This window comes from Diabrotica virgifera, chromosome 3 (assembly GCF_917563875.1).
Source record: "Diabrotica virgifera virgifera chromosome 3, PGI_DIABVI_V3a".
Classification (NCBI taxonomy): domain Eukaryota; kingdom Metazoa; phylum Arthropoda; class Insecta; order Coleoptera; family Chrysomelidae; genus Diabrotica; species Diabrotica virgifera.
This window is the reverse complement of record NC_065445.1, coordinates 131,551,715-132,128,430: the sequence shown is the minus strand read 5'-3', so window position 1 is coordinate 132,128,430 and position 576,716 is coordinate 131,551,715. Positions and strand designations below refer to the sequence as shown.

Here is a 576,716-nt window from a genome sequence, read left to right as displayed (position 1 = left end):
TGCGCCGTAGAAGAGTTTTTGGTTTTCCCTATAATTTTTTGTCATTTTTTGTCCAAATCTCTCCCATGACCTTTTCTTTCCTGCTTTCACCGCTATTTTAACCTCTTTCCTTTTTTCTTTATATGTCTCGTAATCTTCCGGGTGTTTTGTACTTAGGTATCTCTTCCATTTTTCTTTTTTTGTTCTTTATTTTCTCTCGTATTTCTTCCGTCCACCATTCCGTTGTCCTCATGTTGGTATTTGCTATTTTTGTTTTCCCACAAGTTTCCTCAGCTGCTTTGATTATGCTGGTTTTTAGATATTCCCATTTTTCTTCTATATTTGTATTTTTTGCCCTACCTTTCAGAGTATTATCTAATTTTTCTTGGAATTTCTTCTTATATCTTTCCTCTTTTAATTTGTAACTTTTTATTTTTTCGTTTACTACCTTTCTTCTCTTTTCTTCTTTTTCTTCTGTTGTTCTAATTCTCATTATTACTAGATGGTGGTCACTGCCAATCTCTGAGCCTCTTTTCACTTTCGTATCCTGTACTCTTTTCCATTTGTTGCTGCTTACCAAAAAGTAATCTAAGATTGATTTTTCGTTTCTGCTGTCTTGTACTCTCGTGTATTTGTGTACTTCTTTATGTTTAAATTTTGTATTTGTTATAACTAGTTTGTTCTCCATACATATTTCTATTATTCTTTAACCATTTCTGTTTAGTATTTCTTCTCCTTCTTTTCCCATGCACTCCTCTATTCCGCTGTTGTTGTTTCCGACTCTACCGTTTAGATCTCCCATTACAATTATGTTTTCTTCCCCGTCATCAATTTGCATTTGGAGCTTCTCGAAAAATTTATCTTTCTCTTCCTTTCTTGCATCTTCATTTACTCCGTAGGCTGTTATTATTGTCCATATTTCTTCGTCCATCAGTTTCATTTTCACCGATAATATTCTCTGGTTAACATGTTTCTTCTATAACGTGTTGTAGTCTATTCGGTGCAATTATTATCCCGACTCCTTCTTTTGCTCTCTCTTTTGTATCCGCTCCTACCCAAAGTAACCAATATCCTTTGTGTATTTTCTTAAAACCTTTTCCTTTCATCTTCGTTTCCGTTATTCCTAGTATTTCTATTTTTTGTTTTATCATTTCTTCTACATTGTTGTGTGTCCGGTCTCATTATTTTTTATTACTTTTTTGGAGTCATTTCCCCGATGTTTCTGTGAATTTGTATAATTTTCTCATTATTATGGTCCCATTTCCACTCCTTCCTATTAATCTCCAGTTTCATGTATCCTATCTTCGTAGTATTACCTTTGTCTTTTTCTTCTTTTGCCATTTTCCTAATTTTTGCTTATATTTCCCTTTCCTTTCTTGTTAAATCTGATTCTATATACACCTTTTGTCCCTGTAGATTCTTCAGTTTTCCTTTGTTTTTTAGTACACTTAGCTTATCCGTTAGGTTTTCCATTTCTGCTACAAAAATTTGGTCTCCGATCTTCACCGCTCCTCTCAGTTTGACCTGTAATTTCAGATTTCTTCCTATGAAGTGTTCTACTGACTCCTTTACTGGTTTTCTGTCGTTAGGATCCAGTGTTAGGCCCTTTAATACTATATTTTTTCTTCGTCTATCTTTTTCCAATTGTTCTATTCTTTTGTTTGCCATTTTTAAACCTTCTTCCAATTTTTTGTTTTTTTCTTTTAGCTCTTTAATATATTCCATCGTTTCCTTTTGGTCTTTCCGTATGGTTCTTATTTCTGCCATCATTTCATCATTTTTCCACATAACTTCCCGCATCATTTTTATCATCTCTTCATTTGTATCGTTGCTTTTATTCGGTGTTCTTCTCGTCATATTACTCTTTTCAAAATACAATTTATCCCCTTTATATTTTTTATTCTTCGATTCTTCGTCGCTACTATATTCGTTCCTTCTATTGGTTTCCTTTCGAATTGTTGTTAAACAATTTAAATGTTTATAAATCGTTTATAAGGCTCTGGCTCATAAACTGTGTATGTGTTTATGTTTTATTGGCACTGGTTTAAGCAACCAACTGGCCAGTCAATGTGTTTTGAATTCTCTCTTTTACAAAATACATGCTTAGTATCTAAATTTAAAACTATTAGTACTACTAAGTTTTTTTTACTCTGTTTTTTTATTTTTTTTTTAATATATTTTTTTACATTTTTTTATTACATTTTTTTTTTAGTTTTTTTTTTATTTATTTTTTTGTATATTTTTTTATCGCGCTAAGACCTAAACTCAATTCAACCTCGCTCATAAACTAAAAGAGATAAAAAAATAATGTTTCAAATAAAATTTGTTCGTTAATAAAAAACGAAGAAAAAAACGTTTATTAAACTTAAATCTAACAATTAGAACTCAAGATATTGTAAAATTAGTGAACAATGCCAATTGCAAATTGCAAAACAAGTATTTTTCGAAGCTTTATCGATCGTAACTCGGCTTATGCGCATGCAAATGAACCTTAGAAGGTCTCATTTTAAAGCTTCGTTAATAGGCTTCCAAACATAGTTTGTTAAATTACTTGATTTTCATTTGTTTTAAAGTTATACGCATTTGAAGTAATAATTTTAATTATTAATTGAAGTAATAAATTTAAGCTATAAACATTTATACTTTAATTAACAATAATGATAGAAGAACTCAAAAGGAACATTTTGAGCTTCGAAAATGTTTGTAAGTTTATTTTTGGCCAAGATATCGATATTTTAATAGTCTGCTCTGAGGCGCAAGATCGGCTCACCGCGAAAAGGTTCACGCGCTAACTTCTCGATGCAAATTATTATTTCTATGTATATATATATATATATATATATATATATATATATATATATACGTTATCTTCATTTTACATTTTTGAAGATGCTAATAAAATTTTATCCTATAATTCTTATAATTAAATCATCATACCGTATCATAACCTCGTATCACCTTTCATTCTATTTACTTTGTCTTCTATTTTTTGTACTAAATAAGAAAAAACATTAAAAACTAATATTTCAGAAATATAACTAAAAAGTGAGTTGATATTATTTATTAATACTATTTTTACAAACTTTTTGTTTCATGCATCTGAATCGAGATATACAGGGAATCTCAGCTTTTTTACATCTGCATAAGTTCTTAGAGCAATTTTTACAGTTACATGGTGGTACTAAGTCTGTTCTTAGACGCAGTAAAACTAAAACTTTCTGGGGCTTCAGAGTCTAATTATCTATATGATATAGATATAATCTATATCATATAGATATAATCTATATCATATAGATATAAAGTGGATCTAGTTCTTTTGCAGCATCATCAAGGCACGTCAATTGTGTGCATGCCGCTACAACATACGTGCTCGTTTTATATGCAATGATGATGCTACAAAATATCTCGATCCATTTTTATATGGATCTCATGTATTGGCTTATTTGCATGCGTAGAAGCCGAGTTACGATCAATAAAGCTTCGAAAAATACTTATTTTGCAATTTGCAATTTGCATTGTGCACTAATTTTACAATATCATGAGTTATAATTGCTGGATTTAAGTTTAGTAAACGTTTTTTTCTTCGTTTTTTATTAACGAACAAATTTTATTTGAAATATTCTTTTTTATCTCTTTTAGTTTATGAGCTGGAGCCTTATAAACAATTTATAAACAATTATATTGTTTATAACAGTTTTTTGACCACTCGGATCGAAATCCACCCTCGAAATTCGTAATCAGCAGCCAAAAACCCATAAGAAACCGTTGAGTTTGTCCATCAGAATTGAAAAGGACACGGTGACCCCTCTGGCGCCTAGAATAAAAGTTATAACCAATTTTATATGAAAATCGTAACAAGCTCAACTCATTGCATAAATAAAAATAAGCACAAAAGTAATTGATTATTGATGCCATATTTTTTATTTATTGTCAAAATATTCATAAAGGATTGATATTGCCTACTACTACTACTACTACTATCGGTTTACAGCGTTCTCCGACGCCTTCCGACTCCTAACCGCCATTCTTCTCTGTTTAACCATAGACCTGGAGGGATTTCTCTTTCCTCTAGTTCTTTTTCAATTCCCTCCCTCCAGCTTCTTCTCGGCCTTCCTCTTTTTCTTCTCCCTTGTGGTGTCCATGCCAAAATCTGTTTAGGGATTCTGTCATCTGGCATTCTCTGTACATGGCCGTACCATACCAGTTGTTTTGTTTTTATGTCATCAATTATTGTATGTATTACTTCCATCATTTCTCGTATTCTCTCGTTCGGTATCCGATCTCTTCTTGATTTGCCTGCTGCTCTTCTCCAGAAGTCCATTTCTGTTACTAGTAACATTTTCTGGGCTCTTTGTTTCAGTGGCCAAACTTCACTGCCATATGTGATTATACTTTTAAGTATGCTATTGTATATGAGCTGTTTGTTTGCTTTAGATATTGTCTGGTCCCACAGAATGCCGTTCATCATGGATATGGCTTTTCTACCCTGCATGTTTCTGTCTTTTATAGCAGCATCGAGTGTTCCATCTTGAGTTATCTTCATGCCCAGGTACCTGTATTCATCGCAGTGTTTAATTTCTACCCCATCGTTTAATGTAATGGACTGCTTTGTTCCTCCAATACACATGGCTTCAGTTTTCTTAATGTTGACTTCGAGACCCCATTTGTTATATTTTTCTATTAGCTTCTGCGTCATGTAACTTAAGTCGTCATGATCTTGAGCAATCAGAATTTGGTCATCAGCGAAACATAAAGTGTATAGTGTTGTGTCGTCATTGAGAGGGATTCCCATGCAATTACATTTTCTTTTCCACAGCTTGAGTGCTTGTTCCAGATTAATTTTAAAAAGGGTAGGCGAAATACAACAACCCTGTTTCAATCCTTTCGTGATCTTAAATCCCTCAGACATCCTTGATCCAGTTTTAATTTTTGCAGTCGTTCCATTATACAGACTTTGGACTGCTTTGATAATACCTTGTTTAATGTTGGTTTGATGTAGGGTTAACCATAGTTTGCTGAGGGGCACACTGTCATATGCTTTTTGTAAGTCTACGTATACCAGGTGAACTTCTTTATTGACGGCTGTTTTTTTCTCAATAACTTGCGTAATAGAGTACAGGTGGTTTACTGTGGACCGCCCAGCTCTAAAGCCAGCTTGCTCCTCTGCTTCGTAATCTCTATAGTCATTTTCTATTTTGTTCTTAATAAGTTTCCCATACATCCTACTTATTGTGCTGTTTACCGCAATTCCTCTGTAATTTTCGCATTGATCCTTGCTGCCCTTTTTGTGGATTGTTGACATGATAGACAATTTCCATTCTTTTGGTAATTCGGCACCATTTAAGCAATCTTGGAAAAGTTTTCTTAGCTGTTCTTGGAGTTTGTCGGTGCCGGCTTTTACTAATTCTGCAGGGATGTCACCAGGACCAGGGTATTTTCCATTTTTCAGGGATTTGGTTATTTCTTCCATCTCTGATTTACTTATTTGTAATGGTGACGAATTTATATGTACACCTATCATGTTGTCTTCTATGTTAACAAATTCTGGTCTTTGTTCTGTTAGTAATTTTTTGAAATATTCTTCCCATTTTTCCGTTGTTATTGGTGATATAATGTCTTTTTTCTTATTAGTTCTCATATTTTTAATTAATCTCCAACTCTCTGTGCTTCTTCTACCTCCTATGTAACTATTGATTTTTTGGCAGTTCTTTTCCCATGATTCGTTCTTTTTTTGAGTTATCTTCTTTCTTACTTTGGCTTGGGCTTCTTTGTAAATTATTTTATCGTTGTCTGTTTTTGTTGATAGGAACGTTTGGTATTTCCGACGTTTATCTGTAATTTCCTTTTCTACTTCTTCATCCCACCAGTACGGTTTTATTCCTTTATGGTTTTCGTCACATTTCCCCAGATTGATATTGCCAATTTTCTTTATATTGGATACAGGGTGAATCAAAACTCAAGTACATTATTTTCTCAGTAATTTACAATTACCAAAGTACCATTATCGTACTTTAATTTTTATACATATAAGATTTCCTATGTCTAAATTTATTAGTTTTCGAGATATTTTCATTTTTCAGAACAAATTATTAATTACGGGTCTAAATCGTTCCACATTTTATGTAAGTAAAGCCATGACTGATTAAAACTGACAATGTACGATTACTGATTATCATAAATTTAACAATGTATGTAGCAAATAAAGAAAGAAATATAATTTATTAGTAATAAATTTTACAAAAAAATATAACCACAGCATACATTTTTGAAACAATTAAAAACTACTTTTGTGTGTAAGTGTAACAAATTAAGAAAGAAAAATAATTTTTATTAGTTAAATATTTTACAAAAAAAAACACAAACACAAAATACAACATTTTGTGAAAACAATTAAAAACTACTTTTGTATGTAAATGTAACAATGTACCAAATAAAGAACGAAAAATAATTTATCAGTAAAAAATTTTACAAAAAAAACACATGAAAACAAAATACAACATTTTTGAAAAAATTAAAAGTTGTTCAAAATGACCTCCTAACACATTTATGCATGACTAAAAACGGTCATTGAATAAGTTACTTATAGAGTGGAACCCCGATAAGTCGGCTCCCGATAACCCGGAAGTCCGGCTAACCCGGACCGATTTTCATCAGACAAACATTTCAACAATAAAAATGTATGTATTATGTTAAAACATTTTATCTGTAGCCGCTTCTGGAATGTCGTATATCCCGCATATGTGAAATGCGCATATCCCACCGATCTTCGCTTCGACCATAATATAATATTTGAGAGAATGGGTATTTGTGTAATTGAACTATACGATAGTAAAAATGACTCATGGCACACGGCGACGGCGGCAGAGCGACGTTTATTATCTCGGGCTATCAGAAACAACAGGCACCTGTTATTCCTTTATTTATTTCCAACTGTCTTAGCATTGACACAACAGAAACTGACTGAGTTTTTTTACCTAGAAATGAACAATACTCTATACTGTATATACTATAATATAGTATAGTATATTATACTCTATCTATACAACTATAGGTAAGTTAGATGTGTACTGTGTATATTTCATTTTATTTCAATTATAACGGACTTTATCTATAAGTATACCGTTGTTTATTAATTTTTACCATACTCTCCCGCTAACCCGGATCGGCCGTGGTCCTGATTAATCCGAGTTATCGAGGTTTTACTGTATTACGAAGCATTTGTAAATTAACACTTTAAAATACACTTTGTATTCTATTTTTCATCTCATCTCTTGTTGGAGGCATTTTATTTTATAACCTTCATTCTTAAACTAACCCCAAAAGAATCGGTCCAGTTTATTAAATTCTGGTAATCTGGGTGGCCACGCTACTTGTTCATGGAAAAATGAAAATGTGTCGAAAACCAATAAATTTAGACATAGGCCTATTTCATACTTTACGACTTCGGTCGTCACGACAAACGGTCACGACAAACACAGCATGACCAAGACTAACTGTCGTGCCGTTGCTCTTCGGCTGTCGTCCAATGTCACTGCAATGGATGACGGTCGTGTCGTGCGGTGCTATCAGTGAACCACGGGCATAAATTAATACTTCCATACTTAACGACAGTTAGTCGTGTAGTACCAGTGAATCCAGTGGCACGTACATAATAGTAAACAATATAGATGAGGAATTTTTACTTTCATTTGTAGATATAATACATAGGTAAGCATCTGGTTGGTATTATTTTATTGTGAGGACAAAAATTTCAATAGACGTTGTGGGCACTTTATCAAAGTGCCGAGGAATAGACCCTATTATAAAATGCATTACTATAAATGTACATATTATAAAAATTAAATCATAAATGTTTCATCGAGAATATCCAAAATTTGTTGTTAATAATTTAAAGATTCTTTTATTGCACAGTTTAGTGTCCATGGGCATAAACGTAGATATATATATATATATATATATATATATATATATATATATATATATATATATATATATATATATATATATATATATATATATATACATCCCGCTATCATTATGTCATCTTTTCATGTTGCAGTCATTTGGCATCACCAAGAAATACTATCATTTTCGAATTTTAATTCGTGTATGTTTGTTGAGCGCATTTTTTAACGCCCTGTATCGTTCTCAGTTTTCTAAAATTTTAATTTTAAAAATTTAAATTATATACAAAAATTTTTACACTTCATAACCATTTTGACTTCCACCACATAAAAATGTGTATTTCCCATCATTTTGCCGCTTTTCGACGTTGCCACGAGTTAAAAATACCGATCTTTTGAGGACAGGTAGAAAAGGTCTATTGTAAACTTAGAGGATGGAATATTTTGGTAAAATATTCCATCCTCTCAGATTATAAACTACATAAAAGGTAGGTTCTTTACCTGTTCAGCTGGATTACCAAGCAAGGGTCTAAATATTTTACGAGTTGAATTGTGTTTATTTGATTTCATCTGTTAAATTAAAATTTCTCATACCGACTTAAAATATTTGTTTGAAAAATTCATTTTATATTTTCGTTTAATTTACTTAGGGTTTTTGGTCAGAATTTTGAAGAAACGCTTGGTTTGACATAAAATTTGGGACACGTACCTATAGCTAATATGTTAAAGAAAAAAAGTGATATTGTGCCGATATGTGCTTTTGATCTGGAGGTGAGTTTCGTCGGTTATAGGGTATGAAAACAAATACGTTCAAATAAGTCCGGAATTGGATAAACTGACTAGTTCTAAGCAACTTCTATTTTATAGCGTTTTTCACTAAGTCAATACTTTTAGAGATATTTGCGAGTGAATATGTTCATTTTTCAACAAAAAAAAAACGTTTTTATACGGTTTTTCGCAAATAACTCAAAAAGTAGGTACTTTATTGAAAAAAAATTAGCAAATAGTAAATATAGCTTATAAAAAAGTGAAAAAATGGTATATGTGTCAGGTCTGTAGACCCAGTAGAAGCAGAGTTATTGCTAAGCTTTGTTTTAAAACCAAGAGGAGTAGGTAAACTAAATGGCAGATTCACACCCAAGAAAGTCACTAGAAATATCATCAGATAAATCTTCTTTTTTGGTTGATCATATCGGCCTTTGACGGTAATCTTGACTAAAAATCTAAAAATAAAAGGAAGAACGCAGAAAATACAAAAATTGCTGATAAAATAAATAAACTGACCTATGAAATGCCAATAGTGTCAAAATTTGATATGAGTAAAATTGCCTGAGGTTGTACCAATTACAAACAAGGTGTACGGCGCGGGAAATTTGAATGACTCCTCTTGTTTAAAAACAGACTATAGTGAAAAATAAGCTCTTATATCTCAAATTCCAAATCGAATATTTTAACGTGAAATAAAAAAAATGAAACACTTTTCTGGGAAAACTTATTACAACTTTCTTAAAGTGTTTAAGAAAACGTTTATTTTTATTTTTTTTTTTAAGTTTCCAGCAGCAAGAGTAAGCAGGTTACGCTCAAAATACAGTTGTTCCTTTTTTTTTTGGTTAAAAATATTCTAAAAACTCCCTCTAATTAACAGCCCAAATGGAATTAATCGTTACCACTTCACAAGTAACTTTATGTATTGTTTGTGTTTGTAAGTTTCATCAGTTCAAAGTGCTTATTTGTGGAAAAATTTGGTTTTAAAGTAAATTTTTTAAATCTTTAATTTTGAAAAAAAGACTTTTGTCAAAATAACTTAAAAATTATTAGTGATACCAAATATCTTAAAGAGTAAAAAATGTAGGTGTTGCTTTTTTAAATATTTGGAATTTTTTGATTTTCTGGAAGACAAAAATTGGTTAAGATATGGCTGTTCAAAATTTGCATATACATACTCGTGACTAGTGATTCGTTCGAGGCCTTTCAACAAAACCCCTTTCAAAAATAAGCATTTTGAACCAATGCAACTTACAGATCATATACAGGGTTTCCCCGAAAATAGTGCGTTCCTTAAAGGTATAGATAGAAAGCACAATGTAGAGCAAAAAAGTCTTATAACATTTTATTCTAAATTCAGCCGTTTGACCAAAAAACGAAAATACAATTTGATATGCAAATTGATACTCAATTAGTAAATAAACAAGGGGTCCCATTAGATTAAATTTCACAGTCACAGGTTCTTCTACGCCATGTTGCCAGGTCATATAAATTTATGAAAATAAAAATTTACTCTTATGGAGAACAACGTAATTTTTGTTGAAACGGTTAACTTTAGGAAAAAATGTTACAACACCTTTTTGTTCTAAATTGTGTATTATATCCACACCTTAAAGGAACGCACTATTTTCGGAGACACCCTGTATAAACAATACATTTATCTAAAGTAACGTGTGAAGCGGTAACAATTAATTTTCATGACTTTCTTTTGCCAAAAAAAAGGGAACGATTTTATTTTCAGCGTAACTTGCTTACTTTTCACGCTAGAAACTGTTTTAAAAACACCAAAAAAAATTTTTTTTAAACACTTTAAAAGAGTTATGATGAGTGTTTCCCGAAAAGTGCTTTATTTTTTTGGTTATTTTACGTTGAAATATTCGATTTGGTATTTGACGAATAAGAACCTATTTTTCATTAGCTGCAACCCTGCTTCTACTGGGTCTACAGACCTTATACTGACACCTCTTTTTCATAAGCTATATTATTGCTAGGAATATTTTCTTCGATAAAATATGTACATACTTACTTTTTGAGTTATTTGCGAAAATCCGTCCAAAACGTGTTTTTCTATGAAGAATAAACATATTCACTCGCACATACCTCGAAAAGTATTGACCTAAAACTTTTATAGAACAAAATTTGCTTAGAATTAGAATTAGTCAGTTTATCCACTTCCGGACTTATTTTGCACGTATGTTTTTTCACCTCCAAGAAGGGGTGAAAGTCACATCCAGGACAAGAGAACATATCGGCATAATCTCACTTTTTTCTTTGGCATTTTAGCTACGTGTGTGCCAAATTTTATGTCAATCCAAGCGGTTCTTTAAAATCTGGAGGTTTTGCGATATTTTATCGTGAGTGAATGGAATAATAATTATTACAACGGCAATTATTGCCGTTGTCACTTTTAGATAAGAAGTCATTATCACAATGATATAGTCAGGTTAACTGAATTGTATAATTATTGTTTTTATCATTAAATGTGAAAACCTAGAATTATCCATGTCTGTCCGTCAATAAACACAACTCGTCTATTAGTAGGACAGAAAGAATGACAAATAAGGTGTCAAATGAAAGCCTATAACCAAAATATGATATTACATGTGAGAAGTTTGACCTCGGACTGCCTGTTCCAGAGTTGCAACCGAAAGTACTGTTTTAAATTCGTCGAAATAGTACAAACTATTGGTCAACACGACTAAGAAAGACCAGAACAAATACATACTTCCGGTTTCATGCCTGTCTGTTCGTCCATATCTGTAGGTGAACAAAATTCATCCGTCATATCAGCTGACAAAAAGTTACACGAAGGGTTCAAATATCGACTGCCGGTTCAACTTCCGGTCACTTTTTGTGAAAAATTAGAACTTACGATGTCCAATTGCTTGTTACAATTTTTTTTATAAGTGTTCTACTCTATCTATTCTGACTTTTCATTAACTTACTTAGATCACATATAATTTAATACAGTTTTGATGTCAGGGTCTTCAAAATTTATGTGGTGAGTTCCGGTATGTGATGAATGAAAAACGACTCCATAAGCAGAAGAAAAAAGTGTTCTCAAGACCTAAGACAATACATCGACTCACAAGAGCGTTGTGACAGTAGCAAAAATTCGAGTTGGGGTTCTAATTACTTTCTCATGCGGCTTACTCTCCTGACTTGGCCCCCTCCGATTATTAAGTGTTCCCAAATCTGAAGAAATGATGGGCGAGTCACAAAGTTTCACAAAAAAGCGAATATTTCGCGAAATGAACGTCAGATCGAAAAACTAAAAAATGCGTGTTCAATATTTTTCAAAAGTCTATCGAATGATACCAAAAACGAACCCCCACGGAAAGGGGTGAGGAGTAAATTAAAAATTTTAAATACGAACCCTGCGATATTTCGCGAAATGAACATCAGAGTGCCAGTGTGTGCTTTTTTTCTGGGGATGAGTACCACCCCCTTCTCGAGTGTGAAAAAATATAGGTCCAAATAAGTCCGTAAGTGGATAAACTAATTAAATTCCTTGTAACTTTTGTTTTTAGATGGTTTTTCGCAAATAAATCAAAAAGTAAGTATTTGATCGAAAAACTATTCCTAGCAAATATAAAGCTTATAAAACAGTAAAAAAAATGATGTATGTATGAAGTCTGGACACACAATAAAAACAGAGTTGGAGCTAATCAAAAGTTGGTTCTTATTCGTCAAATTCCAAATCGACTAGTTCAACGTAAAATGTCCAAAAAATAACGCACTTTTCGGGGAAAACCCGCCACAAATTTTTTAAAGAGTTTAAAAAAAGTTTTATTTTTGTTATATAAAAAGTATCTATTCTATCACCATCAGCATCAAAAGTAGACCGGGCAGTATCGTCGCCCCCGCTAGCGAAATTATTCCGATTCGATTTTTTTGCACAAACTTACTCAAAAAGAGGTCCTTATAACATATCCAAAGGGTGCCGGGCGGTGCATTGGTCGAAAAATTGTTTAAAAAATTTTTTTGAAACAAATTCACAAAAACAATTTTTTCATTTCGAACAATTTTTTTTAGATAACTTGTGTCATTCTGGGCAAAAAAGGTGTCTTGCCATTTTTGTTTAAAATTGATTGTTGTCGAGTTATATGCGATTAAAAATTTGAAAAATGCGAAAATGGCCATTTTTAAGTCTTAATAACTCGATTAAAAGTTATTATTATGAAATTAAAAAGTGAGCAGATCAAGTTTCAAACCCTTGCTTCAAGGTCCTTAAGAGATTTTTGTCATTATTTTATTACAAAGCTGTTATTTTTAATTATTAATAATTAGCGCTATAGTCCCGGATTTATCGTCGCCCCTGTTAGTGAAATTATTCCGATTCGATTTTTTTGCACAAACTTACTCAAAAAGAGGTCCTTATAACATATTCACAAGGTGCCGTGGTCGAAAAATTGTTTAAACAATTTTTTAAACAAATCCACAAAAATAATTTTTTCACTTTGAACAATTTTTTTTTAGATAATTTTGGACATTCTGAACAAAAAAGGTCTCTTGTCAATTTTCTCTAAAATTGATTGTTGTCGAGTTATACGCGATTTAAAACCTGAAAAATGCGAAAATGGCCATATAACTCGACAAAAATCAATTTTAGAGAAAAATCTCAAGATACCTTTTTTGCTCAGAATAACCCAACTTATCTAAAAAATCGTTCGTAATGAAAAAATTATTTTTGTGAATTTGTTTAAAAAATTGTTTAAGGTGATACAGTAGCGATCAACAGGTAGCCAAAACGCGTTCCAAGATTGCGGCTGTAATTTTGAATATTTTTTCAAGATATTTGGCACACGTATACGTAATATAATAAAGAATGGCGGTACAGAGCCCAATTTGAAAAATATATTAGGTAATATTTGAAAATTATTCTGTAATTAAATACAATATTAAAAAAACGAGCCTGTACCGCCATTAAGAAGAACAAAAAAATACACTTTCTTCAAATAAACTTTTTTATCTGATGCCTAGATTTTGTGTCATTTTGGAACTACTAAAATGTTTTATTTCATTAGTCCAAAACAAAATTTAAATTTTTTAATTCGACAAAATATTTCCACGCACAGGCTGTGGTCTGTATTAATTCGAGAACCAAGAGAGACAGCTCATTAACCGCCTTTCATTTTTTCTTAGAAAATAAACGATCTCTACACAAAGTACTTATAGGATAATACGCCGCCGTTATGAAATGATTGTAGGATGTTAAAATGACGAAGGATGTTTTACCCGGAAATCCGAATTTTATATACTTTTGTTATATTTAATACCCTAATAGCACACGACGTCCTTTGGACGTCCAAAATAGGTCAATTTTTGGTCCTAACGTCCATGGACCATAAACGGACGTCCTTTGGACGTCCGACGCTGGACGTACTTCGGGTGTACTAAATATGTACGTCCTTTGGACGTCCGGCGTTGGACGTCCTTCAGGTGGACTAAATATGTACGTCCTTTGGACGTCCGGCGTTGGACGTCCTTCGGGTGGACTAAATATGTACGTCCTTCGGACGTCCGGTGTTGGACGTCCTTCGGGTGGAATAAATATGAACGTCCTTTGGACGTCCGTACTCGGACGAAATACGGACCTTTTCCAATCGTCCATATTGGACATATTCTACCAATAAGGGGATTAAACAGCAAAATTATTTAATAAAATATTAACTTAATTATGTTAATAAAATAGTTTAAATGGAAAAGATTATAAATCATATTTAATTCAAAACTGTATATGTAGTTTAATATCTAATACATGTTTTTGTTTTTATGTAAAGTGTGAAAATCTGATCGGTAAATTATTCGTTATGTCCACTCTACATCAACAATAAATTGAACAAGAAATTGACTAAGTTATTCAAGGCCAAATTTGACGAGTACAAAATGTATGATTTGTAAAAGAAAATGAAGGAATTTGATGAAATAGAACAATTGGATATGTTTTATTTTGTCAAATTTCTTTATTTTCTGTTTATTCACGGCAAAATTGGAAGTAGAATTGTGTTTTGTATAAGCCAAATTTGACCTTGAATAACTTGTCGTCAATTTCTTGTTCAATTATTGTTGATGTAAAGTGGACTTTATAATGTTTTATTATTCCCGTTACCAAGATGATAGAAGTTTGGTGGTTAAATCTAATAAGCAAAAATATAATTTTTATCAATGTATCCTTACTACAGATGAATATTGAGAGCATCTTTTTGAAGTTGAGCGTACGTGTGCCCAAAATAGGTCCAGTTTTAGTCCTAATGCGGATGGACTATAAATGAACGTCCTTCGGACGTCCGACGTTGGACGTACTTACGTGTTGAATAAATATGAACGTCCTTTGGACGTCCATTGGACGTCCGTGCTCGGACGTCCGTTGGACATTGACATCGATCCGTGAGCGTCATCTGCAAAGAAGAAAATCACAAGCCAGGACAACCAATCCAAATAGTGAGTGTTTCAAACTTTTGTGTTGTGTTGTCAAAAGTTTATTTAATTATTTATGTTTTTCCTTACATACTTACATATTTTTTCAAGCTTTTTGGTATATTTTTCATATTTTTTACTATATTTCGATAAAAAAATTCTTCGCAGTTTTATCCTAATCAACATCATCATCATTCTATCCAAAAAGGCAAATCGCCAAAATCGCAATTTTATCATAATATGATATGTATATTTGCATTTTACCACATTTTTTCGATGTTTTGAAACATTTTTGTATATCTTTTGTGTATCTATCTATATTTTGTATATAACCCTTCCTGGGGGTGAAACTCACCCCCCAAATTCACATACTAATTTGTAAGTACACATACTTTGTAAGTATGGAATAAAGGTTGCTTAATATTAATCAGTTTATCGAAGTCCGGACTTATTTTGAACGTTTTTCACCCCAGAGAAAGAGTGAAACTCACCCCAGGGCAATAGCACACATTGGCACAATATCACTTTTTTTCTTTGGCATGTTAGCTATGCGTATGCCAAATTTCATGTCAATCCTTTAAAATTTACAGCAAAAACCATCAAAGAATGTAGTAATACTTGTTTTCATGAAGTCGGTGATAGAGTTTGACAAATCTTTATGGTTGTTAAATATCTTTTAATTTGTGTATTCGATTTTTAAAGGTAGGTACTATATACGTCCATTTGGCACAATAAAAAATAACCTTCGACCGGTACATATTGCTTGTATCGATGCTCGGTGCATTGTTCAGTCATAAATTTTACCTGTCCCTATAGCGTCGGCCGTCGGTCGGGTCCTATTGTAAATTATTATAATAATAGTCCGTCTCGGTATTTTATTATTTCTGTCATAAGTATCTCTGTGGAAATACAAATGCTGCTTGTAACATCCCAAAAACCAGCTCTACTATTAATTGTACTCGTATAAATAAGTGTATAATATGTACCTACCTACTTATTTATTGTATTCATTTATAGACCTGGATCCCGCGTAATAAAAAAAGTTGATTAACAGCAAGCTGAAAATTTGTTAATAGCTTCACGGTGTCTAGTCGGACAAACTTTGATGTACGGGAATACTGGAACCGGGGAAGTTTTAATTGTGGAACAGGTTAAAAACTTGGAACATCAGACTACCGAAAACGTTCCATGTATTTTGTCGGACAGAACTTCCAATTGATTTGTTACCATTTCATTAAACTCTTATGCAAAAATCAGACTGCGTACCAGTCTACTTTTATTCTCTTAATATTTTTACTTAAAAAAAGTGTACTACAATCATCTCGCTAAACTTAATATAACTGTTTTCGAGATAAACCCATTTTAAATCTGCGATATAACATAATTTTTTGCATAATATTGTAGTTAAATCCGAAAAATCAACTTAAAACCATAATAATAATTGTGCCAATTCTCATTTATGTCATTTATATTTTTGGAGATTTTTATGGTTTATAAGTTATTTTTCGAGTTTAGCGAGACGAATGTAGTATATATTTTTTAAGTAATAATATTAAGAAAATAAAAGTTTTGATTCGAAAAGTATATGTAATGTAGAGTTCCCTCAGCGATGTGATATAATATTATTACAGTATAGCTCCCCGTGCATGACAAGCTTATGGAGGTAGCCCATATAGCCTAGGCTATAATATTATTAAAAAAATCACTTAGATGGGACAATGGCTTTAGGAAATTCGAGACATCAAAAATGGCCCATTTTTAAGGTGGTGCGTTAATTTCTTGGAGAAATGTAATTATAATTTAATGTAAATAATCTAATATCCAATAATTGTAAATTAATATAAGATGTAATATAAGTTCCTTAAAAAATATATTTTTTATTTCCCACAATACATTCTCCACAGGTATAAATATCGTCTCTAGACGTCCACCGAACGTCCTCCCAGGACGTTAGATGGATGATCGGCAGCAATACATTGGACCAAACTGGGACGTCCTATGAAGGCCCAATTGACGTCCACCGAACGTCCCTTCGGACGTTAGGTGGACCTCCATTGGGCGTTTGGCAACGTGGAATTTGGACCAAAATTGGACGTCCTGTTAAGGTCCAATTCACGTCCCCTAAGACGTCCGATTAAGATCCAATTTACTCCGATTAAGGTCCAATTTACGTCCAATTAAGGTCCCATTTACGTCCGATTAAGGTCCAATTTACGTCCGATTAAAGTCCAATTTACGTCCGATTAAGGTTCAATTTACGTCCGATTAAGGTCCAATTTACGTCCGATTAAGGTTTAATTTACGTCCGATTAAGGTCCAATTTACGTCCGATTAGGGTCCAATTTACGTCCCCTAGGACGTCCGATTAAGGTCCAATTTACGTCCGATTAAGATCCAATATATGTCCCCTCGGACATTAGATGGACGTCCAATGGACGTTCGGTAGCGCGACATTTGGACCAAAATAGGACGTATAAAGGACGTTCCTCGGACGAAAACGGACGTCCAATGGACGTCCCTAAAGTCCGTGAAGGACGTCCATTGGACGTCCTTGTGCTATTAGGGTAGGTACCTACCTATAATTCTGGTGATTTTTTAAATCCTCTATTGTTAAGAGAATTTACACCTTTAGCCAAAGTTTTACGATTTTCTAACGGAAATTAACAAGTTATTTTAAATACGCACCAATTATCGATGTTGAAAGGAGTTTTTCAAGTTATAAAAATATTTTGTCTGATCAAAGAATATGTTTCCTCGTAAAGAATTTGGAAAAACACATTGTAGTGAATTATAATCGAAGATATATTTATAGTGATATTGTTGTTTTATTTTAAATAGGTAACTATTGGTAGCAGTTTTTGTAAAAACTGTGAATAAATTGCATATATAAAAAATGATTTTATTTGAAAAATAATAAATAAGATTACTAAATAAGACAGAAAATTTGTGGTTTCCCGAAATGCGCATTTTTTGAATTTTTGTGCATATCTTGCGCATATTTCGTAATTTTTTACCGCATATATATGCGAATATTTCATCAAAATTGATCGCATATAAATCCGCTCCCTAGTCATTGTATTCTGTTGGCTGATTCCAATGATTTGAGCCGCCGTACGACACGTTGGGACCAATGGGAGTGAAGATACGTAACTAATACCTATCAAGAGGTTTACTCAAACTTCTTTTCTGTACTTATACCTACCACTCGGTATAAGTACAAAAAAGAAGTTTGTGTAAACCTTTGCACAACTGTGTAAATACTAAAGAAAAATCTAAAATATTAAAAAAAAAATAGTGGAATCCGTTAATCTGTTCTCGAAAAAATTAGCTATGAAAATGAGCATAATTTTCTATATCCCTAACTTTTGACGAGCAGTTTAGCTTAAATGGGGAAAAGCGGTAAGCTTAGACCAAACACCAGTAGGAGGCATTCAATTAATTGAGGAAAAAAATTAAATGGATAACAATATTCATTTCAGTTATAGAAAAGGCATTGCCCCGCCACTTCTTGAGAAGTTATATTCGCGGTCGTACGGACCGACAGAAAGATTGCCTAGGCCAAATATCTCACCTTTAGTACCATCCTTGGATTATAAGCTTTCATTTGACACCTCATTTATCATTCTACCTGGTATAATGATTGAGGAGTTATACTCGCGGTCGGACGGACCGACGGACAGACCATGTAGGTCAAATATCTCACCTTTAGTACCATCCTTGGAATATCAGCCTTCATTTGACACCTCATTTCTCATTCTACATGGTATAATGACGGAGGAGTTATATTCCAGGTCGTACGGACCGTCGGAAAGACAGCCTAGGTCAAATATCTCACCTTTATTACCATCCTTGGAATATAAGCTTTCATTTGACACCGCATTTGTCATTCTACCTGGTATAATGATGGAGGAGTTATATTGGCGGTCGGAGGGACCGGCGCACAGATCGCCTAAGTTAAATATCTCACCTTTAGTACCATCCTTGTATTATAAGCTTTCTTTTGACACCTCATTTGTCATTCTACCTGGTATAATGACGGAGGAGTTATATTCGCGGTCGGAGGGACCGACGGAAAGACAGCCTAGGTCAAATATCTCACCTTTAGTACCATCCTAGGATTATCAGCTTTCATTTGACACCTCATTTGTCATACTACCTGGTATAATGACGGATAAGTTATATTCGCGGTCGGAGGGACCGAGTCACAGACCGCCTAAGTCAAATATCTCACCTTTAGTACCATCCTTGTATTATAAGCTTTCTTTTGACACCTCATTTGTCATTCTACCTGGTATAATGACGGAGGAGTTATATTTGCGGTCGGAGGGACCGACGGAAAGACAGCCTAGGTCAAATATCTCACCGTTAGTACCATCCTTGGATTATATTCTTTCATTTGACACCTCATTTGTCATTCTACCTGGTATAATGATGGAGGAGTTATATTCGCGGTCGTAAAGACCGACGGACAGACCGCCAAGGTCAAATATCTCACCTTTAGTACCATCCTTGGATTATCAGCTTTCATTTGATACCTCATTTGTCATTCTAGCTGGTATATTGACGGAGGAGTTGTGGTTACAGACAGACGGACAGACGGACGTGGATAATACAAAGTTTTCACATTTTTTCAAAATTGGGTGAAAACAATAAAACATGATGCCAGACCAGGCCCACCTATTCCGAAGTGTAAATTCGCGTCAGCTATGCGCAGCCTACGTCACTTGCAGAGTAGTATTCAAATTGTGTACATAAGCGCTGGTAACTTAGTCATGTTAAATATTTATATTTTGCATATTATTTTACTTTTTACATAGATTTTAAATGAGAACAAACGTTTATCATATTTTTACAGTCAACTATGTTTAATTGTTATGCTAATTATAACTAATAAGTAGTGCATTAATACAAAAAATATAGATAGATACCTATTTACGTACTTACTAGCAATTTTCATCACTTTCCAGTAATAATTTTTTTATATACCTATGAATAATAATTATGTAGAAATTCACGGCATCTTAAGTAGAAGAATTATTTAGCAAGAATATTAATGCGATCGCAATATTTATTTTGAAAATCTGCATTGGAATGGTTGTTTTAAGTATTACTACCACTAATTATGTATGGTTAAATTTAGATACTTAAAACAGCCGTTCCAATGCCGATCTTAAAAAAATAAATATTGCTATCGTGTTAATATTCTTGCTAAATAATTCTTCTACTTAAGATGTGGTGCATTTCTGCATTATCTTGTCACGTGAGATGTTAGATAGTCAGGATTAAATTATTCTATTTGAAGGGGCATTGCGAAGCATTTAATAGCTGTGGATTCCTATCTATTGACGAATATTATGCAGCCATGGTATCTTTTTACGTCCTAGACCTCTCTTACCCTCTATCTTTCCGTTGAGTATCAATTGCTGAAAAATGTATAGTTCTTCCCGCAAAATGTGCCCTAAGTATGCAGTCTCCTTACTTTTTACATAATCAAATAGTTTCCTATCCTGGAAACTAGAACTTCTTAATACTTCCTTATTTCTGAGTCTGTCCTTCCATGATATTCTAAGCAATCGGCGCAGGCATCACATTTCAAAGACTTCAAGTTTGTTAATGGAGCTGGCCTCTAACTTCCATGCTTCCATTCATACACGAAACCAGGCCCAACGTAACACTTTAGCATCTTGCATCTCAGGTTGAAATCCAACTTCCGACCAGTCAGAAATTTACGAAGCCTCAAAAAAGCATTTCTGGCTGGTTCTTCTCTGCTGTTTATTTCAGTCTCAGGTTTTGTCTCTTCCAATATGACAAGAAAAATCTGCGAACGGATGTCCTGAGGAATATAAAGCGGTAGTTTTCTACTAGCTTTCCGCATCGCAGTATCGTAGCCCTCTAAAATTCCCAAAGGTAAAATAATTGTCTTTAGATAAAACAGTTCTTAAACAATTTATTTTAAAAATATAAAACTATGGACATTACGCGATAGTCTTTTGAATTTTTCTTTTATTAGTACGTGCTAAAATTATTTTTTTATTAAATTCTTTTATACGGAAGTACATACGTGACCGAAAAAATACTTTCTTAGCATTTTGAGGACAATCAATATCAACACTTAAGGATAACAGACTTGAAATATATTGTTTGCCAGTAAATATGGTATCCCCATTAAAGTTTTGAAAAATTTCTTCTAGTTTTTCCAAATGAGCCATAAATTCGTTAGAAGGTTTACATAGTCCACCCTCTGTCAAATGATCGGTCCAGGTGTAAGACGTCGAACTTTGATCAGTCAAATTTGGTAACTTCCGTTTAAGCTTGCTACAAATAAATCCTCCTAAATGTTCTAGTCCATCATACACTAAATCATCAAGTTCTTTACACAGGACTATGTCATCTCCATCCGTAGGATTGGTGTCAAAAGTTGTTGTTGAAGCAAGCTTTTCTATCATATTACCACTTATAGTTAATGTAGGAGTACCATCGTCTTCAACATTACAGTAGTCAGAAAAAGCACCTTCGTTTTTTCCCATTAAATAAGAACGCATTCGATACTTAAAATCCAAAGAAGTGGGATGATCGTTTAAACCACCTTTCGCTCTTATAACCCCAAAAAAATTCTCCAACGGATCTTGGTTTAAGCGCCTCGTCAAAATGTAGTTAATATTGTATCGTTTCTTTATATCTTCAAGCAGCAATTGCAGAGCAATTGCAATTGGAACAAACATAAGCCGTCTTTGGGTTAAATTTATCTTTCCTACCGGTGGCGTGCACCCATTGTTTTATTAAATTTTCCTCTTTAGGGAAACGAAAAAATCTCGTGTCAGGGCAAGGATTTCGCTTGCTCTGGTTATCAGAGGAACAGCCAAATACTGCACAACGCATATCGTAAAAATTCAAAATACGTAAAAATTTTAAAATACGTAAAATTACAAAAAACAACTTTGAAAATACTCCGAAAATTATCTGAATACCTGCACTATACGAATGCTAGATTCTCACTCAACTCTGCAAGTGACGTCACTCACTGACCGACTGTCCGGCGCCAAGCGCTATATGTTACCATCGAGTTAATTATACCGTGATGCCAGACTGATTTCTTTATGAAAATAATATATACATTCTCAAATTGTCTATTTTTCGTTGTGAATAATATTGTATTCAACAGTGATGCCAAATTTCTGATGCCAAAATGATTGATAATGAAAGTGGGATATACGTTTTCATGTATATAACGGCAGCGACAAAACGGTAAAACACTGAACTAAATGTATATAATATTTTCACTGTACGATCATTTTGGACTCAAACATTTTATGGAATAAACTTATATAACTTAGTAAGAGGTAAACAAGGAAAGCTGATATATTAAAGTAACATCAAGGAATCAAATCTCTAACTACCGAGCTGATTAGACTTCTGGTAGCAAGTACAGGAATAAAGTTATTAAGGTAGTGTAAAGTGGCATCGATATACAGATGCCACTTTGCAAGACGATGCCAAATCGATGGTAAATGCATAATGTATCGATGCCAAATTGATAGTAGGATGTATATATATATATATATATATATATATATATATATATATATATATATATATATATATATATATATATATATATATATATATATATATACGTCTTCATATCAAGGCGAGATCCGACTAAATCGAGGACAACCCGAGATCCACCAATAGGAAATTAATTATTGGAGTATATTGTTCATAAGTATCTTTATAATTAACATATTAATTATGGCACACTTAGAGGGGAAAAGATTTTTGTACTTAAATTTTTCTGATAAATTTACAGCGAAACGAGATCCGTCGCTGAAAAGTAAAGGGGAGGACTTATATACGAAATTTTAGATATTTACCGTTCAACGCGAGATCACACACTGATGCCAGCTCTAAAGAGTATTAGTCGAGCGGTTGGAGCTCGTGTTGTATTGTATATTTCCCACGATATAAAGATATATAATGGGCGTAACTTTTAAGTATCGCTTCTTTTGTGTCTTTAAAGTTTACGATTGACCTTTCAGAAAGTCCCTTAGTTTTATTACATACATAAGGGTGTGAAAAAAGAAAAAGAATACTTGACAAATAATAACCATTTAATAATGATAATTATTTGCAATACAATATTTTAAAACTATACATTAATATTCTTAAAAAACACTTACTACGAAACCAAAATGTAATTATTATATTCTTAAATAATACAAATTGTTACAAAATAATTATTTAAATGATTGCTTGTTTTAAAAATACATTACAAGAAAGTAAAATTTTTTATAAATATTATTAAAGTTTAAAAAATAAAATAACTCAATATGTAATTATTATTTGATAGTTAAAAAATGATTTTAAGTAAAATGATTTAAAAGATAAAAAGAAACACATAATTTTCAGGGTCAACTCCTAATTGCATGAAAATTTGGATTTAGATTCTACCCATCCCCCACTTCAAAGTTGAATTTGTGCCGTTGATTGCTTTTACTTGGAGGGTGAAAAAATATATGTTTAAAATAAGTCCGGAAACAGATCTGACTAAGTTTAAGCAACTTTTGTTCTATAGAGTTTTTTTAACTTAGGTACTAGGTTAATTTAGTAGTAGGTACTAGAGTCACTTGCGACTAAAAATATTTACTTTTCAACAAAAAAAAAAACACGTTTTTCGGCGGTTTTTCGCAAATACTCAAAAAGTAAGTATTATATCGAAAAAATATTCTTGGAAAAAATGTAGCATATAAAAAACGAAAAAATGGTATATCCTTAGTCTATAGAACCAGTAAAAGTAAATTTATAGCTCATAAAAAAGACGATCTTATCCTTCAAATTCCAAATCAAATATTTTAACGTGATACATAGTACCAAACAATGAAGCTCTTTTCGGGGAAAACCCATTAAAATTTTTTTAAAGTGTTAACAAAAAGCTTTATTTTATTTTATAAAAGTTATATACGGGTAGGAGAGACAACGGAACGAATTTTCGAACGTTTAAACAGACGACATCCCAGATTTACCAATTTCTGGACAATTGATCCAAAGGCTGGATTCTAACAACGAAACAGTTGTGGATTTTCAAGTTTTCAATGAGAGTTAGAATGAAAAAACATTAGTGCCCTCGAGTATGATGGTTTGGAGAATTTGGCTGGTTATATCTGCCATAAATTGAAGGACTCCAGTATTCAATCCGAAGATGTTTCAACGTACACGTGGGTTGATCATTTGAGTAAGTGTGGTTTATGTAAACCATCAGACACTCTCTTGTCATATATTAAGTAACTGGAGACAATTTTTCCTTCCACATAATTGGTGATTCCATTTTGGTAACTAAAAATTATTTAGAAAACCTTATGTCCAAAAGTGTAAATGTAGACTGTTCTAACAAAGCGAACAAGTTATTTTTTAGGTCTCGGATGTACTTCCGAATTAAAGAATTAAACAAGTCTCTTAACAACCTGACATTGCGTAAAAGAAAAATTATGAAAACTGCTACATAGTTGCTGTATGTACGTCTATTTCACATGCACAAAATTTAAATAAAGTGCATGGCATGAAAACTTTAAAACTTATTTTTGTCTTTTCCAAGCCTCTTACTTAAATCTGATGAAATACATTATTTAAAAAGTAAAAAATTTTGTTTTTTATCAATCCATTAAATTTATGGTTTTATTTTGAGGCTTTTCTTCCACTTGGTAAAAATTATATTTACTAATGTGTAGGCCACTAATCAATTTTTGCCAACTAACGAAATATAATAATTTTAGTAGATATCGATTATATGAATATTTTTATTTTCCGGATACCAATATAATCAAGAAACTGGGAACTTTACAAATAACTGAAAATCAATTTAAATAAAAGTAAATAGTTTAATAATTTTCCTCTAAACTATAAAAATCACTTAGTTTCTTTTAGTCATAAATCATTCATTTGTACTATTCTCAAATTTCATTCGCGTTCGTATTACGAACGCATAGACGGGACTATGCTTTACTCTGTTGTTAACGTCATGCGCCAATCGGACGAGCTTACGTAACTAGAATATCAGGGCGTGCATATTTCCGGGTCCCGGTGAATTCGTATCTATTTTAATCCCCATCCTAATTACAGACCAACTGGCAACTCTGGTGCGCAGGTAATTTTTAAATAACGCATTAACTACCGGTGAATTGGTAACTTTTATTTTTTAAGTATTGTTGATAATCTAATATCGGTATTCCAGGTATTTAGCGCTGCACTCCTAGAAAATGGAAAAAATGTGACAGGAAGTGAAACCGATGATGAAACGAAACGCAAAAGAGAAAACTTGGATGATTGTTTTAATAGAAGTAAAATTAAAAAACGGTCACCAAGCAAAGCAGGCAACGAAAACAAGGAAGACATGGAAAATGTTATGATTACAATAATGAAAGAGCTAATGAATAAAAACGATGAAATGCTTCAGGAAATAAAACAAATAAGGAAAGAATAACAAAAAACCAATAAAGAGTTAATGGGTGTAAAAGCAGAGAAACAAAAACTAAAAAAAGAAGTAAAACAGCTACATGAATGAATGGAGCAACTGGAGAAATTTAGCAAAAAGAAAAGCTTGATCGTAACTGGGTTGAAAGTAGAAACAAATGATTATAAAAAATTAAAAGAAGAAATAGAAAATTTCAGAGCCCAAGAGTTGCAAATACAAATAAAACTAAGAAGTGCAAAAAAATAGGAGAAACAGTATGCGCAATAGAAACAGAAGCCCTCACGGATAAAATGGAAATCCTAAACAAGAAACGTAAACTAAAACAGCATAAAGATCGTATCTATATAAACAACGATTGGACATGGAAAGAAAAAGAAATACAAAAGGAAATAACTAAAATAGCAAAGGACGAAAGAAGCAAAGGTAAGCAAACGAAAATCGGCTACAAGAAATTAATAGTGAATGGCAAAATCTAGATATGGGACGAAGAGAGAGAACAGCTGATAGAAAATTCAAAAAACTAATAAACGAAGAACAGCGGCTGAAATATGATATTGACATGGCAAAAAAAGACTCGGAAATGCAAACGGTTAACGAAAACAAAATAACGCACACAAAATAAAGAAAGAATCTCAATAAGAAGAAAAGAACAAAACCCATTAGAATGGGCTCTTGGAATATTAGAACCATGCTGGCAGCAGGTAAGATGCAAGAAATAGCTCTTGAAATGAAAAAATACCAACTAGAAATCCTAGCCGTACAGGAAATACGATGGAAGAAAGAAGGAAAAATTGAGAAGAAAAACTTTAGCATGTATTATTCGGGAGAAAACAAACAGGGAACGAATGGTACGGCATTTATGGTGAACAAAAAAATGAGGGAAAAACTGATACAATTCAAAGCAGTTAATGAAAGGATATCTTACATAAGAAAATAAACAAGCCCACATCTCGATAGTCAATTGCTATGCACCCACCGAAGAAGCAAACCAAGAAGATAAAACAGAATTCTAAGACATCCTGGAAGAAACCTGTGAAAATATTCCGAGGAATGACATATTAATAATATTGGGTGATTTCAATGCAAAGATCGGAAAGGAGGACTATAATCGTAATGTAGCTGGCAAAGAAACCATTCATGAAACTACGAATGATAATGGAGGAGAAATCTGCAACCTAGCAGCAGCAACAAATACATATATAGTTAGTACTGGGCATAAACATAAAAAAGAAAACAAAATAACATGGATGATACCAGGAAGAATGGATGGAAACCAAATAAATCATACTCTAATTTCGAAAAAGTGGACACAAATAGTACAAGACGTAAGGTCATATAGAGGGGCAAATGGAGGCACTGACCACATATTGTTGATAGCAAAACTTAAGATGAAAATAATCAAAGCAAATAATCATAAGGAAGGAAAAAGGAGGAAATGGAATATAGCCAATCTGAAAACGCAAGAAACAAAGCAACAATATACAGAACAACTGGAACAGAAATTGGGTCAGTACGAGCACATAGAAATAGAAGGAGAATGGAAAAACATAAAGAACAGCATAGTAAAGACAGCAGAACAAATAATAGGATTCCAAAAAAACAAAGAATCGAAAGAATGGTTTGATGAGGAATGTCACCAAAAAAGTCAACTGAAGCACCTCGCAAGAAACAAATGGCTACAAAGTGCCGAACAGGAACAACTGGACCAATATAGAAAAGAAAAACAAGAAGCATTGAAACTCTATAGAAGAAAGAAGAACACATGGATCTCTGAACAAATGCAAGAATTAGAAACGAATAATAAAGACAACAAGAAATTGTTCGAATAGATAAAACAACAACACAGTACCAAAAAATCTGTCCCAAAAATAAACAAAAAAGATTGGGAAAAACATTTCACGGACCTATACAAAAACGACAATAAGGCATATTCAGAGGATGAGGATATAAGAGATAACAGAGATGAAGAGGAAGTCGCACCTACTTATTAGGAATTCATGGAGGTATTAAAACAACTAAAAGTAAACAAAACGCCAGGGCCAGATGAAATCAACAACGAACTGATCATCAACGGCGGAGAGGAGCTCATGAAGCGAATGCACAAGTTAATGGTTACAATTTGGAAGGACGAAAGCATGCCCATAGAATGGAAAAACGGACACATCGCACCAATCTTTAAGAAAGGGGATCCAACTAAGTGCTGCAACTACAGACCAATTATGCTACTAAATACAACGTATAAGATATTGACCACAATTATAAGAAACCGACTAAATCAATACACAGAAAAAATTATAGGACCATATCAACAGGGTTTTAGAACAATAGATCAAAGGAAGATCAACAATAGATGCAATACACGTACTGACACAAACAATTGAAAAAAGCTATGAACATGACATAGAATTACACATACTATTCATCGACTTCCAACAGGCCTTCAACAGCTTATACAGACAACAATTATTAAAAGAAATGAAAAAAATGCTGAAAAAAAGACTAACTAAAATGACAATAAAAGACTCAACAGCAAAAGTTAAAACAAATGAGGGCGATACAAGTGACATCAAAATAAAACTTGAAGTAAGACAAGGAGACAGTCTGTCAACAACAAACGACACTATTTAATATCGCTCTAGAAGGAGTAATTAGGGACACAGGGCTGAAAAAGACAATTATTCAAAGCTCATCACAGATCATAGGATATGCAGATGAACTGGGACTGGTAGCACGAGATAAAAAAAGACTAGAAGAGGCACTTTTAACCCTGGTAAGAGAAGCAAAGACGAGAGGACTAAATCAATCAGAATAAAACAAAATATCTTATTAGACCAGGACGCATCTGTAAAAATATTAGTACATTTGGACGTTGAGAGGTGACTCAAATTTTTTTGCAGAAATTGCTTGAAAATAAATCAAATAATAATATTTGAGTTATCCTCCCTCTCAAAAAGGTCCGGAACATTGTTTAAATAATCAAAATGTCAAAAAATTAAGGAAAAATTCGATTTTCTTCTTGGTTTTTTGATTATAACTTTAAAAGTATTCATTTCCGAGAAAAGTTGTACTGACATAAAAGTTGCGTAATTAAATTTCCTACAATATAGAATTAGTTAAAAATTTAAAAAATAGTCACCCTTGTTGTAAAATAGCAATAATTGTGAAAAAAACATACGAAAACAAGTATTCGCATTTTACGTTTCTCAACCATTTATGCTACACTGAGGACCTTCATAGTCCTGTCGCCAGGGGGGGTACAACGGCCTCGTTAATTCAGATGGACTTACCCAAATTTTTTTTATGTATTTTGACCCGTAGAACACGAATTTTTTGGGTAACAGTTGATCCGGATGTCGATAAGATTGTTATAGACCAAGAACTTGAGGAATCAAATAACAGCGATTTTTGGCAAAACAAAACAATATTTTGTATTTTTTGGGTCATTTTAAGCAAAAAATATTTCTACAAGTTTTTTAGTAGGATGCACAGTTTTCGAGATAAACGCGGTTGAACTTTCAAAAAATCGAAAAACTGCAATTTTTAAACCCGAATAACTTTTGATTAAAAAATAAAATAGCAATTCTGCTTAGCGCCTTTGAAAGTTCAAGTCAAATTATGTCGGTTTTGATTATTTGCATTGCTAAAAATTTATTGTGTTATTGCTAAACAAAGCTACAAACAACTAGTGCGTGAGTGATGTTTCTATGATTTCTCATTTAAAATCGAACGAGTAGGTAGAATAGGTACTAGTGCAATCAAGACTATTTCTACGTTACATGCGTTAAAACGCATGTAAAAGCACGGGAAACCCTACGTGTTTATAGCTTTGTTAAACAATAAAAAAATAAATTTTTACCAATGCAAATAATCAAAACCGATATAATTTGACTTAAACTTTCAAATGCGGTAAGCAGACTTGCTATTTTATTTTTTAATCAAAAGTTATTCGGGTTCAAAAATTGCAATTTTTCGATTTTTTTAAAGTTCAACCGCGTTTATCTCGAAAACTGTGCATCCTACGAAAAAACTTGTAGAAATATTTTTTACTTAAAATGGCCCAAAAAATACAAAATATTGTTTTGTTTTGCCAAAAATCGCTGTTATTTGATTCCTCAAGTTCTTGGTCTATAACAATCTTATCGACATCCGGATCAACTGTTACCCAAAAAATTCGTGTTCTACGGGTCAAAATACATAAAAAAAACTTGAGTAAGTCCATCTGAATTAACGAGGCCGTTGTACCCCCCCTGGCGACAGGACTATCATATTTCACCCTGAAAAATTTTATGATACAGTAAAACAGTATTGTAAATTTCATTAAGATCGGTTCAATAAATTTTGCAGTCCAGCTTTCGTAAAAGCAATTCATTTTTTCAAAATGTTACAGGACTAAAAATAAAGCAGATACCAAGTTAAAAATTGTTTTGCATATAGAAGTGTACTGTACCTTTCATTTGCAATTTTGCAAAATTAAAATCGCTTAACACCACGGCGTCAGGAATTTTTTTAAATAAACATTAATTATTGGTGCTACGCGCAGGACAGCGGGTAGGTTGCTCTGATTGATCATTCCAATGACCTTTGATAATGATTGATACATTTTAATTTTTATGACATTTCGATATAAATAAATAAATTTGTTTATTGCAAAATAAAAACACATACTCTATCCTTTGAAATAACACTTTTATTAGCAAAAACTTTCTTTGTTCATATATTTTAACTTAAATAATAAAAGTTTATTATTTTTAAACATATGCAATTGTTTAAACAATATTTCACAAACAATAATAAAATTAGTTTGATTTTTGTGGAATTAAAAAATTAAAATACAACAAAATATAGAGTAAGAAAATAATTTATTAGATAAAGATTGGAAGAAATTTTGGTGGAAATCAACCTGTGTGAATCGAACACCGCTGTCCTGCGCGTAGCACCAAAAATTATTGTTTATTTCAAAAAATTTCTGACGCCGTGGTAATTAATCGATTTTAATTTTGAAAATTGCAAATGAAAGGTACAGTACACTTTTATAAGCCAAAAAAAAGTCAACTTGCCATCTGCTTTATTTTCAGTCCTGTAACATTTTGAAAAAATGAATTTTTTTTGCGAAAGCTGTATTGCAAAATTTATTTTGCAAAATATATTGAACCGATCTTAATGAAATTTACAGTATTGTTTTACTGTATCATAAAGTTTTTTTGGGTGAAATATGAAGGTCCTAAGTGTAGCATAAATGGTTGAAAAACATAAAATGCGAATACTTGTTTTTGTATGGTTTTTTCGCAATTATTGCTATTTTGCAACTAGGGTGACTATTTTTTTAATTTTTAACCAATTCTATATTGTAGTAAATTGAATTACGCAACTTTTATGTCAGTACAACTTTTCTCGGAAATGAATACTTTTAAAGTTATAATCAAAAAACGAAGAAAAAAAATCGAATATTTTCTTCAATTCTTGACATTTTGATTATTTAAACAATGTTCCGGACCTTTTTGAGAGGGAGGATAACTCAAATATTATTATTTGATTTATTTTCAAACAATTTCTGCAAAAAAATTTGAGTCACCTCTCAACGTCCATCTCAAAACAGATCCGCCCTGGACTATATAAGCACACGAGACAATGTAAACAGAATAGCAGAAATAAAGATAGGTGAAAATACATTCCAGAGAGTAGATTGCTTCAAATACCTGGGGGTGATGGTGGACGGCAAAAACGGAAGGAGTATAGAGATAAACGACAGAATTAAAGCAGGTAATAGAGTATATTGGAAATATCACCAACTACTCAAGGACAAAAACCTGAGCAAAAAAAACAAAATCAAAAATATACACAGCAGCAATCAGATCAGTGATAGCCTATGGAGCAGAAGTAATGTGCCTTACGAAAAAAGACGAAGAAAAGTTAAAAATAATTGAGAGAAAAATTATAAGGATACATGGCCCAGTAAAGACAGAAACAGGGGATTATTGAAAGCTGATGAACCATGAAATAATAAATATAAATAAAGGAGAAGATATAGTAAAATTCATTAAAGCACAAAGCCTCAGATGGTTTGGGCACACAAAGAAGAGGGGTAGAAGAACTGATCAGGAAGATAATGAACTGGAAACCAGTAAAAAATAGACCAAGAGGAAGACCAAAAATTAGATGGGAAGATCAACTGCTAGACGATATATCAAAGATGGAAATTGCAAACTGGAGAGAAAAGATTCAGGACCGGAGAGAGTGGAAGAAGATAGTAGAGAGGACAAAAAAACATCACAACCTATGAACTAAGACGTAAAGGAAAAGCGGACTAATTTACCGCGTGAAATGGATTAAAAGAGCTCATATTTGACCGAACTATACTCTAACAAGAGTGAACGGTCCATATAATAATTCCAGGTATGTACCTGTATAAATTACCCTCCTTGAAGTTGGTGTAAAAGGTATTCACCATTTATGTATTGTCTTTTGGAAGGATTACTAGAGAAAATCCAAATAAATTTTGAAAAAATGGCTGAAATCGCTGAAATTCTTGTAACAGATTCCGTAATGAGTGTACATGGGTGGTAAATGATTTTAAATTTCACTTAAAGAAAGTGCTAAAAAGTCTAAAACATTTATGGTACTGTTCTGCATCTGGTTTCCAGGCAACCTGTTATACCGACGGTTAGTTTTTTAAATATTTTGAGTAGTAACTATGTTGGTTATCAACAATTTGATGTCAAAAATGCACATTTTGCCATTTTTTGTCTACCAGTAAGAAGAAAAACATTCAAAACAAAATTTAAGATAACCGCATTATAGAGCATGTAAAACAATTTAAACAAGGTTTTATAAATTTCGCTATACTTACTTAATTGTTGCTTATAAAACTATAAATTAAGTCAGTTTAACGTTAATATAACTTATGTAAAAAATACAACTTATATCTCGATATTACGTGAAATAGCTCAAAGAAATGAGTAAAAATACACGGTTTTTATGACACTCAGTGTAACTACGTAACAATTGTTTTAGTTTCTATATGGACGGAATAACAAAATTTATGTAAATCTGACCAATATTTTCTCAATTTAATTATTTATTGACAATTTAAATGAAAGATAGCCGATTTTAAGAATTTTCGTCTATAAGTTACAATGTTTTACCAAAAAACTGAAAAAAGAACCGATTAGTTTATTGAAATAGCCTTAAAATGAGTTGAAGTAAAATAGAATTGGAGCTTTGTTTATCAATAAACATTAACTATTCAAATTTATTTCTTACGTTTTAAGCTAACTACCTGAGGTACCCCTAAACCCTAAAAATGTCATCAAAACGACGATTTTGAAGCTCTTCCGACTGGATTAAAGAAGCTATTATCGATTCAAACAAAAGTTGTGTATTTTTAATTTTAAATTTCAACTATTTAATTAAAAATAAAGTGTTTCAGTTGAAAATTCAAAGTTGCTACACCCACCGCTTTCGCAGGCAGAATAAGAACCCTGCTATTGCATAAGTATATAGATTTTGAAAAACCATTCAAAAAGCATTCCAAAGTTTTTTCGATATGCCGTCTAATCCTCGAGATATTTGACAATCGCCTTTCTGGACAGAGCCCTTAAATAATGTAAACATTCTTATTCAAGCTAGACACAAGCCGAGTGAGAGAGCTGACCGTGAAATTCATTTGCGATGTTTCCAAATTTACCGGATCTCGAGTTGTCTGCAAAATATATATTTACCATATACACAGCGGATCGCGCGCGCTGCCCTCTACAGCGGATTTAGTGGAACCACTGCAATATAAAATTCACCAAAAGGGGTGCAAAATGAGGTCCAGACAAAAATCGATTTCCTTGTACCCTAACCATTGTTACATCGAGATGTCACTATATACACGTGAATACAAGGTGAGATCCAAAATCGGATCTCGCCTTGCAAAACGGATCTTATCTTGTATAGCTTATGATACAAACGGATCTCGCCTTGATATGAAGACATATATATATATATATATATACAAGAAATACTGGATATTAGTGACTGTCGATATAAACAAACAACTAGTTTATTAGGGTTGCAGTCAGAAGGTTGGCCAGGATGTTAAAGAAACACTCTTTTGACTTTTTGTCTAGCTTTCGGAATGGTTTTATTCCTTTTTCAAGACTCTGTAATATAGATAAAAAGAAATATGTAAATTTTTATAAAATATCACAATTCGTCAGTTCAACTTACTAGTCGTTGAGATTATTTAAAAGCTTTATGACCCTCAACAATACTAACACAAACATAGAATACAGAAAATAATGGACAAAATACATTCTAAAATTTGGTAAGGATGGTAAATTTTTATATTTATTCTATGACATCTTTTGATGGTGTGTTTTAACTCTGATACATAGAGAACAGAAAGAAAAAACAGTCAGATTAAAATGTAATTAGGTGTTTTTAATATTGTATTTATTTTCAAAAAACCAATAGGCCCATACTGGGTAATTTTTATTTTTAAATCTGTATATATATATATATATATATATATATATACATCTTCATATCAAGGCGAGATCCGACTAAATCGAGGACAACCCGAGATCCACCAATAGGAAATTAATTATTGGAGTATATTGTTCATAAGTATCTTTATAATTAACATATTAATCATGGCACACTTAGAGGGGAAAAGATTTTTGTACTTAAATTTTTCTGATAAATTTACAGCGAAACGAGATCCGTCGCTGAAAAGTAAAGGGGAGGACTTATATACGAAATTTTAGATATTTACCGTTCAACGCGAGATCACACACTGATGCCAGCTCTAAAGAGTATTAGTCGAGCGGTTGGAGCTCGTGTTGTATTGTATATTTCCCACGATATAAAGATATATAATGGGCGTAACTTTTAAGTATCGCTTCTTTTGTGTCTTTAACGTCTACGATTGACCTTTCAGAAAGTCCCTTAGTTTTATTACATACATAAGGGTGTGAAAAAAGAAAAAGAATACTTGACAAATAATAACCATTTAATAATGATAATTATTTGCAATACAATATTTTAAAACTATACATTAATATTCTTAAAAAACACTTACTACGAAACCAAAATGTAATTATTATATTCTTAAATAATACAAATTGTTATAAAATAATTATTTAAATGATTGCTTGTTTTAAAAATACATTACAAGAAAGTAAAATTTTTTATAAATATTATTAAAGTTTAAAAAATAAAATAACTCAATATGTAATTATTATTTGATGGTTAAAAAATGATTTTAAGTAAAATGATTTAAACGATAAAAAGAAACACACATAATTTTCAGGGTCAACTCCTAATTGCATGAAAATTTGGATTTAGATTCTACCCATCCCCCACTTCAAAGTTGAATTTGTGCCGTTGATTGCTTTTACTTGGAGGGTGAAAAAATATACGTTTAAAATAAGTCCGGAAACAGATCTGACTAAGTTTAGGCAACTTTTGTTCTATAGAGTTTTTTTAACTTAGGTACTTGGTTAATTTAGTAGTAGGTACTAGAGTCACTTGCGACTAAAAATATTTAATTTTTCAACAAAAAAAAAACACATTTTTCGGCGGTTTTTCGCAAATACTCAAAAAGTAAGTATTATATCGAAAAAATAGTCTTGGAAAAAATGTAGCATATAAAAAAAACGAAAAAATGGTATATTCTTAGTCTTTAGAACCAGTAAAAGTAAATTTGTAGCTCATAAAAAAGACGATCTTATCCTTCAAATTCCAAATCAAATATTTTAACGTGATACATAGTGCCAAAAAATGAAGCTCTTTTCGGGGAAAACCCATTAAAATTTTTTTAAAGTGTTAACAAAAAGCTTTATTTTATTTTATAAAAGTTATATACGGGTAGGAGAGACAACGGAACGAATTTTCGAACGTTTAAACAGACGACATCCCAGATTTACCAATTTCTGGACAATTGATCCAAAGGCTGGATTCTAACAACGAAACAGTTGTGGATTTTCAAGTTTTCAATGAGAGTTAGAATGAAAAAACATTAGTGACCTCGAGTATGATGGTTTGGAGAATTTGGCTGGTTATATCTGCCATAAATTGAAGGACTCCAGTATTCAATCCGAAGATGTTTCAACGTACACGTGGGTTGATCATTTGAGTAAGTGTGGTTTATGTAAACCATCAGACACTCTCTTGTCATATATTAAGTAACTGGAGACAATTTTTCCTTCCACATGAATGGTGATTCCATTTTGGTAACTAAAAATTATTTAGAAAACCTTGTGTCCAAAAGTGTAACTGTAGACTGTTCTAACAAAGCGAACAAGTTATTTTTTAGGTCTCGGACTCGGATGTACTTCCGAATTAAAGAATTAAACAAGTCTCTTAACAACCTGACATTGCGTAAAAGAAAAATTATGAAAACTGCTACATACAGTGGAACCCCGATAAGTCGGCCCCCGATAACCCGGAACTCCGGTTAACCCGGACCGATTTTTATCAGACAAACATTTCAACAATAAAAATGTATTGCGGTTACAAAATCTCGTGAACCTAATTCATTCATTTGGTGACGTCAATATACGAACGAAACGATTGAATCCGACATTACTGAAAATATCAGGGTGCAGATGGGACCCTGTCGCGCAATTAGCAGCAAATAAAATAGTCGTATGTTTTTGGCTTCATTTTATTTCGGTTATACATACGCATTTTCAAGGTTCACGAGGTTTTTGAACTACATATACCATAGTAAAAATGACTCATGGCACACCACATTCATTGTCGTGTTATCGAAAACAACAAGCACCTGTATTATCCTTTATTTATTTGAAACTGTCTTAGCATTGTTTAGAAAAGACTATTAAAATTCTTTTTTAACAATGGTCTTAGTCATCACTGTTATTAAATAACATAACATCAGAGACGGTATTGTGTGTAGTAAAGTCGTATTGTTCGCTTCCGTTCTGTAATCGTTCGTAAATCTATTCAGATTTTGTGTACGTGTTTTTTGTCTATAAGGGCAACAAAACGTAAAATGTTGTAGTGACAATGGAAAAGAAACTAGAAGCATTAAGTAGAATTGATAAAGGTGAATCTTGCAGCATTATATGGTGTCGGTACATCTACAGTATCGGATTGGAAGAAAAATAGAACTAAAATCGAAGAAATTTTTTTCAAAATGATAACAAAAGACAGTTTGGACAATCGGTGCAAAGCTAATAAAGCTAAGAATAAGACTCTTGACGACGCTTTGTATGTGTGGTTTTGTGTGGAATGCGAACGTGGTTTACCAGTGTCTGTGTGACAATTATAACGGAGTTTATCTGTAAGCATACCATATTTTATTAATTTTTACCATTTTCTCCGGCTAACCCGGATTTTCGATAACCCGGATCGGCCGCGGTCCCGATTAATCCGAGTAAACGGGGTTCCACTGTAGTTGCTGTATGTACGTCTATTTCACATGCACAAAATTTAAATAAAGTGCATGGCATGAAAACTGTAAAACTTATTTTTGTCTTTTCCAAGCCTCTTACTTAAATCTGATGAAATACATTATTTAAAAAGTAAAAAATTTTGTTTTTTTATCAATCCATTAAATTTATGGTTTCATTTTGGGGCTTTTCTTCCCCTTGGTAAAAATTATATTTACTAATGTGTAGGCCACTAATCAATTTTTGTCAACTAACGAAATATAATAATTTTAGTAGATATCGATTATATGAATATTTTTATTTTCCGGATACCAATATAATCAAGAAACTGGGAACTTTACAAATAACTGAAAATCAATTTAAATAAAAGTAAATAGTTTAATACTAAACTATAAAAATCACTTAGTTTCTTTTAGTCATAATTCATTCATTTGTACTATTCTCAAATTTCATTCGCGTTCGTATTACGAACGCATAGACGGGACTATGCTTTACTCTGTTGTTAACGTCATGCGCCAATCGGACGAGGTTACGTAACTAGAATATCAGGGTGTGCATATTTCCGGGTCCCGGTGAATTCGTATCTATTTTAATCCCCATCCTAATTACAGATCAACTGGCAACTCTGGTGCGCAGATAATTTTTAAATAACCCATTAACTACCGGTGAATTGGTAACTTTCATTTTTTAAGTATTGTTGATAATCTAATATCGGTATTCCAGGTATTTAGCGCTGCACTCCTAGAAAATGGAAAAAATGTCACAGGAACTGAAACCGATGATGAAACGAAACGCAAAAGAGAAAACTTGGATGATTGTTTTAATAGAAGTAAAATTAAAAAACGGTCACCAAGCAAAGCAGGCAACGAAAACAAGGAAGACATGGAAAATGTTATGATTACAATAATGAATAAAAACGATGAAATGCTTCAGGAAATAAAACAAATAAGGAAAGAATAACAACAAACCAATAAAGAGTTAATGGGAGTAAAAGCAGAGAAACAAAAACTAAAAAAAGAAGTAAAACAGCTACATGAATGAATGGAGCAACTGGAGAAATTTAGCAAAAAGAAAAGCTTGATCGTAACTGGGTTGAAAGTAGAAACAAATGATTATAAGAAATTAAAAGAAGAAATGGAAAATTTCAGAGCCCAAGAGTTGCAAATACAAATAAAACTAAGAAGTGCAAAAAAATAGGAGAAACAGTATGCGCAATAGAAACAGAAGCCCTCACGGATAAAATGGAAATCCTAAACACGAAACGTAAACTAAAACAGCATAAAGATCGTATCTATATAAACAATGATTGGACATCGAAAGAAAAAGAAATACAAAAGGAAATAACTAAAATAGCAAAGGACGAAAGAAGCAAAGGTAAGCACACGAAAATCGGCTACAAGAAATTAATAGTGAATGGCAAAATCTAGATATGGGACGAAGAGAGAGAACAGCTGATAGAAAATTCAAAACACTAATAAACGAAGAAAAGCGGCTGAAATATGATATTGACATGGCAAAAAAAGACTCGGAAATGCAAACGGTTAACGAAAACAAAATAACGCACACAAAATAAAGAAAGAATCTCAATAAGAAGAAAAGAACAAAACCCATTAGAATGGGTTCTTGGAATATTAGAACCATGCTGGCAGCAGGTAAGATGCAAGAAATAGCTCTTGAAAAAATACCAACTAGAAATCCTAGCCGTACTGGAAATACGATGGAAGAAAGAAGGAAAAATTGAGAAGAAAAACTTTAGCATGTATTATTCGGGAGAAAACAAACAGGGAACGAATGGTACGGCATTTATGGTGAACAAAAAAATGAGGGAAAAACTGATACAATTCAAAGCAGTTAATGAAAGGATATCTTACATAAGAAAATAAACAAGCCAACATCTCGATAGTCAATTGCTATGCACCCACCGAAGAAGCAAACCAAGAAGATAAAACAGAATTCTAAGACATCCTGGAAGAAACCTGTGAAAATATTCCGAGGAATGACATATTAATAATATTGGGTGATTTCAATGCAAAGATCGGAAAGGAGGACTATAATCGTAATGTAGCTGGCAAAGAAACCATTCATGAAACTACGAATGATAATGGAGGAGAAATCTGCAACCTAGCAGCAGCAACAAATACATATATAGTTAGTACTGGGCATAAACATAAAAAAGAAAACAAAATAACATGGATGATACCAGGAAGAATGGATGGAAACCAAATAAATCATACTCTAATTTCGAAAAAGTGGACACAAATAGTACAAGACGTAAGGTCATATAGAGGGGCAAATGGAGGCACTGACCACATATTGTTGATAGCAAAACTTAAGATGAAAATAATCAAAGCGAATAATCATAAGGAAGGAAAAAGGAGGAAATGGAATACAGCCAATCTGAAAACGCAAGAAACAAAGCAACAATATACAGAACAACTGGAACAGAAATTGGGTCAGTACGAGCACATAGAAATAGAAGGAGAATGGAAAAACATAAAGAACAGCATAATAGAGACAGCAGAACAAATAATAGGATTCCAAAAAAACAAAGAATCGAAAGAATGGTTTGATGAGGAATGTCACCAAAAAAGTCAACTGAAGCACCTCGCAAGAAACAAATGGCTACAAAGTGCCGAACAGGAACAACTGGACCAATATAGAAAAGAAAAACAAGAAGCATTGAAACTCTATAGAAGAAAGAAGAACACATGGATCTCTGAACAAATGCAAGAATTAGAAACGAATAATAAAGACAACAAGAAATTGTTCGAATAGATAAAACAACAACACATTACCAAAAAATCTGTCACAAAATAAACAAAAAAGATTGGGAAAAACATTTCACGGACCTATACAAAAACGACAATAAGGCATATTCAGAGGATGAGGATATAAGAGATAACAGAGATGAAGAGGAAGTCGCACCTACTTATCACGAATTCATGGAGGTATTAAAACAACTAAAAGTAAACAAAACGCCAGGGCCAGATGAAATCAACAACGAACTGATCATCAACGGCGGAGAGGAGCTCACGAAGCGAATGCACAAGTTAATGGTTACAATTTGGAAGGACGAAAGCATTCCCATAGAATGGAAAAACGGACACATCGCACCAATCTTTAAGAAAGGAGATCCAACTAAGTGCTGCAACTACAGACCAATTATGCTACTAAATACAACGTATAAGATATTGACCACAATTATAAGAAACCGACTAAATCAATACACAGAAAAAATTATAGGACCATATCAACAGGGTTTTAGAACAATAGATCAAAGGAAGATCAACAATAGATGCAATACACGTACTGACACAAACAATTGAAAAAATCTATGAACATGACATAGAATTACACATACTATTCATCGACTTGCAACAGGCCTTCAACAGCATATACAGACAACAATTATTAAAAGAAATGAAAAAAATGGAGATACCGGCAAAATTAATAAGACTAACTAGAATGACAATAAAAGACTCAACAGCAAAAGTTAAAACAAATGAGGGCGATACAAATGACATCAAAATAGAACTTGAAGTAAGACAAGGAGACAGTCTGTCAACGACAAACGACACTATTTAATATCGCTCTAGAAGGAGTAATTAGGGACACAGGGCTGAAAAAGACAATTATTCAAAGCTCAACACAGACATAGGATATGCAGATGAACTGGGACTGGTAGCACGAGATAAAAAAAGACTAGAAGAGGCAATTTTAACCCTGGTAAGAGAAGCAAAGACGAGAGGACTAATAATCAATCAGAATAAAACAAAATATCTTATAAGCACACGAGACAATGTAAACAGAATAGCAGAAATAAAGATAGGTGAAAATACATTCCAGAGAGTAGATTGCTTCAAATACCTGGGGGTGATGGTGGACGGCAAAAACGGAAGGAGTATAGAGATAAACGACAGAATTAAAGCAGGTAATAGAGTATATTGGAAATATCACCAACTACTCAAGGGCAAAAACCTGAGCAAAAAACAAAATCAAAAATATACACAGCAGCAATCAGATCAGTGATAGCCTATGGAGCAGAAGTAATGTGCCTTACGAAAAAAGACGAAGAAAAGTTAAAAATAATTGAGAGAAAAATTATAAGGATACATGGCCCAGTAAAGACAGAAACAGGGGAATATTGAAAGCTGATGAACCATGAAATAATAAATATAAATAAAGGAGAAGATATAGTAAAATTCATTAAAGCACAAAGCCTCAGATGGTTTGGGCACACAAAGAAGAGGGGTAGAAGAACTGATCAGGAAGATAATGAACTGGAAACCAGTAAAAAATAGACCAAGAGGAAGACCAAAAATTAGATGGGAAGATCAACTGCTAGACGATATATCAAAGATGGAAATTGCAAACTGGAGAGAAAAGATTCAGGACCGGAGAGAGTGGAAGAAGATAGTAGAGAGGACAAAAAAACATCACAACCTATGAACTAAGACGTAAAGGAAAAGCGGACTAATTTACCGCGTGAAATGGATTAAAAGAGCTCATATTTGACCGAACTATACTCTAACAAGAGTGAACGGTCCATATAATAATTCCAGGTATGTACCTGTATAAATTACCCTCCTTGAAGTTGGTGTAAAAGGTATTCACCATTTATGTATTGTCTTTTGGAAGGATTACTAGAGAAAATCCAAATAAATTTTGAAAAAATGGCTGAAATCGCTGAAATTCTTGTAACAGATTCCGTAATGAGTGTACATGGGTGGTAAATGATTTTAAATTTCACTTAAAGAAAGTGCTAAAAAGTCTAAAACATTTATGGTACTGTTCTGCATCTGGTTTCCAGGCAACCTGTTATACCGACGGTTAGTTTTTTTTAATATTTTGAGTAGTAACTATGTTGGTTATCAACAATTTGATGTCAAAAATGCACATTTTGCCATTTTTTGTCTACCAGTAAGAAGAAAAACATTCAAAAGAAAATTTAAGATAACCGCATTACAGAGCATGTAAAACAATTTAAACAAGGTTTTATAAATTTCGCTATACTTAATTGTTGCTTATAAAACTATAAATTAAGTCAGTTTAACGTTAATATAACTTATGTAAAAAATACAACTTATATCTCGATATTACGTGAAATAGCTCAAAGAAATGAGTAAAAATACACGGTTTTTATGACACTCAGTGTAACTACGTAACAATTGTTTTAGTTTCTATATGGACGGAATAACAAAATTTATGTAAATCTGACCAATTTTTTCTCAATTTAATTATTTATTGACAATTTAAATGAAAAATAGCCGATTTTAAGAATTTTCGTCTATAAGTTACAATGTTTTACCAAAAAACTGAAAAAAGAACCGATTAGTTTATTATTGAAATAGCCTTAAAATGAGTTGAAGTAAAATAGAATTGGAGCTTTGTTTATCAATAAACATTAACTATTCAAATTTATTTCTTACGTTTTAAGCTAACTACCTGAGGTACCCCTAAACCCTAAAAATGTCATCAAAACGACGATTTTGAAGCTCTTCCGACTGGATTAAAGAAGCTATTATCGATTCAAACAAAAGTTGTGTATTTTTAATTCTAAATTTCAACTATTTAATTAAAAATAAAGTGTTTCAGTTGAAAATTCAAAGTTGCTACACCCACCGCAGTTCGCAGGCAGAATAAGAACCCTGCTATGGCATAAGTATATAGATTTTGAAAAACCATTCAAAAAGCATTCCAAAGTTTTTTCGATATGCCGTCTAGTTCTCGAGATATTTGACAATCGCCTTTCTGGAAAGAGCCCTTAAATAATGTAAACATTCTTATTCAAGCTAGACATACGCCGAGTGAGAGAGCTAGCTGACCGTGAAATTCATTTGCGATGTTTCCAAATTTACCGGATCTCGGGTTGTCTGCAAAATATATATTTACCATATACACAACGGATCGCGCGCGCTGCCCTCTACAGCGGATTTAGTGGAACCACTACAATATAAAATTCACCAAAAGGGGTGCAAAATGAGGTCCAGACAAAAATCGATTTCCTTGTACCCTAACCATTGTTACATCGAGATGTCACTATATACACGTGAATACAAGGTGAGATCCAAAATCGGATCTCGCCTTGCAAAACGAATCTCATCTTGTATAGCTTATGATACAAACGGATCTCGCCTTGATATGAAGACATATATATATATATATATATATATATATATATATATATATATAGTCCGTCCGCTATAACTTTTCCCATGCGGTACGATTCATTTTCAATCAAATTAAGTCAAAACATAAATTGAAACGAACGTCGATGTGTATATACATTTTGTATACTGTATATATACTATATACTACACACATCGGCGTACGTTTCACTTTTTTTTTTGACTTAATTTGATTAAAAATGAATCCTATCGCATGGGAAAAGTTATAGTGGACGGACTATATTCGTGTTTTATTGATGGTTATTTAAATAATATGTATAGATATTAATATAATCGGTATATTAAATAAAATAAACTCAAATGGTATACATTTTTATTTTTATTAATAAAAATAAACTCAATTTTTTAGACGGATCTTTTAAATATTAAAAGACGAAAATTAAGCCCAATAACAATGATAATTATTGTTCACTAAATAAATTGTATTTATTAAGAGGATCGGTACGTATTTTCGGCTGCAATGCTGTTCAAATGGGGATTCATTTTTTTCGAATCCTGAGAAAACTAATAAGTATTTTTGAAAAATTTAAACGCAGAATGAAATATTACGTTATTAGCGAGGGCCGAAAGTCCCTGAGAACTTCTATATTGTTTATTTTAATAAGTTACAGGGGTGAAAAACTAAGAGAATATTTAGTGTGATTTTTAATTTCAAATATATCATTCAAAATAAACTTTTTATTTATTCTAAGGGACTTTCGGCCCTCGGTAATAATTTAGTCTTTCATTCTGCGTTTAAATTTTTCAAAAATATTTATTGGTTTTTTCAGGATTCGAAAAAAATTAACACAATGCCGTGGTAATATTTTCCAAATCTATCTTTGTCTTACAACGCACTCAGCCGAATATAATATTGTCAGCATATTTTGTCAGTTAGACACTGACAATCAGTGACAATTTTAAATATTTGACATTGCGTCGGGAATATGTTGAGTTATTGATTAAATATGATTGATATATAGTGTATTTGATAAATAATTGATTTAAGACGTGAACTTAATAAAAAGTTATTTATTGTGTATTATTTGTGGAAGATCCAAGCAGAGAATACATCAGGATAATATATTCTGTGATCCAAGTATTTTGTTGTTAAAGATGTTCAAAATTGTAAGCGTTCCATAACAATATAATTATTAAAAAATCACTTTAACACTTTTCCTCTTTTCTCGATTGAGTATTAGTCTTTGTTGTACAAATAAATTATTACAATCACTGAATACATAGTTAGTGAAAAAATTATCACATTTATTAACTGAATTAATAATTTGCAATTATAAAAATAACAGTTATCCAAGAACATTCAAAACCCATCTCTTTAAATTAATGATGACATTTTCAAGTAGAATGACATTCTAGTAATGTTTACATATCCATGCAAGTGTGAATTTTACTACACGTAATTTGCCGTGTAAAGACAGAAAAAGTAGGGATACACGTAAAATATTTGCGAATTATGTACCCATAGCCTTAACAAAATAGGTAATCTTTTTCTCATGTGCATCTTTCAGCGCTTCACAGTTTTTGATTTCTTTCTAACGTAGTAAATTATATGTGACAGAAAAAGGGCACGTCTACAGACATTTATAATATATTCTAGTTGTAGATAGATGGCGCTATAATCGAAAAAAAATTATTTATGAATTATATAATAGATCTACGAATATAATCTGTACAATTTATAAGACTATACAAATCAAAGAAAATACCATTTTATAAATGCAATAAACACAATTGATTTGTTTTTATGCCAAATTGCAAAAAAAATGTGACAACTGTCAGATTTAACTAAAATGTCATGTTAGAATAAATGTTATAAATGTGTATTATCACGGACTTACCTTTTTTTCTATCATTTGGGACGCACTGAAAAATGCCAATGAAAAGGACTCTATATATTTTTTAAACAACATACAGTGAGCACGTAAAGGTTGGAATAAATTCATTTTCTCGAGAATGGACAATTTTGGAAAAAAATCCCGAAACAGGTCAATTTTTATTTTTAAATTACGACTTTTTGACGTATATATATCATACTAGTGACGTCATCCATGTGGGCGTGATGGCGTCATCGATGATTTTTTAAATGGGAATATGGGTCGTGTGCTAGCTTATTTGAAAGGTAATTTAATTCTATATTCAATAATATAAACATTTACATAATTATTTATACAGGGTGTCCAAGAAAACATTTTTTAAATTTAATTTATTGACATAAAAAGAAGAATGCATGTAATTTATTTAATCCAAAATACATTTTCTGCTCTCAGAAAACAGAAAAAAAAATGTTTATTTGAAAAATATTCATTGCTTTTCGCTTAAATTAAATGTTCAAACTGTCAAGAGGAAGGTGGGTGGCGGCTTTGATATTGAATTTAAGCAAAAAACAATATTTATTTGTCAAATAAACATTATTTCCTGTTTTCTGATTACCTTTCAAATGAGCTATCACACGGCCCCTATTCTCATTTAAAAAATTTTAAGATGACGTCATCACGCCCAGATGGGTGAAGTCACTAGAATGATACATATGCCAAAAAGTCGCAATTTAAAAATAAAAATTGACCTGTTTTGGGATTTTTTTTCAAAATCGTCCATTCTCGAGAAAATGAATTTATTCCAACCTTTACGTGCTCACTGTATATTGCTACTGGACTAGGACAAAAAAAAAACAGTACAACAATCCTTAAAGCAAGCATTTAATTTAATAAGCTGGGATTACCAAAGATTATCAGGGCGAACAAAAACAACATTTGTGTAATTTAATGTTTTGTATTTTGATAACTTGTATGAAGAAAAATTTGGAAGTACACCGCAAGAAAGGCTGAGAGAAACAAATTACATGGGGGAACAATTAAGAGAGATTTCAAGAGAAGAACTGCTAGAAGCGATACGAAAATTAAATATAGGTAAAGCTCCAGGCTCGAGGGGAGAATAAAATTCCACCAGAAATGATCAAATCTTTAGGAGAGAAATCGAAAGACTGGCTGTGGACAATATGCAAAGATGCATGGAAGGAGAAAAGGATCCCAAAAGATCCGAAATTCGCCCGAAAAGGACGAGGAAACTCTATGTCACTGACATGCGGAAATAATTAAAAAATTTATTTTGCTCATTTATAAAATCTCCAAAAGGTGTATGATATAAACCTACTTCTTCTTTTCTTCCATTGATTGGATGAACCTAATGTAGGCGATTACGTCTCTGTGTTTTTGTTACGGCGATAAATTAACCATAAGGCCAAAATTTTTGCCCGATTCATTCTACGCCCTGTGCTATCTACGACAATAAGATGAATACTGTCGTAAAGTGTGAAAGTCCGATGAGCACGACAAACGGTCGTACGACCGTTTGTCGTGACGACCAAAGTCGTAAAGTATGAAATAGGCAATATAGGGAATGTTGTATATAAATTAAAATACGGTAATGGTACTTTTCAATCAGGGCCGTGCGGTGCTATGATGCGGTGAGGCAGCCGCATCAGGCGGCATCACAAGGGGGCGGCATAATCAGTAAAATGTAATATAACAATGGATAATTCAACATTATTGCAGAGAAGTTTTGAAAAGAATTATACTTTTGGCCTCACAATGTTTAGCTTTTCGTGGAACAACTGATCATTTGTTTCAACCTAATAACGGAAACTTTTTTAAGTTAGTACAATTGCTCTCTGAGTTTGATCCAGTAATGGAAGAACATATCATGATAGTTCAAAGAGAGTCTGATACATGGTTTGTGACTTATTTAAGCAAGAGTAGGCAAGATGAATGGATAAGTTTAATGGGTAATATTATTTTAAACAAAATTGTCGAAATAGCAAAAATTGCCTAATATTTTTCGATAATCGCCGATTGTACCCCAGATGTACGTCATATTGAACAGCTCCAATTGACGATAAGAGTTGTTGTCGTTTTTAATTCTTGTCAGAACAAAATAACAGTTCGTTTAACAGAACTTATTTTGACAATTGGGAAAAGTTAGGTCTTGAGTTTAAACGGCTTAGAGAACAAAGCTATGATAACGGGACCGATATGAAAGGAACAACGAAGGGTGTGCAAAATAGAATACCTACTTGAAAAATATCTTTAAAATTAGTCATAAATGACGAAGCGTCTTCGCCCACAGAAACAACAACCTTTTTTGTAATATACAAGAACTGTACCTACACGTTTTTTCTGGTTCTACAAAGCATTGGGAAGTTCTGAAAATAACATGTTTCACAACTAACTCTAAAACCGTTGAGTATTACTACTAGATGGTCAAGTCGAATAGATGCATTGAAATCTTTAGGATTTCAATTTTGTGAAATATAATGCCTTATTCGAAACAATAGAAGACATCAACACAGATCCAGAAACTAAGGTCAAAGCACGAGGATTAGCAAAAAATATTAAAAATTATAAAATATGCGGCGTAGTTCTTTGGCATGATATTGTATTTCATACAAATTCAGTCTCGAAGATGTTGTAACAAGTAACTATAAATTTGTCAAATTGTGTAAAAATTTTGTCAAAAAATATAGAAAAATGAAAAGTTACAGACAATCTGGCTAAGAACAAATGAAAATTATTATTAATGAAATTGCACAATATCTTGATATATGATCCGAATTTCCAGCTGAAAATGAAATTGGAGCCAGGAGAAAAAATCGCAAATTTGATTACGAAAAATCTGTGGATGAGTTAAAGGAAGATATATTTAAAATGAATATGTTTCATGTATATTTTACACATTGTCATTAATTTTTTGATTGCCCCATTTTCGCTTCTAGAAACTCATAATAAATTTTTTTTAATTTTTATATGATATTTTTAATAGGGAAAAACAGATGATAAAACACTAGAAAAATATTGTATGAATCTTTATTCAATACTTTCAATAGAAAAAGAATAAGAATCGGATATAGAGTCAAATGATCTTCTAGAAAAATTGCGTGGTATACCTCAAATGATACCATACTCCATGAAACCTTCTTTTTAAGGTTTTGCGATTTTGAACTGTTTGTGCCAAAATAATCAAATTTTTTTATACCCAAATATAGTTGTACCACTAAGAATTTTATTAACACTTCCTGTCTCGGTAGCTAGTGGGTAAAGAAGTTTTTCAAAATTAAAAATTATTAAAAACTATTTACTAAAATCCATATGACAAACAAAACTAAAAAAATCCTAGTGAGTCCTCACTAGCTGCTACTTTAACCAATCTGATTGACGAGTTTGCCAAAATTAAAGTCATGACTAAGTAAGTAAGCCATAAAGTAAGAAGGGCAAAATTGTAATTTTTGTAAACGTTATTTAATGTTAATACATATTTCATTTAATGTAAAGTATGTTTTGTTTTTAAAATAAAAGTTGTCCTTCAGTTTGTGTAGGTTTATTTAATAAAAATAAAATTAAGTTTCAATAATACTTAAGGGGCGGAATTTCGAAGACTTGCATCATATTGAAAAGATGTACCGCACGGCTCTGTTTTCAATAGTGATATAAAATATAGTGTGTTTCATTTAAAATTACTGAGAAAATAATGTACTTACTTAAGTTTTGACTCACCCTGTATTCAATATAAAGAAAATTAGCAATATCAACCATTATGTAAATTTTAACAATAAGTAAAATAAATAAATATGAAAAAAAATTTTAAGAAACGCTTTTCTTTAGATACGAGTGCCTAAAATTAAACATATAAAAAAATCAACTAAAAAGCAAAAAATAAAAAAAACTTCAAACTCGAAGGATTATTCGGAACAAACTGAGACAGATTAAATATACACAAATCTCACACATTCGTTAAAGAATTGAAAAAATCTAACACATTTGTTAAAGAAAAGCGTGGGGCGCGTCTTCATCGAATAAACGGTTTAAGAATAGATACTTTTTTACTTTTCGCGCCCCACGCTTTTCTTTAAAGAATGTGTTAGATTTTTTCAATTTTTTAACGAATGTGTGACATTTTTGAATATTTATTCTGTTTTTTATTTTTTGCTTTTTGGTTGACTTTTTTATAATACATATTTTTAATTTTAGTCACTCGTATCTAAAGAAAAGAGTTTCTTAAAAAAAATTATTTTTTAGTTTTTTTTTTATTTTTTACTTTTTAGTATCACACTTTTCAAACAATAAAATGTATCGTCATGTTTATAAAAAGGATGTATATGAAGACACATTTTTTGCTATTATTTCAACATTTGGTACATACATTGTACATTTTCTGTAATTTCTTAATACATTTCTTAAATCAAAATCATTAGTTATATCTACCTATTACAGTTTTCGCAGTCTTTCCATCTCTTCTAATGCTTTACCATTGCACGGTGTAGACCCTGTTAATTTCTCGCGAATTACGAATTCTAATGTTAAATGTAGCACGAAACGTCCCTTTAGGCAGTTTTTCTAAGACTACGTTAAAAACACGAATTTTTTGAATTTTTTGAATTCGGGTATTGGTTGAAGTATTTTTTCGTATCGTATTGAAATTTGACACGAATAAACGCCGATGTATATATAAACAAAGATATTATGAGCGTTCAAAATCGTCGCCGCTGAATAAAAATGAGAGAATGTTTATAAACATGATAAATTGTCGGAATCGGCAAAAAAAAATTAAACTTTATTGCTTATTTATGAAGCATAACGTAAACAATTAAAGTAAAAAGTGAAATATAGTTCATATAATTAGCTTAAATCTGTAAAAGATTTAAGTTTCTACATTGTAAAACACAAGAGAACTTAAACATTTTTCATTAAAATCGTTTTTTTTTTATTTAAACAATTATTAAACATAAAACTTATTTGACTATTCGTGTATTGTTTTCGCGAATGCATATGTCTGCAACTTTTCATGCATTTGCATTAAAGAAAAGGCAGTCAAATTAACGTCTTGACCCAAACGATTGAACTAAAGAAAAGCATTTAAAAATATGGCATCAATAAACCATTGCCATTTTGCTTATTTTTACTTATATCGGGAGTTGAACTTGTTACGATTTTTATAGAAAATTGGTTTTAACTTTGTAAATACCCTATATAACATACAAAACTTTTATATTTGTGTAATCGTGAAGTTAAGAAAATTTCAAATATAAAATAAAATACAGAGTGTTCTTTAAAAAAGAATAAGTTTGGTCTGCCACTATGTTATCGAACAACCTGTAAAATTCAAACTAATTTTGTAATGTGAAGCTCAAAGTTGTCTACAATTTTTTTTATTAACTTTTATCGCTATCTATTACTACACACACCGGCAAAATTAGCCGAACACCTTAAAAATGGGACATGTTTGATATCTTGAATTTCCTAAACCACTGGTCCGATTTGAGTGATTCTTTTAGTATGTTACAGCCTTATTATTTTAGAATATCGTTGTAATAATATTGTTGCTAGACAGGTAAATAACATTTTATACCGGGTGTACCAATCATACTGTGTTTTTTTCTTACAGTTTGGAACACCCTGTGGAATATTCTAGCATATATAAAATATTAAAATTAATACTTGATTGTAGACTTAGGCTTTCTTAACATTTTCCCTTTTTATTCATTTACTTATGTGAGATAATAAAAAAGTTATGTGCGTTAACAACTATCCATGTTTTTATCAATAAATCCTCATAGTAGGGGAGGAAAGTATACTAAATTTGCAGTTACTCGAGCGTTATGGGGACCTATTGGATTGTGAAGAATATGTGCTAAAATCAGAAAAAGGCTAAGTTAAGTTTTCCATAAAGAGGGGGACTTTTCATTTTTTTAATTTAATTTTCCATTTGAAACAATAAAAACTTTCTTCGATTATAGCGCTATCTATCCATAATTCGAAAAAGTGTGTCGAATAAAAGTTGCTTATTTTTACGTAAAGAATCCAAATCTGCAATAAAAATTGGGGACCCCTATTTAAGATTTTAAATTAAATCCCCCACCCCACCTCCGTGGGGGGCTCGTGACACCCCACGGAGAGGGGTGGGGGGTAAATTAAAAATTTTAAATACGAACCCTGCGATATTTCGCGAAATGAACATCAGATCGTAAAACTGCAAAATACACCTATTCATTATTTTTCAAAAATCTACCGAATGGCACCAAACACGACCACCCACGGAGGTGGGGTGGGGGGTTACTTTAAAATCTTAAATAGGAGCCCCAATTTTTATTGCAGATTTGGATCCTTGACGTAAAAATAAGCAACTTTTATTCGCAACATTTTTTCCAATTATGGATAGATGCTGCTATAATCGGAAAAAAAATTAAATTAAAAAATGGAGAGTCCCACACTTTATGGTAAACTTAACTTAACTTTTTTTGGTTTTAGCACCCACTCTTCACAATCCAATAGGTCCCCATAACGCTCGAGTAACTGCAAATTTAGCATACTTTCCTCCCCTACTATGAGGATTTATTGATAAAAAGCATGGCTAGTTGTTAAAGCACATAACTTTTTTATTTTCCAACACAAGCAAATGAATCAAAAAAGAAAATGTTAAGAAATCCTAAGTCTACAATAGAGTTATAATTTTATATATATATATATATATATATATATATATATATATATATATATATATATATATATATATATATATATATATATATATATATATATAAAGGGTTGTCTACAGCTAATGCCGTTTCCCTTCCGTCAGCCAGGACTTCCATTTTTTTCGATCTTCCCAGTCTCCGTCTTCCAATCCTTTCTTAGACATGGCTTCGTCGTCTTCATTTTTCCAAGATCTTCTAGGTCGTCCTCTTCTTCTCGTTCCTCTTGGGCTCCATTCTGCAACCTTGTTTATCCAAGTGTTTTCTGCTCTGCGTACGTGGCCGTACCATTTCAGTCTTCTCTCGTCTATATATTGCAGGGCATCTTGGGTTATAATTTTAATCTTTTATATATGCTAGAATATTCCACAGGGTGTTCCGAACTTTAAGAAAAAAACACAGTATGATTGTAACACCCGGTATAAAATGACATTTACTTGTCTAGCAACAATATTATTACACCGATATTCTTAACTAATAAAGCTATAACATACTAAAAGAATCACTCAAATCGGACAACAGGTTTAGGAAATTCGAGACATCAAACATGTCCCATTTTTAAGGTGTTCGGCTAATTTTGCCGGTGTGTGTATAACGGATCTACGGAGCTTTACCCCGCTAATCAATCACCCTGTAGACTGTTTGCTTCAACTTTTCGTGCAATATCAAAGTCTTATGTTCATCTATGCAAAAGTTATAGCAATTTTTTTTATTTTCGAAATTTTAGTCTTATTTTGCAATTTGTGAAACAACAAATGATTGGGCCAAAATTGAAAAACTGCCATTCTTAACCTTTGCTCATCTACTAAAAGATTAATACTCTTAATAAGATATCGAATTACCCTTTTTTGCCTGTAGCGATTTAAAGGAAAAAATTGCTATTTGTGACCTTTATTTGTTAATAGCTAAAATTCTGGTCCGAACTGTGACGGTCATTTTTGTATTTATAATGTATTAGGTATATAGTAGGTACCCAAAAAACTCATTTGCAACCTGGCTGGTCAAGTATCCCGAACATGGTACATTTTTGCCTTATTTCCCTGTAGATCAATCAAGTTAGTAAAAAATAAGCCGTTTTTCGACATAATTGAAAAGACGAGGTTTGACAGTTGAAATGTGTAGTATGAGATATTACAAAAAGGCAACCATCTTGGGATTCATCAATTTTTTAGTGGAACAATTTTTAAATAAACAATCAAAACGAGAAACTTAATTTTGTGCTCATAACTTAAAAAATTGTTTATTTAGAGATTTGACGTTCACAGGTAACTTATTTAGAACAAAAAAATACATCGAATGAGATACGCTAAATGAAAATCGGTTAATAACCAAAAAAGTTATTGTAAAACGGACGACAAAATCACTGTTTTTGAATATTGTTAATAACAATTTTACTGTTTATTAAAATATGCTTAAATATACCTAAACTTGAGGACATTATGGTGTTTGAATGGTGTGCAAAAAATGGTCCAGATCTGTTAAATAGTTTTCGCAAAATTGAATTTGTTTATAAAATTTTTTGAAAAGCGAGCTAAGTTCTGAAGCTGGTCCAGTTAATATGGCTGAATGTATCTTAATAATCTGGGGCTCATTTCCTTCGTTAAGATGTATACTAATAGCCTATGAAAAAAAAATAAAAAAAAAATTACATATACGTACACAAAATTATTTGTTAATAAATAGCAGTTTTTAAGCTTATACAAACAATTACAATAATTTCGTAGAAATTAGATCAAATTAAATGGCAATAAAAAATACGGAAAGCTGGTTAAAATACACAACTTCTAAAAAAAATTTTAGGTCCTAGAACCCTTGGGGTCTGAGATAGCCCCTTTTTTGAAAAAATCACTGTTACGTTAATTAGCAACACTAAGATCTAAAATTAACCAATCTTTTATAAGAAAAGTCAAAGTTTTTAACAAAGTTTTTAGCAAGAAAAAATGTTAAAAATTGTTTAAACAGTAGTGTTATAAACAAAGAGTCTTTTGCGTTCCGACTAAAGTAAAAAATAGCGGGCGTAGTCGACTGACTGAATAGTGGGCGCGGTTGGCGACCGGCAGCAACTCATAAAATTACGTTTAAAACGAAAACTATTTAACAGATCTGGATCATTTTTTGCACACCATTCAAACACCATAATGCCCTCAATTTTAGGTATATTAAAACATATTTTAATAAACAATAAAATTGTTATTAACAATATTCAAAAACAGTGATTTTGTCATCCGTTTTGCAATAACTTTTTGTTTATTAACCGATTTTCATTTAGTGTATCTCATTCGATGTATCTTTTTTTCTAAAAAAGTTATCTGTGGACGTCAAATTTCTAAATAAACAAGTTTTTAAGTTATGAGCAAAAAACTAAGTTTGACGTTTTGATTGTTTATTTAAAAAATGTTCCACTAAAAAATTGATGAATCCCAAGATGGTAGTCTTCTTGTAATATCTCATAATACAGATTTCAACTGTCAAACCTCGTCTTTTCCGTTATGTCTAGTAAAAACCTAACTTGATTGGCCTACTGGAGTAATTGAATATTTTCAATTTACCGGTGAAACTAGAATAAGTTGTCTGTGTTTTAAAATTCTAACTGGCTTTTATCTGACAAAGATGTCTATGTGGTTCGAATATGATTTTACTCATCGGACACAATCTGTGAAATCAACTATATCACAGATTTCCATATCTTTGCATCCGTTGATGATGAATACTGAGTTCTAAGTAGGTAGTAAATCTGTGAAATCAACTATACCACAGATTTCCATATCTTTGCATCCATTGATGATGGATATTGAGTTATAAGTAGGCAGAATATTTTTATGTCCTCTTTGGCGAACACACATTTACCATGATTGCTGATGTATTTGCCTTGACATTTTTTGCTATTTTTTGCTTTTTTGTTAGTTTCCCTGCATATTTTTTTGTTGTACTCTGTTTCATTTTGTAAGTACTTATCATTATTTTTAGTCTTATTATAATTTAAAGACTGGATTTATCACTGATAATTAATTTTTAATATCCTGTAGTAATAATAGTCTTAATTAAAATTTTCACACCCTTTTGTAATAGTTATTAAATTCAATATTAATCTACCTACGTCCCCTAATAAACAAATAATATATCATTGCAAATTATATGTCAAAGGTTTCATTATAGAAAATTGATAAGCTGATTTATTATTGATTGATTTATGATTTATTTGGTTAAACCTAATTATACAATCTGGAATTACTTAATTATTAAAGACCGTCAGATTTCAATAGAAGTTCAACGACGATTTTATACCTTATGTCTTTGAGAATACTGAAAGACGAAATCAATGAGAGTAAAATATGTGAAAACTGTAGGGTTTTCTAGGAACATCGCACAGTGGTCCAAAATCCCGAAAAGCTGGCCAAAAGTAAAAAAAAGATTTGACTTTTCGAGAATATTATTACATTTTCTAAAAGAGAATTAAATTCCCTATTCGTGTTGGCAACCTTAGAGCTATATCTCCTATACCTGGATTTCCAGTTCAGTTCAAAGTTGACCTTCTTACGGACTAGACGCGCAGTTAATAATAACGAATATTTTATACGCACAGTCTTGTGCGTGTACCTATCTCGAAAATGAAGTGATTTGCAAATTCAATTCTGCAAAATGGAGGATATTTGTGGAGCCATTTATAAGAAATGCCTTTATAATAAAAGAATATCATCAAATTTACTTCTAGATCTTTGAGATCTGTGTCTTCAACTCTCGCTACTCCGACTAGATCTATTTGAACCTTTGTCACTCATTCAAATTGTAAACTTATCACTCAGAGAACAACAAGGATTAGATGAAAAACAATTATTATCATATTAGACTCGAAGGAAAGCTCAATATGAAGTTCAGTGATGACGAAAAAGTAACTACTCGTTACTTTATATTCGTTACTATCCAATACCCTAAGTTTACAAGGTATCCGGTATTATTAATTTTTCTGGTTACTTTTGAATATTAGCCCGAGCTCTTTCAGTAAATTTTGTTTACCCGAATGAACTCATCGCATACTCAGCAGAAATAGGCTGATAAGAATTGTGGTACCTACATATTTAGAAACTTACTAATAAGGAAAAAAATTTAATTATGAAATGGGTGTCCTTAACATTAGACATGCTAACCTTATTACATTTTTTATCCGCTAAGGTGACATAGTTTTAAAAAGTTTTGATGCTATATTACTGTCGGGGTCGCAACGTAACAAGATTATTTTCCCAAAATCTGGACAATGACTTTCAGAGGGAGGAAGTCGTCTGCTAGGAAAGATTGTACAAAAAATTTTATTTTTACATTGTAATTATTACCTCTGAGTGGGTATCAAATGTGTCATTTATGGATATTTAGTAAATACTTTGTTTCGCTATGTATGTTTATGGTATTGTTCGTGATGCGCATAAGTCCAATTTTCCAAATTTTTGCATTGCAAATGCAAATATTTTTTGCATTTCATAGAGTCTCTAAGCATATACCCGAACTGCTATACTCAGTCCTAACTGCAATATGCAAGAGTCTCGCATGCTTAGTCTTGTTCTTGCTCAAATCTTGCCCGGTAAGTCTTAGTCTTGATCTTACTAAAATTCGGCGATCTTGATCTTGAGAAAACGCAAGAACAAGATCAAGACCGATTTTGGGCAACACTACTTATAAACAAAATACACTTAAAAAAAACAGAACATTCTCTTACAAATAGGAAACAAGATCGCATTTCTTAGAATCATATTTCCATTGTTTATTAAGAGCTGAAAAGTCGAATTCTGAATGAAAATCTGGATTTTGTGATCCAACCTCTAGATGGCTTATAAAGTAAAGAAGTAAAAAATCATAACCCGTTAAAGTGATGGTACTCGTAAAATAGGTACCGCCACAGAACAGTTTTTGTTATTTATAAGTAAGTGCCGTTTTGTTACTGATTGGCGTCCTGATTCCGAATTGTCAATTTCTTTGAATCATAATTTTTGTTTTCTGTAAGAGTTTGTTTAAAATTGTTAATTCTTATCTTTGTGTTGGATCAACTTAACCATGTAAGTAGGTAGCTACTATTCTAATGATAATTATATTGGAATGTGACAATAAAGACTTCCAAAACCTAAAAGAAGATAATTCACTTGATGTTAAACAGTGGTGGTATCCTACATCAAAATAATAATATGTGAAGAATGTACTGATAGAAGGTTATTTTAAAGTTTTTTGCAGTTAATTAAACAATTATATAGCGAGACAATCATTTATCAAAATGAAAAAGATCCTATGCTGCCGGGAAATAAATTTGAAATTAAGAACGAGAATGTTAAGGTGCTATGTTTTCTCCGAACTGTTGTATGGCATGGAAGCTTGGACACTGAAAAAGATAAACATAAAAAAAATTGAGACATTCGAGATGTGGTGCTATTGGAGAATGTGAAAAATACAAAAAACAAAAAATACAAACGAAAAAACTAGAATATCTAGGCCACATAATGAGAGGCGAAAAGTACTCCCTGCTAAGGCTCATAATCCAAGGAAAAATCTCGGGAAAAAGAAATGTGGGACGTAGAAGGATTTCCTGGTTGCGAAATTTAAGGGAGTGGTAAGGGTGCAGTTCAATACAATTGTTCAGAGCTGCAGCCAACAAAGTTAAAATTGCTGTGATTGTAGCCAACCTCCGATAGAGACGGTATTGCAAAAAGAAGAAACAATTATATGTATAATAGTTTTTTATTTCAACTAAAAGAATTGTACAGAAAAACAAAGTAAGTTATCAATCGAAGTAGCACAGAAAACGACAATAAATATCGTCTCCATACCCCCAGATTGACAACAGGTGGAATACTTTCTTTGGTTACAACCTCCCGAGATTTTCAAAAATTATAAATCATACAGGATGCCGAGGAAATTAAGATGAGAGAATTTTAAATAATTCACAACTCATCTGCTCCGCGTGGTAAAAGCTCCAACAAGAAAGATTCCTTAATACTCAAACAAAAGAGTAAATGAATTAAAAATGTATAAACATTCTCAATTTCTTTGCAACACGAAAATGCAGCAGCTGCATAATACTATGGTCAAATCTGAGAGTGCAGGAAGAGTCTATGCCGGTTTCGGGGTTGTTTTCCCCTCATCAGTAGTCCCATATACTCCTCTCTCAGATTTTTCCACGTATCACACTTGGACCTTTCCGAATTACAAAGAAAGAAATGTCACGAATGAACTAGGGCCATCTACTGAAAAACAAAGTAAGTTATCAATCGAAGTAGCACATAAAACGACAATAAATATCGTCTCCATACCACCAGATTGACAACAGGTGGAATACTTTCTTTGGTTACACCTCCTGAGATTTTCAGTTGAGTAGATGAGTTGTGAATTATTTAAAATTCTCTCATCTTAATTTCCTCGGCATCCTGTATGATTTATAAACTTTGAAAATCTCAGGGGGTGTAACCAAAGAAAGTATTCCACCTGTTGTCAATCTGGTGGTATGGAGACGATATTTATTGTCGTTTTCTGTGCTATTTCGACTGATAACTTACTTTGTTTTTCGGTAGATAGCACTAGTTCATCCGTGACATTTCTTTCTTTGCCATTCGGAAGGGCCCAAAGTGTGGTACGTGGGAGAATCTGAGATAGGAGGATATGGGACTACTGATGAGCGGAAACAACCCCCGAAACCGGTATAGACTCTTCCTGCACTCTCAGATTTGACCATTCTGTCATTCTTTCACGGTTTTTGCTCTAAATTTTAAAGAACCGCTTGGATTGACATGAAATTTGGCATGCGTATAGCTTACATGTCAAAGAAAAAAAGTGATATTGTGCCGATGTGTGCTTTTGCCCTGGGGGTGACTTTTACCCCCTCTTGGGGGTGAAAAAATATATGTCCAAAATAAGTCCGGAGATGGGTAAACTGACTAATTTTAAGTAACTTTTGTTCTATAGAGCTTTTTCGCCAATTCAACACTTTTCGAGTTATTTGCGAGTGAATATGTTCATTTTTCAACAAAATAACCACATTTTTAGACGATTTTTCGCAAATAACTCAAAAAGTAAATATTTTGTCGAAAAAAACGTTCTTAGCAAAAATATAGCTTATAAAAAAGTAAAAAAAATGGTGTACGAGTTATAGCCACTGAAAAATAGATTCATATTCACCAAATTTCAAATAGAATAATTCGACGTGAAATATCCAAAAAATTTAGCACTTTTTGGGGAAAACCCATTGTAACTTTTTTAAAGTGTTTAAAAATAGCTTTATTTCTGTTTTTACGAAAAGTTTCTAGCATTAAATTTAAGCAAGTTACGCTCAAAATAAAGTTGGTCCCTTTTGTTTTTGCAAAAAAAAATCGGGAAGACCAACCCCTAATTAGCAACTTAAATGAAATTAATCGTTACCGCTCCACAAATTATTTTACTTATGTTGTGTTTATATGATCTGTAAGTTTCATCGATTAAAAGTGCTTATTTTTGAAAAAATTTGGTTTCAAAATAAAATTTTTAAAAATTTAAATTTTGAAAAATATGCTTTTTTTCAAAATAACCTAAAAATTGTTAGAGATACTAAAAATCTCGAAAAACAAAAAAAGTCAGATTTGCTTTTCTGAATATCATGTATTTTTTTGTTTTTGTGTTAGACAAAAATTGATTAAGATTTGGTGTTTCTAAATTTGCATACATTCGTGATCAGTGACTCGTTCAACTCCTTTTAACTACAGCCCTTTCAATAATAAGGATTTTGAACCGATGAAACTTACAGATCATATAAAAAATATATACACGAGTCAAGAAACTTGTGAAGTTGTAACGATTAAGTTCATTTAAGATACTAATTAGGAGCTGATTTTCTCGATTTTTTTACCAAAACCAAAAGGGACTAACTTTACTTTGAGCGTAACTTGTTTAATTTTGATGCTAGAAATTTTTTTTATAAAACAAAAATGACGATTTTTTTAAACACTTTAAATAAGTTGTAATGAGTTTTTCCCGAACTTTGCTTCATTTTTGGTTATTTCACGTTAAATTATTCCATTTGAAATTTGACGAATATAAACCTATTTTTCATTAGCTATATTTCTGCTTCTACTAGGTGTAGAGACGTGATGTGTATACCATTTTTTTAAATTTTTTACAGGCTATATTTCTGCTAAGAATGTTTTTTCGACAAAACACTTACTATTTGAGTTATTTGCGAAAAACCGTCTAAAAGCGTGGTTATTTTGTTGAAAAAAATGTACATATTCACTGCCAAATAACTCGAAAAGTATTGACTTAGTGAAAAAACTCTATAGAACAAAAGTTACTTAAAATTAGCCAGTTTATCCATTTCCTGACTTTATTTGGACGAATATTTTTTCACCCCCAAGAGGGGGTGAAAACCACCCCCAGGGCAAAAGCACATATCGGCACAATATCATTTTTTTTCTTTGACTTGTTAGCTATGTGTATGCCAAATTTCATGTTAATCCAAGCGGTTCTTTAAAATTTAGAGGTTTTGCAATATTTTACCGTTAAAGAACGGACTAATAGTACTATGCAGCTGCTGCATTTTCGTGTTGCAAAGAAATTGAGAATTTTTATACATTTTGAATTCATTTACTCTTTTGTTTGAGTATTAAGGAATCTTTCTTGTTGGAGCTTTTACCACGCCGAGCAGATGAGTTGTGAATTATTTAAAATTCTCTCATCTTAATTTCCTCGGCATCCGGTATGATTTATAAATTTTGAAAATCTCAGGAGGTGTAACCAAAGAAAGTATTCCACCTCTTGTCAATCTGGTGGTATGGAGACGATAGTTATTGTCGTTTTTTGTGTTACTTCGATTGATAACTTTGTTTGCGGTAGATGGCCCTCGTTCATCCGTGACATTTCTTTCTTTGAAATTCGGAAGGGCCCAAAGTATGGTACGTGGAAGAATCTGAGAGAGGAGGATATGATACTACTGATGAGGGGAAAACAACCCCCGAAATCGGTATAGACTCTTCCTGCACTCTCAAATTTGACCATAGTATTATGCAGCTGCTGCATTGTCGTGTTGCAAAGAAATTGAGAATTTTAACATTTTTAAAATAATTGTTGTTAGGACATCAATATAGCTGACATCTTATTATTATTCGTCTTCTTCTTTTTGTGTAGAGAGTAAGTTGTCATTCCATCTTTTTCGTGGTTTTACCACTGATTTTCTTCCTATTGGGTAACCGCCTCTCGCCGTCCTTAGTACTCTACATATTTGTTGTCATTCGGCTTATGGAGTCATTCCATTCTACTAGTCTGTTTTTCACTCAGATATTAATGTTGTCCATGTCCACATTGCATGTCTATTGCCGGATTTATACTCAGCTATTGCCACTGCTGCTGTCGGAAATATTGCCCGAAATACGATATCGATGCGAGTGAGGTGTTTACATCAGTTCCTCGCCGTTCCTCGTCAATGTCCTCACAACTCATTACCGAATGACTCACAAGAAAGGAATGTGATGACTGCATCGTCTTGCTCCCTTACTCACTTGACGCTTTGCCGGCGGCAAGTGAGAGAGAGAGAGTAGTTGAATGTGAATACCCACTCGTCCTCGCGCTGCCTCCCTTTGACTTCCACCACAGAAAACCTACTCTTGGGGTATGTAGGTGCAATAGCAATAGCATGACGAGCAGCAGCGCGAGTGAGCTATTTACACATTCACGCTGCCCACTTTCCTGTCTAATTCCCTGCCGAACAGGGCTGAGTATAAATCCGGTATATCGTATATCTGCACTTATAGTTCTATTCCATAGTGTCTTACACTTATCCTTGACATCTTACTCCTACATTATAATTTATACAGTAGTCTTGATCCTCGCATTTCTATACATTATTCCACACTATGAATCTTCCAAGCCGTATTTTCATGAGTGCAGCACATGAGAGGGTTATTTAAAGCAAGCTGTATTCTGCAGACAGCACTAAAGTGAGAAACAATTTGTCAGGCCAGAAAGTACCTATAGTTTGTTTGTTGACTTCTACAAGTATCTAGTTGACCACCACTACTAAAGCAAGTGATTGCACTTTGTGAGTCCTAGATGACCCCAGGGCCGTAACTACCATTGGGGCAACCGGGGCAGTGCCCCGGGGCCCCCGACCAAGGGGGGCCCCGTGCATAGATTTTAACGAGAAAAATGCAAATATGTATTTTAAAAGCCGATCCCAACGAAATATTTTCAAATGACACAATTTTAAAAAGACCGCAACATAGTTTTAATTTTTCACTGGGGAAATTAGTCTTTTAGACTAAAATGCAATTGGAACAGAACAGGGCCTGTTCTGTTCCCGGGGGCCCAGCTTAGCTCATGCCCCTAATGCCTAAGCTAAGCTGGGGCCCCGAGACTTTAACATAAAAATTTAAATTATTACTTAAGTAATTCGGCGTAATAAAACTTAAAATGCCATTGGAAGAGGGGGCCCGGGCTAAGCTGGGGCCCCCGAGACCTTTCGTAAACATATAAATTGTGACTGAGGAAATTAGTTATTTTGGCGAAATAAAAACTAAAATGCAACCGGAATAGGGACCCCCAGGTCCCAGCTACTTTGTCTTAATGAATTTACCCCAGACCACATCTTGGTACGTGAAAGGAACCACATATTGAAAAGAAAGGTATACATAAGATAAAATGAGCACATTAGGATCAGTCCCACCAGTACACTGACCAGCTTCACTGAGTGTGTTAGGCTCACACTGCAGTAGCTTAAGGCACCTTAAGGTGTTTTTAAATAAAAGTGAACAAGAACGAAGGAACGAATTCATAGGTGTTCGCTTGGTGATTCGTTCGGTATAAAGTAAGAACCATTTACATTGTGGCGAACAAACGCATTCGTTGATAAATCCGTCCGCAATGTCAGATACAGATGAAGGTGTAATCATTAGCGCTATTAATTTTACAGAACATGCCGAAAAAAGAAAGAAGAGAGTGTGGTGTTCACATAGGAGGGAAAATGCGCTTTCAAGGGGTTAAATATCAAACATTTTTCCGGATCCCCCTTGCGCTGGGGATAAATTCCCCAGACCTCCCGGTAGGGGGCCCCCAGATCACATTTGCCCCGGGGCCCCCAACATCGTAGTTACGGCCCTGGGTGACCCGTAGTCCCATTGTGACCGGAAGTGAAACCGCCAGTCGACATTTGAACTCTTTTTGTAACTTTGCGTCAATTGATGTATGATTTCACTCATTTTAAGTAATTTTTGCCAAACTTTCGCTCATAACTTTTTAACCGGAAATGTTATCAAAACCGGAAATAAATATGCGAGCTCAACTTTTCAGTACGCCATTATTAATATATCCCGTGTACTATTTCTGCGACTATAATGTGGCACTTCCGGTTACACCATATTGACCGAAAGTGATATAAAATCCGGAGGTATTACATATTGATCCTCGTCTTGCTAGGGCGCATGAGTAATATATCACTTGAACTCTTTCGATGACTTTAAAATGGTATGTTCGATTGCGATTACAACTCTGGAAGCGGAAGTTCGATGCTAAATTTCTCATCTTTAATAAAAATATCATCTTTGGTTTATAAGTGCTCATTTGACACCTCATTGGTCACTCTATCTTTTCTAATGACGAGGGAGTTGTGTCCACGGGCAGACAATCGGATGAAGACACAGACATGAATATGTCACTTCCGGTTGTAACTCCAGAACCGGAAGTCCAAACTGAAATTATTTACCCTTGCCGTCTTCTTCTTCTTCTTAAAGTGCGTATCCTTTCCGGATGTTGGCGATCATCATGGCTGTCTTGACTTTGTTTACCGCAGCTCTACCACTTTCGTAAATTTAGAAGCCATTTACCTTCCCTTGGAGAATCAGTTGGAGAAGGCCATAACGTTCTTGATTTCTCATTACATGTCTTAGATACTCTAATTTTTTTGTTTTGATTGTTATGAGAATTTCACACTCTTTCCCCATTCTACGCAGGACTTCCACATTAGTAATTCGGTCAACTCATGATATACGTAAGATGCGCCTATAACACCACATTTCGAAAGCTTCGAGCCGATTCATGGATGCAACAGTTAGTGTCCACGCTTCCATTCCGTAGAGCAGATCTGTGAATATGTAGCATTTCAACAGACGGTATTTTGTTTTTAATGATATGTCTCGACTGTTGAAAATGGGTCTCATTCTAACGTATGCTGCCTTCGCTTTTATTATTCGCTGTTTAATTTCTATTGAGTTGTCCCATTGGCTATTTAAATTCGTACCCAGATATGTATTGCTCAACTCTTTCGATATTCTGTTGGTTGACTGTAAGTTGAGCGTCTAATAGTGGTTTTTTACTAATTGTCATAAATTTGTTCTCCTTTATGTTAAGACCTAGTCCGTATCTGTTGCTGACTTCTGTTATACGATTTGTTAATATCTGTACCGTCTTACCGTCTTGCCCTATCCAAATACTGTTATATGACACCTTATTTTTTCTTTAGCTTCTATAATAACGGAGGAGATGTGATTAGGACGGACGGACAGATCTTCTTTTAGCCCATTTCTATCCAACTTTGGACATAGGCCTTCCCCAAATCTTTCCATTTCCGTCTGTCCTTGGCTGCGTTTTTCCAGTTAGTTCCTGCAGCTTTTACAATATTGTCCTTCCATCGCATCTGAGGTTTTCCTCTTCCTCTTCTTTCTGTCCATGGTCTCCAGTTTTGTATTTCAGCATTCCATCTTTTATCTTCCTGTCTAGTAAAAGTAAATCTATTGGAGAAAGTTGAGATTCACCAATATTATCCTTGTATACCGCTCCCAAATGAAAAATGTCACCTATTAATTCTTGACTGATGTGTTCTTTATAAAACTTGCGGAATATATCAATATTTTTCTTAATATTGTCGTCATCTTCATCTCGGAATGTCCATAAAATGTTAAATAGCGAATGAATTTCATTTGCCGCATTAAATCTTCTGGCTAAATTGCTAATGTTACCATCTATGATAATATTAAATATTTCACAGCGAAATTTTCCGTCGGACTCAAATTATCAGTCGCATCGCTACTAGGCCCAGGTTAATCATAAAAAAATCTGGTAGGCTTCTTGCGCCGTTTTTCTTTCCTCATCATGGCTTATTCATTCCTGGCGAAGTGTTCGCCGCACTTTTGGGCTCTCTGATTCATTTGTTGCTAAGAATCAGTCCGCTGTTGTCTTTTATTATTATGGCAGCGTGTGTGACTTGGCCCTGTCTACAATTTTCCTCCATTCTTTCCGGTCCTTACAACGCTCCTTCCAATTGTAGATTCTCAGCTTCTTTATATCTCCTAGGACTTGATCTCTTCATCTTGTTTTGGGTCTTCCCCTTGGTCTCCCTGTTGTTGGTCTCCAGCCAGTTATTCGCTTTAGCGTAGAGTCTGGGTTAGCTCTTTCTGTGTGTCCCAGCCACCTGAGCCTTTGCGCCTTCACGAACTTGATTATGTCTTCACCCTGGATGACTTCTTTAATTTCTTCATTTGTTAATCTTCTAAATTCGCCTACACTTATCCTCACCGGTCCCATTATTCGTCGAATTATCTTTCTCTCTAAGATTTCTAACCTCATTTCATCTTTTTGTGTTAGGCACATCGTCTCTGCACCATAGGTGATCACTGGCCTGATTGCAGTCTTGTAAGTTTTCTTACTAATGTGTTTTTCTTTCAAGAATTTTTGGTAGTTCCAGTAGGTTTTATTACCCAGTAGGATGCGTTCATTTATTTCATTTATTCCGTTTTTCTTTATTTGATGTAAATCCTGGATTTATTCCATGATTGTTGGTAACTAATTTAGATTATTCATCAATGGATGACCATGCTTTTCTGATTTTATGAAAAAACTACGCATTTGGTCTGGCCGACGCCGGGCTCCTTACATCGCCGGGCCCCGGTAAAATGTACCGGCTGTACCGCCCTCTCGACGGGCCTGATTATACAGTATGGTGCAAATGAAAGGAATAAATTAGATAGTTCATAAGACTTCTACTTTAAGGAAAGATTCCGAAATAGGTCCGAAATGCTTTATTTTTAAATTATGATTTTTTTGAAATATACATATTCCATACTAGTGACGTCATCCATCTGGACGTAATGACGTAATCGATAATGTTTTTAAATGAGAATAGGGGTCGTGTACTAGCCCATTTAAGAGGTTATTCAATTTTCTATTCAGTAATATAAGCACTAACATAATTATTGATACGCGGTGTCCAAGATTTTTTTTAATTAAATTAATTGACACAAAAAGAAGAATGTATGTAATTTATTTAATTCAAAGTACATTTTACTGCAGCCAGAAAACAGTGTTTATTTCACAAATAAACATTGGGTTTAGCTTAAATTCAATGTTTAAGCTGCCACCCACCAGCCTCCTGGCAGTTTGAATATTTAATTTAAGCGAAAAGCAGTGTTAATTGTCAAATCAATATTGTTTTCTATTTTCTGACAGCAGTAAAATATATTTTGAATTAAATCAATTACATACATTTTTCTTTTTTGTCAATTAATTTAATATTTATAATATATTAATTATTATAAAAAAAACTTTTTGGAAACCCTGTATAAATAATGATGTTAGTTTGTATATTACTATTTAGAGAATTGAATAACATTTCAAATGAACTTACACACGACCCCTATTCTAATTTAAAAAAAATCATCGATATATCGATGGCAGACTAGTATGACATATGCGAAAAAGTCATACCTAAATTTAAAAATACAAATCGACCTTTTTCGGTAATTTTTCTTAAAGCCGCTGACTTACGAAATAATGAACTTATTCCTTTCATTTGCACATACAAATGACAATTTCTATAAATGACAAACAAACCAAATATTGACGACAGTCAGTAGTTGCATTAAAAAAAATTTTAATGACATTTTATTACGTTAATTCAATTTACTTACATAAACATTTACACATATTTTTTATATACTCATAAAATTACTAACAACGTACATAATATACGAATTCAGACTACTGTTGTAGCTTACAATAAGATGTTTTGCCAGATTGTTATAAAAGTAAAAGAATCTTTAAATTAACAAGTAATTTTAGAATATACCTGAGAAACCGGATGGAACATTATTTATTTAATTTTTATAATAGGGAACATAATTAATAATGCACGTCTATTCTCCGGCACTTTAGAATTTTTGAGTCATAAACATTGTAATCTGTTATTTATTTCCCTACAATGGAGTATACTACCCAAACGCTTACCTATTGAGTGGATTCTCCGCTTGGGACGATTTATCAGTTTCCGGCATTAGGCTAAGGCTCCACGGGCGACAAATTTACGCTAACAGTAGCCGTAAAACGAACTAAGCGAACGGCTCCACGGGCGAGAAATTGACGCTAGCAGTAGCCGTAAAATTTCAAATTTATTCAAAAATATGTGTGTACAACATTTTACATTTAGATCTTATATTATTATTAGTATCGACTGACTCAGCACCATGCCTAGGCAAGAGTTGCCTGTTTTGCACTGTACTATGTCAATCGAAACTGTATCAATTGTACATAAAAGTAGTATTAAGGTTGGAACTAAGAAGTAACATACCTAACTATCGAAGAGATAATGCAACAGAACAAGACGGACGGTAAACCTCTCTAGCTGCTGAATACTTTGTTAATTATAATACCAATATACACCCAAATTCTACTCTGATTATGCTGTCGTTCATACATACGCACAAGTCCTGTAGTCGGTACAGTTCGGCTATTCCTATTCCGTTCCGCGGAACCTTAAGTTCGTTTTACGGCTACTGCTAGCGTCAATTTCTCGCCCGTGGAGCCGTTCGCTTAAGGTTTTGCGGAACGGAATAGGAATAGCCAAATTGAACCGACTACTCCCTGTAATCGGTTCAGTTCGGCTATTCCTATTCCGTTCCGCGGAACCTTAAGTTCGTTTTACGGCTACTGCTATCGTAAATTTGTCGCCCGTGGAGCCTTAGCCTAAGGTATCTACTAAACTATTAAATAAAATATATTTTTACTTTTCTGAATTATTTTATTTTTTAAATCAGATTTTGTAAAAAATATGCTATAATATGACAGATTTAGCAAAATATGCAGAAACAGTAAAAAAAGTAATTCTATGCAAAATATGCAACAACATAAAGTCCGGTCTTTAATAGTTAAGTGTTGTAAATTTTATTTTACACAGATAAACTCAAGTGGTACATAACAACAATTGGTCATTTTAACTGAAAACGTTTAAGTGAGCAGTGAAAAGTTCTTCTTGTTCAGTTGTTTATCGTATAATTTTCATTTTTTGCCTTTTTTAATATTTTTTTAATTTGCTGTAAAGGACAACGCACACATTTTTTGGAAAGTATAATGTCACTCAAATGAAATAAAATTTACATGAATAGTATCTACTCGAAATTACAATCATTTCATATCTCATTAAGTCATTGCACAAACTCTGAATTTTAATTAATAACGGCGTAAATTGATATAAATAAATCTAATATCAAATGGGAATGTTCGTGAGTCAAAGAGAGAAAAGAGATTTTGTGAATCGCCAGTTCATAAATATTTCTTTAGGTATTAAGGCAGAGACTTATTCTTATCTTATAGATAAAAATGTAGGTATAATTTGGTCAGTCGTACAAAAGTATATAGTTCCTCTAATCGGCTTAGTCCACGCTGGGTTAAGCCGTTTTCAATAGCCACTACAATAATAGTATTTATGATTGACAGTTTTGTAGACTTCAAAGATGTGATGTCGATAAACTTTAATTACAATTTATTCCGTTATTAACCAAAATTCAGAGTTGGCGCAAAAATATGAAATGATTGCAATTTCGAGACGAATCTAATCATGTAAATTTTATTGCATTTGAGTGAAATTATATTTTTCATAAGATTTGTGCGGAGTCCTTTGTATATCCTTGTATGAAACAGCGCCAAATTTTGTGGTCCCTGGGCGCTCAAAACTCTTGAACCGGCCCTGATTTTACGTAGCTGGGGATCGCTGGACATATCAGATAACATTAGTAAAGAAGTTAATAAATAATAAATATGACAAGTAGAGTATGTGGAGTGAAAACAAAGTGTGAAATGTGTAAAAGTCTTATAAGAACAGTTTTTAAATATGGATTAGAGCCATTATCAAAAAACGACGGAAAAACTGTTGGTTACACCGTTGTATGAAAAATTGTAACACAGCTATATACAGGAGTTCAGAAAAGTAATATCTTAGACAAACGGAATAATTTCGCACTAAGGAAAGAAGATCGTAACATGTTAGATTAAACATAATTTATTTTATGAACATTAATATTAATTGATGAATAACTACTTCTCTGTAATAATATAATTAAACACATAATCTATAATTTTCAATACTTACCACAACATCCAAGAGTAAAATATAACGAGAAATACAACGCTACGAAATAATACTTAAACATTTTGAACAACTAATATAATGCTAATCACAATCTAAAGCAGGGGTTCCCAGCCTTTTAACAACTGCGTACCACCTGAAATATTTTTAAGATTTTGGCGTAGGCCCACCAAAACACCGGAGCCCCCCCCCTAATTTTTTTAGAAATATATTTACTATCAGAAGCATGTCCAATGGCTTGTTTTCTTTTAATTAAATAACTAATAAACTTTATCTTTAATTATTCATTCACTTTTGCAAGCCTTTATCTTGCAACAATAAATAAAAATATTTGTCAATTATACTTTCTAATATTTTAATTTAAAAATATATCCAGATATACCCACGTTTATTTAATAAAATTTTGACAATAAAGGAAAAATAAAACAATTATTGTTGTTGGTACCAACAGTTGGTACAAACTATCAACAAAAAAAAGATATAGGCAAATCAATAAAAACCAACATTAGTCATTTTATATTGAGATTCGTGCGAAGCTTATTACAGTTTGCCTGTGATAAAAGGCAGGAATAATTGAACTTAATTTTATTCTTAAGTCCCTTTCAACACTTGCTAGTCTGTTACTATATTTATTTTTTATAGGGCTTTTCATCGATTGTCATTTGTTTCGAACTTCTGTCATGTGTCACATAATATTCATATATCTACGTCATACGTCTTTGGTTTATGTCATTGGTATATAATATAATAACGTATGGCGTGGATATATTAATATTATGTGACACATGACAGAAGCTCGAAACAAATGACTGTGAATGAAAAGCCCTATATACAATAGTTAAGAAAAGCCACACACAAGTAAGTAGTGACAAATTGCATCAAAAATAGTATAGCTTGCCGGAAGAGCATTGTATACTCGGATTTACACCTGATCCAGAAGTCAATTAAGGATTCTCTTTCATAGAACTGTTAGATCGACGAATGCTTCCTGTAATTCCAACTCATTTGGTGAGATTCCCACAAAATAATTTTTGATTAGGTCAAGTTTGGAATAATCTTCAGAGAAATATTTATTAAAACTTTCTTGAAAAGATTCCAGGTGAAGAATTATATCAGCAACCACGTCTGGTATTGAAGATATTTCGTTTTCTTCAAAAAAATTATGAACAGCGTAGGGAATGCAGAAACATTCTTCTCCTGTAGTTGAGAATATATAAGAACCAACATTATTCTTTCTTGAAGGAATTTATTTTCTCATTGGCTGTAAATTAGTGTGTTGTGTTTGCTCCCCGAAAACCCATGTTAAGAGCATACAGTAGCGCGTCATCAATATAACTTCGGGAGATCGTATCATACCCTTTTTCGAAAGTTCTGCGAAACTTTGGCAACAGTGGCGATATTTGACAATTAATCTAAGATCAATATTTTAACATAATACTAATAGGCACGCTAAATGGAAGTAATAGAAAACAGTTTTATTATTAGTAAATAAATATTTATAAAAATAAAGCAAAATGGGTGAAAATTTTATTTAATAGGTATTTGCAAGAAATAATAATAAAACAATAATAAATAATATCCTGTGGGAGTTTTTTGTCAGTTCTTCTATCAGGCGCGGCCCCCTGCGAATGGCGGATACTCTCTAGGTATTCGTAGCGCCAATACCCAGAGGCTAGTAGGGATACTTGCCGTGGAACAAAAACTGACACCTGACAGTAGGTATAAAATGCACACCCATTAATATGGAGAATATTGATTTATGCTTAGGATCGCTGCCTGGGGATCGCCAGGGCACGTCTGGAGCCGGCGCTGGACGTGACAGCATGCGGGACGTCGGTGGCAGGGTATTGAGGAGGCGGGTCCCTGTCACACAAACAGCTACAGCCCAACAACAACAACAACCACAAGCGAGCCAAACAACAGCAAGAGCTCCACTCGCTGAAGGTGCTGCGCTGGAACATCAGAGCCGGCGCTCACTCAAGCGGGACGACCGAGGCAGCGCGTGAAATGGACTGTGTCCATTAATGAAAACATTTTGCGCTTCTACTACAAGGTGACAAACCTCGGTCAAGAAACAATCGGCTATCGACAACAGCTGTATGCCGAATTTTTGCAGGACGTACGCAGATATTCAAGTATCGGAGCAACGAGTATCAACCAATACCGGGTAATTATAAGAAACAACCTTATTCCAGAGACTAGACGCAATATCATTAGAAGCGAAGTCGAACGGGAGATTCATAACAATGTGGTAACTGAAGATCAAGTCCCTGTTGAAGTTCATGAGCAGATTCCTAAGCTTGCCATACATGAAGCTCAACCTGACAATACAGAGCAGGAAAACAACGAGTTACGTGATAACCTAGTAAGCGAAATGGCACGTGCGGTACAGGAGTTTAATGGAACAAACTCACTTAGCAGACCACCGCTACCACGAATAAACTCTTGTAAGAAGCTAGGGGCGCTGTTACAAATTGTGAACACTGAAGTCCTACCCAATTATGTCGTAGAAGCCCACACATTAGAATATGTGCACATGCTAATCTACTGTGCAGCAACAGCAATTGTTAATGTAATGGGCATTAAGATCAGAACACGACGGGGTACTAACAACGGAAGGACTGGTAACAGAATTGCACCCTGGGAAAAAAGACTGCTCGGAAAGATTAAATTACTGCTTAGGGATATTGGTCAAGTCACCGAATATATACGAGGGGTAAGGAGTAGAAAAGTCATCAGGAGAGCAGAAGAAATAATACTGAGTACTGCAAGACACTTAAGATATGATCCAGAAAACAACACAGCCCAACAGTGCCTGGATACATTAAAACAAAAACTCTCCATTTATTCAGGATGACTAAGAAGGTACAAAGTGAGTAACAACCGAAAATCCGACAATGCCTTTTTTGAGACTGCTGAGAAAGCCTTCTATCGAAAACTCAATTCCACCGGAGAAAATCTCTATAAGTCTTACCCAAGCCAAGAAGAAATTCATGAGTTTTGGGGAAATCAACTTTCCACACCAGCTTCTCTTAACAACAATGCTGGATGGATAGAAGATACGACACAGAACTACCAACACTACACTACTACTTTCGACGAACCCTTCACCACTGAAGAAGTCTCAAATATTATCAAAGAGCTTCATAACTGGAAATCTCCTGGACCAGATGGAGTTCAAAACTTCTGGCTTAAGAAGTTTTGGAGTGTGCATGATTGCTTATTTTTTTGCACAGGCTTTTGCCATTCAACCAGTCACAACCTTTTAAGTTCTCCCTAAATCAAAAAAAAAAAAGAAAATGATTGCTTATCAACACTAATTAATAATGTTATTTCTAATCCGCAGGAAACACCATTATTTCTAACTCAGGGAACCACTTATCTAATACCGACTGATCAAAATAACACCCAAGATCCAGCCAAATACCGCCCAAATACGTCTTCCAACTTTGTATAAATTGGTCACATCCTGTGTAGCCCGGCGTATCAACCAACACTGTGCACTGAACAATATCATAGAGCCTCAACAGAAGGGATGCGCTAAGGGATCCATGGATTGCAAAGAACAGCTTATCGTCGACACAGTCATTTTTAATCAAGCATATTCCAAAAAGAGGCTTCTGCACTACTTTCATTCATTACAAGAAGGACTTTGACTCAGTACCGCATGAATGGCTTATAGATATATTGAGAATATATAAAGTCGATGATAATATAGTGACCTTTTTACATCATATAATGACAGAGTGGAAGACTAGAATTCACCTTCAAATACCTGGTGAAAATAACATCGAAACTGAAAATATCGCAATCAGCCGAGGCCTGTTCCAAGGAGATTCCTTAAGTTCACTGTGGTTCTGTCTAGCTATGAACCCACTATCTTAGCTATTGAACTCCACTGACGCAGGTTTTAGCATCAAAAATAGATAACAACAATGTGGTGGCGAAGCTTAATACTCTGTTGTATATGGATGATTTGAAATTAATGGCTTCCACTCGAAACGAACCAGATGAGATGCTAAGAACTGTAGAATCCTTTTCAAATGACATTAGTATGCACTTCGGGCTAGACAAGTGCCGTGTTCTAAATATAGTCAGAGGAAAAGTACAGCCCGGAGGATTCGATATGCAAAATGGACAGAACACCGAGGCCATGCGTGAAAACGATATGTATAAATATCTTGGAGTAAATCAAGCGCGGAAATTTGACCATAAGCAAATGAAAACTGAGATAACTGCGGAGTTTATACGCTTCGTTCACACATTAACAGTAGAAATTTGTTTAAGGCACTAAACACCTACGCATGTTCCGCGCTTGGCTATTCGTTTGGCATTGTTAAGTGGACAAAAACGGACAAAAAGAATCTTCAGCGAAAAGTAAGAACACACCTCACAAAGGCACAAAAACACCATCCTAAAAGTGCAGTAGAAAGAACGACATTACCACGGAATCTAGGAGGAAGAGGACTTATGGATATAGGTGAGCAATTAGATAAACTAGCTAATTTAAGAACTTATTTTCAGATGCAAGCTGAGACATCTACTCTACATCGCGCTATCTGTGCAGTAGCTGACACAACACCGATCAAACTGAGGGAACCAGAAAGGGCAAAAACTACCTCACTAAAGACGAAAAAATGCGCACCTGGGTGGGTAAACCTCTGCATGGGCGACATCCCAATGAGGTCAGCCAAGACTATGTCGACAATACAGCGTCGAACTATTGGTTGACATCAGGAAAGATGTTCCCTGAAACGGAGGGTTCATTACTGGCCATTTAGGATCAGTTTATACCAACCAGAAATTACCTGAAATATATCGTTAAAGACCCTCAGGTTCAAAACGACAGATGCCGATATGGATGTCAAGCTCAAGAAACCATCCAACATATTACAGGGGGCTGCCAGGCATTTGCTGCAACTGAAGGAACGGCATGACGCAGTGGGAAAAATCCTTCACCAGGAGATAGCTATCAAGCTGGGACTTCTCCAAACAAACCATCTCCCATATTATCAATACATCCCTGAGAGTATGCTTGTGTGCTCACAGACCAAACAGTGGCACATAAAATAGACCAGATCTCGTACTAGTTAATAAATTAACCAGACAAACAACACTAATTGATGTGGCGATACCTAACAACAATAATCTACGTAGTAAATTTACTGAAAAGATTGCCAAGTACAGAGATCTGGAAATTCAAATACGAAGACAACAGAGAATGAAAAGTACCCAGACGATACCTATTATTATGTCTACTACTGGGGTCATCCCGAAGAACCTCCTCGAAAGCATAAAAAGGCTGGGTCTAAATGAATATCTTTACAAGACCATGCAGAAAGCTGTACTTATTGCAACGGCCAGATGTGTACGAAAATTTTTGGGAGATACACCTGCATACCAAGTCACCTAGGGCTCGATAACACGGAAAGAGTCCCACCAGAGCTCAATCCTTTTGATACTGTAGGTATCTGGGATGAGTCAATTTTCCCCTTAGAGGGAGTGTGAGCCGTATGGCTAAATCTGGATAATAATCATTTTGTTGTGAAGCGAAACAAGAGCCGTCTTGTTTTATTTAGTTCATAAAGCGCCAAAAGCACTCTAACTAGTTTTAACCCTTTTTTTTTAATAGAACTTTAAATGAACTTTTCCCATTTTTTAACTATTGATTATATTTTTAGAATAAAAAATCCTCCTAAAACTTTATATTATATAGTCCGTCCGCTATAAGTTTTCCCATGCGGTACGATTCATTTTCAATCAAATTAAGTCAAAACATAAATTGAAACGAACGTCGATGTTATACATTTTGTATACTGTATACTATATACTACACACATCGGCGTACGTTTCACTTTCTGTTTTGACTTAATTTGATTGAAAATGAATGGTACCGCATGCGAAAAGTTATAGCGGACGGACTTACATCTACTCGCATTAGAATTCTAAATATTTTTACGTAAATGTACTTACCTATAAGTAAAACACATGATTAACAATAATCTATTTGTTCAAATAGTTCAACAACTTAGTTCTATTACGCAAAAATATAATAAATTAATTATGAAATAAACACTACTGCCCTATGTGTGTCTGTGTGTTCACAAAGAGGGGATGGCATCTACTTTCCTATACATCAACACTAATAGAGCAAGAGCCCGTGGCAGCCAGGCATTCCATATTTAATAAAAGATGAAAGTCCTCCAGGCATATTTGAGAATGAGAAGTCAATTATAATTACTGAAGTTGTCACCTAACTTTATCTGCAAAATTCCGAATGCCACCTCTTACATCCACCTCAAAACAGATCCGCCCTGGTCTAATAACAGAACATAAATCTGACGCAGGTTTGTAAAAATGACAGTGACACATTCTCTATGTTGACTTATCAGTTATTTAGTTATACGCTCTGAGCTTCGCTGGTGTCGCTCCTAGCGGATTACTAATTCAACTTACACCGATAATTTTTAAATTTATTATTTAATTGTTATGGCTTAATATTTACAACGCTAAAAAGTAATTAAATTGTAATAGCTTTTTTAAGATTTTGCTAATCATTTTGACGTTCTATTGATGAAATATTAATTTCTTACTTCGGATACTTTCACAATTATTCTGTAGAGGGCGCTAAAAACGTAAATTCAGTATTTAAAACGTATTTATATTTAAGGTAAAAATATATACCACCTTTGACCAACTAATATTTTTTTATAATTAATGTTTTTAATTTTAATTTTAATTTTAAATTAATCATTTTGACATTTATGTCAAATTTCTGGTAAACTTTTACAAACTTGTCACTACTGGCCCTCGCGAATTTATAAATATCCCCTCTACGTACGAGCTCACAGCGTATAGGTTCTAAACGCTCTGAGCTTCGCTGGTGTCGCTCCTAGCGGCTTACTAATTCAACTTTCAGAGGTAATTTTTAAATTTATTATTTAATTGTTATCGCTTAATATTTACAACGCTAAAAAGCAATTAAATTGTAATAGATTTTTTTAAGATTTTGCTAATCATTTTGAAGTTCTATTGATGAAATATTAATTTCTTGCTTCGGATACTTTCACAATTACCGTGTAGATGGCGCTAAGATTAATAGATTAATTTATAACTACATATTACGGAACATTACGTAGCAGAAATGGAAAACCTAACGGATAAGCTAAGTGTACTAAAAAACAAAGGAAAACTGAAGAATCTACAGGGACAAAAGGTGTATATAGAATCAGATTTAACAAGAAAGGAAAGGAAAATACAAGCAAAAATTAGGAAAATGGCAAAAGAAAAAAAAGACAAAGGTAATACTACGAAGATAGGATATATGAAACTGGAGATTAATGGGAAGGAGTGGAAATGGGACCATAATAATGAGAAAATTATACAAATTCACAGAAACATCGGGGAAATGACTCCAAAAAAGTAATAAAAAATAATGAGACCGGCCATACAACAATGACGACCAAGGTAATGAATGGGAAAAGCGATAGGGAAAAAGATGATGCACAGGTAAACAAGGATGAAAATAAAAAGAAGGGGAAACTAGATTGCAGAAAAAAGGAGAGATAAAAATGGGAGCATGGAATGTGAGAACCATCAACGGAAAAGAGGAAGAACTGGTAGGAGAAATGATAAAACAAAAAATAGAAATACTAGGAATAACGGAAACGAAGATGAAAGGAAAAGGTATTAAGAAAATACACAAAGGATATTGGTTACTTTGGGTAGGAGCGGATACAAAAGAGAGAGCAAAAGAAGGAGTCGGGATAATAATTGCACCGAATAGACTACAACACGTTATAGAAGAAACATATGTTAACCAGAGAATATTATCGGTGAAAATGAAACTGATGGACGAAGAAATATGGACAATAATAACAGCCTACGGAGTAAATGAAGATGCAAGAAAGGAAGAGAAAGATAAATTTTTCGAGGAGCTCCAAATGCAAATTGATAATGGGGAAGAAAACATAATTGTAATGGGAGATCTAAACGGTAGAGTTGGAAACAACAACAGCGGAATAGAGGAGTGCATGGGAAAAGAAGGAGAAGAAATACTAAACAGAAATGGTGAAAGAATAATAGAAATATATATGGAGAACAAACTAGTTATAACAAATACAAAATTTAAACATAAAGAAGTACACAAATACACGAGAGTACAAGACAGCAGAAACGAAAAATCAATCTTAGATTACTTTGTGGTACGCAGCAACAAATGGAAAAGAGTACAGGATACGAAAGTGAAAAGAGGCTCAAAGATTGGCAGTGAACACCATCTAGTAATAATGAGAATTAGAACAACAAAAGAAAAAGAAGAAAAGAGAAGAAAGGTAGTAAACGAAAAAATAAAAATTTACAAATTAAAAGAGGAAAGATAAAAGAAGAAATTCCAAGAAAAATTAGATAATACTCTGAAAGGTAGGGCAAAAAATACAAATATAGAAGAAAAATGGGAATATCTAAAAACCAGCATAATCAAAGCAGCTGAGGAAACTTGTGGGAAAACAAAAATAGCAAATACTAACATGAGGAGAACGGAATGGTGACGGAAGAAATACGAGTGAAAATAAAGAACAAAAAAGAAAAATGGAAGAGATACCTAAGTACAAAACACCCTTAAGATTACGAGGCATATAAAGAAAAAAGGAAAGAGGTTAAAATAGCGGTGAAAGCAGGAAAGGAAAGGTCATGGGAGAGATTTGGACAAAAAATGACAAAAAATTATAGGGAAAACCAAAAACTCTTCTACGGCGCATTAAAACAACTCAGACAAAAGAAAGAGCACACGATGCCGAATATAGAAGACAAGAATGGAAACGTACTAACAGAAGAAAAACAAATAATGGAAAGTTGGAAAGAACATTTCAAAGAGCTAACTCATGCAGACACGGACAACATACAAGAAAGGAATGAAGAACAACAAGTGGAATCCATAACAAGAGATGAATTAGAGAAAGCAATAGAAAGAGTAAAATTGGGCAAAGCACCAGGCAAGGAATATATTACCCCGGAAATGATAAAATTCATGGGGACAGAGGGAATGGATAGCATGAAAGAACTAATGAATGATATCATAAATAGAGCGGAATTACCAAAATACTGGAAGAAAGACATTATACTACCAATACACAAAAAAAAAGACAAGAGAAACTGTAATAATTACCGAGGTATCACCATATTAAGTATCCCTGGGAAGGTATTCGCAAGAATAATAGAGACAAGAATAAAAACCCAAATAGAAACAACTATGGAAGACACACAGTGTGGATTCAGGAAGGACAGAAGCACGCAAGACCTAATATTCACATTAAGACAAGTAAGTGAGAAGGTCATCAAGAAGAATAGAGAGATACATATGTGCTTCATTGACCTGGAAAAGGCGTTTGACAGAATCCGAAGAAAGGACGTATGAAAGACACTAAAAAGAAGGGGAGTCGACAGACACATAATAGAAGTAGTAAAGGATATGTACAAAAATAATACAAATACAATAAGAACCAATAACGATGAATCCAGAGAATTTACTACAAGTCAAGGAGTCAAACAGGGATGCGTGCTGAGTCCACTGCTATTCTCAGTGGTACTGGATGAAGCGATAAAAAAAGCCAAGAGAAGAATGAGAAAACTAACATTAGGATACTGGCAAATGAAGCGGACTCAACTATCGGAGCTACTATTCGCAGACGACATGGTATTGATAGCAGAAAACAGAGAAGACCTACAGAACAATCCTAGAAGAAGAACTATCAAACATAAATATGAAAATTAATACACAGAAAACAAAACCAATGATAATTTCAAATACGAAGAAGACACACGCAATAGAATTAGACGGGAAACAACTAGAGCAAGTGGAATATTTTAAATACCTACCTAGGAGTAATCATCGAAGCAAATGGTAAACAAGACATGGAAATAAACGAGAGAATGGGACGAACACTGAACAGGAAGCTTATTTAACGCTATGAAAACAACATTTTTGGGGAAAAAAGAGATACCGGAGAAAGTAAAAACGGCAGTCGTTAAATCAGTAGTTAGACCAACAATCATGTATAGCAGTGAGACATGGACATTGACGGGGAGACAAAAATCCAGAGTCAATGCTATGGAAATGAGGTTCCTGAGGAAAATAGCAAACAGAAAGAGGACAGACAAAATACGAAACGAAACAATTAGACAAAACCTAAAACTGGAACCAATCAATGAAAAAATAGTGAAGGGACAACTTAGACGGTTCGGGCACCTGTGTAGAATGTCGAACGAGAGGCTTACAAAACGAGTGTTAGAAACGAGAGTGTAGGGAAAAAACAAAAGAGGAAGACCAAGAGTTATGTGGGTAGATGAAATCAGGAAAGAAGTCGAGAAGAAGGGATTGACATTGGAAAGTGCAAGAAACCTAACGCAAGATCGGAAAGCATGGAGACTACAATGCCAAACTCAACTCCACCAGGCTTACACCTAGAGGTAGAAAGGCTTAGGACTAAATAAGTAAGTAGGTAAGTATATTTAAGGTAAAAATATAAATTCGCGAGCGCCAGTAGTGGCAAGTCTGTAAACGTTTACCGTAAATTTGACATAAATGTCAAAGTGATTAATTTAAAATTAAAATTAAAAACATTAATTATAAAAAATATTAGTTGGTTAAAGCTGTGGTATATATTTTTACTTACGTTTTAAATACTGAATTTAAGTTTTTTTAATGTTCCGTAATAAGTAATTATAAATTAATCTATTAATCTTAGCGCCATCTACACGATAATTGTGAAAGTATCCGAAGTAAGAAATTAAAATTTTTTTCAATAGAACGTCAAAACCATTATTAAAATCTTAAAAAAATCGATTACAATTTAATTACTTTTTGCGTTGTAAATCTATACGCTCTGAGCTTCGCTGGTGTCGCTCCTAGCGGTTATTAATTCAACTTTTACCGGTAATTTTTAAATTTATTATTTAATTGTTATCGCTTAATATTTACAACGCAAAAAAGTAATTAAATTGTAATCGACTTTTTTAAGATTTTTCTAATCATTTTGACGTTTTATTGATAAAATATCAATTTCTTACTTCGGATACTTTAACAATAATCGTGTAGATGGCGCTAAGATTATAATAGATTATTTATAATTAGATATTACGGAACATTAAAAAAACTTAAATTCAGTATTTAAAACGTAAGTATATTTAAGGTAAAAATATATACCACAGCTTTGACTAACTAATATTGTTTATAATTAATGTTTTTAATTTTAATTTTAAATTAATCACTTTGACATTTATGTCAAATTTCCGGTAAAGGTTTACAGACCTGCCACTACTGGCGTTCGCGAATTTGTAAATATCCCCTCTACGTACGAGCTCACAGCGTATACGCTCTGAGCTTCGCTGGTGTCGCTCCTAGCGGACTACTAATTCAAATTTCACCGGTAATTTTTAAATTTATTATTTAATTGTTATCGCTTAATATTTACAACGCTAAAAAGTAATTAAATTGTAATAGATTTTTTTAAGATTTTGCTAATCATTTTGAAGTTCTATTGATGAAATATTAATTTCTTACTTCGGATACTTTCACAATTATCGTGTAGATGGCGCTAAGATTAATAGATTAATTTATAACTACATATTACGGAACAATAAAAAAACGTAAATTCAGTGTTTAAAACGTAAGTATATTTAAGGTTAAAATATATACCACAGCTTTGACCAACTAATATTTTTTATAATTAATGTTTTTAATTTTAATTTTAAATTAATCACTTTGACATTTATGTCAAATTTCTGGTAAACGTTTACAGACTTGTCACTACTGGCGCTCGCGAATTTATAAATATCCCCTTTACGTACAAGCTCACAGCTTATATGCTGTGAGCTCGTACCTCGTGCCATATTTTTTAACGTATTGTCAAAATTTTCAAGAATGGTCGATATTGTTAATTTTCTTTATATCAAATACAGGGTGAGTCAAAACGCAAGTACATTATTTTCTCAGTAATTTTAAATGGAACACCCTGTATTTTATATCACTATTGAAAAGTACCATTACCGTACATTAATTTTTAGATAACATTCCCTATGTCTATATTTATTAGTTTTCGAGATATTTTCATTTTTCAATGGACCAGTAGTGTGGCCAACCAAATCACCAGAATTTAATAAACTGGACTGATTTTTTTGGGGTTACGTTAATAATAAAGTTTATAAAATACCTCCAACAAGGGATGAGATGAAAAATAGAATACAAAGTGTATTTCGATGTGTTAATTTACAAATGCTCCGTAGAGTAAGTGGCTCATTCAATGATCGTTTTTAGGCGTACATAAATGTGTTAGGAGATAATTTTGAACACCTTATGTAATCAAATATTAAAAATATTTTATTAAAAGTAGCTTCTAATTTTTTCAAACATGTTTTTTTGCAAAATGTATTACTGATAAATTATGTTTCGTTCTTTATTTGTTACATTGTTACATTTACATAAAAAAGTAGTGTTTAATTGTCTTCACAAAATATTGTATTTTGTGTTTGTGTGTTTTTTGTAAAACTTATTACTAATTTTCTTTGTTTATTTGTTGCATTTACATAAAAAGATAGTTTTTAATTATTTCAAAAATGTTGCATGTAGTGGTTGTGTTTTTGTTTGTAAAATTGTATTACCTACTAATAAATTATGTTTATTTCTTTATTTGCTACAGTGTTACATTGATTACCGGATTGATATAATCGGTAATCTTTAATTGTCAATTCAGTCATGGGGTACTTAAAATTTAGAGAAATTTAAACGCCTAAAATAATTTGCTCTGAAAAATGAAAATATCTCGAAAACTAATAAATTTGGGCATAGGGAATGTTATATAAAAATTAAAGTACGTTAATGTTACTTTTCAATAATGATATAAAATACAGGGTGTCCATTTAACATTACTGTGACTTTGACTCACCCTGTATTTTTGACTCACCCTGTATTTAATATAAAGAAAATTAGCAATATCAATAATTTTGAAAAATTTTGACAATAAATAAAAAAATATGGCATTAATAGACCATTGCTGTTGTGCTTATTTTTATTTATACAGGGAGTTGAACTTGTTACAATTTTCATACAAAATTGGTTATAACTTTGTAAATACCCTGTATAACATACAAACCTTTATATTTTTGTGAATAGAACTTGTTTGATAACGAAAATACCTGTCAGCTGGCACGACTCCGGGGCTTTTAGGCAAGAAAAGATAAAATATGAAAGTAGACGGAAAAACCCTACAATATGTCAAATATTTATCTCCGTGCCTTACACCCATAACGGCCTAGTGGTTAGAATACCTGGTTCTGGCCCAGGCGAGTCGGGTTCGATTCCCGGCGCCGGAAAGGTTTAGAGTATCCGGTGATATTGGGTACTGTTTGCTTATGATGTCCAGTGATTCATCTATAGGAACATTCGTGAAAAGTGAGACTACATCGAAGATGACTAGTAATTGTGTCCTGCACAATTACATTCAGTCATCAAGACCTTGATTACAAGATCTGAAAGACTGACAGACCAAGAACATCAAAATGAAGAAATGCATAATGTGAAAACAGCGTTAAGAGAAAACGGCTTCTCAACATACACCATCGAAAAAGCTCAAAATGCTCAAAGAAGAATGAAGGACCCAACAGAAGACGAAAAACCGATCGGCAAAACCATTCTGCCATATGTGAAGGGTACAACAGAGAAAATAGGGAAAGTGCTGGGAAAACATAACATAGAAACGATATTTAACACCGACAGAAAGATCTTAACTGTTCTACCAACACCAAAAACCAAAATATCGTTAGAAAGTCAAGGAGTATACGAGATTCCGTGTGGGGATTGTGGAAAGTCGTACATTGGACAGACCAACCAAAGAATCCATATAAGACGAGAAGAACACCGAAATGCCGTCGAAAGGGGAGAAACCACGTCATCTCTTGCACAACATGTCGCAAATACAGGACATACAATAAACCTGAACCAAACAACGATGTTAGCTAACATAGAAATAAAAAGAAAACGTAAAATCAGAAAATCGATAGAAATCGAAAGAAATCCCAACGGTCTAAACCAAAGAGATGATGCGCAACGGCTTCCTACAACATGGAAAACGGTACTGAAGAAAAAGACCAAAATAAATCAAGCAGCGACATCTACGCGTGTCACCCTTCCAGACCCCCCAACATATACTGGACCAATCACAAGATCCAAGAGACGCGCAGGTCAAGCAAATACATCAGGATCAACTATATAAGTTACGGCAGGGCTTCCCAAACTTTTTCGTACTGTGACGCCCTTGGGATTTTGCTCTTTTTTTTGCGACGCCCCTCAACCCAACCCCCAATAAATATACTTACCAATTTTAGTATTAGCCTAGTAACAGGTTATAGTTATAACAAAAACACTATTTGAACATTTATAATTTTTATTTGAAATTAAGAACAAAATCAAAACATAGGCACAAAAATAAAAGGGGATATTAATTAATTTATGTAATTGGCTGGTTAATATGAAGGATGCGTTTGCCTTTTTGGGCACGGCTTATGAACCGGGGCTCCACGTTAGAAATTGCAACGCTCATCTCTTCTTCTAAGTTTATGTTTAACCTTTAATTGTTACTGTAACTGGAGATTTGCCCTTTCGCACGAGTACGGTGTCGCAAGTGGTAATAAAACCTTATGCAACCCGCAGCAGTGCTGATGGCATAATATTCATCAGAAACTGAGCTCCAAAATTCAAACAGTTTGTCCTTGTCGTGTTGAAGCTTTACGCTGGAATCACAGGACAATTCTATCAGTTGTTCTTCTTCCTCTTTTGAAAGTGTCGATGGTATAGATAACTGGAAAGGGTTTCTGTCTCACCTAGATCATATTGTTCCAGATCTTCTGAAAAATATTTCTCAAAGTGTTAGCGCATTGATAACATGTGTTGTGTAAACATATTTTTTAAAGAGGGATTGAGGCTTTCTATCGATTTTTCTTAATACCTTGTAAAGCAGGAAAACAGTCAATTTCTTGATCTTCTAATTTTCTCTTCCATAAGATCAACTTCTAAAACCCTGTAATTTTATCTGCCAATTGCAGGATATGAGTATTGTTTCTCTGCAAAGACTTATTAAGATCATTTAATTTGTTAAATATGTCACAGAGGTATGCTATAATGATATTTATAGAGGTATATTATGTGATTCTGTATGTAGATACGTGTAAAATTCATTTCTTAATTTATATACACGTACGAGTATGTAGCCTTTGGACAGCCAATGAGAGTTACAATAATAAAGAGGTGTGCTCGGCTCTCATTTCTTCACAAAGTTTATCGAAAATGCTTGATTTCACGGGTCATGTCTTAATGTAGTTCATCACTTTAATAATGCTGTTCATCACAACATTTAATTCAGTTATAATGTTCTTTGCTAGAATGTTTCTTTGTAATGTTCGTAGTCCTCCATACTGTCCAGAAATAAATATATTTTCTGTACTAAAAGTCCGCGCTGACAAGCGACGCCACTGGGACAACGCCGCGACTCCCCAGGGCGTCGCGACGCACAGTTTGGGAAGCCCTGAGTTACGGTATCCTGAATAAAAATTCAGTCTACTTCAAGCAACAGCGAGAAGCGGAACTACCTTACTTGACAATGGCAAGTGAGATCTTGCCGAAACGTCGTCAAAATAATGGTTTTTCTCAAAACCAAAATTATTCAACACGGAGTCAAACCCGGAAAACAACAGAAAGCATATATATATATATATATATATATATATATATATATATATATATATATATATATATATATATATATATATATATATATGTTACACTTGAAGTTTCCGCGGGAGCTATATGTGCTTTCTGTTGTTTTCCGGGTTTGACTCCGCGTTGAATAATTTTGGTTTTGAGAAAAACCATTATTTTGACGACGTTTCGGCAAGATCTCACTTGCCATTGTCAAGTCAGGTAGTTCCGCTTCTCGCTGTTGCTTGAAGTAGACTGAATTTTTATTCACGATACCGTAACTTATATAGTTGATCCTGATGTATTTGCTTGACCTGCGCGTCTCTTGGATCTTGTGATTGGTCCAGTATATGTTGGGGGGTCTGGAAGGGTGACACGCGTAGATGTCGCTGCTTGATTTATTTTGGTCTTTTTCTTCAATACCGTTTTCCATGTTGTAGGAAGCCGTTGCGCATCATCTCTTTGGTTTAGACCGTTGGGATTTCTTTCGATTTCTATCGATTCTCTGATTTCACGTTTTCTTTTTATTTCTATGTTAGCTAACATCGTTGTTTGGTTCAGGTTTATTTTATGTCCTGTATTTGCGACATGTTGTGCAAGGGATGACGTGGTTTCTCCCTTTTCGATGGCATTTCGGTGTTCTTCTCGTCTTACATGGATTCTTCGGTTGGTCTGTCCAATGTACGACTTTCCACAATCCCCACACGGAATCTCGTATACTCCTTGACTTTCTAACGATATTTTGGTTTTTGGTGTTGGTAGAATAGTTGAGATCTTTCTGTCGGTGTTAAATATCGTTTCTATGTTATGTTTTCTCAGCACTCTCCCTATTTTCTCTGTTGTACCCTTAACATATGGCAGAATGGTTTTGCCGATCGGTTTTTCGTCTTCTGTTGGGTCCTTCATTCCTCTTCGAGCATTTTGAGCTTTTTCGATGGTGTATGTTGAGAAGCCGTTTTCTCTTAACGCTGTTTTCACATTATGCATTTCTTCATGTTGATGTTCTTGGTCTGTCAGTCTTTCAGATCTTGTAATCAAGGTTTTGATGACTGAATGTAATTGTGCAGGATGGTGGTGTGAAGCAGCATTTATATATCTATCGGTATGTGTCGGTTTCCGATACACTGTATGGCCTATGTGTCCGTCTTGTTTCTTTATTATTAACACATCTAGGAATGGTATTTGATCGTTTTCTTCCAGTTCCATAGTAAACTGAATTTTATGGTGGATATTGTTGATGTGTTCTAAAAGGTTACTAGTCAGCTTCGATGTAGTCTCACTTTTCACGAATGTTCCTATAGATGAATCACTGGACATCATAAGCAAAAAGTACCCAATATCACCGGATACTCTATACCTAACCAAACACTGTTTAAATAACACATATTTCATCTATAAGGAGCAAAGATATAAACAAGTTGAGGGAGCACCGATGGGTTCCCCACTGTCACCAGTAATAGCGAACTTGTTTATGAAAGAAATAGAACAGCGGGCAATAGAAACAGCTGAATATAAACCTAAACTTTGGCTTAGATACGTGGATGACACTTTTATCATCTGGACCCACGGAGAAGAAAAACTAAAGGCATTTTTAGAACACATCAACAATATCCACCATAAAATTCAGTTTACTATGGAACTGGAAGAAAACGATCAAATACCATTCCTAGATGTGTTAATAATAAAGAAACAAGACGGACACATAGGCCATACAGTGTATCGGAAACCGACACATACCGATAGATATCTAAATGCTGCTTCACACCACCATCCTGCACAATTACATTCAGTCATCAAAACCTTGATTACAAGATCTGAAAGACTGACAGACCAAGAACATCAAAATGAAGAAATGTATAATGTGAAAACAGCGTTAAGAGAAAACGGCTTCTCAACATACACCATCGAAAAAGCTCAAAATGCTCGAAGAGGAATGAAGGACCCAACAGAAGACGAAAAACCGATCGGCAAAACCATTCTGCCATATGTTAAGGGTACAACAGAGAAAATAGGGAGAGTGCTGAGAAAACATAACATAGAAACGATATTTGGGCCATTATTTTATTTTGGGTCCAATAACCGGTCCCTCTCGAACAAACACGATTATTATCAAAGCAAGCAATGATTTTTAAAAAACAACATGATTAGTACGTTACTGATATTATACTAATCTTAAATATGTACAGTTATTAACGAAATATGTTATACTTTTTCCAAAATAACGGTAACTCAGTTGTATTTTTGATAAACGCAGTTGTTTCCCTATAAAATTTCGCTGTCCCTCTAATCAACTTACTTCAAATACATTGAAATTACTTAGAAAACTCTTTATGGCGCTACTAAATTTGAATGTTTATGCTAATTATAAGTTATCTGAGCTTTACTTAAACAATAATAAGTATAATTTTCTTTGACAGTTTTTAAATTACGTCAAATTATTTGTTATGTCCCCGCGGCAAAGTAAAAAATTATGAACACTATGTTACCATTAGAAATCGAGTCGTTAAATTGAAATTTTTGCGCCTTTGCTTCGATGTTGGTTTGACAAATCATTAAATATTATCAGGAAGCAGGGGGAAGGGCGTAGCCGTAAAACCGGCCAAGTCAGTCGCCTGAGAGTTGTCAGGAGAGGTGCGTGTGTTTATTGTGAGACTGCTGAGTTACCATTGAAAAAAGGTGAGTTTTTTAGATATTTATTTATTTTATTAGTTGCATCTATATGAGAATGTGTAAATATTTGAATGGCTAAATTCGTTTTTTTTAATTCATTACCACATGGTTATAACCTCAAAATACGTATGATTTCTACAACTGTGTTATGTATACACTGTGTTACCGCGAAAAGTAACGCAGTTGTAGCTATAGTAACGCAGTAGTTAAACTTCAAGTTTTCACTTAAAATTTACCCATTTAATAGTTAAAATAATCTATTTCAGGATTATTTTGTTACAGGTTACTATTTACAACATAATGGCTTTAACACCGGCTGAAAAACAACGACGCTACAGGGAGAAATTGAAACAGGACCCGATCAAAAATGCTGATAGCAAAAAAAAAACATCTTGAAAGATATCACTCCAATAAAAAACTTGTTAAAGATATGACAGAGAGAGAACATAGAGATGCAAAGCGTAAATGGAGGAAAGCAAACAAGAAACGTCAAGAGCGCCAAAAAATAGCACAAGTAATTTTGAATAATACACCAGATTCGACACCACGAGCAGGAACTCCTGTTTCTCCACACTCTCGAGGAAGACGTCAAGTAAGACGAGACCGATCTGCATTGTACAGACAAAATATAAAATTAAAGGAAGAGAACGAGATGCTGAAAAAGAAATATAACAAGTACAAGAAAAGATGCCAAAGACAGAAACACAAAGCAAATAAACTAGAGGACGGAGACAAAAAGTACGCAACTTTGTCAAACGCCATCAGAGACCATTACTCCAAAATAAAGACCGTAAGAGATCGGTTAGCAATACGACGAATTTTTTATGGAGATATTATACGAAATTCAAAAATGAAACTCGCTATTGTGAAAGACAGTCTCGGTATTATTAAGCTAAAGAAACCACAGATTGCACCAAAACAGGCTACTCTGGCAAAAAAAATTAAGATGTTTTATGATCGTGATGACATTTCTAGAACCACTGCTGGAAAACGAGAAACCGTGACCTACAAAAAGAGTAAAATGCAGAAGAGGTACCTGCTCGATACAATGAAAAATCTTTTTAATTCTTTCAAGAGAGAAAATCCTGACGAGAACTGCTCATACTCTTACTTCTCCAAGCACAGACCATTCTACATAAAGCCACCAATAGTTGGTGGCAGGGATACCTGTCAGTGTAAGATGCATATTAATACACAATACATTCTGAATGCTCTTTACAGCAAGAAAATCATATTAGAGTCAAACATGACCCAGGTTATTGAGAAGACTGTACGTGCAACTGATAACAGACTTTGTATGACGAATGGTTGCGCATCTTGCAGTACCAAAGACATAATATATAATACACAAAATCAGTCACAAACTCTTAAATGGCAACAATGGGTTCGGAGATCTGAGATTATTACTGACAAATCCGGAAACCGCAAGAAAGTCACGAAAAACATAAAAGAAATTACTGAAGGCACTATCGAAGAATTGATAGACAAGTTTAAAGTGGCAATGACAGCGATAAAGAAACATATTTATAATATTAAAATGCAATACGAAAGTTACCGATTGGCTATTGATGACTTAAAACATAACGAAGTTCTTCTACATGTCGACTTCAGTGAGAATTACAATGGAAAATACTTTGAAGAAATCCAATCACATCATTTTGGAGGATCGCGCAAGCAAATTACATTGCATACTGGTGTTTTGTATATAAAACCACAAGAAGCGGACAAAGCACAAGTTAGTTCATTTTGAAGTGTGTCGCCAAATAATTCTCACAATCCTGCAGCCATTTGGGCACATCTTCACCCAGTAAATAGCACATTAAAAGCTAATCATCCACACATAACAACAATCCACGTCTTCTCCGACGGTCCTGCTACGCAGTATAGGCAGAAGATAAACTTTTATTTCATCTGCACAAAAATATTTGAGGAGTATAGCTTTGATCGCATCACCTGGAACTTTTTTGAAGCAGGGCACGGGAAGGGCGCAGCTGATGGTGTCGGTGGCTACCTTAAACGAACAGCAGACCAAAAAGTTTCTTCTGGCTTAGACATCCATGATGCAGAGAATTTTTTCCTCGCTTTAAAAGACTGCAGCAAAATTCAGTTGTATTTCATAACCGATACCGATATTGAAAAGGTGGAGCAGACTGTTCCAAAGGATATTGTGCCTCTTCGCGGTACGATGCAGGTACATCAAGTTTTCTCGGAAACTGCTGGTAAATTGTACTACCGTGATCTAAGTTGCTTCTGTCAAAGGGGTCTTTGCGACTGCTTGTCACCTCAAACATATCAGCCAATTCCTATTTCATCCAGCTCTATCAGCCAAATAACTGAAGGAAATGACGTGGATGATACTGTTAATAATAAAAGTTCTGAAAGAAATGCGCTTGAATTTATGAACGAAAATGAAGTATTAACTGATATATCTAACATCGTGACCAATCCCAGAAAGAGTTATTACGAAATGGTTTATTCTCCAACTTCTAGCTCAGATGATGATGAGTCTCTTTCAAATCTTCAACTTGAAAAAGAAGAAGCTTCAGTTTCTAATTCAGTTGATAAAAAATTAATTGAAAAAGAAAATTTACACCCATCAAAAATATCTTTCGGTGTTTACATACTAGTTAAAGTTTCATCCAACAAAAAATCATATTCTTATCTGGGTGTCGCCCAAAGTGATGTTGACGACGAAGGAGATATCAAGATTATGTTTTTAAAATCAATTGACGATTCAGGAAAGAGGTTTAAACTTATAGAAAAGGATGTTTCATATGAACTATATGAAAATATTACAGAAATTTTACCAAATCCTAAAATAACAAAAAAGGGTAAACGTGAATTTTACGAATTTGATGTGCCATTAAATGTATTTGAAAAATGAGACTGAACAGACACAGACTAATGTATATTGTTTATGGTTATTAATTTTAGAGGTTCTGATTTTTTTATTCACAGAGAAGATTTGTTTGATTTGATATGTTTTATTTTTGTTTTCATTCTGTTTTTATTAGTTTAAGGCAAATAAAAATATCAAGATAGGAAAAGTTGACCACTATGTTACTCATCAAACTACTGCGTTACTTTTTTGTCCCTTATTTTTGGAAGACGTTAAAGGGTATATTACTAATCCTACTTTTACAGATATTCAACTTTTATTCGTTTTTTGATTATTTGAAATATTTGAATTGACTCTATAAATTATAAGCTTAAACTGCTATTATTTTCTCATATTTTGAAAAATTAAAACTGCTTAAATCAAAATTAGGTGACAAAGTGGTAAACTTAACCGTAAAAGGAGATAACAGACTGAGATTTTGCATGATTTAACGATATACGATTAAAGGCCTCCTATTTTATGTTCATGTAATAGGTTTATGTTTGAGATAAACGATGCTACTAACAATAAAACTTAATTTTGTTAGAAAGTAACACAGTTGTTATTTTTCTATACCCCGCCTAATATAACAATCAAATAAAATCAGAAAAAATTAAAAAGCATCTCTGCAAATAGCTGTAATATATACTTTAAATAATAATCTTGTTATCACAGTATGACATATTAACAAAAGATAATATATTTAAAAAATATTTTTTTTGTCAAATCTATTCAGCATAGGTCCCAAAATAAAATAATGGCCCATTTAACACCGACAGAAAGATCTCAACTATTCTACCAACACCAAAAACCAAAATATCGTTAGAAAGTCAAGGAGTATACGAGATTCCGTGTGGGGATTGTGGAAAGTCATGTACAAGAATTCATCTGTACTCAGTAGATATATCTTAAAAACACCCTGTAATTATCTACGATAATTACTTTCAGTTATTTATGTCATCAAAACAACATTACAACCTTCATTCGATTATATAAATATTGTTAGCCAAGATCACGATTCACTAATAATTGCAGAGTCAATTATAAACACTTTTCATGGTCGATGCTGAATAGGCATTTCTAAATATATAAACAGTTAAACTATAACAAGGGAATTCTTTATTATTATATTAGACATTCGTCATTCTGTTTTGGTGATCAGACGTAATATTTCCACATTAAAGATAGTGTCTCTTTCTACACGAGATGTTCTTTGGGTGAGGTGCTACCAGCTTATACTAATGCGAGTGTAAATAAACCAACTCAACAAGTAAGCGTATCAATTATTCCACCCCTCGGATAAGGGATAACCACCCTCACCGGGAGAAGATAGCCTTAGTGCCCAGGGCTGTCATATGGCGATCCAGAACCAGGGAAGAACGCAGGACTGGTGAACAGGACAGGTATGAAGAAACACGTCAATGTTCAGGCACCTAGACCACCTTAGACAACAGTGTGGTATATGTAAAATGGATGGAGACATTAGGCCGACGCGGAGCTGAAAATGGAATAGTATGGAGATGGAACATCGTGGGACAATGGAAAATGGACAATGCTATGGAACGTGCAGCGAGGACTTGTGATACGAACAAAGACGCGTAAAAGTGGTAAGTCCATATTAGCTATTTTTATGGTATTTCCTGATTAATATAAAGTATAAAGTATAAACATTATGTGCTACCTTAATTACATTAATATATGTTTCAAGTTTACCTATTCTTACTTAATTATTCTATTCTATTACCAATATTTATCAATATACAAAGATTTTTTTTTACCCTCATATTAAGTTATTATAGGACGCAATGATACAATTTTATATGATTTTTACATATTTATCAACGTATACTTTATCTTTGCTGACTTTTATTCATTTATTATTTGACTACTGATTTTTAGTACATTTTTGCAATTTTTTATGATTTTAATATTTGCTATCGTAAATATATCTACCTATCAAAATAAATATACGATATAACAAATATACGCTATATGCATAATACATTTAAATTATTATTCTAACTACTTATTTACAAGGGTTAATATAACGTTATTTATTTTTGAATTTTTATTACTACTGCAATTTTTACATATTTTTACCATATATTGACGTATTATTTTATCTCTATATATTTTTTACTATATATCTATATACTACATATCTATATACACCGTAAGACTATCGAATTTATATTTTCGCTAAGAAGTGCAGAAGCTGGAAAAAAGAAAAAAATTATGTATAAATGAGTAGCAACAAAGTTACTTGGGAAGATTTTGTCAAAATAGTTGAGGAAATTGCACAAGAACTAGACAGGCAAAGCAGAAGAGTCTTAAAGAAAAAAGTTCCGAAATCTAAGGACATAAAGGAAGAAGTAACGACACAGCTAATTAAAGCTTATAACAAGTTCACACAATTGACTAGGAAAAACTGGGAAGCACTTTCGGACAAACAAAGGGAATCGTGCAACAAATATTTTGGAAAAATCAGAGACAAAGTTATATGCTCATTTCAAGCAGTAAATGTAAGAACAGTGGTTCCAAATTCAATACATCAACCAATCGACGAGGAAGTTGAAGAGGAACAAAGCGACGAGGAAGCAGAAGAAGGAAAAAGCGACGAGGAAGTAGAAGAAGAAATAATTAACGACGAAATAAAAGAGGAAAAAGGTGACATAAAACAAGATATAACAATATTAAACATGGCTTTGACAATCAATGAATTTTTGAATATCGCAAGCAAGATATTGCCCAACGAGTTCGATGGAAGCGCAGGGAAATTACAACCATTTTTAGACGAATTAGAACTACTTGGAAAATTGGCAGAAGGTCATGAAGACACAGCTGTAACGCTAATAAAAACGCGACTCACCAATAAGGCTAGGAACCTAATAACCACAGAAGATACAATTCCACGGATAGCTGAAGCACTAAAGAAAGAATTAAAAGGTGATAATCCGAAGAATTTAATAGCCAAATTAGCAAAAAAAAAGGCAAGGGCATAGAGATGCAGCAGTGTACGCATCTGAAGTGGAAGAGTTAGCAGAACAATTAAAAGTAGCATACATAGCGGAAGGAATGCCACTTGACTTAGCAAAGAAATATACGACCGAAGCTGTAGTAACAACAATGAAACGAAACGCTAATGCAGAGAAAGCTAAGCTAATACTGGAAGCAGGTAACTTTACATCACCGCAGGAAGTAGTATCTAAATTTTTGTCGATCGATACGACTGAAGAAAATGCACAAGGAAGAGTCTTAAATTATAGGACAAACTACGAGAATAGGAGAGGACAGCAGCAATACAGAAGAGGATATCATAACAAATATGACAGAGGAAGAAGAAATAACTTCGGACAACGGAACGAAGGAGAAGCAACGGACAATCAACGAAATTATTCGAACAGAGGATACAGACAATTTAACAATCAAACATACAGAGGAAACCAGAGAGGCGGACGTAACAGGAACGTAAGGTTACTAGAAATAGAGGACGGTCAAGAAGAGCAAGAAAACCAGCAGTTGGGGTTTTGAATGAACAAGAAGTTGGAAGCACACAGGCAGAAATAAAATATAACATTTACAACTTCGACCTAAACCTAACGAACTTTGTACGAATGAAAACAGGAATTCTTGAAAAAACAAGCACTTTTATCATAGACACAGGAGCTGACATTTCAATACTAAAATGTTCACAAGATTTTATGAAGGAACAGGTGAAACCAAACACAAAGGCGAAAATAAAAGGAGTCACTAAAGGAGAGTTGCAAACAATGGGAGAAGTTGAGACAACACTCGAAGTAAAAGGAACTCGATTCGAACACATCTTTCAATTGGTAGAACCTAACTTTCCAATTCCAACAGACGGAATCATTGGGAGAGACTTTATTTCTAACTTTCAATGTATACTAGATTACGCAAACCTAAAAATTCACATTAAAGAGGACAACGATTGTTACATTAGTACGAAAATTCTGGATAATATAGACAATGACACCATAATAATACCGCCTAGATGTGAAATTTACAGAATCGTAAAAATTTTTCAAACGTTAAAGAAAGACAGGATAGTGGAACAGCAAGAAATACAACCAGGAATATTCATAGCAAGAGCAATTATTTCAAGTAATAATCCATACATCAAAATTTTGAACACAACGTACGAAACAGTAAATGTAGACGCAAGCACAATCAGGACGTTGGATATTAAACTATTCAATATATATAGGCTAGTCAACGACAGCAAAGACAGAAAAAAAGAATTACGAGAATCACTGAAATTAGACATACCAGAATACATACGAGACAACTTAGTATCGTTATGCGAGGAATATTCGGACATATTCGCCCTAAGGCATGATATGTTAACCTGTAACAATTTCTACGAACAAAAACTAAGAGTTAAAGACCAAACTCCGGTATATATCAAGAATTATAGGACACCTCATGCGCAAACAGAGGAATTAAATCGACAAGTACAAAACCTAAGAGACCAAGGAATCATAGAACCATCTACATCCGAGTACAACAGCCCAGTAGTACTGGTACCGAAAAAAGCTATAGATGGAGGAAAAGCATGGAGATTATGCATAGATTTTAGACAACTGAACAAGAAGATAGTTACAGACAAATTTCCATTACCAAGAATAGATTCGATATTAGATCAACTAGGAAGAGCAAAATGGTTTTCAGTTATAGACTTAATGTCAGGCTTTCACCAGATACCATTAGAAAAATCATCGAGAAAATACACATCGTTCAGCACAGAAAATGGAGCATTTCAATTTACCAGATTACCTTTTGGATTAAATGTAAGCCCAAATAGCTTTTCAAGAATGATGTCAATAGCATTTTCAGGATTAACACCAGACAAAGCATTTCTTTACATGGACGATATCGTAGTAATCGGAATATCCGAAAAACATCACTTAGACAACCTGAAAAAGACATTCGAGACATGTCGAAAATTCAATTTGAAACTTAACCCAGGAAAATGTCAATTTTTTAGAAGAGAAGTAACATATTTAGGACATGATCTTTCTCAGGAAGGAGTATCACCGGACAAAGCGAAATATGCAACGATTGAACAATACCCGACACCTAAGACAGCGGAAGAAACAAAAAGATTCGTAGCATTTTGTAACTATTATAGACGTTTTATTCAAAATTTTGCTGAAATATGCAGACCACTCAACAGATTATCGAGAAAAGGAGTAGAATTTTTTTGGTCAGAAGAATGTGAAAAAGCATTAAATAAGCGTAAATCATCTCTAATGAAGCCACCGATCCTAAAATATCCAGATTTCAATAAACAATTCATCCTAACAACAGACGCATCCAACGAGAGTTGTTCAGCAATTCAGCAAAGTCAAGATTATAACGGAATAGACCTACCAATAGCATAAGCATCAAGAAGTTTCAATAAAGGAGAATGTAATAAACCTATAATCGTTAAGGAATTACTAGCGATTCATTGGGGAATTAATCATTTAAAATGTTATTTATATGGAGCACCAACATGTTTAGTCAAAACGGATCATAAACCACTAACACATTTATTTGCAATGAAAGAACCAACTTCGAAACTTACAAGGATCAGATTAGATTTAGAGGAATACGATTTCGAAATAGAGTATATAACAGGGAAAAATAACTATGCAGACAGTCTTTCAAGAATAACATTACATCAACTAAAGAACCTATACATAGACAATACCCATATATTAGCTATAACACGAGCTCAAGCAAGAGAAAAGAAGAAGGAAGCAAGGCAAACGAAGGCAGAAAGTGAACTCGCACTACAGCCAGAAGCCCCTAGACAGACAGTAAGAAAGGTACTAAATAATTTAGAGGCGCATAGACTACCAATTTTGTCTTTTGGAGCAGAACTAATCTCACCAAGGCTGAGCATTAGGGTCAAAAACAAAATAAAATGCAGCAAGAGCATAGCCGCAGGATTCAATCATTTAGATTTAAACCAAATGTTGGCACAGCTTGATAAGCTGGCGGTAGAGAATGCAGTACATAAAGTAAAAATATACGTAAACGATATTATTTTTAAAGTGTGCACAATTGATGAATTTATTAAAGAAGGAAATAAAAAATTGAAGAATATAGAAATATACATATGTGAAGTACCAGAAACAATAAAAGATGACAAAGAAAAACACAGATTAATAGAAGAATACCATAATCACCCGATGTTCGGAGGACACGTAGGGAATAACAGACTAATTAAGAAGCTAAAGGCAAGATTCCGATGGAAAAATTTGGAAAAAGACGTAAGAAAATACGTAAAACAATGCCACAAATGTCAAATTAACAAACCGAAAAGAACACATGTCGAAGAGTTCGTGATATCGGACACATCTTCCAAACCATGGGACATAGTATACATAGATACAATAGGTCCATTCACGAGAAGTAATGAAGGTAATAAATACTGTATCACAATGTTGTGCGAACTGACAAAATACGCGGTCAGCATACCAGTGTGCAATAAAGAAGCAGAGACAATAGCAAGAGGAATCTTTGATCATTTCATACCAACATACGGACTCATGAAGCAAATAAGAACAGACCAAGGCACAGAGTATAAGAACGAAGTAATGCAGGAATTAACAAAGCTATTAAAAATAGAACACAACTTTTCAACGGCATACCACCCACAGTCCATTGGAAGTTGTGAAAAACTACACAGAACGTTGAACGAGTACGTAAGAGCATTCATAGACGAAGACAGAGAAAATTGGGATGTGTGTTGCAGAATGTTCACATACTGCTACAATACAACCCCTAACGCGTATCATGGATACACACCGTTCGAACTGTTATATGGCAGGAAGGTTAATCTACCGGAAGACCTTACACAGGAGATTCAACCATGTTACAATATAGATGCCTACTACAATGAGTTACGATACAAACTACAAAGCGCACACGAGAGAGCCAGAACCTTCTTATTAAAACACAAAAAAGAGCGGCAAGAAAAGAATAGGCTCAAAGCGACACCACAACACTTTAAAATAGGAGACCTAGTCCTTGTAAAAAGGGAAGAGAATGGTAAGTTTGATAGTCTTTATGTAGGCCCTTTCACAATAACAGAAGTAAATAACGTTAATTGTAAAATCAGAATAGAAAACAATAAAATCAAGGAAATACATAAGAATAGATTATATGCTTACAATCCGAAAACTCAGTGAGTGACAATGTGTTACGAAACAATGTTGTTAAACGAACATTTTATATTATTATTTATGCATTTACGTAGGCTTAGGAAGTTTGTATATAAAATAAATTTTTTTTTTGTATTGATTACAACACAGTATGGGTTGGTAGCACGACTTGCAAATTTCCCTCCCCGTAGTCGGAAAATTCCTAAAAAGGGAAGGTGTACAAGAATTCATCTGTACTCAGTAGATATATCTTAAAAACACCCTGTAATTATCTACGATAATTACTTTCAGTTATTTATGTCATCAAAACAACATTACAACCTTCATTCGATTATATAAATATTGTTAGCCAAGATCACGATTCACTAATAATTGCAGAGTCAATTATAAACACTTTTCATGGTCGATGCTGAATAGGCATTTCTAAATATATAAACAGTTAAACTATAACAAGGGAATTCTTTATTATTATATTAGACATTCGTCATTCTGTTTTGGTGATCAGACGTAATATTTCCACATTAAAGATAGTGTCTCTTTCTACACGAGATGTTCTTTGGGTGAGGTGCTACCAGCTTATACTAATGCGAGTGTAAATAAACCAACTCAACAAGTAAGCGTATCAATTATTCCACCCCTCGGATAAGGGATAACCACCCTCACCGGGAGAAGATAGCCTTAGTGCCCAGGGCTGTCATAGTCATACATTGGACAGACCAACCGAAGAATCCATGTAAGACGAGAAGAACACCGAAATGCCATCGAAAAGGGAGAAACCACGTCATCCCTTGCACAACATGTCGCAAATACAGGACATAAAATAAACCTGAACCAAACAACGATGTTAGCTAACATAGAAATAAAAAGAAAACGTGAAATCAGAGAATCAATAGAAATCGAAAGAAATCCCAACGGTCTAAACCAAAAAGATGATGCGCAACGGCTTCCTACAACATGGAAAACGGTATTGAAGAAAAAGACCAAAATAAATCAAGCAGCGACATCTACGCGTGTCACCCTTCCAGACCCCCCAACATATACTGGACCAATCACAAGATCCAAGAGACGCGCAGGTCAAGCAAATACATCAGGATCAACTATATAAGTTACGGTATCGTGAATAAAAATTCAGTCTACTTCAAGCAACAGCGAGAAGCGGAACTACCTGACTTGGCAATGGCAAGTGAGATCTTGCCGAAACGTCGTCAAAATAATGGTTTTTCTCAAAACCAAAATTATTCAACGCGGAGTCAAACCCGGAAAACAACAGAAAGCATTATATATATATATATATATATATATATATATATATATATATATATATATATATATATATATATATATATTGATGTGATCTTGATTATTGATATGAGATAATATTCTTATATGTCACTTAATTTAATCAATGTATTAATACTAATCTAATTAATTAACCAGATCACATATCAATATGTTTTCAATCTCAGGGCGAATTATAAATTAATTACTTACTTTCGTGGCTTCTAAATATTTCTTAATGGTTCCTAATCGGGATAGAAAAGAAAAGAGTAAAAAAAATACACATATGGGTTACAATTATAATCAAAATATTTTTTTTTTTATTTAAAAGGCAATCAATGCTTAATATTTGCTATTTCTTATTATTCTTAAACATAACATTTACAAATGGGAATCTTATTTCCTTTTGGTTTTCAATTGAAAGTTTTTATTAACATTTAACTATTAGGAGTTATTAGGAACAACTCTATTTAAGTTTGATGAAGCTTTTCTGATATTATTGATTATGTTATTCAATTTTTTATGTGGAATTTAATACGAAAAACCCATACATTCATGTCCAAACAAATGAGACTGACCTTTTCCTGGTGAACTGAAAATGTCCTCACACAAGACCCGTTTCCTGCTATCCTTGGCTGCGATCAAACCTCGTCCTGGCTTCCAGTAATGTTCTCCTTTGAAAAACTAGCTCGTATAGCTCTCGTTCCTGCGTCTGTCGTGATGCTGTGTTCTACCTTTCTCGAAACTGCTATCAGCTACCGGGACACTCTTGGCTCAAGGAGGTTCTTTTACTCTCGACCTGGCCTACTTCTCGTTCCACGATAGATACTCCACACTCACGGAACTACATCGGCTTTCTCACTCTCCGTACACTAACGTCTACTACTCGACTTCACTTCTCGACAGCTCAAAACATTCTGATCTCACTTTCTCATCCATTCCCCTCCTTTCTAAATATCCCTTCCAGATTCACAACTCAATCTTCCACCACCAACTCTCATTCGTAATATTCCTCAAAACCAATTTTTAATCTTTCTAAATATGCTTAATGGATTTCAAAAGAAAATATTTAATTCCCATTCTAAAATACTTTCTAACTATTTACAAATTTTAATGACCTATTCTCTCTTTCAAATGAGTCTTATTTAGCATAGGCTAATGATCGAAACCTTCCCCGAAAAACGATAATGAACTATCATCTATTTCACTGAGTTTTATTTAGCATAGGCTAATGATCGACCTTCCGAGAAGAACGATAATGGTACGCGTCATTCACTTTGTTTATCTAAGCACATTGTTCCGAGTTTCGTACGCTTATTCTAATCACTTCTTAAAATTAAATATAACAATTTGTTGTATACAGGTTGTTCTAAATTTATATGCCCGAGGTTGAGAAAATTAAAAATATTTTATATTAAAGTGAATTTTGTTTATAATTATCAAAATTTAATTTTCATATCAAATAGAAATATAACAAATCCCCGCCTTGTATTCGATAAAATTTATCTGCATTTTTAAATAAATTTTCTCGAGGCAAAACCAACTCCCTGTATATTTCCTTACTTTAATCTACGTCTTATATCCTAACTTACTATCTACTTCATGTAATTCTGTCTTTTATTCGTGATATTTGTATACATCGTGAATATTATAAATTCCTCGGATCTTTTCCGAGTTCCTGTGCCTCAACTCATAACTATTTATCCCATTTTCATTATTCACGATGTACGGGCCTTCGAAAACAGGCATCAACTTTGCGCAAATGCCCCCAGGAAGATTTGATACTCGTAATGCCCTCACGAGTACTTTTTCACCCTTTTGGAAAGTCACTGGTCTTCTTTTTCTATTTTGTTCCTGTCTTTGGATATATTTTTCGTTGCTTCGCCGTAATCTTCTCTGTACGGTTTCAATCACCTGTTGATATTCTTTTGGCTCTTGGTCTTCCCATGGCCTTATCGGCAGTACACCCTTCATGATGTATTCTGGGGTCTCTTTTGTTACTGTGCTCGGAATTGTATTTAGATATCTTTCTATTTCCGCCATTTTCCTGTCCCAGTGGCGATGTTGACCATCTGTTGCAATGCGAAGAAATTTCGTCACTTCCTGTATGAATCGTTCCGAAGGATTACTCTGTGGATGCCTGATGCTGACAAAATTTGTCTCTATTCCTCGTTCTCGAAGTTGTCCCTTGAAACGATCATTTCGGAAATACGTTGCATTGTCCAGTAGAATCTTTTTTGGTGTTCCTACTATGGCTATAAAATTGTCGATTTTTCTTAATATTTCCTGCCCCTTTGTGGTGCGGCAACTATATAATTTTACGTATTTTGAAAACACATCCACCATTACCAGAATATGTTTGTTCCTTTTAGTGGTCATAATTAGATGGCTTAACATATCTATTGCTACAATGTCTAGTTTGTTTCGGGCTTCAATATTTTTGGCAACATTTTCGTTTTTGAAATTCCGACTCTTATATTTTTGACATACATCGCACTTCTGGGTAATTTCTTTTGCAATGCGGTAATCCTGTCGGCTGATGTAATTTTCCCTAAAAACGAGCCAAACTTTTCTGCTACCGATATGCCCATTGTCCTCATGTAATTTCTTTATTATCTTTTCGGCCAATGTCTGTGTCACTAAATATAGTTCCTTTCCGTCTATTCTCTTAAAATATATGTCATTTTCTATTTCCGCTCTTCTTTTCTCTCTTTCCTCTAGGTCTTCTTGGTTTGTCCTTATCTCATTTAACGAATATATCCCTTCTTCTTGTATTAATCTATTTAGTCCCACCTGTAGAGTAATTGTTTCCTTTTTTCCGGTGTCCTCATCCCGTGTTAGAGCGTCGGCTATTATGTTGTCTTTTCCTTTTATATATCGGAACTCAAAATCATACTCCTGTAATAATAGAATGCCTCTATGTATTCTATTATTTACTAATCTATTCTTCATGATATGTACTAAAGCTGCATGGTCTGTTTCGATTGTGAATTTTGCTCCCAATAAGTAAAACCTCAATTTGTTTACGCAATATAGTACACTGGCAAACTCCAATTCTGTAACACTATATTTTCTCTCATGTGTTTTAGTCACTCGAGATATAAAACATATCGGCACTTCTTGGTCGTTTTGTATTTGAGACAGAACTCCTGCAAATTTTTGTATGGACGCATCAGTTCGGAGTATAAAAGGTAAATTGTAAATGGGGTGGTATATTTTCGTTCCTTTTGCGAATTCTCGTTTTAATGTTTCGAAAGCTTCCTCCTGTTCTTCTTTCCAATTCCATTTTATTCCTTTTTTAAGCAACTTTATCAGAGGGATTTCCTTTTGGCTCAAATCGGGAATCAGTTTTTTAAAATAATTAATCGTGCCAAGAAAACCTCTCAATGTTTTCAAATTCGTTGGTCTTGGGTATTCATCTATGAGCTTGACTCTGTCTTCGGATAATCTTACTGTTTTGGTGTCCAATTGAAAACCCAAATAAATGACTTCTTTTTGAAAAAATTGACATTTTTCAATGTTTAATTTCAATCCCGCTGTGTCCAATTCTTCCAGAATTATTTCTATGTGTTTCAGATGACTCTGAGTATCTTGTGAAAAAATTAATAAATCATCGATATAATGAACTATGAAATCTTCGTGGCGATTCAAAATGGTATGTAGAGCTCGGACGAGTGCAGCACAAGCACTCTGCAATCCAAACGGCACTACCTTAAACCGGTAGACAATACCATCGATAGAAAAAGCGGTGTAGTTTCTACACTTTTCAGCTAACGGTATCAACCAAAAACTGTGTTTTAAGTCAATTTTCGAAAATATGTGTGACCCGGTGATTCTTCCAAAAATGGCCTCGATGTTTAGAGGTGATTCATATTGTGATACTGTGTGCTGGTTGATATTCCTGGCATCTAAACATAATCTCAATTCTCCACTGCTTTTCTTTACTATCACAATCGGGTTAACATACGGTGAATCACATCTTTCGATGATTTGATCTTCCAACATTTTATTTATTTCTTCTTTCACCTCTTGTCGATACTTGTATGGAATCGGGTAAGTCTTTGATCGAAAATTTCCCAAGTTTTTCACCTCAAATGAATGTTCGTACTTTTTAGCCACTCTGTTTTCCTCATTGATCAAATTTTCGTAGTTTCTTAACATCAACCGCAATTCTTTTTCTTTCCCTTCTCCACATATCAATTTTCTGTCTTTTTTCTCAGATTCTTCACACAAGTTTACCGTGCATTCTGCATCCTCGTTTGCATATACCTCCTCTTCAAATACCACTGTTTCAATCATATTCTTTTCATTTTCATTTTTTAGCTTTATTTCTTCTTCTCCTGAGCCCGTCTCTTCTTTTGAGGAATCCCAGGTTTCCTTTGTTTCTGATACTCTCAAATTTTCTTCTTCTGGGCTCAACTCTTCTTTTGAGGAGCCACAGGTTTCATTTTCTTTTATCTTTTTCTGACCTTTTCTCCTTTTTCTTCTTTGTCCTTGCTTCGCTGCCAAATTCATTTCCACTGTTTGTTCTTTACCTGATTCGTCCGTATTTTGTTTCTCATGTTCCTTGTCCTGTTCTTTTTCTTTTTCTTCTGTTAGTTTCATCGTATTATTTTTAAAATCTATCACTACATGTTTTTCTGCCAATTCGTCCACTCCTACTATCATGTCATGTGACATGTTTGGCATTATTACACATTGTAGTGCATACATATTCTTGCCCAGTCGTACCATTACTCGTATGCCTTCATTTATAGTTGCCAATGTCCGTTTGTTTGCGCCCACTAAATTTACCCTAGGTATTTTATAAATTAAATTTGTTAAGTTAACTTCTTCTATTAGTTTTCTGTTGACCAATGTTATTTCAGATCCAGTGTCTATCATAATTTTAATTGGTTTCTCGTTGATAAATCCATCCACAAATTTTAAATTAATTCCATTTTTCTTTTCGTTGTTTCCTGCCAATTTAATAAACTCCTTGGGGTGACAAAAGATTCCTGTTTGCTTTTTGGTTTTTAGTGAGCGCCGTCGTGAAAAGACGCCGGTTGCTCATCGTTGTTTATATTTTCGTCATAATGTCTCTCTCCGTCATATTCATCTGTCTGGGTATTATTTACTTCTCTTCTATTTTCTCTTGGTCTGTCGGATCTGTTTCGGTTTTCTCGATATACCTGTTCATTTTGTCTACCATTATTTCTGTTTTCTTGATTTGAGCGTGTGGTGTTTCTATTCTGGTATTCTCGATTTCTGTCCTCATTCCATTGCCTATTTCTTTGTTCATAATTTCCTCTTCCGTTGTCTCTATTTTCGTTTTCCCTTCTGGGATTAAAATCTCGTCTTGTATAGGCCCTCCTATTTTGATTTCTATCTCTGTAATCTTGTGTTTCTCGGGGCCTGTAATCTTCTCGCGACCTTCTTGATTTTCTTTCTCTTAGACGTGATTCTCTTATTTGTAGGAATTGGCATAAACTATCTATGTCTTTGTAATTTTGCAATGTGATATGGTCTTCCAGCGTTTCCTCGAAATGTCTTGCAATCAGTTCGACTAATTGTTCCGATGAGTAATTATATTGTAAATGTTTTGCATTATTGTAAATTTGCAAAGCATATGTCCTTTCTGATACACCCATCCTATCATTGTATTTCCCATTTTGCAATTCCTTGTTAATTTCCAATTGTTGGACCTTTCCCCAGAAATAATTCAAAAATTTTTGTTCAAATTGTTGCCAATTGCCGAATTCTTCTTCTTTACTATCGAACCATAGGCTTGCTTCATATTTGAGATGGTTTCTGATAGTTTCTTTTGCTGTATCGAAATTTCCGATGTGTTGTATTTTCTTTTTCAGGCTATTTATGAACGGCACTGGGTGTAATCTTCTTACATCCCCGCCAAACCTTATCTTCACGTCATCTGTGCTATGTATAACCATTTCTCTTCTTTCTCCGACATTTTGTTGCGTCCGGTTTTCGGTGACTTGTTTTTCTATTTCTGTGATTCTTTTTTCCACTTCTTCTCTGTCTACTTGAATAGCATTTTCCAACTTATTTTCCAAATTTTCTAGTTCCTTTTTCTGGCCATTCGTTAACTCCTTTATTTTATCTTGAATTTTCATTTCATACTTTTCTATGCGTTCCTCCATTTTCTTGTTGTTCTCTTCTATGGCTTGTTTTGTTTCCTTCTGATTTTCTTGCATTATTCTTTTTGTTTCATCCATTTTTTGATCCAATTTTTGTTGTGTTTCATCCATTTTTCGTTGTGTTTCCTCCATTTTTTGATCCACTTTATCCATTTTCTTTGATGTTTCTTCCTGATTTTTCTCCATGGTTTGTTTTGTTTCTCTTTGATTGTCATCCAGTTTTTGTTGTGTTTCATCCATTTTCTGTTCCATTCTTTGTGACTGGAGTTGCATCATTTGTAATAATTTATCTATTCCTGATAATTCTTGCTGTTCTGATGCCATGATTGTCTTGTCTAAAATATCTTCTTGGTCTGAATTATTGTCTTGATTTGAATGTTCTTTTTGTTTTTTGTTGTCTTTGCTTTGGCTTCTTGTCACAGACATTTGTTTTCAAGAAGTACTGTCCACGCCAAATATGAAATTTTACTAGTATGTTACCAAGACGACTTTTTCTCACCCAAATATTATAAATTGTCAATAAATATATCAAATGTAAATATCGTAAAATAAAATATTAAATCAGTTATGTAAAATTTGTACCTAAAGAGATCTAAAATTTTATGTTATCAAATGTAAGTATCTCACTTTTTACCACAGGCATATAAATTTTCAAATACCGGCTTTACTCTTTCTATCCTTCAAATTGGCCACTAGAAATACTTTACAATGCTTTCCACGTTGGACGACAGTTGATGTGATCTTGATTATTGATATGAGATAATATTCTTATATGTCACTTAATTTAATCAATGTATTAATACTAATCTAATTAATTAACCAGATCACATATCAATATGTTTTCAATCTCAGGGCGAATTATAAATTAATTACTTACTTTCGTGGCTTCTAAATATTTCTTAATGGTTCCTAATCGGGATAGAAAAGAAAAGAGTAAAAAAAATACACATATGGGTTACAATTATAATCAAAATATTTTTTTTTTATTTAAAAGGCAATCAATGCTTAATATTTGCTATTTCTTATTATTCTTAAAAATAACATTTACAAATGGGAATCTTATTTCCTTTTGGTTTTCAATTGAAAGTTTTTATTAACATTTAACTATTAGGAGTTATTAGGAACAACTCTATTTAAGTTTGATGAAGCTTTTCTGATATTATTGATTATGTTATTCAATTTTTTATGTGGAATTTAATACGAAAAACCCATACATTCATGTCCAAACAAATGAGACTGACCTTTTCCTGGTGAACTGAAAATGTCCTCACACAAGACCCGTTTCCTGCTATCCTTGGCTGCGATCAAACCTCGTCCTGGCTTCCAGTAATGTTCTCCTTTGAAAAACTAGCTCGTATAGCTCTCGTTCCTGCGTCTGTCGTGATGCTGTGTTCTACCTTTCTCGAAACTGCTATCAGCTACCGGGACACTCTTGGCTCAAGGAGGTTCTTTTACTCTCGACCTGGCCTACTTCTCGTTCCACGATAGATACTCCACACTCACGGAACTACATCGGCTTTCTCACTCTCCGTACACTACCGTCTACTACTCGACTTCACTTCTCGACAGCTCAAAACATTCTGATCTCACTTTCTCATCCATTCCCCTCCTTTCTAAATATCCCTTCCAGATTCACAACTCAATCTTCCACCACCAACTCTCATTCGTAATATTCCTCAAAACCAATTTTTAATCTTTCTAAATATGCTTAATGGATTTCAAAAGAAAATATTTAATTCCCATTCTAAAATACTTTCTAACTATTTACAAATTTTAATGACCTATTCTCTCTTTCAAATGAGTCTTATTTAGCATAGGCTAATGATCGAAACCTTCCGCGAAAAACGATAATGAACTATCATCTATTTCACTGAGTTTTATTTAGCAGAGGCTAATGATCGACCTTCCGAGAAGAACGATAATGGTACGCGTCATTCACTTTGTTTATCTAAGCACATTGTTCCGAGTTTCGTACGCTTATTCTAATCACTTCTTAAAATTAAATATAACAATTTGTTGTATACAGGTTGTTCTAAATTTATATGCCCGAGGTTGAGAAAATTAAAAATATTTTATATTAAAGTGAATTTTGTTTATAATTATCAAAATTTAATTTTCATATCAAATAGAAATATAACAATATATATATATATATATATATATATATATATATATATATATATATATATATATAAACAAAATATGCACAAGATGGAATGCAACAATAGACACGTGTTTCTGACTTATTAGTCGTCATCAGTATGATATAGCTAAACAGGAGCCATAACCTCTCCTTGTTATATATATATATATATATATATATATATATATATATATATATATATATATATATATATATATATATATATGTATATATATATATATATATATATGTATATATATGTATATAGATAACTGAGATAACAGCTGGAAAGATCCCTGGTACTGAGGAAGCAATGAAAGACTGGTGCTTCAAAGTGAGTGCCTTTTATTATTGTCAAGCTTTCGCCTATTGATTTTAGGCTTCTTCAGGACTTGCTACAAAGAAAAACATTCTTTACAAATATGCTTAAAGATACGAAAAGCAGTTCTTACCGAAATAGGTGCACTAGTGCTTAGTGACAATAAGGATACATAATGTTTGACCTTGTCTGTTGAGTGTATACATAAGTATGACAGATATTTTTGTTGTTATTAGCTAATTAAAACAGATATCGAAACTGAGTCAGATCCTCCCCATCCAACCCTAATCCATTGTAAGAAAATTTAGACCAAAGTCGTTAGAAGTTGATTTTTTACAAAATGACACCTATCGATCCATCGATTGTCAACGTCGTCTTCTGTTTTGTTACGTCTGACCGGGAAATTCAAAATTCCAAACTCAACCGCACACGAACGTCTCGGCGTAACATGGATTTTGGCTGCGGGCCGCCGACAACTGTCATTGTCATTTGGTTTGGTTGTCAGTCGTCCATCACTATGGTTTTGTTTATTTACTTGCTGTCAATTTATTGAATATCATTTGAATTTGAATATTATTGAAAAGTATTATTGTATGTATTAAAATATTTTAATATTTAAATAATAAATATTATTTTTTAAATAATATTGTATTAAAATAATTGTATTTATTTAATTATTGTATATTTGAATTAGTTTAATATTTAAATAATAAATATTATTTTTTAAATAATATTGTATTAAAATAATTGTATTGTATTCTATTCATATCTTATTATTATATATTGTATATATTATATTATTGTATTTATTTATTTATTGTATATTTGAATTAGTTTGTTTGATTGAAATAGTTAAAATGGACCTAAAATTGAAAGAAAATGTAGATAATAAAAAAAGTTTGAATGTATGTAATAAGAAACTTACAGAAACTAACAAAAAAAAGGTGCCAGTGAAATGTGCGGATTGTTCAACTATATTCCAACATACCAAACATTTGTATGCTCATGCAAGAAAGTTTCATAATAAGGAATTAGTCAAGTTATCCCTAGTGGAAAAAAAATTTTCTTGTGATGATTGTGGAACTAGATTTATACAGAAAAAAAACTTATATGAACATGTAAGGAAGTTTCACAATAAAAATATCATTGTCAAAAAGCACTTTAACTGTACCAGTTGTAATGCGAAATTTTCATTAAAAACAACATTACGAAAACATGAAATTGTTGCACATAAAAGCCAAATTGATCATTCTTATGCCAAAGCTTCTCAGAAACAATCTAGATTACTTTGTCCTCAAGACTTGTGTATAACAAGTTGTTTAAATTATGAGAGCTTAAGAAAACACTTGCAAACACACAATATTGAAGTTGAAAAAGAGGATCTTGAATTCACTTCTCTTGAAAGTAACAAAGCATGCATATTTAAGTAAAACAAAGTATTAATTATATTTTTGTAGGTTTTGAAAACTAGAAGGACAGTATTCAACAGAAAGATGTGTCCTCATATGTACGTCATTTGGCACCAAATAGATTGTCAACTGTTAATACCTACACTATATTTTATAATTGTCATCGCTCGTATTCTTATGTTCCTAGAGGCAAACATATCAGAGCTCTAAAATCAAGAGGCTCATGTAAAATAAATAAAGCTTGTCCGTCCAGAATGAAAGTAACTATGACTGGAAGTTTAACCAAGCCTTCTTTAGTAAAAGTAGAGTATTGGAAAACACATTTTGGCCACGAGTTACAATTAGGTCATATTTCATTAAGCAGTAATACAAGAGCTGAAATAGCTGGTAGGTATTACACACCTGTTTTACTGCTGTAAATTGTCTAAGTACTCTTGGGACAAACAAATTTGTACATAGTTTTTTTTTTAGGAAAACTAAAAGAAGGAGTGTCTTTTAATCACATATTAGATACAATAAGGGATAATGTATACAAAGAAAGTAATGAACGGTTGTTAATTTTGGAAAGAAAAGATTTGCATAACATCACTAGAGATTTTAATATTGATTATTCCACCAAAAGACATCAAGATGATGCTATTAGTGTGAAGATGTGGGTTTCTGAAATGCAGGCAAATGAAGATAATCCTGTAGTATATTATAAAGGTCAAAATGAAGAAGATACGAGCACCTTATTGAAACAAAGTGATTTTGTTTTGATCATAATGACCTCGTTTCAGGCTGAACAGTTTTCAAAATTTGGAGAGAATAAGATTTGCATAGATGGAACTCATGGGACTAATGCCTATGACATTCAACTATACACAATTATGTGTGTGGATGAATTTGGTACAGGGTGTCCAGTTGCTTATTGTTTTTCCAATCGTTCTGACGAGTATATATTTACCTTGTTATTTGACAAATTAAAAGAAAAAATTGGTATAATAAAATCGTCAATATTTATGTCAGACGATGCTCCAGCATTTTACAATGCTTGGGTTTCTGTTATGGGAAAAGTTGATCACAGGCTATTATGTAGTTGGCATATTGATAAAAATTGGCGCAAAAATTTAAATAAAATAGGCGACGTAAATAAAAAATCATTAGTATATAAAACTTTAAAAGTACTGCAAATCACGCCAAATAAGATCAAGTTTCAATCTAGCTTAATACAAATAATTAAACAATTAGACTGTGATGATGATACCAAATCATTTGGTAGTTACTTTAAGACACATTATGCAAATCGAGCCGAAACTTGGGCATATTGTTTTAGAAAAGGATTAGGAATAAATACTAATATGTACCTGGAATCGTATCACAAAATGCTTAAACATATATATTTAGAGGGTAGAAAGGTAAAAAGATTAGACAAAACTATCAATGCTGTGTTAAAGGTAGCTAGAGATAGTTTGTTTAAACGATTAATTAATATCACAAAAAATAAGACAACCGAAAAAATACAGCAAATAAGTACTAGTCATAAAGCTAGTCAAGGTATCTCCATAAATTCTATTCAAACAATTGAAAAAGATAAGCACTGGTTGGTATCCTCTTCAAAAAATACTCTTGTACAATACCATGTTACTTTTATACAGGCAACATGTACTATTCCTTGTTTAGCTTGTCCAGAGTGTAAAGTGTGTATTCACACTTTTGAATGTTCTTGCAATGATAACACAATAAAATTAAATATTTGTAAACATATTCATGCCTGTGTAAGAGGAAATTTAATTCAAAACTTGAATACAGAACAACTGCCTACTTTTTCAGAAACAAAAAATGATGAAGTTTCAAAATTACTAAGTAAATCACAAAATTTAGTTCCCAATATTTCAAAAAATGAAATGTTAATAAAAAAATTTGAATGTATTATAGGGATTTTGAGTAGAGGTAATGATGTATCCCCAGCAAGGGCGGTCATATATCTTAATTCAGGGGGGGGGCCATTTTGTACAATTAGATATTAGCTCTCAATTTCAATACAGACACAAAACGCAGAATGGGATGTTTTATATATTGAAAAGAGAAAATAACAATAACTCGAATGAAATGAAATTATAAACAAAAAACTAATACTCTACATGACGAACTCTATGTTTCGGCTCACTCCACTTTTAGCGAAACGTTCTATTATATTGTCTTCGTTAATAACAATGTCCTTGTGGACATGCATTAGTGCAAGGCCAGTTAACCGTTCTTCACCCATATTGGCCCTCAGCCAACTCTTAAGTCTTCTCAGTCCTGAAAAACTCCTCTCTGCAGATGCAACACTTACTGGAAGAGTACACAATATTTTTAAAATTTTATTAATGATTGGATACATCATTTCATCACATTGTATGAGAGCATTTAGATCATCGCTCGGAATTTCCGATTCTTTGCTGTGTTTCCATCTCATTTTCCATAAATGTAGCTCTGCAATAAAAGTTGACTTCAGCACGTCTCTAACTGTCTCAAACAAACTTCCATATTTTGCAATCAAAATTTCTACGGCGGAATGGATGTCATCTTCATTTGAATGAATTAATATAGCAGGAACACATATTTGCAGATTAAATACATCCATGGTTTCTTGCTGGAAACGACACTCAATGTCGGAAATGATACTTTCAAGTAAAGGAATATATATCGTTATTCGAAAGTATTCTGTGGAGGAATGAATATCTGGATTAGGTCGATTTTTCATGAATTTATTCACTCTTGGAATACATAAATCTATATTCAAATTTTCTAGACATGGCATTATTTCTTTAAGCAAAGCATTGAAATTTGTTTCTGCATTGTTGCGTTTGTCTTTCAAAACAAGCAGCGTATTTAGAACAGCATTCTGTGTAGAGCTTATAGCCAAATTTTTTGTTTGCAATAATTTGCTCAGAGGTAACGTTATTGCGAGTACTTCATTTAGACAAAACAAAGTGATAATAAAGCTGCAATTTGATGAGATCGCAAGTATATGCGTCCTAGCTTTACTGGAAGATTCTCTTTCGTTCCATTCGGAAATCAAATTCAAAGCTTGCAAAATTTTTTCAATCGATGCTTTAAACTGCAGAACGGAGTCGTGCCGTTCTACCCATCGCGTTTCACACAATCCAGAGAGCTGATCACCCAATGTTTGTTTGAGGACATAATTGCGTTTAGAAGAGGCTTTGAAAAAAGATATTATTTCCTTCATTACCCCTACAGCATTTCTCACACATTGAACGTTTGATGATTTCGACAAACTCAAATTTAAAGCATGATTGAAACATGGACATCGTACAGCTATATTCATTTCTTTTTGAATTTCTTGGACGGCTCCTTGTTGTTTTGATGTCATTACGCTGCATCCGTCTGTACAAATTCCTACACAATTTTCCAATGGTAAACGAAATTTTTGAACTTGTTTTATCACTGATTTTCCTAAAATAGTACCATTCAAAACCGGTTCCAACGTATCGGGACTGAGCTCATAGTTCTCAGCAGGGCCGCGCCAAGGCTTTCAAGCGCCCCGGGGCAAGTAATTTTAGGCGCCCCTTTCCTCCTCCCCTTGTAAGTAGTTTTTTGCAACTTAGTGAATAAGTCCATTTACTCACGGTTTTTGCTTCGGATTTTAAAGCACAGCTTGGATTGAAATAAAACTTGGCATAAGCGTAGCTAACATGTCAAATAAAAAAAGTGATATTGTGCCGATGTGTGCTTTTGCTCAGAGGGGTTGAAAAACTGTTTGTTCAAAATAAGTCCGGAAATGGATAAAATGACTAATTCTAAGCCACTTTTGTTCTATAGAGTTTTTTCACTAAGTCAACACTTTTCGATTATTTGCGAGTGAATATGTCCATTTTTCAACAAAAAAAAAACACGTTTTTCGCAAATAACTCAAAAAATATTTTATCGAAAAAACATTCTTAGGAGAAATATAGCCTATAAAAAAGTGAAAAAAAATGGTGTATGCATGAAGTGAGTAGACACAGATGAAGCAGAATTTTAGCTAATGAAAACTAGGTTCTTATTCGTCAAATTCCAAATCAAATGCCTATTTCAACGAGAAATAAACAAAAAAATGCACTTTTCGGGGTAAACTCATTACAACTTTTTTAAAGTGTTTAAAAAAACTTAATTTTTTAAGTTATACTTCTTTAGGCGCGATTGGAAATAATGTTGAGAGTGAATTTTTTATAAAAGCGACAGTATGAAGCAGGCGCGTACCGACAGTATCAAGTTAGTTGCTAAATCTTCCAAGTTACGTATGTATCAATGCAGATAAAGTTTAAAAAAAATATATTGGTGTTTTTAGTAAATATATTTATTTAACTTTTGTATCTTTGGATTTGTTTTTGTTGGAATAATTAGTATTAAAATATGATGAAAAGTAAAAATTAAAAAATTGTATAGAAAATCTGAGGGTTTTTTGGTTTTCTACGATTGATAAAGGGAAAAGTAATTGCGGAGAGGCTACAGTTCATAAAGAATGACATATTAACGTTATTTTTAATTTTTGGTATTATTTTAAATATTGAAATTAGTTTAATATTTAAATAAAAATACAATTAAACTGTTTAAAATATATTTATTTCGCTGAAATCATAATAATAGAAGTATAACTTCTTATGTGCGTACAAGGTACACACACTCTTTTTTTGTTGTTTAAAAAAGTTTCTAGCATCAGAAGTAAACAAGTTACGCTAAAATAATGATAATCCCTTTTTTTTGGTAAACAAAAATCGTAAAAATCACCTGTTAATTAGCATATCAAATGAAATTAATCGTTACCGCTTCACAAGTTACTTTACTTATGTATTGTTTATATATAAGTTTCATCGGTTCAAAGTGCTTGTTTTAAAAAAAATGGCTTTAAAGTAATTTTTTTTAATTTGGAAAAAATGACATTTTTTTTTAAACTTAAAAATTATTAGTGATACCAAAAATCTCAAAGAGTAAAAAAATGTACGTTTTGCTTTTCTGAATATTTTGGTTTTTTTGTTTTTCTATTGGTTAATAGAGCAGTCATCATCGGTAAAAAAATGTAAAACCGTGGAATTTTGAGAATTAACACCGATTTTAATAAAAAATTGGATTTAAGCTCGGTTGACCCCCTTCCTCAAAATCTACCCAATGCCGAACCGGGCTTTTGCCCTGGGGGTGAAAACAACCTCATCTAGGAAATGAAAATAACATAATAATGAAAATGATTTTCAATCAAAATAACTATGGAAGTCGTTAGATTGACCAATTTTGAGTAATTTTTGTTCTACAATTTTTTTTGCAAAGTTGATATTTTCCAAGTATATTAGCGATTGAAACTATGCATTTTTCCTTGAAAAAACTCACGTTTTATAACTGTTTTTTACATTCTATAAAAAACTCACAATTTATAAAAAAATTCACTACATTCGAGTTATTTAAGATTGAAGGTTCTCCATTTCGAGGTTCTTCAAAAATAACCACCCCTTTAAAGAGCAATAACTCAGTGGTTATTGGGTTTACATAGTTTTTTTACATATTTGTCATGTGTTTAGGAAAGTAACATACCTACCGATAAATTATTACGGATACTATAAATATTTACAAAAAACAACGATTACAACATCAGAGAACAAATATGGTTCAGTTTAATAAGAGAAATAAGGGTTCGTACAATTATGGGATCAAAGTAATACTAACTGCCATTTTTATACCTACCTACGATTGGTAAGTTTTAAATTTTACAAGATAATAAAATATAACTAATATTTCTGGTAATTTCGGTATTGTCAAAAATTTTTTTTCGGCTCCTACTGGCGCCTTTTGAATACGGCGCCGGGGGGCTCCGCCCCCCTTCGCCCTTATGGACGGCGCGGGCCTGGTTCTCAGAATGACAATCTATGAATGACACAAAATCCTCCCGCACGTTGTTACCTTCTAAGTATCTAATAACAATCGACATTTGGGAAACATGTGCTATGTCAGTAGTTTCGTCAAACATAATGCTGTAATATTTAGCATCACTAATTTTTTTCACGATAACAGACAAAATTTCGTCTTTAATCAACATTCAATCAACTCATTTTGCGTTCTTTTGCTAATATATGTGGCACGTGACGACGTGTTTCTTAAATGCTCTTCTAAAGTTTTGTCTTCTGCTTCGATTCTGAATCGAAGAAGCTCTCGGAAGTTTCCCTCATTATTTGTCACATTGCTTTCTTCTAATAATGGCCCGTCATCTCTATGGCCACGGAAAGGTATACATTGTTTGGCTAAAAAAATTATAGATCGAATGATTGGTTTGAGCCGATTTCGATTATCCTCTATCTGCCTGGCTCGAGCACTATCTATCAAATTTCTTATATCTAAAGATCGGTTTTCGTAACATTTTATAAAATTATCGCTCGATAAAACCGCTTCAATGTGATATCGATTTGTATTATGTTATTTGTATTATGTGATATCGATTTATCCGTTCTAAATATTGAACAACCAGAGGAATTAATGATAAACCGCTGCAAGTGGAGGCGGATAGATTTTTCTTTTCATCTAGGATCAGTTCTTTAAAGCATTAGATATATAATACATACAATGTAAATGTTCGCACATTTCCCTATATTTATATCCTTTATTGTTTGCAAGATGATTCAATTATTCAATCTACTTATTCTTATTCTCATTTAGATCCTTTTTTATTATCTCTAATCTAATTTTAGGTTTATTTTGGAAGTATTTAGTCATCGAGAAATAAAAACAAGTTGTTGTTATTTCTCTATGGTATAAGTACTGAGTACTGTCAAATCTGTAATCTGTCATTTTCAATGACAGACGTCAACGGCCGGCAGCCAAAATCGATGTTTGCACGAGACGCACGTAACCGCACACATTCATCCGTTTAGAGATTTTATTTATATAACCTCAAACTGTTTAACTATGTATTACTAAACCGAACATACCCGTGAGACAGACGGGATGTCAACTGTCAAGGTTAATGTCAACCATTAAAAATATTATCTGTTAAAATATAAGTTTGTATTTGGGTTTCAATAAATGATTATAAAGCTTATCCAATTATTAAAATATCCTAGTATATGTGGATACATTAATTTTAAACATGGCACAGTCACACATACATGGACCTGTAAAATTGCCTCCAGATTTCGACTTACAGGGGCAGAATGCCGCTACCACATGGAAGTTTTGGAAAATCTCATTTGAAGATTATCTAGTAGCCACAGGGAAAGATCAGTCTGCCGATAATATAAAGCTGGCAATCCTCAGAAATATAATAGGAGCCGAGTCCGCTAGAATAATGTGCACAATTGCAATCCCCGATGGAACTGCTGAGCCCTACAAATACATGATGGAACAGCTAGAGGTATATGTTAATCCAAGAGCCAATGAAGTGTTTGAAAGATACAAGTTTTTAAGCAGAAACCAAAAAGAGGGCGAATCTTTTGAGCATTACCTCACTGAAGTGAAGCACCTGGTGAAATCTTGTAATTTTAATGTAACAGACCCAGATGAAACAACTGAGGAGAAAGCTCTAAGAGACAGAATTGTCATGGGCATTCGTGATACAGTCACAAGAGAAGCTCTAGTAAGAATCGACAAGCTAAAGTTAAACAAAGCCATAGAAATTTGCCGTGCAAGTGAAATCAGTAAGAACCAGAACAAAATGTTTGCAGAAGAGAGCATCGTAGAAATTCATGCTATCAAGAGGTTTCCCAAGGATAAACATACAAGCAGAAAACAGCAAGACAAATTTAAATGTAGGCGCTGTCAAACAATGCATGGGCCAAGGAAGTGTCCAGCGTTTGGAAAATCATGTTCACGGTGTGGAATCTTGAACCACTTTGCAGTTGCTTGTAGAGTAAGAAATGTAAAGAATGTGGACAACCAAGAGAAATCCGACAGTGATAGTGATAGTAATTCTAGTTTAGTGATAAATAATGTTAATGTTTCAGATCAGTTACGGGACCTTTGGGATGAGATTGTTGAAGTAGAGAATTCCAAATTTAAAGTAAAGCTAGACACAGGGGCTGACATTTCAGTAATACCAAACAAAATTTTTAAAAGGATTAACAAGCAGTTTAAGGTATGTAAAAATAAATTTATTGTAAAGGGTTTTGAAGGCACTCAGGCAAAAACTATTGGTATTGTAAGCCTTCATTGTAAGTATAAGAACAAAAATATATATGAAAACTTTGTAATTGTTGAAGGAGCTAACAAAATTTTGCTAGGTGGGCAGGCTTGTGTTGATCTTGGTCTTTTAAAACGAATAAACAGGGTAAATATTAAAAAATGTAACAACAATGTTGAGAAAGATCAATTCATAGCAGATCATCATGAAATATTTTCTGGCTATGGAAGATTTGAAGGGAAATTTAAGATAACTACTACAAAAAATTTCGAAGCAGTCAGTTATCCACCTACAAAGGTTCCATTCGCCATAAAAGATGCTCTAAAAAACGAGCTTGAGAGGCTAGTGCAGAGGAAAGCCATAGTAAAAGTGGATGAGAGAGACCCTCGTGCCAGCATAAACCGTATAGTAATTGTTGAAAAAAGTAATGGTACATTGAGATTATGTCTAGATCCACAAAACCTTAATGGTCAAATTATACGAAAACCACAACCAGTCAAGACCATTGAAGAAGTGTGCTCCAATATGATTGGGAAAAAAATATTCACTGTATTTGATTTGGCTGAAGGGTACCACCACTTAGAATTAGATGAGAACTCCTCTTGGAAATGTAGTTTTGCTACACCCTTTGGTATCTACAGATATGTGGTTCTGCCTTATGGGCTTTCAAACTCCCAAGACTTATTCCAGGAACAAGTTGAAAGAAATTTTGGAGACTTAGAAAATGTTCAGATCTTACATGACGACATGATAGTAGTTGGCCGAGATAAAGAGGAACATGATAAAGCAGTTGCACAAGTGATAAAAAGAGCCAAAGAAACCGGTGCCAAATTCAATAAAGAAAAATTTCAATACTGCCAGAGGCAAGTAAAATTTATGGGACAAGTATTCTCAGAGAAAGGTATGGAAATAGACCCAGATAGGGTTGAATCTCTTTGTAAATTGGAAAGACCAAAAGACAAAACTGAACTTCAAAGAATAATTGGAAGCTTTAATTATGTTAGAAAATACATCCCGAACATGGCAGAGCATATTAAACCTTTATGTGAACTTTTAAAATCTGACGTAGAATTTAAATGGCTCCCATTACAACAAAAGTGTTTTGAAAACTTAAAAGAAATAATTACTAAATCTCCTGCATTAACGCCATTTGACCCAAAGAGGAAGATTATACTACAATGTGATGCCTCCAAGAATGGATTAGGTTGCTGTATGTTCCAAGAACATGAGAATAAAATTTTAAAACTGGTAGCTTGCGCTTCTCGAAATATGAATGATCACGAAGTGAACTACAGCCAAACAGAGAAAGAACTTTTATCAATTCATTATGGCACCCAAAAGTTCCATGATTTCATTTATAAATCTATTGTTGATGTACAGACAGACCATAAACCAATTATATCTATTATGGCAAAACCTATATGTAAAATGGGATCTGTGAGATTACAACGATTGAGGTTGAAACTTCTGAAGTATTCCTTGAATACATTATATGTTTCAGGTAAAAATATCCATTTCGCAGACATGTTGTCACGTGCTAGTTTAAAAGTGCAGGAAAACGACCCTGAAATGATTGAAATGGTACATTCTGTGAGCAAACATCTACCAATGAGTATTGAGAAACGATCTGAATTAAGAGAATTCACGAGTAAGGATGAAACACTTTCAAAAATTTTTGACTACTACTTCAATAGATGGCCAAAAGAGAATATGCTACCAGCAAATTGCAGACCATACTATAAGCTAAAAGATAGCATCTTCGTTGAAGCTGGTATAGTCTTCCTTGAGGACAAAATTATAGTTCCTACAGCTCTGAGAAAGAATTACATGACAATAATGCATAAAGGACACCTAGGTATAAGCAAAACCATAAATAAGGCAAGAAAAATATTTTATTGGCCCCACCTTAACGACAACATCACAACATTCATAAAAGAATGTAGGACATGTGAAAAGTACTTACCCAAGAATTTCAAGGAACCCATGTTACCTCATTCTGTACCTAAGTTACGATTTAATAAAGTTGCCTCTGATATAGTGGAGTTCGGAGCTAAATACTATCTTGTAACTATAGACTATCTTTCCCATTGGATAGATCTTGCCATTTTAAAAGATAAGACTTCAAATTCTGTAATCAGTGCATTCCAAGATCTGTTCAGTAAATTTGGATACCCACAGTTTTTAATTGCTGACAACTTACCCTTTGTGTCACAGAAATGTTTGAATTATTACCGTGAAAAAGATATAACTATTGCAACATGTACTCCAGAGTGGCACCAAAGTAATGGCCTTGCAGAAAAGGCTCTCAGCATCTCAAAACAAATATTAAGGAAAAGTGTAGAAACAAACACTGATTTTCGTGAATCTGTAATGGAATATAACAATACAGGAATAATTGCACTGCATGCCTCTCCGGCCCAGATTCTTCAAAGCAGGACTTTACGGACTCAACTACCCATAACTAGTAAACAATTAGAACCTCAGATACAGAAAACAACATATGGATTGCTGTGCAAACAACAAGGGAAGGTGAAAATACATTATGATAAAACAGCACGTAAAGCAGTAACTGAGTTTAAAAAGGGTGATAAGGTAGTAGTGAAAAGTAGAAGGGATGAAATATGGCACAAAGCAGTGGTTATTGAAAAAGCTAAGGAACCAAGATCATACTGGGTCAGAAAAGAGTATAACAATAGAATAGTTAGGCGCAATACAAACCAAATGAAACACTCGATAACAAAATCCCAAGCTAGTGAGCTGCTACTAGAACCTGAGTTTTACCCTGACTTAGCTCAAGCCGATAATCTATATGCCCAAAAGCAAAACATTGTCGTAAGACATAAACAAAATAATTTACATAAACAGAACAATGTAAACACACACCCAAATGGCAGTGACATAACAAAAAATAAACAGAATCATGACCACCATCACGATCCTCACAGTACTGCCAACTTAGGAATTATTAAGCCCCCAAAAACATCTATAAATACTTCAAACAATCTTAGCCCCAAAAGGACCAACAGCTCAAAATCAGGTCGTCTAATCAAACCCCCCCATAGAATGGACCTTTGAGGGGAAGGTGTTTAACTATGTATTACTAAACCGAACATACCCGTGAGACAGACGGGATGTCAACTGTCAAGGTTAATGTCAACCATTAAAAATATTATCTGTTAAAATATAAGTTTGTATTTGGGTTTCAATAAATGATTATAAAGCTTATCCAATTATTAAAATATCCTAGTATATGTGGATACATTAATTTTAAACACAAACAACCATTCGACTGTCACTATTCGAACCTTAGACAAGGAAAGAGAGTGGACGGGTAACACTCATTTAATACACATGTTCCAAAAGTGGAGCCAGTTTTTGGTTTGTTTGTCACCAAAAACATGGCGGTCACGTCAAATATAACAATGGGTTTCCAGTGGTGGGTTTTCGTTGAAGGTTAAAATTTCATAAAAAATAAAGTAAATCCTCATCTAAAATTCGTAATAAAGACATATGTATGTATTGAAACATATGTACGTAATATGAGCAACTTAATAAAACATTTACCGTACACAAATTCTTCATTTTAAATACATTTCATGTTTTCATTTTAAATACTCAATGCATAACAATACCCCAAAGATACGTCGATGATCAAAATCTCTGGTGACGGTTTGGCTTCACTTTTGCTCATAGGATTACTCGTCCTCTCTCTTTCCTTGTCTAAGATTCGAACAGCTGTCTGAAATCACTTCTTCTCCCTTTCATGATGTAATTGCGGCAAGTTTCCAATTCAGAACCTCCCACCCAACGTAATTTTCCATATCATGAATTTAAATACGTAAATACCTAAACAAAGTTTTCGTTATGATAATGCTCGCATTTTCAGCTTGTTTAAGCTGTATCTTTAAGGACTTACATTTATTTTATAAACAGGTATAATATAAACACCAGAAGTTTTTTTATTTTTTATTAAATATACATATACAAACACTTTTCAATCCAAATGTCAAAGACTTGTCTTGATTACGTTCGGATCTTATTCTTTTAGATTTTTTCTAAGCCATGTCGCACACTGGGCTAAATGATTTCGGTAGTCTTCATTTTGAATTATGGATACTGTTGAATAATAAAATAAAATCAAATTAATTATATCAATATTACTAACTATTAATTAATTATATGGTCCACAGTACCTACATCGACCTTTTTGGAACATGATTACAAAAGTCTTAAAAATGGTTTTAAATACTTTGTTTGAGCGAGTCTACCACTTTCTGAAAAAATTCAGAGTGCAGGTTAGACGCGTTTCTGCGTCCCGAGTCATTTACGTTGTCGGACTAACGAAACGCAGCTGTAAATTTGTCGGACAAGAGATCGAAAATGTTTATTAATTAAATATAAGTACTTTCAATTGAACAACAAAGACCAAGAGGTAATAGAAGGACTGATAAATAAAAACACACATTTGTGCAATACAAGAAACCAAGATGAAAAGTCAAGGGCAAAGAGACTATAACCAATATATTTTAGCACATAGTGGAGTGAAGAAAGAAGTACGAGCACGAGCAAGCGTAGGTATACTTGTTCATAAAACATTTAAAGATAACATAGTAACTGCCATTATATTGGTAGGGAAGCCCAAGCGGGGATTTTTGCAGTTACTCGAGCACGTCAGATTATCATATAGGGAGAAACCTGGTACCCTGCAGATGTACCTCTACCATATATTGGTTCTTAACATAGGGGAGTTCGTTAAGGGGGGCCCGAAAAAAAAATCTATTCTTAAAAATACTGGAAATTGTCAGATTAAGATAAGGTAAGTTAAGTACATGCATGAATGCCATATTTAAAATTCAACTAAAAAATAAATGGCAAGATCTGTATGACAGAAAACAAACAGGATTAAATTATAAATCATGTCAAGTTCAAATCCCAAGGCTAAGATGGTTCCACAAAGAAAAACAACAAGAATTTTATTATTACTATTAACAGAATAAGAACAAATCAAGCAATGTCACCAAGTTATAAATGTAAAATTGGTTTAGTTGATAATTCCTTATGCTTATGTGGTGAACTGGGAGACTTAACACACATTATACTTGATTGTCCATTAAATAGTAAAAGCACAGATAAATTTTATAGTGAAGTAATTAATAACAATTATAACAATTTATAATTTTCAATAAGAATATTAATATACTGTATTATTTATATAATCACACCAAGAGGTGCAAAATGCAATTGTAAATTGCTAACAATGTCTTCGTTAGCAATTCTGCAAATAATTCCATTTTATAACACAAAACAGAAAATTATACACATTACCTTTTACCAAATTAATAATTTATCCACTATACAGGGTGTTCGGGAATCCTTATTTCTTTATTTTATATTAATTTAAGCATTCATTTATTTATTTCGGGTAGAATAAGTTTGGATAATTTAATAATTATATTTAGTTACTTTTGTCTGCCCCCTGTAAAGATGATGCAGAATAACCTTGTGTGTCTTCTAATTTAAATAAATGCTTCATATCAATTAAATTATCCACAAGCGTAAAGCATATCGCTTTAAGTACGCATGTATCAAACTGGACATGCGTTAAGTACCTTTAGGACAAGGTACCACTACTGTGACTTCGCTTCAAGCTTTTAACGAAAAAGGTACTCCCTTTCGTGATCTTTGACTTCGATTAATTATACACGATATAAGCTTATTTTGCGTCATTTTTAAACCTTGTAAGCTTCTATAAACGACAAACGTTATAGGCTTTTTATTAACAGTCACTTTTTTGTAACTTTTAAAAACTTTACAATACGATACCTAAAGTAAATTCTCGCACATATTTTTGAATCGAGAAATTGAACGGTACATCGGTTTCTAGTTTTTGCTTTTCTAAACCTGTGGCTAATTATTATTATCGGTTAATTTGATGGGTTTACGTTAATTAGGTTTTCTTGTTTATTTTTATTTTGATTTTCATAAATAAAGTTACTTGCTGTTGTTCGCTTATTTATAACAAAACAATTATTATTTGAATTACGTTTATTATTTAAACCACTTGTGTCTTTGATTAATAAATTTTTTATTCGCTATTTAGAATACAAATCAATCAAATTTAAGTAAATTTTATTAGAATACTAATTTGTTAAATTAACTTTCTAACATGCCTGATAAATTAACAAAAGCCAACTTAAAGCGTACTACCGCTTTTAAACGATTACAGGAAACTTACGAATGCCGTCTTAAGGTTTCGAAAGATGAGTCTTTAAAGCCTGAATTTCTTGCTAGAGCCAATGCTATTGCTGGCACTTATAATGAATTTCAAAGTAATCATAACACTGTCATTTCATTAATCAATGATGATGAATTTTCTTCCTATGATGAGATGAGATTAAATGCTGATAAAGCCTTTTATGGAGTTTTATCACTAAAACATGATTTTTTGTTAAATGACTCATCTTCTCAAGCGGCAAACATGTCTACTGTAGATAATTCTAATTCTTCTAACCGTAGAAGTATCGTAAACCTTCCAAAGCTTTCCTTGATGCGTTTCGAAGGTTCTTATAAAGATTTTCCTACTTATTTTGATGAATACTAACCTTTTGTGTAATGTGGTTTGCCTAACTAGTTCCACTTACAGTATACGAGAATCCATTTTACTACAACAACTAGTTTAATGAATTTTACATGATAATTTCCACATTGGGTGTGTTGTTACATCATTTCTAATTTCAATAATATTTATACCTTATTCTTAAATATGACAGGTTATGTTAAAAACTACCTGTGGAACTGTCGTTTGTCTTGTCATCGTTCCGAGGTTCCTAACCATTTCAATTTCACTTGCCGTCAAACTTCCAACATGTGAACAAGTCACATCCAAGTTTCAGATGTTACCTAGGGCAAATTAAATTATATTTTAAACATCAAGGCTTAAGGTAGCTTTTTATACTTATGTTTCCTTAACGGACTACTTGAAATGGGCTTTGACCCACATATTTTTGTAAAATAGCATTTTGGTGGCTAACATGTACATTGCACGTGAGTATAACCTAATATTTTTTTAACCCTAGTCAAAATTTCAACATCTTTGCCCTTTTTATCAGGTTATATTCATTTTAGGTAAGCACTGATGATGACTGGTAAACCAGTCGAAAACTAGTTATGTGAATTGATGTGGCCCTTTTGAGGGTTTTTTAAATATACCTTTTATACAGCATTTATTGTTTTTATTTTGATGTCTTTAACAGTCTAATCCACAATAATCCTGACATATCTAATGTTGAAAAGTTTCAGTATCTGCTTACTTCTTTGGGTAATGAACCCCTAGCTTTAATCAAAGGCATTCCTCTTACTGAGGGCAATTATACTGTAGCATACGAAAAGCTGGAAAAAAGATATAAAAATACACGTATCTTAGCTAGCCACTATTATAATGAAATTTTTAATGCTCCCTCAATTTCAAAGGCAAATTCTTTTGAACTAAGAAAATTATTAAGTGTCTTTTCAGAAAATGTTGCTGCTCTCAGGGTAATGAAGTTGCCTGTAGATCATTGGGATTTTTTGCTATTTAACATGCTTCTTAATAAATTAGATTCAGAAACCAGAACCAATTTTGAACTGGAACATAGCCTTAGCCAGGAATTGCCAACTTATAGGCAATTAATGTCGTTTTTAGATAGACAATGCATCGCACTGGAGTCTGTTCAGTATATTGCTTCGTCATCTCACAATCCAAAGGTGAACAATAAAAAACACGTATCTAGTATTCTGGTGGAATCCAGTCCAAATTCAGTTGAGCAGTCTAAGTGCATCTTATGTTCTTCGCCTCATGCCTTATATAAGTGTGGAATATTTCTTTCTAAATCCCCTCAAGAGAGGTTTTCTATTGCTAAACAACACAAACTTTGCGTTAATTGTTTAGTTTCGCCACACTCTATGAGGAATTGTGGGTCATCTCATAAATGTCGTGTTTGCAAATTCCCCCATCATACAACATTGCACTTTGATAAAAAATCAAACGATACAGCTTCTGAGCAGAATTCAAACGTTCAGGTTACTTCTTCCAACCCCTCTGTTGGTCCGTCAGTGGGTTGCAACCCGTCTACTAGTTCTTCGATTACCAATACCCTTGTAAATACTTACATCAATTTTAACTGTATTACAAGCACCTTATCACTTCCTCAATCAACTATTTTATTGTCAACCTGTGAAGTGGAAGTAAAGGATATTCGAGGTAACTTTACCACAATACGAATTCTTCTTGATACAGGTTCTATGGCGAATTTTATTTCTGAATCTTGTGTTCAACGTCTTGGCCTTTCAAAAAGAAATTTTTCAATTCCTGTTGAAGGTCTCAATGGAATATCATTGGCTGCAAACAGTGGTATAGTGCAGTGCACAATGAAACCGTGTGGACAAATCGATCCAACATTTTCATTTGAAGCCATTGTTCTTCCTAAAGTATGTTCAAATCAGCCAAAATTCCTAATTAATCCTTCTGAGTTGACACATCTTCAAACTTTAAAATTGGCAGATCCTAAGTTCCACATACCTGGTCCTATAGACATGTTAGTTGGTGCAGAACTCACTTCGGTTATTTTAAAATCGGGTAGAATTTTTGGAAATCCAAATCAACCAGTGGCATTAGAAACTGTTTTTGGATACGTTCTTCAAGGTAAAGTAAATTGCCTCCCTAATGATTCTTCTATAAATACTCTTGTTAATTGTCATATGTCTCTTGAAACAAATATCGACACGCAATTAAGAAAATTTTGGGAGCTTGAGGAGATTTCTAAATCCTTACCTTTATCCTCGGAAGATAAAAAATGTGAAGAAATATATGTCTTTAACTGTCAGAGATTCTACAGGTCGATTTTTTGTCCCGTTACTTTTCGTCAAGAAAAACCTAAATTTCTTAATACTTATTCTCAAGCCCATCGACGTTTTTCGATGCTTGAAAATCGTTTTAGAAAAAATCCTGATTTACGCACAAAATATTGTAATTTTATGCAAGATTATTTAGATAAGGGTCACATGTCTCTCGTTCCTACAGAGCATAACCATTCTCCTTTGGCCTATTATATAGCCCATCATGCAATATTTAAGGAACAAATTTCCGAATTCGAGATTGTATCTAAAATAAGGGTAGTCTTTGATGCAAGTTTGCGTGACATAAACGGTGTATCTCTAAATGACACCTTACTTGTAGGTCCAAAGCTTCAGAAGGACATTGCTAGTCTTTTACTTAGATTTCGATTTTATGCCTATGTCTTTGTTTGCGAAATTAAGCAAATGTACAGACAAATTAATGTGATTGCCGACTATTGGGACTATCAACGTATTCTATGGCGTTTCTCCCTATCCGAACCTCTTCAAGAGTATCATTTACGCACTGTGACATATGGTATATCTTCTTCACCATATTTGGCACTACGTACCTTGTATGAACTCACAGCTTCTGAAGAAAATAATTATCCTCATGTAGCTAAAGCTTTAAGAACTCAATTTTATATGGACGATAGTTTACTGGGAGCTAATGATATTCCCTCAGCCTTGACTCTTCAATCTGACTTAATCGCAGTTATGAAAAGAGGAATTTTTGAACTTGGAAAATGGGCTAGTAATCACCCTGATCTAATTACTCATCTTTATGCTTCCGATTGTCAGAACTCATCTTATAGTTTTGATAAGGACGAACCTTCATTCATCAAACTGTTGGGATTAAAATGGGATCCGTCATCAGACATATTTTCCTATTCCTATGTCCCTTTTGATCGCTCTTGTACCAAGAGACACATTTTGTCTGAAATTAGTAGGATTTTTGATCCTCTCGGATTTATTTCACCCTGTCTTCTGCTTGCAAAACGTCTGCTACAAAGATTGTGGGAGCTCAAGGTCCCTTGGGATGAAATCTTATCCGACGAGATTACCGAAATTTGGACAAAATTCAAAACGGAATTACCAAATCTCGCTGATATTAAAATTGCTCGTTATTTGGGTTCTAAAGCCATATCTCGCATCGAGTTACATGGCTTTTGTGACGCCTCTCAAGTAGGTTATGCTAGTGTGGTTTACTTTCGAATTGAAGAAATCACTGGTAATATCAAAACCTTTTTGGTTAGCGCTAAGTGCAAGGTTGCTCCATTAAAGACCCAGTCTATTGCTCGTTTAGAGCTTTTGGCAGCAGTTCTTCTGACTAACTTAATTAATTTTGTTCAAAGGAGTTATGAGGGCTTCATAATGTTTGACGCTGTATATGCGTGGTCAGATTCTATGATAACTTTGGCTTGGTTGTCTTCTTCACCAAGTCGATGGAAGACTTTTATAGCTAACAGAGTAAGTCATATACAAGAAACTGTCCCTAATTCTAGTTGGCATCATGTGGCGTCTTCACAGAATCCTGCCGATTATGCAAGTCGTGGTCAAAGTCCGCTTCAACTTCTAAATACTTCTATGTGGTGGTCAGGCCCTCCTTTTCTTTCTATGCCTAGAACCACTTGGCCCTGTCAGCCTACAACTGAATCTTACTCTGATTTATCAATAGAGATCCAAAAAGAGGAAAAACAAGTTGCACTTGCGGTGACAGTTAATAGTGATAATTTTCTATTTAATTTACTTAACCGATTGTCTTCTTTGCTTAAAATTCAAAGAATTTTAGCTTATGTTATAAGGTTTATAAAAAATTCTAGGTCTAAACAAAGACTCAACGAAAACAAAATCCTTACTCCTCAGGAAATAAATTCTTCACTTATACCGATCATTCGATATGTTCAGCTGGATGTTTTTTCTGATATTTTTCTTAAGATTAATCAAAATCAGTTACTGCCAAAACCTTTTCGTAAATTGGCCCCATTTGTGGACCCAGATGGTTTACTTAGAGTTGGTGGTCTGCTTAAAAGATCTTCTTTTAGTTATGACATTAAACATCCTATCCTTTTACCCAAAACACACAGACTGACAGAATTGATAATAGAATCAGTTCACAACTCATATTTTCATCCTGGTTTAAAGACTTTGCAATACTTGTTGCTTCAACAATATTGGATCTTATCCCCTAAAGCAGCAATTTATAAATGTTTATCTAGATGTATTACTGTTTTCATTCTAAACCCAAGTCATATAATCCGTATATGGCTGATTTACCCTTGTTCCGCGTTTCTCAGTTAAAGGCATTCTCATCAGTTTGCATTGATTTCGCTGGTCCATTTTCGTTTTTAATGAGCAAACATAGAGGAGCAAAAACTTTTAAGGGTTATGTCTGTTTATTTGTTTGTACCGCTACTAAGGCCATTTATTTGGAGGCCACATCTGATCTTAGTTCAGAGTCATTCTTAGCAGCTTTTAGACGTTTCATTGCCCGAAGGGGTAGATGCAATCATATTGTAAGTGATCAAGGCACTAATTTTAAGGGTGCTAATAATCAATTAATAGAACTTGCTCAAATTACAGCACAAAAATTAGACATTTCTTGGAATTTTAATCCTCCCGGTTCTCCGCATTTGAATGGATTGGCCGAGGCTGGCGTCAAGTCATTTAAATCATATTTTTACCGAGTTATGGGAAATCAAATTTTAACCTTTGAAGAATTCTATACAGTTCTAACACAAGTCGAGGCTATTCTAAATTCTCATCCCTTGTGTCCCATTAGCTCAGATCCTAATGATCTGCAGCCACTTACGCCTGGACATTTTCTGATTTTCGAATCGTTAAATAATCCGATTCCTGAACCCAATTTAGAGCATTTAAGTCTTAACAAACTAAGTCGTTGGCAGCTACTGCGACGTATCCAAAGCGATTTCTGGAAACGTTGGTCTTTAGAGTATATTAACACTCTTCAACAAAGACACAAGTGGACTAAACAGTCTCCTCCGGTTTCTAAAGGAGATCTGGTAGTTATTAAGAATGAGCAGCAAGCTCCTTTGCAATGGGAACTTGGTCGTATTGTTAACGTATTTCCGCGACAGGATGATGTAATTCGCGTTGTCGAAGTCAAAACTTCTCGCGGCACGATGCAACGACCGGTGGTCAAGATTTGTCCTCTTCCAGGCAATTAGGCAATGTAACTGCCTTTTTTAATTAAGTTTAACTTTAGTTTTATTTTTTTTCTTTCTCTCTTACTTTGAAAACATTCGTTTTGGCGGGGTGAATGTTCGGGAATCCTTATTTCTTTTTTTTATATTAATTTTAGCATTCATTTATTTATTTCGGGTAGAATAAATTTGGATAATTTAATAATTATATTTAATTACTTTTGTCTGCCCCCTGTAAAGATGATGCAGAATAACCTTGTGTGTCTTCTAATTTAAATAAATGCTTCATATCAATTAAATTATCCACAAGTTTAAAGCATATCGCTTTAAGTACGCATGTATCAAACTGGACATGCGTTAAGTACCTTTAGGACAAGGTACCACTACTGTAACTTCGCTTCAAGCTTTCAACGAAAAAGGTACTCCCTTTCGTGATCTTTGACGGTACCGTCGTCCGCGTCCCACGTTCATCGCGAATTCCATGGAAGGAGTCCAGAATTGAGTCACCCATTGGATCTACAAGTTTACCATATCCTAAACATCACCGATTTCCAGGTAAGCGATATTGTGCAAAGCTTGTGGAAACATAATTTTAAATTCTTTTTTTTACAACTCAGTTTTCATATTTCCTGCAGTTTTCATAACATTTTGAAACACAGGGTGTCCAGAAACTCTACCGACAAACGAAGACAAGAGATTACTCAGATTATTTTATTCATAGGAGATTCTGACCAATAGAAAGCTACAGAAATCTAAATTAAATCGATAATTTTTGATAATTTCCCGTTGTCAAGTATATTACGTCAGATGCCCTTCGTTGCTACGAAAAAATACATTCAGTGACATTAATGACAATTAATGTTTTAAAAATTATAAAAGTGATGACTTTCAACCGTGAAATATTTATAACAACTGTGTGTTTAATTGAACTAATTTGTATTTACATAAATAAATTACAATAAAATGTTGGTTCTGAGCAGTTTTATTCATGAAATAATCGCAACAAATTTCACTCGATCTCTAAAATTAATATAGAATTTTTGCCCTCGTGACACTTTGAAATAATTTTACTCGCCTTCGGCTCTTGAAATTAAAACTGTCAAAGTGACACTCGGGAAAAATTCAATAATTTTAGAGCTCTTGTTCAATTACTACTGATAATTTTAAAACAAGTTAACCCAATTCACTCAGTCCGAAAATGCTTCCTAAGGGAGCCAAAGCTATTTGAAGATGGCCTCTTGTAATTAGTTTTTCTTAAATACCTCCAGAAGCTAAACTTTTAACCATTTTTGACTCTGGATTATTAAATTGTAAAGTATTCTAGTACTAAAAGGTACACTTGCTTTAAGTCGATAGGATACACCGTTTTCTAGAAAAATCAATTTGAAAATTTTTCGTTTTGTGAATTTGCATAAAAAAAATCAAAAAACTATTTAGAAAAACGAAAACTGGTGTGTTTATTTATATTCCAGAGATAAAATCGATTTCATTAATTGCGAATTTCTAGTACCGGTCATATGCGTCCGTTTTGGATAGGTCAACGGTTATTTTATCGCATAACTTTTTTATCTTTAATTTTTAAGTTTTTTTGACGCTAGATTATTAAATTATGAGGTATTTCAGTACTAAAAGTTACCCTTGCTTTAAGTTGGTAAAATACACCGTTTTTTTAAAACATTTTTCAACTTTTTTTCAAATTCAAGAAACGAAAAATTTTCAAATCGATTTTTCTAGAAAATGGTGTGTCTTACCGACTTAAATCAAGAGTATCTTTTAGTAGTAGAATACCTCAGAATTTAATAATCCATAGTCAAAAATGCTTAAAAATTAAAGACAAAAAAATTATGCGATAAAATAACCGTAGCCCAACCCAAAACGGACGCCTATGACCGCTACTAGAAATTCGCAATAGATGTAATCGATTAATCTCTGGAAGATAAATATGCGTACCAATTTTCGTTTTTCTAACTAGAACCGTTCTAAAGAGATTTAAGAAAAACTAATTACAAGACGCCATCTTCAAAGAGCTCTAGCTCACTAGCATTTTCGGACAAGGCGAATTGGGTTAAATTGTCTTAAAATTATCTGAGGAATCTCCTGTCTTCGTTTGTCGATAGAGTTTCTGGACAACCTGTGTAATCGTGAAGAAGGAAGATTTTTTTAATTAGAAAAATATTTATGTGTGTTTATTGTTTATACAGTGAGCACGTAAAGGTTGGAATAAATTCATTTTCTCGAGAATGGACGATTTTGGTAAAAAATCCCAAAACAGGTCAATTTTTATTTTCAAATTGCGACTTTTTGACATATGTATCATACTAGTGACGTCACCCATCTGTACGTGATGAAGTCATCTATAATTTTTTTAAATGAGAATAGGAGTCGTGTGATAGCATATTTGCAAGGTAGTTCAATTCTCTATTCAGTAATATAAACATTAACTAATTATTTATACAGGGTGTCAAAAAAAAATTTTTTTGAATTAAATTTATTGACAAAAAGAAGAATTTGTGTAATATATTTAACTTAAAGTACATTTTACTGCTGTCAGAAAAAACAGGAAATAATGTTTATTTGACAAATAAATATTGTTTTTTGCGTAAACTCAATATTAAAGCCGCCACCCACCTTCCTCTTAACAGTTTGAACATTTGATTTAAGCGAAAAGGAAGGATTATTTTCCAAATAAACATTTTTTCTGTTTTCTGAGAACAGTAAAATGTATTTTGAACTAAATAAATTACATTCATCCTTCTTTTTATGTCAATAAATTTAATTCAAAACAATGTCTTTTGGACACCCTATATAAATAATTATGTAAATGTTTATATTACTGCATAGAGAATTAAATTACCTTTCAAATGAGCTATCACACGACCCCTATTTCCATTTAAAAAAATAATCGATGACGTCATCACGCCCAGATGGGTGACGTCACTAGTATGATATGTATGACAAAAAGTCGTAATTTAAAAATAAAAATTGACCTCTTTCGGGATTTTTTTCCAAAATTGTCCATTCTCGAGAAAATTAATTTATTCCAACCTTTACGTGCTCTCTGTATGTATGTGTATGTAAGTATGTATGTGTTTATACAGAGAGAGTCTGTAATTTGGAATAAATTCAATATCTCAAATACTAATTGTTTTTTTGGAAAATTCCCAGACCCGTCGATTACTATTTCAAATTGTCCTTTTTGACATACAATAATAATGTATACAGGGTGTACAAATTTAGAGATATGACGTCATTGTTGATTATCTTAAATTGCAACACTGTCATTTTGATAGCTATTTTGATAGGGTGTGTAAAGTTATACACAACTCTAAAATATCAAATTTTAATTCTCTACCATTAACAAGATAATAGAAAATTTAAAATAACATAATAAAGTTATGTCTGTAGTTTGGAATAAATGCAATAATTAAAATACTAATTGCTTTTTTGAAAAATGCTCAGACCCGTGGATTAGTATTTCAAATTGTCATTTTTGACATACAATAATAATGTATACAGGGTATCCCAATTTAGAGATATGACGGCATCGTTGATTTTCTGAAATGGCAACACTGTCATTTTGATAGCTAATTTGATAGGGTGTGTAGAGTTATACACAACTGCAAAATTTCAAATTTGTATTCCCTACCATTTACAAGATAATAAAAAATAACAAAGTTATGAAAAACAAGTAATCTCAAATAATAATTGAATTTAATTATTTCAAATAAGCAAATGCTCATAAAGTTGCCCATTGACAATTTGACAATAATTGAGGGCAACATTATGAGTATTTGCTTAATTGAAATAATTAAATTCAATTATTATTTGATTATTTGTTTTTCATAATTTTGTTATTTTTTAGTATCTTGTATGGTAGGGAATAAACATTTTAAATTTTGCAGTTGTGTATAACTTTACACACCCTATCAAAATAGCTATCAAAATGACAGTGTTGCCATTTAAGAAAATCAACGATGACGCCATATCTCTAAATTCGGACACCCTGTATACATTATTGTTGTATGTCAAAAATGACAATTAGAAATACTAATCGACGGGTCTGAGCATTTTTCAAAAAAAAAACACTAAGTATTTTAATTATTGAATTTATTCCAAATTACAGACATAACTTTGTTATTTTTTATTATTTTGTAAATGGTAGGAAATAAAAATTTAAAATTTTGCAGTTATGTATAACTTTACACACCCTATCAAAAGAGCTATCAAAATGACAGTATTGCCATTTAAGATAATCAACGATGACGTCATATCTCTGAATTGGGACACCCTGTTTACACTATTATTGTATGCCAAAAAGGAAAATTTGAAATACTAATCGACGGGTCTGAGCATTTTTCTAGAAAACAATTAGTATTTGAGATATTGAATTTATTCCAAATTACAGACTCTGTATATTTTATGTGTACGTATGTGTGTGCATATATATCTAGATATAATAGATTTTTATTAAGTTAGTTAAATATATGTAAATGTTTTATAGTTATATCATATATTCTGGTTATGTAATATTATGCTTAAAGTTGTTCTGAAGCTATTTTCTTGTGGCATTTTTACAATTTTAACTATTTATAATGGGAAATAAGCCACAATATTATTAAAAATATTAATAATAAAAATCATTTTTTAATAATATTGTTTATTTATTTATTTACGGGCCTTACCCATTATTACAGAATAATTTAAGAGCTAAAATATACATTAAACCTCAAAATAAATTATAAAAATATGTAAATATACGTAATTACAATCACAAAATGGTAACATTACACAGACATTATCACAGGTAATAAATTGACAAATATTATTTGGACACTTAACACTAAATCACCTAGCTATCCATAAATATACTTATAAATTTATAAATTAGTGTTCTTCCCCAAGCGCTAAATCCTTAATAAAGCACACAAAGCGTCGTTGACTTATACTGAAATCAATGTTCGGAGATAAGTTATTGGCTGTCCTTACAGACCTTGAACTAAAACTATTAAATTTTACATTAGTTCTACATAAAGGTTGTTGAAACATGAGGTGAAATCTAGTATTCCTTGACGGCACTGCCAAACCAATACAGTACAGTAGATCTGGGCAATCAGCAATACCATTAAAAATTTTGTATAGATTCTGTAAGTCCCTACATTGCCTGCGAATCTGAAGAGGAGGGAGAGAAAATCTCGTGTGAAGTGAATCATAGTTGTAATGGTAGTTGTCAGGGGGATCCACACCAGCCTTAAAGGCCAAATACCGCAAAAATCTTCTTTGCACTTGTTCTAATTTGTGTACATGGCATGTATAGAGGGGATTCCAGACTGAAGAAGCATACTCCAATAGGGGTCTGACCAATGAACAATACAATAGGCGGATTGCTGAGAGATTTGTGAAATCTCTTGTACATCTCTTGACAAAGCCAACCATTTTAAGGGCTCTAGAAACAATCTCTGCGACATGAAATCTGAAGGATAGAGTATTGTCAAATAAGACTCCAAGATCCTTAGTAGCTGACATATTGATCAAGATGGTGTTAGAAATTGCATAGGGAAAAGCCAAGGGGATACGCCTTTTAGAGAAATACATGGTGAGGCATTTTTTTGGGTTTAAATCCATGCAATTTTTTTCACACCAGTCCACAAGTCTGGACAAATCTGACTGCAAGTTGATACAATCAGTGGTAGAAGAGACAGTTTTGAAGCATTTTAGGTCATCAGCAAAACATAGAAATTCGGAATATTGAAAGCAACTCTGGATGTCATTTATAAAGATGTTAAATAACAAGGGTCCCAAATGAGATCCTTGAGGCACACCAGAAGGTACTTTTATCTCCTTAGATTTAAAGCCTTTGACCTTTACTATTTGAGATCTATCAGACAAATAGCTGCCGATCCAGCTCAACAAACTACCACCCAAACCTGCTATACTCAGCTTATCCAATAAAATTGTATGATTTACCCTGTCAAATGCCTTAGAAAAGTCGGTGTATATACTGTGTACCTCACCACCACCATCCAAGACACCTGACAGAAACTCACTGTAAACTAGTAAATTAAGCTCAGTAGACCTTCCATTTAGAAATCCATACTACTGGGGTATTATTGTTAATGATAACACTGATGTAAGATATTTTGTTACTATTTTTTCAAATAGTTTTGGAATTACATTTAAATTGCAAACTGGCCTATAATTGCACACATCAGCTTTATTCCCTGATTTGTGTATGGGGGTTAAGAAGCTAGTCTTCCAAAACTCAGGAAAATAACCAGACTTCAAAGAAGAGTTAAATATCATATAGAGAGGACGAGAAAGTACGAAACTACATGATTTTAGAATAATGGGGGGTATTCCATCTGGCCCTGGACTCTTGTTGGTTTTTAGATTACAAGTCTCCTCATAAATTGTTGAAATACTGATTTGAAGATCATTTATGCTGATATCATTAAAAGATAAAGATTCAACCGCCTGACAAACTTTTGTTGAGTAAACAGTTTTAAAATAATCTGCAAATAGATTTGGAAGATCAGGCCCCAGTTGGCAACTCACCTCGTTGTAAAACATTTCAGATGGTAAATCATTAGATTTTCGTTGTGAGTTGACATAGGACCAGAATTTTTTCACATTACTCTCATTGACAATAGCATTTTCCGAGCTGGACACAAATTCATTGTAACAAGTTTTAGATAGAACTTTACATTGTGATCTTAATCTTGAAAAAGTAATATAATCATACCTACTCCCAGATTCTTTAAACGCTTTGTGTGCTTGCTTTTTTAAAATAATAACATTTTTTAATTCTTGAGAGAACCATCTTGGAAAGTATCCTTGAGACACTTTTTTTTGTGGTACTACCATGTGTATAACTGTGTAAAGAACATCATAAAAAATATTAAGCATGTCATTGATAGAATGTTTTAATAATATCATGTCCCAATTAACCTCTTCAAGATAGCTATTTAACAAATTAAAGTCTGCTAACTTGAAGTCATAATAATATTCATCCTTGGTTGCATTAACTACATTAAGTATGACTATCTGATATTCTTAATGTTACATTCAGGGGTGGATGGTAACTATCCTCAGGGACCAGAGCATCATCTGCCAAAGTCACAACTACTGAAAGGGCATTCGAACCAAAAACCAGGTCCAGGGTTTTGCCCAAATGGTTGGGAACATTGATAAGTTGGTACAAATTGTGAAAAGCACATAAGTTTGACATCACCTCAATTGATTCGGCATCCTGGTGCAAAGTATCTGGAGAGTAGATGGCATGAGAACAGAACTGGTCAAATGTCCATGAGGCCTTCGGCAAGTTAAAATCTCCAAGTAAGAGCATTGGGCATTGGTACTTCTCAGAGAGGCTGTCAATATTGTTACTGAAAAGTTGGTATTTTTCTGGAGATGATCTTGGTGGAATATATACACATCCTATAACGGTTTTATTAGAACCAGTGCCAATTTGAACAAATAATTGCTCCAGGCCGGGGCTTGACTCCACCAATTGAGCAGGGATATTCTTAGCGACAGCTATCAACACACCACCTCGCCTTGAAGCATCACTGGTAGTTGCATTACGGTCCCTTCTGTATATATTATATTCAAACAGCCCAAGCTCAACATCAGAGATTTCTTCTGTAAGCCATGTCTCACTTAGCACAATTACTGAATTATTGTTAGAGATAACATTACTACGAAGAACATTCAGTTTGGTCCTAAGTCCTCGAACATTTTGATAAAAGATATCCATATTCCGGTGAATTCTGGAATGAGAACTTGATAAGGAAGGCCCCTCAATTAGTTTTTTCGTGCAAAAATAAATGGGGTACCTTTTCGATATCTGATACTCACTTGTTCGCCTTTCGCTCTACGATCATTTAGTTCTTGCAATAACTTTTTTTCGCATTCTCGTTGTTTAGAGGTGAGATCGAAGTTTACAAAAACTTCTTTCTCCTTAAGTTTGGAACGATTTTTCACAATGTGGAGAACATCATCTGCTGAATTAAGCACTACCTTCAAAGCCCGGGCTTGATTCCTGTTGGGTTTGCCCATTCTTGATAAATGTACTACTTTTGGAGGAGTGTTTGTTACCTGTGCAATTATACCTTCTACCTGTTGTCTGTCCTCACCTTCAGGCACATTGAAGATCATAAGATTTTTCGACCTTGTTTGGCGTTCTTGCCACTCGAGAATAACTTCATCCTGTGCAGTTGGGTTAGCATTATGAGTTGCAGACATAGGAGGGGTGGCCTTTAATCCTTCGATTTCCGTCTTTACAAGAGATTTAATGTCTTCAAGGCTTGAGGCAAAGCATGTTTTAATACTTTTCATGTCTTACTTTTTAGTTCAGCCATTTCATCCTCCAGAACAGTGACACGGTCTAAAAGTTGCATAGTATCACTTATTTTAGGAACACATAACTTGCATATGTAAGGCATTACTCGGCTACTCAATACAATGGTCCTAAGTTCTGTGGAACTTATTCCCGAACATTTCCTGCATAAAATTTGTTTACAGAAGTCACATGGGTACCCAAATACATCAGTAGAATTTTTTGGCTCCTTGAAAACACAGATTTGATTGCAGGTGAAACATGTGTTGACATTTTAGGTTAGATTGATTTTGAACACTTGAAATAAATAAACTAACTACGATTTCGGAGCTTCCTAACAATTATACAGCTTAAACACAACATACACTAAACATTCACACCTCTTATAAACAAGTATAAGAGTTAAAAACACCAAATTATTAAAAATATATGCTCTTGTTAAATGTAAACATGTGATGGATTTTGAGGTTAATCGGCTAATTGTGGCTAATCGGTTAATTGTGGCTTATTTCCCATTATAAATAGTTAAAATTATGCTTAAATGTAAACATTTTCTGGCTAATTGGTCTTTACCAAAGCCATCAAATTAAATAAAAAAAAGTACATGCAAAATAGTGTATATTTCAAAAATCTGATGATTTGAGGCGTACGGAAATGGGTGAGTCAAAAAGTTTTACAAAAAAAAGCGAATATTTCGCGAAATAAACGTCAGATCGAAAAACTAAAAACTACGTGTTCAATATTTTTCAAAAATCTATCGAAAGATACCAAACATGACTCCCCACGGAGAGGGGTGGGGGTAAATTTAAACTTTTAAATACAAATCCCGCGATATTTCGCAAAATAAACATCAGACCGAAAAACTTCAAAGTATACCTATTCAATATTTTTGAAAAAATGGTACCAAACACGACCCCCACGGAGGTGGGGTGGGGGGTTACTTAAAAATCTTAAATGGGTGCCCCAATTTTTATTGCAGAATTCTATTCTTTGCATAAAAATAAGCAACTTTTATTCGAAACATTTTTTCGAATTGTGGATAGATGGCGCTACAATCGCAAAAAACGATTGTTGGAAATGGAAAATTAAATTAAAAAATGGGAAGTCCCCACTAAAATGGAAAATTTACTTAACTTTTTTTGGTTTTAGAACCTAATAATCACAACCCAAGAGGTCCCCAAAGCGCTCGAGTCATTGCACATTTAGCATACTTAGCTCCCCTACTATATCTCCGAAAGAATAATACATATGAACATCACAATGGACTACCAAAAATTAAATGTCATATCTATCTATAACTCCGAAGACTGCAAACGTAACTAGGAACGAGAGGCGTTCTACGAACAGTTGCAAACAATCCTGGATGAAATAGGTATACCTCATGAAGAACCCTTAATTCTTATGGATGACTTAAATGCACGAATCGGAAATGAAATAGTTCCAGGAGGAAAACAAATATTCAATAAAAGCCCGATCAACGCAAATGGAGAACTCATGGCTAATCTCTATGCTTTAACGAACTGAGAATCAATAATAAATTTTTTAACCATCAGCTTCAGTACAAATACTTTTGAAAACTCCAGGGGGCACAAATCGATAATTGATTTCATAGTCACTAATGGAAAAGTCCACCCAAAACAGATTCTAGATATTTGAACTTTAAACTCGGCAGACGCAGCGAGTGAACACAAGAATGGAATGAAAATAACCCCAAAACATTTTCTACAGGAAATCGTCGAGGAAAAATTCAATGTAGAATCACTGTGGAAAGAAATGGCAGAATTGAAGGAATACAATAACATACCAGCAAACGAATGGAAAAGATATTTGACGGAACTGTTTAAAGGAAACGAAAATAATAATCAACACAATAACGTACCTGGATTAAGACACGAAATAGAAATCAGTTTTCAGGAAGTAGAGATAGCCATAAATTCACTCAAAAATAGGAAGTCACCAGGACCAGACGGAATAACTAACGAGCTTCTAAAATACGGAGGAGAAAGTATAACCCTAGAGATGACAAAATTTATACAAAAACTAATATTGGCTATCGAGTACAATAAACCAGCATATCTATGTTTTATAGTGTACAGTAAGGGAAAAAACCCTTACTGTATAATATAATATGTATCTAAAAAATGTATACAATTTAAGTAATTAGGTCGTTACAAAAGATGTTGTTTCTACAATTGCAAACAAAACGAAGGTTAATTGACGGAGTTTGTTTGTGTAACCTCGCGGAGACTCACGTATCGTTTACTTTCAAAGTCCAAATTATAAGAAGATATAAATAGCCCACAGAGGGATTAATATTGGTATTATAGTATTATTATTATTCATGTTACGATTAAGATCGTTATTATGCTAGTTAGCAGTCGTGCGAGATGGGTGTCTGAAGGACTACCCCGCGAAACAACATCTTAGTAACCTTACGTTAATGGATGTTTAACTGTAAATAAAGTTATAAGTTTAGAGTCAGTGTTTTCCTAAGGTCCAACAGTTGGCTCCCCCTTCCGTCCCTAGAGAACCCAACTCGACACGGTTCCTTCCAACTCGACATGCCAACCCTGCAACTCGACAATAGACCTGACAAAGGCTTTCGATTGCGTATAAGTCGAAGACGTCTAACACTTACTGTATAGAAAAAACATACCAATCAATATTTTACAAACCATCGAAAACATCTACTTCCATAATCGAATACAAGCAAAGATACATGGAAAACTAACACAGTTTATACCAGTACAAAGCGGAGTCAGACAAGGTCACTCATTATTCCCACTGCTCTTTAATATAATGACGGACGAAATAATAGAAGCAGTATGTAAAGATCATGGTTACAGAATGGGGAACAAAGAAATCCAAATATTATGTTATGCAGACGACGCCGCATTAATCGCCGAGACAGAAGATGATCTCCAAAGATTAACACACATGTTCAATACAACAGCCAAGAAATACAATATGATAATATCAGCAAATAAAACAAATGTATGACAACATCTAAATACCCACTACGATGTAAAATCGAAATTGATGGGAAAATAATAAAGCAGGAAGCAATGTTTAGATATCTGGGAATATATATAACCAGGTACGGAGATGTTGAAGAGGAAGTACGACAACAAAGCTTAAAGACAAGTTAAGCGGCGGGATATCTTAATGAAACAATCTGGAAGAACAAACACCTAAGACAAGACACAAAAGCAAGAATCTATTTAGCAGCAATTAGACCTAAGTATATTGACATACACGGCGCGCGGAGACAAGAATTGACACATCTAAAAAAGACGACTACTAGAAACAACAGAGATGAAAATACTTGGCGAATATCAGGAAAAAGTCTGTTGGATAGGGAGAGAAGCGAAAACATAAGAAGATCGTGCAATGTAGAAGACAAAAATGGATGAGTGACAAAACGGAACCAGGAGTGGAACGAATCCATTAGTAGAATGGCAGAGGATAGAATAGTACGAATAGCACGAGATAAGTCACCAAATGGACGAAGAAGTATTGGCAGACCAAGAAAAAGATGGTGCAATAATTTAAACAATTTAGGAGGCTTATATTGGAGAAGAAACAGGCTTTAAAGCCTACATACAAGAAGGAAGAAGAAAAAGAAGAAACAGTTTTGTAATAACAAAATCGTAGGATCCGACAACCGCAAGATGTCACTCTAAGGCGGTAGATTTGTTATTACAAAACTCTTAATTTTCAATTTAAATTACTTACATTTAATTAATAAAGATTGTCGATCTGTTGTCCGACTTTACAGCCGTGTTTCGTTAGTCCGACAACGCTGGACGTGAAAGCGCGTCCAATCTGCACTCTAAATTTTTTCAGAAAGTGGTAGACTCGCTCAAACGAAAGAGATAAGACCATTTTTAAGACTTTTATAATCATCTTCCAAAAAGGACGATGTGGACCAACAGTAAATATTTGTGGTTTTGCAAGTACACGCAACATCTCAAATTTATTTGAACAGAAAATTTAAAAAATAATGACATAATAATGTAGGATTTGTAAATAGTTTACCTTATATTTTAAATTCCCCTGTATATCATTTTTCTTAATTATTGGTACGAGAACGGGATAAGGATCTCACACATATGGATGTTGGCCCAGATGTGCAGATCAAATTGGGGATTACGGCGACGGTAGCGGACTACTTTTAACTTTAGATTGAACCAAATTTTATTACTAATATAGATCGAAATTTATTGCAGTAGAATTTTAATAGTTTCGGATTTTAAGCATGTAGAGGGGAAGGTAGAGACTGTTTTCGCGACGGATCTGTTCTTAGGGATAATACTTAGACGGGTATTATATTTATTAGACGCAAATTATTCTATAAATACCTTTCCCTTTTGTAAGAATAAGAACACGTAAGATTTTGGTCGCAAATTACACAAGCACTTTTACATTTCGTTAATTTAATAGTAACAATAATTTAGTCATCTATTTTATTAATTAAAACTGTTAAACATCAAACGGACTTTTATTACGATTGTCTTTAAGGAAAATCTACATCTTGGGGGCTCAACCGGGATCTAAGAAAGACAATTTACTTCGTAAAGTTCGCGAAATACCGTAAAGTGACGTGTAATTAAAAATCGGCTCAGGTGACGTGACGTAATTTTTGAAAACTGTTTATGACTGTGGGGAAACGTAGAAACTGTTGGTGATTTTCGGACTTTCTTAAACTATTGGTGACTTCCGGACTTTGTGAACTGTTGGTGAATGGTTGTGTTGGTGGAGTAGCAGGCTAGTACAGTGTAGACGACGCTGTTAGGCAAATACGACGGCTGTTTTGGCAGTGACGACGACGACGACGAGACGCAATCATAGCAAGCAGTATTACCAAGGAGAAATCAGGTGTGTTTGTTCCAATATTTTAAAAGTAGTCAAGACACTTTGGTCTGGTGTCTGGAAATTAGAAATCTGACCAAAGATTATTTTTTTCGAGGAGCTGTGAACTGGAACTTTGACGATAAACAGTGAATGTTGAGAAAGAACTATCATAAATTATTTAACGATTAACTTCTTTTTGTTTTTTTCATTGTTTTTTTTTTGTTTATTTATTTTAAATCATAACTTTGTTACTATTTGTAGTAGATATTGATAATTTTGGAGTAAATGCGACTACAATTCTACAGTTCACAAATACAATTTGCACACGGAAAAAAATAATTTAACTTTTTAGTTAAAAGATAATTTATCTTTTTATTTTTGTTTTTTTTATTATTATATACCTTTTTAAAATGCAGTCTAAACAAACTCTTAACGATTTTCCAAAAATTAGTTTAAACCTTAAAAATTCGGCATTAAGTGCTTGTTGGAAATTCCGATAAATTGATTTGTTGTGTGAATAGTTCGAAATCATGTCCCTTTTTTTACCCTTGTCGACGCCCGTGGTTCCTCGCTTGCATATTTTCGAATGCCAATCTGGGCCGCGGGCAAAAGGACTAATCACGTGAAAACCAGGAATTCTGTTCTCCCTTCGACATCGCAGAGATGCAGTTAGCCGGCGGAAATGTAAAGACGTAAAAATAGTGACTTCGTTGGCGCGTCCTGATTGACGATTGTAAGTAGATTTTTTACCATATTTTATTATTACCTATATCCTGTTATCGTTTTTTGAGCTATTTGACCACCAACAATTGATTTAAATGTGTGTATTAATAAGTTTATATGCGCCTATGAGAATTTCCATTAATCTCTACCAATAGTAGCTATCGGAAGAAAATAGCAGGTATTGTAATTTGTATTGTTTATTGTTTGTTTCGATTTTATAATTCGTTTCGTTCAATACCTGCTAATAACCTACAGTGCTGTTAAGGCGTTGCATGTTGTCGCGTAAGGGGATAAAGGGTTGCCGCGACAAACTAGGAAGAATTTGCGGAATTTTACAAGTTTTGCGTGGGATCAAGAATCCCAGGAATATTCCACAAAAATAGACGACATTAAAAACAAACTAAGTATGCCGGACTTAGTAGCAGTTTGCAGTGTTTTAGATCTGAACTACACTGGTTCAGAAGACGACGTGATTGAACGTATTTGTTCATTTTTGAACGACTTCAATCTTGAAGACGAGAGTGACGATGAAGACGAAGACGCTAGCGATGATGCCGGTGATAAAGGCGTTTATCACAAGGAAAACGGTAAAGACGTTACCGAAGACGATAGCGAGGATGAGGATAACGACGTTAATAGTGATAAAGACGCTTATCACGAAGACGAAGAAGAAGGTAAAGACGTTACCGACGACGATAGTAATCATGATGACAATAGGGAAGATAAAAGAACGACGGATTTATATACGAGGAATAAATCAAAATCAAACAAAATGACGAGAGGTAGACTGAATGATTCATTTGCCTTAACTTTTAGAGACATAGAGGACAGTATAAGAAATTTCGACGGAAAAGACGATTATCCCATAGGAAAATGGATCACTTATTTTGAAGAAATTTCCAATCTGATGGGATGGAATGATTTGCAAATGCTAATTTTTTCTAAACGATCTCTAAAAGGAATAGCTAAACTGTATATACAGTCAGAGAAGGGAGTTAATAGCTGGAAGCTCTTGAAGAAGAGACAGACAACAGAGTTTGAGAACAAAGTAAGTAGTGCCGAAATACACAAAATGCTGATGAATAGAAAGAAGAAACAAGGTGAAAGGTTACAGGAGTATGTACTAAAAATGAGAGAAATCGGTAGCAGAGGAAACATCGAAAATGAAGTCATAATGCAGTATATAATTGAGGGAATTATGCACGACCCTGCTAATAAAGTAATACTTTATGGTGCCAAAAATTTCAATGATTTTAAAGAGAAGATTAAACTGTACGAATTGATTAAAAAACAGACGACGCAAAAATCAGTTAAAACCGAGACACATTAAAAGACGTGTGTGTTGGGATACACGGCATCTCTTAGTAATCTTCTTATTAAAACAAATCCTTTTAATAATTTTAAATGTCTTTAGCAAAACAAACTACGTTTGTTTATAGTAAATACATTTAAAATTATTCGGCATCTCTTAGTAATCTTCTTATTAAAACAAATCCTTTTAATAATTTTAAATGTCTTTAGCAAAACAAACTACGTTTGTTTATAGTAAATACATTCGACCTACATTAGCAAATATCGGTGTAACAGTTTAGGTTTGACCAAGGTCGGTTTAAAATAACAATAGTGTTCATTATTTTTATATATTAGTCAACTCTGCGCTTTTGATCAAAATAATCTTACTTTCATTATATATCAAAACCATAACAAGAGAATATCGAGGTTTAGTTCTAATTCCATCGCGAACAGTAATTTAATTAATATTTGAGATCCCAAAGGGAAAACATCACAGCTACTGAGAACTAACCTACCACCAGCTCTTTACCGTTAGTACTCTGACTTATAGAAATAAATGCATCTACGGTGATACAAGTTATTTCATCAACCCTTATGGTAGAGGGTAACCAACCCCTAATTATCTAAGGTGGCTCGGAAGCCAGGAGCCACCATATGGCGATCCAAGACCAGGCGATAACGTAAGGAACTAGCAGTCTAGAACGAGAAATGGGAAAATACGTCAATGTTCTTGCACCTCGACCACCCTAGATAGCAGCGGGGTGCCCACATAAAAAGGATGGAGACATCAGGCCCGAGACGGAGCTGAGGTATGGAAAATGGAACTTGGTATGGAGATGGAACTTCGTGTGGACAATGGACAATGGACAATGCTATGGAACGTGCAGCGAGGACTTTTTGGTGATACGAACACAGACCGTGTAAAAGTGGTAAGTCCATATTAGCTATTTTTATGGTATTTCCTGATTCGTATAATAATTAAGTATTTTATGATATTAGTCCTGATTCGTATAATATAAAGTAATATTAACGTAATTGTAATTTAAGATGCACATAACCTTTTAAGTTTTACCTATTTTTATTTAACTATTCTATTTTTAATTACCTTATTGGTATTATAAGGAATTTTTTTTAACCCTGATATTAGTTATTTATAGGACGTAATGATACATTTTTATTTGATATTGATTTTTATTTGATTTTTATATATTTACCAACATATATTTTTATCTTTACTGACTTTTTATTCATTTATTATTTTACCTACTGATTTTTATTACATTTTTATTGGTCTACTGATTTTTATGGTGATCTATATTGATTGATATAATGATTTTTTATTGCAATTTACTATATTTTTACTATTTTTGACATATTATTTTACATACATATATATATATTTACTATACCTCGTAAGACTGTCAAATTTATGGGTTCGTTACGGGTACAGGAATAAATGAATTATGAATAAATGAGTAGCAACAAAGTTACTTGGGAAGAACAAAGCGACGAAGAAGTAGAAGAGGAAAAAAATGACGAGGAGATAGAGGAAAAAATTGACGAGGAAATAAAAGAGGGAAAAAGCGACATAAAACAAGATATAAAAATATTAAACATGGCTCTGACAATCAACAAATTTTTGAATATTGCAAGCAAGGTATTGCCCAACGAGTTTGATGGAAGCGCAGGGAAACTACAACCATTTTTAGACGCATTAGAGTTACTTGGAAAAATAGCAGAAGGGCATGAAGAAACAGCGATAACATTAATAAAAACAAGATTGACTAATAAGGCTAGAAACCTGATAACCACAAAGGATACGATCCCACTTATAGCAGCGACACTGAAGAAGGAATTAAGAGGCGACAATCCGAAAACGATAATAGACAAGTTAGCAAAGAAAAGGCAAGGAAACAAAGACGCAGCAGTGTACGCATCCGAAGTAGAGGAATTAGCGGAACAGTTGAAGGTAGCATACATAGCGGAAGGAATGACATTGGAGCTAGCGAAAAAATACACAACGGAAACAGTCGTAGCAACAATGAAACGAAATGTTAATACGGATAGAGCTAAGTTAATACTGGAGGCAGGTAATTTCACAACACCGCAGGAAGTAGTATCTAAATTTTTATCGATTGATACGACAGAGGAGAACACACAGGGAAGAGTGTTCAATTATAGGACGAATTATGAAAATAGGAGAGGACAACAGCAATACCGAAGAGGATACCATAACAAATACGACAGAGGAAGAAGAAATAACTTCAGACAGCGGAACGAAGGAGAAGAAACAGGAAACCAATGGAATTATTCCAACAGAGGATATAGACAATTCAACAACCAAACGTACAGAGGAAACCAGAGAGGAGGACGAAACAGAAACGTAAGGCTACTTGAGTTAGAAGACAGCCAAGAGGAACCAGAAAACCAGCAGTTGGGGTTTTGAATGAACGAAACAAGGAAAGTACACAGTCAGAAGTGGAATATAATATTTACAACTTCGACTTAAACCTAACGAATTTTGTGCGAATGAAAACAGGAATCCTAGAAAACACAAATACCTTTATCATAGACACAGGAGCTGATATTTCAATACTGAAATGTTCACAAGATTTTATGAAGGAACATGTGAAACCAAGCACAAAAGCGAAAATAAAAGGAGTAACTTAAGGAGAATTACAAACAATGGGAGAAGTTGAAACAACGCTAGAAGTAAAAGGATCTCGATTTGCATATCTTTCAGTTAGTGGAACCTAGCTCTCCTATTCCAACCGACGGAATCATTGGGAGAGACTTTATTTCAAACTTTCAATGCATACTAGACTACGCTAACCTTAAAATGCACATGAAAGAGGACAACGATTGTTACATTAGTACAAACATTTTGGATAATATAGATAATGACACGATAATAATACCGCCTAGATGTGAAATTTACAGAGTCGTAAAAATTTTTCAAACGCTGAAGAATGACAGGATAGTGGAACAACAGGAAATACAACCAGGAATATTCATAGCGAGAGTAATTATTTCAAGTAATAATCCGTACATCAAAATTTTGAACACAACCTACGAAACAGTAAAAGTAGAGACAAACGCAATCAAAACATTAGACATTAAATTATTCAACATATATAGACTGATCAACGACAGCAAGGATAGGAAAAAGGAATTACGGGAATCATTGAAGTTAGACATTCCAGAATACATACGCGATAAGTTAGTATCTTTATGTGAAGATTATTCAGATATATTCGCCCTAAGGCATGACATGCTAACATGTAACAACTTCTACGAGCAGAAACTGAGAGTTAAAGACCAAACTCCGGTATACATTAAAAACTATAGGACACCTCATGCACAAACAGAGGAATTAAACCGACAAGTACAAAAACTGAGAGACCAAGGAATAATAGAACCGTCTACATCAGAATACAACAGCCCAGTAGTGCTGGTACCGAAAAAGGCGATAGATGGAAATAAAGCATGGAGATTATGCATAGATTTTAGACAACTGAACAAGAAAATAGTCAGAGACAAATTTCCTTTACCAAGGATAGACTCGATACTAGATCAACTAGGAAGAGCAAAATGGTTTTCAGTTATAGACTTAATGTCAGGTTTTCACCAGATACCATTAGAAAAATCATCGAGAAAATATACATCGTTTAGCACAGAAAATGGAGCATTTCAATTTACCAGATTACCTTTTGGATTAAATGTAAGCCCAAATAGCTTTTCAAGGATGATGTCAATAGCATTTTCGGGATTAACACCGGACAAAGCATTTCTTTACATGGACGATATAGTAGTAATAGGAATATCCGAAAAACATCACCTAGACAACCTGAAAAAGACATTCGAGACATGTCGAAAATTCAATTTGAAACTTAACCCAGGAAAATGTCAATTTTTTAGAAGAGAAGTAACATATTTAGGACATGATCTTTCTCAGGAAGGAGTATCACCAGACAAAGCGAAATATGCAACGATTGAACTATACCCGACACCTAAGACAGCTGAAGAAACAAAAAGATTCGTAGCATTTTGTAACTATTATAGACGTTTTATTCAAAATTTTGCTGAAATATGCAGACCACTCAACAGATTATCAAGAAAAGGAGTAGAATTTTTTTGGTCAGAAGAATGTGAAAAAGCATTCAATAAGCTTAAATCATCTCTGATGAAGCCACCGATCTTAAAATATCCAGATTTCAATAAACAATTCATCCTAACAACAGACGCATCCAACGAGAGTTGTTCAGCAATTTTAAGTCAAGATTATAACGGAATAGACCTACCGACCTACCAATAGCATACGCATCAAGAAGTTTTAATAAAGAAGAATGTAAGAAACCTATAATCGTTAAGGAATTACTAGCGATTCATTGGGGAATCAATCATTTCAAATGTTATTTATATGGAGCACCAACATTTTTAGCCAAAACGGATCATAAACCACTAACACATTTATTTGCAATGAAAGAACCAACTTCGAAACTTACAAGAATCAGATTAGATTTAGAGGAATACGATTTCGAAATAGAGTATATTACAGGGAAAAATAACTACGCAGACAGCCTTTCAAGAATAACATTACATCAACTAAAGAACTTATACATAGATAATACCCATATATTAGCTATAACACGAGCACAAGCAAGAGAAAAGAAGAAGGATGCAAGGCAAACGAAGGCAGAAAGTGAACTCGCACTACAGCCAGAAGCCCCCAAACAAACAATAAGGAAGGTACTAAATAATTTAGAGGCGCATAGACTACCAATTTTGTCTTTTGGAGCAGAACTAATCTCACCAAGACTGAGCATTAGGGTCAAAAGAAAATAAAGTGCAGCAAGAGCATAGCCACAGGATTCAATCATTTTGATTTAAACCAAATGTTGGCACAGCTTGATAAGCTGGCGGTAGAGAATGCAGTACGTAAAGTAAAAATATACGTAAACGATATTATTTTTAAAGTGTGCACAATTGAGGAATTTATTAAACAAGGAAACAAAATATTGAAGAATGTAGAAATATACATATGTGAAGTGCCAGAAACAATAGAAGATGACAAAGAAAAACACAGGTTAATAGAAGAATATCATAATCATCCGATGTTTGGAGGACACGTAGGAAATAACAGACTCATAAAGAAGCTAAAAGCAAGATTTAGATGGAAAAATTTGGAAAAAGACGTAAGAAAATACGTTAAACAATGTCATAAATGTCAAATTAACAAACCGAAAAGAACACATGTCGAAGAATTCGTGATATCGGACACTTCTTCCAAACCATGGGACATAGTATACATAGATACGATAGGTCCATTCACTAAAAGTAACGAAGGTAATAGATACTGTATAACAATGTTATGTGAGCTTACGAAATACGCGGTTAGTATTACGCCAGGGCAGATAAATAAAAATGAGCGATTTCAGGGTAAAAATCAATACAGGTATTTGAAGGTGCTAAATCATAGGGGGGACATAGTTAATTAAAAATACATACAGAGGTACTCGCAAATCAACCTCAGTTTTTTATAAACAAAGGCTAAAATCAGAAAATATGGTTTTTTGCCTGTAGCATTTTTTGTATCATGTTTACAGCAAAAGTTGTATTATGAAAGTTGTGTATCATAAAAAAACAATTAATTTTAATTTTGATTAGTTAAAATTGATAAATAATTAACCGAGATAATTGCAAAAAACCACATTTTTTGCACTATTTTTTAAATGTTAATAACTTTTACTAAATATGACCTAAGGAACATATTGTACCTTAATTATGAGGATATTATGTGCCCTTACTAGAGTGCAAAGTATCAAGAAGATCGTTTTGTTAGTTTACGAGTTACGTTAATTGTTTATCCAAAACATTGAATGTTTAAACATCTATTGTTGCCCAAGGGGTATTTTCAGAGCTTTTTAGCCAAGTGGAATGAGTTTTTAAAGACTCAAACTACTAATAAATTAAAAAAAAAATGATACATTTATTATTTAAATGCTCTTAAACAAGTCGTTTAATAAATAGCGAGTTTTTTCCTTATAAACATTTAGAATAACTTTGTTATTTTTCACGACAAATAATTATAATTAGTTGTATCAGAAAAGTGGTAAAAAAACACACATTAAAAACAAAAAATAAACTTTCTATGACCAATAATACCCAACTTATACTTTTTTTTTTGAAAAAGCATATCAGTATTGTTTATAAATATTAAGAGTCGAAATTTGCAAAAAATCATAATAGACATCTATATTTTACATTGCAATTAATAACTACAGTATATCTTGTATTTAAAATGAGTAATAACCCTTTAAAATGAAGGTACTCGAGCTGACTTAACTGGGACCGTGTGATGGGGGAAGGATCTCTGAGTCCGCTTTCGCGCTTCGAGATTTTGGTATTGAAAGTTCAAATTGGAGCACTTGAAAATTTTTACAATAACTCCGCTTCCAGAGAACGTAGAGCTTTCATTTTTTTTTTTAAATTGGGGTAACTGGACGAAATAATAACGACTAGCTAATTTCCATTCACCGGAAAAATCGGGAAATTCTGGAAAATGGACTTTTTTATTCAACATTCCTTTACAACGTTAACACTAATATATTTCAATAAATATTTTCATAACATATTATAAATTTGTAAATAAATAATAAATGTACAGTATATATATATCTTTATATATATATACAGGGTGGTTCATCGTATTTGCCTCGGTCTCTGTACGGAAAACGACTTGATATTTAAAAAAATATTCTTGACAGCAATTTACAGGGCAATTAACACTACAATCTAAAACTAATGAAAATTATACAAGTTGCTTCAAAAAAGAGGGGTATATTAAAGTTATATTTTCTCTTATGGAACACCCTACTCGTGAGCCATTTTTGAATTTTCCTTAAAAAATAAGCTATATTTTTATAAGGGTTTCCTACACGTAAATACATGGTGTTTTGATTTATTTCAATTTTTATAAGAATGTAAGGTTTAAGAAAAAAAAAATAATATCTACGAATCTAAGAATCCGTGACAAATTTTTTCTTGGATCTTTATAATAGACTATTCAGCATATTGGAACAGATATTTATTGTAATAATATTTATAATTATTTAATCGTACATTTTTAGATTTAAAAATTAATTAAAAACAAAAACATTCAACAAAACTGAAAACATAAACAAAAACATACCTCATTATAGGGCCAAAACTAGTTTTAATGTGTATCTACAAAAACACATATTAAGTATGTGTTTTTGTGTTTTGTGTTTCTCCACAATACACCAGGGTAGAAAAATAAATATGAGCGATTTCAGGGTAAAAATCAATACAGGTATTTGAAGGTGCTAAATCGTAGGGGGATATAGTTTATTAATAATACATACAGAGGTACTCGTAAATCGACCTCATTTTTTTATAAACAAAGACCAAAGTTAGAAAATATTAGTTTAGCATAGTTTACAAATTCTCAAGAAGATATGTTTGTTAGTTTACAAGTTATATTAAATGTTTATCCCAGACATCGAATATTTAAACAATCATTGTTGCCCAAGGAGTGTTTTCAGAGCTTTTTGGCAAAGTGCAATGACTACTTAAAAACTCAAAGTACTAAGTAAGTTAAAAAAAATAATATATTTATTTTTTAAATGTTGTTAAACAAGTCGATAAAAAAATGGTAAGTTTTTTCCTTGTAAACAATTAGAATATCTTTGTCATTTTTTCTGATAAATAATTATAATTGGATGTGTCAAAAAGCTGGTAAAAAAATGTACATTAAAATGAAAAAAAAACTTTCTAGGACCTATAATAGCCAAGTTATACTTTTTTTTGAAAAATCACATCTCTATTGTTTATAAATATTAAGAGTTGAAATTTTTAGAGCATGGTAATAAATATCTATATTTTATGACAATTGATAAGTACGAACTATCTTCTATATAAAACGAGTAATAACCCTTTAAAGTCAAGTTACTCACGCTGACTGAGCTGGGACCGTGTGATATGGAAGAATGTCGGAGTCCAGTTTCTCGCGTTGAGATTTTGCTATAAAAAGTTCAATTTGGAGCGCTTGAAAATTTTTACAATATTTCACCTTCCAGACAACGTAGAGCCTTTAATTTTTTTTGGGGTAACTCGACGAAAGTATACCAACTAGCTAATTTTCATTGGCCGAAAAAATCGGAAAATTCTGGAAAATGTATTTTTTATTCAACATTCATTTACAACGTTAACACTAATACATTTTGATAAATATTTTCATAAAAAATTATAAATTTGTGAATAAATATTAAAATATAATTATAGTATGTATACAGTGTTGTTCATTTTATTCGCCTCGGTGTATGTACGGAAAATGAATTGATTTAAAAAAAATTCTTCATAGAAATATACAGGGCCATTAACACTACAATTTAAAAATAATATGAATTATACAGGGTGCTTTAAAAAAGAGTGGTATATCAAAGACATATTTTCTATGGAACACCCTACACCTGATGGAATTTTTGAATTTGCCCTTAAACAATAAGCTAGACTATACCTAAGTGCAGGGTGTTTTGATTTATTTCAATTTAAACAAAATGTAATGTTTTAGAAAAAAAAAATAAACAGGTATTTACGAATCTAAGAATCGGTGACAAATGTTTTTTGGATCTTCATAATAGACTATTTAGCATATTTAAGCAGATTTTTATTGTAACAAAATTTATAATTACATGATCGTACAATTTCAGGTTTAAAAATTAATTGAAAACAAAAACGTTCTCAAATTGAAAAAAAAAAATGTATAGATTATAATTATTGATCTTCGTTAATTCTACACAGTTTTTGTACAGGTTCATCAATTTCTTCCACATTATCCATAATTTCTTAAAATAAATCAATTGTACCGAGCTTTGCATAAATTGCAAATATGATACTGATGAAAAAAGATGCTACAACCTTTTGACAGTTATTATAGATGACAAAAGTGAAGTTGAAGAAGATTTGTTTAAAAAAATTAGGGATAATGTTTAAGAAATTAATAAATCTGTACATAAACTGTGTATAATTAACGAAGATCAATAATTATAATCTATACATATATATTTTTTCTTAATTTGAGAATGTTTTTGTTTCCAATTAGTTTTTAAATCTTAAAATGTACGATCAATGGCCGGTTTCACCAACGACGAATAGTAGTTTATTCTATGATTAAAGTTATTCGACCAATAAACTGACATATCTCCATTTTACTAACGTCAAATAAGACTTATTTTATTTATTTATCAAAAAAATACTTACTCTTTGACTAAATTGGCAAGTTAATCTGACTGTAAATATTTAGAAGAAAGTAAATTCGCCAGTTTCACTTTAAATTATTAAAATTATATTTAGTCCTGTCGCCAGGGGGGGGGGTACAACGTATTTGTTGTTGGTGAAATTGGACCTAAGTAATTATAAATTTTGTTACAATAAACATCTGTTTAAATATGCGAAATAGTCTATTATGAAGATCCAAGAAAAAATTGTCAACGATTCTTAGATTCGTAAATATTTATTTTTTTCTAAAATTTTACATTTTTCTAAAAATTTAAATGAATTAAAACACCCTGTACTTAGGTATAGTCTAGCTAGCAGCTAGCATATTGTTTCAATTTGAGCAATTCAAAAATTTCATCAGGTGTAGGGTGTTCCATAAAAAATATATCTTTGACATACCACTCTTTTTTGAAGCACCCTGTATAATTCATATTATTTTTATATTGTAGTGTTAATGGCTTTGTATATTTCTATGAAGAATTTTTTTTAAATCCAGTCGTTTTCCGTACAAACACTGAGGCGAATAAAATGAACAACCCTGTATATAAATAAATCTATAGGTACATACCATAATTATATTTTAATATTTATTCACAAATTTATAATATTTTATGAAAATGTTTATCAAAATATATTACTGTTAACGTTGTAAATAGAATGTTGAATAAAAAAATCCATTTTCCAGAATTTTCCGATTTTTCCGGTCAATGAAAATTAGCTAGTTGTTATTCTTTCGTCGAGTTACCCCAATTTAAAAAAAAATTGAAGGCTCTACGTTCTCTGGAAGCTGAGATATTATAAAAATTTTCAAGCGCTCCAAATTGAACTTTCTATAGCAAAATCTCGACTAGAGAAACTGAACTCCGACATTCTTCCATATCACACGGTCCCAGCTCAGTCAGCGTGAGTAACTTGATTTTTCCACCTACCTCTACCGAAAGTATACTTTTCCGGACCTGATTGTAGGGAGCAAAGTTGTACTTTTCCTCCCTAGGGAGGAAAATATTTTTCCTCCCTAGGGAGGAAAAGTAAAAGTGACGTCATAATATTTCATTCATGAAATATAACTTACTGACGCCCTGTATAATATCTATTTTCTATTACGGAGTATCTATACATTTTAACGTTTATTTATAAAACATCCTATATTTTGCAGAATGGTAAAAAACAGTAAATTGTTATTTTGATTTAACAATGTTTACATTAATAATTTGACTTATATTTGACAGCTGACAGTTATATTGTACCTACTTGTTGTTTTAGTTCTAATAAATTTTGTTGGTTAGTTACATAAATAAATTAAGTAAAAATGACAAAATTACTTGTTATTTGAGGAAGGTGGAAAAACCATATGTATAACATGGGAGTAAAGTGCCTTTTCCTCCCTTGAATGATTACTGCCCTCCGCTACGCGTCGGGCAGTAAACTTCATTCTCGGGAGGAAAAGTAACACTTTCCTCCCTTGTTATACAAATAGCTATTACAGGGTTATTACTCGTTTTAAATAGAAGATATTTGGTGCTTATCAATTGTCATATAAAATATAGATATTTATTACCATACTGTAAAAATTTCAACTCTTAATATTTATAAACAATAGAGATGTGATTTTTCAAAAAAAAAAGTATAACTTGGCTATTATTGGTCCTAGAAAGTTATTTTTTTCATTTTAATGTGCATTTTTTTACCATATTTTTGACACAACCAATTATAATTATTTATCAGAAAAAATGGCAAAGATATTCTAATTGTTTATTAAGAAAAAACTTACCATTTTTTTATCGACTTGTTTAACAACATTTAAAAAACAAATATATTATTTTTTTTAATTTTCTTATTACTTTGAGTCTTTAAGTAGTCATTGCACTTTGCCAAAAAGCTCTGGAAACACTCCTTGGGCAACAATGATTGTTTAAACATTCGATGTCTGGGATAAACATTTAACATAACTTGTAAACTAACAAACAGATCTTCTTGAGATTTTGTAAACTAATAAAGACACTTAATTACCTTATGATCAAGGTACAATAAGGTCCTTACAACCTATTTAGTAAAAGTTATTAACATTTCCAAAATAGTGCAAAAAACGTGGTTTTTTGCAATTATCTCGGTTAATTCTTAATGGATTTTAACTTGTAAAAATTTAAATTAATCGTTTTTTTGTGATACACAACTTTCATAATACAACTTTTGCGGTAAATATGATACTAAAAATGCTATAGGCAAAAAACAATATTTTCTGACTTTGGCATTTTTTTATAAAAAAATGAGGTCGATTTACGAGTACCTCTGTATGTATTTTTAATTAACTATATACGCCCTACGATTTAGCACCTTCAAATACCTGTATTGATTTTTTTCCCGTTTTTATTTTTCTACCCTGGTCTATATACCCGTGTGCAATAAAGAAGCAGAGACAATAGCCCGAGGAATTTTTGATCATTTCATACCAACATACAGACTCATGAAGCAAATAAGAACAGATCAAGGCACAGAATATAAAAATGAAGTAATGCAGGAACTAACAAAGCTACTAAAAATAGAGCACAACTTCTCAACGGCATACCATCCACAGTCCATTGGAAGTTGCGAAAAACTGCACAGAACATTAAACGAGTACGTAAGAGCATTCATAGACGAAGACAGAGAAAATTGGGAGGTGTGTTGCAGGATGTTCACATACTGCTACAATACAACCCCTAACGCGTATCATGGTTACACACCGTTTGAACTGTTATATGGCAGGAAGGTTAACCTACCAGAAGACCTTACACAGGAGATTCAACCGTGTTACAATATAGATGCTTACTACAATGAGTTACGCTACAAACTACAAAGCGCACACGAAAGAGCTAGAACCTTCTTACTAAAGCACAAAAAAGAGCGACAAGAAAAGAATAAGCTCAAAGCAACACCACAACACTTTAAAATAGGAGACGTAGTCCTGGTAAAAAGGGAAGAGAATGGTAAGTTTGATAGTCTTTATGTAGGCCCCTTCACAATAACAGAGGTAAATAATGTTAATTGTAAGATCAGATTGGAAAACAATAAAATCAGGGAAATACATAAGAATAGATTATATGCTTACAATCCGAGAACACAGTGAGTGACAAGAGAAACGGGAACAATGTTAATAGCGAACATTTTCATTTTTATTTTTTTGTATTTAATTATTATTTATAGGAAATAAAAAATGTATATATTGTATTTATTAAAACGCAGTAAGCAGGTGGTGGTACTAATAAAAGAAAAATTTTCTTCCTTTTCCGTAGTCAGAAAATTTTCGGAAGGAAAGGAAGATGTGTTGGGATACACGGCATCTCTTAGTAATCTTCTTATTAAAACAAATCCTTTTAATAATTTTAAATGTCTTTAGCAAAACAAACTACGTTTGTTTATAGTAAATACATTCGACCTACATTAGCAAATATCGGTGTAACAGTTTAGGTTTGACCAAGGTCGGTTTAAAATAACAATAGTGTTCATTATTTTTATATATTAGTAGACTCAGCGCTTTTGATCAAAATAATCTTACTTTCATTATATATCAAAACAATAACAAGAGAATATCGAGGTTTAGTTCTAATTCCATCGCGAACAGTAATTTAATTAATATTTGAGATCCCAAAGGGAAAACATCACAGCTACTGAGAACTAACGTACCACCAGCTCTTTACCGTTAGTACTCTGACTTATAGAAATAAATGCATCTACGGTGATACGAGTTATTTCATCAAACCTTATTGTAGGGGGTAACCAACCCCTAATTATCTAAGGTGGCTCGGAAGCCAGGAGCCACCATACGTGGACGAACGAGGAAGTAAGACAAGATGAAAGAAGAGCGCCTCAAAGTAGGAATAAAAAGGAAGAAAAATGTTTCAATTGTGGAATTGAGGGACACAGATCGACGGATTGTCCTGACAAAGCCAAGGGAGTAAAATGTTTTAGATGCCATCAGTTTGGGCACAGGTCTTTTCGATGCAATGAGAAAGAAGAAGAACCATCAACTTCTGGACATGTAGATGTTGTTAACTTGGGGTATAAAAACTCGGTAACATTGAAGGTTGGAAAATTATCACTACGTGCATTATTGGATACAGGAAGTGACATTAGTTCAGTACGAGAAGATATTTTTGAAAAATATTTTGACGACGTGATTCTTTCACAAAACATATTAGATTTAAGTGGATTAGGAGGTACGAGAGTTAAAACTTTAGGTTCATTTAATAAAATGGTAGAAATTCAAGGAGAGGATTTTAATATTTTATTTCATGTTATTCCAAAAGAAGCACTAGACGTTGAAATTATTCTCGGAAACAATATACTGAGACAAGCAGAAGTTCAATAACCAAAGACGGAATAATTTTATCTAAAAAAAGAGTAGATACTTTTATAAGGAGGATTACAGTAATTAGCGAGACGACAGTCAATAATGATTTTCAGCTGAACCATACAGAAGATAAAAAAAATAAAGACGGATATAGAGAAAGTAGTCAAAAGTTACGAACCTGGCAAGACAAAGATGACGGAAGCATACGAGGACTTCTTTATAAAAACAATATTTTGTTTAAATACGAAGACGGCCAGGAAGTGTTAGTCATTCCGAAAAGAATGCAAACAGAAGTAATTAGAAACTTACACGAGGTAGGACATTTTGCTGTAGCAAAAACACAAGATTTGATTCGAAGAGAATGTTACATTCCAAATCTTAGAGAAAAAATCGAGAACTGTATAAGGAATTGCGTTAAATGTATACTTCTAAGCAAGAAAGAAGGCAAAAAGGAGGGTTTGTTACATCCGATAGTAAAAATCGATGGGTCTTTACAAACGTTTCATGTTGACCATTTAGGACCCTTAGCTACGACTAACAAAAACTATAATCACATTCTCGTGATTATTGACGATTTTTCGAAATTCGCATGGTTTTACCCTACAAAATCAACGAAGGCGAAAGAAGTTATAGAATGCATGAAGAGACATCAAAAGGATTTCGGAAATCCGCTCCGTATAATATCTGACAGAGGTACCGCATTTACGGAGAAGGAATTCGAAGACTATTGCGAAAGTGAACATATAAAACATGTAAAAATTACAACAGGCGTACCAAGAGGCAATGGACAAGTAGAACGCATCAATAGAACGTTAATCCCAGTATTAACTAAACTCAGTCTAGAGGAACCGACGAAGTGGTATAACCACATGCATAAATCACAACAGTTCTTTAATGCAACTTATCAAAGAAGCATAAATTCGACGCCGTTTGAAGTACTGTTCGGAACGAAGATGAAGAATAAAGAAGATCTGAGGATGAAGGAGATCATAGAACAGGAGATAATTAAACAATTTGATGAAGATAGAGAGATGCTGAGAAACGAGGGTCGACGTCAGTTAGTCAAAATTCAAGAGGAAAATAGACACAGATATGATCTACGAAGAAAAAGGCCGAGGATGTATAAAAAGGGGGACTTAGTGGCAATCAAGAGAACACAGTTTGGTGGAGGACTCAAACTGCTGAAGAAATATTTTGGACCGTACGTGGTAGAACAAGTGAATCCAAATGACAGGTACGAGGTAAAGAAATCTGGATACCACGATGGACCTCAGAGCACTTCAACGTGTGCAGAGTACATGAAGCCGTGGATAGATAACTGCATTGAATCCGAGTCGGATTCCGAACAGGATGGCCGAATGTAGGATTGTAAATAGTTTACCTTATATTTTAAATTCCCCTGTATATCATTTTTCTTAATTATTGGTACGAGAACGGGATAAGGATGTCACACATATGGATGTTGGCCCAGATGTGCAGATCGAATTAGGGATTACGGCGACGGTAGCGGACTACTTTTAACTTTAGATTAAACCAAATTTTATTACTAATAGGGATCGAAATTTATTGCAGTAGAATTTTAATAGTTTCGGATTTTAAGCATGAAGAGGGGAAGACAGGAGACTGTTTTGGTTAGAGCGGGCAGTCGATTCTAACACCATAAACGCGACGGACCTGTTCTTAGGGATAATACTTAGACGGGTATTATATTGATTAGACGCAAATTACTCTATAAATACCTTTCCCTTTTATAAGAATAAGAACACGTAAGATTTTGGTCGCAAATTACACAAGCACTTTTACATTTCGTTAATTTAATAGTAACAATAATTTAGTCATCTATTTTATTAATTAAAACTGTTAAACATCAAACGGACTTTTATTACGATTGTCTTTAAGGAAAATCTACAATAATGTGCCACCATTATAAAATGGAGGAATATAATTGCTGTTACTGCACTCAAAATTTATTTGATTTTTAACCAGGCTCTTACATACGATTAACTTACAGTCATTAAGAACCGAACTCCTAAAATGGTCACCACTATTTTTTAGTTATGGAAAAGAACATACTTTTTCATATACGCTGCAATCACCTAGCATTTCATCCATGCTACGAACTTCTTAAAAAGCGCCAAAATTTAAAAAAAATTTGAATATTTTTTTAAGACATACTATAAAAGTATTTTGAGAAAGTTTACTAATGAAAAATTAATATTCAGCGACCCTCAAGACCCCCGAGTAATGGTTATTGACTGATTTTGAATTATAATAACATTAAACTCCAGGCGACTAGTTCCACCCTGGGCACCAAGTACCTCACAGACCATTGTCGTTATGAAATCAGTACTCAGCGACCTCCAAAAACCACGAGTAAAGGCTATTTACTGGTTTTAAATGATTATAACATAAAACTCCAGGCGACGAGTTCCACCCTGGGCACCAGGTACAGCTGGTTCCTAAAAAACTGATACGACTCTTAAACCGTATTTTGTAGAAAATTGAGCAGTGTATTTTGAAGGATAAATACTTATTATTTACATACTGTCACTGTCATAGTTACTTCCAAATGTTGTTCTGAAGCTATTTCCTTGTGGCATTTTTATAATCAACTATTTTTAATGGGAATAGGCCACAATTTTACCAAAAAAAAAGATTTTATTAACTTTTCGAAGCCCAAATCGGGTTTCGTTGTCAAAATACAAAATACTACTAAAATAAACAAAAATGTTGTTGCTAAGTAAAAAAATTCTTCTGATAATTTAATTATAATATTTATAATAATTTTTTAAGAAGACCTTAAAATGATATCGCCAATATTTATGAGTTGCGTTCCTGGGACGACTTTACTAAAAGATAGTTCATTCGATTACATGAAATCAATCCCAACTCAAGAATATCCGTCACAAAAAAATCATAGCATGTGATCTGTCTTTAAAAAGACAACCAAATGCAACGATGCAACATAGTAAATCACGAGGGAAAACCAGGAAAAAAACCTCGTGATACTATCCCGACTTCGTAAGTATTTGGTCTTACATTTAATTTACTTAAAAAAAAACTAATACCAAATTCTGACTTTAATATGTTTAAATTATAAATAATATTAATAATACATAGATATACAATAAGTAATACTAAAATATAAAATTTGTACTAACTCGATATGTTATTAACTTACTAATCATGGTATTTTCTTTCTATTGATTTCCTCTTTCAGTATGGGTAACCACATTAAGTAACGTTAATAAAATAATTTTTTTGGTAAAATTGTGGCCTATTCCCATTAAAAATAGTTTATCACTTCCAAATCTTAAAATGTGTCATATAACTTATTCTATTCAACCTCAAAAATGGCTTCACATGCTAGCAAAGACCTAAAAGCAAGAATTGTAACGAGATTAGAAAATGGTTGGTCCCTATCTGCCGTAGCGAACCATTTTAACGTACGGTGAACAACAGTTTTTAATATTAATAAAATATGGAGAGGACAAGAAACTCTCGAGAGAAAGCAAAGTTATGGAACACCAAAAATATCTACCGCTCATGAAGATTGCCTTTTGGAGAGATTAGAAGAAAATCCTTTTGAAGATGCGAAATCTGAAAGAATTATGTCACAGTTTCCGGGAAGAAAGACAACAACTTGTTTGAGAGTTTCTTGTTCCCTCTATTTTTATTAGATATTAGAAAAACTGTGGTTTCTGCGTATGTTAAAAGGTTTTGCTGCCTCTGATAATGCCCAGTTATCTTTTAGTTTGGTTACAATTCTTGCTTTAATATATTGTTGAGTTAAGTCGTTTGTTTTATTCCTTAATGTCCGACTGGTATATTATTTGACAAATAATGACATTATTTCGAAGTCTGTTAAGTACGATATAACGCCCTAGAGCGTTATTTTGACAAATAACGCCCTTGGGCATTAAATTTAAAGAAAGACTTAGATACTGCCAAGTTGACAAATATCAACCTAAGTAAAACTATGGTTACCACAATTACGTTACTACTGTTACTGGTAAATGTACTTATTTGAAAACTAATTAATTCAAAATTCATTCGAATTTTTCGCATATTAAGAATAATTTAGTAGGATATTAAACGTTGAAGGCACCACGGGTATTATAATAATAACGCTTTCGGTCATCGTATATCCCTCGGGCCGAAGGCCCTCGGTAAATACACCATTGACCTCAAGCGTTAATATCCTTATAATACCCTTGGTACCTTAATAACTATAATAATAATAAAATAATAAAATTTAGACCTTAATAATTATTACAATTTATGAAATAACATTATGTAATTAGTTGTTTGTTGTTTGTTTGTTTACTTTATTATTTGTCTATCATAATAAATATAATATAATGTCAGACCAATCAAATACACTGCTCAAAATGATCAAATCTTACTAAGAGTCAGTGGCGGCCCGTGAGGTAGTGCCATAGAGCCATGGCACTACCTTGCTAACTATCCATAAACATATAAAACTTTTTAATTTTTTTGTGTGTATTTCTTTTGATCTTCATAAATTATATAAAATATGGCAACTATGGGCGCAATACAATCCCTGCCGACAGCGGAGAGTATTCGACAGGAGAATCTCCTTCGCGCCGAAGTCAGTACTGGCACGAGTAAAGAGAGAAAGATTTTACGAGCATTATATGTAAGTGACAGAGAAAGTGCTATATTGGACTATTAGTATACCTTAACATTAGAATCTCTGTGCCAGGCACGAGGGTATGAAGCCAGGTCTATTTATTTTGAGTTTCTTTACGTGCTGGTTTGTCGCTTTTATTATGTATATTTTCTGTTAAAAAGTTTTTGTATTTTAAACTTTTAGTGCATCATGATCGTGGGTATTTTGATAATATTTTGATTATTTATTAAGTTTAATTTATTAATTGACAATAAAGATTAGTATTTTAAAAATTTTTTTGGTGGTTTTTCGCTAGAAAAAAAAACTACAAATGTTATAAGGTGTTGTGGAGCTTTCGAGTTAGCTTTAAGAGGTCACGACGAAAAAGAAAATTCAGAAAATAGAGGCATATTTAAGGAGCTGGTCAATTTTAGCGCCGAATTAGACAACGACTTAAAGGTTCATATTATTCAAAGTACCAGATCTTTCAAAGGTCTACCTTCTCCGGACATTTAGTTGCTTCTAATTTATTTATGTCGGAGAAGTTTTCTGCTTATAAGCATCAGTTCTCCGAATCATTTCTTAATGAACCATGGAGACAATTTTAATTTTTAAGCAAAACTCGGTTTAAAACTGAATTAGAAGTAGGTACTGTATTAGCGAGACGAATTAAGTACTACCTCTGGGGCTGTTTCGCTATCGGTTTTATTGTAGAGGGAAGGTTTAAAAAGCACATTTGAAGAAATTATTAAACTTTTAAGTATTTTAGTTACCATTCCTATATCAACATCTGAAGCAGAACGCTGTTTTTCGATGTTTACATCGAAACCTAGTGCTTTAGGTATGCTATCTGCAGAAAAGCATTTTGTAAATTGTATTGATAATTTTAATTATAAAGTCATTGAAAACTTTGCAACCAAAAAATAGAAGAATGAACTTCATATATCGTAAACTTTAAAAGTGACATTACAAAAATTTGTGCATGTGTGTGAATAATGAAATAGTATTATTTTTATAAATTGGTAAATATAGACTAAATCGTAATAACAATTTTCAAGCACTATCAGCAGTAAATGCTGGTGGTAGGTTAAGAGGTTTTTATTATTAATTAATTTACGGAACTGTTTTGATCAATGTTGGACAATTGCTTGGCACCTCAGATCAATAAACTTAAGATATGTACATAAGATAAAAGTATCCGCGCATATTTTTTTTTAGTTTTTGTTGTCTTTGTTTTGTTGTTTTTTTGTTGACAATATCGTGAATCCGTCACTAAAAATTTTGGCGGCTGCCCGAGTTGTGGCACTACCTTCTTAAAGTGGTACGAGCCGCCACTGCTAAGAGTCGTATCGGTTTTTCAGAAACCAGCTGTGCCTTGGAGACCATCGCTGACATGAAATTCGTGTTCAGCGATCCCAAAACCCCCGAGTATAAAAATTGAACTCATTTCCCTCAATATTTCTTGAGTTCAAAATTTTTCATTTTACATCGATGTATTTTAGATGTACTTTGAAAATGCATTTTTCATATGCACAACATGCAATTTTCATCTCCAGGAAATCAATTTAGTTCACACAATTTCCTGACACTCTTCCGAATCGAATGCAAAAAGTTGCATTCCGAATCGAATGAAAAAAGTTGCATTACGATTCATCTTACTGCAAAAAATGCCTAGGTTTAATGCTTCCTTGCTTCGCCTAATTGAAAAGATGCAGTAAGTAAAAATGTCACATAGACGACCACTTACAAAATCGCATGACTAGCAGAAAAAATTACAAAAACCTGGATTCAAGCAGCATATTTAAGAGTAGAATATAGCAGGGTAGGTCTTTATCCAATAGTGGAAATATTAGTATTAACTTACTGTCATCGCATGATTCAGGTTCTCTAAATTTTGGCATTTGTTTATGATTTGTTTCAGCATATCTTTTGTTTTGGAATTTCTGAAAATAAAAATAGATATTAGAGTGTTGCATAATTAAATAACACATTACACATTCTCAACTATTAAACAAACATTTGTACATGTGTGAGACATTCTCGTATTCTACTTATCAAAGTCCTTGTCCTTGATAGTGTTTTAGCAACAGAAACTACAAACACAGGATCAGCAAAGCATCCAGAGTAGAAACTACAAACAAGGGATCAACAGAGCATCCAGAACAGAAACTACAAGCAGGGGAGCCGCAGAGCATCCGCAACAGAAACTACAAACAGGTGATCAGCAAGGCATCCAGAGCAGAAACCACAACGAGAGGAGCGATACAACGTCCAGAAACGGAAACAAACCGTAAGTTTTTGAACAAATTGCATTTTCTCCAACATTGAAAGTATTGCAAATTGAATAATAAAATCAAAGTATGGGCCATTCCACGAACATACGCCTGTTTTGGATTACTTCGACAACGAATATTTTACTGTGCAAAATAAGAAGTACGAAAGTAAATGGCGCTAATAATTACTCCAATAAACAAAAATATAATTTGCAATTTACTTTCGTTCTTCTTATTTTGCACAGTAAAATATTCGTTGTCGAAGTAATCTAAAACAGGCGTATGTTCGTGGAATAGGGATTATCAAAGTCCACTCTATACAATCGTCTATATTTAAATCTAAATTAAATTACGTATACATAAATTACCGAAATATTATTAATGAAAGGTATTTCACTCTGAAAATATTTAAGCATTCAACATTGCAATCTAAACTTATTATTATAGATATTCTTATTTCGAAAAGGTGGTCAATAAACACGTACATTTCATAATTTTACTGTCATCAATTACAATTGTCATTAATATATCCTTTGTTCTTAACCCCGTATATTTCACTACCCATCTTTACAGAGTGAAAATTCTCGTCCTAATATATTTAAGTGAGTGAGGTTGAAACGAATAAGTCATATTAGTCGAGGAAATGAAGCTGAAAAAATGGCAAAACCTCGCAATTTTTTCGTCCAGCATCGATTTTTACAAAAAATTGGGATTAGGCTCATTTCACCCTCTAGTTCATTTTATATATTGAGCCGCTGTACGCTTTTGGTTTTTTAAGGGTGAAAACTACCCCTAAAAAAACTACTTGTAAAATAACATTTTAAACTTTAATATTGTCAAGATTTGGTTCTTATTAGTAACATAATGATTGTCTTATGCTTTAAGATATACTATCATAATATTTTAACCCTTAAAACCACCATTGTTTGAGCTATATATAAAAAATTTTCTTATCCTAAAAAAATAATTTCGGCTTGCATCGATTTACGTAAAAATTTGGGACTAGGATCATCTCACCCTGTACTTTATATTCTATAACATGCTCAAGGGCGTCGATTATTTTTAGGGGTGTAAACTACCCCTTATTGTCAAAAATTATATAAAAATAGTGTAAACTTTAATATGGGTAAAATTTGGTTTTGATTGGCTAAAAATAATGATTATTTTATGCTTTAGGATATAATATTATAATATTTCAACCCTTAAAAACCATCCTTAAGAACATTACAATTTTCATAAGTAGATAATTTAATAGATCTATACAGAAAAAAAGTAGAATTAAAGAATTACAAAAACATTTAATTACACAAAAATACGAATTTACAAATATGTACAAATACAAATACAAATAGTTTTTTAGGCATCTTCCAGTATACGAACCAGTTCTGTGGCATTATAAGTAGATGCATTGAAAATATTCCATAAGCGAAATATTCGAATATTTCGAAAAAAAAAAAATTGTTTTATAAACGTAGCTCCTTCATTTTTGGCGATAAAAAGTTTTTTCAAAAATGATTTTGTAGAAGTTTTTAAGAGCTCTAAGACTGTGTAAATGAAAAATTAAATTAGATCCCTTAGTTTTTAATTGGGGTGGGTTTAAAGGGCTCGAATAAGGGGGTGTTTGCTCGTAAATAGAGCTTTTAAACATCTATATCTCGCTAACTATTCACCGTAATGAAAATCTATGCACAATATGATTTTAACTATTAAAAAGCTACAATTTAGCAATCTATCATTTTTTTCGTATCTCCAGCATTTTTGGAGAAATTTTAAAGTAAAAGTTAAAAAATACAAAATTGCAAAAAATCTATTTTTTTTAACTCAAATTTTTCTAAAATTAGGCCTTTTAAATAGATCAATCTTCTTGGGTGTATTGACAATACAAATATACAAGGAATTACAGAAAGGTGAAGACCACTTTTTAATTAGGAGTGTAGTTAGGGGGTTATTTTCTCTGATTTGTTCGTAAAAAAAAGCAGGTACTGACCCTTTTTTATCATAAGTCGTTCTATTTTCATGCTAGAAATTTTTTATTATTATTATTTAAAAGGTTTAATTGTATGCATGAAAAAAGATAATATAAGTTTTCCTCGAAAAGTGCAAAGTTTTCCCGTTACTTGGCTTTGAATATTTCAAATTATGTATTTGACGAGAAAAGCTAACCTTTAACATGCCGTATCTCGGTTTGTATTGGTCCTAAGGATATTATAGGAAAAGAATTTAGTTTGTGTTACTAAAATATACAATTTTGTTATTTACAGTTTTTTGATTAAATGCGTATTTTTCGAGGTATTCTCAAAAAACCCTCTAAAAAAGACGATTTTTTCGACGAAAAACTGTTACTTTCATGCGCGAATAACTCGAAAAATATTAGTTTTACGAAAAAAATGTGAAAATGTAAAAACATTTTTTTCTTAGAATTACTTTTTACATCGATTTACATGGTTAAAATGTAATAAAAAATTCCCACCCCCGAGATGGGGTGGCAACCACCCCCAAGGTTTTAGCGTACAGCGACATGATATAGAAAATGATCCTTGGACTATTCCCCATCTTCTGTAAAAATTTCAAGTAAATTCATGCTGGACGAAAAAATTGCGAGCCAAAATGCTTCATTTCCTCGACTATATTTAATAGATGTCATTTCGAATCAATAAATACATGGAATAGTTACTGATAAAAAATAAATTATTGCATATAATTTAGATTTCTATTTGTATCCATTTGTATCGACCTACCTCAAATAATTTATTTATATCTGCAACGTCAAACAGTATCATACTAATATATTACATAACAAGTACATCAGGTGTCCGTAATTAATTATCGTATTACATTTATTTATAAACAAATTGAGTGCCATTGTCGTTGAAAATAAACACAACAACAATTTAAAATCACGCCGAAGAAAAAAAGCATATATCGTTTACTTCGGAATTAAAAGAAAAAATTGAAACCATGGAATCGCTATATGGGAAACATGCAAATATTGAAGCTGAAATAGCTAAAGTTGTAACGAATTTAAAAAAAGATTCTTCATCGAGAAAGAACCAGCAATATATTAAGGAACGTCAGGAGAAGTTAGAGGAGTACTGGACGAGATTTCAAAATAACCACGAAAAACTACTAAATGGAGGGTCGACAAAAGACAAATGTTTTGAAACAAAACACTACGATCAGGTCTATAAGACATATATTGAGAGTAAAACCCTGCTGGAAGAATATGGAAGAAACCTGAAGAGAGGAAAAGCACCGAAAGTCAGGGAGATACATATCAGAAAACAAAGAATCGAGGAATTATTACGGCAAGAAAACGCACAAGATTTGCAGGAGGCTGAAGAACTGCAGTCGGAGTTAAAAGAACACATGGAGAAAGTAAATACACTCATGATCGAAGCAGCAATAAATGAGGAGCTAGACTCGATGGAGAATGGAGAAATAGAGAGAATAAATCAATTAAGGAAGATAGTCAGGGAAACTTTAAAGAAAATACGGCCAGGAATGCAACGGCCAGACTGCACACAGAGGAGAGAGGGCGTGACATTACCGCAGGTGAAAATTCCTGTGTATGAAGGAAGATATGAAACGTGGAGAACCTTCCACGATCTGTTTAATAAAGTAAAACATGAAAACGACCAGTTATCGAACGCAGAAAAAATGCAGTACCTAAAAACTCAAGTAAGAGGGGAAGCCAACAGAATGATACAGCACTTACACATATCCGAAGCCAACTATGAAGTGGCCTGGAACATGTTAAAGGAAAGGTATGAAAACCCGATGATGTTACTATTTAAACTAATAGACAGGATGCTACTAGCGCAGGAAGTAAGGGAAGCTTCCGCTAGAGCACTAAAATCACTACATAACACCTTCCATGAGTGTCTGGAAGCCATCGGAGGATTAGGAACAGACACGGAACCATGGATCCCATTGATAGCTCGAATAAGCATAACAAAATAGGATAATGAAACCAGGAGACTATATGAAAACCACATCGGAGACAGTAGAGAGATATCGACGTACAAATTAACACAAACATTCATACAGAGAAGATTCCAAACACTGGAGCTTCTGGAATCAGAAAAGAGACAAGAGAAACAAGGAGGAATGGGTAGGAAAACACGAATAAATTGCGTGATGTGCAACGGAGATCACGGATTATCACACTGCAGAGAATTTCAGGAACTCAATACAAGAGACCGGAACAGAATAATAAGAGAAAAAGGATGGTGTGCGAACTGCCAAGCACATAAGAAAGGAAAACAATGTCTTTCACAGCAGAGATGCAGACAATGTGGCGGAGAGCACCACACAATATTACATTATGAAAGAACGAAACACGGGCAACAAAAGGAGCTCAAATGAGACGAAAGGAGAATAAACACAAGAAAGAAATGAAAGAGAATCGAACAATAGGAGAAACGGGTACCACTCGGACAGGTACAGGGGAGGAAATAGTTATTCGAACAAAGCCAGAGAACAAAATAACGGAGGGCGAGAAAATACGTAAGAGAACAATGGGAACAGGAACAGCAACACACAATACCGAGGTCAGAACTCAGCTAACTGTGCAAACCATAAGGAAGGTGAAGCACTACTTACCACAGTAGTGGTACGCATAAGAGATGCGAAGGGAGATTCTTACATAATGAGAGCACTAATAGACCAAGGGTCACAGTGCGAATTTATAACGGAACAAGCGGCGACGGCGCTAGGAACAAAAAGACAGCCAATACAGGCAACCATATCGGGAATAGGCTCGTTTGGAGAAAAGACAGCCAACTGGAGCCTGAAACTTTTGATCGGAACTCATTTCCAACGTGACTTCGAGATGGAAATAGAGGCACTGGTATTACCAAAAATAACAAGAGATCTAGCGGAACAGGACATAATCCTACAGTGCTATAACGAGAAAAATGCACTACTGGCGGACCCAAGATACTACAAGGTAGGGAAATAGATTTATTGCTAGGAGTAAAAGAATATAGTTACATATTGACAGACTGGATGCACCGAATAAGTAATAGACTACTAAGTCAAAACACGAGACTAGGATGAATAGTGTCAGGAACGATAAAAAGAAAAGAATCCAGTTCCCAGGAAACAAATCAGAACACTATGACAATTGTAAAGGTATTAAATTTCAGCTCCTTATCAGGGGCAACTACATACGTTAAGGATCAAGAAACACTTGTCCAAACAGAAAACGTTGAAAACTCCAAAAACCGAAGAAACAGTAGGTATAAAGGGAGAAGGAAAAGTGTACCAAACGGACACGAATACAAGGATACACATACAAAACAATACAGGAAATGTAATACAGGAAAATTACAAAAATAACTCTGAAAGAAGAGGGAAATGCAGAAGCAAATACAATAGTCCTAACGCAAACGAAAGAAGTGACACGAGGAGTTATCGTGATTACAGAAACAAAAAGCAACACAAATCACAGGAGCCGAAGATTTACCGTGACAAAAGTTACAGAAACACAAAAGAAAATGGACATCATGATACGAGCATGTATCGGCGTCAAACTTATAGTAAAACAAACGAAAACAAGAAGAAAAATTTCAAGTATACAAATAAAGACGAAAGAGAAAATTATACGAGGAGAAATCATAATGTAAACTATACAAAGACGAATAAACATGAAACACATGAAGAACTTATCATAATACGAATAGAGAACAAAGAAACAGAGGAGCACAACAAGCTCAACAAGGAATAAGAAACAAATAATGGACTCAGGTGACTTACAAGCACCGTGAGCAACAGAAAAATTCGGTGCCTGATGCAAATTTTTTTCGGGAATTTATGCAAACTAGATAGCGATTGACCTTAAGGGTTGAAAACTATGTCGTGTGGGCGGATGCTAAGAGGAATGCTTAGGGTGGTATTTCGGATTATACTCGGTTGAGTCCTGCAGATCCAGCACGACAATGGATTGACTATATGATGGACAAATCAAATAAGCAAACGGAATTTGGAATTATGGAATTAGGATATTTTTTTTGGAAATCAGCTATAACGTTGCAAATGGAGGGTTTTTTTTGCCCACCCCCAAGGAATCTACTAACTATAGTAGATTATTTATTATGCTTTCTACAAAACTTATACAACTCCTGCATACAACTACAGGGTTGATAACCTAATATTTCAATTATGGTCATAGAAGAATATGAGACAAAAGGTGACCAATATAATTAATTCATAAACACTTAAACACAATGCTCTAATAATAAAAATCATTAATAACTTTATTTATAAATTTAATAATTTCGCGTTATAAAACACGACCTTCATTATTAACCTACATATATGAGGTAATACAAACCAAGTATGTTACAAAACATAAACAGATCGAGATTCAGCAAGAACAGCAAACTATATCCGAGTTGTTTGGATGACATAAAATACCATTAAACACAACGGCGAAGCATAAAAGTATATAAAAATAGTCCGAGACCTAGTCGCACGATCGATAATATTAATAATAAAATAACTAATAATACAATTCGATAATAATAATAAGAGAATACAATTATAATACAATACTTAACACATTGAAACATCTATCCCACTCAATACGTTTTCATTTACTCTTACCTAACCTAAACTTTGGCTTGAATATTGTTGATTTAAATTATGATTCAGATTTAATTTTGATATTACAGTAGAACCCCGCAAATCCGAACCCCGCTAATCCGAACATTCGGCAAATCCGAACCAACGAAAGTGAAAAAAATTAAAAAATTCAAGACGAAAACTTAACAACATGTTAATTATATAGAGTATAACCAGAAAATTGAACAATGTAGGACTTTGGTATCTAAAAATTAAATAATATAATATAGGCTTGGATCCGGCGTACAAAAAAAAGTTTATTATTAGCAAGCTGAAAATTTCTTCATAGCTTAACGGTATCTAGTCGGACAAAATTTGATATACCGGAACACTGGAACAGTTGAAGTTTTAATTGTAGAACAGGTTACAGATTTCGAACGTTAGACTACAAAAAAGTTCCATGTATTTTGCCGGACAGAATTTCCAATTGATTTGTTACCCTTTCATTAAACTCTCTTGCCAAAATCAGACTGCTATTTACCACCAACATAATTCCTGTCATTTGACATGTTCTACGTGTAGAACTTATTAAACTCCCCGACATATTTGTCGGATAAACTTTTTCATATGTTATATAAACTTAAAAACTGCTATTGAATAAACTTAAAAACAACCTGCTAGGTTTCACAATCATAAACTTGTCAGAATTAAAATCACGTTCCACAATAAAAACTTCTCCTGTTCCAGTATTCCCATACATCAAAGTTTGTCTGACTAGACACCGTTAATAGTAAGGGGAGGAAAGTATGCTAAATTTGCAGTTCCTCGAGCGTTGTGGGGGCCTATTGGGCTGTGAAGAGTAGGTCTTAAAAGCAAAAAAAGTTAAATTAAGTTTTCCATAAAGTGGGAGACTTTCCATTTTTTAATTTAATTTTCCATTTCCAATAATCGTTTTTTTTCAATTATAGCGCCATCTATCCATAATTCGAAAAAATGTTTCGAATAAAAAGTGCTTATGGTTCGATATAAAATTGTAGATTATTTAATTCCCAAGAACTTGGTTTGAAACAACAATTTTGTACGGCGAACATTGAGTGAATCGTAATATCGAAAAACATTGATTTTTTCTATACAAAACTAACACTTTCGATAGCGAATAAATCGAAAACTATTAATTGTATCAAAAAAATGTATAGAACGTTTTTTACTTAGAATGAACGTTTTTACCAACTTTTGCGATTAAAGTATAATAAAAAAATTTCACCCCCGAGATGGGGTGGCAACAACCCCTATGGTAAAATCGTCTTTCGGCATGATATAGATTTTGATCCTTGGACTATCCACTACTTACTCTCAAATTTTCAAGCAAATCGATCCATTCTGTAAAAATTGCGAGGTTTTGTCTTGTTTTAAGCTTCATTACTTGGACTATTAGTCTCCGACTCGATACAACAATATCAATCTTTATAATTCCAAGATTTTTTCTCTCAGCTCGATATCTTGTGCAAAATTGATACAAACCGGTTACTCGTTCCAGACAGAAACTGGAATCTATTCGGACACGAGGAGATTGTACTTCTCGACTCGATCACGATTTCGTCTCAACACGAATCTGCTTACACGGCAACCAAATTAACCACTTTACACAAAATTACTACTTTTCAAACTGGGCTGGTCTCTTCCGATCTTAATTACACAGTAAATCTTTTTCCCTCATCCATCCGAGACTCGACCACTCTATTATCCCTCCATCAGTGTCCTCGCCAATCACAAGCATTATCTACACATTCAATCCCTACTTTCATTTCTTAAGAACAAATAGTGTGGTATACAAATTTTCTGTCTTGTCAATTTCCAGAAGACATTAAAATTAATTTTTTTCTTATATCCTAGAAAAACCCGCTATTCTAAAACTAAACAAATTTGTTTACCGTCGTTTCTTTCTCGGAAACCATTTAGAATCATTCTATTGTCCATTCCAAAGCGGCACATTAACTTTCTAAATCGATCGTATTTTAGTTCATTGATTGAATTGATGTGAATTGAAAAGCAAATGGAAGAGGCCTATGTCCAGCAGTGGACGAACACAGGCTGAAGAAGAAGATTGAATTGTATAAGTCCGTTCGTAGAATCTTTACCACTGCACTTTTCCTCTTTCAACGAAACACTGCTTACGGCTAAATTATATTATTTACAAATTTTGGCTATATACAGGGCGATGAGAATTTACGATCTCGTGGTCTTTGACATAAAATTAATTCTCTAAATTCTACCCATAAAAATTATTTAACAATACATTTAAATAAATTTAATAGTCTTTTAGAACAAAATAGTGTACATACTTTTGATAACCTAAATAGAAATAATGACACATTAGCAACAGTTGTCAATCTATCAAATAGACATTTAAGTGAAGCGGAAAATTTGGTATTGTCAAAAGGTTTAAACTATGCTGTTACTCATCCATCTATTTCAAAATTAGACATAATTAGCTCAGTGGAGAAAATATCCCAGTATTTACCAACTCATGAAAAAGAACAATATAGGGTACTATGTAAACTTGAATTGGAAAAGTCTATAATAAAATCGAACAGAACATTAGCAAAGAGGAAATGAAAGCTTTAAAAACTTAAAAAAATGATGACTCCATAATAATCCTACCAGCAGATAGAGGAAATGCAACTGTAATAATGGATAAACTACAATATGAGGACAAAATTACAGATCTAATAACAAATGGACCTTATACCAAATTAACGAAGGATCCAGCGAAGACACTGGAAAACAAGATATACAGAACTTTATTTAAATTTAAAACTGATTTAACATACTATCAAAGAAAATTAATGACACCTCATTACAGTAAGACACCACATTTTCATAAGAGTGACAAAAATTCATAAAGCGAATATACGCTGTGAGCTCGTACGTAGACGGGATATTTATAAATTCGCGAGCGCCAGTAGTGGCAAGTCTGTAAACGTTTACCGGAAATTTGACATAAATGTCAAAGTGATTAATTTAAAATTAAAATTAAAAACATTAATTATAAAAAATATTAGTTGGTCAAAGCTGTGGTATATATTTTTACCTTAAATATTCTTACGTTTTAAATACTGAATTTACGTTTTTTTAATGTTATAATATAACATATTATGTAATTATAAATTAATCTTAGCGCCATCTACACGATAATTGTGAAAGTATCTGAAGTAAGAAATTAATATTTCATCAATAGAACGTCAAAATGATGAGCAAAATCTTTAAAAAAATCTATTACAATTTAATTACTTTTTAGCGTTGTAAATATTAAGCGATAACAATTAAATAATACATTTAAAAATTACCAGTGAAAGTTGAATTAGTAATCCGCCAGGAGCGACACCAGCGAAGCTCAGAGCGTATACCACTTACTAGATCCATTTGTAGTACCATCAATTCCCCTTGTAGTGAATTATCAAAAAAAATTTATTAAACAAAATGACACATTTATAAAAAATACACATTTTTTAACCTTCCGATGACCAACCTTTTTTTGTTACACGGATGACCAAGGGGGGGAAAAATGACCCCAGGTCAAAAATGTCAAAAATGACAATTAACAAAAAAATGAAGTTTTTTTTTATTTTTTTTATTTTCTTTATAGCATTTATTTTTTATGGCATGGACTTTATGTCATTCAGCCAGCCACAACATGAGTATTAGTGTAATGTGTAGTGTGTATGTTGAGTAAGTGTCTTGTTACTTTGCAAAGTCGACGTCAATGGCGTAAAACTACTTGGAATTACATATAATAGACGGTATTTTACTAAACATTAACTTCAGAATATATTTTTTATTCGTAAAATATAGGCATTTTTTTATTTGAAAATATGAGGATATCTAGAATGATATTAAAGTCAATTAAAAAATAATGAGTTAAAAATTGAAAATACTTTTGAATTTATTAAAGAAAAACATACGCTGGGGTCACAATTTCCCCCGCTTGGTCATCCGAAGGTTAAACAAATTATCAAATATTGAATTTAATCCAATAAATAATATTTTAGTAAGTTTTGACATAAACAGTTTATTTACAAATGTGCCATTAGATAAAACTTTAAACATAATCAAAACGAAATTAGAGAATGATAATACATTAACAACTAGGACAAGACTAAATGTATCAGCTATAATGGAGTTATTGACATTATGTACTAATAATACCTATGTAGAAAAAATAAAAGATTACCCATGAACGAACATATAAAACACGCTGTATTTTTCTGTCACCGTGTCACAAAAAAAATTTGGCCAACGCAAGTACATGTAATACTTATATAAGCTGTTCTTGTAGTACTGGTACTAGTTCATTATTGCTTGGAACATAGAAAATATTTGTTTAATATGATCGCTCATGGGTATTCTTTAATTTTCCCCACTAATTTTCAACTAAATAATGAGTTCTATAAACAAAATTTTGGTCTAGCAATGGGCTCTTCTTTATCTCCATTATTGGCTAATATATTTATGGAGGATTTCGACACTAATATCATTTTTAACAAAATTTAAAACTCACAGTATGGTGGAGATATGTAGACGATGTGTTTTCAATATGGCCTCATAGATCAGAATTGTTGGATACATTCCTTAATATTATAAACAATCAAGAAGAGACCCTACCTTTCCTCGATGTTTTAGTCTCAAAGAAAAATACTGGATATGAGACTCAAGTGTATAGAAAACCAATACGCAGCAGCAGATATCTCAATTACAAATAAAATCACAACAACGTTAAAAAGGGAATCATTAAATTCTTAGATAGAGCCAAAATTACTTGTTCTAACGAAAATTCATTCTTAGAAGAGAAACAATTGTTAACATATGTTTTATTAAAAAGTGATTATCCTTTATCGTTTATAAATAAGGAATTGTCAAGATTGGATCGAATGGAACAGGACAACTTAGAGCGGGATCCTATAGCATTCACAAGAAATAATACGAGGAAAATATCAATACCATATACATATAAACGGACTATCTTAGAAGCTTTAAACAATAGAAAATAAATTCAACATTTCAACAACATTCAAAACAGCAAACACGTTGAGATCTATTCTATCTAAAACTTAACCTAACAGTGAACAAGAAAGAATAAAGAATTGTATTTATAAAATACCTTGTGAATGCGAACAATTTTATTTAGGTAAAACACCAAGACCATTAAACGTTAGAATAAGTGAACATCAGTCTTATATTAAAAATATAGAATTTGATAGATCTCAAATATGTCAACACGCATGGAATAATGAACATAGAGTTTAGTGGAGAGATTCAAGTCTAGTCCTGAAAGAAACAGATAGTAAAAAGAGAAAAATCAAAGAAGCGGCTCTAATTATGCTAAATGAAACCAATTGTGTAGCAAATTCCTCAGTAGAATGCAGTAGGATGTAGTTACCTATACTAAAAGAGGAAGTCAGTAGAAAGAAAATACAATGATTAGTAAGTCAATAACATATCAAGTACATATTTTATATTTTATTATTATTTATATATCTTTGTATTATTAATATTATTTATAATTTAAAATAACGTATGTACATATTAAGGTCAGAATTTGGTATTAGTTTTGAGAGTAAACTAAAGTAGGACCAAATACTTACGATGTCGGGATAGTACCACGAGGTTTTTTCCTGATTTTCCCTCGTGATTTACTATGGAATCTCTAACGCGAGAATTTTACGGTCACCATTGCATGTGGTTGTCTTTTTAAAGACAGATCACATGTTATGATTTTTTTGTGACGGATATTCTTGAGTTGGGGTTGATTTCATGTAATCGAATGTACTATCTTTCAGTAAAGTCGTCCCAGAAACGCAACTCATAAATATTGGTAATACCATTTTAAAGTCTTCTACTTTAAAATGTATAATATATGTCTGAATTTGAATTGCCGATATAAATGAGGCACATTAAATAAATTATTAAAATAATTTTTTACTAAGCAACAACATTTTTTGTATTTTTACGACACCCGATTTGGGCGTCGAAACGTTGATAAAATCATTTTTTAAATAAAATTTGGCTTATTTCCCATCAAAACTAGTTAATTGCAAAAATGCCACAAGAAAATAGCTTCAGAACAACATTAATAAATATTATTAAATGATTTTATTTTGAATTATTAAAGTCTGTCACCTGTAGATATAAAAAGTAAAAGAACATTTGTGTTTTCTTTTCTTTGATTGTATTTTGAAAAGGTAAATTTATTTTGTTTTGTTTTGAAGTAAAAATGCTTATATTTTATACTCAGGTCATATTTACTTGTATCTTAAAAGTTAATTTCTTTTGTTCTAAAATTAAAAAAGCTTACATTTTAAACTCAGGTCTTTATATTTCAAAGTGTCATATCCATTTTTTTTTGTTTTTCTTAATGTTTTTTTTAAGAAGGGTAATGAACTTCACTAAATTAAATATGAATAAACACACTGAATAACAAGTAGTGTTAGTTTTACTTTCCCTTAGATAGGATATCCCATTGAAAAGTATCTATTAATCATTTGAAAAGTTTTTGGTCAGAGTGGACTAGGCAAAGACAAAAAGGATAATAAGTGAGTTTTCAAGAAGTTCCTGAAAAAGGCGCCTAAAATATTATCAGGAACTTCTACTGTTCATAAGCACATCTGTAAGTATCTTTATTATTTTCAGTAGTTATGGTCCGTTCATATATTCTTGAGAGCACAAAATTTGCCCCAAAATCATAAAACGGTCGTAAAAGTAGTAAAATCATAGGCGGAGGTTCCGGAAGTGTTTATTCATTAAAATTAATGGAGATTTACATTTATCTTCCTTTCCAAAACGTTTATTGATATTCTATTTTAAATAAAATACGGCAGTAATTAGCGTCTCGAATATTTGTTTTGCGAATTTTGTGCAGTGCGGGATTAGATTTTTTCAATATTCCTACGAACATATACGCACATCATCATCAACATCATCAATTTTGACACCGGTACTGTTGCGTACAGTCAGTAAGTCTGTATATTCACCAAGAGAGAAGACTATTATCCTGAACGTTCACCATGCTCTAGTTTCTCAGAATCCCAGAAACACTGCTCGGAACATAATCGAGAGTTGTGCCAACATGACGGGCGTAGGGGAGTCAACAATGTAGTTACAGGTTTCTATCAGAAAGAAAAAAGCAAGGTATAGCTAACCCAAATACAAACGAACAATTAAAGAGGGGAAAAAGCCTATTAAAATTGATGAATTTGTCAAAAAGGGTATTCGAAGGAAAATTCACGGATTTTTCTTTTCAAAAAAGAAATACTTACCCAACTTAAACAAAATTAACAACTTGAAACAAGATGTTATAGACGACCCGGATTTGCCTCATATCGGACGAACCAAATTGTGGCAAGTTTTAAAAGAATTAAATTTCTGGTGGGAGAAATCGGACCAAAAATCACTTTTGATCGACCTGGAAGAGATAGTATGTTGGACAAGAAATTATCTAAGATTCATACGAAAATTCAGGGATAAAGGAAGGCCAATCTACTATCAGGAAGAAACGTGGGTAAACTCAGGTCATAGTCTAAGTCATATAGAATTGGAAAAGACTGCAAGACTTGTACACACTTCTAAATAGGTCAAAACGGCAAACAGGTGTATGTTTTCAAAAAACTTTTGAACACTATCAAAAACACTATCACTTTTTTTACACACTATCAAAAGTTTTTTGAAAACATACACCTGTTTGCCGTTTTGACCTAAGTCATATAGCACTAAATTCAATTATAGTATTAGATAATGCACCTTATCATTCACGACTACTAGAAAAACTTCCAACGACTGCGTGGAAGGGACAGAATATCCTTGACTGGCTGCGGTATAAGTCTCTGCCTTACGAAGATGGAATGGTTAAAGCAGACCTTTAAAAATTTCCCGGCACCACAAATTTTAATTCAAGAAATACGTAGTTGACAAAATGGCGAAAAGGCGAAACATCATAGTTCTTAGACTTCCACCCTACCACTGCGAATTAAATCCAATTGAACTCATTTGGGAACAAATGAAAAGTTCTGTGGCTAGAAAAAATACGTTATATAAAATACAAGCTGTACGTGAATTGTTGAGTCTTTTCAACATATTACACAACAAAACTAGTGAGATGCAGAAGACATGTAATAGAAGAAGAATCAAAAATAATGTGGGATTTTGATAACGTAATTTACACGACGGTAGAGTAGAGACACACCCGCTAATTATTAACCTGCAAGACGACTCGAATTCCGAAGATGATTTTGTTTATTTTGAATTTGACTAGTTTTGTAATCGTAATTTGTATAATTTAAAAATAGGTATTAATCATAGACTTATATATTATCATAGACATATTGTCATTCAGAGCGAAGTGACAACACCATCTTTTTTAATTGGTTCAGTGCTGTTTCACTTTTACGAATAGTAAAGCTGCGACGGTAGTCCTCCCTTTCCGTGCCTATTCGCGGTGTGCAAGTACGTGGAAGGGGAAACGAGAAACGACCCTGCGCGAGTCGCGGAGAAATATTGCAACTATCCTAAATAATTCATATTGGGTGCATTCAGCAGACTCAATCGATGACTAATCGCTTAGTGATTTTCTGCTGAATGCCACATAAATTGTCGATTAGTTATCATTCGATGACTTATCGGTCGCCATTTTAAACATCGGTTTTGAAATATGATTTCTTAGCAAATCAAAATAAGATTGACGTATGACGTGTGTCTAACACGTATATTTTAAGTTATGTATCTTAAAAAAACATGAATTGAAGGCAAGGAAGGCTGAAAGGCATATAAATCACGCTGATAAATATGTGAGCTGCTTTGTTGGATTATTCGTATGTACCTATTAGGTTTACCTATGTCGCAAGAAATTCAAGAATTTGAAACTATGTATGAATTAAATGGGGTTATTTATAAATTACCATTTCATAATAATTTTTATTTCTGTTCTTGGGGTGTCTTTCACGTATTTGCAAATCATTTTGAAAAATGTGACAGTTGTCATAACCTATTTCGTATGTACATGAAAGTATACCATTCAGCAGAATCGTTAGCGATTACACATCGCTAAGTAATCGATTAGTCATCGCAGTTTTCTGCTGAATGCAGCCATTGTCAATTGAAATTGTCAAATTGACGTATATTTCATAACTTCTGTCAATGAAGCAGAAAAATTATATATTGCTCCACAATATTGATATGATATGCAATTATTATATAAAGGTAAATTTAATTAATTTTATTTTGCTTGCAGTACTGCATTTTAATAACTAATTTTATTTACTACATACAATTGTTGACGTTTTCATAACATAACCTGAATCTTATTTTTTCTTCTTATTATTTTTTTGGACTATGGCCTTGACAATTATCCAGTAACCAGGACTAATATAATTGGCCAATCTAATTAAAAGTGCGAATTTTAGTATAGAGCGTAGAAATAGGGGTCGCTTTGCCGAACTTGCACGGTCCCAATACTCACACCTAATGGCATTTATAGCATAAGAGATATATCTTATTGTATAAGAGATAGCACCAAACCAGTCCATGAGATCTTGTCAGGAAGCGCGGAGCGTAGGCTCACTCTATGTTAATACAGTTGAGTCCGCGAATCTTTACCCGTGCGTCATCATTTAAAGCATACGAAATAAGTCGATGATAAGTCGGAAATTGAAATTTACTAAAGGCAACAGCAAGTCACTTACTGTCACTTGCTGTTGCGTTTAGTAAATTTCAATTTCCGACTTATCATCGACTTATTTCGTATGCTTTAAATGATGACGCACGGGTAAAGATTCGCGGACTCAACTGTATATTAGTGTAAATACCTACCTCTATGGTAATAATTAAATAAATGTATCTTTTACAAATTGCAAGTAACTTTTTATTTTTGAATAAAATAAAGAAATTTTATTAAAACAAGGATACAATTTACATTAAATACAGTTTAAAAATATTAATATATTATTTATTTACTTAAAATAAATGTACCTATTAATCATATACTCTACGACACTGGTTGGTAATTTTTACCCAAAATCGGATTATCAGCTTTACAACTCTATTGTATTCCTTCAGATACAAGGTGGGTTCGTCGAAAACATCTTAAACTGCGAGTTTTAGGTTGCCTTTTGTTATTATATCATATTACTTATCCTCTCTGTATTTCAGTTGTCTAATGAGGTTCAAACTTGTAGTGAGCTCTCAAGAAATTGTGAACGGATCATAGTACTCCTAATCCCCTAACCGCTAAACGTATCTACGCCCAGCTCTCCAACCAAAAATTCGAGTAGTCGTTTGCATAATAGCAATGGGTACCTGTGTTTGTTTACTATAGACTAGACCCCTTTCGAACTGATCATTCTAATAACTCTTAAAAAACACATTCAGAGCAAGTATCCCATTTGTTACAATTTACCTTATCTTTAGACTTAGATTTAGATAGATTTTTTTTCGAACCCCCCTTAACGAGCTCCCCTGTATTAAGAGCCAATATGGCAGAGGTTTATTTACAAGATAGAAGGTTCTCCCCATGTGATAATCTGATGCGCTCGAGTAACAGCAAAAATCCCCGATTGGGCAGCTTGCTATTAATAAACTTTTTTTTGGTACGCGGGATCCAGGCCTAATAAGGCATTGTATTTGAAAAAAGAAAGTTGATATTGGCCAATCTTACATAAAAATACCAATCGACGAGTTGAGCCCCGATTTATTTATTTATTTATTTATTTATTTATTTATTTATTTATTTATTTATTTATTTATTTATTTATTTATTTATTTATTTATTTATTTATTTATTTATTTATTTGTTATGGCTTGCAAATTGTAGAAGCCTCGGAGGTGTTACCAGAGAAGGTTCTAATTGTTTTCAGTCTGGTAGGATGTAGAGTAACATTTTTTGATGTTGTTTTATATGGAATATTCCATATAAAAGCATTCTTTTCTATGGAATGGAAGCTTGGACACTGAAAAAGATCGATACAAGGAAAATAGAAGCATTCGAGATGTTTATGTACCGCAGGATACTGAGAATATCGTGGACAGAGAGAGTGACAAACATGGAAGTGTTGCGAAGGATGCAGAAAGAAAAAGAACTTGCGCTTACTATTAAAAAACGCAAACTGCAATACTTGGGACATATAATGAGGGGACAAAAGTACCAGCTACTACAATTAATTATTCAGGGAAAAATAATAGGTAAAAGATCCATTGGCAGAAGAAAACATTCATGGTTGAAGAATTTAAGAGATTGGTACAAGTGCAGCAGCTGCCAATTATTTAGATCTACGGTATCAAAAATACGCATAGCATTGATGATAGCCAAACTTCGGAACGAGAACGGCACCTGAAGAAGAAGAAGAAGAAGATTGAAAATTTAGTCTTTTGATAGCAGTTGTCGCTAGGGCATCCCTGCTATTTCGTTCGTTGCAATCCGTGACTGCACGCCGGGGTTTGTCCTGGTTGGGTCAGCGAGAGCAGCATATGTGCCTCCTGATGAGAGTCTAATAAGTTTCGAAACCGGTAGGGGTGCTTGCTGTACTATCTGATTGAACTAGAATAATGATGCGCTGTAGTTTCGTTGCAACAAAATTAAAAATGGTTATTCATTTTTGATTTACATGTTTACTCTGATTGGAGTACGAAGGGAACCATTCTCGTTGGAACTTTACCGCGCTGAGCAGATGAGACGTGAATTATAAATTGTAAAATTTCCTTATCTTTCTTAGTCTCAGCATCCGTTATGGCTTGCAAATTGTAGAAGCCTCGGAGGTGTTACCAGAGAAGGTTCTAATTGTTTTCAGTCTGGTAGGATGTAGAGTAACATTTTTTGATGTTGTTTTATGTGCTATTAGATTGAAAACTTAGTCTTTTGCTAGCAGTTGTTGCTAGGGCATCCCTGCCATTTCGTTCGTTTCAATCCGTGACTGCACGCCAGGGTATGTCTTGGTTGGGTCAGGGAGAGCAGCATATGTGCCTGCTGATGAGAGACTAATAAGTTTCGAAACCGGTAGTGGTGCTTGCTGCACTCCCTGATTGAACTAGAATAATGATGCGGCTGTAGTTTCGTGTTGCAACGAAATTAAAAATGGTTATTTAATTTTGATTTACATGTTTACTCTGATTGTCGTACGAAGGGAACCATTCTCGTTGAAACTTTACCGCGCTGAGCAAATGAGACTTGAATTATAAATTGTAAAATTCCCTTATTTTCCTTAGTCTCAGCATCCGTTATGGCTTTCAAAATGTAGAAGCCTCGGAGGTGTTTCCAGAGAAGGCTAAAATTGTTTTCAGTCTGGTAGGATGTAGAGTAACATTTGTTGATGTTGTTTTATCTGCTATTAGATAGAAAACTTAGTCTTTTGCTAGCAGTTGCCTCTAGGGCATCCCTGCCATTTGGTTCGTTGCAATGCGTGACTGCACGCCGGGGTTTGCCCTGGGTGGGTCAGTGAGAGCAGCATATGTGCCTCTTGATGAGAGACTAATAAGTTTCGAAACCGATAGGGGTGCTTGCTGCACTCGCTGATTGAACTAGAATAATGATGCGGCTGTAGTTTCGTGTTTCAACGAAACTGAAAATGGTTATTCATTTTTGATTTACATGTTTACTCTGATTGGAGTAAGAAGGGAACCATTCACGTTGGAACTTTACTGCGCTGAGCAGATCATACGTGAATTAGAAATTGTAAAATTCCCTCATCTTCCTTAGTCTCAGCATCCGTTATGGCTTGCAAATTATAGAACCCTCGGAGGTGTTACCAGATAAGGTTCCAATTGTTTTCAGTCTGGAAAGATGTAGGTAGAGTAACATTTTTTGATGTTGTTTTATGTGCTATTAGATTGAAAACTTAGTCATTTATTTGTTTGTTTATTTATTTATTAGTATTTTTCTATGTTATCTAGTCTTTGAACACGCTCCCATTTATTTTTTTTTATCGAATTTATTTCTCTTGGCTTTTCCACTTTTCATATAATTCAAATTCAAACAAAGCTCCTTTTTATAAAAATCTTACCCACAAAAGTTTCGATTCTTCAGTATATTTATGACAGAAGAGGTTTTCTTTAATATGATCGTATAATGGGAAGAAAAGTTCCCATCTTTCCTTGTGTCCTGTTCCGAACCGTTTCATCAGGTGTATGACTGTTTCACATTTGATTTTATTGAATCGGAATGAATAAAGGGCGTCCGAAATAACAGTGTCTGTGGTAGAATTGTCCATAAACTAAAATGAAGAAATATGTTAATTTAATTAATACAGTAGTCTAAAATTTTTACAAACAAAAATAGATAGAGACATAATCAGAAGACTTCGAACGTTTTAACTAGTAGTAATAGGTAGTAATGGTAATAAGTAATTCGATATTTTCCAGAAAAAGAGTTTTAATGCCTTACTTCAATGTTGCTGATGATTTTGTTCCATAGATTAGTTGACCATATAGTTTTATACATTTGGTTCCCCTCAGGATTAAAAATGATCCATTTCGCATCAGATTCCTCAAGTCTTACTGTAAATAAAAACATGTCATCGGCGGTAAAAAAACTTTAAAACCCTGGAAATTTGAAATTCAACACAGATTTTAATTAAAATTTTAATTTAAGCTCGGTTGACCCTCTTCTTCAATATCTACCATATGCCGAACCGGGCTTTTGCCCTGGGGGTGAAAACAACTCCATCTAGGGGATCAAAATTTTTTCATTTAAAACAACTATGGAAGTCGATAGTTTGACCAATTCTGGGTAAATTTTGTTCTATAAAATTTTTTGGAAAGTTGATACTTTCCAAGTTATTAGCAATTGAAACTATACATTTTTCCTGAAAAAACTCACGTTTTATAATGTCTATTAAGCTAGAAAGACCATTTCATAAGGGAGCCATGAGACACAACCCATATTTTTTTGCTATTTTATTGCTAATTTATTACGCAAATTAAAAATTTATTGCTTCATCCCCTTCAGAGAGACAGGTGGCCATTCCAGCTTAATATTAAGCTAGAAAGGCCAACATTCATATATCCGGAACGAAAGTAGATAGAGAGTTGCTTCCGGTGGCCTATTTTATTGCTAATTAATTGCTAATTTATTACGCAAAACAAAAATTTATTGCTTCATCCCCTTCAGAGGAACAGGTGGCCATTCCAGCTTAATATTAAGCTAGAAAGGCCAACATTCATATATCCGGAACGAAAGTAGATAGAGAGTTGCTTCCGGTGGCCTATTTTATTGCTAATTAATTGTTAATTGATTACGTAAAACAAAAATTTATTGCTTCATCCCCTTCAGAGAAACAGGTGGCCATTCCAGCTTAATATTAAGCTAGAAAGGCCAACATTCATATATCCGGAACGAAAGTAGATAGAGAGTTGCTTCCTGTGGGCTATTTTATTGCTAATTAATTGCTGAAAGATTGAGTTTACAAGAATTTACAAACTCACCCCCTTCAACCCCTACCGATATCATCATTCCCCGGAATCCACAAAAAGTGAAAATAACCAGTTTAAAGAGCTAAAACCAAGTACGTATTTTTTGCTTATTCATTGCTACAGGTCTAAGCCAAAAATGAATGTTTTGCTTCCTCCCCTAACGAGCCACAATGGCTACTGCGGTTTAATACTTAAGGCTACAATAAACAACACTCCTATTTCAGGAACGAAAACAGATAGAGGGTCGTTTCCAGGGGCATATTTTATTGCTAATTAATTTCTGAAAGATATGGTATACAACAATTTGCACACACACCCCCTCCAACCCCCACCGTTGTTGTCATTCCCCGGATTTCACAGAAAGTCAAAATTACTAGTTTAAAAACCTATGACCAAGTGGGCATTTTTTTCCTAAGCAACTGCTGTAGGTCTACACCAAAAACGATTTTATTGCTTTATCCCCTAACGAGAAACAATGGCTACTGCGGTTGAATACTTAAGCTACAACACTCAATTCTCCTATTTCAGTAACGAAAGTAGATAGAGGGTCGCTTCCAGCGGCATATTTTATTGCTAATTAATTTCTGAAAGATATGGTATACAACAATTTAAAAACTCACCCCTTCCAACCCCCAACGTTATCATCATTCCCCGGATTTCACAGAAAGTCAAAATTACTAGTTTAAAAACCTATGACCAAGTGGGCATTTTTTTCCTAAGCAACTGCTGCAGATCTACGCCAAAAACAATTGTATTGCTTCATCCCCTAACGAGCAACAATGGCTACTGCGGTTGAATACTTAAACTACAACACTCAATTCTCCTGTTTCAGTAACGAAAGCAGATAGAGCGTCGCTTCCGGCGGCTTATTTTATTGCTAATTAATTGCTTATTTATTACGCAAATTACAAATTTATAGCTTCAACCCCTTCAGAGAAACTAGCTCAGGAAGGTGGCTATTCTAGCTTAATATTAAGCTAGAAGAGCCAACATTCATATTTCTGGAACAAAAGTAGATAGAGGGTAGCTTCCGGCGGCATATTTTATTGCTAATTAATAGCTGAAAGATTGGGTATACAAGAATTTACAAACTCACCCCCTTCAACCCCTACCGTTATCATCATTCCTCGGAATCCACAAAAAGTGAAAATAACCAGTTTAAAGGCCTAAAACCAAGTGGGTATTTTTTGCTTATTAATTGTTACAGGTCTACGCGAAAAAGGAATTGTTTGCTTCATCCCCGTAACGACCAACAATGGCTACTGCGGTTTAATACTTATGCTACAATACCCAACACTAATATTTCAGGAACGAAAGTAGATAAAGAGTCGCTTGCGGCGCTATATTTTATTGCCAATTAATTACTGAAAGGTGGGGTATAGAAGCATTCACAGACACTCCCTCTCCAACCCCTAATGTTATTTTCATCCCCTTAATTTCACAAAATATGAAAATACCCAGTTTAGAGGTTTAAATCAAGTGTGCATTTTTTTTCTAATTAATTGCTGCAGGTCTACGCCAAAAATGAATTTTTTGCTTCATCCTCTTACGAGCAAGAATGGCTACTGCAGTTTTATAATAAACCCACAGTACCCAACACTCATATTTCATTTATAATTTTCTTAAATGCTCATTAAGAATATCTGTACAGTTCAATATTGATTTGTAGAGTTTTTTATACTTTAGAGTCCATGTTAAATTGTCGATATCCATTATCACATATCTGTAGCACGTGACCCAATGCTCAGATTTTGTATATCGTTTTTTAATAACTAAATGGTAATATTGGCAGATTCTCTAAAATCTGTACATTTAAAATAAAGTATGCAACGTCCTTAAAAAACGAATATACTAAGAGAGTTGGCCATAATTTTTGCATTTATGCGTGCTAATAATAAGCTGCGAAAGAATTTAAGCATAGGTACCAAAAAATTAAAGCAAGTTTTGTTTATTTAATTTTAATTTATTTTATCTTTAATGTACATTAATAATCTGAGCGTTATTTTTTTTGTTTCTTTAACAAAAAATGATTTTTCTAGTAAATCATCGAAGCCCATCCAAGATGTGTTTCCTCTTCGATAGGTATAGGTTATATAGTGACCACCTCGATTTTCATTAAAATCAGACAAACTGGTTCCTCCTACACCAGTGTATCCGATAGCACCCATTAACACTACCTGATGATCGTCGTAGTGGGGTATGTTTAAATTTTTATGGAGTGTCTTTAATGGTATGGTTTTAATTTCTTCATGTTCATTATAGACTTGAAAAACCACAACATCCCCTGCAATGATTAAAAATTAATTAACTTTTGTTTTTTATAAAATACCTGTAGAGAATTTGTAATGAAATTCAGTACAAAAAAAGACAAAAAGGGTGGTCATTAGCAAGCACCTAAACAGAAGTGTGAAGGTCAATGTCGACAAAACATTGACCTTCACACTTTGACAAAACAAAGATCTGGAAGAAGTGAGGAGTAACAAGAATAACGTACCTTGAAAGCAACCTTGATGAAAGTTTGTACCACTCACTGGAAGTAAGAACACATCTGGAAAAGGAACGTACAGTGTTTTACAAAATGCAAAAAGTTTTATGCAACCTCCAGCTGGATATCTCATTGAGAACTAGAATACATAAGTGCTATGTTTTCTACATCTTCCTCTATGAGGTTGAAGCCTGAGCAATGACAGAAGTAACACAAAAAAAATCCAAGCATTCGAACTGTGGTGCTACCGTAAAATGCCCAGAATGTCCTACATGAGCCATACGACAAATGCGGAAGTCTTTCGGAGGGTGAACAAGGAAACAGAGCTTATGCTTATAATAAAAAAACGGAAAATACAATTTCTTTTTATCGTAAGAAATCAAAAGTATGAACTGTTCCAACTTAACGAAAATAATCAATAACAAAAGCGGACCAGGAAGAAGACGCAAATCTTGGCTTAAAAACCTACGACAATGGACGAATATGACCTCCACAGAACTATTCAGGATGGCTGCAAATAAGATTAAATGGGAAAATGTAATGGTCAACGTCCTTAAGGATAAGGCACCGTAAGGAGAAGATAAAATATATGAGTAATTCCACATAAATTCTCTATATTTCTGTCACAGATTGTGTGCATTTTTTTAAATTCAGGGACATGCTTCTGAAACCACTCTTTGTTCGTTCTTTAGGACCTGAAAGTCAAGCTGTTTTGGGAATTGAAATCGAAACTTATGTCATATGTCCGAATTATCTTTCTTATCGTTGTTTGCATTCATTAAATGCTATTTTGTTAATGTTTGGTACAATATATCAACACTGTCGATGTAAACTTGCACGTTAAAGAAGATGGCCTTAACAGAATTTGTCTAAAGTCCAAAGTAACGTTCCCATTACCTATTTTTGAAAAAGAGACAAGTGTATTTTAGCATGTTTTTAAAGCGAAGGAACATTCCCACTAGCTATATTTTTGAACAAGCGTATTTTAGAAATTTTTGCGTTTTTCTGTAGGTACTCCGACTATAATTTCAACACAAAAAAAAGATACAAGAAACATTTCTATATGGCATAAACAGAATTTGCCTAAAACCGTAAGGAACTATCCTACAAGCTATTTTTTAATGAGAGAATAGCATGTTTTTTTTCATTTTTATGCATTTATTTGTAATCTGGCCATAATTACAACGATAAAAAAGTAACAGGTCGGTAACATTTTCGATGTAAAATTTTACACTGAAAAACGTGATACTAACAGAATTTAGCTAAAGCCTGAAGGAACTTTCCTATAACCAATTTTGGAAGGATAGATTAGAGACAAGTGTAGTTTAGCATCATTTTTCATTTTTATGTATTTATTTGCACTCTGTCCATAATATCAACCCTAAAAAAAGTATCAGGTAACATTTTGGATTTAATATTGCAGGATAAAGAAGATGACACTAATAGAATAATTAATACAATGCTCGTAGGAACATTCATATAAGCTATTTTTAAAGTAGATGTTAGTGGATTTTTTCTATAATCCATCTTCATGTGCCGTTCTCGTGATGAATTGATTAAAAATAATACTTTTATACTTAAAAGTAATTTAAGAGAATACCCTTACTGTTCTTAATATTGTATTCAGATAAAAATCTCAAACTAAATCACCACCAAAATGGCGCATCAAAACGGATTCTAGAAAAAGTAATTAAGCTTAAAAAACATCTTAAAATCCACTAATCTCTCCTTCCAAAATTGGTTATAGGAAAGTCCCTTCAGGCTTTAGCTAAATTCTGTTAGTATCATGTTTTTCAGTGTAAAATTTTACATCGAAAATATTACCTACCTGTTACTTTTTATAGTTGTAATTATGGCCAGAGTACCTACAAATAAATGCATAAAAATGAAAAAAAATATATATATAATCTTTAGACCTTCTACCCTCTCGGGTGTAGGTATTAACGTGTGCTCTGTTAACAGTGCACAAATCTCTTCCATTGTTTCCTGTCCTGTGCCATCGCCTTTGCTTCGTTCCATGCTATTCCTTTTTTGTCCAGAATCCTTGCCATCACTTCGTTCCATGTCTCTCTCGGTCTTCCTCTACTTCTTTTTCCCTGCACCTTCGTTTCCCATATCTTTTTAACTGGTACTTCTTTCTGTAGTCGTTGTAGATGCCCCCACCAACTTAATTGTCTTTTTTCAACATACTCCATCATTATCTCGATTTTCAGTTCTTCTCTTATGTAGTTATTTCTTACCCTATCCCTTCTAGTGACTCCTTGAACTCTGCGTAGATACCTCATTTCTGCTGCCTGTATCTTACTTTTCTGTTGTCTATTTAGTACCCAGGGTTCACATCCGTATGTAAGTACTGGTCTGTATATAGCCTTAAATACCTTGATTTTCGTATGTTTCGATACTTCTTTCTTGTTAATAATTGTTTTTCCTATTGCGTGGTACAGTCTATTCACTTTATCAATTCTTTTGTTGATCTCAGCTCCCTGTCTACCTGTTTCTTCAATGGTTACTCCCAAGTACTCGAATGATTGTACCTGTCTAATCTCTGTATCATCTACCTGGACATGCACATCCTCTCTTTCTTTAGCTATTACCATTACCTTCGATTTCTCTTTGTTCATAGTCATACCATACTTTTTTAAAACTGTGTTCCATGTTTTTAGGCTTCTTTGTAGCTCGTCTTCAGTCGCTGCTAAAATTACTACATCGTCGGCAAATGGACAATCTGCTATCTCCGTGCTTTTCAGATTTCTATACCCCATGTGTAATGGTCTGACTTTTGTTTTTGTTTCTTTTATTATTTCGTCCATAAAAGTAATAAATAGTAACGGGCTCAAGCTTCCCCCTTGTCTTACACCTTCAGTTGTTCTGAACTGGTCAGATATCATATTTTTACTTATCACACGGTTTCTAGTGTCTCTGTATATTGATTTAGTTACTTGTATAAGCTTCTCTGGTATGTTTCTGTTCTTCAGGCTTTTCCATACTTTTGATCTAGGTACTTTGTCGAATGCTTTTTCCATATCAAGGAAACTGAGGTACGTTTTTTTCTTCCTAGATAATCTTTTATTTATTATATCGTTTAACGTAAAAATGTGATCTTGTGTACATCTACCGGGTCTAAAACCACTTTGCGATTCTTCTAAAGTTGGTTCTATTATTTTTCTCAGTCTACTCTCTACTATTAGCTCATAAACTTTCATCACTGTACTTAACAGAGTTATTCCTCTATAGTTATTGCAATTCTTGTTGTCACCCTTTTTATGTATAGGTACAATCAGACCAATCTCCCAGTCTGTAGGTATTTGTTCGTCTCTCCAAATCATTTGAAATAGTTCTAATAACTTTTGTAGTCCCATATCACCCATGTTTTTGATTATTTCCGCCGTAATTTGATCATGACCTGGTGCCTTTCCATTTTTTAGCTTCCTAATCGCGTCAGTTAGCTCATCCATTGTAATGTTTGGTATGAATTCAACTTCTTGTTCGCCAGTTCTTTCTTCATCTTCTTCACTTGTGCTGTGTGGTTCGTGTTGTAGTAGTTTCTGGAAATATTATTTCCATCTTTCCATAATGCTCACTTCATCAGTCAGTAGATCTCCGTTCTGATCTTTTAGTGATGTTACTTCTCTATGTTTATTACCTCTTATTCCTTTTATGACCTTATAAAATAATTTCTGATTGCTTCTGCTATCGTGTTCTAATTTGTCTCCAAAATCTTTCCAGGACTTTTGTTTTGCTGCTACTACTATATTTTTAACTCTTTTCCACTGCTCTCTATATTGTTTATAATTTTCTTCCGTTCCGTTACCTAGATATTTTCTCCACATCTCCTTTTTCTTGCGCGTGTGTCTTCTGATTTCCTCTGTCCACCATGCTGTTAGTTTCTGTTTACTGTTGCTTTTGTGTATTCCACAAACTCTCTCTGCTGTTTTTATAATTGTGTCTTTGAATGTTTGCCACATTTGTTCCACTTATAGGTTTTCCCAATTTTTCCCTCCTAATTCTTCGTTTAAAACATTTACATATTTGTTCGCTAAAGTTTTGTATCTTAATCTGTATGATTTGATTGTTCTAAATTCTTTTGTTATTGCTCTTTCGTTGTGATCCTCTGTTACTTCGTCTTTTATTGTTGCCACGAGTAAATAATGATCACTACCTATCTCTGGACCGCGTCTTACTCTTACATCAGTGATTTTCCTTCTATTTTCTTTTTCTATCAACACATAGTCTATTATGGATTTTTCACCTCTGCTAGGTTCTTCCCTTGTATACTTATGAATATCTTTGTGTTCATAGAAGGTATTTGTGACGATTAAATTGTGTATTTGACAGTAGTCGAGTAGTCTCTTGCCATTATTATTTCTCTTTTTTTCCCCATGTATTCCAATTACTGTCTTGTACTCATGATCTCTCTGCCGTACTCTCCCATTAAGGTCTCCCGCTACTAATATGGATCCTTTACTTCCTTCGGTCGCTATTGACAGTTCTTCCCAGAAAACATCTTTTCGTTCTGCTCTTTCGTCTTCGTTCGGCCCATACGCCACTATTATACTTTTGTTTTGTTCATTGCATTTAAATTCAATTATCATTATTCTGTCGGATATGGCCTCCCACTTTTTTACAAACTTTCTGTTTCTGGAGTGGATGATGCATCCTACTCCTGATGCAGCTCTTTCGATTGTGTCGACCCCACTGTATAATAGCAAATGTCCATTTTCTAGCTCTATTTCTCCTTTGCCTTTCTTTTTAGTTTCTGTCAATGCAAGAAAATCTAAATTTGCCTTTTCAAATTCCATTTCTAGTTCCTTCTCTTTGTTATACAAAGTTTTGATGTTCCAGGTTCCTAGTCTCTCTTAGACCTAGTCTTCCTAGACCTAGTCCAGGTCACTCTTGTTTTGTTCTTCTCTCTATTATTTTCCTTGTTATTAGTTGTCCTCTTTATTTGCTCCTTCGTAGTACTGGATGTTCCATGTCCTTGCCTGGTCGTCATCAACGTCTCTCCGTCCGATTCGCTAATTAGTTTTTTGAATGGATTGTTCTTGGGTATTTGTTGCGTATCTCAGGAGACCTTTCCGTTTTTCCCATCTCAGGTGACCTTTCGCTGTATGTTCTTCCTGATTTTGATCTTGCATTATATTCCTTATCGCTATCTGTTACGACTTGTTGCTCCTCTTGTTCATAACCTAAGCTCTCTGCTGTATAAAATTCATCATTTATGTACAATTTGTTGTATACTATATTTGCCTTATATCCTTTTTCTCTAGCTTCTTTCATCTGTTTTCGTAACATTCCTCTCTGAATCTGAATTTCTTTGGGGTAGTCTTCATCTATGAATATGTTAGTTCCCTTTAATTTATGAGTTGCCTTGATTATTTCCCTTTTTTTATTCCAATCTGTTAGCTCTATTAGCATCGGTCGTGTTTTATTTGCCGTTTTCTTTCCAATTCTTCTAATTTCACTTATATCCTTTTTTTCATCAAGTTCGATATCCAGTTTTTCTATAACTTTTTGGCTTTCCTTTTTCATAATGGATGTATCCTCATTTTCTGTTTCCCCAATCCCGAAGATTATTATTTTCTTTTTTCTTATTTCTCTTTCTAGGTCATTTATCCTGCTTTCTTGCATTTTCAGTTCTTTCTTTAGTTCTCTATTTTCTTCTTTGATTACCCGGTATTCTTTCTTAATATTTTCTACTTCCGACTGTAGGCTATCTATTTTCTTTTCCATCCTGATGCCTCTGTCTTCCATGCTTTCCAATTTTTTCATTATTTCCTCTATCATTTTCTCCATTTTCCTTGTTATTTCACGAACTTATTTTAAACCAGCGAATAGAGTGTTTATCCGAATTCGCGTACCGCGATAAGAACTTTCACCCAGTTCAACCCTGCAGAGGCTCAGTTCTTCTCAGTACCATTTATTAGCTACGTGATTTGAGGTCGACTAAAGTTAAATACAATGTAACACCGAAAGTTATTTTGGAACGCTTCGAGGATAGGTTTGTCCACCTCTATATTGTCTATTAAATTTAAATAATATAATGTTACACCGAAAGTTATTTTGAAATGAAAAAAAAACATGTTAAAATACTCTAATCTCTCATTAAAAAAATAGCTTATAGGACAGTTCCTTACGGTTTTAGGTAAATTCTGTTTATGCCATATTATGGAAATGTTTCTTGTATCTTTTTTTGTGTTGAAATTATAGTCGGGGTACAGATAAACGCAAAAAATTCTAAAATACACTTGTTCAAAAATAGCTAGTAGCAACAATTTACAAAATAGCATTTAATGAATGCAAACAAGGATAGGAAAGATAATTCGGACAGATTGCGACATAAGTTTCAATTTCAATTCCCAAAAAAGCTTGACTTTCAGGTCCTAGAGAACGAACAAAAAGTGGTTTCAGAAGCTTGCCCCTAAATTTCAAAAAATCCACAATCTGTGACAGAAATCTAGAGAATTTATGTGGAATTACTCATATATTTTATCTTCTTCTTACGGTGCCTTATCCTTAAGGACGTTGACCATTACATTTTCCCATTTTATCTTATTTGCAGCCATCCTGTTCATATTCGTCCATTGTCGTAGGTTTTTAAGCCAAGAGTTGCGTCTTCTTCCTGGTCCCTTTTGCTATTAATTTTGCTTTCGATTATGTTCGTTAAGTTGGAGCAGTTCATACTTTTGATTTCTTACGATGAAAAAAAATTGTATTTTCCGTTTTTTTATTATAATCATAAGCTCTGTTTCCTTGTTCATCCTCCGAAAGACTTCCGCGTTTGTCGTATGGCTCATGTAGGATATTCTGAGCATTTTACGGTAGCACCAGAGTTCGAATGATTGGATTTATTTTTTACTTCTGTCATTGTCCAGGCTTCAACCCCATAGAGGAAGATGGAGAAAACATACCACTTATGTATTCTAGTTCTCAATGAGATATCCAGCTGGAGGTTGCATAGAAGTTTTGCATTTTGTAAAACACTGTACGTTCCTTTTCCAGATGTGTTCTTACTTCCAGTGAGTGGTACAAAGTTTCATCAAAGTTGCTTCCAAGGTACGTTATTCTTGTTACTCCTTCACTCCTTCCAGATGTGTTTCGTCGACATTGACCTTCACACTTCTGTTTTAGGTGCTTGCTAATGACCACCCTTTTTGTCTTTTTTGTACTCAATTTAATTCCAAATTCTCTACAGGTATTTTATAAAAAACAAAAGTTAATTAATTTACATTCATTGCAGGGGATGTTGTGGTTTTTCAAGTCTATAATGAACCTGAAGAAATTAAAACCATACCATTAAAGACACTCCATAAAAATTTAAACATACCTCACGACGACGATCATCAGCTAGTATTAATGGGTGATATCGGATACACTGGTGTAGGAGGAACCAGTTTGTCTGATTTTAATGAAAATCGAGGTGGTCACTACATAACCTATACCTATCGAAGAGGAAACACATCTTGGATGGGCTTCGATAATTTACTAGAAAAATAATTTTTCGTTAAAGAAACAAAAAAATAGCGCCCAGATTACTAATGTACATTAAAGATAAAATAAATTAAAATTAAATAAACAGCACTTGCTTTAATTTTTTGAAACCTATGCTTAAATAATTCTTTCTCAGCTTATTATTAGCACGCATAAGTACAAAAATTATGGTCAACTCTCTTAGTAAATTCGTTTTTTTAAGGACGTTGCATACTTACCCTCTATCTACTTTTGTTCCGGAAATCTGAATGTTGGCTATTCTAGTTTAATATTAAGCTGGAATAGCCACCTGTTTCTCTGAAGGGGTTGAAGCAATACATTTTTATTTTTCGTAATAAATTAGCAATTAATTAGCAACAAAAAAGGCCACCGGAAGCAACTCTCTATCTACTTTCGTTCCGGATATATGCATGTTGGCTATTCTAGCTTAATGTTAAGCTGAAATAGTCACCTGTTTCTCTGAAGGGGTTGAAGCAATAAATTTTTATTTTGCATAATATAGCAATAAAATAGGCCGCCAGAAGCGACCAGCTATCTGCATTCGCCCCTGAAATACTAGGGTTGAGTGTTGTCACTTAAGTATTCAACCGCAGTAGCCATTGTTGCCCTTCAGCGATGGCCTTCAGGGATGAAGCAAAAAAATCGTTTTTGGGGTAGACCTGCAGCAGTTACTTAGGAAAAAAAAATACCAACTTGGTCTTAGGTTTTTAACTGGTAATTTGCACTTTCTGTGAAATCCGCGGAATGCTAACGATTTTGGTTGGGGGGTGAGTTTGTCAATTGTTATATACAACAAATTTCAGCAATTAACTAGCAATAAAATATGCCGCTGGGAGCGACCCTCTATCTGCTTTCGTTTCTGAAATAGGAGTGTTGGGTATTGTAGCTTAAGTATTAAACCGCAGTAGCCATTGTTGCTCGTTAGGGGATGAAGCAAAAACTTCGTTTTTGGCGTAGACCTGCGTAGAAGTTAATTAATTAGAAAAAATACCCACTTGGTTTTAAGTCTTTAAACTGGTTATTTTCACTCTTTGTGAAATCCGGGAAACGATGACAATGGTAGGGGTTGGAGGGGGTGAGTTTACAAATTCTGGTATACTCCTCCTGTCAGCAGTTAATTAAAAATAAAATATGCCGCCAGAAGCGACCCTCTATCTGCTTTCTTTCATGAAATAAGACTGTTGGGTATTGTAACGTCAAGTATTAAACCGTAGTAGCCATTGTGGCTTGTTAGGGGATGAAGAAAAACATTCATTTTTGGCTTAAAACTGTAGCAATTAATAAGCAAAAAATACCCGCTTCCCTCTATCTACTTTTGTTCCGGAAATGTGAATGTTGGCTATTCTAGCTTAATATTAAGCTGGAATAGCCACCTGTTTCTCTGAAGGGGTTGAAGCTATACATTTGTAATTTGCGTAATAAATAAGCAATTAGTTAGCAATAAAATAGGCCGCCGGAAGCGAGGCTCTATCTGCTTTCGTTACTGAAACAGGAGAATTGAGTGTTGTAGTTTAAGTATTCAACCGCAGTAGCCATTGTTGCTCGTTAGGGGATAAAGCAATACAATCGTTTTTGGCGTAGACCTGCAGCAGTTGCTTAGGAAAAAAATACCCACTGGGTCATAGGTTTTTAAACTAGTAATTTTGACTTTCTGTGAAATCCGGGGAATGATGACAACGGTGGGTACCTTATCTTTCAGAAATTAATTAGCAATAAAATATGCCGCTGGAAACGACCCTCTATCTGTTTTCGTTCCTGAAATAGGAGTGTTGTTTATTGTAGCATAAGGATTAAACCGCAGTAGCCATTGTTTCTCGTTAGGGGATGAAGCAAAAAATTGGTTTTTGGCGTAGACCTGCAGCCGTTAATTAGAAAAAAAATACCCACTTGGTTTTAAGTTTTTAAACTGATTATTTTCACGCTTTGTGAAATCCGTGGAACGATGATAACGGTAGGGGTTGGAGGGGGTGAGTTTGTAAATACTGGTATAACCCATCTTTCAGCAATTAATTAAAAACTAAATATTCCGCCAGATGCGACCCTCTATCTGCTTTCTTTCCTGAAATAGGAGTGTTGAGTATTGCAGCCTTAAGTATTAAACCGCTGTAGCCATTGTGGCTCGTTAAGGGAGGAAGCAAAACATTCATTTTTGGCTTAGACATGTAGTAATTAATGAGCAAAAAATACGTACTTGGTTTTAGCTCTTTAAACTGGTTATTTTCACTTTTTGTGGATTCCAGGGGATGATGATAACGGTAGGGGTTGAAGGGGGTGAGTTTGTAAATTTTTGTAAACTCAATCTTTCAGAAATTAATTGGCAATAAAATATGCCGCCGGAAGCTACCCTATATCTACTTTCGTTCCGGAAATATGAATGTTGGCTATTCTAGCTTAATATTAAGCTGAAATGGCCACCTGTTTCTCTGAAGGGGTTGAAACAATAAATTTTTGTTTTAGGTAATAAATTAGTAATTAATTAGTAATAAAATAGGCCACCGGAAGAAACTCTCTATCTACTTTCGTTCCGGATATATGAATGTTGGCCTTTCTAGCTTAATATTAAGCTGGAATGGCCACCTGTTTCTCTGAAGGTGATGAAGCAATAAATATTTTTTTTTCAATAAATTTTTGTTTTGCGTAATAAATTAGCAATTAATTAGCAATAAAATAGGCCGCCGGAAGCAACTCTCTATCTACTTTCGTTCCGGATATATGAATGTTGGCCTTTCTAGCTTAATATTAAGCTGGAATGGCCACCTGTTTCTCTGGAGGGGATGAAGCAATAAATTTTTGTTTTGCGTAATAAATTAGCAATTAATTAGCAATAAAATAGACCACCGGAAGCAACTCTCTATCTACTTTCGTTCCGGATATATGAATGTTGGCCTTTCTAGCTTAATATTAAGCTGGAATGGCCACCTGTTTCTCTGAAGGGGACGAAGCAATAAATTTTTGTTTTGCTTAATAAATTAGCAATTAATTAGCAATAAAATAGGCCACCGGAAGCAACTCTCTATCTACTTTCGTTCCGGATATATGAATGTTGGCCTTTCTAGCTTAATATTAAGCTGGAATGGCCACCTGTTTCTCTGAAGGGGATGAAGCAATAAATTTTTAATTTGCGTAATAAATTAGCAATAAAATAGCAAAAAAATATGGGGTGTGTCTTATGGCTCCCTTATGAAATGGTCTTTCTAGCTTAATAGACATCGTTTTATAACCGTTTTTCATGAATAACTTAAAAAGTTAAATTTATAGAAAAAATGATTTGGAAAAATTGTAGCTAATAAAAAAACAAAGAGATTCGCGTCTGAAAGACCTATTTAGACCCAATAACGACTGAGTTACTGCTCTTTAAAAGATGGTTATTTTCAAAGAACTTAGAAATGGAGAACGTTCAGTCTCATGTAACCCGACTGTGGTGCAATTTTTTTGGAAAACTTAAGAGATATAAGAACTGACTGACTTATGACGAAAATAAAGTCGCTTCCTACTTTTTTTTGTAAATGGAACAATTAAACCCTCGTCATTACAATCCTAATACAAATGAATAGCTTCCCACTTGAAATTAACTTTATTTGGGTATAATTGATACGATCCATGTGATTTGACCGGTTTGGAATGTTTTTAGAAAAACATAGTGGATTAAATCGAAAATGACATTTTTATAATTAAAAAAGTGCATTTTTCTTAATAGTAGGTATATATAGGTAAATACAATTGATCCAAAAAACAGGCATAGCCCAGACATCCAAAGTGAAAGTATTCCTCCAACACCAAATTGTTCTATATGGTCCACATAACATTCAGTAAAAAGTTACACCATTTTGAGCGTCGGGTGTAGAAGGAGGTGGGGGAGAAGTCGGTAAAATATTAGTTGTTTAAGCTTTTCGTCAATATTTTTAAAGCTATGCGGTTTACCGTGAACAATGTTTATACAAGAAGGTTGTACATTAAATTTTAAACAAAGAAGGTCCTATGCATAATCCTTCTAAAACGAACGGTTTTAAAGTTACGGAGGTACTGTAGTATGTGTGTGTTTTGTGTTTTATTAGCACTGGTTTTCACAACCAACTGGCCAGTCAATTTCATAATGATTTTTTTAGAAAGAGACTGAGTTTTCACTCTAATGGCATATAGAACATCCCACCAGAATGAAAACAATGGGAACCTTCTCTGGTTACACATCCGAGGCTTCTACAATTTGCAAGCCATACGGATGCTGAGACTAAGAAAGATGAGAGAATTCTACAATTTACAATTCACGTCCCATCTGCTCAACGCGGTAAAGTTCCAACGAGAATGGTTCCCTTCATACTCCACACAGAGTAAATGTAAATCAAAAATGAATAACCATTTTCAATTTCGTTGCAAAACGAAAATACAGCCGAACCATATTCTAGTCCAATCAGAGAGTGCTGCAAGCACCTCTACCGGTTTCGAAACTTATTAGTCTCTCATCAGGAGGCACATATGCTGCTCTCCCTGATCCAACCAAAACAAACCCCAGCGTGCAGTCCCGAATTGCAACGAACGAAATTGCATAGATGCCCTAGCGGCAACTGCTAGCAAAAAGACTAAGTTTTCACTCTAATGGCATATAGAACATCCCACCAGAATGAAAACAATGGGAACCTTCTCTGGTTACACCTCCGTGGCTTCTACAATTTGCAAGCCATACGGATGCTGAGACTAAGGAAGATGAGGGAATTCTACAATTTACAATTCACGTCCCATCTGCTCAACGCGGTAAAGTTCCAACGAGAATGGTTCCCTTCATACTCCACACAGAGTAAATGTAAATCAAAAATGAATAACCATTTTCAATTTCGTTGCAAAACGAAAATACAGCCGAACCATATTCTAGTCCAATCAGAGAGTGCTGCAAGCACCTCTACCGGTTTCGAAACTTATTAGTCTCTCATCAGGAGGCACATATGCTGCTCTCCCTGATCCAACCAAAACAAACCCCAGCGTGCAGTCCCGAATTGCAACGAACGAAATGGAACGGTTCTCGTTGGAACTTTACCGCGTTGAGCAGATGGGACGTGAATTGTAAATTGTAGAATTCCCTCATCTTCCTTAGTCTCAGCATCCGTATAGCTTGCAAATTGTAGAAGCCTCGGAGATGTAACCAGAGAAGGTTCCCATTGTTTTCATTCTGGTGGGATGTTCTATATGCCATAAGAGTGAAAACTTAGTCTTTTTGCTAGCAGTTGCCGCTAGGGCATCTATGCCATTTCGTTCGTTGCAATTCGGGACTGCACGCTGGGGTTTGTTTTGGTTGGAACAGGGAGAGCAGCATATGTGCCTCCTGATGAGAGACTAATAAGTTTCGAAACCGGTAGAGGTGCTTGCAGCACTCTCTGATTGGACTAGAATATGGTTCGGCTGTATTTTCGTTTTGCAACGAAATTGAAAATGGTTATTCATTTTTGATTTACATTTACTCTGTGTGGAGTATGAAGGGAACATTCTCGTTGGAACTTTACCGCGTTGAGCAGATGGGACGTGAATTGTAAATTGTAGAATTCCCTCATCTTCCTTAGTCTCAGCATCCGTATGGCTTGCAAATTGTAGAAGCCACGGAGGTGTAACCAGACAAGGTTCCCATTGTTTGCATTCTGGTGGGATGTTCTATATGCCATTAGAGTGAAAACTTAGTCTTTTTGCTAGCAGTTGCCGCTAGGGCATCTATGCCATTTCGTTCGTTGCAATTCGGGACTGCACGCTGGGGTTTGTTTTGGTTGGATCAGGGAGAGCAGCATATGTGCGTCCTGATGAGAGACTAATTGGTTTCGAAACCGGTAGAGGTGCTTGCAGCACTCTCTGATTGGACTAGAATATGGTTCGGCTGTATTTTCGTTTTGCAACGAAATTGAAAATGGTTATTCATTTTTGATTTTTTTAGACTATAACTTATCACTAACTCAGGGGAGTAATGTGTAGTGTGTGTGTTGAGTGTCTTGTTACTTTGCAAAGTCAACGTCATTGTTATGCAAAGAGACGCTAATTGTATCCGAACGTCTGCGGTCCCTCCGGTGAGTACCGATTCCACAAGGACAGAAATTATTTTCATTTATTAATTTATAATAAACGAAAAATTTCTGACCCTGGTGAGATTGGAACACACGACCTTTCGGACCTTTCGATCCAAAGGTAGGCGCTCTTACCATTGAGCCACAGAGGGGGATTATGTACTATAGTATAATTGGTCCAAAAAAGGCCTAACCCCGTCATCCAAAATAAAAGTTTTCCTCCAACACCAAATTGTTCTATATGTTCCACATATTCTTTAGTAAAAAGTTACACCATTTTTAGCGTCGGGTTTGGGGGGAGGGGAGGGGAGCAGTCGGTAAATTAGTAATTTTTTTTATGTTTTTCGTCAATATTTCTAAACTTATAGTCCGTTCTTTAACGGTAAAATATTGCAAAACCTCTAAACTTTAAAGAACCGCTTGGATTGACATGACATTTGGCATACACATAGCTAACAAGTCAAAGAAAAAAGTGATATTGTGCCGATATGTGCTTTTGCCCTGGGGGTGGTTTTCACCCCCTCTTGGGGGTGAAAAAATATTCGTCCAAAGAAAGTCAGGAAATGGATAAACTGGCTAATTTTAAGTAACTTTTCTTCTATAGAGTTTTTTCACTAAGTCAATACTTTTCGAGTTATTTGACAGTGAATATGTTCATTTTTTCAACAAAATAATCACGCTTTTAGACGGTTTTTCGTAAATAACTCAAATAGTAAGTATTTTGTCGAAAAAACATTCCTAGCAAAAATATAGCCTGTAAAAAATTTAAAAAAATCGTGTATATATCACGTCTCTACACCTAGTAAAAGCAGAGTTATAGTAGCTAATGAAAAATAGGTTCATATTCGTCAAATTCCAAATGGAATACTTTAACGTGAAATAACCAAAAATTAAGCACATTTCGGGGAAAATTCATTAAAACTTATTTAAAGTGTTTAAAAAAAGCTTCATTTTTGTTTTATAAAAAAAATTTCCAACATCAAAATTAAACAAGTTACGCTCAAAATAAAGTTAGTCCCTTTTGGTTTTGGTAAAAAAATCGAGAAAATCACCCCATAATTAGTATCTTAAATGAACTTAATCGTTACGACTTCACAAGTGTCTTGACTCGTGTATATATTGTTTATATGATCTGTAAGTTTCATCGGTTCAAAGTCCTTATTATTGAAAGGGCTATAGTTAAAAGGGGTTGAACGAGTCACTGATCACGAATGTATGCAAATTTAGAAACACCAAATCTTAATCAATTTTTGTCTAACAGAAAAACAAAAAAATACATGATATTCAGAAAAGCAAATCTGACTTTTTTGTTTTTCGAGATTTTTGGTATCTCTAACAATTTTTAAGTTATTTTGAAAAAAGCATATTTTTCAAAATTTCAATTTTTCAAAATTTTACTTTGAAACCAAATTTTTTCAAAAATAAGCACTTTGACTCGATCAAACTTACAGATCATATAAACCCAACATAAGTAAAATAATTTGTGGAGCGGTAACGATTAATTTCATTTAAGTTGCTAATTAGGGGGTGGTCTTCCCGATTTTTTTTTTGCAAAAACGAAAGGAACCAACTTTATTTTGAGCGTAACTTGCTTAAATTTAATTCTAGAAACTTTTTGTAAAAACAGAAATAAAGCTTTTTTTAAACAGTTTAAAAAAGTCATAATAGGTTTTCCCCAAAAAGTGCTTAATTTTTTGGATATTTCACGTCGAAATATTCTATTTGAAATTTGGTGAATATGAATCTATTTTTCATTGGTCATAACTCTGGCTCTACGAGATTCAGAGATCTAACGCGAACACCATTTTTTTTACTTTATTATGTGCTATATTTTTGCTAAGAACGTTTTTTTCGACAAAATACTTACTTTTTGAGTTATTTGCGAAAAACCGTCCAAAAATGTGGTTATTTTGTTGAAAAATGAACATATTCACTCGCAAATAACTCGAAAAGTGAAAACTTGGCGAAAAAGCTCTATAGCACAAAAGTTACTTAAAATTAGTCAGTTTACCCATTTCCGGGCTTATTTTGGACATATATTTTTTCACCACCAAGAGGGGGTGAAAGTCACCCCCAGGGCAAAAGCACACATCGGCACAATATCACTTTTTTTCGTTGACATGTAAGCTATACGTATACCAAATTTCATGTCAAACCAAGCGGTTCTTTAAAATATAGAGCAAAAACCGTAAAATAATGGACTATTAAGCGGTTTAGCGTGAACAATATTCTATACAAAAATGTTCTACATTAAATTTGAAACGAAAAAGGTCCTATGGATAATTGTTCTAAAATCAACAGTTCCGGTGTTTCGGAGGGGATAAAGTGGAGGTTTTCCATATTTTTTACATTTGTTTGGCAAATTATAATATTATTACTTTATTACTGAGGAAACCAACTTTTTAACAGGATTGTGTTTTCTAAATATAATTTGCTGTTTCAATGGCAGGTGGTATGTTACTGATAAGCCCTTGAAGGAACGTCAACCACACCACGTTCAAGAGGCTTCTACCTGCAGGCCATATAAATCTCTGGTACGATGAAACCCACTGTGAACTTTCTATGGACAATGTCTCATGAATATCTTTCCACCAGTAAAATTTTCGTTTAAAACTTATTGTAGAACATTTTTGTATAGATTATTGTTCACGCTAAACCGCATAGGTTTAGAAATATTAACGAAAACCGTAAAAAACTACTAATTTACCGATTTCTCCCCTCCCCTCCTCCCAAACCCGACACTCAAAATGGTGTATTATAGTAACTTTTTACTGAACAATATATGGACCATATAGAACAATTTTGTTTTGGAGGAAAACTTTTATTTTGGATGACGGGGATAGGCCTTTTTTGGACTAATAATACTGTACTACTTCCTACTTGTGTAACTTTGGACCAGTTAGTTTTAGGAGGATTAAGCATAAGACCTTTTTTGTTTAAAGTTTAATGTAGAACATTTTTATATATAACTTTGTTCACGCTAAACCACATAGTTTTAGAAATATTGAAGAAAAACGTAAAAAACTGCTAATTTGCCGACTTCTTCCCCACCGTCCCCCCAAACTCGACGCTCAAAATGGTGTAGCTTTTGACTGAACAATATGTGGAATAACCTCCGAGATGTCGAATCGGGTTTTAGTCTTACCGTAATGAAAAAAAAAACAAAAAAAAAAAGAAAAAGCACAAAAAATAACCGAAATAAAAAAAACAAAAATAAAAAAAAAAAATAAAAAAAGATACAAAAAAGGTAAAAAAAATTAAATATAAAAAATGAATAATGTTATAATGAAAAATAGAAGTAAAATGTTAATGTATCATAAGAGATAGCTATAAAACTGGGACTTCTGCAAACGGACCATCTCCCATATTATCAATACGTTCCTGAGCGTATGCTTGAGAATGACAACTATAAGCTAATTAAGCTATAGTGGGACCGCACTGTGCTCACAGACCAAACAGTGGCACATAATAGACCAGATCTCGTATTAGTCAATAAATTAACGAGACAAACAACTCATTGATGTGGCGATTCCTAACAACAATAATCTACGAACTAAATTTACTGAAAAGATCGCCAAGTACAGAGATCTGGAAATTCAAATACAGAGGCAATGAAGAATGCAAAGTACCCAGGCAATACCGATTATTATGTCTACTACTGGAGTCATTCCGAAAACCCTCCTCGAAAGCAAAAAAGCTGGGTCAGAGTGAACATCTTTATAAGACCATGCAGAAAGCTATACTACTCGCGACGGCCAGAAGTGTACGAAAATTTTTGGGAGATACACCTGCATTCCAAGTCACCTAGGGCTCGATAATACGGAAAGAGTCCCACCATAGCTCAATCCTTTTGATACCATAGGTATCTGGGATGAGTCAATTTTCCTCTTAGAGGGAGTGTGAGACGTATGGTTAAATCTGAAGAATATGGTATTGTCTTGGAGTAAAGCAAGCGCGGAAAACTTATAATAGTCCAGGGTTACTAGGACCATCTTCTCCCGGTAAGGCTGGTTAACCCTTATCCGAGGGGTGGAATGATTAATAGTCGTATCACTGCTTAAGTTGTTTTATTATACTTGCATGAGTATAAGCTGGTAGCAAGCTACGCGACGTCGTCTCGCGGAGTGGAGATGATACTATTTGAATATGAATATTCTTACGTCTAAGAAAGTATAATGACGAATGTAGAATGTGGAATGTGGATTCCCTTACTATGTTTTGATTGTATAAGTATATTTGAAAGTGCCGAGTCAGCGGCGACCCTGAAAGGTGTTTATAGTAAACACCGACCGTGACTGTATATATAACTACTCCTCACAATCTATGTCAATAATATTTATGTAACAAAAGATATTTGTTTATGATAACATTTAAATAATTGAAAGAAATTAACGTAGATAATTAAAGGGTGTTTTAAAAGATATCTAATAAGTACAGATGAATTCTTGTACAAACTGACTATAAGCAAATAAAAACTGAGATAACTACTGAGTTTATACGAAGGGTAAAACAGCTGCTTCGTTCACACCTTAACAGTTGAAATTTGTTTAAGGCAATAAACACCTACGCATGTTCCGCGCTTACCTATTCGTTTGGCATTGTTAAGTGAACAAACACGGACATAGAGAATCTTCAGCGAAAAGTAAGAACACACCTCACAACAAAAACACCATCCTAAAAGTGCACTAGAAAGAACAACATTACCACGGAATCTAGGAGGAAGAGGACTTATGGATATAGGTGAGCAATTAGATAAGCAAATTGCTAGTTTAATAACTTATTTTCAGATGCAAGATGAGATATCTAATCTACATCGCGCTATTTGCGCAGTAGATGATACAACACCGATTAAACTGAGGGAACCAGAAATGCGCATAAACCAACTCACTAAAGACAAAAAAATGCACACCTGAAAAAATGCAAAGATGTTCCCTGAAACGGAGGGTTCATTACTGGCCATTCAGGATCAGGTTATACCAACCAAAAATTACCTGAAATATATCATCAAAGACTCTCAGGTCCAAAACGACAAATGCCGATATGGATGTCAAACCCAAGAAATCATCCAACATCTTACAGGGGGCTGCCAGGCATTTGCTGCAACTGAATACAAGGACAGGCATGACTCAGTGGGAAAAATCCTTCGACAAGAGATAGCTATTAAGCTGGGACTTCTCCAAGCAGACTATCTCCCATATTATCAATAAGTCTCTGAGAGTATGCTTGAGGATGGCAACTACAAGCTATACTGGGACCGCACTGTGCTTACATACCAAACAGTGGCACATAATAGACCAGATCTCGTACTAGTTAATAAATTAACAAGACTTCTTCTTTCTCATAATCCTTAGTGCCCTTCAGGGCATCGGATTAAATTAACAAGACAAATAACACTAATTGATGTTTAGATACCTAACAACAACAATCTACGTAGTCAATTTACTGAAAAGATCGCCAAGTACAGAGATCTGGAAATTCAAATACGAAGACAATGGAGAATGCAAACTATCCAGACATTACCTACTATTATGTCTACTACTAGAGTCATTCCGAAGAACCTCCTTGAAAGCATAATTAAGCCGGGTCTAAATGAACACCTTTATATGACCATGCAGAAAGCTGTACTACTGGGAGATACTCCAGCATTCCAAGTCACCTAGGGATCGTTAATACGGAAAGAGTCCCACCAGAGCTCAATCCTTTTGATACCGTAGGTATCTGGGATGAGTCAATTTTCCCCTTAGAGGGAGTGTGAGCTGTATGGCTAAATTAATCTGGATATGATATTGTAATGTATTAATAGGGAAGGAAAATATGTTTTAAATAGAGTAGTTAAACTTTATGTAAAAATGAGCAAAATTGGTTAGATGGGCGAATGGACCCTAAGGTCCGCAGTCATACAAACCCAAGGAAAAAAACAATAGTTATGTGGACCATATAGAACAATTTGGTGTTGAGGGATAACTTTCACTTTGGATGTCTAGGTTTAACCCTAATTATACCATACTATAAATAAACCTAAAAATATTCATGATATAAAAAAAATCAAAATTTTCAGTAAAAAAAATCCTACAAATTAATATTTGAAACATTTTTTGATATTATGAATCCGTTTAGATTTATTTAAGAAAAATGCACTTTTTTAAATCATAAAAATGTCATTTTCGATTTAATTAACTATTTTTTCTAAACTAAGCATTTGAAACCGGTCAAATCACATGGATCGTATCAGTTAGTACCCTTTCAGACCAAGACACCGGTGTCCGCCACCGGCAGCAAAACATTGTTTTAAATGAACGACTACAAACGAGCCACTTTCAAGTGTCTTGCTGATTTTAGTGGCTCAACAATGCTTTGCAATGCAATTGAACACCGGTGGCAGACACCGGTGGCAGACACCGGTGTCAGACACCAGTGTCTTAGTGTGAAAGGGTACTTATACCCAAATAAACTTAATTTCAAGTGGAAAGCTATTCATTTCTATTAGAATTGTAATGACGAGGGTTTAATTGTTACATTAAAAAAAGTAGGGAGCGACTTTATTTTCGTCACAAGTTAGTCAGTTCTTATGCAAAAAACTTTTGTTATAGCTCATTTGAAAGATTTTTTAATGGACTTTAAAAGAGATGTGTTAAGTTTTCCTAAAAAATTGCACCAAATTCGAATTATTTAAAATTGAAGGTTCGAGGTTCTTCGAACATAACCATCCTTTAAAGAGCAATAACTTAGTCGTTATTGGGTTTATACAGATCTTTCCGACGCGAATCTCTTTGTTTTTTTTATTAGCTACAACTTTTTCTTAATGATTTTTTCTATAAAATTAAATTAAATTTTTTTTAAGTTATTCATTAAAAACAGTTTCAAAACGTAAGTTTTTTCAATGAAAAATGCATAGTTTCAATTGCTAATAACTTGGAAAGTATCAACTTTGCAAAAAATATTATACAACAATCAACAAAATTTACTCAGAATTGGTCAATCTAGCGACTTTCATAGTTATTTTGATTGAAAAATTTTTCATCACCTAGATGGGGTTGTTTCCACCCCCAGAGCAAAAGCCCGCATCGGCGTGTACCGGTCCGTCCCGTTAATAAAGTATTTCTAAAATCTTTAATTATTTTTATAATTATTTTCTCTTAATCGCTTAATTAAATTCTCTAATTTTCTCTTAATTAACTATTTAAAATTGGTATCTTCTCTTATACACGAGCGGGACACCCTCCAAAAAGCGCTTAGTTTTCGAGATACTGACCACGGAGGGGTGAATGGCTAATTTTATTTATACTTTATATTTTCGAGGGTGCTGAAAACGAAAATTAAGTTTATTTTGAATTTTATGTGGGGGAAGATTGTCAAAATCGCAATTTTAACCTAAAAATTAAAAAAAAATAATCACGTTTTTTTGTGTTTATCTCGCTACAACTCTGTTCCATTTTATTATTTTTTTCTGAAATTGTTGCAGTGTATAGCCATAATATTTCTGAAGACAACGATACCTGTTTTAAGCTTTTATTCTTATCCTGATAAAGGTTATGAATTTTTAAAAGGAAAAGGTGCGGATTTCTGCATTGCAAAGTTTAATCGCAAAAGTTGTGAGACGAAGTTTAAAATTTAGCTTCCTAATCACGTTTATGTTAAAGTAGAGAGTACAAAGAAGTTTTCTGGTAAGTTTTAGATCAAAATTTTTTAAAGAAAAAAAAAATAGTGCAACTTTTAATGTCGACGTTAGAAATCCCCAATATAACGCTTATTTTTCGAGATACTGACCATGGGTGGTGAGTGGCTAATTTTGGTCTTAGATTATGTTTTTGACCGTGACAAAAACGAAAATGAAATTTATTTAAAATTTTAGGTGGAGGAATATTGTCAAAATTGCAATTGTACCCTAAAAATAAAAATAAATGAAATCACGTTATTTTGCGTTTAGCTCGTTACAACTCTGGTCCGTTTTATTATTGTTTTCTAAACTTTGTACACTATATATCGCTCACATTTCTGAAGACAATGGTTTCTGCTTTAAGCTTTTAGTCTTATTCTAGTAAAAGTTATGAATATTTTAAAGTGCAAGGTGCAGATTCGTGAATTGCAAAGTTTAATCGCAAAATTTGGCTGACAAAATTTGAAATATAGAATTTAAGAAGTTTTCTGGAAAGTTTTGGATCAAAATGTTTTATAGAAATAGATACTGATCATTGGTGGTGAATGGCTAATTTTGGTCTTACTTTATGTTTTTGATGGTGCTGAAAACGAAAATCAAATTTAATTTGAATTTTAGGTGGGAAAACATTGTCAAAATCGCAATTTTGCTCCAAAAATAAACAAAAGTTAAACCACGTTTTTCTTAAAATTAAAAGTTGCACCATATTTTTTCTATAACACATCTAGACCTAAAACTCCCCATAAAACTTCTTTGAACTCTATGATTTAACATCTATGGAACGAAATAATCAAATAGATAAATTTTATTTGTCACTTAATTTTTGCGATTTAACTCTGCAATTAACGAATATTTTTAAAAATTATTTATTTTTAAAAATTCATAACTTTTGTAAAAAAAAATACTGAAAGACTACAGTTACTTTTATAGTCTTTACAAAGGTGAGAAACATATGCTGTAGAAATTTTAGAAAAAAATATTAAAATGGAACAGAGTTGTAGTGAGTTAAACGTAAAAATGCGTGACTTCACTTTTTTTTTTTCATTTTTAGGTTAAAATTGCGATTTTGACCACATAAAATTCAAAATAAACCACTTTTTCATTGTCAGCACCATCGAAAACATAAAATAAGACCAAAATTAGCCATTCACCTCCCATAGTCAGTATCTCGAAAAATAAGTGTTATTTTGGGAATGTATAACGTCTATATTAAAAGTTACGCCATTTTTTTTTTCTAATAAACATTTGTAACTAAAACTTTCCAGAAAACTTCTTTGTACTCTATGTTTTAACATAAACGTGATTAATAAGATAAATTTTTAATTTTGCCTCTCAACTTTTGCGATAAAACTTTGCAATTCACGAATCTACACCTTGTACTTTAAAAAATTCATAACTTTTACTAGAATAAGACTAAAATCTTATAGCAGATACCGTTGTCTTAAAAAAGTGAGCAACATATAGTGTACAAAGCTTAGAAAAAAAAATTAAAATCGATCCGAGTTGTAGCGAGTTAAACGCAAAAAATCGTGATTTCACTTTTTTCTATTTGTATGCTATAATTGCGATTTTGACAATATTCTCCCACCTAAAATTTAAAATAAATTTTATTTTCGTTTTCAGCTCCATCAGAAACATCATCTAAGACCAAAATTAGGCATTCACACCCATGGTCAGTATCTCGAAAAATAACCGTTATATTGGGGATTTCTAATGCCGATAATAAAAGTTGCACTATTTTTTGTTCTATAAAACATTTTGATCTAAAACTTATCAAAAAACTTCTTTGTACTCTATACTTTAACATACACGTGATTAAAAAGCTAAATTTCAAACTTCGTCGCTCAACTTTTGCGATTAAATTTTGCAATTCAGAAATCTGCACCTTTCACTTTAAAAAATTCATAACTTTTATTTGAATAAGACTGAAAGCTTGATGTAAGTAGCATTTTCTTAAGAAAGGTAAGGAATATATACTGTAAAAATTTCAGAAAAAAATAATAAAATAGAACAGAGTGGTAGCGAGGTAAACGCAAAAAAACGTGATTTAATTTTTTTTTATTTTTAGGTTAAAACTGCGATTTTGACAATGTTCCCCTCACATAAAATTCAAAATAAACTTCATTTTCGTTTTCAGCACCCTTGAAAATATAAAATATGAATAAAATTAGCCATTCATCTCTCCGTGTTCAGTACCTGGTCATTTTAGGGGTATCTCCCGCTCGCCTATTAGGTATTAAAATTTTTTGTTGACGTCACATTTCGGTGTTCGCGGAACCTACTTGTATGTTGGATTGGTGTCTCTGACGTTTGGTTCGTGTTCTGAGAATTTGACGTCTTGCTCTGTGAAGGAGCGATACTTCACTTGGCTAGTAGTGCGGCAGATTCGTGCAAAGATTACAAAAATTGTGCATTTAATGATAGAATCATATAATTTGGAACACATACTAAACATATAAAGGTTCAAAATTAGATAGGAGGCCCGCTCAGATTTTACCTTTTGCAAAAATTGCGGGCATTCAAAATGGCGACTATACATAAAATATGTGTCTAATAACACGATAACTTTCGAACGAAAAGTCCGATTTCAACCAAATTTGTTAGGTACATAGGTTCTTTTTTTGATTTATAAGATCGAGCTCTTACACTGGAGGAATCGGATTACCAAAACTTGTATTTTTCCTGATGTTTTATGTAAAGATATGTTGTTTTTTTCAATTCTTTCACTCTGTATATATTAATTTTTCAAAAAGGTAATACCGGCATTGAAAAGAGCGTAAAAATATTTTATCTACTCTATCTCATATTATGCATACGTTTTTAGTTTGTGAGAACTGTCATTATAGGTAGCAGTGCGTGAAGGATTTAAAGTGTGCGTGAAGTAACAATGTATTTTAAATGGGGTTTACTTTTTCGCACACTTTCATAACTAGCGATCCACAATTATTGGAATCAAAGCTAGCCGTGCAAAAAATTACTTACCTATGTATGTCTTTGTTTTAATCTGAATTTATATCATTGGTTTATCAATTAATTTTGATTAACATTATAAAACATAAAAATTCAGTCAAAACTTTTAACACAGAACTTTAATCAAAAATAAAAAGAATTAACAAAACAATAATAAATAAAATAATTCAATATGCTGTATATTTATGTCCACCACCAACATCTCTACATAACCTAACTTTTCTTGTTAAGTTGACGTATACTGTAAATGTGAGGTAAACTGGAAAGTATATCTGAATTAAGAATAGACATGCACTGTATAGCTATCTCTGTCGTTATAATCAAATATCCTTAACTCGCGTTGTCATGGTGATGACATTTGAGCAATAAATTACAACAAAAGTTTTGACAGTTTTGTTGTTTGAAAGAAGTTAGAATTTTTAAATGTCAAAGTTCTATAAATTGTAGAATAGAAATGAATTCCAGTGACGAAGAGTTACAGTTTTTTTATTTGTTTATCGTAGATAAAATATTGTATGAAACTGTGCGTGAAGTACTTTTTACGAACTTATGCAATGTGTAGCACTCGCTCCGCTGTCGCTCGTGCTCTAAATATCGCGTGCGTTCGCAAAAGCATACTTCACGAACTGTTTCATAAATAGCTATTTTAGAAAATATTTTGAACTTTTTACTTTTGAGTTATGTTAATTATCATTTAATAAATGCATAACTTATCTTAACATGTACCTACGTGCGGCAGATTCGTGCAAGTATTGTAAGAATTATTGTGAATTTGATGGTAGAGGAAAATATAATTTGGACCACGTATACTACATATATAAAGGTTCAAATTTAAATATAAAGCCATCTCAGATTTTCCCTTTTGCAAAAATGGCGGGCATTCAAAATGCCGACTATATATGTGACTAATAGCACGATAACTTTTGAACGAAAAGTCCGATTCTAAACAAATTTGGCATATAGTTTCTTTTTTTGATGTGTAAGATCAAGCTCTTGAACCGGAAGAATCGGTTTACCAGAAGTTGTGTTTTCCTAATTTTTCAAAATGTAATACCGGCGTTGAAAAGAGCGTAAAAATATTTGTAGGAAATATTTTGAACTTCTTAGTTACCTATGTTAGTTACCATTTAATAAATGCATAACGTATCTTCACATGTACCTATGTGCGGCAGATTTGCGCAAATGATATAAGAATTCTTGTGCATTAAATGGCAGAAGCATATAATTTGAACCACATATACTGCACATACAAAGATTCAAATTTAGATATGAGGCCATCTCAGATTTTGTCTTTTACAAATGGGCATTAAAATGAATCTGCCGCACATAGGTGCATGTGAAGATAGGTTATGCATTTATTAAATGGTACTTAATATAACTAAAAAGTATAAAATATTTCCTAAAAAATTTTTTATACTCTTTTCAATGGCGGTATTACCTTTTTGAAAAATTAATATATACAGGGTGAAAGAACTGAAAAAAACAGCATATTTTTACATAAAAAAAAACAGTAAAAACACAACTTCTGGTAAAGCGATTCTTCCGGTCCAAGATCTTGATCTTATTCATCCAAAAAAGAACCTTGATACCAAATTTATTTAAAATCGGACTGTTCGTTCAAAAGTCATCGTGATCTTAGTCACACATATATAGTCGCCATTTTAAATGCCCGCCATTTTTGTCAAAGGTAAAATCTGAGATGACCTCATATCTAAATTTAAACCTTCATATGTCTAGTATATGTGGTCCAAATTATGTATATGCTTCTACCATTAAATCCACAATTATTATTCTTATAATATTTGCACGAATCTGCCGCACTTAGGTACATGTGAAGATACGTTATGCATTTATTAAACGGTAATTAACATAACTGAAAAGTTCAAAAAATCTCCTAAAAATTATTTTTAGGCTCTTCTCAACGGCGGTATTAGCTTTTTGAAAAATTAATATATACAGGGTGAAAGAATTGAAAAAAAACAACATATTTTTACATAAAAACCAGGAAAAACACAACTTCTGGTAAACTGACTCTTCCGGTTCAAGATCTTGATCTTATACATCAAAAAAAGAACCTATATACCAAATTTGGTTGAAATCGGACGTCTCTTTTAAAAGTTATCGTGCTATTAGTCACATATGTATAGTCGCCATTTTGAATGGCCGCCATTTTTGTAAGGGTCAAAATCTGAGATGGCCTCATATCTAAATTTGAACATTTATATGTGTAGTATATGTGGTCCAAATTATATGCTTCTATCATTAAATGCACAATTGTTTCACATATCGGCTGCACTATCGTGGCTGTTGGTAAAGTCGGTGGCATAAATGGCTGGATTGATAATTCTAACTAAATTATGAAGACGTATTCAACGTCTCAAGTGCAATTTTAAAGTGAAAAGTTATCACTAATTGTTGTCTGGAGTAATGAGACAAGTGTGAAACACGACTCCTATGGAACCTGAATAAATATCACCAGGTAAAAATTGTTTTTTTCTAATAATTTTTTTAGTTAGGAAGCCATTTTGATGTTTTTTTTGTTATGGAATATTTTACATATTAATTTCATTGTTAAATTTTCTTAGTCAACTCATTAAGTGGAGTTTATGTAGATTAGTTCGATCTTTATTTAATATTCAATTAAAGAAAAATGTAAGTATATTGATATGTTTTTTTGGTTATACATAACCAAACATATGAACTCCTCAATTAATATTGAAAATAATTGCTTCTCTGTAGGTTTTAAACTGTTTGAACATCCAATATTTTATTATTGTCAAGTAACTATCTTTTGCGTGGTTCCATACCATTTCAATAATGTATATTATTATACAAGGTGTCCCAAAAGTAGTGGAACGATGGAATATTTCGCGAACCAAACATCGGATCGAAAAACTGAAAAATACGTGTTCAATCATTTTCAAAAATCTATCCAATGACACCAAACACCAACCCCCTCTACACCTCTCGGAGGTGGGGTGGGGGGTAACTTTAAAATCTTAAATGGAAACACCCAGTTTTTCTTGCAGATTTTAATTCGTTACGTAAAAGTAAGCAACTTTTATTCAAGACATTTTTTCGAACTGTGGATAGATGGCGCTATAATTGGGAAAAACGATTTATCCTGATACCATAAGTAAATTATAGAAACGGTCTAATATCTCCCGAAATACACTTCCAAATGAGAAACTAAAAAACAGATTCTTAATCTTTTTCGAAAGCCTTTCGAATAACACCAAACGTGACCCACCAACCCACCCCCTGGGGGTGGGGTGGGGGCTAACTTTAAAATCTTAAATCAACCCCCACTTTTTATTACAGATTCGGATCCGTCACGAAAAATTAAGCAACATTTATTCGAAACATTTTTTAGAATGGTTAATAGATAGCGCTGTAATTGGAAAAATACGATTTATTAGCGCCATCTATCAGAAATTTTTAAAAATGTTTCGAATAAATGTTGCTTAATTTTTTATGGCGAATCCGAATCTGCAATAAAAAGTGGGGGTTTTAAGATTTTAAAGTTACCCCCCACCCCATCTCCAGGGGGTGGGTTGAAGGGTCATGTTTGGTGTTATTCAATAGGTTTTCGAAAAAGATTAAAAATCTGTTTTTAGGTTTCTCATTTGGAAGTATATTTCGTGAGATATTAGACCGTTTCTATAATTTACCTATGATATCAGGATAAATTATTTTTCCCAATTATAGCTCCATCTGACTTGGCAACGTGGCATTGGAACGCAAATAAAGTGTTTAAATTTACTCCTGCATTTTCCCCGAATATCGCGTGGTGTAGTGAAATTTAAATACAAAGCAAGTGCGAAACGTAAATTATAAAAGTGAAGACGTTCTATTGGGACAAAAAAAGTGGAAATAGACAAACATAAACAGAACAGCGTTTTTTTATAAAGTAACGATTGTGGGTGATAAATAATAAACATTGGAACACTACAAAAAGCTAAGCGGTCAAGCAGATAAGAAAACCAGTATACCAGAGGTGAAGTTCTGCTCGAATTTTAAGCAGTGTTGCCGGATTTAAAATAAAAAGAACAATCTACAGTAAATAAAAATAAGAATACTTTCGAAAAATAAGAATATTTTTGGTGCGTGGATAAGTGGACATACCTCCGCGTGGTTGAAACGGGTGTGGCTCATTTTACGCTACGTAACAAAATAGTAAAATTCTAATCTCTGAGATTGGATAAAAGCAAAATCTTACTAACCGTCGAAGTGAGAAAGATCTAACGCTAGCCTAGAGATTTAGAAAAATAATCCATAGTCGAAAAAAAGATGGAGGAAATGATGAAAAAGATGAGTGAAAAATTAGATTGTATGGATAATAGAGGCATAAGAATAGAACAAAAACTAAATGAAGTGCAAAATGATTTACAGCTCATGAAACTGGAAATCGCAGAATTAAAAGCTGAAAATATAGCATTAAAATCAGAAAATAAAGTACACGAAAAAAGAATAGAAGATCTAGAAAGAGAGGTAAGAAAGAAAAATATTATAGTATACGGTATAACAGAGAAAGAAGGTGAACAAGAAAATGATATGATAAAAAGTATACAAAATATGGCAATTAAAATCCAAGTTCCACTAAATGAACACACAGACATAATAGACATAAAACGCGTTGGTATACAAAGAGATCCCCTAAGACAGTTACCGAGACCTATACTACTGGAACTTAAAAGCGGTTCCAAAAGAACTGAAATATTGAACCAATCGAAAAGACTAAAAGGAACAGACATTTACCTAAGTGAAGATTATTCCAAGGAGATACAAGACCAGAGAAAAATACTGAAACAACACTTAAAGGAAGCAAGAGAAAGGGGTCAGAAGGCATCGCTAAATTATAATAAGCTAAAAATAAACGACAAAACATACATATACTGTGGAAAGCTTAGGATACAAGAGGACACAAAGCGAAATGATGAATACTAAAACACCTCAAGGAAAACCCAGAGGAAGAACATATACGGAAAGATCACCAGGAGATGACGAAAATGAATCAGAAAATATGGCGAAAATAACCAAGACTGCACATAATTCCGGCACAAAGCCAAAAAACTGAGATTGTATGTAAAAGTAGAACAAACGACTAGTATCACTAAAACATACCGGCAAACGAATATGGAAAACGCATTTATGGAATGTAAAGAGACTGTAAAGAAAATGAATGAAAACCTGAAAACGAAACTAGCACGGAAAAAGAACAACGAATCAAACATAAGAAAAAGAGATAGAAAAAGAAAAACCAAGAAGAAAAATAGAGTAAAAGTAGGAACCTGGAACGTTCAAACATTATTGAGACCAGGAAAAATGGAAGAGGTAGCAAGAGAAATGCAAAGATACAGAATAGACATACTAGCACTACAAGAAGTACGATGGAAGGGAGAAGGAAATATCAAAAAGAAAAATTACACAATATACTACTCGGGAGAAAACAAGCAAGGAAACAACGGTACAGCATTCATGGTTAACAGTAAGATTAGGGACAAAGTTATAGAATTTAAAGCGATAAATGGACGAATGTCGTATATAAAAGTAGAAAACAAACAAGCCAATATGACAATCATAAACATATATGCACCCACAGAAAATGCACCAGAAAATGATAAAATTGAATTGTATGAACAACTGGAAGAATTATATGAAAGATTACCCAGAAATGATATAGTACTAATGGTTGGTGACTTCAATGCAAAAGTAGGCAAAGAAAACCAGTATAAGGAAGTAGCAGGGAAAGAAACTATTCATGACGAGACAAACGATAACGGAAGAAAATTATGCCAACTAGCAGCAATAACAAACAGTTACACAGAGGCGGCTTTACCTATTGTGCAGGGTGTGCGGTGCACACGGGCGCCGGGATGTTGGGGGGCGCCGAGCGCCAAAGAGCGGGTCGTTTACTTTGTTTCAACATAAAATATGCTTTAAAACGATTAATGAAAAATTACATTGGCACTTAGCGCCATAACAGACGGGCGACTGTGGCCGGCCACTCTGTGGATCAACAAAAGTAGTTTACCGTGGGTTCTTATGGCCGGTTCTTCTGTGGCCGGCCACAGTCGCTCGTCTGTGATGCAATGTCCACTCCACATAAGAACCCATGGTCAATCATCGGAAACTACTTTTGTGGATCCACAGAGTGGCCGGCCACAGTCGCCCGTCTGTTATGGCGCTTATGCGCCATGAAATAATGTTGCGGGGGCGTATCAATGGCAAGATTGAGAGGTCGGGAGGCTTATTCCAGAGGCAATTTGGTTTTTGTAAAAGGAAAAGCATGTTGAGTCTATTCGACACTTTGCGCAATAGAGGGGATGAACACCGTTGGGTGTTCGATGTTAGAAACAACACTGTTGTTGTTCGATGTTAGAAACAACACTGTTGTTGTTCGATGTTAGAAATGCATTTAATACGCAGCAATGGAACGAGGTAATGAAGGTAATGGAGGAGTGAGAATGTCCTGGATACCTGATGAACGTGGTAGCGGACTATCTTTCTGAGAGAAGAATTATGGTGGAGAAAGGATCTGTCTTGGGCCCGACGCTATGGAACCTGGCATATGACGGGATGATGAACTGTGGATATGGAGAGGGTACGATCCCCCTTCGCATTCGCGGACGACCTCGCTTGTAGTGGCGGGGGACGAGCCAGATCTTGAATAGCGGGTACGGAACGCAGGCGGCGTTGTGAAGAAATGGATGATACAGTAAGGACTGAAACTCGCAGCAGAAAAGACCGAAGCCATCATTCTGACAGGGAAAAGAAACAGGCAAAGTGTGGAACTACAATGTGCAGGGGCGTGTCTAATACCCAAGAAACACGTAAAATACCTAGGAGTGACGTTGGACCAGAACGGAAAGTGGAGGGAGCACGTGCGTGTGGTGACCCAGAAGGCTGCAAACAGTGCGGCTGCGTTGGGGAGGGTGATGCCCAACATTGGGGGACCCAAATCCGAAAGGAGTAGGGCCTTGCACGGCGTTGTGCAGTCGATCGTCCTCTACGCGGAACCAGTCTGGAATGAAAAGAACTGTATGAGAGAAGAGACCTAGAGCTCACTATGGCCGAGAGAAGACAGGAAAGAGAAAGGACAATTGAAAGATGGCAAGAAGAATTGAACAACACGGAGCATGTGGCACAGTGGACAGATATGCTGCTCCCGAACCTAAAATATTGGGTGGACTGTAGTCACAGGCGCCTGGATTATTTCCTAACGCAGGTGCTCACAGGACACGGGTGTTTTAGAGCCTACCTCTCTAGGTTCAGAAAGGCTGACACTGATGAATACCTATACTGCAGACACCAGGACACTGTTACACATACGATGCTAGAGTGCAACAGATGGATAGTAGAAAGGAACATAATGGAAAGAGAGGCAGGTGTAAATTTTGTGACAGTGTAATGAAGGTAAAGTGCTTCGGAAGTGATGTCGACCTTGCAGCGGCCATTCCTCTTTCGGATCGCTGGATGACAGAGGAGGGTCTGGTTTGGCAGGTAGGCATTCAGCATAGCCTCGGCGACGAGAGGGCGTTTTAAAGTACCTCGGGAACTATTGCTAGGGCTATGAAAAATGAATCCTGCACTAAGGTCACTCAGGCGGCCTTCTGGACTGAGATGTCTTCCTATGTCTGAGATAAAGATTCCAGACCCTCCGTCTTTAAAGGTGAGGAAAAAAGGTAGGTACTTATTCGAGTATTCCATTTTGACTGCGCGTCTACCAAAGGGCGCCAGGGCATTGACTGCACACGGGCGCTACATGGGCTAGAGCCGCCTCTGCAGTTACATTATAAGTACAAACTTCATGCACAGAAGAGAGCATAAAGTAACATGGTTGATACCTGGCACAACAGATGGCAATCAGATAGATCACATACTAATATCCAAAAAATTGAAAGCAATAATGCACGATGTCAGATCATATAGAGAAGCGAACGCGGACACAGACCATTTTCTAGTAATAGGAGAAATCAAAATGAAGATAATTAAAGCAGAGAGAACAAGACAAAACAAAAGAAGATGGAATCTGGAGAAGTTAAAAGTACAGGAACTAAGAGAACAATATGAGACAACCCTAAAGGAAAACACAAGCAAATAACACAGAGGACATATGGAAAAATATAAAAGAATCCATTTTGAATTCAGCTGAAGAGGTGCTAGGACAGAGGGAAATAAAAAGAAGGAAAGAGTGGTTTGATGCAGAATGCGAAAACAAAATCAAACAGAAAAACCAAGCAAGAAATAAATGGATATCAACTAAAGAAGTGCATCATCGAAACGAATATAAAGAAAAAAAGAAAGCAGCCGATAATTGCTGCAATAACACAAAAAAACTATGGATCGAAGAGCTGTTAAAGGAACTAGAAATGAATAGTAAAGACAGCGCCAAACTATTTGGATACCTAAAAGCTCAACAAAGAAAAGGCAGACCAGTAGTTAAAATTGACAATAGATCATGGGAAACACACTTCACAGAACTATATAGATGCAAAGAAAGCCCGGAAGAGGAGGTAGGTGCAATGGAAGACATTAGAGATAATGAAATAGGGATGCCAACACATGATGAATATTTAGCCATCATTCAAAAAATGAAACAGAAAAGAACACCAGGCCCAGATGAAATTCCCAATGAACTAATTAAAACGGAGGGGAAAAGTTATTAACAAGCATCTATAACCTAATAGTTAGAATATGGGAAGCAGAAGAAATGCCCGAGGATTGGAAAGAAGGCAGAATTATACCAATATTTAAGAAAGGAGAAGTAACAAACTGTAACAATTAGAGAGCAATATCTCTACTGAGTACAACATATAAAATTCTAACAGCCCTCATCAAACAAAAACTTAATCAATTCGCAGAGAAAAAAATTGGGGACTACCAGCAAGGATTCAGAGAAGGCAGATCCACTACAGATGCGATCCACATAGTTACACAAACAATAGAAAAATGCCACGAACACAACATAGAACTCCACATCCTCTTCGTAGACTTCAGACAAGCCTTTGACTGTATTGGAAGAAACAAATTATTTATTGAAATGAAAAATCAAGATATACCAGCAAAATTAATCAGATTAACAAAAATGACCATGGATGGAGCTCGAGCCAAAGTAACAACAGAAGAAGGTAGCACAAAATCAATTGCAATAGAAACAGGAGTGCGACAAGGCGACTCCCTGTCAACCACATTATTCAACATAGCACTAGAAGGAACAGTCAAGGCCAGCAAAATTAAAGGAACTATAGCCCACTCCTCAACACAAATAGTTGCATATGCAGATGATTTAGTTCTTATGGGAAGAGACAAGGAAAGATTAAAAGAAGCAGTAACAATCCTGGCAAAAGAAGCACGGAAAAGAGGTCTAAAAATTAACGAAGGAAAAACAAAATATCTACTCTGCTCTAGAAGAGAAGATAACAGGATGAGAGAAATCAAAATAGAAAACTACACTTTTGAAAGAGTCCGACAATTTAAATATTTGGGAGTAATAGTGAATGGCCAAAACAAGAGAAGTGAAGAAGTAACGGAACGAATACTAACAGGCAACAAAACATACTGGAGATATCATAGGCTTATGAAGGACAAGAACTTATCCAGAAATACAAAACTGAAAATATACAGAGTTGCAATCAGACCAGTAGTTACGTACGCAGCTGAGACAATGTGCCTCACGGAAAAAGATGAAGAAAAATTGAGAATATTCGAAAGGAAAATCCTCAGACGCATTATGGGCCCGATAAGAATGGACAACGGAGAAATGAGAAGAAAAATGAACTATGAACTAAGAGACATAATGAAGGGAGAAGATATAGTTAGATTTATTAAATCACAGAGGCTGAGATGGCTGGGACACATAGAAAGAAGGAAAAACGACCGACTGATTAAGAAGATCACCAAATGAAAACCGGCAACTGAAAGACCAAGAGGAAGACCCAGAGAGAGATGGGAGGACCAGGTCATGAGAGATATCAAAATTCTGGAAGTGAGAAACTGGAGGGACCTATGCACATATCGAAATGAGTGGAAGAAAATAGTAACGAAAGCCAAGTCATATAACAAACTTTGACAACATACAAGTGGAATGCGGAGTGATTCACCGCAATAAGCGAATCTGAGAGCTCTAAGTAAGAGCGGCAAACATTCCACCTGGAATGAAAAGCCCTGATGATGATGATGATGATAGCTCCATCTATCCACAGTTCGAAAAAATGTCTTGAATAAAAGTTGCTTACTTTTACGTAACGAATTAAAATCTGCAAGAAAAACTGGGGGTTTCCATTTAAGATTTTGAAGTTACCCCCCACTCCACCTCCGGGGGTGTAGAGGGGGTTGGTGTTTGGTGTCATTGGATAGATTTTTGAAAATGATTGAACACGTATTTTTCAGTTTTTCGATCCGATGTTCAGTTCGCGAAATATTCGACCGTTCCACTACTTTTGGGACACCCTATATGTATCTATATATGGGCTATTATTATATTAGTATAATATTCTCTCAGATAAATCATATTCCATATTCAAATTCCAAAGTCATAAGTCTATTATCTGAATAAATGTCATATATTTGTTCATATCTTCACACACACATTTGTTCAAGGTCAACTTAGATTGGTTTTTGTTCCAGTTAATGGTCGCCTTTTTAGTATTATTTCTTCTAAAAAAACTTTTCCTCGTTTATTTCTTCTTCTCTTTACGTTTTTTTGCTCACATGTTTATATGGGAAATAGAACTGGGAATATGCTTTTGGCCATTTGGAAGAAATTTGTAACCATCATGTGAAGTCGTAGCCCCTTTGACCACCTAGAGAAGCCCTATTACAGCTACCGTCAAGTCACCTGGGAATAAATCATTTGGGAACAAGCTATTGAGCGTTCCAGCTCCTGATTTCCCTTTTATACCTGTACCTACAGGAAACATGGTTCCGCACCCCCTCTGGTGCTAATTTTCTGGGACGCAGCAGCGTACTTTTTGGGAGTAGTTCAAGGAATGTGTTTGTTTAGGAACAGTTAGTTGTGACATTGAGTAACTATTACGTTTAATATCACAGACAATTATGTTTATTCACTATGTTTAATTAATTTTTTTTTCAAGATTTAGGTTACATTTGTTTTTAATATACACATTATTTGCTAAGTTCCCAAACTTATGTAAAATCCTATGGTATGTACATTGACTTCAAGGTATCCCATACATTTTATTATTAAATTGATTGGTTTAGGTTATTTGTGTAAATTTACTTTGTAATATTAATTGCTTGTTTCCCATATATTTTATTGTTAATTTGCTTCATTTCATTTGTTCGGTCAATTTAAGTCGTTTATATATTATATTCTTCTTCACTTCAATTTCTTAAACGTTAACTTTGCTTAATTCATTTTGTTGTATTTCACTTAGTCAGGATGTGCCTGCTTAACTCATTTAGAGTTCAATATATTGTTATAGTATTGTTCATATTTTTTGGTATCTAGCGTGGTTGTACGTAGCAATCGTACAATCGTACTATAAATATTTGGTGCAGGTAGTCTCATGTGAGTTGTACCCTGTATATTAATAAGAGGTATTTAATCTTGTAATATATAACATGACTATTGTTATATTATATAATATGTATTAAAGTATCACTTTTGTCATTTTAGAGTCACTACATATTCACTTTGTTTAACTCAGAGATTATAAAAATCTAGTATATCATTTCTTATTATTCCCTCTTATTTACATTTACTGATTTAATATATTTTACAGCAGTGTAAGATACCTGGAAGATTGGTCGATACCATCTTCGGGCACCCGTAATTTATTCTATCTTTATTATCTGCTATTTTCTTCTATTTTTATAATATTATTATATTTATTCTATCTATTTTCAATACATCTATTCTTATCTTAATATTTATTTCATAGCCATCATCACTATTTACTTTGACCTACTGTCTTTGACAGGCATGCAAATTGGCAGTATCCATCCTTGAGTGTCAAGTTGTCATTCTCATGCATATTCTGAGACTAACTCTATTCAGTTTACTTCTGATATTCATTTTCTTACTTCTGTTATCAGTTCCATCTCTTCCTATTCCTACTTCTGTTTGCAGTTCATCCCACTCTCTTCATCTGATCATCTCCCTACACTAATACTACTGTAAAAGTAGTATGTTGGTTACTTTGGCTTTTTCAAAGAGAAGCTATTTTCATTTTTGTCATATTAGCTACAATACACAGGGTGAGTGGGGAGTAACGCGCCAAACTTTAAGGCTGTATAATATACGTAAAAATAATCAAAAATAACTCATCTGTTGTTATCAGTGGCGGATCTAGAAATTTTTTTTGGGGGGAGTCATGGGGCTTGAGGGTGATTTAATTACTTTTCTCTGATGCAAAATCACTTAGTCTTACCAACCCTAGATAAGTGGGTGGGTTTACAATTATGTCATTACCCCTGTAACACCCCCCTGGATCCGCCAGTGAGTTGTTATTCGATTTTCATTTGTTTCCGAGATATGGGGTATTAAAATTTTTCTTACAAACTGACGATTTATTTATTGCTCTAATACCGGTTGAGGTGTGCAAATGAAATTTTATGGGTTTTAAGACATAGTTATTGCGCATATTTTGACACAAAATTAAGAATTTTATATTTACAATAAAAAAAAATTTTAAAAAAATATTCACAATTGGCGCTCGTACGGATAAGGGTCTGAAATTTTTTAAAGAAAGAAAAATAGTACTCCACTGAGATATTTCAAATTAAAATTTATTTTTGAATTCCCTGTTCAATTTCTGACAAACCATCTATCTTGGTACACGACAATTAGACCGAAATCATTAGACCGAAAGCAGTGGACCGAACTCATTAGACCGAAAAGCACTTTACCGAAACCTCACTAGACCGAACAGCATTAGACCGAAATGGTAAATAAATTTAAAAAGTTTGCAGTAAATTATGCTAAGATTTTGTATATCTGTCTTTTTGTTTATTGTATTTTTTTTTTTGTATTATTTTATATATAGACTTTGTAAATTGTTACTCTGTACAGTCTGATATGAAATACTTTTTATCCGTTAAACAAATTAGTGAAGGTAAAAATAAATTAAGGGTAGAGTGACGTTAACACCATTTTAACTGTTTATAATAACCATCCAAATAACATTTGTTGTAATTACATTAGTATTATCTCTTTTACTGCGACAAGTAAAAAGAACTGCTTTTCGGTCTTCTGCTGTTCGGTCTAGTGAGGTTTCGGTAAAGTGCTTTTCGGTCTAATGAGTTCGGTCTACTGCTTTCGGTCTAATGATTTCGGTCTCTTTACAGTAAACCTCTATCTTCATGTTTGTTCATACGACGCTTCGTTTTCATGCAAAAAATAAAATATCTTAACGCTTACAAAGTATTCGAAATAAATTTCTGTGTGTGTGTTTTATTGGCACTGGTTTAAGCAACCAACTGGCCAGTCAATGTGTTTTCAGTTCTCTCTTTTCTTACAACTATTACTACTACTAAGTTTTTTACTCTGTTTTTTTTTTATTATTTTTTTTGTATTATATATTTTTAATTATATTTTTTATTTTTTTTATCTAGTTTTTTTTTTGGGTTTTTTTTTATATATTTTTTGTATATTTTTTTACTACGCTAAGACCTAAACCCGATTCAACACCTCGGAGGTTTAGATCTTCTTAGTAACTTTTTATTTTATTTTATTTTAATTTTTTTATATTTTTTTTATTCTTTTTTTAGAGCTTTAATTTTAAACAATTAACATGGTTGTATAAAATTTTATAAACATCTAGATTGTTTGATTGTAAAAGGTATATAAAATTAAAAGGAAATTGTACATTAACTTGAACTAGATTGGTATAGAAATTTGATATTTCAATAAAATGTAAAGGACATTCTAACATTCATATAGAAACATATTATAGACATATAGAAACATTCATATATCAACTTCGTCGAAAACTTTGTAAGCGTTAAGATGTTTTATTTTTTGCCTGAAAACTAAGAGTCGCATGAAAAAAATTCAGAAAGATTTTTTGTCACAAATTGAACGAGGAATTCAAAAAAGATTTTTAATATTTGAAATATTTCAGTGGCTTTCATTTTTATCTTTAAAAATTTTTAGACTATTACCCGTACGCGCGCCAATGATGAATATAAAATTCTAAATTGTGTGTCAAAACATGCGCAATAACTATGTCTTAAAACCCACCAAATTTCACTTGCACACCTCAACCGGTTTTAGAGCAATAAATAAATCGTCAGATTGTAATGCAAATTTTAACACCCCGTATCTCGGAAACAAATGAAAATCGAATAACAACATATGAGTTATTTTTGATTATTTTTACGTATATTATACAGTCTTAAAGTTTGGCGCGTTCCTCCCCACTTACCCTGTATATTTTCTTTTCTATTTCTGTTGGAGTTTATCTTTCTAATTCTTAATCTCTTTACACATACTCCAACACAAGCTTCTTTTTTTGTTACAGGCGTAGGGTTGACAAAAGTTATAAATACTACTTAAATCCAAATTTTCAAGAAAATCGACCTTGATTGTCCAATTCCACGAGAAATTTGCTGTTGATTGGACTACATATTTATAATTTTTTCCGTCGACCGTCCATTTATGATCAATTTTAACATCCTAAAAATCATTGATTAATGACCCCTATTAATGAAGGATTTTCTATTAATGAACGATTTCATTATAGGCAACACAACATACATTGCTTACATAAATTAATTAAACGCTCTGTGATTGGCAGTGACCTGTGGTGTAGGCAACCAAACATATACCTATTTATATTCCCACTAAAAAATTTAAAATCAAGTAGCCACTGTTAGTACTATCTGTCATTGTATGTCATTATTTACTTTACTGTTTAAAATTCTGTGTATTTGAAAAATCAAAAGATGGATATATCTTTATTTCTGAAAAGTACGGTCGACGAAAAGTTTTGTAACGAACTCGTGAATTAAAATGGCGATTAACAATCTCGAACATTAACGCGCTCGCCACGCTCACGCGTTAAAATATCTCAATTGTTAATCGCCCATATTAATACACTTGTTGGTTAAATAACTGTTAATATGATACAATGATAATTATTTAAAAATTTATTTCAACTTACATATGGCATTGCAACTTAAATGCATAAACATTTAAAAATGTTCAAGGAGAGGAAAAATATAATAATTTACTACGTCGCATTATCATTAATTTGAAGAATTACTTATTCCAATGTAATTAAAGTACGAATTGAAGAAAATAAAATCCATATAAATTTTATAATAAAAAAACTATAAGTACATATTATTTACTACACCCTTGTCCCTTAATTGCGATTTGCTACTTGGTCAATGAAATCGGTGTTACTTGGTCTATTCCACTGCGACCTTTTCAAATCTATTGTGGTTTCCTAGTCTTAGGTAATATTCTCTAGCCAGTGTTTCCCAACCTTTTATGTCTGGCGACCGACTTTCTGATGTTTTTTCATATTTGCGACCCATCCCTCACCTCCATAGGTTGTAAGCCCGATACATTTGGACCAATTAGTTCCATTTTCGCGAATAAAGCTATTCAAGGTGTCCAAAATGTCTTGTTCAGTTATAGTGGTGTTTAGTGTGTGGCAAAATAACACTTCTTCTTCAACTGATTCAGTTAAATTAAACCCTACTAAGCATAACAAATTATTTTTGTCAACCTTATCTGTCTTCTTCTTCTTGATGTGCCTATCCGTGACGAATGTTCGCGATCATTATGGCAATCTTCACTTTATCTGCAGTAACGCGGAAAAGATGCACATATGTTGTGTTGAACCAGGTTCTGAGGTTCTTTAACCAGGATGTTCTTCTTCTTCCTGGACCTCGCTTTCCAAATATTTTTCCTTGCAGGATGGCTTGTAGGAGGGCATATCTGGATTCATTTTGCATAATGTGTCCAAAGCATTCCAACTTTCGAGATTTGATGGTGGTTAGTACTTCTCGGTTCTTCCCCATTCTTCTAAGGAGCTCCTCATTTGTGTTCCGGTCACATTTGTGACCTAACAATATCTGTACCTTTGTCTCCTCCTCCTCTATCTTTTCTCCTTCGTAAGGATGTAGTGGCGTTATGTAAGTCGTTTGACTATTTCTGTCCAATTCTCTCTCTCTCCCACTCGTGCTGTTTTGCTTCAGAGAATGAGTAACCAGTCATGTCCTTTATTTGGTCCGACCATCGTAATGGAGATCTTAGTCTGGATCTTCTGCCCTCTACGTTGCCTTCAACTATCATTCGTTCCATGCCTTCCCTTCTTCTAGCTATATGTCCAAAATATCGCAGTATATTTTGGTTGATAGTTGTGGTGAGTCTAGTTTTTATGTTAAGTTCGGCTAATATTGAATTATTTGTGCGATATGCGGTCCATGGTGTGCGCAACATTCTCCGGTAGACCCACAATTCAAATGCCATTATACGTTTTAAATCTGCTTTTTTGGTGGTCCAAGTTTCTGAAGCGTAGGTGGCGATGCGAAATATCAGCGCTCGGACAAGGCGTAACTTAACTTTCGTCTAATTGTAAAGAATAAAAGTCAGTTTCTTTCATAGCAGATATTAAACTCTCCTTTACGGTAACATACATTTCCTCGATTCTACGTTTCACTGTAGTATAGTGATATTTTATATATCTGTTGACCTGCTGTTTCGTCAAACAGAAGTGATGAAATTATTTCTGCCCCGGGTAAAATAAGGATCTCGCCTGATGTGTGCGGTGCACTATTTTTTGCTATTAGCTATAGCCATGGTAATTTTATTTATTACCTTGCCCTGACGCTACATTCTCCATATTCGACCGGGTCGAAGTCACTTCTTTGAAAAAAACATCAAAGATATATTTTTAACGTTTCTGAATGTTTAGTTGAAATGTGGTTGAAATTGGGTTTTGAAGGGTTCATACTTTCGTTAGCCAAGGTTTCGAAACAAAGGGGTACATTGAGGTATAGGTTCTTCTTCCGTACCTATGAACGTGGATCCGCATTGAAGGTATACAGGACAATTATTTTCGTAACATTTTCTTCCCTTTCTTGAAATTTGAAAATACTTGAGGCATTTTAGCATCATTGCTAGTAGATTGACAATTAAGCTCACCTTCGCCATTAGATTTCAGTTTTCTTTAACACAACAACCACGTTTCCATCGTTAAATAGTATAAAAAACTTCACTACTTTTAAACGAAAACAACGCTAGAAAGAGTATCAAACCACTATCGTATGTTAACGGGTTAATGCCAGAGTCAGACTGAGACTGAGAACAAGAACTGAGTATTTGTGTCCGAGTAAGAGAGCGGGTGGGAGAAAACCGGTCGGACTGGCGCCCGGGAAAAAACTGGTCTGTACGTTACTCAGTTACTGTAAGAGCCACGCCGCGACCCACCTGAAATCCGCCCGCGCCCACTAGTGGGTCGCGACCCACCGGTTGGGAAACGCTGGGCTAGTCTGACCCCTTTTTAAAAGGTCTAATCAATTCGAGACTCAACCTTCCATATAGTTCTTTGCTCCTGGCTTTCCTTTGCCTAATGCAAAGAACCGCACAGGGTTCCAGGGTGTTACACTAACATAAAATATGCTCTGCTGTTTCTTCTTCTAGGTGACAAAATATGCATAGGTCACCATCTGCCAATCCCATCTGTTTCAACTGTCTATTCCTTACAGTGCCTTGTTAGCAGACCTACTATGGCAATGTTATGCAATGAACTGTTTTGCCTGCCTTTGTCCTGGTGAATTCCTGTACCATTTCAGAGATTTGTGAGCTGTCCACTTTCTTGTAGCTGTTCTTATTACTGCCTTTGCGTTGCCACAGAAAGTTTCTGGACTGACGAATAGCATTGATGAGTCTTGTTTGGCCATTTCATCTGCTTTTTCATTGCCCTAATAACCCTCCTGCCCCGGTACCCAGGCTACGGCAACCTTGCTACGGTCTCCTAGTTTTTTTAGGACACCCACGCAACTCCATACTAGCTTAGAGTTAAACTCTACAACTCTACAGAATAGAGTGCCTTAAGTGCTGCCTGGCAATTGAACGCTACGTTCTCTCTGCATTTCTATTTATCCCACGCAGTGATGAATTGCCGTTATTTCCGCCTAGAAAATTTTGGCTTCTTAGATAGACCTGTGGGGAAATGTAGGATATATTTTTGAAGTTATACTTCTTTAGGCGCGGTTGGGAATGAATGTAAATGTGCGCGAATTCATCAAAATTGTTGGTGCCACGCCCAGATACATCATACGTTAGCCCTGATTGGGTATTCCAATGACATATCATAAATTATCCAATATGGCGGCTGTGCTTAAAGCATGGTTAAAGAATGTGTTGTCATTTTTGTGAGAAGTTGTGAGAACAGAGACAAAAGTGAGTTTATAGTTATACTGACTTTTTAGATAGTTTTTATATATATTTTTGGACTTATTATTATAGAAAAAAAAAGAATAGGTATGTAATTATTTTGTACGCACGTTAACAGTTATAGGTACCTACTTCTATTTTTCTTAGACGTTTTTTAGATTTTCTGCGATTGCTCAAGGGAAAAGCAATTGCTGGAACGCTCCCGCTCGTCAAAAAATGACGGATTAACATTATTTATCGAGAATGTACCATTTTTAATGATTTTAAAATTTGACGAAAATACAAAGGCTATAGCGGATAGCCCATAAAAAATTATATTATAAATATTTTTTGTCGAAAAACGAAGTTTTTTAGCGTTTATACGATTCCTCGCGATGAAAGCAATTGCGGCGATGACGCTTCAGTTTATAAAAAATGACATATTAACGTTATTTTTAATTTTGGGTATTATTTTAAGTATTAAAATTAGTTTCATATTTAAATAAAAATACAATTAAAATGTTTAAAATATATTTGTTTCGTTGAAATCATAAAAATAGAAGTATAACTTCTTACGTGCGTACAAAGTACACACACTCTTTTTTTATGGCCTTCGTAATACATAGACATACGAGCCTTTGTGTACTACTTAGCCACCTTATGACTCCCACTTGCTGCTTCTTTATCCACCACGTCACAGACCCATAGGTTATAACAGTGGCGTAGCTGAAGATTCTGGGGCCCCCGCGACAATTTTTGTGGGCCCCCGTATTATAAACATAACGACAACTAATAACAGTATAATTTCTAAACTATGTGTAAATGGCATTATTTGGCCTTTCTTTAATAAGCCTTCATCAGTTAGTGTTAATAGATTTTTTGGAAATAGACATGAAAACCTATTATACATGTCTCTTAATGCAACAAACCTCTTAGTAAGTTGTTGCAATATTATGTATATCTAAATTTTCATTGAAAACATTAACTTCAAAACTGTTTTTTCTATAAGTTATTTTTTTGTCGCAGCTGAGCTCATCGTAAAATTTTTTATACGTTTTAATCCGTTTATTTTTAAATTCCGGTATAATACCCTACTATTCTGCTACTCCTGCAAGTTTTGCTAAAGTATCGGAAAACGAATTTCTTATTTCTCGAAGATCATAACGAGTTTTTTCAAAAAGTTGAAGGGCGACTGTTAACTCTGCCGTTTTAGATTGCAAAAATTTTGATGTTAGATTAATAAAGTTAAGTATTCTAGATTGAATAGTAATCTAACAGCAAATTCAAAATGATTCATATTATTCTTTTATAATGTATTAGCTTCTAATTTTTCATCGATTTTTTTAGATAGCAAAGAAATTTTTCATTAAAGATTTCATTATTTGTCGAAAAGCTCGAAGCAAAGCCATAACAGCATCATGTCTGGATGACCACCGGGTTTGACATAACCTTTTAAGTGTTGGCAAACGCGATGAATCCAAACTCGCAATAGTGCATAGTAGATCCCATCTTTTAATATTTGCACTAAAAAATCATATAACCACTGAATTATATTCAACACTAGGTTCAGTTGTGGGATGCACAATGAACATAGGAAGCTGTTGTTTCAGTGTCAGTTATGTGCCTTTTTACGCCTGAATTTACACACTCATAAAGCTTGCTCCATCATAACCCTTTCCTCTGCAGTTGTGTACAGAAAGGTGATTTGATTGTATAAATTCTAAAATTTCATTTACAAGACCTTCTACACTTTGGTCTGATATGCGAATAAATCCCAAAAAACTTCTGCTTTGGAAGGTAAATTATTTTCATCGCAAGTTATTTTTACATACCAAAAAATAAACTAAGCTGAACGTTTTCTGTAATATCTTGAGGGGCTGTCAAAAATTATTGAATAAAAACAACTTTTTTAGTTAAAATAATCAATTTATTTTCAGTTTCTTGAGTCAGCAAAATAAATTCGTTTTGTATTTGGGGGCTCGAGTAATTTGTTTTTAAGTATTTGTTTTTATCGATTAATGTAGCTAAAACAGTATCATATTGTTATGACAGTTCCGTAGATTGTTCCTACATAGAAAGAGTCCCTCAACGTGAAAGAAGAAGTAGTCACGTACGAGAATATTCTGGATGTCATGGAATAACCCAGAAATGTCTGGTGACATCTAGAACGTCAGAAAACTATATAAACATTATGTGTTTGACATTCTATAGTTCAGTTGTAATTCAGATTTAGTAGTCGACAGTTGTCAGTTTGTTAAAGTTTATATTGTATTTGAGTTTGAATAAAGTTACTTTGAAAAAGTTGTAACATTGGTGACAGCGGTGGGATTTAAGAGATATTGAAGAAGATATTGAGAATTGTTTATGGTAAATACCAGATCATCTAAAGTTGAGAAGGAAATGGATACATCCGGACCACCAGCATGGTTTTTAAAAATGAAAGAAAATGAAGAGAAACGTAGGCAAGAAGAGAAAGAAAATGAAGAGAAACGTAGGCAAGAAGAGAAAGAAAATGAAGAGAAACGTAGGCAAGAAGAGAAAGAAAATGAAGAGAAGCGTAGGCAAGAAGAGAAAGAAAATGAAGAGAAACGTAGGCAAGAAGAGAAAGAAAATGAAGAGAAGCGTAGGCAAGAAGAGAAAGAAAATGAAGAGAAACGTAGGCAAGAAGAGAAAGAGGAAGATAAAAAGCTTAGAAAAGAAGAGGAGGAGAGGCGTAGACAAGCAGAGGTAGAAATTATGAATAGTTTGTCCCAAATTCACGAGCATTTTCAGTTAGAGGTAAGTCGAATTACTAATAAAATAGATATATTAGAAGAAAAACAAAACTGTTTAGATAATAAAATAGAACAACAACAAAATTATTTAGAAAACAAAATAGACCAACAACAAAATCATTTAGAAAATAAAATAGAACAGCAACAAAACGATTTAAAGCAGCAACAAAACGATTTGAAATATAGTTTAGAAAAACAAATAGTAGAGTTAGCAAACAAAATTAATACCCAAGCTTCTTTATCTCATATTGTTTCAGTTACTAATGTCGAATCCGAACAAACAGCCCTTTCCCCTTCCATCGTTGATCCAGGCATAATTAGAAGTAGCAAAATTTTAAAACCACCCACGTTTGATGGCCAAACAGCGTGGGAAACTTATCGTTTTCAATTCGAAGCTGCAGCTAGAGCAAATGGCTGGAGTGAAAACGAAATGGCAGCTTCCTTGGTGGTGTCGCTTCGAGGCCAGGCAGCAACCGTCCTTCAATTCCTTCCTCAGGATTCACCTACTTATGACTCACTTGTTCAAGCTTTAGAAACAAGATATGGCCAACAACATCTGAAGCATGTTTTTCAAAGTCAGCTGAAAGTTCGATATCAAAAACATAATGAGAGCCTGCAAGAATTTGAAGCCGATATTAAAAGATTATTACATTTGGCATATCCTCAGGCACCAAGAGATTTTCTGGAACAAATCGGTATACAGGCTTTCATAGATGGACTGCATGATATCGAAATGCAACAGGCTCTGCGATTACAACACCACAAAATGCTAGATAAAGCACTAATCTCAGCTCAGGAGTACGAAGCGGCGAAAAATATTTCTAGATCTCTTCCACAATTAAAAGAAATAAGATTTACAGAAAATAAGCAAGTCACTACCACAGATAATGAACAACTAGTTTTATCCCAGATATTAAGCTTACTACAAAATATCCAACAAAAACCTCGAAATGAAAACAGAAGATGTTTTAACTGCGGAAGAATGGGACATCTAAAATCCAATTGCAGAAGCCGATCCCAAGCACGAAAAGAAGAATACAAGAATGAGATCAGAAGGTCGCCTAGTTCGACATCCAGAAGCCTGTCGCAAAGTCTCACTAGAAATGATGGTAGATGGTCACTAAGAAACAGATTTCCTACAACTGACCATAGAAAGGAAGAAAATACACTGGAATTTGAAGTTAGCCATTTGAAGGAACAACTAGCGATTAGTAAAAATAAAATAGATAGATTAAGAGAACAGGTGACAATATTGCAAGAAGAGTGTAAGGTAATTCAAAATAATGCAAAAACTACACAGTCCAATCTAGAAAACGAATGTCAAAAACTGATGAAAGAGAAGAATGTGTTAAATAAACAATTGCAAGAATACCAAAATGCATTAAATGAATTACAAGTTCAAAGCCAACGTCAGCTAGCACAAAAAGAGAATGTAACCGAAGAAGTTAGTCTGCGGATGACCACAGTTGAACAGCAAGAAGATAATGACCAGATTTCTCTGGAAAACATTAAGAAGAGTCAAAAGAAAGATAACGAATTAAGAGTTATACGAGATTGGCTTAAAAATGGAGTAAGACCTCTTTGGCAGGAAATATCTAAATACAGTCGAACTATAAAGGCGTACTGGGCTCAATGGGAATCCTTGCATCTTTCGAATGGTTTGTTATATCGGAAGTGGGAAAGTTCCGATGGAGTACGTATAGTTCAACAGGTGGTACTGCCAAAATCACACATTAAAAGTGTGTTGGAAGATCTTCATAGCAGCCTGTCTGGAGGACATTTTGGAGTAAAAAGAACACTGGCCAGAGTTCGAGACAGATTTTATTGGATCAATTGTCGCCGAGATGTAGAAGAATGGTGTAAGAAATGCGATTTATGTAACGGAAGAAAAGGCCCTAGAACAAGAAGTCGTGGTAAAATGGCACAATATCTTTCCGGAGAGCCTTTTGAACGACTTGCAGTTGATATTCTCGGTCCACTTCCAACGACAGAGAGAGGTAACAAGTACTTAATGGTTGCAATGGATTATTTTTCAAAATGGCCTGAAATTGCACCTCTTCCTAATCAAGAAGCGACGACTGTAGCAGAAGCATTCATAACACACGTCGTATCAAGACATGGAGTTCCTTTAGAGTTGCATTCTGATCAGGGACGAAATTTTGAATCCGAATTATGGCAAGAATTAATGAAAATCTTGGGTATTAAGAAAACTCGAACTACGCCTCTCCACCCACAATCAGACGGAATGATCGAAAGACATAATAGAACTATTTGTCAATACCTCTCAATGTTTGTTGCTGATAATCAAAAAGATTGGGATACCCTAATACCTCTATTCCTGTTAGCCTACAGAAGTTCTGAACATGAAGCAACCGGTTATTCTCCATCAATGATGATCACCGGAAGAGAAATGAAGCTTCCTCAAGATCTTATTTTCGGAAAATTGCCTACCTGTGAAGAAGAACCTTCATCCCTGACGTACCTAGAAAGCTTAAGAGAAAAACTGGAAAAAGTCCACGAATTTGCTCGTAAAAGTTTGAAGCTTCAAAGTGATAAAGCCAAGTCCAGGTTCGATGTGCAAGCTACAGGGACAACTTTCGAAAGAGGTGATCCAGTATGGCTATACAATCCCACACGCAAGAAAGCACTTTGTCCGAAACTTCAACGAAACTGGGAAGGCCCGTACACCGTCTTAAAGAAAATAAATGATCTGGTCTACCGCATCCAGTTTTCAGCGAGAAGTAAACCCAAGGTAGTTCACATTGAGAGATTAGCCCCATATCATGGAACTGATCCACCCTGTTGGCTTCAACCAGACCCTGATAGACCAGTTATTCGAGGCGAATAACTATAAAGGAGGGAGCAGTGTTATGACAGTTCCGTAGATTGTTCCTACATAGAAAGAGTCCCTCAACGTGAAAGAAGAAGTAGTCACGTACGAGAATATTCTGGATGTCATGGAATAACCCAGAAATGTCTGGTGACATCTAGAACGTCAGAAAACTATATAAACATTATGTGTTTGACATTCTATAGTTCAGTTGTAATTCAGATTTAGTAGTCGACAGTTGTCAGTTTGTTAAAGTTTATATTGTATTTGAGTTTGAATAAAGTTACTTTGAAAAAGTTGTAACAATATTTAGCTAGTACAAGAACCACCGACAAAAAATTACTTTTTGGAATTCACTTACATATATCTAAACTACCAAAATGTCCACGAAACGCTGAATTGCACCCGGAAAGAGTAAGAATTAGGTCAATTAGCCGTTTCATTACTTCCTTCCAAATTCCCTATTTTGATGCTTATTAGGAAAATACTGTTTTACTGTAATCATATTATGATCAAAATGTACCACTTGGTATTTTGTTTTTTTTTGCAAATAAAATTTCTGTTCCTCCCAGCACCGGTTGTTTTAGGTCTTGTAACGCTGTGTTTTTTGTGAAGTTGACAATCTGTGTATTTTTGCAACATTGCAATATCGTCAGCGTATGATAGACAGTAAAAGTCTATTATGAACAGATTTTTTGTGATCATCTACAAAGGTTCCCCAAAGTAGAGGTGACAAAAATCCTCCTTCTGGACAGCTTCTACCGGTTCTTGCTTTGACCAGAGTGGATATTATTCTTCTATTCTCCAGGGATGCCCTTACCCATCTGCATATTACCGCAGATATACCTCGTCTACCCATTGCTTTTAACAGTAACATAATTAAATGCCCCTTAAATATCTAAAAATACTAAGTTATAGTCCAGGGCGCACCTGTTTTGAGATGGACGTTGAGAGGTGACTCATATTTTTTTGCAGAAATTTCTTGGAATTAACTCCTATAATAATAATTGGGTTATTCTCCCACTCAAAATTGTCCGGAACATTGTTTAAATAATCAAAATGTCAAAAAGTGAAGGAAAAATTCGATTATTTTCTTCGTTTTTTAATTATAACTTTCAAAGTATTCACTTTCTAGAAAAGTTGTACTGATAAGTTGAGTAATTAAATTTTCTACAATATAGGATTGGTTACATATTTTAAAAATTGTCACCCTTGTTGCAAAATAGCAATAATTGCGAAAAAAAACCATAAAAAACAAGTACATATTTGCATTTTACGTTTTTCAACCATTTATGCTATACTTAGGGCCTTTATATTTTACCCAGAAAAACTGTATAATATAGTAAAACAATAGTGTAAATGCAGAACTGAAAATAAAGCAGATAGCAAGTTGAAATTTTTTTACGTATAGAAGAATACCGTACATTTCATTTGCAATTTCTGAAATTAAAATCCATTAACTACCACGGCGTCAGGAATTTTTTTAAATAAACATTAATTATTGGTGCTACCAATTCCATTTCCACCAAAATGTATTCCAATCTTTATCTAATATATTATTTTCTTACACTATATTTTGTTGTATTTTAATATTTTAATTCCACAAAAATCAAACTAATTTGATTATTGTTTGTGAAATATTGTTTAAACAGTTGCATATGTTTAAAAATAATATTCTTTTATTCTCTAACTTAAAATATATGAACAAAGAAAGTTTTTGCCAAAATAAAAGATAAAAAAGGAAAATTAATTAAATCTGAGAAAGAAATAACTCAAAGATGGAGAGAATACTTTGAAGAAATATACGCCAAACATGACCGAACCCAAGAATTGGATGAGCAAATTGAAATACAAGAATTAGAGGTTAACACTGGGGTAATTACAAGAGAGGAAATTGCCAACGCACTTAAATTATTAAAGAATGGCAAATCCGCAGGAACAGATAATTTACCTATCGACCTGATAAAAGCAGACACCGAACAAGCCATAGATATGCTACATAAACTTTTAAATAAAATATGGGCCAACGAAGAACTGCCACAAGAATGGAAAGAGGGACTGATAATAAAAATACCAAAGAAGGGAGATCTGAGTAACTGTAAAAATTGGCGTGCAATAACTCTATTAAGCTCCTCATCCAAGGTGCTAACAAAAATTCTGCTCGAAAGAATGAAAGAAGAATTGGACAAGAAACTGAGAAGTAACCAAGCAGGCTTTCGTGCTAAACGCTCTACTATAGATCACATATGCACCTTAAGAATCATCCTAGAACAAGCTAATGAATGGCAGAAAGACATAAATTTAAGTTTTATCGACTTTGAAAAGGCTTTCGACCGAGTCAATAGGGAACAAATGTGGAAAATTTTAAGACAGTATGGTCTACCAACAAAAATTATTAACCTGATCAAACTGTTTTATGATGGGTATAAAGCTAGACTAGAACACGAGGGAGCAATCACAGAAGAAATAGCTATTGAAAGCGGTGTTAAACAAGGTTGTATCTTATCTCCTACTTTGTTCCTTATCTTGGTAGACTGGATTATGAGGAAAGTAACGGATGATCGGACAGGCATTAGATGGAACCTCTTTAATCAGCTTGAAGATCTTGAATTTGCTGACGACGTCTGCCTGTTAACAGAACACAGAACTCACACGCAAACAAAAGTCGATAAGCTAACACAGTACTCTGATATGATTGGTCTCCGGATAAATACAGAGAAGACAAAAATCTTAAAAAATGATAACCCGCAAATTAACAAAATAAAAATAAAAGACAAAGAAATTGAAGAAGTAGAGAAAGTCACTTATTTGGGATCAATCATGGAAAGAAAAGGAGGATGCATGAAAGACATACAAGCAAGAATAACGAAGGCACACTTCGCCTTCAATGCGTTAAATAAAATCTGGCAAACAAGTGAAATAACAGAGTCAACAAAAATCAATATATTCAATACATGTGTAAAAAGCATATTACTCTACGGAGCAGAAACTTGGAAGCACGACGAAAGCACAACAAAGAGGCTACAGACTTTTGTAAATAGGTCCTTAAGAAAGATCTTAAAAATTTACTGGCCTAATATAATAACAAATGAAGAACTATGGAAACGAACGAAACAAACCAGTATAATAGCAACAATCAGACAGAAGAAATGGAAATGAATCGGCCATACGTTAAGAAAAGATTCTAGTAACATCACAAGACAAGCACTCGAATATCAACCTGAGGGTACAAGGAAGAGGGGACGACTAGATAATACTTGGAAGAAAACAGTAACCAGAGAACACAACAGAATCGGCTTAAGTTGGGGGGAAGTGAAAAACAAAGCAAGAAACAGAGGAGAATGGAAGGAAGTGGTACGCAGATTAACCAGAGAATAAACACAAGAAGACGCGCTGAGCTGGCCACCAGCCGTCTTACACTATCGGCCAAGAAACGCAGATGCGCCCAATACTCCACTAGGAGTGATGGTCCAAGAGAGAGATATTTTGTTGTATTTTAATATTTTAATTCCACAAAAATCAAACTAATTTGATTATTGTTTGTGAAATATTGTTTAAACAGTTGCATATGTTTAAAAATAATACACTTTTATTCTCTAACTTAAAATATATGAACAAAGAAAGTTTTTGCCAAAAATGTGTTATTTCAAAGGACAGATCATGTGTTTTTATTTTGCAACAAACAAATGTATTTATTTATATCGAAATGTACTAAAAATTAAAATTGGTCAATCATTATCAAAGGTCATTATAATGCCCAATAAGAGCAAACTATCCGCTGTCCTGCGCGTAGCATAAAAAAATGTCTATTTAAAAAATTCCTGACGCTGTAGCGGTTAACCGATTTTAATTTTGCAAATTGAAAATGGAAGAAGGTACGGTATTCTCCTATATGTAAAAAAAACTAAACTTGCTGTCTGCTTTATATTCAGTCCTGCAAGATTTTGAAAAAATTAATTTTTTTTGCGAAAAATTCATAGTATGGTTTTCTTATATCATAAAGATTTTCTTGGTAATATATGAAGGTATTAAGTGTAGCATAAATGGTTGAAAAACGTAAAATGTAAATACTTGTTTTTTATCGTTTTTTCGCACTTATTGCAATTTTGCAACAAAGGTGACAATTTTTAAAATTTTTAACGAATTCTATATTGTAGGAAATTTAGTTGCGCAACTTTTATGTCAACACAACTTTTCTCAGAAATGAATACTTTCAAAGTTATAATACAAAAAAACGAAGAAAAAAATCGAGTTTTTCCTTCATTTTTTTGACATTTTGATTATTTAAACAATGTTCCGGACCTTTTTGAGTGGGAGAATAACTCAAATATTATTATATGAGTCACCTCTCAACGTCCAAATGTACTAATATTTTTACAGATGCGCCCTGGTCTATTACTAATGAGAAGTATTTTAAGATGAATTGACAAACTGGGAGACTATAGAAATAATGAAATGTTTAAACAGTAAAATACACTTGCTATACTAACATATTAGTGCTTTGCTACGATTCATGTACATTATGAGATAATTACTTTTTGTACATACTACATATATGACGCCTTTCACACATTCTGTGTATGAAGAGCGAGGAGTAGGTACTAGTGATGTAACGAATATTCGTATTCGCATTCGCGAATATTCGCATGTTTTTGCATATTCGCATTCGCATCCGCATTCGCGAAATTTGTGCGAATGTTTTGCGAATATGAAAACCAGAAAAAAAATAATTTTAAGATAATATTAGGTTAATAAAATCAAAATCTATTCACTTCTCATCTTTTTTTATTAAGAATAGGTAACCTCAAACATGCAGCAGTGGCGGCTCGTGACCTCAGTATGCGGGTAGGCTACACATATACTTCGGGTAGGCGACAAAAAATATCCTACAGTTTGTAATACATTTTGAGCCGTCTTGCAATACTAAATGTAATCTATGAGCGCAACAATGTGTAAAAATTGCTTTTGGAGCATCTACTTTAATTTTTGATTGTAATCCGTTTAAAGAGCCAGCCATTACACTTGCACCATCGTAAAATTGAGCAATTAATTTATTTTTGTAATCATATGGCTCAAGCAAGTTTGAAATTAAACTATACAGAGCGTCTGCAGATCTATTATCGCTAACATCAAAAAACCCTAAAAATCTTTCTGTTACCTGACCAACTTTGTTAACAAAACGGATTGTTAAAGTACACTGTGATTTTTCGGTTATATCACTAGTATCATCAGCTAGTATAGAAAAAAATTGACTTTCATTAATTTCTGTTGAAATTTCATTTTTTACGTAATCGGCAAGACAATCTATTAAATCATTTTGTATTGTTTTTGACAAACCCGTGAACACCCCTTCTATTTTTTAACATGATCCTGGATTTCCTGATCGCGTTTAACTACTAAATTAAAAATTTCTTTAAAATTACCCATGTTTGAAGAATTATGGCTCTCATCACGACCGCGAAATGTAAGTTCTTGTTTTTCTAAAAGAATTGTAACATCAATTTCTTCAACTTCTTCAATCCTTTTCAACTTCTTCATTATATATCTTATTAGATAGATAAATATGTCCAGCGAAAGCACTGTCAGTAGTTTGTTTATTTTTTTCTAACCGTTTTAAATCTAAGCAATTGTTTAAATGTTCTTTCGAAGATTCATGTTTTTTACACTAGCTGATAAATTTTTCAAATCTGAATATCCCTGACTCACCCAAACATTTTGCTTCAAATTTGAAAGCAACAGACAAGGCCAACAGAAAAGTGAATTTTTAAAATAACTTCCGCTTAGCCATTTATGATTTTCATACCATATTGTTTTAAACGATCTCGAAAATGGTTGATTGTCTTTTGTCTTATCTGTGGATAAAATTGTTAAATTTTGTAAAGGCCGGCCCATTGAAATAATTACTAATCTTTCTTGATTTTGGCGCCTTGAAAAAGGCATCTCGATCAAACTGCATATTACATCGTTTAAAATATTCATATTCGATGACTAAAGTTTTTCCACCAATAAAACTAACACACCTACGTTTCAACAACGTCAAATATTACTTATTTTATTTATGTATCAAATAATAATTTACTATTCGAATAAATTGGTAAGTTAACAATTAACCTCGCTTTAAATTTTTAATTATCTATATAATCTAATAACACATTATTCAGTTTTCATAAACAAATTTAAATTGTCCTACCTAGTTTTATTCAATAGTTAACCTACTAATAACAGCCAAAATCAAAAAACAATTATTTTAAAACTGTTTCACAAGACACAAGAGAAGCAACTGATAAAATTTTGTAGGTCCGGCTATAAGACCTATTGTGCCTATCCGCCCGTTCAAAATCGTAGAATACGGTCGCTACGAGCAGACCTGCAGCAGGCCTGCTCGCGTAAACAGGGAGAGATCGCACGTCAATTCGGTGTTGGCGTCCTTCTATTTCAGGCTACGTTCCCGAGTGCCTGACCAAGGAGAATATAGAATCTATACAGTACTACTGATACTACAAGGAGCGTACAATAATTATAACTACGGAGAAATTTTTTTGGATATTTTTAAAAATAATTTGGATAATTTTTGCTATTTTATTGTAGATATTGTGTCAAAATTTATAAATTACAATTTTGAAATAAGTAATTTATATTAATAATTTATATTATTGTACTACATTTGAAGAGGGTAGGCGGCGCCTACCTTGCCTACCCCGACGGGCCGCCCCTGACATGCAGCTACTCTCAAATGGAAATATGCAGGACACAACAGCAGACAAAGAGACGGAAGATGGAATGAAGCGATAACTCACTGGAGACCTTGGGACTACAAAAGAGGAAGGGGCAGACCACAAACGAGATGGTCGAATGACCTAAAGAGATACGCAGCGACCAGATCGACAGCATTAGCACTGAACCGAGAAGAGTGGAAAAGTAAGGGGAAGGCCTACGTTCAACTTTGGACAAATGAAGGGCAATAGATAGACAGAACTTAACCTTGTATAATCACATTATCAGCCTTAACTTTTTTTTATTATTTGGTATTATGTAATAAAGCTTAAGATTCAGATTGATTTACACTAAATATCAATTAACTTTTCATTAAAAATTTGGGAAACATTACAAAAATAGAAACAAATTAAAAAAACTGGCCATTCGCATTCGCATCCGCATTCGCGAATGTCAGTAGCAGATATTCGCATTCGCATTCGTATTCGCGAATGTTAAAAAAATGACATTCGTTACATCACTAGTAGGTACCTGTTATTATGAGCTCTTTGATTTCATTTGATGGAGTAAATGCCAACTATGCATGGAAACCTTTGTTTTGAAAACTTTAATGTTTTTAATATTCTATACATTTTTAATATTTTACCTATGCCATTTGATTAACTTTTTTAATGGTTTTATTATTTTTAGTAGAATATTTTTTGTTACTTACGTTCATCCATTTCTCTGTGAAACCATATATGTTTTGAATCATTAGAATAATCAGTTCGGTAACTAATTGGAATCGTCCATTTAGTAGCACTATAAAAGTGAAAAAATAATAAATAAGTTTATTAAATGGATTCGAACAAATTGTAAAGCAGTAATAATAGTGCAGTCAGTGTGGGTATTTGGCTCCGTATTCCATCCTACTGAATGCATTTACTTGATATTTTCACTGTAAGTAGGGAATAGCTCAAGGAACAAAGTATACCCTATATTCTATGGCGCTTTTATCTTGGGGGTGGTTGCCACTCTTTCTCGGGGGGTGAAACAATTTTTAGTCAAAATAACCACGGAAGTGGCTAGAGAACCTAATTCTAAGCAAACTCTGTTGTTTAATTTTTTTTAAGTCAATACTTTTTGAGTTATTCTTGATTGAAAATTAACCATTTTCATTGAAAAATGACTCCTTTTTGGACGGTTTCTTGCGAATATCTTAAAAATTATGCATCTAACGACAAAAACTATATAAAACATTTTTGTAGCTTATGAAAAATCAAAGAGACTCATTTCTTCATAATCATCTTAGTCCAGTCGGGTTAGACGAATAACAGGCCTAACCTTGCATTAAGAGCTGCCCCAAATTTTATTTTTCTAATCTTTAGGGAGGGTCAATATTAGTATAAATTTAAAATCTCGACTGAATTCCACCGTTGTGTTAGCCGCCATCTTGATTTTAAACTAGAACCGTTTTTGTTCAATATCTCCGCCATTTTCAATTTTTTGACAAAAAGTGTAGAAACTGAAATTGTTTAAAATATGATTTTCTATAATTTCATTTATTATAATTTTTTTCGTGCGGTCGATATTTTCCGAGTTATGAGGGGGAAATAGTGACAGTTGGAGCATAATTATTGAATCATTGAATTATCTCGTTTATTATTAGTTTTACAACAAATATGTACCTGTACAAAAATGAAGAGAATCAAATTCTGCACAATTTTGATCTCTTTCATTTTTTTGCTAAAATTAATATTTAAGGTAGTACGTATGCGGTAATGGCGCGAGCGTAAGACCGGATTGATTTTATAGCAATTGTTTTTGTTCAATATCTACGCCATTTTCAACTAAAATTGTTCAAAATATAATTTCCTACAATTTATTTTTAACAATTTTTTTCATGCCGTTGATATTTTCCGAGTTACATGGGAAAATAATAAAAAGTGGTGGGGGAGCATAATTATTGATTTGAATTTTGTATCCGAGCTGCCCCAAATTTTATAATTATATCCTTTAGGAGAGATCAATAGTAGTGTAAATTTAAAATCTCGACTGAATTCCGCGGTTGCATTAGCCGCCATATTGATTTTAAATGAGAACAGTTGTTGCTTAATATCTCCGCCATTTTCAACTTTTCGACATAAATGGTGGGAAAGAGAATTGTTGGAAATGCAATTTCCTACAATTTCTTTGGCACAATTTTTTTATACGATCAATATTCTCCGAGTTAAGGGGGAAAATAATGGAAGCGGAGGGGAAGCATAATTATTGAATTATCTCATTTATTATTAAATTTACGACATAATTGTACATAAACAAAAATAAAGAGAATTATATTTTATACAATTTTTGAAACTTCCAATGCAACATCAACCAAACTAAGTATATAAAAGACATAAAAAGACATTATATACATTAAGTTCACTTAATTTTATTAACTAGCGGGTTTTATTGGTTGAATTTGTCTGTCGATATTTTAAGTTTTATGTCAGCTAATATATCGTGATGTTCCAACAATTTTTTTTTTAAATTTTGGACCCTGTTGGGGGGAATTTTCTCATTCCCCCATTGTAGACCCGCCACTGGTTCTCTAGAAAAATTGTAGTAAATCGTAATTGCAACAATTTAAGTTCTTACACTTTTTGTCGAAAAGTTGAAAATGGCGGAGATATTGAACAAAAACAATTGCTACAAAATCAATCAGGTCTTACGCTCGCACTTTTACCACATACGTACTACCTTAAATATTGATCCTATCAAAAAATGAACGACATCAAAATTGTACAAAATTTAATTCTCTTCATTTTTGTATAGGTAAATATTTGTTGTAAAACTAATAATAAACGAGATAATTCAATAATTCAATAATTATGCTCCAACTGTCACTATTTTCCCCTCATAACTCGGAAAATATCGACCGCACGAAAAAAATTATAATAAATGAAATTATAGAAAATCGTATTTTCAACAATTTCAGTTTCTACACTTTTTGTCAAAAAATTGAAAATGGCGGAGATATTGAGCAAAAATGGTTCTCGTTTAAAATCAAGATGGCGGCTAACGCAACGGTGGAATTCAGTCGAGATTTTAAATTTATACTAATATTGACCCTCCCTAAAGATTAGAAAAATAAAATTTGGGGCAGCTCCTAATGCAAGGTCAAATGCTATCCCGACTGGGCTATCTATAGTTATAATAAAAAAAGAGATATGGTAGATGAAAAGAGATTTTTTTTGACTCATGCTCAAATCGGTGTATTCAACTTAAAATAACAGAGAAATGGTCCATTTTAGGGGTATAATGTTACTAATACCCTTTTTAGTGCTTGAAAAGACCTAACTATTTATAATGGGAAATAAGCCACAATATTATTAAAAAATGATTTTTATTAACGTTTTGACGCCCAAATCGGGTGCCGTTGTCAAAATACAAAATATGACTAATTCAGTAATATTTTGTATTTTGACAACGGCACCCGATTTGGGCGTCGAAACGTTAATAAAAATCATTTTTTAATAATATTGTGGCTTATTTCCCATTATAAATAGTTAAAATTGTAAAAATACCACAAGAAAATAGCTTCAGAACAACATTGAAAAGACCTTTAAAACGAGCACTGTTAAATGTCGATTACATTCAAACTAAGCGAGATATAGTGCAAAAACATTGATGATTAATGCATTTTAAGGAAAAATGAGAAGTATACTTAACAACCCATCCACCAGAATCTATATGCATCGTTTTCCTTCTACTATAGTGTTATTTCTATGTTTAAAAAATTGGACGGGTTTAAAATGAATGGTTTTTGAAAAAATATAAGATTAAATTATAGAACGCATTTTTAAATTTTCAAAAATCTTCCTTTTTCTCCATGTAATTCGAAAATGATAAGAGGATAAGATAGGAAAAAGAGATACAGCGTTAAGGGGACTAGGACTTGTAAACGAGGAAATACATAAGTTTAGCTTTGTTGGTCACTAAAAATCCTCAAAATGTTCAACAAAGAATCCGAATTGAAAACTGTACCTTTGAGCAAGTTAAAGAGTTCATATTTGGATCACTAGTAAATACAACAAATACGACAAATGACGAAATAAAAAAGACTCATAGCAACAGCAAATATAACAACTCTCCATGGTCGTCAAAAACCTCTGAAAAATAAAAACTTAAAGCAGGCAGCAAGGCTTAACATTTACAAGACCTTAATAAGACCGGTTTTGATAATATGTGGCTGAAACATCAACTTTATTTCAAAACAACGATAGACTACTTTTGAGAGGAAAATATTTACTTCGAAAGATTTTTGGGGCCGTCAATGAACATTGTTTATGGCATCGAAGATACAACTTTGAATTATATCAGCCGTACCCAGATCCACATATTGTGAAAGTTATTAAGGTGTAAAGACTAAGATGGGCTGGACACATTAATAAGATATCATACAATGCGCTAGAATAAGTGTTACCCCCGCCCCTTATTAACTTATTTATTTTTAGCACGTAAGCAAAATGCTCGGACGGGTCGATTTTAAAATTAATCCTAGTATATTATAGCATCCATGTTTCGAACTTTACGCGATCCCTCTTCAGGTGACAGGCACAACTTTGATTTTTTAAATGGGAAAGTACATCATGTGGCACCTCGTTTAACAGCTTTTTTCTACAACCGTATTAAACATGCAATTTTTAGTACGCCATAGGAGCGTTAAAAATGCTACTTTAAAGCACTAGTGCTTTAAAAATTTTAAGTCGCTGCAGTTAATAGTGAATTGTCAAATTGTGAAACGTCAAAATATTTATATTTCATTTATTAACATTAATATTAATAGTACAACTTGCGCAATTTGAAAAAGGAGGTTTAAAAGGTTTTTTAAAATTTAATTTAAACTGTATTATTGCATTTTTAACACGTTTGTAGAAAAAAACTATTAAAATTTGTTAGAATATACAACAATAAAAGTAAGATGTTATTCTATAGTTGTTATGATTTACGTATTGACAGTGTAGGCAGTTTTGATGTAATGTCAAGAAAAATATAAAAATGGAATGTCAGTCAAGTTCAAGTAAAAGTTTTTGTAGATATTGTCCTGTAATTGAGAATGAATAAATTATAATTATTGATTTATAAGACGTTTGTAGAAAAAATATTGTATGATATACGTGTTAAAAAGTACATTTTTAAGGCACTCATGTGAATTGCAAACTTTCTCATGCGTGCCTTAAAATTGTACTGTTAACACTTATATCATAAATAACTATTAAAATACTGATTATGTATTATAATATTATTATATTATAATATTACAAAAAGTATAATACTTTATCCTTTTTAAGGGCGTAGGCGCAAAATTTCGTTCGAATTATTTTTAAACGCATTTATTTTTTCGAATCGTGAGAAAACTAATAAAAAATATTTTTGAAAAATTTAAACGCAGAATGAAAGATTACATTATTACCGAGAGCTGAAAGTCCCTTAGAATAAACAAAAAGTTTCTTTTGAATGATATATTTGAAATTAAAAATCAGACTAAATTTTCTCTTTTTTTTCACCCCTGTGACTTATTAAAACAATCATTATAGAAGTACTCAGGGACTTTCGACCTTCGATAACACGGTAATATTTCATTCTGCGTTTAAATTTTTCAAAAATACTTATTAGTTTAAGGGAAAATGAAAATGTAGTATGTCAAAGTGTGTAAATAATTTTATTTCCTTAGCTGAGCGCTTTCGACATAAACGTCATCATCGGAGCTAATGCTAAAATAAAAAAAGAGATCTTGTAAGAACAAGAAGTACAAAACTCTTTTTTTACTTACGTCAAATACTAAAAAAGTACCGCTACATAGAGGTGTAAAAAAGTGCATCTTAGGAATGTACATTTGATTTTTAAATTTTGAATGCTAGCTTAGTCCTCCGTACAACAGCAAACAGCAAAAAAAACAGAAAGAAACGGCCACATACACGTTGCACAAAAAAACATATAAACTTTTTTCATGGTCCGGGTGTCGATATCACCCGTCCATCCTTGGCCTAGTAACAACAGCTGACTGACAAGGTCGGATATTCAAATCTGCTTTTATCTGTTCTGCGTTGACGTTGACAGCTGACGTTGAAACATGAATATTTTAAACATATTGAAAGGAAAATTGAAAATTTTTTTACAATGAAATTGATAAGGAAATGTACCTTAGATGTTTGTACTAATCAACTATTAAATTAATTGATGACATGCTTGATTTTGAGACTAATTGGCCCACCTTACATACACTGTGTTAAGTTCAAAAATTAAATTAAAAACAAAAAAAAATTATTAAACAGAAAGTAATGAGAAAGATCAATTTTGATTGTGAATTCTCAAATTCAATATTCAGAAGATGTTAGCTTGTTGAAGTTAAAGATTGAGATAATATTATATTGTTGTTATTTATCATCTTTTTGTCATTTATGTAAGTCATTGCAATGACCTTGACTTGGTGTATGGATATTTTATTAAGTTGAAAACCTAATGTTTATGTAGAAATATTAAATGATTTTATTAAATGCTATGATGTTAAAATGGGTATATTCAGTGTCTATTGTTGTAAGACGTTGATGACAAAATAGAAGGATATAGTGTTCGGTGGAATTCAATTTTTAACAAAATAGTTTCGAACACTTTTGTTGTTAGGTGTTTTATTTCTAAGGCTCTCATTACTTGTTGGTAGAATCTGTATTAATAATGTATATATAAATCTGACCAATAGTCAAATGTTTTCCTTTTTTTATATAAAGTTATAAAATTAAATTTTGAATAAAATACAATAGTTTTTATATACATAAAAGATTGCAAGAGGTCACTACTCAACTGTCTCCCACAGACACTTGAAGAGAGGTTTATAATTACAATAAACCTCTCTTCAAGTGTCTGTGGGAGACAGTTGAGTAGTGACCTCTTGCAATCTTTTATGTATATAAAAACTATTGTATTTTTATTCAAAATTTAATTTTATAACTTTATATAAAAAAAGGAAAACATTTGACTATTGGTCAGATTTATATATACATTATTAATACAGATTCTACCAACAAGTAATGAGAGCCTTAGAAATAAAACACCTAACAACAAAAGTGTTCGAAACTATTTTGTTAAAAATTGAATTCCACCGAACACTATATCCTTCTATTTTGTCATCAACGTCTTACAACAATAGACACTGAATATACCCATTTTAACATCATAGCATTTAATAAAATCATTTAATATTTCTACATAAACATTAGGTTTTCAACTTAATAAAATATCCATACACCAAGTCAAGGTCATTGCAATGACTTACATAAATGACAAAAAGATGATAAATAACAACAATATAATATTATCTCAATCTTTAACTTTAACAAGCTAACATCTTCTGAATATTGAATTTGAGAATTCACAATCAAAATTGATCTTTCTCATTACTTTCTGTTTAATATTTTTTTTTTTGTTTTTAATTTAATTTTTGAACTTAACACAGTGTATGTAAGGTGGGCCAATTAGTCTCAAAATTAAGCATGTCATCAATTAATTTAATAGTTGATTAGTACAAACATCTAAGGTACATTTCCTTATCAATTTCATTGTAAAAAAATTTTCAATTTTCCTTTCAATATGTTTAAAATATTCATGTTTCAACGTCAGCTGTCAACGTCAACGCAGAACAGATAAAAGCAGATTTGAATATCCGACCTTGTCAGTCAGCTGTTGTTACTAGGCCAAGGATGGACGGGTGATATCGACACCCGGACCATGAAAAAAGTTTATATGTTTTTTTGTGCAACGTGTATGTGGCCGTTTCTTTCTGTTTTTTTTGCTGTTTGCTGTTGTACGGAGGACTAAGCTAGCATTCAAAATTTAAAAATCAAATGTACATTCCTAAGATGCACTTTTTTACACCTCTATGTAGCGGTACTTTTTTAGTATTTGACGTAAGTAAAAAAAGAGTTTTGTACTTCTTGTTCTTACAAGATCTCTTTTTTTATTTTAGCATTAGCTCCGATGATGACGTTTATGTCGAAAGCGCTCAGCTAAGGAAATAAAATTATTTACACACTTTGACATACTACATTTTCATTTTCCCTTATTCATTCAAATGTGTACAAACTTATCAGTCTTTCAACTATACTTATTAGTTTTCTCAGGATTCGAACAAAATAAATGCGTTTAACAATAATTCGAACGAAATTTTGCGCCTACGCTCTTCAAAAGGATTAAAGTATTATACATTTTTGTAATCAGTATTTCAAAAGCTATTAAATGAGGTGTCACATGGTGTACTTTCCCATTTAAAAAAATCATAGTTTGTTACAATAAATTAAGTTAAGGTAGAAGTTGTATAAAAATAGTTATGATAAAATTCAAAAACTTTCTATATTCCTATCTCAGGGGTCTACAGTTGGTTCACAGAGGGGACCCTGGTTACGTCTGAGCATTAAAACAACCTATAACTACAATTATTTATTGAACATAAAATAAAAACAGAAAATATGGGAATTGCAACAAAATATAAGAAAATTGTTTGGGGATGTTTTTTAAACACAATTATGTAAAACGTGTTTATTTAATTAACTACCTAAAATGGCACATACTAACAAACAAAATTTACACTGTTTTAAATACAAAATGACTGTCTGATACACATTGATATGTGTCTTCGTCGGAGGGTGAATTTCAATCAGTGTTGTTAACTCCGCAACTGAATATTTCCGTAGAGGGCGCTTCAAAAATCCGTAGAAATCCGTAGTGCAGAAATTTGACAGAAAATGACACTTGACAGACCAAAAAAGAAGAAGAATGAGACTTGACAGACAAAAAGAAGAAAAATGACACTTGACAGACCAAAAAAGAAGAATGACACTTGACAGACCAAAAAGAAGAAGAATGACACTTGATAGACCAAAAAAGAAGAACAAAATGCATTTGACAGACCAAAAAAGAAGAAGAATGGTCCTTGATAGACCAAAAAAGAAGAAGAATGACACTTTAAGAGTAAAAAATCCTCATTTTAGCTTCTTGATGGCTGCAGCTGAAAATCCGTAGATCTACGGAAAAATCCGTAGAGTTAACAACCCTGATTTAAATACACCTTGAAAATCGGCGTAGCGTCTCTCGTCATGTTCTTTTTCTCTTCACCTGCGCTGCTCACCTTACCACACCTGTCGTTTAAAAGTCCAGAGGCGGCTTCTACAATTTTCGCGCAGTGTGTAAAAAGAAATAAATGAATAAAGTTAGGACAAAGTCTTAACAAAAATGTATTGACTATTGAAACTATTAAATTAATAAATATAAAATACTGTTAAGTCTTAAAAGGACCTAACTTATCACATATACTTATATATATATATATATATATATATATATATATATATATATATATATATATATATATATATATATATATATATATATATATATATATATATATATATATATATATATATATATATAGATGAAACTTAAAGCTAAAATCAATATCAATGAAAGAATTCATATTAAAATTAAACTCACCAGGCTTCCGGGTATCCTATATAGATAATAATAGCTTTAAAGATATTTACCTGATGTATTAGGTGGCCAACAGAGAGGGGTTGTCACAGGACCTTTCCTTAACCGCGGATGCTGGACAAGCCTTTTCTCACGAGTCGAGGTTATGTCCCGTAATCAAACAAAATTTCCATGGGCACAATAAAATATACAGCCCCAAATCCGTCACTAGCAAAAGCTCGTCAAGACGATAAGTTTTCCTAAACTTGGGCTGTATCTTTTCGCCGAGGGAAAAAGGATATGCAAAACTCTAACTCTTTGAAATCCCAGATCAATTAATGGCCGACAGCATGTCATTTGTCTCCTCCAAATGTCATTCGATCTGAGTTCCAACTCAGACGAAACATTCAAGCACGGAACCACTGATTGATTCAGTTACGTGACAAGAAACTATTTACAGACTGAACGAGAGAAGGACAGCACATGCCTACAATCTCAAACCATTCCTAAACAAATCAACAGAACAGAACCTTTCTTCCCAACAGTGTAGGATTTTTGCCACATCGTATCGATATGACATGCCAACTATTTTTATGGGAACTAGCATAGGCGTAACCAGGGGGTTTTAAAGTATTTAAATATCTTTATATATAAATGAATTGTGAAGGTTTAAAAAAAACATAACAAGTTGTGCCTGTCAACTGAAGAGGGATCGCATAAAGGTCGAAACATTGATGCTGTAATATACTATGATTATTTTAAAAATCGACTTGTCCGAGCGTTGTGCTTATGTGCTAAAAATAAATAAGTTAATAGGGGGGCTAACATTTATTCCAGCGCACTGTATAATGAATACGCTAAAAGATTGATATTCTCAAACCCAGAGGGGAGAAGAAGTAGAGCACGACCGCCGTAGAAGATGGATTGATGATTTGGAAGACGGCTTTAAGATTCTCCAAGGGTCAGAAGATGGATGGAAATTGCTAGGAATCGACGGGAGTGGCGACTTCTCTGCGAGCAGGCCAAGATCCACAAAGGATTGTCGAGCCAATTATGATGACGATGATGATATAAATAAATTACTAAGAACGTATAAATTAAAAGAAATCTAAGATAACCAACAAAAGCAATTGATGCTAGAGGTTATAATCAGAAAGCCTAAAAGCAAGGAAAAAATTAAAAGGTTAAAGACGTAAAAGAATAAGAAAAAATCAAAATAATTTTTATCCTTTGAACAAATATAATGTTTGGAAAACACGGGGAAAGGTACTTACCTAATTTGTTCTTGATGAAACGTCTCGCAAACTTGTTGTGTTATAACATACGTCATATTATCTACAATATCGACGTTGAGAACTGGAAATTTATGTTGGTACAAATAACTCTCCAAAAATGTTCTTAGAGGTATATCTGGGACTACGTCTTCTACGACTGTAATAAAGTCATTCGTAGTAGCTGTATGATAGGCGTGTTTCTTTAAAAACTTTCTGCTTATTTCTCTGAATTTTTTCTGACCAACTTGGTCCTCCAGCATTAAAAGAATTGCCGGAGCCTAAGAACGTAAACTTATGAGAAATATTCAACAAAAATATAAATAAACAATTTGACTTCACCAGTTCTACAAACTATCTACTTTTTATTGACCATAATATTATTTCTAGTTACTATTAACTTATTTGGAATTAATTTGTTATAACAAAACAAAAGCAACTTTGACATTTAATAATGCGGAGTTAGCTGGCTCTACCCGAGTTACTTGGGAAGATGAAGCAAATTGCTCCATGGGAAGCTCAGAAAATGCATTTTTCTAACATATACCGATTTTGAACTTTGAGATTCCATTTTCTCCAACCTGATTTTTGACTGAAATTTTGGTATTTTTGGTATTTTTCACTCGTAATACCAACAGTTTTTATTATTATAATATATGTTGAGTCTTTTAAAGATATGAAAAATTTGTGTGGAGGAAGAGTACCGAAATAAAAAGGTGATTTTTGAAAAATTATCATCCTATTGTTTATATCCTGGCCGTACATGCCGGTCGACTTTGACCGGTTGTATCTCAGGAACCGCTCATCGCAATTAAACGTCTTATCTTTTAAAAGAAGCGTCCTACCGCGTTCTTTTCAATACCGTTTTCATAATTTAATTTAATTTAATAGTTGCCGAGATATTATATTGGTTTATAATTGTTTATAATTTTAAAATATTCCTGAGTTCGCTTTAATAGTCCAATTTCAATTCTGTAAAGTACATTAGATAGGTACGTATCATAATTATTATGGTTATTATAGCGACCGTATATACCGACCGTTTTAATTAACAATTTAATTGTTGCTAAACTGTTCATTCGATTTCCATTTGCTTCTGAAAGTATAATCTATTCCAAAAGGCTTTAATGTCACCAAGTTATTTAATTATTGATAAATAAATTTTATTTACCTAAAATTTTAGTTGAAAATTAAAGATTTTGTTGGAGAAACCCGCATTTTCCGAGAAAAATTTTCGTCGAAGTAAATCGGGAACATATGTCTCTATGCAGAATTTAATTGGGTGAATTTATATTTGGGTATTTTTGGTGTAAAGTTAAAATCTTTGGAGTTATAGAGCAATAATTCAAAAAAACACGATTTGGGGGTGCCATTTTGTTTATAAAAAAAGTATCCCACTATTTGCGGACTTTGCATACATAAGTATATCATGAATATATAAAATCATAAGATTCGATTCCAGCAATAAAATTGCTGGTGAATAACTTCCTCGTGTCTTGCCAATTAGCCCAGAGTACTATTAATTTGTATGAGACTGATTCCGACATCTAACTGAAATTGCTGTCCTGCAGAACGTCGCGTTAGTTGCTAATAAATAAACAAATTAATAGTGCAAAGTAAATACGTATTAATGGTAACAACTGTAACTGCCGTTTGCAGTTGCCGTCTGCCGTCTGCATTCGTTGTCGGAACTGTACCTTTATAATGCCTTATAATAACATTTTTGAGCCCCTTCTATTAAAACAATATTTTGTCCATTGATACTTTATGATAAAATATACAAATTTGTTTAAGTAATCACCAAATCACTGTAAAATGATATTTTGAGAAAAAAAAAAGAAGACTGGGCTTAAATGCTTCAGCTCGAGCTCATTTTTACGTTCCGCGGAAGCTATAGACCAAGTTTCAGACAAATTGGAGATGCAAAAGTTTTTTTGGTTCCAACATTGAGTGGTTTGAAATGGAATCTGCCAAATACGTTTTAACATCGGAGTAAAAGCTCCTTTTGTAATTGGTATAAATTTAATTAAGAATTAAAATTTAAAAATCCAAATGGATTACATAAGTATCCAGAACGTTTTAGGATTTATCACTCCATCCTAACCATAAAAAAACAAGTATTCGCATTTTACTTTTTTCAACCATTTATGATACACTTAGGACCTTCATATTTGACCCAGAAAACTATATGATATAATAAAACAATACTGTACATTAAGATCGGTTCAATAGATTTTGCAAAATAATTTTGCAATCCAGCTTTCGCAAAAAATGCAATTTTTCAAAATTTTGCAGAACTGAAAATAAAGTAGATTGCGAGTTGAAATTTTTCTTACAATATAAAAGAACACTGTACCTTTCATTTGCTAAGTGCAAAATTAAACTCGGTTAATTAGCACGGCGTCAGGAATTTTTTTAAATAAACATTAATTTTTGGTGCTACGCGCCGGATAGCAGATATGTTTGCTCTCATTGGGCATTCGAATAACCTGTCAAAAATTATCGAATATTGCGGCTGTGGACAAACAAATGTGTTGTGGTTAATAATTGTGAAGTTGGTGTTTTAGTTTTTAGTTAAAACTAAGTTTTTACTTGTAGTGACTTTTTAAATATTTTTTAAAAACAACAGGTACTTAAGTGTAAATATTTTAATATTGTAATGAAAAATAATACATTCTATTTGGAAAATGTAAAATGTTCGATTTACACAATTTGATTTCCAACCAAATTTCTACCAATCTTTATTTAATATATAATTTTCTTGCTCTATATTTTGTTGTATTATAATATTTTAATTCCACAAAAATCAAACTAATTTAATCATTATTTTCATTTATAAACAAAAACAAAATTGTTGTACTTTAATTTTCGTTTTTTTTTTAAATTTGTTTAAAAAAATATTGTTTATACAATTGCATATGTCTAAAAATAATAAAACTTTTATTCTTAAAGTTAAAATATATGAACAAAGAAAATTTTTGCTAAAAAAAGTATTATTTCAGAGGACAGAGTATGTGTTTTTATTTTGCAATAAACAAATTTATTTATTTAATACTAAAAATTATTTAAGTACTAAAAATTAAAATTTATCAATGTGGTATTTGTGATTTTCGCTTCGAGTGTATCGGTTTGAAAAAATAATAAAAATCGCTTCACTAGAACCCAAGATAATGTAATTTTTTTTATTTTTCCATTTTGAAAGTTAGATTTCATTTTTTTCTCAGCTCAATAATTAGTATTTTTTACTAATCTGGAATATGTTTATTATAGTAGGGGAGGAAAGTATGCTAAATGTGTAGTCACTCGACCGCTTTGGGGACCTATTGGGTTGTGAAGAGTATGTTCTAAAACCAAAAAAAAGTTAAGTAAAGTTTTCCATTTTAGTGGGGACTTTCCATTTTTAATTTAATTTTCCATTTCAAACAATCGTTATTTTTTCAGATTATAGCGCCATTTATCCATAATTCGAAAAAATGTTTCAAATAAAAGTTACTTATTTTTACATAAGGAATCCGAATCTGCAATAAAAAATGGGGGCTCCTATTTAAAATTTTAAAGTAACCCTCAACCCCACCTCCGTGGGGGGTTGTGTTTGGTGTCATTCGATAGATTTTTCAAATATATTGAATAAGTGTATTTTTCAGTTTTTCGATCTGATGTTCATTTCGCAAAATATCGCGGGATTCGTACTTAAAATTTTAAATTTACCCCCGACCCCTCTCCGTGAGGAGTCGTCTTTGTTATCATTCGATAGATTTTTGACAAATATTGAGCACGTATTTTTTAGTTTTTAGATCTATCGTTCATTTCGCGAAAAATATTCGCTATTTTCTTGTGAAAATTTGTGACTCACCCATTTCCTTACGGACCGGCCATCTTGTTAGATTTTTTAAATGTACACTGTTTTTCATGTACTTAACTTACCTTATCTTAATCTGACGATTTCGAGTTTTTCTAAGGATAAATTTTTTTTCGGCCCCCCTTATCGAACGCCCATGTGTTTAGAGTCAATGTATGGTAGAGGTACATCTACAGGGTACCAAGTTTCTCCCCATATGATAATCTGACGCGCTCAAGTTACTGCAAAAATCCCCGCTTGGGCTCCCCTACAATTTTTTTATGTTTGTGATTTTCAAAACATTATGAAAGTTTGTACATATATAGAAAGAGCTTCAAATGATAAACATTTTGGCGTAAGAAAAATTCACCTATTGTTTATACTTTTGTTGTAAATGGCCCTCAACTTTAAAAGTCTGTATCTCGGAAACTAACGAACATAACCTAGCTTTTTTAAAATAAGCGTTTTTTAAAGACCTTTCCAATGAGCTTTTATAAATATAATTTGATTGCGTAGTTTAAAAGATATTTTTTCTACAGCCGTGTTAAAAATGCAATGCAACCGTGTCAAAAATGCAATGCAATTTTTAGCACTCCATAGGAGCGTTAAAGCACTAGTGCTTAAAAAAATTTAAGGCACTGCAGTTAAAAGTTAATTGTCAAATTGTGAAACGTCAAAATATTTATATTTCATTTATTAACATTAATATTAATAGTATTGCGCAATTTGAAAAAGGTGGTTTAAAAGGATTTTAAAAATTTAATTGAAACTGTATTACTGCATTTTTAACACGTTTGTAGAAAAAACAAGTTTATGTAACGGTATAATATTTTCGCTAAGAATTTTTAGACATTCCCCTCGAGTGTAGACAACCAGTTCTACCTTTTACTTACGGGTCATATGTTTCATGGTTTCAGCAATTAACAAAAATATTGTATTTTATAAATTTATAACGTTTGTAGAAAAAATATTGTATGGTATACGTGTTAAAGAGTACATTTTTAAGGCATTCATGTGAATTGCACAATTCGCTTCGCTCATTCTGCAAACTTTCACATGCGTGCCTTAAAATTGTAGTTTTAACACTTATATCATAATAGTGTTGGGGCCGTGCAAGTTCGGCAAAGCGACACCTATTCCTACGCTCTGCAACTTTATTCGCACTTTTAATTATATTGGCCAATAGACCATTCCAGGGTGACGTCATTTGACAGCGACTGGAGGACAACGATCTTGTAAACAAAGTAGGTTAAGTGTACAAAACCATTGTTTAATTTAAGAATATGATTAAAATACCAGCGTTTTGTTCAGTTGTAAAGTATTCCAGTAAAAGTAAAAGAGATAAAGTGAGTTTTTTTTATAATACCAGCCGCATTTAATGACCGAGATGTTTTAAATCACTATAATCACAATGCACTGTAAACAGAACGACGATATGGGTCAAGAAAACTGATTTTCTGATTATACCGGGTTTTTGCATCCCCCATGAGGGTGTCCTATATCTAATATTTGAAATTTTTGTAGTTAAACCCACAGATTTCTTATAATAAAACGAGAAAATAGCAAAAAGAACGCCGAAAACACAATTTTTGCCCCTCAGCGAAGCTGTCAAAGTCACGTGACCTGGAATGGTCAATTATATTAGTCCTGGTTACTGGATAATTGTCAAGGCCAGTCCAAAAAAATAATAATATAAAATAAGATTCAGGTTATGTTATTAAAACGTAAACAATTGTTTAGTTATTAAAATGCAGTACTGCAAGCAAAATACAATTAATTAAATTTACCTTTAAATAATAATTGCATATCATATCAATATTGTGGAGCAACATATAATTTTTCTTCTTCAATTGTATTCAATATAGATATGAAATGTACGTCGATTTGACAATTTCAATTGACAATATGAATTATTTAAGAAAGTTGCAATATTTCTCCGCTATTTGCGTACGATCGTTTCTCAATTCCTTCCAAGTACTTGCACACCGCGAATATTATGCAACGAGCATTTAATGATGGTCATTATGAAGCGAGTATGAGGGTTACGAAACGAGCCGTATGCGGTGAGTTTCGCATAGACTACGAGCTTCATAATGATAATTAAATGCAAGTTGTACACACTATTTTTTCTATGATCATTCACAACAAAAAATATATACAAATTTATTAATTTTCTAACACAAATAAATTCAGTAGTTTGTCAGTTTGACGGTTTGTTTACATATTGAGAACTGTTAAAGCGTATGTATTTGACTCGCCATTGGTCACTGCGCGAGTGCCACTTTCATCGCGAATGCCATATCGCGATTCTATTGGTTAAAAATCTGTATCTTAATGAAAATCTGTATCATAATGAAGGTCATTATGATACAGGTAGTGACATCATAATTGTAATATTATAGTATGAGAATAGAAAAATAACTATTATTTGTTTATAACCAAAAAATTAATGTTTATTTAAAAAAATTCCTGACGCCGCGCGCCGTGCTAATTATCCAATTTTAATTTTGAGAATTGTAAATGAAAGGTTATCTTCTATAGTAAAAAAAATTCAACTTGATATCTACTTTATTTTTGGTCCTGCAAAATTTTTAAAAATTATATTTTTTTGCGAAAGCTGGATTGCAAAATTATTTTGCAAAATTTATTAAACCGATCTTAATGAAATTTACAGTATTGCTTTGCAAAATAATAAAGTTTTTCTGGGTGAAATATAAAGGTCCTAAATGTAACATAAATGGTTAAAAAAGTAAAATGCGAATACTTGTTTTTTTTTTCGCAATTATTGCTATTTTGCAACAAGGGTTTTCAATTTTTAACCAATCCTATCTTGTAGGAAATTTAATAAGGTAGGTACGCAACTTTTAGGTCCGTGCAACTTTTCTCGAAAATGGTTACTTTTAAAGGTATAATCAAAAAACCAAAAAAAAAATCGAGTTTTTTCTTCATTTTTTGACATTTTGATTATTTAAACAATGTTCCGGACGTTTTTGAGTGGGAGAATAACGCAAATATTATTATATGAGTTATTTCCAAGCAATTTCTGTAAAAAATATGAGTCACCTCTCAACATCCAAATGTACTCATATTTTTACAAAGGCGGCTTGGACCAAAATAGCAGGATATTATTTCTTACCTTTTCGTACACAACACCGAAAAAAACGTCAATTAGTTTACTTGGGTCTGGTAAATATTGAACGATTGGCTGGCTTTTCTCATAAATTTCTGTTTCAAAAAAATCGTTAAAACTAAAAAATTTCATCTCATTAAGCTGAAAAATAAAATGTTTTAGATTAATCAATCAAAACAATAACAACCTGTACCATTGTTAGGGCAGTCAATGAGGGTATTTGGCTCCGAATTCCATCCTAAGTAAGTAGGAAATATGTAGTTCAAAAAACAAAGTCTACCCTATATATTATGGCCCTTCTAGCATGTTGGCGGTTCCCACCCCTTCGAGAGGGTGGAACAATTTTTGGTCAAAATAACCACGGAAGTGCCTAGAGAACCTAGAGAATTTTAAGCAAAAACTGTTTTATTTGTTTTTTTAATCTCAATACTTTTTTAGTTATTCGTGGTTGAAAATTGGCCATTTTCATTGAAAAATGACACCATTTCTGACGGTTTTTTGTGAATACTGCAAAAACTATGCATCTAACTAAAAAATCTATATAAAACATTTTTGTAGCTTATAAAAAAACAAATAGATTCTTTCCTTTATAAATCTTTTACTTCTAATACAAAAAGAGGTATGGTAGGTGACAAGAGTTTGTTTTTTTTTTTGGTGCATGCTCAAATCGGTAAATTCAACTTAAAATAACAGAGAAACAGTCGATCTCAGGCGTATAATGCTACTAATATCTTTTGTAATGCTTGAAACGACCTTTAAAATGAGCAATATTAAATGCCGATTACATTCAAACTAAGCGAGATATGCTGCAAAAAAATTGATGACTAATGTACAAGAATAAAAAACCGCTAAACGCCGTAAAAATGAGTGGCGCATAAAATATTCCAGCTACAAAAGATCTGATATGAAAGTTACGTGGCGCGAAAATGGATTTTCATTTGATGCAAAACAAAATTCTAGTTTTATTTTAAAAGATTTTTCCATAATATTTGCTAAATTTGAAGTAAAGGCGCCACAAAAGAGTAACTTTGATACAGTTTGAATTTTGTAACTCTTTTGTGGCGCGTTTACTTCAAATTTAGCAAATATTATGGAAAAATCTTTTAAAATAAAACTAGAATTTTGTTTTGCATCAAATGAAAATCCATTTTCGCGCCACGTAACTTTCATATCAGATCTTTTGTAGCTGGAATATTTTATGCTCCACTCATTTTTACGGCTTTTAGCGGTTTTTTATTCTTGTATCAGGAGTTTTTCAAAGTTATTTATAAATTAAATGTATGAAGTTGAATGCAATGTTCCTCTATTACACGTCAAGCTTTATAAATGGTCACCTTTGTTGCATTATCTCCCAAATCATCTAGTGTCCATCGAATGTACACTAGATTTTTTTTTATTCGAAATAGATTGAAAAAAAAATATATTGAGATGGCCGGTAAATGAAGTCGGATTGCCCGTTGCCAGATCAAATTTAGCGTCGTAACCACTACAACTCATAAACCATTTGGGGAATAATCGTTAACTGGATTATACTTTTGTATCTTAATAACTTCTCTAAACGGCTTAACCGATTTTGATCAGTAAACATGAGTTTGAAACGTATTGACCAGTAGTATCTGATGGATCTAAGGTCAAGTATGATAACTGAAGCTATTAGGTACAGGAATTATTTAGCTTTCGAAACCGTTTTTCCTACAGAAAATAGATTTTATCATATTTATGAAGCCTATAACCTAAAAATTTGAATTTTCCCGGATATGAGGTATACATCGTTAGATTCGTCTTGAGTCCTTATACAAACGCTAAGTTATTGGCACAATTCGTACGTTGAAATGTTGAGTAATTGTCGAAAAACCAAAATTTTTAAAGTTTAGTTTTTCAGTTTTTCGGCTATACTGAGCCGTGTGTATGTCTGATCCTGACGGCTTGGACACCATTTGAAAGCTTAAGTCAACACTATTGATTTGATATGTTTGCGGTTCTCATGCCTCTTCTTGATCCGAATATATATACCCCCAAAAAATATGCCGTTTCGTACCTACAAAGTCCTATAGCTGGCTTATGATTGGTCAAAAGTCACAAACTACACCGGTTCTAAATCGGCCCTGACCCCCTCTTTAAATACAGAGAAAAAATATCAAATCGGTTTAACTTTCAAACACACATACATATATATCCACAAACATTTTCCCTTTTTTAAATAAAAATTGAGTCACATTTCTAATCTCTATAACTTTTGAATGGTATAGTCTGTTCGCTAAACTCAGACGCAACTTTCTAGATATTTTAGTCGGTAATTTTGCCAATTTTAGCAAAATTGGCAAAAAATAATTTTTAAATAGTTAATAATCACTAAATATTTAGTAATTTTGCCAATTTTTGCAAAATTGGCAAAAAACAAAAAAAATATCGACTAAAATATCTAGCCAGTTGCGTCTGAGTTTAGCGAACCGACTTTATAACCGATTTTCAAAATTAGACATGCGTTGGAAAGGTAATGATCAGTTCTATTAGAAACCTCAAAGGTTGGACTTAAATTTTCGAAGTTTTTGGGAGTTTTGGGGACCAGAACGAAAAACAGACCCTAAATAGGAAGGGCCGTAAAATCGACACCCTTGGACCAAAATGGATGGTTGACATATGACTGGGTGAGTCTTTTTCTCAACTTGAAGATGGGAGTTGGCACAATTTTCAATTCAGTCAGATTTAGAAAATTGAAAATTTCGTGTATATAATAGTGTCGCGTGTAGGGGGGTGTATTTCTGCGCCACTGGCGAGAACTGCCGTTATCTGGTAATCTTTCCGATATAAAACTAACAGCTTCGATAACTAATAAATCGAAAACTATTAATTTTATCAAAAAAATGTATAATGAACATTTTTTGTTTATAATTAATATTTTTACCAGCATTTGCGGTCAAAATATAAAAAAAAAATTTCCACCCTCGAGATGAGGTGGCAACTACCCCCTTGGTAAAAGCGTCTTTCGGCATCATATAGATTTTGATCCTTGGACTATCCACTACTTATTGTCAAATTTTTAAACAAATCTATCCATTCTGTAAAAATTGCGAAGTGAAAAATTTCAGTTCCTGGACTAATTATACCTTTGGAGCTCTATAATTTCTGAACGGCTTACCTGATGTTGATCACTAAACATGAATTTGAAACGTATTGACAAGTAGTATCTGATGCATCCAAGATCGAGTATGATAACTGAACGTATTACAGGAATTATTGAGCTTGAAAAACCGTTTTTCCCATAAGAAATAGATTTGATCATACTTATGAACCCTATAACTTAAAAATTAGAATTTTCCCAGATATAAGGTATACACCGTTAGACGCGTCCTGAGTCATTCTACAAACGCTCAGTTATTGGCGCAATTCGTAGGTTGAAATTTTGAGTAATTGTCGAAAAACCAAAATTTTCAAAGTTTAATTTTTCAGTTTTTTGGCTATGGTGAGCAGTGCGTATGTCTCAGCTTGATCGCTTAAGGGCCATTTGAAAGCTTAACTCAACCCTATTAATTTGGTGTATTTGCGGTTTTCCTGTCTTTTCTTGAACCTAAGATATATACGCCCAAAAAATATGCTATTTTGTATCTACTTAGTCCTCTAGCTAACTTACGAATTAGACCGGTTCTGAATCGGCCCTCACACCCTCTTGAAACACAGAAAAAAAAATCAGATCGGTTTAACTTTTCCACATACATACATACATACAAACATACATATTACATATCCACAAACATTTTCCATTTTTTAAATAAAAATTGAGTCATATTTCTGAGCTCGATAACTTTTGGATGGTACAACCGATTTTCAAAATTAAACATGCGTTGGAAAGGTAATGATCTATGCTATCAGAAGCCGCAAAGGTCGGGCTTAAATTTTTGAAATTTTTGGGAGTTTTGGGGACGAGAACGAAAAACAGGCTTTAAATGGGAAGGGCCGTAAATTCCACACCCTTGGACCAAAATGGAGAAGTAACATATGGATGGACGAGTCTTTTCGTAAACTTTAAGATGGGATGTGGCCCAATTTTCCATTCAGTCAGGTTTAGAAAATCGAAAATTTCGTGTATATATAGTGTCGCTTGTAGGGGTGTTGTGCGCCACTGGTGAGAACTGCCGTTCTCTGTGGATTTTAAGAAAAAATAAGAAATATATTTAAGCCTCCATCCAACAGAATTTAAATGCATCGTTTTCCTTCTACAACACCGTTTATTATAGTGTTATTTCTATGTTCAAAAAGTGGGACGGGTTTAAAATGAATGGTTTTTTTAAAAAATAAGATCAAATTATAGAGCGCATTTTTAAATTTTCTTTAAAATCTTCCTTTTTCTCCACGTAACTCGAAATTGATAAGAGATACGAAAAAGAGATACCGTACAAAAATGTAGGGTTTTTTAGATAAAAAATTTCTTTTTCATTTTTCATTACTGTATCTCTTATCATTTATAAGTTACACGAAGAAAAAAAGATTTTTAAGAAAATTTAAAAATGCGCTCTATAATTTTATCTTATTTTTTTCAACAACCATTCATTTTAAACTTGTCCAACTCTTTAAACATGGTAATAATAATAATAATAATAATATCGTATGGCATTTTTGCAGGGGAGATCCTTTCGGACAGTTCCGGCGCCATTTACATCCTTAACCCTGTTTGAAGTAACTAGTGCCGATGTACACTAGCTCAGGGGGACCGACGGCTTTACGTGCTCTCCGAGGCACGGTGAGACGGCTCGTGTCATTATTGGAAATGAAAATGGTTTGTCTTTGGCAGGGCTCGAACCCACGTGCACTGGCGTATGAGGCCAGCGGTGTTGCCGTTACTCCACGGCCGCTCACTTTAAACATGGTAATAACACTATAATAAAACACTATATTAAAAGGTATTGCAGAAGAAAAATGATGCATTTAAATTCTGGTGGGTGAGGGGCTAAATATACTTCTCATATTTTCTTAGAATACATTAATGATCAAATTTTTTGTAGCATATCTCGCTTAGTTTTAATGTAATCGACATTTTTTAATTACTCACTTTAAAGGACTTTTCAACCACTACAAAAGGTATTAGTGGCATTTTACACCTAAAATCGGTCGACCGCCTACAAGATGGACTGACGACTTAAGAAAGGTAAATAAAAACTGGATGAGGGCGGCGCAGGATAGATGGGGTTGGAAACGAGGGGAGGAGGCCTATGTTCAGCAGTGGACTTTTGAGGCTGGATGATGATGACACCTAAAATCGGCCGTTTCTCTGTTATTTCAAGTTGAATACACCAATTTGAGCATGCACAAAAAAACAAACTTTTTCACCTACTATATCTCTTTTTGAAATATAACTAGAAGATTTATGAAGGAACGAATCTTTTTGATTTTTATAGGCTACAAAAATGTTTTATACCGGGTGTCCACTTATATTTTCCCCCATTTTAACTGCCTATAACTTCTAAACGGCTCAAGATAGAAATATGCGGTTTACGCTGAAATGTTTTATTTTAGTAAAAGTTTTATCTGAATGGATTGAATTTTCTATACCGCTTTCAAATACGAAAAAAATGGCGGATTTTTGAAAAAAACGTTGAATTTTTTTTAATGGGACACCCAGTATATTTTTTTGTAAATTGAAAGAAAGGTCATTCACCTATCCAGCGATATAAAGTTTTTCAAAATTGGTTGTTAAATCACTGAGTAATTAATTTTTAAAATGAGGGGTGCAACGTGGATATCACATACCTAAATAACATAACTGAGCAAAATGATATTATGTTATGTGATTTCCACTCATTTTAAAAATTAATTGCTCAGTCATTTGGCAACCGATTTTAAAAAATGTTATATCCCTGGATAGGCAAATGACCGTTTTTTCAAGATACCAGGAAATATACTGGGTGTTTTAATAAAAAAAGTCAACAACGTTTTTCTTTAAAAAATCCGCCATTTTTTATTTAAAAGCGATATAAAAAATGGTCACTTACGTAAAAACTTGAAAAAACGGTCATTTATCTATCGACCGATATAACATTTTTTAAAATCGGTTGCAAAATGACTGAGCAATTAATTTTTAAAATGAGAGATGCAATGTGGAAATCACATAACTTGGTTAGTTATGTTATTTAGGTATGTGATATCCACGTTGCACCTCTCATTTTAAAAATTATTTACTCAGTGATTTGACAACCCATTTTGAAAAACTTTATATCGCTAGATAGGTGACTGATCTTTCTTTCAATTTACAGAAGAATATACTGGGTGTTCCATTAAAAAAAAGTCAACAACGTTTTTTTCAAAAATCCGCCATATTTTATTTCGTATTTGAAAGCGATATAAAAAATTCAATCCATGCAGACAATACTTTTACTAAAACAAAACATTCCAGTGAAAACCGCATATTTTTATCATGAGCCGTTTAGAAGTTATAGGCAGTTAAAATGGGGGAAAATATAAGTGGACCCGGTATAGTTTTTTTTTAGTTAGATGCATAGTTTTTCACAAAGGTGTCAATTTTCAATGAAAATGGCCAATTTTCAACCACGAATAACCCAAAAAGTATTGAGTTTTCAAAAAAAAATTATATAACAGTTTTTGCTTAGAATTAGGTTCTCTAGCTACTTTTGTGGTTATTTTGACCAAAAAATTTTTCATCCCCTTGAAGGGGTGGGAACCGCCCCCAAGGTAAAAGTGCCATAGTATATAGGGTAGGCTTTAAATAATGAGATAAGTAGAAGCTATTCCCAAAATTTCATTAAAATCCATGCAGTAGGATAGAATTCGGAGGTAATATCCTGTTCTTGCTCTCATTGACAGTCGTATTAGCTACAACTTTGTTTCTACTGGATCTAGAGAGTTGACGCATACACCATTTTTTTCATTTATTTATAAGCTATATTTTTGATCAGAACATTTTTTTCGACAAAATACTAACTTTTTGAGTTATTTGCAAAAAACCTAAAAACGTGTTTTTTTGTTGAAAAACGAACATGTTTACTCGCAAATAACGCAAATAACTAAATGCTACAAAACAAAAGTTGCTTAGAATTAGTCAGTTTTTCCATTTCCGGACTTATTTTGAACGTATATTTTTTCACCCCCCAGAGGGGGTGATACTCACCCCCAGTACCAAAGCACACATCGGCATGATATCACTTCTTTAATATGTTACCTATGTGTATGCCAAAATTTAATGTCAAACCAAGCGGTCCTTTGGAGCAAAAACCGTGATTCAATGACTATGTAGATAAACTTAGAGAAATGAGCAATAAGGTTTCCTACGGAAATATCGTGTGCGTATTTCATTATAAAGTCTATTACTGAGAAAGCATTGTACAGTTGAGTCCACAATTCTTTACCCGTGCGTCATTAATACCTGGCGAGATAAAACACATACTTTTTATCTAGCATCATTCTTTTCCACGCATGAAACTAAAGACAAACCAGCTGTTATTAAGTAAAAGCACATGTTATTTTTATAAACGCTCTAGACTCAGTACATTGAAAAGAGATAGGTACAAAAAATACGCTTGTGGATGTTATAAGATTTTAAGTACAATTTGTGACGTTTCTGGTTTGTTAACTTTTGTGGCTGTCAGTCGAAGCTGTTTTTTTGTCGAATTTTTGCATTTTGAAGTTTTTTATAGTACACAAACAGTTATTTTCACAACTAATTTTATATTGGAGTTTGAAATTTTATGGTAAGTGTATTATATTTTGCCATTAATTTTTATAACATACAAAGTTAACCTCATTCACACAATTAAGGAAAGGTTGTGTTTTAGTTTACGCCAAAGTGAATAAAATGACAAAAGAAAATATGTTATTGATTTTTTTTATAAATTGTTTATATATTTATTAATCGCTAATAATATTAAAATAATTTATTAAGCTACTTCAAATATAGCTGCAATTCTGCACCAAAATTTTAAAGCAAAACTTACATTTGACATTATATTTATTTTATAACGTCAAATTTTATATTATAACCCTTGATTGGAGCAGTAGCCACTTTCTGTCACTTGCTGTTGCGTTTAGTAAACCGACTTATTTTGGTATGCTTTAAATGATGACGCAAGGTAAAGAACCCTGGACTCAACTGTATTGTAGATTGGCATTAAGTAAGTATTGCACAATCCAGTAATGAAGACTTGTAGAGAGGGAGAGATGAATGATTAAGTGCAAAAGGCCTTTTAGAATGGCAGGTATTAGCATATGGTGAAAACGACACGTTAACACAGATAAAATCAAGAGTTTATTTATACTACACTATATGTACATAGGCCTGGATCACGAGTACCAAAAAAAGTTTATTAATAATAAGCTGAAAATTTGTTAATAGCTTAACGGTGTCTAGTCGGACAAACTTTGATATATGGAACACTGGAACAAGGGAAGTTTTAATTGTGGAACATGATTTTAATCGTGGAACTTGTCATCCTGACAAGTTTATGATTGTGAAAACTAGCAGGTTGTTTTTACGTTTATTCAATAGCAAACTTTCTATAATAAGTACCTACCGTACACATGGCCTACTTTGCCCAGCAAATTTCAGTTTTACATATTTAAATATTTTCTTTCTTAGCACATATAAATAAATACAAAAATTATTTTGAGAACTCTCGAAATATTAACCGAGAATGTTCTTATCATTTATAAAAATCTGTAACACAGCCGAGAAAAAAAATAAAAACAAGGTGGGCAAAGTTGCTCCGGAAAAGTTCAACATTGCCCACCTATTTTAAATTCACTGTAGGGAAAAATTAAAACGTAATAGGACTACTTTGCCCATGGCATACGTTTTAATTTGTCTACTATCCCCACAATATACGTTTTTAATTTTATTTTTTAATAAAAACTAGAACAAAAAAGCTCTATTTTTCAGAGTTTTCTTCAATTTCGGAGAAACTTTTATTGAACAATTAAAAAAAATTATTTCACTTTTATTATAAAAATATAAAAAAATATTACACTTTTATTAAAAAAAAAACACGAAAACTTATAACTGAAAACAACTTAAATTTTCTTTAAAAGAAAAATATCCTCTTCTAGTTTTGGAAGGTTCCTTTAATATTTTTATAATGTCTCAAAATTGACGTCCGTTATGTCTAATATGTTTGGATAAAAAAAACCATTTATATTTTTTCTTAAAAATTTTACGGTGTAGTATGCATTGTCGTCGTTAATTTCTACTATAATTCCGATGAAATGTTTAACGGTTTTTTTTGTAAAAAATTGGACCACCACAAAAGTACCAATTTTTAAATTATTTCCATCTACTTCGATATTTTCATCAGACTCAATATTTTCACCATTTCATCCTGCTCTTCTTCATGTAGTTCATGTGCCTCCCCACCAATATCATCATCACTGTTAGTCATCTCCATTTCTTCTGCTAAATTTTCGTTGTCACTCGTCTCCATCTCTATTTCTTCTTCTAAATCCTCGTTCCCACTTCCCTCCTGATTCTGACCAATTTCTTCAAATTGAACTGATTGACTGGGTTCAGTACTAAGCAACTTTTTCTTTCGTTTTTTAAGGGTATCCCCTTTCTTTTTTGTTGTAAAAAATTTAATAATGCATTATCAATTTCAGAACTTACTCTTTTGGCAAATCTCTCATTTTTTTAGCACTTCATGTGGGTCAAAGGGACAAATTCCAGTTGCACGAAATGAACTTTAAAGATTTTTTTGAAAATTTGGTTCAATCGCGTCTATTAGTTTTGTTAGCAATTGAGGAAAGATGGTTTGTTCAACTGAATTTAAGTTAGGTTGACTAGTTTTTAAATCAGTAAGGATCTTTTTCCAGGCTCTTTTTAAAGGCCGGAAAAATCCAACATCAAGTGGTTGTATAAGCCCTGTAGAATTAGGTGGCAAAAATACAAACCTTATATTTGCCCTTTAACAAGCCCTTATTATCTCAATATTCAAGTGTGAGGACAAGTTGTCCTAAAATCAAAACCTTTGTGCTTTTATCCCGTTTTGACCAAGGTAAAACAACTTTAAAAAAACCAGTCTTGGAAAGTTGATGCATCAAACCATCCAGATTTTGTTCTATTATACAATGTACGAGGGGGACCACCCGTTATCCATCTATCATAATATTATCTTTCAGCTTTATAAACGACATACAGTGGTAGGCGTTCTCATGTTGCGATAGCTGCGAACATTAGAGACACTGCGCTTTTAGTGGCATTCATGTATCTTTCCGGGTATTTTGTCCCTTGTCGAAATACACATTTTTGGGTACCAGGGTCATCTGACAGATTTGTCTCGTCATAATTTAGGATATTTTGAGGTTCGATGTTTTCAAGTGTTATTTTTAAGTTATTAAAATATGCCTCTATGATTTCTTCAGTGTTGGCTGCCCTGGAACGTTTAACGTTTTGGCAATGCCTTTGAATTAAAATGTGCTTATGTCGTGACAAAAAAGCCTTGACCCAGTCACAACTAGGAAGATTGTTGTTAGAGAAATAAACAACTCGAGTTCCTCTGGCATCTAAATATTGTTTGACAAGCATTCTAATCTCTAGGCTTGTTAAAGGAGCGCCATATTCTGCACTTGCTATAACAACATCCACTAAATGACGTTCTTCTATTTTAGTGAGTGCAAGGGGATGGCCAATGGAGGAAACATGCGTTCGTTTAATTTTATTCAGAATGGTTCGGCGTGGCACCTTAAAACGTTCTTGTGCCTGACGGGAACTTAAACCTCCTCTCACTGCTTTCACAGCTCGTTCAAGCATGGCTTCAGAGTAGTTTACATACTGCCTTGCTCCCAATTTTTTTCTGCTTTTTCTAGGCATTTTGATTGTTCCTTGAACGAAAAAAAAAAACAATTAGGTAAATACTGACATGCTGTTTTACGGAAGAATTAATACTTTGTGACGTTAAACTCAAAAGCACACTTCCGTTTCCTTTTAAATGCCTCTAAAAATAAAAAATAAAAAATTAAAGACAAATGACAGGACAACATTGCCCACTTGGATTTTATTTTATAAAGAAGAAATATATAATCCCTGATAAACGTTTTATCGCTAATTCAGTTAAAACAATACTAAATAACACGTATTCTTTTTCTCATGATCATCTTTCAGTGCGTCACAGTTTTTCGATTTCTTTCTAACGCATTAAATTGTATGTGACAGAAAAAAAGGCACGTCCGTGATTACAGACATTTACAACATTTATTCTAGTTATTCTAGTTGTCGATAAATGGCACCATAATAAAAAAAATATATTTTTTTAATTAGATAATAATATTACAAATATAATCTGTATAATTTATAAGACTATACAAATCAAAGAAAATACCATTTTATAAATGCAAGAAACACATTTGATTTGTTTTTATTCCAAATTGAAAATAAAATGTGACAACTGTCAGATTTAACTAAAATGTCATGTTAGAATAAATGTCATAAATGTGCATTATCACGGACTTAGGCCCGTATTCATAGTCGAGACTCAAGTCAGCGTCGATGCTCAAGGCCGACCTTGAACAAATTCTTATACAAATTTGTATACTTATTTTTTTAAGGTCGGCCTTAAGCATCGACGCTGACTTGAGTCTCGACTATGAATACGGGCCTTACCCTTTTTCCTATCATTTGTTACGCACTGAAAAATGCTCATGAAAGGACAATATAAACAAATATTTAGTTAATATTCCTACTGGTGTATACCCAGCAGTGATTAGCTTTTACCCTAAAAAAACTACAAACACGTGTTCAAAATTTCTTACCTTACTACAAGCGTTACACTTCAGTCCTTCAGTCACACAGGTTGAGGTTAGATCACACTGTCTTGATTTTTGATTTCTGCATGTTTCTTAGTGCGCGCGTAAACATCTGTGGTACTTTGCTATGTTGCCAAGTTTTTTTTACAAATATAACCCTTACAGTGGGCAAAGTTGAACCCACTGGGCAAAGTAGGTCATGTTTACGGTATATGATAAAATGTTTGTCCGGCAAATATGTTGGGCATTTTAATAATTCCGACACGTAGAACATATCAAATATCAAATTAGAGGAATTATGTTGGTGATAAATAGCAGTCCGGTTACTAGCGCGCTCATCACTGTGTACTAGACATACGACCATGCACTCAGAAACGAGACCTGACATAGGCAAAATACAGAGGAATAATTATAGAAACTAAGCTAAATGGTCAAATAAGAGGTAAAATCAGATGAAAATCTAATGTACAGGGAATAAGTGGGTGGACACTGGCTGGACAGAAAAAAGAGCGTGGCATGGGGGTGCTGGTAGAAGTGAATACTTTTTAGAGCCCCCGCAAACTGCAGACTTTTTATCGGCCGATAGTTTGGTCGGCTTCTTAATCAGTACAGAGAGGTATGCAGATGTGCCTATTATACCAATTCAGTCTCGGCCGACAAAAAAGTTTGATGGGCTTCCCGACTGCATTCAAACTAAAAAGTCAGCCAACTGTCGGCCGCCTGTTTAGTCAGTATTGGCTAACTACAAAGTGCGCACACACGACGATTGTTTTATCGGCCAGTAGTTCAGTTTGGAGAATTCTCGAATAATTTTCGAATAATTTTCGGATTCGGAATGTAAATGACGGTTTGAATTTTTGAATACAGTCATGTTTAAGACAATGAAGGAAGGAAGCCTTTTGTTATCCTTTCAGAGAAGTAGAGAACTACAGTAATGTAAACAAAAATGGCCTTTCTTTAGAAAATTTATTAGCGTCTTTTGCTTTCACAATATAATTTGGTATTTCCACGATTTCAAAAAATTCCCATTAAATTTTCGTAGAGAAAAGAATAGAAATATGGTTTAGGGCTACCGAAATTTTGGTAGGTCTACCGAAGTTGGCTCCTCCTTTTTCTTTAAGTGCCGTGTCAAAAATTGAAAATTCGGAATCTGTATTTAGTTTTAGCATAAACATGTACCTACCCTATTACATTTTTTGATAAAACTGAACAAATCATTTCCAAAGGATTCCACCACCCCGAACCCAACCAAAAGTATACAATTCGGAATCTATATTTAGTTTTACCGTAATACATTTTTTGACAAAATTCAACAAATTACCCCTATAGCGTTGAAGCGACCCTAAAGCCTTGCAATCATAGACAATTTAGAATCTAATAAAATAATTAATAAATAATTTATAATATAGTATGTAATAATCTAACAAAATCCAATAAAAAGCATGTGTTCCGCTATATTTTTTGAAAAAACTGAACAAATCAACCCATATAGGGTTGAAACCAGCCCGAAACCAGTCATGAATAGAAAATTCGCAATCTATATTAATTTAGTTGTAGTATAACAACATGAACTATGTTTTTTAAAAAGATTTACTGAAAAAGTTGGTGGGGACACTTGCAAATAATGGACAAGATGAGACCAGTGAGGAAGGTTTGGGAAGCAAAAATACAGAAAAGGAAGAAAAGAGGACGACCAAGAACAACGTGGGATGGGGTAGTAAAAATAATACTAGAGAAGAAAAGAATAACATGGAGAAAGGCAACCAATGTCGCGAAAAATCGAAAAGAATGAAAAAAGTTTTTAAATAATTAGTATGAACACTATTAATTATAATGTAGAAATTGTAAACCCAACACCGTAAGGTAAAATGGTACTGATTATATACTAAAAAAGTTTTTAAAATGTATAGATATGTATATTATGGTAAACTGCAAGATTACTACACGCCTCTCGATTTTTCGAATGACGCCAAATAGGATTTTAGGCCCGTCCAAAACACCATACCAACCGATAAGAAGAATTTTCTTAAAAAAAGTTAAATAATCATGTGCTGAATGCAGGAGGCCACACTGGCCAAAATAACATGAAACCAAACTCCAAACGGAAGAAAATTTATAAGGCGCGGCCGCGCAAAATATGGGGTAATAACCTTTCGTAAAAGCATCAGTTCGCCAATGAACAAACATAATTTTATTGCTTGAAGAGAGGAAGAAGAATAAATTATTTAAAAAATGAATAACCATTTTCAGACTGAAGACAATGGGAATCTTCTCTGGTAACACCTCCGAGGCTCCTACAATTTGCAAGCCATAACGGATGCTGAGACTAAGGAAGATGAGGGAATTTTACAATTTATAATTCACGTCCCATCTGCTCAGCGCGGTAAAATTCCAACGAGAATGGTTCCCTTCGTACTCCAATGAGAGTAAATATGTAAATAAAAAATTAATAACGATTTTCAATTTCGTTGCAACACGAAACTACAGCCGCATCATTATTCCAGTTCAATCAAAGAGTCCTGCAAGCACCTCTACCGGTTTCGAAACTTATTAGTCTCTCATCAGGAGGCACATATGCTGCTCTCTCTGACCCAACTAGGACAAACCCCGACGTGCAGTCACGGATTGCAGCGAACGAAATGGCATGGATGCCCTAGCGGCAACTGCTATCAAAAAACTAAGTTTTCAATCTAATAGCACATAAAACCACATCAAAAAATGTCATTCTACATCCTACCAGACTGAAGACAATGGGAACCTTATCTGGTAACACCTCCGAGGCTTCTACAATTTGCAAGCCATAACGGATGCTGAGACTAAGGAAGATGAGGGAATTTTACAATTTATAATTCACGTCCCATCTGCTCAGCGCGGTAAAATTCCAACGAGAATGGTTCCCTTGGTACTCCAATGAGAGTAAAGATGTAAATAAAAAATGAATAACCATTTTCAATTTCGTTGCAGTACGAGACTACAGTCGCATCATTATTCCAGTTCAATCAAAGAGCTGCTCTCTCTGACTGCACGTCGGGGTTTGTCCTAGTTGGGTCAGAGAGAGCAGCATATGTGCCTCCTGATGAGAGACTAATAAGTTTCGAAACCGGTAGAGGTGCTTGCAGCACTCTTTGATTGAACTGGAATAATGATGCGGCTGTAGTTTCGTGTTGCAACGAAATTGAAAATGGTTATTCATTTTTTATTTACATATTTACTCTCATTGGAGTACGAAGGGAACCATTCTCGTTGGAATTTTATCGCGCTGAGCAGATGGGACGTGAATTATAAATTGTAAAATTCCCTCATCTTCCTTAGTCAGCATCCGTTATGGCATCCTTATCCGTTATACCTTCCAGCATCCGTTATGGCTTGCAAATTGTAGAAGCCTGGGAGGTGTTACCAGAGAAGGTTCCCATTGTATTCAGTCTGGGAGGATGTAGAATGACATTTTTTGATGTTGTTTTATGTGCTATTAGATTGAAAACTTAGTTTTTTAATAAATTATTTGTATTGGTAATATATACGAGTACTTACCTGCGTCTCATTATTATCCTTTGCTGATAATTTATAGGACATATAACTTGCAAATCCTTCTTGTAGCCAGATATCATTCCACCATGCGTTTGTTACTGAAACAGAAATAAGAGTTTTGCATAATGTTTCCAATTTACTAAGTAATAAATAATATGACTTCATTAATTTCTCAACAGATGATAAAAACATTTAACATAGCTTACCCAAATTTCCAAACCAAAAATGACTTAGCTCGTGGAACACCACCAGTTTTATTTGAAATTCGTTGTATATACCTAACGGCGCAGTAAGTATACCCTCTCTAAAAGTAATTAACCCCCAATTTTCTGTAGCTGCAGTTTCCACTCGTTGGTATTCAATCATATCTAAAAATCGAATTTAAATGAGAATATAAATAAAGATGCTGTAAGTACTGTATTTCAGTGTCGTTGGTAATCAGTGGCAAATCCAGATGGCTGCTACGTTGGTCATGACCCCCCCCCCCCCACCCCAAACGAAAATAAATAACAATCCAAAATCCTAAATAAAAGAAAAACGTAGAGATCTCAAACCAAAAAAAAATTATGCCCATCCAAAAAATAATTGTAAACACACGTATACACGTATCCTAGGGGGAGGTAAGACTAAGTGACCTTGCGTCAGAGAAAGTAATTTCAAACCCTCAAGATCCATGAACCGCCCCCCAAAACATTTCTTGATCCGCCACTCTGGTGTACTATAACCATTTGGTAAAGGAACTCATGTGAGTTGTACCCTATGTATAAGTGAGAGGTATATCTTTTTGTACATACATATAACAGGACTGTTTTTTTTGCCCTTGGGAGCTATGCCCATTTAGCCAGCACCAAATCCTAAACTAAAAACTATCTAAGCCTAACAAGCAGCGAGATTATGACGAAACCAAAACGAGCAAGGATGGAAAAAGGAAATACACTTTTCACACCCAGGGATCGATCAGGGTGACTAACCACAGAAAAGGTAGACCACGGAGGCAAGGGATATTATAACAACCAGGAGAAAAACAAAGGTTATTCAAAGCTAATCCTAATCTAAAGTTTTAATTTACACGACTTGAGAAAACCTAAAAGAATATTAAAGATTGAAATTTTATTTAGAGCCAGTAAATTCATGAGATTGTAAGGGGGGAAAAGGTTTTCTTGCATCAGCGGAATGTATAGTTTATTTCTATGTATGTTAAACTTGTTACATGCAAAAAAATGTGATTTAAATCGCTTGGTATATTACATATTTCACATAAATCAGACTCTATCAGACTAATCTTGAACAAGTGAGAAGGGAAACAGGCATGTCCAAATTTTAAACAGCTTATGGTAACTATATCATATCTCGACAAATCTTGATTTTTGTGAAAGTACTGCGTTGGGATCTCTGGATATAAAAGTGTGTAACTTGTCGGGTGGTTTACGCAATATTGATTCCATCTTAATTTCCAGCTATTCTTTAAATTATATTTACTTATCGAAATGCATTCTTGTAGCCCAATATCATTTGAAATTTCCTCGCCGTTTAGACTACCATCTTTCGCTAACTCATCTACTTTTTCGCTATTTTGGAGACCGATGTGCGCTTTAACCCAAGTAAAAATTATATTGAATTGTCTGCTCGTTAGTTCAGATATTAGTATTTTTAAGTCTACTATAAAGGGATTACTGCTTAGAGAATTTGCATCTAGTTGACTAGAGAAACTTTTTAGGACTGATAAAGAGTCAGACAGTATGTTTATTTTTTTGATATCATGGTTGTCAGCGTATTGGCATGCTTTTATAATAGCTATAGTTTCAGAGGAAAATATTGATGTCATGGGATTAAGTTTGAATTTTTTTTCAACATTAAGTTCTGGTATATAAAAAGCACAGCCTACTCCATGTGTTTGTTTTGAAGCATCCGTGTATACTTATATATGGTTAGGGTATCTAGCAGTATAATTCTTAAGGATGCATTTGCCAAATAACATATTTTCAGAGTATATCGGAATTTCGATTTTTGAGATCTCTAAGGACTTAAAAAATTCGAATTTCGGTGGATTTTTAATAATGTTACTAACATTACAAGTATTTCGAAAAGCTGTGCATAAAATGGGAGACGGCTTTTTTGACCAATACTTTATTGTTAGATCGAAAGTGTTTAACATAGAAATTTTATGGATCAAATTCGGGTCTTTTATATATGATTTTAGAACAAACTTTTCCGCTAACATTTGTCTTCGGAGATCTAAAGGAGGTTCCAACGCTTCCGCTCGCAAAGGTTCATTAGGGGTAGAGCACATCGCCCCCAAACACAGTCTTAAAGCAGCGTTTTGTATCACCTCTAGTCGTTTTAAAATGTACAAACTAGCCGATCCATAGAAAAGACACCCATAGTCCAAAACTGACCTGATGAAGGACTTATAAAACATTAAACATGTTTGTGGGTCTGATCCCCACCATGTTTTTCGAATAAGTTTTAGAAAGTTTATTCCTTTGCTAACTGTTGTTTGTATTTTGTTGATGAATGGTTCCCAGTTCAGTTTCTTGTCTAAAATAATGCCGAGATAAGTTACTATATTTGCAATAGGAATGTTCATTTCATTAATACTGATATTATCTATTTGTGGTGTATTGTGCCTTGTAAAAAACATAATATTTGATTTTTCGGTTGATAGTGAAAAACCAATTGAATTAAATTTTGCTATGAGTGCATTTATGTTTAACTTCAGATTCTGTGTACATTTTTCGAGATTTTTTTCAGTGTTATATATGACAAAGTCATCAGCATATTGTATGATGTTATAATTATTAGTTTTTGCATGCATTTCTCTAGTATATATGTTAAACAGAAGAGGAGACATGACGCAGCCCTGTGGTAAACCCACCGAAGCGGGGGCCTATTAATAAGTTGTTAACCGACCTAATATATATTTCTCTATCCGATACCATTTGGCATAACATATTGCAAATTATAGGAGGAATTTCTACATTTAATAGTTTTTTCCGCAATATTAATGTATCTACGCAATCATAGTATAGGCACCTTTAATGTCGAGAAAACCTGCTCCTAAATACTGATTTTTCGAATAACACAACTGAATATCTAGAACCAAATGGGATACTACATCTATAGTACCGAAACCTTTTCTGAATCCAAATTGTCGTGCAGGCAAATAAGAGTTAGAATATGGATGAAATTCAAGTCTTTGTTTAATGATACGCTCAAATGTTTTACAAATACATGATAGTAAGGAAATAGGGCGGTAAGAGTCGGCATGGTTAGGATTTTTTTGATGTTTGAGTACTGGGATTACTATAATTTGTTTCCATTTCTCAATAGTGCCGTTTTGTAACCAAATTTCATTAAATATCTCAAGTATAAATAATTTTGCCCTGCTAGATAAATACCAGATCATATCGTAAGTGACGTGGTCCAAACCAGGAGCTGAGTTGTTTGAGTTTTTTAATGCAAACGTCAATTCATTAAAACTAATTGGCTCGTCAAAGCGTGGAATGCGAGACCCGTTGTAGCAGGGTAAATTTTTAATATTATTGCATACGTAATCCGGTGAAATTTTTTGGAGAAATGGTTCTTGCCATTCGAAATTGTTACATTTATAAAGATATTGGGATTCTTTTCATTTTTTTGGCTTGCTGCCAAAGCTCAGTTGCAGAGGTGTTTTTGTTCAACTTAGTACAATACTGCATCCAGTAATTTTTAGCTTTAGATTTTAGAAACAATTTTGTATTAGCTATTTCCTTTTTCACAAGTAGAAAATTTTCTACTGTACTATTATTTTTATACATGCGTATTATTTTTTTCCTTCGACCAACTGCAAAGTTGCATTCCTCGTCCCACCACGGTTGCGGCAAACGTTTATTTTTAAAAGGTTTATTAAGAGGGATTGGTTGATTAGCCGCAAATTCGATACCTTTTAATAGAAATTCGTATTTTTCATTAGTATTGAGTAAATTAGGCATGTTATTGTAATATATGTCAGAAAAGCAATGATATTGTTGTTAATTGGCCTTTTTTGTATTCCATTTAGTTTTGGGATATATTGTATCATCCTGTATTACTACAGATAAATTAAGTTTCATGATAATGGGAAAATGATCGGAACCCAGTGTGTCTGACTTAACTGACCAGTCTATTTTGTTCACGATATCTGCAGAGCAGACTGTTAAATCTATTGCGGATTTGTAACCGAATCTAGAGATTTTTGTCGGTGAACCGTCATTGAGGAGAACTAGAGGTGACTAATTTAAAGCATTAACAAAATTTGTGCCAGAAGTATTAACTTTGTATGACCCCCATAAATCATGATGGGCGTTAAAATCACCTCCAATGATGGATGTGCCATTAGTATTGTTTAAAAGATTGTTATAATTTTTTGTTGATACTGTGATATCAGGTGGGCAGTAAAGGGATATGAAAGAAATATTAGAATTGTTGCATTTAACTACTACTGCACATGCCTGTAAACCCTCTGCCATATTGCTTAGAGTGACTTTGTTAAAACTAAATTTATTTTTTATTAGTATTGCAACTCCAGTTGTGCCATTAGCTCGATCTTCCCGGACAACCGAGAATCCCGAGAACTGATAATTCCGGTTTGGTTTAAACCACGTCTCGCTAGTCAAAGCTATATCAATTTTATACTCATACAAAGCTTTAATTAAACTAAGTTTATTAGACACCGCTGAACGGGCATTCCATTGCATAATATTAAGTGTGTTAGTACTCGTCATCATATACAGGGTGTCCCGAAAAGATTGGTCATAAATTATACCACACATTCTGGGGTCAAAAATAGTTCGATTGAACCTAACTTAGCTTAGTACAAATGTGCTCATAAAAGAAGTTACAGCCCTTTGAAGTTACAAAATGAAAATCGATTTTTTTAATATATCGAAAACTATTAGAGATTTTTTATTGAAAATGGACATGTATCATTCTTATGGCAGGAACACCTTAAAACAAAATTAAAGTGAAATTTGTCCACCCCATAAAACATTTATGAGGATTTTGTTCCCTTAAACCCCCCCCCCCCCCAAACTTTTGTGTACGTTCCAATTAATTCATTATTGTGGTACCATTCGTTAAACACAACGTTTTTAAAACTTCTTTGCCTCTTAGTATTTTTTCGATAAGCCAGTTTTTATTGAGATGCGGCTTCCTTTTCAATATATTTACGTAAACATTTTATGGGGGTTTTGTTCCTTTAAACCCCCCAAATGTTTGTGTACGTTCCAATTAAACTATTATTGTGGTACCATTAGTTAAACACAGTGTTTTTAAAACTTTTGCCTCTTAGTCTTTTTTTCATAAGTCACCTTTTATTGAGATGTAGCTTCTTTTTCAAAATATACCTAAAAATGTAAATTATAAATAAATTTTCAGATTATTAACAGGTTTCTATTATCGTACTTAACCATATACAAATATGTGGTGGATTCGACAAATATTCAAAATATCTCGATAAACACTGGCTTATCGAAAAAGTACTAAGAGTCAAAAAAGTTTTAAAAATAATGTGTTTAACTAATGGTGCCACAATATTAATTTAATTGGAACGTACACAAAAGTTTGGGGGGTTTATGGGAACAAAACCCCCATAAAATTTTTATGGGGTGCACAAATTTTACTTAAATTTTTTTTAAGATGTTGCTGCCATAAAAATGCCTTATGTCCATTTTCAATAAAAAATCTCTGAGAGTTTTCGATATATGAAAAAAAATCGATTTTCATTTTGTAACTTCAAAGGGCTGTAACTTTTTTGTGTGCACTATTGTATATAGGTAAGTGAGGTTCAATCAACCTATTTTTGACCCCAGAATCTGTGTTACAATTTATGACCAATCTTTTCGGGACACCCTGTATATCTTCGACTTGTTCCGATGCAATATTTTTAATATAATTAATATCAATGTTTAAAAGGTCTTCGACCGAGTTAACTTCTTTAATCACCTTTTGAAATATAACAAAGAAATACTTTATGAATTCATCTCCAGACAAATCTGGTACGGGTTGTTCTCTAGGAGGAATAGTAAATGATTTTTCAGGACCAAAGCTAAAAGAAAACATGGGCTGGAATCTCGGATCCGCTACGGGAGAAAAAGCTTTACGTTTTTTCTTTGGATTTTTTTCTGCTGACGGGTGTTCTCGTCTTTGTGAACTAAGCGAAGAAGTAGATGCAGAAGTATGTGGAGACAATTGTTTTGATTGAAACTGAGATCTCCGAGGTTGTGGAAGGGAGGGAAATTCTTTATCGATTGTGTTAGACAACAACTGAAAATTGTTCTGCAATTTGAGAGAGTTAGCATACAAAGTTTTATTGAGACGTTTTGCTTCGGAAAATGTTAAATTTTCTTCAGCCATTTTCTTTTTAATCTCATATTGTTTCAAATGGGTTGGGCAATCTTTTGAGATTGATTTGTGTGTGCTATTTTTGCAGTATATGCAACAGCTATCTTGTGGGTCACGACAAGAATGTATTTCCCCTTTTTCTTTACTGCAGTTTATGCAAAGTTGTGTTGCACTACGGCATTGCAGGGCCACGTGACCATATAACAAACATCGGTAATATTGAGTCACCCTTTATATATAAGGCTCTACCGGGCATGAAACAGAATTAATATATATGTGCTTTGGTAAAACATTTCCCTCGAATGTAACAATCACCGTTTGTCTCGGAACAAAAATTGTCTCACCATTTGATATAATTTTGCGTTTAACTCTCTGAATTTCAGTAATAGCTACATGTGATAAAATTTTTTTAAATAGATACTGTTCATCAAAGGTGGTGTCAACGTGTTTGATAACGCCTTTTCTAGATAATAAGTTATTAGGTATATACGCTTTTAGGTTTTCTTTTTCAAGATTTTTATTATTAATTAAATTATTAGCATCTCTGATAGTTTTTAATTGTACTCTAATTCTACTTTTTCCTATACGGTCTATCTTAAGAATGTTTTGAATAGCAAGTTTTTAGTGGAGGATAGATATGCCCGACGGCCATTTCGTGTAGCTTTGAAATATTACGGTCGTTGGTACTCTCAATAAAAACATAAACAAAGTTCGAGTAAATATGTGGTTTTTGTAAATTAAAAACCTTACTTTTTTGTTGCAACGTTTGTTCAGACCAGCTTTCCTTATCACTGTTGTTTTTACCGCTGGTGTGTTGATCGGTATTTTCGATGATCATAGAATCCTGTGTGTCGTCATCTTCTTTCCCCCCTGTGTCGGGGAGAGAATCGTCGGACATTTTAATAATTCACTAAACTTATTCACTGATATTCACTGATTCGTAAAAATAACGAGTGGAGAAAGATATTTATCACACACACACTACACTTTTAAAACAAGAGGCACTGTAAAACACTGTTTACTGTTCGACTCTCGCAAGCGTACTGAACAGGACTGTTCGACTGTTGTTATATGATTTATCATGTTTAACGATAACTTTTGTCATGTTAGAGTCACATTATATGCATTGTTTAACTCAGAGATTGTCAAAAATCTAGTAGTTATCTTTAATAAATGTTTATTTATTTTGCATATAATTTCTTATTATTCCTTTATATTTACATTTACTGATATATTTATTATATTTAATATTTGACAGCAGTGTAAGATACCTGGGAAAGTGATCGAAGATCATGGGAAATTTTTGAAAATTTTCTGAATGAATCCATGCGCACGAACTCTCATTATGTGCAACGTAGATGTAATCCTAATAAGCCATGGATAAGTGCAGAAATATTTGAAATGATAAAATTTAAAAAGTCATTATGGAAAAAGTATTTACGAAGTAAAACAAATGCTGACTACCTCAATCATCGAACTTTTTCTAATAACTTAACATCAACTATTTTTAAATCTAAACAAAATTTTGAAAACCAACTGTCCTCAAATAAGAACAAAAAACCTCTTTATAAATATGTCAGAAATTCTATTTTATCTAAAGTTTCGTTACCTATTTTAAAAACCGAAACAGGCGAACCAACCTCAGTGAAAATGGAAGTTGCTACTATTTTTGCCAAAAAATTTCAAGAAGTGTTTACAATCGAGGAGGCTCTTCCGAATACTTTACGTGTTGTTTCTACAAGAAGTAACTACGATATTAGTGACATAGACTTTGATCCAGAGATTCTTAAACAAAAAATTTTGTGTTTAAAATCCTTTTCCGCTCCCGGATTAGACGGTTTCGCCGCAATTTTATTTAAGAAGTGTGCAAACTCGATTATCCATCCGTTAAGTTTTATAATGAAAACCTCATTTTTGTCACACACTTTACCTGATGGTTGGAAAATCTCTAGTGTTACTCCAATTTATAAAAAAGGTGACAAGTTAGATCCTGACAATTATAGACCAATTAGTCTAACATCCATTGCGGCTAAATTGATGGAATCAGTTATTCGCGAATCGGTTATGAACTTTCTCTTAAACAATAATAGAATTCCTATTTCCCAGCACGGTTTTGTACCTGGAAGATCGGTAGTTACTAATATGTTAACATGTGTTAATGACTGGTCTCTTTGTTTGGACAGTAATCAACCTGTCGATATTATATATTTAGACTTTGCTAAGGCTTTTGTTAACGCATTGTGCGAAATAAAAGTGTTAAACATTTTCACCAGAGTTTATTCCGATTTTTGAGGTAATAGTGCGAAATAAAATATTAACTATATGCGAACATTTGTATAAGGTGCAAAAAAAACTATCTAAAGTGCAAAAAATAGTGGCAAAAATCGGCCTATAAGTAACTTATAGAACATTTTATGTTAATCAAAACAAACGACATTTTATAAATTCCAGTTCTTTTGACAACAGATAAGAGAACAAGTCTTGATCAAATTAAAAGCGACGTTGCCGGTTTTCCAAAAAGTTTTAAAAATCCAAGAAAGGAAATCAATCAATTAATAATAAACTAAGGCCCGGTCTTTTCACCTCCGGATAAATAGTTAACGGGAAGTTTATCTGACAGATAAAAAAAGTAGCGTCTTTTCACTCTGGAATAAAGTTATCCGGCAGATAAATTGACGTTAAATATCAAATATTTAACTGCCGAATAAAGTACCGAATAAGAAGTTATCTGGCAGATAAACTTTGATTTTCGTATATTTCATGGTTTCTGATTACCAGGAAACTAAAAATATAACCTAAAATCTTGAGGGTCTGATTGAATTTATTGCAAAAGTAAAATTTTGTTCTTTCTAAAAATTCTCAATCACAAATTTTATGTTATTTTGTTTTTATACATACCTACCTACTGTAATTTTTTAAGCAGAGTTATTAGATATTAAATTAAAGATGGGTTATAATTTGAAAAAATTATAATAGGTATGTATTATTGTATACCTACCCAACTATATGCATTTACAAAGGAAAACAAGTTGTAAAAAATAAAAATAGAATAGTTTCTTATCCCATCATTTCTTTGAATTGCCAAATATTTTACGATTCCAAAATGAAAGGTATTGATATGTAGGTAGTAACTAGAATTATGTATGCACATGGTTCTCAGAAACAGTAGATGATACCTACCTTGAAAAAAAAGCTGCTGTTAAGTATCCAAAACATACTGGGTGTATCATGAAATTCTAAAAAAATAGAATATAGGAAGACTGATTTTATATTCTGAGAATTTCGTAATACTCCCCGGATATGTTTTAAATAGGTACCTTCTTACTAATATTTTTTTGTGCCAAATATAAGTAATTCTGTATTATTGCTGTTTAAATTCAGATCATAGCAATTAGTTGTTACTTTTTTAATGAGTCCGCAAATACATCCCTTTTTGTATATAGCAGAAAACAAAACGATTACATTGATTCAGTTGTCCTACACTGAAGCAATATATTTATAACATAGAGAGAGATGAAAATGAAGACAATTTTGAAAATGAATTGCTAAGTATAGACCAGGAATAAGCTAAATTATTGAATTTACTGAAGTTATGATGTTTGATAACCTTATAAAAATTTTTGTGTTAAGCTTGTCACGCACGGGGAACTATACTAAAATATATCTCATATCACTCACTATAGTAATGAGTGAGGCTGCATACACGGAACTATACCTAATGTATATTATGGTTCCGTTTATGCAGGCTCACTCATTATTATAGTGAGCAATATGAGATGTAATATATCTATTATAGTATACCTCCTGGTCAGTAACAAGCTTTATGGGGAAATAGAAGGATCATTAATATATACATGTATAATTTTTTATTCTTTATTTAATTGTCCTTTGTATAATTTAATTATTAAATTTAATAAATCAATGAATTTTTGTGTCTCTTCTGCCCTTTAATTTTCTCTGGCACGCTTGTGTTCTACCCTTTCCTCCTCTTTTTCTATCTGAAGCAATTGAGCTATGTTGAGTATTAGCGTTGTTCTTTCTTGTAATACATTCTCTAGTTTATTATTGGTAGCTTATTTCTGGAACTAGATTTTTCTTTGAGAACACAGGATTCCATCTTCTAGGTGTTTGTCATATCTGTAACCAATTTTTTTTATTTAGAAAAGTGAAAGATATCTACTAACAAATATTAAAATTAGGTTTTATTCTTGTTATTGGGATTCTTCAATTTACCATGTAAATTATCCAATCTTTAAAATATTGTGTTTTGATATACATAGTTGGTTTATCCCTAGTTTACTATTCAATATACCAGTTGGATGGATTATAAATCTGTAGCGTTTTGACAATGATTGATATGTCCATCTAGCCTAATTTTTCAGGAGGGCATTTTGAAAGTTTAAATCATGTTTTGTCAACCCAAAAACGAAAAGTAATCAACATAAGAAATCAAGTAATATATCAAGTTCTGGCCTACCTAATACAGTAGAATCCAGATTATCCGTGCTCCTCGGGACCGAAGGTGGCACTGATAATCCGAACATGTATTTCTTATGTATAATAAGTACGTATACACATACATATTATAATATTATGTACCTACCATAAAAAGATAACAGAAAAAATAAATCTTTCATTATGAGTCTCTCTTTCGTCATATAGAGTTTCCGTTAAGTGATTTACAATGACGCTATGTTGATAAAACCTCAAAAATGCAACTTGAGTAATAGAAAATCATAGCACAGATAATTAGGGTTCTACTGTAAGTTAAAAGGGGACATGTGGGACAAAGGGGGTTTTACCTTCATCATACACATACCAAACTATACCAACTTGAAGAAATGTTACTAAATAGCATATCAAGCAAATAATCTCATTATGGCTAAAATCAGACGTAACATCAAGTTTTGCCATACCACTACAGAAATATAGTATTGAATTTAAATAAAAGTTTTCCCCACATTAACAAATTTTTACAGCATTGAACAGTTATTAGGTTTGTTCTAGCATCAGTTTCAAACGGTTTGAAACCATCAGCGAATAGTCGACCAGCACGAGTAGATAGGGGATAGCACTGGTGACTGTATTATGTTCTCTCACTGAGCAACTAATTGCTGACGGTTTCTGACTAGTTTGACTGTTTGCTAGAACAAACCTAATATTAATAATCATATAATATGTACATATGTAATTATGTAAACAAAATTACCACTGCATCTGTTTCATTAGCTAGCTTGTCTTTATTTAAACTTGTCTTTGTCCTCTATTTTACATACAAATCAACAGTTTTCCTCTAATTTAAAATGGATTTACCTCTTGTTCAACAGTAAACTATTTCAGCATAATCAATGTTTTCTTTCTAAAACAATATTGTCTGATTAAAATATGGAAATGTATTTCTAAACCTTATGACTGTATACTTATTTTTTTAAGTTGTAATTCTTTGATTTACTTACATTTCCTTCTTCCAAAATGGAAATAAAATAGATAAAATCATCTTTGAATCTAATTATGTTAGGTTAAGTTAAAGCTGAAATTATAAAAATAAACATAAAAGTCAGGTGTGTTCGGAATCCAAACTTACTTTTAAGCTTATCTACCGGATAACTAACTGGAACATAAATTGACGTGAAAAGACGGGTACAGTTTATCTGGCGAATAAATATTTATCCTCCAGATAGCTAACTGCCAGATAAGAGAATATTTATTCGGAGGTGAAAAGACCGGGCCTAAGTAAACAAGATTTCGAAGTAAAAAGAATTTTAATATATTTAAAGTCATACTCAATTATTGCTTGAGAAGTTCTAGAGCCTTCGCCGGGTCGACTGGGGAACTAGAGCTTATCGCTTGCTTTAATATAGAGTACAAATACATAAAAAATGGTGGATAGTGATAATGATTACACCTCAGAAGACAGTAAAAAGAGAAGTCTAGAGATAGATGCAGACAATATTTTTAACAAGAGCAAGAAACTATCCAGAACACCAACCAAACAACAGAAAGATGAAAACAAAATTGATCAGCTTTTAAAAATGATGCAAAATTTAACAGATCAAACACAAAGTTTAACATCGGAGGTAAAAGGAATAAAAGAAGAACAACGAGAATATAGAAATGACCTCCGAGAATTAAGAAAAGAAATAAATGAATTCAAACAAAGTAACCAACAACTACAAAAAGAAAATGATGAAATGAAACAGGAACTAAAGATAGTGAAAATGAAGGTAGAAAAGTTCGAGAAAGAGAGAAAAGCTAACAATGTTATTGTCCAGGGTCTACCGATGGATACAAATAACCCAAATGTAGTCAATGAGGTTATGGCAGATTTCGTGGAAAGAGAATTAGGTATTAAAGTAGAAATAGAAGAAGCTTATAAAATAGGGGACAAAACATGTCTTGTAAAACTAAAAAACAAAAATGAAAAAATAAAAATTATGAAGAACAAAAACAAACTAAGGAATTCAAAGCCGGAAATATATATCAATAACGATCTAACGCAAGAAGAGATGAAAATACAACAAGAAATACGGAGAATTGCAAAATTTCAAAAAGAAAACGGTAAGAACACTAGAGTAGGTTATCAAAAATTAATTATTGACGGGACTGAATGGAAATGGAACAAAGAGAAGAATGAACTGGAAAGGGCAAAGCAGGACACGCCAAAAAACTGATAAAAAAACAAATATTGGATACAACACAAAAAACGGACACGAAAATGGCAAAGGAAAAGGACCTGAACAGATTAGATAAAATAAAACATACGAACACAAAAAAATATAATAAAAAACCGAAAAAATGTGATCAACTAAAAATAAGTACGTGGAACATCAGAACAATGCTTGAACCAGGAAAAATGCAGGATATCGTCTCAGAACTAGAAAGATACCAAATTGATATTGCAGTGATTCAAGAAATCAGATGGGCAGGTCAAGGAGAAATAAATAGAAAAAACTACACACTACAGTACTCGGGACATGAAAAACAAGGTCAATATGGAGTTGCTTTCATAATTATGGGAAAAATAAAAAATAACATTATGCAATTTAAACCAATAAATGAACGTATGGCTTACCTGAGAATTAACGCCAAACCATTTAATATATCAATCATAAACGTATATGCCCCAACTGAAAGTGCTACTGCGGAGGAAAAAGACAAATTGTATGAGGAACTCGAACGAGAAATGGAGAAGTTACCTAGAGAAGACACAATACTGGTAATGGGAGATTTTAATGCCCAAATAGGTAAGGAAGACTACATTAACCAAGTAGCAGGTAAGCACACAATACACGAAAAAACTAACGACAATGGCCAACGATTATGTAATCTAGCATCTAGTACCAATATGATTATCGTTAGTACAAAATTCGAACATCCCAAATACCATAAAGTGACGTGGATTTCCCCAGACCAAAAAACATGGTCACAAATAGACCATATTCTGATTACAAGAAGGAAGCAAACATCGGTAACAGACGTGAGGTCCTACAGAGGTGCACATGCAGACACAGACCATTTTATGGTGACTGCAAAAGTAAGACAAAAAGTCAAAAGAACACTAAAAAACACGACAACAAAAAATAAATGGCACGTAGAAAAACTGAATACTCCAGACATAAGGATTAAATATGCTGATGACATGAACAAAAAACTAAAGGAACAATCTAAACCTACAAAGGATATAGAAACAGAATGGAGAAATATAAAAAAATGTATAAATGAAACAGCGGAAGTACACGTAGGGATAAAAAGAAACAAAAAAAGACAAGAATGGTATAATGAAGAATGCCATAAAATGTTAAAAAAGAAGGTAGAAATGAGACAAATGTGGATAAGAACAAATAGACAGGATTATAGGGAAGAATACAATATAATAAGGCATGCATGTAAGAAAAAAATAAGGAAAATTAGACGTGAGTGGTTGGATGATAAGATAAAAGAAATAGAAAAAGAGAGTAAGAACAGAAACACAAAAGAATTCTATAAGAAAATTAGTGAGCAGAACAAAACGTTTAAAGGAAAGATAAAAAGCATAAAAGATAAAAATGGAAAAGTATCAGAAAACGATGAAGAGTATAAAGAAATTTGGACTAACTATTTTAAAGAATTATTAACAGAACAACAAGATCAAGACCTAAATGAAAACAGAGGAGAAGAGACAATGATGTTAGGAAACCAGCTACAAATACCAACAAAAGAGGAAGTTGAGGAAATTATTAATAGCAGCCGTAATGGTAAAGCCTCAGGATCGGACTGTATCAATATGGAGCTTATAAAATATGGTGGTGAAGAATTAAAAGATAGATTATACAATTTAATAAAAGACATATGGGACGAAGAAAAAATGCCGGAAGAATGGTACAAAGGACAAATTATCACGATTCATAAAAAAGGAGATCAACAGATGTGTAAAAACTACAGAGGACTGACGCTATTAAACACAGCATATAAAATCATGTCCGCCTTAATACAACGAAGACTGACCGAAGCTACCACGAATATCATAGGACACTATCAATGCGGATTTGTTAAGGGAAAGTCTACAACAGATGCCATACATACAGTTAAACAAATTATGGAAAAAGCTCATGGATATAAAATAGAAATTGAACTGCTTTTTATAGATTTTCGACAAGCATTTGATACAATAAATAGATCAAAACTAATGGTAGCTCTGAAAGAAATGGGAATATAACATAAATTAAGAAGATTAATACAAATGACAATGAGTAGAACTGTAGTTAGTATAAAAACTCAAGTAGGCGACACAGAAGAATTTGTCATCAATAAAGGGGTGAGACAAGGAGATTCATTATCAGCAACTCTGTTTAATCTTGCCCTAGAATACGTCGTCAGGAAGATCAACAAAGGCACCCTCCGAACGAGAGAAGGACAAATAATAGCATACGCTGATGATATTGTGCTAATAACAAAAAATAGAAAAACAATGGAACGAATGTTAAACGAAATGGTAACAGAAGGAAAAGTAATGGGATTAAAAATAAACCAAGAGAAAACCAAAATAATGAGATTTGACAAAAACTTTGAAAACAGAAAGGTTAGAGTAGGAGAATACACTTTTGAAGAAGTCGAAAAATTTAAATATTTAGGAATATTAATAACAAACAATGGAGAAAGAGAAACCGAAATCAAAGAAAGGATTATTACAGCAAATAAGAGCTTCCATGCAAATAAAAAATTACTTAAAAATAAGTTATTGAGTAAGAAATCAAAAATGAAAGTATACAAAACAATAATTCGACCGACGATGATGTATGCAGCCGAAACTCTTAGCATGACAAAAAAACAAGAGGAAAACCTTAGAATACAAGAAAGAAAAATACTAAGAGCAATATTAGGACCAATAAAAATAAACGACAATGAATTTAGACAAAGAACGAACCTTGAGTTACTGGAAGAAATTGAGGAGGATATAGTATGTAAAATAAAACAGCAAAGAGCAAAATGGCTAGGACACATATGGAGATCCGGATCAACTACGACGATATACTCAATATTGGAATGGACACCAGCTGGCAAAAGAAGACGTGGAAGACCAAGATCTACATGGTTACAAGAAGTAGTAAGTGATCTCAACAATGCGGGCATACGACATTGGAAAGGGAAAACCAGAGACAGGAAAGAGTGGAGAAAAATAACAGAGAAAATTAAATAACGAACATGAGGACTGATCTACCTCAAAACATAGATCTAGAGAGCGTAAGCGGCGTAACCCCTAAAGGGGTGTTTAGCCACTATATATATATAAGGCTTTTGATCGAGTTCCTCATAAGAGACTACTATTTAAGCTTGAACATAACGGTATTAGAGGAAACTTACTTGAGTGGATTAAAGGATTTTTCGTACTTCCGGGCCTAAAGTGACAACTTCACTCCCTTGTGACAGGTACTAAAGTGTCACATTTAATCCCTCCGGGATTAAATATTGACGAAACTCCCGGAACGATTAAATCACAAACAAACGAATTTAAGGGATATTTTATTGAAAAATATAATTAATTAGAATGGTAATTAACGTTAATATTCAAATTAATGATGGCACTGTTTTCTGAATTTTTGATCACAAAATTTCGGTCAATTTTATTTTTGGTGTTTCTAATCGCAATTAGGAAGGAATCGCCCAAATCTCTCACATCGTCGATTTCTAAATCAACCAACTCTTTTCCACGACAAGCTCCCGCAACGCCCAAAATAAGTGCAACCTACAAAAAAATTGATTTCTTAAAATTTCTGAATATAAACAAATTTCCAAATTTACCTTAAGCATTAAATATTTATCATCCGGAGCCTCCCGTAAGAACTGATCTACCTGCTCAGACGTGAGAATTCTTGACTTCTTTGGCTTAAATCCCTCATTTCTTCTCTTCAAAAAAGCTAATAATTTTGGAAATTTACTTATATCAATATCTTCTCTAATGTTAATAACCGATTTCAGCATTGAGTAATGTGCCCAGAGAGTTGAGGCACAAACCGCTTTTGATTTATCATCGAAGTAGACTAACAGCGCATTTTCAGTAGGTTGTCTCACATTTTTTAAGCGGCACCACTTTTTAAAAGCATCGTACTGCTGCTCGTATAGTTTTCTAGATTTCGGTGGTAACAATTCTTCACCTACTTCGGCTGCTCTTTTATCAATATCAGATACACCTTCTTCACTCATGATACCAATAATTATCAATAACAATGTTTCTTTACAATGACACTAGTAATGACAATGTTTCTAAATTATAACTGTCACAACGCAATGTTACTATGGTAACTTATTTTAAAGACAGTTTATTAAATGAGTTGAAGAGAGAAAAAACTGATTGAAATTATTGAAATAATTAATAAAATCATACCGGAAGTACGAAAAGTATCGTATATACCTTGCGACTGAAGTACATTTAATCCTTCAGGTAAATTATGGCCCTCCCTGCGGTCGGGCCATAAACTTTACCTTCAGGATTAAATGTACTACTTCAGTCCCGCGGTATATAATGTACTATTTAATAAACCGTAAATTTTGTGTACGCGTTGGTGACTGTTATTCCTCAATGTTTAGTGTATACAGTGGCGTTCCGCAGGGTTCAGTGTTGGGGCCGATTTTGTTCCTAGTGTACGTTGCTGATCTGCCAATTCACCTTAAAAGTAACATGTCGCTTTTCGCTGATGACACAAAGTTATATGCAAATCCCTTTTCTGGTTACAATCAATTACAGACCGACCTTCAAGAGGTTGCTAAGTGGGTAGACGATTGGTGCTTGCAATTAAACACATCCAAGTGTGCAGTTCTACATTTAGGTAAAAACAATCCAAGGAATCGGTATGTACTTTCAAATGTTTCTCTAAAAACTGTTTCGCAGCAAAAAGACTTGGGTGTACTTGTGACGGAAACATTATCTTGGTCTGAACATATCCAGTCGGTATGCAATAAAGCTAGAACATCAGTTTACTTATTATCTAAGACTTTCTCTAAGATATCGCCAAAAAATTTTGTTGCTCTCTTTAGTGTATATGTAAGACCTATTTTAGAGTTTGCCGGACCCGTGTGGAATGTCGACTGGCAAAGGGATTCTGATCGACTTGAATCTGTGCAAAGATGGGCAACAAGAATTCCTTATGGCCGTCGTCGTCCTTCCTACGAAGAACGGTTAACCTACTTAAATTATCCTACATTTATGGACCGACGACTTCGTGGGGATTTAATAATTGCTTATAGAGCGTTACAGGGAAGGTTTGGGATAGATCTATCACATCTCTTCCCTTTGAGTAACGACCTTAGATTGCGGGGTCATCCATACAAATTAGCCAGACAACAGTTTCACAGTAAATGTCGTGAGAACTCTATATCCAATAGAATATTTTATACCTGGAACTCACTTCCACACGACGTCGTCGGGGCTGTATCTGTAAATTGCTTCAAAAATAAATATGACTCTTTTAGTTCTGTACCACGGGAACAATAATTTTTCTTTTCTTAAATTAAATTAATTTATAAGTCGTATGTAGTCTTAAGTTTAGGTTTCTTTTTGCATAGTTCTTTTTAGTAAAATGGAGCTATGTAGGTCCTAGACCTCGGCTCCTTTTCCTTCTTTAATAATAATAATAATAATAATAATCATTTCCTGGCGCCCATAATTTGTTAGTTTTATTGAATTTGTTCTACTTTAGCAATTATTCTCCTTTATTCATTTTCAGAACATTATTCTTATTTGAGTATATGTCTTTTCTAGTCATCAATATCTACTTTGAGCTACTGTTCTTTGAAAGGCATACAAACGAGCCGTATTCATCCTTGAGTGTCAAGTTGTTCTCTTGCATCTCTTGCTAGCCAACTCTATTCAGTTTGGCTCTGTTTCTTCATACTTCTACTTCTATCCCTTTTAATTCCCCTTTCCTCAACTTCATCATCTTATCATTTTCCCCCTACATAATACAATTGCACAAGTAGGATTTCATTACTTCAGCTTTTCCTTAGTATTTTCCTACTTCGGCTTCTCCAATGAGAAGCCACCTCACTCTCTCTTCATTTTTGTTCCAATAGCTTACATTTAAGCTCTTTTTTTCCTTACTTCTGTTAAAGTTTATCACTCTCTTTACATTCAGTCCAACAGAAGTTCCTCTTTTTTTGTTTTATTGGCGGGTGAAATCGGAGGGTCTCAGCGTGTTTTATAATTTTTTAAAACAAAGACAGACATAATTTTATTCCACAAGTGAGTTCCACACTGTATAATCGGTTGCTTACGTATTTTAAATTTAATATTGTCATATAGTTTGTGTTTTGTTTCCTTTTGTCATATATATCAAACAATATGGTTCATACACTAAATCTTTTTTATAGTTCTTCCACTATAGCTTTTCCCATGCGTCACGATTCATTTTCAAACAAGTTGAATAAATAAAAGTGAATAATTTGCTTGGAACACGCGTACCAAAAAAAGTTGATTAATAGCAAGCTGAAAATTTGTTAATAGCTTAACGGTGTCTAGTCGGACAAACTTTGATGTATGGGAACACTGGAACAGGGGAAGTTTTAATTGTCGAACAGGTTAAAAATTTAGACCGACAGACTACGAAAATGTCACAGGTGTTTTGTCGGACAGAACTTCCAATTGATTTGTTATTCCCTTTCATTAAACTCTCAATCTGTCTCACAAACGGACAGACGTGCATGGGACGTTTTCCTAGTCTGACGTTCCAAATTTTTTCCCTGTTCCACAATTAAAACTTTGCCTGTTCCAGTGTTCCCGTACATGAAAGTTTATCTGACTAGACACCGTTATGCTATTAACAAATGTTCAGATTGCTATTAATCAACTTTTTTTGGTACGCGGGATCCAGAAATAGAACCGTACGTCGATGTGTATTATTAATACGTACTGCCAGAGTGTCAGTGGTAATAATTAGGAAATGGCTATTATCCCGTGAACGTATTTTGTACAGTTAATTTATTGAAGTGGTTAATCTGTTTTCACTATTGAGGAGATTAATGGACTCAACATTAAACATCTTGAACACCATACAAACTATTACGAATATAGGTAAAGATAAATATAGCAGGGCAAGAAATGAATTTAAAAAAAAAGGTCACAATAACAAAGTTACTATTGTTAAGAAGATTTAATATTACTTAAGGTTGAGAAATACAAAACTATCGAGTGAATTGGATATATGGATAAATGGATATATCACGTTGTAAACCGCTGCGAAATTTATCAGTTTTTAATTGATAAAAAAACACAGTTTAAAATTATTTTGTTAGTTCCTCCACATAGTTATAGTGGAAACACCATGTAAACCTTGCAAACCTGACGTGAGTACCAAAAACCACATTATATTATAATAATTATATTAATAATAATATAACCTATAAAATATCCAAGAAATATAAATACGACCAGTTTTGGGCCAAGATCCAAACCGGTTTTTGAACCGGCGACAGGGCCGGCCTTGTAACGTCTCAGAAATTAATCAATCAAGACTGTGAATAACACCATGAACACTAGTCTACCCACGCTTCATCTCACATCTCATATTCCAGTATTGTTAACACGTTTAAACAACCAACAAAAGACGAAGCCATAGTTCTTTCTAGTATTGAAGGAACCAAAGTTCAAGAGTACATCATAGCCGTCGGTTCAATAGTTGGTCCACGTAACGTATCTTTCGCTTCCAGAATCGAAAACAATAGAATATGTATATATCTTTTTTCTAAAAATATGGTTGAGTCATTGCTGCATTCCCACAAATGTGTCAATATAAAAGATACTCAAGTAGATATAAGAAGACTTATCACTTCAGCTCAAAGACTGATAATATCAAACGCTGGTCCTATTGTTCCAACCACGTTAATTGAACAAGAACTACGTAAAATGGATATAAATGCCGTCTCTAAAATGACTTTTCTTAGGGTAGGAATGCCTGAAAGCGAATACAGCCATGTCTTGAGTTTTAGAAGGCAAACGTTTATCACACCTTTAGAAAATAAGTCCATTCCCGATTCTTTCATGATCTCTCATGATAATACCACTTACAGATTATACCTTTCTATAGAAGGATTCAACTGTTCAAAATGCAAGACTATTGGTCACCATGAAACAGAATGCTCTGACAATGCTAATACAACCACTTCTAATCCAACCACTTCCAATACAACCAATACTGCCCCAACCAATTATAATACAACCAATCCTGACCCAACCAATTCTAATTAAACCACTTTTAATGCCCTTCCAGAAACCTCCCAAAACACACAATCTACAACAAATATATCTTATAACCAAACAGAACAAAAATATTCTGACAAAGCCTTAATATCCACCTCTAACGAACACCCAGCAACTTCCCAAAACATATTAACTACAGTACAGGTCTCTAATAACCAATTAGAACCTACCATGGAAACTGATGACATGTCAAGATCTATAAGTAATACAAATGAAACAAACACTTTAAAAATCCCAACATCATCAACTTCTAACAATATCAGCAATCCTACTCCATTAGAAATAATACAACCTCCAATTATTCCAAACGTCACCAAACAACTAAAAAGGCTCATCTCATTTTCTCCAGAAATTAAAGCAAATACCACACAGACCGATTCACAGATCTTCACTTCTCCTGTAGCAAGGAAATCAAAGAAATAGACAAAAACGTCAAAAAGAAATTCTCGCAAAGAACTTTTACTTTCTCTAGAGACAATTAAAGGCAAAATTGCAAATAGATCACCACCATTTGTCTCTAACTACGACGAAATATGTGACTTTCTGGAAAACACACTAAACGCGAAACATCCTGAAATAACTTCAAAAGATTATTAGAACGAAACAACCGAACTAATTCAGATCCTTAATTTTGTTCACGCTTATACCCACAATTCAAAGTCAAAAAATAATATAACTCGATTAAGAAAGAAACTAAGCCCCAATAATTTCTCTTCCACAGGAGAGACCGATGAAACACATTCTCAGGCAGAACTCGAAAATGTCTAACCCCTTTATATTACAGTGGAATATTAATGGGTTCTATACCCATTTAGAACAATTAAAACTTCTAATAAATGAAACATGCCCTAAGATCTTATGTCTTCAAGAAACTAATTTTAAGCAATCCAATATTAATCTTCGAAACTACCAATGTTTTCCAAAAAACAGAATAGCACAACAGGCACGTGGCGGAGTAGCCATCTTTCTAAGAAGAGACCTAGAAGTTAAGCCGATCACATTAAGTACTAATCTCGAAGCTGTAGCAGTAAGTATTACATACCTAAAACATATTAACATATATGCAACATTTATTTACCACACCCTAGTGAATTAGATCTACAAGAACTAAATAACCTTCTCAAAAAAATTCCACATCCAAAAATAATTTTAGGGGATATGAACTGTCATCATCCTGCATGGGGAAGCTCTAAAATAGACAAATACGGTAATTTAATGAAACATCTCATCGACTCTTCTGATCTGCTATTACTTAATACAGGAAACTCTACAAGATTTAACTCTTATAAAGGCTCATTTTCCTCCATAGATTTATCACTATGCAGTCAATCCTTATCAACGTTTCTCACCTGGAATACTTTAAAATCTTTATATGACAGTGATCACTTTCCTATCTGCATCTCATCAAATGAAATTCAATCGCCTAATTTTCAAATCTATCAATCCTGGAAATTAAAGACTGCAAATTGGTCGTCTTATCAAGTTGACATTCAAAAGAAAATTGAAAACTATTATATAAGTAATGACATAAACTCTAATATTTCGTCCTTAAACCACATAATTACAGAAGCATCTCTAAAAAATATAGGTAAAACGAAGCTCTGCAAAAGACCACCAGTACCATGGTGGAACAATGAAGTAGCACAAGCTCTATCTTTTAATAAATTTAAAAAACACAAAGCTAATGAAAATTTACTTAGTTTCAAAAATCTCAGAGCAAGAGCAAAATATCTTATAAAAAAAGCAAAAGAGATACCTGGAGAGAATACGTATCTTCTATAAATCCTTCAACGCCCTCCGAAGTTATTTGGACAAAAATTCGTAAACTCAAAGGGTCAAATTCTTTTAGACATATAAACACATTAACACACAATAATAAATTAATTAGCTGCAAAAATACAATTGCAGAAGTTTTAGCTGATGTCTATCAATAAAATTCCAGCGATAAAAATATTTCTTACGAATCTCTAACACACAAAAAAAACATAAAAGCTTCTACAATCCCTATAAATAACTCCGGCAGTCCCTTAAATGTACCTATAACTCTTCAAGAGTTAGAATTTTCCCTATCAAATCTAGAAAACACATCTGCAGAACCAGATGATATTCTACCAGTCTTTATAAAAAACCTACCCCTCGAAGCCAAATTAATTCTGTTAGATTTATTTAATACCTCTTTCGTAAAGCACGAATTCCCAGATCTCTGGTCTCAAGCAATAATCATTCCTATTATTAAGCCTAACAAACCAAAAGACAACCCTACCTCTTACGGACCTATCTCTCTTACGTGTTGCATGTGCAAGATCCTTGAAAAAATATTAAACCTCCGCCTCATTTGGTACTTAGAAAAGTACAATGTCCTTACTACTTTCCAAAGCGGTTTTCGAAGTGGTAGATCCACAACAGACAACCACGTTGCATTACAGACTTCAATTAATGAAGCTTTTGCCAACAATCAAAAACTAATAGCAATATTTTTCTATATAACCCAAGCTTTCGATAGAGCATGGAGACACTGTATTCTACAAACATTGAAAGAGAATGGAATTGAAGGTCGCATGCTGGCATTTATAAAGAATTTCCTAAAAAATCGCTCAATTCAAGTTGAATAAATGGTGTTACAAGTTCACCTAAGAGATTAGACAACGGAATCCCTCAAGGTTCGATTCTTAGTCCAACTCTATTCTTACTCGCTTTCAATAGTATTATGAATGTAATTAAAGCACCCATTAAAGCTAGTATTTATGCAGATGACATTGTTGTTTACACCAAATCAAATAACGTAATGACAGCCACAAAAATTATACAAAGTTTCCTAAACCGGCTTCAAAACTGGACGATGAAAACGGGATTTACTTTTTTTGGTGAAAAAACACGATATTTTATTTTTAATAAAAATAAAACCCATCTAACAACTAATCTAACATTAAATAATTCACTTTTAGAGCAGTCAAAAGAAACAGACTTTCTAGGTCTAACTTTCGAGAGAACTTTAAATTGGAATTCGCATATAAATAAACTACGGCTTTCCTGTCAAAAGAGATTAAATATCCTCAAAATATTATCCAATAAAATTTGGGGAGCTGGTTATAAAATATTAATTAATCTTTACAAATCTCTCATCAGAAGTAAAATCGATTATGGTTGTATATGGTTGTACACCTTAAAAAACTAAACAGTATTCAAACTACAGCTTTGTGATTGGCAATAGGTGCATTTAAAACTAGTCCGGGTAGTAGTATGCAAGCTCTAACGGGAGAACCACCATTACATATAAGACGACAGCAACTATCTTTGAACTACATTGCAAAAATATCATCCCAAAAACAGCATCCTGTTTTCTCTCACATATGCAACCCTGGTCTTCCTCCTAACAAAAAAACAAAAAACTCTACACCCCTCATAGACAGAATCAAGCTCACAAATTTCGATAGGAGTCAACTCAATGTATCGCTAAATATAAATTCAAACTTTCCCCCATGGACAAACCACCCATTAACTATTGACTTAACACTAACAAAGTATCCCAAATTAACTACAAATCCCACAATAATTAAACATCTATTTATGGAAATTCTAGACCACTATCCTAAGTATTTGCAAATCTTTACCGACGCCTCTAAAACTCCAAATAGTCACGCTGCTGCCTACTACTCTAATGTAAATTCTTACAGCATATCAATACCTACAAACTGCAGTATTCTTACAGGCGAGACTACAGCTATTTTGGAAGCCCTAATATTTTTCAAGCAGAGCAAAACGATGAAATGCATCGTCATAACAGACTCATTAAATGCATTATTAGGGCTGAAACAAATGTATACCAAAAACACTATTTTACAAAGAATAAAAAATGAACTAGAAACACTTCGAGCATTAGGAAAGGAAGTGGTTTTTATCTGGGTACCTTCACATGCAGGTATATATGGAAATGAAAAAGCAGATGAATTGGCAAACAAAAGTCGAATGAGCGCAAACCATACAGCAAAGTTGAAAACATATCCGTGTACGGACCTGAAGAACCTGGTTAAAGTCCACTGTACTAATACATGGCAAAATCATTCGGAAAAAATATGTAGCAAATTAAAAGAAATCTACACAAAAATAGATGTTGTTCTGGATAATCCCTCCAACAGAAGAAACTAAGTTATTATTAACCGTCTAAGAATTGGCCATACTGCCTTAACACACAAAAACTTAATAACAAAAGAACCACCACCAATCTACTCCAACTGCTTCGATCCACTGACTGTCAAACATATCCTGCTTGAGTGTCCGCAATTCCAGAACGAAAGAAGATCCCATAGAATCTCAGATGATGACCTCAAGACAATCCTCACCAAAAAGATTGCATCAGTGTTGACATATTTAAAAGACATCAAATTGTATTGTCATATCCACTAATAACTCTGCGCGGTTGATGTGGTTTTGTGTTTAAATAAAAAAAAAAACCTTTGGGGGAACAGTGATACAAATGCAAATTTTTCACAAAAAAAAGTGTTGAGTTATCAACCCTACACGATTAATACTCGTCTTTGTCTGGGAACCCAAAAGTCAGTATTGCAACTCTTCCTTTATTTAACTGAAATAATATATGTATTTTTTATAAATATAAAACCAAACTAAATTTATTAATAAATAAATAAAACTTTATTGATTTATAAAACCAAATAAACAATTAAAGCAAATAAATAAAAAAACTGTTACTGTCATTGAACATTATAAACAACAAAATTCAGAAGCTATCAACGACATTTGATATTGTTTATCCTTGTTTAACTTATTGTGATTTCTATGCAAAAGCGGCTTAATTTTGCGATACTAGTTTCTGTGAGTTAAAAAGAAACCTAGTATAAAAAGTAGTTCGTGAATAATTTCGTGCATGGGAAAACTTAGAGTGGAAGTACTTTTTTATATTATAGCAATCAAGAAGCTACAAGTTACAAGTTACATGACTCTGGCCGGAATGGCGGTACCTGAATGACATGCGTCTGTCATCGGTCTTCTTCTTTTACCTTTTTAACATATTATATTACACGTTCCCTTTTTTTTTACTAAAATACATCGTACAAAACTAAAATACAAATACAAACAAGTAGCAACCTTAACTTATTATATTATTAATTATAACTTATTATAGAGTGGAGGAAAGTATGCTAAATTTGCAGTTACTCGAGCGTTATGGGGACCGATTGGGTTGTGAAGAGTAGGTCCTAAAACCAAAAAAGTTAGGTAAAGTTTTCCATAAAGTGAAGTGGGGGACTTTCCATTTTTTTAATTTAATTTTCCATTCCAACACTCGATTTTTCCGATTATAGCGTAATATATCCATAATTCGAAAAAATATCTCGAGTAAAAGTTACTTATATTTACGTAATGAATTAAAATTTTCAATAAAAATTGGGGACTCCTATTTAAGATTTTAAAGTAACCCCCCACCCCAGCTCCGTGGGGAGTCGTGTTTGGTGCTATTCGATAGATTTTTCAAAAATATTGAATACGTGTATTTTGCAGTTTTTCGATCTGATGTTCATTTCGCGAAATATCGCGGGGTTCGTATTTAAAATTTAAAATTTACCCCCCACCCCTCTCCGTGGGGGGTCGTGTTTGGTATCATTCGATAGATTTTAAAAAAATATTTAACAGGTATTTTTTAGTTTTTCGATCTGACGTTCATTTCGCGAAATATTCCCTTTTTTGTGAAACTTTGTGACTTACCCATTTCCTTACGCCACCTCAAATCGTCAGATTTTTGAAATATACACTTTTTTGCATGTACTTAACATACCTTATCTTAATCTCAAGTCAATCTAATATCCTAATTTCGAGTTTTTCTAAGGATAGATTTTTTTCAGACCCCCTTAACGAACTCCCCTGTATTGAGAGACAATATATGGTAGAGGTAGATTTCCATGGTACAAGGTTTCTCTCCATGTGATAATCTGACGCGCTCGAGTAACTGCAAAAATCCCCGCTTGGGCTATTTGGGCTACCATTATTACCACAATTTCAAATTAACACAATATAGTCCTTTAAATATGTAGGATGCTTGAGAGATATCTTATTCATTTTAATGATAGTGTTACTTTCCTCCTCATCTCTTACATTCAGTATAGTACGTTCTTTAACGGTAAAATATTGCAAAACCTCTAAATTTTAAAGAACCGCTTGGATTGACATGAAATTTGGCATACACATAGGTAACAAATCAAAGAAAAAAAGTGATATTGTGCCGATATGTGCTTTTGCCCCTTAGGTGGTTTTCACCCCCTCTTGGGGACTTCGTCCAAAGTAAGTCCGGAAATGGATAAACTGACTAATTTTAAGTAACTTTTGTTCTATAGAGTTTTTTCACTAAGTCAATACTTTTCGAGTTATTTCACGCTTTTAGACGGCTTTTCGCAAATAACTCAAATAGTAAGTATTTTGTCGAAAAAATATTCTTATCAAAAATATAGCCTGTAAAAAAATTTAAAAGGTATATATATCACGTCTCTATACCTAGTAGAAGCAAAGTTACAGCTAATTAAAAATAGGTTCATATTCGTCAAATTCCAAATGGAATATTTTAACGTGAAATAACCAAAAATGAAGCACATTTCGGAGAAAACTCATTACAACTTATTTAAAGTGTTTAAAAAAGATTCATTTTTGTTTTATAAAAAAAATTTCTAGCATCAAAAGTAAACAAGTTACGCTCAAAATAAAGTTAGTCCCTTTTTTTTTGGTAAAAAAATCGGGAAAATCACCCCCTAATTAGTATCTCAAATGAACTTAGTCGTTACTACTTCACAAGGTTTTTGACTCGTCTATGTATTGTTTATATGATCTGTAAGTTTCATCGGTTCAAAGTCCTTATTTTGAACGATATATATATTCAAAGGGGTTGAACGAGTCACTGATCACGAATGTATGCAAATTTAGAAACACCAAATCTTAATCAATTTTTGTCTAACAAAAAAACAAAAAGATACATGATATTCAAAAAAGCAATGCTGATTTTTTTTATTGTTCGAGATTTTTGGTATCTCTAACAATTTTTAAGTTATTTTGAAAAAAGCACATTTTTCAAAAAACCAAATTTTTTAAAACCACATTTTAAATTTTTTAAAGCCACAAAAAACCACATTTTTAAAACCAAATTTTTTCAAAAATAAGCACTTTGAATCGATGAAATTTACAGATCATATAAACACAACATAAGTAAAATAATTTGTGGAGCGGTAACGATTAATTTCATTTAAGTTGCTAATTAGGGGGTGGTCTTCCCGATTTTTTTTGCCAAAACAAAAGGGACCAACTCTATTTTGAGCGTAATTTGCTTAAATTTAATGCTAGAAACTTTTTATAAAAACTTAAATAAAGCTTTTTTTAATGACTTTAAAAAGTTATAATGGGTTTTTCCCAAAAAGTGCTTAATTTTTTTGGATATTTCACTTCGGAATATTCTATTTGAAATTTGGTGAATATGAATATATTTTTCATTGGGAATAACTCTGGTTCTACGAAGTCCAGAGACCTAACACGTACACTATTTTTTTACTTTTTTACAGGCTATATTTTTGCTAAGAACGTTTTTTTCGACAAAATACTTACTTTTTGAGTTATTTGCGAGAAACCGTCTAAAAATGTAGGTAGTTATTTTGTTGAAAAATGAACATATTCACTCGCAAATAACTCGAAAAGTGTTGACTTGGCGAAAAAGCTCTATAGAACAAAAGTTACTTAAAATTAGTCAGTTTATCCATTTCCGAACTTAATTTGGATATATATGTTTTCACACCCAAGAGGGGGTGAAAGTCACCCCCAGGGTAAAAGCACACATCGGCACAATATCACTTTTTTTCTTTGACATGTAAACTACGCGTATGCCAAGTTTCATGTCAATCCAAGCGGTTCTTTAAAATTTAGAGCAAAAACCGTGAAAGAATGTACTAGTAGGTTATCTGAAATGCCATTATTACCACAATTTCAATTTAACACAATATAGTCCTTTAACTATGTAGGAGGCTTGAGAGATATCTTATTTATTTTAATGATAGTGTTACTTTCCTCCTCATCTCTTACATTCAGTAGGTTATCTGAAATGGAAGTATTTTTGAACCTAGGTAAATCGACGATAACGCCATTATTAAAATTAACATTTTCAAACATCTCAATATCAGTAAGACCTTCATGGTCACTATGATTTTTACATATATCACTATCATTCTGTCTTTATAAGACTCACCACAGGTTGCTTTAGTCCATTTAAATTCACATAATCTTGTCTTCTTTAGTCTTCCTCCTCTTCTTCTTAACTCAGGCGAGACCCGTTAGTCTCTGGCACTTGGTCATAGGACCTTTGTATCAAACCCTGTTCTTCTCCCTAAACTCTAATAAATCCTCAACAGTGGAGGCCAGTGGCCTCAACAAACGTCAACAGTTTTCTTATTGGTAGTTTTAGGATAAAAAAATGGATGAAAAAAAATGGATGACAGAAGAAATACTATTACTAATGGATGAACGACGACGACACAAGAATGACCCAGATGGCAGCAATATGTATAAAAACATTAACAGGCAAATAAAAGCAAAGATAAGAATAGCAAAAAATGAATGGCTTAAGCAACAATGTATCGATCTAGAACATTTACAACGACAACATGACGATCGGAATTTACATAAAAAGCTTAAGGAGACTGCTGGAATATACAGAAAACGAAGACCAACTATTATAGTTAATCAGGATAACCAGGTAGTGCTAGGCGAAAAAGAGAAAATTCATATATGGGAAAACTATATCCAGGAGCTCTTTCATGACGAAAGACCCATGAGTGAAGTTTATACAGACGACCAGCTGACTGGCCCTTCAATCACTAAAGAGGAAATAGAAAAGGCAATATTATATTCAAAAAACAATAAGGCACCTGGACCTGATGAAATCCCTTAAGAAATACTCAAACTACTAGATTAAAGGGGAATTTCAGCACTACATAAAATATTTAATTTTATTTATGAAACTGGTTGCTATCCTCAGCAGTGGTTGCTCTCTACATTTATTCCCCTACCCAAAAAAGTCAATGCAAAAAGATGTGAGGATCACAGACTCATTAGCCTAATGAGTCACACTTTAAAAATATTCTTAAAAATACTACATCAAAGATTATACAAAAAATGTGAATGGGACATCAGTGATTCTCAGTTTGGGTTTAGGCAAGGTTTGGGAACAAGAGAAGCAATAGTAGCAACACAGGTGTTGGTCCAAAATTGTTACGATCAGAGGAAGGACGTATTCCTGTGCTTTTTAGACTACGAGAAAGCGTTTGATCGTGTCCAACATCACAAGTTAATGCAGATCTTCAAGAAGCTTGATATAGACCAAAAAGACATAAGATGCATTGAAAACTTGTACTGGTATCAGGCAGCACAATTAAAAATAGACAATTCTATATCCAAATCCAAACATATAAAAAGGGGTGTTCGGCAGGGATGTGTGCTTTTCCCTCTTTTATTTAACATTTATTCGGAAGCCATATTTCAGGAGTCTTTGGAAGATGCAGAGATGGGAATCAAAGTGAATGGAGTATTGATCAACAACATACGATATGCTGATGATGCTGCCTTAATTTGCGACAACATAGCAGATCTTCAACAACTTGTCACTATAATCGGAGAATACAGTAAGCGAATGGGACTAGAGATTAATACCAAAAAGACCAAATTCATGATCATCTCCAGAAACTTGGATGCATTTGAAAACTCCACCATAACACTGAATACTAAGTCCATTGAGAGAGTCAGCAAATTCAAATACCTAGGAACGTGGCTTTTTGAAGACTGGGCATCGGACAGGGAAGTAAAATGTCGCATTGAGCAAGCTCGACAAGCTTTCGTAAAATTCAGGAAGGTACTGACCTGCTCAGAGTTCGACCTTACACTGAGACTAAGGTTTACTAAATGCTACGTGTGGTCGGTGCTGCTATATGGCATAGAGGGCTGGGCACTCAAAACGAGGGATATAAACAGATTAGAAGCCTTCGAAATGTGGCTTTATCGCCGTATCCTAAAGATACCATGGACAGCGAAAGTCACAAATGAGGATGTCCTTAAAAGAATCAACCAAGAACGTCAGCTTTTCGAAAACATCAAGAAAAGAAAAACGGCGTATTTGGGTCACATCATGCGAAATGAAAAATACCAGTTCCTTCAACTTATAATCCAGGGTAAAATTGAAGGCAGGAGAGGAATAGGACGCAAGAAAATGTCCTGGCTCCGAAACATAAGGGAATGGACAGGGATTAACGACATACAATCTCTGATACACATTGCAAGAAACAGAGAGTTAATGGAAAATGTGATCGCCAACATCCATTAGTGGATTTGCATTTGAAGAAGAAGAAGTTTTAGGATCTCTGCTGGTTCAAACCTCATTTGACCAGTGAAGTCCTGCCTTACATCACCTAGCACACTGCAATGGCATAGTATGTGTATGGCAGTCTCTTCTTCCATTTCGCACTTTCTGCACCATGGTTCATTCACCTTACCTAGTTTGTATAGGTGATTTCTTAAACGGCAATGTCCAGTCACCATTTCAGTGACCGTTTTGATCTCTCGTTTATTAAGGTGCATCAACCTGTTATCGCCGGACTCCACTTGCGATTTGTAGTCGCGCGATTGTTTTGTCGTGAAGATTGAACACATTGTTTCAAATACAAGTCAATTAATTTGCGACTAAATAATCGTGGATTGACTTGTATTTGAAACAATCATTTGAGTCAAACTTCGCGACAAAACAATCGCGCGACTAGAAAATCGCAAGTGGAGTCCGGCGCTTAGAGAGTTTTTTTATCAATATTCTTGATTATGTATTTTTTTAGTCTGGATTTGCCCTTGAGTGGTTCTCCACTTATTTTGATGATTCTTTATCAGTTATTTCTGAACTTCGTTTTTCGTAGCATCTATAGTGATGTCACAGAAAGGTTCTGATGGGCCTTTGAAAGTTTCTCTCGAGCCTTGTTTGGCTAACATATCTACTCGTTCGTTTCCATGAACCCCTTTATGACCGGGCGCCCATATTAAAGACACTTTATTGTCTTTTGCCAGGTTATTGAGGAGATCTTTGCATATGGATACTGGTCTATACTGTCTAACTATTAAAATAATAAAATTTGATACTTACCTAGTTTTGGTAGTGGATAGCTAATGTCCGTATATTCCGAATAAAATGAAAATGCAGTTTTAACACATTGCATAGCAAACTCGTTATTTTCTTTACTTGCGTTGACCGTGAATATTCTTATTGGAATCTGTCTTCCTTGGTATTCGAAATTTTCACTGTAGTAAGGAAAATTAGTAAAAGCAAAAGATACCAGGTATGTTGACATCGGAACCGAGGCTGCAAATTCATGAACAATTCCATACGAAGTGCGGAATTTAGCCTAGAATCAATTTGAAATCTATTAGTTTGATAGTGTTCATTATTGAGTGTTGTATAATTTAACAAGAATAAAAAACCGCTAAACGCCGTAAAAATGAGTGGCGCATAAAATATTCCAGCTACAAAAGATCTGATATGAATGTTACGTGGCGCGAAAATGGATTTTCATTTGATGCAAAACAAAATTTTAGTTTTATTTTAAAATATTTTTCCATAATATTTGCTAAATTTGAAGTAAACGCGCCACAAAAGAGTAACTTTGATACAGTTTGAATTTTGAGACTCTTTTGTGGCGCGTTTACTTCAAAATTAGCAAATATTATGGAAAAATATTTTAAAATAAAACTAAAATTTTGTTTTGCATCAAATGAAAATTCATTTTCGCGCCACGTAACATTCATATCAGATCTTTTGTAGCTGGAATATTTTATGCGCCACTCATTTTTACGGCGTTTAGCGGTTTTTTATTCTTGTATCAGGAGTTTCTCAAAGTTATTTATAAATTAAATGTATGAAGTTGAATGCAATGTTCCTCTATTACACGTCAAGCTTTATAAATTGTCACCTTTGTTGCATTATCTCCCAAATGAGCTAGTGTCCATCGAATGTACACTAGATTTTTTTCTATTCGAAATAGATTGAAAAAAAAATATATTGAGATGGCCGGTAAATGAAGTCGGATTGCCCGTTGCCAGATCAAATTTAGCGTCGTAACCACTACAACTACATAAACCATTTGGGGAATAATCGTTAATTGGATTATACTTTTGTATCTTAATAACTTCTAAACGGCTTAACCGATTTTGATCAGTAAACATGAGTTTGAAACGTATTAACCAGTAGTATCTGATGGATCTAAGGTCAAGTATGATAACTGAAGCTATTACAGGAATTATTGAGCTTTCGAAACCGTTTTTTCCCACAGGAAATAGATTTTATCATCTTTATGAAGCCTATAACCTAAAAATTCGAATTTTTCCGGATATGAGGTATACATCGTTAGATTCGTCTTGAGTCCTTCTACAAACGCTAAGTTATTGGCGCAATTCGTACGTTGAAATGTTGAGTAATTGTCGAAAAACCAAAATTTTCAAAGTTTAGTTTTTCAGTTTTTCGGCTATACTGAGCCGTGTGTATGTCTGATCCTGACGGCTTAAACACCATTTGAAAGCTTAAGTCAACACCATTGATTTGATGTATTTGCGGTTCTCCTGCCTCTTCGTGATCCGAATATATATATACCCCCAAAAATATGCCGTTTTGCACCTACCAAGTCCTATAGCTGGCTTATGGGTGGTCAAAAGTATCAAACTACACCGGTTCTAAATCGGCCCTGACCCCTCTTTAAACACAGAGAAAAATATCAAATCGGTTTAACTTTCAAACACACATACATACATACATATCCACAAACATTTTCCCTTTTTTAAATAAAAATTGAGTCACATTTCTAAGCTCTATAACTTTTGAATGGTATAACCGATTTTCAAAATTAGACATGCGCATGCGTTGGAAAGGTAATGATCAGTTCTATTAAAAGCCGCAAAGGTTGGACAAATTTTTAAACTTTTTGGGAGTTTTGGTGACGAGAACGAAAAAGAGGCCCTAAATAGGAAGGGCCGTAAAATCTACACCCTTGGACCAAAATCGATGGTTGACATATAAATGTGTGAGTCTTTTCTGAACTTTAAGATGGGAGTTGGCCCAATTTTCAATTCAGTCAGATTTAGAAAATCGAAAATTTTGTTTATATATAGTGTCGCGTGTAGGGTGGTGTGGGTGTGCGCCACTGGCGAGAACTGCCGTTCTCTGGTAATGTTCAAAATTAGACATGCGTTGGAAAGGTAATGATCAGTACTGTTAAAAGCCGCAAAAGTCGGACTTAAATTTTCGAAGTTTTTGGGAGTTTTGGGGACCAGAACGAAAAACAGACCCTAAATAGGAAGGGCCGTAAAATCGACACCCTTGGACCAAAATGGATGGTTGACATATGAATGGGTGAGTCTTTTTCTGAACTTGAAGATGGGAGTTGGCAAAATTTTCAATTCAGTCAGATTTAGAAAATTGAAAATTTCGTATATATAATAGTGTCGCGTGTAGGGGGGTGTATTTCTGCGCCACTGACGATAACTGCCGTTATCTGGTAATCTTTCCGATATAAAACTAACAGCTTTGATAACTAATAAATAGAAAAATTAATTTTATCAAAAAAATGTATAACGAACATTTTTTGCTTATAATTAATATTTTTACCAGCATTTGCGGTCAAAATATAAAAAAAAATTCCACCCTCGAGATGAGATGGCAACCACCCCATGGTAAAAGCGTCTTTCGGCATCATATAGATTTTGATCCTTGGACTATCCACTACTTATTGTCAAATTTTTAAGCAAATCTATCTGTACAATAAATATATTATACACGGCTCACTAAAATAATTAGTTACGCCCCTGTACTACTGATTACTTAAAATTCAAGTAGTATTTATGTAACCTTTCTGGAAACTCCAGGTTATTGTTGAGACTCGCATTTGAACCCCTCGCCGGAGCAGATCGTCAAAAGCTTCCTAACGAGAATCATCTCTAATCTATCGACGCTCCCGCTATTCGTAAAAAGGCCGCATTTTACCGGCTTTTTTTGCTATCGTTTTATACCGCTCAGATAATTCAATCTGCTCAGTATTATCGACGATGATTTATTTAGCGTATTAGTGAGTGCCTTACAAATGAACCAAATGGATTATGGAATTCAATCAGAGCTCTGATGTGACACGTCATCAAGGAATAAAACTGTAAGTACTCTACATGTATGTGAACATAACTTATTAGTCGTGATACTGTATGCATTTTGAACCATATACCTCTCGTAGCAAATATTCTTTGTGCCATTTATGCAGATAATACTTTAAATTACATATGAAAAATCGTTATCTACTCTTAACCAGCTTACCTATGGGAATATACTCTATAACCGTACAATAAGTATAGGTTACTATTGTTAAGGATACTTTACGTATTGCCTAAACATTTCTGTTCCATCGAGCCGTATCATATTAATTATTTATTAATTAAATCCTCAAGGTCCTTCGTATTTGCATATTTTGATAATCTCTATTCTGAGAATAACGGTTTTTCATTTATAGTGTCTTTCTGTTGCATTTGGAAATTTCCAAGCCACGCCGCCCCGGCACAAAAATAAAATATTCCTCTCTTTCTGCACTCAAATTCTCAGTATTTAACCCAGCACGTCTCTACAATAGCTGGTAGGTTGTTAAGCCCGGTCTACACGTGCAATTTCAGAAACTACTTGCTTTGTTCAAATAAAGGAGTCGTTTTGTTTGTATGAAAAAATATTTGCATATATTACATTATTTTATTTTCGTAAATATATTTTTCTGTTTATAGTATACAAAAAGTGTACTCATTTCTTGGCTGATAGTACGGGTGTTATAATTTTAACATTGTTTGTTCAACCTTTTGATTTAAATTAAATTTATAATTTTGAATCCGATTAAGCCTGGTTCACAGGTTACAAAAATTATTAAAAATAATTTTGTTTTCTTGCATAAATTGTAAGTTTTTGCTACATTTAGCTTCGCTTAAGCTCATTTTACACTTCTAGAAAACTATAGAAAATAAATAATTGTTTTTTCCTTCAATTTAATTAATTTAAATACTTGTTAAGGGTGTCTCACACTTGCTGAAAAATACCCATTTTGGAAAATTGCATATATTTTGAAATTTTATAGTTTTGCATTTCATATACTAATCTGCGCTCATACAGGGTGATACTATTAAGCCAATCTCACACTATTAAACGTGTAATATATAATATATTGTACATATTCTCTCATTTTCGCATCGATTTATAGGTTTAGACATTTGCAAATAATCTATCTAATCTCACATTCTCGCAACATGGCTGACCGATCAAAATATAACCGACAGAGGCTCACCGCAAAACTTGATATAACCAAGTTGGCTGATTCGGTTCCCACAACTCTTAATTCTCTAAACAAATATAAAATTCGTGAAATAATTTCACAACTCAAACATTCTTACGGACTTTTCCGCGATGCTCAAAATGTGCTGGAGACGATCCCCGAGGAACCTACCCCCTCTACTGATTCCTCTGTGGTTTTTGATAAATATTTGGATACAATTTCTCTATTGGAAGAAAGGTTAGAGGTCATTGAAAGTTCTAATGTGACTGCTACCCCCTCCCTCCAATTTGACCCTAATTCTTCTCTAACCTCACAGTCTATGGCTAGGCAACGAACAGTAAACCTCCCTCGTATTCAGTTAAAACCATTTAGTGGCTTAGTTACTGAATACAATTCATTCATTGAGACCTTTGATACAATAATAGGATCTGATACTACATTAAGTGATCTGGAAAAACTCATTTACCTCAAAAGTTTTCTAACTTCCGAGCCTTTGACGCTTCTCGAGCATATCCCACTCACAGGTGACAATTACAAAATAGCCCGGGATAACCTGACACAAAGGTACGCCAACTCTAAATCGCTTATCAAAACTCTCATCTCTCAAATTCTTGATGCGCCTCCTATTTCTGGAAACGCAAATCACTCACAATTAAGAAATTTTCATACGGTCATGTCAAATAATTTCAAGGCCCTATTGAACTTGAATAGGCCCCCTTCAGATCTCTTGCATTTACTTCTCATACATATCGCTACTCAGAAACTCGACGCACCTACCATTAGGGCTCTTGAGTTCCAATCCGGTGGTAGCCAAGCTACCCCTGATTTTGTCCATTTTCTAGGGGAAATCGAGACACGCGTTGTTCATCTTGAGAATATTCAATCTCAATCAAAACCAAAATCGACTACTACTTCCAGACACTCTTTACACCTAGCCTCAGACACTTCTACCAGTAACCTTTCGCCTCGCTTAGGTCCTAAGAAATGTTCCTATTGCAACGACTCTCACTCGATCTACTCTTGTCCTCAGTTCAAGCAGTTGAATTCTAAAGAACGTTTTAGTTTTGTCAAACAAAATAAATTTTGTATTAATTGTCTTGGGTCTCACATGCTCGATCAGTGTAAATCCAAATTCTCTTGCATAGTTTGTAAATCTCGTCATCACACGTTGCTCCATTTCGACAAAACGGGTCATAGTAACCCTTCCGCGGCTGTTGGCCAACACAACTCAAATAATCATAATAAAACCGCTATCTCAAATAACTCCCATACACAGGGTAATTCACAACAGGGGCCCTCACATGTTAGAGCTCCTGAAACGGAAGTTAATCTTCAAAATTCGACTCCACATTCAATGGCTCTATCTGCAGCCTCGCTTGATAATCATTTGGTGTTATTAAGCACACTCCAGGTCTATCTTGTCGCTCCTAGCGGCAAGAGGGTCTTCGCAAAGGCACTTTTAGACTCGGCCTCACAGGTTTCATTTATTAGTGCTGACCTCGTAAAGGAACTGTCACTCACCACTAGAGATGGAAAATTACGGATCAATGGAATTAACTCCACCTCATCCTCGTCTCAATCTATTGTAGATACAACAATTTTCGCTGTCGCTAACGACGTTCCTTTTGACATCTCGTGCTCTGTACTCCCAAAGATAACAAATCCGCTTCCTCAAATTTCTATTTCGGCGAGCAAACTAAACATACCCTCAGAGATACCATTAGGTGATCCGATGTTCCATGTAACATCCCCAATTGGTATCCTGCTCGGTGCAGACCTGTATAACGATATCATTCAACCTGAAATAATTCGTTTGGGAAAAGGTCTTCCCGTTCTTCAACGCACTCTACTCGGGTACACGATATCAGGGTCAGTTCCAGACTTTGCTCTTAAGTCGAAAAATACTAAAAAGGCTTTGGAATTTTATTCAAACTCTCTCGTTACTTGTTGTTCTCATAACACTCCTTCCGCCGTAAATGAGCCGGTAGTGTCCAACGAGGAACTATCCGATCATTTACAAAAATTCTGGGAGCTGGAAGAAGCCGCTCCTCAGAACACCGATCTCATTAATGATCACCCCGCTGAAATTAATTTTGTAAAACATGTTAATGTTCTCCCCAATGGACGATATGAGTCCACACTCAATCTCAAACTCCCTATCGAAGATATAGACATGGGAAATTCGTTTCTCTCGGCAAAAAGACGTTTTCTCAGTCTCGAGAAACGTTTTCAACTCAACCCTGATTTATTGGAAAAATATCAGGACATTATATCGGAATATCTCAATAACGGACAAATAATTCAAGTGCCGTTAAAAATGCTAAATGACTCAGGTAAACCTAATTACTTTCTCCCTCACTTTCCCGTTTTCAAATCCAACTCTACTACTTCCACTCGTATAGTTTTCGATCCAAACAATAAATCGTCTACGGGAATCTCCCTCAGTGACGTCATAGACAAAGGTTATGTCGTCCAACATGAACTTTTTGACATTCTCGCTAAGTTTCGTCAGTTTAAATTCGCACTAGTAGGCGACATCAAGGCTATGTTCCTACAAATCGCCATTTGTCCCACTGAAACATTTCTGTTAAATTTTCTCTTTAGGGACAATATTCAGCAGCCTTTACGGTGCTATCAATTTCAAAGATTACCCTTCGGGCTCCCAAGTAGCCCATTTATCGCTCAAAGAGTTATCAAGCACATCGCTGACAACAACAAACATACCCACGAACTTGCTACTAGTGTTCTGCAAGAATCTATCTATATGGATGACCTGATCAGCGGTGCTGACAGTCTTCATGAATTAAGTTGTCTTTTCGAACAATTAACTTCTTTGCTAGAAACCCATGGTTTCCTCCTCCACAAGTGGAACTGCAGTTCTTCAGAATTTCTGTCTCAACACAATTTAAATCCCGTCTCTGAAGTCAGTCTTAACTTCACGGGATCTGATAAAGTCTTAGGCATATTCTGGGATTCAGAACGCGACCACTTTTCGTTTAAAACTCCTATCTTCAAATTGGCTAATGTTGTTACTAAACGTACTATTCTCTCCTACATTGCTACTTTGTATGACCCGCTAGGATGGTTATCCCCTGTCCTTGTGAACGCTAAGCTCTTGATACAGGAAATATGGTCCCAGAAACTGGACTGGGATCAACCCATTGACTCACCCATCATTATGAAAAATTGGCAAAACCTCTTATCGACATTCAAAACTATAGAAGAGGTCAAGGTACCTCGATGCTTACTTTTACAAAAGAAAGTTGTTGATGTTCAATTAATTATTTTCACCGACGCATCGGAAAAAATATACAGCACTTGTGTGTATCTCAAAGCGACATACTCAGACTTTTCTGTATCGTCGCGGCTTATCGCTTCTAAAAACAAAATTTCTCCGCTAAAAAATAAACTCACCATCCCCAAATTGGAACTTTGTGGAATAGTGTTGGGAGTCACTCTGGCTCATAGACTTTTTCACATCTTCAAGAAAAATTTGAGTATATCTTCATCTCATCTCTTTGCTGACTCTACAATTGCCTTGTCTTGGATACTTTCTAAAAAACACATTTGGAACATTTTTGTACAAAACAGAATTCAAAAGGTCAATTCCTTGTTGGAAACTTTTCCTTGTGATTTCCATTTCGTCAGAAGTCACGAAAACATCGCTGACCCCGCTTCCAGAGGGATAAATGTCTTTGATAATCCCCAGACCACCGAAGACTGGTTATGCGGACCTAGCTTTATTAGAGACAATCCCATCGATTTTTCTCTTCATCAAATTCCTCATTTTCAGGATGATCTTCCTGAATTAAGGAAGTTAGTTGTCTCAAACATAGCAACAAATCACGAACTCAACGACACCTTTGAAAATCTATTCGCTAAATCTTCTTCTTTTCGTAAAATTCAAAGAATTGTCGCTTATCTTTTTAGATTCATCAGTAATATTAAAAAGAAAATAAATAACTCTCCACGAGATACGGATATATTGACGCCACCCGAAATGGAGATCGCTGATCACGCGATCATCAGGTATATCCAAAGTATCTACTTTAAAAAAGAGATTCTTGAATTGAAAAATGCTAAACTCGTGACCAATAAAGCCATTCGTAAACTCAACCCCTTCCTACAACATAATGATGGGCTGATTCGTGTGGGAGGACGTCTCCGACACGCCCCCATATCGTATAATCAAAAACACCCCATTCTACTTCCTTCTAAATGTCGAGTTGTAGAACTAATCTTGACTCAAGCTCATCATAAGTTATTACATTCAGGCGCGCAAACAGTACTTTCGTATGTCAAAATGAAGTACTGGCCAATTGACGGATTAAGACAGATTAAACGCTTAATTCGTAAGTGTGTAAACTGTTTCCGATTCATGACACCCAATTCTGTTCAACAGATGGCAGATATGCATCCCGATCGTGTACTCCCCACTAGACCCTTCCAAGTCGTCTCAGTGGACTATGGGGGGTTCTTCTTAATTAAGTCCTCACATTTGAGGAAGGCACCGCTTTACAAAGCATACGTAGCCTATTTCATTTGCATGAGCACTAAATGTGTTCATATCGAACTCGTCACAGGATTAAGCGCAGAAGCCTATATTCTTACTCTGAAAAGGTTTATTGCCAGAAGATCCACGCCCAGTATTATTTGGAGCGACAATGCCACAAATTTCCATGGGGCAAAAAATGAAATGCGCGAATTCTATGATTTTTTCTTAAATCAAAATAATTCGGAACAGATTAAGGAATTCTGTACTCAAAACTCCATAACTTTCAAGATGGGTGTTCCCCGCAACCCCCATCAATTCGGCCTCCATGAGGTAGGAATAAAGAGTGTGAAGTATCACCTCTATCGAATTATAGGAAATTCCCACTTCACCTTTGAAGTGTTTAACACAGTATTATGCCAAATCGAGGCTATTCTAAATTCGAGACCCATCACTAGGATGTCGTCTGACGCCAATGACTTCGCTTTCCTATCTCCAGCTCACTTCTTAGTTCAAAGAAGTTTAACCGCGCCCCCTGAACCAAGTGTTTCAGAGATACCTGAAAATAGGTTGAATCTTTTTCAGCGTATTAGTAAAATTCAACAGCAATTTTGGAAATTGTGGAAAAAAGACTATCTTTGCCTCCTGCAGCAAAGAAATAAATGGACCGACCCTACTGACCCTGTCAAGATCGGGGATTTGGTTCTGTTGAAGGAGGATGGTACTCCTCCACTCTTATGGCCAACTGCCAGGGTAATAGATGTATTGCCTGGTAAGGATGGTCTAGTTCGTACTGTCAAGATTCACACTACTCACGGTGATTTTCTTCGTGGTATTACGAAAATCGCTGTGATTCCCCTGGAAGATTAAAATCTATCCCTAGGGGGAAAACTTATCGTTTTCCTCCATTTTATCGTTGTTACCCCTTGTGTATATAAACTCTAATTTCTTCAAACATTTCTTATCGTTGTGCACATCTTTGCCAATCCCCTCTCTTCGAGGTGATATAGGCCATCTCTCTCGCCTGTCGCCCCCGGCAATATGTACAATAAATATATTATACACGGCTCACTAAAATAATTAGTTACGCCCCTGTACTACTGATTACTTAAAATTCAAGTAGTATTTATGTAACCTTTCTGGAAACTCCAGGTTATTGTTGAGACTCGCATTTGAACCCCTCGCCGGAGCAGATCGTCAAAAGCTTCCTAACGAGAATCATCTCTAATCTATCGACGCTCCCGCTATTCGTAAAAAGGCCGCATTTTACCGGCTTTTTTTGCTATCGTTTTATACCGCTCAGATAATTCAATCTGCTCAGTATTATCGACGATGATTTATTTAGCGTATTAGTGAGTGCCTTACAAATGAACCAAATGGATTATGGAATTCAATCAGAGCTCTGATGTGACACGTCATCAAGGAATAAAACTGTAAGTACTCTACATGTATGTGAACATAACTTATTAGTCGTGATACTGTATGCATTTTGAACCATATACCTCTCGTAGCAAATATTCTTTGTGCCATTTATGCAGATAATACTTTAAATTACATATGAAAAATCGTTATCTACTCTTAACCAGCTTACCTATGGGAATATACTCTATAACCGTACAATAAGTATAGGTTACTATTGTTAAGGATACTTTACGTATTGCCTAAACACTATCCATTCTGTAAAAATTACGAAGTGAAAAATTTCAGTTCCTGGACTAATTATACTTTTGAAGCTCTATAACTTCGGAACGGCTTACCTGATGTTGATCACTAAACATGAATTTGAAACGAATTGACAAGTAGTATCTGATGCATCCAAGATTCTATAACTTAAAAATTCGAATTTTCCCAAATATAAGGTATACACCGTTAGACGCGTCCTGAGTCCTTCTACAAACGCTCAGTTATTGGCGAAATTCGTAGGTTGAAATTTTGAGTAATTGTCGAAAAACCAAAATTTTCAAAGCTTAATTTTTCAGTTTTTTTGGCTATGGTGAGCAGTGCGTATGTCTCAGCTTGATCGCTTAGGCGCCATTTGAAAGCTTAACTCAACTCTATTGATTTGGTGTATTTGCAGTTTTCCTGTCTTTCCTTGAACCTAAGATATACACCCAAAAAATATGCTATTTTGTATTTACCTAGTCCTCTAGCTAACTTACGGGTAGTCAGAAGTCAAAAATTAGACCGGTTCTGAATCGGCCCTCACACCCTCTTGAAACACAGAAAAAAAAATTCAGATCGGTTTAACTTTTCCACACACATACATACAAACATACATATATCCACAAACATTTTCCAATTTTTAAATAAAAATTGAGTCATATTTCTGAGCTCGATAACTTTTGAATGGTATAACCGATTTTCAAAATTAAACATGCGTTGGAAAGGTAATGATCTACGCTATCAGAAGCCGCAAAGGTCGGGCTTAAATTTTTGAAATTTTTGGGGACGAGAACGAAAAACAGGCTTTAAATGGGAAGGGCCGTAAAATCCACACCCTTGGACCAAAATGGAGAAGTAACATATGGATGGACGAGTATTTTCCTAAACTTTAAGATGGGATTTGGCAAAATTTTCAATTCAGTCAGGTTTAGAAAATCGAAAATTTCGTGTATATATAGTGTCGCTTGTAGGGGTGTTGTGCTCCACTGGTGAGAACTGCCGTTCTCTGTGGATAGTATAGATACATTATCTTGTATTAGGGGCTTATAGGGGAGTCAATAGAGATTTTGACTCCGGAAAAAATTAAACAAGATAACAACATTTTTTTTAACAAATGAACTGCGAAATTAATAGGTTTTTTTTAATAACTACGAAAATATAAATCCTAGAAAAAAACTGACTTGACCATTGAAAAATTCAGAAAATTCTACACAAAAAACCTTATATAAAAATTTTTCTAAAATTAAATCTATAGCTTCTATAATTTTTTATTTATGACGCTAAAGTCACCCTTCTCACAAACATTGGCGCACTGCATACTAGCGTTCGGCGAAGCGCACGGTTAAGTTATTTTAGTACAATTCTTTAACTAATGGATCAAATGAAAGTTTACAAAATAGACACGAAAGAAGAACAAATTTTACAATTTGTACAATTGTACAAATGAACAAGAATAATTGAACATCGAAAAGATGTTTTCGAGATATTTGAAATTAAAAACGAAGTGACATAGTTACTTAGTCGAAATAACTGTGCCGTTTCATTTTTAACTTCAAATATCTCGAAAATAATGACTTCATGGTTGCGAACGAAGCGTACATTATTTACATACAAATGTTGTTCTGAAGCTATTTTCTTGTGGCATTTTTACAATTTTAACTATTTAGAATGGGAAATAAGCCACAATATTATTAAAAAATGATTTTTATTAACGTTTCGACGCCCAAATCGGGTGCCGTTGTCAAAATACAAAATACAATAGTATTTTGTATTTTGACAATGGCACCCGATTTGGGCGTCCAAACGTTAATAAAAATCATTTTTTAATAATATTGTGGCTTATTTCCCATTCTAAATAGTTAAAATTTACATACAAAGTATTGGCGAAACTAAATATGCTAAAATAGCAGTTTGGTCAGTGGCGTAGAATTTGAGAAGGGCCCACCATTCACTTTCCCCCATCGTACGCCACTGGTAGTAGCCAGAAACGTTTGTTTAACATAATTAAGTAGGGTACAGTACATACATAAACTTTCTGCCAAGTCTGATAAGGATAATAATATGTCAAATAACTTGTGGGAGTTTTTTGTCAGTTCTTCTATCAGGCGCGGCCCCCTGCGAATGGGGGATGCTTTCTGGGTATTCGTAGCGCCAATACCCAGAGAGTAGCAGGGATACTTGCTGTGGAACAAAAACTGACACCTGGCAGTAGGTATAAAATGCACACCCATGAGAATGGAGAATAATAATTTATGTTTAGGATCGCTGCTTGGGGATCGCCAGGGCACGTCTGGAGCCGGCGCTGGACGTGACAGCATGCGGGACGTCGGTGGCAGGGTGTTGAGGAGGCGGGCCCCTGTCATACAATCAGCTACAGCCCAACCACAACCACAAACGAACCAAACAACAACAAGAGCTCCACCCGCCGAAGGTGCTGCGCTGGATCATCAGCCGGCGCTCAACAGCATCAGCCGGCGCTCTTACGAGGTGTAAGAAGTACAAGAGTCATCAGGAGAGCTGAAGAAATAATACGGAATACTGCAAGACACTCAAGATATGATCCAGAAAACAACACAGCCCAACAGTGCCTGGATACGTTAAAACAAAGACTCTCAGTTTATTCAGGACGACAAAGAAGGTACAAAGTGAGTAACAACCGAAAATTCGACAATGCCCTTTTTGAGACTGCTGAGAAGGCGTTCTATCGAAAACTCAATTCCACCGTAGAAAATCTCGATAAGTCTTATCCAAGCCAAGAAGAAATTCATGAGTTTTGGGGAAATCAACTTTCCACACCAGCTGCTCTTAACAACAATGCTGGATGGATAGAAGATACGGCACAGAACTGCAAACACTACACTACTACTCTCTACGAACCCTTCACCACTGAAGAAGTCTCAAATATCATCAAAGAGCTTCATAACTGGAAATCTCCTGGACCAGACGGAGTTCAAAACTTTTGGCTCAAGAAGTTTGGGAGTGCTCATGAATGCTTATCAACACCAATTAATTATGTTATTTCTAATCCGCAGGATATACCATCATTCCTAAGTCAGGGAACCATTTATTTAATACCGAAGGATCAAAATAACACCCAAGATCCAGCAAAATACCGCCCCAGCCGGTGCCTGTTTCAAGGAGATTCGTTGAGTCCTATGTGGTTTTGTCTAGCTATGAACCCACTATCTCAGCTATTGAACTCCACAGATGCAGGTTTTAGTATAAAAAATAACAACAATGTGGTGGCGAAGCTTAATCATTTATTGTACATGGATGATTTGAAATTAATGGCTTCCACTCGAAACCAAGTCGACGAGATGCTAAAAACTGTAGAAACTTTTTCTAATGATATTAGTATGCACTTCGGACTAGAAAAGTGCCGTATTTTAAATATAGTCAGAGGGAAAGTACAGCCCGGAGGATTCGATATGCAAAATGGCCAGAACATCGAGGCCATGGGTGAAAACGATATGTATAAATATCTAGGAGTAAAGCAAGCGCGGAAAATTGACCATAAACAAATGAAAACAGAGATAACTACTGAGTTTATACGAAGGGTAAAACAGCTGCTTCGCTCACACCTTAACAATAGAAATTTGTTTAAGGCACTAAACACCTACTCATGTTCCGCGCTTAGCTACTCATTTGGTATTGTTAAGTGGACAAAAACAGATATAGAAGCTCTTCAGCGAAAAGTACGAACACACCTCACAAAGGCACAAAAACACCATCCTAAAAGTGCAATAGAAAGAACAACATTACCACGGAATCTAGGAGGAAGAGGACTTATGGATATAGGTGAGCAATTAGATAAACAAATTGCTAATTTAAGAACTTATTTTCAGATGCAGGCTGAGACATCTACTCTACATCGCGCTATCTGCGCAGTAGATGACACAACAACGATCAAACTGAGGGAACCACAAATGCGCATAAACCACCTTACTAAGGACGAAAAAGTGCGCGCCTGGACGGGTAAACCTCTGCACGGGCAACATCCCAATGAGGTCAGCCAAGATTATGTCGACAATATAGCGTCGAACTACTGGTTGACATCAGGAAAGATGTTCCCTGAAACGGAGGGTTCATTACTGGCCATTCAGGATCAGGTTATACCAACCAGAAATTACCTGAAATATATCATCAAAGACCCTCAGGTTCAAAACGACAGATGCCGATATGGATGTCAAGCCCAAGAAACCATCCAACATCTTACAGGGGGCTGCCAGGCATTTCCTGCAACTGAATACAAGGAACGACATGATGCAGTAGGAAAAATCCTCCATCAAGAAATAGCTATCAAGCTGGGACTTCTCCAAACAGACCATCTCCCGTATTATCAATACGTCCCTGAGAGTATGCTTGAGGATGGCAACTACAAGCTATACTGGAACCGCACTGTGCTCACAGACCAAACAGTGGCACATAATAGACCAGATCTCATACTAGTTAATAAATTAACAAGACAAACAACACTACTTGATGTGGCGATACCTAACAACAATAATCTACGTAGTAAATTTACTGAAAAGATCGCCAAAATCTAGACATTCAAATACGAAGGCAATGGAGAATGGAAAGTACCCAGACGATATCGATTATTATTTCTACTACTGGAGTCATTCCGAAGACCCTCCTCGAAAGCATAAAAAAGCTGGGTCTGAATAAACATCTTTATAAGACCATGCAGAAAGCTGTACTACTCGCGACGCGACGGCCAGATGCGTACGAAAATTTCTGGGAGATACACCTGCATTCCAAGTCACCTAGGGCTCGATAACACGGAAAGAGTCCCACCAGAGCTCAATCCTTTTGATACCGTAGGTATCTGGGATGATTCAATATTCCCCTTAGAGGGAGTGTGAGCCGTATGGCTAAATCTGTTAAATAATTTTAAAGTACCGGGTACAAATAATAGTTCTTAAAGTTTTAAATAAGGAATAAAGTATTTAAAAAAATAATACTTACTTTAAAACTATTTGACATATCCGTGTCATGATACACATCTGGTGAACTGCCTAATTTTTAGATTTTCCAACACTTTGTATGTAAATAATGTACTCTTCATTAGTAACGATAGAGTCATTGTTTTCGAGTTAATATCTGAAGTTAAAAACGTAAAAAGACCTTTCTTGTATTGTATCTCTATCTACTTTCGCTCCTGAAATAGGAGTGTTGGGTATTGTAGCTTAAGTATTAAACCGCAGTAGCCATTGTTGCTACTTAGGGGATGAAGCAAAAAATTAATTTTTTTCGTAGACCTGCAGCAATTAACCAGCAAAAAATACCCACTAGTTTTAAATATTTATACTGGTTATTTTCACTTTTTGTGAAATCCAGGGGATGGAAATAACGGCATTGGATGGAGGGGGTGAGTTTGTAAATGCGTGTATACCCTATCTAGGTGAGCAGCAGCAACCCCTAAAATTACGTTATACCGACCACGAAAATCCACTTTTAGGTGAATGAACAATTTTGGTCATTATTTTTGGTTTCGAGGTCGTTGAATCCGAATATGAAGTTTATTTTGAGCTAGAATTATGGGAAGATGTTTATAAATTAAATTTTATGCAAAAATGCGAAAAATAAATTTTAATGATTTTTCAAATTTATCTCTCTGTATCTATGGTCGCTGTAAATATTTCCTTTTGAAAATTTTACTGTTTCATCTTTGAAGTATTTAGATAACAATGAGATTCGTCCAAAATGTTTAAACAAATTAATAGAGGAGTTGTTAATATTTAAAAATTTTGTTGTCAGATTTCGTTAGTTTTATGTTTACTTAAAAAAGTTGGATGACCAACTTTTTAGTTTTTAATTTTAACCAACACAGCAATTAAATATAATTCATGAAGAAGTTTTCTGGAAAATTTTAAGTCAAAATATGCAATAGGAAAAAAGTTGTGTGACTTTATAGACGAGCGGCACTCCCCCAAAAAAAACGCCTATTTCTCGAGATGCCTACCACGGTGTGGTTAATGGCTAATTTTGATTATACTTTATGTTTTTGATGGTGCTGAAAACTAAAATTAGGTTTATTTGGAATTTTAAGCGGGGGACCGCGTTTTTTTGCGTTTAACTCGCTACAACTCTGTTCCGTTTTAATATTTTTTTTTTAATTTTTGTAGTATATATTTCTTAGCTTTCTGAAGACAATGTTTCAATATTCCTATCTTATTATAATACAAGTTATGAATTGTTTGAATTAAAAATTGCAGATTCCTGAGTTGCAAAGTTGAATCGCAAAAGTTGAGTGACAAAATTTGAAATTTATCTTTTTAGTCAAGTTTATGTTAAAATAATAATATTTAAGAAAAAATTTTTTTTAGAAAAATAATGGTGCAACTTTTAATTTTAAGAAAAACGTGATTTCATTTTTTTTATTTTTAGTGCAAAACTGCGATTTTGCCAATCTAAAAATCAAAATAAACCTCATTTTCGTTTTCAGCAAACATAGTATGATCAAAATTAGCCATTAACCACAACGTGGTCAGTATCTCAAGAAATAAGCGTTTTTTGGGGGAGTGCCAGTCGTCTATAAAGTCACATCACTTTTTTCCTATTGCATATTTTTACTTAAAATTTTCCAGAAAACTTCTTTATGAATGTTTAATTGCTGTGTTGGTTAAAATTATAAACTAAAAAGTTTGTCACCCAATTTTTTTAAGTAAACATAAAACTAACGAAATCTGACGACAAATTGTTTAAACATTAACAACTTCTATTTTGATTTGTTTAAACATCTCGGACAAATCTCAATGTTATCTAAATTCTTCAATGATAACACAGTAAAATTTTCAAAAGGAAATATTGACAGTGATCAAAGATACAGCGAGGTAAATATGAAAAATTATCAAAATTGATTTTTTGCATTTTTGCATAAAATTTGATTTTTGAACAAATAAACTTCATATTCGGATTCAGCGACCTCGAAAACATAAAGAATGACCAAAATTTGCCATTCACCAATCATGGTTGCTTTTTTGATTTCTAAGCCTCAAATTAGGGGTGTGGCGCTCGCCTAATCTTTCAGCAATTAGTTAGCAACAAAATTTGCCGCCGGAAGCAACCCTCAATCTACTTTCGTTCCTGAAATATGAGTGTTGGGTACTGTAGCTTAATATTAAACTGCAGTGGCACAGTGGCAGTAACCATCGTTCCTCAAAAAGATAAGGAGTAAGTCTCAGATCCCCTTATGAAATGGTTACTGTAGCTTAAGAGACATGAATATACCGCATCTCGAATATGAACAAGGCAAAACAAATCGCGAACTCAATCGACTATAGGTGGCAGTGCAGTTGCATGAAAATGGCCGAAGGAATTGGGATAACTTATTTTGATACAATTAATATTTTTATTGATGTAATTAATTAATATAAATAAATAAATTAAATTAACACACCCGACAAGCAATCAATCAACATTGATACATAGATTAACGGATGATTTTTTTACGTTTTTATCCCAAATCCTCTACTAGTTCCAAATAAGCGGCAGCACCCTCGCTTCAGTTCGCGAATTCGTAACCTCTATGGTATGTATACAGGTGGGAACGAAATTCTCTAATTTCCTCTATGTTAAAACTTTTGTAGACAAGAAATAATTTCTGGTATATTCTACATATGTGTTTTCATTGTATTGTGACAAAGTTTACTTACAATTTCAGGCATATTTGAAATAGCCACATAAGTTTCGTTTGGTGATACCAGCTTAATATGGTACTTAGCTTTAAATTCAGGTTCGTCAAAGCAGGGAAATACTTTTCTGGCGCAGTCCGGTTCCAAATCCGTGACATAAACATATCTAAAAAAGCAATAAAAATAAATATATGTAAGCTCAAATACAGCACTAGCCGAATATGGAGCATAGAAATATCCAACTTGAATTCATATAAGGCAGATAAAACAGCATACTATTATAATAGTCCGAGAGCTGGGAGCGGATTTTGCTCGTGATAAGTAATATGGATAAACTATATGGGGATGTGTTGAATTAGTTATGTACATGACTTTCCCTACGGGCGGAAACCAGAGTGGGGGACGAGGGTAGTTATAAGGGGTCAAAGTCGCGGTTTTTATTATTTTTTTTGTAACGCTTATAGCGATACGCTATAATTACTATTTCTGCTAAACGCATGTTAGACAGTATCTGTTTCCTTCTGAGACCGGCATCACTATAATGTCTATATGGACATGTTCGAATCGGTTGGAAAGTGGTAGAAAACTTCCAGTAGGTAAAACAATGTGGCGTGATATTTTCGATTTTTGGCACTATAGACACGCTCGAGTCCATTTCCTCACATCTGATTTAATAGATGGCCAAACATATCGTTGTCTGATCATCTTCACAGAACTGTTGATTCCGGGATGTGCTAGGTTATGCATGGTGCGAAAAATTTCCATTCGAAGTGGTTTCGGTACAAATGGTCTGGCTGCAGATGTTGATATGTCACAGTACAAACTCACGTTTTGTTCGGAATAGCGTATTTTCTTCATTTGCAGTGATGTTTTCTCACTTAAAAAAGTTTGCAGTTCTGGATCAGTTTCTTATGCGAAAGCTAAGTCCATGATGTCGATATCTTTCTTGATGCTATCGACTCGAGATAGTGCGTCTGCCACAATATTTGTTAATCCAGAAATGTGCTGAATGTTATTGCAAAACTGTCCTATATAGTCTAAATATCTAAACTGTCTAGGACTACATTTATCTAGCTTTTAAGTAAAGGCGAAGGTGACTGGTTTCTGGTCTGTGTATATCGTTATGACCTTGCTTTTGAGTCTTGCTATATGTCTGAAGTGTTTTCTTCTTCTTTAAGTACCGTGCCCAAATTTTTAGGCGTGGGTAGCTTCCATAACAATTTGGCGATATCGTTCTCGATCTTGTGCGGCATGTAACAATTGATCTGCTGATAAGCCAGTCCATTGACGAAGGTTTCGGAGCCATGAATATTTCTTTCGACCAATTCCTCTTTTTCCGTCGATCTTTCCATTGAGTATTAACTGCAGCATCATGTATCTGCTACCTCTCATTATATGCCCCAGATATTCAAGTTTTCTCTTTTTTATCATCTTCATTAAGTCACCTTCGCCTTGACCTACTCTGTTTAAGACTTCTCTGTTTGAAATGCGTTGAACCCAAGATATTCTGAGCATTCTACGATACGACCACATCTCAAAGGCTTCTAATTTGTTCATCATGTTAACCTTCATGATCCAGGTTTCACATCCATATAGTAATACAGGATACACATAACATTTTAGGAACTTGATTCTTAGTTGTAAATTCAGCTGAGAGTTGCTCAGAATAGATCTAAGTTTCATAAATGCTCCTCTTGCAATTTCTATACGAGTTTTAATTTCTTCATCCGGATTTAGTGTCTCGTTTATCCAACATCCTAGGTATTTAAAATGGTTAACTTTTGTTATTGATTCATCACTGACAATTAGTTGCATAGGGCCGACGTCTTGTTTACTAACCACAAGTAACTTTGTCTTTGTTGCATTTATGTTAAGTCCGTTATTGGAGCATTCTCTAGTGACTCGATCAATAAGGAATTGAAGATCTTCGATATTTTCAGCCATGATCGCGGTGTCGTCTGCATATCTGATGTTGTTAATAGTTTCTCCCCCGATTCGAACTCCACATTGTCCTTCCAAGGCTTCATTAAAAATTATTTCTGAGTATACGTTAAACAAAGTTGGGGATAACACACAACCCTGTCTGACACCTCTTTGAATGCAAATTTTGTCTGTTTCTTTGCCGTCTACCAGAATAGAAGCTTCTTGAAGTGTTTTATGGCTAGATATATAGCTAATAGTTCTCTGTCGTATGCACTATATTTCTTTTGGCTAGGTGAGAATTTCTTAGAAAAGAAAGCTAAAGGTTTCATACCTGTATACGTTTTTTGTTGTAGTACAGCTCCCGCACAAAAATCCGAAGCGTCACAAGTGATAGAGATGTCAACATCGTTTACAGGGTGGCTCAGTACAGCAGCGTTAGTTAAACTGTTTTTTCAGACGTCAAATGCTTGGATTCGCTGTGGTGTCCATTCGATTGGTGCTTTTCTTTTGACATTACCTTTTAGGGCATCATGTAGTGGTGCTTGTAGCTCAGCTGCATTGGGTATGAACCTTCGGCAGAAGTTTAACATACCTAGAAATCTGCGTAGGTCTTTCACTGTTTTTGGCTGAGTGAAATTTTGTACAGCTGCTACTTTTTCTTGTGGAGGTGTGAGTCCTCCGTCTGATACTGTGTATCCCAAAAAGGTAATGTCGTTTTTGCCGAATTGACACTTTGCTGGATTTATCACAACGCCAAACTGCTTGAGCCTTTTGAAAATTTCTTCCAAATGCGACATATGCTGCTCTTCGGATTCTGAAGCAATGAGAATGTCATCGATGTAGGCGTAGGCGAAGTCTAGATCACGTAAGATCTCGTCTATGAAACGCTGGAATGTCTGTCCTGCGTTTCGTAAACCAAAAGGCATATATAAGTACTCGTACAGAACAAATGGTGTGGTAACGGCGGTCTTTGGTATGTCTTCGGTGGCTACTGGTATCTGGTGGTATCATTAAATCTATTGTAGAGAAAATTGTCTTACCAGCTAGCGACTGACCGAAATCTTCGATGTGCGGAATTGGATATCGATCTGGAACTGTTCGTTGGTTTAGACGTCCATAATCTCCGCAGGGTCTCCATTCCTCACCTTTCTTCGGGACCATGTGCAGTAGAGTAGACCAGTTACTTTTTGATGGTCTTATGATGCCTAGTCATAGAAGATTTTCGAACTCTTTTTTAGCCCATTGCAGTTTGTCAGGTGCTAATCGTCGCGGCTTCGAAAAAACGGGTGGACCTGGTGTTGTATCGATGAGGTGCTTGGTTTGATGCTGAATATCTTTCACGATACCGGTGGGTCGCGTGATTTCCGGAAATCGTAGCAGCAGTTCATTGTAACGCGACACCTCCGCGATAGTCTTTACGCTGCCATCGAAACACTCTTTAACGAGTCCCTTTGTTCGAAGGGTTGTCGTACTGTCTACTAAGCACTGGTTAGCAATGTCCACTAGGAGAGCGAAATGGGAAAGAAAATCAGCTCTGATAATGGGCTTTGAAATGTCCGCCACTACGAATCGCCACGTAAAATCACGCCGTAGTCCGATATTTAATGTTAAGTTCACATAACCGTATGTCGCGATTTTAGTGTCATTGGCCGCGTATAGTTCGTATGAAGTCTTTCCGCATACACCCCGTAAATATTTTCGCGAGAAAACGCACAGATCGGCACCGGTGTCGATTAAAAATTGTTTTTTAGTATAATAGTCTGTTACGTAAAGGCGGCGAGACTTTGGGCTTCGATCGGATGCCGCACTTACCGACTGCCCGCGATGTTTCCCTGATGATTGCACGGAGGAGAGCACTTTTGAGCCTGGTCACCAAAACGGTAGTGATACCAACAAATGTCACTATTACGTTCCCTGCTGTAGCTTCTATCTCTAGGATATGGTCTGCCTCTTGAGTTGTTGCGGTTGCGACGGTATCTGTTTGTTTGTGCTTGAGCCTGCGACAAGCTAGCTAGCTGGATTTTTATGTCAGCTAATTCGGCTGTCAATTTATTAATGGTATTATATGAAATTTGGGCCCTAGGAGCTATAGCTTCAGATATTGTCAGCTAGCTCGACAACTGCATCCAAACTAGTTTTAGCGTGAGTAGCTAGAATAGCCTGTGTAGACGATGGCAGTCTACCTAACCACAGAGACCTTACAATATTGTCTGGTACCGTTGTGCCTGCTAAAGACTGTAAATGTCGTAAGAACTGGGAAGGTCTTCGATCGCCCAGTTCTTCATGCTCAAGTAGCCATTTAATTGTTTGTTGCTGTTATGTACTAAGTCTCTTAATTAACTCTGACTTTAATTTTACATACCTCTCTGTAGCTGGTGGTGAAACAATAATGTCCCTAACTTCTAATATGTAAGCTCTGTCTAAATTGGCAACTATGTAGTTGAATTTTGTGGCGTCACTTGTTATGTTTGCCAGTGTAAATTGATTTTCCACTTGCAGGAACCATATATCAGGATCGTTGGGCCAGAACGGTGGGATTTTAACTGAAATCCGATCAACTGAAGCACTGGTATTAGCACTGGTATTAGCACTGGTATTACCGTCCGTCATATTCGATGTTAACTGTATTTAAAACCGGAATAAAGTATATTATTAACACTAACTTTTTAAATTTTCGCGGCGTTTTAAATACTCGCGGGGTCACCAATATTCCGGTGGTGATGTTGACGGAATTAATTGAAAACAATAAAAATAAATGTAACAAAACGAACGGTAAATATTTTATTTATTTTGGTAACAAAAAGGTGTTTTGTTTAGTTCTCGAAAGGGTATGTTGTTAGCGACGACCAGGGGTGTGTCTACCTCGTGCGGATGCTGGGAATGAACTGCCTCCTTCGAACCCCACTTATCATGTCGACTCATTTTGCGGTTTTAGATAATGACCAGAAAAGCCAAAAAATTCTGCCTATGCGTTTTAAGGATGAGAAACTTTTATGGATTTCAAGAAATTGACATGACGAGTGTGGCACTCTGGGTGTGGCACTCTGGGGGCATCGTAATCAATTAAGTGTTTCTTTGAAAGAAACATTAATCTTATACAATCTGTTTAGGATAACATTTCGTTTCGTAAAACGTGTCCCTCTTAGCATCTGCTCTGTATTTACATGTGAATTTTGAATGACTAATGTTGTTTCGTTTTTGAGAAAAAATTAAAAATTAAGAAAATAAAATTAGCAGAAATAGTAATTATAGCGTATCGCTATACGCTAAAATTTGGGAATAATTAGATCATGACGTAACTAATCAAAACTTACAGGAGCGGACAGCCCTGTGGGGGACAAAGGGGTGGTGAGCAGGGTGAATATAACAATTATAAGGGTATTTTGTGACGTTCGTGATCGAGATACTGAACCAAAATTTGGGAATAAGTAGATCATGACGTAACTAAGCAAAATATCCAGGGACAGAACGCTGCGTGGAGGACACAGGGGAGGTGGGCAGGAGTGAATATAAAAATTATAATTAATATATATATAATTTATATACTAATATTGTAATTTTAAAAAATTATAAAAATGTCATTCTCAATTAATCAACTATTTTTTAAACTAAGCTCTCCAAACCGGTCAAATCACATGAATCGTATCAATTATACCTAAATAAAACTAATTTCAAGTGGGAAGCTATTCATTTCTATTAGGGGTTTGTAATGACGAGGGTTTAATTGTTGTATTAAAAAAAAACAGGGAGCGACTTTATTTTCGTCGTAAGTCAGTCAGTTCTTATGCAAAAACTTTTATGAGAGCTCATTTGAAAGGTTTTTTAATGAACTTCATCAAAAATATTGCATCACATTCGAGTTATTTGAAATTGAAGGTTCTCCATTTCGAGGTTCTTGGAAAATAACCATCCTTTAGAGAGCAATAACTCAGTCGTTATTGAGTTTATATAGGTCTTTCCTGCGCAAATCTCTTTGTTTTTTTATTAACTACAATTTTGTTGTTAATAATTTTTTCTATAAAATTAAAATTTTTAAGTTATTCACGAAAAACGGTTATAAAATGTGAGTTTTTTTTTCAATGAAAAACGCATAGTTTCAATCGCTAATAACTTGGAAAGTATCAACTTTGGAAAAAAAAATTTATAGAACAAAATTTACTCAAAAGTGGTCAATCTATCCACTTCCAAGTTATTTTGATTGAAAAAATTTACATCCCCTAGATGGGGTTGTTTTCACCCCCACGGCAAAAGTCTCGTTCAGCGTAGGGTAAATTTTGAAGAAGAGGGTCAACCGAGCTTAAATTCAAATCTTCATTAAGATCGGTGTTGATTCTCAAAATTCCACGGTTTTACAGTTTTTTACCGCTGATGACTGGTCTAGTATCAATATATCGAGTTTCGTATTTTATTTATTGTCGAAAATTATACATAATTTCAAAACTTTCACTTATATTAGTCATAATTATTCACAAAATTAAAATTATAGTTTGTTGATATCAGATTATTAAGGAGCACAGGGTCTTTTTTTTTAATAAAAATGATGGAGTGTGCTAGACTTGCGTGAATCACCCAGTACATCACCCCACCCCCTTATATATGCAGTACATTTAAATTTATGATTATAAAGCTAACATTTACAGTGCTAGTCAAAAGTCCATTCCCGCCCCCCTCGTATCTTTCGAACGGTTATAATTATAAATCAGTGCCGGATTTACCACTAGGCCGACTAGGCCGCGGTCTAGGGCCGCAAGCAAAAGGGGGCCGCAGCGTAAAAAAGAGTCGTCTAAAATGTTATATAGAAATTGTTGTTAGAGCTGTTTTGGGGTTTTAGTTAGCCAAATTTGCAAACCAAGATTATTTAATTAGTGAAACTATATTCTTGAAATAAAAAGACGCCCGAAAAGAAAAACTCTCCCTGGCGACGACAAAGAATATGAACCCACTGAACCCCACTTTAATGGCAAAGAAGACTTAAAGATTAATACATTCAATGTTGGAATTGACAGGCTTTATTCAGAATTGAATGAAACGTCCGAAGTTTATTTCAGTCTTAATGAAGAATTTGGATTTTTAAACAACTTATCGTCAATTTCCAATGAAGAAATCAGGGGAAAAGTTTCTATTTCGGCTAAAAAGTATCGAATCGACATAGATGGTGACTTTGGAGAAGAGTGCGTACAGTTCAAAGGATTTGTTGAAGGTATATTTGATGAAGAAAGAAAACCTCATGATAACAAGATTACCAAGCCTCTGAGGTATGCACTTTTTGGCTGGACTATCAGAGGTCTGCAACTCATTCATGAAAAACAGTTAAAAAGTTATATCTTTCTCATCTGTAAATATGTAATAGATAACTCGTTTTTCTGTTTTTTACAATATTTAGGAGTTCTCTCTTAGTTCCATTCTTCTCAGAACCTCGACCTCGTTGTGTTGTTGGTCACATGCTTTGTCCAAGAGATATTCAGCATCCTTCGAAAAACCCACATCTCAAAGGCTTCTATAAATATATAAAAATTTCTATACATTACCTTTTTAAAAATTTTTGTAAATATAGAAATTGTTGTTAGAGCTGTTTTGGGGTTCTAGTTAGCCAAATTTGCAAACCAAGATTATTTAATTAGTGAATACATTTCAACCTATTTATGTACCGTATTCAAATAGAACATTAGTGGCATTCTTATTCATTTATGTTATGCCTTGTATGTTGTAAAAGTTTTAAAAAGTAAAATTAAAATAAACGTTATAAATTAATATGAAATGTGCTTTATGCTTTAATTACATAATCATCAAGTTCTGGGGGGCCGCTCGGGGTAATTTGGCATAGGGACGCAAGTACCCTAAATCTGGCACTGATTATAATACTGAAATTTGGAGGGAGAAAATAAACGGAGGTAGGCTTCTCATCTAGTCACAGCATAATAAACTAGACCAGCAAGGATACTCCCCGATGCCGCCTTTGAAGTTGAAAAGTACAGAATCGCCATTTTTCGCGTAGTACATGTCAGTGGTGTGGTGGTGATGTGATGTGTTCGTTCACCAGTGTTGCCGATGTCACTATATGAAATTATATTAAGCCACTGCTAAAATGATCAGATTTTGCCAAAAATTATGTTAAAATTTTTTATCTTGGTAGTTTCTAGGGTAATAAAAATACATTAAGAAAACATTATTTTATTCAACTTGTTAATTCAAAAATACTTGTAACAAAATTATATGTAATATATTATACTATAATAAAACTACATCTAGAACGCTTTTAAATAAAATTTCCTCATCCTCATCTTGTGAAAATGAAGACTTTATGTGATTAAAATAATTTAACATTTTTTTTTGCTGTTTGAAATAAGGAGTAACATTCTTTTACTCCTTCACTTTTGCTAACACTAATTTAATATTTGCTCACAGATCGCATTTAAACATCGACAGACAACGATATCTAAGAAAACGTGATTTTTTTTATTTCTGCATTGCTGCAGTATCAGTTATTGCACTAACTTTATTGCCCGTAAGAGATTCTTTTTGAATATATTCTGGAATTTCTGCAAAAGATTAACAATACAATCGCCATTCATCGTCAATAGTTTTTGTTATGTCTAAATTATTGACATAGGTAATTCCCACGGGCATACGTATAAAATTATGTTAAAAAGTATTTATTATCAGAATGTCATAAAAGTTAAGGAAATCTGATAATTATGCAAATTACATTTATTCTGATAATTATTACAAATCGGCAACACTGTCGATTTTCTACACTGTCTGGTACTACGCGAAAAATGGCCGACGATCTACGCAGTAATAAGTGCGCTACCTTTTCCCGCCTTCTAGTGTGTCACTGCTGTTGCGTTTATTAAGCTGTGATCTAGTCATAACAACTGACGTAATAGTGACAGATGACGTTACAGCGCCACTGTGACCGATAATTTTAATTGGGACCATATTACGGCAAGTGATACCTCGCTTCAAAGGTTTTGAAAATACCTACTCAATCATACTAGTTTTATTTGAGTTTAAGCTCATTTTGATGAAAAAATTGAATAAATACTAAAATTGTAAGTAGTTTCGCTTTAATTTAATAAATATTCAAATGTACGCCTGTGGTTAGTTGTCAAGAAGTTGACGTTTTTCAATTCTCTAATTGACCATTCCAAATCACGTGATATAATATGGCCGGCAGTGGGCAAAAAATTAATAATATAGGGTTTACATCAGTTTTTGTAAGGAATATCCTGTTTGGTTTTGTTTTTTATTGTTAATTGTGCACCGAAATTGTGATAGCAAATAAATATAAACTAGTTTATCGCCTACAGAACTGAATTATCCCATAGTAGTTATTGACACAAACTGGTAACTAATATGGGATAATTCAGTTCTGTAGGCGATAAACCACTTCATATTTAATTTGTTATCACAATTTCGCAGATTTTCCTACACAATTAACATAAAAAAAAAACAACCAAACAGGATTTTCTTTACAAATTAATGTCGATGTAAGGTTAGATTTTGCCCACACCCGGCCATGTTTGACGTTTCATTGGAACGCCTAATTAGGCATTCCAAATCACGAGATATAATATGGCTGCTGGATGGCGAAACTGTCATCCATAGGCGTATCCAATGTTTAAACCACTTCATATTTAATTTGCTATCACAATTTCACAAATTTCGCTACACAATTAACAAAAAAAGAATGTGTGTGTACTTTGTACGCACGTAAGAAGTTATACTTCTATTATATGATTCAAACGAAATTAATATACTTTTTATTTATATTTTGTTTAAATATTAAACTAATTTATACTTACTACTTCTCAAACATTTTTATTAGAACAGTGCCAAAAATTAAAATAATAAAAGAATAAAACACACACAAACACATTAAACAAGCCACAAATGATGTCTGAACATTAATTGTCGAAATTTTTTTTAACTAAATACGTATTTTCTGAAAATGCAATTATATAATAAATATACTTACAATCATAAAATGTATTAAAAAAAAACAAAAAAGAAAGTTTCTATTGGGACTCGAACCAGCGCCGATAAGAGCGGTTGGTATTGGAATTCATTCGCCTTATCCGCTTAGCCACAGACACTATGTGTCATTATTTACGAAGATCGACTAACTAAACGGATTAAACTTGTGATATTTTGATATTTTGAAAATTGATCAAATTATTTTAATTTTGAATTGAAATGATTTAGAATTGAAAAAATACAACAAAACATAGAGTAAAAAAACAATATATTAGGTGAATATTGATAACAATTTTTATGGTAATCAAATTATATAAATAAAAGTATTACATACTATGTATTTTGGCAGATCAAATAGGTAGGTTTATACCCATTGAACAAATCCCTTCGTTGGCTCAGTGTAGATGGTCTTTAAGTTGTGATGGAAACACCAAATAATAGTAGCAGAGTTTATTGATGAGACTTACACTATGGATGTTGACCCGGGGTACTTTGAGTAGAGACTTAAATGATGATCGTTGAAGACAATCACTCGCGTTAATGAATTAATAATAATTGAATTTCTAGACAAGAGATCTTAGTTTTATATAAGTTTAAATTGGGTCAATGTAAACACGGGCCCCGCGTGATTTTGTGTATCTAATTAAGGTAAATTGTTTATCTTATGTCAGCAACTTTTGGCTGATGTCCAAATTATATTATTGATAATTGACCAAATGTGTATGTAATTTAATTAATTACGTGTGTGTGTTTAATAACAAATAAATGCATTCGATCTACTGGGTGATAAAATGATACTGTCCAATTTCGGATATGAATACTGAATATTTGATATTGGACATACTGCGGAATCGGGCAAAAACTGGCCCAAGTGTCAATACTCAAAGTTTACATATAAGTATTACATAAAATAGTCAAATTCAAACATGTTAATAAATAAATAGTTTAAGAATAATCAACAATCTTCCAACCGTACTCTAGCTATCAATGTCCGACTCTATCTCTAGATTAAAATTAGGGCAATTGGATGAAAATGTGGAGAGTGGGAGGTCGGCCTTTGAAGTCGACGGTACATTGTTATGCTGATTACTACTTAATACAGGTACTTCCTGTTCGTTAGTCTGAGTATGTGGATTCCCTGAACGACATAGTCGTACAACAGGACGGTATTTCCATAACGTGAGTATCCCAATTATTACCATTATAGTGATGGTCCCGGTGGCTACAAAATAATGCCAATTAGATTCTGGAATCGATTGCCACTGCGTATGCGTCATTTCTTGTTCTAGACTTTCCTCCTCAAGTAACGCGTGACGTAGCTCTCCTCCTGGTATGTCCAGGTAGGTGTTTAGAGGCATGTTAAACCTGCGGGATGTCCTCGCCACCAATTGGGCCACGGGAGTGATTGGCGCCTTCAGGTAGCTTGTTACCGCTCTCTCCATCCCACTGCTAGTGGGGAGTAATGTAATATTTTTCGTTTGGGCGATACATTTGGGTGAAAGTTTCAGGAATGTGACTCGTTCCAGTACTCTTTCGCTCAGATTTCCATCGCAAATAATGGATATGTGTATCGTGACTGGCGTGATAACGAGCCAGAGGTTGGGGGTACCCATCTTACTCCATTGAGCTGTCTGTATTGTCCTGGCTACCACTGGACATGTGCTATTCTTAGATCGATCATAAATTTCTTCAAGTATGCAGTTGGGTTGGGTATCCATGTTCCTTATAGCCGTTGGTGAGCACGCTATCTGCGTCTTTGTCAACAGTAAACATCTTTCCCTATCTTCTGCGGTCAATTCGAAGTAGTGCAGTGTGTTATAATCTACGACCAGTAGATTCCTTGGGGCGACAAATGTGCGCAACACCGACCCCTCAACGTTAAGTGGTATGGCCGTGACTTTCAGCATGCTGTACTTAATTTTCCCTGTCACTATGAAATAGCCGATGACTGTTATATATCTGTCGTCATGACTGACTTCTGTTTCTATAATGGGCTGTCGTCGTATTTCGACCCCTTGTGGCAGTATCTGCCCTGCTTTCTCTATCAATTTGGTTATCTCACCCGGTTTCACTATATCAATGAAGTGTCCGTGGTTATAGTGAAGGTTTAATATTCCCTCGTAACATTGAGTATATTCGTTTATGAATTCCATAACTTGCAACGCTATCGTTTGTATTCGCAACGTGCTATATTCGGTTTCTAGTCTCTGTGCTTTGTCTTCTACTTCGTTAAGTCCTTTAGATATTTCTTGTAGGCCTGTGATTAGTGCTTTGTTAAACTTGTTCATTTGCTCGTTTATCCTGTTCTCTGTGTGATTGATTGATGTTATTGTTTCTAACATTATCTTCGCTTGATGCTGTGATCCCTTTATTAGCTCCTTTTGGTTATTGTCTAATGCTTCAATGTTACTGTAGGCTTCGTCATTGACTCCAAATACTGAGGTTAATATTGTTCCTAATATTCCTCTTCTTTCCCTTGCTTTTATTTCTACTGTCAACCCGTCGCTTACTGATTCCGCCTTTCTTTGTCCTTCCTCTAACTTCCCTATTATATCCTTACAATTCACGATTTTTATATTTCACGATTTTTATATCCTGACACAGTTCTCGTACTCCTTGTATCATATTTCCTATTAGTTGGTGCTCTGTTCGAATTCTTCCCTTTTCTAGTAACACCTTTATTCGAAATGTTCCCCGGTCTATAACGACCTCTCCAAGATCTTCTGTGAAAAATCCTGGTTCCGGATTATATATTTTATACGGTTCTGCCTTTATGGGTTTTAACATCGTTAAAAACATTATAGCTACTAGTATTTTCTTCCATCTTAGTGCTGCTGCCTTCTTCGGCTTTTCCTGTTTCTCTTCTTCCAGTCGTATTAGTTTATGTGTGGGTCTTTTTGTCAGTTTCCCGTTCGCCTTTCTCACTGTTACGACTCTGGTTAGTCCCTCCGCTCCAGGGTGTGTTTCTGTTACCCTCGCTAATGGCCATCTGCCTGGAGGTGTATCTTCTTCTTTTATTATAACTATTTCTTCTTCTTTTATGTTAGAGTGCGCCTTATGCCATCTATTTCTCTGTTGTAATTGGTGCAGGTATTCCTGTTTCCAAATTTTCCAGAAGTCTCTTTTTATTTTCTCCAATAATCTCCACCTCGTCTGCATCTTCAAATAAGCTTGGTAAGCTCTTCTTCCCGATTTGGTGATATAATTTCTCTCCCTATAAGGAAGTGAGCTGGTGTCAGGGCTATTTTCCCTTCAGGGTCTTCTGATGACCCACATAATGGTCTCGAGTTCATACATGCTTCTATTTGTGTCAGCACCATACTCAATTCTTCATATGTTAGAACTGTTTCCCCGATGATTCTTTTCAAGTGATATTTCATTATCCGCACTGCGCTCTCCCATAGTCCTCCGAAATGTAGTGCATATGCAGGTATGACATGCCATTGGGTATCTAGTGCCAGTAATCCTTGTTTTATCTCATCTATTTTTTGATTTTCTTTTTTCAACAAATTTGCTGTTCCTACGAATGTGGTTCCGTTATCGCTGTATACGTTGTTGCACTGTCCTCTGCGTGCCGTAAATCTCTTGAACGCCGCGATGAATGCATCCGTAGACATATCGCTTACTACTTCGAGGTGTACTGCCTTCGTTGACAGACACACAAATACTGAGATGTAGCCCTTATAGCTCCTCTGTGCTCTGCCTCTCGTGGTACTTATTTTTATTGGCCCGGCATAATCTATCCCTGTGTTAGTAAAGGGATGACTCGGGTTCACTCTGTCTTTCGGTAGATCTCCCATTAATTGTTGTGCTGCTTGGCTTTTATACCTCCTGCACCTTAAGCATTTTGCTAGATGATCTTTCACGGTTCTTCTGCCGTTGATTATCCAGTATTTCCTTTTTATATACTGAAGTGTTTGTTGTAATCCGCTATGTAGATTTTTTGCGTGACTATCTGCTATAAGTAACTTTGTTAATGCACTATCCTTTGGCAAAATTATCGGATGTTTTTCTCCGTACTTTAGATTCGTGTGTCTCAGTCTTCCGGTGACTCTTAGAATTCCTTGTCTATCCAGGAATGGTACCAATGACGCTAATTTATTTTTCTTGTCTAACTGCTGTTTCTTCTCCAGCTTCTTTATTTCTTGTTTGAAGTAGGCGTGCTGTGTGTGCTTTATCACCTTTAATAGCGTTTCCTCTAATTCTTGGACTGTCAGCTGACTTTGTCCACTGTCCTTCTTTTTTCTGCATTTGTCTGCAAATCTCCTACAGTATGCAAGTACTCTTCTCATTCTTTCTAAATTTGAGAATCTCTCGCATATGTCCTCCTTTATCGTTGTCGTGTGCACCGTTATTTTCGTTTTGACTTCCTCCTCATTTGTCTCTGGTATTTCTTCTGATTCCTGCGTTAAAGTTTTGTTACTAGTCAGCCAAGTTGGTCCCTTCCACCATAGCTCTGCTTCTAATAATTCTGATGCGGTACTTCCACGTGAGAGGATGTCCGCTGGGTTTTCCTTCGTATCTACCTTATGCCAATTTTTCGGTCCTATAACGCCTCTTATTTCCTCTACTCTGCTGGCGACGAACATTTTCCACCTTTTTGATGATCATCTTATCCAAGCCAGGGTTATCATTGAGTCTGACCATGCATATACCTCAATGTTTTCCCTATTCAATGCTTGTAGGGTTTTCTTCATTAAATTTGCTAATAGCACCGCGGCACACAACTCGAGCCTCGGTAATGTCGTTTTTCCTTTCAATGGTGCGACTTTCGATTTTGCTATCATTAGATTCGTTTTGATTTCTGGGCCTAACACCCTTGAGTAGATTACCGCTCCATATCCTTTCATAGATGCATCTGCAAATCCATGTAGTTCTACTCTGTTTGTCTTGCTTAAGTTGTTCCACCTGGGCAATGTTATTTTCTCCAGATTTACTAATTGCGCCTGGTATGTATTCCACCTGCTTTGTTGGTTGCTAGTTAATTCTTTATCCCAACTGGTTTTTTGTTCCCATAATTCCTGTATGAACATTTTCGCCTGAATTACTACAGGTGCTATCCACCCTAGTGGGTTGTATAGTTTTGCTACTTCTGACAGTACGTGTCTTTTCGTTATTTTCTTTGCTGTCGTTATCCCTATTTTGAATGTGATTATATCTTCTTTAGGGGACTAGTGTATTCCTAACGTTTTCCGTACTTCTTCTTGTTTGAATGCCTTGGAGTCTACGTTCCTCATTTCCTCCGGTACGTTCTCCATTATTTTTTCTTCGTTGCTCAACCATTTTCTGAGAATGAAACCTCCTTTTCTGAACAGTTGTATTAATTCCTTTTGGGCTATTTCTGCTTCCTGCACTGTCTCCGCTCCTCCTAGTATATCGTCTACATACATGTTTTCTTTTACAATTTTCGATGCCAACGGGAACCTCGCTCCTTCGTCTTCTTGTAATTGCTGTATTGTTCTCAACGCTAAAAATGGTGCTGCGGCCGTGCCGTATGTCACCGTCGTTAAGTTATATTCTTGTATTGGGTCCTTTGTGTCCTTTCTCCACAAAATTTTATGATATTTTTGGTCTTCTTCTGCCATTCTGATTTGTCTAAACATTTTTTCCAAATCCGCTGAGTATGCTATCTTATTGGATCTCCATCGTAATAGTATATTTGTCAAATCTTGTTGTAATTTCGGCCCTGTGTGCATAATATCATTCAGGCTTACTGCCGATGAGCTTTTACTTGATGCATCAAACACGGCTCTTATTTTCGTTGTAGTACTGTCCTCTTTTCTCACTGGATGATGAGGTAGGTAGTACCCATCTCCCTGGTTTTCTGCTATTACCATATGACCTTGGTTTTCATAATCTTCCATGAATTGTCTGTAATTCGCTTCTAACTGTTTGTCTTTTGCAAACTTCCTTTCTAGTTGCATCAATCTGGCGAATGCCTGCTGCTTAAATTCTCCTATCTTTGTTACGTCTTCCTTAAACGGAATTCTCACTTCATATCTCCCGCCTTCATCTCTTTTTACTGTCTGTCGATACATTTCTTCACATTCTTGTTCTTCTACTGATAAACTTGTTTCCTGATTTACTTCTTCTAATTCCCAGAATTTCTTTATTTGTATGTCCATCTCTTGTCTGGATATCATACAGCATACTTCTGCTTTTGTAGTCTCCTTCTCTCGTGCTATCCCCGAAACTATCCATCCTAGTTTGGTGTTTTGACTCAGGAGTCCATTACTTATTCTGTGCATCCCTTCTGTCAATATGTAACTGTATTCTTTTACTCCTAGTAGTAAGTCTATTTTCCCTACCTTGTAATATCTTGGATCTGCCAGTATTGCATTTTTCTCGTTATAGTCCGGTAGAATTATATCCTGTTCCGGTAGATTCCTTGTTATCTTCGGTAATACTAGTTCTTCTATTTCCATCTCGAAGTCACTTTCGTAATGAGTTTCGATTAAAAGTTTCATACTCCAATTGGCTGTTTTTTCTCCTGACGAGCCTATCCCGGATATGGTCGCGTATGGGCTTCCTTGTTGTTCCTAGCGTCGTCGCAGCTTGTTCCGTTATAAATGCGCATTGTGACCCTTGGTCGATTAATGCTCTCATTATGTGTGAATCTCCTTTCGCATCTCTTATGCGTACAACAGCTGTCGCTAGTAATGCTTCACCTTCCTTATGGCTTGCACAGTTTACTGAATTCTGTCCTCTTTGGTGGTCGTTGATATTCCTATGCCCATTGGTATCTTGTGTATTTTCTCGCCTTCCGTTATTTTGTTCTCTGGCGTTGTATGGATTATTATTTCCTCCTCTGTACCTATTAGCTTGATACCCGTTTCTTCTATTATTCGAATCTCTTCCATTTCTTTCTTGTGTTTGTTCTCCTTTCGTTTCATTGGAGTTTCTTTTGTTGCCTGTGTTTCCTTTCTCATAATGCAACTAATGGTGATGTTCTCCACCACAGTGTCTGCACCTATATTGTACATAACATTGTTTTTCTTTTTTATGTGCTAGGCAGTTTGCACACAATCCTTTTTCTTTTATCATCCTGTTTCGGTCTCTTACATTGAGTTCCTGAAATTCTCTGCAGTTCGGTACTCCGTGATCTCCGTTGCATATCACGCAACGTGTTCTTGGTTTCCTCCCAGATCCTCCTTGCTTCTCTTGTCTTTTTTCTGACTCCAGCAGTTCCAGTGTCTGGAATCTTCGCTGTAAGAATGTTTGTGTCGATTTGTACGTCGGTATCTCTCTACTGTCTCCAACGTGGTTTTCGTACAGCCTTCTGGTTTCATTGTCCCATTTCGTCATGATAATTCGGGCTACCAATGGGCTCCACGCTTCCGTGTCTGTTCCTAACCCTCCTATGGCTTCCAGACTTTCGTGGAAGGTGTCATGTAGTGATTTCAATGCTCTAGCAGAAGATTCCTTTACTTCCTGTGCTAGTAGCATCCTGTCTTTCAATTTAAACAATATCATCCTTGGATTCTCATATCTATCTTTTAGCATGTTCCAGGCCACTTCGTAGTTGGCCTCGGATATGTTTAAGTGTTGTATCATTCTGTTGGCTTCCCCTCTTAGTTGGGAAACGTATTTGAAACTAGTTTCGCTAATTCTGCTCCTATCTCCGCTTGCTTAACGTATACACTTTCCATGGTTATTTTTATAAAATTTTAAATTCAGCGGTAAATATATTAAACAATATGAACTGTATTTTATTTATTAAGCAATGTACTTAAATATGCCTATAATGTCTGGCTAATTGGCTAGTCCAAGGCCATCAAATTCACACAAAAAAAAAATCTGCTTATTAACAATTTTATTTATTTACTATACCTGTACTATCACGCTCTCTCGTAAGCCAGAATGTATACTGGGTTGGGCTAAAGAATGGAACCAAGCAAATATCTTTGAAGCGAAAAGAACAATCTTTTTGAAACTTTGCATGCAAGTACAGTGACGCAAAACGCATCTGTTGCTATACTTTTTGTTACTAGTTCAATTCCGGTTTCACCGGAAATACCCTTAACTTATTTATTTTAAATGGGACACCCTGTATATTTTTGCAGATTTTGAAAGAAGTTATTATTTTTAATTCATACATACCAAATTTGGAAGAAAAAAATAGTTAAAAAGTGTCTGTAGATAATTTTTTGTATTAAAAATAAACGAGTACTACCATCCATACTATAGACTAAAGCTATTGTATTTATTTGAATTTAGCATAGTAGGTAACTGTTACTGGACTAATTGACAGAAATAAGAAGTTTTATTCAAAATGGTTCATTTAAGTGAAAGAGATCGCATTGAAATATTAATGATAATCGGTCATGGTGATCGTGTTAGAACTCATGATGAGGTGTGTAATATTTTTAATGAATTGCATCCTGAAAGAAATCCTATATCACGTTCAACGGTTACTAAAACATTGAAACGTTTTAATGTAGCTGGGATAGTCAAAAATTTGTCAAAAACTGGAAGACTACGGACTGCAACGAACGAAGTTATTAAACAAAATATTGCAATTGATTTAGAGGAATCACCTCAAACTTCCACAACAAATTTGGCACTAAACCATGGAATAAGTCAACGTTCTGTAAGGAGAATTTTGAAAATGGAAAAATATCATCCGTATAAGATAAAATTGGTTCAAGAATTGTCAGATAATGATTTTGACCGACGGCTAGAGTTTTGCGAACGAATGATGGACATTTGTAACAATGACGAACATTTTGCAAGTAATGTAGTGTTTTCCGATGAGGCAACTTTTTGCTTAAATGGAACCGTTAACCGCCATAACTGTAGGTATTGGTCGAATGAGAATCCTCGTTGGATTATTGAAGCACATACCCAACATCCACAGAAGTTAAATGTTTGGATGGGAATTGTTCAAAATAGACTAATAGGCCCTTTTTTCATAGACGGAAATTTGAATGGTGACAAGTATTTAAATTTACTAAATAACCAAATTATTCCTGCACTTCAACAGAATGGCCAGTTACCACAAAATTTTTGGTTTCAACAAGATGGAGCGCCACCCCACTATTATCGACGAGTTAGGGATTTTTTGGATATGAATTTTCCAAATCAATGGATTGGACGTAGAGGATTCCTAGAGTGGCCAGCTCGTTCTCCCTACCTCAACCCGTTAGATTTTTTCTTTGGAGTTATCTAAAATCACGGGTTTACGTTAATAGACCAGCATGCTTGCAGGATTTGAGACAGAGAATAATTGATGAATGTGATCTAACACGTGGAGAAATTCTGGAAAGAAAGACTCAAGAATTTATTTATAGGCTTGTACGTTGTCAAGAGGTGAATGGCGGGCATTTTCAACATTTGAAATGATTTTTTTTTTTAATTTTTATTATCATTGGTCTAACGTAAATAAATTAACCTATTTTTTAACTGTAAAGAGATTTATTTCTTGTTTTAATAGTTTTTTCTTCCAAACTTGGTATTTATGAATTACAAATAAAAAGTTCATTTAAAATCTGCAAAAATATACAGGGTGTCCCATTTAAAGTAAATAAGTTAAGGGCATTTCCGGTGAAACCGGAAGTGAACTAGTAACAAAAAGTATAGCAACAGATGCGTTTTTGGTCACTGTACTTGCATGCAAAGTTTCAAAAATATTGTTCTTTTCGTTTTAAAGATATTTGCTTGGTTCCATTCTTTAGCCCAACTCTGTATAAATAAAAATGTAATTGTATGCCCTTGTCAAGTTTGCAATTTTTCAACGTTACCGTAGGTCGCTTGCCTGACTAAGTGATTTCTGTTTGTAAATAAACTGAATAGTATTACGATTTCACTAACGCTAAAATTGAAATTCTTTGGTTGGATAATTTAATGAACCTTTGTATTTATAAAAGATCTGTAAATGATATATGTAATATTAATACTGGAATCTTATTCAAATTTGGCAATTAGATATCTATGTGATTAATTTTTACAGAAATAGGTAAAATATTTTCATTTTCTAAAATAGTGAAAATTTAACTGAAATTATTATATAGAGTGGACTTTTATCGTTCTATAAGTTACGTAGTATTTTAATTTTTTCGAAATAAAGTATTTAACTGAAATTAAAGCAAGCTATATGCTTATGAACGTTTCTTTTTTTTTCAAATTATTTTTCAAATATATTTTTGTCTCTGTATTATTTATATGGTATACATTCTAAAGTACATTATTTTACTATTGATAGAGTGGAGATTGTTGTTCTAGATTGTTGAATTATAATAAAAATACAAACTTGTTAAATTGTACGATTGTAACAGTTGGAAGATTTTGTAATTATTCAAAAACTTACGGTTTTTTTTTTTTTTTCTTAGACGTCTAGGGTCCCTCGCTTCTGGTAGGCTCTGCAATCGGCTCTCGGCTATGGTACTGCTCTTAGCTCTGCAATCGGCTCTCGGCTTTGGTACTGCTCTTAGCTCTGCAATCGGCTCTCGGCTTTGGTACTGCTCTTAGCTCTGCAATCGGCTCTCGGCTATGGTACTGCTCTTAGCTCTGCAATCGGCTCTCGGCTTTGGTACTGCTCTTAGCTCTGCAATCGGCTCTCGGCTATGGTACTGCTCTTAGCTCTGCAATCGGTTCTCGGCTTTGGTACTGCTCTTAGCTCTGCAATCGGCTCTCGGCTATGGTACTGCTCTTTGCTCTGCAATCGGCTCTCGGCTTTGGTACTGCTCTTAGCTCTGCAATCGGCTCTCGGCTATGGTACTGCTCTTTGCTCTGCAATCGGCTCTCGGCTTTGATACTGCTCTTAGCTCTGCAATCGGCTCTCGTTCTCCCGGGTCTAGTGGTCTCTCTCTGCTACTGAGGGTGTTGCTGGTGTGGACTGTATAGGCTTTCTCAAACTTCCTTGAAGTATTCTTTTTCTCGATAGGACCATGAACAAAATCCCTTCGTTGGCTCAGTGTAGATGGTCTTTAAGTTGTGATGGAAACACCAAATAATAGTAGCAGAGTTTATTGATGAGACTTACACTATGGATGTTGACCCGGGGTACTTCGAGTAAAGACTTAAATGATGATCGTTGAAGACAATCACTCGCGTTAATGAATTAATAATAATTGAATTTCTAGACAAGAGATCTTAGTTTTATATAAGTTTAAATTGGGTCAATGTAAACACGGGCCCCGCGTGATTTTGTGTATCTAATTAAGGTAAATTGTTTATCTTATGTCAGTAACTTTTGGCTGATGTCCAAATTATATTGTTGATAATTGACCAAATGTGTATGTAATTTAATTAATTACGTGTGTGTGTTTAATAACAAATAAATGCATTCGATCTACTGGGTGATAAAATGATACTGTCCAATTTCGGATATGAATACTGAATATTTGATATTGGACACCCATGATACATTAACAATTATTACGTACCTGTTACTTTTAAAAACTATTTAAAAGTCACTACAATATTATAAACTTTTTTGTTTCTGTCCTCACAACAATAAAACTAATATATTATACATTTGTTTACCTTTACCTTTACCTCCAAACCACAGCTGCCATATCGGATAATTTTTGACATGTCATTTGAACATCCAATCAGAACAAAGTTATAATGCGCATGCGCCAGGCTGATAGGTTTTAACATATAAAAAAATCACCCTCTATCGCCGGTAAAGAAGTATAACTTCAAAAAACAAAATCAAACAGGATATTCTTTACAAATTTGGCAATATTCAATGTAAACATTAGATACGCCATGACCACCCCCCTTAACTATGTCTATGGCCATGTCAGTTTAGCCATCCACCGGCCACCACTGACAGTTCATTGGAATCCCTAATTGTTTTACGTCAACGTCAACTTTTTGACAAATAAGCAGAGGCGGACGTTTGAATATTTATTAATTAAATGCGACGAGCTGCAAATCACTCAATACTAGCAGGTGTACAAGTGTGGAAGCCAAGAAAGAGAGTAAGAAGAAGAATAATTAAATGCGAAAATATAATTTTAATATACCTATTCAATTACACGAATTTTGTTTGGGTTTAAGCTGATTTTGATGAATAAATTTAATAAATAGGCCAGGGTAATAAGACAAAAATATACCCTGTTCGTGACACTTCAGCAGCCAGGGTACTGAAGCGTTTTTTCGACAGATAATACATATAGGAACAAATTATAACTATTTCCTGCGTAGGATCTGGCGGCCATTTATATTTATAAACAATTAACTGTCAAAAAATGGCATTTCCCCTTTTTTTTTTCAAATCAACGGAAAACAGTGAGGCTTATGATTTTTTTAGTACAAATATCTTCGAGATTATGGGAAACGCTTTAAATTGACGTATTACAACGTTTGATATACGCATTTATTGTTAATATAATTGCGAAAAAAGGTCAGAATTGCAAAAAAAAATTTTCTCAATAACTGTTGTAAAAATTAGTGTACAGCTTTGAAATGTTTGTCAAATAAGGGTTCTTTGGTGCTTAATATGTGATAAAAATTTCAAAGCGATTTATTCAATTGTTTAAATTTTATTTAAATTGTTTATACCAGAAAGCAATTTTTTGCAATAACATAAGTCAGAAAAAATGACCTTAGAACCATTCCACAGGTGTCAAATGAAAGAGCATGAGCTACATTTTCAACATGGTTTAAAAAAGTGAATAAAAAATGCATTTAATAGTAATAAATAATTATGCAAAAATATTGTCAATTTTTCTTTATAAAATTTTTGAATAAATTTTTCCAAAAAAATTAACTTTTTTACCCTGATTTAAGTGCACAACTACCAAGTATGTAATGTTATCTATATCATAATTGATAAAAAATTGTAATAAATATGTATAATTTCTTATATAACAAAATAAAAAGTGTATAAGGAAAGATTTACGATACTTTTGCATAATTATTTTTTACTAATAAATGCATTTATTATTCACTTTTTTAAACCAAGTTGAAAATATAGCTCATGCTCTTTCATTTGACACCTGTGGAATGGTTCTAACGTTATTTTCTTCTGACTTATGTTATTGCAAGAAAATGCTCTCTGGGATAAACAATTTGAATAAAAACAATTGAATAAATCGCTTTGAAATTTTTATCACATAACAAAGAACCCTTATTTGACAAAAATTTCAAAGCTGTACACTAATGTTTACAACAGTTATTGCGAAAATAATTTTTTTTGCAATTCCGACATTTTCGCAATTATATTAACAATAAATGAGTACATCAAACTTTGTAAAACGTCATTTTAAACCTTTTTCCATAATCTCGAAGATATTTGTACTAAAAAAACCATAAGTTTTCCTGTTTTCCATTGATTTGAAAAAAAAAGTGAAAAATGCCATTTTTTGACAGTTAATTGTTTATAAATAAAAATGGCCGCCAGATCCTACGCAGGAAATAGTTACAATTTGCTCTTATAGGTATTACCTGTCGAAAAAACGCTTCAGTACCCTGGCTGTTCAAGTGTCATGGAAAAAACCTTATTACCCTGGACTTATAAGATTCTAGTTTAGCATTTAATTAATAAAAATTAAAAAACGCCAGCCGCTGGTTATTTGTCAAAAAAGTTGGCGTTGTTCAACTTTTTTGAAAAGTATGCATAGGCGGACATTTGAATCTCTATTAATTAAGTGCGAAATTACGATTTTATTATTTTCCATATACGGTTTCGAAACAAATTCGGTTTTAATGTAAAGTATTGTAATGTGTTTTATTTAAGGCCATCGGTACATAATTCGCAAATATTTTTACGGCTATCCCTACTTTTTCTGTCTTTACACTGCAAATTACGTGTAGTAAAATTCACACTGGTATGGATATGTAAACATTTATTACTAGAATGTCGTTCTACTTGAAAATGTCATCATTAACTTAAAGAGATGGCTTTTTAATGTTCTTGAATAACTGTTATTTGTATAATTGCAAATTATTAATTCAGTTAATAGATGTGATAATTTTTTCACTAGCTATGTATTCAGTGATTGTAATAATTTATATGTACAACAAGAACTAATACTTAATCGAGAAAAGAGGAAAAGTTAAAGTGATTTTTAAATAATATACCTATTGTTTAACATCTTTAACAACAAAATACTTGGATCACAGAAATATTATCCTGATGTATTCTCTGCTTGGATCTTGCACAAATAATACACAATAAATAACTTTTTATTAAGTTCACGTCTTAAATCAATTATTTATCAAATACACTATATTTATATCAATATTATTTAATCAACAGCTCAAAATATTCCCGATGCCATGTCAAATATTTAAAATTGTCACTGATTGTCACTGTCTGACTGACAATATTCTATAGGGCTTTTCAATCACAGTCATTTGTTTCGAGCTTCTGTCATCTGTCACATAATATTAATAAATCTACGTCATACGTTATTGATTTATATTCTTGTTCTCATGATCATTTTTCAGTGCGTCATTAATTCTGACGTCATATACTGTATTGGGTGTGTCGAGACTTATTTCATGTAATTATTGACGAATCTGACAGATGCCAGAATCGTACTTAGCCATAGGTGAAAAGCTTGTGGAATTAAGCTAATTAGTAATTTAGTAGATTTGATTTTTACACAATATGTTAACATGTAGGTATTTTTTATAAAGGGGAATAAAATTAAAAAGTAAACAATATTGTTAATTAAATTTATAAATATGGAAACATTAAAAAATGACACAAAACTATCCATAAACTATGTTTTTATCTTCTTTTTTAGGTGCTGTCTCCGCTTCAAAAGTTGGCAATCATCAGAGAGATCTTTATTTCTGAAACCGCGGCTCTAAATAATTCATTGTTATTACATCCAAACCAGTTCCTAAGGTTCTTCAGCCATGAGTTACGTCTCCTTACTATGGATCTTTTTCTTGCATAATGATCTGGAGTATTAGATATACATCTCTCATCACATGTCCCATATATCTCAGTTTTCTTCTTATTTGTTAGTTTTTCTCGTTCCTTATGCGTAAGTCTCATTACCTCCACGTTGGCTATTCTATCTACTCATGAGATATTTAGCACTCTTCGGTACATCTTGAATGTCTCTAGCCTCCTCACGCCAATGACTAACTTTTAACGAACTAAATTCTAAACCAAAACACAAAATAATGCACAAAAACGTTGTGAAACCAATGAACTGTCAATACGGATGGAATAAGCACAAAGACAACTAATGCAGCCACGATACAAGAGAGAGGTCCTAGACAGAGACAGACAAGGTGGTGGAAACTTGGACAGGCCGTGTAATTTGAGTTGCCTATATCAACTTAAATCGGGGAAATATAAAAGTCTAACTGCCTTACTAATAAAACACTCGTATTCTAAGGTTATTCCATATTTATATCTAGAATAGTTATCCTAGGTATAGGGTAGATATAATACGAAAATAATTTGTTACCAATAAACTCGGTATAAGTTAGTTATAAGTATTCCCACTTTATTCCGAAATAATAGTTTGGCAACGGCGCAATCTTCTACACAATTGCATAAAACAACGATATATTGGGTGAAATATGTCAATTTTGACTTTTCTCTACAACTGACAAGCCAAATTCCGTCATTTTTCGTACTTTGTATTTTCTGCTATATTTTAATAAATCGTTATTTCGTATGTTGTATGTTTAGTTTGAGTATTTCATAAAATGGCTTCAAATAAAAGAGAACGTTGCATTAAATGGGATAGTGAAGAAAAAGTAAACAAATTGATTTATTTTACTTATAAATGCAATGTAGATGTGTTAGTTTCAGCAAATTGTGAAGAATATTGTGAGAGATTTTCTACATATTATAGAAAATAAAGACCTTATTTTTCTTGTAGATTGGAGGATGAGCCTCCGCTTGTTCACAATAAGTGAATCACCTACTAGTTTTTCTAAAAACCTTACATCATCTTTATGAAACCGGATTTTTATTCTGCATTCTTTGAAAAGGAATTTATGCTGTCTTTGAAAGTTTTCCTTTTTCGTGTATTTTACATCATGTTAATTAAATTATCAACTTCCTCGTTAGCCGCAATACCCCTTAAACACATTTTTTTATTGTCTACTGAAAACAAATAAAAAAATAATAAATTTTTGTCTCTGATGAGTTTGACATTCATAAAATAGGTTATATTCGATTTAAACAAGGGTGTGGGTCGGTATAAACTTGGACTAAATTCTTATACCAAGTATAACCTATACCGAACTTATTCCATGTTTATTGGTAGTGATTTTGCCTATACTTGATTTATTCTCAGTATAACTTTTATACTTGGTTTATTAGTAACAGTGTTAATATAAAAGTAACATAAAAACATAATCAAGGACTTCTTCACTTTGTATAAAACAGTCACTAATTTAGTATTTAAATAGTTTTAAAATTATTTAACTCCCAAATACTTTAGGAAAGTAGGTATTTGTTTTGATAAATACAAATAACAATTCTGAAAAGTATCTAAACACCAAGTATGGCACTGTGTACTCTATTTATCCCCTAAATACAAAAAAGTGGTTAAATTTTGAAATATGTACTGCCAATCAGCATTAGGCCTTAGCCAAGTTAAAATATAAGTTAAAATATTCAACGAACTGTAAATACTGATTCAATCGGATCCATTTATATAGGCAACTCAAATTACACGGCCTGTCAAATTCTTCAACACCTTGTCTGTCTCTCTCTAGGACCTCTCTCTTGTATGTTGGTGTCAATCTTGCTTCACTATTTGAATGGGACATGGTCATTCCACACGGTTATTAGACAATATTACGGTTGTCTTTTCCGACGGTGGTGGGGAGACTTATATTTTTGACTTTACGTCACAAGAGTTTACATTCCCATATTTTTAAATGATTTTCGATCATTGGATGTGTGTTATTGTGTATATATGTGTATTATTTGTGTTATTATTAAATAATTAGACAAATAGTACACATTTTATCTTATACCGGGTGGTGAATCGTAAAAAGGGTCATAGGAAACTCAATGTAAAATTCGGAATTGTTGAATTCCTGCTCCCCTAATTATTTTACATCAAAAGTCATGAGAGAATACTTGTAGAGGATTAAAATCTGTATTAAAACCAAAAGTTAAAATTGTTCTACGATTTAAATGCATTCCAAAATTTTGAAAAATATGATACATTTGCCACAATAGGTATGAGGTTAAAAGTAAGGCCACACATTACTATTTAACTGACAGTGCTCACACCATTGACTGAATAAAAAAATCTTTATTATTAATCCTTTCTCCGCAACTGAGGGTATCTTATCAACTGTATTGTTTTTAAACAATAGATGATAAAATAAAAATATTGACAGTTCAAAAATGTGAACATTATTGCATTGTGTGTGGCCTAAGTTTGGGCTGAAAACTAAAATGTATTATATTTTTACAAAATTTTGGAATATGTTTAATTACGTAGACCAATTTTAACAGTTATTTCCAATACAGATTTCAATCCTGTACAAATAGTTTCTAAAGTCTTTTGATGTACAATAATTATTAGGGAAGCTGGAATTCAACAGTTCAGAATTTTACATTGAGTTAATGCAAAATTTTGACGCATGTCAAAATTCTCAATGTGTTTTAATTGTATTCATTTTTTTCGAATCCTGAGAAAACTAATAAATATTTTTGAAAAATTTAAACTCAGAATGAAAGACTATACATCATTACCGAGGGCTGAAAGTCCCTGAAAACTTCTTTAATGTTTATTTTATTAAGTTACAGGGCTGAAAATAAAAGAGAAGTGTGATATTTAATTTCAAATATTTCATTCAATAGAATCTGCTTGTTTATTCTAAGGGGCTTTCCGCCCTCGATAATAATGTAATCTTGCATCCTGCGTTTAAATTTTTCTAAAATACTTGGTTTTCTCAGGATTCGAAAAAAATCATATTACGATTCAAATGACAGTAAACTCTCGTGACGTAATCTCACCCTTAATGTTCATTGGTTAGTCGATTTAGGCAACCGTAGTAATGTCTAAGAACCGTGGTCATTCCATCCGTATTGACAGTTCATTGTGTGAAACACAAGGGAAGTCGAATTCGAAATTTCAAAATGACAGGTACACAAAATAATGACCTGAATAATAACCGTCACTTGACTCTTTGACACTTCTAAAAAATGGCCAAAATGAACGAAGTTTTCGTCAAATGTTCGTAATACGTGTATTTGATTGGCTAGAAAAAACGCGCATTCTAAATATCAACGAATCAAACGTAGGTTAGGAATATACATTTTATGTATATGTATAACCATTATAATGCTGCATTATTTTTGTGTTTAATCACGGAGCTACCGCTTTTTCCGTCTCATCTAACTTAATGCATTAGAGAGAAATCTAAAAACTGTGACGCACTGAAAAATGATCATGAGAACAAGAATACCCATGATACAAACCAAAGATGTATGACGTAGATATATTAATATTATGTGACATATGACAGAAGCTAGAAACAAATGACAATCGATGAAAAGCCCTATTCGACTGAGTGCGTTGTAAGACAAAGATAGATTTGGAAAATATTACCACGGACATTGTGTTCATTTTTTTCGAATCCTGAAAAAACGAATAAATATTTTTGAAAACTTTAAACCCAGAATGAAAGACTAAATTATTAGCGAGGGTCGAAAATCCCTTAGAATAAATAAAAAGTTTATTTTGAATAAGATATTTGAAATTAAAAATCACACTAAATTTTCTTAGTTTTTCACCCCTGTAACTTATTAAAATAAATATTATATAAATTCTCAGGCACTTTCGGCCCTCGCTAATAACGTAATCTTTCATTCTGCTTTTAAATTTTTCAAAAATACTTATTAGCTTCCTCAGGATTCGAAAAAAATGAATCGCCATTTGAATAGCATTGCAGCCGAAAATACGTACCCATTCCCTTAAATAAATTATAATATATTGTGTTAGTTGTGTGTTTATTGTGTACTTAATTGTTTTGTCTAATAAAGAATATGAATCAAGTGTTCTTATTTAAAAATAAATAAAGTCAATCGTGTAACAATTAAGTGCCTAAAAATAAATCAGTAGGTCACAATAAAATAGTAGTAAGTCATTCACGCGTAATAGTATGAATAAATATGGCAGTAAAACGTAAAAAAAATTAAGTATTTTTAAAATATTAAAGGCACGATTCCGACAACGACCGCAGACGACAACTGCAGGGCGGCAGTTAGAGTTGTCACCATGACGACGTCATTACTTTGCACTATTAATTTGTATAATTTATAGGTTTGTTCTAGCATCAGTTTTAAACGGTTTGAAACCATCAGCGAATAGTGGACCAGTGCGAGTAGAGGGGATAGCACTGCTGACTGTATTATGTTCTCTAACTGACCAACTATTTTCTGACAGTTTCTGACTAGTTTGACTGTTTGCTAGAACAAACCTATTAGCAACTGCTGTCTGGCTGTCCGGCAGAACGTCGGTTGCTAATAAATATAAAAATTAATAGTGTAAAGTAATGACGTCGTTATGGTGACAATAACTGCCGCCTGCAGTTGATTCCTGCCGTCTGCAGTCGCTGTCGGAATCGTACCTTAAGACCAAAATATTATTACCATATTACAACTTACTCTTTAGTGCCGTTGTATTCATATAAAGCTTTTAATAGGCCACGTGAGCTTTCGTTCTGAAACTTTCCAGAATACTTAAACAAAAGTGTGTGCTCTCCCGGTTGTATGGAACCATTATTATATTTGACTGTTATTCTTCCTTCTGTTTCTTCTACATAATACCCTTTTATTTGATTAATATAAACATCAGTTATATTTAACTCATCGCTATGTAATGTAATACCATTTAAACTTTTTTTAGTCACTACATAAATGATTACTTGTCCATGAAATACATCAATATCTAAGTCAGGTTTGATTACGATTTCATAGGTTCTTGGCACAGCTTCTGATGGATTGAGCCGATAGGTTAAATATTCTAAAAAATAATTAGTTAAATATAGCAATTTACAAAATTAATTTTAAAATGAATAAAGTTATTTTTGATTGATTTCTGCTGCTCCCATATTTTATGAAGTGAAGCGTCTATACTTGCGTATTACTTTTTCTCTATAGTAAAATTGAGGCGAGCGTCACGCACGTAAAGACACGAAATAGCGTCACGACACGAATGTAATGAGTATAGCGCCACCTCGAGGTTTGTACGCAGTGGCGTAGCGTAGTGGGAGCGGCAGGGGCGGTCCGCCCCGAGCGGCACTTTTTAGGGGGCGGCAAAATTTAACAATAAATAATAAAAATATTTTGTAAATATTTGAACCATTTTATATTTTTATCGCAACTACAAATTCGGACCGATTGAAAGGAGCACGGTATCTATAAAATCAAAAGGAGAAACAAGGCGGCTTACTAAAGAATGGTTTTACCCTACATTGACTAAGGGCGCAAAAGTTTTACGTACCTGGATGGTTTATTCTCCATCTAAAGCATCATTATTTTGCTTTTGTTGTCGTTTATTTGAGAACGTAAATACACCGAATGGATCTAAATTTTGCTCATCTGATGGATTTAATACTTGGTGGAAATTAAATCCTAAGGTTTCAAGTCCTGAATCAAGTGCACTACAGATCCAAAATTATTGCAAATGGAAGGAGTTGGAGAGCAGACTTCAAAAAGGACAGACTATTGACAAAAAAGAGCAAGACATAGTGACAAAAGAAATAAAGAGATGGCAGGAAATTCTTATCAGAATGTTTGATATTATAAGATTCCTTGCCAAACAAAATTTGGCTTTACGTGGACATATAGAAAACGACACCAGTACCAATAGAGGAAACTGTTTAGAATTGGTTAATTTAGTTGCCAAATACGATCCTGTACTTCGTGAACATCTTGTAAGTTCTAAAATGTGTGACAAAATTTCAATCACTTATATGTCACCACAAATACAAAACGAATTTATTGCCATTTTGGGAAATAATGCTCGCCAACATATCATCGGGCAAATAAAGGCTAAGTATTATTCAATTATTATATTCGACAGCACTCTAGATCTTTCTCATAAAGATCAAACAAGTCAGGTATTAAGATACGTAGTAATTGAAAATCAGGAAGTAAAAGTAATGGAATCTTTTATAGATTTCATTGAAACTAAAGGCAAAACTGCTGAAGGAATTTCAAAAATGATTTTGGACAAGATTCAATGGCCTAGGCCTACATATAAGCAACTGTAAAGGCCATGCGTATGATAATGCTGCTGTTATGGCTGGAAAGTATTCAGGAGTTCAGCAAAGAATCCAAGAAATAAACCCTAAAGCTGAATTCGTACCTTGATCAATTCATTCATTAAACCAAGTTTGTTTACACGCTGCCTCAGTTAAAGTGGATTCTGTAAATTTTTTCGACACTTTACGATGGGCACATCGCATCGTTGGGAAGTTATAAAAGCAGCTACAGGCTACATGGCATCATTACAAACACATTCTCGTCACTTTGGAAAAACTGACAGAGGCATGTGAAAGCTTAAACACTAGAACAGATGCAGGTGCTTTACTAGTTTCGATACAGTCATTTTCATTTCTTTGTTTTTTTGGCCCTGTGCCAACCGGTGCTACATGAAGTGAACGATGCACAAAAATATTTACAAACAAGGGGACTTGACATAAAATTGTGCGCTCAGAAAGTAAATGCTTTGCAAATAATTTTGACAAAATCTAACCTGTATAATGCAAAATAATGATGACCGTTCTCGCCCAAAAGTTCTCTATAATTAATGTATGTAATTTATAGTATTTGCTGTGAGTTTCGACGGTAGCTCTCTCTCGCGGTTTGAAACTTGTACTTTTCTGATAAAATTGGTGTATGTGAAATATACAAAACGAGAAAAATAGATATTTATCTTGAAAACACACAAATTATGAACTGAAATATTATTTTAACCTGATTACTGAACGAATACACAGAATTAATAGTAACAGTAATTATGTTTTTTTTATTTTATTCGTTATAATTTTAATCGTGTGACTGGATGACTGCTTACGCAAGAGGCCATTGAGAAAAAGGAGAAGTTTATGTGAAATTTAGAGATTATCTCTGTTTTTATTGGCTGTGAGTTTCGTCGGTAGCGCTCTCTCGAGGTTTGAAACTTGTACTTTTCTGATAAAATTGTTCAAATTCAATGCACAAAACTGCCACTAACAGCGCTGGCGAAAACTGTCAAACCCACTCTACTCATCGGCTCACAGCGAATACATTAAATTAAAATACCTAAATAAGAGGGCGGCAAAATTGTCCACCGCCCCGGGCAGCTGACACTCACGCTACGCAACTGTGTACGTGTTAGAGAATAGTAGATTATCTGCGCTTGCGTGTACATTATGTATATTACCTATGCCCTAGTAAGTGTAGAGTTTGACATCTACAAAAAACACGTCGTAATTATAATTATTGACCTCACGTCTACTGAAAAACAGGGCCCGGATTACGAACACTCGATACGAATCGTATCCGCCATGTTTTCCCATAAGGCGCATATTTTCCCAGATGTAACGAAAATATTAGACAACATACAATACCGCTGTTTAATTTTAACTGAAATCCTTTAAAAACGATAAGTACCTATATGACCTCTACTACAGTTGTGTCCCTGGATCTTTATCCGTGCGTCATCATTTTAAAGCATACGAAATAAGTCGATGATAAGTCGGAAATTAAAATTTACTAAACGCAACAGCAAGTTACAGTAAGTGACTTGCTGTTGCGTTTAGTAAATTTCAATTTCCGACTTATCATCGACTTATTTCGTATGATTTAAATGATGACGCACGGGTAAAGATTCAGGGACCCAACTGTATATAGGAATGTGAATTAAGTAGAAACTTCTGTATTGCATATTTTCTATTTACCGGTGAACCTAGATGCAGTTGTTTGCGTTTAAAATTCTAACTGGTTGGTATCTGACAAAGATGTCTAAATATGCCCCGAATATAATTTCGCTCATAGGACAAAATCTGTGAAATAAACTATACCACAGATTTTCGTATCTTTGCATCCATTGATGATCGATAATGAGTTCTAAGTGGGCGGAATATTTTTATACCCTCTTTGGCGAATACACTCTTACCATGATTGCTAATGTATTTGCCTTAAAATTTTTTTGCTTTTTTTGTCATTTTGCTTTGTTTCGATTTTCCCTGTATATTTTTTTTTGTTTTACTCTGTCTCATTTTATAAGTAGGTACTTGTTATCATTTTTAGTCTTATTTTAATTTAAAGACTAGATTTCACACTGATTATTTTTTAATGATTTTAATTTCAAATCAGGTAGTAAGGTTTTTCATCAATTGTTTAATTCTGTCCAATCAGATTATATTATACTGGAAATAATCTACTTACATTATTATGCTGAGACTAATTTTTAAGTATTTTGTTTCTGTTTAATTAAAATGAGTTTTATAGTCATATTTAAGAAAATTAACCAAAATAAACTTTATCTATGGCCGTGCCACGGTCACTTTCCCGCGCGCATTTCGTTTCCGAAAGTTGTACTTTCCCTCACTAGATATTTATATAAAGGGTTGTCTACAGCTAATACCGTTTTCCTTCAGTGAGCTAGGAATTCCATGTTTTTTCGACCTTCCCAGTATCCGTCTTCCAATCCTTTCCTAGACATGGCTTCGTAGAGAAAGTAGAATACCTTGTAATATGGCTTTATATTGTTCGTCCGCTATAACTTTTCCCAAGCGTCACGATTTATTTTCAAACAAATTAACTCAAAACATAAAGTGAAACGAACGTCGATGTGTATATACATTTTTTATACTGTATAATATATACTACACACATCGGCGTACGTTTCACTTTATGTTTTGACTTCATGGGAAAAGTTATAGCGGACGAACAATAATAGTTATAATACATGCAATAAACTAATATTTAGATATTATTTACTAATTGATTTCAAATTTATCTTATTGTGTTCATCTTTTAAAATTAACGCGATTATTTCGATAGAAAGCTTCAGAAATAAAAATTACAGTGATTATTTTTTAATAATTTTAACTTCCAATCGTGTAGTAAGATTTTTCATCACTTGTTTAATTCTGTCCAATCAGATTATTATTATATAGGTAATTTTCTACTGTACAAAATTACAGTGGGAATTTTTTAAGTAGATTGTTTCTGTTTAATTGCAACCAGTTTCTTAGTTTTAACAACTGTCACATTTAAGAAAATATCCATAATAAACTTTGTTCTGCATCTAATGTCAAATTGTCACGCGGAGAACACAAATCGGCAAAATTAAGCGCTCGAGTTTCCTTCTGTAAGATTATTTCATGAATAAAACTGTATTTATAAAAAATTTTAACTAATATTTTATTAATATCTTCGTCTAAATATTTGCTAAATTGTAGTGTTCACTTTGACAAGTTGAAAAATGTGTGTCACTTTAATTGGGATCAATGTCACTGAATGTTTTTATACAAAGGCTTGAGTTTTATATGTAAGTATTAAAAAATAACCTTACGAATATCACGACAGTAAGAATAAATAAGAAAATAATGCTCCACTTTTTCTCAATTTTGTTGTTATTCTAAGTTTTCGAAAAATTGTCGCATTATTGTCAATTTATTCTCACTCTCTTGTGATATTAATGCCGATTATTTTTTAATGATTTTAACTTCCAATCGCGTAGTAAGATGTTTCATGACCTAATTCTTTAGGGACGTTGTGCATTTTTTGAATGGGAGAAAAGTATTGAATTAGGGGCCGTCATCGCGACCCTCATCGCTTTGACGTAATCAATTTTTGAAGTGAAAACTTCTTTAGGGACGTTGTGCACTTTTTGGATGGGAAAAGTATTAAATTAGTGACCGTCATCGCGACCATCATCGCTTCGACGAACTAAATATTTGAAGTGTAAACTTCTTGAGGGACGTTGTGCACTTGTTGGATGGGGAAAAAGTATTAAATTAGGGAACGTCATCGCTTCGACGAAATAAATTTTTGAATTGAAAATTTCTTTAGGGACGTTGTGCACTTCTTGGATGGGGAAGAAGTATTGAATTTGCGACCGTCATCACTTCGCCGAAATAAATTTTGTACGTATATAAATTACGTGTATGTATACATAAATTGCATAGGTATAGCACTTCTTTTTGGATGGGGAAAATCATTGAGCTCGTAATTTATTTACTATAAGAAGTTTTCACTTCTGTCGGCACTCCCACGAGTGCCTTAAATTTTTTTTTTCGATAATATCTCGTTGTCAACTATTACGTCAGATGCCTTTCGTTGCTACGCAAAAATACATTCTAACATTCATAAATTAAAACTGTCAAAGTGTCACTCTGGATACAAATCGATAATTTTGGAGCTCTCGTGTAATTACTACTGATAAGTAATTAATTTTTAATATCCTGTAATAATAAACGTCTTAATTAAAATTTTCACACCCTTTCGTAATACCTATTTATTTAATTAAATTTTAATCTACCTACGTCCACTAATAAACAAAAATACAGTAGGAAAAATGAAAGAATACCCATGAACGAACATATAAAACACGCTGTATTTTCCTGTCACCGTGTCACAAAAAAAATTGCCCAGCACAAGTACATGTAATAATTATTATTACATGTACTTGCACTGGACAATTTTCTTTGTGACACGGTGACAGGAAAATACAGCGTTTTTTATATGTTCGTTCATGGGTATTCTTTCATTTTTCCGACTGTATATCATTGTAAATTGGGTAATACAAAGGTAATTATAGAAAATGGATAATCTGTACCTAGAACGTGAAAATAAAATCTATTTAATCAAATCATGGCGTGAACAATTATACAAAAATAGCATTAAAAATATCGTCGTCAAAAATTAATATTTTATTACTGATAAATAATAAATTAATATTTTATTACTAATAAAAAATCAATTAATTCAAGACGTTGACTCGTATTATTGTATGTTGGAATAGTCGTCAACTCGAAAAGGGATCAAACAACCGAAATACGATCTAGAATTGAAAAGGCCAGAGTAATATTTAACAACATGAGAAATATATTCACCTAGTGCGACATATCACTCTCCCACTAAAAATACGGCTGCTAAAGTGCTAAAGTGCTATGTATTTCGAGTCTTGCTGTATGGCGCAGAGGCCTGGACAATAACGGAAATATTAATGAGGAAACTGGAGGCATTCGAAATGTGAAATGGGAAAACAAAAAGAAATCTCTTTCACAATTAAGAAACGGAAACTTGAATACCTCGGTCATATTATGAGACATCATAAATATCATATACTCCAACTGATAATATATATCAATCGGTTTTAAAACCTCTTGCGACGTTGTCCGATGCCTAATTTCCATGACACTCTATCATCCCATTGGCCCTCTCTAAAGGTAGAATTCCGCACCAAGCGACCGAGACAGGAGACCGCGACAGGCGACAGATAGGTCGGGATAGGCGATAGTTGGTCGCTGGCCTCGGTCGCGAGCTGCTGAACTACCCTGATATAATTGCATTGAGAGCAGTAGTGGGGAGACCTCGCCTATCTGTCGCCTGTCGCGGTCTCCTGTCTCGGTCGCTTGGTGCGGAATTCTACCTTAAGATCTCTTGCGCTCATCGCCTTCGTTACTCCCTCTCTCTAAGATTTCTTGGGTCTTCCTCTCTTTCTGCGGTTTGGTGGTACCCATTCCATAATTATTTTAGGGAGTCTTGAGTTATCCATCCTCTGGACGTGTCCGTACCATATCAGCTGTTTTCTTTCTATGTCTGTTGTTAGAGAGCCGTCAACCCCCATTCGCTGTCTTATCTCATCATTACGTATTCTCTCTCTGCGTGACACTCCTACTGATCTTCTAAAAGCGTCCATTTCTACTGCCTCCAGTTTTCTTCTGTTGTTTTCGGTTATCCGCCAAGTTTCTGCTCCGTACAATAGACTGCTTTTAATAAGAGATTCGTAGATATTGTGTTTTCTTCTTTTTCCTATTTCATTACTCCACAGTACGCTGTTTAGACAACCTATGTTTATCCAACTGATAATACAGGGTAAAATAGAGAGCAAACGCGGACCCGGAAGAAGAAGATACTTATGGCTTCACAACTTACGAAAATAGTTTGGACTAACATGGATCGAGTTATTCAGAAACGCTGCAAACAAAATTAAAGTTGCTATGATGATAGCCAACGTCCGAAACGGACAAGGCACATGAAGAAGAAGAAAATAAATAATATTATAGTTAAGAAGGGTTTGTACAGAATTATAAAATCGGGAATAGACCATCAGATTTCAATAGAAGTTCATTCACAATTTTATCCCACATGCCTTTGATCGAGAGTACTGAAATATGAAGTAAATGAGAGTAAAATATGTGAAAACTGTAGGGTTTCCTAGGAACATCTGCGCGGAAATTGAATTTTATTTCGTAAAGAAAATCGCATGTGCTGCGACGATTTCTTCCCTTATGCCATTTTACGAATCGATAGAGGAGTATTAATTCTATTTTTTTTTATTTTGGCAGAAGGGCTACTGGTGTCCTAAGGGTGATAATTATGACCTAAACATGTAATGTTAATAGGTCAGTGTCCGTGATTTTCTCTTTTATGCCACTTGAAAGTTTGTTAGTTTTCACGATAAGGCACCCACAAAAAAAAATTCCATAACGACAGATAGTAAAAACGAAAAATTTTATCTTAAAAAATTTATGAAAAGAAAAAAAATTTGACTTTCAGGAAAAATAACCTGGCTCAACTCTAAATTTCCTTTTTTTTATTTCCTTTTTTTTTGCTTATCTCATGAAATTTTCAGTACACAAAAATCACAAAGTTGAACTTCGTATTGAATGAAATCCGGATGGTCTATTAAGATTGCTTCGTTTCCTTCATTAATGCTACAGACAGATGATCCCAAACCCTTTTTTCAGTGCGTCATCGTTTGTCGAATTCGCTCTAACGCATTAAGCTCGAAGTGACAGTACGTCCGGGATTATTATAGGTCCATGTCACCAGCCCCCCGTTTTCGATTTGAGGGTCGAAAAAAAGCTCACTCATTTGTATTGCGTTAGTCCTGGATTTGTATCACCCTTTATTCGTTTGTACTGCCCCCATCCTTTTAAATCTGTCTGGAGGGGCTGGTGACATGCTATCCCCCCCTTTTTCGATTTGAGGGTCGAAAAAGAGCTCACTCGTTTGTATTGCGTTAGTACTGGATTGTATCAGCCTTCATTTGTTTGTACTGCCCCCACCCTTTTAAATATGTCTGGAGAGGGGCTCGTGATATGCTATCCCCCCTTTTTCGATCTGGGGGTCGGGATGAGTATGTTCGTTTGTAGTGCGTTGATACCGCATTGTACTGCCCTTATTTTGTTTGTACTGCCCTCACAAGTCTATGCTGGCCTGGGGGTCAAAAACGTCTAAAATAGGCTATTTCGTTTGTACTGCGTTAGTACTGGATTTTACCGCCCTTATTTTGTTTGTACTACCCCTACCCTTCTACATTTAAAACAGGGGACGATTAGTGCTATGAGTAAGGACACAAAATCAGCCAAACCTTGCACATAGTAACACTGCGGATGTAAAATTTGGTAAATTCGTCAAAAATGTAACGAATTACATTTTGAAACTGAAAATCAGGCTTGCAAGCCACTCTCCACGGGGGATGGGAACTCAGATGAATCTCTGAGTAGTTTTACGCTACCAATTTAAAAAATGGTACATGGATTTGTTTAACACAATGTTCTATCAGAACTCAGGTCCCGAAATGAACTTTTCAAATTCGTTTTACAACTGCAACCCCTGTGTCTTCCTACTGGGGGTAAAAACCACCTTGTAATCAGAGAATTTACAGTGTCCATTTCTAAGCCCCCCCCTCCCCAAAGTGGGGTAGTGGGCCGAACATAGTATGAACAATTTGTGCCCAATTTGTGCCAGAGTTGGCAAAAACCATGATTTTTTCCAAAAAAAACAAAAATACCAGGTTTTTTGGTTTAAGCCACTTATTTGGTTTAAACTAGATTTATTAAATACAAAGTATAATAAGTCTAAATAATTTAAAAATGAATAAATTATTTTATAAAATAATAGTAATCAACAATGGAAAACATGATTAAGACAATTTTATTTTTATTTACATACACACAAAAAATTAATATAACAAAAAAACATCTTCAAACGTAATAATACTCAAAATGACTCAAGATGAAGTTCGAAAGTAAAAAACAGACTTTATTTATCTTAATTTTCTTCATTTGCCGCAGCTGTATTCAAAATTTTAAATAAAAAGACCAGTTTAGAGGCTCAATAAAAAAACTAGGTTTTTTTCTTAAAAAAACCAGTTGGTTTAAACCTGTCAACCCTGAATTTGTGCTATTTGTACTTCAGGGTCCTAGAATTTGTGCCGCCTTCCTTCACCCTGGACATTTAAGACAAGCTTTGGGGGGGGGGGCTAGCGAAAAGTAATTGCGCTAAACTGAGCTAATTGCGCTAAAAAGGCGACTCTTTTTGAACTCTGTTTCTCTCCGACTTTGATTTTCGATCCTCTTTTCATTTTTCTTCTTAAAAGTTGGTTCTTTGAATTTTTGGAGAGGTGGTGAGATGGAGATGGAGAGGTGGAGATGGAGTGATGGAAAGGTTGAGATGGATAATGAGGAGGTGGTGATTTGGAGAGATTGAAAGGTGTATATGGAGTGGAGGAAAGATGGAGAGATGAATATGGAGAGACGGTAAGATAGAGACGGAGTTATGGAGAGATAGAGATGGAGATGGAGTGAAGAAAAGCTGGAGAACTGGGTGATGGGGAGCTGGTCAGATGCAGATGGGGAGGTAGAGAAATGGATATGGAGTGATAAAAAGGTGGGGTGGATCTTTCCATTCATCTATCTCCACCTTTCCATCACTATATCTTTCCGTCACTCCATTTATATCTCACCACCAGTGGCGGCCGGTCAGGGTCGGCAGGGTCGGCAGTTCCGACCCACACATTTATAGATATAGATTTTTTTAATATTTGTATCTGTGAAATAAAAAAAAATCTGTCAGATAATACAGACTAAATGTTCTTCATGGTTTTTAAAAGAATTTGATCAATCCGAGCGTTAAGTGATCCCTGCGCATAACAGACTTCTCAAAAAATCAATGATCCGAGCCATTCATCTGACTTTTCGGCTAGCCGTCCCCAACTCATCCGTAGCTTGACGATTTACACGTAAAACTCAACGAAATAACAAGTCGATGAGCAAGCGAACATTACATTCTCTCCGTGGGCAATAGCAGATACGGCATGGCAGGTTAAGCGGCAGGTACGGCACATTTCGGTCTGCCGCGCCGGTCGGTGTTTCATTTGGAAGCATGCATCGGCAGAAATTGTCAAAAATAATCACGCTGTTTTACGTCGTTTAATTGATACTGTAATTTTTTTAAGTTGTCAGGAATTATCATTTAGTGGGCATGATGGATCCAAGCATTTGTTAAGAATCAAAGTAATTATAGAGAATTAATAAAATTGTTTTAGAAATACCTATTTACTTTCTGATTCTAAGTGTATTCGTAATACAGAATGAACTAATACATATAATCAAATAGTTACATTTTGAATAACGTTGTTGAATCTGAGATTTAGAAAACCATTTGCTTTTCGCTGGAAGTAGATGAAACTTCTAATTATCATGGCATTCACAATTATCAATTATTGTTGTTCGATACGCGTTACGTGGTAATATTTATGAGAGGTTTTTAGGTTTTAGAGATGTGAGTAAAAGCAATAAGGCAGAATATATTTTTGGTGTTTTAAAGAACAGATTCAAATTTTTTGATATCAAAAATAAATTGGTAGGGCAAACTGGGGCAATCTTATGACGGCGTTGCTGTGATGAGTGGTGAATTGAATGGTCTCCAGGCAAAAGTTAAAACTATTGCATCACAAGCTTTATTTACTCACTATTATGCGCATATAATGAATTTAGTTTTACATGATACGTGTAAAAAAATAAAGAATATCGTCTTTTCTTGCCAGTTTAGCTCACCTAAACGGATTACTGCTTTAGAACAAATTTGTTTCGAAAAAAAAAAGCGAACAGTTTGTCAGACGCGATGAAATTTTAAATTTCGGTTAGTTTTATCTAAGCAGATTATCTCTGGTAGTTTTAGTATCTGTAGCAGATTTTCGTGAACAGCTTTTGGAAGTTTTTGATTTTATTATCGAAGGCGATGATTTTGAAAGTGGCGATACCTCGATCCGTGAAGCAATCGGTTTGAGAACTTTATTAAATAATAATTACTCTTTTAATATTCTTTTAAATATTTTTAAGACAGAGTTTGCCCAAGATATTCCTTGTTGTTCAAAATCAGTCAACTGACATTATTTATTCCAAAAATAGAATACGAAAGCTGGTGCAAAATCTCAGAGATTTTCGTAATGATAGTAGTTTCCAATATATACGCAGTGACGTTTTGGATTCGCTTGATATTTCCGAACCATCCCAAAAAAGACAACGACATGATACATATCTCGAAAAACGAGTAAGTATATCTTGAAATTTTGGATACCTACTATTATATGCAAATAGATACTCGTTTTTCGAATTTTGAAGATTTGCAAATTTTTGACCTCTTTGACGATTTAAAATTTAAAAGTTACCTTCGGCAAAGAATTTCCAAGATATTTATTATTACAAGTTAGGTACTTAAAAATTATGCCGATCCAAATATTTTCAGAAAGTGGGATAAGTTACAAAATATGTATGTATAATTCTATGTAGTAAGTACTGCAATTCATTACAACAAACTGTTCATCAATTTTCTTATTACCACCAATTTCTGCCTCAAATAAACGGGATTTACCTTGTCTCAAAGGTAGAATCAACACGTATTGTCGAAACACCATGAAACAAGAGAAACAAGAAACAAATACATCAAATAAAAAAAAGCAAAAAACAACAAAATCTCCTATGATCATTTAAGCCTTTTAGTTTGATGGTATACCTATATGAGGAGACAAACAAACCTTGCCGACCCTGTCTCCAAGGCCACGAGCCGCCACTGCTCACCACCTCCCCATTATTCATCTGCACATTTTCATCACTTTATCTTTTTATCTTCCATATCCATCTCCATCTCACCACCTCTCCAAAAATTCAAAGAACCGACTTTTTATAAGAAAAATGAAAAGAGGATCGAAAATCAAAGTCGGAGAGAAACAGAGTGACAACAGAGTCGCCTTTTTAGCGCAATTAGCCTTTTTCGAACTTTTCGTTAGCCCCCCCCCCCCCCCCCCCCCCCAAACTTGTCTTAAATGTCCAGGGTGAAGGAAAGCGGCACAAAAATGACCCTGAAGCACAAATAGCACAAATTGAGCACAAATTGCTCATACTATGCTCGACCCCCTACCCCACTTTGGGGGGGCGTAGAAATGGACCCTGTAAATTTTCTGATTACAAGGTGGTTTTTACCCCCAGTGGGAAGACAAAAGGGTTGAAGTTATACAACGAAGTTGAAGTTGAAAGTGGCGAAGTTGAAAAGAGAGTAGCTGCAAGTCTGTTTTTCAGTTTCAAAATGTAATTCGTTGCAATTTTGACGAATTTACCAAATTTTACATCCACTGTGTTACTATGTGAAAGGTTTGGCTGATTTTGTGTCCTTACTCCAAGCACTAATCATCCCCTGTTTTAAATGTAGAAGGGTAGGAGTAGTACAAATAAAATAAGGGCGGACAATCCAGTACTAACGCAGTACAAACGAAATAGCCTATTTTCGACGTTCAGATGCCAAAGAGTGCAGAGTAGAAGGATAGCATGTCACTGGCCCCCCAGGCCAATCTAGACGGGTGGAGGCGGTACAAACAAAATAAGAGCGGTACAATGCGATACTAACGCAGAACAAACGAACATATCCATCCCGGAACCCCAGATAAAAAAGGAGGGAAAAGCATGTCATCAGCCCCTCCAGACAGATTTAAAAGGGTGGGGGCAGTACAAACGAATGAAGCGTGATACGATCCAGTACTAACGCAATACAAACGAGTGACCTTTTTTTCGACCCTCAAATCGAAAAAGGGGGGCTGGTGACATGAACCTATTATTATACAGGGTATTTCCATATTAACGCGGCTTAATAGGCAACCAATCAATGATGCGAATAAAGATAGTTTGAAACAAAAGTAATCTATTGTGACAGTATGTTAGGTAAAATGTTAGCGGATAAAATGACAATAGGGAACTTGCACATTTTTTTATTACCTAATAATGTTCAGTTTTGTTTAAATATGAAATTTCAAAAATTTCACGCCGCAAAAACTGATAATAACTTAGAAGTACAAATTTAAAATATTCTGTGTGTTTAAACCATTTCAAACGACCCAAAAAGCGCGCGAACACTTGTGACGTCACATCATTATATTTTATAATGACATTTATCGTATCTCATTGTAATAATATATACGTCTCAACGACGTAAATATAAATATTTTATGTCATTGGTATATTCGGACAATGTATAGTGAAATTGTATTCTATATTTATAGATTTTTTTCTTAATAGTTATTTATGATATAAGTGTTAAAAGTACAATTTTAAGGAACGCATGTGAAAGTTTGCAGAATGAAGCGAATTCTGCAATTCACGTGAGTGCCTCTAAAATGTACTTTTTAACACGTATATCATTCAATATTTTTTCTACAAACGTCTTATATATCAACAATTATAATTTATAGACCTGGATCCCGCGTAAGAAAGAAAAGTTGATTAATAGCAAGCTGAAAATTTGTTAATAGCTTAACGGTGTCTAGTCGGACAAACTTTGATGCACGGGAACACTGGAACAGGGGAAGTTTTAACTGTGGAGCATGATAAACATGTCGTCCTGACAAGTTTATGATTGTGAAAAATAGCAAGTTGTTTTTAAGTTTATTCGATTGCCAACGTTATGTAATATATGCGAAAATGTTTGTCCGACAAAAATGTTGGGCATTTTAACGAGTCCGACACGTAGAACATGTCACATCACAGGAATTATGTTTTTGATGAATAGCAGTCTGATTTTTGCATGGGAGTTTAATGAAAGGTTAAAAAAGCAATTGGAAGTTCTGTCCGACAAAATTAATGGGAAGTTTTCGTAGTCGGACATTCTAAACAGGTAAGATATAGACAAAAATGCTGGTGATAAATAGCTTTCCGACAAAGACGAAATTTAATTAAGTAAATTATTCCTTACCAAGAATGACTGTTGTCGGAAAAAAATAAGGGGTAGATTTTGTAGTCGGACAATTTAAAAAAATAATTTTTGAAATTTCAATAAGGGTGATTATTCTATGTCAAAAGTACCTGCAATCAATTACAATCGATATCTTTCGATTTATGTCAACATCATTTAGATACCTCACTGTAATACATTTATAGTAGATCAGGCAAATTATATTATGGATTGAGTGGTCTAGCTATCTTTGTCTGCCACATGCGCGGGATCGCTTGGTTAAAAGAGATAGATAGACCACCTATCGACTTTTTGCACTGTATTCCCTGTCTACCCTTATGTCTATGAATACATTTCCATTTAAGAAAAACTGTCACTTTTGACAATAATTCATAATAAATTGCAATCGTAATTTCAAATTTAAACTTATCGATTTATTTTGGCAGCAAATTATTTCCTGCCATGTGACATATTAATTACATTATTATTTCATTTGTAGAAAGTTGAGAAAAATTACGTTATACAATTTTAGTAATAATTTATTTAGGTACCCTTTTTCAATCAAGCAAAGCATTATAGCACTAAGAATGATATTCAATAGAACTTTCACAATTATCTGGCAACTGAACCTCATTGAATTGATGACCAAGTATTTTACTAACTTTATAAAATGTTCGAAAATTACTCAAAAATGTTCCGTTGAATGGTTTCACTTTTGATTTGGCGACTTAAAATTTAAACTGTTGACACTCAAAAATAGACACAAAACACTCCATAGTTAATATAAATTTTAATTTCCAACACACGTGGCAAACAGAAACTCAGAGACCATGTACTTTCAAATACTACTTTGCATAGCACAAAGAGTCACACTGGCAAATGCAGCCTTCTAATACATCTAAGCATAATGTGTCATATTTACGTCTATTCTTATAAGCACCGAAGTTTTAGACTCTTCACATTTTTCAATGTCGTTTACAGGGTTAAGATTTGAGTATGGAAAAAAATGTATACAACGTTTTTTGTATAAAATTTTCCGTACTTTCTGATGCGCCTAATTAGAAAACCCTAAGAGATTGCTTTCACATGTTCTTTGACATTTTTTATTGTCATTTTGAGAATATCTAGAACAAACTCCACCCAAAAAAATAATTGTTTTGCAATATATACATGCATTGATACTTACCTCACTGTTTTTGGAGCGTGCATGTATATATGTGCACATGCAAATATGAGAATATAAATAATAATATACAACTAAAATAGCTTTATCAATATGTGACTAAGTCATTCTGAAAAAATGTTTTTTATTTATTTCCTTCGCTTTGCCCAAACTTTTTGTCCGACATATAACTTTTTGCGTTACAAAATATAATTTTTACATAAACAAATCAAAATTAGCTTGCTATTTATCACCAACATTTTTGTCTATATCTTACATGTTTAGAATGTCCGACTAGGAAAATTTCCCATTCATTTTGTCCGACAGAACTTCCAATTGCTTTTTTAACCTTTCATTAAACTCTCATGCAAAAATCAGACTGCTATTCATCACCAACATAGTTCCTGTAATGTGACATGTTCTACGTGTCGGACTCGTTAAAATGCCCAACCTTTTTGTCGGACAAACATGTTTTCATATATTATATAACGTTGGCTATTGAATAAACTTAAAAACAACTTGCTATTTTTCACCATCATAAACTTGTCAGGACAACACGTTTATCATGCTCCACCGTTAAAACTTCCCCTGTTTCAGTATTCCCGTGCATCAATGTTTGTCCGACTAGACACCGTTAAGCTATTAACAAATTTTCAGCTTTCTATTAATCAACTTTTTTTTGTTACGCGGGATCCAGGTCTATTATTTATTCTCAATTACAGGATTACCTACAGAAACTTTTACTTGAACTTGACTGACATTCCATTTTTATATTTTTCTTGACATTACATCAAAACTGCCTATACTGTCAATACGTAAATCATAACAACTAACAACTATAGAATAACATTTACTTTTATTGTTGTATATTCTAACAAATTTTAACAGTTTTACAAACGTGTTTTTTTTTACAAACGTGTTAAAATGCAATAATACAGTTTAAATTAAATTTTAAAAAACCTTTTATAGACCAATCAAGTTAGTAAAAAATAAGCCGTTTTTCGACATAACTGAAAAGACGAGGTTTGACAGTTGAAATGTGTAGTATGAGATATTACAAAAAGGCTACCATCTTGGGATTCATCAATTTTTTAGTGGAACATTTTTTAAATAAACAATCAAAACGTCAAACTTAGTTTTTTGCTCATAACTTAAAAACTTGTTTATTTAGAAATTTGACGTCCACATGTAACTTTTTCAGAAAAAAAAGATATATCGAATGAGATACACTAAATTAAAATCGGTTAATAAACAAAAAAGTTATTGCAAAACGGACGACAAAATCACTGTTTTTGAATATTGTTAATAACAATTTTATTGTTTATTGAAATATGTTTAAATATACCTAAACTTGAGGGCATTATGGTGTTTGAATGGTGTGCAAAAAATGGTCCAGATCTGTTAAACAGTTTTTGCAAAATTTAATTTGTTTATAAATTTTTTTGAAAAACGAGCTAAGTTCTGATGCTGGTCCAGTTAATATGGCTGAATGTATCTCAATAATCAGGGACTCATTTCCTTCGTTAAGATGTATACTAATACCCTATGAAAAAAAAAGTAAAAAAAATTACACGTACGTACACAAAATTATTTGTTAATAAATAGCAGTTTTTAAGCTTATAAACAATTACAATAATTTCGTAGAAATTAGATCAAATTAAATGGCAATAAAAAATACTGAAAGCTGGTTAAAATACACAACTTCTAAAAAAAATTTTTAGGTCCTATGGCCCATGGGGTCTGTGATAGCCCCTTTTTTTGAAAAAATCACTGTTACGTTAATTAACAACAATAAGATCTGAAATTAACCAATCTTTTATAAGAAAAGTCAAAGTTTTTAACAAAGTTTTTTGCAAGAGAAAATGTTAAACATTGTTGAAACAGTATTGTTATAAAGAAAGAGTATTTTGCGTTCCGACTAAAGTAAAAAAAAAATGATGGGCTCAGCCGAATGAGAATAAATTCGCGGACTAGCATTCGCTAGCGCTAGACCGTTGCAGCCCATTTTTAACATTGACAGTATACCGGATTTGAAGCTTAATATTATATTTATATATTTTGGTAGAAACTTGAATTTTATGAATATTATTATGTTGCACATTTATTTAGTAAAATTATATTTTAAATAAATAAATTTAAAAAATAACAATAAAAAGGCCACAAAGTCCAAATATGCAACAGAAAAAAAGTTACGCGACCTTATAGACGAGTGGTACGTGGTACTCCCCCCAAAAAAACGCTCATTTCTCGAGATATCAACCACGGTGTGGTGAATGGCTAATTTTGGTCTTACTTTATACTTTTTATGGTACTGAAAACGAAAATGAGTTTTATTTTGAATTTTAGATGGGGAAACATTGTCAAAATAGCAATTTTACCCTAAAAATAAAAAAAAGATGAAATCACGTTTTTCTTAAAATTAAAAGTTACACCACTTTTTTTCTATAAAACATTTTGTTCTCTGTACTCTAGATTTTAACTTAAAATTAATTAAACAGCTAAATTTCAAATTTTGTTACTCAACTTTTGCGATTAAACTTTGCAATTCAAGAATCTGCACCTTTTACTTCAAACAATTTATAACTTTCTTTATGGCAAGACAGAAATATTGAAGCAGGTCCCAAAGTCTTCAGAAAGGTGAGAAATATATACTATAAAAATATCAGAAAAAAATATTACAATGGAACAGAGATGTAGCAAATTAAACTCAAAAAAACGTGATTTTTTTTTATTTTTAGGGTACAGTTGCGATTTTGATAATGTTCCCCCACGTAAAATTCAAAACAACCCTAATTTTAGTTTTGAGCACCATCAAAAATATAAAGTATGACCAAAATTAGTATCAGTATCTCGAGAAATAAGCTTTTTTTGGGGTGTGCCGCTCGTCTATAAAGTCACATAACATTTTTCCTATTGCATATTTTAAATTAAATTTTTTTGGAAAACTTCTTCATAAATTATATTTTATTTCTGTGTTAATTAAAATTATAAACTAAAAAGTTTGTCACTCAACTTTTTTAAGTAAACATGAAACTAACGAAATCTGACGACAAAATGTTTAAAAATTAACAACTTCTCTTTTAACGTGTTGAGTCATTTTTAACAAATCTCACTGTTATCTAAATGCTTCAAAGATAACACAGTATAATTTTCAAAAGGATATATTTACAGCGACCAAAAATACAGTGAGTTAAAATTGAAAAATCATCAAAATTGATTTTTCGCATTTTTGCATAAAATTTGATTTTTGAACATGTTCCACTAATTCTAGAAAAAAATTAACTCCATATTCGGATTCAGAGACCTCGAAAACATAAGGAATGACGAAAATTTGTTATTCACCTTAAAGTGGATTTTTGTGGTCGGGATAACGTAATTTTAATAGTTGCTGCCGCATGCCGGTCGCCAATCGCGCCCACTATTCAGTCAGTCGACTAGGCCCGCTATTTTTTACTTTAGTCGGAACGCAAAATACTCTGTGTTTATAACACTCCTATTTAAACAATTTTTAACATTTTTTCTTACTAAAAACTTTGTTAAAAACTTTGACTTTTCTTATAAAAGATTGGTTAATTTCAGCTCTTAGTGTTGTTAATTAACGTTACAGTGATTTTTTCAAAAAAAGGGGCTATCTCAGACCCCAAGGGTCGTAGGACCTAAATTTTTTTCTGAAAGTTGTGTATTTTAACCAGCTTTCCGTATTTTTTATTGCCATTTAATTTGATCTAATTTCTACGAAATTATTGTAATTGTTTATAAGCTTAAAAACTGCTATTTATTAACAAATAATTTTGTGTACGTATATGTAATTTTTTTTACTTTTTTTTCATAAGCTGTTAGTATACATCTTAACGAAGGAAATGAGCCCCGGATTATTGAGATACATTCAGCCATATTAACTGGACCAGCCTCAGAAATTAACTCGTTTTTCAAAAAAATTTTTAAACAAATTCAATTTTACGAAAACTATTTAACAGATCTGGACCATTTTTTGCAAACCATTCAAACACCATAGTGCCCTCAATTTTGGGTATATTAAAACGTATTTTAACAAACAATAAAATTGTTATTAACTATATTCAAAAACAGTGATTTTGTCATCCGTTTTACAATAACTTTTTTGTTTATTAACCGATTTTTATTTAGCGTATCTCATTCGATGTATCTTTTTTTTCTGAGAAAGTTACCTGTGGACGTCAAATTTCTAAATAAACAAGTTTTTAAGTTATGAGTAAAAAACTAAGTTTGACGTTTCGATTGTTTATTTAAAAAATGTTTCACTAAAAAATTGATGAATCCAAAGATGGTAGTCTTTTTGTAATATCTCATACTACACATTTCAACTGTCAAACCTCGTCTTTTCCGTTATGTCTAGTAAAAACCTAACTTGATTGGCCTATTAAACCACCTTTTTCAAATTGCGCAAGTTGTACTATTAATATTGATGTTAATAAGTGAAATATAAATATTTTGACGTTTCACAATTTGACAATTCACTTTTAACTGCAGTGCCTTAAAAATTTTTAAAGCACTAGTGCCTTAAAGTAGCATTTTTAACGCTCGTATGGAGAGCTAAAAATTGCATTTTTAACACAGTTGTAGAAAAAATATTTTTTCTACGGCCGTGCTAAAAGAGCCACTTTCACGCACGCATTTCGTTTCCGAAAGTTGCACTTTCCCGCACGACGGGAAAGTAAAATACCTTGTAATATGGCATTAAATATTATATTATAATACATGCAATAAACTAAAATTTAGATAATATTTACTAATTTATTTCAAATTTATCTTATTATGTTCATGTTTTAATGAAATTAGCGCGATAATTCGATGAAATCAAATTATTTTGACATAATATTTAAAAGTCAGATCAGTAGACAATTACAATGGTTTTGAATCGTCGTCATGGAAACCAATATCGTCGTCATGGTAACCCATTATATTGAAAGTTTGGTTTTGACAACCTTGTCAAATAATTAATTTGTGTATTTTCACTTCTAAATAAAAATTTATATAACTCTATTTTTGTGGCTTTTTTCTAAACGTACGACCCTAGAAAAAATATTGTTCCTAACTCATGCGGAAAGTGTCTTCCCCGCACTCGACTGCTTGCCCGAACTCCGCTATCGCGTCGTTCGGGTCAACGGCAGCCTCGTGCGTGAAAGTATCACTTTCCGCACTAGTTAGGAAAATAACCATGTTTATAATAAACATAACAATAATGAAAAGTCACATTCTAATGTTTTGACAGTTCTCTTACGTCAAAAATTTTGACCTACATAATATCGCTTTTGTAGTAAAAATACTATATTTATATTTTATAGTACAATGGTTCCAACTTACAGGGACATACTGTATAAACATAAATATAAATAATATGACAACTGTCAGATTTAACTAAAATATCTATCATGAATCGATTCGCGGCATTCTTAAAATCGTATATCGTATATGACGTCAAAAATAATGACCCACTGAAAAAAGGATTTGGGATCATCTGTATATTTCCAATATACGCTGTGAGCTTCGCTGTTATCGCCAACTAGCGGATTACTAATGCAACTTATGCTGGAAATCTTTAAATTTATTATTTAATTTCTATCAAACTTATAAGATTTATAAGATAAAGGCAGAGGTTCCCTCTTATCCCATAGATAATAAAGTAGGTATAATTTGGTCAGTGGTACAAAAGTATATAGTTCCTCTAATCGGCCTAGCTCACGCTGGGTTAAGCTGTTTTCAACGGCCACGACTAATAGTATTTATGAGTGACAGTTTTGTGGACTTCAAAGATATGATTTAGATAAACTTTAATTACAATTTACTTCGTGATTAATCAAAATTCAGAGTTGACTGTGATGAAATGAAATGAAATGATTGTAATTTCGAGACAAGTCTACTCATGTAAATTTTAATGCATTTGAGTGAAATTATATTTTGAATAACTATTTAGTAAATAGGTACTAAAAAATTTTATTACATAAATTATTACATAGAAGTGGTTTTTATTTCATGTTAGAGCTTTTTAACTATATGGTATACAGCCAACCTAGGGCACTACCCCTATTTAGAGTATATTTGTAATAAGATTTGGGTGGAGTCCTATGTATATTTTTGTATGAAAGGGCCAAAAATTTCGTGGTTCCGGGGCGCTCAAAACCCTTGAACCGGCCATGACTTATATAACCCATGAAACTTAATAATTGATGAATAATAACATCTCTGCAATAATATAATTAAATTCATAATCTATAATTTGCAGTACTTACCACAACATCCAGCAGTAAAATATAATGAAAAATACAACGCTACTAAATAATACTTAAACATTCTGAACTAATATTATAATGCTAATCCCAATCTAAAGCAGAGGTTCCCAACCTTCTAACAACTGCTTACCACCTGAAATATTTTGAAGATTTTGTCGTAGGTACCGCCAAACACCGGAGGGGGTATGGGGTATGGAATGGAAAGCCCCCCCCCCCCCGATCCAATTTTTTTTAGAAATATATTTATAGGTCTGGATCCCGCGTATGAAAAACAAGTTGATTAATAGCAAGCTGAAAATTTGTTAATATCTTAAGGGTGTCTAATCGGATAAACTTTGATATATGGGAACACTGGAACAGGGGCAGTTTTAATTGTGGAACAGGTTAAAAATTTGGAACGGTCACACCACGAAAACGGCACATTTATTTTGTCCGACAGAACAGACTTAAACTCTTCGAACAGAGATTATACTCTCATGCAAAAATCAGACTGCTATTTATCACCAAATGGGTGTTTTAATGAGTGGAACATGTAGAATATGTCAAATGACAGGAATTATGACAGGTGATTAATAGCAGTCTGATTTTTGCATGAGAGTTTAATCTCTGTTCGGAGAGTTTAAGTCTGTTCTGTCTGACAAAATAAATGTGCTCTTTTCGTGGTGTGACCGTTCCAAATTTTTAACCTGTTCCACAATTAAAACTGCCCCTGTTCCAGTGTTCCCATATATCAAAGTTTATCCGACAAGACACCCTTAAGCTATTAACAAATTTTCAGCTTGCTACTAATCAACTTTTTTTCATACGCGGGATACAGACCTATTACTATCAGAAACATTTCTATTGGTTTATTTTCTTTTAATTAAATAACTAATAAACTTTATATTTAATTATTCATTCTTTTCCAAGCCTTTATCTTGACAACAATAAAATAGAATTATTTGTCAATTATGCTTTCTAATTTTAATTTAAAAATATATCCAGATATACCTACGTTTATTTAATAAAATTTTGACAATAAAGGGAACATAAAACAATTATGCATATTACAGCGTATTACACATTACATCATATAGTGCGGCAGATTTGTGCAAATATTATAAGAATATAATATACATATTTATATACATATATACACATATACTACACATACAAAGGTTCAAAATCAGATATGAGGCCATCTCAGATTTCACCTTTTACAAAAATGGCGGGCATTAAAAATGGCGACGATACATATGTGACTAATAGCACGATAACTTTTAAACGAAAAGTCCGACTTTAACCAAATTTGGTAAATGGATTCTTTTTTGATGTTTAAGATCGAGCTTTTGAACCGGAAGAATCGGTTAACCAGAAGTTGTGTTTTTCCTGATTTTTTATGTAAAAATATGTTGTTATTATTTCAATTCTTTCACCCTGTACATATTAATTTTTCAAAAAAGTAATACCGGGATTGAAAAGAGCGTAAAAATATTTTTAAGGAAATATTTTTAGCTTTTTAGTTATGTTAATTACCTTTTATTAAATGCATAACTTATCTTCACATGTATCTGCCACATGTGCGGCAGTTTCGTGCAAATATTATAAGAATTATTGTGAATTTAATGGTAGAAACATATAATTTGGACCACATATACTACACAACAAAGGTTCAAATTTAGATATAAGGCCATCTCAGATTTTACCTTTTACGAAAATGGCGGGCATTCAAAATTTCGACTATACATTTGTGACTAATATCACGATAACTTTTGAACTAAAAGTCCGATTTCAAATAAATTTGGTACCTATATAGGTTCTTTTTTTGATGTATAAGATTGAGCTGTTGAACCGAAAGAATAGGTTTACCAGAAGTTGTGTTTTTCCTGATTTTTTATGTAAAAATATGTTGTATATTTTTTCAATTCTTTCACCCTGTATATAATACAAGATTCGTGCAAATAATAATACAAGAATAATTGTACATTTAATGGTAGACGCATATAATTTCGACCACACATACTACACATACAAAGATTCAAATTTAAATATGAGGCCATCTCAGATTTTGTCTTTTACAAAAATGGCGGGCATTCAAAATGAATCAATCTGCCGCCCATAGGTACATGTGAACATACGTTATGCATTTATTAAATGGTAATTAACATAACTAAAAAGTTCAAAATATTTCCTAAAAAATATATTTTTACACTATTTTCAATGGCGGTATTACCTTTTTAAAAAATAAATATACATATACAGGGTGAAAGAGTTAAAAAAGGAACAACATATTTTTACATAAAAAACAGTAAAAACACAACTTCTGGTAAACCAATTCCTCCGATTCAAGACCTCGATCTTAGATATCAAAAAAAGAACCTTGATGCCAAATTTGGCTGAAATCGGACTTTTCGTTCAAAAGTTATCGTGCTATTAATCATATATGTATAGTCGCCATTTGGAATGCCCGCCATTTTTGTAAAAGGAACAAAAACTGAGGTGGCCTCATATCTAAATTTAAACCTTTATATGTTTAGTATATGTAGTCCAAATTATATGCTTCTACCATTAAATGCACAATAATTCTTATAATATTTAAACGAATCAGCCGCACATAGGTACATATGTGAAGATACGTTATGCATTTATTAAATGATAATTAACATAACTAAAAAGTTCAAAATATTTCCTAGAAAATATTTTACGATCTTTTTAATGGCGGTATTAACTTTTTGAAAAGTTAATACATACAGGGTGAAAGAATTGAAAAAAAAAACATTATATTTTTACATAAAAACCGGGAAAACTACAACTTTTGGTAAACCGATTCTTCCCGTTCAAGACCTCGAACTTGTACATCAAAAAAGGAACCTATATGTTATAGTCAAAGCCCGAATTTCAGGCACTCCTAGGTTTGACTAGGCAATCCTCAGGTCTGACTGACGGTCTTAGTCAAAGCCCGAAATAAATTAGAGTTTCGGCCTTTGACTAGTCAAACCTAGGAGAGACTAAGTTGGTCAGGCAAAGGTCGAAATTTAATTTTATGAAATCGGGGTTTGACTAGTCAAACCCCGATCTAACTTAAAATGTCGTAATTTATTAGATTAGGTTTAATAAAATGTCATTTTTGAATTTTAATGCTTATTATTTTTATATTGTCGTAATTAAAATAAAAAAATAGTGTTTATTCTCACATGAGACATTATACAAGCCTTGTAATCCAAATTTAGAATCTTCTGTACTAATTTCTCTTAGAGACAGCTTAACGTCTGAAACATCTTCGAAATTAAGAAAATTCTCTTATTTGATTTTTTAAAAACAAGTGTGTTTATTGTTCCGTATTTCGTACCACCTCTATATAAACCGCCAATTATTGTTTTATCTTGTATGATACCAAAATATTTCGAGCATCTCCTTTGGCTGTATCAAAGCTAGTGGTCGGTATTGGTACAGTTTTTCCGATCGAAATTGGAGGAAGTTTTTTTCACATTAGCCTGGGCATAAAGACCTTCAATCGTCTTTTCTTTATTTATTTTAATCTTTTCTGTGTGTGCACAAAGCATGCATGTAACTTTTCTTTCAAAACCTTCATAGTATGCACCAAGTGTGCTGTCAGCGTATACAACATGTACCACCAGACTACAAATTATGCACGTATGTGCGTCAGAGCTCTCTTTTTGGCAAATAGAACAAACCACATCTGAAGAAGTAATCTGAATTGTTTGACAATTTTCTTCCTCTCCAAGTGACGACGGTCCAGGTGCTTCGTTAGTATTATGGTGATACTTAGTTTTTTCTCCGATTGCAATATCTTCTGATAAAACAATTATTGACGGTTTATAGAGAGTTGGTATGAAATAAGGAAAAATAAACACATTTTTTTCAAGAAATCAAATAAGAGAATGCAAAGAGAATTTACTTAATTTCGAAGATGTTCTCGACGTTAAGCTGTCTCTAAGAGAAATTAGTACAAAAGATTCTAAATTTGGAGAAAAAGGCTTTATAAAATGCTACTGCAATAAGAAATGCTCTTCAAAATTATGTAAGTGTAAAAGGTCTAACGTATTGTGCAAATCTAAATGCCATAATTCCTCAACATGTGAGAAAAAACACTAATGTTTTTATTTTAATTACGACCATATAAAAATAATAAACATTAAAATTCAAAAATGACGTTTTATTAAACCTAATCTAATAAATTACGACATTTTAAGTTAGATCGGGGTTTGACTAGTCAAACCCCGATTTCATAAAATTAAATTTCGACCTTTGCCTGACCAACTTAGTCTCTTCTAGGTTTGACTAGTCAAAGGCCGAAACTGTAATTTATTTCGGGCTTTGACTAAGACCGTCAGTCAGACCTGAGGATTGCCTAGTCAAACCTAGGAGTGCCTGAAATTCGGGCTTTGACTATAACATATATACCAAATTTGGTTTAAATCTGACGTCCCGTTCAAAAGTTATCGTGCTATTAGTCACATATGTATAGTCGCCATTTTGAATGCCCGCCATTTTTGTAAAAGGCAAAATCTGAGATGCCTCATATCTAAATTTGAACCTTTATATGTGTAGTATTTATTTATTTTGCTCAACAGGCCATGTAGGCCTTGGGCGTGAAAAACACAATTACATATTTTTTACTATACATATCTACAATATACAATATTAATTTGTCTATTAAAAAATACATCATATAAATATATACATATATATAGCTCTCATTTTACAATTCATGGCACCTTCTTCTGTTACAATTTCTCTTGCGCTCTTCTTACCACTCCTCTCCATTCTCTTCTGTCTAATATCTTGTTTCTCCAGTTATCTATTTTTAATTCTCGTAAATCTGCTTGGACGCTGTCAAAACATCTTTTACGGGGTCTTTGTTTCAGTATGTTTAAACCATTTCTTTGGACTAATACATACATACATACATACATAATCGGTTGCCTCTTTTACCATTAGGTGTCGAGGATTCCTCCTTTATATAATACTCTCTGCAAATTTACGCCACTTCTTCCTGTCTGCTGCTAAAACTTTTGCTTCTTGCCACGATGTTCCTCTTTTCTTGAGTGTTTCGTTTACACTAGTGTTCCAGCTTTTCCTTGGTCTGCCCCTCCTGCTTTTACCCACTGCTTTGGCCTCCCATGTCATTTTCACTTGTCTCTCACCACTCATTCTTATCATGTGTCCAGCCCATTTTAACTTCTTTTCTTCAACTTTTTCGTTGAGCGATTTTACCTGTAATTCATGTCTTATATCTTCGTTTCTTCTTTTGTCTAATCTTCTTGCTCCCACCACTTTTCTTAAGTATCTCATTTCTGTAGCTTGTAATCTTTTTCTTTGTCTGTCATTAAGTACCCAGTTTTCTGCCCCATATATTGTAATTGGCATATATACAGTTTTATATACTGTCATTTTGGTTTTCCTCGATATTTCTTTTTTGTTTAGGAAATTTTTATACAGTGAATAATAAGTTCTCGTTGCCAATTTTATTCTGTTTCCAATTTCATCTTCTTGTGTACCTTTGTTGTTTAACATTATTCCCAAATACTTAAAGAGGTCTACTTGCTCGATGTTTTGCCCTTCGATTTCAATATTTACAGTTGCTTCTTTGTTGGCTATTGTCATTACTTTAGTTTTCTCCATATTTATTATTAAGTTGTAGTTTTTTAGTTCTTCAGCCCAGATTCTAATGTCATCTGCGAGAGCCTTTTCAGTTCTTGCAACTAATACAATGTCATCAGCAAATGCACAGGCTTCAATTTTTATTTGTTGCAAATTTCTATACCCTATAGCGCCCTATATCGATACCCTATTTCTTTGGACTAATAACAATTAGAAAATTAGTTAGTGAAGAAGTCAAATCAGGTAGTTTTTTCAGTCTGCTATCTACGATTTGTTAAGTTAGTTTTTAAGTCTCTCCTATTTAGCTATTTATATATATAAAAATTGATAATTGTTGTTGTTTGTTTGGGTTTTATTTTTTCATTAAATTTTATCATTATTAAATTTTAGTCATTTTCATTAAATCTTATCCTAAAACTAATACTAATATAATAAACAATTCTACTAATAATTTTTTTTTAATAATTTTTTATATATATATATATATATATATATATATATATATATATATTTTTATTAATTTTTTTCCAAATGATGTTCTCAGAGTTCCACAGCAAAAACTGCAACATTCTTCTTTAGCCCTCTACTTCATTCGAAAGCTATTTTACTATGGACTGTCCAAGTTCGTCATTCATTTTTATCTACATATTTTTTTTATATTTTTTTAATTATTATATTTTTTTTTTCTATTTTTTTTATATATCTTTTTTATATTTTTTCTTTCTTTTTTTTATTATTTTTTTTTTTTTTATTTTTTTATTTTTTTTTTATTTTTATTTTATTATTTTTTTTTATATTTCTTTTCTTTTTTTTTTCTTTTCTTTTCTTTTCTTTTTCTTTTAACATATAACAATTTACAAGAAATACTTACTCTATATTTTACAATTACAATTTAAGCTTAATATCTAAAATATGTTTATACAATAGTTGGTATACCAACTCATTATTTTCTAATGTTAATAAATAATTTAAATTAATGGGATGGTGGACATCAGTCAAAGAATACAGTGAATTTAAAAACATATTAACTTTATTAGAGATAAGAGAACAGGTCAAAATTTTGTGTTGTAGATTGCCCAACTGTCCACAAATACATTGTGGACTATCAGCTATATTAATTTTAAATAAATATGATGGAGTAAGACAGTGGTCAAATCTCATTCTGCATATGGTTCTTATCATATCTTTTGTCGACTCCATTTTAGAAAACCAAGGTTTATCCGTTATATAGTTTCTGATTGATCTGTAGTGGTTTCCTGTATTTACGTTTTCATCAATATACCTTTCTTTCCGTTCTTTCTTAATCTCTTTGAATAAATTTGATTCAATATCTTTTGGCGTACAAAGATAATGGGTTAATACTCCTTGTGTCACCGCGTTTTTAGCCAATTCATCTACCATTTCATTTCCAGTTATTCCACAGTGGCTTTTAACCCATGCCATTTTAACAGACTTTCCTTGTTGCTGAAGTTCTTTAATTTTATTTATGATATATAATTCAATGTAGTTCACTTTTGATTTAGGATTTATAGCACTAATTTTACTAAGAGAACTTTTACTGTCACTAAAAATTATAAACTTTGAATGATTTATATCAGATAAATATTTTAGTGCTTCCATTATCGCTATTAATTCAGCTGTGTATATACTCATAATAGAATTTAGTTTAAACATTTTACTAATTTTATTACTGCTATCCCAATAGGCACATCCCACACCTTCAATATTTTTTGATGCATCTGTATATAGCATACAATAATCTTTGAACATTTGTGAACTGTCGGAGATAAACACTAATTTTCTTAAAGATATAGGCAACTTGCTATAGTCCCTTAAAAAGTATACCTGAACTTGTTCCATACTATTAAAGTCAATATTATAATTTGGGTTTATGTCATATTTATAAAGTTGTTTATCATATATTGTCATTTTTGAATATAAATCTTCCATATTTAGAGTTTTCTTTTTTATCCAATATTTTTCTGTCAAGTCTGCTAAAAACAGTTGATGTATTTTGTAAATTAAACTTGCCTTTTTTTCATACAATCTAACTAAAAGGTTGATGCCAAGTTTTTTTCGTCTTATATCCATCGGCATTTCACAGCATTCAACTTGTAGATTATTTATCGGTGTACTTCTTAGGGCTCCTATACACAATCTAAGGGATTTATTAATGATTTTGTCTATTTTATTTAAATGACACTGTGATGCGTCACTGTATAATATTGATCCGTAGTCGAATATAGCTCTTATATTATTTTTAAATAACAACAAAGAAATATTTGGATCTGCTCCCCAACGTAAGTGTGATACGAATCGAAGAAGGTTTATTCCTTTTTCTGTTTTTTTAACTATATGGTCTATATGTTCTTTCCAGAGAAGCTGTCTATCCAGAGTAATACCCAAATATTTAACATAACTTTGTACAGGATAGGATATATTGTTTATTAAGATGTGATTGGGTATTTCTTTTCGTTTTCTTGTAAAAATACATAATTTGGTTTTGGAATCAGATATATTTAGTCCATGTAATTCACTCCATATTTTAATATGTTTGTCTCCTTCTTCAATGGATTTGACTGCATTTTCTATTTTAATGTTTTCTTGATAAATAACTATATCATCTGCAAATTGTAAAATTTTTGTTGAGTTTAAATTTTTTTCTATATCAGAAGTGTAAATTAAATATAACAAAGGGCTTAATATTCCTCCTTGAGGTAAACCACCCATCGCTAGTCTTGGACCAAATGTGTTATTATTTACCGATATATAAATTTTTCTACAGTCATACAATTTTATTATTTTTTGACAGAAGCATTCTGGCAGACCTATTTGTATCATTTTGTTATATAGTATATTTAAATTAACGTTGTCGTATGCTGCTTCAACATCTAATAAAAGAGCGATTACTGAAGAATTTTTCGTAAACGCTAAATTTATATCTGTTACCAAATGACTCACAGCTTCCACAGTAGAATGATTTTTTCGAAATCCAAATTGTGTTTGTGATAATTTATTGTTTTTTTCTAGCCAACTTTCGAGCCTAAGTTTTATCATTCTTTCCAGTGTTTTTGTTATGCAGGAGCTCAATGAAATACCTCTATAAGATTCTGCTGAATCAGGATTCCGATTTGTTTTGAGAATAGGAATCACCCGGTACTCTCTCCAGTTATCTGGAATATCTTCTGATAACCATATTTGATTAAAAAAATTTAATAGTGTTTCTTTCCATTTTTGATGTAAATTGGCCAACATAATATAATGTACATTATCTATACCTGGAGAAGTATTTTTCTTATTCTTAAGGCTTATTTCTAATTCACAGAAACTAAATGGAATTGAAAGTGGATGCATAGAGTTTTTTCTTTCCAAGTAAAATTTAATAAAAAATTTTGGTCTTGGTAAAAGGTATATTATTTTAAAAAGCCCTATAGGGCTACAAACATTTTTTATTAAATTTTACTTGTAATTAATGGTATACAGCCAGCTACAGGAAATTCTTCCTAGTGGATTTTTTCTTTCCATTACATTAATTTTTGAAAATATATTATCTGGACATAATTTTCTTAAAAACTCCTCAACCCATTCTCCTTCAGTCACTGGATTTACTTGTGGTTTAAAAATGTTTTGTAATCGTTTGGCTTGATTCCACATATCTTTAATTGGTGTATTTTTGTTTAAAGTTTTACAAAAATTTCTCCATGCATTACGCTTACTCTCTAATACAACTTTTTTGGTTTTCGCTACACATTTATTATAATTTATATAATTTTGTATATTAGACTGTAGTTTAAACTTGCGTAAAGCTAGTTTTTGTTCTTCTATTACCTTTTTACAATTGTCATTCCACCAAGTTTTTCTAAATCGTGGATTAGTCCCTGTTCTCTTCTCCGGTATACATATCTTACAATATTCGTTTAATTTATTTAAAAATTGTTGGTAATTTAAATTATTATCTATTTCCATGAAATTATCAGTGATAGAAGAGAAAAGAGACCAATCCGCTTTATTTATGTTCCATTGAAATTTTGTATTTACACATTCCGCTTTATTAACATTAATATTTGACTTAATAATAATAGCAAAATGATTTGATCCTAATGTCTCGTCCACAACATCCCAATCGAAAAAATGACTAATATTTGCTGAGCATATTGTAAGATCTATTGCAGATTTATTATTGCTATTCGGTCTACGCATCAAAGTTTCTTTACCATTATTTAAAATTACAAGATTACAGTCCTCAATAGCTTCTAACAGATTTTTTCCTATAGTATCTACAGTACTACAACCCCAAACATAATTGTGGCTATTAAAATCACCACCAATTATAAAAGGCTTCTCTAGACTATTAAAAAACTTTTTCCATTCATTTAGAGTGATTTTAAGATTTGGTTTTACGTATATTGAATAAATGTTTAACTTTTTTCCGGATTGAATTTTAATTGATATGCTATTGCACATTATGTCATTAATTTGGTGAAAAGTAGGACTGTTGTAAAATTTTATTAATTTTTTCAAAAGGATGGCTACTCCACCATATCCATCATCTCTATCATTCCTAAAGACATTATAACCAGTAAAGTTAATAAAATTACTTTTTTTTAACCAAGTTTCTGATATTAATCCTATATCTATTTTATTGTCATACAAGAATTTTTCTAAATAACCCTTATTTGTTTTAATTGATCTCGCATTCCATTGAAGAAATGAAACGTTAGCCATCACGAGGTAATAATAATTGTGAAATATTGTTTTTTAATAATTCCAACGTTTTTTGATCTAAATTGTGATTAATTTGATTTAATGTTGCTGAAATAAAGTTTACTATTATTTCTCCTATATTATTTTGATTATCGTTTTGTGTTTGTGTTGTGTTAGAATAAATGGGATTATTAAAATTATAACAAGGCTGACTTTGTATTCTTGGTGTTTGCAAAATTTTTCTGCGTGCTTCCATTGTTTCTTTATCTACACTACTAGAATCAATACTACTTGATCTTTTTCGTTTAGATATTGTATATTTATTTGAAGTATTTTCTTGGTCTTTACTTACTGTTGAATAACATTTTTTATATTTATTATTAGCTTCATAATATGTTATATTTTCATTATTCATAATTTTTTTAATATATTCCTGTTTTTGTCTTTCTGTACAATCTGCTCCCTTGTCAGTAGCGCTGTGTTTTCCTTTGCACAATACACAAAGTAAATTATTCGGATTGGAACAATTAGATTTGTTGTGTTCTTCGCCACATCTTTCACATCTATCTTTTCCTCTACATTGGGCACTTATATGCCCAAATCTCAAACACTTTAAACATTGGATTATTCTGGGTGTATAATTTTCCACCTCGTATATCATTTTTTCTATTATTACATTTTTTGGTATAGACTGACCTTTAAAAGTGACAATTACGGTTCCTGTTTTTACATAATTAGTATTACCATTATCTTGAATCACTTTCCGCATAATTCTTTTTACATGTAATACTTCGAATTTAATTCCAAATCTAGGTTTAATTAATGATACTAAATCATTATCTTCTATCTCTTTATCTACCAATTTTATAACACCTTTCTTTTGAGTAAAAAACGTTGGAATATATGCCTCATACTCTTTGCTTTTAGGAATTTGAGAATCAATTAATTTATTAGCACTAGCAAAATTATTTAGTTCTACCTTGATTTTATTTCTACTAACTACTGTAATTTGTGTGATATTATTTTCAATTTCAGGTACTGCACTTAAAATCAAACGGGCCGTGCCGATCCTGTGTAATCGACCAATGTTACCGTTTTTATTTTCTATGTGTACTATATAAGGTGCATTATCTCCAAATTGATATCTATGTTTTAATCTTAAATTTATTACTTTATTTAAATTTTGCTTACCTGACTTATCTGTTTGATTTAAATTTGTCAAAGTTTCATCGTTATTGCAACTAAATTTGTTACTTACCTCAATAGTACTACTTGTTTGGTTTTGTTTGTTTGTTACCTTATTATTTACTCTATTGTTATTTTTATGTAATTCCTCATATTCCATCATCCCATCTCCTTCCATTTCTACATAAAATTTACCTTTATCTGGAGGTTCGGGTGGTATACCTTCCATATTATTTGTTTTCTGAAATTTAACTTCTAGGCGCTAAATTTCACACTTTCTTACAGATCACTGGTTTAGTACTTCTTTATACTACTCGTAATACTCAAAAAGTTAAGAAAAAACCTTAAAAATTAATAATTTTTAGGAGAACTTCTAAATAAACTGCCTTTCAATTTGACGTTTATTTGACATTGAAAAATTGATAATTGTCAGTGTCATCAGAAAAGTAATAAAATTTGGAAAAAGAACTAAATTTGATTGCATTTCTATTATTCAGTTGCAGCTAACTTAATTAGATTAATATTTACTTCGAAACCTGGCAAATTAAGGAGTAGAACAAGATAAAGAAATCAGTCTAGAGTAAAAGTTATCTTGTTCGAAACATTTTGGTGCCGAAACCAGGGAATTGAAGTAATTAAGAAGAGGTTAGCTGCTCTCCAGAGTAAGGAAACAGTCATTTTAAGTTCAAAGGTAAACTACTATTTACAACGATGTCAGCAAGCGAAGGTGAAAGTAAGAGTATATCAAGACCCCCTCCAAGAATGACATACAACGAGTTTGGAAATCCAATAGATGCCCCAACTCCAGTGAGAGTAAGACAACCAAAAGTCAATTCAAGCTGAAGAAGCGCATTGTCACGAGCTTCATCAGTATACTCAACAAGCAGTCACCAATCCGTAATTGCCCTTGAAAAAGAATACGCTTCAAGAGGCAAACACTCCGAGACAAAGAAAAAGATTGCTGAATTACAAATTAAGATCATAGAAGAAGAAGAAAAGGTTGAACAATGCTCTGAGGACTTTTCAACCCTAAAAGAGATCTCTCCAGAAGACCTGAGTGTAGATGATGCTGAGAAGCTAGTCAATGTACAAAAAAAACCTGCAAGAAAATAAGAAGACATTGAGGCACCTTCAGCTAAAACTACAAGGCCTTCAGTCGTTAAGTTTAGTTCAAGAAGAAGAGCTTAAGGATCTTGAAGAGCTTAAAAAGAAAAAAGCTGAAGCCATTCGACAATCAATTGCCGAAGACCAGTATTTAGAATCTGATGATGATGGTGAAGTCGTCGAAACCAATCCTTCAAATGAAGTAAACATACAAACTGAAGTGGAAGAAATACCACAAGTAAAGTGTCTACCAGAATCAAAAAATGTTCCAGTTGACCCAATCGTTTTGATGGCTCAAGCGATTTCACAGGTGTCTGCTACACAATCCCATTCTCGTAAAGAAGAGAAACTGCCAAAGTTCAATGGTTGTTCAGAAGATTGGCCACTATTCAAAGCTGAGTTTGATCGATCAACTTAAGAGTACAAAGTTGACAATTCAATCAAAATTCGAAGATTAAGAGAAGCTTTGAAAGGAGATGCCTTGGAGACAGTTTCATTCCTGCTACCAAACATCGATAATGTAGAAAGCATCATGAAGACCCTAGAAGATAGGTTTGGACAATCAAAGTTTGTAATTGAAGGGTTATTAACTAAAGCAAGATCAGCCCCTTCTCCATCAGTAACCAAACCTGAAGCAACAATCAAATTCGGAATCGCCGTTCAAGCATTAGTGGCAAGCATCACGTCTTATAAAAGTAGCCAGTATCTATATTCCATTGAAATCCTGAGCACTCTGGTCAAGAAGATGTCGATAGAAATGGAAACTGAGTGGTACACCTGGCTTCGACAAGACACCTCAAGAGAAGAGAATCTGAAATATTTTTCACAATGGATTTCTATAAAACAGTCTGTAGCGTATCTTGTGTCAACTCCCACTACAGCTTCTGAAAATGAAAATGACAAAGATAGAAAGAAGAAGCAGACTAATCTTGGAACAGTATCAACTAACCCCAAGCCGGATCGAAAAGAATACTGTGTGTACTGCAAAGTTGAAAATCATCATGTCAGTGAGTGTCGAAAGTTTTCAGCACTACCAATTAAGGAAAAAGATGAGTTTGTAAAGAAGAGTCGTATGTGTTTCCGCTGTTTAAAGAAAAATCACGCTGTCAAGAATTGCAAATCAAGAATGGCTTGTAAAGTTGAAGGATGTAGAGGAAGACATCATACATCCCTACATGATAATTCAAGATTCAATGAAGTTCAAGAAAAAGATGAAGCCTTCCTTCAAGATCAATCAAAATCTCAACCTCCTTCAGCCCCATCAGCTGCTCATATGCACTGCCATCAGGGATCAGCAGTTACAAATACAGACGATGAAGATGAAGAAACGTTATTATGGTATGCCCCTGTTCAACTTAAAGGAAGTAATGGAACTACAATTTCCGTCATTGCTATGTTTGATACGGGAGCTCAAAAGACTCTCATTTTGGAAGAAAATGTGAAAAAACTTAGTATAGATGGTAAATGGCGAGATTTTTCACTTGGATGGTTTAACGGAAGAGATAACACTGATCCATCAATGAAAACAAGAATAGAGATCTCAGGCGACTTTCCAAATGCAAAGACTTATCTTTTGAAGTGTCATACTGTTCCAGTAATGAACTTGCCTTCTCAGACCTATTCTGCTGCTAAACTAAAGAAGAAGTATCCGTACTTACGAAGAGCACCTTTCCCATCACTGAAGAATGCAACCCCATCACTGATAATTGGAAATGATAATATCTCCTTGTTCCTGTCACGAAATTACATTGAGCAATCTTCTGATCTACCAATTGATGTGAAAACAAAGTTAGGATGGACTCTTGCTGGAAATGGTGAAATGTTAACTAGAGGAAAACAAGGAAACTTCTCTATTTTCACTCGCAAGAAAACTAACAACGAAGATCTCTCTGAAGTCATGAGTGACTTCATTGCAGCCGAAGATTGTACAACATTCAAATCTGCGACACCAATGTCAAAAGAGGATGTGGAAACTTTGAAGATTTTGGAATAAACAACGATTAAGAAACAAGGGCTTTGGGAAACAGGCTTGCTGTGGAAAAACCATGTTCTACCTTTACCTTCGTCTGAAGAAATTGCAAGAAAGAGACTGTTAGCCATGGAAAGGAAAACTGATAAGGATCCAGCTTTTGCCAAGTTGTAGACTACTAATTTCGAAAAATATATATCAGCTGGATTTCTCCAAAAGGTTAAAGTAGACCCTAATGAAACAGAAGATAAGCGATGGTACCTGCCTCATTTCTTTGCCTTTCACCCGAGTAAAAAGCCAATACTTGTATTTGATGCAGCTGCAAGAAGTAAAGGAAAGTCACTTAATGATTTCGTTTACACTGGATCTGATCTGCTACAACTTGCTGCTGTTCTTATGAGATTCCGAAAACATCGATTTGCTATTTCTGGAGACATAAAGCAGATGTTTCACCAAGTTGCACTGAGAAAAGAAGATCGACCAGCCCAGACGCTTTTGTATCGTGAAATGAATTGTAATCGAGAACTCCAACTTCACATATGTTGCTTTTGTGATGCTAGTGAAGAAGCATTTGCGGCAATGGCTTACGTACGAGATCATGCGAGAGGGAGCTTAAGTGTTTCAATCATCGCAGGAAAAGGAAAAGTAGCAAGAGCCAAAGGAATCTCAATACCAAGGTTAGAACTCAATGCTGCAGTTGAAGGAGCCAAGTTGAAAGAGTATGTGGAAAAAGCTTTTGGACAAGATCTTAACTTTGCAAGCTCTTTTCTATGGACTGATTCAAGGACTGTAATGTGTTGGTTGACTACACAAATGGAAAGATTCAGCCAATATGTAAACAATCGGGTAAACCTTATTCTAGATTACTCTACGTTGGATCAGTGTAATTGGATCAACAGGGAGGAAAATGTTGCCGATGAAGCCACACACCTAAGAAGCTCCACAAAGACGTCAACTTCTTGTCATTGGCTCAATGGACACAGTTTTCTGAAATCGGAGGAAAATAAATGGCTAAAGATTTTGACATTACCAACTGCTGATGACAGTCAACTTGAGAAACGGGCTATAATCAACTTCATTCATGAGAGGGAGCAGTTATGTAAAATGCTTGTGCGGATGTCAAGAGGATTGAAAATTTAAATAATTATTTAAATTTTAATAATTTCATTATTTTCATTCATTTGGTTGTTATATATGATACATTTTAATTGGTTGTAAATTTCTTTAAGATTAATTAATCTTAGAGAGGGAGAATGTTTCAGTATGTTTAAACCATTTCTTTGGACTAATATATATATATATATATATATATATATATATATATATATATATATATATATACAAGCTGTACGCTCCCGAGGAAGCTGAAGCTGTTTTCACTTGAAGATCCTTTTTGTGGGGGATCATCCCATTCTGACTTTGGTTTTACAATTGCTGGTGTGACTTCGCTGTTTCCACTACCTTTCTCCATTCTTCTCTCTCTCTGATTTTGCTTCCTATATTTCTAATTTCCATACTTCTTAAGTCTTCTTCCACTTGTTGTCTCCATCTGAGTTTAGGCCTGCCTCTGGTTCTTGTACCTGGTGGTATCCATTCGGTTATAACTCTTAACGGATTGTTCTTCTCTCTTCTCATTATGTGTCCATGCCATCTAATTCTCTGTGCTTTTGTTGCTCTTACTATGTTCTCTTGACCCATCCATTCTTGTATTTCGTGGTTCATCCATTGCCTTGCATCCTCTTCGTTTTCCCTCTTTGGTCCTAGAATTTTTCTCATAATTTTTCTCTCAAAAACTTTCAGCTGCTCTTCTTCTCTTGCTGTTAATGTGAATGTCTCCAAAGCATATAGCACTATTGGTCTTATGGTCGTTTTGTAGATTTTCATTTTTGTATTTCGGCTTATCTTCTTATCTTTGAAATTTTTTTTATTTCTGTAGAATGCTTTGTTTCCTGCTTGAATTCTTCTTTTCATATCTACACTTTCATTTCTTCTGTTGACTAATACTCCCAAATATTTGAATGTTTCAACCTCTTCGAAGCTGTGTGCGTCTATTGTCATTTCTGTCAGTTGCGTCTTCTTTTTTTTTACTTACATTCATATATTTTGTTTTATTTTCATTTATTTCCAGTCCTCTTAGTTTGGATTCGTTTTCTATTTCTTGAAAGGTTATCTTTAATGCCTTTTTATCTGTTGCTACTATGGTTATATCGTCCGCATATCCAATTATTTGTACTGTATTTTTATTTATAGTTCCTGCGTTTGACAGCTTTTTTATTATCTTATCTAATGATAGAATAAATAGTACAGTTGAGAGCGCATCTCCTTGTCTTACTCCACTTTTAATTTTTATTATTTCTGTTCTCTCTCTTGGGGTGTCTATTGTTGCTTGGGAATCTCGCATTGTCATTTCTATCATTCTTATAATTTTATTTGGTATTTTGCTCTCTTGTAAGTCTTGGATCATTTTTCTTCTACTTAGTTTGTCAAAAGCCTGTTTAAAGTCTAGAAAAAGTATATGTGCTTCTCCGTCGTACTCGTATGTTTTCTCTATCGCTTGTTTTAGTGTATGGATAGCATCTATCGTGGATCTTCCTTTTCTGAAACCGTACTGGTAGTCTCCTATGCTTTGTTCTGTGTATATTGTTAGTCTGTCTCTAATTATACCCGTCAGTACTTTATATGTTACATTCAGTAAATTAATTGCTCGGTAGTTTTTACATATCCAGTGGTCTACTTGTTTTGGGATTGTCACAATAATTCCTTTCTTCCATTCTTCGGGCATTCTTTCCTTATTCCATATATTCTGTATTAGTTCATAAATCTTTCTGTACAGTGCTTCACCCCCGTATTTTATAAGTTCTGCACATATTCCGTCGTCTCCCGCTGTTTTCCCGTTTTTCAGTTTGCATATTGTATCTTTTACTTCTGTATAGGTCAATTCTTCTTATTCACCTTGTTCTGGGTTCATTATTGTTTCTCTTTCTTCTTCTACATCCGTTTCTTGATACATTTCTTCGAAATACTTCTGCCATGTTTCTGCTTCTATGGCTACATTAGCTGTCCGTTTTCTACTGCCTAGCTTTAAGTATTGGTCTAGTGGTTTTGAATTGTGTCTCTTATTTTCTGTTTCGATCTCGTTCATAATTTCGTCTACTTTTTTATTTTTCTTTGATTTAAACAATTTCTTTGTCTTTTTCCTTTGATTTTGGTATTTTTCTTGTTCCTCTTCTTTACCTGTGCTTAGCCATTTCAATCTTGTTTTATTCTTTTCGTCCACTGCTAGTTTGCACTCTTCGTCAAACCAATTGTTTCTTCTTTCTTTTTGCATTTTTCCAACTACTTTCTCTGCTGCAGTGTTTATTCCTTGTTTGATTTTTTTCCACTGCTCCTCCATTTCTTGTTCCTCCTTGAACTGCATCTCTACATTTACTTCTTTTACAAATCTTCTTTTTACTCCTTTATCTTTTAATTTATCTACGTCCCATCTTCCCTGTGCTTTTCGTCTTTCATTCTTTGTTGTTTTTATTTTACATTTTGCAATCACTAGCATATGGTCCGAATCGATGTTTGCCCCTCTGTGAGATCTCACGTCATTTATCGACTGTTTGTGTGACTTTTTAATAAGTACATGGTCTATTTGATTCCCCTCCAGACTGCCTGGTCTCATCCATGTTATCTTGTGTATGTTTTTGTGTTTATATCTCGTGCTACTTATGTCCATGTTTAAGCCGCTGCTAAATTACATAATCTTTCTCCATTATTGTTTGTTGTGCTATGTAATGAGTTTTCCCCTGCAACCTCCCTAAACCATTTTTCTTTACCTATTTGTGCGTTGAAATCGCCTATAATAATTCATATATCTTCTCCCGGGATTTTTTCGGCATTTTCTTCTAGTGTTTCATAGAACTGTTGTTTTATTAAGTCATCACTGTTTTCTGTGGGTGCATAGACATTTATTATGGACAACTTGTTCGGTTTGCTGTTTACTCTTATGTATGATAATCTTTGACTTATGGGTTTAAATTCCATAACTTTATGCCTCATTTCCCCTAACACAATAAAAGCAGTTCCTCCATATCCTTGTTTTTCTTCTCCAGCATACCATACTGTATAATTTTCTTTTTCGATTTTTCCATGTCCCCCCCACCTGGTTTCTTGAATTCCTGCAATATCTATATTGTATTGTTTTAACTGTGTCGCTAGCTCTTCCATTTTTCCTTCTTCTAGCAGTGTCCTGACATTCCATGTTCCAATTTTTTTTGTCATTTTTTTAATTCTCTTCCTTTTTTTGTATTTTTCTTATTATTTTGAATATACCGTGACTCATTTACCTCTTCGTTTGCCTTGTCTGTTTCCTTTTCGTCCATCCATTCTCTTTTGTCTAGTTTTTTGGGACATTTTCAATTTCTATAAGTTTATTTTCTCTTGCATTCCATTTTAGCACTTTGTCATTTATTTCTAATTTCTGGTATCTGATTTTTACTTTTGCTCCTTTGCTTCCCTGTTGTTTTGCTATGTCTCTGATTTCTTTTTGCATCTTTGCTTCCTTGAACGTCAGCGCTGCATCTATGTATATTTCTCTACAGTCTCTTGTGTGTTTGAGTTTACCTTTTTCTTGCAGTATTTTCTGTTTGTCTTCCCAGCTCTTCGTTTCTATTATACATTTCTTGTATCCTATCTTAAACGCACTTTTAACTTCTATTTTCAGTTGCAGCTCTGTTTCCATCATTTTTTGTATGTTTTCTCTTAGTCTAACTTCATCTTCCAGATCTACCTGAATTCCTGTTATGATTAATTTATTGCGTATTTTTTCTTTATCGATCTTCTCTAATCTATTCTCCATGAGTGTTAACGCTTTTTTGAGTTCTTCGTTTTCTTTCTCCCATTTTTGTTCTTTTTTTTCTACTTCTCTTTTTAAATTTTCTGTTTCTGCTTTGTTTTGCTTAAGCTTCTGCTTAATATCTTCTAGTTCGTTTTTCATATCCTTGATTTCATCTTTAATCTCTGTTTTGTTTTCCAGGATATCTTCTTTAATTTCTTGCCTCATCTGGCTCAGCAATATCTTAATCTCCTCCATGTCCGTTAATATTGTACTTACTTTTTTTCATGCGCGTGTCTGGAGCTTTTTTGCTTTTATGTTGCTCTTCTTTGTCTTCTTCACTCGAGCTGTCGTGCTCCGGTTTGTGTCTTTTTCCTTCTTTTTTATTTTCTCGTTGTTCATCTATTTGTCTTGTTGTTTGTTTTCTAGACTGAAAATCTTTATCAATATAATGCGAGAAAAATATATTTTTAGTTCACTTAAAGCTTATAATATACACAAAAAATAGGAAAATGTAACCTGTGTCTAATAGTAATTATTATTATTATTATCTTCTTATTTTTAATTACCTTTTGGTAAGGTCTCAGATATTTTGCACACGCCGGCAACGTCGCAGAATATTTGGCCGTACTTCTGTTTGCTAATTTATTTATGCCTTTCAGTAATTAAATATTCATTAATGTTTAATTTTACACGTTTTTGTTATATTCAATGTTTGTTGTATTTGTAACTTAAAAAAATATTGTTCTGTATAATATTATTGCAAATCTCCTCTCTTACGTGCATCAAATTAACAAAAAGATGACTTACAGTTGAAATGTTGAATTCACCACACACTTTGTGAAAATTTCACCAAAAACCAGTGTTTACTTCCGTACTAAAACAACTTTTTTCACCAGAGAGCAAATCAACTGCTTGTGTTCACACCAACTTTTAACACTCGAATCTGTTGGACTAATAACAATTAGAAAATTAGTTAGTGAAGAAGTCAAATCAGGTAGTTTTTTCAGTCGGCTATCTACGATTTGTTAAGTTAGTTTTTAAGTCTCTCCTATTTAGCTATTTATATATATAAAAATTGATAATTGTCAGTGTCATCAGAAAAGTAATAAAATTTGGAAAAAGAACTAAATTTGATTGCATTTCTATTATTCAGTTGCAGCTAATTTAATTAGATTAATATTTACTTCGAAACCTGGCAAATTAAGGAGTAGAACAAGATAAAGAAATCAGTCTAGAGTAAAAGTTATCTTGTTCGAAACAGTCTTCCTTTCCTTTTTTTCCCTACTGGTTTCCTGTTCAATATCATCCTGGTCATTCTATGGTTTTCCAATCTTTGCACATGCCCCAGCCATCTTATTCTATGCGACTTTATTATTGCGGTGATTTTTGGTTCCGTATACAGCTCTTCCAACTCTTATCTTCCTCCAATTTTTCTCCCCCTTCGCCCCTCCGCCTTTTGTTTTGATTGTTCTCCGTATCATATTCATTGTCACTACCCATTTTTTTCCTCGTCCTAAAGCTTCAGGACAGAAGGTTGCGGTTCTATTGGTCTTGTAGTACTTGTAGCCCCGCGCAAGTGACTATTGACCGGTCGACCCGTCAGATCTCCAGTCACTATCAGGACTACAATTACCACTTTATGTCTACTTTATTTCTATTTCGATTTCCTAATTGGATACACTTTATTTGAAATCCGGCAACGTCGCAATTTATTTTGTCGTGACCCGTCTTCACCTATCGCTGTTATCAGGTGTCTCTAATTAGTTTAATTACTTAGGTATATTTACATTAGTTTTTCACTGTTGACGTTTATGTATTATTCACTCACTAAATCCATTTGAAAGAGAATTTTTTTATCACTACACTTATAGAGTCTGCTAAAGTTTACATACTGTTCAAATTTCTTGAAATATTTTCTATTGTAAGTCGCGTAAATCGAGATTATTACAGACAGAAATTATAACATATTCATAATAGTCCAGGGTAATAAAGTTTTTCCCATGACACTCGAGCAGCCAGGGTACTGAAGCGTTTTTTCGACAGGTAATACATATAAGAGCAAATTGTAACTATTTCCTGCGTAGGATCTGGCGACCATTTTTATTTATAAACGATTAAGTGTCAAAAAATTGCATTTTCCCTCTTTTTTCAAATCAATTAAAAACAGTGAAACTTATGGTTTTCTTAGTACAAATATCTTTGAGATTATGGAAAAAGCTTTAAAATGACGTATTACAAAGTTTGATATACTCATTTATTGTAAATATAATTGCGAAAAAAGGTCGGAATTGCAAAAAAAATTAATTTCGCAATATCTATTGTAAAAATTAGTGTACAGATTTGAAATTCTTGTCATATAAGGGTTTTTTGGTGCTTAATATGTGATAAAAATTTCAAAGCGATTCATTCAATTGTTTAAATTTTATTCAAATTGTTTATCCCAGAGAGCATTTTTTTCACAATAACATAAGTCAGAAAAAAATGACGTTAGAACCATTCCACAGGTGTCAAATGAAAGAGCATTAGCTATGTTTTCAACTTGGTTTAAAATAAGCGAATAAAAATGTATTTATTAGTAATAATTAATTATGCAAAAGTATCATAAATCTTTCCGTATAAACTTTTTATTTTGTTATATAAGAAATTATATATATTTGTTACAATTTTTTATCAATTATGATATAAATAACATTACTTGGTAGTTGTGCACTTAAAACAGGGTAAAAAAGTTAATTTTTTTGGAAAAAGTTATCCAAAAAGTTTATAAGGAAAGATTTACGATACTTTTGCATAATTATTTATTACTAATAAATGCATTTTTTATTTGCTTTTTTAAACCAAGTTGAAAATATAGCTCATGCTCTTCGATTTTACACCTATGGAATGGTTCTAACGTCATTTTTTTCTGACTTATGTTATTTAAAAAAAAAATGCTCTCTGAGATAAACAATTCGAATAAAATTTAGACAATGGAATGAATCGCTTTGAAATTTTTATCACATATTAAGCACCAAAAAACCCTCATTTGACAAAAATTTCAAACCTGTACACTAATTTTTACAACAGTTATTGCGAAAATAATTTTTTTTGCAATTCCGACCTTTTTTCGCAATTATATTAACAATAAATGAGTATATCAAACTTTGTAATATGTTATTTTAAAGCTTTTTCCATAATCTAAAAGATATTTGTACTAAGAAAACCATAAGTTTCACTGTCTTCCATTAATTTGAAAATAAAAGGGAAAAATGCCATTTTTGACACTTAATTGTTTATAAATTAAAATGGCCGCCAGATCCTACGCAGGAAATAGTTACAATTTGCTCTTATAGGTAGTACCTGTCGAAAAAACGCTTCAGTACCCTGGCTGCTCGAGTGTCACGAACAGGGTATATTTTTGTCTTATTACCCTGGCCTATAACCCCGGCGCAAATTGAACCTCATGTGTAGTATATGTGGTCCAAATGTCCAAATTATATACTTCTATCATTAAATGCACAATTGTTTCACATATCGGCTGCACTAATAGCTATACAAAAACGTAGTCCAATAGTCCAATGTTATACAATAGGTACAAACTATCAGCCAAAAAAAAAGATACAAATCAACAAAAACCAACATTAGACATATAGACCTGGAACCCGCGTACCAAAAAAAGTTTATTAATAGCAAGCTGAAAATTTGTTAATAGCTTAACGGTGTCTAGTCGGACAAACTTTGATGTATGGGAACACTGGAACAGGGGAAGTTTTAATTGTGGAACAGGTTAAAAATTTGGAACGTCAGACTATGGCATCTATACTCAGGTTTTTGACTTTATAAATAATTTCATCCATGATGATGTTAAACAGCAGCAGGCTCAATGAGTCTCCTTGACGTATGTCTCTTTCCACTGGTATCGGCTGTGTGAGTTTGTTATTAATTCTGGTCTGAATATTATTTCTGTTGTATATGTTTTAGATAATATTATCTGCTATCTTGTATCTATTATCTTGTATCTGATGGTATGTTTCGTTTATATAAAAAGTGAATTACGTCGATCAGTTCTACACGGTCGAATGCCTTTTGTAGATCTATGAAGCAACAGTAAGTCGAGACGTTGTATTCTAGTGATTTTTCCATGACTTGCCTGACGACAAAAACTGCATCGTTACAGGATCTTCCAGATCTAATGCCTTGTTGTTCATCTGCTAGATCTATTTCGTTGGTGATTTTGGTGGTTATGACTTTTGTGGTCAATTTCAGATCGGTACTAATTTCAGATCGGTTTATTCCTCTGTAGTTTTCGGGTACCGTTTTATCACCCTTTTTAAACATTAAGATCGTTGCGCTAATGCGCCAGCTGTTAGATATTGTGTGTCCCGAAAGAATTTTTTTGTACAACTATCCTTAGTTGTTCAGTTAATGTGTTTCCACCGTATTTCAACATTTCGTTTGAAATCTTGTCCGGTTCTGGAGATTTACGGTTATTCAGTTTTTCTAATGCTTTAGTAATTTCTTCCGTTGTGACGATTACATTTTCGGTTGTAATCTCTTGAGTTTCTGGTAAGGTCAGGTCTTCGCCTGATTTTGTTGGTTTCTGTAAATTCGCTTATTTCTGTTCTCTGCATTGTAATAAATCTCCATATTTGCCTTTGCAGTCCGTAGTAGTCGGCTTCCATTCTTATTCATGAGAAAACCCGCCAGTATTCATCTTTGGTCTTCTTTACTAATGCTTTAGTCTCGTTTCTTATTCTTTTGTAATTATTGTAAGCTTCTGGTGTTTGTTTTGTTGTGATCTGTACTTTAAGTGGGCTTCTCGTTTTTCGTTACACTTTGTGTTGATTTCTTGTCGGAACCAGGGCATTTTGTTAGCTTTCTTGAGGTTTATGTTTACTTTTCTGGTTTCCAACGCTTCACATGCTAGTTCAGATTATCTTCTAGTTTTTTCCATGCAATTTGTATGTTATCTTCCTCCGAAATTTTATTTGCTTCTATTTTGGAAGTTAGTCTCTTCTGATATAGAATAGAATAGAATAGAAATATGCTTTGTTGTCATGAAAAATTGTACAATTTTATCGACAAAGCTTATAAAAAGTCAAGACAACAAAACAATAACAATCCAATTTACTAAAATTACATAAATCGTCAATATATTTACAATAATAACAATAATAATGAAGTTAAACAGAAATAGTCAATTGCAAAATTTAAGTAAATTGCAAATGCATAGTCTACCTGGTAATTAATAAGTTTAAAAGTTAAGCTGCTGCATATGACACCCAAATATAGACAAAAAAAATGATAATAAAAATACTACTTGTGCAAAGGGTACTGTAATTTCTTAGTTATTGATTAAGAAAATCTTCTACTGAATAATATGGTCTTTCAGATATGTAGGCTTTTGTCAGTTTACGGAATTTGGGGAAAGATGCTGCAGATTTAAGTTGTAGAGGGAGATGGTTGTAAAGTTTTTTTGCGGAATATAATATAGATTTCTTTACTAACTCAGAGGACGGGGTCGGCATATAGACGTCAAACGTAGAATTTCTCGTGAAGTAGTCATGATTAGGTCTTGGTGGAAAGACATGTAGATGTTTACGAATTAAGCAAACAGTTTCTAAAATATACAAAGATGGAAGGGTTAAAATTCTGTGATCTTTGAAGTATCTTCTGCAATGTGTTGTTCTTCTGAGGCCAAACAGATATCTAATTGCTCTTTTTTGTAATTTGAAAATAACATCGAATTGGGCAGCTGTACCAGAACCCCAAAAAGGAAGACCATAACGAAGATGTGACTCGAACAAAGAAAAATATGTTATTTTGGAAGATGCTAAATTGAGTTCATTCGAAACAGATCTTATAGCATAGCAAGCTGAGGATAGTTTCTTCCTTAACAAATCGATATGGTGGGACCATTTAAGGTTGCTGTCTAAAAAAATACCAAGAAATTTCACAGAATCAACGGTACTGATCTGGCTGTTATTAAGAGGTAAGGGTTGAAGGACTCCTTTATAAGACAATGCTACTGTTTTATCTACGTTAAACGAGAGTAAATTAGAGTCAGACCAGGTTTTTATTGTAAGTAGATCAGAAGTTATAGTAGCATGAAGAGTTGCAATATTTGAGTTGCTCGATTTCCATCGATTTTTAAACTAGTGATGTTATTAATAAAGATAAGGAAAAGTAGAGGACCCAATACTGAACCTTGAGGTACCGCACATACAATGTTTTTGAGACTAGAGTCTGTATCATTTGCTCTAACCAGTTGTTTCCTATCATCCAAGTAAGATTGGAACCAATCTAAAGAAATACCTCGAATTCCGTAGAAATTTAGTTTTCTTATCAAAATGTTATGATTTACACAATCAAAAGCTTTGGTGTAGTCACAAAAAACGGTGGCAGTGTGAAGATTATTGTTCAGTGCTTGATAAACCTCATGTAGTACAGAAAAGATGGCATCAGTGGTGCATTTATTATTTAAAAAGCCGAACTGATTTTGTGATAACTAGAAAGGACATAAGTCGGGCTTTTATGAGTCTCTCAATAATTTTGGAGAGTACCGGTAGTAGTGCAATAGGTCTATAATTGCAGGTATTAGATATTTCACCACCCTTATGAAGAGGAATAATGATGGCTGTCTTCAGGCACTCTGGAAATTTACCTTTCTCAAAGGAATCATTAATTAGTGAGATGAGGACTTCTAACACATTTTCTGGGAGATTAGAAAAAATTTTTATCGATAGACCATCAGTACTACAGGAGGATTTGCTTTTGATACTATTGATTGTTTGGATCAGTTCAGATTTATTGACTGGTTTTATAAAGAATGAATGCGAGACCTTTCTTGAATTAGGGAGATAAGCAATGGGATCTTGTTGTGGCAAAATAGTTGATGTAATATTTTTACTCACATTAACAAAGTATTCATTTAGATTTTCAGGGTCTGGAAGGGAAATTGTTTTAGCAGTGTGGGTTTTATTTCGAAGATCGTTTATTATGGACCAAGTTTCTTTTGCAACACTTTTTGAGCTTCCCAAACGGTTATGGTAGTAGTCTTTTTTAGCTGATTTTATAAGTTTAAGATAGGTTGCCCTGTACTTGGTGATATATTCAGTGATAGAAACGTTGGTATATAGATATCTAATTGATGGTTGCCACATGTTTTCGATGTTTATTCTTTGTACTTTCTCAACTGTTTGCGATCTTCCTGTTTTTCGTCGGACTTCCATTCGTATTTTGCAGATAAGCAGACTATGGTCACTTCCCGCATTCGCTGAATTCGAGGTTACCACATCTAATATTTGGGAAGGATGTATGTATGAAGAGACTCTTTTTTGGGATGTTTTCTAGGGTTTCTTGCAGTTTCTAATATAATTCTTCTTTTTCCGCCTTTGGCCCACAGTATTCTGGACTATATACACATACTATATGTAATTCTTTATGTTCCGTTGCTAGTTTTATGGGTATTTATCAGTCTTTCAACTATTTTTATTGTTTTTGATTTTTTGATGGATGAGTATACCCACTCCTGCTTTAGCTCGTTCTTCTTCATTGACACCACTACACATATTAGAGTGCAATCACTGTATTGTTTCTGTCCCTCTCCCTTTCCCTTCTCCTGAAGTGCACATATATGTCAATCTTTCCGTGTCTTAATTCTTCAACGATCTCTTGTTCTCTATTGTTCAGTGATTTTATATTCCACGTTGCAACTCTGATCATATTTTTCTTCCTCCAACTCATATACCGTTTCCTTGCGTGGTTCGTCAACTTTAAATCAGTCCTATTCTGAGGCATTTCTCCGGGTCTGTGAGTATGCTTTCTTTTTACTCCGGGTAGGTTACTAGCCTCATCCGAGAACCTTCCTCCTTTATCCGGGCTTAGGAAAGGCAACGTGAACGCTGAGCTACTCAATTCACCCGGAGTTGCATTGGATTTAATATGCTATGAACAAAAAAGAAGTTTGTGTTATTCGTAGTTTAAATTTGTTTATTTTTTAAGTATAAGCTGTATCTTTAAGGAATTAAAATTGGAAAAGTTAAAAAAATAAAATTTAAAAAATAAAAATAAAGTATAAAAATAAAAAAATTAAATATAAAAAAATAAAATATAAAAAAATAAAATATAAAAAAATAAAAATAAAAAAATTAAAAGTTGAAACAAAAAATGTTTTTTTATATTCTTAACAAAAAGGTCGGTCAGACTTCATAGATAATATATTAACCTTAGATAAGATAACATATTTATACTACTTACTTCATTTCTGGCTGCATGGTCTAATCCTAAAGCCAAAAAAAATTAAATCGATATTTTAAACAGGTATAATAGAAACACCAGAAGCTTTTTATTTTTTTTTATTAAATATACAAATACTTATAATACAAATGTCAAAGAATTGTCTTGATTGCGTTCGAATCTTTCTCTTTTAGATTTTCTCTAATCCATGTCGCGCACTGGTCTAAATTTTTTCGGTAGTCTTCATTTTGAATTATGTATTCTGAATAAATAAAATTAAATTAAGATAATTATGTCAATATTACTAAAATAATAATTAATTAAAGTAAATAACAGGGATCTTATATTCTAAGAACTTCATTCGAAAAACTGTCTTATATTCTAAAGAACAGAAAATATTCCTAATACCTAAAGACAAGAGTCTTCAATCAATGTATGCGCCCTGTAATAATATATGGCTATCAGATTTGGACGTTTACAAAGAAAAATATGGAAAAAATTGCAAAGAGAGAAAGATCCAAGGAAAGACAAATACTGAACATTAAGCTATCAGACAGGAAAAGAAACGAATGGATCCGTAACAAAATAAATATGAAAGATGTCTCAACTCAAGTAGCAAAGCTTAAATGGAAGTTCGCCGGACACATCTTCAGGCCCGTCGAGAGGGGGGTACAGCCGGTACATTTTACCGGGGCCCGGGGATGTAAGGGGCCCGGCGTCGACCAGACCAAAGACGTAATTTTTCCCGTTTTTTTTTCTTTTCACGTTTCCCGTTTTGCATAATGCGTTTAATAATACTCGGATATATTTAATATGACCTTTACCTCTAAATTGAAGTATATTTTATTATTTTATTCTAAAAACGGCGTAAGAATCCTGCGAGATTTTTTGATGATTTGCATGGGTCTAGTTGTGACGCGACTGATAATTTTGAGCCCACGAAATATTTCGCTGTGAAATATTTAATATTGCCATATTATATAATAAGCAATTTAACCAGAATATTTAATGCAGCAAATGAAACTCATTCGATATTTAACATTTTATGGACATTCCGAGATGAAGATGACGACAATATTAAGAAAAAATTGATATGTTGCGTGAGTTTTATAAAGAAGACATCAAAGAAGAATTGATAGATTAAAGTTGAGAGATTTGAGAGCGATATACAAGGATAATATTGGTGAATCTCAACTTTCTCCAAATAGATTTACTTAATAAAATTAAACATCTTAAATTGGAATTATTATTTCCTAACGTCGTTATTGCGTTAAGAATATTTTGCACATTACCAGCGACAGTCGCTGAAGAGGAAAGATCCTTAAGTTTTCTTTCTCGCATAAAAAATGCTATGAGATCTACAATGAAACAGAATCATCGGTTAACTGGCCCAGCATCTTTGTGCATTAATAACGATTTGGTAAAATCATGCGATTTTTCGAAAATCATAGACATCTTTCCAATCAGAAAACTGGAAAAGCACCTGTTCAAATGTTTCTTATTTATTATTGATAATTTTATTTCTATAAAAATTAAACAATTTTTTTGCTCTTCACTTTTTTCCGGGGGCTCGTTCTTCACTTCTTACCGGGGCCCGCTCATCCCTCTCGGCGGCTCTACACATCTTAACATATTGCATGCCACGTCGCTCATATATGAGAGACAGATGTTTTTCCAGGGGCCACGTCGCTCATTTTTGATATACACGTACGTCTGACTTTCATTGCCGTGGATATGCCGTGGCCCTGAGAGTATTATCCCGATTAAGGCATGGCAATGGCAAGCAATGTGTTAAGGCAGAAGGATGATAGATAGAATAAGGCTATTATACATTGGAGACCGAGGAACCACAAACGAAAAAGGGTAAGGCAACAAATGCGATGGTTAGATTACCCAAAGAAAAATGCCGGGTTAAAATGGATGCAAATTGCCCAAGATACAGAGGCATGGAAGAAGGAAGAGGAAGCCTATTATATCCAAGGATGGATGTTTAGGGCTGATTAGATAATAGAGATAGATAAAGTCTAACAAGTACACGCAGTATCTCAATTTTATTGGAACAGAAGATTCAAAAATAATTTTAACTATTTATAATGGGAAATAAGCCACAATATTATTAAAAAATGATTTTTATTAACGTTTCGACGCCCAAATCGGGTGCCGTTGTCAAAATACAAACTACTACAGTATTTTGACAACGGCACCCGATTTGGGCGTCGAAACGTTAATAAAAATCATTTTTTAATAATATTGTGGCTTATTTCCCATTATAAATAGTTAAAATTGTAAAAATGCCACAAGAAAATAGCTTCAGAACAATTTCAAAAATAATGACACAATAATGTACCATTACTGTAGAATTTAGGATTATAGTGCTGCTACTGCACTCAAAACTTGTTTGATTTAGTCATAACCAGACTTTTACATAAGATTAAAATACAGTCACTAGAAACTGGACGCCTAAAATGGCCACCATTATTTTATAGTTACTAATTATGTGAAAAGAATTAGTGGAAATATTAGTATCAACTTACGATTATCGCATGATTCAGGTTTTCTTAATTTAGGCGTTTTTGGATAATTTGTTTCAGAAAATCTTCTCTTCAGGAATTTCTGAAAATAAAAATTGATATTAGAAAGTTGCATAATTACATAACACATTACACATTCTCTGCATTTTTAAGATGTTCCCGTATCCTGCTGGTCAAAGACCGTTTGATAGGGTTCGATTCTTCTTCTTCTTGTAGTTCCTTCTCCTATCGGAAGTTGGCTATCATCACAGCTATCCGTACCTTATTGGCGGCAGCTCTGAAAAGATCTAATGAGCTGCTGCTATACCACTCTCAGTTTTTCATCTATTAAGTGATAGCCGAACTAATTTATCACTACAACAATGCCAACTTGTTACGGTTATATCAACAAAATCCCTAGATTGCAGCTTTTAAGTATAATTTTTATCTTTAGGTACAGTTAATTTAAAAATTATGGCAGTATGAATAATGAACTTTGCTTAAAATAAAGCTTATTGCATAGTTAATCATTTATGGTAGTTATTTTGTACCGAAGTTCAAAAATTATTACAAAAATCCAATTTTTAGGGCAGGATACCAAGTAAGTTATGACATGGGTTCCTTTAAGTACAGTTATAAAAAAATTACTGCTTTCTTTGGAAATTTTAACTAGATACTATTAAACTAGAAAGTTTACAGTTCACGTACATACCCACAAGTTGAAAATTGGTTTTGAAATAGTGACGGTAACTGTACCTAAAAATTATATAAATTTTAACATTGTGTCATACCACCTTAAGTTTCTCAGCCAGGAAATTCTTCTTCTACCTATGGATCTTTTCCACTTAATTCTTCCCTGCATTATGATCCTTAATATCTCATATTTCGCATCTCTAGTAATGTGGCCCAAATGTTCCAGCTTTCTTGTTTTGATGTTGTTTATCACCTCGCAATCCTTTTGTAGCCTTCTTAACACTTCTGCATTCGTAACTCGTTGGATCCATGATATTTTCAAAATCTATCTATAGCACCACATCTTAAATGCTTCCAACTTCTTTATGTTGTCTACTTTTAATGTCCAGCTTTCCATTCCATACAACAAAGTCGAGACCACGTAGCATTTTAAGGCTCTTATTCTCAGCTCCAGAGGTAGGTCTCGATCTTGCAATTTCGATGCGTGTCCTGATTTATCTACCTTGGTCGTTGTTTTCTATTACCCAGGTTGCCAGATATTTGTAGTTATTCACTCTTTCTACTTGTTTTCCCTCGATATCTAGTCTTCCTACTGTGTGTTGCTTAGAAATAATCATATACTTGGTTTTCTTAACGTTCATTTGTAGTCCATATCTATTTACTAATCGTTGCAGTGCTTCTAGACTGTCTACAAAAAAAGCGGTGTCGTCTGCGAATCTTATGTTGTTCAAAATAGCTTCGCTGTACAGATTGAATAACAATGGAGACAACACGCAACCCTGTCTAACACCTCTTTTGATTTATATGGTTTCCGTTTCGACATTTTCGATTTTAACCTTTTCTTTTTGGTTCCAGTACAGATTGACAATAACCCGTATATCTCGACTGTCCACATTCTTTTCTTTTAAAAGTTCTACGAGTTTCTGATGTCGTACTCTATCAAAAGCCTTTTAAAAATATATAAAGCAGACAAAGAGATCCTGGTTCATATCTAGAGTGCGAGAACGTTAAAAGCGAACAGAGCCTCTCTCGTTCCTAGTCCTCCTCTGAATCCAAACTGGGTGTCATCTATATCTTCTTCTACTTTTTTGTACAGTTTTCCGTGTATTATTTTGAGGAATATCTTAAGTGTGTGGCTTATTAAGGAAATTGTTGTATACTGGGAGCATTCTGTCGCACGTGCTGACTTGGGTAGTGTTACAAATGTGGACAGCAACCAATCATGGGGTATTACTCCTGTTGTGTATACCTTGTTGAATAGATCTAAAAGTATAAGCAGTGTTTCTTCGTCAATGAATTTAATTAGCTCAGTGGGTATCTGATCTGGGCCTACTGCTTTTGCGGTCGCACATGAAAAACATAGATTGTAATGTTGTTCTGAAGCTATTTCATTGTGGCATTTTTGTAATAAATTATTCTAAATGGGAAATAAGCCACAATTTAACTAAAAAATAATTTTATTAACATTTCGACGCCCAAATCGGATGTCGAAACGTTAATAAAATAATTTTTTTAGTTAAATTGTGGCTTATTTCCCATTTAGAATAGTTTATTACATACAGTGCGTCCATAAAGTAACGCATAAATTCATTATTTCGTAAACCGGAGACTTTAAGGAAAAATCCCGAAACAGGTCGATTTTTATTTTTAAATTACGATTTTTCGGCATACATATCATACTAGTGACGTCATCCATCTGGGCGTAATGACATAATGGATGATTTACATTAATATAATTATTTATACAGGGTGTCCAAAAAATGTTTTTTTTTAAATTAAATTAATTGGTACAAAAAGATGAATGTATGTAATTTGTTTAATTCTAAATATATTTTATTGGTGCCAGAAAACATAAAAATGTATTATTAAAAAAATAAACATTGATTTTCGTTTAAGCGTAATGTTAAACTTCCAAGAGGCAGGTGGGTGGCAGCTCTAACATTGAATTTAAGCAAAAAGCAACATTTATTATTTGTCAAATAAACATGTATTCCTGTTTTTTGACAAAAGTAAAACGAATTTTGAATTAAATAAGTTACATACATTCTTCTTTTTGTCTGAATTAATTTAATTAAAAAATTATTTTTGGACACCCTGTGTAAATAATTATGTTATTGTTTGTATTAGTAAATAGAGAATTAAATACCCTTTCAAATGAGCTATCACATGACTCCTATTCTCATTTTAAAAAATCATCGATTACGTTATCAAGCCCAGATGGATGACGTCACTAGTATGATATATATGCCAAAAAATTGTAAGTTAAAAATAAAAATCGACTGGTTTCGGAATTTTTCCTTAAAGTCGCCGGTTTATGAAATAATGAATTTATGCGTTACTTTATGGACGCACTGTAGATTGTATGAGCTAATTAGATGAGCTAATCCAAGATCCCACAAATAACTTAGTAGAACAACGATTATAAAAACAAATTAAGACTTTTAATTAAAAACATAAGAAATAATAACTGACAAAATAGAAATTGCAAATGAATTAAATACGCATTACAATACATTAGGACAAAAGTATGGACAAAAAATACCCATTTGTAATGATATATGGTAATGATACATATCAGACATCGCATCATGTACCGACCTCAGCCACAAAGTGTAAATGAAACTAATATACCAAACAACACGGCAAAATATCTTCGTGAGACTCAATTCTTATTGTGTGAAAAGGACAAGGGCGTCAAAACTACAGCACGAGAAAACCCTCGCACGTTTAAATACTTATAATGTGAAACAGCGCTTAGATAAAGCCCATATTAGTATCGTCAAACAAGCTCAATTAGAGTCATTTGTTAACGAATTATCCTTTTTCGAAAAGGGCAAGCAACGCTTAGCGGTTAGCGCTGTTTCAAATTATAAGAATTTAAACGTGCGAGGGTTAGAACGAACGACAACATTCCAGTGGTAGCTCATGTAATCATATGGGCAGTTTCACATTATAAGAATTTTGAACGTGCGAGGGTTTTCTCGTGCCGTAGTTTTGACGCCCTTGTCCTTTTCATATAATAAGAATTGAGTAGCACGAAGCTATTTTGCTGTGTTGTTTGGTATATTAGTTTTATTTACACTTTATGGCTGAGGTCGGTGCATGATACGATGTCTGATATGTATCATTACAAATGGGTTTTATTTTTATCCATACTTTTGTCCTACTGTACTGCAATGCGTATTTAATTCATCTGCAATTTAGATTTTGTGAGTTATTATTTCTTATGTTTTTAATTAAAAGTCTTAATTTGTCTTTATAATCGTTGTTCTACTAAGTTATTTGTGGGATCTTGGATTAGCTCATCTAATTAGCTCATACAATCTATGTAATACACTATTCTAAATGGGAAATAAGCCACAATTTAACTAAAAAAATATTTTATTAACGTTTCGACATCCGATTTTGGCGTCGAAACGTTAATAAAATCATTTTTTAGTTAAACTGTGGCTTATTTCCGATTTAGAATAGTTTATTACAAAAATGCCACAAGGAAATAGCTTCAGAACAACCTTACAATCTATGTTTTTCATGTACAGAATTTAAAAGGCCCCCCGTCATCCACTCGTTTTTAAATGTTGTTCCCCTCGTTTTAAATGTTGTTTTTAGATAATTTCACATAAGATGCGACGGTCGCCCTACTCCAGTCTTCCGAGTCGTTTACCCTATAAAACTAAATATAATTTCGTAGAATAAAAGGTATCGTTATGGAGCGAAATCTAATTATAGCGTTGTGGTTACTTTATTGTTGAAGAAAGAGAAATAAGAGGAACCGAATTCATTGGGTTCATCCTATGAACGCAAAAAGATAGGATTTATAGATTTTTATATTCACACATATTGATAGAACACCCTCTATACTCAACGTTAATTGCAACTATGTAAAATAAAGTTTATTATAATATACTTATTAGCAGTTTTAATTACTGTTGTTATCAGTAACATATAATTAATTTTGCTGTGCTTACCAAATGTGTTTTTTATTTATCGCCTAATTCGTCAAATTCACTGTTTTATATATTTCTATATAATAATATAGTGTAAATAAGAATAATATACCAAACAACACAGCAAAATATAATATATTTATATATTTATAATATATATAATAACAGCGAGCAAAAGTGCGTGTTAACGAACAGTGGTCAGAGGAAATTGAAATTAGACGTGGGGTGAGACAGGGATGCGTATTGTCGCCAGTTCTCTTTAATGCCTACTCGGAAGAGATCCTAAGAACTTAGACCTTATCCTAAGACCCCTCAAGAGGGCGAAACAGCTGGAATAAAGGTTAAGGGAGTTCCCATAAACAACATTAGATATGCGGATGACACTGTCGTCTTAGCCGAAAATATTGAAGATCTTCAGAGACTGGTTAACAGAATAGCGATATATAGCCAAGAATACGGTCTAACAATGAACATCAAGAAGACAATATTTATGAGAATATCTAAAACTCAAAGAAACAAAGAGAATCTCCTCATAAACGGAACCAATCTCGAACGAGTAGACCAATATGCATATCTGGGAATAATGATCAACTCCACAAATGATTACTTCCAGAAGATTAAAATTAGAATAGAAAAGGCTAGTGCAAATTTTAACAAAATGAGAAAAGTGCTCTGCACAAGAGCTCTAAGGTTAGAGCTAAGAGTAAGGTTGGCTAGGTGCTACGTTTTCTCGACTCTGTTTTAAAGAATGGAAGCTTGGACCTTGAATGTGGCATCAATGAAAAAAACTGGAATCATTCGAGATGTGGGTATATAGAAGAATTCTGAAAATTAATGGACAGAGCACGTCACAAACAAAGAGGTTCTGAGAAAGATGAATAAAGAAATGGAAGTCTTAAATACAATCAAAACCAGAAAATTGGAATATCTCGGACATATTACACGTGGAGAGAGATACAACTTGCTCCAACTCATTATGCAAGGAAAGATTCAAGAAAAAAGAAGCATAGGGAGACGCAGAATATCGTGGCTGCGCAACCTGAGAGAATGGTACGGATGTACATCAAACGAACTTTTCAGACCAGCCGTCTCCAAAGTCCGAATAGCTATGATGATTGCCGACCTCCATCGCGGAGATGGCACTTGAAGAAGAAGATTTCTTCCTCTGCCTTGTACCTATTACACTTTCCACGCGACATCTTAAGAACCTTATTAAGTATTCTGATTCCTGAAGAATCGCTTTCCACTCTTCTTCTAATGTAATTATTAGCTTCGTCACTTCGGGCTTCTTGCACTTCGAACCAATAAGCGGGTTCAACTGTATATGGCGTTGTATTTGAAATAAGAAAGTTTGTATTAAAAGTTTTTATTGCAAAAAAAGCCGCGACTAAAAATATCAATCGACGTGTCAGAGCCGCCATATATTTATTAGTTTTTTTATATTATTTAGTCTTTGAGCACGCCCCCATTTATTTATTATCGAATTTATTCCATAGAGATTCCATTTGAGAATACAAGAAATGGGACCTGTACGTCAATATAGAGAAAACAAAATATACGTGTATAGGAGGAGAGAAAATGAGTTACAACTAGAGGATGATATGGTTATCGAGCCAAGCTCTGATTATGTGTACCTTGGAACCAGAATCCAACAAAGTGGAAGGACAGAATTCGAAATAGAGGAAAGAATTGTGAAAGGAAAGAAAATAATAGGAGCTTTCAACTCACTTTTTTGGTCAATAACCATATGAAAAGAAAAGAAAACACAGCTATATAATAGCATCTTCAAAAGCGTGGTATTGTATGGTTGTAAAACCTGGCAACTGAATCATCGAACAGAACAGAAGCTGTTTGCACTGGAAATCGACTTCTGGCGAAGATCGATCTGCATCTCTAGAGTCCCACACATAACAAATGAACGAGTACGAGATATTATGAAAAGGAAAACAAACATAATAGAAGAAATCCAGAAAAATCAACTTTGTTGGTATGGCTATGTACAAAGAATGGAGGAACATCGACTCTCAAAGCTGATCAAGGAATGGTAACCCCCGAAAAGAAGGAAAGGGGCAGACCGAAAACTACCTGAATAAGTGGAATCCGAAAAGCAATGCCTGAGAGGGATCTACGACCAGGAGATTGGACAGATCGACGCGGCTAGATAATAGGAACCGGAAGGCGCAGGACGTTATAAACCGGTGTTATATTATTATTTATTCCGTTGTGAACAGCCGTAGTGCAGCGGCATGATAACTGGTCTCATAAGCCAGAGCGCCCGGGTTCGAGCCCCGGCACAGACAATCCATTTTCATGTCTAAAAATGATACGAGCTGTTCACCGTGCCTCGGAGCGTACGTTAAGCTGTATCAGTTACGATGTACAGTTAAGTGTACATCGACACTAGTTACCTGAAATAGGGTTAAAGTTGTAAATGGCGTCGGAACCTTCCCGAAAGGATCTCCCAGGCAAAAAGCCATACGATATTATTATTATATTATTATTTATTCCGTTTGGCTGTTCTACTCTACAAATGATTAAAATTCAAACAAAACTTTTTTTGTAAAAAACTTACCCAGAAAAGTGTCGCTTCTTCAGTATATTTATGACAGAAGAGGTTTTCTTTAAGGTGATCGTAGAATGCGTAGAAAAGTATCCATTTTCTCTTGTGTTCTGGTTTTAATTGTTCCATGAGGTGTATTACTATTTCACATTTGATTTTATTGAATCGGAATGAATAATAGGCGTCCGAAATAACCGTGTCTGTAGTAGAATAATCCATTAACTAAAATGAAGAAACATGCTAATTTAGTTAATATAGTAGTCTAAAATTTTTACAAAAAGTTTTTACAGAAATAGACCTATCAGTTTTAAGTGGAAACAAAACTCTGTGGGAACAAAAACAGATAGAAACATAATCAAAAAATGAAGTGAGTGTCGATAACGATTTAAGTAAACTGTTAACCCAGGTATAACCATACCATCGGGCGATGCTAGGAAAATATTCCACCAACGCATCGGCAATTTACCCGTCTAAACCGCTATCATTGTGTACTCTGTACCGAGAGCATAGTGTGAAACAAAATAAAAATAGACGGGTTCATTTTGATTCAAGTAGAGTCTCTTACCATCCTGTGACATGTGTTTCTAATGATGATGATGGTGATGTTTGGCATGGAAACTAGTCCATTTGCCACAGATTTTTGCATGTTTATATAATCTTATTTTAAGTTATATTAATTATGATATATTTACGAACTGAAACTTGACTGTTACAAATCTAAATTATATATCCGGAAGCGTATAGATGATTACATACGAGTTCAAATATTGATTTCTGATTGAGTGACAGTAGATGGGTTATGTTTACTGGAAGTTGCACCTTATGGTAGGGGAGCAAAGTATGCTAAATGTGCAGTCACTCGAGCGTTATGGGGACCTATTGGGTTGTGAAGAGTAGGTCGTAAAACAAAAAAAAGTTAAGTAAAGTGTTCCATTTTAGTGGGCGCTCGCCACTTTTTAATTTAATTTTCCATTTCCAACAATCGTTTTTTCCGATTATAACGCCATCTATGCATAATTCGAAAAAATGTGTTGAATAAAACTTACTTATTTTTTCGTAAGGAATCCAAATTTGCAATAAAAAATGGGGGCTCCTATTTAAGATTTTAAAGTAACCCCCCACCCCACCCCGTGGGGGGGTCGTGTTTGATGCCATTGGATAGATTTTAGAGGGGGTGAAAGTCACCCCCAGGGGAAAAGCACACATCGGCACAATATCACTTTTTTTCTTTGACATGTAAGCTATGCGTATGCCAAATTTCATGTCAATCCAAGCGGTTCTTTAAAATTTAGAGCAAAAACCGTGAAAGAATGGACTAAATGAAGTTTTATTTTAAATGACTTGTTTTTGGAAGGAATGTACACTTGACTGCAGACCCTACCTTTCCGTTCGTTAAGTTTAGAGCCGCCTGTGTAGATTATGGTTTTATTAGTGTATTCACTCAATATGCATTTCAATAAAGCGGTATTTATTTTAGATGATTCTGAATATTTCGGAAATATAATATTTAGTTTTTTGTAAATCGTGTCAAAATCTAATTTAAAAAAGGGGTTTGGCAAAGTTTGTTGCTAATGTAACCGGTAAATCATTGGTTTCCAGAAAAGTATCCGCTAACGGTGGAGAATTTTTAATTCTCCAGTAATTGTTTACTAAATTTTGAATAGATAATTCATACAGCATATTCAGTAAGTCACTTGTTCTTGCTCTCAATTTTAGAATATATTTGGTTGCCAATAAATTTCTACGATTTTCTAAAGGCAGTTCATTACTTTCAACAACAAGCAACAGTGGACATGGTGAAGATTTCATAGCACCCAGAGTTATTCTCAAACTTTTAAACTGAATACGATCCACTTTTAGTAGATGCGTATTGCTTGCTGACCTGTATAATATACATCCGTAATCCAGAATTGGTCGCACGTAGGTCCTGTAGAACATCAATGCAACTTTAGGTGTAAAGATAAAGTGAGTGTCGATAACGATTCAAGTATACTGTTAACCCAGATATAACCATACTAGGAAAATATTTCACCAACACATCGGCAATTTACCCGTCTAAACCGCTACCATTTTGTACTCTGTACCGAGTATAGTGTGAAACAAAATAAAAATAGACGATTTCGTTTTTTGCTCGTTAGAGGTCGCTAAAAGCATACTCCGGTATAATATTTAAATATGTATTTACCAACCAGTCGGTGCAATTTGATGCAATTCAGTCTTCTTACAAAGCCTTTTTGATAACGGGTAAGCCTAGAAACACGTATCAGAGGATGGTAAGAGACTCGAATTGAATCAAAACGAAACCCTCTATTTTTATTCCTAGTAGTAATAGTAATGGTAATAATTTGATATTTTCCAGAGAAAGAGTTTTAATGCCTTACATCAAAGTTGCTGATGATTTTGTTCCATATATTAGTTGACCATATAGCTTTATACATTTGGTTCCCTTCGGGATTAAAAATGATCCATTTCGCATCAGCTTCCTCAAGTCTTACTGTAAATAAAAACATGTATTTTTTCTTTATAGCTAATATTTAATATGATACAATGTTAATTATTAAGAACTGTATTTCTACTTATTGATCCTATTTATAAAGTATACAGTACCTAAATTTTAACGAGGACATAATAATATGGTATAGACAGATGTCGTAGGTAAGTATGAAATGCAGGCATTCTTACAAAAGCCTAGTCATTTTCATAATGACTGGGCAGTTTATATGTTTTCATTTTTACGAAATGACTTCACACTACACTTTTAGGGATTTGCACAACTGCAATAGTCTAAGAGCTGGGAGCGGATTTTGTGCGTGATAAGTAATATGGAAAAACTATACGGGGATATGTTAAATTAGTTGTGTACATGACTTTCACCAACGGCCGGAAACCAGAGTTGGGGCCGAGGGTAGTTATAAGGGGTAAAAGTCGCGGAATTTATTATTTTTTTATGACGCTCATGATCGAGATAGTGCACCAAAATTTGGGAATAAGTAGGTCATGACTTACCTAAGTAAAATCTCTATAGGGGCTCAACGCTGCGTGGTCGACAAAGGGGTCGACAAAATATAAGGGGATTTTTGCGCCGTTCGTGATTGAGATAGTGCACCAAAATTTGGGTATAAGTAGACCATGACATAAATAATTAAAATCCCCAGAGCCGGAAACCAGAATGGGGAAGGAAGGTAGTTATAAGGGGTCAAAGTTCCGTTTTTTATTATTTTTTTTTTGTGACGCTCATGATCGAGTTAGCGCGCCAAAATTTGGGAATAAGTAGGTCATGACGTAACTAAGTAAAATCTCCAGGAGTGGAACGTTGCGTGGCCGACAAAGGTGTGGGGCAGGGGTGAATATAAAAAAATGTAAGGGGTTTTTTGCGACGTGAGTGATTGAGATAGTGCACCAAAATTTGGGAATAAGTAGACCATGACATAACTAAGTAATATCCCCAGAGGCGGAAACCAGAGTGGCGAACGAGGGTAGTTATAAGGGATAAAATCGCGGTTTTTATTATTTTTTTTTGTGGCGCTCATGATGGAGATAGTGCACCAAAATTTGGGATTAAGTAGGTTATGACGTAACTAAGTAAAATATTCAGGGGCGGAACGATGCTTGGGGTACAAAGAGGTGGTAGGCAGGGGTGAGTATAAAAATATATGGGATTTTTTTTGCCGTTCGTGATCGAAATAGTGCACCAAAATTTGGGAATAAGTAGATCATGACATTACTAAGTAAAATCTCCAGGGGCGGAACGCTGCGTGGGGGACAAATGTTGTGCCGGCTCACAAAAAAAATAATACACACTGCGACTTTGACCCTTTAAAACTACCCTCATCCCCAACTCTGGTTTCCGGCTCTGGGGATTTTACTTAGCTAAGTCATGGTCTTATTCCCAAATTTTGGTGCACTATCTCAATCTAGCACGTGGCAAAAAACCCCTTATATTTTTTATATTCACACCTACCCCCACCCCTTTGCCGGCCACGCAGCGTTCCACCTCTGGGATTGTACTTAGTTACCTCATGACTTACTTATTCCCAAATTTTGGTGCAATATCTCGATCATGAGCGTCACAAAAAAAATAATAAAAACGGCGATTTTGACCCCTTATAACTACCCTCATGCCCAACTCTGGTTTCCGGCTCTGAGGATTTTACTTAGTTATGCCATGGTCTATTTATTCCCAAATTTTGGTGTACTCTCTCAATCACGAACGTCACAAAAAAACCCCTTATATTTTTTGTATTCACCCCTGCCCTACCCCTTTGTCGGCCACGCAGCATGCTACTCTTGGAGATTTTACTCAGTTACGTCATGACCTATTTATTCCCAAATTTTGGTGCACTCTCTCGATCATGAGCGCCACAAAAAAAATAGTAAAAACGGCGACTTTGACCCCTTATAACTACCCTCATCCCCAACTCTGGTTTCCGGGTCTGGGGATTTTACTTATTAATGTCATGATACTTATTCCCAAATTTTGATCCACTATCTCAATCACGAACGTCGCAAAAACCCTTTATAATTTTTATATTCACCCCTACCCCACCCCTTTGTCGGCCACGCAGCATTCCGCCCCTAGAGATTTTACTTAGTTACGTGATGACCTACTTATTCCCAAATTTTGGTGCACTATCTCGGTCATGAGCGTCATAAAAAAAAATAATAAAATCCGCGACTTTGACCTCTTATAACTACCCTCGACCCCAACTCTGGTTTACGGCCGTTGGTGAAAGTCATGTACACAACTAATTCAACATATCCCCGTATAGTTTTTCCATATTACTTATCACGCACAAAATCCGCTTCTATCTCTCCGACTACAAGAAAGGATAATTTAATTTTGAAACAATGTTGCAATTTAGGCACAGATCATAATATACAAGTTTAGGTTATGTTGTTTATTTTTATTATTGTTTTATAATTTTATTTTTTCTACTCTCATACTATAATATATCAATTACCTATATTTTCACTACCTGTATCATAATGAACTTCATTATGATACAGATTTTCATTACGATACAGATTTTTTAACCAGTAGAATCGTGATATGGCATTCGCCATGAAGGTGTCACACGCGCAGTGACCAATGGCGAGGCAAATACGTACGCTTTGACAGTTCTCAATATGTAAACAAACTGACAAACTACTTAATTTGTTTGCGTTACAAAATTGATAAATATGAATATATTTTTTGTTGTGAATGATCATAGAAAAAATCGTGTATTCAACTTGCATTTAATTATCATTATGAAGCTCGTACTCTATACGAAACTCGCCGCTAGGCGTCTCGTTTCGTATCCCTCATACTCGCTTCATTATGACCATCATTAAATGCTCGTTGTATAATATATTATTATCATTTATGCAAATTAGTGCAATGAACTCGTATAGCTTTTCCAGTAAGTTCAGTGAAATAATGGTCCAAGTCCAAAATATTTAATTAAGTTTCTTAATTAATTAAGTTAATATTTTAATATGTGTTCCTTATTATAAAATAAAGATTTAGAATCACTGGGTGTAATACTTTCATAGCATTAATAATTATTTAAATTTAATAAATTTTATAAACATAATCTAAATTGCAACACTGTTTTAAAATAAATTACCGTTTGACATATTGTAAAAACGTTCACGTTGCGTGTGGTTTTGCAAATGCCTAAAAGTGTGAAGCCATTTTGTAAAAATGAAAACGTTATACAAAATGCCTAGTCATTACGAAAATGACTAGGCTTTTGCAAGAATGCCTGCATTTCATACTTGCCTACGACATAGACATTTAATGCAAAAATGTTCGAAGTAGAGCTTCACGATATTCGATAAAAATATCGATATTGTATTGATATCGTATCGAAAAGCAATACGATACCGATACAATACATACCTTAGCAATATTAATGTTAATACGATACTCATTAGGTACCTATCTGAAATCAATACAATACTCTTGTATTGTCGATACGATTGCCTCGATATTATTGAGAATATCGATATCAAGAAAAAAACAATAAAACGCCACGTGAGTGATGCATAAGGCCTATTATACAGTTAAAATATAATAAGAGTTATAAGACGCAAAAGCGGGTATGCTCTCCATTAGTGCGAGGGAGAAAGACGATGAACACAATAAGTCAATCAATTTCGATATTTTATTTTTAAAATCATCAGATAAAAGTATCAAAGAACTCATTTGTGTGAATAGATGGATAAAGAGTTCTTAAAGGGTAGGTATTTGTGAGGTTACAATGTAATTTATCCTATTTATTGTATATTTTCAGATATTTTTTAATAAAAATAACGATAAATGAATGAAGAATCGTTTTTTCCGCAAATCGCTAGGAAATTTTGACATTCCTGTCAAAATTTCTTGAAGAAAAAGTCAGGACTTCCTTACTGTAAGGAAATGTCATTTCCTTACTGTAAGGAAATGATATTTCCGTACAGTTGTTAGTGTTCTACATAAATGATAAAAAACACATTGCTATTAAAACCTTGTAAATTACCTTATGACTTCAGCATTGAATAATTGGCCCATAATGTTGAAGATTTCATCTTTAAACAAAGGTCTAGGAAGTATGCCATTACAACATTTTCTGAGAAAGAACTCGTATTTTTACTCATGCGATAATCCATAAAACGTCTGTATGCATTTTCGTACTTTTCTCTTGATTTCTTTGGCAATAATTCTAATGAAGCAGTATTCACTGCCTCAACCAGCTCTGGAGGAGTCCCAGGAATGGAAATTTCATCATCACTTATCATTTTACTTTCGAGAACACCAGCAATTAAATTTATAAGCGTCAAGTTTGACAATTCAACCTCAATACGTTTCCATAGTAACCCAAGTAATTTTATTAGGAATTTCAAAGCACCATTTATTTGGGAATAAAATTATCGCGTTTTTTTAAATCAATCAAAATCTGTCGAATTTTAAACGATTTGCGGAAAAATAGTATGTTTACCTCGTAGGAAAAGCCACATTCCTGGACTCTGTGTTGCTAAGTCTCGGCTTGCGCCTCGACTTAGCAATCTTCACAGTCGTCCAGGAATGTTAAGCTTTTCCTACCCGGTAAACAATGTACTATTTTTTATTAATTTAATCCTCTTTATGTCGATATTATACCGAGTATTGATATTGATATCGTAAAGAAATCAATATCAATACGATATTTTTATAAGAAAGTATTGCCGATATCGATACACGATACGATACTTGATTGGCATAACCAATACAATAGTCAATACATAAAAAGTCTCGATATTGTATCGGATCGTGAAACTCTAGTTCGAGGAGTGGAAAGATATATAATAATTTACTCTGTGAACTTATTAGACACCATCGTATCTTGAAGAAATACTTCAATGTAAATACAAATACTCCAATGTAAATACCAAAATACAAATTAAAGAAAACAAAATTCCTATTTATGAGAAGAAAACTATTATTCCAGGATCCCGCGTACCAAAAAAAAGTGGATTGCAAGCTGAAAGTTTGTTAATAGCTTAACGGTATCTAGTCGGACAAACTTTGATGTACGGGAACACTGGAACAAAGGAAGTTTTAATTGTGGAACAGTTTAAACATTTGGAACGACAGATTACGAAAACGTCCCATGTATTTTGTCGGACAGAACATCCAATTGATTTGTTACGCTTTCATTAAACTCTCATGCAAAAATCAGACTGCTATTACTTACCAACATCATTCCTGTCATGTGACAGGAATGATGTTCTTCGTGTTCCACTCATTAAAATGCCCAGTTGGTGATAAATACCAGTCTGATTTTTGCATGAGAATTTAATGAAATGGTAACAAATCAATTAGAAGTTCTATCCGACAAAATACATAGAACGTTTTCGTAGTCTGACGTTCCAAATTTTTAACATGTTCCACAATTAAAACTTCCCCTCTTAAAATGTTCCCATACATCAAAGTTTGTCCGACCAGACACCGTTAAGCTATTAACAAATTTTCAGCTTGCTATTAATCAACTTTTTGTGGTACGCGGGATCCAGGTCTATATAGGGTGAGGCAGATAACTGGCCTATTAGAAATATCTCGAGAACTAAAGGCAACAGAATCATGAAAATTGGAATAAAGGGGTTTTGAAGGAGGATCTATTAAATGAAAATATTTTCATCTCTTTTTAACTTCCGGTTATACCGGAAGTTGCTTATAACTTCGTTTTTTTAAATGGGACACCCTGTATATTTTTACATTTTTGGATTCTCTTCGATGTCTTCTTTCTTAAAATATGAGGTTTTGTAATATTATACAGTGTATTTTAAAAGATAATTACGTTTTTTTATTAATTTCGTAGCAATTTTCACACCCTGTAGAATTGTAGTATAGTTTGACATCTAAAACTCTACTTACGTTCAAATGATTTTTAATATACTCTACTATTGTTAAGAATCATTAGTATAGCTAAATTTTTAATTTTAGTATACAGGGTTGGTCGAAACTCGGAATGAGTATTTTCTAAGTTTTCTTAAATAGAACACCCTGTATTTTTGTAGTGTAGTAAAATGATATTTTATAGTACTTTTTTATTTCTTAAGCATTATTGGTGATTCAAGCTAAACATTAATTGCAACAAAAAATACGTAAAATTTTATTAGGTTGGCCGTGAAAATACTCAATCCCAAAGAATTTTTCAGAAATAAATACATATTAATCCAGACTGGTCCTTAAAATTACCAATAATGGTTTAGCTATCAAAATACCTACGTAGTTAAGATTGTTGGTGCGATTAACAATTAAGCACAAATTAAAGCAGTTAGGTATAGGAAATGCTTAAGAAATAAAAAAGTACCATAAAATATCATTTCATTACAATACTAAAATACAGGGTGTTCCATTTAAGAAAACTCAGAAAATACTCATTCCGAGTTTCGACCAACCCTGTATACTAAAATTAAAAATTTAGCTATACTAGTGATTCTTAACAATAGTAGAGTATATTAAAAATCATTTGAACGTAAGTAGAGTTTTAGATGTCAAACTACTACAATTCTACAGGGTGTTAATTTTGCTACGAAATTAATAAAAAAACGTAATTATCTTTTAAAATACCCTGTATAATATTACAAAACCTCATATTTTAAGAAAGAAGATATCAAAGAGAATCCAAAAATGTAAAAATATACAGGGTGTCCCATTAAAAAAAACGAAGTTATAAGCAACTTCCGGTATAACCGGAAGTTGCAAAGAGATGAGAATATATTCATTTAATAGATCATCCTTCAAAACCCCTTTATTCCAATTTTCATGATTCTGTTGCCTTTAGTTCTCGAGATATTTCTAATAGGCCCTTTATTTGCCTCACCCTGTGTACCTAAGTATTTATTCCTTAATTGCAATTTGCTATATTATCAATCCAATTGGTATGAATTGAAAGTTATCAGAGGACAGTCTACCATAAAGGAAAAGGGGTAAACGAAAAGTGTTAGAACACAAATCAAACATATCAAGAAATCAAGATACTTAAGACATATCTAGATTGAGTTACTAGATATAATAGATAGATTAATCAGGTGACTATTGGCCTGTTCCACTGAGTCCTCCTCAAATCTACTTTGGTCTTTTAGTCCTAGAATACATTCTCTAGCCTTACCCTTCTTAAAAGGTCGAGATAGCTTCGAGACTGAACCTTCCATGTGGCTCTTTTCCTGTGGCTTTTCTTTGCCTAATGCAAAGAACTGCAGATTTGCAAGGTCTCACACGGACATAAAATTTGTTCTGCTATTTCTTCTTCTAGGTGGGAGAATCTCCATAGGTCATCATCTGCCAATCCCATCAGCTTCAACTGCATATTCAGCTTTCAGTGCCTTGTTAGCAGACCCACTATGGCTTTGTCTGTTTTACCCGTCTTAGCTTATTAGGTCTGTCTTAAATTTTGGCGAATGTTCTTCAATGCTGTTCCACCCGTCTTTGTCCTGGTGAATTCCTCTATCATTCCAGAGATTTGTGAGCTACTCACTTTCTTGTAGCCTTTCTTTTTACTGCATTTGAAATGCCGCAGAAGGATCCCGGTCTAGCAAATAGCATTGACGATGTTTTCTTGCCATGTTATTTTCTTAATGACCCTTGTGCTCCGGTATTCAGGTTACCGTGACCTTGCTGCAGTTTCATAGGTTATTTAAGGCACAACCCCATACTAGTTTAGAAATGACCTCTACGGAATTGAGTGCATTAAGTGCTGTCTGGATATGGAAATTCAACGGTACGTTCTTTTCTGAATTTCTACAAACGTTTCTGGCTACTACCAGAGGCGTACGACGGGGGAACATGAATGGTTGACCCTTCCCAAATTTTACGCCACTGGCGGAATTGTTATTTTAGTGCAATTTTTTGATTCTCCAATACTTTCTATTTAAATAAAATACTCTTCATTCGTTACGATAAAGCCATTAGTTTTCGAGATATTTGAAGCTAAAAACGAAGGAGCATAATACATTAATCAAAATAAGTGTGCCTTTTCATTTTTAACTTCAAATATCTCAAAAACTAATGACTTTATCATTACGAATGAAGAGTATATTATTTGCATAGACAGTATTGGAGAATCTAAAGATTATGCTAGAATATCAGTTTAATCAGTGGCGTAGAATTTGGGAAGGGTGAACCATTCACTTTCCCCTGTCGTACGTCTCTGGTAGTAGCCAGAAACGATTATTTAACATAATTTAGTAGGGTGTACATTGCCTTCACTTTCTGCCAAGTATGACATGGATATGTCAAATTATTTTTACGTATTCTTTTTTTTTAATTATTTATTCTTTATTTAAAACTTTAAGAAATATGTGTGCCCGTTACTATAAAACTATTTGACATATCCTTATGATACTTGGCAGAAAATGCAGGTACTGTAAATTCTACTAAATTATGTTAAATAAACGTTTCTGGCTACTACCAGAGGCGTATGACAGGGGAAAGTGAATGGTTGACCCTTACCAAAATCTACGCCACTGATGAAACTGCTATTTTAGCATAATTTTTAGATTATCCAATACTTTCTATGTAAATAATATACTCCTCATTCGTAACGATAAAGTTATTAGTTTTAGAGATATTTGAAGTTAAAAATGAAAAGGCACACTTATTTTGATTAATGTATTATGCTATGCTCCTTCGTTGTCAGCTTCAAATATCTCGAAAACTAATGGCTTTATATACGAATGGCATACGAATGAATAGTATGTTATTTACATATGGTGGATTCCACGAATATACGACTGTTTTGGATTATCGCGACAACGAATATTTTAGTGGGAAACATAAGAAGTACGAAAGTATTTTGCTCTAATAATTACTCCAATAAACAACAATATAATTTGCAATTAAGTTTCGTTCTTCATATTTTGCACAGTAAAATATTCGTTGTCGCGATAATCCAAGAGGGTCGTATATTCGTAGAATGGGCTATAGAAAGTATTGGAGAATCAAAAAATTTAACTAAAATAGCAATTCCGCCAGTGGCGTAGAATTTGGGAAGGGTCAACCATTCACGTTCCCCCGTCGTACGCCTCTGGTAGTAGCCAGAAACGTTTGTTTAACATAATTTAGTAGGGTGGACAATGCCAGCACCACTTACCAAATTTCATGTTGTGGTCCCATGCCAGTCAGGAAATATTCAAAAATAAATAAAACACAAGTTTAATTTTGACACCCTGTATTTCGGTTATTATAAACTTTGGTACTAAGGGAAGTTAGCTTAAATCCACCTATTTTAAGCTAAGGAATCTAAGGTTAAGCTATGGCCCATTCTTTACCAAACACCCTGTATTAGTTTTGAATTTATTTTCAAAGCTATATCTCGTAGCTGTTCCGTCGATTGATTGCCCCATTGCAATAATAATATCTGCTTTTAGCTCCTCGATTAGATTTCTGTTGTCAATTTTATGTCCTGGCTTATGTGTTGCTTACTATGTATTAATCTGTGCATCACAGGTCTGGCTTCGCGCTGCATAAAGATATGAATTGGTGGTAGATTCAGCAGGACTTCCAACGCCGCTGTATGAGTTGTTTTGATGACCCCCGTAATACACAGGCATGCGTGGCTTTGTGTATTTTTTAGCCGCCTTATTGTTTCCACTTGCTGTGTCTTTCCCACTACGTCACAGACCCATAGGTTATTATTGGTCTAGTAAACCTTGTGTATATCTATACGGTCATTTTGGAGTGAGCCCCCAATTCTTACCGCATATTTTTCTACATCTGCCCAAGAACATGGTATATGTCTGTAAGCTTATGATCAAAATATGCCCCTAGGTATTTCGTTTCTTTAACATATCAAATCTCTTTTCCTCCCAGCACCGCTGTTTTTACGCCTTGTAACGCTCTCTTTGTTGTAAAGTTGACAATTTCTAGTTTTTATTGTTGCAGTATTACAAGATAGTCAGCGTATCCTAGACAGTAAAAGTCTTTTTTAGGCAGATTTTTTAAAAGATCATCTACCGAGGTTGCCCAAAGTGAAGGTGACAGAACTCCTCCTTGTGGGCAGCCTCCATCTGCTCTAGCTTTGATGGTTGCTTTGCCCAGATTGGATATTACTATCCCATTCTCCAAGGACGCCCTTACCTATCTGCATATTACCGCAAGTGTGCCTCTTCTACCCATTGCCTTTATTAAAAAGTTGGTAGTAATATTATTAAATGCCCCTTCAACATCTAAAAATACTGAATTATTACTGTTAACTATTATAGTTGATTACTGAGTTATTAATGAGAAGCGTTTTAAGATGAATTGGCAAACTGGGAAATTATATTATAAATAATAAAATGTTTAAATAGTATAATACACTTGCGATAGTAACATACTAGTGCCTTGATACGATTCATCTATATATGTAATTAGACTTCTTCGGTCCATCTTTGGACATAGGCCTCCCCAATCCTTTTCCATTCTTCTCTGTCTGTCGCTACAGTTATCCACCTAGAGCCCACGTGCTTCTTGACATCATCTGCTCATCTCATTTGTGGCCTTCCTCTGCTTCGTTTATATTTCCACGGTCTCCAATTTATGAGAATTTTATTCCATCGGTCTTTCTTTTGTCTTATAGTGTGTCCGGCAAATCTCCATTTCAACTTTGCAACTTCTTGTCTAACATCCCTAACTTATCGACTCGTTTTCTCTCTTATCCACTCGTTTCTCTTTTTATCCATTAGTCTTATGTGCAACATTTGCCTTTCCATTGCTCTTTGCGTTTTTATGATCTTGTCCATGTTTTCTTTTGTAAACGTCCAAGTTTGGGAACCGTAAGTGAGAACAGGGAGTACGCATTTATCGTATACCTTGGTCTTAACATTTGTATATCTTTTGTTTTTAAGGATGTAGCTTAGTTTGCCAAATGCCGCCCATGCCAGTCTAACTGGTCTTTTGATCTCTGCTGTTTGGTTTTTTTATAATTTGACCCAGATATATATAATCGTGAACTTGTTCTATTTCATCTTGTCCGATCCTCATTGTGATGTCTTCATCTGTATTACAGGGCCGTAACTACAATTGGGGCAACCGGGGCAGTGCCCCGGGGCCCCCGTTTGGTTGGCCGTATATAGATTGTAACGAGGTCAAATAACCTTTTTAAAGTACTTTTAGTTAAGTTCTACTTCGAATTGTCCGATTGTAATAAGTACACGGCGTATTAATTCTAACAACTTCAATGATCGATTTTAACCTATTTCACCTGCACCATTATAAAAAATTTTGCCTCAAAATCTCTCCATGAAGTCACCTGATTTTCTTTACTTTCAAACCACAAAGCAGCTCCGTCTTTTAGATGGGTCCTTATAATTTCTTTGCAGTCTTAGAAGTCCTGCATATGTTGGAATTTGTTTTTTAAGATTTAAAAAAGAAACTAGAATCATTCAAATTTGTTTTGTTACTAGTTGTGCAAAATAAAATCCTTGAAATCCTCAACATAGTCTCGAAAACACTGCAATCAAAATCTTTGGACCTTTTAAAAGCTTACAGTTTACTTGAAGAGAGCCTTTTAAAACTAAATGAAATGAGAGGACAATTTGAAACCTTCTTTGAAGAGGCTTCAAATATGTGTCAATGTTGGGGAATACCAGTAGGGTTTGGTGTGAGTTTTTATTGAATCTCACCCCAACAGTGGCGAAAAGAGTTTAATTATTACCTTTTGCCTAATTGGACATAGGTGAATATTTTAGGACCACACGCCTATGTCCCAAAGCATAGAGTCCTTCGATATTAACAAACTAGTGAATTTTAGAGCGACTGGTTCTGAGAATTTATTTGGTCCGGTTTTATAGTTACTAATAAACACGATATGAAGGATTGTGCAAACGAGAAATAAAAGCGTTAAGCGAACAAAACATTTATTAACAACAACGAGTTTAACAAATATGCGGAATTAACGATAAATTGTCTTAATAGCGAAAGAGAAAGAGTATTTAAACTAATTATTGCGGAAAGCGTAACGTATCTTCACGGTGAAAAGAGGAACACACGCGAACAGAAGTGTCCACCGCTGAGAACTAAAAGGGACTGCCCCAATTCTTTTCAAAATCACTGCATTAATATTTTAATTTCCACTTTTCTGCCTGAAAAAGGGCGACACACATGTTTTTCTTAGTTCGCAAGTCAGATGCCTCTTCTAATGGCAACCACATGTGCGTTATTCTTTGTGCCTACATAACACAAACTTTTGAGAGAACTAAAATATATTTTACCCACATACAGATTGTCCCAAAAATTTAAGAGTGATATTTTTACATAAATGCGAATTAATTTAACTGTTGTTTTCACAACAGGGTTCGTTCCAAAAATAATGCAGAAGACGAAAAAACATTTCGATGAACTGTGCGAAGATGAAAGACTTAAAGATCCCAATTCATGCTTTAGCTTTAGAGTAACCGTGTTTTACTCAATGATCCACACATTATGCCATCAGCTAGACGTAGTGTTACCTAGGTAGATACGTACCTACCGAATTGTTCAACCTGATTTTATTTAGAATGCAAACGATCAAGACCTTCAAAACGAAGCAATCAACTTCGTAAAACGTTTTCCAAATGATTCCAGATGAGATGATTCCGTTTGATGGGGGTTTACCCCCATTCCGCTGAGGGGTAAGATCACGTTTGCCCCGGGGCCCCCCACATCGTACTTACGGCCCTGCTGTATTAGTCATGATTTTGATCTTGCTGTAATTCATATTAAGGTCTATCTTTCCGGCTTCTATGTCCAGTTCTTTCGTCATTTCAAACAATTCTTCTTTTTTATCGGTTATCAATACGATGTCATACCGTCGTATCTTAGGTGGTTCAAGAGTTGTATACAAATTTTTATACCTTCTTCTTCCCATTCTAAGGAAGGATATGATTCATATTGCAAGGAAATATGATTTCATTTGATGGAGTATATGGTATATGTTAACTGTATGGAAACCTTTATTTTGAAAATTTTGACATTTTTAATATGCCATACCTTTTTAGTATTATACCTACCTATACCATTTAACTAACTTTTTTAATAAATTTATTATATTTAATAAAATATTTATTACTTACATTCTTCCATTTCTCTGTGAAACCATACATGTTTTGAATCATTAGAATAATCAGTTTGGTAACTAATTGGAATCGTCCATTTAGTAGCACTAGAAAAGTGAAAAAATTAAGTTTATTAAATGGAATCAAGCAAATTGTAAAGGAGTAATAAATGACACGTAATCAATCACCGACAAGTTCTATCATAAAAATTTATTAAAAAAGCCTTTATAAAAGGAATATGTATTAAAAGACCCTTTCCGGCTATATCACAGAACGTTATCGGAGTAATAATTCCATCATCAGTGTTGCTTACGATGTATATACATAGTTGAGCCACTAAAAATATTTGGGTGAAAACCCTTTAAATGGCATAAAGTTATTATAAAGTTACATTGTTGTATTTAATATTATGTGATGTTGGAACTTTTTCTTGATGTTATATCACGGCAATGCAGAACTCCCAACTATGTTGGTTGCTGTTCCTGAGGGGAAACCTCACTAATTGGACTTCCAGAATATAGAAAATCGACTAAGCATACATCAGTAACTATACATTGAAACACCAATAAGAGAAAAAGTGTCAAATGTCACTCAAAAGCTTAAAAACAATAAAGCCCGAGGAATCGACGAAATCTGCTCTGAAATGTGTAAGGAAGGTGGTGGTGGCCATCTCTTGGCAGTAGTCCATAAACTGATAGTACTTATTATATGGCAGAACGAATTGATGCCAGAGGAGTGGCTAAAGGAATAATATTCCGTTGTATAGAAATGGTGATGAACTTGATTGCCAGAACTATGTAGGTATAGAGCCATTACTATGTTAGTAACTTCATATTAAATATTTGGCTGTTTGGGAGAGTATTCTAGTTTTTGAGCTACTTAAACTATTTACAAGGGATATTACTGGACATTACCAATGCGGATCACTGCCGGAAAGTCAACTAAATACCAAATATACGCACATAGACAAAGTTTAAAAAAATCACTATAATAATAGTTTATAATAAAAATCGCGGTGTGCAAGTACTTGGAAGGGGAAACGAGAAACGACCCTGCGCGAGTCGCGGAGAAATATTGCAACTATCTTAAATAATTCATATTGTCAATTGAAATTGTCAAATTGACGTATATTTCGTACCTTCTGTCAATGAAGCAGAACAATTATATATTGCTCCACAATATTGATATGATATGCAATTATTATATAAAGGTAAATTTAATTAATTTTATTTTGCTTGCAGTACTGCATTTTAATAACTAATTTTATTTACTACATACAATTGTTGACGTTTTCATAACATAACCTGAATCTTATTTTTTCTTCTTATTATTTTTTTGGACTATGGCCTTGACAATTATCCAGTAACCAGGACTAATATAATTGGCCAATATAATTAAAAGTGCGAATTTTAGTATAGAGCGTAGAAATAGGGGTCGCTTTGCCGAACTTGCACGGTCGAATTCAAAGCAGCATACGATAGTGTTAAAAGAAGTGCACTGTATAAAACAATGGTAGACTTTGGGAACCCACCTAAGTTAATTCAATTGATAAAATTAACAATGCAAAACGTAAACTCGTGCGTTGGAATTCAAACTCTATGGTCTGTAATATTACAATGTGCCTCCTCTTCAAAAGTCAAAGGTAAATATTAGATGGAGCTATCTTTAAGATCGACACAAATTCTCGCATTCGCTGATGATATCGTTATTGTTGGCAGATGCAGAAGTATTCGAGACGTAGTGTAGTGTTTTAGTTTTTAAAACTTTACGCACGCGGCAATTGAACTAGGATTTGTTGTAAAAGAGGAAAAGAACCAAAATATTTTGTTATTAAGACCCTCAAAATGTTCAGCAGAGTCCAAATTAACAACTATACCTTTGAGCAAGTCAAAGAATTCACATACCTTAAATAACTATTAAATACAACAAACACAACTATCGATGAAGTAAAAAGACGCATAGCAATAGCAAACATAACTCTCGATGGTCTTCAAGACATCTGAAAAATAAAAAACTAAAACGTGCAGTAAAGCTTGACATTAACGAGACCTTAATAATTAACCTTAATAATAAGGTTTTGATATATGGGGCTGAAACGTAGACTTTATCTCAAAAGGACGAGAGATTCTTGGTATCTTTGCGAGGAAATTACTTCGAAAGATTTTGTGGGGCCGTAAATAAAAGTGGTCTAATGGCGTCGAAGATACAACTTCGAATTATACCATCTGTACATAATATAGATCCAGATATTGTGAAATGTATGCTTATCTATGCCAATTATACCACCTGTACATAATATAGATCCAGATATTGTGAAATATAATGTAAGTATCTACTACTATAAACTTGGCATAGATAAGCAATGTGGTGAGACCGCTCCCGTCTGAAAAAAATTATAATTTGGTTTCTTTGCGGATTCCTATTCAGAAATGTCCCCTTTAAACAAATCTGAAGGGTGCCGGGCGGAATTTTAGGGCAGAAATTGTTTAAACAATTTTTTACACAAATACAAAAGATCACCTTTTTTGCTCCGAAAAATAATTTTTTAGATTTTTTGGGTGATTCTAAACAAGAAAGGTATCTTATAATTTTTTTTTTAAAATTGATAGTTTTTGAGTTATAGGCGATTTAAAATCTGAAAAATGCGAAAATACGCATTTTCAAGGCTTAAAAACTGATATTTAAATCAGCATTTTTGAGGTTGCCAGATACTTAAATTGAAGTTGAAACATTCAGTTTCAAGATTCTGAAGAGTGATCGGGTCTAACCTTAATTTAGATCATTGTTTTTTAATTGTTAAGTATGCGTGTCTATCCGATTTTTTTGCCGGTGCGGAGCGCTCTATTTCAACAATCTCCTATGTTCCTCCGAAAAATATTTTATTTAGATTCTTTGGAACATTCTAAATAAAATAAGTTTCCTGTCATTTTTCTCAAAAGTTAATAGTTTTAAAGTTATAAGCAATTTAAAATCCGAAAAACGCGAAAATACACATTTTCGGATTTTAAATCGCTTATAACTTTAAAACTATTATTTTTTGAGAAAAATGACTAGAAACTTATTTTATTTAGAATGTTCCAAAGAATCTAAAAAATATTTTTCGGAGGAAAATGGGAGATTGTTGAAATAGACTGCGCGGCACCGGCGAAAAAATCGGATATACACGCATATTTAACAATTAAAAAACAACGGTCTAAATTAAGGTTAGACCGATCACTCTTCAGAATCTTGAAACTCAATGTTTAAGCTTAAATTTAAGTATCTGGCAACCTCAAAAATGCTGATTTAAATATGAGTTTTTAAGCCTTAAAATTGCTTATTTTCGCATTTTTCAGATTTTAAATCGGCTATAACTCATAACTCGAAAACTATCAATTTTCGAGAAAAATCGCAAGATACATTGCTTGTTAAGAATGACCCAATAAACCTAAAAAAAATATGTAACGAAACAAATAAAAGTGATCTTTTGTATTTGTTTAAAAAAAATATTTAAACAATTTCTGCCCAAAAATTCCGCTTGGCACCCTTCAGATTTATTTAAAAGGGACATTTTTGAATAGGAATCCACAAAGAACCGAATCAGAATTTTTTCCAGACGGGAGCGGTCTCACCACCTGGACTATAGGAATTGACGGGAGTGACGACTTGTCTGCGTGTAGGCCAAGATCCACAGGGGATTGTCGAGCCAATTATGATGATGATTATGATGTTATGAATAAATTACTATAAATTAACAGAATTTTACCATGACCAACAAAAGCAATGGATACCATCTTTACAATCAGAAAACATAAAAGCATGGAAAAATTAAAAGGTTAAAGATGTAGAAGAATAAGTAAAAACCAAAATAATTTTTATGCTTTGATCAAATACTGCTTGGAAAACTATGGAAAGCTACTTACCTAATTGGTTCTTGTTGAACCGTCTCGCAAATTTGTTGTGTTATAACATACGTCGAGTTATTTACAATATCGACGTTGAGAACTGGAAATTTATTTTGGTACAAATAACTCTCCAAAAACGTTCTTAGAGGTATGTCTGACACCACTTCTTCTACGACTGTAATAAAATCATTTGTAGTAGCTGTATGATATGCGTATTTCTTTAGAAATGTCCTGATTATTTCTTTGAATTTTTCCTGACCAATTTCGTCCTCCAACATTAAAAGAATCGCCGAAGCCTAAAAACGTGAACTTATGAGAAATATTCAACCAAAATACACTAAGCGTCAAAATTAACGCACCAACTTAAAAATGGAACATTTTTTATGTTTCGTATTTCCTAAACCTGTTGTCCGATTTGAGCGATTTTTTTAGTATATTATAGCCTTATTCTTCAAGAATATTAATGTAATAATATTATTGCCAAACAGGTAAGTGTCATTGTATACCGGGTGTAACAATGATAGTGTGTTTTTTCCTCAAAGTTTGGAACACCCTGTGGCATATTATAGCGGCTAGCGTATATAAAATATTGAAATTAAAACTTAACTGTAGCCTTAGGCTTTTTTAACATTTTGCTTTTTGATTCATTCGCTTATGTTGGGTAATAAAAAAGTTGGTTACTTTAACAACTAGCAATGTTATTCATCAATACAGGGTGTTTCTAAATAAGTGCGACAAACATTAAGGGAGGGATAATTCTGCATGAAAAATATTGACCGTTTGCTTTATAAATATATGTCCGCAAATGCTTTGTTTCCGAGATACGGAATGTTGAATTTTTTCTTACAAACTGACGATTTATTTATTGCTCTAAAACTGGTTGAGATATGCAAATGAAATTTAGTAGGTTTTAAGAAGTAGTTATTGCGCATTTTTTGACATACAACTAAGAATTTTATATTCACCATTGGCGCGCATATGGGTATAAACATTTTAGATACATCCCGTATGCACGACAATGGTGAATGTAAAATTCTTTGTATCTAAAAAATGCGCAATCACTATCTCTAAAACCTACCACATTTCCACGAGGAAAAAATTCCTGTAGTTGGCTGTATACCATTTATTACAAAAAACCGTCAAATCCTTTATAAAGGAAATCCTGTATAGGGATTTTAACAAATATACCTCGTGACCCGTCAAAATAGCCCGGTCAAAACAGCCCCGTCAAAAAAGCCCCGTCAAAATAGCCTCAACACAAAATAGCCTCGACAAAATAGCCCGCACACAAAATAGCCCCGACAAAATAGCCCGCACACAAAATAGCCCCGGTCAAAACAGCCCCGGCTAAAATAGCCCCGGCTAAAACAGCCTCTTATAAACAATTACATAATTATTTATACAAGGTGTCCAAAAACTTTTTTTTAATTTAAATTATTTGACTAAAAGGAAGAATGTATTTAATTTTTTAATTTAAAATGCATTTTACTGTTGCCCGAAAACAGAAAAAAATGTTTATATCATAAATTAACATTGATTTTTGCTTAACTTTATTGTTCAAACTTCCAAGAGGCAGGAAAGACAGGACTCGAGTTCTCTGAAAAGACAATTTTTATTTAATGTGGTTAAGATAAACATCTGAATAGAGGATAATTACCATTTCTGAAAAAATGTATTTTTAAGGAATTATTTCATGATGAATTCTGAAGGGAGCTTTTTTTTTCGGGGCTATTTTGTCGGGGCTCTTTTGTCGGGGCTATTTTGTCGGCGGGCTATTATTCCGCGGCGATTTTGTCTGCAGGCTATTTTGTCGGAGCTATTTTGTGTGCGGGATATTATGTCGGGGCTATTTTGTCGGAGCTTTTTTGACGGGGCTATTTTGACGGGGTACCAATATACCTTTTATAAAGGATTTCATGGTTTTTTTTACCAAATTTCATTTGCATATCTCAACCGGTTTTAGAGCAATAAATAAATCGTCAGTTTGTAAGAAAAAATTCAACATCCCGTATTTGTGAAAATATGTTTATACAGTGAGCACGTAAAGGTTGGAATAAATTCATTTTCTTGAGAATTGACGACTTTGAAAAAAAATCCTGAAACAGGTCAATTTTTATTTTTAAATTGCCGTTTTTTGACATATGTATCATACTAGTGACGTCACCATCTGGGCGTGATGACGTCATCTATAATTTTTTTAAATAAGAATAATGGTCGTGTGATAGCTCATTTGAAAGGTAATTCAATTCTCTATTTAGTAATATAAATATTAACATAATTATTTATACAGGGTGTCCAAAAAAAAATTTTTAATTAAATTTATTGACATAAAAAGAAGAATGTGTGTAATTTATTTAACTCAAAATACCTTTTACTGCTATCAGAAAACAGGAAATGATGTTTATTTGACAAATGAATATCGTTTTTTGCTTAAATTCAATATTAAAGCCGCCACCCACCTTCCTCTTGACATATTGAACATTTAATTTAAGCGAAAAGCAATGATTATTTTTCAAATACACATTTTTTTCTGTTTTCTGAGAGCAGTAAAATGTATTTTGGACTAAATAGATCACATGCATTCTTCTTTTTATCTCAATTAATTTAAAAAAAAATTTTAGACACCCTGTATACATAATCATGTAAATGTTTATATTACTGAATTGAGAATTAAATTAACTTTCAAATGAGCTATCACACAACCCCTATTCCTATTTAAAAAATCATCGATGACGTCATCACGCCCAGATGGGTGAGGTCATTAGTATGATATATATATCAAAAACTTGCAATTTAAAAATAAAAATTGACCTGTTTCAGGATTTTTTTTCCAAAATCGTCCATTCTCGAGAAAATGAATTTATTCCAACCTTTACGTGCTCACTGTATACATGGCTATTGCAATGCCCTGAGAAAACCTTATTTCCATGAACTACCAATATAATAAATTGTATAAAGAGCAAGATATTTCTTACCTTTTCGTACACAAGGCCGTTAAAAACATCAGCAATTTTACTTGGGTCTGGTAAATATTGAACGATTGGCTGGCTCTTCTCATAAATTTCTGTTTCAAAGAATTCGTTAAAGTTATAAGATTTCATCTCATCAAGCTGAAAAATAAAAGATTTTGGATTAATCGATCAGAATAATATTAACGTCTTCTTCTTCAGGTGCCGTGTCCGTATTCAGACGTTGGCCGTCATCATGTTTACAAGTTCCTGAAACTTCTCTCTATCGGCTGCTGCGCGAAATAATTCTTCTACCGTGGAACCACACCATTGTCTAATATTACGCAACCAAGAAAGTTTCTTTCGACCAATCCATCTCTTTCCCTCCACTTTTCCTTGTATTATAAGGCGACATAGATGGTATTTAGGTCCTCTAATTATCTGGCCGAAGTATTCTGTTTTTCTCCTCTTTATGATGTTTATGAGCAGACGTTCTGAATTCATCATTTGGAGAACATCTTCATTGGAAGTGTGCGAAACTCACGATATCTTCAGGATTCGTCGATAGCACCACAATCCGAATGCTTCTAATTTATTTAGCATTGTGGTTTTTAACGTCCATGTCTCACAACCATACAATAATATAGACCACACGTAACATTTTAGGACCTTCTTGCGAATATTCATTGACCGGCTTCGGTTACATAAAACTGGTTTCCAGGTCATAAAAGCCTTACGTGATATTTCAATCCTGGTTATTATCTCTTGAATTAACGTCTACAATTTTATAATTATATATTTTTGCATGTCACAAAGTTAGGAGTTTGAGCATTTTGTTTTTTTTTCGGCCAGTAGTACCATATTATTCGAACACAGTACTCTTTTTTTTTATTGGGCTCATAGTTTTGTAGGCTATTGATTATGTTCAAAATAAGAGAGCTAAAAGGAACTACAACGTTAACGGGGTTTTATTGTTTCATACGGTCAACGGAAGTATGAAAAAACCGCTGAGTGCTACGATTTATTAGCACAGTGTGAATTAGGGTGAGTTCTATGCGCTTTTGGTACAAACACGTCTACAGAAAAATTGTTCCAGGTTAAATCTACTATCAAAATATCACCTTTTAAAGTCAAAAATATTTTTTTACAAAAATATATTCAAAAAAAAGCAGAAAAAAACACGAAAGAAAGCAATTTTGTTTTTTGCCCCATAAATTTTTTTTACTTTGAAGCATTGCTTCAAAGAAAAAATACCATCCTTCCCCTTTAAAATGAAGTTTGTTAGAAGTCTCTAGGATTTATAGTTTCCAAATTATGATTTTTCAATGTTCGCCGCTCACAGCATTTTTGGGCCATTTGTTGTTCTTCTGCTAATGTAATAATTTCATTCAGTTCAGTTCAGCTTGATCTCCATCCTTGTGGTATTCTGTTCTGTTCTATTATTTTTTGTATTAGTTTTAATAGTTGTTTAGTCAGATCTTGTCCTCCCTACTTTAGGACTTCGTTCGATATTCCGTCCTGCCCTGGAGATTTTCTATTTTTTAATTTTCTAAATGCTTCCTTTATCTCTCCTTCCTCGATGTTTATTTCTTCGTTCGTCGTGACTTCAGGTGATGGTGGTTCATTTTCGTCGGCTTTAGCAAACAGAGATCGGAAGTAGTCTGCCCATGTTACGTTCTGAATGTGTTTCGTTTTTATTAATTCGTCCATCTCCTTTCTTTGCCCTCTGATCATTCTCCATACTTCTTTTTGTGTTCCGTAGAAGTCGTGTTCCATCTGTTTTGAGACATTACTTCTGACAAATCATGTGAAATTAATTCACATGTGCCCTCCAATAAGCCATCCTCTATGGAAAAATATTTGGAAAACGAGGTCCAGAAGGAAGGAGAACACAACATATATGCAGTTTTTCCGCGCTGGTACAGACAAGATAAAGATTGCCATGATAACCGTTAATATTCGTCACGGATAGTCTCATCCAGAAGAAGAATAAATCAGTATTTTATCGAAAAAAATATACTTAGCCAAAATGTAGCTAATAAGAAAGTGAAAAAAATGGTTTATGTATGAAGGTTGTAGACCAATTAGAAGCAGAGTTGGTTCTTATTCGTGAAATTCAAAATCGAATATTTCAACGTGAAATAACCAAAAAATGAAGCACTTTTTATGGTAAACACTTTTGTAAAGTGTAAAAAAGCTTTATTTTTGTTTTTTTTTTTTTTAGTTTCTAGCATCAAAAGTAAGCAAGTTACGCTCAAAATAAAGTTGATCCCTTTTGTTTTGGTAAAAGAAATCCTGAAAATCACCCCCTAATTAGCATACCAAATTAAATTAATCATAACCCCCTCACAAGTTACTTTGCTTATATATTGTTTATATAAGATTTGTAAGTTTCATGGGTTCAAAGCGCAAATTTTAAACAGCCGTATCATAACCAATTTTGTCTTCCAGAAAAACAAAAAATACAAAATATTCAGAAAAGCAAAACCTACATTTTTTTACTCTTTGGGATTTAGATCCTGAGTTAATTATGTACCCTTAACATGTACCAATAACACCCGTAGAAAGATCATTTTCTAAATATAAATACATATTATCTGACAGAAAACATAATGTTTTGGTAGACAATCTGGAAAAACACCTTATTGGTCCAAGAGCTGTGAGACATTTTTGAGTAGGTATTTTAGGCAACCTGAAAATTTTTCAGGTGACTCTTCCATGATAGCCTAATACAAAAATGCCGGTCTGGCTGGAGGGTAGCGGTTATTTTCCCCAAAAATCCCCCCCAAAGTTAAAAAAAGGGTAAAAATTGTTATTACAAAAAATATCATTGACGTGACTTTAAAGTAAATTTAAATATTCAAATATAAAGAAAATAAACAGGCCAGGCGATTTGAGGGCGATTTTAACTCTGCAAGATACTTGCATGGGCGCCCCAGGATTATTTTCAGGAAATGCATCTGAACTTCAGAAGATTTCATCTGAATCTGTACATACTATTAACGAGTATAAAATATACAACTATACATGCAAAGCTATGCACATTCCTTCCGGACAGGGAAGTACAATTATTATTTTGACAGGGTATTTTTTAATATTAAAAATAAATATTCTAAAAAGACAGGTTTTTTTTTGGTGAAATTTTCCAACTGCCATGTGATCGAACAAATTACGCGTGCATATAAATGAAAAGCGCTATAGGTAAGCAGCAGTGTAAGAAAGAGCGTATACCGATAGCTGTTTGCGTTCTCTGTTGTACCTGAGCGAGTCCGTTCGCTCTAGAAAAATCACGTGACCTGGCGATCCCATGTTGTTGTGCCTCGAAACGTTAGAGTAATTATTATATATTGTAGTTTTTTAAGTGACTTTTTCTTAATTAAAGGAAAATAGTACGTACTATACAATAGATTTTGCAAATATGATAGAAAAAGACAGATTTATTATTATAAATATATAGGTAGAAAAGTATAAAAGTATAAACTAAATTAATTCTGTGTCCGAATCCTGTACTTCTTCAAACTCCTCATCTGAGCTTAAATATTCACTGTCTTCTTCTTCGTCAGACTCCCCTCGAGACTCCTCTTCTACAAAAATTAATTAGCGATAATTTAATTGAATTAAACAAACTGGAACATGAAGTAAAAACCACTTCTATGTAAAAGGTATATTTACTAAAAATTTTTTTAGAATCCCAATGGATTCAATAAAATGAGTTCATCAGAACCTTTTCAAACCTATCGGTCCATCATCAGTGAATTTGAATACTTGCAAAATAGCCCCAGAACCAAACAATGGTTGTGATTATAAATAAATCTACATTATGTTAAAATAAATTTAAAATGGCTAAACGCCGATGTTCAGGGATTAAACCTCTGGGAACATGGTGAAACTCTACCCGAGGACCCACTCAACCATCTTCGGTCAACGATGACTACTAAGTAAGATGGTTGATTGGGTCCTCGGGTAGAGTTTCACCATGTTCCCAGAGGTTTAATCCCTGAAGATCGGCGTTTAGCCATTTTAAATTTATTTTGACATAATGTAGATTTATTTATAATCACAACCATTGTTTGGTTCTGGGGCTATTTTGCAAGTATTCAAATTCACTGATAATGGACCGATAGGTTTGAAAACGTTCTGATAAACTCATTTTATTGAAACTATTGGGATTCTAAAAATTTTTAGTAAATATACCTTTTACATAGAAGTGGTTTTTACTTCATGTTCCAGTTTGTTTAACTATAAGGTATACAGCCAACCCAGGGAACTACCCCTTTTTACTTTAATTGAATTACTACGTATTCTTTGTCCTTTTATACGGAGTCGAAGCCTGGACAATCACGGGCGCATCTGAAGAAAGACTTGCCATTGTTGAGATGTGCTGTTATTGAATAATGTAAAAAATATCATGAACACAACACGTAACAAACACGGAAACACTAAGAAAGATGAAAAAGGCAAAAGAAATACTCAACACTATAAAGGAGAAAAATGAGCCAAACTAAATATTCATTCTCTTCTTCTTCGTCAGACTCCCCTCGAGACTCAGATTCCTCTTCTACCTGATCTGTAAATAGTTGTAAATATGTATTTAGAATTAATTAAAAATTAATGTATAACTAATACTTAATACTTTTCCTTATATTATAAATTACATCACGTTTTTTATTTCTTAGTATATGACCAAAGTAGCTCATTTTTCTTTCCTTCATAGTGTTGAGTATTTTTTTGACTTTTTATCTTTATTAATATTTCCGTGTTTGTTACGTGTTGCGTCCATGATATTTTTTACATTATTCGATAACACCACATCTCAACAATGGCAAGTCTATCTTCAGATGCGCCCGTGATTCTCCAGACTTCGACTCCGTATAAAAGGACAGAGAATACGTAGCAACTCAATTAATTAATCACTAATTAACTTTTAATTAATTCTAAATACATATTACAACTATTTACAGATCATGTAGAAGAGGAATCTGAGTCTCAAGAGGAGTCTGACGAAGAAGAAGACAGTGAATATTTAAGCTCAGATGAGGAGTTTGAAGAAGAAGTACAAGATTCGGACACAGAATCAATTTAGTTTATACTTTTATACTTTTCTACCTATATCTTTATAATAATAAATCTGTCTTTTTCTATCATATTTGCAAAATCTATTGTATAGTACGTATTATTTTCCTTTAATTAAGAAAAAGTTACTTAAAAAACTATAATATATAATAATTATTCTGACGTTTCGAGGCACAACAACATGGGATCGCCAGGTCACGTGATTTTCCTCGAGCGAACGGACTCGCTCAGGTACAACAGAGGACGCAAACAGCTATCGGTATACGCTCTTTCTCACACTCCTGTTTACCTATAGCGCTTTTCATTTATATGCACGCGTAATTTGTTCGATCACATGGCAGTTGGAAAATTTCACCAAACGAAACCTGTCTTTTTAGAATATTTATTTTTAATATTAAAAAATACCCTGTCAAAATAATAATTGTACTTCCCTGTCCTGAAGGAATGTACATAGCTTTGAATGTATAGTTGTATATTTTATACTCGTTAATAGTATGTACAGATTCAGATGAAATCTTCTGAAGTTCAGATGCATCCCCTGAAAATAATCCTGGGGCGCCCATGCAAGTATCTTGCAGAGTTAAAATCGCCCTCAAATCGCCTGGCCTGTTTATTTTCTTTATATTTGAATATTTAAATTTACTTTAAAGTCACGTCAATGATATTTTGTGTAATAACAATTTTTACCCTTTTTGTAACTTTGGGGGGGAGTTTTGGGGAAAATAACCGCTACCCTCCAGCCAGACCGGCATTTTTGTATTAGGCTATCATGGAAGAGTTACCTGAAAAATTTTCAGGTTGCCTAAAATACCTACTCAAAAATGTCTCACAGCTCTTATACTATATGGTAAGCTACAACAGTAGTCTTAATTCGTAAATGTACGTTATGCGTATTATTGTTATTAATAATTTTATTATTTTACAAATAAGTTTTATAAAAATTTTGTAAATGTTTATGTGAATTATGTGAATAACGTAATACAATGTTATTTGAAAAAGTTTTCTTTTAATGTAACTACTAACTGTCATCAATTTTGGGTTTGTTTGTCATTTATATAAAATTAATATACAGGGTGAGTCATGAGGAACTGTACATACTCCTACATCGTATGGAGGCCTCTATGGGGAATAACAAATGACCATTAAAAAGTGACTGCTCCCATTGTTTAATAATATACAGGGCGAGTTGTTAATTTTTACAGAAATTTGTATTCTTCATAATTTTTGAACGGTAAGATCGATGTGTCTCTTGTTTTGGGTATTGTTACACTATTACCACCCAGTCAACTGATTTATTCAAACTAGAAAAAAATCGGTCCGGCTTTAAAAAATTAGTTCGTTTTGATCTTAGAAAAAATTTCACCCTGTATACGGTTTTTAACAACTCCAATAATAATTTTACAAATTAGACAAATAGGCAATTAAAATGTCATATTTATTTTTCCCCCCACACGATTACTTAATTTTTTATAAAAAAATAAAATTTGGCTATGAATTTAAAGTTTGGTAAAGTGAACCATAGATTTAAAAAAATTAACTTTTATTACAAGAATTCATTTTTTTTGAAAAAATATTTAATTTATAAGTTACCACCCAATCAACTGATATATTCAAAGTAGAAAAAAATCAGGCCCGGATTTAAAAAATTAGTTCGTTTTGGTCTTAGAAAAAATTTCACCCTGTAGGTGATAAAGAATGATAAAGATAAAGATAATGAAACTCTAATAAGAATTTTACAAATTACACAAATAGGCAATTAAAATGGCATATTTATTTTTCCCCTACGCGATTACTTATTTTTTAATAAAAAAATCTTTGACTATGAATTAAAACTCCGGTGAAGTGAACCATAGATTTAAAAAATATATTTTTTTTGCAAAATCAATTTTTTTTGACAAATATTTAATTTATACATATGTATTAATACTTCCACAGCTTGTGTTATACGTTGTAAATAATAAAACCCTTTTAGCTAATTTCCAGAATTTTAAAAGGAAGAGGTTGTTTTGAATAATATTACTAAATCATCGCCCTGAATAGTATTTGTTTAGTGATTCATAGGTAGTGTCGTTTTAATGAATTCTTATGGCGCATCCGTATTGGTAAATTTTTCGTGCGTACCAGCTGTTCGTTGCAAATATTTGCGTGCTCGAAGTAAATTGTGCTAGTGTGGACGTGTTCGTCGCATAAATCGGACTCAAGAATTTTCGACGCACACAACGCTCACGCTCCATCAGTTGTCGGTTTCGAGCGAAGATCAAATGATCTGAGCACCGCGTCCTCACTGGTAAAAATTTACGACGAACCATTAGTTCAATACGCACGAAAAATTTACCAATGCGGACGCGCCATTAGAGTTTTATTTCAAAAGGCAAAATACAGTAAATTTATTTTTTAAATTAACGAAAAGAAAATACATATTATGTAGAATGTAGAATATTTAACATAAACGTATTTATTTGCATGCAAGTAAATTTAACAATATGTATGTGGGTACAACAATTGTATGCATAGATACATTAAAGAACTTAAGAAACAAATGAAACAATAAAACACATTTTTTTTTGAAATTTATAGAAGATTTTTAAAGTGGAATCCATCTTTCTCGGACCATCAACTGCCTAATAGACCTCCTGAGAGTTAAGGGATTATTTCTAATAATGTTACAAGAATCAATAATTTTATCAATTACTTAGTTCTTGTTGCGTATTGATATTTTCTCGATAAACCATTTCTTTTAATCGACCCCATAGGAAATAGTTGACAGATTTAAAATCAGGTGATCTAGGTGGTCATGTATGAGGCCCTCCTCCTATCCACCTATTTCCATAAGTTACATGAAGATGTTGACAAACAGTAACTGAGAAATGTGGTGATGCCCCATCGTGCATAAAGTACATAATACATAGTATTAATATATGGTGAGAAGGTAGTAATGCAAAAAAATGACGGGAAAAATATTTCTTTTAATTTTTGTTTAAGTTAGATTTATTTGTTTATCTCCTTTTTTGGCAAACAAATATTATACAGGATGATGTTTTAGTATTATTCAAAACAACTTATTCCTTTTAAAATTCTGGAAATTGACTAAAAAGGTTGTGTTATTTAAAACGTATAGCACGAGCAATGGTAGTATTATTACTTTAAATCTATGGTTAACTTCACCAAACTTTTAATTCATAGTCAAATTTGATTTTTTTGTAAATTAAGTAATCGTGTGGAGAAAAAAATTAATATGCCATTTTATTAATCTATTTGTCTAATTTGTAAAATTCTTATTAGAGTTTTCAAAAACCGTATACGGGGTGAAATTTTTTCTAAGACCAAAACGAACTAATTTTTTTTAAAGCCGCTCCTGATTTTTTTCTTGTTTGAATAAATCAGTTGGTTGGGGGTAACTTATAAATTAAATATTTGTTCAAAAAAATTAATTGTTGTAAATAAAGGTTTTTTTAGATCTACGGTTCTTCTCACCAAACTTTTAATTCATAGTCAAATTTGATTTTTTTATAAAAAATTAAGTAACTTTGTGGGGAAAAAATAAATATGCCATTTTACTTGCCTGTTTGTCTAATTTGTAAAATTCTTATTAAAGTTTTCAAAAACCGTATACAGGGTGAAATATCGTTCTAAGACCAAGACGAACTAATTTTTTAAAGCCGGACCAGATTTTTTTCTAATTTGAAAAAATCAGTTGATTGGGTGGTAGAAGTGTAAAGATTGACCAAAATAAGAGACACATCGATCGTACTGTTCAAACATTATGACGAATACAAGTTGCTGTAAAAATTAACAACTCGCCCTGTATATTATTAAACAATGGGAGCAGACACTTTTTAATGGTCATTTGTTATTCCCCATAGAGGCCTGCATACGAGGTAGGAGTATGTACAGTTCCTCATGACTCACCCTGTATGTATATTAAAAATATTGCATATCTAAATAAAACATGAATATATTTGCAAAAATGTGTGCATATATTATATGTGCATATTTTGTAAAATTTTAGGGCGTATAATATGCCCCGTCCCTAGCGATAACCTTTCGTAGAAGCATCAGTTCGAAAACGAACAAACATAATTTAATTGCTTGTAGAGAGGAAGAAGAATAAATTATCCTTATTGCTTAGATATATTTACCTGCGTATTATTATTATCCTGTGCTGATAATTTATAGCTCATATAAGTTGCAAATCCTTCTTGTAGCCAGATATCATTCCACCATGCGTTCGTTACTGGAACAGAAATAATAATAGTACCTACGATCACTAAGGAGGCTTTGACAGCAGAATGACTTTCATTATAAGTAGTCCCCCATTTATCAGTCAGCAGCTACATTTTGGATAAATTGACAAGAAACAGGGCAACTTATTTTCTCGAGATTAAGAAATTTGGCAAATTAAAAGTCAAAAGCCGAGGAACTAATTAATTAGTCAACGGCATTGGAATGTCGTAGACAACGAGAAACCACTAGATTATCAAGGATCCATAGGATATCTTTGGTATAATCATAACGGCACGAGATGTTTTTAAAGAGTTTGTTGAAATTTACTACATAATAATTCGGGGAGGTGGAAAAGAAACTCGAAACTTCCTTAAAAACAATGACAGCGTATTACCTGCAGAATTCCTTGAGACCCAATCCGTCTAAATCCCAAGTCTGCGCCTTCCAACTTCGCGCAAAAGAAGCCAAGCGAAAACTCCAAATTGCATGGAGTACATGCCATGTACATTAGAACCCGCAGACCTACCTGTATATCTTGGACTAACTCTGGACCGGTCCCTCACCTACAGACAACATTGCATGAAAACGAGAGGGAAAGTAACAACTAGGAAGAGCATACTCAGAAAGCTAACGGGAAGTAAATAGGGTGCATATCCTGGCGTCTTAAGAACAACGGCACAGGCTCTGTTTTTTTAATAATTGCTGAATATGCGTGCCTCATTTGGGGCAGGTCTGCCCACACCAAACAAGTTGATACTGCGCTAAATAAAACATGCAGAATAGTAACGGGGTGCATGATACCAACTACACTATCAAATCTATAAAAAGTAGCGGGTTTTGTAAAACCCTCAACACACAGAAGTGTTGCAGAGTACATAGTGAAAATTAAACAGATCGTAGACAAGCGGCATCCCTATACAAAGCTAGAACACCACGAAAGCAACTAAAATCCAGAAAAACCTTCATTTTAACAGTGCCCGAGTATTTTCCTCTTCCCCAGGTTCAATGGACCGCCCAACCTCTAAACTTTAAAATGTGAAAAACTATTAATAGGATAATAACAGGGCTCCTTCCAGTAAAATGGGGGAATATACATAGACGAAGATGATGTGATCTGCGACTGTGAAGAAATACAGAATATGAAACATTTTCTTCAGAGGCGTAACCAGGGGGCGGGGTTTGGGGGTTGTAATCGCCCCCATTGGGATGTACTTTGAGCTCTATACGCTAAACACCATTACTATTTTATAACCCCCAGCGACACTCCAGTAGTTATAACCCCTCCCCCCCCCTTAGGATCATCCTGGTGACGCCGCTGATTTTCTTACATGCAGAAACTGTCCTCATCGGTGTACTCTCGAAGATTTGTGGCTCGCCAACAAAGATGGAATCGACCGACGTAGTCCGATACTGGGTCGAAATTCTATGAACAACATATCCGGACAGAATAAAGTAAAGTAAGTACCTACGTAATATTGTTTATAATGAGACGACATTAACTTTTTAATAGCTAGTAAAAATATTGTAAGATAACTTACCCAAATTTCCAAACCAAAAATGACTTAATTCGTGGAACGCCACCAGTTTTATTTGAAATTTGCTGTAAATACGTAACGGCGTAGTAAGCAGACCCTGCCTAAAAGTAATTAATCCCCAATTTTCTGTAGCTGCACTTTCCTCTCGTTTGTATTCAATCATATCTAAAAATCAAAACTAAATGAGAATCTATAAAGCTTGTGTCAGAGATTGAATTTTTGAGGTAAATATTACACTGGGGAACAATTAAAAAAATCTAAAAATGAATAACCATTTTCAATTTCGTTGCAAAACGAAAATACAGCCGCATCATATTCTAGTCCAATCAGATAGTGCAGCAAGCACTTCTACCGGTTTCAAAACTTATTAGTCTCTCATCAAGAGGCACATATTCTGCTCTCTCTGCTCCAACCAAAACAAACCCCGGCGTGCAGTCACGGATTGCAATGAACGAAATGGCATAGATGCCCTAGCGGCAACTGCTAGCAAAAGACTAAGTTTTCACTCTAATGGCATATAAAACAACGTAATATTACTCTACATCCCACCAGACTAAAAACAATGGGAACCTTCTCTGGTTACACCTCCGAGGCTTCTACAATTTGCAAGCCATACGGATACTGAGACTAAGGAAGATGAGGGAATTTTACAATTTATAATTCACGTCCCATCTGCTCAGCGCGTTAAAGTTCCAACGAGAATGATTTCCTTCGTACTCCAATCAGAGTAAACATGTAAATCAAAAATGAATAATTCGTAATAATGAATCATGTATAATTTCGTGCAACTTCGTTGCAATTCGTTGCAATTCGTTGGTTATTCATTTTTGATTTACATGTTTACTCTGATTGGAATACAAAGTGAACCATTCTCGTTGGAACTTTACCGCGCTGAGCAGATGGGACGTGAATTATAAATTGTAAAATTCCCTCATCTTCCTTAGTCTCAGCATCCGTATGGCTTGCAATTTGTAGAAGCCTCGGAGGTGTAACCAGAGAAGGTTCCCATTGTTTTCAATCTGGTGGGATGTAGAGTAATATTACGTTGTTTTATATGCCATTAGAGTGAAAACTTAGTCTTTTGCTAGCAGTTGCCGCTAGGGCATCTATTCCATTTCGTTCGTTGCAATCCGTGACTGCACGCCGGGGTTTATTTTAGTTGGATCAGAGAGAGCAGCATATGTGCCTCCCGATGAGAGACTAATAAGTTTCGAAATCGGTAGAGGTGCTTGCTGCACTCTCTGATTGGACTAGAATTTGAAACGAAATTGAAAATGGTTATTGATTTTTGATTTACATGTTTACTCTGATTGGAGTACAAAAGGAACCATTCTCGTTGGAACTTTACCGCGCTGAGCAGATGGGACGTGAATTATAAATTGTAAAATTCCCTCATCTTCCTTAGTCTCAGCATCCGTATGGCTTGCAAATTGTAGAAGTCTCGGAGGTGTAACCAGAGAAGGTTCCCATTGTTTTCAGTCTGATGGGATGTAGAGTAACATTACGTTGTTTTATATGCCATTACAGTGAAAACATAGTCTTTAAAAAAAATCTATTTAGTTTAATACTAAACTACACAGGCCACAGGGTTACATGATCACGTTGGTGATCATGTTGATCATGTGGACGCTGATGAGGTCTTGCGAGACTGAAACGTACGTAAGGGGATGATTGATCATCTCTGAACCGAAATGAAATATAATCTCAGTTTAATTTTGAAAATTATTTCTTTATCTTTTCAATATATTTTCTCAGTTTACTCAGATTGTGAGTACATGGAACCAACTTTAGTTGGAATTTTTTCCTGGAAGAGTAGACGAAATGTGACTACATATTGTAGAGTTCCTTTCGTCTCCTTAGAGTACGAACAGAACAAGTGGGTCACGGTTTTCAGTGCATTTAATTAATTTGAAAAAAAGCCGTTTAGGCGAATACCATCACCTTTGGCCCTTAAACCTCCTAGATGGCATCGCGCGCTAAACTTCCACCGTTATTTACCTGCACTGTTCTCTTCCATTCTAACTGAGGCCGGCCCTGTCCCTAGCAGTCAACAAACAACGGCGACACTTCATCGACGAGTAATGTCTCCGCTAATCCAGAATTTTCCCGATGATAGGCGGAGACCTGCCTCAGGCGTTCCAAATATTCTCGAAGCAGAGCCGTATCTATATAAGCGGATGATTTTTAAGCAGCAGTCAGTCAGTTAATATTATCGACGCGTGAATTTTATTGTTACGTCGTGTTCGGGTTTGCAATGTATATATTTTTAAGGTAGATAAATCGTATATTTGCAAATAAATTAAATAAGTGTAAAGTAAATTAGATATTGTTGTTAAATAAGTGTTAAATGTAAGTGTTATAAATAAACAATTTCAAGTAAGTCTTTTATTTATTTAATAATAATTAAAAGTCAATTCGCGTAACAGTGGTATCAGAAGTGGAAAAATCAACATAAATACAGTGTGAATCTTTTAAAAATAAATAAAATATAAATCGTAATAAACAAAGTGTGTGACCATGTCTTCACAGTATAGGCCGAAAGTTTGTGACTTGCGCCTTACGGAGCTCAGAACGGAACTGGAAAATCGCGAGCTCGATTCAGCTGGGAAAAAGGCTGATCTAGTCGTTCGTCTGAAGAATGAACTACAAGAAGAGGGTCGTGATCCAGAAACCTACGTGTTTGAGGACAGGCAAACTGCTTTCTTTTCGTCAATTTCTAAAGAGATTTCTCAAGTTTCTAGTGAAATCTCCCAAGTTTCCTCGGATGTTTCGAAAGTTTCAACAGACATTACATCTTTAGAGAACAAAATTTCTGGTGATATCTCTCAAGTCTCTGGCGAGATTTCGAAAGTTTCCTCCGATGTTTCTAAAGTTTCGACAGACATTACATCGTTAGAAAAAAAAGTTTCTAGTGAAATCTCCCAAGTTTCCTCGGATGTTTTGAAAGTTTCGACAGACATTGCATCGTTAGAGAAGAAAGTTTCGGGTGCTATTTCATCCCTTGAAAGCAAGATGACTAACGAGATCTCTAAAGTCACTTCGGATTTTGACGACAAGATATCGTCCATCAAATCTACTTTTGAAGAAAAGATCAAGGAAATAGAAAAGAAAATGGAGGAAACGGAGAAAGTAGACAAAGGGATGGAACCCATCTTAACAGAAATTAAAGATGATGAAACCAAATACAAATTGGAGCCACGGTCTATAGTTGAAGGGAGTGTGGGTTATGCTCGTGTTAAGGTGGCAAATTTCGACGGAAAGTCATCATGGAACAACTACATGAAACAGTTCGAATCGGCGGCCAGAGCGAACGGATGGTCCGAAAAAGAAAAGGCTGTAAACCTCACTATTGCTCTTCGAGGCGACGCTTTGGATGTCCTCCAGACCATAGCCGTAGAGGAGACAGATGACTTCGAGCAGCTTAAAAAGAGACTGAATATGCGATACGGGCACGAACATTTAGAGCATGTCTATCAGTCGCAGTTTAAAAATCGAAGACAAAAGAAAGATAAAGCTCTTCAAGAATACGAGGTCGATATTGCCAGGTTAGTAGGGTATGCATATCCAACAGCTCCCGAAGACATGATGGAAAAGTTGGCTGTTCAAACATTCATTGATGGCCTTCGTGATCATGAAATGCAAAGAACACTGCGATTAGCTCGTCACAAGACGCTGGTCGATGTCTTGTCTGCCGCCCTCGAATACGAATCAGCTACCCAGGCCTCTGGCGGGTCTCACCAGCAGAAAAACTAGAACGGGTCGGCCTTAGGGGGGCAGCTTCGACCCGCAACTATTCCAAAGACCCTCTCATACTAATAGCTTCTTTGAAATGTCGTGAAGATAGTGTATATGTAGATGGGGAAATAAATGGTAAAAAGTATACATTTTTGGTGGATACCGGAGCAACCAGGACCATTATACGACCGTCAGTTATAAACAGTCGTAAGAAGCTCTTACCAACGAGGTTGCGACTACGGACTGCCACAGGTGAAAATGCCAACATCCACAGAGAAATTCAGATACAATTAGGGATTGGAGCAGAAAAGTTCGTCCATACTGTCATAGTTGCAGACATCGAAGAAGATGTTATATTAGAAATGGACGTAATGAATTTGCATGGATTTCAATTGGATTTTAAGAATAGGGTAATCAAAGTTGGCAACGAGGAGGTATTTCTTCATCCACATGATGACAGCACTGTGCTAACAGCCATTAAAGAAGATACAGTTGTGCCTGCGAGGAGTGAAACGATCATCGCAGCGCGGCTACAGGGAATTGTAGAAGAAGGAACACCTGTTATGATGGAACCATGGAACGACGACGAGGAGGTTGGCCGAGGAATCATAATTGGAAAGGAATTGGTTACTTCTGCTAAAGAAATTCCCGTGAGATTGATTAATGTCAATGACTACCCGGTGACCATCAATAAGGAGACAAAAGTAGAAACGTGTACCCGTGACGTCCATAATCCGTCAGACGACAACATCAGATAATTCCAACGACAAGTTCGACCAGATGGTTGCAGTTGCAGGCCAGTCTCTAAACCAAGTGGAAAAAAGGAAATTAAGGGAATTTCTTCGGCAATATCGTGACATATTCGCACCGAAAGGAGGAAAGACAGGAAGAACGACAGTTGTCAAACATAAAATTGACACTGGTACCGCTGTGATAGAACCTTTTACGAGTCCATGGGTCTCTCCGGTGGTCCTGGTCAAGAAGAAGGATGGAACTACGAGGTTCTGTGTGGACTACCGTTTGTTGAATAATGTTACCAAGAAAGATAGTTATCCCCTGCCTTGGATCGACGACACGTTGGACACATTGGGAATTCAACGTTATGCCGTTTGGACTCTGTAATGCTCCTGCGACATTTGAGAGGCTTATGGAAAATGTGTTGAGAGGGTTATCTTGGAAAACGTGCCTGGTTACTCGACATAATCGTTTTAGGGGCGACGTTTGAAGACCACCTGAAGAATTTAGAAGACGTTTTTAATCGACTTAAAGCTGCCCAGTTAATGTTAAATCCCAAGAAATGCCAGCTATTTGAAAATAAAGTCAATTATTTAGTTTATATAGTCAGCAAAGAAGGAGTGGCCGTGGATAAAGGAAAAATCAATTCCATTAAGGAATGGCCTGAACCAACTGATAAACATCAAGTGAGAAGTTTTCTGGAACTATGTACTTACTACCGGAGATTCATTAAGAAGTTTGCAGATATCGCTAAGCCATTAACGCGACTTACAGAGGAAGCAAGGGATTATTGCTGGGATGGAGACTGTCAAACGGCCTTTGAAACTTTGAAGAGGCATTTAATTACAGCGCCAATATTAGGGTATCCACTGCCAGAAGGAGTGTTAATCTTAGATACGGATGCAAGTAATGTGGGAATTAGAGGAGTGCTGTCTCAGACTCAAGGACAGGAACGAGTTCTGGGATATTTTAGTAAAGTGCTTTCAAAACCTGAACGAAATTATTGCGTCACGAGAAGAGAACTTCTAGCAGTAGTTAAATCGGTAGAACACTTCTATCAATACCTCTATGGAAGGAAGTTTCTAATCCCAACCGACCATGCCGCCCTTAAATGGTTAATGCAGTTTAAGAATCCAGAGGGTCAGATAGCCAGATGGATTGAACGACTTCGAGAATAAGATTTCAAGATCGAGCATCGAGCCGGAGTTAGCCACAGGAACACTGATTCTCTATCTAGAAGGCCGTGCCCAGCAGAGTGTTCCCATTGCAACAAAACAGAGTCAAAGGAAGCAGCAGTACTAAGAACAACACTGGTCAACGACGAGTGGACGCCTACTAAGATCAGGGAAGAACAAGAAAAAGATCCAGTTTTACAGAAGATTCGAAAATGGAAAGAAGAAAATCGTCGACCATCTTGGCAAGAAATATCAAGCCTAAGCTCAGTAGTTAAGACGTATTGGGCCCAGTGGGACTCGTTTATCTTGGAAGACAGCTTGCTTAAACGAGTGATGGAAAATGATGATGGTTCAGCGTGGAGAACACAGTTGGTGATTCCAAAGAGCAGAGTAGCCGAAGTACTTCGTCAGTTACACGACAGTCCATCAGGAGGGCATTTTGGTGTAAAGAAAACCCTTCAGAGAATTTGGGAACGATTTTATTGGATGAATAGTTCCGACGACGTGAAGGACTGGTGTAAGAAATGTACTACCTGTGCTACAAGTAACGGACCCTACCGGAAAAGAAATGCTCCTATTAGACAGTACAATGTTGGAAGTCCGTTTGAAAGAATAGCTTTGGATATTGCCGGGCCATTTCCAGAAAGTGACAATGGATGCAAATACATGTTGGTGGTAATGGATTACTTCACGAAATGGGTTGAGATCTACGCAATTCCAGACCAGAAGGCCGCCACATAATTACAACATGATTCCCAGAGGATTAGCTAATTGTCCATATTTTCCACGATTTAAAAAAACTTTTCATGGCGATAGCTATCTGTCATGTACCTACTGAGGCTGAAAAATATTCGCGTCCTTTGTGTTCACAGCACAACTTTTGAGAACTATTCGGCAGCAAATATTTCTTAAGGCCGCGTCTCACCATCAAATAATTTGATCAAACAGTTTGAGCAAACTTGACGTACTTGAAGAAGTACGTCAAAGTGACGTCACAATTGCAGTTTTTTTGAAATTCTAAAAATCTGTGCTCTCATTATCAGTCTAGTTTGATCAAATTTTTTGTATTGAGTTGTCTAACTTGTTTGTACTTTATTTAAAATTAAAAATTTTCATTATTATCCACAATGAACACTCAGGATGTGACGTCACTAACTGTCACTTTCAGTTTGCTCAAACCAGTTTGATCAAATTATTTGATGGTGGGACGCGGTCTTTATGGATTTTTTGTCCGAAATTTTTTGTGGGGATATTTTGTCCAAAAAAATGTGTGGGGATTATTTGACCGGAAGTTTTTGTGGGAATTTTTGTACCAGGAATTATTTGTCTGGGGATTATTTGTGGGGATTATTTGTGGGGATTATTTGTGGGGATTTTTTGTGGGGATTTTTTTCTGGGGATTTTTTTCCAAGAATAATTTATGGGGATTTTTTGTCCAGGATTATTTGGCCGGGGATTATTTGTCCGAACAACCTAGAATCAGCGCTCTCTTAAACAAAATTATCGTGAGACGACACTGCTGATAAATATATTTCATTCGAAATGTACTGTTAATAGTATATTATTCAACGAGCATGTAATGATGGCTATTACTCACTATGATGAAGTTTGCGACACGAGCCGTAGGCAAGTGTCGTAATTCATCAGAGTGAGTAATAACTATTACATGCAAGTAGAATACTATACTTTTTCTACGACCTTTTTATTTGGGTTAGTAGAAAATATAATTATCAACTACTAACATTATTCAAAATCGAAAGATTTTATTTTTTATAAGAAAACATATTTTATATAACTATGGCAACACTGTTAGAATTGCCCTCTTTGAGCTTACGAAACAATGAAACAAACAGACAGTTGACATTAGTGTCATGGAATGGAGGTGGCTTTTAAAAATAAGACATATTTTAAGGCAATTACACGAAAAGGAACGTGTGCTCTCAATAAAAATTTATTGTACAATCAACAGTAAGTAAAACAGAATTCATTGATTTAAATTTCATATCCGTAAGCCCTTTACGGAATTAATAGCGATTGTTTATATTTACCTTTGAATAACGTCAATCTTAAAATGTCAAATGTTGAAATTTAAATGTAAAAAATATACTAACCCATTGTTACAGTTAAAACCTTTAAACATTTTTCGAATTTAATTGTTGATATAAATTACAATGACTATTTCATTAAATAAACAAGTTTAAGTAATTTTATTTGCTAATAGGTATATTAAAAGTGCCATGCACCACATGAATCTAAATTCAACCCGTGAGTAATGACGCGTGAGTAACTTCAGCCCGTGAATAATGAACGATTATTCACGGTTAAAGTAATGGGTGTTATTACCTATTCAAAAATAGCGAATAATAAGCATATTATGAAACGGTCGTAGAAAAAACGATTAATATTTATTTTATTCATTATAATGTATTTAATAGATTGTTAAAATATTGGATACTGACCTAATTTGGGTAGTGGGTAGCTAATGTCCGTATAATCCGAATAAAAAGACAATGCAGTTTTGACACATTGCATAGCAAACTCGTTATTTTCTTTACTTGCGTTGACCGTGAATATTCTTATTGGAATCTGTCTTCCTTGGTATTCGAAATTTTCACTGTAGTAAGGAAAATTAGTAAAAGCAAAAGATACCAGGTATGTTGACATCGGAACCGAGGCTGCAAATTCATGAACAATTCCATACGAGGTGCGGAATTTGGTCTAGAATCAATTTGAAATCTATTAGTTTGGTAAAGTTTATTATGGAGTGTTTTATAGTTTATTGGTATAGGTACATTATCTTCTATCAAGAGCTTATAGTTCGTAGTATAAATTATTTATAGTTGAAAGACTGATAAGTTTGTACACACTTGAATGAATAAGGGAAAATGAAAATGTAGTATGTCAAAGTGTGTAAATAATTTATTTCCTTAGCTGAGCGCTTTCGACATAAATGTCATCATCGGAGCTAATGGTCAAATACTAAAAAAGTACCGCTACATAGAGGTGTAAACAAGTGCATCTTAGGAATGTAAATTTGATTTTTAAATTGTGAATGCTAACTTAGTCCTCCGTACAACAGAAAACAGCAAAAAACAGAAAGAACCGGCCACATACACGTTGCACAAAAACATATAAACTTTTTTCATGGTACGGATGTCGATATCACCCGTCCATCCTTGGCCTAGTAACAACCTTAGTCAGTCAGCTGTTGTTACTAGGCCAAGGATGGACGGGTGATATCGACACCCGTACCATGAAAAAAGTTTATATGTTTTTGTGCAACGTGTATGTGGCCGTTTCTTTCTGTTTTTTGCTGTTTTCTGTTGTACGGAGGTATGGTATTATAATATCACCCTGTACAAAAGATGTTTAAAACTCATTCAAAGTCATTAATCCATGTAGTATCTGTTCTTGGATTCAATAACCGCAAGTAACATTGAATTGTCATGTTTTGTTATTATTTAAATGTGTATATAAACATTAACTCGGTCGAGAAAGATTATTATGATTATCGATGTAGTTGGAAGGTATTCACGTATAGGATAGGTCAAGTTAATATTGTAAACAACTTATGTAGTGAATCATCGACTTCGAATTAAATATAATGTTATCGGAAAACCTGAGTTTTAATTAATTGGGACCAGAAGGCATAACATCACACTATTTAATACATGGCTGATCCTGCAGACTAGAGGAGGTCTTCTGAAAGGAGCAGAGATGGCGGCACCAGCTTGGAAATGGAGACGGCGAAAATGGACCAGGAACCGAGGATCCAATACTGCCCGTATTGTGAGACGGTCAACCCAGTGAGCGACAGTGCAAAGACAAAGTGATAAAATGTAAGTAAGAATGTCTATCTTTATTAAAAATGCTTCCCTCGTTTTTATATTGTTATTGAACATTGAATTTTGAATAATTTATGAAGTATCGATTTTTTTTAAGAATATCTATGAATTTTGAAACATGAAGTGATTTTTGAATTGAATATTTTTTATCAAAGTTTATTATATATGCTATTCTTGAATTTTTATTGAATTTTGAATCTTTATTGAATTTATTTGAAAAATCTCTATCCGATTTCGATTTTTAGTACGGTTATTTTTGAATATTTTATGGAATATCGAATTTTTTCCAAAAATTTCTATCGAAGTTTGAGATATAAACTTATTTTGAATATTTTTATCTAACTTTTGCATATGCTATTTTTTTTTATTGACGAATATGTATACTATTATTGAATTTTTATTAGCCAGTTGTTTTTATTATTGATATTTATTGATTCTATAGATACATTTTAATCGATTTTGTGTTAAATTTTGTATGATATGAACCTGAATTAATATTTTTTGAGTGATAAATGATATTTTTTTAATAATGATTAGTGATGATATACGATTAACATTGCTATAAGCAAGATATACATTTTTAACGAACCGACCTGATGCGTCGAGACAAGGAATTTGGAGAAGAACTATATAGATAGGAAGAAGAACTAACAATATTATAAGCTAAATATTATGAGGCAACTAGAGACAATAAGAAACCCACTGCTCTTGTCAAATTAGGAAGGTACTAAGTGATTTATAGAAGCTTGAAAGCTTATTAGAGACCCACTCTGTGTTTTGAAGGGTACCTATTTTATTCATGATTATTCGTGAATAAACAACGGCCTCAAAGCAAGGGATTGAGGTTGTGATATTTTTAGAACAATTTGAACCGCATAAAATACCTATTTCGTGTTTTGAGTTAACTATACCACCTCCATGGTGCGTACAGATCAGGGCGAAAATTCGGGTTAATACTGGCGGAGAACTAAGACATCCGAGTGAAACCTCTTTTATTAAGGTAAAACGAAAGTATCGGAGCTAGTATATGAAGTGATGATTATGATGTTATATGAAATGATATATGATTGTTATATGAAATATGTATATGAAGATGAATTATATACACTGTAGAAGTGCTATTATATGAAGAAAAATTAATTATATGAGTTGTAGTACCAGACAAGAAGAAAAGAAAGAAAAAAGAGAATTTTTAGTAAAATATGTGGAAAAAATGAAAGAAGACACATAAAAATTGCAAGAAAAGAAGCAAGATTAAGAAGATACTAAGCAAATAAGTAGCTAATCATTGAAATATGTCTAAGAATTAAAGCTGTAAATTTTTTTTCTCTAAAGTAACGTAAATTATAAATAACTTATTTTTTGTATATAATGAATTCAGGTTAAATTTTCGCGGAAAATGGAAGTGTTTGAATTAAGGATAGACAATATCTTACAATAGTGTTAGTAGATAGTAAGCAAAGGGACACAAAAAGTGAAGTTTTTAGATAGATTAAATCTTTATTATAGGTACAAGAGAGTTATTAGAAGTTTTTAGAGACACATTAGAAGTTTTTAGAGAGATTACATTTTTATTATAGGTACATTATTTTAAAGTTAGTAAGACATATATAAATAAATCAAAAGAAGACTGAAATAGGAATTGTTAATAGAGTAAAGGATACATTTTTTTTACTTATTCGAGTAATATTAGCTTAGCTTAGGACTTTTAGTTAGATACGAGATTTTTAGTTAGGTAGATTAGATTATTCCCCTGCTTATAGGAGATGCATATAGGCACTAAAAGACTATATTAAAAATCCCGATATGTTTAGTCACTGTTTTTATGTGGACACTGTTTTGTGAATGGAGAAAAGACTAAAAAGCAAGACGGAACAGAAAGTGAATTAGTGATAATAATAAACAATTTTTAGGATTAAAAAAAACTCTGAAACGTACCATGTTACAGTTAGTTAGGATAGTTAGGAAATTTAATTTTTGAAAATAGTATTAGGTAACCATAAAAATTTTTGTAAAAGGGAAAGAGGAGCATCACATTTTAAAAATATGTAATTTTAACAAAACGGGGAGGTATGGTATTATAATATCACCCTGTACAAAAGATGTTTAAAACTCATTCAAAGTCATTAATCCATGTAGTATCTGTTCTTGGATTCAATAACCGCAAGTAACATTGAATTGTCATGTTTTGTTATTATTTAAATGTGTATATAAACATTAACTCGGTCGAGAAAGATTATTATGATTATCGATGTAGTTGGAAGGTATTCACGTATAGGATAGGTCAAGTTAATATTGTAAACAACTTATGTAGTGAATCATCGACTTCGAATTAAATATAATGTTATCGGAAAACCTGAGTTTTAATTAATTGGGACCAGAAGGCATAACATCACACTATTTAATACAGAGGACTAAGTTAGCATTCACAATTTAAAAATCAAATTTACATTCCTAAGATGCACTTGTTTACACCTCTATGTAGCGGTACTTTTTTAGTATTTGACCATTAGCTCCGATGATGACATTTATGTCGAAAGCGCTTAGCTAAGGAAATAAATTATTTACACACTTTGACATACTACATTTTCATTTTCCCTTATAAATTATTTACCCCAAGCAAACCAGCAGTTGAAGACGGCTGCTCCACATCTGACTTAGGGTACGGACATACCGAAGATAAATGGATGCGCGCGGCGGAGGTCGCGGGCGCGGTCTTAGTTTACACCGATGACAGGCAGAATATACCGAATATACCTTCCTTTCAGTGTTCTTTACGGTTTCTGAGGTCATTGACACGTGTTCCGGGAAAGTTAGCTTTTTTACATTATAAAATTATGTATATGATCAACATTAGTGACGAAAATGTTTGCATGTCTTCGAGTGAAAAGTGATGGATTATTTATAATTCTTCAAATCGCCAGTTTTCGGATCACCTATAAATCAAAAAAGGTAGTACATATCTAGGAGAATACCATCACCTATTTAAAGAGCTTAAGAACCACCACCCAGACGCGAATGTCACGTGGCTTGAAAACCATCAATAAACTTGTAAATTACGACGCGATCAACACCTCGATCGCTATGAAAAACAAACTATTTTGTTCTGGCATCGACATCGCTGTAAACCGAGATGATAGGTTGCGAGGGTGAAGGAGTGAAACATCCTTGATATGTGCGATCTCATAAGAAAATTAATGTTTGTTTTGACATTGATGTAGCGATCGCGACCTCCACCGCGCACATCTATGTATGGTCGGGATGTTCGTACCCTTAGATAAATAAAGACTAAATTAATTTGCAATTGGATAATTAATAAAGGGTTATATTTTATATGCTTTTGACCTTATTTAGTTGGTTTGCAGACATGGATTTAGGGATTTAGGAATAATCGTAGGGCGGATAAAATATACCGAACAGAGGGAAGAAAATAAGACAACGGTAATATAAAAAGATGGAAGAGAATGTTCAAAATAATTATATAAGAGAAGCGTATAAAAAGGTAAAGAATTTAAGCAGGGGCGTAACAGAGGCCCCCGCAGCATGAAGCTTGCGGGGGGGCTCCAATATGTCAGGGGCCCCAGCTTGTCGTCTAATATATGTAAAAATGTGTTATTGTTATTTTACGCATACATTCGCAGTATTGAAAATGAAGTTGCCCATCAGATAGATACAATGTATGGTATGTAGGTATGTATTGTATGTATTAATAAAACTGTAGACATATTCGCTGATAGTAGTGTAGAGTGTAGAGTGTAGATTAAGAAAGTTATTCATCCCATAGAATAATACTATGTAATAATGTAGTCGTTTATTTATTTTCTTTCTATTATATTCTATACCAGAGGTTCTCAATCTGTGGTACATGTACCACTGGTGGTACATATCATTATTGGCGGTGGTACACAAATCAAAGAAAAATTAAAATAGTAGTACTTAGTAAGTATTGATAATACAATTTAAAAATATAGGTGGTACCAAAAATAATAAAAATAACTGTAGGTGGTACATCACTCAAAAAGGTTGAGAACCGCTGTTCTATACCAATAATGATGAAAAATGTAAGTTGTCATAAACAGTGCATGAATGCACTAATAGTCCAGTAAATGACCGTTTTGGAGTGTAATTATCAGCGTCACGACGTATTTGCTTGGCAATTTGGATTTAGATTCTATTTATCCTCCACTACAAAGTTGGACTTGTGCCGTTGGTTGCTTTTACTTGGAGGGTGAATGTCACCCCTTCTCGAGGGTAAAAAACATACGTTTAAAATAAGTTCGTAAGTGGACAAATTGACTAATTATAAGCAACTTTTGTTCTATAAAGCTTCTTTATCTAAGTCAATACTTTTCAAGTTACTTGCGAGTGAAAATGTTTACTTCTCAACAAAAAACCACGTATTCGGGCAGTTTTTCGCAATTAATTAAAAAAATAAGTATTTTATCGAATTAAATATTATCGAAAAATATCTTTAGCAAAAATGTAGCTTATAAAAAACAAATAAAAAATGGTGTATCTATTCATAAATTCTATCGACACTGTAAAAGCAAAATTGTAGCTCATGAAAAATTAGGTCCCGGTGAATTCGTAACTATTTTAATCCCCCATCCTAATTACAGGCCAATTGGAAACTCTGGCCCTCAGGTAATTTTTCGATAACCAATCAACTACCGGTGAATTCGTATCTAAATAAAGATCTTTTAGACTTGAAATAAACATATATGGAAAATTTCGTTGCTTATAAATTATCAGATGGATTTAAATTAATAATTTATCATTGCTTAACATCTAAATATTGAATTTACAATTACTTGATAAAAACCAAGCTCGTGTAGAGCTATACTTGATGGAAATAATATTTATAACACGTGTTAATGAAAGGCTATAATATTGTTTCAATTATTTTATTAAGACATTTTAATTTTTGCTATTTTTTATAGGTATATATAATACAAATATAATGTTTTTAAGCAAACCAAGAAACATTCGGTTTAGATTTAAGGAATTAGCTTTAATCAATGGTTTCGAATTCACCTGAAGAAAGTTTCGAGTTAGCAGGTCAGGTAATAGAATAGTTACGAATTGGCCGGTGTACATTTTGATTTGAAAATTTTTGTCATTAAAAGTTACGAGTTGGCGCGTGTCCGAAAAATTGTTCTTATTCGTTCAGTTTCAAATCGAATATTTCAATGTGAAATAACCAACAAACGAAAAACTTTTCGGAGAAAACGCACTAACTTTTTTTAATGTTTAAAAAAGGGCTTTATTTTTTTATAGCATTTTATAGAAAGCTTCTAGCATCAAAACTAAAGCGAGTTACGCTCAAAATAAAGTTAGGCCTTTTTTTAGCTAAAATCCGTGAAAATCTCACCCCGAGTTGGATCAGTTCGAGGTTCTATAGATCCAGAGAGCCCCCCTCGAGAATTTAAAATAACAAAAATTTAAATATTTGCAGTTCAAATGTTTTTAGTTTCAAACACATATCCCTCTTGCTACGAGAAAAAGGGTTTTAGCTTTGTGCTGAACGGAAGTAAATGTTGTGCTGAACGAGGTAAAGTGTGAGGTAACCTAAGCTATGCATGTATCATAAAAAAAATTCATTCACCGAAAATAGGTCTTGGATCCGCCCTTGAGTGTTACTTACACGAAAAATCTCAAAGAGTAAAGAATTGTAGGTTTTGCTTTTATAAATATTTTGGTTATATTTTGTTTTTCTGTAAGACAAAAATTGGTTAAGATATGGCTGTTCAGAATTAGCATACACTTGGTATTAGTGACTCGTTAGAGCCCTTTCAAATAAAAGCCATTCAAAAATAAGCACTTTGAACCGGTGAAACTTACAGATCATATAAAAAAAAAGGTAAGTAATTTGTAAAGCGGTAATTATTAGTTTCATTTAGGGTGCTAAAAACATTTTAATGAGTTTTCCCTGAAAAGTGCTTCATTTTTTGGTTATTTTACGTTGAAATATTCGATTTGGAATTTGACGAATAACAACAATTTTTCATGAGCTACACATTTGTATTTACTGGGTCGATAGACTTCATTTTTGTATAAACTACATTTTTGCTACTTATTTACGAATACTTACTTTTTGAGTTATTTGCGAAAAACTGCCTGAAAACGTGGTTTTTTTTGGTTGAACAATGCTGAACATTTTCACTCGTAAATAACTTGAACAGTATTGACTGAACCACTTCGGTGGTGACATTGAAAATTACACGGTATGGCCGTATTTCACGTTAATTTACTGGGCTATAACACATATAAGTTTTTGTCACATATGTCAGGGGGGCTCATTTCCAATTCTGCGGGGGGGCCCGACGGATTTTGTTACGCCATTGAATTTAAGAGAAGAATATAAACCCGGTACCCTGATCACATCTACCTATTTTTTCAATCTCCTTTAGGGACGCAAGAAAATGAACAGCGTATTTAGGTGCCGTACAATGAGGGAAATAAAAGGCTCCAGGTATTAACAACTCTGAACTATATAAGCTATATAAATTAGGTGATGACCACCCAGCAGGACTAATGAATGCGCTCATAAACAAGATCTGGAATGATGAAAAGATCCCTAGCGACTGAAACCCGGGATTATATAACCAATCTACAAAAAATGGGATAAACGATAAACTGAAATGCGCAATTATGCATACTGAATCAAATTATAAACAAATATGAGATTTAGTCCAGAGAAATAAGATTTTTCCCTTGACACATCCCCCTCCAGGCCGAAACCAAATTTTTTTAGTAGTATGGACATCTATAATAATAACCTATATATTTGCTGCAGCCGGTTTTGATGATGTACATAGTTCTAAACAAATAAAGATCAAAAAATGGTAAATTTTTGCTTTTTTCGTCTATTACTAAAAAGTGAAGCATTCCAAACAAATTTGAGAATAAGAAACTCATAAATCATATAAAAAAATTCAATATGGCGTTCCCTGAATATGTCTATCCTTATTTGTTGCTTAGAAAATTGCAAAATAAGTCATAAATTTTGAGATTTTATAAATGTTCATAACTTATGTAAAAATTAAGTTAGAACCTTCGTATTACACTTAATGCTGAGACTTCATATGCTTAAATTCTATCTTAAATTTCAAAGCAATTGGTCAAATAGTTTAAAAGTTATTTAATTTGTTTATCCCAAATTCATTTTTTTGCAACACTATAAGTCAGATAATTATGAGGTTACAGTAATACTTTGGATAGTTTATGAAAGAAGAACTTTTATACTATTAACTTATTTAAAAAAAATTACAAAAAGTAATTTTAAACAGTGTAAAATTATTTTGCAAAAACATGTCGATTTTTTGCTTACTTATAAACAATTAGAATAACTTTTTAACCGTTACCCGTAGAAAAATTATGTTTTCATATTTAGAAAGACTGAATTTTTATACACATTTAGAAAGAAAAACAATGAATTGTCCTAGGACAATTAGGGACGAAGTTAGCCCCCCTTTTTTTAATTCACATGTTCTTGCAAAATAATTTTGCAATATTTAGAATTATTTGATGTCATATTTTTTTAATTAAATTAATAATGTAAATCTTCTTCTTTCATAAACTATCCAAAGTATTACTGGAACTTCATCATTTTCTGACTTATAGTGTTGCAAAAAAAATTAATTTGGGAAAAACAAATTACAAAAGTTATTTGTAAATAACTTTTAAAGTATTTGACCAATTGCTTTAAAATTTAGGGTGTGATTTAAGCACCAGAATTCTTAGCGTTCCGTGTAATAGGAAGGTTTTAAGTTAATTTTTACATTTATGAATATTTATAAAAACTCAAAATTTATTATTTATTTTGCAATTTTCTAAGCAATCAATAAGGATAGACATATTCAGCGAACGCTATATTGAAGTTTTTTATACGATTTATGAGTTTCTCACTCTCAAATTTGTTTAAAATGCTGAACTTTTTGGTAATAGACGAAAAAAGCGAAAATTTACCGTTTTTGATCTTCATTTGTTTATAACTATGTATATCATCAAAATCGACTGCAGGAAATATATAGGTTATTATTATAGATGTTCATACTACTCGAAAAATTTGGTTTCTTCCTGGAGGGGGTTGTGTCACCAACAGGATATTTTGTTTGCTTATTTCTCTGAACTAAATACAACCTTGACGTCCACAACAAATTCACAGATTTGCAACATCTTTGTAACGTAATTAATAGACACAAGTTTTGTCAGACTAATAAAAGCAACAATGGACTCGTCAACAGCAACTGTCAGAATACAAAATGATCTCACGGACACTGTTTAATCTGTATCCCGAATATGTGATAAAAGCTAATCTTCTAACAAAAAAATCAATACAAATTTCCACCTAAACCGATGACATCAGCAGTATACCAATATTACAAACAGCGCTCTATAACAAATTATGCAAAATTACAAAGATGACGCTGGGAAGATCGCCTCATAAGAATGGATAATGGACAATGACAGAACACTTAGTATAACGCTTGTTGGAACTATGGTGGACGTCGGTCGGTCAGTAGGAAGACCAAGGAAGAGGTGGATAGACGAAGTGAGAACCCAAGCTAAAGGGATATTGAGGGTGGATAACTGGAGGAAAGCAGCCAGGGACCGAGATACTTGGAGACGGATGCTGCGGAAGATCAGGGCCCGACTTGGACTGTAACGCCATAGCAGAGAGAGAGAGAGAGAGTAAGGGAAAACATACCTCATTTTTTACTTGCCCGTTTGTTCCGCTCCAATCTACAAAACTGTTACCAGTCCAATAGAATATTATGGAAGCGAGTCATGGGTAATGACAAAACATAAAAAAAGAACGCTGGAAGTATATGGAAGAAAAATTCCAAGGAATATATTTGGACCTATTAACGGAAACGGAGTATGGAGATCCAGATAAAATCATGAATTCTGCCAACTATTCAAAAAGGTATCGATCTTAGAATTCGTTAAACTTGAGAGAATTCGATGAACTGGTGATGTAGTGAGAATAGAGGCCGACAGATTACCGAAAAGAGCCGTAGATAGGAAAATGCAGGGCGTGAGACCAAAAGGAAGTCCACGGAAGGTCAAACGGTGGGAGGATGAAGTGGCAGCGGACCCGCAAAATTTGCTAGACGTGAAAACTTGCAGAAGATAAGAGCGGTGCGGAGCTGGCAACGTTAGAGATTAGAGCATAGTTTGGAGCAGACCAAAACTCAATTTGGGCTTTAACGCCATTGGAGAGAGTTAAAAATACAAAAACATGTAGATTGTGACATATATTACGTAATTAACATTTGAATAAAGTTCTTTAGTCAGACAAATAAAAGGGAACACTGCGAGTGATTCTCAAAACAGATGGAGCACGACTTCTAAGGAACACAAAAGAAAATATGGAGAATGATCAGAGGACAAAAAAAAAAGAGATGAACGAACTAATAAAAACGAAACACATTCAGAAGGAAACTTGTGCAAACTATTTTCGATCTCTATTAGCTAAAGATGACGATAATGGACCACCAAAACCTGAAGTGACAACAAACGAAGAAATAAAAATGGAAGACGCAGAGGTAAAGGAAGCATTGAAATTAAAAAATAGAGAATTACAAGGAGAGGACAGAATATCGAATGAACTCCTCAAATACGGAGGACAAGATCTGATTAAACCACTATTAAAACTAATCCAAAGAATAATAGAAAAAAAAAAGAGAATGGAAATCAAGCATCCTAATACCTCTTTTTAAAAAGGGAGGAAAATCGGACCCGGAGAATTACAGAGGAATTAATTTATTAAACACAACACTAAAAGTAACGACCAAAGCGATAACATTAGCAGAAGAACAACAAGGTTTTAGGTCGGGAAGATCATGCACCGACGTTATATTTATAATGAGGCAGGTTCAAGAGAAATTATTAGAATACAACAAACAGGCATTTATGTTTTGTGAACCTTAAGAAGGCATTTGACAGAGTCAAATTAAAGGACGTTATCCATTTATTGTACGCAAGAGAGGTGCCTCTAGGTATAATTAAAACGATCGAAAATATCTATCAGAACAACACAATAAAAGTAAAAGTAGATGAACTAACTGACCCAATTGAAGCTGGCAATGGGATAAGACAGGGAGACTCCCTGAGTCCTCTATTGACCAACCTGATCATGGATGAAATAATAAAAAAGTAAGAACTAAAAAAGGATACTAATGGAAGAAAAACAACTTAAAAAATCTGCTATGCAGACGACGCAATACTAATCTCTTAAAGTGAAGATGATTTACAACGTATACTGCACCAATTTGATACAACCGCTAGAAAATTTAACAAATTTTCCCAAAAAAGACCAAATGCATGGTTATAACAAAAAATCTAATAAGATTTAAAGTAAAGTTGGACGGTCAGATAATAGAAAAGTCATGGATTTTAAATATCTAGGCATCACACTATCTAGCTACGGAAAGTTTGAAACAGAAGTGGAAGATCAAAGGAATAAAGCAAACAGAACCGCAGGTTGTCTGAATGAAACAATATGGAGAAATAAAAATATCGGAAAAGAAGTGAAAGACAGAATTTACAAAACAATCATCAGACAAAACGACATACGCAGCAGAAACACGACCTGATACAGCAAGGATAAAAAGAATGCCAGAAACAGCAGAGATGAAAACCCTTCGAAAAATCGATGGTAAGACACTATCGGATACAGCTACAAGTGCAGATATACGACGGAGGTGCAAGGTGGACAACATTAATTAATACCTGGGTAAAAAACAGAAGAGTAGAATGGAATGACCACATAAGCCGAATGACAACAAATTGAGTAGTAAGGACGGCGAGAGACGGTTCCCCAGTAGGAAGACGATCGGTGGGAAGACCAAGAAAACGATGGAATCACAACTTAGTGTTTGCACATTTAAAACCAGACAGAGTCATGTCGACACAAAAAGAAGAAGAAAAAGAATATTTATTATTATTACACAATACCTAATGATTCTTTATGGATTTATCTTTTATATATACTTCGTCTAATTTACTAACCGTTGCACGTCATCCGCCTCATAGCCTGTGACGTCACATGGTACCAACACGAAATATTTAGGCGGTAGGTGTGTTCTTTTTTAGAATCATTTTGCCTAGTACACTGGAATTACAACCATTAGACATATTTTATTATATACCCGTAGAAATAATATTTGACGATTTCTATTAATGTTAACCTAAAGAAATACACAATAATATGTTTCATTTAATTTGTATAAATGGATTATAAAGCGTTTTTATGAAGCAGATTTGTTCGGAACACACTGTAACTGTAATCGAACGAAGGTGACATTTTAGAATAAATTGATAACATTTATTTGACAGTTGCGGTGATGACACTTCATATTTGTTTATATTCTTTACCATAAGTAGGTATCTGTTTTATTATATTTAGTTTTTATTATTTACTTTACTATAAAAAGATCCTCTACTATAAAAATAGAAATTTCACCTAATTTTATCACGACTTGGAATAATCGAGGTATCTGACAACTTTTTTGGTTGTTATTGTAGACATATACAAAGAAACCTACCGGCTTCATGCCAAGAGTTCGGAGCCGTTTTTTAATTATTAACAATGCAGTGCAAAAACGCTTGCACTGCAAATCTTAAAAGATTGTAACTTAATTATTGTTCTCTATTTCTTAAGTTTTTACTTATCTACATTGAATATTAATTTGTTTTGTTGTATAATGCACGTTTACAATAATTATGTGATATATTTGATTTAAAATGGATTCAGGATTTTTTTTATGGTATGAATTCACTTTTGACCGGTGAAAGTAAACACAGAATGTTTTACATAAAAATGAAAAATTATGATTATGTATAATTTGCAATTTGCACTAAATAGTATAAGATAGGAATATGTTGCGATAGCAGTAGCCGTTATTTTTTAACTGTTATTTCACTGAAGCTATTTCACACTGTTACATCATTTTCATAACAACTGAAATATTCAGGTAGCTGACTACTTTTTTAATTATTGTAGACCTATAGGAAGAAAACCTACCCGTGTCCTGTCTAGAGTTCACGTTCGTTTTTTTAATTATTAACAATTTAATTTGTATGTAATTTCTACATACATTACATATGTGCAATTTTATTATAAATGTATTAATTAATAAAGGGTCTACTTTGTTTAAACATTTCTTGAAAAAATTATTTTTTTCCAAATAGGTACCTATTTTCTTAATCGTATCATTATAGTATGGTATAACTAGATCCAAACCCAGACATCCAAAGTGAAAGTTATCCTGCAACACCAAATTGTTCTATATGGTCTACATCAGAGGTTCTCAATCTGTGGTACATGTACCACTGGTGGTACATATCATTATTGGCGGTGGTACACAAAACACAGAAAAAATTAAAATAGTAGTACTTAGTAAGTATTGGTAATACAATTTAAAAATATAGGTGGTACCAAAAATAATAAAAATAACTGTAGGTGGTACATCACTCAAAAAGGTTGAGAACCGCTGGTCTACATAATGTTCAGAAAAAAGTCACACCATTTTGAGCGTCGGGTTTGGGGGGAAGAGGGGGAGAAATCGGTAAATTCGTAGTTTTTTAAGTTTTTCGTCAATATTTCTAAAATTATGCGGTTTATCATGAACAACCTTCTATACAAAAATGTTCTACATTCAATTTGAAACAAAAAAGGTCCTCTGCATAATCCGTCTAAAATGAACGGCTCCAAAGTTATGGAGGTAGTATAATATAATTGGTCCAAAAAAGGCCTAACCCAGACATTAAAAGTAAAAGTTTTCCTCCAACACCAAATTGTTCTATATGGTCCAGGTATTATTCAGAAAAAAGTTACTCCATTTTTTGCGTCCCGTTTGGGGGGTAAATAGAGGAGAAATCGGTAAATTAGTAGTTTTTTATGTTTTTCGTCAATATTTCTAAAAATATGCTTTAATGTTCTATAAAAAAAATGTTCTACATTAAATTTAAAACAAAAAAGGTCCTATACATAATTGTTATAAAATCAACGATTCCACAGTTACGGAGGGTGAAAAGTGGAGGTTTTCGATACTTTTTATATTTTTTGAGCAATTTATAATATTTTTACTGATTGAAATAAATTTTCTTTAACAGGATTTGCTATTTCAGTGGCCGATGGTATGTTAGTGATAATCCCTTGAAGAATTAAACGTCAACCTCACCACCCAAAATCATCTTCAATTGCCCAAAAAATATAAAAAGTATCGAAAACCTCCGCATTTCACCCTCCGTAACTCTGGAACCGTTGATTTTATAACAATTAAGGATAGGACCATTTTTGTTTTAAATTTTATGTAGAACGTTTTTGTATATAACATTGTTTACGCTTAAACATAGTTTTAGAAATATTGACGAAAAACGTAAAGAAATAACTAATTTACCGACTTCTCCCCCATCTCCCCCCCCAAACCGGACGCTCAAAATGGTGTAACTTTTTACTGAACAATATGTGGATCATATAGAACAGTTTGGTGTTGGAGGAAAACTTTTACTTTGGATGTCTAGGTTAGGCCTTTTTTGGACCAATTATACTATACTACCTCCGTAACTTTGGAATCGTTCATTTTAGAAGGATTATGTATAGCACATTTTTTATTTCAAATTTATTGTAGAACATTTTTGTATAAAATGTTGTTCATGCTAAACCTCATCGTTTTAGAAATATTGACGAAAAACATAAAAAACTACGAATTTACCGACTTCTCCGTCTTCCCCCCTTTCCCCCCGAACCCGACGCTCCAAAAGTGTACCTTTTTTCTGAATATTATATGGACGATATAGAACAATTTGGTGTTCGAGGATAACTTTCACTTTGGATGTCTGGGTTATGTCATTTTTTGAATCAATTCTATTAATGATCATAGAAAAAGTTAAAGTATATTTTAATAAATAAATTATTTTTATTAAATAATAATTTATTGAACATAATTTATTCATTAAAATATACCTTAACTTTTTCTATGATTAATAATGATAGTATCATTACAAAAAATGGATTTTTGAGAAAATATTATTTTTTCAAAAATTATTTAAAAAATTAGACTGTTTATTAATTATTAAATGTCTAGACAAATTACATATTTGTAATTTACACAAAAGTACATACAAATTAAAGAAAGAAATATCAAAATTCATTGAGTAGATCCCAAGATATAGAAAATGGTAGTAGTTTTAAGTTGCTTTTTTAGTTTTTGAACTCGTGCATTTTTCGGCTCCCGCCAGGTAGCTGACAACTGTTTTAATTGTTGACCTATAGGATGAAAACGTACATGTTTCCTGCCTAGAGTTCGCGTTCGTTTTTTAATTATTAACAATTTAGTGCAATAAACGCAGAAGCTCCCCCTTCACTTACTATGACTAATCATCATTTGAACTACATTTTTAAAAATTCGAGTAAAATATCATCTTTCCGAATACCTACAGTCGGAAAAATGAAAGAATACCCATGAACGAACATATAAAACACGCTGTATTTTCCTGTCACCGTGTCACAAAGAAAATTGTCCAACGCAAGTACATGTAATAATAATTCTTACATGTACTTGCGCTGGACAATTTTTTGTGTGACACGGCGACAGGAAAATACAGCGTGTTTTATATGTTCGTTCATGGGTATTCTTTCATTTTTCCTACTGTATGTAAGAAGATGTTTTCTACGGACAAAATTTTTAAAGTTATTGTAAATGTTTATAAACTAGTATTTTTTACTATACTAGATAATTTTTTATCTTTTCTTGATACATTTTGATAGGATCACGTTTCTACTTTCATTTGGCATACGCAGAATTGTCCTATCTTCATTATTTTCTGTCATTTGTTATTGCAAAACAAAGGTCTCTGGGATAAACAAATAGAATACCTAACTTTTAAACTAATTAATGGATCGGTCTCAAATTTTGGGAGTTTGTTATGTACCCCAATACCCAACTTTGAGTAAAGCGAAACACTAAAGTTCTAAGTTAGTTTTAGGAAAACTTATTAATAAATAACGATTTTCAGTTATTTTGCAGTTTACGAAGCTACAAATTAACTTTTTGACTTTCAAAAATCGTCATTTTGAAGGTTTTCAATGTTCTAAAAAAATAAATTTTGTAATTTTATGTCAACTATTTAGCTTTTTAATTGAGTGCAACAAATGGAAAAAATCGCATTGATTGCACCAAATTGTTATTAATTAAAAAACACGAACTCTAGGCAGAAAACATGATGGTTTTCATCCTATAGGTCAAGTCCACAATAACTAAAAAGTAGTCAGCTACCTTGATATTAATTTTATTGTCCCGAACATGGTCTATTTCTTGCGTATTTCCCTGGCTGGAGTATTATATCAGTACGACGACACGAATATTATCTCCTTGTAATAATTCAGTTTGAAAATCCCAACTCTAACTCGATTTCCTACTGGTAATCTTTAGTTTCAGCAATATGTGCAATATTGATGTGATCAGTCAATTCACCGTCTTTGCGGTGCTTCTGTCGGCCCAATAATCACTAAATTTATGACTTCCGTTTTTTTGGATGAATAGTGTTAGGTTTAAGATAACAGAATGCTATGTTTGTTTTATTTTTGATATGAATGCAATTTCTTTTATTTAAAAACGAACGCCCACTTCTATTTCATTGATGGATGAATGATTAATATACATATTTGTTATTCGATTTTAATTTTTAAATACAAATATTTTTCTGTACAGTATTTTTGCCGCCCCAGGGGCGTCATTTGATAGGGTTAGGGGAGGCAGTTGCCCCCTCCCCTGAAACTGAAAATGACTGAAATTTACAAAAAATACTTTCAGTTTTCATCATTACATCATATAATATATATAAATATATAATATAATATTGTATATTATATAATGCTTGCCCCCCCCAATCAAAATTTCAAGCCCCTGTGCCGCCCTCTCACAATTTGCCGCCCTAGGCAGCTGCCTATATTGCCTAATGGATAAAGCAGCCCTGCTGGCGTAGATAATGACGTGCAACGGTAAGTAAATTAGATGGACTATAGTGCATTTTTTGCTATACCGTGTGGTATAATTGAATCCAACAAAAAGGTAGGTACTAGATAGGTGTAGGTACTGGAAAAATCTATTTAGTAGGCGCTTTACAAAAATTAAACTACAAATCTGCATGTGTATTAGTGAAACTAAACCAAGATATCGATTGTTTGTTTAATGATGAAACGTCATAAAAACTAAAAACAGAACCACCAGTAAAATTATGTGCCTACGTACAACAATATTTACAATGGTGTCTAAAATTAACCTAGCTTTCGTGCCACATTCTCTTTACAGTGAAGGTCACAGAAGTATACTAATTAAATTTCTTTTGTTGATTCATGTACTAGAGATAATAAAATATTGTAAGGTTGAAGTCTTTATGGAATGCCTGCAAACAATAGATAAACTTTGACACTGTTTTCTTTTGACGACTCTTTACCTAACATATTAATCATCCTTCAGGCTCTGCTTTTCAACTACTTTTCGACCATGTCAGCATTAATTTATCAGATTTATCAGTTTTGGTTAGATGCTGCAGCTTGTAATTTTGAATAATATTTCTACGTATTATAACACTTATCACTGAAACTCTGCTTAGGGTAAGTTTGTGGGTGGATTACAATCCGACAAACGAGAACTGGCGGGTGGCCTTGCGAGAAAATACATAGCGAGAAATAAACAATACGAGAAGGTCAGCCAGTCAGCCGCCAGCTCCCACTTGTCGTATTGTACGTAGCGTAAAAACTACTAAAACTGATCCTAAAAACGTCTACATTTCTACATCTAAGCCGACCTGACCATCGGACTGACAAGGCTGACAACGTTGGGTCTGACTTTTGGAGCGTGTGTAGGCTTGTCGGACGACAAAAATTAGTTATCCTGACAGTTAAGTTGACGGATTTGGTCGGGTGATCTTGCTATTCCAACTCCAACATCCCGACTGTCGGGTCGGGCTATAAATTTTAATGATCTATTTATACACAAATGACGTGTCAACTATGAGAATTTACTACTTGAAGCTGTATATTTTAAAACGTCGTATTTTTGTAGGTACTCCCAATTCTACCTCTCTTCAATCCTGACCCCTCAGAGAGAGTGTAGTGGATGACGTGATGTCGTGTATTGTCCGTCTCCAAAGATCTCTGTCTCTGTTCTGTTTCCTTGTATAATGAGTCTTACTTGACTGAATACATCTATGCTCTCCCGAATACGTTGTTTATTTCGTTCCTTCCATATTCATTAACACACAAAAGCATAAGTTTAAAACTATAAATAAAAAACAATTTGCTTACACTAAAACATATAATATACCTACATTGGTACGCGGAATAAAAAATTGCACTAGGTAGTTGGCTACTAACGTTTTGTCAGATAGTTTGGTCGGGACGTATGTAGAGCTGACCCCGACAAAAATAGTCGGGGCATTCTGTCGTCTCAGGAGGTTAGGTTGGAATGTGTAGGCGTTTTTAGCCCGGACAAAGCTGTAAGGTTGAAAATCAGACTAACTACCTCCCTTCGTAAAAGGAATCATTGTCAAAACAACCGAAACACATCCTCGGATCAGAAATGAAACTCAAAAACGAACAATGTAAAGGAAACTGATAAAGAATATAGGTTAGTTGAAGGGAAGGTACAGGCATATTTTAAAAACTAAAAATGAGATTATCGTTAACGAGGAGTTAAAAAAACTGAAAATGATCTACTACATAGTAACAATGGAAATCGAGCAAAAAGGACAAGGCTCCGAAAATCTTGGACAATAAACCATTTTTCTCAAGTAATCTTAGAGATATGTGAGTGAGTGTCTGTTTGGAACCAAAATTACACGACTTCGGTTTTATGGACTAAAAAAATAGTAAAGATATATTCTACAAGGGAAATATTATTATTAGGGTATTTTAATAAAAGAAACTGAAGAAAAGGTACCTAACGACCAGTAGCGTAGTGGGGCGGTAGGGGCTGCCCGCCCCGGGCGGCACTTTTTAGGGTGCGGCTAAATTTAACAATAAATAATAAAAATACTTTGTAAATATTTGAACCATTTTATATTTTCATCGCAACTACAAATTCGGACCGATTGAAAGCAGCACGAATTTTTCATTACTTGTGTAATTTGTAATTTGAATGATATTTTGTAGCGACTGGCAACAACGTCTATACTGCCTTGTGGGAAACGTATATACGATCCTGTACTTCGTGAACATCTTGTGAGGTCTAAAATATGTGGCAAAATTTCAATCACTTATATGTCACCACAAATACAAAACGAATTTTTTTGTCATTTTGGGAAATAATGTTCGCCAACATATCATTGGACAAATAAAAAAGGCTAAGTATTATTCAATCGACAGCACTCCAGATCTTTCTCATAAATATCAAACAAGTCAAGTATTAAGATGCGTATCTAGTAATTGAAAATCAGGAAGTAAAAGTAATGGAATCTTCTATAGATTTCATTGAAACTAAAGACACAACTGCTGAAGAAATTTCAAAGATGATTTTGAACAAGATTCAAGCTGATGGCCTTGATATAAACAACTGTAGAGACCAAGCATATGATAATGCTACTGTTATGGCTGGAAAGAATTCAGGAGTTCAGCAAATAATTCAACAAATAAACCCTAAAGCAGAATGCGTACCTTGCTCAAATCATTCGCAAAATCTAGTTTGTTTACACGCTGCCTCAGTTGAGGTGGATTCATTAACTTTTTTGGCACTTTAGAACGTTGCTATTCTTCTTTTTCCCATCGACACATCGTTGGGAAGTTCTGATAGCAGCTACAGGCGAGAGCAAAAAGGGTTCAAGACACGCGGTGGAGTGCAAGAAGCGATGCCGTAAATGTGACATGGCATCATTACAAAGACATTCTCGTCACTTTGGAAAAACTGAGGTGAAAGCAGGTGAAAAACTGAGGCAGGTGAAAGCTTAAACATTAGGACAGATGCAGGTGCTTTACTGGTTTCGATGCAGTCATTATCCTTTTTTTGTTTTTTGGGCCTGTGCCAACCGGTGCTACATGAAGTGAATGATGCACAAAATATTTACAAACAAGAGGACTTGACATAAGATTGTGCGCTCAGAAAATAAATGCTGCGCAGATGATATTGACAAAGAAAAGGGAGAAATGGGCAAATGGCGCCGTAGGTTATGCAAAAAATATGTCTGAAGAACTTGGAATTTCCATAAAACCTCGGAGGCGCATAACAAGAAAGCATATTTTTAATGACGGAACTAGACATGCTAACTTGTCTTGTGAAAATGAGTTGAGACGAAAACTGTTTTCTTCGTTAAATAGTTATTATAGAAATTCGTGAGTGTGTTCAACAGCCACAGAAGTTAACGGATAAGTTTATATAACAGATAAATTGACGAGCAGGATTTCAAGCTGGAAATACTTCGACTGAGGACTTTCGTTGCTGCTATACAGGCAACGAAACTAAATTGATAAATTAAATAATTGCAGACTCACTTGAATTATTTAAATTTATTGTTAAATCCAAGCTGGAAGATACTCTGCCCAATATTTTAATAATGTTCCGAATATTTTTCACAGTTGCTATAAGCAATGCCAGCTGTGAGAGAAGTTTTTAAAAATTGAAATTGATTAAAAATTATTTAAGATCGACAATGAGTACTCTAAGACTAACTAATTTGGCTATTTTGTCTATTGAGCAAGAGGTGTGTGATGGATAGACATTGACGGTGCAATAAAATACTTTGCTCTTAAAAAAGTATAAGTATAAATGTTTAATTGAAGACGGAAATTTTGTTTTTAATTCTAACAAATACTCATGTTACTTTGAAATAAAAATAAAAATATAACATTATAGTATCGTTCTAGTTCTAATTAAAAATTGATTTTATGTAATCTTGTCAATCGTCAAGGTGTACCTACCTAATCTTAAGTGATAGCTACAAAAGTTATGTCAATGTATATAATTGGTTAAAGTTAAATAATTTTTGTATTAATAAACGTGATTGTAAAACTTAGATAAACTTTTTTATTTAAAATCTAACCTGTATAATGCAAAATAAGGATGATTGTTCTTGCTGAAAAGTTCTCTATAATTAATGTATGTAATGTATAGTATACATTAAATTAAAATACCTAAACAAGAGGGCGGCAAAATTGTCCTCCGCCCCGGGCAGCTGACACTCACGCTACGCCACTGCTAACGACAAAGGCATATTAAGTATCGTACTGAAGTAACCAATAATAACGGAAAAGTGATATCCATATGCACCCAAAAACAACTTAAAAATGGTAAATAGTCATTTCGAATATCAAGAAATACACAAATATACAGTTGGGTCCACGATTCTTTACCCGTGCGTCATTAATACCTGACGAGATAAAACCCATACTTTTTATCTAGCATCATTCTCTTCCACACATGAAACTAATGACAAACCAGCTACCACCTGTTATTAAGTAAAAACACGTGTTATTTTTATGGACGCTCTAAACTCAGTACATTGAAAAGAGATAGGTACAAAAAACACGCTTGTGGATGTTTTCAGATTTTAAGTACAATTTGTGACGTTTCTAATCTGTTTACTTTTATGGCTGTCAGTCTGTTGAATTTTTGGCTGTTTTTTGTCTAATTTTTGCATTTTGAAGGTTTTTATATTACAGAAACGGTTGTTTTCACAACAAATTATATATTGAAGTTTGAAATTTTATGGTAAGCGTATTTTATTTTGCCACTAATTTTAACAACATACAAATCTAACCTCATTCACACAGTTAAGAAATGGTTGTGTTTAAGTTTCCGCCAAAGTGAATAAAATGGCAAAAAAACATATTTTATTGAATTGTGTTATAAATTGTTTGTTTATTTATTAATCACTAATGATATTAAAAGAATTTATTAAGCTACTTCAAATGTAGCTGTAATTATGCATTCAAAGCAAAACTTACATTTGACATTCTATTTATTTGATAACGCCAAATTTCATAATATAACCCGTGATCGGAGCAGTAGCCACTTTCTGTCGCTTGCTGTTGCGTTTAGTAAATTTCCGACTTATTTCGTATGCTTTAAATGATGACGCACTGGTAAAGAACCCTGAACTCAACTGTACAGGGTTATTCACTATATTTTGACCCACTATAATCTGATTTATTTACAGAACTAGAAAATAATGTAAAATACAAAAGTTATTCGATTTTTAAATTATGATTAATTGACATATATTTCATACTAATAACGTCATCCATCTGGGCGTGATGACGTAATCGACTATTTTTTAAATGATAATAGGAGTCCTATGCTAGCTTATTTGAAAGGTTATTCAATTCTCTATTCAGTAAGTAATATAAACATTAAGATAATTATTTTTTACAAGGTGTCCAAAAAAATTCTTTTGAATTAAATTAATTGACAAAAAGAAGAATATATGTAATTTATTTAATTAAAAATATCGTCTACTACTGTTAGAAAACAGAAATAAAAGTTTATCGCACAAATAAACATTGCTTTTTGCTTAAATTCAATGTTTAAACTGCCAAGAGGCAGATGGGTGGCAGCTTGAACTGTTCAATAAACATTTATTTCTGTTTTCTGACAGCAGTAGAATATATTTTGAATTAAATAAATTACATACATTCTTCTTTTTGTGTCAATTAATTTAACTTAAAAATTTTTGGACATTTTGTATAAATAATCATGTTAGTGTTTATATGTATTACTGAATAGGGAATTGAATAACCTTTTAAATGAGCTATCAGGCGACCCCTATTCTCATTTAAAAAAATAGTGGATTACGTCATCACGCCCAGATATATATGTCAAAAAAACGTAATTAAAAAATCGAATAACTTTTGTATTTTACATTTTTTTTAATTCTGTAAATAAAGCAGTTTACAGGGCGGTCAAAATATAGTGAATAACCCTGTACATATGGAGAAATGATACAAGATTACAACAAAAACGATCATTGATTACAAGCGAAACATATTTCAATTATTCTAAAATTTCAAGAGGTAAGAGTGCAAAGTACAGATTGCCATGATGGTCACTGTAACATCCAAAACGGATAAGCACTAGAAGAAGAGTACTTAGAAGACCGACATGTAAGAGCGATCACTACTTATTGGGAGCAGATACATCGGTACAAGAAAAAACGATAAGGCTATCATAGACCACGAAGAATAAGAAAAGCTAGAATCAAAGAAATACAACTAGACAAGGCGAAAACGGCGGGTTCGAAGGGAAAAATATTCCCATGAGATTTTTTTGCATAATCACATTCGTGAGACATCCCAGAATAAGGTTCAAGAAGTCGCCCACGTGAAAATTGGGCCAATTTTTTTTAACAATTTTTTTTAATCAAATTGCAAGAATCAATATTTTTGGCCCGAACAATTTTTTCTTTAATTTTTTGGACCATTCTGGACAAAAATGATCTGTTATAATTTTTCTCTAAAGTTGATAGTTTTCGACTTAGAAGCAATTTAAAATTGAAAAATACGAAAAATGGCGACTTTCAAGGCTTAATAACTCGGTTAAAAGTTATTATTATGAAAGTCAATATATGTCTAAATCAAAGTTTAAAGCCCCCCCTACAAGATCCTGAAGAAATTTTTGTCATTATTTTATTACTAAGCTGTTATTTTAAGTAATAATAATAAGCGCCATGCACGTGTGCGGCGTCTGTAAATGCTGAGTGCGAGAGAGAAGCCATTCCAGCAGTCCAATTGTGCATCTTACTCGCACTCACATTTACAATCGCGCCAATACGATATAACCGCTCATTGTTATTAATTAGAAATAACAGATTAGTAGTAAATTAATGACACAGATTTGTTCAGGATCATGTAGCGGAGACTTCAAAATTGGATTTAGTCACTTTGTGACTTTAATAATGATAATTTTTAAGCGAGTTATTAAGTCTTAAAAATGGCCATTTTCGCGTTTTTCAAATTTTAAATTGCTTATAACTCGAAAAAAATCAACTTTAGAGAAAAATTATAAGATACCTTTTTTGTCGAGAATGGTCCAAAAAATCTAAAAAAATTAGTCCGGGCAAAAAATATTGATTTTTTCAATTTGAATAAAAAAAAATTGTTAAAAAAAAATTGGCCCACTTTTCACGTGGGCGACTTCTTGAACCTTATTCTGGGATGTCTCACGAATGTGATTTTGCAAAAATATCTCATGGGAATATTTTTCCCAACGAACCCGCCGTTTCCGCCTTAGTTGAAAGAGGAAGAAAGTGTTAGGGGGTTATACAGATGGTAAAGAATTAAGGATTGGGGTAAAATGTGATGACAAAATTTTAATTCACCAAAACGCATCATGAATACGTTTGTCGTTACTACTGACTCACCTTAAACGACTGCATATTACCTATCGAAATATATACAGGGAGCTATTACAATTACAATGTTGTGGGCCAATATTATTTTAACTTTTTTACTAGTAAACAACGTATTTTATTTGCAACTCGTAACATTAGTAGATTCTGTTATATTGTAAGAGTAACCCTACTTAATTTCTTGTTGTACTATAACTGAAACGAAGTACCTATATGCTAAACATTTTCTATACAAGAATTAATTTCTGGTATATTCTATATATGTGTTTTCATTGTATTGTGATAAAGTTTACTTACAATTTCAGGCATATTTGAAATAGCCGCATAAGTTTCGTTTGGTGATACCAGCTTAATATGGTACTTAGCTTTAAATTGAGGTTCGTCAAAGCAGGGAAATACTCGCCTGGCCTTGTTCGGTTCCAAATCCGTGACATAAACGTATCTAAAAAAGCAACAAAAATTAATATACAGTGCGGTGGAATAAATGTGAATAAGCAAAACGCTCGGACAGGTCGAATTTTAAACTAATCATAGTATATTGTAGCATCAACGTTTCGATCTTTACGCGATTCCTCTTCAGGTGACAGGCATAACTTTGATTTTTTTAAATGGTAAAGTACATCATATGACACCTCATTTAACAGCTTTTGAAATACTGATTACAAAAATGTATAATACTTTAATCCTTTTTGAGAGCGTAGGCGCAAAATTTCGGTCGAACACTTTTTAAACGCATTTATTTTTTCGAATCCTGAGAAAACTAATAGGTATTTTTGAAAAATTTAAACGCAGAATGAAAGATTAGATTATTACCGAGGGCTGGCAGTCCATTAGAATAAACAAAGAGTTTCTTTTGAATGATATATTTGAAATTAAAAATCACACTAAATTTTCTCTTTTTTTTTTACCACTGTGACTTTTAATTAAACCGTGTATTAAAATAAACATTATAGGATTTCTCAGGGACTTTGGACCATTGAGAATACTGTAATATTTCATTCTGCATTTAAATTTTTCAAAAATATGTATTAGTTTTTTCAGGATTCGAAAAAAATGAATTGCATTTAGAAAGAATTCGACCGAAATTTTGCGCCTACACTCTCAAACAGAATTAAAGTATTATACATTTTTGAAATCAGTATTTTAGGAGCTTTTAAATGAGGTGTCAGATGATGTACTTTCCCATTTAAAAAAAATCAAAGTTATGGCTGTCACCTGAAGAGGGATCGCGTAAAGTTCGAAACGTTGATGCTACATTATACTATGGTTAGTTTAAAAATCGACCTGCTTATATTCTTAAAATAAACAAGTTAACAGGGGGGGTAACCTTTATTTCACCGCACTGTATAAGCTCAAATTCAGCACAAGGCAGATAAAGCAGTATCTATTATCAGCACAGCATTAAATTAATGACTGATTATGTAATCCCATTTGACAATATAATTACCTATATAAAATTAGAAAAACTCTTAGAGGAATATACAGTATGGTGCAAATGTTTGGAATAAATTCGTTATTTCGTAAGCCAGCGGCTTTAAGAAAAAATCTAGAAACAGGTCGATTTTTATTTTTAAATTATGATTTTTTGACATAAAGGATATTTAATTCTCTATTCAGTAATATAAACATTAACATAATTATTATACAGGGTGTCCAAGAAACAATTTTTTGAATTAAATTAATTGACACAAGAAGAAGAATGTATGTAATTTATTTAATTCAAAATACATTCTACTGCTGCCAGAAAACAGAAAAAAATGTTTTTGATAAATAAACATTGCTTTCCGCTTAATTTAAATGTCCAAGCTGCCACCCATCTCCCTCTTGACATTTTGAACATTTAATTTAAGCGAAAAACAATGTTTATTTGTGAAATAAACATTCTTTTCTGTTTTCTGACAGCAGTAGAATGTATTTTGAATTAAAACATACATTCTTGTTTTTGTGTCAATTAATTTAATTCAAAATAATTTTTATTAGACACCCTGTACAAATAATTATGTCAACGTCTATATTACTGAATAGAGATTTGGCTAAACTTTCAAATGAGCTAGCACACGACCCCTACCTCATTTAAAAGAATCATCGATCGCGTCATCACGCCCAGATGAATGACGTCACTAAAGTATGATACATATCAAATCATCTAAAAATCGACCTGTTTCAGGATTTTTCCTTAAAGTCGCTGGCTTACGAAATAACGAATTTATTCCAAACATTTACACCATACTGTATGGACCAGTTAAAGACAACATCAGACAGCGATCCAGAGTGAGAACTAATCGAGGATGGGAAGAATTGTATAATAAAAATAATAAAGACGGAAAGATTAAAATGGGCTGGTCATGTGGAGACACAAGATCAACATGTTGTAAAGCTGTCTTGAACTCTGGGTAGAGAACTCCGAAGAAAAGAGACCTCTAGGAAGACTAAGGATGCGGTGAAGAGTTAATAGTGCAGCAGACTTAGGCCGTATAAATATTAAACAAACAGAGGAACCGTTGCAAGTGGAAGCAGATTGTTAAGTCTGCGAAGATCCACCTCTGATTGTAGTGCTAGAGAAAAGAAGGAGAATAACAATCTACCTTGAAAGTAGAACGCACAGATAGATATTTCGAAATATATGATCCGACCATAAACGAGGTAATAGAAATCGTGAAGAATGGCCCCACTAACAAAGCATCGGGTAAAAACAGAATAAATGCAGAATTATTCAAGTATGGAGGTACGCAGAAATATTGATAGAAAATGTTCACTGGCTCATTAATATACCGGGTGGTGAATCGGAAAACGGGCCATAGGAAACTCAATGTAAAATTTTAAACTGTTGAATTCCTGCTTCCCTAATTATGTTACATCAAAAGTCATGAGAAGTTATTTGTAGAGGATTGAAATCTGTATTAAAAACAGAAGTTACAATTGTTCTACGATTTAAACACATTCCAAAATTTTGAAAAATATAATGTATTTACCGCAGTAGGTATGTGTGGGCATGTTAGGCCACACGTTACTATTTAGTTGACAGTGAGCACACTATTGACTGAAGAAAATATCTTTATTATTAATACTTTCTCCTTAACTGAGCGTACCTGATCAACTTTATTGTGTTTTAAACAATAAATGATAAAATAAATAAAGAAATTGACAGTTCAAATTGTTAATATAATAAATTCATTGTCACCGAATGCAATCTTATACACATTATTGCACTGTGTGTAGCGTAACTTTGGCGTATTTCTCTGAAAATTGTATTATATTTTTAAAAAACTTTGAATAATTATTGTTCGTAGAACAATATTAACAGTTGTTTTCAATACAGATTTCAATTCTCTACAAATAGTTTCTTATGACTGTTGCTGTAAAATAATTAGGGAAGCAAGAATTTAACAGTTTAGAATTTTACATTGAGTTTCCTATGGCCCGTGTTCCAATTCACCACCCGGTATATGAGAATGAGAAGAATAATGAACCATGAACTAATAAATATAATGAAGGGAGTTGGAAGTTAGAGTTAGATTTATTAAAGCACAGAGACTGAGATGGCTAGGATACATTAAGAGGAAGAAAAACCACCTACTGACTAAGAAGGCGACTAGATAGAAGCCAGAAATTGAAAGAACAAGGGGAAGATCCTGAGAGAGATGGGACGACCAGGTCATGAGGGACTTCAAAATCCTGAAAGTTGGAAACTGGAGGGAACTATGCACATGCACACATCGAAATGAATGGAATAAAATTATAACGAAAGCCAAGTCACATAACAAACTTTGACAATACCAAGAAGAGTGCGGAGTGACTCACTGCAATAAGCGAATCAGAGAGCTCAGCAAGAGCGGCAAACATTCCAGCCGGAATGAAAAGCCTTGATGATAATAATGAAAATACCTAAGTACTAAATAATATGATGCGTAAAAAACATAAGTATTTTTAAACGCTTTTCTTTAGTTCAATAGTTTGCGTTAAATCTTTAGACGTTAATTTGACTGCCTTTTCTCCAATGCAAATGAATGAAAATTTGAAGACATATGCATTCGTAGGAACAATACACACTCATGGGAACAAAAAAATGTTTTTTAAATATGTTTATTAATTTTTTAAATAAAAAAAACGATATTAATGGAAAATGCTTAAATTCTTAAAAACTTTTACGGATTGTAGCTAATGCTATTATGAACTCTACATAATTTCACTTTTTACGTTAATTGTTTACGGTATGCTTCATAAATAAACAATAAAGTTTCAAATTTTGAACGCTCATATATTTGATTATATAAAAATAGGCGCTTATTCGATTCGTGTCAAATTTCAATACGATACGAAATAAAACTTCATTCCAAAACTTGAATTCAAAAAATTCGTGTTTTTATCGTAGTCTTAGAAAAACCACCGTTATAGACGTTTTGTGCTACAATGAACATTAGAATTCGTTTTGGCGTATTAATTTAACGCTTACTTTAGCTCAATCGTTTGGGTCAAATCTTTAGACGTTAATTTGACCGCCATATGCATTTGCGGGAACAATACACGAATAGTCAATAAAATATTTTTTATGTTTATTAATAATTGTTTAAATAAAATAAGGATTTTAACCGAAAATGCTTAAATTCTCTTGTTTTTTACAATGAAGAAACTTTAAACTTTTATAGATTATAGCTAATTATATGAACTATACATAATTTCACTTTTTACGTTAATTGTTTACGTTATGCTTCATAAATAAACAATAAAGTTTCAAATTTTTTGCCGATTCTGACTACTTTTCATGTTAGTACATCATATGTTTTATACATATTTTAATAAACATGACGATATATTTTAATGTTTGAAAAGTGAAAGACTAAAAAGTAAAAAATAAAAAATACAGTAAAACCTCGATATAACGGATCTCTATAACGGACTTCGGATATAACGGACAAGAAAAACCGGTCAAATGAAGACCACAGGAAAATAACTTGATAAGTCACATTTTTGGTTTCGTTCAGGAGAACATTTTTAAAGTTTAAAATTCTGTGACTATGTTAAAATACTTCTTACAATCAATTAGAAAAAAAAATTGATATACATATTGGTTGATTGTTTACGTTTTAGTTTCTTAAAACTATATTGCATAGTAATTACCTGGACTTATCAACGTTTTCCCCTGTTTGGAATGGACATGTCAAGTTCTTTTTCTGTATTGGGTTTCTTTAAACACTGATATCTTTTAACTTCAAGTTATTACTCTGTATTGTGTTACTCTTAGAAACGATGTAATTAAAGCTACAAAGTGGTATTAAAAACGAGAAATGTCAAAAATTAGACTTATCAAGTTCTTTTCCTGGTGTCTTCAAATGTGAAAAAAGATTAAAAACGTCTCTGTATTTTACAAAGAATTTCAATAAACTTTTTATTATAGCATAATGCGGACACATTTCAAATCATAAAAAAACAGCAAAAACATCAAAAGGGCAAACAAAACTTAAAAAAAAAAGTTTTTTTGATTTATTTTAAACCAATTTTTATATAACGGACTTTCGCCTTTAACGGACACCCCGTCCCCCCAATTAGTCCGTTATATCGAGGTTTTACTGTATAAAAAAATATTTTAAGAAACGCTTTTCTTTAGTTAAGATTGACTAAAATTAAAAATATTATAAAAAAATTAACCAAAAAGCAAAAATAAAAAAGCTGGAAAAATCTAACACATTCGTTAAAGAAAAGCGTGGGGCGAAAACCGTTTATTCGATGAAGACGCGCCAGGCTTTTCTTTGACGAATGTGTTAGATTTTTTTATATTTTTAATTTTAGTCACTCGTAACTAAAGAAAAGCGTTTCTTAAAATTTTTGTTTTCATATTTTTTTATTAAACTATTAAGAACACAATAATTATTATTAATACTTACTCTTTAGTATCTTTATATTCATATAAAGCTTTTATTAGACCATGTGAGGGTCGAATTTTTCCAGAATACTTAAACAACAGTGTGTGCTCTCCCGGTTGTAAAGGACCATTATTATATTTGACTGTTATTCTTTCTTCTGTTTCTTCTACATAACAACCTTTTATTTGGTTAATATAAACATCAGTTATATTAAGTTCATCGCTATGTAATGTAATACCATTTAAGCTTATTTTAGTCACTACATAAATGATGACTTCTCCATGAAATACATCATTATCTAAATCAGGTTTGATTACGATTTCGTAGGTTATTGGCACAGCTTCTGATGGATTGAGCCGATAGGTTAAACATTCTAAAAATATATATAATTAGTTAAATATAGCAATTTATAAAATTAATTATAAAATCAAGCTAATTATTTATTGTTTTCTGCTGCTTTAATGGTAGGCGAGCAGTGACTCGAGCGCGTCAGAAAATTACATTGGGAGAAATGTACCCTTACCAAATTGTAAATGTACCCTTACCATATTATGGAATTTAGTCTTAATACAGGGACGTGCGTTGTACACATAGAACAATCTACATTTCAAAAATCTGACGATTTGAGCAGGGCATAAGTGAGTCACAAAGTTTCAAAAAAAAGCGAATATTTCGCGAAATTAATGTCAAATCGAAAAACTGAAAAATACGTGTTCAATATTTTTCTACACAGCCGATATACCAGAGTCTCATAATACTACGATCGCTTACTTTGCTGATGACGTAGCAATACTAGCTGTAAATGAAGATCCCATACAAGCCTCACAAGACCTGCAACCTGCAACACCATCTCGACATACTCAGTGAATGTTACACAAAATGGTGAACAAAAGTAAACAAAACAAACTCATTTCAAATAACGTTTACCAACCGCCACAACACATGCCCACCTGTAAGAATGGAAAATGTACAAATACCAACAGTAACAGCAACAGACAACAGACGCTAAATACCTTGGCCTTCATCTTGACCAACGTCTCACTTGGAAGAAGAAGAAACATATCCAGACTAAAAAAAGACAGCTCGTCTTGAAATTCCGGCAAATGTATTTTCTCCTTGGACGCAGATCAAAACTAAATATCCAAAACAAAATTCTTCTGTATAAAGCTATACTCAAACCTATTTGGTACTATAGACTATACCTATGGGGCTGTGCAAAGTCAACATCACTGAATATCATCGAAAGATTTTAGTCTAAAGTTCTAAGATCAATGGTGGTTGCACCATGGTACATAAGTAATCAAACACTTCATGGAGACTTAAATATACCTTTCATCAGAGAAGAAATCCATCGAGCCACGGAGGCACAAAATGAGCGTACGATTCACCATGAAAATCAGTTAGTAAGGGAATTATTCCACAATGGCCCTGCCACAAGGAGACTAGATGGAAAGTGTCCTCAAGACCTATTTTAAAACTTAAACATAAATAGTATAAGGTGAGACATCATTGGAAGTCTCCCCTTCATGCCCAAAAATATGGAACACAATTACTTAATACTCTTTATGTATCTCTTAATAGTCTAAATGATGTAGATTGTAAATAAACATAATTATATAAAAAAAAAACAAAAAAAACAAGAAATACTTTTCAAAAATCTATCGAATGATAATAAACGTGACTCTCCACGGAGCGGGGTGGGGGGTAACGTTAAAATTTTAAATAGGAACTCCGAGATATTTCGCGAAATAAACAACATTTCGAAAAACTGAAAAGAAGTGTTCAAATTTTTCAAATATCTATCGAATGACCCCAGACACGACCCCCCACGGATGTGGGGTGGGGGGTTACTTGAAAATCCTAAATAGAAACCCCATTTTTATTGCAGATTTGGATTCATTACATAAAAATAAGTAACTTGTATTCGAGACATTTTTTTGAATTATGGATAGACGGCGCTATAATCGGAAAAACGATTTTTGGAAATGGAAAATTAAATTAGAAAATGGAAAATCCCCACTAAAGTGGAAAACTTAACTTAACTTTTTTTGGTTTTAGGACCTAATCTTCACAACTGAATAGGTCTCCACGCTTTAGTAACTGCAAATTTAGCATCCAATGCTTCTTCTTAGAGTGCCTGTCCGATCCGAACGTTGGCAATAATCCTGGCTATGAGGTCTTTCTATATCATGCTCTCAAGTTAGCAAGCCAGGATATTCTTCTTCATTCTGGGGCCCTTTTTCCTTTAATTTTATCTTGAAAATTGCATTGGAGTAGCTCGTGTCTGCCTTGATTTCTCATTATAGGTCGCAAGCACTGCAGCTTACGGCCCTTTACGATGTTGACCAATGCTTCACTACTATAATATTTATGATAAACATATATGTAACAAAAATATTATAGAAAATACAATACCGCTATTTAATTTTAACTGAAATTCTTAAAAAAGGAGCCGTGCAAGACATCTACTAGGAATATGAATTAAGTAAAGACTTCTGTATTAAATATTTTCTATTTACCGGTGAACCTAGATGCAGTTGAATGCGTTTAAAATTCTAACTTGCTTGTATCTGACAGATGTCTAAATATGCCCCGAATATGATTTTACTCATCGGACAAAATCTGTGAAATGGACTATACCATAGATAGATATCCATATCTTTGCATCCATTGATGATCGATAATGCGTTATAAGTGGGCGGAATATTTTTATATCCCCTTTGGCGAATACACTTTTACGTGCTTTTACCATGATTGCGGATGTATTTGTCTTGGAATTTTTTTGCTATTTTGTTTTGCTTTTTTTGTCATTCTGCTTTGTTCCGAGTTTCCCTGTATATTTTGTTGTTTTTCTCTATCTCATTTTGTAAGTACTAGTCCTTATTTTTAGTCTTCTTTGATTTAAAGACTGGATTTATCACTTATAATTAATTTTTAATATCCTATAATAATAACAGTCATAATTAAAATTTTCACACCTTTTCGTAATATTTATTTAATTCAATTTTAATCTACCTACGTCCACTATCTAACTAGTGGGACCAAAGAATAAAAAAAATAAATACATAATATCGTTGTAAATCGTATGTCAAAGGTTTATTATAGAAAATTGATAAGCTGTACCCAGAACGCGAAAATAAAATTTATTTAATCAAATAATGACGTGAACGATCATACTAAAGTATCACAATTAAATATCTTCGTCGAAAATTATTATTTTGTTACTGATAAACATAAATAAAAATGGTAGGGGAGCCCAAGCAGAGATTTTCGCAGTTACTCGAGAGCGTCAGAAAATCACATGGGGAGAAACCGTGTACCCTGTAAATGTACGCCTACCATATATTGGATCTTAATAAAAAGGAGTTCGTTAAGGGGGGTCCGAAAAAAAATGTATCCTTAGAAATTTTCGAAATCGTAAGATTAAGATAAGGTAAGTTAAGTACATGCAGAGCAGTGTATATTTAAATATATTTAAATATATTTAATATATCTAAATGGGAGTCACAAAGTTTTACAAAAAAAAGCGAATATTTAGCGAAATGAACGTCAGATCGAAAAACTAGATTCCCCACGGAGAGAGGTGGGGGTAAATTTATAATTTTAAATAAGAATATTTCGCGAAATATTCAGTATTTTTGAAAAATCTATCGAATGACACCAAACACGACCCCCCACGGAAGTGGGGTGGTAGTTACTTTAAAATCTTAAATAAGAGCCCCCATTTTTTATTGCAGATTTGGTTTCCTCCCCTCCTACAACTTTTCTAAACAGAAATTATACAATCGGGAATTACACAATTAATGTACCGTCAGATTTCAATATTTATAGATTTAAAAAATATGTGAAAACTGTGGGGTTTCCTAGGGCGGGCATAAATATAATATAGAAAATAAATACAGGGTGTTTCATTTATAATTTGAAATATGCTAACTGTAAATTCTGAGGCTTAAAATTATTAATTAAGATTATATTATTAATTATGATTTAAACCAAATCGTTAAGGGAGCAAAGTATGCTTTTTGCAGTCACTCGAGCGTTATGGGGACCTATTGGGTTGTGATTATTAAGTCCTAAAATCAAAAAAAGTTAAGCAAAATTGTCCATTTTAGTGGGCGCTTGCCATTTTTTAATTTAATTTTCCATTTCCAACAATCGTTTTTTCCATAGCGCCATTTATCCATAATTCGAAAAAATGTCTCGAATAAAAATTGCTTATTTTTACGGAAAGAATCCAAATCTGCAATAAAAATTTGGGGGTCCCATTTAAGATTTTTTTAAAGTAACCCCCCACCTCGCCTCCGTGGAGGGGAGGTCGTGATTCGTACCATTCGATAGATTTTTCAAAAACATTTTGAAAGTATATTTTACTGTTTTTCGATCTGATGTTCATTTTGATAAATATCGCGGGGTTTGTACTTAAAATTTTAAATTTACCCCCACCCCTCTCCGTGGGGGTCTGGTTTAGTACCATTCGATAGATTTTTGAAAAATATTGAAGACGTATTTTTTAGTTTTTCGATCTGACGTTTATTTCGCGAAATATTCGCTTTTTTTTGTGAAACTTATTGACTCACCCATATTCTTACGCCCCGCTCAAATCGTCAGAAATTTTGAAATATACACTCGTTTGCATGTACTTAACTTACCTTTTCTTAATCTGACAATTTCGAGTATTTTAAGGATAGATTTTTTTTCGGGCCCCCCTTAACGAACTTCCGTGTGTTAAGAGCCAATATATGGTAGAGGTACATCTGCAGGGTACCTGGTTTCTCCCCATATGATAATCTGACGCGCTCGATTAACTGCAAAAATCCCCACTTGGGCTCCCCTACCAATACTAAATTATGGTAAACAAATGTTTCTGGCTACTACCAGAGCCGTACGACGGGGGAAAGCCATTGGTTGGCCCTTCCCAAATTCAACGCCACTGGCGGAATTGCTGTTTTAGTGCAATTTTTCGATTCTCCAATACTTTGTATGTAAATAATATAATTTTCATTCGTAACGATAAAGTATGTTAGTTTTCGAGATATCTGAAGTTAAAAATGAAACGGGACAGTATTTGATTAATGTATTATACCCTTCGTTTTTAACTTATCGTAAATATCTCTAAAACTAATGAGTTTATCGTTACGAATGAAGAGTATATTATTTCCATAAAAAGTTTTGCAGAATCTAAAAATTATGCTAAAATAGCAGTTCCATCAGTGGCGTAGAATTTCGGAAGGGTCAACCATTCACTATCCCGTGTCGCACGCCTCTGGTAGTAGGCAGAAACGATTATTTAACATAATTTAGTAGCGTATACAGCACCTACACTTTTTGCCAAGTGTGACACGGATATGCCAAATAGTTTTAAAGTAAAGTACCGGCATTGTTGATATAGGTAGATACAAATAGTTCTTAAAGTTTTAATAAAGAATAAATTATTTCAAAAAATAATGCTTTAAAACTATATGACATATCCGTGTCATACTTGACAGAAAGTGTAGGTGTAGGTGCTGTAGACCCTACTAAATTATGTTAAATAATCTTTTCTAGCTACTACCAGACGCGTACGACAGGAGAAGTGAATGGTTGACCCTTCTCAAATTCTACGCCACTGACGGAACTGCTATTTTAGTATAATTTTTAGATTCTCCAATACTTTCTATGTAAATAATATACTCTTCATTCGTAACGATAAAATCTTAGTTTTAGATGTACCTATTTTTTGAAGTTAAAAACGAAGGGGCATAATACATTAATCAAAATAACTGTGCCGTTTAATTTTTAACTTCAAATATCTTGAAAGCTCATGACTTTATCGTTACGAATGAAGAGTATATTATTTACATAGAAAGTATTGGAAAAATGGCACTAAAATACCAATTCCGCTATTGGGGTAATATTTGGGAAGAGTCAGCCATTCAATGTCCCCCGTGGTACGCTTCTGGTAGTAGCCAGAAACGTTTGTTTAACATAATTTAGTAGGGTGTAGAGTACCTGCACTTACTGCCAAGTATCACAAGCATATGTCAAATGGTTTTAAAGTACTTTTTACAAATATTTTTTTTATTTATAAATAAAACACCTTGTAACTTAGTAAGGAGTAAGGAGCCACATTCTATTTAAGTGATTTGGGTCAAATTTTAATATATTTTGAGCCCAAGAATCTACTGTTAAAATATTTCCAATTGTTAACTAAACACCCTGTATATTTATTTGCCTCTTATTGTAGAAACTAACAAATCGGATGGGTTGCTAAAGAGCGAGAATAGAAAATCTTGTATGTCACACGAATGCAACAGGAATAGTATAACTACTTTTCAAAGTTATCGCTCCTTCGTTGCTAGAAATTCAAATGCGCTTGTGAGTTTTACCACATGTGAGTAAATACCACATGTAAGTAAATAACTATTGTATTATTTATTAAATAAATAAATTTTTACGCAGTTTTTTATCGTATAATTTTGATTTTTGCCTTTTTTAACATTTTTTTAAATTTGCAGTACCTAAATTTTTATATTTTTGTATGAAAGGGCGCCAAATTTTGTTGTGCCCGCGGCGCTCAAAACCCTAGAACCGGCTCTGACTTTACATATTCGCTAAAAGTCATGTTAGATTGATAAGAAGGAATTAATCATTAGTAAGGAATTTAATAGAAAAATAAATATGACGACTAGAATAATATAATAATGGATTGAAAACAAAGTGTGAAATGTATAACAGTCTTACAAGAACAGTCTTAAAATAACGACTAGAGGCATGGGCATTAAAAAAGACGAAAAAACTGCTGGATACCTTTGAATGAAAAATGTTAAGGCAGCTATATACGGAAATTAAGAAGAATAATATCTTAGGGTCTTAGGCAAACGATATAATTTCGTAATAAGGAACCAAGATCTTTACATGTAGTAGTAGTAGTATAGGCCAGGGTAATAAGACAAAAATATACCCTGTTCGTGACACTTCAGTAGCCAGGGCACTGAAGCATTTTTTCGACAGGTAATACCTATAGGAACAAATTATAACTATTTCCTGCGTAGGATCTGGCGGCCATTTTTATTTATAAACAGTTAACTGTCAAAAAATGGCATTTTCCCCTTTTTTTTCAAATCAACGGAAAACAGTGAAACTTATGATTTTTTAGTACAAATATCTTCGAGATTATGGAAAAAGCTTTAAAATGACGTATTACAAAGTTTGATATACTCATTTATTGTTAATATAATTGCGAAAAAAGGTGGGAATTGCAAAAAAAAATATTTTCTCAATAACTTGTAAAAATTAGTGTACAGCTTTGAAATGTTTGTCAAATGAGGGTTCTTTGGTGCTTAATATGTGATAAAAATTTCAAAGCGATTCATTAAATTGTTTAAATTTTATTCAAATTGTTTATACCAGAGAGCATTTTTTTGCAATAACAAGTCAGAAAAAAATGACCTTAGAACCATTCCACAGGTGTCAAATGAAAGAGCATGAGCTACATTTTCAACTTGGTTTAAAAAAGTGAATAAAAAATGCATTTATTAGTAATAGGGCAGTCAATGAGGGTATGTGGCTCCGAATTCCATCCTACTATATCGACTTACGTGATATTTTCACAGTAAGTAGGGAATAGCCCAAGAAACAAAGTCTACCTATGCCGATGTGTGCTTTTGTCTTGGGGCGGTTCCCACCCTTCCTCGGGGGTGGAAAATTTTTTGCTTAAATAACTACAGAAGTTACTAGAGAACCTAATACTAAGCAAAAACTGTTCTATAATTTTTTTTTTCGAAAACTCAATACTTTTTGAGTTATTCCTGGTTGAAATTTGGCCATTTTCATTGAAACATAACACCTTTTCGAACGGTTTTTTGCGAATACCTTAAAAACTATGCATCTAACTAAAAAAAACTATATAAAACATTTTTGTAGCTTATGAAATAAAAAATAGATTCTTTCCTTTATGAATCTTCTAGTTATAACACAAAAAGGGATATGGTAAGTGAAAAAAACTTGTTTTCTTGGTGCATGCTCAAATCAGTGTATTTAACTTGAAATAACAGAGAAACGGTCGATTTTAGGTGTATAATGATATCAATAACTTTTGTTGTGCTTGAAAAGGCGTATAAATTAAGCAAGATTAAATTTCGATTACATTCAAACTATGCGAGATAAACTGTAAAAAATTTGATGACTAACGTATTTTAAGAAAAAAATGAGAAGTGTATTTAACCCCTCATCCACAAGAATTTTAATGCATCGTTTTCCTTCTACAATACATTTTACTATAGTGTTCTTTTTATGTTCAAAAAGTTGAGCGGGTTTAAAATGAATGGTTTTTGAAAAAAATAAGATCAAATTATTGAGCGCATTTTTAAATTTTCTTAAAAATCTTCCTATTTCTCCATGTAACTCGAAAATTATAAGAGATGACAAAAAAAAAAGATGAAGAAACCTATATTTTTGTATGACATCTTTTTTTTTTGTCACCTCTTATAATTTTCGAGTTACATGGAGAAATAGGAAGATTTTTAAGAAAATTTAAAAATGCGCTCAATAATTTGATCTTATTTTTTTCAAAAACCATTCATTTTAAAACCGCTCAACTTTTTGAACATAAAAATAACACTGTAGTAAAATGTATTGTAGAAGTAAAACGATGCATTTAAATTCTTGTGGATGAGGAGTTAAATATACTTCTCAATTTTTTCTTAAAATTCGTTAGTCATCAATTTTTTGCAGCATATCTCGCTTAGTTTGAATGTAATCGACATTTAATATTGCATACTTGAAAGGACATTTCAAGCACAATAAAAGGTATTGATAGCATTATACACCTAAAATCGACCGTTTCTCTGTTATTTCAAGTTGAATGCACTGATTTGAGCATGCACAAAAAAAAACAAACCCTTTTTACCTACCATATCTCTTTTTGTGTTATAACTAGAAGATTGAAGAAGGAACAAATCTCTTTGATTTTTATGAGCTCCAAAAATGTTTTATATAATTTTTTTAGTTAGATGCATTGTTTTTAAGGTATTCGCAAAAAACCGTTTTATGCCGGGTAATATCACCCGTATGCACGCCAATGGTGAATATAAAATTCTTAGTTGTACGTCAAAAAATGCGCAATAACTACCTTTTAAAACCTACTAAATTTTATTTGCATATCTCAACCGGTTTTAGAGCAATAAATAAATCGTCAGTTTGTAAGAAAAAATTCAACATCCCGTATCTCGGAAACGAAGCATTTGCGGACACATGTTTATAAAGTAAACGGTCATTATTTTTTCATGCAGAATTGCCCCTTAAAGTTTGTCGCACTTATTTAGAAACACCCTGTACTGATGAAGAATGTTGCTACTTGTTAAAGTATCTAACTTTTTGATTATCCAACATAATCAAATAAATCAAAAATCGAAATGTTAACAAAGCCTAAGGCTACAGTTGAGTTTTAATTTCAATATTTTTTATACGCTACGCTAGAATATTCCACAGGAGGAAAAAACACACTATCATTGTTACACCCGGTATACAATGAAACTTGTCTGTTTAGCAATAATATTAATTCATCGACATTCTTGAAGAACAAAGCTATAATATATCAAATAAATCACTAAAATTGGACAAAAGGTTTAGGAAATATGGGACATTAAAAATGTCTCATTTTTAAGGTGGTACGTTAATTTTGACGCTTAGTGTAGATCCCTGTATTCCATATTTCCATTATAGGAAAATGTCGATATCCAAACAATATAATAATATACTGTTCCAAAGCGTTTTAATAGTGAAATAATTGTAGAATACTTTGTCCAATTTTTTTAAATGGGATTTTCTTTCGAAATTCCACGCTGGGGACCCTGAATGTCGGGGGCCCCCTATAATTGATAAGGCTGATACGACGGTAGCTATGCATATGCTAGCTGTTTATCAGATAAAAATTATTGGATATGTAATTTAGCATGTTAATAATTACAAAAAACAAGGGGTACCCGATCTAATTTTGTTCTAACTGTAATTAATTAATAATAAAAAAAATTGTTCGACCCGGGCAGATATTATTTCAGATATTTTGGATCATTCTAAACAAAAAAGGTCTTTTGTAATTTTTCACCAAAGTTGATCGTTTTCGAGTAATAAACAATTTAAAACTGAAAAAGAACGAAAGATGACGATTTTCAAGGCTCAAAAACACAAATTAAAAAGATATCATTTTTGTAATCATCAAGTACCTAAATTCAAGTTAGAACCTTCTTCTATAGGTCACTATTAGAATTTTAGCTATGTTTTATTCTAAATCATATTTTTTTAATTATTGTTAATGGAGGAAGGTTTCTTATGGGAAGACGGCGATTAACAACCAAAAAGGAATGATTCAAAATTAAATAAGACCAAAATACTTAATTATCAAGATCTGATAGAATAAAGTTTGAACTTAAATTTAGTTACTTCGTAATTTCAAAAATGATATTTTTACTTATGTTTTTGAACCTTGAGAATCGTTGTCTTTCGTTCTAATTTCAGTTTTAAATTGTTTATAACTCGAAAACGATCAGAGAAAAAATACGAAAACCTTTTTTGTATAGAATGACTTAAAAAATATGAAATAATATCAGCACGGGAATTTTTTTTTTTTGTAGAAAAGCCATTTTTAATTAATTATAATTAATTATAATTAAAACCAAATTAGATCGGGTGCCCCTTGTTTTTTGTAATTGTTAACATGCTAAACTACATAATATCCAATAATTTTTATCCGATAAACAGCTAGGTTTATAAGTTCGACATTAGGTACTTATATCTTGACTAATGTTACATTTATAAAAACATTACACACCATTTATTTTATGAGACTTTGAGACTTTATAATTGATATATTTGTAGTAATTGTAATAATATAATTAAATCCATAATCTATTCTAGGAAGTAGGTAATGATATGAATACTTACCAAAACATCCAACAGCAAAATATAACGAAAAACACAACACTACAAAATAATACTTAAACATTCTGAACTAATATAATGCTAGTCACAATCTAAAGGTTTTTTAAAATTAAAAAAAAGAGAAAGTTTAAACATCCAAACTGGCCATAACCTCTCGGTCCTAATGATTTTGATATGACTAAAAATGTATTTAGTATTTAAATACACTATCATTAATTATCTCGTTTAATTGAGTAATTAGATAAACATTGAACCGTTAGCGTTCATTAAAAAACGGTTTGTTTATCTACGACTTTAAAATGAATTTTATGTAAGATGTTTTTGAAGAAAGATTACTATGGATATGGAATCTTCAATGAGACTGTGTGTAGTCGTACGTCGGACGTCAATCGCATTGCAAATGGGAATCTCGGGCTTTTCGAGAAACTGTTCTGAATAATTAAATTTTCAGCAGTGCCGGCATATAAGTTTTTTTTACCAGGATTGGAATCGGCATAATAGGGAACTTGCATAAATTTTTAAATATTAAAATGTTATTAAAAAACATAGGGTAACATGATCTTAAAACGCTTGCATGCGAAAAAAACAAATATTTTTAACCCGTACGCTAATTACGACGCTTTGAAAATGCTATAAAATTCAAATATCTTAGGAGGCTCTTGAACGTCCTTCTATTGGTTCGACGTCACGGGCCACGGTCAACCGGGCTAGCTAGTCGGAAACAACGCGATTAGGGTAGGTATCACGGGTATATTACATTTTAATCGTCTTTAATGGAAAATTCCTAGGTATTATTTATGTTCATCTTATACAGAGAGAGTCTGTAAAGTGGAATAAATTCAATATCTCAAATACTAATTGTTTTTTTGGAAAATGCTTAGACCCGTCGATTAGTATTTCAAATTGTCCTTTTTGACATTCAATAATAATGTATACAGGGTGTCATAATTTAGAGATATGACGTCATCGTCGATTTTCTTAAATGGCAACACTGTCATTTTGATAGCTAATTTGATAGGGTTTGTAAAGTTATACATAACTGCAAAATATCAAATTTTGATTCTCTACCATTTACAAGATAATAGAAAATAACAAAGTTATATCTGTAATTTTGAATATATTAAATAATTAAAATACTAACTGTTTTTTTGAAAAATGCTCAGACCCGTCGATTAGTATATCAAATTGTCCTTTTTGACATATAATAATAATGTATACAGGGTGTCCCAATTTAGAGATATGACGTCATCGTTGATTTTCTTAAATGGCAACACTGTCATTTTGATAGCTATTTTGATAGGGTGTGTAAAGTTATACACAACTGCAAAATTTCAAATTTGTATTCTCTACCATTTAGATGATAATAAAAAATAACAAAGTTATGAAAAAGAAGTAATCAACTAATAATTGGATTTAATTATTTCAATAAATTAAGCAAAAACTCATAATGTTGCCCTCAATTATTGTCAAATTGTCAATGGGCAACGTTATGAGCATTTGCTTAATTGAAATAAATAAATTCAATTATTATTTGATTACTTCTTGTTCTTCATAACTTTGTTATTTTTTATTATCTTGTAAATGGTAGGGAATAAAATTTTGAAATTTTTCAGATGTGTATAACTTTACATACGCTATCAAAATAACTATCAAAATGATAGTGTTGCCATTTAAGAAAATCAACGATGACGTCATATCTCTAAATTGGGACACCCTGTATACATTATTATTATATGTCAAAAATGACAATTTGATATACTAATCGACGGGTCTGAGCATTTTTCAAAAAAACAGTTAGTATTTTAATTATTGAATATATTCCAAATTACAGATATAACTTTGTTATTTTCTATTATCTTGTAAATGGTAGAGAATAAAAATTTGATATTTTGCAGTTATGTATAACTTTACAAACCCTATCAAATTAGCTATCAAAATGACAGTGTTGCCATTTAAGAAAATCGACGATGACGTCATATCTCTAAATTGGGACACCCTGTATACATTTTTATTGAATGTCAAAAAGGACAATTTGAAATACTAATCGACGGGTCTGAGCATTTTCCAAAAATACAATTAGTATTTGAGATATTGAATTTATTCCACTTTACAGACTCTCTCTGTATATTGTAATAAGTAGTTCCACAATCAGCTTAGTTTTAAACTGAAATTGATAAAGTTGAGTGCTACTTTGTAAAGAGTTTAAAACGCATAATATGACGGACGAGGGTTTTTCAAAAGGTCAATCTGACTAACTTACCTACCGTTGATGTCTGCATCGTGGCAACTTTTATAAAAAGTAGTGAAAGCTATTCTATTGGAGAAATGCGAGGTGTCAAGGCAAATAAGTAAGAGTTATTAATAAGCATGTTTAAACCGTTTATAACAATAGTTTGGTACCATTATATTATAGTATACTTACGGTTTACCCCGTGGGTTTGATCTACCTACCTCTAATCGAAGGATTTCGTATATCCTGGAAAAGATTACGGTGTAATTTGCATTATAATAAAGAATATATGTTATTGTAATGTTTATTAGTACCTACTGGAGCCTTTCATTATTGTGTTCAAAGCCTTCTGAGAAAAGATTATGGTGATTAGCAGACGTACCGATAGAACGTGTACATAGCCAACAAAATCCTTCTTTACAAAGTTAATAATACGCATAAATAAGAAGAATCATTATTGTAATTTTACAAGTTAATATCTTTATCATCTCAACTTATACTTACACAGCATCCCTCGGTAGACCGCAAGCTATAGTAGAAACCCGACTGTAGACCGCATACTATAGTAGCACCAATACTTTTTAGTTACTCTAACTTTTATTACTAAAAGTTTTGTTTATTTTTAAGTTACTTGTTTCTTCTTTGTTTTTCAACACAAGAAACGACAAAAGTAATTTCATAAAAAAGAACTTTTTGATACATGTCAACAGAGATAAAATGTTAATATTTTGCCTGTCAAAAAATAATCATTTTTGCCACAGAGTAAAACAAGATATTTCAACTACATTATTTATCTATGGGCAAACTGCATTAAATGCAATAGCCCACCCCGAACGGGCAAACGATACGAGTGGCCTGTGACGTCAGACCCCAGGTCTCGCTTTTGAAGTTGTTTAAAACGGAAATTTAAGACGTAATATTTTGAATATAACATTTTAAAACATAAATTAACAATTTTATGCGAAAAAATTTTTTAGTGCAAGTTCCCTATTCTTTAATATGGTAGGGGAGCCCAAGCGGGGATTTTTGTAGTTACTCGAGCACGTCGGAAAATCACATGGGGAGAAACTTTGCACCCTGTAAATGTACCCCTACCATATATTGGCTATTAATACAGGGGACTTCGTTAAGGGAGGTCCGAAAAAAAATATATCCTTAGAGAAACTCGAAATCGTTAGATTAATGATTCAGTCAATTTGTACTCTACGAGCTCCCTAGTGGGAAAGTTTTGGAGTAGTTCTGATTTCTTTCATTATATATGGATTTTGGGCTGCTAAATCCGAATATGAGGTTTGCGGACAAAATTTCTTGCCGGAACATTGAAAAAATTGCGAGAAAATCGAAAATGTTCAGCTCTTTTCCGATTTTTTGCTCAAATCTCGAAAACTATTAACTTTTAGTAAAGGGTCTGTTAAAATTAAAGTACTTAAAATTATCTACAAATATCACTATTTGCTATTTTTTTCAGATGAACCGTTCGGTCTAAAGTGCAAGTTGAAAATTGTCAATTTTTAACGGTCTCGGCAAAACCCAATTTTTACATTCCAAAACTTTAATTTTTATTAGAATGCTGCCATTTGATAAATTTTTCCTAGTTTTCTGTACAAATAATAAATGTTAGTTAATAATATGAATATGGTATGTCTCTTCTCACAGCTTCCATGAATCCATTCCATCCTAAAATACCGAGAATGTCTCTGCTTTTCCCTTAGAGCCACAGAAGATCAGGCACAGATAAAGTCACAGTTTCAGTTGGTGTGAACATTCCCTTCGGATCTTGATTTCTGATAAACCTTGAGGTTTTGTCCTTTCAAAATGTATTGGTTGAACAGCTCTCTGACTTCCATAAACCTCAGGTGCGGGTTTAGTTTTTAGCCGAGGAATGGATTGGTTAGGAGCTATTGCATGTTTTGGTGCAATACAAGAAATGCCACCCATGACGTAAAAAGTGTGGTATCCGTCGATTGTATGTACGTTAACCCTTTTGTCCCAACGCACGCTGCATGTACATGTTTTTGAAAAAGTGGGTCTGTATTCCCAGCCCCCGTATATATACGTTCAAGGTGTTATGGTTTCAATTTACCAAAGCCGAAAATATGCGTTGCTTATAAAATTTTAGACTCATTGGTGTCCCAATGCCGTAGAAATATGTCCGAAAATGTTATATTATTGTTCCCAAGGCCTCAAAATGTTACTACCTAAGACAGGTAATGCGGACCCATTGCCGTATATATTTGTTCACATATTTTAAATATATGCTATATTGTAGCACTGGTGGCAACGCTTATAGGTAGCTGCTAGAAGGTGAAGCGTTTGTAGCCACAGAAAATACCTGAAAAAAAATAAGCGAATCGAGATACATGTGTGCAAGATGCGGAGTCGGCCTTTGCGTAGTGTCATGTTTTGAGGAGTACCACACAAAAGAAAACTTTTAATGTTAATTTACATTACATTATTTTTTTTAAGTTAGTTACATTTTTTCAAGTTAGTTTTGCTCTCTGATGAGTACTTTTGAAAAGAAAACGTTTAACGTTTAAGTTGGTTAAAAAAAACTCATTAAAAAACATGTTTTGGTCATTTATTTATTTATTTATATGCGACGTATATATAAGGCAATGGGACTCTAAGCATGAAAAAACCTTTGGGATTGAGGGACCAACATGCAAATTAAGGCCTGGTATAGAAAGGGTTAATCAGCGTTTTCGTACATCTGTTGTGTAAAGCACGGCTGGTCAATTTTCTGCGGATCGCCTGCGATTGCTGACACTTCCAGATAAGCAACGCGTTTGCTCAAAGTCTTGTAGCGGCAGTAAGGCCCAGATAGTTGGTTTCACCATTCCTTGCACGGTTGGCCGTTTTCTCTACAAAAAATACAGCTCAAGAAAATATGTTGATGTAGTTTCCTCTTTGGGGTTTTGTTCATCCTAAATAGAAGCTGTTCGCCTGTAAGTGTGAGCATTCGCAGGCGATCCGCAGAAAATTGACATGCCGTGCTTTACACAGCAGGTGTACGATAACGCTGATTTTAACGTACATACATTCGACGAATACCACACTTTTCACGTCATATGTGATGTGGCATTTCTTGTATGGCACCAAAACATGCAGTAGTTCCTAAGCAATCCATACCTCGGATAAAAAACAAAAAAAGGACAAAACCTCAAGGTTTATCAGAAATCAAGATAACAGATGCGAAGGAAATATTCACACCAACTGAAACTGTGACTCCATCTGTGCCTGAACTTCTGTGGCTCTAAGGGAAAAGCAGAGACATTCCCGGCCTCTTAGGACGAAATGGACTCATGGAAGCTGTCACAAGAGACATGCCATACCTATGAACTAACATTTATTATTTGTACAGAAAACTAGGAGAAATTTATCAAATGACAGCATTCTAATAAAAAGTAAAGTTTTGGAATGTAAAATGTGGGTTTTGCCGAGACCGTTAAAAATTGGCAATTTTCAACTTGTACTTTAGACCGAACGGTTCGTCTGAAAAAAAAGTAAATAGTGATATTTGTAGATAATTTTAAGTACTTTAATTTCTGTTAAGAGAAAATTTACTAAAAGTTAATAGTTTTCGAGATTTGAGCAAAAAATCGGAAAAAGCTGAGATTTTTCGCTTTTTTCGCGATTTTTTCAATGTTCCGGCAAGAAATCTTGTCCGCAAACCTCATATTTGGATTCAGCAGCCCAAAATCCATATACATATGTATAATGAAAGAAATCAGAACTACCCCAAAACTTTCCTAGTCAAAACAAAATTTTATTGAATCATAAGATAAAGTAAGTTAAGTACATGTAAAATAGTGTAAGTACATGTAAAAAAATCTGACGATTTGAGCCGGAGGTAAGGAAATGGGTGAGTCACAAAGTTTCACAAAAAAAAGCGAATATTTCGCGAAATAAACGTCCTCTTTTTGGAGATACTTAATGGAAAGAATTAATTAATTAATCAATTAACACGAGACTCGTGCTCGAGTGACTATTGAGAAATGGCAACAAATTTGAGAAACAAACTGGAACATTATTTTCTTATTTATTCGCACTATCGTGTGATAGTGCGAATGTATCACAATTTATGTTTTTCAACTTGTCAAAGTGAATTTATCACAATTTATGTTTTACAACTTTTCAAAGTGAACACGCTAAATAATGATGTCACTGGCTTGATGACGTTTGGCTCTTCTCTTCTTCTTCAGGTGCCGTGTCCGTATCCAGACGTTGGCCGTCATCATGTTTACAAGTTCCTGAAACCTCTCTCTGTCGGCTGCTGCGCGAAACAATTCTTCTACCGTGAGAAGGAACAATAGTTTGGGAATAGGTATCAAGAAAATATATTCTTATGACTAATAACATCAATTTAACATCAAGTGTAATTTCTTTCTGATAAATGGGTTTGAATTTGGCAAGAAAGTGGTAGTTCAATCATATTTAAGATATACATATTTCTTTGGGTACATTAAAATTTAGGTATTTGGAATATTTTAGAAAATAATATCTTATAAATACCAAATACTCTAGGTAAAATGTATATTTCTTAGGCAATATGCTATATGTCGATGCAATATGCTATATATGCAATAAGTCGATATTTCTTAAATATAAATAAAGTTTCTTTATGTCAAGAATTTTTTTCTCTCGGTGTAGGTATCGATAATTTCCACCTTTACAAGTTTCACCTCTTTTTACTTCACAATGTATTATGTTTTTCATCTTTTGCGCTCTCATCACTGTAGGTTTAATGTATCTAATATAAATAAAATTTGGTGTGAATAAAAATACTATTATTATGTAGTTTGTATTTTCAAGAGTAGGTAATTAACTTATATTCAGCATTAAAACTAATTCCGAGGGCGCGTGTTGACACGCGCCTTGTGAAATAGAAAAAGATAAAAACTGAAGACGGGAATAAATGTAACGTGAAATAGCGAAATTTCTCTCAAAATTTGTTATTTATGATCCTTAAACTAATACCGAACTCTAATTAATGGCCCCTGTGGAGCGGCGCGTTTTTCCCGTGAATTGTCGGTAAAATGACACGGTTCAAAGAAATTTATCATACAGGTACTAAAACGTACACCCTTCCGACCGAGCTACGATCAGTGCCGTCGTAATTTTTCTATGCAGTAGTCTAACTACGTTGTGTTCAGATTTTTATCGTTGTATGAATTAACCAATAATAAAATTTCTACCGCCCACACTGGTGGTGTACCAGTGGTACACTACCAGTTACTATTATATACACAAAAAATAAATATTTATTACTTGCACAATAACATGGGATGGTAACCGTGTTTTCTTTTCTTTGCACTATTATATATTTTCTATCTTTCTTTGCCGACGTTTAAATTGGTAAACCCGTGAGGCGCGCGTCAACACGCGTCGTTTGTCCGAACCTTTAGCCTAGTCTTTTATATCTAGAACCAGAATTAGTTCAACTATTATTTCAATTATTAACTGACAACCTACTAAGTGGGCGTGTGTATTTTAGTGCATTTTAGAATGTACATTTTAAAGTGTGCACTTTAAATGCATTTATCCTTAACCTTAACCAATTAAGTAGTTAACAGTAGTTTTCTTCGTTTTAATTAAAGGAGATAATTTCATTTCTCTGACCAAATAAATTGTACAATATTGTAAAACACTAAAAGGCGGTGGTCTCCAATACACGCTACGTATAGAGGTGACGGCAGACGCGTCTGCCGATGTATCATCACAAGCTGACCACACATCTGTAGGTCATTCAGTCTGTGTGAATTTTAGGGAGACGCAATATTAGCGAGCATTAAAAAATAGATGTTGATGACCATAGCTGCCGCAGCTATATACCTTTTTAGTACGTTCAACTAGGTACTAGGTACTTGAGTGCACATGGGAGTAGAATCATTAAAATAATAGAAAAGAAGAAGGTGGTGGATGCTAGCTATGGATAAAACAGCTGTTACAACACTATGAATTTGAAGGTTTCTTCAGAACTCATAGCCATTTCAACGAAATATTACCGACATACAAAACTGAAGAAACGAAGAAACATGCGTTCACTTTGAATTCACTGAGAAAACTGATGCGTCGTCAGATGTGTGGACAGGCGTCGGACGTTCGCACTGAAACCCTTTGGTATGTGCTTGAAAAACCGACAACAATCGAATGCCGTGCAGACGCATCTGCCGACGTGATACATAAACAACAGACGACCAAATTACCCCATCTACACATCTGCGGATGGATACGCGGATGTCGTCCGCGGACGCGTCTGCCGATGTATAGAGGAGGCATTACACGCAGCCTACGGCGTCTATTGGATACCACCGGTTAAGTCGGTGATCACTTCAATTCACCCCTTAATTTGAATTTGTTTTAGATTTACTCTTTTTTAACTATTTTCGGTTGCAAGATAGTTTTTGTTCTTCAAAGTTTATTAAAAGTAATGAAAATGAACAATTTTCCAAAGGCGTGACGTTGTACGCAGCCTGCAGCGTCTATTAGAGACCACCGGCTTACTAGACTGCGAAAAACTTATAATATTTAACTAAGAATGATTCTTCTTCTATGAAGTAAAGACTAATTAATTTTTAGACGAGATGAAATCTAATATTCGTCTTTAGAGGGTTCTTTATATTGGTACTTTTTCTTTTTCTTTTTCTTTTGGCGGTGCTTATCCGTTCGGGATATTGGCGATCATCTTAACAATTTTGACTTTGTCAATTTGACATTTTCTGACAACAGAAATGACTGGAGACGTTGTCTGAAAGAAGTAAGGTGGCGACAGCTGTAAAAATCCTTATATACGCTGTGAGCTCGTACGTAGAGGGGATATTTAAAAATTCGCGAGCGCCAGTAGTGACAAGTCTGTAAACATTTACTGGAAATTTGACATAAATGTCAAAGCGATTAATTTAAAATTAAAAATAAAAACATTAATTATAAAAAATATTAGTTGTTTAAAGCTGTGGTATATATTTTTACATTAAATATACTTACGTTTTAAATACTGAATTTAAGTTTTTTAATGTTCCGTAATATGTAATTATAAATTAATCTATTAATCTTAGCGCCATCTAAACGATAATTGTGAAAGTATCCGAAGTAAGAAATTAATATTTCATCAATAGAACGTCAAAATGATTAGCAAAATCTTAAAAAAATCGATTACAATTTAATTACTTTTTTGCGTTGTAAATATTAAGTGATAACAATTAAATAATAAATTTAAAAATTACCGGTGAAAGTTGCATTACTAATCCGCTAGGAGCGACACCAGCGAAGCTCAGAGCGTATATGCTGTGAGCTCGTACGTAGAGGGGATATTTACAAATTCGCGAGCGCCAGTAGTGACAAGTCTGTAAACGTTTACCGGAAATTTGACATAACTGTCAAAGTGATTAATTTAAAATTAAAAGTAAAAAACATTAATTTTAAAAAATATTAGTTGGTCAAAGCTGTGGTATATATTTTTACCTTAAATATACTTACGTTTTAAATACTGAATTTAAGTTTTTTTAATGTTCCGTAATATGTAATTATAAATTAATCTTAGCGCCATCTACACGATCATTGTGAAAGTATCCGAAGTAAGAAATTCATATTTTATCAATAGAATGTCAAAATGATTAGCAAAATCTTAAAAAAATCGATTACAATTTATTTAATTTTTTGCGTTGTAAATATTAAGCGATAACAATTAAATAATAAATTTAAAAATTACCGGTGAAAGTTGAATTAGTAATCCGCCAGGAGCGCCACCAGCGAAGCTCAGAGCGTATAGATAGAAATCAAGTTCTGAGGTTATGCAGCGAGGAAATACATCATCTTTCTAGAGCTATCTTATCGAACACTCTTCCGTCACAAACCAATTGAAATAAACTATATACTGAATTCGCTCAGCCGAGATTCATTTTGACACATTCGGAATAGGAAACATACAACACAAAAATTTCTATCTCACACTATTAACTGCTCAAATCAACTTGATCTTTCTTATAAAAAAAGACGAATTATTTAAAATAGTGGGAGTGTATACTAAACTTATAAAATTTTGTTTAATTTATTTCTACAAAATATTTTTATTTTGTACAATAAATAATTTTTTCGTTTGTTTTCAATACAGTATAATTGTGTAAATAAATAATTATTGACTGGCGTAAAGTTTATGTTATTTATGTCTATTTACTATTAATAATATTGGCTATGAGCAGGTATGTTTGGTTGTGTAGTAATTTCCAGTCACGTCTAGCAACCTAACTTCCCCAAAAAAAAATTACCAACATCACTAGACAGTTGTGTCTCAGATTAGTGAATCGACTTTACCTATCATTTTTTCTCATAATATGATCAAAGTACTCAAATTTCCCTTTTTTTTTTTGTCGTTATAAGCATTTTACATTCTTTACCCATTCTGCGGATAATCTCATAATTAGTTATTAATCAACCCATGAGAACCGCAGTATCCGTCTTCAGCAACACATCTCGAAAGCCTCCTGTATCTTCATAAATGCATCCGACAGATCTGACAACCTTATTAGGTTACAAAACTGCTGCCACCTTAACTTTTTTATACAGATTGAATTTTTTGTGTAATTCATAGTTTTCTATTAACCATTTTCTTTGGCAACTTTGATGGATTTCTATAGTTGTCTTTAGCGTTACCTCTCTTTTCAATCAAAACTAGAATTGCCTCTATCACCCTTACTTTCTTCTCTATTCTTTGTGGGTACTACACTTTACTCAATATAGTCATTAGAATATACAGGGTGGGCCAAAGAAAACAGTCCACCTCGATATTTCGCAGTAGTTATTAGATTTTAAGGAAATTCCGAAACAGGTCGATTTTTATTTTTAAATTACAATTTTTTGATATACAGGGTTTCCCGAAAAGATTGGTCATAAATTATACCACACATTCTCGGGTCAAAAATAGTTCGATTGAACCTAACTTACCTTAGTACAAATGTGCTCATAAAAAAAGTTACAGCCCTTTGAAATAACAAAATGAAAATCGATTTTTTTCAATATATCGAAAACTATTAGAAATTTTTTACTTAAAATGGACATGTATCATTCATATGGCAGGAACATCTTAAAACAAAGTTATAGTGAAGTTTGTCCACCCCACAAAAATTTTATGGGGGTTTTGATCCCTTAAACTCCCCAAACTTTTGTGTACGTTCCAATTAATTCATTATTGTGGTACCATTAGTTAAACACAACGTTTCTAAAACTTTTTGCCTCTTAGTATTTTTTTGATAAGCCAGTTTTTATCGAGCTGCGACTTCTTTTTTAATATATTTACATAAAAATTTTATGGGGATTTTGATCCTATAAACCTCCCAAATGTTTGTGTACGTTCCAATTAAACTATTATTGTGATACCATTAGTTAAACAGTGTTTTTAAAAATGTTTTGCCTTTTAGTCTTTTCTTGACAAGTCACCTTTTATCGAGATGTGGCTTCTTTTTCAAGATATACCTAAAAAAATGTAAATTATAAATAAATTTTCAGATTATTAACAGGTCTCTACAATATAATCGTACTTAACCATATACAAATATTCAAAATATGTCGATAAACACTGGCCTATCGAAAAAGTACTAGGAGGCAAAAAAGTTTTAAAAACAATGTGTTTAATTAATGGTACTACAATAATAATTTAATTGGAACGTACACAAAAGTTTGGGGTGTTTAAAGGAACAAAACCCCCATAAAATTTTTATGGGGTGCACAAATTTCACTTTAATTTTTTTTAAGATGTTGCTGCCATAAGAATGCCACATGTCCATGTTCAATAAAAAAAACCTCTAAGAGTTTTCGATATATGAAAAAAAATCGATTTTCATTTTGTAACTTCCAAGGGCTGTAACTTTTTTTGTGTGCACTATTGTATATAGGTAAGTGAGGTTCAATCAACCTATTTTTGACCCCAGAATCTGTGGTATAATTTATTACCAATCTTTTCGGGACACCCTGTATATTTCATACTAGTGATAGATATCATCCATCTGGGCGTGATAACGTAATCAATGATTTTCTTAAATGGGAATAGGGATCCTGTGGTAGTTCATTTGAAAGGGTGTTTAATTCTCCATTCAGTAATATAAACATTAATATCATTATTTATACAGGGTGGCCAAAAAAAGACTTTTAAATTAAATTAATTGGCGCCAAAAGAAGAATGTGTTGTCACAAATAACTGAAGAGTTGACCCGTTACATTATAAATACTGACTACTAACTACAATAATAATTCTACATCGCCAGGGTTATTGGTTATATTCACTTTCACCTTCAAATAATAACATGCATGTCATTTCAATGTTACTCGGTGTTACTGAATCCAAGAATTAATAAATACCTAGATTATTGACTTACGTGAGGTTTAAACATCTTTTATAGAAAGTGTTCTAATATTACTACAGTGTGTAATTTATTTAACTCAAAATACATTATATTGCTGTCAGAAAATAAAAAAAAAATATTTGCAAATAAACAAAATTTGACAAATACACATTGCTTTTCGCTTAAATTAAATAATGTTCAAACTGCCAAGAGGTAGGTAAGAGACTGTTTGTGATTTAATTTAAGCGAAAAGAAATGTTTATTTGTAAAATAAACATTTTTTCTATTTTCTGACAGCAGTACAATATGTATTTTGAGTTAAATAAATTACATACACTCTTCTTTTTGCGTCAATTAATTTAATTCAAAAATTATTTTTTTGGTCATCCAAATCCTGAGAAAACTAATAAATATTTTTGAAAAATTTAAACGCAGAATGAAAGACTACTTTATTGCCGAGGGCCGAAAGTCCCTTAGAATAAATAAAAAGTTACTTCTGAATGAGATATTTAAAATTAAAAATCACACTAAATTTTCTCTTTTTCACCCCTGTAACTTATTAAAATAAACATTATAGAAGTTTTCAAGACTTTTGACCCTCGGTCATAATGTAATCGTTCATTCTGCGTTTTTCAAAAATATTTATTAGTTTTCTAAGAATTCGAAAAAAATAAATACATTTAAAACATATTGAAACTTTTGACATGCATCAAAATTTTGCATTTCGCTCCGTTCCCCTCAAGTCGTATTGTGCCCACGGGTGGATTGGGGTCTGACTTAATATATTATCTCCTGGATATTTTTTCATGGAGAGTATAAAATTTTATGTACATTTGAACATATTTGTACTAAATTGTACGTCATATTAATTGGACATTGTTCTTTCATTTATTGAATAAGTCTTAACACTTTGCGTAATACTTATATCTATTTTTTTAAATGTTGTTTTGTCTTTTGAAAGACCTAATAATAATATTATTATTAATACTATCCTTATTTTATTTTTCGATGTTCTTGTCATAGATTGTCATATAAAAATCGTTTCATATATTAAATTCTTTATATTATAAATATTCATTAAATACCGCACTGCAAATATTGGGACACAACTTTTTATTTGTCGATAATTAAGACTAAATACATTTTTCATAGGTGCGGGTCAAAATAAGAAAGTTAAATTTACACACTTATTCATGTGCCCCAATTTGTTCCATGTCAGATGTGTACCTGTACATAGTAAAAATTGTGTTTATCTAGGTAGGGATGGGAAAAACCTGCCGGTTTTAACCTAAAACCGTTTTTTTACTTCGCAATAACCGGTTTTACCGGTTGTTTTTTTGTACCGGTTATAACCGGTTTTTTCTTTTTTAAGTAAAAACCGGTTATTAGGTTTTTATGACGATTAGGATTATGTTAGGTATTATTTTGGATCCCAATCATAATTATTATTTCCAAGTAATTATTCCAAACAAAACTATAATTCAAATTTTATTTTATAAATACAAAAGCAAACTGAAAGTGCAAACTCACATCAGCCAGAAACAATTAAGTTTTATTATAATATTTCGTTGAAAAGGTATTTGTAATCATAATATTTACATAAGAAGTGATCTGGTTGAAGTAGACGCAAACATCATCTATTTTTCACACTTGACTCTTGACATTGAAAGTGGGTGAATGACTTTTTCTGATTACCAAAAATAATGTTGTGACTATGAATATCGAATTACCGATTAAAATTACGAATACGTATCTCCAAGGATTTTCCTACATTTTCTAAACGATACACCCATACAGGAAGTATTAAATGAGTTAAAATGTACCTATTATACAATTATACAAACGTGTTAAAAGAAATACATGATAAATTTTTTTTGATGGTAGTAAAAATAAAAGATAAATCGCATTATCGTTTTTATTTTTTATTTATATTGATATTGATGTTCTTTCGATAGTAATTTTGATCATATTGATATCGAGTATAGAGTCGAGTGGAGTATCGCAAACTAAAGTGCATTGTAAATGTAACATTGTAACCTATTGGATTAAAAAACCGAAAACCGGTTTTTGGAAAAACCGGTTTTTTGTCCGGTTATAACCGCCAGGTTCAACCGTAAGCAAAAAAAAACCGGTATAACCGAAAACCGGTGTTTTGTCAAAAACCGCCATCCCTAACGCCAGGAGTGCATTTTAGCTAAACCACTACGCAATGGCGTAACTAAAGCTTGAGTGTTTCGCTCATTCGCTCGACTAACCAAAAAGGTATAAAAAGGGCGATTTTTGTGTAAATCTCTCTCATAGTCCTCAGTCTTCAACGAGCTCACCTAGGTACGAGCTGCGGCTCCGGTAGTTTCGGCATCTTGGCCGTTTTTACAGGCAAGATGTCTCATTACTAGTAGAATCAGTGCTGCTGCGTCTTTTCTAAACCTACAACTGTGTTCTATTTCGCTTCCTGCATCCCACTTGCCTTTCGGGATGCCAGAGAGAATTGTAAGATGATAAAAAGATACACCTAGAAAGGCGCCTTAGACAAAGAAAGTTTTTCTCAACACTTTTATTCTAAGACACAGCACAACACTTCATCCTTAACATGAAGATAATAGAGCAGACAGGAGGAGGGTTTAACTTTCAATTTTAACACTTATTTTAACCCCTGGTTGACAATATTTTCCTATGGGGGAAAATAATAACTGTCATTATTTTCCCCCATAACTAAAAATATCGACAGCACGAAAAAAATTTAATGAAAGAAATTATAGAAAATCACATTTTCAACAATTTTAATTCTCATACTTTTTGTCGGGAAGTTGAAAATGGCGGAGATATTGAGCAAAAACGATTCCCGTTTAAAATCAAAATAACTGTCGATCCTTTTAAGTAACATTCTCATCCAAGATTCTCTAGACGTTCTGCGGGATCATCTAGTCAACGATAAACAGTTTTTGGTTCTGGTTGATAAATACCTTTCTTGTAGTTATTTCTCTGTAGACGCAACTGCTTTATATACCAGTTTCGGGAACTCCAATGATCTCTTCCTTTTTTCTATGTCATTCAGTCTACAGAAAACTGATTCATTAAGATCGTTATTTACATACTTATCCAGATTTAGCCATACGGCTCACACTCTCTCTAAGGGGAAAATTGACTCATCCTAGATACCTACGGTATCAAAAGGATTGAGCTCTGGTGGGACTCTTTCCATGTTATCGAGCCCTAGGTGACTTGGTATGCAAGTGTATCTCCCAAAAATTTTCGTACACATCTGGCCGTTGCGAGTAGTACAGCTTTCTGCATGGTCTTTTAAAGATGTTCATTTAGACCCAGCTTTTTTATGCTTTCAATGAGGTTCTTCGGAACGACTCCAGTGGTAGACATAATAATAGGTATCGTCTTGGTACTTTGCATTCTCCATTGCCTTCGTATTTGAATTTCCAGATCGTAGATACGTAATACGTAGATTATTATTGTTAGGTATCGCCACATCAATTAGTGTTGGTTGTCTTGTTAATTGATTAACTAGTACAAGATCTGGTCTATTATGTGCCACTGTTTGGTCTGTAAGCACAGTGCGGTCCCAATATAGCTTGTAGTTGCCATCCTCTTAGGGACGAATTGATAATATGGAAGATGGTCCGTTTGGAGAAGTCCCAGCTTGATAGCTATCTTTTGATGAAGAATTTTTCCCACTGCGTCATGCCGTTCCTTGTATTCAGTTGCAGCAAATGCCTGGCAGCCCCCTGTAAGATGTTGGATGGTTTCTTGGGTTTGACATCCATATCGGCATTTGTCGTTTTGGACCTGAGGGTCTTTGATGATATATTTCAGGTAAGTTTTGGTTGGTATAACCTGATCCTGAATGGCCAGTAATGAACCCTCCGTTTCAGGGAACATCTTTCCTGATGTCAACCAATAGTTCGACGCTGTATTGTCGACATAGTCTTGGCTGACCTCATTGGGATGTCTCCCGTGCAGAGGTTTACCCATCCAGGTGCGAATTTTTTCGTCTTGGTGGTTTATGCGCATTTCTGGTTCCCTCAGTTTGATCGGTGTTGTCTCATCTACTGCGCAAATAGCGCGATGTAGAGTAGATGTCTCAGCTTGCATCTGAAAATAAGTTCTTAAATTAGCAATTTGTTTATCTAATTGCTCACCTATATCCATAAGTCCTCTTCCTCCTAGATTCCGTGATAATGTTGTTCTTTCTACTGCACTTTTAGGATGGTGTTTTTGTGCCTTTGTGAGGTGCGTTCTTACTTTTCGCTGAAGATTCTCTGTCCGTTTTTGTCCACTTGACAATGCCAAACGAATAACTAAGCGCGGAACATGCGTAGGTTTTTAGTGCCTTAAACAAATTTTTACTGTTAAGGTGTGAACGAAGCAGCTGTTTTATCCTTCGTATAAACTCCGCAGTTATCTCAGTTTTCATTTGCTTATGGTCAATTATCCGCTGATTTACTCCAAGATATTTATACATATCGTTTTCACCCATGGCCTCGGTGTTCTGGCCATTTTGCATATCTAATCCTCCGGGTTGTACTTTTACATTGACTATATTTAAAACACGGCACTTGTCTAGTCCGAAATGCATACTAATGTCATTTGAAAAGGATTCTACAGTTCTTAGCATCTCATCTAGTTGGTTTCGAGTGGAAACCATTAATTTCAAATCATCCATATACAACAGATGATTAAGCTTAGTCACCACATCGTTGTTATTTTTGATGCTAAAACCTGCGTCGGTGGAGTTAAATAGCTGAGAAAGTGGGTTCATAGCTAGACAGAACCACAGTGGACTTAACGAATCTCCTTGGAAAAGGCCCCGACCGATTACGACATTTCAGTTTCGATGTTATTTTCACCAGGTATTTGAAGGTGAATTCTTCCACTCTGTCATTATATGCTGTAAAAAGGTCACTATATTATCATCGACTTTATATATTCTCAATATGGCACTGAATCAAAGGCCTTCTTGTAATCAATGAAGGCAGTAAATAGGTTTCTCTTTTTGGAATATGCTTGATTAGAAATGACTGAGTCGATGATAATTTGTTCTTTGCAACCCATGGAGCCCTTAGCGCATCCTTTCTGTTGAGGCTTTATGATATTGTTCAGTGCACAGTGTTGGTAGATACGCCGGGCTACACAGGATGTGACCAATTTATACAAAGTTGGAAGACAAGTAATTGGGCGGTATTTGGCTGGATCTTGGGTGTTAGTTTGATCCTTCGGTATTAAATAAGTGGTTCCCTGAGTTAGAAATAATGGTGTTTCCTGCGGATTAGAAATAACATTATTAATTAGTGTTGATAAGCAGTCAAACACTCCAAAACTTCTTAAGTCAGAAGTTTTGAACTCCGTCTGGTCCAGGAGATTTCCAGTTATGAAGCTCTTTGATGATATTTGAGACTTCTTCAGTGGTGAAGGGTTCGTATAGAGTAGTAGTGTAGTGTTGGCAGTTCTGTGTCGTATCTTCTATCCATCCAGCATTGTTGTTAAGAGCAGCTGGTGTGGAAAGTTGATTTCCCCAAAACTCATGAATTTCTTTTTGGCTTGGGTAAGACTTATCGAGATTTTCTACGGTGGAATTGAGTTTTCGATAGAAGGCCTTCTCAGCAGTCTCAAAAAGGGCATTGTCGGATTTTCGGTTGTTACTCACTTTGTACCTTCTGAGTCGTCCTGAATAAAGGGAGAGTTTTTGTTTTAATGTATCCAGGCACTGTTGGACTGTGTTGTTTTCTGGATCATATCTTGAGTGTCTTGCAGTACTCAGTATTATTTCTTCGGCTCTCCTGATGACTTTTCTACTTCTTACAACTCGTATATATTCTGTGACTTGACCAATATTCCTCGCAGTAATTCAATCTTTCCGAGCAGTCTTTTTCCCAGGATGCAATTCTGTTACCAGTCCTTCCGTTGTTAGTACCCCGTCGTGTTCTGATCTTAATGCCCATTATATTAGCAAATCAAATGCTGTTGCTGCACAGTCGCTTAGCATGTGCAAATATTCTAAGGTGTGTGCTTCTACGACATAATTGGGTAGGACTTCAGTGTTCACAATTTGTAACAGCGCCCCTAGTTTCTTACAACAGTTTATTCGTGGTAGCGGTGGTCTGCTAAGTGGGTTTGTTCCATTAAACTCCTGTACCGCACGTGCCATTTCGCTTACTAAGTTATCACGTAACTCGTTGTTTTCCTGCTCTGTATTGTCAGGTTGAGTTTCTTGTATGGCAAGCTCAGGAATCTGCTCATGAACTTCAACAGACACTTGATCTTCAATTATTACTACATCGTTATGAATCTCCCGTTCGACTTCGCTTCTGATAGTATTGCGTCTAGTCTCTGGGATAAGGTTGTTTCTTAACTGGTCTTGGTAGACTGGTCTAGGTCAGACCCGGTATTAGTCTGATACTCGTTGCTCCGATACTTAAATATCTGGGTACGTCCTGCAAAATTCGGCATACAGCTGTTGTCGGTAGCCGATTGTTTCTTGACCGAGGTTTGTCACCTTTACATTCTTTATTATTATTACTATTATTATATCATCATAGAACCCAAAATAATTCTGTCATTCAATTTTTTAATCATTTGCGCCATTTCGTTTTTTGAACCGGACAACCATAAAAACGACATTTCACACATCGTCAAAGGGGACCTCTCCCTTAGCTTCTCTTAGAACAATATTGGAATATTATTTGAATTACAGATTCTACTAAACAGTCAATAACCTCAAAGAGTAGCGAAAAGAGAAAACCCAGTGATCTACTATGTTACTATGTTATACAGTGATGAGCGTGCTAATAACCGGCAAAATAACGCAAAAGATGGAAAACATTAAGTTGTGAGATAAAGAGAGATGAAACTAATAAAGGAAGGCATTTAGCAAGAGAAACCTATAAATTTTGCATTATATTGATTGTTCCCACCTTTAGACTTATCGGACGAGTTTGGCAAATACCACTCTGATAGTGACAGATTTAATTGACATACTCTTTTGATACGTCTAAAGGTGGGAAACAATCAATTTATTGTACCTAAATTTATAGTTGTTTATCGCTAAATTTTCAACCTCTACTAGTTTCATCTCTTTTTATATCACAACTTATATGTTTTCCATCTTTTGCGTTATTTTGCCGATTATTAGCGCCCTCATCACTGTATAATGTAGTAGGTATATCTCTGTATACAGTAACGTAACGCAAAAGATGGAAAACATAATATATTGTGAAATAAAAAGAGATGAAACTAGTAGGGGTGGAAATTATCGATATAAACGTATAAATTAACATTACATTACATAGTTTCCCACCTTTAGACGTATCGGAGGAGTATGACAACTGTCACTGTGACAGGAGAATTTTATAAAATAGAGAATTTTATAAAATAGAGAATCTACAGGTGGGAAACTATGGAATGTAATGTTAATTTATACGTTTATATCGATAATTACCATAACTACTAGTTTCATCTCTTTTTATTTCACAATGTATTATATTTTCATTTAGGTTATTATACAGTATGTATACAGTGATGAGCGCACTAATGAGATGGCGATGGAGAGTGAAACCGGCAAAATAACGCAAAAGATGGACAACGTAATGCGTTTTGAACTAAAAAGAAATGAAACTAGTAGAGGTGGGAAACTATCGGTATAAACCTATAAAACATCACCATTTACAAATTAGTCCCCCACCTTTAGACGTTAGCTTTTTTTCGTTTCGACTGACACAAATAAACGTCAAAATATGACAAGGCAGTAGCTGAATATTTTTTTCCTGAGGGAATGGGAAAACTGTGTCTGTTTAATTTTTAAATTAGTTTTTAAATAAAAATATTTTAAAAATTAAAGTAAAATTTAATAAAAATGTTTGGCTTGGTAAAAGGTATATTAGTTTAAAGAGCCCCTATAGGGCTACAAACATAGAAACAAAACGTTTTCGCTCTGTAACAAGAGCATCCATCATCAGTGTTACAAGAACATGGTGATCCAACCAAAAAATACAAAGGTCAAAGCCTTTCAAAAACAGACTAAAAGTCTTATATAGATGCCAACATGGCAAAATCCAAAGGATGGATAAAATTCCTATGGCTACGGCCCTAGGGCAACATATGACTCCCAAGCGTGGTAAGTGGGTCAATAGGTAACATTAGGTCATTATGTTACAACAAGTGACAGGCAACCTGTTGTAACATAATGACCTAATGTTACCTATTGACCCACTTACCACGTGTGGGAGTCATATGTTGCCCTAGGGCCGTATATAAGACTTTTAGTCAGTTTTTGAAAGGCTTTGACCTTTGTATTTTTTGGTTGGCTCACCATGTTCTTGTAACACTGATGATGCTCTTGTTACAGAGCGAAAACGTTTTGTTTCTATGTTTGTAGCCCTATAGGGGCTTTTTAAACTAATATACCTTTTACCAAGCCAAAAATTTTTATTAAATTTTACTTGTAATTAATGGTATACAGCCAGCTACAGGAAATTTTTCCTAGTGGATTTTTAAAATTATTAACTCATTAATCATAATCTTTGCTTTTGATTTATTTATGGGCAGCCTTGCTTCCAAACTCACTCGTTCTATTCGTTCTAACAGCTTCGTCAAAATTATTTAAAAATAAAAAAATGTTACTGTCACATTAACGTCATGCGTATGACTACAGTCAACTAGCTAACGTCTAAAGGTGGGAAACTATCGTAAGTAGTAATGGTTTATAGGTTAATACCGATAATTTCCCACCTCTACTATTTTCATCTCTTTTTATTTTACAACGCATTATGTTGTCCATCTTTTGCGTTATTTTGTCGGTTATTAGCTCGCTCATCACTGAATTTAAATAGGTACCTACATATTAACGATAATATGATCGTATACGATGTAACGATATACGATCGTATACAATAACGATCATATACAATTATTTTCTTTAAAATTGGATGTTTTTGTTCAGTCCGGAAATGGTTTTTCAAAAACAAACAAAATAAAAACACCAACAAGAAAATGTGAATATTTTAATATGTAGGTAAGCAGAAAAAATTTTACTGTTAAAATAATTATCCGTTGGGTATGGATACTTATCTTCAGAATTAGTATTTTTCTTTCAATCTGAAAAATTGTCATAAAGTATGTCGAGTTAACATTAATTTTCTCTTAGAGTGGGCCTGGGGAAACCCAAAGAGGAATTCCCGATTATAAACTATGGTGGTAGCGTAGTGATTATACAAAACGGCGAACACTGGAAGATTCTGTGTTTTAAAAATACTGCCCATTGTGCCCATAAGCCCATAATACCTCGAAACGAGTTGTGCCACATGTTTTAAATTAATACGTAACGTACCAGTGGGAACTTATTGACGTCACTTCGAAAATGATGATCTGAGATTACCTTAGTGAATTTTTAACGAAATATTCAGTTTTCAAATTCAACGGTCAAACTAATTTGATTTATTAAATTAATATAAAGGGTTTGCTAAGAAAATTAAGAGCGTGGGCGCCAAATCTCGGACCAATGCATTTTTATTGCATTTATTTTTTTCGAATCTTGATAAAACTAATATAAATATTTTTGGAAAATTTAAACGCAGAATAAAAGATTACATTATTACAGAGGGCCAAAAGTCCCTTAGAATAAACAAAAAGTTTCTTTTGAATAATATATTTGAAAGTAAAAATCACACTCAATTTTCACCCCTGTAAAAATAAAATAAACATTATAGAAGTTTTCAGGGACTTTTGGCCCTCGGTAATAATGTAATGTTTCATTCTGGGTTTAAATTTTTCAAAAATATTTATTAGTTTTCTCAGAACTCGTAAAAAATGAATGCATTGGTCCGAGATTTTGCGCCTACCCCCTTAAAACTGATAATAGGATGGAACACACTTGTGGAATAAAATTAACTCTGTCCTTGTTTTAAAAAATTATAAAAACCCTGAGACCCGTCAATTCTTATATACAAATGTGCGATATATAAAAAATATAAATTTAAACGTACAGGGTAATTCACGCAAGCTGTAAGCTTTTTTTAATTGAACCCCTGTATATTCTTATATTTTTAAAAACTGCTTAATAATCTGATTTCAACGAACAGGGTGTACAGGACAGTGAACACGATAGCAACGTAGGTTGATTATGAATAATACAGGCTGAAATTTTGAAGTTATAAAATATGGAAACCACCTACGGAATAGAATTGTTTGGGTCCTTATTTTAGAAAATTTTAAAAAATTCTAAGATACATCAACTATCAAATTCAAATGGACGCTTTATAAACATAAATTTAAATATACAGGGTGATTCACGCAAGTCTATCATAGTCCATGATCTTTAGTTTTATTAAATCACCCTGTATATTTTTAGGTTTTTAGAAACTAGTTAACAACCTCATCTCATGAAAATGAATTATGTAGGGCCTATTATCAATCATACAAGGTGAAATTTTTAAATTATGTATAATTTTCGTCAAGACATTATTAAAAACATAAAATTTTGAAATTAATAATTTACCAAACTTTCAAAAAGGGTGTTATATTTTAAATTTGCTAAATAATGACATCAATTTTCTAAACTATATAATTATAAATATATTGGATTTTTGCATTTTGCAATATATTGACGTTTTATAAATAATTTCAAAATTTCACCTTGTATATTTGTAATAGACTCTACGTTTGTTGAGATGAGCTTTTAAAAAAATTAAAAATATACAGGATGTTTTATAAAAATATCGATGGTGGACCATGCTAGACTTGCGTGAATCATCCTGTACATTTAAATGTATGTTTAAAAAGCGCGCATTTAATATTAAAAGTTTATGTGAACAAGCGTTATTTTTATTATTTTTGAAAATAAGTACACAAATAATATTTTATTCCATAAATCGTTTTCACACTGTATAATTTCAAAATTTCGCTTTCTTTTAAAAATAAAGCTTATGGACTATGCCAGGCTAACGTGGATCGCCCGTGTTTAAAATAATTTTATTCCATAAGTGCGTTCCGCCCTGTATAAAATATAGTATTTGGATATCGTACAAATAGAATAAAAGAAGCGGAAATAGGCCATTTTTTGGGAAAAATTATTTACCAGCAATTTTATTGATGGAATCGAATCTTATGATCTTCTTCTTCTTCCTTTTTTTTGGGTTTCGATTTTTTTTTAATCATTTACCCAGTACATGTTATTGGTTATGCGCGTCTTGCTCAAGGCAATGCACAACCAGGTGTCCTGTCAACTTCAGATCTATTTTTTTTTTTTTGGTCCTATGTGGTCCTTGTCCTTCTTCTTGTTTTTCTGTAGAAAGAGGGGGAAAAGTGTTACAACATTTAAGGTTAACTTAAGACTTTTCTCGTTTGGGGGTAGCTTCCAAACATTTTCACATAGGTTTAGGGCTGGCTACCTTCGGTTAGGATTAAGGATTTTAAGGATACAAATATAATTTTTGACATTTTAGGAGATTCCCTGTATTTTCTGAAGTATTTATTTATTGTTATTGTTATTATTATTATTTTTTGAAAATTGTATAGATCTACTTGAAAAAATTTGATAAATTTATTGATTATCTTAATAACTTTATTCGAGGGTTTATATAAAATGCTCTGTAAAGATATTGGACTGTCTATTCCAGCTTGTATTAGTTCTAGATACAAATCCATATCTTTATGTTTATTTATGGGGCACTCAAAGATGATGTGTACCAATGTTCCCATAGTACCGCATTCGCATATCGGTGTTTCCGTTTTGCCTATTTTGTGGAGATAACAAGGAGTTTTGCAATGTCCACTTCGTAAACGATTAAGGTTAGTAATATTGTTCCTACCCAAATATCCACATTTGTTATACCAAGGTTTTATAGGGAAACTATCCTGCAGTCCATAATAGTCCGGATATTTACCTTTAATTTGGGAATACCAGTTATTGTAAAATTGAGTCAAGATGTTCTTTTTTGTAACACAAAAGATATCTGTGCTGATGTTTTTTACATCATATGGTACTCTTAATTCTCTCCCAATATTGGCCAAGCTATCTGCCACCTCGTTGCCTTTAATCCCCTGATGTCCCGGTACCCATTCTAATCCTATTGAAAATCCCATATTATTTGCATCTACCAGTAGTTTTTTGGTCATTATAGTTACATAATCCATTTGGTCCCATTTGTGACTAGATATTTTGGATAAGGCACTTTTTGAATCTACAAAGATCACTGCTTTCATGATTTCCTTTTCAATACATACCGACATGGCTTTGTATACCGCTATTATTTCAGTTGTGCAGATTTGTGTGTAGTTATGGAGTCGTGACGAATATTTATAATTGATGCTTGGGATGTAAATTCCAAATCCCGATTGATTTGTTTGTGGGTCTATTGATCCATCTGTATATACGTGGGTATGATTATTATATATTCCACCATATTTAGCTATGAACCTTTCGTTCGATTCAATTTCATATTTTTCAAATTCTAGACTTTTAATTGTAATGGGGTATAGAAGAGTTTTTCTTTCTACCTCATATATAGGATTGATTTTATATCTAATTATGTTTTTTGTTTTTTTGAGTATATTTGTATATGCTAGTGAGTAATCTGGTATGACCTTGTTCCTCCAGAATCTATTGTTTGCATTTATTGCTTCGTTTAGCTTATTTAGACTCTTTACTATGATATTGTTTTTTTCCGGCATTTGTTTGAGTATATATTTATGTGCTAGTATCTCCCTTCTAACTTGTAACGTTGTTACTGAACATTCTGCTTGCAATATTAAGATGGGTGTAGAACGTAGACAACCCGTTACGATTCTCAAGGCAACATTCTGTACTTGTTCCAACCTCATCATCAAACTTTTACTGCAGGGGTTTAAAAGATTGGCTGCGTAATCTAAATGAGATCTAACTATTCCTTTGTATAAACTCAAAAGAATGTTCGGGTCAGCTCCCCATTTTGTACCACAAATTGCTCTCATGACATTTATTCCTTTGTTTGCTTTAGTTATCATGTCGTTAATTTGAATTTTCATATTCAAATTGCACTGTAAATGAAATCCCAGATACTTTATTTCATTTTTCCATGGAATTTCCATATTTTGATATATCAAATGTGGGAAGTTATAAGCCTGACTTCTTTTTCTAAATATTATTGCTTTTGATTTGTATGCTGAAATTTTAAAGTTGTGTTTCTCAAACCACTCCTGTAAATTTATTATATGGGTATTTAAGGAATTAATTAGCTTGTATATATCAGATCCTTGCACCAGAATTACAAAATCATCTGCATATTGGAAACACTCCATCTCATGGTTTATTAAATCATGTAGGGATCTAGTATAGAGATTGAATAATATTGGACTGAGTGGAGACCCTTGAGGCAATCCAGTGGATGCTTGCATTGGGCCTAATATATTATTTGATTTGTCTTTAACGTAGATATTTCTGTTGAGCAAAAATTGCAAGATCAAGTTTGCATAAGTTATTGGGATGTCATACTTTAATAAGTATTTATATAGCAAATATATATTGACTGTATCATATGCCCTACTGATATCCAAAAAAATTCCAATTGTATTTAAATTTTTACTAAATCCAGTTCTAATATAATTAATTGTTAAAGCTAAGTTATCGTTGCACCCTTTGTTTCTTCTGAAACCTAACTGCTTAGGGCTTAGTATCGATTTTTTTTCCGTTATTTGTTCTATTCTTAATTTAATTATATTTTGCAAAATTTTGCCTACACATGACTCTAGAGCTATGTTTCTATAATTATCCTCACATAAAGGGTCTCTATTGGGTTTTAAAAAGGGAATGACAAGGGTGTTTTTCCATTCTTGTGGAAAACCTGTGTTTCTTTTAACTATTTGATTAAATATTTTTGACAATGCATCTAGCGCCACCAGGGGAAGTCTGTTTATCATGCTATATGTTACAAGATCTAAGCCAGTAGCCTTATCCTTTTTATTTATGACACTTATTATTTCTTGCCTTGAAATGTCCTCCACATCCTCGTTAGTTAGGGTAACCGTGAACTCAGGATCTGTTATGTCAATTGCCAAATTATTTAATATGTTCTGAGCTATGTTTTTGTTGGGAAGTTTAGCAGGGATTACAGCATTTTGATATGTGGAGAATAGCTTAACTGTTCGCCATATTTCAGATAGAGGAGTGTCCCTTGTCAATCCATTGCAAAAGCTTTTGAAGCTATTTCTTTTTTTTTTTTTTGTTTTAAATATTTTTTTACTGTATGCAAATATTTTTTTGATTTCAATATAATTTTCATTGCTTGCTTCTTCCTTATATTTTTTAATTTTTTCTTTTCTTGTTTTTATTAAATTAGAGCATTCCTTATCCCACCAGGGAGGGCTTTTCTTTTTTCTTATAGATTTTTCTGTTTTCAAGAGAGGTATTTCCTCATCACTCACCATTTCCATAATTTGTGTAAATGAATTATAGTCTTCACACCCATTCTTCATCAAGTCTTCTATTTTTGAAGCATAATTCTCCCAATTGACATTCTTTGTATTTCTTTTATGACTTTTTTGTGTTACTATATTTTCATTTACAATTGCGATTTTGCAAGAAGTTGGAAAATGATCACTGCCTCCAGAATCCTCTAACACATCCCATTGGCATATATTTGCAATTTCCGAGGAAATTAGTGTTAGGTCTACCGCTGAGGCATTCTGTCCAGGTAGGGTAATCCGCGTGGGTCTCCCATCATTGCAGCAAACTAGATCCAAATCCTCTAAGGATTCAGCAATTATTCTTCCATTAACATTAACAGACACTTGACTTCCCCAAAGTGCATTATGTGCATTCATATCCCCAATTAAAATTTTATTTCCCCTGATTTTATTTATGCGTCCAACCCAACTATTTAAATTTATTTTTGCCCTAGGATGGATATAAATGTTAATAACTGTAATGTCCCAATCTATTATTTTTGTTGCTAAAATTTGAATTTTACTAACATTATTATTATACCTATATACTATTTTGTGATCCAGACTATTATGAACCACAGTAGCTAGGCCACCATAACCATCCCCTCGATCCAACCTATGTATTTCATATCCTCTTAGATAGAAGTGATGATTATTTTTTAGCCAAGTTTCATTTAATAGAATTAATTTGGGTCTATGTTCGCTTATGAAATATTTCAGACTGTTATAGTTACTGCTTAAACTTTTTATGTTCCATTGGATAATAAGTGGATTCTTGATATCCATCTAAATCTAACAACTTTTGGTTCGATGAGCTTTCATGTATAAATAGCTGGTTCAAGTAATTGATTATATGTTCCTTATGTTTCCAATCTAGTTTTTTTAATATCGCATTCAGTGTTTTTTCTGTGTCCCTCTCTAGTTGCTCTGTACGGGAACATCCAGGAGTCTCATTGTTTACTGCACGAGCTCTCTCTTCGCTTCTCCCATTTGGAGATAATAAATATTGATTGTGTACTTCTTTATTGTATGTTTTATTTGTTTCATTAGCCTTTCTTTTATTTTTGTTTGAGTTATTCTCAATTTTTCTACTAAACAGGTGTTCAGGGTTACTCTTTACATTTTCTATCCATCGCATATTGATGGGAATTGTCTCTAAATTATTTGTTTGAGTTTTATGTAATGTTGGGAATTCTTCCTGGCTCATTCTGAATATATTATTCTCTTGCGATTTTCTAGTAGAAACATAAGGAAATCTCTCGCATGCCTCGTAGTATGAAAGATTGTCCAGAGACATGACAGCCTTAATATTCCGCTGTCTCACATACTCTGGACACTCCTCATAGGTACTTATATGAAAGCTGCTATTACAATGTAAACATTTCATCGAACAATCCCCTTCATGTATTTTTTCCGCGCAGTTTTTGCATTTTTCTCCCCCTCTACAAAGATTTTTTGTGTGTCCAAAAAGAAAACACCGATAACATTGAACCACTGGTATCATGTATGGTTTTACCCTAAAAGGGATCCCATATATATTCACTTCCTTCGGGATTACTTTTCCCGAAAAGGTAAATGCGACCGTTTCTGTATCAATATATTTCTCCGTGTCATATTTAGACTTCCGTTTAAATCGTCTTATTTCTAGTACTTTAATGTTGACCGAAGCCAATCCCGAAAATTTGATTAGATCTTCATCCGATATACTAGTATCTACATTATTAACGACTCCCCTACATGTTACGTTATTTGCCGGAATAAACAATTCATATCCATCATTTCTAACCACGTCATTTAAAACAAATTTATTAGCATCCTCCCATTTCTTGAAAGCAACGCTAATTCGGTTTTTTCCTTTTTTGCTAAGTTTAAGTACATTCTCGATTTTTTTGTCATTTATGTATTTTGCTAATTTCAAAAAACTATAATTACCGACGTTATCGCCTTTTGACTCCATAAATACCTCAAAGGGACCGGTATCAGTGTACTGATAATAGAAATGTTTTTTTCCTTTTTTTATTTCATTGTTATTATTAGTGATTGAATTAGCATTGCTATCAAGTAATGGTGTATTATTTAAACTACTATTATTTTCAGTGTTTTCTATATTATCTAACATCTCCTCATCACCGGGGGGGTTAGCCCCCCCCCCCGTAGTATCCCCCATAATTAACCGTGTAATGCAAAGCTGTCTCTTTTTTACCTAACTAGATAATGTATAATTTATTTTATTCAAAGAAAGTACAGGAAATTTAGGAATTCAACAGATAGGAAATTTGTTAGTTACCTCTATTATGTAGTTCCTATTTTGTTTTTGCCGCCTGCGTTTTTTTTTAATTATCACTTCCACACTGAACTGTCACACAACCGAACGTTACGAAAGCTCATACCCACCTTCGAATCTTATGATTGTATATATTAATAATATAATATAGGTATGGAAAGTCCGCAGGCAGGGACCCCGCTACCATATCGCACTAATAATACAATAGTGTCGTAACTCAAAATGTTTCTAATTTGACATAACACTATATTCAGACGTAAAATTCAATTCCCTACAAGTCAATAAGACCGTCGTTTTAATAGTGCAAAAAATGAATAAGAGATGGCGCCATAAGACGTTATTCATGACTAACCGACTGTCGTTATCGCCCTCACAATATTGCGCCATTTTTAGTTGCGGCCATCAGTGATCGGGAACGTACGTGTTGCTTTGCTTATCATTTCGAGTTTCCACGTTATTGCTGAATCAGGTATGTAATTTGCATATCTATATTTTCAGTTATTGCATTCTTGTTGATTTGAACTTAACCATAACAGTGTTGTTTTTCTACTTATTACACTATTACTGATTTACGCAAGCACGTTTTAAAATAATATTTTTACTAACGACACTATTATTGGTTCAGTTCATTATTTTTGACATGCTACACTATTTTTGAATCATATCTTTAAACCATTTTTTTGTTGTTTGTAAAACATATATTAATCATTATTTATTTGTCAATCACCATATATGAATATCTCATTTAAAATGTGCGCAAGTGTTATTAAAAAAGCTTACTAAATACTAACTATTTTATAAATTTAGAGTTACGACACTCTTCGTGACATTCTTGTTCATTTCGTTAATTATCTATGTTAATAATTACTTAATTTATTTTTAAGGGGGCGATTCATAGCAACAAGTGATCGTGGGCGATTACTTGTTGCTATGGCAACAAATGTTGAGAATGGAGAGCAGGAAAACTCTTCACCGTCATTATTCCCACTGGTGATTACAAATAATGAACCTGGTGCCCAGATAGAGAACAGTGACGTTACGAAAGTACAACCGTCACCTATACCTTCACCATTTACGAGTCATCAAAGTACTTCAAGAAATTAACGTAAACAGCGACCTTTAGTAAGGTCAGTAATGTTAAACCTATTACAAAATCCAACCAAAGGCAATATCACATTTCACCGGTGCACTCAGACCAGAGCGCCTTTAATTCCGATGATTCCGACTAAGATCCTCATTTCGTTCCTGTTGTGCAAAGGAAAACCTATAGTTTGTTTCGAGGTCGAACAGTAAAACCATCAAGTAGCTCTTTCTCAAGAAGCTCTTTTCAAGAAGCTCTTCATTGAGTAGCTCTTCTACTAGTAGCTCTTGTAAAACGCAGAAAACATGGCAAATTATGCGGGAAACATGAAGGTCTCAAACATTATATAAACGCTATACCACGCCACGCGTCGAATCACTAGCATCATTACCTTAGAGCTCTGACGTCACGGGAGTATATCCAATGTGACAAGTCTTTAGCTGATTTATATCGAGACTATAAAGATAAATGTACAGAAGAAAACTTCAAATCATTTGCGTCTGCAACTACTTTTAGCCGCATTTTTACTAAAGATTTTAATATCAAAAAGATCAATGTGATCTTTGTGAAAATTTCAAAAATGCTGATGAGGATGGAAAAACCAGTATTGTTGTGACGCACGAAAACCACTTGAAAGAAAAGGAACTGTACAGAGAGGAGAAAGAAAAAGACAAAAATGCTAACAGCAAGCTGTGCTATAAATACTAAGAGGCCAAGTTTTATTATTTTTTTTATAAAAGTAGAATTTAACTGTTTTAATTTTACAATAAACGACAAAGAGTCCGCAAAATTTCCCAAAAACTGGCGTAAGCCGTAGAAAAATTTAGTAAATCAAATTGTAGTAACACAAAATATTTCATAAATAATGTCATAACTAAAAATAATATTTAATTTCGAACATTTTGCTAAGAACAATACCGTTTTAATTCAAAATTCTTAAATAACTTCACTGGGAGTATTTTTATTTAACTAAGAGTACAAAAAACTTCCTTTAATATTAATTAGAAAAACAATATGCATTCATTTTTTGTTGACCTGCAATAGGAAATGAATAAATGAGTTTTTCGTTGATTTTTAAAAATCATATTTTTTGAGTTACGACACTATTGTATTATTAGTGCGATATGTGCAAAGTGTGCAGGTCACACGGGCGCCATCCTTTAGGGGCGCCAAAACCCAGTGTCAAAAATTGAAATAAAAATTGCAAAAGAAACAAAAATTAAGTTTAAAACAAAAGTTGGGAAATTAAATAGGATTAGGTATAAATACACACTAAACATATTTTAAATTAAGTGACAGCGATCTTTTACACAGTTTTTTTGTTCTTGAAGAACGACTGACAGATCAGGATATAGACTCCAATGATTTGTTTATCTAATGAATTTAAAACGTTAAAGTTATTTTAAGTATTTTACAAGATATAGTTGAAAACAATTTAATCTCCACAAAGAGTTCAGTTGAGCTGCATCCAAACCATTCTCTGAGATTTCTCAGCCAGGACATTTTTCTCCTATCTATGCTGCTCCTTCCTTGAATCTTTCCCTGCATAATTAATTTTAGGAGTTCATATCTGTCTCCACGTGTTATATGACCCAAGTATTGAAGTTTTCTTATTTTGATGGAATCCAGTATCTCCCTGCTGTTCTGTATTCTCCTTAGTACTTCCTCATTGGTAATTCTGTCTGTCCAGGAGATTCTCAGCATTCTTCGATACGTCCACATCTCAAATGCTTCCAATCTATTGAGGCATTGTTTATTGAGAGTCCATGTCTCCACACCATACAAAAGAACAGAAAATACATAATATTTTAGTACTCGCTTTCTAAGATCTATTCTGAGGTCTCTACTACACAATATTTGTTTCATATTAGTGAATGCACTTCTAGCCTTTTCTATTCTAATTCGGATTTCTTTGGTATAATCGTTTATTTCACTAATGTTCTTCCCTAAATAGTTATAATTCTGAACTCGTTCTATCGTCTTATTATTTACGTGTAGATTGATGTTTCTAATATTTTTCTTTGATATAACCATGAATTTCGTTTTCTTTATGTTTAGTGACAGACCAAATTCTTCACTTGTTGCAACAGCCTTATTTAAAATTCTTTGTAGATCTGTAATAGTTTCCTATTAGTATTGTGTCATCGGCGTATCTAATTTCACATATAAGTAGGCCATTTATTTTTATGCCTGCTACTTCATCTTCTAATGCTTTTTTGAATATTTCTTCTGAGTATGCATTAAACAGTGATGGCGACAAGACACAGCTCTGTCTAACGCCTCTTTTGATTTTTATTTTATTGGTGTTTAAATTATTTATTCTTTGACAGCAACGGATTATGTTTCACCGTATCGAATGCCTTGATATAATCTAGGAAGCAGACATAGATGTCCTGGTTTACATCTAAACATCTCTGTATTAGCACATTTACTGCAAATAATGCTTCTCTGGTTCCTTGGGCATTTCTAAATCCGAGCTGAGTTTGTCCAATGTCTTGTTCTAACTTTTTGTATATTCTGCCCTACATTGATTCGTAAATCGCCCGATATCGGGCGATTGATAGAAGAAGCTACAGCAGAGAAGCAGTTCGACGTCGGTTGATATCGGATCGGATCGGATTAGAGAAATACGGATCCAATGTAGGTGTAGCCTTAGAATTCTTTTGAAATTACCTGTATCTGTAGTTTTTGACGAGCAATCTTTTTCAAAGTTAAAAATCATTTAAGGACAATGTTTCAATAAGGATTGGTTGGGCTAGCAGTATTAGCAATTGAACAAGAAATTTTTGATGGTATAAATTTTAGTGATGTAAATAATTAATGTGCAATAGCAAAGTCTCGGAAATATCGCTCCTAAAATAGCTATTTTTTATTTTTTTTATTGTACCTATAGCCCAGTAAATGAACGTAAATGACGGTCACCATACCACCATACCGGTAATTTTCAGGGTAACCACCGAATTGCATAACACTTTGGATTTAGGTTCTACTCACCCTCCACTCCAAAGTTGGATTTGTGCCATTGGTTGCTTTTGCTTGGGAAGTGAAAGTTGCCCCTTATATATGCCCCTTTGAACTATAGATTTCAAATATGAGAAATGCATAAACTGACTAATTCTAATCAACTTTTTTTCTATAGATTTTTGTAAATAAATCAATACTTTTCGAGTTATTTGCGAGTGAAAATGTTTATTTTTCAACAAAAAAAACACGTTTTTGGGCGGTTTTTCGCAAATAACTCAAAACTAAGTATTTTATCGAAAAAATATTTATATAAAAAATGTAGCTTAAAAAAACGAAAAAAAAAATGGTGTATTCATGAAGTCTATAGATCTAGTAAAATTTGAGCTCATTAAAACTACGTTCCTACTCGTCAAATTCCAAATCGAATATTTCAACGTATAATAACCAAAAATTTAAGAACTTTTCAGGGAAAACTCATTAAAACTTATTATGACTTCCAAAGTTCAGTTTTATGTTTTATTTCAAGCACCTTTCTACCTACATACCTTAAAAAAATAAATAAACATGAACTAAAATACCTTAAGCGGAGCCAAAATCCTTTTGCACACAGGTGCCAGCAGCCCTTACGGGGGCCCTGTCCGCAGATAATGTGCTATTTTTTTATAAACAAATTAGCGGTCCGAAACCGTGTTTTTTTTTTTCAATTATTGCTCTGTGACTCCGATGATTTTTACTTTACACCACAAACACCCAAATAAAAATTTACTGTAATTTAATTCTGCATAGAGATATGTTTTCCCGATTTGATTAGACTAAAATTTATGAAGAAAAGTTTAAATATAGCGTTTTTTATGCTTATTTCAAATACCTCATATTTCTTTCCAAAACTCAAAATCATTGTTCATCAATATTGTGACCAACTAGCCCGAAAAATCCGGGACATGGACCGAATTACGAAGTCGTGTCCCGGCGTCCCGGACAAGGCTTCGGGCCATCCGAATTTTAAACGTTTTGGTAAAATTCTATTTTGAAATATTAAATAGGTTATTTTTCTAAGAATTCACATCAAATTGAATTGGTGGGACGAGAAAAGTCGACAATTTCTAGAGAGTAATATTCTAATACAATACCACATCCAAAATGCATACATTTTATATGGTGGTATTATATTTCATCGCAAGACAAATATGATTTTAAGAAACAGGCTACAATAGTAAGAAGTAATCAACATAAAAATGTTCTGAAGTGGTTTTCTTTTGGCATGTTTAACAATTATATTTTTGATGGGATTAAGCCACCATTGGTTGTAATGATAATTACATTTTTATATTAACCTACGGTAATATTTACATTGAAATCCAACATCAGTTGATTTACTAATTTTTTCCCTTTTTGAGAACAATTTCCGGATTGGAAGTCAAACCGTCAAAAACTAACAAAAATGTAATTATCATTACAACTCATTGTGGCTGAATCCCATCAAATATATCATGGTCAACATAAAAATGTTAAATAATAAATAAAATGCTAATATTAATGTTCTATATTAAAAAAATAGCTCGATTTTCATTGAAAAGTCACGGATTTCAGGTATTTTTTCAGCCTTGTCCCGAATACGACTGAATTGGAGTTGGTCACACTATTCATCAATGTTGATTGATAAATATACAGGTTATCTTCACTCTAAGTTATCATTCAACGGCCATACTTTAAAAATCCTGTAACTCCGGTACTGTCTTCAAATATGTAATATCTTTTAAATTTTTAAATCGTGTTTAATAATGTTGTTTTAATGACTTCACCTTCCCGTATGTCACTGTTTATAATGTAAATATTAAGACTTTATACTCGGTAAAAATTGTTATCATATGACATTTTTTAAACATAGTTGATATATTATCAATATAAATATTTGAAAGATAATTTCATGCGCGCCATATGTACATACTTGCAATATTGCAAGAAAAACACTGTAATTTTATCGGAAGACCCTGAAATATTCCTTGCAAACTAATTTTTTAATAATTATTTTGTAATCTTAAAGTCATCAATAATATTCTGTTCAGAAAACTCGGACAATGTCATCAGAAATTATATTTTTAGTATAGGGGAGAGTTGGACAAAAACGGGATACCATTCTTGTTTATTTTTATTACGGAAAAAATGTTAAAGAAATTATCATATTATTATTTTTTATAGGTATAACATTTATTGAAGCGCACAAAAAACATATTTTATAAATAAAACATCCCGTTTTAGCATACCACGGTTGAATAAAACGGAATAGGTTCACAATATTTAATTTTTTGCATAAAATTATCTAAAAAGTATATTTAAGTAGATATAAGACTGCAAAGCAAAATTTACCTTTGAAAAAACAATATCTCCAGTAGTCAGAAACTTAAAAATAGGCCTTTTTTATTTTATGTTTTTTTGCAGAATGGGAAATAAGACCTTTTATTTAGGACTAGGTACGTATATCAGAACAAAAGTCACATAAAAATATGTTGTTATTTTCTGCAGTAAGAGAACACGTTTTATCGCTATTTAAAAAATAATAGGCCAAGAAATAAATAGGTGGATAAAAAGGGACATAAAAAACTGTATCCCATTTTATCCAACTTATAAGTGTCCCGTTTTGTCCAACTCAGACATTTTTCAAAACAAAAATGGCTCCTGCCTAAACGTGAAAGTAAAATTAGATACACATGAGAATATTCGTTAATGAGTGCTTAATTAAATATAATAGTCACCGGAATTATATGTTTAGATATGTAGGCAATATACAGTCGGAAAAATGAAAGGATACCCATGAACGAACATATAAAACACGCTGTATTTTCCTGTCACCGTGTCACAAAGAAAATTGCCCAGCGCAAGTAGATGTAGTAATAATTATTACATGTACTTGCGCTGGCCAATTTTTTGTGTGACACGGTGACAGGAAAATACAGCGTGTTTTATATGTTCGTTCATGGGTATTCTTTCATTTTTCCGACTGTAGGTAATGTAGAAAACAACGCACTTAAAAGTACAAAGTACCAAAAAAATAGAGTCAAACAATTCTAAACACAACAACTTTTCATCAAGTAATGGCATCGAGGTAAAACGAACTAAGAACGTTAAAATGACGACTGAGAACAAGTTTTCGTCGTTGTCCGATTGATAGCAGCACTAGTTGGGTGTCTAGGCTAGGTATCCCGTTTTATCCGACTATCCCGTTTTATCCAACTCTCCCCTATTTATTATTGCTCGAAATACAGATTTCACGCTATCTCCGTAATTGCATATCAGTGACAAAATTCCTGTAACCTAGATGTTTTTCTCCATATAATCCATAAATCAACAAAAAATGTTGGAATCCTTGACAGAATGTCGAATTGACTATCGGTGTATAAATATAATTAAACACATCTCTTCTTTCTTTTGTTTTCAGCATGTCCTGCAATACCTATAAAATTAACAGCGCTAATGATTACATCTTAATGGTCTAAATGGTCTATCCATCTAAATGGTGTTACTTTGTAGTGAACGAATAACCAAGCGAACGTAAATGCACCTTATGGTGCATTAAGCAACTGCAGTGTGAGCCAAACACACTCTGTGAAGCTGGTCAGTGTACTGGTGGGACTGATCCTAATGTGCTGATTCTATCTTAGAGTAATTTTTTTTAATTTGTGGTACCATGTGGTTCCTTTCCCGTATCAAGATGTGGTCTGGAGTAAATTGGTTAAGACAAAGTAGCTGGGATCTGTATTCCGGTTGCATTTTAGTTTTTATTTCGCCAAAATAACTAATTTCTTCAGTAACAATTTTTATCTTTACGAAAGGTCTCGGGGGGGCCAGCTCAGCGCCCCCTCTTCCAATGGCATTTTAGGTTTTATTACGCCGAAATAACTAATTTCCTAAGTAATATTTTAAATTTTTATGTTAAGGTATCGGGAGCCCCAGCTTAGCTCAGGCCTCAGGGGCCCCTGTTCTATTCCAATTGCATTTTAGTCGAAAAGAATAATTTCCCCAGTGAAAAATTAAAACTTTATGTTGCGTTATGTTTAAAAGGTCGTTTTAAAATTGTGTCATTTGAAAATATTTTGTTGGGATCGGCTTTCAAAATACATATTTTTATTTTCCTCGTTAAAATCTATGTCAATCTCTGTCAATCAATGTAATATCTCGGCCAATCAAAGGGGACTCCTGCTGGGCCCCCCTTGGCCGGGGGCCCCGGGGCACTGCCCCGGTTGCCCCAATAGTAGTTACGGCTGTGATGCTATAACGCAACAATTAGTGTTAGAGTAAGTGATCGTCAAACTCAGAAATTCCCGATACAACGTGGAGTACGTCAGGAGGACGCCATATCACCGAAACTGTTCACTAAGTTTTTGGAATATATATGTAAAACGGCAAAACTGAGTGACAAGGGTATAAAGATAAACGGAGAAAAGCTTGAGGTTTTCAGATGATATTGTGCTAATAGCTGATAGGATAGATGGGGTAAAAGAACTTTTAAATCAGCTCTACCTTTCCTCGCTAGAAGGGAGATTGAAAATTAATATAGGTAGATATCTAAACCCCAGATGATGACAAACTTTGTAGTCAACGAATAGATATGCGTAGAAACAAGATCCATAGACCAGATAATAGATAATGGTTTATAAATACCTAGGTCATAAGATTCGCATAGGAAAATATAACCAAACCGATGAGCTTCTCCGTAATATAAGACCGACTTGGGCAGCCTTCGGCAATCCAAATCATCCATGTGGTGTGTTGACGCTGAAGATCCTGGTGGAACGTCAGGTGCTATCGGATTCGGAATGCTAGTGTTAGGTTGCAATTAGGGGTCGACAAGACAAGAAATATTGTCTTGATAACAACTTCTTGTCTTGTCTTGAGAAAAAATCAAGAAATTCTAAAAAATCTTGTCTTGACGTTTTCTTGACATCTTATATCTTGTCTTGACTCAAGAAATTTTAAGATCTTGATATTTCTTGATTACCCAGTCCGGTGATTCCCCGGAGAACTTTTTATTGCGTTGCGTGTTAATAAAATAAGCATTTTGTATGTTTCGCACATATTCTAAACATACCTTTTCAAGATTTCATAAAAGTTGTTGAACCAAATCGAAACTGTTTAGACATCGAAAAGAATTTTGATAATTTGTAGGATGAGCTCGAAGTAGAAAATTATATAAATGGTACTGCTTTAGATTTCAACTCTCCTGTGAGTAAAAAAATCAAGAACTCAGAGCAAATGCAACTTAAACTTAACAGTGCTTGCGAGGCCTTAAATTATAAGATGCTAATTTCGAGATGCTAACATGGGGTTTAAGTGTAAAAAAACTATATTTTGCAATAACATCGAAAATCTAAATCATTGCAAGATATTAGATAAAGAATAGGTTCTGATCAGCAAATTTTGTCAGTATCTGAGAAGCTTTAAAACACTTTGTTCAATACTCGAAGGGAAAAAATATTGCACACTCCCATTGGTAGTAATTTCAATAAATTTACTTTTAGACAAACTGGAAATATGGGCTCATGAACTTGATAATAAAATTGATAGAGACGCTACCAAAGAGCAATTAATTTGCTGCATTCAAGCTGCGAGAGATAAAGTACTGAAACACAACTCATTGGATATACTTTATATAGTTCTTATTTTGGATCCTCGGCATAAAGTAGAGGCATTTTCCCCTTCATTATGGGGAAGGCTTCTACAATCAGAGGCAGTAAAAAAAATTGAAGAAATATTTAAAGCTAACTACTTTAATAAATCCAAGAATGATCTACAGAATCCAATAACAGCGCCAGCACTTAGTCCTAAAAAAGAAGATAACGAATTTGATTTAGATATTACTTGCCTATTTAAAAAAGCTGATAATGAGAACTTCTAGGAAGCATGAAATTGAAAAATACTTAAATGAGCGTAGGTTAGAAGATTCTGAGAATATACTTGATTGGAGTTGAAGACACAAAAATACTGCCAGTCATTATCGAAAATGGCAAAGGATTTTCTCGGAACGCCAGCAACATCTGTATCTGCGGAAAGGCTATTTTTAAGAGCAGATTTAACAATAACAAAGCCAAGAAATCGGCTAGACATTGACTCCATAAAAAGTGTTATCTGCTTTAATGCATGGCATATCAATTCCGACATAGGTTTTAGAATTTTCATTACTAGTCAAGATATTTCAAGATTTCTTGATTTCTTGACAAGAAATCTTGGTATTGACATAAAATTTCTTGTCTTGTCTTGAAATCTAAAATTACTTCTTGTCTCAATCTTGTCTTGAAATCAAGACAAGATCAGGACAAAATCTTGAAATTTTCAAGATCTTTGAGACCCCTAGTTGCAATTTAGTAAATAAATTTGAAGAACAAAAAAATAATTGTTTTTTGCTCAATTTGGGTATTTATTATCCACAGAGAACGGCAGTTCTCACCAGTGGCGCACAACACCCCTACAAGCGACACTATATATACACGAAATTTTCGATTTTCTAAACCTGACTGAATTGAAAATTGGGCTAAATCCCATCTTAAAGTTTAGGAAAAGACTCGTCCATATGTTACTTCTCCATTTTGGTCCAAGGGTGTGGATTTTATGGCCCTTCCCATTTAAAGCCTGTTTTTCGTTCTCGTCCCCAAAACTCCCAAAAATTTCAAAAATTTAAGCCCGACCTTTGCGGCTTCTGATAGCATAGATCATTAACTTTCCAACGCATGTTTAATTTTGAAAATCGGTTATACCATTCAAATGTTATCGAGCTCAGAATTATGACTCAATTTTTATTTAAAAAATGGAAAATGTTTGTGGATATGTATGTATGTTTGTATGTATGTGTGTGGAAAAGTTAAACCGATCTGAATTTTTTTTCTGTGTTTCAAGAGGGTGTGAGGGCCGATTCAGAACCGGTCTAATTTTTGACTTCTGACTACCCGTAAGTTAGCTAGAGGACTAGGTAAATACAAAATAGCATATTTTTTGGGCGTATATATCTTAGGTTCAAGGAAAGACAGGAAAACCGCAAATACACCAAATCAATAGGGTTGAGTTAAGCTTTCAAATGGCGTTTAAGCGATTAAGCTGAGACATACGCAGTGCTCACCATAGCCAAAAAACTGAAAAATTAAACTTTGAAAATTTTGGTTTTTCGACAATTACTCAAAATTTCAACCTACGAATTTCGCCAATAACTGAGCGTTTGTAGAAGGACTCAGGACGCGTCTAACGGTGTATACCTTATATCTGGGAAAATTCGAATTTTTAATTTATAGGCTTCATAAATATGATCAAATCTATTTCTTATGGGAAAAACGGTTTTTCAAGCTCAATAATTCCTGTAATACGTTCAGTTATCATACTCGATCTTGGATACATCAGATAGTACTTGTCAATACGTTTTAAATTCATGTTTAGTGATCAACATCAGGTAAGCCGTTCAGAAGTTATAGAGCTCCAAAAGTATAATTAGTCCAGGAACTGAAATTTTTCACTTCGCAATTTTTACAGAATGGATCGATTTGCTTAAAAATTTGACAATAAGTAGTGGATAGTCCAAGGATCAAAATCTATATGATGCCGAAAGACGCTTTTACCATGGGGTGGTTGCCACCTCATCTCGAGGGTGGAATTTTTTTTTTTATATTTTGACCGCAAATGCTGGTAAAAATATTAATTATAAGCAAAAAATGTTCATTATACATTTTTTTTATAAAATTAATAGTTTTCGATTTATTAGTTATCGAAGCTGTTAGTTTTATATCGGAAAGATTACCAGATAACGGCAGTTCTCGCCAGTGGCGCAGAAATACACCCCCCTACACGCGACACTATTATATATACGAAATTTTAAATTTTCTAAAACTGACTGAATTGAAAATTTTGCCAACTCCCATCTTCAAGTTCAGAAAAAGACACCCATTCATATGTCAACCATCCATTTTGGTCCAAGGGTGTCGATTTTACGGCCATTCCTATTTAGGGTCTATTTTTCGTTCTGGTCCCCAAAACTCCCAAAAACTTCGAAAATTTAAGTCCGACTTTTGCGGCTTCTAACAGTACTGATCATTACCAGAGAACGGCAGTTCTTGCCATTGGCGCACACCCACACCACCCTACACGCGACACTATATATACACAAAATTTTCGATTTTCTAAATCTGACTGAATTGAAAATTGGGCCAACTCCCATCTTAAAGTTCAGAAAAGTCTCACCCATTTATATGTCAATCATCGATTTTGGTCCAAGGGTGTAGATTTTACGGCCCTTCCTATTTAGGGCCTCTTTTTCGTTCTCGTCACCAAAACTCCCAAAAAGTTTGTCCAACCTTTGCGGCTTCTAATAGAACTGATCATTACCTTTCCAACGCATGTCTAATTTTGAAAATCGGTTATACCATTCAAAAGTTATAGAGCTTAGAAATGTGACTCAATTTTTATTTAAAAATGGGAAAATGTTTGTGGATATGTATGTATGTGTGTTTGAAAGTTAAACCGATTTGATATTTTCTCTGTGTTTAAAGAGGGGGTCAGGGCCGATTTAGAACCGGTGTAGTTTGTTACTTTTGACCACCCATAAGCCAGCTATAGGACTTGGTAGGTACAAAACGGCATACTTTTTGGGGGTATATATATTCGGATCACGAAGAGGCAGGAGAACCGCAAATACATCAAATCAATAGTGTTGACTTAAGCTTTCAAATGGTGTCTAAGCCGTCAGGATCAGACATATACACGGCTCAGTATAGCCGAATAACTGAAAAACTTGTTTTCATTCTGGTGGGATATGCTATATGCCATTAGAGTGAAAACTTAGTCTTTTGAAAAACTAAACTTTGAAAATTTTGGTTTTTCGACAATTACTCAACATTTCAACGTACGAATTGCGCCAATAACTTAGCGTTTGTAGAAGGACTCAAGACGAATCTAACATCCGGGAAAATTCGAATTTTTAGGTTATAGGCTTCATAAATATGATAAAATCTATTTTTTGTGGGAGAAACGGTTTCGAAAGCTCAATAATTCCTGTAATAGCTTCAGTTATCATACTTGACCTTGTATCTATCAGATACTACTGGTTAATACGTTTCAAACTCATGTTTACTGATCAAAATCGGTTAAGCCGTTTAGAAGTTATTAAGATACAAAAGTATAATCCAATTAACGATTATTCCCCAAATGGTTTATGTAGTTGTAGTGGTTACGACGCTAAATTTGATCGGCAACGGGCAATCCGACTTCATTTACCGGCCATCTCAATATATTTTTTTTCAATCTATTTCGAATAGAAAAAAATCTAGTGTACATTCGATTGACACTAGATCATTTGGGAGATAATGCAACAAAGGTGACAATTTATAAAGCTTGACCTGTAATAGAGGAACATTGCATTCAACTTCATACATTTAATTTATAAATACCTTTGAAAAACTCCTGATACAAGAATAAAAAACCGCTAAACACCGTAAAAAGGAGTGGCGCATAAAATATTCCAGCTACAAAAGATCTGATATGAATGTTACGTGGCGCGAAAATGGATTTTCATTTGATGTAAAACAAAATTTTAGTTTTATTTTAAAATATTTTTTCATAATATTTGCTAAATTTGAAGTAAACGCGCCACAAAAGAGTTTCAAAATTCAAACTGTATCAAAGTTACTCTTTTGTGGCGCGTTTACTTCAAATTTAGCAAATATTATGGAAAAATATTTTAAAATAAAACTAAAATTTTGTTTTGCATCAAACGAAAATCCATTTTCGCGCCACGTAACATTCATATCAGATCTTTTGTAGCTGGAATATTTTATGAGCCACTCCTTTTTACGGCGTTTAGCGGTTTTTTATTCTTGTTTGTATTATACAATTACAAATTGTATATTACAATTTACAAAAATGTAGATATACTAAAAAAAGAATTTACGTTTTTTATAAAAAGTTAGTAGGTAATTGAAGTTGCTAATGCAATAAAGAAGAGAAAATTAGAAATCATCATCATCATGATCATCATTCAATCTTTGCTTGTCCACTGCTGGAAATAGATCTCCCTCATAATTTTCCATCTGTTTCGATCTTGTGCATCTTGCATCCAATTCCTATGACAACGTTTTAAATCATGAGTCCAAGGTGTTGGTGGACGATCTCTGCTTCGGTAGGCATAATCTCTTGGTCTCCATTCCAGTATCCGCTTTGTCTATCTGTTATCTGTCTGTTATCTGGTAAAAACCTATAATCAGTGTGTTTTGCCAGTGTTGACTTACGGAACAGAAAGGTTGACCATGACAAGGAGAACAGTGCAAAAGATCAGTGTGTCTCAAAGGACGATGGAGCCTACTATGTTGGGCGTTTTACTACGAGACAAGATCCCAAACTGCCATGCCAGCTACGACAAAGATCAGGAGTGGCTGACGCAGTAGAGAGAATAGCAGCACTGAGATGGAACTGAGCTGGTCCAGTAGCGTAGCTGATAGGCCCGCAACGTCGGGGCCTCTTAAAGCCTTCAAGCTTAACACTTCTCCTTTCTTTAAATTGGGGACCAAAATATATTTTCCTAATAAGCATCGAAATTAGGGAATTAGGAAGGAAGTAACGAAGCGGGTAATTGACTCTTACTCTCTCCGGGTGCAATTTAGCGTTTCGTGGACATGGTAGTTTAGATGAAAGTGAATCCCAAAAAGGTATTTTTTGGTGATTAAATTGATCGATACAGATTAAAAATAATAACTTAAAAACAAATTACTTGAGCCCTCAAATACAAACCGAAGTTATAAATTTGCTGGCTCGAGAAACTGAAATTAAAATAGTTGTTTTTATTCAACAACCCTTGATACCATTCGAGATATTTCAAAACACGATCGGCTTAGTTTTATTGTCCTGTATGTAAAAATAACTTGCGAATGAAAATAATTTACCTTTCAAAGCAGAAGTTGTTGAAAGTTTTTTGGAATTTAATCTCATATTAGACCAAAGTGCAAAAGGTCTTATAAATGAAATTTTAAAATTTATACAATCAAAGCACCTTTCCGTGTACAATAGTGATGTTGATTATAGTTACTTTCGAGTATTCAGTATTAAAGTAATAATTTACAGTATTCGTTACTTTGATTACTATGATTACTTTTGTATTTGAGTACCGGTAATCATATCTAGAATCGTATTTCTCAGTAGGTAGCTATTTTGTATAGGTATTCCGATATAACAACGACTTTCACCGATCAATTTAAGGGATAAAAATGATTTGATTACTATGATTACTTTTGTTACCTTTGTATTTGAGTAACGGTAATCATATCGAGAATCGTATTTCTCAGTAGGTAGGTTTGTAGGTATTCCGATATAACAACGACCTTCACCACTTAAGGGATAAAAATGATTTGATTACTATGATTACTTTTGTTACTTTTGCATTTGAGTACCGGTAATCATATCGAGAACCGTATTTCTCAGTAAGTAGGTATTTTGTATAGGTATTCCGATATAATAACGACCTTCACGAAGTACGAAGCAATCAGAATAATCAAAGTAATCAAAGTAGAAACAATAGTCGTTACTCGCTCTGTTACGATTGGTACGAAGTAATCAGAGTAGTCAAAGTAATCAAAGTAGATGTAATAGCATGTAATAGTCGTTACTCGCTCTGATACGATTGGTATGAAGTAAAGAAGTAATCAGAGTAATCAAAGTAATCAAAGTAGATACAATAGTCGTTACTCGCTCTAATACAATTGGTATGAAGTAACGAAGTAATCAGAGTAATCAAAGTAGATACAATAGTCGTTACTAGCTCTGATACGATTGGTACGAAGTAACGAAGTAATCAGAGTAATCAATGTAATCAAAGTATATACAATAATCGTTACTAGCTCTGATACGATTGGTACGAAGTAACGAAGTAATCAGAGTAATCAAAGTAATCAAAGTAGATACAATAGTCGTTACTAGCTCTGATACGATTGGTACAAAGTAACGAAGTAATCAGAGTAATCAAAGTAGATACAATAGTCGTTACTAGCTCTGATACGATTGGTACAAAGTAACGAAGTAATCAGAGTAATCAAAGTAACGATTTGCCTATCTGTATTGTAATCGTTACTTTCGGTATTCGTAAGTAACGAGTACTTTCTAACGAATAGTTACTTTTTCCACATCACTAGTGTACAACTGCCAAGGAAAAGGGTTTGATGTGGCAAGCGTTATGAGTGGTGTATATTCAGGCGTACAAAGGCGCACAACTGACATTGAAAAAACAGCTTCCTATGTTCATTGTGCATCCCATGATCTGAACCTAGTGTTGAATGATGCCGTTGCTGGTGTACAGGAGTTGGTTTTTTAGGATATAATTAATAGTCTAGGCGCCAGAGAAGTCACTGTGTCCTTTTCAATTCTGATGGACAAACTCAAGGTTTTTTATGGAATTTTGGCTGCTGATTGCGAATTTCGAGGGTGGATTTTGATTAGAGTGGTAAAAAAATGGTTATAAACAATTTAATTGTTTAGAAGGCTCTGGCTCATAAACTAAAATAGATAAAATAAAATGTTTCAAATAAAATTTGTTCCTTAATAAAAAGCAAAGAAAAATACGTTTACTAAACTTAAATCCAACAATTAGAACTCAAGATATTGTAAAATTAGTGCAAAATGCAAATTGCAAAATAAGTATTGTTCAAAGCTTCATGGATCGTAACTCAGCTTCTATACATGTAAATGAACCTTAGAAGGTATAATTTTAAAGCTTAATTAATAGCCTTTCAAACAAAGTTTGCTAAAATACTTTATCTTTATTTGTTTTAAAGTTATACCCGTTTGAAGTTATAATTCTCATAAAAAAATTGTACACTAATTTGTTTATAAGGATTTCAAGCAAATTTGAGCTATCAACACTTATACTTTAATTAACAATAATGATAGAAGAACTCAAAAGGAACAATTTGAGCTTATGGAAATGTTCGTAAGTTTATTTTTAGCCAAGATATCGATATTTTTATGGCGCGCTATGAGGCGCAAGATCACAGTCAAGTACTTAAGTATTTTTCGACGCTTTATCGATCGTAACTCGGCTTCTACGCACGAAAATGAGCTTTTTAAGGTCTCACTTTAAAGCTTAATTAATAAACTATCAACCAAAGTTTGTAAAATTACTTTATCTTCATTTGTTTTAAAGTTATACTTGTTTGAAGCGTCCAAGTCACTATTAAAATCAAAAATAAAACGGGATAATTCCCCAAGGGTTGGTTGTATACCATCTAGTTCTAGTTAAATAACTTAACGTGAAGTAAAACACTCCCTGGTGTAGTTGATATCATATTATACCAACTACACCAGGGAGTGTTTTACTTCACGATAAGTTATTAAAATTAACTTTGTTGATAGATCTCTTATTAACATTTTCAACCATTTTCTTGTAAGTGTAATTTTTGTAACATGTATCAACGTGATATTTGAATACACTTCAAAATATATATTAAACAATATTTTATAGTATTGTTAACCCTATTAAAAAATTATTTATATAGTTTATCTAATGATATTAAAAACTTACCATTTTTACCCAAAAGATTTAAATCTATGTAATACAAGATCTGTACGAATATTTGCTGCTTCAATTATACGTGCACAACCGTTCTCAGTAGAAGATACTTTGATGTTGATATTTTTTTGACATATAATACACAATTTTTTATTAGTTAAATTATTCATTATTGCAAAAAATTAAAATTACCTGCTACACTATTAAGAAGCAATGACTTTGTTGTTACAAATAGACAGAGTTATGTTATATTTGTAGACATTGACAGACATATTAAGAATAGGCAAGGCCTCCTGAGCAAAATACTGTAATACAAGAGCAGTCGATCGGTGTCTTTACCGTGATATTACTTGACTGTGAGCCGATCTTGAGCCTCAGAGCGTGCTATTAAATTATCAATATCTTGGCCAAAAATAAACCTACGAAAACTTTCCTAGGCTCAAAATATTGCTTTTGAGTTCTTCTATTATCAATGTTAATTAAAGTATAAAATTTATATGTTTATTACTAAAAACACTTATAAACCAATTAATGTACAAATTTATAAACAATTAAAATGTTTATAACATTTATAGCCTTATAAACAATTAAAATGTTTATAACAATTTTTTGACCACTCGGATCGAAATCCACCCTCGAAATTCGTAATCAGCAGCCAAAAGTCCATAAGAAACCGTTGAGTTTGTCCATCGGAATTGAAAAGGACACGGTGACCTCTATTGCTCTATTTGGCGCCTAGACTATAAAAGATTATGTTTTTTTAGTGCAAGTATTAAAAGATGGGATGTACTATGTACTATGATGACTTTGAAGTCATCGAGTTTGCCAACACTTAAAAGGTTATGGAAAACCCGGTGGTCATCCAGACATGATGCTGCTGTGGTTTTCGTCGAGCTTTAATTCATTGCTGTCTAAGAAAACGATGCAAAATTAGAAGCTAAAGCATTATTAGAGGATATGAATAATTTTGAATTTGCCGTTAACATTACTATTCAATCTAAAATACTTAACTGTATTAATCTAACACAGCGATTCTCAATCTGTGGTACATGTACCACTGGTGGTACAATTCATTACTTGCGGTGGTATACAAAACACAAAAAAAAATTAAAATAGTAGTACTTAGCAAGTCTTGATAATACACTCTAAAAATACAGGGTGTAACAAAAGTACAGGTCATAAATTAAATCACATATTCTGGAACCAAAAATAGTTCGATTGAACCTAACTAACCCTAGCACAAATATGCACACAAAAAAAAGTTACAGCCCTTTGAAATTACAAAATAAAAATCGATTTTTTCCAATATATCGAAAACTATTTGAGTTTTCTTATTGAAAACGGACATGTGGCATTATTATGACAGGAAAATCTTTAAAAAAATTCTGCACCTCATAAAAATTTTATGGGGGTTTTGTTCCTTTAAACCCCCCAAACTTTTGTGTACGTTCCAATTAAATTATCATTGTGGCACCATTAGTTAAACACAATGTTTTTAAAACTTTTTTGCCTCTTAATAATTTTTCTAACTAGTTTTTATCGAAATATTTTGAATATTTGTCAAATCCACCACATATTTGTATACTGTTAAGTACGATTATAGAGACCCTATAATAATATGAAAATTTATTTATAAATTACAGATTTTATAAGTATATTTTGAACCATATTAAAAAAGAAGCCACATCTCGATAAAAGGTGCCTTATCGGAAAAATACTAAGAGACAAAAAAGTTTTAAAGACACTGTTTTCAACTAATGGTACCGCAATAATAGTTAAATTGGAACGTACACAAACATTTGGGGGGTGTAAAGGCGCAAAATCTCCATAAAATTGTTATGTTAACATATTAAAAAAAAAAGAAGCCGCATCTCGATTAAAACTGGTATATCTAAAAAATACTAAGAGGCAAAAAAGTTTCAAAACATTGTGTTTAACTAACGGTACCACAATAATAATTTAATTGGAACGTACATAAAAGTTTGGGGGGGTTTAAGGGAACAAAACCCCCATAAAATTTTTATGGGGTGCACAAATGTCACTATAATTTCTTTTTAAGATGTCCCTGCCATAGTCATGCCACATGTCCATTTTCATTAAAAAATCTCCAATAGTTCGATATATCGGAAAAATCGATTTTCATTTTGTAACTTCAAAGGGCTGTAACTTTTTTTGTGTGCATATTTGTACTAAGGTAAGTTAGGTTCAATCGAACTATTTTTGGTTCCAGAACATGTGATTTAATTTATGACCTGTATTTTTGTTACTCCCTGTATATGTGGTACCAAAAATAACAAAAAGAACTGTAGGTGGTACATGACTCAAAAAGTTTGAGAACCGCTGATCTAACATCAATACTTTTGCAATCTGAAATGGTAGAGTTAACGGTCGCCCTTCAACTTTTTGAAAAAACTCGTGATAATCTTCGAGAAATGAGAAATTCGTTTTCCGAAACTTTAACAGAAGCAGCAGGAATAGCAGAAGAGTGGGGTATTATACCGGATTTCAAAAATAAACGGATAAAACGTATAAAAAATTTTACGATGAGCTCAGCTGCAACGAAAAAATAACTTACAGCAAAAAAGTTTTGAAGTTAATAGTTATTGTTTCAATGTAAATTTAGATAATACCTAAACTTTATATTATATAATATTGCAAAATTATTATATTATAATATTATAAAAATATTATATTATAATATTGCAAAACTTACCAATAGGTTTGCCGGATTAAGAATGTAGGTATGTAGAATAGGTTTTCATGTATATCTATTCCCAAAAAATCTATTAACACTAACTAATGAAGACCTATTAAAGTAAGGCCAATGAAGACCTTTGTCGCGGGTAGGCCCCCCAATCTTCAGCTACGCCACTGAGCTGGTCACGTGGCTCGAATGACAGACAACAGATGGACAAAGCGGATACTGGAATGGAGACCAAGAGATTATGCCTACCGAAGCAGAGATCTTCCACCAACACCTTGGACTCATGATTTAAAACGTTGTCATAGGAATTGGATGCAAGATGCACAATATCGTAACAGATGGAAAATTATGAGGGAGATCTATTTCCAGCAGTGGACAAGCGAAGATTGAATGATGATGATGATGATGATTTCTAATTTTCTCTTCTTTATTGCATTAGCAACTTCAATTACTAACTTTTTATAAAAAAACGTAAATTCTCTTTTTAGTATATCTACATTTTTGTAAATTGTAATATACAATTTGTAGTTGTATAATACAAATAATAAATACCCAAATTGAGCAAAAAACAATTATTTTTTTGTTCTTCAAATTTATTTACTAAATTGCAACCTAACACTAGCATGCCGAATCACTTAGATCTACAGACTGGGCGCGTCTCGTAAATTGCACGACTTCGCGCAATCGTACTTGAGACACTGTGTCAGGTGAGGTGTTTGAAAATTTGAGTACTGTAACCTTACTGTGACAATTGCATTTTTTTAAGGTAACACACACTTTAACTTTATTATGAAATCGAGCGTTAGTCAAAATTCTAAATGCTCAGTAAATACAGTAGGACCCCGCAAATCCGAACCCCGCTAATCCGAACGTTCGGCAAATCCGAACCAACAGAAAGTGAAAAAAATTAAAAAATTCAAGACAAAATTAAAAACATGTTTATTATACAGAGTAAAACCAGAAAAAGCATGTAAAAACATGTTTATTATACAGAGTAAAACCTGGACAATCTAGGATTAATAGGTCTTGGACTAGCTCACTTTTTTTCTGACGCATGGAGGTGTACGAATTGACGCAACGATTTAAACCATTTACGCATAAACGTTCCATCGACCGGTAACGCAGCAGAGTTCTGCTCCACGTAGAGTAGAGCCACACCCAGAGCTTTAGTGGCATCTGCGTGTGACACTAGATATGGCAGGGAAACTTCTTCCTCGCTTTCTTCATCTTCATTAGGGTTGCCTTGAGGTTGAATCAAGTGTACAATATCTTCATCTGTAAATTCTTGGTGCCCATTGTCGTCAGCTTCAGTCTATTCTATAATTGCACTATTTTCTTCGTTTTCTCATCCTGTGTTGTACGACTTCTAGTTCATATTGTAATGGAGCGTGGAAAAATGGAGCTTCTTCAAATTGTAAATCTAGCCAGCGAGTTAGCGACTAAACACAAACAATGACACTGGCTCTGCATCAGTGACATAAATCTGAGATATGTGGAAGAGAGAGAGTGAGACAGGTGCAGCGACTTAAAATCAACGACAACGAAAGCTTTGAATTATTAGTTAGGCTAACTTTCGGATAATCCGAACTTTTCGGAATCCGAACAGACTGTCTCCCCAATTAGTTCGGATTTGCGGGGTTCTACTGTAATAACAACAATTAGTTACTTGTATTGAAAACAACATATTTTGTAATTAAAAAAAAACATATTTGCAACATAGATAACAAAACAACATGCTTTGTTACGTATTTAAAAAAACTCTCCATCATGCATGCTCCATGAGAAAAGAAAATATAAAACTAATTTCATCCTTATATCGTGTCTCAGATGGCGTAGCTACTTTTGCTATATAACTACTCAACGCTTTGCTACTCTACCTACCTACATACAATTTGTATTATTTTATCAAAAAACAAGCATTTACAAACTCTGCAAATTGTATTATTTTGCTTTGCATTTTCATATGGAAAAACAGCGGTATTTCTTGAACTTTTTTTGAACAAGGTGCAATACTTAGGTAATATTATTATTAATAAAACAAAGTATATTAAAATACAATGTTAAAAACTTTAATACTATTTAAAAACTTTAATATATTATATTAAAATATACATTTTATGAATCAGTAGAAACGATTAGGTATATTTAAATTTGGTAAATTATAACTCCACTCGACCAGAGCACGACCACACAACTCAAAACATATTAAAATACAATGTTAATAACTTTAACAATATTTAAAAACTTTAATATAATATAGTATACATATTATGAATCAGTAGAAACGATTATATTTAAATTTGGTAAATTAAACTCCGCACGACCACGCAACTCGAAACACAAGTACGCAAATACGGTTGCGTGAAGCATGGCTCGAAGTCGTGCAATTTACGAGACTCGCTCGAACTTTAGATCCTTGTTGCCGAATCCGATAGCACCTGACGTTCCACTTCCACCAGGACCTTCATCGTCAACACACCACATGAATGATTTGGATTGCAGTCATTAGTCATTACTCCGATTATTCAATAAGTAGCAGCGATGATGAAACGCAAAATCCAAAACCAGAAACAGACAAACATCCCTGGCAAGATGTTATTAAACAGAAACGAAAAAGGTATAAAAAAGCTAGCACAAATACTGATAAACAAAACACACTTACTTCAAACAAATTTGATGCTTTACATAACCTTACTGACACAAATGAGGATACAAACAAAAGTACATCTGAAAATAATAATGCAGTAATAAAATCCAGACCTCCTCCTATATACATATATACGGTGTTACTGATTATGCTGCTATGTTAACCAATTTGTCAAACGTTTTAGCGGAAGAAGAATTCCACACTCGAACATTATCCGAAAACACTGTCAAAATATATCCCAAAACCGTAGACATCTACAGAAAACTAGTAAAATATTTGTGAGAAGAAGGAATAGTTCACCACACTTATCAACTAAAAGAGGAACGTGCCTACCAAGTATTTATTAGAGGACTCCATCATTCTGTAAAAGTTAATGATATACCTACAACATTAATTACAATCCAAGGGACACAAAGTTAGAAATATAGTCAACGTCTTACACAGAGTAAGTAAAGCACCTCTACCCTTATTTTTTATAGACTTGGAGCCTCAAACTAATAATAAGGAAATATATGATATACAATATTTACACCACACAAGAATAACGGTTGAGCCTCCTAGACCGAAGAATGGAATAGTTCTATAGTTCAGTGTATGAGATGCCAGAGGTACGGACATTCAAAAACATACAGCACAAAACCATTCAACTGTGTAAGATGTGGGCGTGGACATGACTCAAAAAGCTGCCAGAAGCCACGTAACACTCCCGCCACATGTGCTTTATGTAATGGAGGCCATACAGCCAATTTTAAGGGCTGTGTACCGAGATTTAATTAACAATAAAACCAACAACAGGGGTCCACCTCAAATCCATCAACAAAATTAAGAAACAATACACCAAACTACCAAACGCCAAACATTAATACTACATTCCAAAATCATCATCCGAACACAAAACCGACTTATTCTGCTATATTACAAAATAATCCCAACAGGCAGTCAACACACAATGAGAACGAAAATTTAACAGACGTCTTGACCAGCTTCCTTAACCAATTCAGAGGCATGCTCAATCAGCTACTTAATCAGAACAGCATGATCTTAACAATGCTCACAACTGTTATTAATAAGATTGCACACTAATGGCTCATACACTTATCATAGCAGCTTGGAACTCAAACGGACTTTCAAATCATATACAGGAGATAGGAGATTATTATTTTTCTGAAAATGCACAAGATTGGTATACTTTTGATTTCTGAAAGTCACAGCACTGACAGAACTATAGTTAAAATATACCCAATTATGTGACATATTATGCCAATCACCCCGACGGTGAAGCTCATGCAGGATCTGCTGTAATTATTTAAAACCCTATTAAACATTATGAACTGCAGCCATATATTACAAACAAAATACAAAATGCAAGAGTAAAGATACAGAGCACAACATGGTATATTACCATAGCTTCACTATACAGTCCCCCTCAACATATGATCTTAACTGAAGAATATAATGAACTTTTTGATTCCCTAGGCTCCCATTACATAATTTCTAGAGACTGGAATGCAAAACAAACTACCTGGGGTTCAAGGCTTATTACAACCAAAGAAAAACTTCTCCTGGGAGCAGTTTAATACAAAAATCTCAACTATTTATCAACTGGCGAGCCAACTTATTGGCCCACTGATAGAAATAAAATTCCAGACCTATTAAATTTTGCTATAATCAAAAGTATACCAATCCATCAATGTGATATTAAATCAAAATTTGACCTTAGCTGTGATCATAGTCCCATCATCATCAATGTGAGTAGTGAAATTCTGCAAAAAGTTTCCCCTCCTAGACTATGTTCTAAACGAACTGACTGCCCACCAACTCGTAAACACCAACCTAAATCTCAACGTAAGGTAAGGATAAAAACAGATGAAGAAATTGAGACAGCAGTTCACGATTTCACAAATCTGATGCAAAACGCGGCCTGGAAAGCAACACCTGTACATCATAACAGAAAGACAGATGATGTTCCTAGATATATTAAGGAGTTGGTAACCGAGAAACGTAGAGCACGCAGAATCTGGCAGCACACAAGAAACCCAGCGGACAAAACCAATCTCAATAGACTGATTCACAGAGTACATTCAGCACTTCAAGAATCCAGAAATACATATTTTGAATATATCATAAAAAACCTGACTCCCAGTGATCACTCATTGTGAAGAGCGACCCAAAAAATAAAAAAGACCCGTCGTAACAGCTTCTCCATTAAGACAGAACGATAATGCATGGACTAGATCAAATGAGGAAAAAGCAAGAGTTTTTGTGGAACACCTTGGAAAAGTGTTTGCACCAGTAGATTTATTCGAAGATGAAGAAATAAACAACTATTTAGATGCTCCCTGTCAACTATCACCATCTGCTAGATCAATTACTCCATCAGAAATTATGGAAGAGATAAAGAAAATCAACTCCCATAAAGCTCAAGGTTATGATCTAATAGTGGGAGAAATTCTCAAACATTTACCAAGAAGAATCGTGTTTCACACTACTTTATACAACCGGATTCTTCATCTTTCCTACTATCCAACGCAATGGAAATATGCTGAAATTAGCATGATCGCCAAACCTGGAAAACCTCCAACAGAAGCTGCCTCTTACAGACCTATAAGCCTGCTGCCTATACTTTCTAAAATATTTGATCGACTACTGCAAAGTAGAATAAATAGCCCAGTCGGGATAGCATTTGACCTTGCATTAGGAGCTGCCCCAAATTTTATTTTTCTAATCTTTAGGGAGGGTCAATATTAGTACAAATTTAACATCTCGACTGAATTCCACCGTTGCGTTAGCCGCCATCTTGATTTTAAACGAGAACCATTTTTGCTCAATATCTCCGCCATTTTCAATTTTTTGACAAAAAGTGTAGAAACTGAAATTGTTGAAAATACGATTTTCTATAATTTCATTTATTATAATTTTTTTCGTGCAGTCGATATTTTCCGAGTTATGACGGGAAAATTGTGACAGTTGTAGCATAATTATTTAATTATTGAATTACCTCGTTTATTATTAGTTTTACAACAAATATTTACCTATACAAAAATGAAGAGAATTAAATTTTGTACAATTTTGATACCGTTCATTTTTTTGATAAAATCAATATTTAAGGTAGTACGTATGTGGTAAAGGTGCGAGCGTAAGACCTGATTGATTTTGTAGCAATTGTTTTTGTTCAATATCTCCGCCATTTTTAACTTTTCGACAAAAAGTGTAAGAACTGAAATTGTTGCAATTACGATTTACTACAATTTTTCGAGAGAACCAGTGGCGGGTCTACAAGGGGGGAAATGGGAAAATTCCCCCAACAGGGTCCAAAATTTAAAAAAAAATTGTTGGAACATCACAATATATTAGCTGACATAAAACTTAAAATATCGACAGACAAATTCAACCAGTAAAACCCGCTAGTTAATAAAATTAAGTGAACTTAATGTATATAATGTCTTTTTATGTCTTTTATATACTTAGTTTGGTTGATGTTTCATTGGAAGTTTCAAAAATTGTATAAAATATAATTCTCTTTATTTTTGTTTATGTACAATTATGTCGTAAATTTAATAATAAATGAGACAATTCAATAATTATGCTTCCCCTCCGCTTCCATTATTTTCCCCCTTAACCATGAGAATATTGATCGTATAAAAAAATTGTGCCAAAGAAATTGTAGGAAATTGCATTTCCAACAATTTTCTTTCCCACCATTTATGTCGAAAAGTTGAAAATGGCGGAGATATCAAGCAACAACAGTTTTCATTTAAAATCAATATGGCGACTAATGCAACCGCGGAATTCAGTCGAGATTTTAAATTTACCCTACTATTAATCTCTCCTAAAGGATATAATAGTGGTAGCTCGTGGTAGTGGTAGCGGGTAGGTACCCCTCTATGATCCCGATAGAGAGCAGACTTACTTCAGGGATTTAGCGCCCCTGCCCACGCGAGCTCCTGGTTTTTTCCTCCATTTCCTATTTAGAGGTAACCAGGCCCCAACCTCCGTATTATCCTATCCAAACCCCAAATTCCTTCCCTAATATCCCCTCCCACCCACCAACCCGTCTGGCCAGCGTGGTGGGTTATGGCCAAAACCTCCACAAATCAAAAATGTCGGTTTCAACAGATATACGGAAGATACCCCAGGTGGGTAGGAAGTTTATTCCACAGTCCCACACCGAAATAACGGTCTGCCTCGAGGATTCTGGGGGAGGCAAGTCGACATTGAAAAAGAAGAACAACAAACAACTCCATATAGCAACTTACAACATCCGTTCCATGGCAAAAGACGAAAAACTCTACGAACTAGAAGAGGAATTAGGGAATATGAATTGGGATATAATGGGACTATCAGAAGTTAAAAGAAGAGGTGAAGGGTATGTGGACTTACATTCAGGCAACAGGCTCTATTATAAAGGCAATGAAGACTATACATACGGTGGAGTAGGTTTCTTAATCAACAAGAAGAGAAAATCACAAATTCAAATAATTGACAGCATCTCAGACAGGGTTACATACATGATTTTAAAACTAAATCCAAAAACCAAATTAAAGATTGTGCAAGTTTATGCTCCAACTGAAAATGCAACTGATGAAGAAATAAATACTTTTTACGAAGATCTTAAAAAAGCTATAGACACCAACAGAGAATAAGATTGAAGACTCTGAAAGCAAGATTGGAAATTTTGGATTCGGCACAAGAAACACAAGGGGAGAAAAACTTATGGAATTTCTGGAACAAGAAAACATGTATATTATGAATACCTTCTACAAAAAGAAACCTAACAGAAAGTGGACATGGGTTGCACCTAACGGAACCACCAAAAATGAAATAGACTATTTTCTCTCAAACAACAAAAGAATATTCGAAGACGTAACAACAATAAACAACGTAACAACGGGTAGTGACCATCGTATAGTTAGAGCAAAAATAAATATTAACATGAAAGAAGAGAGGAAAAGAATATTTAAAAAAACAACGCGAATAGATGCCTTTAAAGTAAAAACAAATGAAGAGCAATTCCGAGAGGTCTTAGCGGATAAGTTCAAATATGATCCTTCACATAATCAAGATGAAATTGACGAAATTAACAAAAACATCAATAAGAACCTTCTCGAAGCCGGACTACAGGTCGCAAAGAAAACAAGTACTAAAGAAGACAAAATAAGCAACGAAACTAAACAACTGATGACGGAAAGACGACAACTACTAACGCAAAACAAACGCCATACTCAAGAATACATAGAACTTAATAAAACAATTAGAAAAGAACTAAAACGCGACTTACAAAAATGGAACGAGAACTTAATAGAGCGAGTCATTGAAAACAACAGAGGCTTAAAATGTCTAAGACCCGCATTGGGTGTTCAAAAAATCATTAAAATTAAAGACGCCAATAGTAAGGAAGAGAAGGACAAATATAAAATAACAAAAATAGTCGAAGACTTCTACAAAAGCTTGTACAGCTCGCAAAGCCAGCCTAATGAATCAACAAAGGAGAACGTCAAAAGAAAAATAAAAAACGTGGGATCAGAAGTACTACCAAATATAAAGGGATTCGAAATAGAAAGAGCTTTAAAAGAACTAAAAAATAATAAAGCTCCAGGACAGGACGGTATAATTGCCGAGCTCTTGAAAACAAGCAAGACAGTAACAATCCCTATACTAACAGAGCTATTTAATAAATGTCTCCATAATAGCAAGATCCCTAAAGACTGGAACGAAAGTCTAGTAATACTTTTACACAAAAAAGGGGACAAATGTGACCTACAGAATTACAGACCGATATCGTTGCTCAGTCAAGTATACAAACTATTCATGAGAATTATTAACAACCGGTTGACCTACAAAATGGACAATTACCAACCAGTGGAACAGGCTGGCTTCCGCAAAGGATATAGTACATCGGACCATCTGCTGACAATGAGAACATTGATAGAGAAGGCAAATGAATACCAACTACCCGTATTTCTTGCCTTCGTAGACTATGAAAAGGCGTTTGATAGTATCGAGATGTGGGCCATAGAACAAGCTATTAATAATTGTAGAATAGATTCGAGATATAGACAACTAATACATAATATATATGAAAATGCAACTATGATAGTACAACTAGACGAAAATACAAATCCCATCCCTATTAAGAGAGGCGTGAGACAAGGAGACGTAATATCGCCAAAGCTTTTCAACCTAGCACTAGAAGACGTCTTCAAAACGACAAATTGGTCAACCTATGGCATTAACGTTAATGGCAAGAAGCTAAATCACCTCAGATTCGCTGACGACATTGTGATTATAGCGAGCTCATTCGAGGAACTGCAAATTATGATAGAGGAACTCGCAGGCAGCTCCCAATACGTCGGTCTAAAAATGAACATGAAGAAAACAAAAATAATGACAAACACAGATGACCCCAGACGCATAACTATAAATGGCAGTGAGATAGAAAAAGTCCAGGAATATATCTACCTATGCCAAATCCTGAAACTTGACAAAGAAAACCAAAGTGCGGAAATTAATAGGAGAGCAAGACTAGCATGGGCAGGATTTGGAAAACTTGGTTGGATACTTAAGAACCGCAAAATACATCAATATTTGAGGACCAAAGTGTTCAACCAGTGCATCCTTCCTATCATGACATATGGGTGTCAAACCTGGACCCTAACCAAGGCAAATATGAATAAACTAGCTACAACAGAAAGAGCTATGGAAAGAGCAATGTTAGGTATACGACTGTCAGATAAAAAGAGGAGCGACTGGGTAAGATCAAAAACAAAAGTCGAGGACATAACAACAAAAGTTGCCAAACTTAAATGGAGCTTTGCAGGCCACACTGTTAGACAAAAAGACCAACGTTGGAATGCCACGATACAACATTGGAGACCTTACCAAAGTAAACGACCGAGAGGAAGACCACAGATGAGATGGGTTGATGATATTAAAAGAGTAGCCGGAACGAATTGGAAATATGTTGCTCAGGATAGAGACCGATGGAAGGAGTTGGGAGAGGCCTATGTCCAAACGTGGACGATAGAAGGCTAAGAAGAAAGGATATAATAATTATAAAATTTGGGGCAGCTCGGATACAAAATTCAATTCAATAATTATGCTTCCCCCACCACTTTTTACTATTTTTCCATGTAACTCGGAAAATATCAACCGCATGAAAAAAATTGTTAAAAAGAAATTGTAGGAAATTATATTTTGAACAATTTTAGTTGAAAATGGCGTAGATATTGAACAAAAACAATTGCTATAAAATCAATCGTCTTACGCTCGCGCCATTACCGCATACGTACTACCTTAAATATTAATTTTAGCAAAAAAATGAAAGAGATCAAAATTGTGTAGAAGTTGATTCTCTTTATTTTTGTACAGGTACATATTTGTTGTAAAACTAATAATAAACGAGATAATTCAATACTTCAATAATTATGCTCCAAGTGTCACTATTTTCCCCTCATAACTCGGAAAATATCGACCCCACGAAAAAATTATAATAAATAATATTTATATATAATAAAATCATATTTTCAACAATTTCAGTTTCTACACTTTTTGTCAAAAAATTGAAAATGGCGGAGATATTGAGCAAAAACAGTTCTCGTTTAAAATCAAGATGGCGGCTAACGCAACGGTGGAATTCAGTCGAGATTTTAAATTTATACTAATACTGACCCACCCTAAAGATTAGAAAAATAAAATTTGGGGCAGCTCCTAATGCAAGGTTAGGCCTGTTTTTCGTCTAACCCGACTAGACTAAAATAGTATAAACTCAATTAATAATTTAATATCAAATCATCAATTTGGCTTTAGGGAAAATCACACCACAACTCAGCAATGCCATAGGATAGTAAATTTAATCAGAGACGGTTTAGAAAACAAAAACATTTGCACGGCAGCATTTCTAGATATTCAGCAAGCCTTTGATAAGGTTTGGCATCAAGGGCTGTTATACAAACTAAAAACAAACATGCCGAGTCAGATTTACTTACTTCTAAAATCATACCTTTCCAACAGACATTTCGATGTCAAAATGGAAAAAGATAACAGAAGCTACCAACTCATAAAGGCAGGAGTACCTCAAGGCAGTGTCTTGGGACCATTTTTGTACATATTATACACTGCTGATATACCAACTACGAACGAAACAACTATCGCCACGTTTGCCGATGATACAGCAATAATTGCGCTTGACCATGATCCAGTAGTGGCCTCTAACAAGCTACAAACACATTTAGATCGATTACAAAACTGGCTGCAAAATATGAAAAATCAAAGTAAACCACGAAAAATCGGCTAACATAACATTTACGAACAGACATGTAAATTGTCCACATGTTACAATAAACCACCAAGTTATCCCAATGAAGACCGAAGTCAAATATTTAGGTATTCATCTTCAGGGCCGCCGCTACCATGTGTGCAAAGTGTGCATCGCACACGGGCGGCCGATTATAGGGGCGGCCAAAAGCAGGCCACTGATGATAGTACTTTTTTAAAACGAAAATAAATTCAAAAAATTAAATAGTAATGATTCAGATATTTCTATGAACTCTAATATTCCAAACAGTCTAAACAAAAATGCCAGAAAATGTTGTTTATTATATGAACTGCCCTTTTGCAGCTGTAGTCATAAAGTAGTTCCGAGTTTCCGAGGTTCGAGAATGCTTTTTAATTCAAAGTGGCTGGCGGCTTTCGGATTTTAAGATATTTTTATCTACGTGGTCCATATGCGATTTTTTCAAATTCTGAACATTTATGATTTGTTAAGAGAGTACGATACGGCAATAGGATACTTTCCGAGAATTTAGATAAGTGCTTGTTAAGTTGCTCTCATTAAGTAATAAAAAGTATTTTTTATTACTCGATGGTTGCTCTGTTATAATATTGTTCCCTAGTCCGTTCTTTAACGGTAAAATATTGCAATTGCAAAATCTCTAAATTTTAAAGTACCGCTTGGAATGACATGAAATTTGGCATACACATAGCTAACAAGTCAAAGAAAAAAAGTGATATTGTGCCGATATGTGCTTTTGCTCTGGGGGTGGTTTTCACCCCCTCTTGGGGGTGAAAAAATATTCGTCCAAAGAAAGTCAGGAAATGGATAAACTGGCTAATTTTAAGTAACTTTTGTTCTATAGAGTTTTTTCACTAAGTCAATACTTTTCGAGTTATTTGGCAGTGAATATGTTCATTTTTTCAACAAAATAACTACGCTTTTAGACGGTTTTTCGCAAATAACTAAAATAGTAAGTATTTTGTCGGAAAAACATTCTTAGCAAAAATATAGCCTATAAAAATTTTTAAAAAATGGTGTATACATATATCACGTCTCTACACCTAGTAGAAGCAGAGTTATAGCTAATGAAAAATAGGTTCATATTGGTCAAATTCCAAATGGAATAATTTAACGTGAAATAACCAAAAATGAAGCACATTTCGGGGAAAACTCATTACAAATTATTTAAAGTGTTTAAAAAAAGCTTCATTTTTGTTTTATAAAAAAAAAATTCTAGCATCAAAATTAAACAAGTTACGCTCAAAATAAAGTTAGTCCCTTTTGGTTTTGGTAAAAAAATCGAGAAAATCACCCCCTAATTAGTTTCTTAAATGAACTTAATCGTTACGACTTCACAAGTTTCTTGACTCGTGTATATATTGTTTATATGATCTGTAAGTTTCATCGGTTCAAAGCCCTTCTTATTGAAAGGGCTGAAGTAAAAAGGGGTTGAACGAGCCACTGATCACGAATGTATGCAAATTTAGAAACACCAAATCTTAATCAATTTTTGTCTAACAGAAAAACAAAAAAATACATGATATTCAGAAAAGCAAATCTGACTTTTTTTTGTTTTTCGAGATTTTTAGTATAACAATTTTTAAGTTATTTTGAAAAAAACATATTTTCAAAATTTAAATTTTTAAAAATTTTATTTTGAAACCAAATTTTTTCAAAAATAAGCACTTTGAATCGATGAAACTTACAGATTATAAATATAAACACAACATAAGTAAAATAATTTGTGGAGCGGTAACGATTAATTTCATTTAAGTTGCTAATTAGGGGGTGGTCTTCCCGATTTTTTTTTGCAAAGACAAAAGGGACCAACTTTATTTTGAGCGTAACTTGCTTAAATTTAATGCTAGAAACTTTTTGTAAAAACAGAAATAAAGCTTTTTTAAACACTTTAAAAAAGTTAAAATGGGTTTTCCCCAAAAAGTGTTTAATTTTTTGGATATTTCACGTCGAAATATTCTATTTGAAATTTGGTGAATATGAATCTATTTTTCATTGGCTATAACTCTGGTTCTACGAGATCCAGAGACCTAACGCGTACACCATTTTTTTTTTACTTTTTTATAAGCTATATTTTTGCTAAGAACGTTTTTTTCGACAAAATACTTACTTTTTGAATTATTTGCGAAAAACCGTCTAAAAATGTGGTTATTTTGTTGAAAAATGAATATATTCACTCGCAAATAACTCGAAAAGTGTTTACTTGGCGAAAAAGCTCTATAGAACAAAAGTTACTTAAAATTAGTCAGTTTACCCATTTCCGGACTTATTTTGGACATCTATTTTTTCACCCCCAAGAGGGGGTGAAAGTCACCCCCAGGGCAAAAGCACACATTGGCACAATATCCCTTTTTTTCTTTGACATGTAAGCTATACGTATGCCAAATTTCATGTCAATCCAAGCGGTTCTTTAAAATTTAGAGCAAAAACCGAGAAAGAATGGACTATATGTATTTATTATGCTTATGTATGGTTATAGATGCGCTTTTAGACACGCTTTTGATAAACGATTTTGTTTGTAACATATTTTTTTGTTTGTAATATATATTTGTGTGCCCGTTTCTTTTGCACGTGACACGACTGTATTTCAAATCGACCTGGATCCCGCGTACCAAAAAAAAGTTGATTAATATGAAAATTTGTTAATAGCTAGAGACAGTGGCCAGAAGACTTGAGTGAGTGACACTTGTGTTAGTGAATTCAGTGAATACAGTGGTAAATAAGGTGAACCAGCACTGGCCGACAACACCTGCAAAACATTACATAATTTATTAGTTTTACTTAATACTCCTTTGTACAGAGTAGATTGTAAATGTGCAAGTTTCAAATAAAGAAAAATTACTAAATTGTGTTTTAAACATATAATAACAAAACAGCGGAATACAACACAGAGATAAAAGTCGAAGGATTACAGGATTACTACCTCCACAAGATACATGTTCCAAAAGAGAATAACAGAACGAAGCAGAAACATATACTTATATCACAGAAAGTGAAGGAATCGAAGAATAGTATCTTAGTTAGCCTCATCGAAGAAAGTTCTTAGTGAAAGAAATATAAATAAAAATAAATCGTTCCCAAGACGAAAAACTAAGGTTTTGTACCGAAGTGAAGGAAAAATGTTAAGAAATGAAAAAAGTTTACCTAAAATACATGTCAACCAAGACACAATAGGCATACGATATAATTACCTATTGTACAAGATAATAAGAAACAAAACACATGCATTTGTAAGAAGAATAAAAAATGTTCACGGGAACATTTTTCAAAAGAAACGGAACATGATTTTTATGGTTTTCAAAAGGAAATATGGCGTTTTGTAAGAGGTCAAAGAACGGAGGTAAAGCAACTAAAAGATGAACTACATCACATATAGAAAAGGATACATGGATTGATTATCTAAGAAAGTTCTATGTAGAGGAAGAACAAAATGACGCTAAAACTGGAAACACCAGAAATTATATAGCACAGTCGAAGAAGTTAATATAAATACTGTAATGCGTGAGTGACATTACTAATTTGATTTTTAGGCACAAATATTTATTTTGAATTGACTTTATTTATTTCATCAAAACAGGTATTCTAAACATTAGGGTGGGCCGAAAAAAACTTTTTATTTTATTTCGTGTTGCTATACCGCGGAAAAGTTGCTACTAGGATAGAGTTTTAAATTACAAAAAGAATTTTTCAAATTGGTTGATATCTTCCAGTCGCGCATTGGTCGTATAATTTAAAAAAATTGGTTGTTTTTGAAATTTTTATTGCATTTTTATTGCAATTCAGTTGTTTTTTTATTTAAGTCTTGTGCCTGTCACATGAAAAGTAGGGCCGTTAAGTTGGTTTTATATTATTAAAAGCGTTGTATTTTCAAAGAAGAAAATAGCAAAAAACGATATTTTTAAATATTTTATAGACGATGCGCGACCGAAATAATATGTCAATATGTATATCTTTTTTTCTTTCTTCTTAACGTGCCCTATCAAGTCCCCTTGACGTTGGCGATTAACATGGCGAAACTGTCTCTGTCTCGAGCTATTCTAAATAGGTGTTCTGCTTTCTTTATTCCTGTCCACTCCCGGATATTCTTCAACCAAGAGGCCTGCTTTCTACCAATTCCTCTGCGTCCTTCGATTTTACCCATCATAATAAGTTGAAGAATATTATACCGGTCTCCCCTTACTACGTGTCCAAAATAGGCCATCTTTCTATATTTGATGTTATCAAGCAGCTCGCGGGTAGCATTTGCTCTCTTAAGGACTGCCACATTTGTCAGCATAGCCGTCCATGGTATTTTTAGAATACGTCTGTGCAGCCACATTTCAAAGGCCTCCAAACGGTTAATGGTGGATATTTTTAATGTCCATGCTTCGACACCATACAAGAGGACTGACCAAATGTAGCATTTAATCATGCGCTTTCGAAGTTGAAGTTGCAAGGTATCATTACAGAAGAATGACCTCATTTTTAAAAATGTCGTGCGGGCTATCTCGATTCTACATTTTATCTCTTTATCTGGATCTAGTTGTTCAGTAATATGGCAACCAAGATATTTAAAACTGGGTACTCTTTGAATCATATGACCATCAACATATAACCGTGAATCTTGATGGGCCAAACGGCTAAATACCATGTACTTTGTTTTTGAACAGTTTATATTTAGGCCAAACTCTCTTCCCACTCTGTCAATGGCATTTAAAAGGTGTTGTAATCCATTCATATCATCACTTAAAATAACTGTATCGTCTGCATATCTGATTGTATTTATCAGAATTCCATTAACCTTCACACCCCATTCCAAACTATGCAGCGCTTCCTTAAATATTCTATCTGAATACAAATTGAACAACAGTGGGGACAGTATACAACCCTGTCTGACGCCTCTTTGTATTTTGCATATTTCTGTTGATTTTCCATTTATGCAAGCTGTCGCTGTTTGACGCCAGTATAATTTTTCTATGATTCGTACATCTTGACTATCAACTCCTTTATCCTTTAGTATTTTAATTAATTTGTGATGTTGTACTCGATCAAAGGCCTTCTCATAGTCAATAAATACAGCAAAGACGTCTTTCCTTTGATCTCGGCATTTCTGCAATAACACATTTAGTGCAAAGAGTGCGTCCCGGGTTCCCAGTCCATTTCTGAAGCCAAATTGTGTTTCATCCTGGTCTTCTTCACATTTATCTCTGATTCTTTGCTTTATTTTAATCCTGACCCCTCAAGGAAAGATGTACGCGGTATAGCAAAACGGGATAAAATAGTTTTGTGTTTTTGAAAAAATTTCAAAAACAACCAATTTTTCAAACTTTACGACCAATGAGCGAACGGAAGATATCAACCAATTTGAAAAATTATTTTTGTAATTTAAAACTCTATCCTAGTAGCAACTTTTCCGCGGTATGGCAACACGAAATAAAAAAAAAAGTTTTTTTCGGCCCACCCTACTAAACATAAAGCGAATTCTTCAGAATAAAAATATTATCATAATAACAACATTAAGCCTCGGAACAACGACGCGTTGAAGAACGTGTTGAAGCGGTTTACTAATTTAAACGTCGGCAAAGAGAGATAGAAAATATATAATAGTGCAAAGGAAAGAGCACACAGTTTGCACCCCTTATTACTGTGCACTTAATAAATATTTTTTGATAACATCGGTCGGACCCAGAGTAAAGGCGGCTGCACAATTGACCGGGAACGGGAACGAGAACGGAAACGGGAACGAGAACGGAAACTGAAAGCATCAGCAGATTCACAATTAAATGGTAAACAGCTGTTTTGTGTCACTGTCACTTGTGCTATTAATTATTTTTCTTCTCAAAATAAATTTTGTGGAACGATCTTTTTCTAATTTTATTAAAAGACCATGTCTGTGAACTCTAAATTTTTTTCTCGTTTTTTATAATCTTGGAACTAATTTACACAATATGTGTGCAATCGCAAAGGTTTGTCAGCATAAAGATAAAAAGCATATCATTCAAATATTTATATTATTATTGTATCTAGTTACCATATAAGTACACGTACTATGATCTACATCAATCATACGGATGAGGACATTTTTCCAATAAAGAAATTAATCGTCGTTCGTCATTTATTTTAATGCAAAATGTATAAAAATTGTCAATAAAACTTGATCACACACTTCTAATAACAATTTTTTATTGGGCATTTGACAGTATTTTTAATACTGCCTTCTGATTGGTTCCGGGAATACAACGGGAACGAGAAAGTTGAAACATGGTCAACTTTCCCGTTCCCGTTACCGGACAGCTTCTCGTTCTCGGTTATTGTGCATCTACAACATTAATTTACATAGAGGTTAATTTTTTTCCCGTTCCCGTTTCCGTTCTCGTTCCCGTTCCCGGGCAATTGTGCAGCCGCCTTAAGGACCATACGATACCAGTATGGGCGGTAGAATTTTTATTAGTTTGGTTAATTCATAAAATGATAAAAATCTTAACACAGCGTAGTTAGACCACTACATAGCAAAATACCACTACACTGATCATATCAGCTCCCTAGCTTAATTGAAAGGAGGACGTTTTAGCACTTACATGTTAAATCTCTTTGAACTGTATCATTTTACCGCCACTTCATCGAAAATTGATCCACGCTCCTCAAGGCAATACAAATAAAGGAAAGAAGCAACAAATTACGGTTTAATATGAGCTTAAGGATCATAAATAACCAATTTTGAGAGAAATTTCGCTATTTCATGTTTCTTTGAATCGATTTTGCGTTGCGTTGAATCCCGTCTTCAGTTTTTATCTTTTTCTGTTACATATTCCTATTTCAATGGGCCTGCCGTTTCTACGTTCCATGGGAGTTCTCTTTTAAAAGAATTTACTAGTACATTCAGCAAAGTCCATAAAACAAGGCAATAAAAAAAGATTTGTTCACAATATTCGAACTATAATAAATAGGCCGGAACCTTTAGCGGTCGATCGTCACAATACACAGGAAGTTTGAAGATCACTTGACAAGCTACCCAAACAGCACAAGTACCCGGGATGTACCACTAGGACATTCGTACGTCCTGAGGACGTACGTTTCAGGTCCTGGGACATCCTCGGGACGTACCGAGGACGTCCGATGTTACAAAATCATCCGTGCCCAGGACGTCCGACCAAACTCTCCTGGGGACGTCTGACTAAAACCTCCTTGGGACGGTCGTCCAAAACCTCCTTGGACCCTTCGACCAAACCTTTTTAGGGCATTATGTAAAATGTCTCCAGAAATTTTAAACATGGCGTTTAATTACTATTAAACAATGTTGAAAAAGTCTAAAATTATTTTATATAAATTTACTCATAATTTTTAAAGATGAAATCTGCATTTAAAATGAAAAACACATATTACCTATACCTATATCAAACAAATTTTTATTAAAATTTAACAAACAATAAGACGTGTTTTTATTTTCTTCTTTGCTATTGCTCCTCCAAATTTTGATAATTCTTTTACCTACAATCGTAGATAAAGAAATATACCTAAGTTCCTACCTTATATAAAAACACATGCCATGGTTAAAATCGGGTTCTTGCTGAAGTATTGTATCTAGCTGTACAAATTCTTCATCTGTTTGCATTAGAAAGTTAATCTTTTGTGCAATGAATAGAACCTAACATTTCCTTCTAAATATAACGGTTAATCTACCCCCTATCCTGATTGGCCAGGCAGGGTTCTATCGTTCTATGCTTAACATAATATGACACCGTTGTCGTATCCTCAATTTTTTTACAAACATAACCACTAATATTGTACTATTTACTTTTCCAAACTTTATTTTTTTGGTGCTTCAAAACTATTGAAGCCGCTATTTTTAAATGTAACTTTAAGGCCGCGTCTCACCATCAAATAATTTGATCAAACAGTTTGAGCAAACTTGACGTACTTGAGGAAGTACGTCAAAGTGACGTCACAATTGCAGTTTTTTTGAAATTCTATAAATCTGTGCTCTCACTATCAGTCTAGTTTGATCAAATTTTTTGTATTGAGTTGTCTAACTTGTTTGTACTTTATTTAAAATTAAAATTTTTCGTTATTATCCACAATGAACACTCAGGATGTGACGTCACTAACTGTCATTTTCAGTTTGCTCAAACCAGTTTGATCAAAAGTGACAGTTAGTGACGTCACATCCTGAGTGTTCATTGTGGATAATAACGAAAAATTTTAATTTTAAATAAAGTACAAACAAGTTAGACAACTCAATACAAAAAATTTGATCAAACTAGACTGATAGTGAGAGCACAGATTTATAGAATTTCAAAAAAACTGCAATTGTGACGTCACTTTGACGTACTTCCTCAAGTACGTCAAGTTTGCTCAAACTGTTTGATCAAATTATTTGATGGTGAGACGCGGCCTTAAAGTTACATTTAAAAATAGCGGCTTCAATAGTTTTGAAGCACCAAAAAAATAAAGTTTGGAAAAGTAAATAGTACAATATTAGTGTAAATACTGGATAGAAAAAACTCAAAAGAGGAAAGAGGCATTTTAAATCAAAGTTAATTAAAATTGTTACAAAAAAGATAAATAAAGATAAATGTTTTTAAATCAAAAGATAATTTAAATTCTTTTTATTAATGATTACTATTAAGACATTAATTGAAATTTAAATTATTCAGTAGATTATATTGAAAGTTAAACACTGTTATAAAAAGGAAGATCAACTGATAAATGAAGATAAACTGTATAAATTTTGTTTAGACTATAAATCTATCTCTATATATTAAACGTTTTTATACAATCTTACTATTCTTGTACAGGGTGTCTGCGTAACTTGGAACCGCATATGGGAAACTTTTTTAATATCAATTTTACGAAAAAAAGTCATTCTTTATAAAGTGCTCTGCATAGTCTAAAACCTAAGATGCAATCATCAGATATCAAATTTTGTCACCAGTATACGAGGTATGTCAAAAAATATGAATTTCGCTCAAGAGAAAACTACCTTTATATTTCAAAATATCAAAAAATTTTATTATGAAAAGTTATTTTTAATTAAAAACCATATTCAAATATGCAATAATAGCCTTCTACTTGAAAAAAAAATTCTGAAATTTTCCTAAATTACCGATTCCGAACATCATTTTTATTTATTAGACATGTAATAACTCTTTTATTAATAATTTTAGGAAAAAAAGTTATTCTTCATAAAAATCTGTGCATGGTCTAAACCTCAAGATGCAACCATCAGTTATCCAAGTTTGTTAATTTTATACGAGGTGTGTCAAATAATATGAATTTAGAAAGAATTTAGAAATTCTTTCTAAATTCATATCACATATTTGACTCACCTCGTATAAAATTAACAAACTTGGATAACTGACGGTTGCATCTTGAGGTTCGGACCATGCACAGATTTTTATGAAGAATAACTTTTTTTCCTAAAATTATTAATAAAAGAGTTATTACATGTCTAATAAATAAAAATGATGTTAGGAATCGGCAATTTAGGAAAATTTCAGAAATTTTTTTTGCTGTTATTGCATATTTGAATATGGTTTTTAAATACAAATAACTTTTCATAATAAAATTTTTTGATATTTTGAAATATAAAGGTAGTTTGCTCTTGAGCGAAATTCATATTTTTTGACATACCTCGTATACTGTTGACAAAATTTGATATCTGATGATTGCATCTTAGGTTTTAGACTATGGAGAGCACTTTATAAAGAATGACTTTTTTCGTAAAATTGATATTAAAAAAGTTTCCCATATGGTTCCAAGTTACGCAGACACCCTGTATATTATACCATTGATTGGAATTATACAAGAAACAAATAAATAAAGTATGGCAACACTGCAAATGCCAAATAACTGAAGGTTATTAGATACATTCCTGAACTGGTCTGGATTCGTAATTCCTACGGACGTCCGTAATCGTACTTCCTGGGGACGTCCCATTAAGGTCCCATTACATTCTGACTTAGCGGCACCTGAAACAGACGTCCTGGGGACGTCTGGATTTGTAATTCCTGGGAACGTCCGATTGAGGTCCCCGTACATTCGGACTTAATTGGGACCTGAAACGGACATCCTCGGGATGTCATGTGCTATCTGTAAGTTTCACAAGTTTAAAGTGCTTATTTTTGAAAGGGTTATAGTTGAAAGGGCTTGAACGGGTCACTAATCACGAGTGTATGCAATCTTTGAACATCCATATCTTAACCAATTTTTGTCTTACGGAAAAACAAAATAATACCAGCATATTTATAAAATCAAACCTACATTTTTTTACTCTTTGAGATTTTTCGTTATACTTCTTAAGTTATTTTGAAAAAAAAAAGTATTTTTCCAAAATTTTAGAAAAATTTTTTTTATATAAAATCAAATTTTTTCAAAAATAAGCACTTCTATAACCTTTCAAACTTACAGATCGTATAAAGAACACACATAAAGTAAATAGTAGAGCACAGTAACGGTTAGTGTTATTTAGGGTGCTAAAATAGGGGGAGATTTTCACGATTTTTTTTATTAAAAAAAAAAGGCTAACTTTATTTTGGACGTAACTCGCTTTATTTTGATACTAGAATTTTTTATAAAAAATAAAAATAAAGCTTTTTTATAAACTTTAAAAAAGTTTTATTGGGGTTTTTCTGAAAAATGCTTCATTTTTTGGTTATTTCACGTTGAAATATTCGATTTGGAATTTGACGAATAACAACGTATTTTTCATGAGCTACAACTTTGGTTTTACTGGGTTTATAGACTTCGTGAATACACAGATTTTTCGTTTTTTTTTTATAAGCTACATTTTTGCTAAGAATATTTTTTTCGATAAAATACTTTCTGACTTATTTTCGAAAAACCATCTAAAAACTTGGTTTTTTCCCCCGAGAAGGGATAACACTCGCCCCCAGGGGAAAAGCGCACATCGGCACGATATCACTTTTTTTCTTTGGCATGTATGCCAAATTTCATGTCAATAAGCTGTTGTTTAAAATTTGGAAGTTTTGCAATATTTTACCGTGAGTGAATGGACTAGAGACTTAACATTTTTATTTGAACTATTTTCACGAAGATGGCGCCCAAGCATTGGTTCAAAAAAATTTTGACATTTGACATCGACATCAGTCATCTTGAATTTGATTGTTTGACGTTGTATTATTTGAAAGTTATGTTTGCTTTTCTATTTTAATTCGGAAAATCATTAACGAATTATATCCTAAAAGATTCATTAAACTGTGATGAACTGTTAACCTGTGTGTGGACGTCTTTTTTATTAGTAAAAACTGGTTTAAAGTGTTTTAAAGTAAGTACTTCATAAATACGTAACCAAGTCTTTGAAAAATAACGACTTTTCAAGCAGCATGAACTCTGTGGAAAAATATGTTTTCTCTATTTTGTAAAGTATATTTGTCTTTTGTAAGTATAACAAAAGTTTGTAATCTGTAAACTATCACTTAATAAAAAGTTTGGGTAAAAATCTAGCCAACCGGGACAGCTATTTTTTGCAATTTTGCAGGTTTTGGTGTATTAACTGATACAATTTTTGAGGGGACGTTCTAAATCTGTTGTAAACAAAAATAATGTTTTATTATATAACAGCACAGTTCTTAATGACAAAAATTCTTGGACTTTCTAAAAGTATCACTAAAAATATTGGTTTTGATCAGAAGATGCAAAGAATAAAATAGGAATATGTATTAATAAGTGCAACAATAATACTGATTAATGCTATTATTATCTCAGATCTTTCCTCCATTTTCATACTATTATTGCAGGATATACTACAGTATACTCTCTCCATAACTTCTTCTACGGCACTACAGCCCAAATTGAGCCTTGGCCTCCTTTATTTTTTGCCTCCATAACGTACATGGGTATTAGGAGGTTTCGCTTTTAACGAGGTACTATTTACAATAGAATACAAAGAATAGTAAAAGTAAAGATTATGTACAATAAACATCAAAACAACAACGAATAAGAGACAATTAAACAATAAAATTTGTACAATAAAACAGTATATCAAATCACAAAAGGTAAAAAGATATCACATATTTAAATTATTAGACTCCTAAGTTGCACTTTAAAGATATTAATGTTTGGAAGGAATGGATCCAGTAGCATGTCATTGCAATAGCTCTGAGCATTCTCGACAAGGGAAAATGACAAGCATAATCAGTCCTATGAAAAGGAATATAAAAGAGTGCAGTGTGTCGAGTTCTATGTATTGTGTTTAAGTACACATTATCTAATAATGAGGGACAATTAATAACACTGTTTAGAATTTTAAAGATAGATATCATATTAGCTCTCAACATGGGGTTCTTCAATGTAGTAATGTTAAATTGAGACATTATTTCAGAATATTCTATGAAGAAATTTGGCAATAAATCTGGGGAAAATAAATCAAGGGTTTAGTATCAAACAACGTTAACTACAAAAACACGAAGTGGCAGAAAATGCGAAAAACTGTTTTGAAACGTAATATTGGCCAACAAATTTGTAATTACGGAGGCAAAATACATTACAATAGAAATCTGCAAATTTATATAGTATTATTATAGTTCCATACAGAGAACAAAATAGAATTTGTTTCTATAATGACCTGATAACGCTTTTTGATATTACCGATATTTTTTTTTGTTAACTGTTAACGTCACACTTAATAATAATAGTTTTACTATCGGGTTAGCACTGCTGGGTGAAAATGTAAAAATGTAATTTGTAATTTCCCTAAAATGTTGCGAAAATCTCCCTGATATTTCCCCGTTTTTCAGGATATCAATTTTGACTTTATCTTAAATTCCCTGATATTTTCAAATTTTTCAGGATATCCAATGCAGACCTAACCCTGTATTATTAAAAATGTTACAAGTATATTTAAATAAGAAACTTTAATTTTCTAATAGCATGCAAATATTAAACTTATGAAGTGTCTAAATACTTATACTATCTTTACAAGTCTTCATCTTCTCCCCTTCCTTTAATATTGTAGTAAAAGAAGTGATATTGTTCTTTAATTATATTTTTCTCACAGAGTTCAACTAAACCTTTTAATTTTTTATCATCAATTGTTAACAGCTTGACAGCTTCTCACATTTTCTTCTTGGCACAAAAGTTTTTTAATTGAAAATTCGTGACATACAAAGTTTTGTGCTATGACTGGACATTTTTCTGTTACCACTGACAAAATCACAATATTAAATACATAATTACGACAAATAGATATGTGACCGGCAATCAGAAAATAACATCTGTTTTCTTTTAACTTCAGCAAAACTAAAAAATGTAATGAGTAATCAGATTATTCTACCATATAATATTATTATATGGTAGAATCGAACAACATCAAAAATAAACAAATTTATTTAGGTATCCAGTATCAAAATAACGTTTTTCAAACGAATATGAATTATAAATAATAACGCTGTCTACAATTACAGCTTAAAATATTAGTGTCAATAAACGTTAACTGTCGATAACTGTATTTGATGTATCACGAAATTCCCTGTGAAATAACGTTATCACCTCTTACATGTTTTTGACATGAACAATTTTTTAACAATTGGTAGTTAACGTTTAATGTATTTTGTAATCTACTTCAGATAGAGATACAGGTTTTTGGTACTAAAAGAAGTCGAAAACCGTGAATTCGATTATAGGTATATCTCAATTTCACAAAAAATGTAGATAACGTTGTTTGACACTAAACCCTCGAAATATGTAGTTACTTTAAGAATCACCACTTTATATATCTAGAAATGACAATAAAATAGTATTTCAAGTTCTTAACTGTAGTAAACCTTTCAAATTTTAGAAATTTTTTTTTAGAAAGAATCAGTTAAATTTCTTTGCTTTAATGAAGAATTCCACTCCCTCGAAGCTAAATTACTCCAGCATCTAAAAAACATGGTATCCATCGGCATGGCAGCAGAGGGTATTGAAGGTTATTCTGTAACTGTTACAATGATTTGCTGTACATCATATATCTCATAGCCATCATCAGCTCGCACCCATTCTTCTACATCATTGTTATTTGCTTCTTCACAGCCAGGAATATTTTTGCACAAGGTCTCTTAACAAGTTGGTTTCTTCACCCTCTAGATCTGGTATTTCTTTGCAAGTAAGGCTTAGTCAAATTTTTTCCCAGTAGTTTCTTATAACTTTCTCATTCACAGATTCGCAAGCCTCTGCTACCCAGTAAATGATGTCTTTTATATTTATTTTCTTGAGTTTTTCTAATAGTGGCAGTAATTTATCTTCATCACTGATTATTCGCCTCAATTTCTGTTATCGACTCGCAACTTTTTGTCTCGAAAAGCAGTGTTTGATAGTGAGTCTCAGGTGAATGTATTTTTCTATTATATGGTTCATTACTTCCTTCTTATTATCATAGGCCTTTATTGCATTCAAAACGAAAGTACTGTACTTATTAACACGTTGACGGACAGAAGGTCTATAGATGTCTAAATTCCATTGATTTAATGTGACACAACGTCTGTAGATGTTGCATTTTTCCCTATTCTACCTTGCAAAATATAATAGTGTCACAACACTTGCTTATACATTTGACTCAGTGTTAGTCAACATGTTAATGATAGTAATGATAGGCATATTATCTATGTTATTTTTTATTAGAAGAGTGTTTAAAGAAAATCTGTTTAATTCGAAAAAATCGGTAATCTGAAATGGGTTTGGTCCCAATTATTTCAGATTACCGGGATTCCACTGTAGTAGTAAGAGAATAAAATAGGAAAGATCTAACCAAATATACTATTCCTTTTCTAATAAGCAAAAAATCAAAATATATAAAAAAAGAATGTGTGTGTACTTTGTACGCACATAAGAAGTTATACTTCTATTATATAATTTCTTAAAAATAAATATACTTTAAACAGTTTATTTTAATTTTTTTTAAAGACCAAACTAACTTTGTGCTTATCGCTTTCAAAAAAATAAAAAAAAAAGTATAGGATTGCTCCGGATTCGAACTCAAGACCTCTCGATCTCTGGCCAAATGCTATACAAATATGGCAAATATGCTACGAAGACTGTGTCTGTATCGGTTCGGATGTACCTAATGACAATTCACAGTAACAAACAGACAAGGTGAAGTATAATAAATATACAATAAAATGTTTTAATAATACTCATCTTAGTCCTGAGGAAGACAAATCCAAATACACAAAAATTATAATAAATATATCAGGAGCTTGGAGGAGTAAGGGCGAACCCAAAAAATGGTCATTTCAAAAACAGTCTCATCTTCCTCACATACTTTTAAAGAATTCGTCTGTATATTATAACAGCATGTTGACACTATTAAATCGTTTGAACGGAATCTAAAAACGTTTCTAGTTAGCCATGCCTTTTACAGTATTGAGGAATTTTTAAATTTTTATGTGTTTCTTGTAATGTATTTTTCTTAATGTAAATTTTAATGTACTAAATTTTTAATGTATTTACATTTGTATAAACTATAAAATTTCTTTGACTAGTCAGATAAATTTATGTAATGTGTATACATTGTATAAATTTCTAGACGAATAAATTCTATCTATCTATCTATCTATCTATCTATCTATCATGTTTCGCCCTTCATATTCCTAAAATTTCGTAAGAAACAATATACCAATCCATTCATGTCAGAAACTGAACTGCATAATCGTCTAGAAGAGTAAGGGCGAACCCACAGGCTTTCGTTGCGCTTCCGTTCAAGGTTCACCCGTCCTCTGTTGACACGCCGGTGTTTTTATAATTCTGTAGCTTAGTAGCTTCAGTTAATGAGATACAGAAGACGAAGACACCGTAGACGATGAAAATCAAATTGAATTCAATTGAAGCTTTATACTGTGAATTTTATTTAAAACACTAGGGATGTTTATTTTTATAGAATAAAAAGTATTAAACAAACCTCTTTTTTGTTTTTTTTATAAAAATCTTGCAAAATCCTTTTTTTAAGATCTACCTGAAGGGTTTCCATACCGTAGGAAAAAATTAGGGTGTAATTTGCATAATAGTAAAGAAACTAAATTTGCATAAAGTTTATTGTATATTGTAATTTTTATTAATACTTGGCGATAAACTTTCCGCTTACAAAGGCGGCTTTCATTATCCTGTTCAACGCTTCTGAGAAAAGATTGTAGTGATGAGTCGATGTACTGATAGAACATGACACTGACAAAAACCATATTTACAAAGTTAATATAAGGCATAAAAGAAGGATTATTATAGTAATTTTAGAAGTTGATACTTTATTATATCAATTTACTATGTTAGTTGGGAACAAGCCGTAAAATTAAAATAATAATTCCTAAGATGTACGCGCTTTCTCCACTTTGATCGGCATTGTAATAATACAGATTATACACTGTACCCCTTGGTAGACCGCACGCTATAGTAGAAATGCGACGATAAACCGCATAATCTAGTAGCATCACTTGTTCGCCCTTACTATTCTAACATGTTTGTAAATTTTACTCAGTTTTCCCGATTTCCCGACATCGTTTTTGCAGTTTGCCCTTACTCCTCCAAGCTCCTGATATTTACTAAAAACACTAATATATTCTTTTCACACCTTTTCTTGCACTGCTATATTTATACATAACTTGAAAGATTTAGCAACTAAACGCCATACTGTCTGTGTGCGCATGCGCGCAGTTGAAATTTTACTCTCAATCACGCCTAAAGAAGTATAACTTCAAAAAACATAAATAACTCCCACTAAATAAATTGTAAGAGTCATTGCTGCAAGAGGTGTTCCAGAGAGAGGTGTACACTTTACTCTGATGATAAAAGTGTGTTGCACAGAATAAAGGAGCCCACGCACTGAATCGGCATAGACCGGTCGGCTCGGCTAAGAGCAATCAGCAGATTTTGCTATACATGGAAATAAATGAGCCACCGCACACCGCTTAAGAACGTTCTGCTCAAAACGGCAAGATCGCCTCGGCTTCGTCGGAGAATGATAGCAGAGGCAAAACCCATCAAACGGTCCGATGCTGTTGGCGCTGTTGTGTATGTTTTAGTAGTATTTTATGCATTGAAATGTACACGTCTGATTTTTAATAAACGCACTATGGCTGACGAACTTCTTCTAGACAGTGTGCGGGAATATGTAATTTGTAATATTATTGTTAATGAGAAATTAATTGTTAACGAGGAAGTTTTATTGTGGTGAGACGGGCAATATCAACTAAAAAACAATGTTCCAAATGAAATAAGTCCAAAATACTTAGGTACTGTTTAGGTATTTCGTAATTTCAAAAATTATATTTTTTACTTATGATTTTGAGCCTTGAAAATCGTCATCTTTCGTTCTTTTTTCAATTTTAAATTGTTTATAACTCGAAAACGATCAACTTTGAATAGATATTACAAAAGACCATTTTTCTTTAGAATAATCAAAACAATCTGAAACAATATCTGCCTGGGTCGAAATTTTTTTTCAAATTTATAAAAGTCATTTTTTTAATTATTAATTAATTATAGTTAGATCAACATTAGATCGGGTACCGCTTGTTTTTTGTAATTGTTAACATGCTAAATTATATATCCAATAATTTTTATGTGATAGTTCTACCTTACATCGTTTAGACTAATTTATTTTAGATGAAAATTGGGATAGCTTAGAGTGACCACTAGCCTTTCTTCAAGAGATATTGATTAAGTTTGTGTCCTGCTTTAAATAAATATGTTACAAGGGAATACGCATTAGGTGGACATTTTTTAACCACCCTTGGGCATTAAGGGTTAATAATAAAGTTAAAATTAGGATTATAAAAAAGATCACCATTGGATAAGGAACTACACATACAACAATTGAACGCAATGCTAGAATAACGGTATAAACGCCAAATCAGATTTTGTTCACAAATTGAAAAAAAAACACGTTATAATTGCTCATTTTGAAAAAAGTTTTGTAATATTTCCACATAGGATTTTGCGCATATATACTGTTGTTCCATGGAAAATCCACATATTAAACTATTTAGGTTACAATGTTGTTCAGCACAGCATTCAATTTATTTTTCTGTTGTTTTTCAAAAATTGACTTCTCTGCTTTCATCTGTCGACCACAAAATTTACCTACTGCATTAACAATTAAAGGGTCCAGGGAAGAAACATGATAAGCACCATTTTGGTAGTTTTACAGGAGAGTGAAAATCACTTCAAAACGTAATACATAATATGAAAACTGCTGTACTTATTTGTGATAAATATGTTTTCTAGGTTTACTATTTATGGTAATAGGAAATGAAATAAATACTAAACTTTGGAAACCAGGAATATTTTAATATGAATATTTTATCACCCCTTACTGTCACTTAGTCTTACCACCCCTAGGATAAGTGGGTTTTCAATTATTTTTTGGAAGGGCCTAATTTGTTTTTGTTTGACAGCTCTCGGTTTTTCCTTTTTTAGGATTATTGAATTGATATTTATTTTCGTCTTGGGGGAGTCATGACCCCCCGTGAAACCCCCTTGGATCCGCCACTGAATCAAATGAACTTGTCA

The 576,716-nt window shown here is 33.5% G+C and overlaps 5 protein-coding genes and 3 long non-coding RNA genes across 11 annotated transcripts in view; 3 read left to right on the top strand and 5 right to left on the bottom strand.

Annotated features, from left to right (window-relative positions):
- LOC114340544 (glutamyl aminopeptidase-like) overlaps positions 1–69,155 on the bottom strand; it is a 311,863-nt gene extending 242,708 nt beyond the window's left edge. For both annotated transcript variants that reach the window (XM_050645536.1, XM_050645537.1), the window contains exon 1: positions 68,992–69,155. In XM_050645536.1, the coding sequence (XP_050501493.1) occupies positions 68,992–69,052 (61 nt within the window). In that variant the 5' untranslated portion in view covers positions 69,053–69,155. The remainder of the gene's footprint in view (positions 1–68,991) is intronic.
- Positions 69,156–120,843: 51,688 nt separating this feature from the next.
- Positions 120,844–377,777, bottom strand: LOC114341112 (glutamyl aminopeptidase). Its single transcript, XM_050645538.1, has 13 exons — positions 377,645–377,777; positions 355,649–356,006; positions 326,215–326,359; positions 308,202–308,460; positions 276,159–276,320; positions 275,956–276,050; positions 260,695–260,829; positions 253,724–254,001; positions 243,679–243,767; positions 184,628–184,740; positions 184,248–184,457; positions 164,235–164,313; positions 120,844–120,983 (listed from the first exon to the last, which is right to left on the bottom strand). The coding sequence occupies exons 1-13, from the start codon at positions 377,703–377,705 to the stop codon at positions 120,904–120,906; spliced, it is 2,064 nt and encodes a 687-aa protein (XP_050501495.1). The 5' UTR covers positions 377,706–377,777; the 3' UTR covers positions 120,844–120,903.
- LOC126881320 (uncharacterized) lies at positions 248,634–249,005 on the bottom strand. The gene is made up of 2 exons (XR_007696797.1): positions 248,764–249,005; positions 248,634–248,704 (listed from the first exon to the last, which is right to left on the bottom strand). It is a non-coding gene; the product is annotated as an uncharacterized LOC126881320 (long non-coding RNA).
- Positions 250,653–251,024, top strand: LOC126881321 (uncharacterized). Its single transcript, XR_007696798.1, has 2 exons — positions 250,653–250,894; positions 250,954–251,024. It is a non-coding gene; the product is annotated as an uncharacterized LOC126881321 (long non-coding RNA).
- LOC126881318 (uncharacterized) lies at positions 286,172–288,673 on the bottom strand. Its single transcript, XR_007696795.1, has 2 exons — positions 287,522–288,673; positions 286,172–286,449 (listed from the first exon to the last, which is right to left on the bottom strand). It is a non-coding gene; the product is annotated as an uncharacterized LOC126881318 (long non-coding RNA).
- Positions 297,225–559,140, top strand: LOC126881317 (uncharacterized). Its single transcript, XM_050645539.1, has 2 exons — positions 297,225–303,240; positions 558,934–559,140. Exon 1 carries the CDS (start codon positions 300,281–300,283, stop codon positions 301,184–301,186), a length of 906 nt encoding a protein of 301 aa, XP_050501496.1. The 5' UTR covers positions 297,225–300,280; the 3' UTR covers positions 301,187–303,240; positions 558,934–559,140.
- On the bottom strand, positions 405,354–498,156 carry LOC114337754 (glutamyl aminopeptidase). The gene is made up of 13 exons (XM_050645532.1): positions 497,763–498,156; positions 486,864–487,215; positions 481,279–481,423; positions 456,247–456,505; positions 448,146–448,307; positions 446,523–446,617; positions 437,338–437,472; positions 434,381–434,658; positions 430,497–430,585; positions 417,341–417,453; positions 414,972–415,181; positions 407,784–407,862; positions 405,354–405,511 (listed from the first exon to the last, which is right to left on the bottom strand). Exons 1-13 carry the CDS (start codon positions 497,821–497,823, stop codon positions 405,402–405,404), a joined length of 2,088 nt encoding a protein of 695 aa, XP_050501489.1. The 5' UTR covers positions 497,824–498,156; the 3' UTR covers positions 405,354–405,401.
- Positions 559,141–569,325: 10,185 nt separating the features above from the next.
- Positions 569,326–576,716, top strand: part of LOC114337755 (borealin) — a 57,561-nt gene continuing 50,170 nt past the window's right edge. The window contains exon 1 of one of the 3 annotated variants that reach the window (XM_028288289.2): positions 569,326–569,505. Coding sequence is in view for 2 of the 3 variants with exons in the window: in XM_028288288.2 (XP_028144089.1) it covers positions 569,583–569,618 (36 nt within the window). In the remaining variant the exon portion in view is untranslated. Of the gene's footprint in view, positions 569,506–569,565; positions 569,619–576,716 lie in introns of those variants that run through there. The other 2 variants (XM_028288288.2, XM_028288287.2) reach the window with 2 other exon arrangements.

Coding starts and splice junctions, on each gene's coding strand:
- LOC114337754 (XM_050645532.1), bottom strand. CDS start 497,823: ATGTTTAAGTATTATTTTGTAGTGTTGTGTTTTTCGTTATATTTTGCT. Junction 430,586..434,380: donor GTTCAACAAGAACCAATTAG/GTAAGTAGCTTT, acceptor TCACTTTTCTAG/TGCTACTAAATGGACGATTC. Junction 407,863..414,971: donor AAGAAGCGACACTTTTCTGG/GTAAGTTTTTTA, acceptor TTTTATTTTCAG/AAATTCCTGAAGAGAAGATT.
- LOC126881317 (XM_050645539.1), top strand. CDS start 300,281: ATGCAAGCTCTAACGGGAGAACCACCATTACATATAAGACGACAGCAA.
- LOC114341112 (XM_050645538.1), bottom strand. CDS start 377,705: ATGTTTAAGTATTATTTAGTAGCGTTGTATTTTTCATTATATTTTACT. Junction 276,321..308,201: donor CTATCCACTACCAAAACTAG/GTAAGTATCAAA, acceptor TTCGATTTTTAG/ATATGATTGAATACCAACGA. Junction 254,002..260,694: donor TCGGTGTTGTGTACGAAAAG/GTAAGAAATAAT, acceptor TTACGTTCTTAG/GCTCCGGCAATTCTTTTAAT.